Below are 576,716 nucleotides of genomic sequence, written 5' to 3' on the forward strand. Positions count from 1 at the left end.
AGGAGCCCAGAACTGGACCAGGTGTGTCTCACCAGTGCCGAGCATAGTGGTGATGTTCTTCCTCATGCAGCCTGGGAGGCTGTTGGTGGCCTTTGCTGTGAGCGAGTATTGCTGGCTCAACCCACAGGGCCTTATCTGCAGAGCTGCTTTCTAGCCAGTTGGCCCCAGTACCTGGCGTGGCTCCTCCCTGGGTGCAGAACTTTGCACTTCTCCTTATTGAACTTCATGATGAACTTCATGCCCGTTTCTCCAGCCTGTTGGTCTCGCTAGATGCAGCACAGCCCTCTGCTGTATCAGCCGCTCTTGTGTCATCAGCAAACTTGCTGAGGGTGTGCTCTGCCCCATCATCCAGGTCATTAATGAAGGTATTGGACCTGGTACTGACTGTGGGGTTACACCACTTGGGACTGGCCTCTAACAGGAGACTCTGCCGTTGATCACCATGCCCAGGGCCTGCTGCCCCAGGTAGTTCTCAATCCCCGTCCCTGTCTCTAGCCCGTACTTCACCAGCTTGCCTATGAGGATGCTACAGGAGATACTATGAAAAGCCTTACTGAAGTCAAGAGAAACAACATCTACTGCCCCTCCCTCATCCATCACCTTGTTGTAGAAGGCTGCCAGGTTGGTAGCTCTCCCCGTGTGCATTACAAGGGAAGCCTAGGGCACAACTTAAAGCTCAACAATGCTGTCACTGCTGTAACCTGTGCTGCAGCCAGTGAAGTGGCTGCAGAGCGCTCCCTGCTCTAGCTGTACTGTTAGCTGCAGCTAACCTGAGTGCAGCAGCTCCTGCCCTCTGGTCGTGGAGATGCTTCCAGCTAAGCTGGTGGTGCAAATCCTGCTCCAGGGCTAGCTCCAGTAGGCATTCCAGCTTTCCATTCTACAGTCGGGTGGGTCCTCACCCAGCCAGGGTTATGTATGTGGGGTACTTCTGATTTCTGTTCCCCCCACCCCCCCAGTCATTTCTCCAGAAAATGGAAAGATTTTTCTTCCCACCTGGGTTTTCTTCCAAGTGGTCGTCTTTCTTCCCAGGCACCTGAACAGCCTTGCTTCACCATATTGGGCCAAATATGACTATACAAGGCTGGTGTACATCTGGAAAATGCAGACTTGCCCAAAACACAAACCGTAGAGATGCAAGCATACCCCTCCCTAGCACAAATAGGTAGGGCTATTTATTTCACTGCTGCTACACTACTACTCACTACAACCTATTTTGTTACGCTGCATAAAGAAAACGCATGTCACAGGCTGGGGAGAACGGTGGTGTTTTAAGAGTGGAACGCGGCTCTATCCCGAGTGGGAGCAACGCAGAGGACTGATACAGGCTTCAACAGTGCTCCGTGTTAGCTACTGCCTAGCTCCTTGACAATGCTTCTTTGGGGTACTGTTTACAGATCTCCATTTGTTTTCCTCCACAAGCACACATCTCTAGAGGTAACAGTACACCTGAATACACAGAGCTCAGAGAGCAATTACGCTTCAGCTAACGCTGTGTGTGCTTTGGGAGTGGCTGGGCCACGCTGGCTTCTGTCTTTGAAGGATGAAACTGAGAATGGGCTAATATTCTTCCCTCGGCTTAAAATCTGTGAAGTCAGTAGAGAAGAAACAACAAGCAGCCAGGTGAACATACAGCAGTCTCCTACGCATGTTGAGGCAGGGTCACTGTGTAAAACTTTGTGAAATGAATCAAAGCTGCGGCTTTAATAAAAGGGGTTAGCTATATTCAAACTGAAGCATCACAAAATAGAATCAGTACAAAAATATACATACAGTTCTTTATTAAACAACTGTAAACACTTCACTGTAAAAATCCATAAAACTTTATAAACAAACATTTTGTAAATAGATTCTATACTACAATAAAAGAATTTTAACACAATTATTTACATGCAATACTGACAAATTTGGCACTTTCTGAAAAGAAATGTACAAAACACTTTGTTGTTTAAAAAGAAATTTGAAATTATAAAAACTCAGGGCATTACTATCATGCACTTTGCAAATACCTCACAAGCACTTATGGCACAGCTAGCAGAGAGCTCCAGGCTCTCATCAAGCTCTTTACTACAAGTTCAGATAACTTTTAATGTGCTTCCGTAAGTTTGTTGTAGAACTACCTGAACATTGTCAAGAATGAAGTCAAATGCCATATTCCAAACCGATTCCACAGATGACTGCATTAACCTGAAGGGGAAAAGGAAGAAGAGGGAGAAAATTACCATTACAGAACCAGTCCTTTTTACAGTAAGTATTGGTCTTCATACTGGAAAACAAGATCATAACAGTTCACGATGAATGGTATTTTGATTCAATCTTGGTAAAGCCCTATCTCTTCCAATATACCAAGTCTTATCTAACGCCACAGATTCCTCTGCCACTCAGTGGTGACGCTTATGATTTGAATGGTGTCACACCAACCTGTAAATGTTAGCACTTTGCAGTGGTTGTAAGCCTGCGATTAAAGTGCTGACCTACCAACCTCATACTGAAGAATCAGAAATAGCAAGCTTCTGGATCCTGATCTTCCCTTCCTCATCCCAAGACATACATGCTACTTTTTTATTCCAACAGATGCCAAGGGTGATTAAGACATTTAAATAGGAGGTTTTGGGGGCACTATATTGTGTTTATTGCTAAAAATGGAACCAAATAATGGCGGCCCGCAGAGCACTAGGAGTTTCCTCTATCATTCAGCTGCTACTAGAAGCAAATTAAGGAAGTGCCCAAGGAAAATGGAGCAGTTCTGTACTCTCAAAATCTCCTTCTAGATCACTAGTACAGGAGAGCAGAGGGTTCCTACACTTAACAGCTTTGGAAGACCTAACATCAGTATCATGTGGACAACTGCGTATCATCCAACTCCTGATTCCTTGTCCTATGCTTGTTACCAGCCTTTGGAGAGACACACTGCTGTCACTGCAAATCTCACATACAGGGACCAGGAACGGGACATGATGTTTTCTGAAGAGTTTTATAAGGAATGTACTATACAGCATTCTACAAAACAGTTAACTGCACTGTGCGTTTTGCATTTTCTGAGGCCTAAAGACATCCCACAACACAAAAGCATAGCGAAGTTTTTACATTGCTGTAGTCTTTTGGGTATTGATTAATTCTGTGAAATAAATACTTTCCAGATCTAATACATGGAAAGCTGAGCTCCATAGTTAAGTATCAGTTAGTAAGCAAGACATAAATGGAACTTGGGCCTCCTGACTCATGGAAAGAGTAATAGGAGCACAATAACTAAGTAATAAAAATGCATTTAATAGGTTGGAGGGGTGAGACAGGATCTGGATACAGCAGGAGAACTGAAATCAGAAGAAACAAAGGAAAGATCTAAGGTTACATGAAAAATGAATGAAAACAGGATGAAGAAAAGGGACAATGATGACAAAAACTATACCCTTTGCCTGGACACAAAAGACTTTGTAGCAAATACTATTAAATGGTACTATTAATTTTTCACAAATTACCTATTTTTATCTGCCCAACTTCTTCCCCCTCCCAATTTTGGGGGGAAAATATTTAGACTCATCGATGGAATGTCTAATAGGCTTGTGGCCTTACACTGAAGCACCTAGTGCGTAAATGCTAACAAAATCAGTCTAAATGTCACAAGTACTAGCAAATCAGCTACCTTTTCATGTACTTCACAACCAGATCTAACTTTTCCAAATCTTTTTCTTCTATTAGATCAGTACAATACTTTACAACCTGTAGAATGTCTTCTTCCATAGGATCTGTAATAAAAAAAAAAGGTAACTTTTCTCTAAGTATACTTAGAATATGATCATAGAATAATTACAATATAATAGAAAGAAATTCTGCAGTGTTAGCGCATCAGGGGCTGATCTGACAATTGCTGTATTCCCATACCTCCCCTCAACGTCACAAGTTGTGTACATAAAAGGACTGCAAGGTCCTGAAATATCTGTCTTGTAGACCTCTTCTTTTTATCCTTCAGTGAGAACAAATGACAGCCAAGCTAAGAGTATCCAAAGGGAAAAGAAATAGGGATTTAAAATGGAATTGCTGTTTCAAAACTCTCAGGAGAATAGTAATGTCCAAGGTACGAAGGATCTTGCAGGTCAGATTTCCCACGACATCAAGGCATTGCTAATTGTTTGACATAACATTAAGATTCAAATCACAATTTAGCAATACTGTTACACTTCTGCACTTTATTCTAGAATTTTTTCCAGCAGTTATTTTGAAAAAAAATGCATTCCTTTGCCTCTAAAATGACGTCTTCGTAAAAGAGGAATTCCCTTTCAATATCTTTCATCCTAGTGGTTGTAACAAAACCAAAAATTTGTTGGACAAAATAAGGAAAACCTCCCGCACAAGTAACATCAAGGCATGAAACAAGGGCCTGACAAATGGGTTGAAGAGAGAGCAGGTAGATTTTCATGGTGTTAAGCAAGAAACAGGAGCTGGCAAAAACACAGAATAACAACTGAGTAGGAAGAGTCAAGTTACTCCAAGATTGCAAGGCAGTAAGACTTCAAGATTACTGTGAAAAATAACCAGTGAAAGGAAGAGTGAAGGAAGAAAGTACAAAAAGCCTACTGAAAAAATAGTCTTCCTTGTGATGCATGCAAGATCATCACTAGCATGACATCCCGTACCTGAAATAGTTGTAATCCATTCTTTCAACAACGTCTTTACATCATTGAATTCAACAGCTCCAGCTAGGTTAGGTGCTTGTGGCCTAAATGAACCAGGCTGTTCAGTCTGCAGAGCTGATGGGCCTGAAGAATCTGATGTTGATGGAACTGCTTCCGGCTGTACCAAACATAAAAGTTGATAATGCTCAGTCTGACAAATATGGTAACACCACATATATATACACAGATAAGCATCTAGTAAAGAATCCAGTAAACAAGCTGCATTTGTGAACATGGACTAAGTCTAAAGAAACAGACATAGCTTTATCGAAAGCTGTTAGCATTAAAATTACCTGAGCAGCTGTTCCTTCTTGTTTCAAGAAACCATCTATTAGCTTCTGTGGGCTTCCAGATGTAGCCAGCATGTTTTTTGCAGGGCTACCAACGAGTTTGTTTTTCAAAGGACTCTGAATCTTTTTTACAGGACTGACTGGATTTTTTTTCCTGATTTTTTTCTTATTTTTCATTGTTGCATGCTTCAGGTGGAGGAAAGGATTTTTTGACACTGAAAAACACAGGAACAGTCAGTGGTTGATAGATTTAAAATTTAATACTTTTCCATTGAAAGGGGGACTCTGTATCTTCCATAAAAATCTATGGATCAGTTGGGAGAACATAACCTAGATAAAGCGATTTAACACGCATATGCCATTCCAGATATGGGCAATGTTTTAAGTATTTGAAAAGCACTGCTAGACATTAGTGTACTCAGTGGATACTCAACTATTCATAAGCCTTTTAATATCAAGCATTTCAGTACTTGAATATGAGCAGCTGGTGAAATCTGAAGCCTACTGGACAAATTGCTTCGCCTCAGTCAGAGCACTGTCCCACCCAGACACCTGCTAAGACTTCCCACCAGTGGTTATCAGCAAAACCAGCAGCAAAAAGCCCCCCAAACTGCTTTCATCATAGTTTACCAAGGAAACCGCTCTCACTCCATCATACTAACCTACCTGCATTAGTCCACTGGCTATGAAATCAAGGTTTGATTATAATAATGCGGTATTTAACTGGCAATGAACCCAATGACATTTCCAACCTATTTTATGACAAAGCACGTGCACAGGGAATTAATCTTATTTCTTTCTACTGATTATAAAAAGGAGACCTGGGTGATCAGCTCAGAGTAAAACCATCTGACTATCAGACATATGGTGAGATGTATCATATCTCTTGTTGCCTGAAACCCATACCAGTGCTACGGGTTTCAGGGAACCATGAGAATGCTATCTGAACATAGTTTAACTAACTTAGGTACTGAAGATGCAATACTTAAAATCACAAGACATATCAAGTTTACATTCCATCCTGCAAACATATGGACATGGGTAAGTTTAGTGCCACAGTCCCAACGAATTGAATTAATTACCCATTTAAGTAAAGCTAGGCATCTGTTTGCAAAATGAGACCACAGCTGGTTGTAACTGACAGTCTGTCAAAAATACATACAGAAATTCGATTTAACACAGCATCTTCATAGAAGGGTTAGTTATATTTTCCAGTTTGTTATTTAGGGTTGCAATATCTCTTTGAAGAGTAAACAACTCCCATACAAAACTATTGTACAACTATACATACTCACCAAAAGTGTTAGCAGGTTGCTGCTCTGATTGCTTTTGCCTTTGATCATATGCATCTTTCAGCTCTGCTTGCAACTCAGCAGGTAGTGCAGCAAAAACCTCAGGGTCCACCTGAACAGTAACAAAAGATTCATTTGATTATTTTACCGGTGAGCAACACTGCTTGCTTTCCTCTAGATCACTCACATGAGAAAGGTATTTACATTTTATGTCAAGCAAAAATAAATGAGATATAACTGAAACACTGTAAAATATGTTGTACATTTTCTTCATGTACTTTAGCTTGTAAAAACCATAAAATTTTCCTTTTAGTATTACTCTACATTTATTATTTTATAAAATTACTATTTATGAGCCTAAAATACACCAACCATCTTTATTCACCTACTTTATTCACTATTTTTATTCACCTACTGATACACAGTACAGCTATGTTAACTGCACAATTAAGCCTAACTCGGAGAACACTCCCTTCAAACTTCCAAACTCAAACACTGTGACAATCAGACTTTTGTTCCTCCTTTTCTTTTGATAGTTCTATTTCCTGGAAGCTGCTACACTCCTCAAAGAAAGTATCCTTGGAAGTAGTCTCGCTTCTTTAAGGACAGGAAATGCAAGTCCAGCTACCTCGTATTTTGAACTAGCACAAAAGGATTTCATTTCTTGTTGTCCACCCCTTGTCTGGCTGATAAAAACGCAGTCCCTTCCAACTGTCCCAGGAGCTTGAGTTCTAGACAGGAAAGCATTTGTTGCCAATTGCCATACACACTCATATGGACAAAATAAAATTTCATGTATTTTCGGTTATCTTCCCTCACTGTGTGTCTGAAGTAGCAAATTAGTGACAGGCTAGTCTTGTATTCTGAGTTTCCCAATATTATGGGACAGTGTTTTCAGCTCATAATCTGCAAAATCTAATTCAAAAAAGGCAAACCGATCATTTAGAAGATTAAATCTGCCCAGTGGGAGAGTGCCCTTCATTTCAGTGGTGAAATTCGGAGATGTACACAAACAAAAAAGAATTTATTCAAAACTACTATTACTATTCGAAGGGCACAATGCAATTTCCACCATTATCTGAGATACTGTATTTATTGTATGTCAGTATGCATATATATTATAAGTTACCTCTTATTTTCAACAGAGATTTGATCTTTTTTTAAAACCAAAATATGCATGTTATGTCAGGAAGGTAGGCTGTGCTATTCACACATATGATGTCTAAATTGTGTAGATAACAAACATGAACATGCTCCCGCAGGTAAAACCCATCAATTTAGCACAACATTTTTTCCATTTTTAGAACTCCATGTGCCAACACAAATTTTTCACCACACAAAATATGCACTAATTAAAAGAAGAAATGGGAACAACTCTGACCTCAATTACTGCATACATTGCGCAGAACAAAGCATTGTAGAAGAATGTAGCCAATTAAGTTCAGAGGCTTAAGTTATTTTTTAAATATAAATTTTATTTAATAAAATATTTAAAAAAGGTTAGTGTTCTCTGGTTAAGCATTCGAGAGTCAGGAATTTGGGAGGCCCTGAATTAACACTGTTTTTTGTGTACACCACTTAATAATTCATGAAGAAATAATGCAGTACAGGGAACTGGATGTGTTTTTGTTATTCCCCCTATCATTGTCCTGTGAAAGTGTAACATGTAAAAATTCAGTTAGAAGAGCCATCAGTCAAATTCATATGAATTCTACACTAATTAATTGGAGTTTCGGGAATTTACTGTACAGCCAGAGTGTCCTAACATAGCTTTCACATAGCTGTATCACATTCACATTATGGAGAACCTTGATTTTATAAATTAATGTATTACCTCAGCATACAGCTATCAGTATTTTTTATGTGCTGTATAAATTTCCTTAGAAGGAATCTATACCATGTTAAGACAATGTAAGGACGAGGTGCAAATCTGCCACCAGTAATTAACTCCACTACTACAAATGTCATTCATTTCTAAGCATCTGTAATCTTTACTTCTTGCATCCTATGCTTTTACAGGATTCAGCTGCTACAGATATACAGCTCTTCTAAATTTTAAGATTACTTCAGCAGCTGATGGAAATGAAATGCAATCTATCTGGATTCTTTTTATGGGAGAACCTTACCCAACAAAGGACATTTTCCACATGTTTTCTAATGAATAAATCACTATCAGCCAATTAACTTGGCACCTGGTCATAAAAACACAATTCAGACAAAAGGAATGAAGGGTTGAAAAACAAACCTAATTAAGCTATAAAAAGATGTCAGGGCATCATTTACATTTGCTGAGTTAATGTAGCTAAAGTACTCAATTTGGAGTGGCTTGCAATATTTCTATACCTGAAACCTATTACTACTTAGTTCACTGCATCATTTGAAAGTAAGTAATCTTAAATGTTCGTGTGCATTCATACAATATACACTCCCACAAAGACTTTAACAATAAAAAAAATTGTGTCAAATTCTATTTAGACAAAGATGATATTTTTGAATTAAGTTCACGTTTGATTTTAACACAGAAAAAAATCCTCCTGTATTAATGAACTGGTTTTAGCATTTTTTTTTTCTCCAAGCCTAAGGAAGCTACTCAACCACATTATTCTAGGTATTAAACTTGGACCTAACTCAGAAAATGAAAATTGTAAATCTTAGTTCTCTTTTTGCCAATAAAGAAAGCTGAATGGTTTTCAGGAGAAAATTTGGAGCACAACCATAAGGCATTGTAAAATAGATAGTATGGATACCCCCAACAAATAAATAGGAAGTAGCCAATTCTTCTTGAACTACATCTTCAAACAAAAAGGCTGCTCTGGTAAGCCGACATTTTTAGATCAAGTAACACAGTCACAAAATGCATTAGGAGGTAGAGGCAGGAAAATCAGTACATTTGAGTGTGTAAATTAGGTATTTCTAAGACAATTTCAAGAACTAACACTGTTATAAAGAAACAACAATCAATTCTCAACTGCCTAATTAATAGATAGATAAAGCATAAACACAAACGGAATGTAATTTTTACAGAAACCCATATGCAGTTAAAATTTACCCTAAAAAAGAGTACAGAGTGGTAAAACAAGTGTGGAGGGGTGTACTTTAAAGCACAGCATAATTTAACACACAAGTCCAAGATAAACTGTTGCCTAAGAATGAATGTAACTACATAATTTAAAACAGCTGGGGTGTGGAGAGTTCATATACTATTCGCACAGTGTTTTCATAGGGGAAACCCAACTTTGCAGTTCAGGAATAAAAACTGACACAACTGTTTTTGAACCAATGAACTTGAATCAAGGCGAAGAAATTTTAGTAGTAGAACAGACTACACATCTTTTGAGTAACAATTATGCATTAACTACTATTTACTGAAAACAGGTCAGGAATTTCTATCAAATTTTCTCTGGATTCTTTGTCAGCTAAGCAGCATTATGCCTTAGAAACAGCAACAAATCTCTCTCTGTAAATCTGATTAGGTGATATCACTTCGTTTGAGAACAGCAATGGAGCAATGGCACAGCAAATAGAAGAATAAAAATACTGCTCTATTTTAAATGATGCATACGCAAGACATCATATCTCTAGGTAATCCAATCTTTGATTTTCTTTTTTTTAACCTACATTTGTTCAGCACCATCTTGGATTGAAGGGTGGAATACAAATAGAAGCATCATTACTGGCTCCCCCTTCAGGCTGCTATTTTGAGAAACAACTTTGCACTTTCCTCATCCTGGACATGCTGTATATGAGCTAATTTAAAAATTATGGAGATCTGCACAATCTTTAGCTATGCCTGCCTTTCTCCCAGGAACGTGATATAAACAATCACATCTACAGAAGCTCGTAGAGGTTGGCTTTACACCACCAAAACATTTACTTAAACAGAGTGAGTCTCCTGTGACTAGCTAAGCCGATTTTAGGACTGCTTCAAAGTGTAACTCAGCTGCAATGCAGAAAAAAGGCTATTTACACACTGGATTGCAAAGCAAAGTGTAAATGAGGAGATTTTACACTAAACAACAGCAAAAACATAGCCATACTGATCCCTATAAATCTTTAATAAATACTATCATTCTATGTTTGTGATAGATCAAGGTACATTTAAAAGCACAGATGTTTAAAGATATTAAAGGACCATAAATAATTTTGGTAAGTCACAAATTCTAGTAATGCTGTCTCAAGAAAAAGCTGTTAACTCTTCCTATAGGTGGAAAGTTGATGTTTATTGATACCCTGCAAACATCCTACCTGTGAGAAAGCTGGCAAGGCTATCACATCAATTCCCATATTGGTATTTGGTTCTTGGAGCTCTGGTATTTGTAAAAGCACTGTTCCAACTGGTTGTGACAGAAGTGCAGTGTTACATCCATTTATTGGCTCTTTTTTGGTATCTCCGTAATTCTCTCCTTGCTGAATGGTGTATATTTGCTCTACTTGTTCTCGGAGATCAGGCGGCAGAGCTTCTAGCACAGACTTATCTAGCTGCAAATATATAAAAGCTTTTAGATTTTTCTGAGGAATAGATAACAGAGTTAATTTTACTCAAAAAATAGTTCTACAGTTCTTGAATTTTAGGAAAGAAAATATTCATTTTGATCTGTGTATGCAAACATACTTAGGAACCTGACAGTTATGCTCTGCAGCAGCAAAATGAAAAAATATCGTCTTAAGACTAAGTAGTTCAGCAAATATAAATGCTCAGTTTTATCTTTTCACAATGTTCAGTGTTCTTATCACAATCATATATAAGGTTTCCTCTACAACTACCTAGTGATAAGGAAACCCAAATTTTGAGTTCAAATTATATAGGCAGCATGTTGATATGGATACTAAATTGGTATCTGGTACAAAGCAGTAAGCAATTAATTTCTTTCTTTGTATAGTCCTAGGATACATGTTACTAATTTACTTTATTGGTATCACGTATGTTTGCATACTGTCAGACTCTTGTCATAGATTGTGATAATGAAATAAGCTTTAGATTCAAATTTTTGCTTGCTGCAATTGGTACTTACCATCAATTATCGACTTGAAACAACTGAAATGACCCCTCAGTACCTAGAAGTTGCTGTATACAATGACAGCTGCACAAGTGACAGAATAAATATAACTGACAAGCAGATTTACAGCACCATTTTTCTCACAAGTAAAATTTGTAGATAAATGCCAATGTTTGCCTGTAAGTTCTGCTAAATGAGACTCCACAGCAGTGTTAGAAAACTATCTTTTACCTTTAAGAAGAAAATGTGGAGTTTATGACCAGATTCTGTATTTACACAGAAGAACTACAAATTATCTATGAAAAGATACTTGGCTTATGGTAACTGAAAGGTTTTGACGAAAACTGTCTGTATTATTAATCTCTTCAGTTATTCACTCTACATTCTGTTTGTTCCCTCATTCCAAATTTGCTACATATATACCTCTATAAACATTTTCTGGAAACCCTGGGTGTAAAATATCTTGCTGTTGCTTTCCCAGCACACAGTACACAAACAGCAGTATGGGACTAACTCTCACCACTCCTTCCCTGTACCGAATTCTGTATTATATTCCATATTATAATATGGTTATAAAACAGAAGGAAAAATAAGCATATTGTGCCATAAGGTCACCAAAGCTTTAGGAACTCTACTGCACAGCTAGTGCATTTTTTGCTTGTTCATACATATTCCTCCTATAGGAGAATCTGAGTATATGGAGCTTTACATTGTTCAGTCAAGTTGCTTTTAAATCCTGAGCTAGCTTGAGTATTGCATTACAGAAAAAAAGGCTTTCGGCTTCTAAAAACGAATAAGTATTTGGTAAAGCCGTTAAAAGAACATCAATAAATGCTTTTACATATTTAAATTACAGAAATTAAAATTACAGATTTTTTCAGAAAAGCATGTAAATCTGCTTATACCTAAGATACCTACAGAATTCAGTGCACCTTGCTCATAGCAGACCCTTATAACAGATGTCCGCTTGAATAACATGTGGGGTGGAAATAAGGAGGCTCTTCCTTTGTTAAAACACACAAAAAAATCCCCAAACCCCACAGAAATATTTTATTTAAATAAAGATTGTCCTCCTCTCATCTAAAAGGTGATATTCTGTACAAATGTTAAGTGTGCATCTTAGCTTCAGTATTATTTGAAGAAAATCTGAATACAAGTTTGACATTCTTTTAGACAGAAACTTAGAGTACAGCCATTGTAAAAGTATATGAGGTAGTGTAAGACTAGTTGCTGTTCAGTTCCTTCTCACTGACTAGAGCTTGAAGACTGATTTATAGTGTAATTTAAAGACTGGTATAGAATACATGACTTTAAGAAATTATGTGGAGAAGACTACCTGATTATCATTTATTGGCATCTGTGGCAAAGAATATTGCTGCCATAAAGAGGGATGGAAAAATTTGGAAGTTCTGTCTTCATGAAAATGACACAAAGTACTTGTCAAAATTCTTTTTGAGCCACTCATCAGTGATTAAGGTAATCAGAAATAATTTTTAAGAGCTAACATAAGAAAAGGGAATTTACAAATCTGCATCATATCGTAATCATATAAACGCTGAGCATTAACCATAGAATGTGTCTAATTTCTCTGATGGAAGTTTTCCTAAAGTTTACGTCATGTTTTTTATAATTAGGCTCTGGGCTTTGGTTGTGAAAGGTGGAAGGTAATGTTTTTTAATATTTCATCCTTGACATCTTTTTCATTCCTGTTCCATTCCAATCCTTTGGCAAGTGATGGGAAGGGAAAAAGATACTGGAAAATTAAATTTCCTTTGAAAAAATACAATCTTTTTTGAGTTAGTCTACAAATGACTGCTCTGTAAAAATCCTTTTATTAAGGCAAAATAGTTTTGCATCAGTAACAGTTTCTTACTGTGCATCGTACTCTAATAGAGCTCTTTCTATTTAAAAAAAGTGTAATGTAACTTTTTTTGCTCTATCCAAATAAGACAAACAATCCCAAATTATTACAATATATTGCAGATGTTTTATATTCTCAGATTTTACCTGGGAAGCAGATGGAACCTCAATACTCAAATTGAGCCTGGATTTTACGCTGATAGGAGAATGTATGCCATTCCATTTGACAGCAGACTCAGTGTTGTTAACATTAGAATTGAGACCAGATGTGAGATGGGTACCACGAGATGGAAGAAAAGTGCAAGTTCTTGAATCAGAAGATATTTCAAGGTCCATAGCAGCCACAAATACTATACATATGAAAACAGAATACAGAACGATCATCTAATAGTTAAAAATACTCTGAAGATTCAAGATACAGTGAAGCTAATTTCCAGTTTTCTTCACTAAATAGTTTATAAAATATATAGCATAATTATAACATTTTCTATTTTAAAGTATTCTTTGTTACTATTAACTTTTAAAAATGATTGGAATAATCCTGTACAAAGTTTTATTTATAGCATTTTCATTTGCAGCAGCAAAATCGGCTCTCAAAGAGTTTATATTAAAAAATTTGTACTGGTATAATATTGACTAAGTATTCCAAAAGTTAACCTATGTTGGAGCCCTTCAGAACTGATCATTATCACACATGCAAAACACAAAGCTTACTGACCTTCCTTATGTTCTTCTTCTGAGCACTTTTTTGCTTTCTGAACATGAAAAAGATCAATAACTGAATGCGATCCACCAGGTAAGTGTCCAGATTGTACTGTTGAGCAAGCCGAAGTGGTTTTACTGATGGGAACTAACTGCTGTACCTGAATTCCAACCTAAATCCAAAACATTAATACATTCATTTTACGAAGTTAAAAAAAAATTCTGTAATTCTTTCATAATAGCATTGCCTTCTCTGAAATTGGCTGCCTGTTGTGGGTGGCGGAGAGAACGAATAAAAGTATGTTGAAATACACATAAATAGCCACTAAAAACATCCCAAACAAATCCCAGGATTATCCACCACAATCCAACAACTAAGAAATTACAAAGATAATACCATCTTAACTTCTCTGATATAGAAAAGTGCTGTCAACAGGATCATGAAACTGTGTTTATTATGAAATTTCTTAAACACTAACAAAAGAAGTACTGATCAGGAAGTGATTAGTATTAAATCTGGCTACCTGTACAAGAAAGGAAGGTTCTTCCTGAGGACAATCTATACTAAAACCATCACTTCAGTCTACAAATGAGAAAAATAATGTTGTTTCACTTCTAGACATGGTTCTTGCAAAGTCTCAATGGATGAAAGTACTTTGGTGAAAGCAGTCTTTATCAGATGAGGTGTTCCTCATTTTGAAAGGCATCCTCACTTTTCATTAACTTTAAAATACCAAATCAACAGGGGTTCAAAAACTGTGCCCAACCAAGAACGCACTGGTACGTTGTGCAATTTTACTGCTAATCCTCCATAACTATTAAGAAAAAAACCCAACACTTAAAAAAAATTTATATAGGACCCAGAAAGCATGAAGGAGCTAGTGTATGTATTTCCACCAGGTCGTCTTCTATAATTACATAGCAAGGATTTTTTTTGTTAACAGTTTCTTGGTTGCAATTAATGGGATATTAAAACCATTGTAAAAAGCTTTTCTTTGCACTTTTACCTTTTTGGTTTGAAATATTTCTAGATTTGAGTTGTAGAACTTAAAATACTGAGTTTGCTGTGCTGTACAACCCCTTTGCCTTGGTTTTTTTGGCCTTTTAGGAGAAACGTTTGAGTTAAAGTGTTATGTTAGGTCTACAGGACAAATGAGTGGATTCATCTGCCCAAGTGTGGGCACGAACAGCTAAGGGTATCACTTTAGGACCTTTTCTAGATATTGTGAGAAAAAGGACACTTTAAAGCATGACTCACCTCATGTATAAGTGAAGCTTAAGGGGACTAGCTCCAATATAGACATAGACATTGGATGTGTCTGAAGTCAGTTGAAAGGAATACTATTGAGGGACCTTGGATATATCTGCACTTTATTATATAATCTAGAACTGAATGGCCCCTCCAGAACTGAACAGAGCCACCTGCTCAGAAGTAGCACATTGTTCTGCAAAACAACATGTGCAACACCCACAGGATATTAACTTTAAAGAATAATCCTCTAAAACAAGGGCTAAAGAAATCAAGCGAAATAAAACGATGTAAGAAGTCAGGAAAGACAGCAAATGAGACAGACAGCCAAGAAACAAGAAAAAGACAGGGAAAGGATAATAAATATTTCCTCAACTCCAAGAAGAAACCCAAGCCATGGAGATGACTTTGCAAGGCAACATTGTGAATCAAAACCCTACTTCTATATCTAGATGACCAATAAATGCAGGTTTGTTTTAGAAAGCCTCTGTGTTCCGTTGTAACAAATGACTGATGCCAAAATAGTCTTATCATGGGTTCACATTGCTATGACAAAACCACTGAGATGAGCAAGAGTGTTCTAAAATAAACCGTGATTCAAAAGAGCCAACAATTCACCTTCAAAGAAAGGTTTGGTTCACCTTCAAACCATGGTTTGGTAACTTTTCTGGCTCTAAGACTTGCAGTCTAGAGCAAAAACTCCTCCGATCTTTATCTTTGATTGGCATTACAAGCAGTATTTATATTAGTTACTTAACTAGTAACTGTGCAAAAGTTTACAAAAAATTCTAAGACAAAATAAAATTTATGCATGCTACTAGAACTGTGGAGGATACAGTCTAATTTCATTACCTCAGGCTGTTTTAAGTCGTGGATTAATCCATACCACAATAAAACTTTCTTTTTTTACATTTATGGCTTTGTAACTATGTTTTTCAAAGGTAATCATACAAAACATACTATGATTGCATAGCCTAATTTACATAAGCTTTGTATTATCTACACTTTTGCTTAAGTTTGGTTATCGTCTACCCTGGAGAACTGAAAATTTATGAAAGACAACAAAGAAGATTGATAAAGAGAACAAATTTCAGTTTTCCCATTAACTCACCCCTCGCATATCTGATATGTTCAGTTTCATTGTATGAAACATGTTTAGAGTTTCTTTCCCAATTACTTTTGCACTGTCTGTTGCATGGTCTAGAGTCACAGTCCTACAAACAATAAAAAAGTATGGTTGAAAAGGAAACTGTTTCACAAATCCTAAAGACAACAACAATTCTGTATTTATTCCAGAGAGGACCTCAAACAAAGACAGATCATAATTGCTTGGCATACAGAAACTGAACACTGTTTTTTTGTTCTGTGATTTCTTTTTAAAAGTACTTAGAACTAAGCATGTTCTACAGAAAAAAAGCAGATTACTTACTAATTGAACATTCTCAGTCCACACATTAAATTGTCAAATATAGTATATATTTAGATACATGCTACCTATTGAGGCCAGACAAAAATGTTTCACTTTACAGTACTCATAGAAATGCACTCATGCACTATCCTTCACTCAAGCTTGGTTCATAAAGAGTTTGCTCAGTACTGTTTCAGTTGTCAATTGTCAAACATCTAAACCAAGAGTTTCAGAAGGAACTCTGACGGAGAAGCAGATACAGGCATGTGCATGTGGATTACAAATAACAAAGAACTCAGATTAATGGTAAGTAACTTGAACTTTAAACAACATTCCAAATACACATCTTACATTGTGAGCAATTTTCTGCAACAACTCTCACAAAATTACCTGGTTGTGAGTTTTACAAATTGCCACCTGAGAGCTTGGCAGGGCAGTAGTAGTGCTTGGTAGTTCTGGTTCTCTAGTGGCTTAACAGTTGAGACAGATAAGGACAGAATTTCAGGTGGCTAATCAAACGTATGTGAGTGATGTAAAGTCTTTTCACTGAGGTAACCGATGCAGTTTTAACTCTGATGGATTGGGCTCTATGGACAAAAGGAAGTTCCACCTTGGTGTTTTGACAGGGTGCCATCCTGACAACTTACTAAACACTTTGATGGTGTCTCCTTAAATTTTAGTCTACTTCTGAATCTGTCAGAAACCACCATGAACAGCCAAGTGATCTCCAGAAAGGTCTGGTTCTGCCAATATCAAAAGGAAAAACCTTCCTGCTGTGAATGATATGAAGACCTCCCTGAGTCTTACACGTTAACATTTTTAAGAAAAAGGAGATCAGTATCACCATTAAGATGCAGCTATGCAAAACATTAGGGAGAAATGCAGGATGGGTCTAAAGGTACACACCATTTCAGTAGAATATTTTACAAAGGTCTATCCTGTACTATCAGGACTTGATATCAATGATGCAGTAAATATACCATTACCATCTCAGAAGTTTAATTTGATTTTAAGCATGTCTGAGAGTCTGAATCCTTTGCAGGACTATGATTATCACTCTAGGGAATCTTGACCTATAGGATGAAAAGCATAGCAACTCATTCACCTGTGAGGTGAGGGGGCAAGAAATGGGTTGTGAGTTGTAGCCTCAGAGAAAATCTTAAATTGAAGAGAGAAACTGGTCACTTTTAGCTCCAGTAAATAATCCCAAACTGTTGGAACTAGGCTGTACATAGGGAAACCACACCTGAGGGAACACCACCCTGCGATTCTAATCCATTTGCCTGGATGCAACTTCCAGAGTTTACCCTGCTGCTGCTAAAAAGCCTTTAACTGGACTGAATAGAAATGCTTTAACAAAGACAGGAATACAGCACCTATATCATCAAATAGCATAATTTGGATTGACTGGGATTGCCAAGTTCATTAGTAAAGCCAGAAGCAGAAACAGAGACACTGCCAAACAAGATCCTGGCATCAGAACTGCTTCAGCTATGTGTGAACAACTTAGCATCCTTGGGTGCCCCCTCATCTTACCTTAATGAGGACTTTATGAATGAAGGAAATTTCAGGGCACACGTACATTAGCATGCCTGACCACAGAAATGAGGTCCAAAGCATTGACCTGTTCATGAGAAAGCAGTCTGGCACTAGTTCCAATAAAGGAGGAATAAAGCTCTATCTCAACACACCCTCAATCCTAAAAATATGTTCTTAGGCTGTTAAGAATAAATCTTCAGCTCAAAGAATTCAGGACAGCCAGAAAACAAAAGTATAGCCTGGTGGATTTTCTTCTTGATATACCAATCCCAAAAGGTGATGAGCTTCTGATAGCGAAAGGTGAATTTTGTAGTTTCAGTTTTTAATACAGGTGAATTGTATGTCACAAGCTCACAAGTATGAGACAGACCCTATGCATGCAAGTCCTGCTGTTGAGTTCTAACCCACTGAAAGAACACCCCCACCTCTTCCATTATCAGCAACCCTGAGCAAAATGACCCTTCAGTTCAGAAGGGATTCATCTGTTACAACAACCTGAGATGGAGGGAAAAATAGAAAAGACCTATCTTCAAAGATGCCAAATGCACCCTCACACAAAAGTCAGGATCATCCCTTTACCTAAGGAACAACTGCTTTGATACAGAAGTGTTTGCCTGAAGAATAAATGTGTATTTAGAAGGTTCTGAGACAATCTTGTATGAAACAGCATATAACTACATGATGCTCTATGCCTAGATTTCATTCTTGTGTTTTCAGTATGCAAACATAAAAATAAATGAGATAAAAAAATCTTCAGTCAACGTCACCCAGTTGAACAATAGGAAAAAAGAAGAATCAGAAAAAAGTAATGGGTAAGAGTAACAGCACTGCTTGTGGAAGCTGAAGGTCCTACTCCTTTGATAGTGACCTACCAACTGACTACCCAGGCAGAGTAACTGGGTTATCCCATTTCACCAGGGATGGGCAGCCACCACAGGTAGCATCTCAATGAGATCAACAGTGCTGCTGCGAGACCAACTAGAAAGAGACTTTATTACGTTGACAATGGTCCACAAGAAACCAAAGGCACTTCTGATGAGGAACTTACGACTCTATGAAAAAACGTAACTGTGAAGGTCAAGAGACATGAATAAGTTGCCTTCTTGAACAGCTGAAACATGGGGCATAGTCTCTGACCTTGAGATTTTGAGATTCAACTTTCTTCGCTCCACTTTGGATCTTCATTGTCTTTTCTCTTCTAGGACCAAAAAAATTCTCTGCAGACTTATTGGTAAAACAACAGGAAAGGTAGATTTGACACAAACAAACTTGTCTGTACTAAGGCAGACAATTGCAGTCCAAGGTGTCTGATGCCAGCTCCAATCTTCAGAATCCAAAGTGGCCTCTCAGTCTTCTGCAGCAAGTAATTCTGCAAATACTGCCCTAGTCCCCATGCGCTCTAGACTTGAAGAACGGTACTGATCACACATCCTTCTTGACAACTGAATCCAACTGTCACAATCAAGGAACAGCAGAAAGCCCCTCAAGAAAAAGGAAAGAACCCAACATTACACAGCTCAGGGAGAGCAAACAGTTTGCAGCAGCAGAACATTTCAACTCAACTGGTCACCAAAAGAAATAAAAATGCTGCTGCATGCCTGTCATAGTTCAGGATGTAAATATGACTTCTGCAAGTACTGCAAAAGGAAAAACAGCTCCAATATTGAGCAAGCTGAAGAAATGTACACCAACAATATACATGTACATATGTATTATTGCTTGAAGACAAACCCTTTAAAAGAACAAACACCTTTATTAGCTAGTATTTCATGAGACTATTATCAAATTAAGAGCAACCTTATATTAAAGTCAAAAAGGAAGAAGAGAAAAAAAATGTACCTACCTACCAAGAGAAATGGATAGTCACAATAATTCTTTGAAAATATTTCACTAAATCCCTTTAATTTTTAAGCAGCATCCACAGCCAAGCCAAAGTATATTCTCTCAAGAAAGCAATTTCAAACCACAAAGAATGCACTTGTGGAGTCAGATTCCTTCTTTCCCATTCCTGCTTCCTCTGAAAACCACAAATTGTTTCTCCTATGCCCAAAAATTTTTCAACTTCTGATATATTTTCTTTTTTCCCCATTTCTCTCTTTGAAGAAACTCAAAGGCAAAAGATGACTGTTAAAATTATTCTCTTTCTGCTTCGGACACCTTAGTCTCTTCCTTCTTTCTCCTCCCAATATACTGTGTTTTTTGTCATTGGGGGATTTACATTCCATGCTGATGACCAAAAGACCACATATGTACAACCCAAACACAGAGGACTTTCGATAATAATATTCTACTTCTGATTATGGTGCAGGTTTGATACGTAGACAAAGAGGTACTAAGCACTTTAAAAATTTCTGTCCTGTCTTCCTGTAAGTTTTGGTGTTCAACATCCTGCAGAAGTGTGCTCATGCCTACTACCGACTATTCTTTTTTCTATGCGTAGTTACCTGGCGATATTATCGCAGATTCCATGACCTCCGTATTTTGCAGGCTCCACTGGTGCCCCAGACTTTCTGACCATAATTTTAAGGGTCAATCGTTTACCCTTCATACCAGCAGCTTCAAGTCTACGTTGGATTTCTTCTGAGAGGCTCAGAAGGAAAGCTTCTGCTTCCTTAGGCTGAAGGGGAAAACCAACAACGTATTTAGATAATTACTAGTTTTCAAATATTGAAGGTAAATCATTACAGGGTTAATGCAATCCAGATGGTGTAAACCGAAAAGAGCAAGCTGACTCACAGGCAACTGTCTTATTTAACTTCACGTGTTTTGTTTTGTTTACATTGTAGGTTGCTGAAGTTAGGCGAGACAGTAGATCCCCATCCTAACGCTGAAATAAGTAGGAAACACTAAGTCCTTTTGGAAATAAGTTTTTTAAAAAAAAAGTATTTAGAAACCCCAACACAGAATTGCAAGTCTAACTTTGAGCACACACCTAGAAGATGAAGAGTATAGGGTTTATATGGTAAATCTTTTTCACTATGAGGAAGGTCAAGCAGTGGAACTTGTTGCTCAGAGAAGTTGTGCAGTCTTCGTTCTTGGAAGTTTCCAACACCAGACTGGATAAAGTCCTGAGCAACTGATCTGATCTCACAGCTTCCCCAGCTTTGAGCAAAAGTTGCACTACACAATATCATGAGGTTTCTCCCAACCTGATTTTTCTACAATTTCTATAAATGCTTAGGTTTTCAACAAAGAGCTCATTTTTTTTTAACACAATTTTGTCAACAACACTCCCCCCCCTGCAATATTTGTAAAAAGTCTAATAAAAATATTGTACTGGAGCAGCTGGTGATGATTTCAGACACTGGCATCTTGGAACAATCAGCATTTAAATGAAAGAGAATGCTAGGTGCTGACAAACCTACTGCAGTTCTCTTTTTCTGCACCAGAGTTGTATAACGAATGCAGAATAGCCAGCTAATTTTGTGCAAGCTTCTTTTCAATCCAATACTTTTGCAGTCTCTCCTCCCATTTTATCATTTGGTCTCCTACTTCTTCATTTTCCAATGGTGCTCTAAGATGGTGCTCTAACAGATCAAAGTGTAAGTGAAAATAATCAGAATATGAGAAGATTCTTCTACAGCTGAAAGAAGTCACTGCAGAAAAGAAAGTAAGTTTGACTTTACCTGTGTAAACCTTATTCCATAGTTGATTTCTGCTGAAACAGATTTTCTTTCTTTTTCTGTACGAACAGGTCGATCATCCAAACCACGACAAAATCTGTAGAGCATCTGTCCTGTTTTTGGACCAAATTCTTTTTGCAGTTTTGACATTGAAGCACACTGCAGATCTCCACAGGTTTTAATTCCCAAAGAAGCCAGCTTAGACTCCATTGTCCTGCCAACTCCTAACAACAAAGCAATTAGTTCTGTTAACTCTACACAATTCAGAGCCAGTCAGGTTTTGAACAAATAAACTTTGTCTTTTTAAACCTACACTAGGTCGTATCAAATTAATAAATAAATATACACCATAAAAAATAAATTACACTCAATAAAACATGGTTCACATTGAAACTTTTGCTGTCTTCACCTGTATTTCTTTAATCTGTTTTATATATTTAGTTTAAGATGTCATACTGCAGTGTGTTTATTTCTGGGTAAAATGTGAATGACTCCTGCTTGCAAATCTTCTTGACAAGGTACTGCCTGTTACAGAATATATAGCTCCGAACACCACAACACCCAGTCCCAAAAGAGTGTAAAACATGTAATATGTTTTGCCATCCTATACAAGCGATTTAATCTAAAAGAAAACCAACAAATATGTTGACTACTGTTCCAGTGCTTCCTGGATAGAAAAATAATATTTCAAGTAGAAGTGATAGCATACCTGTATCACTTGTGCTTTGAATTACTAAGCACTGGAATTGTAGGTAACCATGGCAACAGCACTCATGTAAGTGTGATAAACTTAAGTATATTTCTGGGTTTTGGAGAAGGGGCCTGTTTCTTCCAAAAAATACTAGTCGTATGAGTTTACACTACCAAAGTCAGCGAAAGTTAAAAATGTCAGGTAATCAGCTTCTATCTTTCATAATCTGTTTCCTTGTCCAGGTGGCATTATTGACACAAACACTGAAAAGTTTTTACTATGAACATGCAAGTGAATTCTGAAAACTTTAAAATACTCAAGTCAGAGCACAGTACCACATGAATAATTTTCTGGAGGAAAAATAACTCCTATAAGTTATGCCAAAGAGAAATGATGCTGTGCTGTAAATTATGTTTGCCATGGAAGGGGATACATAAAGAGAATTTCTGGTAAACTCGCACCTGTCTATGTATGCTATTCCTACCACTTTTCCATTTCAGTGTCTATTGCTGTCTATTTTTTGTTTACGTTCTCTTTTTTTTTCTCCTTAAGCAGAGAAAAATACTATTTTGAACATTTAACACTAAATATGTGTGTACAGCTGAGCTCAGCTGATCGCTTACATGCAAAGCATAAATGAGTGCTTACTCAGCACTTTTTGCACTATGTCTGTGTCACATTATACTACTAAAGTATTGAATAACAATACAATACAGAGTTGCATGCCAGGAAACACTTTAGCTTACAACTCTTTTAAGTATTTTCCTGGAACAATAAAAAAATGTAATAAAGCCTGTTTTCACATAGGTGTATTCTGTATGTCCTTACTGTCTATCACTCTCCCAGCACAGTAACTCCAGTTCCCTGCCATTTCCCTGTGAATCCCACTATGCCTTGGAGAACCTCCCTAAAACCTGTGGGCCAGAAATGCTTCTTTCCTCCCCTCCAGCTTTCTCCTTGGTCTTCTCTATGTCCACAGGCATCCCACTCAATTGTTCTAGTTCTCCCTTACTGAAATACCCTTCTCTCTCCTACGTGACCAAGGAATGCAGGACAGAAAACATATACTCTGGCTATACATCTGATGACTGGGAACTACTACCAAAATGTACAATAGTTGAATTTTGCCTGCCTGTCCCACAAAGGATGTACTCATTTGGATCACTCTCCTCTGTCAAGCTGTCATTTTTCACAAAACTTGTGGAAACATTATGTCATTAGAACATCTATCTCCCAGTAAGATTTGGCTGAAACTGCCAAACAGTTCATAAAATTAGCAGTACTGTCATACTTGCAAATTATACATCATAATCACTGTAACAATCATTTCTTCAGACAACTAGGCAAAAAACAGTTGGAATTTGACAAACCTGTTATTCTTCTTTAAAAGAATCAACACATTCTGTCACAGTTTGCAGTATACCATTGACTAAAGATCCTTACCCCAAAAAATAATTACCTGTGTAACAAATGCCTAATGTGTATCCTAAGTCTACCCAAACCAAAAACGGTCTATAGTGGATGCAGAGCACAACAGTGGTAATATTCCCACAGCAGCCTTACTTTTCACCTTCCTCTCTATTTATCAGCCATTCTAATACAGCTCATGTTGCAAGCAGAAACACTTCTCTAGTTTGGTAACATTCTCCTCTGCCAAATTTTATTTCTTGATTTTCCTTCTGTCCTTCTTCTCTTCTAAATCTCTCAGAGTTTCTTAGATGCAGCAGAGATTAAACAAACTCCTCTCTCTCTCTTTCCTTTCCCCCCTTCATATACTCTCTCTTTTATTGTGGCATCTGTGCTATTTTTTCCAGCTCCTGATTTCATACACTCCTTTTTAGAAAGAATAATTTATTGGGCTAGTTCTCAGTTCTAAGCAAACCCAGCCTCTCTCAGTGATAAGTACCTGATGTTACTATTTTATTACATTCATTATGATACAGCAAGCTAGCATTCACTTGAAATGACTCATCTAAATAATTTTATTAAAGAATATAAGGTTGCGTAACATACTAAACTCTGAGTTTCTTCCATAGATCATGCTGTGTGATCTGTAAAATTCTTTGCCAAAAAAGATGCTTCTCAAAGATACAAAAAGGTCACAGAAATTCTTTTCAGAAATTTCAGAAATTTTCAGAAATCAGTGTATCTTCTTTTTTTCAGATCATAACCATGCAACAGCATCTAATCTTGTTTGATCCAGAACACAGATTTGTAGCTGAAAGTGTTTTAATATCAGGAGGCAAAATGTCCTGTAAAAGAAAGGAGCACCTGGAAGACTGGTAACAAGTTGCCCTCTGATAAAATCATCCACTTCTTCAGGTTTTAAGTGATACTGTCCATCTGGTTTTGCTTTACGAGTTGCCATTCTGGCCAGCAGAATATTGGAACCTGTAAAAACAACAAATTAAAGTATGTCTGTGGTAACTTCTGTCTTCTCAAGTAGAATGCTGCAGTTCAACAGTCAAGGAAAAAATGCAGAAAGTATAGTCAAATTCTTTGTCTTTTACAAAGAATTTAATGAAATATATTCATATATATTTGCAGTATCTATTTCCAAATTAGCAACTAGCAGTATTTGTGATTACAGCAGCATAACTGTAGTGGTAACTGTGATTGCAAAGTTAAAACCAACAAACAAAAACCCACTAAAAAAAACCCAAACAACCAACAAATAAGTGCAGGACCCTTCATTAAGAACACTGAATTTATTTGTTCTACACATGTAGAGGTACAGATAAACAGTTAAGTGCAAATGGCTGAAAATTTAGAAGTGTAATATTTTAACACTGCAGGACTTCAAAAAATCCACCATGGTCAATGCAAATAATACTTAGCTGACAATTCTACATTGTATATTATATGTAAAATACTGGAATTAAGCTAGTATTTGGGCCCAAGTATTCACTAAAAAAATCCAATTACTTTATTAAATGATTATATGCACTCATAAAGTGTGGTGGGAACAAGACCTATTTCAGCATTTTTTTCTTCCCCGTTTATAGGTTTACTCATGCCCAGCCAATAAGATCTCTGAAATGATACCCAGACAGATTCGTTATTGCCACTCAAACACCCTGTTCTAAGATAAAGCGAACTAATGAAAGATCAGGGGAATTCACAACTCACAGCACTGTGCGTTACTATTGCTCTTCTCCTCCCACCTATGTTAACACACTTTTGTCTATTCTAAAATTTTATTCAGTAAGAACAGTAACAGAGTTTTACGTGCACTGTTTCTCCTGAGAGATTAAATTGGTGAAACAATTGATGACAGATTCCTCATTCAATTTCCTATTTAACTTTGGGGATCCGTGTTTTGTCTATAGAGTACTGAAGATTTCTGATCCTCTTATCAAACATACCAACATAGCCTCTAATACCATGAAATCTCAGTGATTCACCTTCTGCAATGTATTGTTCTCGCACACTGAAGTGAAGTAGGAAAAAACTAATACCTCACTTAACAAATGAGAAACCAAGATACAGGATGTTTATAGATGAGTGTTTAATCTTTCACTAGTATTGTTTAAATCAATTTAGTTTAGCCACTAAAATCTCTAGGGTAAAAATTACATTTATTCAACTGGCACAAGCATGTCCTTTTTAATTTAACTCTAATCAGACAACAGTGTTGAGAGGACATCTCAACAGTGTAACAGTATCTATTCAGATTTACATTTTATTATATTGGTACAACTTTCCCACTGGGCAACATATAAATCACTTCACAAGATGTATGTTTCTGGCAGACCATGTTTTTGAAATAAGGTCTCTACATTCATGTAACAGTACAAGTACAATTGTTTCCTCTGATTTATTTACTTAATGATGAATTACGATTGAAGAGACAAAGTCCCTGTAGTGTACCTACCATATGAATTTCGAGAAAGGATACCAAAATTATTTTCCAAGATCTCACATAAATTGATTATTAGAAAAAAAAATATTGCTGATACGTATGTGTCTCTTTCAATCAGTAAGAGAACTATGACATCAGATAGAAAGTAACACTTTAAAAACTAATTCCGCTCTTTCTATAGAAAAAACAAACACACTAAATAAGCATATAAAAGAGATTACAAATGTATTTCAATTCAAAACAAGACATAAACAGGAATCCAGGGCATTACAGTCTCTGTACTATGATATCGTAAGAAATAAATAAGAAATAAAGGAAGTATTCTGCCTACAGTAATGAATTTCAGCTTGTCTCACAAGTGGATTTCATTCACTTACATACACTCAGTATATTTATTTACAGATACTCAACTCTAGTATTAATTAGGGACAAAAACAAAGGAGAAAGGAAGGGGCCAAGTGAAAAGAAATCAAGGAAGTCCTTTCAGATGTGTGATTTCATATACACTACCTACTATAAATCACACAAATCTTTGCTTTCAATACCTTGTAATAATTGTGCTAAATCCTGCCACCCCATAAACTCTTACCGCTATCTCTGATAAGGAACAGAATCTGTGCTCATTTCTCTTTTTACTGGAAAAATACAGTAGCATTTCATAAAAATGAATGTAAGAATATCATACAGATGGAAATTTAGCATAATGTTCAGATAACAAAGAAGTGATAGCAATTGTATACATTTTTGCTTAAAACTTTCTACTTATGAAGATTTTCTCGCATTTTTATTTACACTAATTTAATGTAAATGGCAATATATTCCATATTGCACAAACACTTAGAGTTTTAGCAATCTTACATAGCTTTGATACACCTAACAATAGCAGGCACTGCTTGTAAACAGAAATGAAGGAAGGTACTTACCCATCCCAACAGAAGCAGTGCATTTAGTTTGGGCTTTGATTTCGGTGCGGATAGCATTTGCAAGTTGATCAGGAGTCAATCTGGTCTCTGTAAGGATTTCAGTGATATCTACTAGTGCTTCATCACAACTGACTGCTTCGATGTTATGAGTATAGCTATCAACACAAAGTAAAGCAGGTGAAACACCAGCAACAGCTCACCATCTGTTAAAACAAATATGTAGCAAATAAAGTCTTCCTTTTGCGGTGGCATTTCCCTGCTTATTTTGTATCACACGTCACTTACATATTAAAAATGCTAAAATAGCAAATTACAGTAACATTACTAATTTAGGACTAATTTCAACATGCATCATGATTTTAAAGGAACAGCTGGAGAAGGAGTTGAATACTTATTTTTCATTGACAATAACAGATTTCCAGTTTTGTTCAAGTGCATTTTAAACCAGAAAGTAGTTTCTAATAGATGTTACTCCAATAACCCATTCCTAAGTTACTCAAAAAAACCTTCTGGAAGAATCTCACTACTAAGCAGGGATCTGCTTCTCATAGTGTAATCAGCAAAAAATTTAACAATGACTCCTTTGGAAGTCAGATCTTGACTGTTTACAGAATTTGACTTCAAGATAAAAGAATGCTCAGAAGAAGCACGGTGCTCAAAATAACAAAAATACTATAAAAGGAAGATCTCAAATAGGAATGGCTTTATTGAAGCTGAAGAGTAACATGGAGATGAAAATACTAAATCGAATAATAGCATTCAGCAGTGGCAAATAAAATATGCTTGATAACCATGAAAGATCATGTAAACAAACAGCACGTTACCTTGCTAATATTTCATATACTGTCCGTGCAACTTCTTTGTACGCATCAAAATCATAGGAAACTGCTTGCAGATTTGGACACAACTTTTTTGCTTGGCCAAAAAACATTCCATTCTTTATGCCGACTTGTCTAAAATTAAATAATAAAAACCCCCCAGATAAACACAGTACCGACTTTTCCACAAATTAATATAGGGTATTTCCAAATGAAGTATTTGTCTTTTCCCACAAAAATGAATTATCAATAAAAAGGGATTTAGTCCAACTGCTAGCAATTTAACAGGTAAGAAAAATAACTGCAAATAGAGTATTTGAATCAGCTGTATAATATTCGGGCATGCAGCATGGACAGCCTGCCTGCTTAAGACAAAGAAAAAGTCTCCAGAAAGCACTACTTGCTATCTTCTGTTTTAAATTAAAACCATGCATATACTACAGTGAGTAAGGTAACTGGATCTTTCACTGTGCAAGCTTACAAAATTATGCTCCCGTAATAAATAAACTCTAACTTTTTGAAATACAAATATAAGCCTGCCTATCCTAGCATGCTTGAGAAAGGTTCTGATGATGGAATAATTTCTGGAGTATTATTTCCATCAGGGAAGAAAATCGTATTTCCAACACTGTGCTTGTATTTATAACAAGTTTCATATTCTGAACATTTATAAGCTATGTTATTGGGGATGCTCAATAATCTGTGCAAGAAATGGTTTTAAGTTTAGTAATCACACTTACTGCCTGATTTTAACTAAAACCTTCAGTAACAAAATGTTCTTAATTCCATAAAAGAATGCAATTTTGATACAAAGAAGTGAAGATAACATTATGAAATCAACAGTATCACAGTGAATGGCATAAGGTTTTTCTTAATAGGCTTTGTTTCAAGTAACATGTAGGTTAGGTTGAGAGCTATTAAGCAGTGTTTAAAAAGCAGCAGCATCCATAGGGAAGACCTTGTGTTAAATTCTAACAACCTATATAACTACAACTTTTGAAAACATAAGAAAAAATTCCTCTCTAGATAAATTTAAAGAAACTGACTTAACAACTGCCATTTTGGGACATTTTATGCCTATCTGTATAAGATTTTCAAGCAACCTGAGAGGTAACTTTTACCTACCTGGCTTCATAACTACAGGAAGCTATTTCAGCCATGGACAGAACAGTGAGATCGAAGTCAGCTCCATTCACATGTGTGGAATCCGGATGCTCCCAGACTGATGAGTCCAGCTTATCAGGTACTCTAATTTCTGCTTGGAAAATAATATTTATATTTGTTTTTATGTTATTTTTCTTAAGAGTTCAACAGAATGAATGTGAAGAAAATAAAAATTATGGATTTTATTTTATACAGTTTCTATACTGCTACCTGTTGACGAAGAGGTTCTTAATACTGTATTGATTCATATCATGGCCCAGAACAAAAAAACCCAGACCCCCCCACATAGTCATCTCTCTCTGCAGATAGGTCTATACGTATTAGTGAGAAAAATATTAAGCTACGGAAAAATTCTGTTTCTATTTTCCCCAAAATTACTAGACAGCAGCTTATTGGTGCGTACATACACCATACTGTAAAATAAGACTGATCTCAGTTAGCTTTAATGACAAGAAAAATGATCAAACACTTGAGGCTAACTGCTACAACTATATTCTGTAAACAAATACAAGAGACTCAAAAATTTACCAACTGCCTGCCTGAACAAGAAGATACTTAGCTATATTTCTTTTTACAAAAAGCACAACTACCACCAGAACACGGAAATTAAATTCAGAATACAAACTCACTTTTTATCATACTTACAACCTCTTACTTAAAAGTATTTTTCTAATAATCTAGATACCACAAAGTGATTTTTAAGAAGGGAAATAACCAGAATGCTAAGTAGCTCTCAAATTAAAAAACACTAGCTAGAAACAGCTTATGGGGATATTAACTGACAAAACTTCTGCTGTTACCTCCTAATAATTCTCTTATTAGGGTATGTCAACTTCTTTCAAATATCACCATAAATTTATCTTGGATCAAAATGCTACAATTATAAATACTGCAACCCCAGTCTTTAAATGAGACAGACCTTCCCTAATTCTATAAAACTTTACTGCATGCTCTTAGATAAATTTTAAAGAGTCCTCCAGGCCCACTGCATACTAGGTACTAGAACAGAATTCCATGACACTGAATACTGGAATCAAGTAAAGCATTTTCTATTCCTTTCTATTTGGGTTTTCACAGTATGTAAACCTTGAAAGATACATGCCTATACTCTAAATATAGATCAGCCTGAAAAAATGGCTAGATGCAAAAACTACTATGCCCTCCAAACTCCCCATCAGAATCAAAACAAGTTATCATACAGACAAAAAGATTCTATTTACTTAAAATGAAATCCAATATGTATGTTATACCTCTTTCTCATTACTGTAGTCTATTTAATACCATACACCTTTGTAATATAATAAACAGGGAATTTTCTTCAGAGTGCCACAAGGCCTAACTATATTTCATGGTACTAACAACTTACACACTGACAATTTGACTGAAAGGAAACATGGTGCTATGTGCACATATGAGTAGTTATCAGACCAGAGAATGTGTTGTAATGAGTGAGTGGAGACAGCAGGGGTAGAGCCCGACTCATGTGAAAAACTGCTTTTGTTCAGACTTTCTGCTAAATTTGTGCACCTTTTTATGTCTTAAATATTTTAATGTATGATGAGCTCAGTAAGTTACCTAGGATGTCTGCAACTGAAAATTAGAGCAAAATTATGCCCCAAATAAAGATAAGAATGACAAGAACAATTTCTTTAGTCCATGCCTTCCTGCGCCCTGGCCTGAGATGATGCTGTCATCTTGTCTATCTTCATTGGACTCGTCGACTTTTTCCACATCGCAGCAGAGCAGATCCCCCCATGAGCTGATGGAGTCACTTCATGTGAAATTCAGGGCAATGCGGAACACATTGTCCTCAATGGAAGGCAAGGTAGAGAACCTCTCATCAAAAGCTGGGAAACTAGACAGGCACATGGTGAATGTGGAGCAACGGATGGAGAAATCAGAGGCCAGGACCCAAGTCTGTGAAAAAGAAATCGCTGAGAATAAATCTGTGACTAATATGATGGTTAAAATCTGCTGCTCTTTAGAATGAAAAAAGGGAGATAGTAGGGTTGAGGGAAAGGAAGCCTAGAAAACATTCACATCTTGGGCATCCTGGCCATGGAAAAGAGACCCCAAACTATGAATCCTGATTAACGTATGTTAATCTCCTATCTGTAGAATGAATGTTAAAGATGGCATGTATGTAGAGAAGTAATTTCTACTACCCAGAAAGGCTATCTCCAATTTGGAGATTTAGGGTGAGAATGATAGCAAGTTTTTAAATTTAAAAGTTACACATTTTTGGATGAACTCAAATAAGAAAAAGAAAGTATTTCATAAAAGATTCAAGATTCTATTGACACTAGATATTTGTCTAGCAATGCAGATCAAAGGCAGGAACCAGTATCACTAAAGAAGTAATTTGCAAAAAAAAAGAAGTAGCTGAAGCAGTAGAATTCAGTATGTGGTCAAAAGTGATTCATAAGGGTTTGTTTTTGTTTATTTTTTGTTTTGTTTGTTTGTGGGTTGTTTGTTTTTTTTTTAATTTGGAACATTGTTTCTAATAAGCAAGACCTGGAGAAGGCAAAATTGCAGAACAGCCTGGAAAGCATGAAGCATGAAACAATGAAGTGGGTTCCATGTTGAAGCATGGATGTAAAAATATGCTCATGTTCAAAGTTGGTCCCAACTACCTTTTTATTTCATTTATATAACATGTCCCCAAACAGAATTGTGTATATTTAACAGCACAATTTAGCATTCTGTATTTTTGATATTTTAGAAAAAGTACTTTTCCATGTGATACATGTGCCTGCTGGGCCATATCTGCCTCTGGCATGGCACAATTAAACACACGCTGTGAAGTGTTTCACATACACTTTCTAAGATACTGTGATGTTAGAAAAGCCTAACCTGCAATTCCATCTTTTCATCTAAGACCATAACTAACTGTAATTTCTCTTCCCCAAAAGAAGACAAGCCATGTACTTATGAGAATGCAAGCAGAAACAACAGGTTGTATTTTTTGTTGATAAAAACATTGTACATGGAGATAAAAATTAATAAAGAGACTAAAAAATATTATGAACTGCAGCTAATGAGATAGAGACTATAAAAAGAGTGTTAGGAAAAAATCCTTTCACCAAAACAACAGATTGCACAATCAGACTAAGTATCAAGAAGGAAAGAGCTACTAGCTGCCTGCCTGTGCGCAAGCCAGTGAGATTGGATGCTGCAGTTAAAGAAATGAATGTGTGGATATCCAGAAAAAGCTGCTGCAGTAAGAAACTGAGTTTGTTATACAATGAGGCTGAAACCTGCTGTACCCTTAAGCAATAAATACAGTACAAGAGATACTATGGAATTTGTGAGTCACAAAGAACATGCTACACATCAGCTAAACTTCCATAATTTAACTGCCTCACTCTCCAAACATCACTTGATTGTATGAAGTCACACCTTTATGCAGTGTAAGGTCCTAATAAAAGTTACGAAGTCACTGTATAAAACTGAACTACCAATAAATAGTTCATACACAAGCTATACTACAGAAAATCCAACTCCATAAAAAACACAGCTATCTTTGTAACGGACTTATACGTGGCATTGCAAACAACACAGCAGAAGCTAAGTCTGGAGCATCCTGAAAAGTCCTTAAAAACTTAAAGGCCAGTGGGTTCCACAAACATATATTCTACCTCAGGTTGGAAGTGTTCTTAAATTACAGCAAAAAGACAAATAAAATGGCATCACTTCCTGTAACACCTTGTTTCCAAATGTCTTTGAAAATTGGCAGAATTTATTAGGTTTTTTTCTGTTTTTTTAAAGTACTAACATTTCAGAAACCACCACGGAAGAACAACCTGTCTTTTTCCACCTCTTGTATCAACAAAATATCTCACTGAGGTGTAAACTTTGTAACAATAGTACTTGCTACCACACGGTTGGTAAAAAGTGCATATACAAGTGACAAAGGAGAAACTGAACTTCCAAATCTAAACTGAAATTAAATAGCAGCTGCCCCTCGTATATGCACATTTTAGAAACCTTATGCTAAAAACTAAGTTTCAAGCTGATTAAGCAGACTGTTGGAGAAAAAAAGAGAAACAAGTTGCCAATGTTTAGCAATATACTTTCTCATACTAAATGCAGTTCAGGCAGTATAACAATAATAAAACTTGCTAATAAAAGTATGTTTGTTTACATTAGTATACTACTACTTAAGGACACAGAAAGTAACAAATTTCTAAATTACTGCAGGCAAGTAAGGAATTCTCAAACTACAACAGATGCCCTGGTTTTGAGGAAACAAAGTACCGGAGAGATGGAACTAATGGAAGTTGCACACTTCCCAGAAATCTAAAATGCTCTAAGGACCACCCAAATTAACTCATGGTACACAGATATTGTACACATGCAATTCAAAAGCCAACTTCAAACAATCAATTTCTCACTGGCCATGTGCTGTCATTTCTACTTTTATAGTAAAAAAAATTTAGTAGCCTTTTAAAATTTATTTTGTACCTTCTTCTCTGTAATAGACTTACTCAGAACGAAGTGATCCTGAAGTGATCTGTATTTATTTCTTATTTCAAATAATTATTCAACCTCAATTAAAGTGAGTAAAACCTAAAGTTACTTTAAAATAATTCACCCATACTGAGCAAAGCTAACTAACAAGAAGTCACAGTGGCATGTTACTACTGAGGCCACAGAGCACCATGTTGTCCAAAGACATTTATTTTCTGAAGTCTCCTGCATGAAAAAACTAAATTTATCCACTGTGCACTTTCTTAATAACTTCAAGGAAAAAGTCTTTAATAAGAAAAGTTAAAAAAATACAGACAAACAAACAGACTTATCTGTACCTGCTTTGCCATTCAATAGCTTATTCTGGTAATATTGCTGTTCAAGCTGGGGGTTTGCACCAGGGCGCAGCGGTGCCTTTCCTGCACCTCTGTTACTAGTAACAGCTACTGGTTTTCCTGTGGAGAAGAAGTGCATGTACTTGTAAGTCAACATCTATAATAGCTTACATTTTAATAACAGCATAACTAGGGTAAGATCATAAAGATGTCTGCTTTACTTTTTCATAATTTCTTTCCAGCTTATACACTCTTACAGCATTAAGGAGGAAACAGCTATGAAAGTGACTTTGCACTGTGACTATGCATTTGCTGTCTTAATTGCAGTCACACGTAAAGAAGAAAAGCTTTTAAAGAGTGAAAATACAGCCATAGTAGTTTGTCTTTAATAACAACTACAAACTGAAGGTGTGAAACTTCACCAATGCCCTAATGATTAGTTTAAGACACAGCAAACACTGTACTGGTTTTAAATACTTTATCGTGTTTATTAGCTTAAGTAAACTCAAAGAGTGTACACATACCAACACACTCAGTTCCACTTGTTTAATTAACTGTACAAAAATAAAATCTTTAGTAAACTTCTGCCTTTTTAGTAATGTCAACACCTCCATAATTTTTCTACAGGAAGCTAATTTATACACTGAAAGTTCTGGCAGACTTCCGTGGAACAGAAAAAAATATTTGCAGAAAAGTCCTAGGTTCTTTATATTCCAGTAATGGAATTTGAAACCTGGCAGGATATAAAGTTTTAAAGATCCAAACATACCAGGAGTATCTTTGATACAGTTGCTCCTGCCTTTGCACAGAAGAGAACAAAGGAATTGCATATACAGCTTACTCTTCTTTCCCAAAGTCTACGATAGCTGGGTGTCAGATGGTCACCACTGCACCGAGTCTTCAGACTTGTGCATCACCGAAGTTCAATGTTTGCACAGAACAACTAGTATTTGTCAAATCTTAATCTCTGAATGGTACAGTTGTAAAAAACCCCACCAAAACTTGCTAAGGAGCTGCACTAACTCTTCCTATGCCCCAAGCATAATCACACAACTCGAACAATGCCAACCGAATTCTTCATCCTCCAGGTCTTATAATACTCCATGACTAAGAGCTTAGATAGACAAGGGAAGAAGCAGCAAATTTCCCTTGAAAAAGATGAATCAGGCAAAGAGACAATTAATTCTCAGCCTTGACCTTTCCCCTTTTCTAGTTCAACAAAGTTCCTTACATTACTTCAGGAAAATTATTAGGATATCCCATTCTTTTTTTTTTTTTTTTTTAACAGAGAGTGACCAAAACCCACTTTTGGTACAACTAGAATTTGATCTCCGATTTCTAATATGGTAGATTTAAGTCTCAGTAAGATGTGCAATGTTATACAGAATGGTTACTCCAGATTTTACTTCTCTCCTCTTATTTTAGATACTGAAAGGAGACAGCAAAGAGAATTCCGATTCTCTCTTCCACTTGCTTTTGGATTGTGAGAAAGTAAGCAGGAATATGAAAGTTGCATGGTCTGACTATCAAAGATGCCAGAAAAAAAGATTAACATGCAAAGTTCATTTTGTAAGTGTGCAAGTTTGGTTCTCTTTTTAAAGGCTTAACTGAGTAACCTGTAACATGTAGAATTAAATACTGACCTTTGAGATCTGGTCTATTTCGGATAGCCACAGACACAAAGAAGCAATCCATATCCACGTGCATTATACAGCTCTGTGGCTTGGCTGAGCTCGCAACAGACACATTACCTAGTATGAAGATACACCAATAGAAAACTTGAACCCTAATTTATACACTTTGGTACTACTCACAGTAGTCATCAAGGCCTATTATCAAGTTTTTACCGCATTAAATTATAAAGATTTTTGTTTCTTCTCACGAAAAAGATACTTTCATTTACAAAATTCTCAGAGAAATGTAAACATAAACAGTAGACAAACAGCCTAAACAATGCATCAACTTAAAGTTTCTATTTTATTTTCTCATAATTAACACCTTCTAGCTAACAAGTTTCCCCAACCCACGGAGATTAATGCATGTTGTGGGAACTGGATCTTAATTTTGCCGTGTTAACAGAGAACTTTACTCCGTTTTGTTCATCAATCAGAGACTGGTCCGAAAGATAAAAAAAAAAGTTTAGCTGCACTAAGAGCTACCATTAATTCTTCGTGAAACACATCAAAATTAGTTTTAAACCTCCCGTGCAACTGGATTTTGTCACTGCTGTACCTAAACTCATGGAACCATTCAGCAAAGATGACCAAGATAGCTCCAGACTGAAAAACTTACACACCTAAAGCACTAGAAATACTGTCAAGTATTCTAGAAGTTCAAGTCTGCATGTCTATGTTGCTGACCTACCAGAGGAGGTTTTATCTAACAAAAAAAAAATCTTAATTTGAACAATGCATAAAGTGTAACAGTGAAAAAATACTTCAATACATCAAGTAAATTGTTCTGCTTAACATCTGAGTTAATTACCAAGTAATCAGAAAAATGTTTTTCTGTTTTTAATAATTTACCATTTTTCTTTGAAAAATAAGGACTGTCTTATAAAGGGCATATTTACAAATCAAGTGATCAAGTTAATGCTTAAGAAGCTGCTACTTGTCAACTGAAACAGTCATCAACTATTTGAATACTCTAGGCCAAATCAAAGAGAAAATAAAAATATATTAGCTTATACCATATTTTGATGGAAAAAAATACACATTAAGGTAGTTCATAAGCTAACATGTTTTATAACTGGGGTGTCCCAGCACAAACACAGAATCAGTTAATTTATTTATCTAACAATAATTTTTTAGGATGTGGTAATTTATCGTCAAACATATTTTCATATGTTTACAAGTGAATATTTTTACAGCACAACAGAGTCAGAATCTCTTTGATGGTACAGAGCTAACCTTTTAATTGAGTAAGACTGTAAATGAGAGATTCTAAAGACACAAAATACTTTATCTATACTTGTAACACTTCGCCTCTCATGAATTACACATATTTTTTCATTTTGGCCCTTGATGTAATGCCATAAAACATTTCTCTTCTGTCACAAGCCAGGTTCAGAAGTCTCATATGACACTGCTACCCATTTAAACAGACCCAGAGGTATATTAAACTCTTACTAACAAAAAAAATTTTAGAATTTTAGTTCACTTCAAAATGTTGCTCATCTTTTAAATTTTCACACTGAACTATAAGCAGCAAGGTTTTTTCTTCTGTTTTTTTCCCTTTAGATTTTCACATAGCAACTACAGACTTGTGTATTTAGATATATATAGTATTTTTTGCCCTTGATCAATCCACGTATCTTGGTAAAGTCAGGAATATTACTTCTACAAGGAGGAATTGAATATAGACCAGAGTATCACATTAAGTCACATTTTAAGTTAAAAAAACCCAAACAAACAAAACCAAAAGCAGTTGGATCCTTTAGTTTTCAGTGCATCGAAGTCACCAAGCTTTTCCAGATAGCCTGACTGTAATGTGAATATTGAATACTAACCTACTCAGTCTCAGTTAGACATTTAATGTACAAACAAAGATATAAGGCACCTTCTCAACATAAACCTTCTTAAACAAGTATCTACCTGTGTCAGTTTTAAGTGCAGACCTGCCTGCTTTCCATTTTTTTAATTTTTCCCTTCCTGGAAAGACACCGCTGTTTTTCCTCTGCAGGCTGTTGACAAACTCTGTCAATTCACACTTCCATGTTGATATATGATGCAGTCTTGAACGTGAATAGAAGTCAGAAATAAAACTACAATCTGAAGGTTTGGACACAGGTAAGGAAGCTGCCTTGCTAGGAGTAGGTACAGAAGTGCTTTTTGTGCTTGAAGGCCCCTGAACAGTGGAGTGGTGAGCACCATTTATTTTAGCATTACTGTGCAAAGATGAAGATGAGGATGAATTACTCATAGTCCTATGTGGATTCCATGAAAAGTCTGTATTTTTGTTGCTTTGCTGCAACTGCTGCGTTGTGCAGTCTCTAAAGTCAACCATGCCTTTTTCAGTCTTCCCCTCCTCCTGCACAGGGCCTGGAGAGAACCTACTTGCAACACCGTTGCCGGAGGGCACCAAGCAATCCTGTGTCTTTAAGGCACTGGTAGAAGTGTGTGTGTGTCCATTAAAAATGGCAGTGCTGTCTTTGTGAGACTGAATCCCATTTTGTTTCCGTCCGGGAAGGATCTGCTCCAGCTCTGTAAATCCAAAATCGTCACTTTCTTCTTCCTCTTCTTCATTCCAGCTACTTATTCCATTGGGTGTGATCTCGTTTTCCACCTCACACTTTTTAATATGATTTCTGAAACAGATATGATTATTTAATACCATATCTGCTATAAAAAAAAGGCACATTTACAAGTCATTTCAAGTGCTAAGTATTTATCTTCCTAATTGTTATCAGTATATGCTTGAGTAGTTTTTACATTCTCAAGACAATTACCTCAAACTTTGAGCCATGTCCTCTTAATGTCACAAAATACTGTATTGCTCTACAAAAGATTTCACAGATTTGGTGTATTATTAATGCAGCACTACCAGGAGTTTACATGGGAGTGACCAAAATCATGCTCACATTAGAAAAGCTATTTCCAAAGCCTTTAATTTGACCAGCAGTCTCCAATCGAATTACAGTAATTATTTGTTAACAGAACTGTACTACCAAGGACAGCATGAATGGTGCAGGAATATGCAAACCATCAGGACAAGTTATCTTTTGATCAAGAGATGCAATTTTCCTTATCTAGTTACAAACAAACAAACAAAAAAAGAAAAAAAGAAAGTATACATAGAAAACTTCATTTTTTTGAAAATTATTTTAGATTAATGTGTTAGATTTATTTTATCTTCTCTCAAGGAAAAATCTGTTCAAGCTCTATAAATCAAACATATTCTTAACTTTTGACAAAAACACAAATTACTTTTCATCTTTTAAGCATATAAAACAAAGTATTCTGCCACAAGTGCACTGGCAATTTACATATACTCTGACAGTGTAGAGGCAAAGTTTTCATTCAAAAAATTAACTCTGTAACAAACCCTAAGTGGAATTAAAACCGAAGCCTTCAAGAATTGTGCATACTCTTGATCTGCTGAAAAAAAAACAACCATCACTCCCAACTCCCAAGGCTAGCAATTTAAGTACATAAAAAAAAAGGTGGGAAATAATTAGCTATCCAGTATATCAGTGAAACCAGAAAGCCAATTAACTGTGACAACAATTTGGTTAAGATTATCACAATCATAAATTATATTAAACATAATATTTCTCAGGAGTTGCATGGTTGAAAGTGGTACATCCAGTGGTACATATTTAGTATCAGAGATAGGACAGGCTTTTAAACTCATGCTTTTCAGACTAAATCGATATTTTTAGAAGTCTGAATATTCTTCTCATTTAAAAAACATTAACAATGCAATAATAAGAGGTGATGGTGATTGTATCACTCGTTGTTTAAAATACAGGTAAGAAATACTGCTTAGGATATTCATTTTGTGGCACCGATTTTATTTTTCCTCAATATAGACAAATCCCACTCGTGGTAAAGTCTCCTCAGCATTATGCAGAACTGGATTTTAAATAAATCAGCGGACTGTGGAAGAACACAGACCACCATTACAAATCAGAAAGTATAGTATCTTGTACAGTATCCTTGGCCCTGTTTGAGCAGTAGTGTGGGACCAGATGACCTCCAGAGGTCTCTTCCAACCTCAACCATTCTATAATTTTATGATTCTTGCCCCTAAACAACAAACATGTGCTTCTGAAAAAGATGCAGGAACCCTCTTAAAAAAAACCTACAGAACAGTCTGTTCAAGGGGAAGGTTTCTTTCCAAATTCCAATTCCTCTGCCAGTTACGAGTTTCGCTGGTGTTTTCTGTTCTATTCCCTTCTCAAGGTCTTTTAGGAGAATTTTTTATATTGTAATTGGATTTTTTAATCCATCTTCTCTCTCAAGCGTGACTTAAACCTTGGTATTAGCATACATAAGGTACACTGTGACTTTTTTTTAAAAAGCTAAAGAAAGAACTTAACAACTAGTATGCATTTACATTTGTTCCTAGTCACCTTTAGAAAAAGCAATCAAATCATACCAGCTTTTTGTTTTTGAAATAAAAACCTACTTTTCAGTGTCACTAGTCAGAATCCTTTAATGTATGCTTGTTGCTTCCATACAAATATGCTATATCCTAGGACTCCTAGGTTATGTTATCAAGGAAAGTGTGGTCCAAAGACTAGAGACAAGGCTTGGTAACTACAGTTACCTCTGTAGTTCTGTCCTCAACTATTTATATAGCTATACCTTATTTTTAAATTTCAGTGCCTCAGAGCTTCCCTCTTATAAAGCTGAAATGAATTTTAAAAATGCTATATAGTTATAAATGCAAACCCATTATGGGTGAATGATTAGCATTTGCATTACAAGATCAGAAACACTTACACCCTGTTGAGATCTTTAGCTATATTGCTTGGACCTGGCATGGCATCTTCAGATTTGCATATGCTATTAAAGTTGAGACCTTTTTGAACACTTGACTGCTTGGTGTAAAGCTGATACGGAATGTGTGAGAGGAGACGTCCAGCTTTAATGCTGAAACAAAAAAAAAGGAACAGGTTACTACTCAAGACATTTTAAAAAACCCCAACCTTCTACGCCAGAAAATATCTCATGTACAATAAACTATTACTTTGGTCATTACCTTTTGCTGTTCTGCTATGTGTACTTGCAGTCCCTTCCACAACCCCCCTCCCACTACTAACTGGATTGAACTGAAAAGTAATTTGTGATGTGGTGACTGGTACTACAAAAGATATTTGCACAGTTGTGTTGGTCAGTTGTCTACATCCATTTCTCTTCTCCAATTGACAGGCACAAACCCCAAATATTTAATTTCAAAAACAAAATAAAGAATAGCTAGTCAAAAAAACCTGGTGAGTGGTCCAGGTTATTCTAACTGAACAATGCTGACTGAGCTCTTTAACTTGGAACAATGCAAATGCATGTCTTCCAAGGAAATTTGTGTAGAATTTGAAGGAGGTCAGCTAGGATGTGGTTCACTATTGAAGAGGAACTACTTTTTCCATTCCAAAAGGATAATTACCCCTTCTTGTGAGAAAATTCACTGAAGAAAGCTAGACAGAAGAATAATTTCCAAATAGACCTTCCATAAATATCAACCACAGTCATTCCAGTTCTGTCCTATGTGTTCCACTGTAACTCCCTCTTCTTTTTCTTCTTCCAATGAAACTGTAATTATACTTCAATAACTGCTAAATTCCTTAGGGAAGTAATGGACTTTGAAGTGGAATCCTCTCAAAAATACACCACAGCATGATTTCATCTCTCCACCCCAACGCCTGTTGCTGGCAGTAGAGGTAACAGCCTTCCCAGCCTATACTTCACCTCTTCTTCATATAGAACTCTCCATATTGAACACTGGGTCACAGATGCTGAAACTTCTTACAGCAGAGGAACCTCTCATATCAAAGAAGCTTAATATTAGCGTTCAGTTTTGAACATACAATTGGATTCAAATTTTTACAGAGAATTTAGCTCAGTGACAGATACTGTTTTTCTGTTCTTCAATACCTGAATGCTTTCTCTTGGAGATGTGCTTTTTACTAGCTCAAATCTGTACTACTGTCAAGGGAGCTGGACAGTGAAACAAAAGCCCTTAGGAGCTTTCTTGCTGCAATTAGAGAAGAATACGGTGGGAGATCGCATTTCCCAATTAGATAAATTAAAACTAGTTAGGCATATACATAGAGACCTGGTAAGGTTTCTATGGGAATAGGATAGTAAAAACAGCCCTAAAAATATATCAATTAAATATTGTTTGATACATGAATATATAGCATTCATAAAGGAATATAATTTACGTTAAACATTGCCAAACACATGGTAGAGTTCCAAAGCTTTCTTGTACAGAAAGTGGTGATGCAGCTACTCAGCTTTTAACAATGCTTGGTTAGACTGTTTCTCATACCACCAGGTGAACCTGGGTGCATAAACACCCAGGTAATATTTCAAAATCATTACTGCAATTTCAAGATGATAAAAAACCACATTTAAGAACTTGTTCATGCTAAGATTTTAGCTACTGGAGTAGCTGCATTACTAGATCAATACACAGTTGGTTCGTTTTTTTTCAAACCGTATTGAGATACAGCAATATGAATCTTATTTTCGATGCATCATTCAACATCTTTCCCCATTCCACAATCCCTGGATCACAGAATTCATAATCAATAAAAATTAGGTTGGAAAGGACCTCTGGAGGTCTCTAGTCCAAACACTCCTTAAAGCAGGGTCATCTGTAAAATTAGATCAGGTTGCCCAGGGCTGAGTCCACCCAAATTTTGAGTATCTCCAAGGGCAGAGATTCCACAACCTCTCTAGGCACCTGTTCCACTGCTTACTCTCTTTCACTGTGAAAAATCTTTTCCTTATACTCAGTCAAAATTTTCTTTGCTGCAACTTGCGACCATTGCCTGTTGTCCTCTTGCTGTGCATCTTGAAGAAAAATCCAGCTCCATGCTCTCTATAACCTCCATATAGGTAATGAAAAACAGCAATTATATCCCCTCCTGGTCTTCTCTCCAAGCAGAACAAAACCAGCTTCCTTAGCCTCTCAACATATATTACATGTTCCAGGCCCCTACTCATGTTTGTGGTTCTCCTCTGAATTGACTCCAGCTTGTCAGTATCTTTCTTTACTGAGAAGCCCAAAATCAGTCACAGAACTCCAGATGTAGCTTCAGAAGTTGTCCTGGTTCCAGCTGGGACAGGGTTAACTTTCTTCCCAGTAGCCTGGGGGGTGTGCTGTGTTTTGGGTTCGGTGTGAAAGGAGCGTTGATGGCCCATTGATGCTTTGGCTGTTGCTGGGTGATGCTTGCACCGGGAGGGGGGAGCACAGCCGGGGTGGTGGACACAGCTGGCCAATGGGGTATTCTATACCATGTGACATCATGCTCAGTATAAAAACCAGGTGTGGGGGGGGGCTCGCCCCCCGTTCGTGACACGCGGTCGGTGGTCGGTGAGCGGTTCTGTTGTGCATTGCCTGCTTTGTGTATTCTGTTATTGTTGTTGTTCTCACTGTTATTATTACTGTTCTACTTAGTTTTATTTCAATTATTAAACTGTTTTTATCTCAACCCGGGAGCTTTCCTACTTGTGCCCTCCCAATTCTCTCCCCCATCCCACCGGGGGGGGGGGTGATTGAGCGGCTGCGTGGCGTTTATTTTTGCTGGCTGGGGTTAAACCACGACAGAAGTGCCGAACAGATTGGAAGAATCACTCCCTTGACCTGCTGGCTATGGTCTTGCTAATGCAACCCAGTATGCTGTTAGCCTTTATCTCCACAAAGGCACAACTGCTGCTCCATCATCAACCTGTAGTCCACCAGGACCCTCAAGTCCTTCTCTACAAGGGTATATCCTAGCCAGTGGGTCCCTAGCCTGTCTGGTTGCATGGAATTAATTCTGTCCCATGTGCAGGACTCTGCATTTGGCTTTGTTGAATTTCATGAAGTTTCTGTCATCCCATTCCTCCAGTTTGTTGAGACTCTGCAAAGGGCAGTCCTGCTCTCCAGTATATCAACTGTTCCCTTCTATTTGCTGTCATCCACAAACTTGCTGAAGGTACTTTCCACTGGATCATCAATGTCCATATTGTTAACAAAGACATTAAACTGCATCTGCCCCAGTACTGACCCTTCAGAAATGCCACTTGTAACCATTTGCTAGTTCGACTCTGAACTGTTGACCACTACTGTCTGAGCCACGCAGTTGAGCCAGTTCTTCACCAAGCTAGCAGCCCACTGTCCGATCCATATCTCCCCAGTTTGATTAAAAGAATGCAATGGGGGACTGTGTCAAAAGCCCTGCTGTAGTCAAAGAAAATGGTATCTATTGCTCTCCCATCGTCCACTCATCTCACCACAGAAGATAACCAGGCTGGTCAGGCATGATTTGCCATGATATAGCTTCCAGGAAGGCATCTTCCATAACCTTCAGTGACTGTGGTGAAGCTGATCACAGAGCAGTTCCCTGGATCCTTCTTCCTTCCCTTTCTGAAGACAGGCATGACATTTGCCTTTTATCCAGTCTTCCAGAAAATCTCATCTGATTGCCATGAATTTTCAAAGACGACACAGAGTGGTGTAACACTGATACCAGCCAGCTTCTTCAGCTCCCTTGGATGCATTCTATCTGGTACTGTAGAGTTGTGTATGTCACGTTTCCTTGAGTGAACCGTAATTTATGCTTCCTATACTTTTGGTAGCATTTCTTTTCTCCAAACTCTGCCACTAGGCACACAGGCCTTCAAGGCATGAAAGTAGACCTTGCCTTGACTGAAGAAAAGGCAGTATTGAGTACCTCAACTTTTTCCATATCCTTCGTCATGAGGTTGCCCCACCATTCAACAGCAGGCCTGCTCCATTTGCTCCATAGCTACAAAAGCCATCTCCTTTCCCTTCAATGCTTTGCTAGTTTCCAAAAAAAAGTTACTGTGTTAAAGTAACATGGCATCTCTTCTGAAAGCTGTACTGTTTTAAGACTGGTAGCTTTTATTTATTCAAACATTTTGCATTCTGAATCCTCATCAGAAAAAGGAAATTAAGTGTGATGTACCAGACTAATTTTTTGTTTTTCTGGCAAAATTATTTTAAACTATTTTCTTTACATTTGTGTACGATTAACATAGATCTTTAAGAAAAACATTCACTCAATCTGAAAATCAAAATAAGGAATCCACAAATTCTACCGGTAGCTCGTTTAAGTGGTTAGTTATCCTCAATCTCTAAAAAGTGATTTTATTATGTATGTCGAAGAATGTTTGTTAAAAGAATATTCAAATTTGAAAGTCAAGCTCTCAGATCACCTTAATTTGGCTTCCATTGGACACTGCACAACAACCTTTCCAAGCTACATAATTGTGTCGTGTATTTTTCAAATAAAGGAAGAAAGATTTAGAAAGGAGGTCTGCCTGCAAGTCTCTTCCTTCATTTGTTGCAGAAATGGAGAGGTAGCAAAAACACGCAACAAGGGGAGTGCAGGAAGAATGACTTTGTCGCTAAAGCAACCACACATTACTCTGCAATACTGGATTTTGCAACTACTGTTACCACAGGATCTCTCTGTGATGCTAATTAAACCAAAATTCTAGAGCTACTCGCATTTAACAACAGGTTTGTGAGAGTCTGACTTTAGACCATAGTTCAGAATGTTCACAGTTCAGAATATGCAAAGCTTTTAATGCAGCAATAAACTTCAACATATGCCTTACCATCCTTGTATAAGTAACTTTGTAACTATCTTACATAGTTGACATGGCATATTCCAAATTATTGACATTTCTGGTGTTTTACCTTCAATATCTTTTTGGTGGCTCTCAAACAAAAAATGAAAATAACAGCCATTGTAATAAGTGCTGTGGTAAGTTCATTAATCTTGGGAAAGCAGACAGATGCTATAGTGATAAGCACCAATAAAAGACAGGAATTAATTATTCATTCCATTATCAGCAAAGAATTTGAGTCACATGCAGTAAGTAACGAACAGGGTTACAGAGACAAAAAGCAAAAACCAAGACACTGAATTAGCAATTTGCAATCTGAATTCAATCTTCCTGTGAAGAGAATTTGGCAGGTACCATAGTGAAAAAAGATGGCATGTGATCATGTAATTAAGGACTGGATCATAATGTGCGCACACGAAGAAATAAATCAAAGCTCCACAGACAAACAACTTCTTCATTTTGCAAACTTGGATGACAAGACTAAAGATGTAACAACACTGCTTTACCAGCAATTTGTGACAGTAACATTTTAGGGTTGATTCTTAACCAAATTAAAAAAACCCAAACCCATCATATTGCACTAACATGCTGTGCACATGAATATTCAACAAATTTGGAATCTCTACGTCCACTGCACTGATTTTCACTGACTGATTTACTGAGAAGAACATCATTTGGTATTCCATACACAGAGATGGAGTATTTAACCAATGAGTGTTCTTCAATACTGTTGAGAGGAAGGGAAAAAATGAGGGGTTGTTGTGAAATTAGCTTTTATTCCAGATTCTGACAAGAACCCTGTTCTACTGAGACAGTGAGTTCCCTGTCTCCTTGGGCCCAACCCCTTGTATCTGTCTATACTCAGTTCTTCTGACTTACTCTACAGTACAACCTTCCAGAACCAGGAGATGCAGAACCTGAATACAAGACAACATAAGGAAAATTTTAGGAGATTTCATACATTAGGTTCTAGCAAGTCTCTACTGAATGTATACAAATTGATTTTTCCATCTTGGTTAAAATCATAATGAGCTTTAATGGCATCAATGAAAACAGCCCTACCACCAGTTTTTCAAGTTCTTAAACTCATGGGTGAGGCCCTAAAACTGTTTAAAAAATGTACCTAAAATCTTTTTCAAACTGAGGAACCTATAATTTCTGACTAACGTTTAAAAAACTTACCTTAATGATACATGATATGAAACAGCTGAATCCAAAGGACTGAAAATCAGCAAACTGAGAATAGGAACTGCAAATAGGATTTTACAAGTATGTATGCAGAACAGTTCCTTGCCTGTTTCTGCTGGTCGTCTAGGAAAGAGGCTAGTTAAGAATAGCATGACACTGACAGAATGATTTCCAGAATGTATTCCTGACTGTTCTATTTCCCATGGGTTCCTCAGATGGAAGAAGACAGATGCAAGCCAGATTAACTGCTCCAAGCCTGGCTATCACCTTTTTTCAAGGACCTGAGGACAACTTTAGTTGATCCTATATATTCCAGTGCATGGAGGAACCAAAGAACATAAATTCTTTGTAAATAAAACTTGTGCTTTTTTTTTTCATTTTGTTTTTGTTTTGTTACAAAGTCACAACATAATAAATGTTTAGATGGGTTAACTTCAATTTTATGAAAATGCTTTTCAATTGACATTCTTCTTTATTTACAGATGAAATGAAATTTATGCAATGCACAAGGCAAGAGGTTAAAAAACAATCACCTGGTACTTATTTAAACATACTGAGATGAAGGCCGGTCAATTGATTGGATATTAAATGGAATGAACAGGATAATGTTCAGTTTCCTGATATACCTGAGACTTTCTGAATGTTCTTAGTGAAGTTTCTTAAGGAACAATCACTAAGAAGCATATCTTCATGAAACAGTGGTATTTTTACTCAGCTGTTGCAAGGATAGATTTATCTTAAACTAAACCATAATCTCAAAATACAATCTTCTATAATGCTGTTTTTCCAGATTTTTCTTCTTTTTTTCCCAAAGGGAGAAATCTCCAAAAGCAGTAGACCTAAACTTACCTCTCCATGATCCACTCTGGCCGAACTACTTTTTCTCCTTTCAATTCTTTTATTTTGGCATTTGGAAGATTTGTGGCAATGATGTGAGTTGTTTTTGATCTGGAATAATACACGTGGTATTGGCCTCCATGCAACATCATTAGCCGTCTTAATTCATCAGCTGAGGGATCTATAAAATTAAAACCAGAAATATTCCTGGTTTTTGTCACCAAATACAGTAAGAAAAACAACTTTAATTGAGAAACATGATGCCATGATCAGAAAAAGTGCAAATTATTGTTTTTCTCCTGAAGAACCTTACAAGTTCTTCAAAGAACAAATCAGAAAAGCATTTCTGAAGAAATGTAGAAAACTGTGCTTCTGCAGAGACTAATTCAAAATGGAAACATTCTACTTGTCACACAGGATCTTTCCACAACATGTATGGTGAAGGGGGGGCGGGGAAACACTCAAGTAGATTTAATGCTAAACTACATTAAAAAACACTTTATATCAACATAACATAAAATTAGATTAACTCACTTATCTTTTCACCAGATTTGGGAGAGTAGTTTATACCCAGAAGTAATAGAAATGAATTAATATCAAAAGGGTTTAGCAACAGCACAGAACTCATACTATACAATTTCTGATTTACTGAAGCAGTTAACTCACTCTTTCCTTACCAAGTTATTCTTGAATTGTTACAGGGAACAGAGAACACCTTAAAAACTAGCATCCTTCTTATCCCCTCAATCATGTTAAAAAAAGCACTTATTTTGCAAGCAGAGGTGGGGAAAAAAAAAAGGAAAAAGTTTTAGCTTTTGGAAAACCTTTGCAGTGGTGTCACACTGGCACGAAAAGGCTTGGGTAAGCACAAATAGAATGTTTTGAATAGTAAATCTGGCACAAGATACTAAAAAAAAAAAAAAGTTTATCAATACAGGAAGGAAGAAAATTTTTTTAAAGAATACAGTTACAACTCCTTCCAGTGGCCTACTGTCAACTCTCAAAATATTTCTAATACTTGATTATATCTCTAACTTGTAACTAAAAATAGCACTCATTTTCTCCAAGTGTTATCTATCCTACTCCAGCCTTTTGGACAACCATCTTGTAGAGCTCTATTTAGGAACTAGGACCTTGAAGACTATGCAAATGCTAGATTTTCACTAAAGAAACTCCCTGTATTAAATAACTAATTCAGATGTATTAATAGTTTAACATGTCCGCCTTAACCTGTTTCAGTCCATTTGAGCCCTGTGCTCAAACCAGCACTGCTCCATATCATAGAAGCTGTACGCATCAGTTATGTAATAGTCACAACATTCCTGGCATAGGTCCCTGAAAAAGGCTTCTGGGAAGTTTCAAAAGGTTATTAAGCTGCTTTACAGGACCTAGGAGAAATATGAACGTAAGTCTGGTAGACTAAAAATCTTACTCCAGTTAACATGCACTACCAGTCCATCACAGACAACGCATATATATGTCTTACCTCTTCTCTTGTTCCTCCTTCCACTATTAAGGGGTTCACTATCTCAAGCATTACGCCACTCTGAGCAAGAAAACCCCAACATATCTACCCAAACATAAATTTAATGCATACACTCCAAGTCCAATGCAACCGTCAATAGTTTGGAAAATTAAAAATTTAATATATGTAGGAGTATGGAGGAAGTTAAAAGGTTTCATTGCAAATAATAAGACCACGGAAAGGTGGAAAAATTTACTCCTATTTGTATCAGTGACCATTCATGTAAATGATTTAGTAAAGTAATATTTATATTCAGAACCTAAATCTGATTTTATATTGAAAACCTTAATCATGAAATACAAAGGAACATAATATGCAAAACATAGACAGTAATTGTTATGTATTTACTTAGCTGCAAACTCATGTGTTTTACAGTTCTTGACTCCACTTAGAATGGTAAACAGACACTAGAACAAAACAGAACAGATTCTTAAAAAAATAAAAGCTTCACCTGTAAAGCCATTGACATAGATGGCGACTCCGCTAAAGATACTTGATGAATTTCCATCCCTCTGATGCTGTATGGCTGAATCTGACCGGAACTGATCCTCCAATTTCTTAACCTTTGCCGACATGTACCCGCCCTAGTTTTTAATTTAAAACAAAACAAAACAAAAAATCCCCCATGATGCTAGTCTTATTTTCTAACATTTACAGACAGAAACTGGTCAATTATAAGACTGGAAAGGTAAGCAGCATTCCTTCAAATTGATTTTGGTTGATATACAAAAGACATATTCTTTTTCCAAATCAAAAATAGCAAATCCTCCACCCTAAATTCTTATCTGCAAGATAATTGCATCTTGTTACCAACATGGCAGGATTTGTTTCATACTTCTTTTATCTTATTCTATAGGAAAAAGATTCTATCTATATTAAAATTCTTATAGAATAAAAAGAAAGAAGAAAAAAGAAGTAAGGGAATGATGCAAGTTTGGACGCTAAATCGGAGGCTCATTGCCTAAAGAAACAATGTAGAGAATATTCATTAAGCTCCATGTATTTTCAGTTCTTAAATACACATGCGACAGTAGTATTGTAAATATTTATGTAAATTAGGTGGCTCAGTTATTGTGTGTCCAACTATATCGAATATGGTGGAGACAACCATAAATAGTTTTAAAGTTATTTAGTTTAGTTTTTAAATGGTGATTTAAAGCTATTCAAGGGTCTGCGCTTATTAGGAATGCAATCTAGTGGATTATTACGAATGAAGACTTCAAAACCTGGTAATTTAAAAAATTTCTTTTGAACTTATGTGTTTTCAAGTGAAGCAAATGGTTTAATTTATAGCATATCTTTAGCATATGTAACAAAATTGTAAACCCTTTTTAACCACAGTGCCATTTACCTCTGAAAAAAAAAAAAAGCCACTTGGCTTTGAACATACCCATATTCCCCAGCCATCGCCATCAGCAGCCCGTTTCCGCCATCCACCTCGCCTCATACTGAAGCTTCTACATAGGAAGAAAAATGCTTGATCAATTAGATGTTTAGTAAATATCATCAGTGGTATTTCAATGATGCATTACAGGCCACCTACAGATTACCACAAAGATTACATTTTTCAATGGGCTTCATTGAAGTATATGAGTTAAACAGTTAACCTAGAAATGAAAAATTGCATAAAAACCTAGTTACTCAGTTTTGTAGTAATGCATACTGTAGCTCCTGCATCAAAAAACACACATACACATTTTGTTCTATTCACCCAGAATACAAAAAACTCATTACAATGTTCAGTTTCCATTACGATTTATTAAATTCTTCCTGTTCATCATACATCTCCTATAAAAAAGGAGTAATAAAAGGTTCTTAAATACAACTGCTACCGTTCATGCAAAATATCGCCCAAGTCAGGCACAATCTTCTATTTCCTATTTGATGCTATCTACATGGTGGGATGCAGGCATACACCTCCTGGTACTAAAGACTGGATTAACTTCACCAATGGATTTACAGCTAATTATAAAAGGTCCAAACACTTGTTGCTCCAAGGCAATACATCACATAAAAGCAAAAAAACCAAAGGCCATCTTACAGTCAATGAAAAGGCAGTTGTTTAAAAAACCTAGCATGATCAATAGCTAGGTTTGTGATGTGTTTCTTTGGGGTTTTTTTGTGTTTTGTGTTGCTTAATAATAAACATACCCAACCAGCCAAATTGCAGTTTTCCTTTATGCGAGACACTTATCCCTGGGCCATGAGCTGTACACAGCAGTGTCCCCAGATGAGCTATTAGTTGGCTAGAACAGAACTGGTGGAGAGGAAAAGACATGTTTTGGACTGTGGCCAACTGTTCACTACACCCAAGTGATTCACATTAACTATAGCTGTTGTAACACTGATTTTAAAATATTGATTAATGATGTAGTAAGATCATGAGGTCACTGCCTGTTATTACATCTCTCACTTTCTACTCTAACCAGTTCCCTAAAAAACTCCACTGTTTTGTCTTTTAGGGCTATCAGCTCTTTGAGTGTGAGGACAGGACTCTGAAACTAGAAGGAAGAAGATTTAAGCCAGTCACCTTTATTTTATTAAATATTTTATTCCTTTATCCTCCATAAAAATGCACAAAACTGCAGTTAATACACAGAAAGAAGTCAACTGTTTTTTTTCATCCTTGTCTGCTTTTGAGAAGATACCTATTCTCTGGACTATCCATGGCATCGTCCAGTAACGGAGCACAGAAGCTTCACTCAGTCTCCAGTCTACCAGAAAGCACATACAGCTGTGGATGGAGGTAACAACGCATTTTGGTCATTTTCCTATGCAGTCCTTCTACTGCAGTGTTCTGGAGACCGCCTCATTTATCACATTAAAATTTTGTTCACTCTGAGGCTGGCTGAAAGTTGAATTCTAGCTTTTGAGTCTTAAACCCCTTTTGTCTAGAGTTACCAAGCAGGCATACTCTGAAATCCACTTGAACCACCCTGGATTGCAGGCAAGTTTGATTGCAGAACAAGACACAGCTGCAGGAAAGTTTTCATAAATATAATAATTTTCGTGGAATACTGCAGATATGCTAAACTAGGCAACCATAGAATTATAGTCAAAGCAGGTATAACTACCTTGAAAAGACAAGCTTCAGTTGAATGTTTCAGGACCTCTGCAAACACATGAAGATCATGATGCACCTGGTTCTATTCTTCTTATAACTGCTGTAATTTGATACATAACCTACACATATGTATATAATTATGAAGATTAATCACATGTCAAGGAAATGAGCTCTACACCAACAACCAAAACAAAGCAACCCCTTCTCACTATATTGTACTTTTCTCTCTGGGTACCTGCGTTTCTTACTCAGAGATCAATTTCCAAGACATTGGCCTTTCTGAAATTAATTTTTAGTGGTTTGGATTATATCTAATAATACCACAGAACTCTTAAGGAGCAGTGAGAAAAATGAAAGGAGATGAGCTAGATGACCACATGAAGTACAAAATTGACTTTTTTCTTGTAGAGGACAGTACATACTGGAAATGGCTAGATGATTTCTTTCATATGGAAAATTTGTATTTTTCCATCAGCTAAAGTCAACTGTAATTCAAATCTATCAGTTCTGGCTAAGAAGTTCTTGGAGAAAACAGAAAAGTGTAAGTTCAAGAAAAAAAAAAATTATTCATGAAAATGTCATCTAGTGGTTTTAGATATCATAGGTATCAGTGTATGAGCTCATAAGAGACAGCAGAATTTTAACTACTGATTATCTTTCTCCTTCTTAATAAAGGATGACAATCTCTTAAAGGGTGGCTACAAAAAGGAGAGAGGGTCTCTCTTCACAAGGAGCCACATGGAGAGGACAAGAGGCAACGGGTACAAGTTGCACCAGGAGAGGTTTCATCTTGATATAAGAAAGAAATTTTTTACAGTGAGAACAATCAATCACTGGAACAACCTCCCCAGGGACACGGTAGACTCCTCACTACTGGATGTTTTCAAGCTGCAATTGGACAGGGTGCTAAATAATCTCATCTAGGCTTCCCTACGCATGAAAGGTTGGGCTAGATAGTCTTTCAAGGTCCCTTCCAGTCTGGGCTGTTCTACGATTCTAAGTCTATCAAAAAGAGAGTCTCATATGAAAAGAAACTCTTACTCTGAAAAAAAACAAAGAACCTTCAAGACTGTATGAAACACACACTATAAGTCACCACAACATCAGTCTAACAAAGATGTTCTTTACTCCAACCACCGAGTTTTTGAGAAGATAGGATTTGATAGGTAGTTACTCTGGCCCCTATATAGACAACCTCTTGCTTAAACTAAAATAACTAATGCCTGATAAACTGAAGAACTGCCTTCATGAGGGTAAGCTTTTCTGAAACCTTGAAACACATTTAATTTTTATTCAGGACACTGGGATGTGAGGAAGAAAGATCTCTAGTCTAAAAGCCATTAGATCAGAACACCACAACCAGTGGGGCTAATCAAAATCAGAATCATGAGTACGTGCCTAGTTTGATTAAAACTAGAAATCAGAAAAACAAAACTACTTTAGGTTAGTGTATTAAAAACATGACGTATCAACTGCTCAAAAGTTGTCTTCCTAGAGCCTGCAAAACTAGAGGAGCTAGGCTGTAATGCCTACTTACAACATCTGATAATGATTTACCATTTCCTTGGCAGATGTGATTTTTGACTCAGCCAGTCCACTTAAATTCTAAACACACAAGTTAGGAACATGGTACTTCAGTGATTACTAGATGCCTCTGGCTTAAGTCTTGAGCGTCGTGAATTATTTTCTTAATGCTGATATGAAAACCTGGGAGACTAATTTCTCCCTTTATAGTTCCAGGAACTGAATGATGAACCAAGGTTTCTGGACTAAGGAGAATCCCCACTGCTAAAGACTTGTGCTTACAGTGCGAATTTTTCCTTGAGAATGAAGATAACCTCTACAGCTGCCTTGCTGAAACCTAAGGAACAAATGGGCGTGAGAGACATCTTGCACAGGATATATTAAATCAGAGGAAAAGTTAAGCAAGATGTGAAACATGCTCACTGGTTCATGAAATCAGAAATGTAAGAATGATACGATGCTCCCTCTCATAGGAATCATGATGAAGGGATGAGTAAAAGAAATGCTTTGTAAAGAACCCTTGAAGTAGGGGCAGGGGGGAGGGAGGAAATCAAGACAAGGGACTTAAACACCCATCACAAGCAGGCAACTTTCAGACAAGAGTTCATCTTTCTTGTGATTATAGCATCTAATTTGTTTCAGAAAAATTTTCTCTTTTTCACAAATTCAAGAGCACAAACACACAGTGAAAGTGAACCACCATAGTATCAGGGTATATCTAGAGCCTGAAGGACAAGCTATAAAGTGACACTTCGCCAGAGAGAAGCTTTTTAAATAAAACTGAAATGCTCATATTCTGGACCTGTCAACACAAAGATGTCTTTAGCAATTAAAAAAAAAATCCCAACAAACTCTGAAACTGCACAAAAGCCTGTAAAGGTAGAAACGGTATTCCTAGGAATAGAATCCAAGTTTTCAGTGCAAGAGAAACAACCTTTCAAGAAAAAAAAAAAGTTGTTAAGAACTCCTTTGATCAAAATTAACATAATTTGACCCTGCATCCAGACCACACACAAATGGTAAAATCTTACCATTCTATAAAATAGGGTTCTTTAACTAAAATTCAAATTTCTATTGGGTGATCCTTTTCAAAACTGAAGCTAGAAGAGAAACTAAGAGTTTTGATGCTTTGTACGTGATTGGTGGCTCAGAAATACTCCATACAGTCCACTAGGAAAGATACGTAACATCCCTCTGTGCACTGCTTCATAGGCCTAGCATTATACTTCCCAATCCACAATCACTTAATCCTATTATTGAAGACTGTTAATCAAAGCCTACAGATCAGGTAATGGAATGAAATGTTAAGTCTACATTTTATGAATTCTATAAACATGTTTGTGTGCACAGAAGAGCTGCAGAGCAATTGTGAGATTTTAGATCGCAAAACAAGGAATGTAGATGTGAATGTTGATGTTAAGTTAATATTTGTTTTAATCTCATCTGTAGCACACACAGTCTGATGCAGAAAAGTTATTTCTTTAAAATACTTTAAATTCAGGATGGTGTGGTTGTAAGACAAGTGGCTTTCCATTATCTCGGGCAATCGGGATAACACAGATAACAGACAAACACAGACCAAAACCACAGCTATTATGGGGAAAAATGCTTGGCAGCACAGAATACAGATCTCAATGACTCTGTAAGAAGTGAACATGGATCCTCACGGGCTTTTTAATTCCAGGTCAGTCTTAGTCCTGCGCAAACTTGAGTTGTCTCTGCCATACTCTTCAGCGTTCCCTTTTCCAGGTATACGGTGCAGAGACATTTCTGCTGCCTCAAGTAGCCAACTTGAATCTGGCAGAATATACACTTTATAGCTCTGCACTACATGAAAGCATATGAACTATTTCCAAAGACAAAATGAGGCTGCACTGTGACTCAACAAATAACCCTGCCAAACTTGTGTCTAAATACATGGCACAAGTAACTTCTAATCCAGATAATCCCATTTCAGATAACTGAAAGCTGAGTGAAAGTATAACACATTGTAACAGCTATTTTGCATTTCTGACAGAGTGAACATCCTGTCAATGTCCTCCAATGCAAAAGAACTTGATTTAATTAACATATTCAAACAACACAAGCCTTATTCTTGAAGGTGTAATTCTACTGCTAACGGAAGTACGGATATCTCGGGCCACTGCTAATGAGTATCAGAAACTTTTGCTTGAACTGTAGATTGAATCCATTCCAGCTCAGCAAGGCTTAAAAGTTGTTTCCATCAAGTGGGTATTTTGTGGCCTGTTTGAGTTTCATACATCTACATTCCAGCTCCCACATCAAACTCACCACTCTACTTGGCACTAGCCTGCAAGCTCTTTGAGGAAAGAACTCTCTTACGTGTTTACACATTTCTCAGCACAAGAGAGTCCTATTCTTGGCTGAGTCTTCTGGAAAAGAGCTGCTGCTACAAGGTCTAAAACTGTTTTCTACCACATATTGAAAAGTTCAGAATCCAGCAACAGAACTTAAAAATAGAAAAAGATAGTTCAAAAGTTTTTTTAAGATAATGTATTTTTAAATCCCTGTGATTTTAGACACTTCAGAGTTAACACTACTGTTCCATATTAAAATAAACTAATTAGTACGTTGCAAAGCAAATGAATTTTATTCTAGGCGGGAAATAAACTCTCAGGGTGAAGTTTCATAAGATGGTTGAGTCAACTCGATGGCTGACTGCCACCAAAAGGGATGGTTCTGCTTTTCAACCTCTGCTGGCCTAACAGGCTTTATCCCTTCTTCCCAACCTCTACACTACCCCGAACTCACATGACCCCTTATGTTCATAATGGTGCTACGTGCAATTCAGCTCACTAAATCAACAGAAAATTGACATAATTTTACGGGTTAATTTCCTGCCAGTTCAGCAAGCTGAATTGACTCACAAAAGCATCAGACAAAGCCAAGGCAGACAGGCCAGAAAAGAGGAATGGATGGGACTGTTCCTTTCATTGCCAGGGGGATCTTAAGATTATCTTAGCCGACTGACCGACTTTTAGGGTCATGGCTATAACCAACTAACTGTGGTGTAAATGTGGATACGGATTTGCAATGAGCTAGCTACTCTTCACTGACTAGCCCTGCTTATGTTTTTTCCCACCAATAAATAAGAGGCAGTCGGCTACCTCACCTTTTCCATAGGGTAAGAGTTTTCAAAGAAAGTTATAACCGAACAGCTCCCCATCTTAAGCCACATGTGCCCGTACGATAATCACTTCTAACTACAAGCACCCAATGTTACAGGATCAACCAGCAATTTCTGTTTTGCAGTTTAATCTTTGATGATATTTTAAAGCAACAGAAATGAAATTAGCTGCAGGACACTTGAAAAATATCTGTCCTCAAAACCACCAAACACCACCCCCATCTCCTGTGAGTAAACCTAAGAGTATAAATTAGGAAAGAACAATCATTAAAATCTTGGGCAAATTAAATATTAGACACAAAACTGTTAGCGAGTATGAGAAATTCAGAAATAGTATTTTTCTAAAATATGAACATCCATGGCATTTGCTAGAAAGGTGAAATACCATACAACCCACATAAAGCATGGAAAAAAACAAGTCCTTCAGAATCAACTCCTTATGTGTCGATGACTATTCTAAAACTGTGTTCCGTGCATACTTTCATTTGAGCTTGACAGCAAAGAAATGATACTCTGACCTTCAGTTCAATCACTTCCCCAGAAAGAGATACAGGAACTCTTTGCTAAACTAATCCAGTCTCCAAACTGACTATTTTTGCAACTCAAAATGGTCTTTATTACAGATCGGTTTACTTTAACATCAAGGACTAAATACTTTACATACAAGTAACAACTAAGAAATATACATTTCTTTTGCCGGCAAATCATTACAATGACCTAAAGCAGTTGTACAGCAGGTAATCATTTATACAAGAGCTGTACAGGACAAAAGTGTTTAGACCTTTTCACAACTGAGGTGGAGTCCAGGACAGATGACTGTTTTAACTGTCACAACTTAAGGAACCATGAGCACGAGGTACAGAAAACAGCATCACTGAAGAGTCTGCACCAGCTTTTAGCAATCTGTTTTCAAGAAGATACTCTTTTTGCTTTTATACATACCATTTGAGATGGTTAGTTCTTTGAAAAATAGCAAGCCAGATTCAATTTGAGACCAACTGTCAAAGTTTCATTCCCCTCTAGGAATAACACTCAGTAGCAGCTACAGTCCATTTAGAGCTTGTCACAAGTAGTGGTTTAACTTGGTTGAATTTTATTTCACAGAAGACTCTGGCTTGAGTTTCAACATTTCTGCATTTTTTGGTAAAGTTCCCCCCCCCTCCTTCAGAGCTCCTCAGTGATGAGTGGCTCTTCTTCATAAATTTTCATTGCTATATTTAACCATGTAGCTCAATTCACTTTTCAGTTCAAATATCGCTTCTTTGATACAACTGTTCTTATTGCCACAATACACTGGCAAGTTTCAGCAGACTTCAGAAATTTGCTTCATTATTTCTCTTCTCACTTATATTCTTTTGGGGCTTCAACCCCAAGAGGACACTCACAATCTTTATGCCAGCTTCTAAATGCCTAGATTCCAAAAAAATCCAGTAAAGTCACAATAAGAAGCACAGCTTGTGGAATCAGGACTCTCAATAGCAACATAGTGAATGGATTGTAAATCACCAAAAGGAAGTTCTCTTTCTCTCTTGGACTTGAGTATCTGAAAGAGCAAGTGAGATGAGTATATGAGTTGGGTATTCTTCCTTCAAGCCCCTATGTTTAGCTGTCTATAGTATTTGACAACAGAGAACTGTGTTACACATTTCCTTGAAAAGGAAGAGTTGGGATGTTAATTTTTCTACCTAATAAATCAATAGAACTTGTTTAGGGAATTTTTATTTGTGCACTTCTCAGTCTGACAACAATCCAGCCCCACAACTTGCATCTTACACAAGAAGCCTATGCTGAGGCGTAGGTCAAGCAGTCCGTAGCATAAGTAAAACATGATCCCTCCTCCCAAATAATGAGAAGAGTTGCTGCTGCTAAATGATTTAGGACTTCAGACTTCCTAGGCACAACCGAAGGAACTGTCGTTGTAAAAAGGACATGTAAGAAAAACTTAGCAAGGCAGAAAACTGGAGGTATAATAGTTCAAAAATAAATAACTGGAAAATTTTCATGAGGTGACCAAAGCAAGGAATCTGTGAATACTCTGAATTTGTTAACATTGAATTCACAGGAACTGTGCTGGTGAAAACCTCTGACATACACTGTCTTCAGCTTCCCCAGATTCCCTAAACTTCAGGCCAGCAGACTGGTGAAATCTTGTCAAAAGAGACTACGTATTTTTGATTGTTTTTATGTATTTGTTTGGATACATGTGTGTGTGTGTGTGTGTGTGTGCGCACACAAGTGCATGTATATATACACAAGCTTATCTTTGCTGCTGACCAATTTGATTGCTTACTATCCACATTAACCGCTTTGGCAATAGAGAATGGCATGGAAACAGATCTGCTCTCTGGGCCAATGCTCTACCTAACAGAGAAGGCACCACTTCTTCTCTACAAGTTATTTTTTCTAGAAGTGCCCAGGGCAGTTGTGCTTTATGCTCAACTCAATGTTATCAGTGTACACTGAGCAGGTGCTGATCAGGCCAGGCTTTTCAGGGAAAAAGAAGAGATAAGACATCCACTTTGCAGATCTCAAGTGGTAGCTGATGTCAGATACTAAGGAGGACTCTCTCTCTACACATACATGCAGCAGCAAAACCCTAAGAACTCAAGTAACTTTACTAGCAAAAGCATTGGTGACTACAGATTCAGTATTAACATACGTACATTTTCTGTTCGTGGTAGCTTTTGAATGATATTACTTAATTCCAACTGACATTGTGAAGTCATGTTCTCAAATGTTTTTCTGGATTTGCCTTTGAAACTCTCAAAGCTGCAAAATCTTTTTTGAAATAAAATCTTCACAAGATATGGCTTCTGTTCTTAGCCTTGAAGTTTTACGTTTCTACTCAAGTTTTCTACATCTTTCGTTAGTCTATGGATATTACTTGTATAATCAACTTAGACCAACAAGACTAGGAGGAATCAAATGAAACTAGTAAGTGGAGAGATCAAAACAAATGGAAATATTTTTTCATCTATTGCCTAGTTTATTTGTGGATTCTCTGACACAGGACACCAAGGATGCTAAAAGTCCGTATGGGTTGAACAGATGAATGGAATAAAAAGCCATTACATTTTTTAATTTTTATTTTTGAAAAAAGGTAACAAATACAGGAACTCAGAATGTAAAGGCAACGTATCTCAGTATGTTTGTTTCTTTACTATTACCTAGGCGAACTTTTGATCTGATCCAATACGTTCTCAAGTTTCATCCTAGATTCAGAGGAAACTGAAAAGATAGAGCACAGTGCTTCTGTGTTTTCCAGGAACAACATAGTTCTAAGTTCCTAGGACAAAACAAAAATGCTCTAATTCTTCAGGATCCCTAAATAAAACCCAAATCTGAATTGCATTTTTGGCCTGAAGTGGTTTTAAGTTGGTATTTTAAGTACCTCTGACATTGAAACAACAGTGTTACACTGCTGCTTAGTGGAGACAGATCAATATAAAAAGACCACAGAGCAAGAACAGCCTACCCTAGGCAAACACGATGCTTGTAGAACTTAGGTTAAAAAATCAACGTAGAAATTATGGGAATCATTGTGGAGAGGCAACACTTACAACTTCAAATTCCTGATCAGCAGAAATTAGAGCGAAAAGTCATTACCCCCCCATCAGTATTGTTTTATAAGAGGATTCTTGGAACTGCTTACTAAATAATGCAATTTCAGCATGAAAATCTAGGAAATAGTGACTGAAAAGCCACTCTTTCCAGTTTCCCAATGCTCTAACATTTCCTGAAAACAAAAGGCAGATTCAGAAACCAGGAACAGTATCCTTTCAATACAGACCATTATTTTAGTTCTTTAATTCAAGTGGAAGTTGCATTCAAGAGCATAAAATAGTAAAATACATTTACTCTGCTTGGTAAACTGCACTAATCATTTACCTTACATGCCACGGGGTCATGAGCTTTCCTATTTGTAAGAATTATCAGCAATTTCATGACTTCCTTTAAATACCAACAGCTTCTAGGTTTCCAAAATGACGTAAGTGGAGTACAACCATTTGTCCAAGATGCTGACTCATCATGCCCTGGATGAACAGCTGATCTGAGTCACCTCAAAAAGATGAAGTCATGAACATAGTGGACAGAACTTTATTTTACTTTGGATATTCACTGACAACTAGAACCTGACCAAAAATGTTAGCAACAGTCCCCAGGATCCTGCCAAAATACACTGCATACCTCACCCTGCCAATCTCTAAATCAATATGGAAAAACCTTAAGAGCAGTTCTCAACCCTACCCTGCACAGCTTCAGCACTGCTTTCACATTTTGGCATTCAAACCAATTCACCTGCATTTGCAAGAATGACTCTGCAAGGTACCTGAGCAGTGTCTTCTCCTGAGCAAAATTAGCTTTCTCTTTTTCAGCATTATTTACTTCAATAAATCAAGAAGCTGAAAAGGTCTGCATGAATTCGAGCAGACCAAACAAGGAGGTTACTGCCGATAATTTCTTTACATTGGGATTTGGCTACAGTATTTACATATAGCTGAGAACAGAAAGCAAAACCAACACAGGAGAGTTAACCACAATATAGCTAAGCTTTACTTATGCAAGCAACTAAACTTCAAACCACCAGCTTCAGCACTATTAAATAAGTAGAATACCAATTGGGAGACCTGAAGCTTTGAGATAGGAAATTAGTTTTAAAAAAACCCCAACTTAATAAAATATTACTTTCCCCAAAAGCTAACACTGAAATTCAGGGACCATGGTCTGCTTAGGCATTTACAGCAAAGAATATGGAAGATACAACAATCCTTTCTATGGGTATACCAAACTAAAAGTATCTCCAAGATGAATTTAATGCTCACAGATTCCCTAACTACAATAGCAGCAGTCCTTCAGTTAGTTTTGAAAATACAAGCCACAGGCATGGAAGTTACCATCACAGCCCAGAATTTAGAGCTGTTCTACACACTCACCTCTCTTCCACTGAAGAGCAAGAAAGAAGGGTTTCCCAATTCTGACTTCTATCTTATGAGCACCAGTTACTCCATATGAAATACAGAAGTGGGGGGACCACAGACACGGGAAGCCCTCCTCCCTAAAAACATTTGTGTCTCCAATTAAAATGCTGTCTGGTTTCCACAACAGAGCAGAATGCTGCTCTCGGGGAGAAGCACTACACAAATTTCTCTCTTAAAAAAAGACACTTCCACAAGTATACTATATTACACGTTTGAGAATTCCTCACGCTTTTTTGCATCCACTTACATTTGCTCTCTTACTTTCAACTTTCTTTATAACTCCATGGCCATTCTCATTTCTATTTGCTTCCAGGTTTTCCTGATTTTGCTATGCTTAGGTAAACACATGGCACTATCACCAAATTAATCTACATTGTATTCTTGAGGGAGGGTTTCAACATTTGGATATTTAGCTCCCTTGTTATATCTATACCAGGCAAACACACTGCTAAGAGCTGACAAAGATGTCAGCGACAATAATATACACCTTTAATTAAAACAGAAAAATGTTCAATACAAAAAAATTCATTCTTCATAAAAAACAATAGCTAACAAATTAAATGGGGAAAGCACATGGCAGGGTCAGGCAAGTTATTCTTTTCCTGCTTGTCCTGAACAACTGATTTAGTAAAAAAAAGGTCTGTGTTATCATATTAATTTTTTCTACCTAATCAAAACCTGGTTTTGAATCATTCTTACTTTTTTAAAAATCTCTCTAGTAACTGAAAGGGATGGTAGAGATTGAAAATTTGCCATGAAACTTCTTTAAAAGAGATATCCGGGTCAAGGGATCAGAAAAGACTAATCAAAATCAGCACTCAGTTACAAGACACTGTCACGGCATCAGAACAGGCTGAGACTAAGTAAGAGTATGTACATACTACCCAGAAATATGGACTGGTGCTACATTTGAAAGGCCAATTACTGAATAATGCATTGAAGACACGTATACTGTACACAGAAAATGTACAATCAGTTTACTATCGAGGCTTGAAATATGCTAATGTATTTTTCCTATTAGTGCTTTACTTTTAAAACAATTTATCTTCAAGTAGTTAAATACCAGCGAGTCACAAGGCAGGTGTCTGCATTGTGCCTCTACTAATACTGTCCTACCAATGACCTCCAGTCTGACAGCTTGGGATTATTTACTAACAGGGATTTGGTACCTTGTCCAGTGGAAGAAATGGACTGAATAAAAGACCAATATGGTGGGAATGGGTAATAACTACACGCTTGAGACAAGATGGCAAAGAATTTGTCAGAGATTTGGATTTCTGTGTTAAATGTCATAAACCTTAGTAAGACAGAACTAGTCCAGAAATAAATTTTAACTATAACCTCTTGCAACTAATGGTAATTAGGCAACTGTTTAAAACAGTTTTATCTGAGCAACAATAGTGTCTAAATGAATAAAGAATTTGGATCGTAAAATTACAATGCCCTGTTTTTGCTTCTCTGGACTACAGTATCAAATTTGAGATTGGGCCTGGATTTTAAATCGAGATGCAGAACAAACATCAACTCATCCTTTCATGAAGAAAATCTCTCATTAACACAAGCAGAGTATTCACAGCCCTGTCATTTTGAAGACTTTGACAATAATCTTAAAGCATCAGAAATAATGGAGTATTACAGCAAACAACACACAGATTTTCTACCAAAAAATCACGTGCTTGTGATATTATCTTTCTCTCCCTTCTTAAGGTTAACATGCCATTACCACACATCTCCCATCAGGGGCTTTTTGCTTAGTATCACAGGTCAAGTCAATGGTAACTATATCGCAAAACGCATCAACGTTAGTTGGGGAAGGAGTGAAGAAGCATCAGTGAACACATTTGTCCCTCAGTGTTTGTAAGCACAGGCTTACTTATCAACCACTACCCTCTTCCCTTCCGCACACTGGTTATATCCAGCACTATTGCTCAGCAAATACAACTTGTGACAAACACGATGGAAAACCGCAGGCAGATACATGCTGCTACAGCTGAGTGCCATAGCGCGTGGTGTGTTCCAGAGGGCAAGGCTGCAGCAGGGCTTGGGCTTTCCTTCTCCTCCTCCAACCTATTTCCCTGCAATGACCCCTTAGCTGGCAAAATACTGGCAGCATCACTCCGGCTCTGCCTTGGAAACCGTGTTGTGTCTGAAGCGCAGGCCCCATGTGACAGACACACGCACACACAGGTGCCGTAGCAGGCGGGGGAGGGGAAGGCCACCAGCGGGGGCGGCCGACCCAGACATGCACACACCTGGCACACCCTCGCCAAGTTGCAGCGCGCGCGCGCGCCCAGGGGTCCGTCCCCCCTTCCCCCCGCCCCGCGCGCACACCCTCCCGCGCGCGGGCAAGCGGGGCTGAGCAAGGCCCCCGCGCCGGTTACATAACCCCGCGCGCCACCCTCCCTCCCCCCCCCCCCCACACTCCCCGCCCCCGCCCCGCTGAGCCCCGCGCTGGGGAAGAGCTGCGGCGGGGAGAAGGGGGAGGACCAGGCCGCGGGCCCAGGGAGGGGCTGAGGCAGGGCAGAGGCTGCGGGCCCCGCGGCTGCCTCAGGCTCCCCCGTCCCTCCCCCCCCCCCCCGAGCCGCCCCCCGCACGCGCGCACTGGGGCGCGCTCGCGAGCGCCGTGCGGCCATGGGGGCTGGGGCCGCTGCGCCGCCCCGCGAGGGGGAAGGCGCCCGCTCCCGCAGCCCCGCGCCGCCGCTCACCTTTCGCCGCGTCCCAGACGCACATTCCCGGGGCGCCGCCGCCGCCTGCCCTGCCGGGCCGTGTGGGGGCTTCACATCGCGGCTCCCCCCAGCGCGGACGCACGCAACCACCGCCTCCTGCCCGCCTTCTTCCTCCTCCTCCTCCTCCTCCTCCTCCCCAGCTCAGCCCCGGCCGCGCTCTCCCTCCTCTCTCTCTCTCTCTCTCTTCCTTCCTCCCTCCCTCTCCCCCCCTCTTCCCCCCTTCTCCTCCCCCTCTCGGTGTCCCCAGCAGCAGCCCCTCCTCCCCCCGCCCTTCCTGCGAGCGCGTCACGAGAGAGTCGCGCGCCACCAACCGCGGCTCGGTCAACAAGCGGCGCGGGCCGGGCCGGCCAGCCGGCCCGCCCGCCCCCGGGGCGCCCCCTAGCGGCTCGCGCCCCGCGGAAAGTCGCGTGCGGCGCCGCCAAGAGGGCTGGGGAGCGCTCACACCGGGCACGTGACGGCGGGGCGGGCGCGAGCAGCTCGCGCGCCTCTCCGCCTTTCCCCCGCCCTGGGTGGGCTGCGGAGGGCGCGGGGCGGCGGCGCCCCCTGGCGGCCCGACGAGCGCGCCGCAAGCGCGGGGGCTGCTGCAGCGGCGGCGCGGGCAGACGTTTCGCCCCGGGACGGAACGGGACGGGACGGGACGGGAGCGGAGAGGAGGGGGCGGATCATTGTGCCCAGTGTAGCCCGCCCGTCCCGCTTCCAGGGGCCGCCGGGAGCCATCGGCCGGCCGACCGGCTGGCTAGCAGAGGCGAGGGGCGCGCGCGTCCGCCCGCAGTGCGGCCGCGTCTCCCCGTAAGCGCAGCAGGCGGCGGCAGAGGCGGCGGCAGAGGCGGCGGGCAGGACCCGGTGAGGGCGGGCGGCCTGCGGGGAGGAGGCCGGCAGGTCTGCTGCCCCCGGCACTAGCACGGCCCGCTGCCTGGGGCCGGGCCGCGCCGCAGCGGAGCGGGTAGCCTCTGCTCCCGCGGGGGGGCAGCGGCTCCCCCGCCACCCCCTTCACGGAGGAAACGCGCGGGGAAGGCCCGAGTTCGGTTGTGGCGGCGGCTGGTCCCTCCGGCGGGGCCTGCGCTAGGCCGCCCCTGCAGCGGCCCCCTCCCGACCGGGGCCCTCGGAGGGGATGGCGGGTGGGGGATGGCGGCTCAGCCCTGTCCCTGCCCTGGAGTGGGGCTGAACCAGGTTCAGGCCTCCCCAGCCTCGCGCTAGGAGGGATTTCTCCCACAGGAAAAGGGCCTGCTTGTTCCCCTCACTCGCTGGATACGGGAATAACACCCACTAGCTCCTGGCATGTGATTCTGCATTTTTAATTAGCCGGGCTTCTAAAAGAAGTGCAACGGTGAGGTGAGGGATCTCAGCCTCAACAACGTGAAGCTTACAGGTTTCATTAGGAAGAGCAGCAGTGAGGTAGCGTGAGAGCCCAAGGTAGTTTCCTCGCTCAGCTTTCTAGTACCAGCCAGCACGCTCCCGTGCCAAACCAGTCACAGCATGTGTGGGCTTTTCTCCAGTTCTTCCTCAGTTACAGCTCATGGGAGAACGTTGGGGATACTGTGAAGTGTGTCTGTGGGGAGGCTGGAAAGAAGGAAAGACCAGTTGTGGGGAAGGACATAGGGTGTGTGTGTATCCTTGTATAGGAAAGTGGGCATTATTGTGGTATGGGAATGTAGGGGAAATAAGACACAAATCCTTTGGAAACCAGGCCTTATTAGTTGTATTACTTACAGAAAATTTGTTTGTTATTGAGTTCATGGAATCATAGAATAGTTTGGATTGGAAGGGACCTTTAAAGGTCATCTAGTCCAACCCCCCTGCCATGGGCAGGGACATCTTCAACTAGATCAGGTTGCTCAGAGCCCCGTCCAACCTGACCTTGAATGTTTCTAGGGATGGGGCATCTATCACCTCTCTGGGCGACCTCTTCCAGTGTTTCACTACCCTCATCTTTATATCTAGTCTGAGTCTACACTCCTTTAGTTTAAAACTGTTACCCCTTGTCCTGTTGCAATAGGCCCTATTAAAAAGTCTGTCCCCATCTTTCTTATAAGCCCCCTTTAAGTACTGAAAGGCCACAATAAGGTCTCCCCAGAGCCTTCTCTTCTCCAGGCTGAACAACCCCAACTCTCTCAGCCTTTCCTCATAGGAGAGGTGTTCCATCCCCCTGATCATTTTCATGGCCCTCCTCTGAATCCGCTGCAACAGGTCCATGTCTTTCCCATGCTGAGGGCTTCAGAACTGGATGCAGGACTCCAGGTGGGGTCTCACCAGAGCAGAGTTAAGGGGCGGAATCACATCCCTCGACCTGCTGGCTACGCTGCTTTTGATGCAGCCCAGGATACGGTTGGCCGCCTGGGCTGCGAACGCACATTGTCGGCTCATGTCCAGCTTTTCATCCGCCAGTACCCCCAAGTCCTTCTTGGCAGGGCTGCTCTCAACCCCTTCATCCCCCAGCCTGTATTGATACTGGGGGTTGCCCTGACCCATGTGCAGGACCTTGCACTTGCCTTATTGAACTTCATGAGGTTCACACGGGCCCACTTCTTGAGCTTGTCCAGGTCTGTCTGGATGGCATCCCCTCCCTCAGGCGTGTCAACCGCACCACTCAGCTTGGTGTCATCTGCAAACTTGCTGAGGGTGCAGTCGATCCCACCGTCTTTGTCACTGATGAAGATATTAAACAGTACTGGTCCCAGTACGGACCCCTGTTGACCACTACCCTCTGGATCCAATCAATTCCTCACCCACCAGACAGTCTACCCATCAAATCCATATCTCTCCCGTTTAGAGAGAAGGATGTTGTGGGGGACTGTGTCAAAGGCCTTACAGAGGTGCAGATAGACGACATCGGTAGCTCTTCCCATGTCCACTGATGTAGTCACTCCATCAGTTACCTGTTCTAAGTCTGTTATGTGTAGTTTGTTTTATAAGTAGAAGATGTCCCCAGTCCTACAACTGTATCCACTCAGATCTGCTAGGAGTCCCCATTGGTACTGGGCAAAACTCCAGTTTGGCTAGAAGCACATCCGTCTGCCCACATGGACTCAGTTTCAGAGATGAAGCTGTATGTGTCTCTCTAAGAAAAGTGCTTATGTGGAACCTTCTTTTCTACACCTGCATTGCCAGAACAGAGGAAGAGTTGTCCTGTTCTGTGAAAAATGTTACAATTTCAAGTATTTTCGCGCTCTGCACTGTGATAAAACTAAGACCTTTATGAATGTCCAGATTTTTCCCTATAGCTTGTTACATACTGCTCAAGGTATCCAGGTATAGTAAGGAAAACTCATGTTCAGGTCTACCTAGGTCAGTTGACCATCAGCTATTTTAGCTAGGGTGTGGTTTCTTCATTTCACTTAAAAAATATTTATAGGAAACCTCCTAGCACCTTCATGAGAAAACCCCAAATATTTGGCTTTCACTCAGTATTTTAATGAAACTCTTCTCCAAAATGTGTGTGTTCCCTGCCAGAGAGAAGCACTAAACTAGAGTTTTGACCAGCTTTAACCTGTCAAATTTTAGAGACACCGTGGCTGGCCGCTTTCTGTCTGATTTTCACCAGCAATTATATTACCTGAAAAAAAAAGGTTCAGAAAAGTTATGTTACCTAAAATACATCCATTTCACTGGGCCAGCATTTTCCAGTTTTGCTGAGAAACGCCTCTACCAATCTCAGTCCTTGCCAGTCTGGAGCAAACTAACTGTTAAAAGTACTGTGTGTATTATTTTTTCCTTACAGAGCTATTTCTCTAGGGGGCAGTTGTGGAGCAGAAAGGCAGAAAGACAAGTGGAGTAGGGATTAATTTAAGTTAGCAAGAATAGCTTTAGAATGGTTAGTCAATGATTATATTTTATTTTTAAATAGAGGCTGACATATAAGCAAATTATAAGAGGAACCAACAATTATTTAGAGAGGCATGTGGGGACAACTATTTTTTGTGAAGTAAAGCTGGGGTAAGAGTTAACAGTGAAAAGCCCTGAAATAGCCATACTATACTTTCAGCAAAGATTACATACAATTAGTTAAAATAGGCCAATATTAGTTTAAGAAGAAGCAGAAAAACGAAAGGAATTAATGTTAAAAAGAGGGTAGAAATAGGAAAGTTTAGGAAAAGGGCCAAATACTAACAGGAGTAAATGATCTTCTTATTCTATGTCTTGTAAAGCCCTCATGTTGCAATGCATCTGCACCAGCAGGCTCCTGAGCTGACAGAGAAATGTCTTGGGTTGTAGTAGCCAGATTGGGAACCGAGTCAGATGCTTATTCATTGGTAAATATTTACAGGGTGAAGCCTGGCTCAAAGCGTGCTGACTTCAGTAAAAGCATTCTTGCTGTCTTCACGGAGTTTGGAATCAAATCTGGGGCTGGGGAGAGAGGCACTGTATGTAGAGGGCTCAGTTCAATGGGACTACGCTCTTAGCTGGGGCATCTCAATGAGGTAAGCGTTACTCTTGAGCAACCTTTACATATAAATCCCACTTTCTGAGTAAAAATTGGCTCCAGCTTACAAAAAGTACGTCTGATGTAATTTCAGTAACTTCAGCACAAAGGAATTTGCAGGTGAAATACGAGAGGCTCGGCGTCATGCTACTTGCAGCCTAATGTGGGAGACGTGACTGAGCAGCGATTGTCGCTGCTATGGCCTCTGAAGGCTGCTGTCATAAATATAGAACAACTCTGGGTCTCTTATTGACAGAAAAGGCGTGTAAAGCCACCGATGGAAGATCCCTCCCCGTGCTGACACGTCTGTGTGTTCCTTCTAGTCCGACGCGTTTCCCGGAGTGATCTTGGGCTCGTATAAACACAAGGGCCAACAGAGAGCCAATTCTTTGCTATTCTACAGAGAAAGGAGAAAAAATAGCATCGGCTATTCCATTGCTTGCTATTTTGCTGGTTTGTAGGTAGTTACGTTTAAGGGGAGAAGCACTGCCAATTGCTTGACTCTACTAGAGCCAAGCTGATCCTGTAGTAAAAGAAGGCTCACCACCCTCATCCCATCTCCAAACAGAGAGGCTCAGTAACATGACGCTCTGTGAATTTCCATGCAGCTTCTGTAGCTCTTGCTCTGTGGCAGCAGTCCCTGACGGGCAAATAACCGATTGAAAATGGCTGCAACGTGACAGCTAACGGACTTTTTCCTTGTCATACAGTAGGTATATCCTTCTCACTCCGCAGTTCTCTTGGCCAAGGAGCTTTTGGAAGAGTCATCTGTGTTGAACTCATGCCAGGTGGGGGACTCCCCAACTCAAGTTCAGTTTTCAGCAGTAAATGCAGAGGTGCTTTTTATTCAGGCAGCACGGAGATAAGAATAGGGGGCACTGAATTCACCCCAAAGTGCTGGCTGGGCTTTCTGGACCCTATAATACCAACAGGTTCAGCCCCGTAACTCAGCAGTTTGATGCAGCGTATCCACCCAGATATTTGTCTACGCGCAAGCCACGCGATGCTGTTCCGTACAGATGTGAGTAATTATCCCCAAACACACCCAATACGACGACCTGTGAGTCGTTCAGGCCGTGGCTGTCAACGCGGTGCTATTTTACGCGCAAACACGAGTGTAAACACACACGCACCTCCTGCAACAGCCAGCTGCCTGCAGCTGCAGGGATGAATCCGGGTAGCGGTGCGCGGCTCTAACCCCCAGCGGGGAGAGGGGGCGGGCAGGTGGCTGGTGGAGAGCAGGGGGTACCGCGGCACAGCACCGACGGATCGGTGGCTGCATGCGCCTCCCGGCAGCAACACCTAACGGGGAGGCGGCGGCATTGCAGGGGAGCCCGGCCGCCGCAGCCGCCCCGCCGCCGACTCCCGGCGAGGCGGTGCTGCATTGCGGGCGCAGCCCGCCCCGCCCGCCCCCCCGCTCCCCGCCCCGGGACCGCCTTTCTTTCCCAGCGCGGAGGCCCCCCCGGCTTGCACCCCCTCCCGCGGGGCAGGGCGGGCCCGCAGCCCGCGGGTAAGGTGGGTCTGGGAAGCCACCGCCTCGGAGGGGAGGGTGGGGAGGTAGGGGGGGCCGCCCCCTGCGGGGAGGCAGCTCGGCGCGGGGGCAAGCGCTGCGCTTCCCCCCGTGTCCTGTAGCGATGCTGCCGGGGTTACGGTTGAACGGCGCTGGTGAAAGCCCCGTCGTCCCCCCGCCGGTGAATAACCAGCCCGAGAGGCGGAGGTAAGGGAGAGTACGTGCTCATCTGCAGTTCCGCCCGTCCCTCGCAGGGTAGAGGTAATTACGAACGACAGAGACACATTTCACAACTCCTGCAGTGCTGTAGTAACACAGCCTACTGTAGTGATGCCCTAAATGTTAACATGTAAAAGCTGCAGGGTTGTTGCAGTAGTTTCCTGACCAAGCGCTATTGTTTTATGGTAACCAGTGGAACTGCTATTGTAAAACCTCATCTGCGGCCTTTGGTTCTAGCATTAACGTCTTACACAAGGCCTATCGCTACGTACACACATGTTTTAACCATGATGCCAGTTTTCGTTAGCTCCTAAACCACAATGCAGTCAGATATTTTTAGGCGGAATATATGTTTTGTTACAATCATAATTAATTAGTTCTGCCAAGCAGAGCTGCTCTTGCTCTTTCAAGAGTGAAAGAAGCTAAGGAAGATTTCTAGCCAGGGACAGAAATCCCTGCCTCTCTTGCATGACTCTTAAACATCGCAGAAAAAAAAACCCTCTGCAGGATAATCTACACTTGCAAACAATCCTTTTTTTTTTTTTTCCTTCCCCTTTTTCTGAGCATGTTACTAAGAACAGTTCAGAAAGGATAAAACAACGTAAGATCAAAACTTGCAGAGACCAGCAGTCTACATTTGGGCCTGGCATTAGGGGAAATGGCTGTAGGGCTCTTTGCACAGAAGGCACTCTCAAGACAAGAACAAAGATCTAGGTAAAAAATGGTGGGAAGCAAAACAATTATGAAAACCAGACAAACTTGGAAAGGCTGTTGGAAAGAATCAGAGCCAAGAGTTACCTCCGGGCATTTTGCTAATAATGGAGCATAATGGCTGTTACGTTACTGCTGCAGTCCACAAGACCAGTGGCTGAAGGGACAGGTATCACCAGTGGATACTTCTGTGCCTTCAACCTGCCCAACTAAGAAGAGCAAAAATGCTGGCATGTGAGCCTGTTCTGATGGCTTTATTTTAGCAGTTTTCTTTACTCCCCAGAAGTCATCATAGGAGTGGTGCAAAAATGGCCAGAATGGACCAATGCATCAGGCCTATTTTGCACAAAGTGTAGATTTACTGAAGAGTCTAAAGATCCCTCAGTCCTCTCCTCCCCTTGCTCATTACCATTGACGCGTGCAACACTTTTAACTGGTGCAGATTCTGTGGTCACAGCTGAATGGTGAAGAGTCCTCCCCCAGTCATACGTCAGGGCTGCACCTGCCCTTGGAACTGGGAAGACTACATAAAAATAAGTTTTGTTTTGGCTAATTTTGTGCGGAAGCAGTCTAGGAAACTGCAGTGGAACTTATTTTAGATGAAAATTGCACATCTGCAAAGATTTCTACATCATCCTGATGGTGCTCTGGCATCTCCATTTCAGCAGCTCCCTCAATGCAAAATTGGTTTTGTGAAGAGCAAATATACATGAGTGGATTGCCACCTGCAGCCCTGTTTTCAATGAATCTGAAACCATGAACTCAGTACTCAAAGATATTGTCAGGTAACAATATACTATCTGTATATAGATATAATATAATGGGTGCCTTTATGCTGTTGACCTTTTCTTTCCATAGTCTTCCTAGGCTAATATTCACTTATTGATTATAAGTTCTGCATCTCCACTTCAAAGAGAAGTTGAGATGGAGTCCTTGATTTCAATTGCTGTGCTTCTTATTATAGTTTCTTCATCATTTCCGACTGAGTTTGGAGCATCGTTGGACATAGACGTTCTTATGGAGTTTTGCCAAAAGCAGGTGCTTGCTACAACACAGGATGGTCTATTCAAAACAACAAAGTCACTGTTAGGCAACTGGAAAAAACCCCAAATGAACAACAAAACACTAGGTAGGCATGTTGGATCACTGTAATAAAGATGCATCTCTCACCTAACTCCCCAGTTTCTCTATATTCAGAAATACAGACTTTGCGGACCCTTGTCAGCCTGTTTGCAGGTTGCATGGGAGGAGAGTTCTTCCTCTCTGAAATGTTACTTCTTTGCTGTAAACTCCAGGTAGTCTGTATTTGTGTCAAGGCAGGGGAAGGATTTTTCTCTTACAAGTTCAGTTATCCTCAGGTCTTTTTTTCCCTTTTTCTACTTGGAGTCAGTGTCTTCCTTCTCCTTAGAATTGTTTGAGACCTCAGCTATATGAAAATCCATACATTTTACTTCCGTTCAGTGCTGCCAAGGGGTTTTTTTGCATTGTGATCAGGGATTTAATGGGTGCCATTGGCAGCATTCAAACAGGCTTACATATTCTCTTCTCTCTGCACAGACGGCAAGGCATTATTGCTGGGGTTCTTTCTCTATAAAGCCATAGAAGAACTCAGCTTTTCAGTGGTGGAAATTAGTCAATACATTTGTTCCATCTCTCAGGGTTAGAGGTACCTGAATAACGGTGAGTACCATATCCGCAAAAACAAGTTACAGAGATTCTATTGCACTTCCAGTTAACAGCCAGGAAGGATCCTGAGGTAATTTGGAAGACAGAGCTGCATTCTGGCATATTTTTGCATGCTATGTCTTTTGGTATCTCCAAGAATGCGAGTGTTGAAAAATGCCATTGACATCAGTGAAGTGGATGCAGTGGATTTAGGGAATGCTGACACAGAAGATGCAATTGGAACCAGAAATGAAGGATTGAATTGATTTCTCCTAATTTAGATACCTACAGCTGAGCTAGCCTTGAATGCACTTGTCTCCACTGACTATAAAGAGACCCTAGGGTGACTAGCTCATATGTAAAGGTCTATGCTCTGGAATGTTTGATATTAACTAAGATGAATCTTACTCATAAAAGTCAGTCTCTTATATTCATCTCACCTTTCTGCCATGCATCACAGTCTTCTTACATGCGGTCAGATTATGGGCTACAGGATCAGAACCTGTCTCTGTTTTATTTGCGAAAGATGCAGGAAAAGAAAGGGGCAGAGAGAAAAGAAACAATTGGATAAGGCGAAACAAATGTCTTTGCTACAAATCCAAGTATCACATGTAATGGCTACCTGGGAAATGTGCTGCGGGAGAAATTAATGAGTCTGAAATGAGAAAAAATTGGTAAGTAAGACAATGTCTTCAAACTCAACTCTGGACACTCCTGTGAATCCTGCAAGTCCCAGTGCATCAAAGACGCATTAAGGGCAATAGGGACCACTTTATCTTTTGGCTGTTCTGGGCTACTGGGAAACCTATTGACAGCTCCTGAGAAAGCAGTCTCTTGAATTGGTCGAGCCGATTCTGGCTCTCAGCCCAGTGTGGAATCCCAGAGAGAACTGCCAGAACACTTAAGGAAGGGATAAACAAGTAGAATGTGGATGGTACATGGGGAAAAGAGGACAGCATGTCAGCAGGATGAAATGGCATGAACGTTACAACTGAGCTAGTAGTAGAAAGTAGCAGAAAAGAAAAAAGCTTGTGCTGAGGCTAGAGGTAGGAAAAGGTCTGGAGGATGTTTGTGAGCCAGACTGATAAATATAGGGTTTTTTTGCAGAGGGTTTTTTGTAGGCAGAGGCCTCCTCAATGCTCTTGGAGAGAATTTCAGTTGCTTTGGATGATGAGATACTTTCATTGAGGTAACATTGGAATCTTTCCCTTTTTGCAAGATTCCTGTCTTACTTTCCTGGATGCAAATTTGCCAGCAGGGAAAGCAAGATTGAGGTGCCAGGCTGTGTCTAAATGTTACGGTAGAGGAGGTTTTCAAAAGTTCCAGTGAATCGAATAATATTACAGATGCATGCTCAAATCACACTCCTGAATTCCAGGCAGTTCTATGAGGTTGCATGCTGCACAAATCATACAGCTACAATATACAAGAACAGGTCTAAACCAGATTGCAGGGGTTTTATTGTTAAAAAAGGCTGAATTTTGGCTGTCACTGTTCTCCCGGAATGCAAACTCTTCAGACGTGAAACTAGGTGAAATTTGGCTTGGAGCTTCGTTCTCTTCTTAGAGAACTGAGACTAAGAGGAGGACTATGAAAAATCTTTCCGCTCATGCCTGTGATGAATTCCTCTGACTTACATATTAATAAGGAGTAACAGAATGCTGCCATGAATTAGGAAAACTCTTTTTTTCTTACTACTCTGTCCTAGCAGAACAGAGGATATGAGTGTAGTATGGAGCGAATGCTGATTTTTCCATGCTCAAATAGAGGTAAAAATTGTTTTTCAGAAGTGCTGAGCACCTAGAACTCCAACTGATTTTAAGTGCGTGGAAAGTTTGGTATAAAATGTAGTATCTCCAATCACAATTATAACCAAGGGCAAGTTAGTTAGGCTGGGTATGCTGGTTTCCTGCCCGAGAAAGGCATAGCACAAGTTATTTCCTCTGACGTTTGTAGCTTATTAAAGATTTATCCATGTTTTGCACTCCTAACTCAAATCACCATGTAAAAACACTATAAATGGGAGCAGCAAATGTTGTTTGAAATCAGGCCCAGTCTATCTGAACTTGGCATTCAGAAAAGTCAATGCACTTTACAGAAAAAATAGATCTTTTTACATGTGGACCATAAACCAGCTGCAAAATCTTAACTTTCTGAACTGACGACTCTGTGGTCATTTTCCACATAAATAAATTATTAGAAAATTTGCAAGAAAATGCACAGGTTGTCTAGTTCTTCTCTTACCTAAATGTATCTTGGATAGGCAACGGATAATGCCTCAAGCGTGTGCAATGCTTTCAAGGGAAAACCGGAAAAGATCATCCAAAAGATTGCTCACGCTGGGTAATCCGAGACAATTTTTTCCTTAAATGACAAACAAAATAAGGCAAAGGCAATGGACCAGCAAGTCAGGCTTGCTGTTGCTAAGACGGGAAAGAGTTTCCAAGAGAATGCCATGTGGCACATGCATCAGCGCAGCATAAGGCTTGCCCATAAACCCTGCTTTAAAAGCATCAGTGCTTAGCTCGCGCTCTTCTGGTGCTCAGAGCTGGGAAAAGAGTGTGTGCTCCCAGCTGACCACTGCTCTTCCGCACATATCTGGCCTTCCACGCACGGGACGTTTCCTGAGAGGATTCAGAATAAGTTCTTTGTGCTGGATTTTCAGAAATTGCACTGAGGGGCTGAGAGGAAATTTGTATTTTTGCCTATGAGTCCATAGCAGTGTTGGTTTCTATGTGGATGAAGTCTTATTTTGTTTCCATGTTCCGTTTCCGTTTTTCCTTTCCCCATGTGCACACATGTGCAGACACACACGCATAAGCAGGACTCAGTGCGAGGAGGAGATGTGGCATGTGCCTCTCCTTCCAGTGCAAGTCGTGAGAGCTGTGCGGTGGGGAGAAGAGTACTGTGGCCGTGCATTTCCTCCCCTCCCCTGGGCCGCTCTACCACTTCAGGAATTCCCATTAGGCCTTGGCCTTTGTGTAACGAGTTGGGCGGTTGAGCGTCCCTTGGCCGCACCTGGTACTCTTGCATGGCTGAGGTGGGGAGCGGCACTGGCCGTGCCCCGGACTCCTGTTGCCTGGCTGTCCTGGTTTCGGCTGGGATAGAGTTAATTTTCTTCCTAATAGTTGGTATAGTGCTGTGTTTCGGATTTAGTATGAGAATAATGTTGGTAACACACTGATGTTTTAGTTGTTGCTAAGTAGTGTTTACATAGTCAAGGACTTCTCAGCTTCCCATGCTCTGCCAGGTGCACAAGAAGCTGGGAGGGAGCATAGCCAGGACAGCTGACCCCAACTGGCCAATGGGGTATTCCATACCATATGACGTCATGCTCAGCGTATAAAGCTGGGGGAAGAAGAAGGAAGGGAGGGACGTTCAGAGTGATGGCGTTTATCTTCCCAAGTAACCATTAGGCGTGATGGAGCCCTGCTTTCCTGGAGATGGCTGAACACCTGCCTGCCTATGGGAAGTAGGGAATGAATTCCTTGTTTTGCTTTGCTTGTGTGCGTGGCTTTTGCTTTACCTATTGAACTGCCTTATCTCAACCCAGGAGTTTTCTCACTTTTACCCTTCCGATTCTCTCCCCCATCCCACCGGGGGGCAGTGAGCGAGCGGCTGGGTGGGGCTTAGTTGCCGGTTGGGGTTAAACCACGACACTGGCCAAGGTGGGGAACAAGAGCGGGGATAATTCATCATCCCCTGCCAGTCTTGGAACATCCTTGCCTGGTTCGTAGCTCGAGTGGAACGGTACCATTGTTACTGGAATCTTGCGAATTCTAGTAACCACCGACTCAGACTGTGGCCAGGATGGAAATGTGCGGATGACTAAAGCCAGTCATCTTGCGACCCTATGAACAGCGGCCTGAAGCGAGGCCCTTTGAGCTCTCCTGGACCGCAGCGGGCTGTGCCCAGCATCTCCCTCTGAGGGGGATGCCACTCAGAGCTCACAAACTCTCGAGTTTGCAAAGTTCAGAGGACCGTCTCCGAAAGCTGACAACGGGACCTGGGCTGAAACAGTCCTCGAGGCTCAACCCATCACCTGTTGAGAAATGCCGAGACATTTTAAGTGAGTATTTCATGGAACTCGAGGGTAATTTTTAACAGGTATACCTTTATATATTTATCTATCTTTGTGTCTGTGTGCATGTGTGAATTGATGGAGGTACCTGATAGCAAGTATAGTATAAATATTACCATCTCAAATCTGTAATTAAGTCACTGTTGTGATTGTACTAGACTCTATTAACTTACTTTGTAAATGTTAAATTAGTCAATGATTAAGTACTGCGAAAATCTTGTGATCCACCTTAAAATTGTGAATGAACCTTAGGCTGCTGCTAGACACATCTAATCCCTTAGTCATAAACCATTGACCAAGTCTGGGACTAGGAGTGGATCCAGCCGCACGTAAGCTCCATCAGGAGTTTAGAAAGCAAGGGGGTCTCCTCTGCCTCTGAACCTTGTGACTCAACGGGAGGGTCTCCCTTACCCTTTTTCATCCTCGGTCTCTGTATAAACCATTCTAACTCAATTCTACCTCAATTTGCCTTTGTAAGTGATAGAGTGAACCTTGCCATCAAACTCTGTTAAGTTGCGCTTTTATAAATTTCTATTAAAACCACTTTTGCTAATACCTTTGATGGTGATTCTTTAAGTGGTATGCAAACCACTCATTCGCCATAAATTGGTGTAGTTGGCAGGATCCTAAATCAGGATTTTGCGACAAGTACGTGCTGTATCTTGGTGTGGATGCAACCAGATGGGGTCTCTGAAAGCTGCAGCAGCCCGTCCGCAATCTCTGGGATCCCTAGTGTAAGATACTGCCTTGCGCTGTCCTCCTGCACAGGGCCTGGGCTTAACGCCATCCTTTACCTCAAGCAGCCTGAAGCATATGTGAGCCTCATTTTTGCCAAAGCTAACCCTTCTTTTCTATATGAATGCAGCAAGTGGCAAATCCAGGCGGGATGCTCTGCCCAAGGTGTGAGAAGATCTTGTGGATTCCCGTGTCTCTGCTCCTGTGCCTCAGCTGAGCTCTGTGTGTGTGAAATCTCCACTGGTTGGATGGTAAAACTGGAAGCACAGAGAAGCGATAAGGAACAATGCAAGTGGATTCAAAAGGGATTTGGATCATTTAGTTGATGAGCCAGCAGATGGCAAATGCTGCTTGGTATAGAAAATGAAAAGTAATTAGTCTGGGAACAAAGAGCAAATGTAGGGAATGGGTGTTACATCCAGCACGCTGATCAGAGAGAGAAAGGGGTTACTGTGGAAAAAAAAAATCATAGAAACCGTCACTTCAGTGCACAGCTGCAATAAAAAAGGCAAACAAGACACCAGACTGATGGAACAGTGAGCTATAATGCACCACGAAAGAGGCAATACAGTCCTCTGGAAGATGGTTATTAGGCCCCTCCAGAATACTGCACGGAGCATGGGTCACTGTCTCAGGAAGGTTATGTTTGGAGAACGGTGCATTATAAAGCAACTAAACGCTAATGGTTTCGATGATTTCAGTTCTGAGGCAAAGTTAAGAGGCTCATTCTGAGGGGTCAAAGAGACCTTAAAGAGATTTTAAAATTATAGTGATGATCAGTACAGTTACCAGACAATACTCATAGTGCTGCAAGATTATAAAAATTAGGGAAGTGGTACTGAGCAGAGAGCAGAAACTTCACAAACTGCTGCACAAAAAAAAGACAGTTACCTTCTGACTTCATTGAGTTAGCTAAGGGTGAATACAGCTTCAGGAACACATAACAAGTGAGTTGATGCACAATTACAGTATATGGAACTGTCCTGTGGAAGAAGCAGGAGGACAGTCAAGGCCCAGATAAAAATAGCAAAATGGTTTAGGGGAAGAATCCCTCCCTGGTGTTTCAGGGTTTGTTGTGATTTGGATTCAGTTTGTGCAGGTTCCTAAACTGTATCTGTCTGCTAATAGAAAGATCAAACTTTGCACACAAGCCATAATGAATGGGGGTTCCCCCAACCCACATTCAAAGAGGAGAAAAGGGGAGGGGGAAGGTGAATGCTGCCCTGCCCTCTTGATCCTGCTCAGGATCATGCCATGTGAAAATAAGCTAGCTTCGGGTCTAGTTAAGACAGAGAAAAGTAGTTGGGCTGTTGCTTATGAGAAGATGGGACAGCAGCAGTCTGAATTTGAGGTCAGCAGGTAGTTTACAAGGCTAGGGAAGGGGAGGAAAACTGGAAGCATGTGTACCTGCAAAAGGGGGTGTAAGCATTTAAACTGCAATTAAATAGGTTTCAGGCACCTAAGCCTACCAGAACTACGCAGAAAATCTGTGCTTGGTTGTGTAGGCATCAGAGAGGCACTTGAAGTAAATTTACTGACATGTGCTGTGGTGCAGATACAGAACTGCTGCCACTGCAGCTGGACTCAGCTGGATGGAGCCCGTATCTCCTGCTTAGCCCTGAGGTCCCAGGCTGGTAGATACGGTTTAGAGCATACAGATTAACTATATGGACCTTGACAGAAAGCCTGGGCTCCTTTCATTTAGCGCCATGGCCAGAGAGGACAGTACACCACTTCTGTTAGAAAAGGTTAGTTCTTAGGTGTATATCGTCAGGAAATAGGAGGTTCATATGCATAAGCCTCCTAACAGAGAGCTACTTGCTGTGGATTAAGCCTAGGTTGTGATCAAGCTTTGCCCGTTCTGTAAAAGGGAATGCAAGACACTGACATGGAGCAGGCAAGACTGAGCTTGACTCTGGGGTGAGGTGAGGAAGGTAGCGAACTCTGTCACTCCATGTCTGTACATGGCTGCAGCTCCACAGTCGTAGCCACCCTATGTTAAAGGAAATTGTGTTGTGATAAAAATGCCTTGTGCTGATTTACTACAGGTGGTGCCAATAGCTGCATCACTAGTGGAAAAATGCAGGTTTGAATTTGCTGACATTGTTGCAGATAGACAAAGCTTTTCAGTGCCTCTGAAGCTGATGTGGAAGTGGGAAAAGAGAAATTGTGTAGTTCATGTAGACCGATGATCTGGCCTTAAAGGGAAGATAGATCTTCTTTGGTAAAGAAGATAGAAGGACCTCAGAGAAAGATGTGGGATAATCTATCCCTATAGAAACCTAATTTTAATTCTCCCATAGAGAAGGTACTGCCTTAAACTCTGAAAGCCTGCCTTTATACTTCTTCCAAAGTTTAGCATAATTGTTCTGACTGGATATTCCTGTGATTCATATAGCCATCCAATCCTTCTTTGAATCCTGCACAGTTCTTGACCTCAGTGCTTCCTGTGGTGATATCTTCCACTGTCCAATTACACATTACGTGAAAGAGAATTTCCTTTGATCAGCTTTGAATACATGAGCTCTTCATTTCATTGAGTGTTCTTTATTCTTGTGCTACACAGCAAGGTAAAGAGAAGTGTCAGATACGTCTTCTCTAGAATCTTTGGTATTTTATCTTACTGTGTCCCTTCTTATCTGTCTCCTTTCTGAGACAGACAAATCTCATTCTTTTCAATCTCTTTCTGTGATAGTCCCCGCCTCTGCCTCCACTCCCCACTTGCTTATTCTCATTCTTACTCTCTGACCTCCACTTGTTTCTGCAGGATCTTTTAGAGCTTGGGGAGGGGCACGGACAGAATGCCAGAGGAGAATTCAGCACTGATTGGTATAAAGGGCGAATATTTTCTGCATTATTCACCATCTCGTTCACTGAGTAGCTGAACATCTTGTCAGCTGTTTGGATTGCAGCTGTACCCTGAGCAGATGTCTTCGTTGAGCTGTCTGTAATGTTTTTAGGCAGTTGGTGCTGAGCTCATCACCTCAGACCTTAATTACTGTAACCAGCTCCTCTCTGGCATCTCTAACATTCATGCTGTCTCACTTCATTTGGCAGATTTCTTGCTACCCAGGAAGTCTGCATTATCCAGTAACCTGACCTTATCTCACCTTCCTGAAGCCTTTTTTCTACCACGTCAAGAAGAAAGGTCTTACCCTCATTTTAAAAAGGCCTTTTTAATGCTTATTTTTGCTATCTGTCTGCTTTTATGCCATCCTCAAGCTATTCCTATTTCATGTATTAGTAGTTTTGACATGCTTTGCCCACACTGCCCATGCAGTCTCCATGGTAAGACCTTTTCCGTGCCTATCCACAAGATTTCTTATTACCACTTAGTAGTCATTCAGATCATCCTTAAAGTCTGGTTTTCTGGTAATACCTCCAAGATGCAGTGAAGGGCGGTAATGCAGGGTCCATAGTATGCCTATAAGACGTGCCCAGATGTGAAGGCACGTGCAGCACAAGGAAGGTGGAGCTGCCCTTAATATTTAGCAGGAGGTGTATCCCTTCCAACCCACGCAGCCTAGGTTGATACATGGAGTTGTAATACAAGCAAAGCCAATTCGTGCCTTCCATGGCGAAAGAGCCACAACTACTTCACTATGTATATGTTTGCCTGTACGTACTAAATGCTCTGATGGTGAGGCACTCCATTTTCTGGCTATGCTTCCTTGCTCATGTGGATTGCTCCTTGGAAAGTCACAAATAATTCATGTAGGATGAGACAGTGACCTCCAGGGCTGTCAGGGGAACCAGGCACTCAAACGCATCTCAGTTACATGGATTATCCCACTCCCCATCCCATTATGACTCGGTGTGGGAAGCTTTCTTGGAGTTTTGGAGCTGAAGGTGTCTCTCCCATGCAGCTCTTGTGGGCTGTGTTTTTTGTATAGGAGCCCTGTTTGCAAAGTCCTGTCTTCTAGAACTAAAACCCCCAACATTCTTGAAGCAGAAAAAGGAATTGACTTTCAAGTGTTTCTTGTTTTTTGAGCCTACTTCATACTATAGTGCTGTTTTGCTGTGTTGGCTAGATAAACCAAGGTGTCTTTCATATTAATATGTAGTATTGGCAATGAGTAAATTCTCAAAGGTAGGAAGTTGGGAGTGAATTAGAAGTTGACTGAGTGACGTTCAGGAGGTACCTGAAGAATATTACCTGGGAAAGTGCCGCTGAGAGGATTTAGTGCTGAGGTCGTGACACATTGTGCTGAAATCCACAACGCATTTGTTTCTGCAGTCTTACTCAAGAAGGAGCAGTGGAGATATTAGGTTCTGTCCAGTTAATTTTAGAGAGGACAACTAGGATGGTGAACAATTTGCAACACTACTTAAAATTAGGAAGACACCGGTTAGTGCAGTCTTTTTATTACTTTAATAAATGCAATGTAATCTGAATGTCATCTCTTCTCTTCATTATGAGCCGGTTGTGCCTGACCCATGTGTTTTAAATTGGCATTTGTAAGGCAAATGGAAAAGTGAATAGAATAGCTGAGCTGAAGAAACAAACCCAGTTGGGTCACTTCTGTTTCTTTAGTGTAAAATTTTCAGAACACACGCACAATAAAAGTATAATCAAAAGTGAATTTTGGATTGCTTTCAGGGTTCCAACTGCCTTCCATCTTCTCAAAGCACCTATTTATGCTTTCGCAGGAGCTTTATGAAAGCATGTGAAGTGGGTATCAATTTACCCCCATCTTCTGCTTGGAGACAGACAACATAGCTTTATCCTCTTCTTATGGCTTTGTCTGGATTACAATGAGGAGTTTTGTGAGGCTGACCTAAAGCAGCAAGACAAGACAAAACATATTTTTTGCGTACACCTCATTCACTGAGTTTAAGCTTAAATCCTCCACTCCTGCAGTGTTTTAACTCACACAACTTAATACACAGCATAGGATACCTTATCTTGTTTTGATTAGAAACTATTAGCCCAAGCTAGATAACAGGACCTAAGCCTAGATCCTTAAATCCCTCCCTAGTCAAAATTTATGTTCTGATGAAGCAAGAATTATGTCTGCTCCATCTAAACCTTTTTGAAGCTTTTACTCCATGCAACATCATGAAGAGAGCTATAAAAACAATCCACTGAGTCCAGATTGGCCGGGTTGCAGCCACTTACCAAAACAGATGATACCCTCTTTATTGTTTTGTGCCCTTCAGGTTTAAAGAACTTTTATCACTCTTAACAATTTCTCTTTTCAGTTTATCAGTGAGTCTAGGATGCCAGTAAGAACAACTCTATTGACCACATCAAAGGACCATTTAGCCTAATGATTTTTTTTCTGACTGCTGCCAGTGTAGAATGTGCAAGGACGGAGCACGCATGCTGTGGTGGTACGTGTCCCAGCCTTGGCAGAGGGTGCCCAGCGGCTGGCGCTGGGACTGTGGAGCCTGTCTTGGCAGCAGATCAGGAACCAGACATCTCTCAGGAGCTTTCCCTGGCCGTTAAGGCTGGAAGTCAGACTCTCACTGTTTTTCCCTCATCCCGTCCTTTTGAGTCTAGCATTCCGGGCCGCACAGCTTCAGTCAGAGCAGTTGCATGTGTGGGTCACAACGTGCAGCTTGGAGCAGGTCCCTTCCTGGGAGAGGGCCTATTTATGTTAGGAAAGGCTGACTTCCATGTTGTAGCAAATAACCTGCTATATTGACCTGCAAAAAACAAAAAAATACTGGGACTATGGCCTCCTGGCTCACTCGTTTCCTGAAAGGTTTGCTCAGGACCCTGAAGAATGCCTGTAGGAGCATGATTTGCCTAGATCCGTCTGGGTGGAAAGGCTTGTCTGTGGCCCTGCATCAGGTGCTTTAGAAGGGACTGGAGTTTATCGCCCTGCTCAGGCACTGCTACTTGCCTGGATCCAGGAGCTCTTTCCTCAAGTGAAGGTTTTTAATTCTTCATCCAAGTCATCCAGATCCCTCCACATCGTGCATAGTGTGGCCTTGTGCCTGACACAGGTTTTTGTACTCTGTTTGGGGCCAGGCACCTAAAATGAGGTGTCTTGTTACAATGCCTAAACCCTTAACTAGCCATAGCTGCAGAAGCTTGCTTGTAGTACTTTTTGAGAAGCGTGCTAGCAGTGAGAGGGCTGGGGATAGCTCTCAAGACAATCTTTCAAAGACGTGTACCCTTTCCCCAGCTGCTTTTCCAAATGTGCTTAGTGTCCACTCTCTTTGTTTTACCTGGAGGGATTTGTAAATCATAAGCTGTCCATAGCACTGTGGGACTGAGAAATTTCTTTCTGAGGAACAGGAAAAAAATAAAGAAAGATCTGTATCTGTAGAATTGGGTTCTCCATTATTTTATACTACAGGTAGGGATATGTGCTATCAAGTCATAGTTCTTGACATATGTAACCTTAGCTTCTTATAGCTGATTTGTAATACTGGTGTTTGAAAAATGGCTATAGAAAATCAAATCAGTAGAAACTCACACTGTCAGGAGTTGCATAAATGGTCCTAGGAGACACTATAATAGTACATCTCTACTGATTTGTAATTCCTTGTATTACAGGAGATTTCAAGCTAATAATCGCTATCCAGACAGTTGGGCAGCCTGGGTTTCATTTTAAGAAACATCCACACATGCTGCTGGTTCCTATTTTTAAGGAGTCACATTATTATGAATGCGAGGTTGATGCAAATGTGAAAGGACCACGACAGGGTCTGCATTTCAGCAGTACTTGTTGCAATGTTTCCTTTTGTGTTTTGTCTGTGGGCTTGCATGTCTAGTGAACAAGATCTCTGTTCACAAACAGAGAAGGACTGGTGGGAGATGTGGTGGTCGGAGGCCGGCTTGGGCTTAGCGACCATGAGATGATAGAATTCTCGATACTTGGTGGAGTAAGGAGGGGGGCCAGCAAAACCGCTACCATGGACTTCCGGAGGGCGGACTTTGGCCTGCTCAGGACACTGGTCGAGAGGGTCCCTTGGGAGGCAGTCCTGAAGGGCAAAGGGGTCCAGGAAGGCTGGACGTCCTTCAAGAAGGAAGTCTTAAAGGCGCAGGAGCGGGCTGTCCCCATGTGCCGTGAGAAGAACGGGCAGGGAAGGCGACCGGCCTGGCTGAACGGGGAGCTCTGGCTGGGACTCAGGGAAAAAAGGAGAGTTTATCACTTGTGAAAGGAGGGGCAGGCAACTCAAGAAGAGTACAGGGATCTCGTTAGGTCGTGCAGAGTAGAAATTAGAAATTAGAAAGGGAAAAACCCAGCTAGAACTCAACCTGGCCACTGTTGTGAGAGACAACAAAAAATGTTTTTACAAGTATATTAATGACAAAAAGAGGGCCAAGGAGAATCTCCATCCTTTATTGGGTGCGGGGGGGAACATTGCAACCGAGGACAAGGATAAGGCTGAGGTACTCAACGCCTTCTTTGCCTCAGTCTTTAGTAGTCAGAGCAGTTATCCTCAGGGTACTCAGCCCCCTGAGCTGGAAGACAGGGACGGCGAGCAGGATGAACCCCCCATAATCCAAGAGGAAGCAGTTAACGACCTGCTACGCCACCTGGACACTCACAAGTCTATGGGGCCGGATGGGATCCACCTGAGGGTACTGAGGGAGCTGGCGGAGGAGCTGGCCAAGCCACTCTCCATCATTTACCAGCAGTCCTGGTTAACTGGGGAGGTCCCAGACGACTGGAGGCTCGCCAATGTGACGCCCACCTACAAGAAGGGCCGGAGGGAGGATCCGGGGAACTACAGGCCGGTCAGCCTGACCTCGGTGCCGGGGAAGATCATGGAGCGGTTGGTTTTGAGGGTGCTCCCGAGCCATGTCCGGGACAACCAGGGGATCAGGCCCAGCCAGCACGGGTTCATGGAAGGCAGGTCCTGCTTGACCAACCTGATCTCCTTCTATGAGCAGGTGACCCGCCTCGTGGATGAGGGAAAGGCTGTGGATGTGGTCTACTTGGACTTCAGTAAAGCCTTTGACACTGTCTCCCACGGCATTCTCCTAGAGAAGCTGGTGGCTCACGGCCTAGACAGGTGCACTCTTCACTGGGTAAAAAACTGGCTGGACGGCCGAGCCCAGAGAGTTGTGGTCAATGGAGTTAAATCCAGTTGGCGGCCGGTCACGAGCGGTGTTCCCCAGGGCTCAGTACTGGGGCTGGTCCTGTTCAATATCTTTATCAACGATCTGGACGAGGGGACCGAGTGCTCCCTCAGTAAGTTTGCAGACGACACCAAGCTGGGCGGGAGTGTTGATCTGCTGGAGGGTAGGAAGGCTCTGCAGAGGGACCTGGACAGGCTGGATCGATGGGCCGAGGCCAACTGTATGAGGTTCAACAAGACCAAGTGCCGGGTCCTGCACTTGGGTCACAACAACCCCAGGCAACGCTACAGGCTTGGGGAAGAGTGGCTGGAAAGCTGCCCAGAGGAAAAGGACCTGGGGGTGCTGGTTGACAGCCGGCTGAACATGAGCCGGCAGTGTGCCCAGGTGGCCAAGAAGGCCAACGGCATCCTGGCCTGTATCAGAAATAGTGTGGCCAGCAGGAGCAGGGAGGTGATCGTGCCCCTGTACTCGGCACTGGTGAGGCCGCACCTCGAATACTGTGTTCAGTTTTGGGCCCCTCACTACAAGAAGGACATGGAGGTGCTGGAGCGTGTCCAGAGGAGGGCAACGAAGCTGGTGAAGGGCCTGGAGCACAAGCCTTATGAGGAGCGGCTGAGGGAACTGGGGTTGTTTAGCCTGGAGAAGAGGAGGCTGAGAGGAGACCTTATCGTGCTCTACAGCTACCTGAAAGGAGGTTGTAGCGAGGTGGGTGTTGGTCTCTTCTGCCAAGTAACAAGCGATAGGACGAGAGGAAATGGCCTCAAGTTGCGCCAGGGGAGGTTTAGATTGGATATTAGGAAAAATTTCTTCACTGGAAGGGTTGTCAAGCCTTGGAACAGGCTGCCCAGGGAAGTGGTTGAGTCACCATCCCTGGAAGTATTTAAAAGATGTGTAGATGAGGCACTTAGGGGCATGGTTTAGTGGGCATGGTGGTGTTGGGTTGACGGTTGGACTCGATGATCTTAGAGGTCTTTTCCAACCTTAATGCTTCTGTGATTCTATGATTCTATGATCACAGCCTGTTCTATTTCAGAATAGCAAATACTACTGTCTATGCATACTTTCCTCAAATTAAGAGCAGAAACTCCTCTAAAATGCAAAGTTTCCCCATAATTTCCCCCCCCCTTTCTTTCAGTACACATATTCCATCTTTAGGTTTTGAGTTTTCTGTTTTTTCTGTTTGGCTTTGCAGTTTGCTTTGATACCATTCAAAATGAAGCCCTGGTCAGAATTTTTAGCAAATAGCAGTCCAAGAGGTGTGGTAACTTCTTCATTGCTCTGTGTCTTTAAATCAAGATTGGGTGCCGTAATAAAAAGGTAGGCTTCTCTTTATCGAGTTATTAGCCTTTGATAAAGGAATCCCATGACGAAGTGTTATGGCCTGTGTTTTCCTGGGAAGTAAGACTAGATCATAGTAATGAGCCCTCCAGGTCTTCAGCTTGGTGGTGCCTGATTTCTTTCCTGACCTTGAATTACGCTGAGAAGAGGAGGTTTTCAAGCAACACATCAGGAAGTAAAATTCTGCATGAATATTTTGCAGGATTACCAGCAAACGGCTGAGGTGTTCAGGGAGAGAGGCAGTGCTGAAGCAAGCAGGTCCAACCTAGCAGAAGATAATGGAGCTGTGTGTGGTGTGTAGGACTGAACCGGCACTGGTGTGGGAGATGGCAGAAGTGGGCGCTCTCTGAGCCTCGCTGGTCTCGGAAACACGGCTAACTGTCCCTCTTGTGCGTGCTATGTCAGCTCCTCAGCCGCTGCAGGCAATGCCTGGGGAAACTGTCTCCATCCTTCGATGGTGGCAGTGCCTGGGGAGACCATTCATTGCTGGTTCTCCTGTCCCAACAGGAGACTCCTGGCAGTGACGGGGAGCAGCAATGTCTTGTGTCAGCCCATCGTGAATCATTGCACGTCATAAGCCAGAGCTTGTTCCTGAAATGCGTTCCCCACCCTCAGCAGCAAAAGCTCTCCATTTGTGTGCTTCAGTATGCGACGGCTACAGTCCATAAAAGGCACATGTTCATGTATGGTGGGGAGTCACAAAAGGGCTAAACATTTTTTGGGAAGCTCATTTCTTCTGGCCTGCCCCGAGATGTTCAGCCTGTACCTGCCCCGGCTGTCAGATACTGCTTGGGAAAACGTGATTTTCCCCAGTAAGAAGTAGGAAAACATCCAACCCCTGACTCCCCAGGTATTGGTCGAGCAGAAAAGAGCCACCAGAAGCTACCACTTGCAAAATGGTCATGTTAAAACAGCAGCATTTAGGTTTTGGCCAAAAAAAGCATGCTGGAATAAATACTTCTGAGAGATGGCAATCCTATGTGGGAAGAAGCTGGAGGAATCGGGAAATAATTGGTGAAAAATATGTTGTGTGTGTGTGGACAGGGGAAAGCAGGATGGAGAGTGACTTGGTACTTGTATTTCTTGTGGTTTTATCTTAATACTGGCCTATAAATTGTGAACTGCTGCTCTGCAGCTGCTGAGGTCATGGCTCTCCTGGCACTACTTACAGACGTTAGTGGTCTTAAGGTACAGGGGCTTGTCTTCTAAATCTAAATAAAGAAAAGTTTGGATTGGTTATGTACTCATCCTGTGCCTCACTAAATCGTTAGCAGTGACTGTTCTCCTTTCCCCAGAGCGGCCTCTTTTTGCCTATTTGGCTCTGTCAGACACCCCAGTTAAGTCCGGTGCCTCGTTAAGGAGACCCGCTTTGACGAAAGGGCCTTTCTTCCGTCCTTGTACGAAGGTTTCAAACGAGCTCGCCCGCGAAGGAAGTGTGGAGAAGGGTAGGTGGCTTAGGCAGGAGCACAGGCGGCTGCGATGGGAGCTGAAAGCCGTAACACAAAATCAGGCAATTTTTTCCCTCAGAAAAAGGTTTAAGAAAGAGACAGATGAGGCATAATTGAGACAGAAGGATGTTGATTTCATGGTTTATTGTCACATTAAAAAAGTAATCTTACTGATGAATTAATATTTGCTTTTTAATATAAAAGTGCTTATTCTTACAAATCCTTAAGGCTCATTCTGTTACATTACAGTAGGATTTTTCACCATCCCAGAAACTGTGCTACATGAGTTTTATATGAACTGTGGACATGGAAAAATCTCCAAACAGTAAAACAAGTCATTAATAATTTCATTGCCTTTGCACGCCTGAACCTGTTTAATTGTGTAACATAATTTAACATGAAAACAAACAAAAGCAAAATTTTCTTGTATTTTCTAGTTTGACTCGGAACTGATCCCCAAAAGCTTTCTATTTCTATTTTGCTTGAGCGAATGGAACAAGTACAATTGGTTTTGAATCTCAACTTTTTACTCGTACAGCAAAAAGGAAGGAGTGAGACAGAGGTGCGTTACAGATGTAGCATTTACTTTACGTTTCTCACTAAAGAGAAGAAGGATGACTACCAAGCACAAGTACTGTTCATACGTGACATATTTATTTTTGTAATGTCCCTCTGTTGTACTTTTACTTAGGTAAAGCTCCCACTGAAGCCAATGTGAGTTTTGCCTGAGGGAGGAATAAGACCAGGGCTCTCACAGGGAACATTCTAGATTAAGTAGTTTACTATTTTTTTGTCTCACAACAGAAGAATGAAATAGGTGAAAGTTACTAAAGCTCTTGTTTGTATTGATCACAAGTGGAATATGATTTCTGGCATACACTATAATACACAGGTAAGAGTATACCGTATTTATTTTTAATCATAATCAGAGCTATATTATTTGGATGGGCAGTGAATTTGCTATTTCTACTTACATTTTAGATTTCTATTTACTGTAAAGACCAATTTTTTTTTCCCCAATAATTGGGTCAAAATGCAGTGACTAAAAAAATACCTAATGCAAAAGATAAAAATAATTTAAAGTATTCTGGAGCAAGGGGGGAAATGCTAACCGGTCTAATAAATAAGGCAGTTTAAAGCATTTGTGACTGCTACCGTGATATATGTACATACTTTACAGCATAAATTACTGTACAGAATACTCCGTTTATTAACCTGTGTAAACAATATCGCTTGCTGTATGGGGACATATTGTGGGGTTTTGCTCATTGGAGAGATAAACTGCTATCGCTTTGGCTGGGTGGGGGAGGCCTTGGGTAGCACACCCTCAGAGAGAAACATGAGCGACGTTTTATGAGCTGCAAATAAAGCCATCCTGACTCAAGTAGTTTTACAAAAAATCTGCTGACGTTTGTTGCTATAAACGAAATATGGAAATGAATCTCTGCGGTGTGTTACAAAAATAATTCTGGTCATAAGCTGATCTTTGCGTACCTCATCTGGGCAGGGACCCTCGCTTAGAAGTTTGCTGTGTGAAAAGGGGAGGTGGGGAAGATACGCGGCAGTATCCCGTCAGGAGGACGGTCGGTGGCTGGACCCCTCGCTGGGACCGCCGCATTGCCTTTTCAGCCACTGGTGCTACGCGCAGCATGGGGAACGGGGAGGGAATTTGGACTACTGCGATTACTGCAGCTGGCTGGAGAAGTAATGACAAATTTAAGCATCCTGTTACTTTGGCCGCCCTGTACTGTCTTCCCCACCCATTTGTTTCCCTCGCACACCCACAGCGTGGTTTGGTTTTGGCTTCTGCATGGTGGCAGCTCTGTGGGAGAGAGTCTCTGTAGGATGCCTACCGCAACACGGCCCTGGTCAGCGGACACCGCTGCCGTCCAGGTTTCCATTAATAATGTGCCCAGGAAGGCAGGGAGTTGCCATAAGCGAAGTGTGCGTGCAGCCATGATTTGTTACACCGGCTATCGTCTCCGCCTGCCGCTGTCAGCGATGTCCCGGGGCAGGAGGACCAGGGGTTAGCCTCGGGCTGCCCGGAGAGCAGCTCTCGCACCGCCTGCCTCCTCTGCCTCGGCTCCCGCCCCTCCTGTTGCCGTCCGCTACCCACGGCACCGCAAGCACACCTTCCCCCGGCTGCGCTGGAGCTCTCAACACCACTCGCCGCTCTCTCTGCCTCCACTGACAGCAAGGGACGCTGCCTGGCCAGCCCCAGGAGCTGCGATGGGACTGCTGGTCTGCAGGCAGGCCACGAGCTTTCAGTGGCCCTGGGTGGTCTACAGGCTGTTCATCAGGGATAAAATTGCCATTTTCACATTGAATTGAAAAATGCTGTTGAATTTCCATGAAAAAGAGTAATATTGGCCAATCTCCTCTCTTTCGTCTACAGAAAAACTCTTTCTTCTGTTTAAAGGAAGCCAGCTCTGCTTCCAGAAAACATACGGAAAAAGTGCCTTTGAGTGTTTAGTAAACTGTAAAATATATTTTCTTGATATTTCAGTAATCTTAATAGAAGAAAGGTGCACGTTCAGTCCTCAAAGGAACTACTTACTTCTTTGGATTTGGGCCCAGTGAATTAGAGATTGGGCAAGGGATAGACCAAGTCTAAAACATGTGCTCTAAACATCTCAGAAATAAATGTATTTACCGCATAACTATTTTCCTGCATATCTGCTCCCTCCCAAAGCGATCTCAGCCACATCCTGCATCAGTGCATCCTAAGGTATTTTACCAATTTCAGCAGGCACTCTCGTTAGCAAAAGGTATGATTGTAAACTTGGGGTGGGATTTACAGCACCTCTATATCTGAGCTCATCACCTAAATTCCCTTTGTAGCCAGTGGACAGAAACCAGCACTTCTAGGTTGTGATTCATTGTGCTTATTTTAGACCTTCAGTACAAGACAAGGTGAATCCCAACTTCTGCGTTTAAATCAGGCCATTTTTTCTCTCCCATCCTACCTTCTCTTGCTATTTAACGCCAGTGAATTGTTACAAGGCTGACCATGTGTCCTCAATGGCCTAAAAAAGGTCCTTGCACAGGTGTGAGACCACCCGTTCCTGCTTGTTCTACTGCAGGGCCATAAAGCGGCAATGCTCATTCAAGCAGATCAGTAACCCGATGCCAGGCAATGGTGCTGGGCCAGGAGATGCTGCTGTAACCCCTCCAGCTACACTGCTGTTTCACACGGGGTATTCGAATCACCAGCGCTACGGGCTTTCCGTTCCCAGATTAGTGGCCTCTTCCATCTCCCTTTGGACACAGAGAAGAAGAGCTGGTCAGAAATGGTGCATGGAGTCATCAGCATTCACTGTCTCTTCCTCAGGAGGGAGCTGAAGTTTCTTGCTAGGAATGATGGGAGAAGGTGGGCACCAGTCCAACAAGTGGGGTAGGAATGAGAAGAAAGCAGAAAGGTCCTGAGCTGCTCGGGGCAGCTCTGCACTGCCTTCCATCTTTTTTCCTGTGAGTAATTTCAGCTCTTCCTTGTCCTGTATGTCATAAGCCCAGGCTGGGAAATGGGGTTGTGGAAGAAAATGTCTAGAGCTGCAGGAAGAGCCGACTGTGGGACCAGGAAGGCAAAATGAAAGGCTGAGGAGATAAAAAATGAGTTACTGTATTGATCATGGCACTAGTTAACTCTGTGTGATTTGCTGGGGAAAGCCAGAAGTTCCCATCCCCTTATGGAAACGGAAGACAGACTTGTCATGGGTGAAGGCAAACCACCAAAGGGACCTTGACAAGTTTGAGGAGTGGACCCATGTGAACCTCATGAGTTCAACAAGGCCAAGTGCAACGTCCTGCACCTGGATTGGGCCAAGCCCCAATATCAATACAGATGGGGGATGTACTGATTGAGAGCAGCCCTGCAGCAAGGACTTGGGGGTACTGGTGGACGAAAAGCTGGACATGAGCCAGCAATGTGCGCTCGCAGCCCAGAAGGCCAACTGAAACCTGGGATGCATCAAAAGAAGTGTGGCCAGCAGGTGAGGGAGGGGATTCTGCTCTTCTGCTCTGCTCTTGTGAGATTCCACCTGGAGTCCTGTGTCCAGCTCTGGGTCCTCAGCACAAGAAGGACATGGACCTGCTGGAGTGGGTCCAGAGGAGGGCCGTGAAAATGGTCAGAGGACTGGAGCACCTCTCCTATGAAGAAAGGCTGAGAGAGTTAGGATTCTTCAGCCTGGAGAAGAGAAGGCTCTGGGGAGACCTTATTGCAGCCTTTCAATACTTAAAGGAGGCTTATAAGAAAGACAGAGAAAGACTTTTTACCAGGGCGTGTAGTGACAGAACAAGGGACAACACTTTTCAACCGAAAGAGGGTAGATTTAGATTGGACATAAGGAAGACATTTTTTACAATGAAGGTGGTGAGACACTGGCACAGGTTGCCCAGAGAAGTTCTGGATGCCCCATCCCTGGAAGTGTTCAAGGCCAGGTTGGATGAGGCTTTGTGCAACCTGATCTAGTGAAAGATGTCCCTGACCATGGCAAAGGGGTTGGTCTAGATGATCTTTGAAGGACCCTTCCAACACAAACCATTCTGTGATTCTACGCTTCTATGATAAATCTAAACTGCAAATGAAAATATCCCTTTTCAATACAAATATGTTCCAAAATGGAAGTAAGAAAAAGACTAAAAAGGGCCTATCCTTTGGTAAATGTTATCTATGTCTAGCTTGTTCCCGCAGGAAGTGTTTCCCTTCACGTTTGTTGACAAGGTGAGAATTCCATATCTAAGAATGCCAAGTGGAGGAGAAAAGGATAACTAGTGCTAAGGAAGGAAGGATTTGTTAGTATTGCCTGAATAAAATGAAGAGAAATAGAAACATTTTGTTGATTTGACTGGTGTTCAGTCCTTGGTGAAGTGCTTTACTGATGACTTCTAGAGGTAATGTGTCAGAACAGAGCTGGGATTTTGACCTTGGGGTGCTGGCTAATGATGGTGTGATTTGGGAAGGTAACTCCCTGACCATTGTGCTCCCAACATATTTCTGACTTCCCAGCTCAGTTACTGGTAACGTGCATCACAAACAGACACATATTTTGTTATGAGAGAGACTTTTTTTTTAACGTTTCATTAAGTGACTAGTCCTCTCTGCAATGCACCATTCTAAAAGAAAATACCCATTGATTTGAAGTTATTTGAAGCTGGATTTGGAATAACAAATGATTTGAATACTTCTGAGGTTGCTATGAGAAACACACTTGATACAACTGGGGAGGCAAATTTCTTTCACAAAAAAACATAGTGGCTCAAAGACATAAAAAGATTTGAAATTCTTAGGACGGCTACACAGCACTTGGTTAACCTACGCTGTTTGTCCCATTAGGTACTGTTGTGATTCTTGCTCTCTACCAGCATCAAAGTTATAGATACCCTGGGAACGGCAGTTTCACCTAGGCTGTGACTCCCCTCAGCACTGAGCACAAGTTTTATATACTCAGGTGCTTACATTGAGAGCTTACATGGTGTTTAAGGATTTTGAGGGTCTTGTAGCTCCGGACTCAGGGGTGAAATTCATCCAGTGTACTTAGCAGTTCTTTCTATAGCTCTTCTACAGCACTTCTGAGGATACAAAGTGATTTGCAAACATTAATTAATTCTCATAAAGCCCTATGAGGCAGATAAGTGTTAAGTATCCCTGTGTTAGTACATATGAGAAACATGAGACCTGAGTGCCTTATGATCCATGCTCTTCTCTATATTCACTCCCAAAAAGGAATATGTGCCTTGGGACAGAGGAAATCCCCATTTTTTCGTCACTCTCTTGTTTTTCTTGGACCCTCTGTAGTCCTTCAAGGGTAGCAGGGATGAGGCCGGGATTCAAGCTACAGCGTGTGAGATTCAAGCTACACAGATTGGAAAAGAGAGGGAGCCTTGCTATATTTGTTGCTGGTTTTGTGGGGGAAAGCAGTGCCCCTTATGCAACCTGTGGGTTACTTGCTCCATACTCCAGCACCCTGTTTGAAAGGTAGCTTGGGCTGCCAAGGTAGAAATGACTCCTGAAAGTGCAGGCATACTTACGGACTACCAAGCGCAATGGAGCCAGACAGCAAGCGGAGGCAGAGGAATTACCTGAAGAAACAACCCCAGCTGAGTCCCGCCTGTCTCACTGAGGAAAACCATAGTCTTTTGAAAGAATGACAGAGCCCTGGATGCTCCAAATCTCAGTGTTTTTCCTCTATGTTGCTTTAGCGAGGTAAGCACAAACAGCGCCTAAAGTGGCTTTCCAAATTCGTCAATTAACCTCAAGAACAATTTACAGCATAGCAACCGGTATGGCCTTATTGAGGGCAAACGGCAGCTTTATGAGAGACATTAAAGTAGCCAAATTTTCATGCTAACATTATTGGGTGAGAGACGTTGTTCTCCAGTTTTCGAGGCAGACTAGACATAAGATCATCCAAATCCTTTTCTGAATGCATTCTGACAAATTCTGACAGTTACATGACTTCCCAGCCCTCGGTGCACAGCACATAAGCTAATGTAACAATTATAATTATGATAGTGATCAGACCTACCAGGCCTTTTTAAGACATGAAAATCAGACTAATTCTCTAGTTTCAAACACAATGAGTTCAAATATGTGATGTAAATGCTAAAAAAAAGATAACAGAATGAGAGGCATGTTAGGTCTGCACCAGCCAAACTTCTATTGTTATCTTAACAAGTCCATATTCTTCAGGCATTGTTTGTATTTCTATTGTGCCAGGAGATTTTATTCTTTAGTTTGAGGATTCTCCCTGAATGGGGGAGGGAAACGTTGCTATCACTGTGAAAAAGAAACATTTCTTTCTGACATATTAAGCATTAAGCGGATTATGTAAAGGCAAGGCATATTGCAGAAGGAGATGTTCTTAATATAGCTTTGACCATGAACCCATGACCCTCCAGAAAATTTAGGAGACTTAAAAACCCTATTGCTTTGACAATCTTTTAATTTAAAAAAAATCTTCTTGTAAAAAGATCAAGGAATTCCTCCACTGTTATTTACATAAAATTCAACCTTTCCTGCTTAAAATCATGAATCATTTAATGTGACATCTGCAGGATATCTGAGGCAGATGCCATTAATCAAAGTAATTTCCCAAATTCCAATTTAATTTGGATTAAAACCTACAACTAAGTCAGTGAATAGTAGATACTGTACATGCGTTAAGGCTGGTGACTACTAAAGTCTCTTGGGCAGATAAGCTAAGCACAGATTAGCCAGGTCTAAGCATATGTCCTCATCTAGGGAAAAAAAGATATCCTGACATTTCAGTGATGTGGATTTGAATCAGTAGCCATGAAAAATGGTTGAACATTTGTATTACAAAAGAGATACTATGGCACAGTCCCAAAGGTGCATTTCTTACAAATTAATTAGCTGCACAAATTATTTTGATAACAGTTACTGCACTTCTGAGGTGATATGGCTGCTCAGTGATGAGTACTTGATGATCAATGGTAGGCACTAGTAATATCCTTCATGCTGAATGACTTTTATTACTATTTAGATTTACAGTATATACATATGTGTTTGTATCTACACTTAGCGCTTGATCTTCTTAACCTCCTTCTTAACTCCTCCTTAACCTAAGGTCCTCTGTTCACTATAATCTCTTCCTTTGGAGCCCTGTGGTATTTGGATAAAAGAAATAGGCAAACAAGGGGTTGGGATATCCTTCCATGCGACAGGGAGGACTATGCTTGGCTTTTGGCCACACTTGAACCTCTGCATACGCTTTGTTCTTACCTGTCATTCATGACACCATGGAATAATATAAAGCATTAAGGCCAAGGGGTCTGCGTGATCTTGCTGCCTGTGAGGATCCTATAGGCTGCTATGCATTTGTTGCATCCACCTGCAATACATGGTTCCTTTGAATGCATTCCCATTGCTTTACCAACCCTGACTGATGCAGAAGCATCTGTTTGTAAGCAAACCTCTCCCTGCAGGCGTAGTCCTTCTGGATCTGTACAGAATGACTTCTTACTTTCACAAAATGAACCTGAACACTGCTATGGCGTAAAGAAGCCTGCATGTTCCTGGACTTTTACAACAGATTATAACAAGTAAGCGTCTTTCCTGGAACCCCAAAGAAGGATGGTCTTTGCTGGTCCCACCCAGAACACACAGAGCACCTTCGACTCATGGTGAAGTGCCTAAGACTATTCAGATTCTTAACATGGAACATATGCTTAATTGGACCAGACCTAAAAGCCACATGCACTTTTCCAGACCAGGCCCTAAGAAGATGAAATGAAGTATTTGTTGTTGCCGTGCCACGTTCAGTCATCTAAACAGCAGCAACCATATACAGCAAATACTCTGCACAGGAAAGTATTCTAAACAACCTCACCAAAATGGTATAGCTGCAAGAAACCCTATGGCGAGAAGGCCAAAACCTCTAATCCATTTATACATCTAATTGGTTTAAATGGCTGCTATTTCATCCTGTTACACCACCAGAAGTTAAGGCTCAGTGTGCTCATCAGACAACACAGATGATGCCAGCACAAAAACTAAAAACCGGTGTGTTTTTCCATGGAAGCAATGGGTATTTTAGCTGGAATAATTCAATATAAGAACAATGTACAAGAAAGGACAATTATCTACAAGAGATCCTTAGTACTTGGAAACGTTACAACAGGATAGCGTTAATTCTTGCATTTCTTTGAAGTTTCTTGACATATTACATCCATACAAAGAGTTCATTGTGATTAAGAAAAATATCCCGATCTTAGTAAAATAAACATGCTTCCAAGTTCCATACTTGAAACTCAAATGCCACATGTGCAATAAAACTAAACTCCATTTAAGGCAAGTAATATATGTCACTTCTAAAATTTCTTAACATTAAATAGCAGTAAGGGCTCCCAAACCCCCCAAATTATCTGAAGATAAACATCATAGGCACCGTCAAAGAAAGCAGAAGCTAATCTAATTGGAATTTCACTTTCCTGATCTGAGGACAAATCCCACAGTACCTTCATATGGTATTGAAGCAGCTGACAGAATCCGTTGCTACTAGTCTAGTAAATCACGACAGACTTCCACAGCTGGAGATCAAACAAGTGATAAACAGAAAGGCACCGATCAAGTTCTCCACCATACTTGTGACCAAACAAATTGTGTTCCTTCTGGGGTGGGTAACAGCCAGAGTTAAGAGTGACGGGAGGACTCAGAGGATGTGTATTTTGTCATTTAAAGGCAGGTCCGTGTTCACTCTTAAAGCCAGCCAAACTATAACACTCAAGTCCGTGCTAAGAGGTGACTGCAGCCTGAGCTCAGGACTTCTCTTTGGGGGGAAGTATCTGAGCACCAATGGGCACATAAATGTTGGCCCAGGACGGCTTGGGGCTGAGCAGTCGGTAGCTACTCCGCTGAGCTGCTTCAAAGAACAGGGTGAGTCTGAGCTGGAGTTATGGTAAGCAGCCTCGACAAAAAAAATGCAGGTACGTGGGGCTCAGTGTGCTCTCAAGCCCGCTCTTTACCACAGGGTAAATACAGACTGTTGCCAAAGATGTTTTGCTGAGAAAACGTGCTGCATTATTTGGTATCTTCTTTTCAAAATGCAGCTCTTCAAAAATGGGGGAGGAAAAAAAAAGGCAGCGAGGACCAATCAATCAACCATCAATATCAGTGGCTACTTCTACTTGTATCTTCTATTGGAAGAGTCTTTTGCACTCACATTTCCTTAATACATAAATTAGACTAGAAAACAACAATCAAAGGGTCCAGTCAGTGACTCACACAAAAACAGTCCATTGAAGTCACTGGAGCTGCTGACTTGAGTAAGGGCTGCAAATCTGATTGCAAAAAAATTATATTTCCAATACAAAAATAGAAAACTAAATGTGTAAAAAACACTGAAAATGAACAAAAATGCATTGAATGCAAGCACAGTTGATATGAACTGGCCTTGACCTCAGCTGACCCAAATTAAACTCCAATTATTGTGGGATTAATTCTTCTGGCACGAAAAACACAGCCTGTCAACAGGAACTGAAAACATCCCATAAATCAAGAAACGTTAAAGCCTAGTTGAGGATTATGCATGAAGAGTGAGAGGATTATGATAGGAAACAGTTCTTAGCCTGATGAACAGCAAACTCAGCTTCCCAGATAAAGGAAATTGCATGTAATGCTCCCATACAGCCTAGAAGAAAATGCTGCAAGCTTTTGCTAGATGAAAAAGATATGAAAGTCAAAATCTGTGGGATGAAGCCTTCCCATGCAAAGCAAACAACTGGTGTAGATCTCTCTCTGTCCCTCTGTGTGTACGCAGCTGAAATTAATGCATTTCTTTTCTAAGTGGATTGCAGTTTGTCATATTTTTTCATTTATCTGTTTACTGTCAGTAACAGAATGCAATTTTCCACCATCTCTTTTAAGTTCTTGCTATCAGCATATCTCTTTTCAGGCTTTTTGCTTGATACTGTAGGTTATACTGTTGGTGAGGAGCTGAACAAGAGGTAAAGTTATTTAAAAAGACAGGAGATAAAGAAATGCATGCAATCTGTTGAAACTTATTGCACATGAAGGAATGCCGTCTTTCTCCAACTTAATGCGGACTACGCAACTCCTCTGTGTGCCCCAGTGGGGAAGTAACAGGGAGATGGCACATTAACATTGAAACTTCTGTGACGTGTCCATGCTCGCAGTAAAAGTTCTCCACGTCTACGATTTGCCCTCATTCATTCCAGTTCAGGAAAGCCCTTGCATATGTACTTAAGCTCTGCCGAAGTCAATGGGATTTCAGTACAAGCTTAAAGTTAACAATCTGTTGAGAGCTTTCCTGAATAGGGATCTGTGCTTATTGCACTTGGTTCAATCAACCGATGAGATTTTGGTTTCTGAGTTTTTCAGCACAAGAATAGAAAGGGTATGTTTCGTGCATTAAGATCAGTTCTTTCCAGTATTTCTAGTGTATGAAAATGTTTGGAGAGTGGTACAGAACAATTCATTCTGAAGAGACATCATTGTATATTGTACATATGCACACATACATGTCTACAGTCAGAAAAATTTTGCTCAATATTGAAGAAATATTCACCTCTGTTTGGATCAATGCTGTGGTTGACTATTTCTGTAGCACAGTGTCCAGAATAACTGAATTATCCGTGAAAGTTATACTGTCCATGTGAATGGCACACAGTCATTATGACAAGTGAGCGCTGTTCCGCACCCAGTGAAGTCCTTGTTGAGTGTACTGAACTAAATGCTCCATACTGCTGTGCAAGGTGATAGGTCCCATCAATGCATCCAAGTCGTTAAAAAAATCTACAGGGGAAAAAAGATTCGGCATCAGAAAAGTGAAGCTCTATTTGCTACTTGTCACCCTTTAATAGATTTTATTCTCTTGCAAATTGAGTCAAGCTGAACATTCCATGGGAATGAAAGTTTAGTGCTGGTGAGATTAATTTTAAAGCCCTGTGGTTCATGATGTTACAGGCTGATGCACAACAATTTTCTTTTCAAAGAACAAAACAGTGAGTTCGACTTTGCTTTTCATTAATTTCCATTGAGTCTTGATAAAGCAAACAGATGCTGGGCAAGATTTATTTTGAGAATAAGGACAACTAAATCAAAAAGGCTACTCACAAGCGCCTATCTATATATATGCTAGATATCTAAGCTACCGTGACAGACAAATAGAGGCCTGTACAACATGGTCATCACAGTCTAAAGAGTAATTTGGCTAACTAGCCACTAAGGACTAAATTCAGTTGCCTACTTAGAGGCATGTAGTGCCCATTTGAGATGCCCTCAGGCAGGTGATACATACAGCCCGGACTTGCAGATCTAACACAGGACGTGCAGGAGACTTCTGGAGTGGCAGTGTAGGTAAGGATACTTCAAATGGCATTTGGCAGCTATGGTTAGGCAACCCCTTCAGGGTGAACTGAACAGCTTTCTGAACTCTGCTGTTTGTATTGAGCAAAGCTCCATCAACTGTCATGGGAGATTAGCCCCCCAACTCACATATACACACCTACACTTCAGTGTCCTCGTTTGGATTTGAATCCTGCCCGTGCCCCTGCCTTAAACATATAAATCAGCCTTAACGCCAAGGAATACTTTATCATCAAGTCAGATGCTGAGGCACGTGCTCATGGAAACCAGCTCAGCCGAGAGAAGTTTTCTCTGAAGGGGGAGCGAGGCACCTTGTTCCCATCTGTGTCTGCTCGGATGGGGGGAAGGCTCGGGGCTGTTCACTCCTTCTGCAGAAAGGAGTTGTGCTCCTGCTTTTCGATGTGGTCAGGCTAAACGCATCCCATCCAGCTCCACGACTTTGGGGAGCAGGAAGCTGCCTTGCCTCCCACAAACTTTTCTCTCCAGAATGACACAGATGGCAGTGAATGCTACCCACAGCTATGTCTGTGACCTGTCTGTCACCAGTCCTGACCAGCCAAATAAAGAAAATAATTAGATGCTTCTGAGCGAGACAGCTATCAAAATTGCCTTTTTGGGCCGTTTTGGAACAGATTAGGAGCAGACTGAAGAAAAAATCACCTCTGCAGTCCTACTTTGCCGACAGGATTCCTATCAAAATAGTTATTTTCCTGATCAAAATCATGTGACAGTTTTCTAGAATAGTCCAGTGCCTTGACTCACTCACCTCTGTTTTCCTTGGCCAGGTTGTCAGCCATCTCCCAGTAGTCATAGCTGTGCAGGATGCTGTTGGTGATGCTGACGTGGTTGGCGGCCATCTGATGAATGCGCTGCGGGATGTTGATGATAGAAGATGGGGAAGGGGCCCCTGTGCTCCCCTGGGATCCTACAGAGCTGACTGGAGAAGGGCTAGGGGACATGGGTGATGGAGTTCCTGTGCTCCTGGAAACAGATATTAATACAGTTACTTAAAAGGGTGTTGTGATTAAAAACATGAGAGTATCAGAACATACTGCAGGTTAGAAAATATAATTTCTGACTGCCAATCTGATGTAAGTTTCTGTGTGGCCTGTGAACTTACTTTCCACTGGCACCCCAAGGAGATGGGTTCTGGGCAGCTTTTGATGAATTCTGTAAAGGAAAAAATAATTCACAATGCATATTATTTATATAAGACTATGAAATGAAGAACATTAAACAGTATAAAAGTAAAGAAATGTAAAGAAAAAAATGTGCAGATAGTCTCATGATGCAATAAACCCACTCAACCTACTCTGGTGTTGTGATGAAGCAGTGCTGCAGCACAGACTCAAGTCACAGTCTATTAAACACCCTGGGATGGGCGCTGGTTAGGAAAACATGTCAGCTGAAACGAAAACTTTTCACAGAAATCCTGGGAGTTCAGAAGAAAGTGCTGCCAGGACTCTGTGAGGTTTAGGTTGGAATTTCTTGTGATAGAGAATACCAGAAGGATTTCCTCCCATTCTTCTGCCCCCAAAGGCTAATGTCATTCTCCCAGGACCTGCGAGACTGCGCAAGTCTGCTCAGCCTGGCTGACCTCAGGGATGTGAACCTGAGGCTTCCTCAGCTCAGGTGGGTGTTTTAACCACCAGGCTCAAGAATCTCTCTCACGATTGCCTCTTGGAGCTGTTCCCTTTGGTCTGAATACGACAGCATTCACAGGGCCAGAGAGACTGCCCTTGCAGACTGGTGGTTCTTCTAGCTGAAGGGTTCCCCAGACGCCCCCCCCGAAGGAGACATTAGATCATTTAGTGTGATCTCTTGTATACCTTTAGTCATTAAGACTCTCACTGGTATAGTGTGCTTAGGCTAAAGAATTTCATTGCCTGAGGAGAAACTACCTTGTACAAGCACTACGTTTACAGAGTAGGAGAAATTCAGGTGTCTGCAATAATGGAAATTGAATAGCTAAAATGATTCTAGTACTTAATCTACAAGATCTGGTGGGAATTTACTGGCAGATTGCTGCCCATTTGACCTGTGGAAAAACTACTCTCCTTTCCCAAATGCAGTGACTAATTTAATCCTGGGCCTGCAAGAAAGAAGGATGTAAAAACCAGAAGTCTAAGAAACAAAACTTTTCTGGTCCATCCCATCCTCAGCCTCATATTCAGCAACAGCCGGTTTCTAATTCTTCAGAGGAAAGTGACCTCTTCGCACCCTTCCCTGAAACCATACATCCAGATAATTGTGTGCTGGAGAACAACCCTCCCTTCTTGACGGCCACGAGAGACCAAGTGAAGTCCTGCAGCTCAAGATCTGTTTACGGATATTGTTTAAATGCAGGGCTGCAGGTGTTGCAAGCTGCAGGAGTTACAAGCGTTACCAGCAGTACAAAAACTCTTGGTCTCCCATGGCTTAGGAAGGAAAAATGATAAACAAGGGGCTTCAGATCTTCACAGATTTCAAAGCCAGGAATAATCACCCAGGACACTCAGTCTGCAATTTCCCTTTTCCACCAATCATGGAACTTTTACCAGAAGCTAAATTACTTTTTAAATGTATTTTATTTTAGTTTACTTAAAAAGGATAGCTAGTCATACAGAAACCCTATGACACTATTTATTCTCCTTGTTCTCCTGCGTCCTGTGTCTAAGATCTGGCAGGCCTCACAGTTAGGAAAACAGATTCTGTTTCAGAGTTTTCAAGACTGGATTTTCTCAACTTCAGTGCTAGCTTTTGGATTTTGTTGGTCCAGTGCCAGCAAAACTGCATGTCACCTGGTATTATCAGCTCTGTTTCCATATACACAATGATCCCATCCTCTTTTAACCTGTTCTGAAGTAAGCTGGACACATCTCCTGAGCCTCTCTTCAAAAAGTTTGTTTTCTCATTTTTGACTGTGTCCTCTGAACTGCCTCTTGTGTTCCCACATCTTTCATGCGCACACCAACACTGGCTGTATTTTAGCAGTGATCACACCAGTGCTGTGGGTGCCCTGGCATTCTTCCTGCATTTTGACACTCGGCCTTCTACATCCCAGGTAAGTGGTACGAAAAATAAGCTTTGGAGTGTCCCGCAGGGGGTTCTTCCTTCAATGGGTTTTCTTTTTTTTTTGGCAGGAAGGGCTAAGGTATGAAAGATAAAAAATGAAAAGTTCTCATTTACCATCGTAAATAGAACCAACCTGGGAATCCTCAGCATTTGCTCCTCTTACAGAATAGTTTCTTTTTTTTTTTTTTTCCCCTTTTCTGATCTGTCTCAGAACTACTGGCCTTCATCTTTCTAGTGTAATGGAAACTGAGTACATGTTATTTACTTACAGAGTTGGAGGCAGGAAAATATGAAAATTGAAGTGGAGTCAAGGATGCTTCCGCTGTAAATGTAACCAGCCTCTGCCTTACTGTACAATTTCCCACACCTTTTTTCTCATGTTTTAGGTATATTACTCCAGCCTCCTCTCAGTTCTGCACCAGAAATGTGGGGATAAGTATTCGAAAGAGTGTAATGTTGTAAGGGACCATCTCTTATCCCACTTTGCTTACTGCTACCCATTCTCGTGGTTTCTTTATGCTCTCAAATGTGTCTGGCCCCTGAATATCTGTGACGTCTTTTTAGTTCTCTGCTGCATTAATTTTCTTTATAATGGAAAGAAAATGCTTAAAAGAAGATTTAAATAATCATTTTTTCCTTTCTAAAAGAAAAGTGTGCCTAATTTTCCCTGCAAATGTGTGTGACAAGGTTTAAAATCTTTCTTTGATTGATAATATATGTGGAAATTCTTAATGCAGTCAGCATTTCACGTCACTTGGTTTTGAAAGCTTTTAGATACCAAATATGAAATGAGTGGAGAATTGGCTTGTTTTCCACTGAAAATTATAGCAAATGGATTTTTTTTCCATTTTTACTTTCAAAGGTGAGAATATTTTCTAATGTGAAACTGCGCTATCGTATCAGCAGGAGCTCTGCAAAAAAACAAGCTCATCTTGGCTATAGCAGAGTATAAGTCCATTTTATGTTTGCTGTGAAACAGTTTCTTTCTGCTAGTAGGAGATATTTTACATGGTTGAGAGCCTGACCAGCCTGTTCTTAATGCATGTATTCTCTGAACTGATAAAGAAAAATAAAGTGCTGTAATAGGCGCATATTTCTTTCCCCTCAAATCAAGTCATTGTTAGAGAAACGTAACGTGTTGAATTATATATTGCTAAATTTTTAGAAGCAATTTCAGTGACTTCAATTTCAGTTTGACAACAATGGATCTGTCAATTTCCTTCACTGTCTTCATGTGTTCAGAATATGGTCATGAGCATTCGTGCTTTATTTGAATTTTTTTATTAACAAAATGTCAAAGGATGGATGTTTTTCATTTCAAGGTGCCTCCCTCTGCAAAAAAAACCCAGCAGATGAGCCCTGTGTTCAAAGACAAATGGCTGTTCAGGTCCCCCAGAAGAGTTTGTCTTAAAGCTTGTACTGTGTAAAGCTTGTACATATGTACTTCTATGTACATATTATTTTTTTAATTAGTAAGATGAAGGCTAGTTTTGTGTTTGGAGATGAAATGCTGGATGGACTGACTGCTAGGTGAGCTCCACCTGAAAGGTTTTGTTCCTGAGATACTTTCCAGAGAAAGTATCAAGAAATACCGTGTCAAATAAAATACATTAAAATACTTTGAATGACTTCTTGTCCTTTTCAAAATAACCAGGGTTTGGACCTGGCAGAGACTGGAAAACAGAAGCAGTAGCAGGCAAAGCGAAGCAGGAAGGGGAAGCCAGCAGTGCCGTGTCAAGTACATGGCAGGCGGTTTGGTTGCCTTCTGATGCTTTTGTAGAACTCCCACCGAAGTCAGTGTGGGCTGTTTGCCAGTTCCTTGGGTAAGAACATGTCCCACTGCACTGTCCTACCTATCAATGCTGCTAACTGGGAGCCCTGCAGCTAAGGACTGGTCTAGATCAAAGTCTTCAACTCGCAGGTAGTCTAGTGGAAAGTGTAATCCTGGAGGGGATTCTTAGAGCAAAATCTGCAAAACCTATTCACAACAGAGCTGCATAGCACTAGACACTCGACCAAGAATAATCTGAAAATACCTGTTTGTTAGTACTATAAATTTCTCATTCTTCATGAAGGGACACGGTGTGTATTTTGCAAAGAGGGGCCCTTGTGAAGACAGAACTGACTCAACTCTAGAACTGACTAGAGATCAAGTGTTGCCAGGGAAGTCTATGGTAAAACTCTACTGACTTCACGGGGGAAGCCCAGCACAGCTACTGTTTCAGTAAGATGCTGTATTTCCTATAGTGACATGCTGATCTAAAAACATATCATAAAGAATGCACCTTGAAATACTCAATAAGCGCTTTCGAATACTTGACCGCATGGTCTCTCTTGAGTCGGAACATCCTCCAGTACAGAAGGGCCAGGCAGCGGTAACTAGAACAAAAGGGAGAGCAGAAGGTAAAGCATGCCCCCTGAACAATAATCCCAATTAGTTATCTCAAATTCTCGAACTAACATGCAGTGGAAAGCTGACAGCACCTTGCTTACTGTTATTATCACCATTTGTTTACAGTAGTTCACACTTTGCCATGGATTCATGTGCAACGCTAGGTATTACAGCCAGGACAGGTCACACTGACAAATGCCACCAGTGAGGTACTAGACAAACCATACTCAGAAGGGTTTGCAGGGTTGGGTTCCCAGGCCTTGACTCCGACTTGAAGTCTGCACACTTGACCAAAGGCCTCTCCCGTGAAAAGGTCATTACAGGCCTGGAACCCAACATATGCATTTTTTTGTATTTCTTGTTGTAAATGCAAAGGCCGCCTTTTTGGGTATCTTATCCTGGGACTTTATTACAACAGTCTGGAGCCTGTATAATGAACTAGAGTCATCCTGGGTATATTTTGTGTACACCCAGTGGTCTCTTCCAGCAGCTGGAGATAGCTGGGAAACAGGGAAACCTTGGACCTGCCCAGATTTCACTGGCCAAGCTCCTCTGTGGGAAACCAGAACGGAGATTGTGTTGGAGCCTGGAGGCTATTTCTAGGCCACCTGCCTGATTTGTTCCCCAGAGGAAACCAGCAGTGGGCTGAAAAACTCAACGTGCTGTACCGGAACTGCCTGACTCCGTGCTCCTTGTTAGTCTGCAGAGACATGCACACTCTTAATGCTATGTAATTAAATGAGAGTAATAGCTATTAACTATAACTATACATCACAGTAACTGATAATCAGCATTCAGGACACACAAACTCTTTTCTTCGCTATTGGCTTTAGGTTAACTGGTCTATTTTACAAATCAAGAATCGCCGCCACCTCTTCGCAGCAAGTTTTTTGATCGGCAAGCGTGGGATTGCCCCTCGGTAACGCAGCTCTCGAAGCAAAAATCTGGTGTGTTTTGCTTTTCCTTTGGCAGCAGAGGCCTTATTTTTAAAAGCAGTATTTAGCCTCGGGGCCAACCTGAAGCACCAGAAGGTGCCGTGAGTTTGGAAGTGCAGAGCGCTCCCCCATCTCCCCGCGCCCAGGAGCTGCCCAGACCTCTCGAATTAGCGAACTGCTCTCGAAAAACCATCCCAGCCAGGGATTTCTCAGCCCGGTTGCCTCCTGTCCTGAAGGCAGAAGGTGAATTTCTGCCTTCGGCCGCTGGAGGACAGTCTCTCCTTAGGAGAAGGGGAGCCGGGTGCGCCGGCTGCCTGGCAGCCTGCCCGGCGGGCGCGGGGAGCAGCCAGGGGATGCGGTGGCCTCGCAGCCACCATCACTCTCACTCTGTCACCTTCACAGGTACAGCGCATATGCAAATGGTGTCAGCTCATCTGCTGGCTGGCAGACGGTGAGTTAGGATTGCTATTCATCGCCCAGAGAAGGCACCGTCTGCTTTCCCTCGCGCTGACCTTTCTGCTGAAACAGATGCAGCGGCTCCGTGAATTTGGATGCGGTTCCGCGCGCACCGAAGCGCTCCGGCAGTTCTCAGCAACCCTTCGTAATATGGCTTTATTTTTTTTTAACCGTTCTTTAGTCGTTTTCCCACCTAAGCCTTTTTAAAGCAATTGCCATGAATGCATTCTGTGCTCCTCGCAAAGGCACAGCAAACCAGTGACAAAGAAAGGGCATTTAAAAAAAAATTGCCTCTCTGGATATTTTGTTCTTTTTTATACAAATGATTAATTAGGACTCCTTATTTATGGAGGCTAAAGATGCATTTAATTTGGATTTTTAACAGATGGTTAATAGATGTTAAAAACACACTTGCTGATTGTAAATGTCCACTTACTGAGAATCAGTAACCATGTAATAGGTATTTTATGTATTACTACATAGATATTAAATTAAAATTTGATTTTAATAATGTTTTAGTATTTTACTAGCAATCAGCAACCATCCTATAGAATCTAAGGTGCGTGCATATATATCTAGAAATCTCAATTTAGGAGGTAATCCAAGTGGCTTAATTATCACCATCACTGTATATCCCTTCATACAATGTAAATATAATTTATGATTATTGAGCCTAAAATGTCAGCCACAAAAGAAATTACCAACCTATTGGTACAAAAGTACATCACTCATAAAAACAACAAACCATCAGGCATTTAAAAATTAATTACGCTGACGTACCATAGCTGACCTGTCACAGTCAATAAGTATAAATTGCTTATTTAGAGAGACAGAATGCAGACCTGGTACAGTGATACAAGGGCTGGACCTTCCCAGAGCAGAAAGTATTCTCTTAATTTCAACAGACAACATAATCCTATCTGGCTGCGTCCAGCATCTGATTTTCAAGAACTGGCTCACTGCAGAAAAGAAACCTTTTGAGGAAATCTTGATCTACTAACCATAATGCTGCCAGCTGTTTGTCTTCTGGCGTGGCGTTGGCGCCTGAGTGGGTTTTTAGTCTCACTGCATACCTTAAGCAAAAGGAAAAAAGCCAATGTGAGTTAACTGAGACAGCTTTATGTTACTCATCAGAGAGCTACGCTGGCCGATGTCATTTGATCTGCCCCCTTAAACATATTTGCTCAAGTTACCAGACATACATGTGCTTTTTCTGGTTGTGTTTCTGAGCTATTTTGCTATTAGCAGTGCCTCCCTGCACTCTTTAAACAGCAGTAACTCCCTTGAACATCCGTCAGTCCAGAGGGGAGCCTAGCTGGCGAGGTGATGCTGTCCTACCAAAATAACCTCCGCTCCTGTGGAGACCCAGTTACACAGAGTTCATGCAGAAAGGTTTTCACAGCCTTTGAAGGCAGACAGCCTGCCTTGAAGCTGGTGCTGCCCTCACCCTGCCAGTTCTGAGCGTGTCTACCCAGATTTGCTCCTCCAAGCAGAGCACAGCCGAGGGGGAACATGTGGCTCAGAGCTATTTTTGCTCATATGACATTACATTCAAATTCTATAAATATTAAACATCCACAGAGGTAGCACTGCTGTTTCAAGAGTGTATGTGCTATGCAATCACAAATTAGTTTCTGGAAATCTCAGCTTCCAGCTGAATACCTGAACAATGGACAAGGTTAGGACAACACACAACACTTCTGGGCTTGCTTCCAGAAAAATACCTGTTCCCCATAATTAGCTGCTTGTGTTTTTTCTTATCTTTGCTTTCAAACTTTAATCCTGATACCTGTGTAAAGATTTGGTATGAACGTTTTGTTTCAACAGGCATACCTAGTAAACCACTTATTTTTCTGAGCTGCAGCAAGTGAGACCAACAGCAATTCACACTACAACACAACCACAGCCACACACATTATTGAAAGCGATGGATCTGCAAGCAAAATTCATTTCCAGAGTTAGGACCATATAGTTACTATCATGAGAAAAGACAGGGCAGACAAATAAAGAGCTTTCTGCCTTTTGAAAAAAGAAGGGAAGAGTTGCAGAGATGGGATGTACTATTCTCTTACTGAAAAAAATATATGATTTTGTTTAATAACCTTCCAGTTAGAAAGCTGGTCTCAATCCACTGAAATGCATGAGAAGACAGCCCTAAGTGGAATAAAATGCCAATGGAATTGTTCATACGTAAGAAAATCATTGCATCAACACTAAGTCCAAAAGAATGCAATTGTTTTAGAAGCTTTGCTGCATTATGAATATGATTAAAAATTAAAACGTTTTACTGCCTATGAACTGAGTCTGTGTGGTTGACTGTCCTGAGGAATGATGCCATGGCCGCTGACGGTGCAGCTTTCTCTGCCAGTGTGGCTGGGCTCGCTCTCTTGTGGAGAAAGTCACTCAGCTGCTGGGATGATTTTGACCTTTGTGTTCTCTACCGTCAACAACGTTAACTATTAGTACCAACTATAAAGGAGGAAAGGACTTAAGAGGCAAACTTTCTTCATAGGGACTGAGGGTGGGACTGAATTCTAGACTGTCCTGTTTGGAGAGCCATGAAAGGGACTAAATGTAGGGGCCTGCTTTAGTGTGAGCTGGACTGCTTTTGGGACTCCACTGGCTACGGTAGGAGCATACACACCAAATGGACCTTGAGTGTCCATTTTTCTATCACTGTTCACATCTTCGTTCAGGTAACCATTAAACTGCAGTCTTAAACACATAGCAGCATTTTGCAAACTACCGCCCCATGAGAATGTTTTGGTATTATGTATTGTTATTTGTCCCTTTTGAGTAGCACGGGACTTATACCATGAAACTCTTGAAGTAATTTCAACTCAAGTAATATGAAAATCTTTGGAGGTTTTTTTTGCATTCTACACAGTTTCCTGTAGATTTCCATAGAAATCACCGATAATACATACATATTACATATGACTGACCAGGCACTTGGGAGGACTTCACTCTTCCCCTTTTACTGTATCTAGGGAATTACGTGATAACGTAGATGAGCATGTTTGCACGAACAGAATAACCCCTGAGGTCATCTCCTCCCTTCCTACCTGATGAGTTCAACTGTTTCTGAATACATTGTATAAGGGGATTTAGATTCCATTGGGCCTTGTTCCATTGCATTTCCACACTCAATAAACGATAGTGCTGCTTCTGCATAATTCAGTGCCTTTCCAAACTTTTCCACCTAGAGGGAAAAAATAAGGACACAGAGAAATAGTGTAATCATCAAGATATGGTTACATTTGATGGGATTTTCTCAACATCAGTTGTAAACTTGATGCAAGGTGGTATATCTTCAGTTCCACAAATTTTCCTACAAGAAAGCTAAAACCCATCAAACCCTGTGCATCAGTGAAAATCATAAGATACAGAAAGTAGAACTGAAAAAGGCTACAAGATGTTATTTGGTCCACACTCTTGTGTCCAAAGAAGGATCAGCTCTAGGACATTCCTGACACATCTTTGTCAAAGCTCTTCAGTGCTGGAAATTCCACAGACTCATCAGACCTTTTGTTCCAGCTTTCATTAAAAAGAGTTTCACATATGTTTGCAAATGTAGTTTTTCATCACTCAACAAAGAAAGGTAATGATTATAATGAACTAAGAGAATCAGAAATAATACTTTGAGTACTAACTCTCTTATTCAAAGGCTCATCTCTGTTCTCATGTCTTCTTTATCCTCACCATTTTCAGCACTTGCTTGACCACACTATCCTCTTGTCAGGAATTTGCTTCCTATATCCTCCTCCTCTTTCAGGGACTGCTCTGCTCCCTCAGCTTCTCCTGCCATCCTGCTTCCTTGCCCCATTTCTTCTCCTATTTTCAGTATTTCTTTGACTCTCTGTGTGTGTATTTGTGTACTTATACAGACATATGTACATATATGTCCTCAACAACAGTGTATATGCAAATGTGCATATAATGTTCATATGTGTACACTTACATACCACTTATCTGCTCTCAGAATTTAATTTTTGATGTGGATAGAGATGAATCATACTAATACCTCTCTGTCCTGACTTCTCTTTCCTTCAGTCAGAACTCCTGCGGTACATAAAGCCCATTAATGGACTGGATGCATTTGGTTGAAATCTGATGCACACAGTGAAAGGTTAATGGACCTTATTCTTTTCCAAGGGATAAAGATTTTAAATAGTAACTTTGGAATGGCACACTGGCTTCAATCTATTTTAGGTTCTTATATGACTCCCATTGCGATCATACCAGAGAACTTCACAAACTTTTTATTATATTTCTCTCCCCGACGCTCTTGTGCGGGTGGAAGTGCTATTATTCCAATTTCACAGATGGGGGACTAAGGAGCAGAGAGACTTTGAGTAATTTTCAGACTGCTCACTCTAAGTGCCTGTGTTAGGTATTGCAGTACCAAAGTAGGAGGTATCCAGCCCAGCAAGGTGGTTCAAAGTGCCTGGAGGCACTTTGGCAATATGGCAATTCCTCCAGGATCCCTACACAGTGAGTGAGGGAGAGGAAGTACCTGCAAAGAGTGATTCACAAGGGGTAAGTAAGTAAGGTGCTGGTCCGCTGTGTACGGAAGCTGCATGTGAAGGATGTTTCAATCACCTAACACTGATGGGAGGCTATTTAAACTGTGCCTAAGTGACTCTCCTGCAGGAAGCTTGTGGCAGAGCAGAGAATAATGCTTGCACCTCCTGTTTCTGGGAGGCTACCATAAAAACATTTCTCTTCAGGCTAAGAATTTCCTTTGCATATTAAGTGATTTTTTCCATTCTGTTTAAAGCAACACACTAAAATGCACCATTTGTACTTCTCCACAATATTTTCTGATTTAAGACTCACTTTAGAGTAATATGGAACTGAATAAACCATGGAAATTTGCGCTAATAAACTCAGGCAGAGTGTAAAACTCGGTGTTAGTGTCCTAAATTAAGGGCCTGCTTCTGCTTCCTTGGCCTTTTTACATTCTGCACAGCTGAGAAAAAGTGGTGAAGAAACGGAGGCTCTGCGCTGCCTTTCTTCTTTCCTGCTGCTGTTACAACAAAGTGTCTGACAGAGCAAGAAGGACTGCAGCTACTCCCACCTGCAAGACAGCGATATTAATGCAGGGTCCCACCCCACGTATTGCGCCTGCCACCTCAGCGGCCTAATGTTTTTAAGGCTGTACTGGCTTATTCATAGCGCCGGACAAACGTAGCCTTGGAGAAAGCTGAGAGACGGCTAAGCAGAGCTCTCCTGGAGCACTGCGTACTTAGTTGCACCTTTTGTTTGGAAGGACAAGCATCTCTTTAGTGCTCCATATAACCTCAGAATCCCCTTTTTCAAGAGGGTCTTACTGGCTACATTTTTAGACCAGTCACAGCCAGGGCCAAGAATCTGTTTGTTGCAACAGTCCTTTATGTGCAAGGTGTTCCTCTAGAGTTACACAGATTCCTTGTGTGCTTCTGATTATGTTAGGAGAGGTCTGCTATGAAACCAGGATTCTTTTGGCACTGAAGAGCCAAAGCTCTTAAAAAAAAGTACAAATACCTCAGCCAACAGACCAAATTTGGGGATACAATTATAGGAACTAGCCAGCTAGTTAAACAGAGGAGATAGGTATGTGGATCCCTTACACAGCCTCCATTACTATAGTTACTAATTAAAGCAAAGGAATAAATGGAAAGTTTTATTTATCCAGGCCTTTATCTCAGTAAGTCATTATTTGTTAAGTCCTAGTTTATTGGGCTATGAACATTTGATTATATAAACATTTCTTAATTTAACAAGCCTAGCCATCCTTATAATAGATTTTATAATTACCCTAGCAATACTGCACTGATGAAGAAACTGCATTACAAAAATAATTTGAAGCAACATAACTGGAAAGAAAATGTTCTCACCATTGCATCTGCTTTATGCTTCTTCCGTTTAGCTTCTTGCATAAAGTAATCTGCATTCCGTGGCCTACCAGGGGAAAATAAGAAGGCATTTTATTATTTTCTGAAGTGCAGAAGATTTTCAAGTTATTCTTCTCTTATTTTAAACCTGATTTGCAAACATTTTTTATGAAGAAAATACACTTATCATGTAACCATGCATCTTCTATTTCCAAATTGCTGCCTGTGGAGACAATAGCATTTATGGCTGTTCTCATTCTTTAGAAGTCAGTGATTCAAAGCAAAAAAAAAAAACTAATAAAATGCGTTTTTATGGATTATATAAACTGCTTCCCAAATTAGTGCAGTTTTGATCTGCAAAACGGATGCAAGCGTTAAGTGGAACAAGTTATTCCATCTTCTCCTCTCCCTGGTGCTTGCTTACCTCTTTTTCTACTCCTCCCTGTACACTGTCATTTGCCTTGGCTTCTCCCTCCTCTCAAAACAAATGTGTGTTTAATCTCTCCACTTCGAAAACACAAATCGAACCTGCTTGCCTCCACAACTACCATCTCACCCCCCTTCTCCCTCTTATCTGTAAGCATGCTGAGAGTGCCGTTTACTTTTGCTGCCTGGAGTTCATCTCCGACTCGGTGCTGGGCCGCCTGCTACAATTCCACTGGCGTCGCTCGTGCCAATTTCTCCATTGATTTCTCCTCAAACAGATCTCAGAGACTCCACCCCTTCCTTAACCTACCTGACCTACTGACCGCAGGGCACAAATTCAACTGCTGTTCCTGTGCTGAATTTCACAAGCCCGTTTCTGATCCAGACTTATTCACTTCCATTCAAACTGAAAACACAAACTGATGTCTCCTTGGCAATGTCTGGTCACCACCTCAGTGAGCTCCTCATGGCTGAAGCAAATTTCTTATCTCCTCCCACAAGTTCTCCCTATTGCATCTTTCTCAGTCACTGCAGAGAATAGCCATTTGCCATGTCATTTAAGGCCATAACCTTGCATCTTCAGTTGTTGCCTCTCATAAAAGCCTTCACATTTTCTGACCCTGCAGATTCTTCCAGTCTCATATGCGTGGGAGGTGGCCTTCTTCTTTCTCTACTCAGCTAAAACATGTCCTGGTTCTTCTCAGCTCATACTATGGTTACTCCCATATCCTCGTCTCTCTCAGAGAAGGAAGTTTTGCCTTGCAAAATAGTATTCTTAGTATTGGTTACAGTGTCATCCTTTTGCCCTTATCGAATGAAAATGAGACATTCTTGAGTGGTCAGAGTATGAATTCTGATATTTTTACCATTCATGCTTTTAAGTGCCTGGTGTTGTAAATGATATGGTATTATTGCCACTCAGCAATCTGTTACAGGTTAACCCCAGCCGGCAGCTCAGCCCCACCCAGCCGCTCGCTCACTCCCCTCAGCAGGATGGGGGAGAGAATCGGAAAGGTAAAAGTGAGAAAACTCGTGGGCTGAAATAAAGACAGACTAATAGGTAAAGCAAAGCAGAATAAGGAATTCATTCACTGCTTCCCATGGGCAGGCAGGTGTTCAGCCATCTCCAGGAAAGCAGGGCTCCATCACGCTTAATGGTGACTTGGGAAGACAAACACCATCACTCCGAACATCCCCCCTTTCTCCTTCCCCCAGCTTTATATGCTGAGCATGACGTCATATGGTGTGGAATACCCCTTTGGTCAGTTGGGGTCAGCTGTCCCGGCTGTGTCCCCTCCCAACTTCTTGCGCACCCCCAGCCCACTCGCTGGTGGGGTCGGGTGGGAAACAGAAAAGGCTTTGAGGCTGTGTGAGCACTGCTCAGCAATAGCTAAAACATCCCTGTGTCATCAACACTGTTTTGGTCACAAATCCAAAACACAGAACCATACAAGCAGCTATGAAGAAAACTAACTCTATCCCAGCCCAAACCAGTATACAATCCTAACTAGTTTTTTTGAAATTGGGATTTGTCAGCACACTTGTTTAAAAACAAGTTTTGTGTGAGTCAGAGAAAATGAAGTCAGTGGGATGGATGAGTCAAAAATTCTTGCTGATAGCAGTAAGAACATGCTCAGATCCATTACTGAGATCAGTGGGAGCAAGGGGGAGCCCCTTGACAGACGAGGACCACCATATATACATCTTTGAGACCTTAAGGCTATTTGGCAGTGCGTTTACTCAGTCGGTTTCCTTCTACTTAGGTGCACACAGTTTCAAGGACATTTAATTGCATCATGGAAGGTTAGTCAACCTTATTTTGAAGAGAAGGAAGGCTAAATATCACTAGATGGAAATAAAATTCAAAATCTGGCTGATTTTGAATGGCCTCTGCCCTAAAAAGCTTGTTGGTATGAAGAAAAACAGTTCCTTTGCTCCAACTTTCTTTAAAATATTATTTTCCCTCAGAGTGGAATTTCCCCCCAGCTTACTCTAGCCAGTAAGTCGGAAAGGGGACTAAAAACAGGATTGTATCCCAGTATCTCATAACCTACTGCAGCTGCAAATACTTCCTGTGCCCAGCAAGATGCTAACATTATCTTAATAAGACAAACCAGCTGGATTTGTTCTTGGCCAATTATGAAATATTAGACATTGAAACAGTGTTAGCTTGATATAGAAAATTAACTATGTTTTCAGAACCATTGAAAGAATTCTTAAAAAAATGTTAAGTCCCATCTCTCTTCATGTTGTGCAATGACCTAGGAAAGATTGTTTACTATGAAGGGCCAAAATGCAAAGCAGAGCAAATCAAAAAACAGTGGTCTCATCTCTCTGAAATGATCAAAGTGATGAACCTTTACATGATCCTTTCAAACACACGTCATTAAAATATGTCCTTTGCAACATTCCCTCCCATATATCACCCAGCACTATATGTCTAATTTGCTTGTTTGAAGCATGGTAAGAGGATGTAAAAACAAAGTGAGATAACACAATATAATTATGGTCTACTTATGTATATGTTAATTGTAAAATGGTTTTCAACTTGTAGCAGGATTTATTCTCCCAAGTTACGATTAGCAATGAGGGTATTAGCAAGAGGCATGCACATCACTGAACCAAGAAGCCTGCTTTCAGGGCCCTGCTATGGGGTGGTTAACCATAACGCAACGTGCAAAAACTGAAGTAATCGGTTTGTACTAAGTCCAATTGTATTTTGGGAAGCCTAATATAAAAAAGAAACTATTAAAAGGCCATTTTAAAGCAAAGAATATATATTCTCAATGTGAATGTTTAGGTATTTCCATAGGAAAAATACAAGATTGATTTACAAATCAGGGGATGCCTACCAGAAATTAAGATTCATTGGGAAAAAATGGATAGGGTATGTCTTCTTCTAGTTTCTTAAACAGAGCTTGTTCAATAGTGTTAATAAACACACCAAGTCAAATCTCCTTAGGCCATCTATGAAATATTAGTCTTCAATTTATCACTACATGTTAATAAACTTCCTATTCCGATTACTAATGTGCATGTTGGGTGAAAATGGAAAGCTGAAATGTCCTATAGATTTAATGTATGTTTATGTACATTGCATACATTTCTTATATCATTTTAGTAACAGAATAAGGATGTGCTTGGATTTAATTATTTTCTGATTTTTTTTAATGAGAAAGAAAGGTTTCAAATTCAATTTTGTTTAAGTTCCCACTGCACATGAACATCATTTGTCTTTTTAAATCCAGTATACTAGTATAAATTATTATGTCATGAAGTAAAAAACCAGAAAAAAAACCCTCTTCTATAGGTTTCTTGAAGATAACAGGCTCATGGACATATGAAGACACATGAGAAAGCTGATGCATAAATTAATTATTCAGGATAGCTTTTTTGCATACTGCACATTTTGTATCTATGAAGTTCACAAAAGATTGTTAATCATATTCTGATTTTACAGACCCTTAAGTTCAGGTGACTGAGAACCCATATCTGTTACAAACATGAAGGTTCATCCAAATTTCCTCTGCAGTTTGGCCTCTTTAGTTACATTGGTGATAATCTCAGACTGGAGAATTTGCAGGTAATCTCATTGGATGCTAATTTCAGAAACTGTTTGTTATTGATGAGAGGCATCTTGAGGAGAAGCAAATCTGTTTTCCCACTGACGAGATTCAGAAAGATCTGTGGCTAAACCCCTTTCCAGGTCTTTGTAATCCCTCTGCAGATCACAGCCTCGCTACAGCCTGAGAAGCCGGAGAATAGAGAAAATTTCTACAGGATTAAAATGGTACCAGACTACTGGTTGAACTGGAATGGATGAGAGTAGCAGAAGAAGCACTGGACTCTCTTTGTTAGGCTTACTGGTCATGAATGTAAACTGAAGTCCCATGGAAAGTTATTCAGTGACTTCTGGTTTTCAGACAATTGAGTCAGATATTCTCCTCTTAAGTTATTTACAGCTGTATGTATCTAATGGTGTCAGCACTGTCACTTCAGATTTACAAACAGAATTCAGGCCTCTTTTTAAAAAAAAAAAAATTTAAAAACAAGTCTGACTTCAAATTAACAGGTACAAATAAGTGTTTTATCTCTATTAATAATCTTGACTGCACAAGAAAGTCTTTTGTTTCTGAATATCTGATTGTTGGTACTTTTAGAAATATAGTCCTCTTCAACAAAGCCAAAAAGGAGTTCTAATACACTGCTCTAATGCGTCTCATATATCTCTCTGAAAGGCAAGAGAAAGAGCGTAAAGCATCAGTGCCAACTAAGTCAGGCTGCTGGTGAATTCTCCCTGGGATCAAGTGTCATTATGTGAAACTGGCTGCTCTCGAGGAGAATTTACCCTACTATGTTGATTGGGGAAAGCAATCAAGTACCGCTGGAACCAGTTCAATGCATTCTCAGTCAACACCAGCCAGTCACCTAGGCACTGGAACAGAATCCAGCCTTTTACAGAATAACCCCCCCATGGCTAGATCTGATAGTACAAACAAGGCCAGGCTTCCTTTTCAGCAGCGGCATTCAAACCGTTTATGACTTTGACAAGGGCAGCCTCAGTAGCATGGCTGTGGCTGAATCCAGGATGAAATTTATCAAACAATCCGCTACTGTCCAGAATTTCTCTCACTCGCCTTGCCACCACTTTCTCTGGGAGCTTGTCGAAAACCAGCAGGAAAGACAGCATTTCCATCGCTTGTTATGTTGCGCGGGATCCCAGCGTGAGGTGAGATGGCTGCGGGCATGGTAATTACTCCCCTTCCAGAAGCAGCCTTTCAGAATTTCCGGGCTGTTGAGCTCCTAAGAGTGGTGTTACCATCACCCAGGTGAAATGCTTGTGTGTGTATATGTTTCTCTCATCCTATTTAGCTCTATGCCGTTACAGCGCATCTCTGCCACCTTCGTCTTTTGCTGCCTTCTCTGAATTTAATTTACTCCAGTTTAGTAGATAATTGCAAAAATGTAAACTCATGCAGTAAAAAAAGGGAAGAGAATCAAACAAAGTGAATCAATAAAAGCCTTACTTCGTACAGTAATTTATCAGCATCTACTGCAACATAATCTCCTTGGAACTCAGCACAACCGCTGGTATTTACAGAGTACGGTGTAGCTTAGGCTCCAATATACAATTTTAATTAGAACTGCATTCAAAAACACATTTTTCATCTAATTTTTATATTTTATATGAACTATATACTAAACTATAGCATTTTCTGCTTCATTTACATAATCTACCACTTGTACATTATTTCTTACTGTGGTACGGTGCTTTATGAGGATACATTAAAAAAACCTAATAAAAGTTCAATTAAACATCATAAATGTAGCCAAGTGCATATTTTAATACCCTTCAGAGATAATGCTGCTGAAGTGTTATAAAAAACCAAACTAGCGCTTCCTCTGTGTACAACAATTGCACGTAATAAAAGCAGCTTAAATCATAATTCTAAATATAGGACCAGTTTCACAACTTTAGTAATCTAGATCCTAAAAAAGTGGGTGTGCTAGAAGGGAGAAGAACAGCAAAATAAGCGACTTTAAAATTTGGTAAGAGCTAGGGGCAAATCAGAAGAAACTGGCGTAGCCAGGGTTAGCCCATGTCCAGTTTTGAAGCTGTGCCAGTAGGCCCTGAACTTTCAGTCCAAGAAGAGAAGAAAATGCTGTAAGAGCAAGAAAACCACGTAAAGAGAAAGGTATGTGTATACAGCCCTGCCTATTTGCTGTTTCATACTGGGACATGTGTCAGGAGCATGTCTGACATGTTGGGTCACAGATAAGGATGGTCATCTTGGGGGTAACGGACAGAGCTGAAGCTGGGGAGCAGGTATTACTATACAAAATAGTGTTGTCCCCTGATGTATTATGGCTTCCTGCCCATTCCACAACTTAAAATAAATGCTGTTTTCTGGGGCATGGCACCGCTGTGTCTGGGGCATGGCACACGTGGTGGCACACAGGGTCGGGGAGAGCCCATGGCACTGTACAAGGTGGGTACCCAGTTATGGGAGTCTCATGCGCACTGTGGCAGGCCCAGCAGGTCTGGGATGCTCAGCAGAGGAGCATACAAGTGGAGAGGGCAGAGAGAGTATCTGTGATCCATTTAAATGATAATGCTATAGGCATTTCAGAAAGACAGGAACGAACAATCTGATTGGAGTCAGGCCAAATGTAAGAAAAATTTACTCAATCACACAACTACAGAACTACTATCTTGTTGGGCTTAGTATAACAAGGTCAGTATCTTAGATTAGATGAATAGATGAATAGTACAGATAGCTAGAGAAGGAGTTACTGTTGTAAGAAATAGCAGACAAAATTAAAGCCTGGCACCTAATTTAAATGAAATGAAGAAGGATAAAATAAGTGGGGATTCCTATTTTGGCAAAAATGCAAAATCCCCCACACTAACCACGTCAATGTAGTGAAATACAAGAGACCATGAGAAAGAGTCAAAAGCCACTACAAATTCCTGGGCATGACCCAGATCCATGACTGAAAGATATCCATATGAAATCAATATCTAGAGTAAAACATGCAAGGGCGAAGTGTACAAGCGAAAAGTGAGGAATGAAAGAAGTATTAACAATAGGGACTTGAGCTCCTGTATTAAAAGCAGAGGGAGAAAACTTTACATCCTTACAGATAAACTACAGTTGTGTCTCTTTCGATGTATGTTAAATAGATATTCTGAAATCAACTAATTTCAGTCGAAGGTGGGGTGAAAGCCTTTACAGTCAGACCTAGGGAAAGAGGGCAGTCCAGATTTATATTGTTTTAAAATACCATGGAATCACACCTTGAATTTTCAAGAGGGAGCTGAAAACCAAAGGTGGAAAGATATTTCTGGGAGACGGACCACCTGGCAGTCAGGTATGTTCCCAGCTCTGATGAGTGAGAAGCCAAGGTGTGGGTAAAACTGTTGAGTGACAGTACGTGTGAAACCTGAGTCAATGAATGCAGTATCTATGCTGAAAGGAGGAGGCGATCCTGAAACAAAGACTCTATGCAGGGCTCCTGTCCTCCAAAGCCTGTCTAAGAAACTTCAGTAATCATAGGATTTGAAAGAAATCATAATCAGGCACTAGAACACCAGGAAAGCATCTGATAGGGATTTTGGGAATTCATATTCCTCATGTGCATTAAGTCATCACAGCACCTCTCCGGCTCCATGACTCATTGTTGGTTCTCAAGATGAACAGGGTACTCCCAGGCTAAAAATGAGTTTGAACAGTCCACCTGTGATTCTCTAGGCTAAAGTGGTTATGATCATTTGCTAGTGTAGTTCGTTATCACTGGAAGATGAAAATATCCTTTATATCTTGAAGGAATGATGAGGAAAGCTCCCAGGTTTCCTTGGGGGATCACAGCCTTTGCACCCTAGGGCCATCACAGTGAGCCTTCTAGTCCAAAAGGGAAACTTCTGGGTAATTATATTGTGAAAAATGGACTTGAAGCACATTCTTCAAACATATGTAAAGATATTTTCCACTGCCACAGGGACAGCAAAGCTGACTAAGGAATTAAGCTGCAAATAGAGGCATTAGAATCTCTCTTAAACACACCTGTGAATCCTGGCATTGTGGGTGATGAAAACCCACAGTGCTCTGTGATCCAGCACAAGAAGACAAACCGTAAGTTACACTGGGATGGACTTCTAGCTCTTTGAGGAGAAACCAATGTTTGCCACCAAACCTGAGGAAAACAAGTTCTGTCAAGAACCAGAGGTGTGGGAGAATGGTAAACACCATGGGAGGTTAGATGAGACTTTCTCATAATCAGTACGAGACCTAGACTAGTCAAAAAACTGCAGGGTCTGGAGGGTGCTCATCACCTGCTGTAGGCATCTGCTCATTGCTCACCAGTTGCAGAGGTGAGGAAAGACTGGGAGAGACTGGTGGAAGAGACTGTCCTCTCCTATCTGAGAGAACCAGCTCTGCTGCTGGGACCTAAAGGAGAGTTTGCTGAGCCTCATTAGAAGACCTGCTCACTGTTATGATTCATTGTGGACTAAAGATATTTTCTAGCCAAGCTGTAGAGTTAGAAAAAGGCACATCAAAATCAATTGATGCAAACAAATCCTCTTTCCTGAGTGGAAAAATTATCAGAGGCTATTTCAGATCTGAGTCTGTCAATAAAACCATTCCTAGGCAATCTCTGTGCAAGTGAAATACGCAGGGCAAGGATACCAGCTCTATGGTTTGATCATCCATGCTGTTTAATTGCTAATACCCTGGCATAGTTTTGAGCTCAGTCCCAGACAATGCCTGGGCACAGCTGGGGGACAGCACAGGCTGGGGACTGTTCTCAGGAGGCAGTGAGTGTTCTTTGTTTTGGGGAGTGAAGACAGTTTAATCCCATAAACATAAGCAGTGCTGGACCACTTGCCCATAGGAACAGAGGAGGGGCATGGATGTTAACTTGTAAGTTCAAATGAGATCCACAGCTCTGGCTTTTCGTTGACAACAGGGAATAGTGGCTATAAATTCTTTACCCCGTGAGAATCTCCTGCTAGAGCTGATTAAGCATCTATTTCCCACCAGTCCAAGCTCTCACAAAGTGTCCCTAAAAAGAAAGGGGGTAGGTGGTCTTGCAGAGAACAGGCAGCTTAATTATCTAATCATGGGAGGCAGTGTCTGCTGTCTAATAGTCTAATGTTATTTTCTCATGAGCAGTGTACACATGAGAAAATTCAGTGCCACAAGTAAGAAGGGAAGGAGAAGAAGAATGGGATGGTCAGATGAAGTCTTGAAATCTCCCAAAGCCAAGAAATTGGGAGCAGTCCAAAGTAAGCATATGAATTTGTGAGGAACTTAGTGTAGTAGATGTTGGTCTATCTGACCAGTGATTTTTTAGATTGTTGACGACAAGAAAGAGGAGCCAAGCTCTATTCCTTAACTGTGCTCCTGAGGATGTGCTCAGCACTACAAAAGTCTCTCTAAATACTTCCGATGACCAGGAATCCTTGAGGCATTTTGAGCAATGCAAAGTGAGATGACTTCCAGATGTTGTATGGGAGTCACAACCCAAGAGCACCTTTTCCTTTCCACTCTGAGGCAGAAGAACAAGGAAGAGGAGACTGAAAATGAGAGACTTGGGGCTCAAGCCAAAACAAAGAGATGCGCCCAGAAGTTATCTTTTGAGATTTTTATGAGTTCTATGCATAACACCTTTACAGGTTGAATATTTTCTGGGTATATGGTTTACTGGTTGACAAACAAACACAGAAATGCTGTCTCACAGCAAGATATGTCCCTTGGACAATGTAAAGCTGGTGGGTGTGTATAGCACCTAAATCCATAAAGCTGGAACAAACACTCAACAAAATATGAATTTTAAAAAAAAAAGCTGAAGAAGATGTATTATCTTGCTCCTATAAGGCCAGAAAAAAAGGAAAATAAATGTAAGCGAAGAAAAAACACACCCCAAGTTTGAAAGGGTAACCCACAATGCAAGTGAGAGAATAATCCTGAGGAGCAAGGATGTTCTGATTTAGCCCTAAGGAAAACTGGGAAGCTGGGTACACTCTGCTTTTTTTTTATACCACACATGCAGTATTTTGAGGAGGGTGTGGGACTGTGCCCTCGGGCACCCACAGCATGTCTGTACTTATCACTTCAAGGACAACAGACTTTGTTCCTAAATGTGGTTATTGGGAATTCTACCATTCAGTGAAATTACAGCAGGACTGAATTTGGCTTGAAGCATTATTATGAAGCCTTGAAAATGTTCTCTTCATAGAGTCAGAAATGGCCAAAAATCCAGGAAACCTTGTTAAGAATTAATATTGGAAACAGCATTGATGTCACTTATACATGTGGTGTGCTGGGTACCTCGAAGCATATTTAGAGCAGGCAGTAAACAGAGGCAAACCAGGGCAAGTAGGATTTTGCCTGCCTTTTGACGACTGTTAGCTGTATTTACTTTTATATTGCGAAGTGTGTGTATACAGCACTCTGCCAAGCAAGATATACTTTTTATTGACCTACTTGTGTTCCAATTTATTGCTAGTGGCAGCTGTTGTCAATGATCTGGAGAAAATAAATTGAGAATAAAGCAAAGAGACACTGATTGGTCAAAAAAATTAGTTGTTGTTTTAAATCAAATATAAGGGATTTAGTCTCTTAGAAACTATAGATTCTGATTAAAATAAAGACTTTAAAGCCATGGCTGGATTACAGTAATTCAGAACTTCATGGATTATGAGACGAAATACTTCATAGGCATCATTTTGGACAAATGGTGCCATTAGGATTACTACATGATTTTAGACCTACTGTATTGCATTTCTTCAAATCCTCAGCTATGGTACTATACGAATTTGAAAGACACTGGCTGCCATGTTTAATTTGATCCTTCTAACATGTGAGTCAAATTTGTTGACATTTAACATTTGCAGCCAGTCTAATCTGCTACATTTCAGTGACTTCTCTGCACAGTAATTTCAGAATCAAGGTCTAGTGTAGCTGGTATTCTGGTGGTGTTTCCTAGATACAGGTTGTGGATGACAGTTGCAGTACATGAAAATCTCCCTCCCCTAGTTAGCACAACAGGCATTTAACTGTTTCTGGTTTTTAAGGGCAAATTAAGACATATTTGATTCTGTGCTTTATCTTATTTGGCTTTTTAGATTGCTTTTTTAAATGGGCCACAAGTTGCTTGGGGACATTCTACATGGAAGGCACTATACACAAACAGTTTTATTGCATGTCTCTGAAAAGGTGAAACAGTTTTATTGAAGATGCCTGCCAGAGAAATCACATGTATCACTAATGGAGAAAGCAAGTGATAAAAGCCTCTTAGATGATAGAGACAGTGAAAAAAGCAGTTTTCCTATGACAGTATTCTAGGGGAAAAACAAAACAAAGCAGTCCCCCTGTTTTTTGTCAGCATCTTGAGGGAAAATCAGATGAAGATACAATAGTTTTGTTGTAGCTGTTTCTGATTGTGTTTTTTTCTAATCCAAACATATAAGCACATCCTACAATTTTGACTTTTATCAGGCATACTAACACTGCCTCATATGTACATGTATAAACTGCCAAAAAATTGAACAGTTGCAAGTAAATTATAAATGATAAAGTATTCTAAGAGATATGAAGAGTTAGGTAGTACTTCTAAACAGTTTCAAATTTCCTCAGTGGAGATTGTTGAATAAATACACTGGAAGAGTTAAAAAATAACATGGAGGAAGTGGAGAAGGAGGGAAAATAGGAATATATACACAGGGGGGGGGTTTCTCCAAAAGGGGCAGAAAAAATGATTACATTTATTCAACTTACATCTCCTTATGATTGCCGTGAATACACACAGACACTAATCTCACCAGTCTTTTCTTGACAAACAAAACAGTTACATCCTTTTGAAGTCTATGGGAATTATTTATGCCTTATAGTAGGAAACCTGGATTCTCTATATGAGAGGCTGCTGTCCCTCCAGTTGTCCCAGAGACCAGGTGGTGTGAATAAACATTACAATTATTACAATTATTACAATTACTATTATTATTAAATCCCAGTTCTGGTAAAAAGCAGTTCCTGAGGAAACAGGGCTGTTTTCCAAGGGTTTCCCTTGGTATAAAAGAGTTAGCAATGTTGTAGGTGAAAGTCTGGGAGTACGAAAGGCGCGTCAAGGTCACACAGCTTAGAGAGCTGTATTTGCTCTAGGCAGTCTGAGGCATAGCTTCAACAGAACCTCTTCTACACTAGAAAAATCAGTATTTTCAGGCCAAAAAATTGCAAGTCAAAAAGAATCTGGATTTTCTAGATACCAGGATTTCAACCTTCAGTTTCATCTTTACACCTTATCTAAATAATACCACATCCTAAATGACCTTGGGAAACAAACCAGCAATTTTAATTTACCAAAAAGAAAAGAAAGACAATTACAAGCTGAGGGGGAGAGCAAGGGATGTTTGAAGGATGTAGTGGAGGTGGGGAGGGCCAGGTATCCCTCCAGGTACTCATGCCAACCACTGTTGCTTCCTACTCACCCTGCCTTTGTGATACCTTTTTCTGAGCAGCAGTAGCAACGACAGCAGCAGCTGTCAAGGCTCAGGGATGCAAGGCTCCCATGTGTCCTCTCCGCTTGCTCTGAAGGGTGCATAAGAAGGGTGCCCCTGTCACCTTGCCTTGCTATGGTTCTGTATATATTAATAGTCTGATGTGTGCATAATTAACGCCAGAGCCTCAAGGGTACTAATAAAGCCTTAATGGCCCTGTCCTGCCTCATGTGGGGCCTCCCCTCTCTGCCCGTGGGCTAAAGAAATCCATTTAAGCTCAGGTCTGGGCCTTCACTCCCTGCCCAACTCATCTTCAGCCCTTTCACAGCCTGGCCACGGCCCTCATTGATCTGGACCTTGACCTGGAGGCTGTCTTCCTGGCCTGACCTCGGACCTGCCTCGTCACCGTGGAATTGCCTGAGGATCTAGGCTCTTGGTTGAACCTGACTCCACCCGTGGGCCTGCCCTTGCTTGGGTGTTGTGGGACTGGACCCCTGGCTGGCACGGCCCCTGCCCTGCCAGCCGCGTTCTGCTCCTTGGCTCCTGGCTCCCCATCCTTTAGGGAACAGCCGGTCCTCACTGCTCCTTGATGATTAGAGGCTTAATTTATCATGAAAAATTAAAGAGTTTATATAGTATGTCTCATTCATTTCTCAATGTACAGTATTACTATAATACTTCTGGCCACGTCTCAGTTCCTGCTGGACAAATTGCATTTTTCTCTCTTTAAATGAAGAAAATGACACTGTTTTCTTCATTTTAAAGTCATCTGTACTTACATATCATCGAAGATAAGCTTTGTCCTTCTGCAGTCCCTGGGTGTGCTGGACAGAGGTGACCAAGGCTCTGTTTGGGACTGGGGCTTATTGCAGAGAAGAACATTTTCTGAATTGATGTGAATTGCTTTCTAGACAACAAACAGCAGAGAAGACATTGAGGAATTGGCTACTAACTTCAAAAAATCAACTAATAAACAACAGAGTGTCTTTGCATAGTGCTGTAAATTGGCCATTAGTTTCCCTACTATTTCAGCAGGGAGTATATATAACTGTCCTGCCACTGATAGCCACAAATTCACAGATATTGCTCAGAGCACTTTCTAAAGGGCTTGAGTTTCAATGTGATATACGGAAGAAATTGAGCTGAACTATTAGTAACTATCAAAACACTCTGAAACACAGTAAGTGAAATTATTAAAGAGTAGATCTGTTGTGGTCATTTAGAAGATCAAGTTATATCTCTAGTCTTCAGCTTCCAAACTAGCATTGTACCTTGCCTCGGGGGAGCAAGGCTCACTTGTTTGACTCGTTTCACGCTGCACTGCTGATGTGCCTGTGCAGTATGAATTTGTAGCCCAAGGTCCAGGTTTCTTTCTGCTCTGGGCCCCTGATCAGCTTGAAAGATCACTGCTCTGTGCCACAGCAGAAGCACATGTCTTTTGGCAGGGTCTCACGCATTCTCTCAGCTGCAGCCCTGTTCTTCATGTGGCCTCGTGAGCCCCTCGTCCCACCGAGTGACCTGCTGTGTGGGCTACCACGCACTGGTACCGTGCAAAGCAGAGGGTCCCAGGTTGTTTTTGGTTGATAATCACTGCCAGAAAACACTGTTCTTTCTCTGTTAGGTGACAGACAGAAATGCAATAGGGAACTGGACAAAAAGCTGAAACGGATGAAAGCCACTCCCTGGCTTGCGGTCTCTGACAGAAATTCAAAGGACCACTTGGGCATGCCAGTTAGGTGCCAGATGGGAAGTTGGGATAAAACAAAGCTGACTTTAACATTTATAGTTCATGAGCTCTCATCTTCTACGTGGCACATCCAGATCAGTTCAGCAGGCTAAAGTTTTCAGATGAATAACCACATACATAAGAATTTTATTGCAAAGGTTGTTAAAATGTTGACCAAATGGTGCATTGCTAGGCTATGCAGAAAATCTCAGTGAAACGCATTTGCTAAGGGTGTGGATCATAAAGCAATCACCTTTTACTTTTGATTTCCAGCACATTTGCCTGTGAAGGAATTTAAATTGTTTTAAAGATATCCAGTGAAGAATCATATCATTATAATTCTGAATGGATTATAAACCTCTAAACTTACGTTTTAGAAGTTAAAATGTTTAAAAATTTACATTTAATCCATGAAAAAATAAATTAATGACTACGATATGTTAAAATGCCTTTTTATTGGAATATTTTTATGTAATCAATTTTATTTCAATTTACCATAAGCATCTGCAAGATATTCTTGAAATACACAACTTATGACAACTTGTTTTTTAAAAAGCATCCAAAATTAATATTATAGTTACTACTTCCCCCTCCACTCTCAAAAAATAAATATATTTAAGTATATACATATATACTTAACATATACTGTGGGACCAGTTATCCCCACAGCGAAAGTGGCTGGAAGAGACCACTGCTACAACTCAGGTAGTTTGTTTTCTGGAAAGTTGCTTAAGCACTAATACTTAGGTTTTTGAAGCCTCTTATGTATCAAATAACAAATACAACAAATACATTTAGGATAAAATATATAAATGGCTTTTGTAGCAAGAGGAGGAGCACGGGCCTTTCTAGCAGCAGCAGAGTGCCGTAACAGCTTGACTAGACACTCCAGCAGTGGACATCAATATGATGGTACCCAAAATGCTGCTTCTAGGTATTTCACACAAAGCAGAACAGCTTCAAGGGGAGGACGTGACAATATTCTGCCCTTGATCTTCTACCGGCAGTGTCCCATAGGCTGGAGGTTAGGGTATGATTTTGAGAGGTGAGGGAGAGAAAGATGTGAATTCCCTCTATCAGAAGAGCTAACAGGCTCTTTACTCCATCATCCTAATCACACAACTCGTACATAAGTGGGGGCAGTGTCTACTCCTCTCTCTCCGTGCTCTGAAGGCAGAGGCTTCCATGCGGTGTAGTACTACGGCCTCATCTGGAAGGGTGCTCTGGACGCACTTAGTGTGATCAAGACTCTCTGACAGGTATCTGAATACCTGGGCTCTGAGGGAGCGGAGTTGCGAGGCTGGTGCTAAGTTGTTCACCGGCGTCGAGAGCAAGTAGAAACGTCTGAGAAAGTTGGTTGTAAGACATGTAGAAGGCACAGTCATGGTTAGGCAGTGGCTGAGTAGAGGCCTTATACAGTAGAGGCCTTATGCACCACACCTTTGGATGTAAGGGGCTTGCATCGTGCCAAGCGATACTCTGGAGGCCTAAAGCCATTTGTTTTGGGCCATTAGCTTTTACCTTTTGCTTATGTAGCCTTTGGTATTTGCCTGCTTTACAGCCTGCCCTCTTTACTTTCTTGTGTGCCTTGCTAAACTCCAAATCAGAAGAACTGAACTTACAATACAACATTCACTATTACAATTTTTTTTGCATAACATTCTGCAAAACTATCACGGACTGCAATACGAAGTGAAAAATACACAGCTAGGCTTTATATTGTGAACAACAGCATAAACTTACATTGAAGTCTCCGGGATGTGGCTGTGACTGGATTTCACCCTTATGTTTTTTGCTGGAGGAGATGGAAGGTAATAGACTGCTGCCATTAGGTCTGCTGGAGGAAGTTAAATCATCGTTGGAGTATTTGTGTTTTGATGCATCAGAGAGGGGAGAGACGGGTGACCGAAGCATTTTCTCATTTTTATTTATTGGTATTGCCAAGCTGGAAATGGAAATTACAGTAATGGAGTGTCACAAAGCTGGCTTTGAGAAAGGTAAATGTTTTATATATTACCAAAACTTTGAATTTAAAACCTGCTGGCAGGATAAAGTCTATTGGTACCTGGAAACAAGCTTACAGTATTGGGACCAAGAGTTCATTTACAAATTTGTATCATGTTTCTCCTCTTTCCCTTCAAGGCAAATTGTAATTCTGGAGTTAATATAAAGTCTGTATCGGAGTACTTGAAAAAAAATACAGAGATAAATGGCTACTTGCTCACCATTTCTTAAGGGATAGCTGGAGACGAAGATTAGGCTCTGAAGTGTAAGTTCAGGTTATGGAGCCCTATTTCACCATTACAGGTGACAATTTATAAGCCATGGCAATAAAACCATATGTGAACTAAAACAGGAAATGTGTTTAAAGATGACTGGCTTGTCTTTGTGCTCAGTGCCCAGCCTTTGGTAGCACTGCTTATACTAATCTAAGACAGATTTTGAAGACAAAGAAAGATAGGCTGGTACTGCAGACAAAAGGAAACATATGCAAACAGTAGACACAGAGAAATGTGAGCTGCTCCATCTTCTAAAGAAGAAAGCTATAACACAGACAGTATTTTCAGCTTTCATTTTTTTGGGAGAAGCTTTGGATGAGGAGAAGTCAGACAGACCATAAAAATAGGCCCAGAAATAAACTTCAGATGGACTAATTTGAAGAAAATATTTAGCTGAAAATCTTAAAGCAACACACACAAAATAAAAGTTTTTTTAAGAAGACAGTTTGCATTAAGACTAAAACTGTGATTAAAGTCAAACAGACTATTTTAACACAATACCTTTCCCTGTCACATTCCCCTTTATTCAGCCTATTACTTTTAATGGACATTTCTCACTTCTTTATAGTTACTGTATCAGACAGTATACACTTAATGGAATCGCAAAAAAGAATATGGTACAAACTATACTTTATTCCTGCACATCATTTCAGGGAACAGAGCTAATTAAATGTGCTCTTATCATACATTTGTCCATTTACCTGGCAAGTCTTTAAAAACTAGCTGTGAAAGAAGCCATGAATTGTAATTCAGAACCTTTCCTGTTTCCCACAGCGTAGTACATTTAAAACGCAACATGAACTGTTTTGCTTTAATGACCAATGCTGTTTACAAAAGCAAGAATCAGGGTGTGTAAGACGGACAACTGTACCCTTCTTCTCCCCCTAAAAAAAATAAGATCTTTAGCACTATTTTGAATATGCAGGCTGATGCTGTCATTTCTTTTCCTCTTTTTCAAACATAAACCCATGCCTTGACCAGTCATGTTTATACATCACTGTCAAAGTGCAAGCCTAACGCATGCAAGAGAAGCCATAGCTCTTTGGAAGTGTACCCAAGCCCCAAAAGCTTGGCCCAGAGCTTGTGAGGGGCAGCTGCAATTTCTAGTTGTGCTGCAGACCTTCCACATGGCCTTTGGCGCATTGCGTAGGGCCCACCTAAGCGTATCGTGAGCAGTCAAACTGCAGCAGCACCGTCACCTTATACTGAGAAGCTGTGCAGAACAACCTGCAGTGAGCTCTGGTCTGCTGGGAGTGGGCAGATTGTGGCACCCAACGTAGATGCAAGATATTTGGGGTTTCGATGTTTTTTGACGCTGCAGCCTTTCTTGTCCAACAGGGCCTTGCTCAGTCTGCACCTCAGACTGTAATTCCACAGTAGAAAATGCTCATGTCTGAAGGTGGTTTTGCTCCTCTCTTTGTTACCAGCCCTCAGCTGTGCTGACAAAACTGTCTGTGAGGCTCTGCTGGGAGCTGAATAGTAATAACCCCGGCAAAAAAAAAAAAAAAAGAAAGAGTGCTGGTTTCAGACAAGTTTCTTGAGTGAATTTACAGGAGAGCCTCATGGGCAGCTATGGCGGCATAATTGGAGGGGGGATGTGCCAGCATGAGCAGCTGCTGGTTGCAAGAGGGACAGGAGGTCCTGATATCTGCACTGCTGGTTTAGCTACGGCCTCGGTAGCCCATCCTCAGCTGTGGGAATATTAGCATTTGATATCACGTCCTACAGTAGCATAAACCACAGAAACATCTTGGAAGCAGGGCAGACCAGAGAAGAATTAGGAGGCAAATATACATTGAAGACCTTCTTCTTTGGTTCTTTAATGTACAGTTGCTACCAGGAGTCCTGAATATAATGTCAAGCAAAACACAAATTATTGTCCTGCTTCTAGGAAGCACAGAATTAACCCTGTGATATAGCAAGCTATGGCAGCCATGCTGTTCTCTGAAAATGAATGCGATGTAAAACATATGACACTGCAGTAACAGGAATGGCATGCCTGCATGCAATCACCCACAATAAAACAAACTGTTCTGTGTATTGTTTTCACTTTACGAAACATATGTGACATGTCAGGACAAAGAAATTGAATGCATATTTTTGAATAAGCACTATATATATTAGTTTTCTCCATGATTTTTTCCAGTATTAATGACAAGAATTGCTCAAACTCATCAGTGATGTGTACAACAGAAAAGTCTACTACAATAAATACAACTATTCTCTAATTTTAGCAGTTCCACCCCAAGAGATACCCTGATACTACCAGAAGATGATTTTTTAAAAAATACTGATGACCAGCATGTGCTGAGCAGCATGCAGGTGAACTCTGAAAAGATGCATGTCTAAGTTTGACTGCTGGAAGCCTCCAGCCTCCAGAGAAACTCAGTATGATTGATCTGACATTGGTAGGGGTCTGTGTGCATAAACCATGCCAGCAAACGCTAAATATTCATCATTTATTTCATGCCCTGCATCCTTTGAAAATCTGATTGTTTTTAATGTCTGAGTACCTTGTCCTAAAATACCCACTAATTACACAGAATAGATTGCTTGTAATCTCAAAAATATTGGATCTCAAATATATTCTGAAACTGAGTATTGCAGGCATTGTTAATGAATATTTTTCTTAATCTTTTCCACAGAGTTTGTAGAAAATTGTATTTAAACCCAGACATACAGCCAAACTTTAAGTTTGAAAATCATAACACTGTAAGGAAAGGAAAGGTTATAAAATGGTTGCCTATGTGAATTGGTATCTACAACACAGTGTTTGGGAATACGTCTCGGACGGTCGCACTGCTGTAGGTATAATTACTCATTCCATGAGCCTCACACTTGAACTCACAACTTCTTTGTGCAATAGGACAAAAATGCGAGTATATAAATGTGTCAGGAGCTGCTAACTTGTTCATTAAACCAGAAGAAAGGAGAATGCAGTGGGCAATTTTTCAACATAAAACGTGATAATTAAAAAATAAATCCTATTAAAGGAAAAAATAACACACAGCATTGAACTGCAACTAGTTCTATAGCTCAGTGGTAAATAAGAAGGAAAATGCTTACCTATTTTCATTCATATTGCAGTGATTTGCTGTTGTGATGCTATGGGCAGAGGCAGGTAGTCGTGAAGAACCCTCTCTTTCTAAATGAGTCTTCTTGATGTCTCTGCACTCTTCCTCATTCTCACACTGAGTGAAGAGAAAAAGAATAATCTTGTAGATTTTGGATTTACTACAGATCCAAAAGTATTTCAACAAGTCAGGGGCTGGTATTTTCTGGCATTTCGGTATTAATGATGACACTTTCTTTGAGCATATACCTAACATGGATCAGAGACGATTGGTCCATGTGTTAAAAAACTAAAATCTAAAGAGGCAGTGTGTAAACAAAGGAGTGGCATATCAAACTTGAATTGTTTCAACCACTTCCCCACTTGCACCTTGGGATATTTTTTCTTTATATTGCCCTCTCCCCATCTCCTGCTTTTCTCTTGCCTGGTCCTCAACCTCATACCTCTTTTGTCTCTCCCCGTCTTTTCTTGGCATCAGTGACTATGCCTGTACTAGTAAACACAACAGATCAGCAACTGGCCCTGAGGCCAACCAGCATGGCACAGCTCGCACCCATGCACTCATCTCACTCCTCCTTCAAACCAGGGAATGCCACATTCGGACTGCCTTTTGGGAAGGGACCTTAGTCTGTGCGGTTCCAAGCGAGAGTCAGACCATGTTTGGAAGAACAGAAGTTGTCCCAGGCTAAAACCACGTTAGCAAGCATGCTAACAATTAAACAAAGAGGATGGATGACTGCATGCCACCACTTGGGGCTGGACCCTGGCCCTATCTGATCTATTAAAATGAACATCGCCAGTGTTCCCTGCCACTTTAATTTCATCTTGTGTTCCTTAGGTTCTACCATTGTCTCCCAAAGGCTCTGCTTTCCTAACCTCCTACAAAGTCCACACCCTTTTCCACTTCTAACACTTCTCTAGTTGCCAGTGCTGGCTGAGTTTTACTTGTGAACTGTTGATTCTGCTGTATTTAGTGCCTTGCTGCATGGTAACAACATTTTTTTTGTTATCCACTGCCACTATAGCTGCTGCTAAGGGGTTAACATTGTAGCTTATATTCCACAGGAGTGAAGATCTTCTCACACCTCAGTGCTTAACCATCCTCCTCTCTCTACGTTGCCCATCTTGACATCATGACACAGGTGGAAGTAATAAGGACCTCTTTCTAATTTTGCAGTTCTGCCTGATAATCTATTCTTACTAGTCTTATTCTTAAAGACTTTTGGGAAGGGGCATCATATATTGTGAGTTTGCATGGCAACTGTCCCGTTGAGGGTCTTATTCCAGGCTGAGAGGCAATTTGGTACTCCAGGAATGCCTTGTATTTATTATATCACTAAAACAACCAACAACAGCAATGCTTTAAAACAGAAGAGTAGAAGATAATATGTGCCACAGAAAGTCGGATTAAGCATTTCTAGTCTGACTGCATTTATTTTGCTCTTCTATCGTGTCCTCCTGTTTCCTCCCGTGTGCACAGCCTGGCACTATCACACTGGCATCTCCTATGGCACCAAACATAAAACTTTTGCTTCTGCCACTCTTTCTTGGCCAGTTCCCCATCATTTTGTACTGTGCAATTACTTCCATGCTACTTCCTAAAGAAAATGCAGACAAACGCACCTCAAAGCTTATCAGGGCTCTCTCTTATGGCTCTACCAGTGGCCAGAACAAGGCTGCCACCTTTCAGATACTAAAAAAAGAACGCAAAAATGAAAAAAGATAAAAAAAGGAAAGACTGCTTTAGATAAACGGTCCCCAAAAATGTAAAGATCAATCTGCACACATACAGTAGCTCAGAGGGTGACAGATGACTGCACAGTAAAACTGTTCAGAAATTGGGCAGATGGCAATTCCAGTTCAGAGTGACTTTTGGGGTCACATCAGTGCAAACGGACCAGAAAGCCTCCTCGGTGGACAGCTGTGGCCATGGAGGGGAGGGAGCTTTCTCCCTGGCAGCACCAGCGGCTCAGAAAACGTGGGAGAGGCAGGGCGGAGGGGTGGATGTGACCGGAGAACTGTGCCCACCCGGCTGCTGTGACAGTGCTGCTGGGGAGGGGGCAGCTAATGGACTACACTCCCACTTCTTACAGCTGTGTGAGAGCCCCGAGGTAAAAGGGGGTCACAGGGGTGTGAGGGAGGCGGGTTGCAGAGCCAGGCAGGTTCCAGGTCTCTGCGAGTGCATCCCCCACGAAGCCGGGGCTCCCTGCCAGGATTGAAGGACTCGCCTTTTGTTGAAAATCTGAGGGGGAAAAAAACATTGCCTCTCCTTGTTCAACACACACAATGATACCACGCAGGCCGTGACCAGGTAGCCATTTATATTCCCTTTGCCGACCTAAGCATCACCTCCAAATGCTCAGGGTCTGAGAGAAGCCTCAGGAGAGAATACTATCCTATTAAAAGGCAGTGTCTTTGCTAAGGCGTGGAAAGCCGCATGCCAGCAGCAAACGCTGTCTCCAAGGGGCTGTGATCCCTCGTGGCCAGGAGTTTCATCACCTCCAGGGATGGCATCTCCCCTGGGGCTTGGCTGGTTTCTATGTGGCTAGTGGGGACAAAGCCCAGCTCCAAAGCGCCGGTCCGGAGAAGACACTACCATCGAGCACTGGACGCAGGCACAAGTGATGCTTGCCTCCCACTTGCTGGAGGCCCCCCTACCCGCACCAATCGGTCCCCCCGAAGCTCACCTTGCGTTTCCTTCTAGATTTCGGTAAACCCTTCTCTGCGGGGGGGTCAGCACTACTACCCTGCGGGAGGCTGGCCGCCTGGTTTGCTCCGGCGCTCATGGCCAGCGGCTCTTCGGGCAAACGCTCTGGAATCCTGGACAAAAGAGCCAAGTCAATGTTGACCCACAGCGACTTTACCTCATCACTGTCTTTCAGAGGAGACAGGAGCTCATTCCTACCGAAAGGAACCAGGGTGTAAAACTGTTCCTCCAGCTCCTTTGCTATTTCACTACTAGTCCTGGCATTAATGGAGCCAAAGGCACTGCAGCCACCGTGGGGTTTGCTGGTGGCGCCGGTCCCCGCGTCCTTGGCGCGCGGCTCGGCCCCAGCCGGTGCCGGTGCCTTGGGCAGCGGGCGCTCCTCCCGCTCCGACTCAGAGCCCGAGTCAGAGGAGGATGATGAGGATGAAGACTCAGTCTCGATGAACTCCTTGGATTTGGGTGCCGTTTTGCTCGGCCCCCGCGCCCGACGCTTCTCGCCGGCTGCAGCCGAGCGGGGCTCCCGGCGGTGCCCTGCTCTACAGGTACCACCGCTGTTGCTGCCGCTCGGCCGGGCCCTCGGCACCTCGCCAGCAGTGCTTTCCGGAAAGCTGTGGCTCCCGGGAGGCTCCTCCGCGCCGGGGCAGTGGGAGCTGTCCCCGGCAGAGGTCCTCTCGGCCCGCCGCGGTGCCTTCTTCCCTGCCGCCCGCCTCGGAGGCCCACCGTCGGCGGCGGGGGGTGACTTTTGCCGGTTGCCCTTGCTGCCCGGTGCTTTGTTGGCGGTCCTGGGCCGCGGTCCGTCCCCGACGGCGGCAGTGGCGGCAGCGCGGCCCTCCCCACTGCGGTGCTCGGCCGGGCCGGTGGCCGGGGTCTTCTCGCTTTCCTGCCGTTCCGCCTTCACGCGGCCGTAGTAGGGATGGGCCTCCAGCGCCGGGCCGTCATGGTGGGTCAGGATGGGTGCTTTGTGCGCGGTGACTTTATTCAGCCACTTGTCCAGCTGCCACTTGTTGGATGAGGGTGGCTCGGGCTGAAAGGGAAACAGATGGCAACAAGCTTAGTGCCGAGACCCTGCTGCCCTCGCGCTGGGGCTCCCTCAGGGACACCGAAACGCTGGGTCCCTCCTGGTATTGCAGAGATTTTCCTCTGGTCAAGGAGCCACCCTCACGCCGTGGCAACCCCCTGGCCCTGGCCCTGTGTGGCGGAACGGGAGACGCGGGGCATGCCGCCTAAGTGGGGATATTTTTGGTTTCAGAATGAGGTTGGGAAGGAGGATGGCTTCTGTGATTCATCATTTCTAAGGATGATTCACGCAGTGCTACTGGCATCGGCTTTACTGGGAAACGCTCCCAAGTTTCCAAATAGAAAAAAATATAATGGCTATAGGAAGAGAGGAAAACAAGGCAGGGGTATGGCTGAGGCTAAGGGAGTATAGCTAGTGGGAAAGCTAGGGATATGTATTTTGTGTCCTGCACCATCGCAATAAATCCGAAAAGTATTTAAAAAGCACACAAAAAGGCATGTAGTGGGGAGCTGGAGGACTAACCAGGCGGTTCATGTAATCTGTCTGGTATTGACATTATAATCCTGTGAGATGCCACAAACATTTGTTGTGTGGTGGTACTGTCAAGTGCTCATTTTGTGAGTATTGTGCGGCTGTTAGTTTTTCTCTTTGTTCCTGTCACAATGCGATCAAGTTATAAGAGAGCATCTAAAACATAATGGTGTTTGGACAGTGAAGAAGTGGGATAATTATGATTTCAAATGTAGCCACAGCTCAGACAATGTTATTTCAGAACAATGTGCAAGCGTTTTCTAGTGCTTCTTGCAATCAGTAATTTGAATGTAATAAAATGAAGAGGAAAGGCAAAAAACCCCAAAAGAAATAAATGATGGAGTAGATGGCCAGCCATAACCTAACCCCACAGAACCCAATCTGAAAAGTCTCCTAACTTCCTTAACGGGACCAAAATTTGATCCACTAGGCTATGGCGTATGAATAATCAAAAAGCGTGTCATGAGTCTAACATCGATGCTCTGGAAGAAAGTTTGCTCAAGAGAGTATATACACAGTCTCTAACTTAAAAGAGTCTCTTACTTAACTCCTTATTTAAAGTAGGTGCCTGAGGGCAACACAGGTTTCCTGCATAGCCAAGGGCATCTCCAGAATCACCCACTGAGGGTTGTATTCACTCTACATGGAGCAAAGGCTCCTAAAATAAGCAAAAAAGTTAGACATCAGAATTCATATGACACAAATATTCCTTCTCGCAAAAGTGTCTAATTTACTCATTATTGAGCTAGCCAATACGTATGGGAAATTTGCTGAATTGCCTTAAATTTATTTTTTCTTAAGCATGCTCCCTAATATCTTAGATGAGGAATTTCTTTCCTGATCTCTAAATCTTGAAAATGCATGGGCAGTATTTCTCTTGGATGAAGATATATTTTTACAACTCTTAACTCTTTATCTAAAATAAACAGCATTTTTTTGATTGCTGCTGAAAATAGAAACAGATTTGTTTGGTGCCATTTATTGTGCACATACTGAATTTACTAGATACATAACAAAAGATTCACTATACATGAAAGTCTTTCCACCGTTCAGGTGTATTTAAGAAAAGGACATACATCAGAAGTACGTGGGGAAAAATACACCTCTGCCCATAAGTATAGGTCAGAGTGAGGGCAGCTTGAAAGTTCAAAAGAACTTCCAGCTTTTCTGTTACATCCCATTCTGTGTCTTTATGTACCTTGTAATTCTTGAAAACAGTGGTTCACAAAATATGGATTTCAACGGATCACAGTAAACCAGCAGAAAACAGTGATTAACTGCTACAGTGTCATAACATGGCAACGTGGTACCTTCCTAGAGTGATACATCTGCTATTTAGGCAGAATAACTACAGTCCCACCAACCTATAAGCCAAATAAGAAGTCTAATAAAAAGGATCAACAATGTTGCCAGCTTTACTAATTTTGTCAGGAGTTTCAGGACATTTGTTCTTTTTTTTTAAAGCCTCAGCTCTCAGAATCATGGGCTTAGATGCACTTCCAGGGCTTATTTAAATAAAAATACAAATCCTTGTGGCTGCTGGAAAAAACCCTTTAAGACGCATCTGCTAAAAGTAAAAAGCCTGCAGCCCATCAGGTAAATTAAAAGAATTTAAAAAATCATAATTTAAAAACTTTTCTCACTATTTTTGGACCCTGATACAGTTTTGGAATATTTGAGATTGTCAGTGTACACGAGTGATGCCAATTCACTTTTGGAAGTAGTTTATTCAATTGATTGCTCTAACTGAAAAGTACTGTACCTTGAAATCACTTAAAAAAACAAGGTACCTTGCAAGAGAACAAAATCATGACAGGCAAGAATGAAGAGCAGGCCTGGTAAAAAAAGGGATTGGGAAAATTCACTTGAAAGTTTTCACCAGTCCACTTTACATGCATAGCTGCAATTATCTGTGGGAGAAAAAGAAAATCCCTAATTCTCCAGTCCACATCACCCCCCCTGAGCACGTCACATACCATTCTATGGAAGAAAAGTTTGTTTGCTCAAAGTGGGAAATTTTCAGCAGCATGTAAGGATGGAAATTTATATGAATATATATCCAGAGTGATCAGATAACAGAATGGTCTCTGTCCTTTCGTTTTTGTGTCATGGAAATATGCTGCCCTCAAGGCCTTGTAGAGAACTGGGCAGTTTTTAATTGGGGTAAAGCTGGTGGTGCCCAGATGGGCAGCAGTAATAGGAATAACAGTCTGTGATGAAGCTGACTTGCAATGAAATATAGGTTTGGCATGAAAACCCAAACCAGGAAACTTTACGAGACAAAGATAGTTTCAGGGACCAATGCACCACAGGCATACACATGTGCCAGGCTTCATCAAAAAACAGAAGCATGTGATACGCTTGCTTAAAAATTGTGGGTGGATTCATCTGTACAACATAGACACCTATATCTGAGCTAGTCAACGAGTTCCTTCTCCAGTCGGTGGACTGCTCTTCTAGGGTGTGAAAAATTTCCTCTTGAAATAGACATCTGAAATAGGCCAGATGAGCTCGGCCCTAAAAATGTCTATTCCTCTCCACCGACTGTAAAGGAGAGACTGAGGTGATGAGCAGATGTAGGTATCTACAGTGCAAGTGTCCAAATTTAGGTTTGATGACTCCCACACAGCATGTCTATATATCTGAGATCTCTTCAAGGCTACAAGTGCAACCAGAGGCACAAGTGGCATGCATCCAAAAGAAACCTTTGTCAAAACATTATCCAGAAACACCTTCTAGGGCAAAGGGCTATTTAACAATGTAAGTGTAATGGGGTCACTCTACGCTTGTTATTACAAAAAGGGACCTAAGGAGTAGCTAATACCATGGTAAACTGGAAGCATGACACCACTTGCATTGAGAGATTAGATAGCCTATAATATGTGCATGTACTTAGCCCACTGTGGGGTAGGACTGAGCTATCCGCCATCCCTGCAGTATACTCCGCCTATTGTGAATCCACATACTAATTTACCCTTATGATAACTTGCTTGTGCTGCCCTGCTATAAAAGATTTAATTCAGGGCAATCCCCATACAAATGTGGTGCCTTTTCATTGTATTTAAGGCATAGATGATGATGATGATGATGATTATTGTTATTACTACTACTACTACTTTATTGCTATTATTAGCACTGCTGCTAGGGCTTTATCAAATTAGAACTGGGGATTCCCATGTGTTAGGCACGGCACACATGTACTGAAAGAGGTGGTTCCTGCCACAAAGAGTTTTCTGGAGGCAAGGAAGAGTTTAGTTTGTAGTCATTATCAAAAACAGTCCACAGGACAGCTAAAGCCCATGAATCCTATTTGCAAAGGTAAAGATAGTGTCTACAGTCGGTCTAGTGGTAAAATCCCCTTTTCTTCTGAGTGTACTAGTCAGGAAATTGAATCATGGCTATACTTAAGATGGGAAGCAAAAACTTTTTGGAAAACAAGACAGATACAGAAAACATAGCCCTCCTACCCCTCAACCCTAAAACTACAACTCTTCTTCCCCTGTCTCCCTAATGAAATCTATCAGTGAAGAAAGGCTGGTGAGGTGACAGGAGCACCAGTTAGCTAGTCTGTTGGATACACACATTCTTCCTATTTTCCAAGCTGAAGAGAAGAGAGCCAATACCACAGAGCACCTGAGGGAACAGCAGGGATTCACAGGCAGTGGCTCCTCAGCCACTGGTACTGATGTTCAGGCATTTGAAGGACTTGATGCACAGTGGTCAGGAGGTGGCTCTCTGCTCATGAGAGAGGAGGGGGGGGAAGAACATAACACTACAAATCACTTCAGCTTTGACTTGGTCAGTCACAGCGTGGGGACTTCAGACAAAAGAGTATATCCTGTGATGATGGAATAAGCATGGACAAAAAGTATATGTGAATCCTTGAAAAAGAGGAAAAGGCTTTAATGGTTGTGAACTAGTCACAACAGCAGAAGCTGTAAAGGACATTGCATCTGGTGTGCAGGGCTGGCGGGGCCCAGGACAGGACACCTCTCTCTTCTGCCTGGTTACTGTTGACTAGCCACTGATGCTTTGTCCCATGCGATGGTTTCTCCTCTTCCTTCCTGCCCATTCCCCCCTCTAGTCCTCCCTGCATAGTGGGATTTGACAGTTGTCTAACCAGATTCAGCCTTATTAAAGGTCTGCAGGATAATTTAACGAAACAAAGAACAAACAAACCAAATTCTTAGCTTTTGAAATGTAGCTCTTTCTATGGACTTGACACCAAATTTTTTTTCTACCATCTGAAATAATTGCAAGGACAAGACATCGTTGTTTTCCAGAGTCCTCATTTATGACGTTAATTAAGGTCATGCAAAGAATTCATGACTTCAGCAAAGAAACAGGAGATAGAAGCCTCAGTCCCTTGTTCATAATTTCAGGTTTGGCAGTCCACAAAACTGTAACTACTCACATTAATGTCTGAGGCACCTTAATTTGTCCACATCACTGAAACCAGTCTGAATGTTGTCTCCTGTTCTAGCTCAGCCATTAGTCTTAGTTTACTGCAGACATAAAGTGTAGACAGCTGAGCTAGTCACTACAGGCTCTAAATAGTCAATGGAAAGAAACAGACACTTTTAGGGTGCAATTCATCTAATCTATTTTATATGTATGCTTTACAATGAGCTGCTTTTACACTCTAGGCAACTGCATTTAGACACCTGAGAACAACTCAAAGATCTCAAAATGAGATGAGGAAAAAAATACAGAAGAAATGAAACAGCAATTGAATTTCTATCTAACCTCAAATGCAGAAGACACACTGTCCTAGAAAAAAATCTTTGAGTATATGCATATAATATTTCAGATTATGGAAAAAAAAAAGAATGAAGGCCTCATAATGGTCTGCAGCATTCCAGATTAAGTTCCTCCCAACCTGGAAATACGTATTTGCTGCCCAGCATTGTGCTGGAGTACTCAAGTTCATTGTACCTGAATTTATCAGTTTATGCTAAATCAAAAGCAAAGATGTGTTTGCTTTTTCTGTCTTATCCAATAGATGAAATTCATTTTAAGGCTAGGACTGGAATTGAGGCCACTACTTAAATTTAGGTGGACAGCGCCTCCCTTTAAAGAGCTCCCAAGGACCTGTCTCTCTCCATTCACTGGTTAAGAACATGGCATATACTTTAGGAAGATGGCTTCACTGGGCACATAAATGTAAGTTAAAGCATTAATGCAAAGCAGACAGGACTTCCAGTCAGAGACATGATGTAAGAATGTTTTGAACTGGTGCCATCAGTCGTACGATGGACCTGGGAAAGCACTGGCCCTTGGGGAAAGCACAGGTATCCTACTTCCCTGGGACACCCTGACTCTATCCATGTGTGGCCTCTTCCATATCCCATCAAGGCATGACCTATGAAAACCACTGCAGCCATCACATTTTTTGAGTCATTTACATTTTCATATAAGCGTGTTTCATACAGAATGTCCTAGAAGGCAAACCACACAAATATAATGCAAAGAGACAAGCAATCTGTTGGAGCAGTGCAGCTGTTCGTGACAATGATCACTGATAACTCAGGCTTTGTACAAAAGTAGTTCCACAGATCTCGAGAGTACATGTATAAAATGCTTAAGAGGAGGCACTTCCTCCACGTTTCCACGACTCTCAGTCCCCTGCTTGACTTTACGAAATCCACGACCTGCCCCAGTTAATTAACTTCCTGCATTCCCTGAGGAATTGCTGCTCTCAGGCCCAAGCAGCACGGGTATCTGCCTAGGTAGTAAACACTCCTCCCTTCCTGGGTACTATGCTTCTCCTCCTTTATTTCATATTTCCTTCCCCCCACAACGGTTCCTTCTCTTTCTTCTCTTTGTCCCTTTTCTTCCACCTTCTGAGATCCCGCAGGGAGAGGAGAGACTGAGCGTGAGATCTCTGCACTAATTCCAGCGGGAAACTAGGCAGAGAGAGAACAAGGTTTTAACGGGTTGGATGAGAGAGCTCAGAATGGGAAATAAGACATGGTGTAGCCCAGGGAGGGCAACAGGGAAGAGAGACTGGAAGGAATAGAATAGAGACGAAAGGAAAAAGAACCAGAGAGAGAGATTTAGGAAAGGGACAAAGTGAGAGGAAAATTAACTGGAAATGGATCTGAAAGTACTGTGAAGGAAAGACAGAAAGGAAGGTAAGTGTTAAATAAGGAACAAAAGTGACAGAACCTGAGAAAAATATATTAAGGATGTTTCTGCGAGTGCTGCATTTTGCCTGATAGGAAACATGGCCCCAAATAACCGAGCAAAAGATGAGGAAAGACTTGCTGTTATTCAGAATAATTTTTCAGGGTGAGAGAATAGGTGAGGCATAGTTTTGGGGGGAGAAGTCTGGTGATTGGATGCTTTATGTGGAGTAGGAAAATACACTGACTGTATTTCATGTATATTTACAATCTTGCCGCTAGATTTTTGAATATTTTTACATACATTAATGTGTGTGATGTGGCTGTGGAGTTCATGGTTTTATACGAAAGGTGTATATTGACCAAAACATGTAAGAATGTCAGTCCTGGTAGAAAAGCAGAGCAGAGCAAACAGCCTTGTCGTGTCTGTTGAGCGCTCTGCAGAGGTGAAAGCAGAAGGTGGCATAGCACTGGCAGCTTAATTGTAATTTGGCTAGGGCTTGTCTACATGTGGAAATTTTCAGTACTAGCTTTCCAGATGACAAGTTTGGGCTTAATGTTTTGCACCATGAGTCATTCAGTTTAGTCCATTTTGGAGGTGGATTAAAATAAATCACACAAAGGCAGCAGTAGCAGAGAATAATTCACTTAGCGAGTGAGGTGAGGGAAGTGCGTGAGTGAAAAACAACTGTTTTGCTTTAAAAATCCACCCTCAAACTGATTTTATAATAGCTTCCCTGTGTAGAGAAGCCTTTAGTTCCCTTGCAGTGCCGGGAGCCCACATCAGGACTTACGCACTAAGCCAGCCATTGCTATGGAGGCAGAGTTGCATAAAACTTCAAGCAAGCTGTGAGCCTTGCAAGGCGCTCCACTCATCTCCAATTTGAGGAAAATATCACAGGGTTATTTCTTTCTTCATTTCTGTTTCAAATGCTTTAATCTGCCCCAGGATCCCCTGCCACTTGCATTTCACAGCATGCCAGGAGGAGGATCCCTGGGCCTTTCTCTTCCATTTTTTTGTGCATCTCTCCACAGCCTCCTTGTATTGGCTTGGCTGGAAAAAGGTCTGAGTGGGTGTAATAACGGATTGCCGCCCTAAATCATAAAGAGCAGAAGCCCTTACCTCTGGGCTGGAGTAATGCGAGGGCTTGCTGCCGTCACTCTCGCTGGAGCTGCTTTCGCTCTCTGAGTCAGACTCTGAGCTGGTCTCGGATTCACTGGAGCTGCTGCTGCTCGACCCCTTGCTGGAGAGTCCTGAGGCTCGGGCGTTGGACTGCGGCACCACCACGCTGCCAGCCCCACGCGCAGCCCATTGTGGAGGAGGGAGGGAAGGGAAAAAAACAAGAACATAAAAAAACTACATGTAAAAACCCTGGTGTTTTAGGGAGCATACTTATCTGAATGCCTGTGAGCTTGTCTCTGCTGCTAACGAATGGTGAAGTGAGTTCAACATTACATTATTATAATTGGGGGAAAAATATGGGGTTAACCTCATATCCATTTAAATCCATAGCCTTTGCCATCTCTTCTTCATCTGAGGGAGGGTCAAGTTTTCACTTCAGCTTGTCTCTTTTCTCATTCAACAGACATTTTAGGATATATTAAAAATATCAAACATTAAAAAACAGAGTACAGAAAGCAGTCTTACACTGTCTAATGAACGCTCTGCACAGAGGTGAAAGCAGGAGATGAAAAAGGTGAACAGTTAAGAAACGGAGTTGAACTCCACAGTGCCAGTCATTTATAAGTAGTAATAGCAATAACGATAGTAATAACAATAATAATACATCCTCACTGGAGCTTCCGACCCCCATCTTTTGTTCTGCACACTTCTTCACCTACCCGTAAATGATGTGGTTACCTGTATATACCATCTTGATATTGACAACTGCAAGATCTAAGACTCTGATCCTGCAAAAACTTGAAGAGCTCAGGCTTGTGTTTTCACACGTCAGCAGTGCAGTGCCGTCAGCAGAGCTACTTGCCTTCTTAAAAGTTATGTTTGCATGCGAGTGTTTGTATTATCAGGCCTGACAGCAGAAGAAATGTATACTTTCGTGAAATAGTTGACCATGCATATTAAAAATATCACAGTCAAAAAGACTTGAGTGTGAAATGTCCTATTAAGTCATCCAGCTTATTCCCCAGGCAATGGAAGATTGTTCCCTATAGCAGGGTGCATTTTCTAGTGAGTTGTCCAATTCGATTTTAAATGACTTGAATACAGCTTTTACTTTTACCCCTGGGAAACTTCTCTGCAAACTAACCCAAATTCCACTGTCAGAAATTTCTCCCTACATTCAACCTGAAGTTGCCCTTTTTAAATTTATTGTTGTTACTTATTATTTCATCCTATTACTAATAGTTACTATGATAAATTATCCTCCTCCCTTTTTGCTTTCACATATTTGCAGACTGTTTTCCTGCCCTACTTCAGTCATCTTTCAGACAAGGCCTTACACATTTACTTCTTCTGATCTTTCTTCGTAAGTCATTATCTCCAGGGACATGGGATCATTTTTATGGCTCTATTCTGAACTCATTCCAATTTGTCTATATCTCTCTGATAACAGGATGCCCAAAACAGAGTGCAGAATTATAGATGGGTTCTCACTAGAGCCCTACAATGAAGGGCTATTACCTTCCTGCTCCTTGATGCGTTGCTTCTGTAAACATATACCTGAGCTGTGATGGAATATTAGTCCATTAACACTCCCACATCTCTTTCAACACTGCTTTCTCCAGAATTCCTCCACTGATTGCTACATTTTAGATTATTTGCTTCCAGAGAGATTAGCTTGCTTTTTTTCTTCATACCAGATCTCATTTTCTTCTTTACCGCACATGCTTCTAGCTCTTTTTGATTTATTTCTCTGCCCTCGGAGGTGTCTGCAGCAACTTCTAATTTAGTATCAAATGCAAACTTAATTAAATGGTTATTCACTTCCTTTTCCAGATCATTAATGAGACTGTTAAATAAACCCCACATGAAACACACCGGTACCCTAATAACCATCTCTTCCCAACTCCATTCACTGGTGTTTATCATTACCCTTGTTTATGCTCCATCAGTCCAATATTGTGGCTAATGCAATGTGATCTTGGAGATGCATTTTGTGAGAAGTAATATCTAATAATTAATTACAGTTCTGCTATGTTGCACCTAATGAATTGTCTTTACCTGCTAATGATGCATTTCATTCTGGAAAACTGGTACCTGACACATATGACAGGCAATTTCTGGGGTTTTGAAAAGAGGCCAAGCCATCAGAGATGCAGTTTCAACTCCACGATTCCCCACGGCCGCACACTTCCTGGCCCTATCCCCGCCTCCCCTAACATATGCCAACCTTTCCCCGCTGGACCACCTGTCTTGCACAAGCCAGTACTCCCACCACATCGCCTTTACTTATAGCATCCCCCTTGCCTTTTGCTAGGAAGCGGCACAGCTGCCCACGGCTTTCTTGCTCCAGAGAGTTTCTGGTTGCCTGGGGAATCGTGCCGCTGTTGGAGAGTTTTCTGCACCCTTTGAGGCACAGTGGGGCCAGACAGTGCAGAAAACCTCACCTGTGATCTCACCTTACTAATTAAAGCAAGCAAAATAAACAGGAGAGAGAGGAGCTGACATCCATTTATATTTTTGACCTTTATTTCCATCCTTGTAACCATCAGGCGGTAGAGAGAGGCAACAGTAAAAGCTCATGCTCCGGCAGGACGGCTCGGTGCTACACGCGTGTTCGCAGAAGTGCCTGCCAGCTCTTGGGAGGCAAGAGGTCTGTCATCCTGCACAGGCATTAAATGTACCAATTACAATGAGTGCCTTTAAAAACTCACCCTCTGCTATTTTTGTTGTTATTCATGATGTCTCTTTGTCTAGCCAGGTAGGTGTGGCAAATACAAGATTTTCAGGCAGCCATTTGTATAACAGCATTAAGGCACAGAGGTGCCTGAAACAGAAACAGCTTATAAGCTTGTAAAAATTTTCCTTCCCGGAGAAGGAAAATTGATGTTTTGTGCACTGCTTTGGGACAATGCAGTTTTCCACTTGTACAGGTTGCCCAGTAAACTCTAGATATAAGTTGCTCACTTATATTAATCGATTACAGTCAATCCCTTGTTAATAAAATAGTGAGAGCTATATAAAGGCCACTGTGAGTAGGTTTTCTGGTTTTGATTTTTTTTCTTCTTTTTTTTTTTCTTAAGGGAATATGAAAAGGTAACTGCCTTTTCTGACAGTGTAGCTTAGGGAATGCTTTTGACAGTGTCCGACTCTGATGGATTTCCAGTCCTTTCCACAACAGCATTGTGACTGTTGCCTGAAAAGTTCTTCAACATCACAAAACATCTGCACATTTATGTCCTGCCCCTAGTGACTGTGGTTTTAATTTTTAAACCATCATTTTTGTTTGGCATTGACTGAAGTATTCAGAATTGCTATATAGGGGATGAGGGAGAAAAAAACCCCACAGTAATATTTCTTTCCTGTTGTGACATGAAATGTTTTTCTAGGCTGCTGAATAGAAATTGTTACTACAGCCATAGATATAAAATATAACTGTTGGACTCTTCACAAACATCTGGAAATCTATGTTTGCTGCTCTAATGGTAGCCAATATACTACAAAAATGTAACATTACAATATTTTCCTATTTATGCTGATGCTGTTGAAGTCTCCTGTCCCCCTTCTACCTTTTCCGTTTTTAAATATAGCATATTCTTATAAGGATCCTCATTATATTATAGTGACCAGGGTGAAAACAGTTACATGTTTCTTCATGCATTCTTACTAAAAAGTGACCTTCATTTTAAATTGGCGACTTCCATTTTGGACTGTTTTTTCTAAAGTATGTAAGCAAGATCATGCAGTCAAAATAAAAGGCTGATTTACATTTTAATGACTATGGCACATAACATTCATGCATATTTTGCTACTGGCTTATGCCCCAGAATTAATTACTACATCATAGAAATTATATTTTTATTTTAAGCAATTAAACATCAATTTGGGTAAGAACCACTTTTCTTTAAAGCCCTTGATCAGAACATGCACTCTCTGACTTAAGAGAGGGAGTAAATACCTTGTAAAGTTGCCAGAAGTTCAGTAATAAGATCACTTAATAACGAACACACCATCTGAAGTTTCTGATCAGATATCTCCCATCATCCTGGCTACATGGGACTTGGGCACCTAAACACCGTGCAAGTCTCCAACAACCTGTTTTCCTGCACTGCCTAGTGGACAAGTCAGCCGTCTCTGAAAAACTGCTAGATATCTTGTAGACCCAATTTTTCTCAGATGTGCAGGCTCAGAAACACAGTGATTTGGAGAGATTAATACTTCTTCCCCACTCAAACTAATTTGTCATCCAAGTTGAGTGGCGGAGCCATCTCAATCCCTGGAGAAGCCTGAGAGCTTAGTTGTGGTGGGACCAGTTATCAGCTCCATCAGACTGCTTCGCCACGGCCAGCCTTTGAACAGCACCAAAGTGATTTAAACGCTTGTGCAGGAAGGTGCAGGCGTTTGCTATTCAGGCAGTGGGGAGAGATTCCCAAATCAGACTGCCTCCATGGCCCTCAGGAGACCTCTTGAGGTTAATCACGCTGGACCTGGGTCCTACTCTATGCTTCATATTAAGCTGCTGCTTACAGCTGCGCTACTTTCCATGGTAATAAATCATGGCGTTCAGCACTGGCCACAAGACGTTCCCGGGCAGCTAAGCATATGCTGCATTGCAGGAATTCAGTTTCAGTGTTTCAAAGACAGACAGCCTGAACAAGGTACAAGTAAAACAGATGCAGTTCTTTACCAAAGTGCAAGTATTTGGTAACAATATTAAATGGATTCAAAAGAGAAAAATCTCTCCTATGCTGAAGAATTTGTGATCCCAAGTCTTCACTGCGTTACAATACGAAGGCACTTTATACCTACTTTACACAGGTATGAATGATTATCGAAAATGCAAAGCAAGGGTGAATCAGGCCTTGAAGAAAAGTCTGTGCCAAGAAAACATACCAGAGAGAGCCTCTGAAATACTCTTCCAGCCCTGACAAAGGCTACGCAAATGCTTATGCTTCATATTTTGGAGCCTGGTCGGTCTGTGTAATTTCACTTTGCAAGAATTGTATCCACAACCTTCTTATCAAAAAGCTCAGTAACACTATCAGACACTATTTGCTGTATTTGTTTTCGTGTCTGGAGATGGGACAATATTTAGCCAGTGTCATCTGCATAGCTGTGATCATCTAAACTATTATTCTTCTAAATCTCACCCTACAGTACCATCTATCAAGCACTGTGCAACTATCAAGTGGCCCTGACTCCCCATAGGAAAGAGGAGTGCAACAGTTAGTGCGAAGAACTGACTTGAATAAACAAATGACACTGTTAGGGATCACACTGTCAACATTGAGAGGTAAACATGAAGAAGGTGATGTGAATTTGTAGATGTCACAAACATTCGAGAAAATCCTAAGAAAGGCTGTATGAATGCTTGCAGTATTTGAAATACCCAGAAAATCTCTCACTGTCCGGAAGATCAAGGCCAATTGTGGGAAAACAATACTCTGAAATAGACAGCAGCCCCTTGGCTGGTATAAACTGTCATAGCTCCATTGACTTCAATTAGGCTACACTGATTTAAATCAAACAGTAAATCTGACCAAGACTGTGAAATGATATTTCAAACTCAGTGATGAAAACATATTCCACGGTTTAAAGGAGCTCTGCTGACAGAGTCTCTATTTTTATTCCAGATTAAAGTATCTGAAACACCACTTCCTTCTTCCCTTGAAGTCAACCTAAAACCCAGCGAAGATCTTTTACGGAAAACTCTTTATCCCTTTGTTGTGAGAAGCAAATTCCACATGGTGCTTTCTCAAAGCACGAACTGAGAACATCGTGCCAAGATCTGTATAATTATCTCTGCTGCCTGGCACTGAAGATATTGCACGTCTCCCATGCACACAGTAGGGAATTCCTGTGTCGATAATTGTGAATGAATCACAGAGGCAACAGAAATGCCCACTTCTTGCTGCTGCCCCTGTGTATATTTCAAATTCTGTTTCAGCGAAGACACCTGAAGCACAGACCACAGGGGTCTATCTGGACTTGCAAATCAGGCCATCCCAATGTTGTAACAGAACATATGGGGATATTTTCTGAGGCAACTGTAGAATGCCAAGAAATAGCACCATAAGGATAGCCTACAGAATGAACGTGGGCTTTGTCCATTTGTTTCAGGCCAAAATCATGCTGAGAAAAGGGAGATGATACCATAAACTCTAGAATATGCACCCGCTTGAGGACAGCCAGATACCTCCATGGTTTAAAATACGAAGGCTGGTTCTGTACTTAACATACAAATGTGAGTAGAAGGAGCCTCTGCTCTAGTTTTAGCTCTGCCATGTCGAGTCTGAATGACCAAATCAGTGGACCCTTCTAGGGCTCCGGTCACCATCCTAGTCATACACAGGGATGACTGAACTTGCCTACCTTCAGTGTGTTAGGAGACGTCCTTTGTTATTCTTTAAAAAGCACTTAGATATCTTTGTTCTGAACACAGTATGGAAGTGACACAAATTTGGTTTTGTACCTTTGCTAACCGAGAGCATGAAACCAATTAACTGTCTGAGTTCTTTACAGTTACTGATTGTCAAAACCTATCGTTCACTAGCAAAAAAAGCAGCTGGCCCTGCCGTGGTCGGCTGTTTGGGCCTGAACGCAAAAAAAACGAGGCTGGGCACTTCCCTTTCTCCAGGTAAACGATTTCCCAGGAGTCTGTTAATATCTTTAGGAAACAGAGAAATGTTTTCATACCTCATTCCTATAATGGATGAGGTATGAAATGGGAGTCATGATGAGTGAGAGTCCTGGAGGTTGTTCGGCTTGTCACAATATATAATGCTTCTGTGAAAGCACTGCATTACCTTAGCCGCACCACCTTTGCACAGCACAACTAATAAAGCACGGCTGCCAAGAACAGAGTTCATAGACTCCACCTATATTTTAACACTGTCCTTGGGAGTTGCTTAAATAGTTTGTGCTGACAAGACTACAAGTATCATCCAATAATGCAAACCTAAGGTAAATCAGGTCTCTTCAGAGAGTCAGGTGTGCCCTGTGTGATTGCAGCTTAATTGCCAGAATAGTCACCAAAGAAAAACAAATTGATAGGAAAGGTTGTTTAGAAAAACAAGCTATGAAGCTCATGCACACACAGACACAAAACCCTCAAAAAAATTCAGTCTGGCAAGGGGGTATCTACTTAAGGCCTGGTTGATACTGGAAGCAGCAGAATCACAGCTCCCACCTTGTAGGAAAGAGAAAACCACTGAAAAAAACCTTGGCTAAAAAAAACCTCCTAAAATAAAATGCTACATAACAATTAATAGTGACATCTCTGTATAAATAGTGCTATCAGGAGGAGCGTGTGCCGGGGTATCTGAGATGAAAGGGTCCAATAGACCTGGAGCAGCATTAGCGTGGGGATGAAGTGATTAGTCAGCAGGCTGACAGCTGTGCTAGGAGCCTGGTGCCAGATTCCAGGGTATGCTTTCCACCGCTGCCAAGTGTTTGCTTGTCGCTCCAGATAAATGGAGCATCAGCAGTGTTTTATTTGACCTGCTCACAAGAAAAATAAAGCAACTCTGACTTCCTCAGTGTGTTTGTCGTTGACCTTGCATCAGCTGAATATGAGCAGAGAGATTCCCTGGTCCAGGAAAGTTAACTCTTTAGTAGAAGACGAGTGATAGAGTCTTTTTACCTTGGTAGTATAATTAGTCTCATAATGGCTCGAAGTACAGTGACTTAAAAAGTGACAGGCACAGCCTGTGTGTCCTATAATGTCCTTGGAACATGCCCTTTGGACCAATGGCCTGGAGAATGATGAACAGCTTTGGGAACAGTCTGTGAACAGCCACCCTCCTGCCTCCAGTGTGAAATCAGGAAACCATTTCCACAGAGACTTTTTTTTTGGGAGGGGGCGGGGGGCAGAAATAAATTGTAAGTAGATGAAGTTGTTGAGAAGATTCAGTCAGATAACACCGCTTTTGGTTTCCCCCCGAGACCAAGGGCAATGGCTTTTGTGTGTTTTCCTTCATATGTACCCCAGAAGTTTTATTTTCTTCTTTTCTTCATCGTTTTGGTCATGTTAGAAACTTTCTGTTTGAGATCCCCTCTGTTGTCTGGTCGAGGCCAGCTTCTGCTGGGTGGAAATCAGACCCAGTGTCTTTGAATTACACATCTGAAAGGGAATGTAGAACACACACTTTTTTTGACCTTTAATGCCCTTGATGTGTGAAGGTTCTCCTCCATGGTGGCTAAGAGTGACAACCATACTCCGGAAGCAGCATTACTCAAAGGACTCTCTTGGGAGATACGCCCCTTCCTCTTCTCCTGTAGGAATCTAGCCCTCATATCAGATCAAAAGGCCCAGGGAAGGGGTAAGAAACTTAGACAGACTTTGCAAGAAGGAAAGAAGGACTCCTTTGAGCACTTGTAGATATGTGGTACTAGTGGCTGAGACTGTGGTCAGGCATAGTTTTTCCATATCCGATAATACCGAAGCTTTGGATGTCTTTCTGGCACTCATTGATTCCTTGTAATAACCAAGTGCATTCTTCTGGACACTGCTACTTTCCAATCTTTCCTCTTTTCCACCTGCCTCTCCTCCCCTCCTCACTCGGAAGAAGTTCCTTTCCTGGCAGCATCAGGAGCTGCTGCATACAATTGCCAATGGTCTCCAGAGAACACGAGTTCATTTGCCCAAGGGAGATCAGATTACTTAGGTTCACTGAAGAAGGTAAATATCACTAGAGGTGAACTCTATTCCACTTCCCATTACATGAGTCAAAAACATGCCTGCATTTCATTGGTTTGCATGATAAGCCAGATATGGAATAGGAGTTCAGGGCTCAGCTGTCAGAAGGTCTCATTAGAGTGGGCTAATGTGAAAATAAAGATGTCATGAGGCTCCACACAAGTTCTTTTTGTCACAGGGAAGCACTCGAGATACTGAATCCTACCATCTGAAGAACGAATTCTGGACCGATGGCCCTTCAACAGAGAGGGAGAGCTCCATATGCATCCCTTTTTCACAAAATCTTGATGTCACATATGACAGTAGGAGGGGAGATCCTTGTGCTTCAGCAAAATAAGAAATCAGGAAGTTACTCCTGAAGTCAGTGAAAATAGGGAGAAAGGAACTAATTTAGTGAGGAGTGAATGGAAATACAGAGTGTAAAGAGTAACAAGGACTAAGGACTCTTTATCAGTCAGCTGCCAAGAGGTCACCTGAAGACCTCAACCAAGCCAATTTTCTGACTTTGTGAACAAATAACTCATGTGACTTGTATTGTGCAGGGCTTAAAAAATGACTAAAAAATAATGTAGCTGAGTTAAATCAAGGTGGAATTGGACCTTCTCGGTTAGATCTTGATATAGCTGGCCAGTGGGGTATAGGATAGTAGGTTTGTAGGCATACAGTTTTTCTGACCTTAATTTACAAGGGGACCTAACTACTGCCTAACTTCATCACCCAAAAGTGCCTTCTGGAGATTCCTACCTCTTGATAGACTAGAGGGAATCGAGGATCCTAAGGGTCGCTTAAACAGTATGCCTGGTATGCCCAACACCATGTGCATTTTGATCTGGATGGGAAGCAAGGGAGGTTTAGTTCAGATTCCTCTTCATAATTTCCCTTTCAGGGTTCGGTCAACTCTCTCCACTTGTCCGAAAGACTGGGGGTGGTAGGCAATATGAAGACCTATATCCACTCCCAACTCAGTACTCCACTGTTTCATTAGAGGACTATTAAAAGCTGATCCCCTGACAGATTCAATGATATCAGTACTACCCATCTCAGGAATAGATCCTCCACTAACATTTTGAAGGTGATTCCAGCAGCTTGGTCTTCGGTGGGATAGGCTTCAACCCCCTGGGAGAAATGTTGCAAAGATAAAGGTAATTAAGCACCGGAACAGATCATCAGTGAAGATGTGGAATATCAGTCACAGTAGTTTCAGAAACTCAGTTAGGCAAAGGAGCAATGCAAAATGTTCTGTAGAGTGGCATTAATCCACTATCTTCAAAATGTCTCATCAGGAGAATTTGATACCAGTTCCCTGGAAATTAACCTGGGTGTTGCTTTTCTTGTCTCATTTATTTCCTGAAGCATGAAGTATAGTTGTACTCCTGTTCCAAGAAAACAGCAATTTTGCTTGTGAGTGACAGCTTCATCAAGCCACAGAAGACAACCACTGCAGTGCACACAAGGAAAATCCTCGTCTGCTTTGGCCTACCATCACCTTATTTCAGAGTTACTGTTAACATAACTCATGTTGTGGCTGACCATCTACATGGACAGCCTTTTATGATTTTCAGACACGGTTGTACCTCGCTTCAGCACGGCAGTCTTTTGCCTCAGTCAGCAGGGCCCTGGGTATGGTTCTGTCTTGCAAGACCTCTCGCTAAGCTCTGAGAGTCCAAATACAGATGAACTTGTGCAGATAAAATTACTAACTACCATAACGGCTGTCCAAATGGGTGCAATAAATTTCAGCGTGAGACAAACTCTCTCAGGTTTTACTGACTCTTAATGTTGCTGCTGCCAGCTTTAGTGTTACTCTTTGACTCAAGCCATATTCTGTTGTCTCCCAAAGGTCTTTTCGGCCCGTCAGCTCTAATCAATATGCTGCCTTGAGAAGGAGCTTGTTTTAAGTAGGTTTGCTCACCATAAAGAACCATATAAAGAAAATTTGACTTCTACTCCTTGTCAGCATATATCACTCCCTATGCAGAGCAGCATTTAGATGGTCTGTTAGTTGAATCCAAGTGCTCTCTTTTATATGTTTCAAGAAATGACAAATGCCTGGAAAAAATGCATAGTTGTTCTACAGAAGACATTAGGCAGACTCAGAAATGGCAAGCAGAACAGCTAATAAAGCCCAGAATTGTAGCAAAGAGGATGTTAAAAGCTAATTAGTTTGAGATTATTTGAAGACTTGTAAAAGGTTCTTCTGTTTTCTTTTCTGATGTAAGTACAGCCTGTTTTCCAGCAACATTCAAAACTATTTTAACATATTTTTAGAAGGAGTTGCCCCGGATATGCTGTTTACCTATTAGTGACATACTAGCTCAAAATAAAGGATGTTTAAACCCGATTTTCAGCTGTTGAATATCTGCCTGTGGTTCAGCCTTAGGTTTTCAGGGGTCTGAGCCACTGAGCCACTCCCATTCTGACCAGGCTCAGATTCTTGACCCCTTATTCTGGCTTAGTAGCATCGCACTTTACAGCTTGGATTTTAAAATAGAGAGCAGCCCCTACTAGTAACCTTTGCTGTGCCTTCCTCAGTTATAATGTGTTAAGGTGGCCTGTGAAAAACAATGAATAAGTATGATCAGCACAAATATATAAATCTATGTTAAGAGTTATATAAATTGCCCTTTACAATTCAAAGGAAAAATCAAATGTGAATTGCATCCTTTTGTTAGATATCATCCCTGGAAAGCGAACTTGAGGTTTGTTCATGTACACACAGATGATGAGGGGAGGCAGAAATATAATTTTATTTGCTTTATTAATCTAGAATGTGGTACCAATGTGTCTGGACTCAGTGGCTCCCCAGCTGCACCCTCCTGCAGGATGTTATCAATCCTTTATTTCTGTGAAATGTGCTACCAACTAGTAGGAAAAGCACTAGAACTGTATGACATTTTAATAAAAAAAATCGGTCTTACACCATGCTGTGTCCTGATGTAGTTAAACTTATATCTTCCAATATACCTTTCAATCCATATCTCATATGTTTTGCTGTTCATTAAGTGCCATGCATCTTTTTAGGTTTCCTATGATATTACATTATCGCTAAGGCATGCCTAGGTGCCTTTGCCTATTCTTCAATGTATCTTTTGTTCTCCCTGCCTCTCCTAGGGAGGCAGAAAGGAAATACACACATGACAGTGGGGAGAGGGCACAGGAACAGGGAGAAATATGGCTCACCAGTGCTGCTTCTCCCTCCCAGTGCCACACAAGCTCTTGCTGCCTTCTTCCTCTCTCTGCCCCCAGGCTAATAGTCCTTTTCTGGCACTCTGGTCTTACCGCAGCATCTCAAACACCCCTCTGCCTGCCTGAGGTCCGACATGGTCTAGGATGTGCTGTGTGAAGTGGTGGGCCTCTTCAGAGCATGAATTTACATCTAGCAGTGTGATCCAGCAGGGAGACTGGTAAAGGTGTAGGAGTCAACACGTGTTGCTGTCAGGAGTTCAGTGCCCAGCTGTGAGGATATACATTATTTCTTTAAAAGTGTATCAGGTCACCTGCCTGCAGCTGGGAAACAGCTGGGGGAAAGCGGAAGATGCTGCACAAGAGCTCTGCAGAGAAGATGAGATGGACAGGTTTCCAGGAAAGTTTGGTTTTCTGTAGTCAGTGCAGCAAGAAAGTAACTTTTCAGAATTTTTTTACCACCCTGACATGACTGTAAACCCTGCTAGACAAGCCTCAGCCTGGGGAGAAAGATCAAGTGTTGGGTCTTTGCCATTAGTTTAGACACTAGCGGAAAGGGCTAGATGACTTTGTTGATAACTAGCCTGAAGACCCCAGCAGGCCTTCAGACAGTTTTATTAATCATAAAAGTCATTAAAAATAGCCAATTCCTTGGGGGCAAAGAAAAAACAAAGCCTCAGAAGAATGAATCAGGGCAGGCATCTCCCATTCCTGTTCGCATTCTGCGCAGGGAACTGAAAGGGAATACTTAGGAGTATTCCCAAGCAATATAACCAAATGCTTTCTCAGGGAAGGGGCAAGCACTTTCTTATGGACTTAGATTGCAACAAGGAAAGATATTGATGGGCTTTGTGTACAGTTCAGAGGCACTGAACTTTCAGACAGTTGACTCTGAGGCTTGCATGTTGCATGCAGAATCAGCAAGATAGTTTTCCCCTTTGCCTTTGCGCTTGGCCTTTTCTCTTTCACTTTTCTTGTTTTCCCCTTGCATTACCTTTTCCCCTTATCTTTCCCTTTTCCCCTTGCATTACCTTGCCTTTTTTTTTTTAATGGATAGAGAGAACATTTATTTGCCTCTATGCCACCGTCCAGTGCCTGTGCTCTATCTCAGCAGTCTTTAGCTGTATCATACTGTCCATATGAACTTGTCAGGCCCTAAAGATGTCTTACATATCTTAGGGCTTCTCAAGTGACTTCAGATGCCTGTGTTAAGGTACCTGAATCCCATCTTAACTTTGTCACCTCACAGTTGTGAAGAAATCCTTCCAAAGCAGCCCAAATACAAAACAAAGCATTCCTATCTTCCTGGGTCTGCAGTCAACCAGAATCAATAAAAGGTATAAACTTTCCTACCAAAATCAGCTTTATAGGGATGTTGACCGCAAAACACAATGGTAGTTTAAATATAAGCATTCATTTCTCTTAACTGGAAAGGTTTCCATGGTGAAAAAAACTGTGGATGAAGAACTAGAACATAAGGTAGGCAAAAAAGAGGATGGCGGAGAACTGTAGGTGGTGGGAAGGAGAGGAAGCTTGCAGAGCCAGTTTTTCTGTGGTCTGCGGGGCTGGTGACTGAAACGTGTACAGTAGGTGAATGATGCAGTTTTTCTGCCCAGAAAGTCTGTTGCCTCTCTGCAACAGTAGACATAATTTTTGGACTTCTGTGGCCCGGGCTTGGGAAGACTCAGGCGAGACTCCATGCACCAGTATAAGCAAAGGGGATCAACTGTCTGGAAAGCAGCTTTGCCGACAAGGCCCTGAGGGTCCTGATGGACACCAAGTTTACCACGAGCTAGCAATGCTCCCTCGCGGCAAAGGCAGCCAACAGCACCCTAAGCTGCAGTAGGAAGAGTGTTGCCAGCAGGTGGAGGGAGGTGATCCTGCCTCTCTACTCAGTCCCGGTGAGAGACATCTGAAGTACTGGATCCAGGTCTGGGCGCCCCAGTACCAAAGAGACATGGAGCAACTCCAGCAAAGTGCCATGAAGATGAGTAAGGGATTGGAGTGTCTTTCACGTGAGAAGAGGCTGAGAGAACTGGGAGGCATAAATACCAGATGGGAGGGAGTAAAGAAGACAGAGCCAGGCTCCTCTCAGTGGCGCCCAGTGACAGGACAAGATGCAATGGGCACAAATTGAAATACAGGAAGTTCCCTTTAAACATAACAAAAACATTTTTTTTTTGCTGTGAGGATGGTCAAGCACTGGAACAGGTTGCCAAGAGAAGCTGTGAAGTCTCCATCCTGGGAGTTTTCAAGACCCAACCGGACACAGCCCTCAGCAACTGCTTGAGCTGACCCTGCTCTGAGCCGGGGTCGGACCAGATGATCCCCAGAGGTGCCTTCCGGCCTCAGCCATCCTGTCACCCTGTGGGACTAGCTCAGGTACCACAAACTATGGTGCTCTGTGGGAACACAAAGCTCAGTGGGGTATGAAGCCCACCCAAGAAGCTGGATAACTACGTGGGCACTGAATTGTTCCTGAGCTCCATTTGGCCGTGAGTGTCCCTCCGTTATGTGTTTAAAGCTCACTCAGATGGCTACATATGTCATTGCCGCAACTTGACTGAAGTGTAGACTTGACCTTAGGCACTAACACTACAGCTGAAACCATGTGCCAGCTGCATATCACATGTTGGCAGCTTTACCCACTGCTCCATCCTTTTGCAGGCTACCCCAGCTTGTCAGAGTAAAATGGACTCTGGGGGTGTAATTAGGTTCCTTTGCTGCATTTGGTGTATTTTACAGCAGGTGGAAGGTGCAGCAGCAGCAGCCACAGGCTAGAAAACTTCCTTCTCCTTCAAATATTTCTGGATCTGTTTCTGAATGTGGTCAGCAGTGTCTGAGGCAGCCCATCAGGTCATGCTTTATTTATTTAACTGTACTGTACAGCACCTCCCTCCTTCTATAAAACCTTGCTGTTAGGAGACTGCTTTACATTTTTTTGGGAGTATCTCTCAAGAGCAGTTGTCTAGCATCACTGCCCAGAGCAGCTGCTGACAATGCCAATGCGCCGAGAGCTGCACAATCCTTCCTTTCTGAAATCAAGAGGAGAAAAGATCATCATGAAATAATGGACTAATGTGGCCATTCTATCTATGCTGCTCATAAATTAGATTTTGAACCTGGCAATTGCAGGGTAATTAGGAGGAGAGTAGCTTTCCTGCAGGAACATATATTTCCTATTCTGCTTGCCTGACACACTCCGGTTTAATTTTTCCTTTGTTCACTCAGCTCAGAGAACGGCAATTATCAAAGGTGATAGCCTAGTGGCAATTTTTGAATCATGAAGAGACTTAACACAGAAATGAGGGGGAAAAAAAAAAAAGGACAGGTATCACTAGTAATTAAAATAATTTTGAATTAAAGGGACTATTTCAATAATTGCTTTTGTACTATAATCATCACCACATAACCTATCCTTATGAATTACTAATACAGTGAAATAACACTACTGTGGAGAGTGAGCTTAAAAAGACAGTTTTCCTAAGCACGTAACCTCATCAGTGAGAGATAAGTAACGTTTGGGCAGATGTTTCGGAATGGTAGGTGATGCCACGGCTCTGATCACTAACAGCCATGTGAATTTTAAGCACTCCTTCCCCTTTTGGCCCTGTCAGAGAGGCACAGGAAACAGAGCAGGAATTCCCATCTCGGGTGGCCAGAAGGAGGTTTCACATTATTAAAATAGATGATTTCCTTCATCTAAGAGCCTCTGAGGAGCATAAATTACAAACAACATCAAAGCAAGTGAAAAGTTTTAGAGCAGACTGTCAAAGAGACTGCTGGGGTTTCCTTGGTAGATTTCCATTTTTAAGGAGTCTCAGCAATTTACTTTCTTTCTCAAAACAATTCCATATGTCTGTGGATTATTTACGGTTGTTTTGATTTTTGTTGTCAAGGGTTTTAAAGAAACAATATCGCAATTATTTAACATGGGGAAATAAAGTTAGACAGACAGTGCCTGCAGTAACAAATTACTGGGATGATCTCATGGAGTAAAACTTTGCAGACTTGCTCTGTGCTCTCCAGGGTTAGACAGCGTGAGTCTAGATACAAAGAAAAGCAGTATAGCTAACTGGAAATAAGTATAGGTCCGACGCCCTCCAAATACAGCAGCTAATTATTCAGGTTGCCATCACTGATTTTACAGGATGAAACACCATGGCAAGTGTGTGGCACAAGAATAAGGGCTGTGAGATATGTTGGCCCAGATTTGAAGTAGACCTGAGTAAACTTTGTTTAATGATTATTGGAATTCATCTGATAAAGAGTGCAAAGGCCAGCTGTGGTCTTAGATTAAAAGTCATCAGGGCAAGCTGTGAATGGATTCGTACTAGCTTCCTAACTTAGGGTAAAGAAGTGACTATTATTAGAAAAGGCGTGGAGAGGCTATGTGCTGATGAGGCTATTAGCTAGTCCCGAGGAGTGGCTCCTGCTGAGTGTGGGTTTTAAGTGCTTTCCCTGTGGGGAAAGGTTGTGATTAGTCGCTGGGACATGGACCACGCAGGAGACTGGTGTGTCACACCTCAGCCTGTAGTTCCTGCCTGCAAGGCCATGGGTATCTTCAGCAATGACCTACAAACTGGATACCAGGCTGCATTGACCACAGCCAGGAAACCAGGCTCCATCTGTGCAGTGAAGGAAGCAGGAAGAAGGATGGGGCTGTGAGAAGCATTGCTGCGTCTCTGGGTAACCAACCAGGAGATGCCAGGTTTAAGCTCTGTCATTACGTTGGCCTAAGCTTCTGCTGTGTTGTGCTGGCAGCCAGCAACCATGTGAAATAAAGATCCTTAGGAGGAAAGCACAAGTCCGAACATCTATTTTCCTTTAAGAGAAGGATCCCTCTTTATTTCACGTGTGCATGAATGCATAGGTATTTGGCCAAAAAAAAAGAAAAAGGGAAAAAGGTCTATACTAATTGTTTCCAAGCCTAGCAGCAAATGCCAGATTCTTAAATCTGTCATTTACTGCTGCTGAATTATTCCAAAAGTTATTCATATCTCTTACTTAGTAATTCTTCAAAAAGTATTTTCATAAATGTTGCATCAATAATTTAAAAGCTGCAACAGCATATGATTTTCAGAGTGACCTCTGATTCGTGTTTGATGGCCAGAAGAGGATAAGAGCAGAAGACTAATCATACATGATAATCACGTGACATGAGAAGGAAATGCTAAACTATGCATCCCTAATGGGTTCGCTCTGATGGGTGTAGTTCCCTGGGCTGAACCGTAACAGCACCAGTCCTCCATGCACCACTGGCAAGGACTGAAGAATATAGTCTTTGATTGCCTTACTCAATGCCTTGCGTTGACTTGAACGTTTGTGAGGAGCTTGGTCGAAACAGGAGCTGGCTTCTCTTCGGTTTTTCCAGATGCAAAACTAACTGGATGTAGTGCCATCTCATGTCAAGCTTATAATTTAAAGCTGATTACCTTCTGCATTGAATGTGTTTGTTTGATAACTCAAAGCTCTGGTTCATTGGTTTGGGTCTTGATTGTGACTTTGATTTGATGACTGTGTTGTCCATCGTTAATTAGCTTGTTGTGGTTCTGCGAATATGGTGATGTGTTTTACATTTCTTTACTTATTTTTAGTATACAGGGCTGGCCTAATCAGTCCAATTGTAACATGAGCCATGTCAACCAAAGATGTTTGTCACTTAAATAAGATACTTCCCAGCCATGTGGCCCTGCAATCGAATAAATAACTCTCCCCCCCTTCAAGATGGTATCAAGATTAAAACAAAGCTATTAAAATGCTGTCTTAGTTAGCAATTAAACTAAAAAACCCCTCAAGATTGCAACGCTACCTTTAACAAGCTCTTTACCAGGTGCAAGACAAACCTAAGGCAATCGTTTCCTAACTAAGCAAACCTGTTTACATCTCAGCTTTGGAAACATATGTTGTTAATTTTAGAATTGCAGTTGCCATGTGAGCTGGGTGTCACTTCTAAAAGAAAAGAAACGTGCGACTTTTGGGGATAATTATTTTTTCAGCACAGGTGCAGAAAGCGCATTTGAGCACCCTAAACATTCACACAAGCTAAACTTTGACTCAATCAAACCGCAGCCTATCACAACCTGAAAACAGTATCATAAATTCTATTCTTTCAGGCATGGTATGACCTTAATAAAAAGTAGTGCAGGATTTCTTAACAGAGGCTCATCTTTTCTCCTTCCAGATTTTACCTTCCCTCCATGATCTCCTTTTTTACATTGGCCACACTACCCACGTGTTTCACCACTTCTTCATCCTTACAGCTCTTGGATTAACTGGAGAAGTGACTGGCGCGTCCATGCGGTTACGGAGTTTGCAGTTACCAGTCCTTTCAAGCTAGCCTCCCAATTCAACAGCTGAACACTGGTGCATGATATCCCTGTGGCGCTCAAGTCCAAAGCAGCCGAGGAGTGCGTTGTGACACTGCAGTATGTCTTCTCCGTGTGGGGCAGTGGGAATTCATTTGCCATACGTTCCCTCATTTAACCAGAGAGTGTATTCATAGAGTTTGCTGTAATGTATTTAAAAGCTGATGTGGTAAATTACTGACATATGAACAGTTCAAGCCGGATCCCCAATTTACTGCTGCTCCATAGGGATACCAGACTTTTGGCCATAAAAACAATCCTAATAATTTGGGTAGGGCAACTCTGCGGTAATCGCCTGGTCTAATCAACCTGGGAGACCTTACACAGGCAGAGGAGGGCAGCAACGTACAGTGGCCAATAACAGAAACTTGTCATGGCTCTTGTGGTACTAATAAATGGTTAATGCTACGTTTTGACCAAATGGAAGAAAAAAATAAAACACTTTTCTTAGCAAATAATGTGGTGTTGGCTCAGATTAGCTAACTACATAGCATGCTAAGGCACTTGTCTGCTTTAACAGTGCCCTTTGTCTGCACGGATAAAGAATATGCATAGGGATAATGCATGGCTCCAGGAGGGGGGCAGATATCCTTGCAACACAAGGGAGAAATTCCTGGATAATCAGGTGTCAACCTGGTGCTTTTCACCAGCATTAAATCCCTTATAATTATTTAGGAAAATACATACATTTTTACACAATACTCAGAAAATATCAGCAGTCTGAGGTTAAAATTTGGTGGCAGCTGACAAGCAGAAAACATGCTGATACAGAAAATGGTATAACAAGTGAAGTTGAACCAGAGGTCACAGTACATCCTTGAATCAATTAGAGAGTGATAATCTCAGAGGAGTGTTTAGGTTTTGCTGTCTTCTCAAACTTTTCTCTGGGTTTGCACAACTGACTTTGCCGTCGTTGTTTTCCTCTTCAGCTGAAACAGAGAGGTGCTGTGCTGTGAGTCCCTCCAGGAGGAGGAGGAGGAGGGAAGCTGAGGGTGATCTGACAGCTGGAGGAGCCCCAAATTAGGTTCTTCTGAGACCCCCACCTTTCAGCATCCCTATTTCAAAAACATAGGTTACAGCTTTCAAGTCAGAAGCCCAGCGTTCTTCTTTTCTGTACCCTGTACTTCCTCCCGCAAGTCCTGGGAGGCGTTTGCATGAGAGGTTTGCACCAAAAAGTTTCAAACTGGAAAAATGAGTGTGCTTGTTATTAGGTTCAGCGGACTGGGAATCTGCCAGGCTTTTACAAAACTGCTCATTTTCTGAGTCTTAGCTATTTTAACTATTTTTTTTTTTATCGAGCAGAGGACAAGCTCTATCAGTGAGAAGTTGGAAATTGCCAGGAAGCCTGGGAAAGACCGACACTCAGCCGAGATTTCATTCCATGTTTTCCTGTTGACCTCACAGGCTCTCGACACAAGAGCTCTGAGTACATTAAAGAAAGGCCACAGTCTCATTTGGTCCTGTGAACATTGGCAATATGTTATGGGGACAATATACAAGCTTGAAAGGGAAAAACCGCAGCAATGTCCCCATGCCCTGGAGGTTTTGTCTGGTGCAATGCTGTTTAACCAGAGCACTGTGAGGTTTTAAATGGCCATATGAGATTTATAGTAGGTCATGACCAGATCTCTTTTCAGGGCAAAGTTTGAAAAGTCCATTTGTCTCAAAATTTAAAAAAAGAGTCTGGTAATTCTCCAAGGTTTTTCCTCTTCCTTCAGGCAACTATTTTTGCCTGGCCAGAGTTCCTAAACCCTCCCCAAGAGCCCTTTTAATGTGGGAAATATTGTCCTAGTGTCTGCTATCAAAGGAATAATACTGAAGATACAAATATTTACAAACCTACTCTAACTCCACATGGTCAGTATCAAGCTTATTAAGTTTCAGAAAAAGGGGCATCATGACCTTAAAAGAAGTGGCTTCAGGAAATCAGTATTTGAGGGCATTATTAGCAGGGAAGAGTGATGGTTATTGCGGGGAACTGACTGGAGAAGACTCAAGGTGCAGGCAGAAATCCCCCGTGTCCGGCGGATGGCGTGGCTGCCCCTCTCCGGGGCCAGCAGCCGAGGGGCAGCCCAGGCTGAAGGGGTGGCAGTGCTGGCCCCCCTTCGCTGCCCGGCTGGGCTACGTCCCACCACATGCCAGCACAAGGTGTATGCTGGTGTCCATGGGGCTGCAAAACGAGACAACGGGCCGGCCCCCCACCACGGCTGTTTCTCCTGCACAGCAGGAAGAGAGGTTGTCCCCTTCCAACGATGGGGGACACATCTACCTTTTGGCAGTGGGTGGTCTGTGGACAGCCTCTGCCAGGCTTTGCTCATGACAATGCAAGCCAGCAGGACTTGTCTCCCGCTGTGTGGCCCTGAGATTGGGGGCAGCTGGAGGAGACTGGTGGGAGATGGGGGTCCCGGGGAGGGCTCCAGGCACTCCGGTGGGGTCAGGGTGTTTTTGAAGAACGGGGAAAAGGCAGATAGGGCAAGCAAGATGGAAAGCAGCAACAGAGGCTCTGGGACAAGGTCCCCCTGGGAAACATGGAGAGCCAAAATCATGGATATCTGGGACCAAGTGAAGGAAGATGCCTGTATAGAGGCTCTGTGTCTGGTTTTCCTCTTTTCTCTCCAAAGGGGCTATAGGAAGGAAGAAAAGGAAGATGGGAATGGCAAGCAAAGTCCCGCAGGGCTGCTGGGAGCCAGGCTCTAGCTGCTCGCTCTCCAGTGCCTGCACCGCCAGCAGCCATCACCTGCCTGGGTATGAAACAACACAGACCTCCCCGGGTGCGCGCGACGCCAGGGCCAGAGCAGATCCTTGCAAGAGCATATTAAAGTGTCTTAAAGGATCATTGCAAAGCAAGAAATTTACTTGGCAGGTCTCTATGACTTTTCTGGGGTGATTTTCATCTGTTGTGTAAATCAGAATCATGGGATTCTTTAACCCTGCTCCCCTGTTTTTTTTATTTGACAAACCGTTTGTTCATTTAGAGCAGTTATGCTTGATTGTGCCAGTAAATAATAAGTGAGAGCTATTTGTGAATTATTTGGCTGCTACATTTCCACAGAGAAGGGCCTATTCTCTTCTGTGTGAATGTGTGTGTGAAAGGCAGTCCCTCAGCATGAAGAAAAGTTATGCGCCTGAGTCAAGAATGAAAAAGACCTTTAAAATCTTTATAGCAATCTAATACAGAAGATACACTGGTATGCAAAATAAATTTCATTAGTTATAAAATACCTATCTTGAAAAGAAATAATTTTCTTTTTTGCTGAAATGCCAGAAGATTGCAGACTATATTAAAGATAGCATGTGTCTCGTTTAAATCATACCCCATGGAAAAATACCTAATTTAATTTAAGTAATTTCTATTTATTTCTGTCTTTCAAAATGATATCATTTTCAGGTTATAAAAATGTAATGTCTGAACTTAGACTCTTTACACTTAGTTTCAAGCCAGACCTAATTTTACATCTAAGTTAAAAACACATGAGAGCACACAGTCATAATATGATCTGGCCCCTCTCTAACTGCAAAAAGGGCAGCCTACTATAAATAGAATCCTTGAGAGAAGGAAGGTCTTCCATTTTGAGGAGGATTTTGAAATTTCATGCCATTCCAGTTTGGAACAAAGCTCTACAATTCTGAATTTTCCCATGAAACAGAACCCCAAAAGAAAGCAATAATAATGAAAAATAAAGCAGAAAGTGTTTGTTCTGATCATTTGTAAAGAAAATGTCACCAGATAGACCTCCTGGAAACGCTGACTGAGCAAAAAAACCTTGCAACTTTGGAAACTGAGCCATTTGAGATCTCGGGGTCTTGATTTGCATCAAAAAAGCTCCAATGGTTCAGGAGTCCGAGTACCTTCCCTGCAGTCCTACTTATCAGGTTGCCAGCAAGGGTATTGGGGGACCTGGTAGATAGTCAGGCTGAGTTGAAGTGGAACTGTAACTGGATGCTGATGTCTGAACCGCACGCTGGGTGCATTTCTTTAAAATAATTCACTTGTGCAACCTTCAGAAGCGCAAATAGGCAGGGTTGTCATTTTTAAAAGCTGGAAATATTTCCAGAGTGCTAAGGTCAAATCCTCAGCGGGTGAAAACAGGGATAATGCTACTGAAATCAGTGAAGCTATTTCATTTTGTACCGGTGAAAATCTGGTCACTGAAGTTTAAAACAGAGTTCAAAGTCTAGAGTCAGTATAAAGTGAGAATCATTGCTAGTGTGCACCGATCAGAGCCATCGATGAACCACAGAGAGAATTACTGTGGGACTCAAAATGTTAAAAAGGATTACATGATTATAAGCTTTCATTTCATGCAGGAAAAAATCTCTCAATCAAACTAAAGCAGAAACTTGTCATTTTTCTATTTACTTTTCGCATTTACCACGAAAAAATGCTCCCTGCTGCCACAGACTACTTGGGTAAACCAAAAGGCTTGCATATAAAGCCAATTTGTCAGCATTGGCTGAAAAGTGTATAAACATACCTCCTTCTCCCGATGTCTGCATGAAAGACTTTTCACATGCATGGAAAAAGTATTCCTCTTTAACCAGCTCAAGCCCTACAGCTAGGTATAACATGCCTTGCTCGCCAAAAACTCCCAACAATTTTAATTTGGAATATATCCAGAAGGTCAAGTCCCTACTTTGGAAGCTCTGCAGGGCATAGAAGTTCTCTGAATATGGCCTTGCTTCAGTATCTAGATTTCAATACACTGCACAGAAAGAAAGGAGTTGAGGTTTTTTGTTTGTTTGTTTTCATTTCCTTTTTAGGAGTAAGAAAAGAAACAATTCCTTGGATGGGAAGAGACTTTTGCAACCACTAGGATCTCCAGGATTCTGGGAGTAAGACCGATGGGAGTCTGTAACGGGGCTGTGGAAGAGTTTTCCATTTATCCAGTCCTTCACAGACTTTTCCATAGGAATTTGGTTACAAGTACAGATGGAAGGATCTTCAGGAGACTTAGATGGTATTTTTTTGGCCCAAAATCTTGAGTAGCCATGAGATGGCCTGCATATATCACCCAGCATGCACTGATTCTTTCTGGTAAGGGAGGAAGATGAAAGCATTGCCAAAGGAGTAAGAGTCTGCGAGGAGACAAAAATAGTTTTGTGAATCTGATCCTTTTCTCAGAAAGTTCTGGATGTGAGTCCTTCCCAAGGTTTTCTTAGCCAAGGACTTCTCTACAGGTACTACCAAATATGCCCGAAAAACCTTTCAGCTGCAATATTTTTCAAGGTAAAGCATTTGTATGAGATTTGGTGGATCACACTGAGCTATAGGACCCTACTGGACTGCTGCTGTACCTTCACACCAGCGTATGTGAAATAGCTAAGTGGGAAACTGCTCATCCATCCTAAGAGCTCTGTCAGATTCCACAAACGTTCCAGTTTTTCTCTGGGAGGAAATCCAGGCTGTTCAAAGATCACACTCACATTTTCTTTCACTGAAATGCAAGAAACCTAGAACAGTGTGAACCCTTCCTCAGTGGCAGAATAAGTCCAACTCTTCTCCAAGGCAAGGAGAGAGGAAAGGATAAAAGTTTTCCTGCAACCTACACGAAAATTGAGGCAGTCAAGGAAAAAAAGGAGGAGACACCTGGATGAGACTGCATGGGACAGCAAAGTATCTCAGCCCATGACAATGTGATCTCCTTGCAGGAGCATCTCAGGCCTGATTCAGCCACACACTAATCCCCACGGGGAAATCACAGGACACCCCTTTCCTAGTACATACTCACCTTTGGTTTTTTGCCTGCAGAGAAACTGGCCACAGTTCTGCTTCTGCGTAGTGTCCTCTTCACCTCTCAAAGAGCAAAGGGCCAGCCGAGGTATAGACCGTGTGTTGTCCCCCCGGGGCCACGTGAAGATGCTGTACTGAGGAGTCCCTTGCCCACCCTGGGCACAAGCACAGCTCTGTCGCGGGACTGGCCTCCTGCAGAAGACGCCTGCTCTCCCCTGAGCAAACCAGAGCTCCCCTTTCCTTTTTGCCTCTGTTGTTGCCAGGGTCAGAACAAAACCAAGAGCAAGCAGAAAATGCTCTTGAAACTAAAATTAAAAAATACGGAGGCCAGTAGGCAGATAGCCTTACCAGTGACAAAGGCAAACCCAGAAGTTCAGCTGGGATTTCTAAACCACCTTTGCAAGAGGCAGGAAAAACTGACTAGAGCAAGCATGTCATCCACGGAGTGATGCCAGAACACCCTGTTGTGCCTGGCTGATTACTGAGCGATTAAAGCTTGAAGGGGGGAATCTCCTTCCATCTGCTGCATGGACCACTGCCTTACTGAAAGGGAACTGAAATTTCTCCTTTGCATTGCTGCACCCACTCTGGAGACTCCCTGAGCTACAGCTAGGACAGGATTCACAAACACACAAGGGTCGAAAGTCCCAAGCTAACGTCCTGTAACTGGACCAGGCTGAGGTGCTGCTGCTTGCTACGAATTTTCAGCTTTTCTTAAAATAAGGTGGTAATGAAAGTGTGGTGATTTGTGGGAACAGTGTGGTCCCGTTTCCTGCTATTGGTGCTGTATAAACTCGAGCTCTTTCTTCAGACTGCCAGGAAATAGATACAAATGTATTTATAAGATTTCACTTTTGCAGCATAGCACTAAAAATAGCACAATACATCATTCATAGTACAGGTGTCTCTATTCTCTTATCCCACTGCTGAAGAAAGGCAGGCATAATGTTATCAACTAACTGTCCTCCTCCCTCTTCCAATAAAGCAAGTTTCAGCCACCAGAGTTACTATCAAGGTTAAAATCCCCTTTGTTTTACAACATGTTCATTGCCTAGGGGGACTGTCATTGCCCAAAGGGAGCATAATGTTCAAGTCTCACTGAAATATCTTAAGTAATATCAATAATAAGGAAAACAGAATTCATTAACAAATTCATGCCCATAGCTATGTACTCATGATATATGGGAGTGGTGTTCAGAGCATCAATTCAACAATACTTTAAGTCAGTGCTCCTTTGACCCACACTGATGAAGATGGACAGACAGGTTAGACAAGATTATGCCTCCAAGGGTCATAAAAATGTAGAAGTTTCCCAACTGCAAACTGATTTTTCAAAGACAATTACCTGCACAATTTAACCGGACAGCCATTTATGCCTTCCAGCTTTCATATCGTTTATGTTTGTTTCCTCTTGGATTTTTGCTGTTTCTCCTACTCTCACTTTTTTTTTTTTGCCTCAGATACACACATTAAAAAAACACTCTCACACTTCTTGTCCTATATGATTTATTCCCAAGAAATTAAATTACATTTTTATAAGCCTGTGTTACCGCAAATGATAGCTGAAGATTTGCTGAAAAAATTAATTCCTGATCTGTTGCCGTGAAGCGTCCTCGCTAGCACTGTACTGACTCTGTCTTTCAAAACCAGATGGAAGCAGTCCAACGGTATGATTAACTTCTTAGTCCCTGCAATTTCCTATTGCTCTACTTGCCCTAGATTTCAGGATTGACCTCCTGCTTCACTGCAAAATGCACAGTTGCTCAGTTTGATAAATCACATGAATACTTTTTTGATCACAGTTATCTGCTATTTACTACATACCCAGTGAGGTTAATCATATGCTGAGGCACTTCATATGCTGCACACATATACACTCTTCTTCCCAATAGCACTTTGCATATTCTTCATGCTGCCAGCCAGCAATGGGACCTGCTTTCTCCTACTAACATGTGAAAGACCCCAGACCTGCATTTTCTCTCTTTTTCCCCCCACGTTAATTCTGTCATTATCCACACACTGATTCTTAAAAAACCTAGCAAGCCAAAGAGAATACATGAGAAATTACCAGTCAGACCTAGAATGGATTGTCTCCCCTCAGGTATCTTTAGGGAGCTATTGAGAATGCATGGGGTTGCCCATAGGGAGGTGGGAAATGTTTGGCTGTCATGATAGCAAAATGCTATCACTTCCGTGAAGAAAAAACACATCTTAATTTTTCTTCTTTTTTCTCTAAACACCAAAGGAATTTCAGTATTTAATATAGCTAGCTAGGGGTCAAAATTACTAACATTCCCTGGGACAGCTCTGCTCCACCTTCTCACGTAGCATTGCAATACATCCAAATCATGTCTCCGGTGCTATGGTAGAACGACTCTAAACAAACACCAGCACCAGTCAAGGTATGGAAAAACATCCAATAGTGAACAGATGAGCGCTACAGATCTTGCTCACAAGTTAAATAAAGGGAAATGGAGTCCCAGTTTTACAGAGGTATCTATTCCTTTTCACTCCAAGCCTTCCACACAGGCTCTTCTTTTAAAGCCCCTTTTCACTAATTCACTAATTCACTGGAAGTAGTGTCCTATATACAATACAGATCAGCTGTCCCAAGCCAAGGCTTCCCCTCGGCTGTCACTGATTACCCAGACCTGTCACATGAAGCCCGTCCGGCCAGCCAGCTAGCTGAGTCGCTCTGCTGATAAGCTGACCACATAGCTTCTCATGTGGAGAAGGTCTCACGGTGTGAAAGGCGATGTTATCGAAAAACTCAGTCCAACACAAACATAAGTTCGTGAGTGACACGAAGCACGAGTATTTTTGCTAGCTGCCACTGGATTATTTACTTACTTCAGGGTATCACAAGTTTAACTGCTTTGCTTAATCACAGCTCAAGCAGATACTTGAGAACAAGAAATGTTTGGCTCCGGCCACCGAAAATTTTAAGGCTGCTTGGCCAGCTGCCTGCTTTAAGTGATCTATTAAAAGCCTAAATTGCCTCTTATTGTTGCCTTAATACTTTACAGGCAGTCCCTCCCCAGGCCTCCTAACCCAAATGGTGTATCTCAACATGGCTTTGTCTGAAGGAGAAGAGCTGTGCTACAGATCCCATTGGACTAATCCTCAATCCTGTGGCTGCTTACAATACCAGGGGAATGGACTGGATTGTCCCAGGTCAACCTTTTCTGTTCGATTTTCCTTGCAGCTGAGTGCTCAATGCGTGCATGCACCCGTGAGAGGCGGTGCAGCAGCACCTCTGCTTGCAAACGTCTCTCTCCCCACAGATGTGGGGCTCTGCTGCCTCGCATGACCTGCTGCTCAGCTCCCCGAACCCTTCACCGCTCGAGGGGACAACAGGGAGTATTTCTTTGCCCTTCAGGATCTTAAGTGCAACTGGCCAGACCCATTAGGGTAAACCAGCTCATGCCTGGCACAGCCTGCATTTCAATGTCCTAACTGTGATCAAACATGGACAGACAAGGCATGGTTACACGGAAATGCAAAGTACTATCCCTTCCACCCGACAGGAAGGTGGACCGAAGCTCAGACAGGCTGTGTAACTCACCAACCATCATGAACGGGGCTTGTCTGCACTGCCAAAAGGATGTTAGTGTTGAGACGCCTTGCCTATCAACAGCCCAAGGTAGTAAATCAAAAAGGTTTATCATAGCCTGTACTGAACAGTTCAGCTCTGGATGACACGTATATATTAACCAGGTGCTGAGCGTAAGCTAGTGAGCTGGACTCTTTACAGGACTTACCAGCTGGGATGCTTGCCAGCACTGCTGGGCTGAGCGGCTTCAGCTCTCCCTCTGCCCTACACGCCTGCGCTGAGGTTCGTATGGGCACAGCTAGCAGGGTCTGCCCGCGTCCTCCAGCGCAAGTACACAGAAAGTATAACAGACCACAACTGTGGATTAAGCATGTCTCATAAGTACCACCCCAGCACCGCAGTGAATGAGCTATCTTTCCCCTATTACGACGAGAGAGGAAATCCAGCAGTGGTACAACACTTTCCTCTAAGCATTCAAAACCTTAGGCAGACCCCCTTGGCCCACACTACAGCACAGAGAAATAAAAGCAGCTAGGGGAATAAAAGTGCCCTAGGACCACTGTAAATCTTTACTTCATGGAAAATCTTATCTTGCACATGAATATGAGCTGCGAGTAAATTTAATGTGTGGATTAAGTACTGTGCGGTCTCCCTCATGGTGGGCTTTTCAGCCTAAAAAGAACAAAAGAATAATAATGAGTGTTGTGTTTGGGTATGATTACAAACAGCTGTAATTTACAGCTGGACATTCTCCATTGCAAATGTATCCAGTGAGCAAGTGCTTCTGGGTTAGCGGAACAGACTGCAAAAAATTAGCTTTTAACTTCAGCCTTAAGGTCAGAGTTCTGGGACCATGGGAGTCAATAATAAAATCTATTTAGCTCAGTGGGATTAAACAGGTTTAAGACCCGGCTTAACCACACGGCTTACTGTTAAATAACAACAGAACACACTGAATATTTTAGTTGCAGACATTTTTCTTCATTTGAAAGCTATTCAGGCAGTGGATATGAGAGTCAGACAATTGAAGATACGCTAACACTATACCATTAAGGTATATGAGTTAAGCTCTTGCTCTTCTCTGTCCCAGAAACTGAGCAATCTGTAGCATTAGACCACTTTACTAAAGAGCACAATAAAATTAAAACCAAGCTGTGCTGTATAAACACTGAGGGTTTTTCATGAAAGAATGAAAAGCTAATGGGGCCAGTGCATCTTTCCTGACAAAATAGTCGGTGCATGTGCAGAGCAACCTGTCTTCTGGAAGCAGAAAAGCTGTTTCAGTCAAGCTTCTGGGTCACTAATCTTTGAGTTTGCACATAAATCTGCTGGGGGTTACTGTGTCATTCTGAAAACAAGACTGAGTGCAATACACTAAAGAAATCAATGGCTACAGGTTTAAAAACTCTCTTTTTTTTTTTTCCTCCCCCTTTCAGTTTAGCTAACTGTTACCTTTTTAACACAACCTGAAAGCAAAAACTGAAACAGGAACTGCTGGAGAATATTTTTCCAAAAAAATAATGGGCGAAATTACTGAGATTTATTTAAGCTGCCACCTCCCTTGCTGCTGGGAAGGGCTCGTGTGTGACCGGGAGCTCTTAGTTGTTACTGGGACACAAGTAATGAGCAGCAATATCATAGGCAGCCTCACTTTAGCCAAGACCAGACAGAAACTGCCATCACAGTGTGGGTTTTGGCCCCCTGCCCTCCCGTTCGCTCGCTGCAGTGAGGCTAGGGGCGGCAGGGAGGCAGCCCCACAGGGTGCACCCACAGCCTTCCCAGCACCCCCTCCAGAGGGAGGGGAGGAGGGTGCCCGGATGGCCAAATGTTTGCAGAGCAGGTGGGAAAGCTGTAGTCTCTGGCATGCTTTTAGGGGCAAAGAGGAGAATATCTGATCATAAATACTAAACCTGAGGTCTGATGAGCAACATTTCAGCCCTTTTGCCCCGAGGATGAGGGCAGCCTGCGCCCAGCTCCCTCACCACCCCTGATGAGGTAGGGACCATCTATCCATCTCTGCCACTTTTCTGTCTAGAGGAGACAGAAAGCGCAGTGAGGGGTTTGGGGCTTGTTAACTACCTCCAGGGGTGCTTCTGCAGGAATGTTCCTCATTCAGCCCAGGGGAAGCATGCTGAGAAAAAAAAACCCCACATTTTCTTTGGTCACAGTATTGCCCCCACCAAGTGCAAAAGCTGCTTTGCCTCGGGGGCGAGCCTGCACACCTCCAGGGAGAGGGGCATAATGCTGACTCTGACTCCTCTTTCTTTTTGCATTCGTCCCAGTTACAGCAAATACTTGTGTGCCCTACAACCGCGCCAGCGATTTCACCCGCATCCCATACATTTCACTGGGGAATTTTTTTCCTTAAGGGGGGGTGGAAAAAACCTCTAAACAAAACGGTGTTTGTAAACTTGGGGGGGGGAAGGTCGATAATTTTGGCGGTCTTAGCCTCCAAGCAGAGAGAAATGTTATTCATCCATGCACAACATATAATTCAGCCTAAGTGACAGGCTCTGCTCTGGAGAAATCCTGGCCTGAGCTGGCTTCCAGAGTCAATTACCGCTTATTCCCAGGGAGGCGGGGGGCGGGGGGCCAGACGGAGCAGAGGGGGCTGCCAACAAGGCATGGGGAAATTTACTCTGTGTCAGCCTGCATGACACAGTACCTCATTTGTGGATAAATGTAAATCTGCTAGTTCTTTTTCACAGGCACTAAAATGTACAGTCTCTCCTCCCCCTTCCCTCCCCCCGTTCCCAAAACTGGAAAAGAAATCAGGACCGTCTTAGAAAGCTACCTTATATTTCAATCAATCCTCTTTCATAAAAGTCATTTAAGGTAAATACCTGTGCAGACCTATGGCCCAACTATAACATTTACTATGGCCCAAATCCTGAATTCCTCACTCGGGCAAGTTTCCCATTGAAGTTAATGGATTTTTGCTTGAAAAAGAGCTGAGTAAAACCTGAACACTGTCTAAGGATTTGGTCCCCTGCTTATCTGCCTGGAGCACTGCTGCAGTTCCAGAAGAAGTGAAAAAATGAATTAAATTCCTCCAAAATACCAATCCTCAAAACATAAGGGGTAAAAAGGGCATTGTTTTTGTGCATAAAATGTACAGAGAATCTCATCGAAAGAAGAGCAATTCCCAGGGAAAGGATTTGGAAAAAGTCAAAAGAGAACATCTCGGAATAAATGAAGTACTTATTGCTGAAAAATGAGCTTAGATATATCTCAGCAAACTCTAAAGCTCAGAATTTACTGCATCATTCATGCCTTCTCCAGTAAGTTTCTTATCTCTCGTTTGGTATCACAACAAGGGATTCTGCATACTCGGTATGAAATACAACAAGACTCTGATTTTTGCAGTAATAAACTCTACACATGCATGACAAATCCAAGCATGCAAAATGTTTAACATCCCAGTTCACAGATACTTTGGGGACAAAATCCGATTATGAGTTATATGCCACAATAAATAGGGCTCAACGTTTCATAAAGCAATTTATAGTTCATAAAAATGACAAAATGTACCTGTCAGATAGAACGCGGAGAGCAGATCTCTGTGCTGCCTGCTGGAAGAAAGGGCAGAGATGTTTATTTTATATTCTGACTTGAAAATTACGAGCACAATCAACACTTTAAAAAATGCGTTACACACATTTTTGTCACGTGTCCAAAATGTTAAAGTACGAGCAAAGTAGCAGAGAGTCTATAGTCAAATGGACATTCCAGCCTAGTAAATGTAAGAACACTTTGTTAAGTATGCCATAAACCAGAAGATTGTCAAAGCACCGCACGGTATTTGAGGTCTGAACTACTCTATTTAGACGATTTTTTCTGCGGGTCCCTGAAAACTCGGCAGGGCTCTGTTCTCTGCCTTCCCCTCTCCCCGCTTCCGCACTCCCACTCCCTCTCCTTTACCATTAGTCTCCTCCCATTCTTCCACAGAAACAAACATCACATATTTGGTTCCTTTTGCGATGAAGCCCGTAGCTATAATTATAAATTTTGCAAAGCTTGCCAGAGCTGCTGCTGACTTTTCATGAGCGCTGCCATGTTAATCTGCTGGCAACTTTTGACTACACAGTACAGGATTGACCTGTTGCTGGTTTGCTCTTCAGTTTTTGCCTAATACAACTCTTTGGATGGGGTGGGGAAGCATGGTGCTTGTTCTTGTGTTAACCAGCAGTTCTGGGAATAGAAATCATAGCCTCTCAAGTTTAATAGGACTCCCAAGCCTATCCCTGAGCTAGTTTGCCTCTTTATTATTATTATTCTTTCCCCTCCTTCAATCACTTCAAGTGGTGTGATTCATGGCTTCGGCACAGTAACCAGCTGCTAAGCAAAGATGAAATCCATAATGTTTTGAAAATCTGCTCTAAAGCCTCCATTATACTTGGAGCTGCCCAGAGCATTCCCTTCCCAGCCGTACCTGTCCAGGCTGTGCTTCACCTGGCACAGACGGGACACAAAGCTAAGTAGTACGGAGAGTCAAGGGGCAGGGAATTAAATGTTGATTTTCTCTTTGCAGTTATCAATAAATATGTTTTTTGCAACCATTCTCCCTGGCTTCTCAGGATAGGCTGCATCCCTATCCCTGAACAAGCCGCACAGCTTGCAGGCATCCCGCTCAGCACCAGAGAGCATGGAGGTAACCTTTCCGGCTAGTCAAAAAGCTGCTGACAGGCTGCAAAGAAAAACTTGATAAAACCTGACTTGCAGTTGCAGTTATGGAGCATTTCACAGAAAGGTGTGAAAAGATCCTCTTGAGCAGATCCCTGCAGGTCTGACAGGAGTGCAGAAATGCTTTGGGAAGGGTTTCTACTTGATTTTGGAAGCAGGATTTCTGCTCAGGGAACTTTCTGGAAAAACGTGGGCCTCCCGGGTTCCCTGGGGAGAAGTAGTTTGCTGTGTATCATCACATACCAAATTATGTGAGACAAGGAGACAAGGACTATGCCGCATCTCCTGTGGCTGGCATGGCTCACAGGAGGGGTTTTTCCTTAGCATTGACTTTCCACAGTGGGAGTGGGAGTGTGCCCATGGCATGAACATGCTGGTTTTAGTATTAGGAAAATAATATGGGGAGTCTGGTATTTTTCACTGTCTTCAGTAGGCCATCCTGTTTGCACGCAGTTTGGATACAACCCTGTCCACACCATCCAGGCCACTGGGTACAGGGCAGGCCTTAATGGGAGCCGCCACTCTCCAGTTCAGCGGGCTGGCACCATTTTTACTCTCTCCTCTGCAAGCGGCTCGTTATGACAATTTCATCCCACTGCTTGTACACAAACGCAGGAGAGACCCAAAATGTAGGTCTTACGGCGGAATCTCTTCTTTAGTGCCCTATGAGGAAGAGGAAGCTATGTCCATTTTGAGTTTCGAGCTGCCCAGCTTCAATGCTGACCCCTGCGCCGTGTTATGCCTTTTGCCCCAAAACTCAGGAGCTTTCTCTCACTATCAGAGCCCTTTTCCGTGGCCAAGTTGTGTAGGCACCATTCAGGTCACCTCTCCTTCTTCTCTCCCGCCAGCAGCCAGGGCTAGTCTTTCCCTCGCAAGCAGCCGCTACATGGCACTGCTGTTTAGGCCATTTTAATGTTTCCCACTCTTGGCTCAGGCCACCACAGGTGCTCATGTGGTTGTGCAATGCAACAGGTTGGAAAACTGATCCAGGTGAAAAATAACACTTTTCCGTCTTTTTTTTCTTCTTCTTTTTCCCCAGGCTGTTTGCAAACTGGATCTCTTCTCTGAGCTGCTTCCCCAGGGAGAGGGTGTCACATCGCAGGGTGAGAATGGGAAGGGGACCGTGGGGGCAGCGTGCAGCGGAGACCCTGGCTGCTGAGGTAAGGGCATGTCTGCCAGTGAGGTTGCTTTCACCTGACATCGCTCTCACTCCCTTCTGGGGAGCTGCAGAGCACTGCTGGAGCAAGGAACATGGTGGCTGCGATAGCCAGAGGGCACTGAAGGAGACAGGCTGCTCTGTAGCCAGAGACCTCATGTACCTTACAGAGACCTCAAGAAAGCAAACATGGACTTTGATGACACTAAAAGCCCCTAACATGGGGATGTGGGGTGCATATCACTCTTGTATTTCCCTAAAATCCCTAATTTTGAGAGAGGGAGAAGAGCTGGATGATTTCTCTTCCAGTCTCGACGAAAGCTGCCCTCAGGAGGGAAGAGGAGAGGACTCTCATCAGCGTGAACCAAGCCAGGCCACGTGGTGTGTGACTGCAGTCTCAAGTCCCAGTCTTCAGTTTCCATCTTGGTACATCCAGTTGTTGACAGCTTTGAAAAGGTGATCCATTCTGGGCAAGAAAGTGGGTTCAGACGACAGGCAGGGCAGCAGAGAGAAATGTACAAGTGCTTCTCAGTGAGATCATTCTACTTTTTCAATTAGCTTCTCATTTTAAGTCCTTTAATAAATGTCCTTCTTCACCAGGATGCAATGCAGATTACATGGGGCACCTCACTCTTTGCTTGGTGGTTGCACATTCTATAAATGAGACTATTGATTTCTTTCTTACACTGTTTGAAAACACAACCGTGTTTGATTGCATATTTGTGTGACCCCCTGAGTTGGTAATGGCCCCATTTCTAAATGATGGGGGAATAAGATCCAGTTGCAAGTTTATTCTTCCTCCCTGGAGAAACAGATCTATTGCCTGCAATGAAAGGCAGTTAGCAGCTATCTGGCAATTTTAATTCCAGCCTATATTGCTCCCCTCTCCTGGAGAAAGTGAACTGTTGTAATTAAAAGTAGTTAGCAGTTCCCTAGCAAGTATAAATACTTGCAGCCACTAATTACAGTCTGCTTTCTTGTTCCCCTGCTAGAGGATTGGGCTGCTCAACTTAGGGGGAAATATCTGCCCTTGCTTCTCGCTAACAGTTTTTTTGTGACCCCATTCAAACTCATTCATGAATCCCCATGGAGGGTCATGACCCATAGGCTAGAGAAACAGCTTTCTGTGATTTATTATGTTTCTAATATGCTGGTATTATCTATGTAACAATGTAAGCAAAAGGGTGATACTTAGTATGATATACTGCCTGCATGACTATTTTTTTAATAGATTGATTTTGATTGTGCTATTTAATTTGCATTTTATTTTACATCGTTAACAACTTTACTGAGGCCAACCATCATCCATCAAGAAAGATGAGAATATGTGCTACAGTCTTTATTATTCCTGGAAGTAAGTGACTATTTTGGTTATAGAAATTAGGGATAAGAAATAATTTTGAAGTTTGATATTGCTGACAGAATGTAAAGATCTCCAAGACTTACCACTAAAAAGCCCTTTATGGGAGCTTAATATTCTCTTGATAAGTGATTGAGTTATACTTCCATGTGTTCACCAGTAATGAATATAATCCTGAATTTTCAGTTCTTGGAATCAGTGGGGTTACTGATGGAGGAAGGTCCTCCTCGATATGAACACGGATATTGGAGGCCAACCATAATAACTTTAATGCTGAGTAGGAAGCAGGGAAGGGAAAAAAAATATTCACTTAGGTGACTCAGGTACTTGGGTTTGAGAAACCAGCCACAGTAAATGAGACGAATTACTCCTTTTCACTACATCAAGAGTTGTAAATTACAGGATACTGGCTAGTTAGACTTGTTTGTCCCCCACCTGAGTTGGTTATAGATACATTTAGGGCAGAGTTTCATTGATCTGCCTATAGTTCATTAATAATTCATGAGAGATTCTAGCTGTACCCCAAGACTACTGGGACAAAACAAGTTTTCAGCCAGCAGTAATCATGTTCAGGTTCTCAATCTCCAGAGATTGCATCTCCTTTCTCCATCCTTTATTGCAATGAGCCAGAGCTTGGGAACATAATCAGCAGATATTCAGGTTTCAGCGTGTGTTAAATGAGCTACCGAAATTACTTGAAGTGTCACAAGTTGCATTCTGTTGTTGAAGGGAAATCAAAGAGGAAATTAAATACTTTCATTGTAATTGGGACTGAGCAGCGAGCTAGTTCATTGTAATTGGGACTGAGCAGTGAGCAGAACGGGTTGAATACAGCTATTGAGCTGGAGATACAGGACTGTTAAGAGTGGTCCCCAGAAATCCCTCCTTTTTTTCTTTTTTTCTTCTTTTCTTTCTTAATCATCTGGTTGGAGCGGAATTGCTTCATAAACTGCTGGGCTTGCAGGCATTTTTGGATAAGAAGCAAATGAGAACTACTGCAGAATGTTCTGCTGGGCTTGGAAGAGTGTCTTGGAGGCACTGCAGCCTGACTGTGGATACATTTTCCTATACCTCACCCACGGCACGCTTTGGCAAATAAAAGCCAATAAATTGATCGTTGGCAGATTCAGACAGTTTGTTTTCCATTTTTCCTGTCCTGTGGATTAATCGCTGTTATCACGAGAGAGCTCAGTTACAGCAATTGTATGGAGCTACACCAGTTATACCAGAGACTTCACTGAGATGGTGCAGGTGTACACAAGGTGAGAATTTGAACCATTTCTTCGGTGACAGTATAACAATACATACTCCCTGTGCATGAGTAAATTGCATTGCTTCCAGAGCATCTTGTTTGTCTTCCTTGGGTGGTAGGTGTTGCCCTGGAACTGTGCAGTGAACCATTTATGCTCTAAGTGAGCATCTCCCATACTAGCAACCCCCCAGACTGCTGGATGTCACCCTCTATTGGACTGCAGTTAGTGAGCTGTAGATGCACTTTTTCCAAGCCAGGGTTAAGGAAAGATGTCATTACTATATACCGCCATTTGGGAACTAGACCAGAACAAATACTTTTATATCTGTCTTCTTTCATGTTTCACTCTTCATATGTCTTCCATGTTGATTCTGTTTTAATTTCCTAAGGTTTTGTTTGTTTTTAGCTTAAATGCAATTTATTCCTAAACTAGTGAAGCCAGGAAAAAAACTCTGCGAAGAGCACAACCTGACTGCATGCCATAACTTGGGCCACAGGACTCTCCAGAGCTTTTTTCCTGCTTCAGATCTGGGAGCCGTTGTGGACCTAGACCAAAACTTCTGGATAATCCTCTTGTGGTGAACCCACCTCAGTCCAACCACACGCACAGTTTTTCACCTTCTGTGTTAAGATGTGAGTTTAGTCCAACTCTGTTTATAGGCACCTTCTTGTGCTGGAAGTTTTACCTTTACCTGTGAGATGGAGCTGCCTTCCAGCCTCACAGCTCTGCTCCCTGAACAGGTGTTTGTAGACTGTGATCAAGCCAGCCACCAGCCCCGCTTTAGACAAGCTCTAAGCAAAATATTCATTGCGCGAATATCTTTCACTCCATGGCGTGTTTTCTGAAGGTGTTAGGCATCCCTTCTCCCTCCTCTTGAAACCCTCTTCAGTTTTCGGCATTCTCCTTGAAGAGTGCAGAGCTGCAGAGCGTTGCAATGACGCTCTCATCAGGGCTCAAAGCAGAGGTAATGAAACCCTCTCGCACCTACAGGCTTGCCCTGTTTAAATGCCCGTGAGTGTCTTGTGGCCACAAGAAGTTGCCCGAGGAGCTCAGGTCAGGCAATTTATTGTAAGTGATTCCTAATGTGCCTTCTCTCACTGCATTATTCTGTACTCCTCGTTGTTCCTAGGGGCTTTGTTTGAGGATTGCTTTCCAGTGTGAATTTCTGAGGGATTTAAAATCACTTGTAAACTGCAGCTTGAGTGTTTCTCTGTAAATTTGCAATATAAATGTGTGAATGTGATTTTCACTGTCCGGTTGATATTTATTTAAGATTTACAGGCTGTAAGACTTAAAAGGGTCTCCCTTCCTTCCCCTTTTGGAGTTGGTTATCATCAGAGCCACATCTTTTAAGAAACTATAAAACCTTTCCTGGATTTCATGATTTCTCCAGGCCTTTCAACACCTCGGTATTCATTTTTCACCCTGGAGTTTTATTATTGTATTTCTGGTGTACATTGTTCTTTCTCCTCTGCTGTGCCCATTAATCCTTATTAATCTTCAGGGGCAGCACAGTCTAGTGACTTGAACATGGCACCTGGGAGGGAAAGACCCAAGTGCTAATCCTGGCTTTGCAGCTGACTCGCCATGTGGCTTCAAACAAGCCACATCTCGGTCTCAGTCTCCCTGTCAATTCTACAGAGATAATAATTCTTGCTTAGCTCTACCTAAATACCTCTCAGGGGCATTGTATTAAGTAGTTAATACTTGTTAAGTGATTTGGATCTCCAAATTACCATATAATCAGCATGGGTATTAACCATACAGAGAGTTTTATATATCTGTAAATGTTGGGTCTTCTGTCCTGCATCTGTTCAGATTTCTCCGGCAGTCCCAACAGCCACGCAGGGTTTCAACGCAGATGAGTTTAATCTTTTTCAGTGTAGACGAGCAGAAGGAAAGTCCTTGATACTTTATATTAATGAAATGGTTAATTTTCAATGACACTGGAGGAAGGTCTCAGTCATTGCAAGCGAAGCAGCAGTCACTTTGGAAAACCTCCTCTGTCTCCCCAGAATTAGTCTCCTTATCCAGGCAAAGGTAACTTGGTTGAAGTGCTGCTTACACTTAGGATATCGCAGGTAAAAAATGCCAGTGTTGTTCCACAGGCTTTACAAGATTTACTGGGAAGTCTGAAAGCTCAGAATTTTTCTAAAAGTCCATATGTGTGGAAATAGGGGAAATACAAGCCTGAATTCCCCAAATAGTGGTAACTCTGCTATGTCAATCAACTATGATGCATTTGCTACTACCCAAGTATCTGCTTGTATTGTGCTAGGAAATAAAAAAGAAGATGGGGCATAACGTCCGAAGTTGATTGAAATCAGTGGCTAAAGTCCTGCTGACTTCAGAGGAGAGAGATTTCATCCTAGGTGCAGGAGAAATTGTAGCAATGGTTCCCCCGTCCCTTTTTCTTAAATTCTAGTTTTGATGGATTGGTTGCTGGCTCTTTTTGCTTATTTCTCATCGTGTTCTAATATAGCTGCTACTCCCTTTATAATGTCCTTTTTTTCCAATTTATTTTCTTTATTAATTTCTTTTTTATTCCCCTAATCCCTTTCCCTTTTCATGTTCCTTTTGTTTTCTGACATGCTCTCAGCTGTCTCTTTCTCTGCTTCTGCTGTCATCCATCTCTGTGCACCACATCTCCTTCACACAAGCTCCTCGCGCTGACACCACCCCAGCCTGAGCTGAATGGCCACGGGGAGCGAAGAGAGCTTGGCCTTCTGCCTTGCAGAGAGCAACAGGCAGCTCCTGGAGAGGCTGGGAGGCTGTGTTGCTGCGTGTGCATGAGTGTGTGCGCGGGCAGGTGTGTGAGAGAGACACAAGCGGAGTCCCTACAGCAACCCTCACTGCCTTCTGCTTCCTTTGCACAGGGAGAACCTGGGCTGATACTAAAAACACACGAGTTGAGAGGGATAGACAGGTACAGCGACGTAAAAATAACAGAGCGGGATAAGGATAAGCTAGCCTGTGCCCTTTGAGCTCCTGAATGTGTCGGGGGTATGTTCTTCTCTTACAGCTTGTAGTAGCTGCAATATTACAAATGACACTAATTTGCGCTCTAAATTATTTGTGACTGCTGGTTATTTAACCGTTCTCTTACAGGCACGCTGGAATGAATTTGCCTGAAGGCAAACAGACGCTTTGTGGCCACGCTTGAGCGGGGCAAGGCTCAGGCGCGGTGGCTGGCTCCAGCGAGGGCTCTTTGCGGCAGGAGGAGCGGCGCGTGGGCTGAAGGGCTCACGAGAGACAGGGACAAGGGAAAGCCAGCCTGGAGATGTGGGGCCTCATCCTTCTTTACACCCCAAAGTAGCCCGCACTGCTGAACTGATTGCACTGGGATATGTTCCCACGCCAGTTAAAACAGACGTTCGTACGGTAATTCCAGTTCACAAGGGGAAAAAAGACTAACCAAAGATTTCAAGAAGATGGGGTTAAGGAAGTTACAGTAGATACAGAGAGAAACTGTTAGACTTGGAAAGAGGTGATACCAGTGGAAAAGGGCAGGCTTTGGACATTTACTAGAGCTAAAACTTAGCTTAGGCACAGCATCCACATGAAGAGACGAGGAAGATGCCCTTGTATTTTAAGTTTATTTTCCAGTCTATTTTTAGAGGTTTGCTACTGAGAAGCATGGAGATCAGAGTGCTGTGTTTGAATTTCCCCAAATTTTGTGCACATCCAAGAGTCAAGCTGATTTCTGACCTTTTTCACTGTCGTTCATGGTGGTGGCACTCAAATTTAGAGCTTGATCCTGCCTGCCAGAGCATGACAGACATTGAATCTGATTTTGTAAGATAGGCAGTGATGTGAGCCAAGTTTGGCAGGAGAAGACCGAGCTCTTATTTTGTTTCATCTGACAGTTTCAGGGAGGCAATCTTGGTCTTCCTGTCATGCCTTGTGGAAGTGAAAATTTAGATATCTCAGAGATTTTAAAATCAGAGCTGGCAAACCACAAAAAAAGCTTGGCTCAGCTGACTTAAATCTTACTCTGGAGTTTAGTTAAGTTGGATACCGAAAGGATTGCTTCTCTAATACACAGGAAATAATGGACTTACCTGAGTTAAGTAAGGCTGTTGCAGTGGCTATTCCTCCAGTCTAAAAACACACTCACGTTATAGTGACAGAGGGCTGAACAGAGCATTTGGATTAAGTACAAAACCACCTGAGGCTCCAGCCATTCCTTAACCTAAAACTTAATTTTTCCACTTTTGCTTATCTCTGCTTTTTGCAGTTTTGGTTGCAGTCAGACTCGCACGTGGCCAGACTTCATGAAATAAGTTTCCTGTGCTCAGTGGAGTGAGAAACTTCTCATCAGAAAGATTTTTTTTTCCAAGTTTATCAGGGCATTTTTTGAGAGAGAAATTCATTTGCAGCAATGATGCAGGCTCTGTGCCTTTTTTTCCAGGGCTGAGTGTTCTCATCTCCTTTTTCACTCATTTTCCCTTCTGATCAAGCATCAAGTATTGCACTGATGAAGAGGTGAATAAAAGGAAGCCCAACACTAAAATGACTTAATGTGGTTAAAATATTTGGACATGGCATATGTGAATGCAATTAGCACTGCCTAAAAATAGTTCTAATGATGAACAGGGCTATGCAGTGGCGTGATATAATTTGCCCAATACAACTCTTCTCTCTAGATGTACCTGACTCTGCGCTCTGCTCGGCTGATCTTCGACTTCAGAAAGCGCCGTCCTAACAGGGGAGGTCTTATGGAAAGAAAGCTTGTAGCTGCTTTGCCCCTTTTTCAGTTTGTTTCAAAATTCATTACAGATGTCTTCAAATTAGCTGGAATATGTCATATGCAGAAATCATATGCAGAAGTAGTGCTTATAAAGACTACCAAAAATTATTCCTTCTGGAAGAAGGTGGGTGCATGACCGTTCATTTCAGGATAATTTTTATCTTTTTATTGATTGTCAGTTCATATCCAGAAGTGAGAGAGAAAAATCCTACACATTATTAAAAAGATTGTCTTTACATACATTCTTTCTCATTTTTTTCTGGCTACTGTTAAAGAAATGAAACATGATTTTGTGACTTAAAAAAAATAAATCATTTCCTAATGCTATTTACATAGGGACACGGTCACACCGATTGCCATTGACCACATAGATGGACTTCTGTCCTGTTGCAACAACAGGATGGATTTGGCTGGTCCTAAATGCCTACGCTGCAGACAGTCCTGCCAGAAAGATGCATTTCCAGTGCTGAGCCCTGGCATCCCTCAGCACATACGTGATGGGGAGGAAACATAGGCATGTATGTCCCCCCCGGAGCTGTGGGTGTAACTTGAATTAGCATCAAGTTTTCCGGCTCAGCCGGAAATGCTAGGGTGATGCTGGAGCATGGACGGGTCCCCCAGGGCCAGCAGCCCACCCTGGCTGTCCCCAGGCTGCTGTGGGTGGGGGGCAGCCCTGGGACCCCTGGGAGGGCGCCGGGCTAGGTGGGCTGCCATTGCCCTGTGGGGCTCTGGGTGACGAGCCAGACCAGGCTGCCGAGACTTTTATTTTACCGTGCTGAAGCTGTTCCTGGTGAACATTCTTGAAGCTGCTCTTCCCCTGAGGTCTCCTGTGAAGGGACATGGCTTTCTGTTTGTCTTGGCTTGCCTGCGGAGAGGCCGATTTCCCTCACACCGCTCAGACCCTGCAGGGCCAGCCTGTCCCCATCCCTTCTTAAGGAGGGCAGCCGCTTGCAGGCAAACGCTGCCTTCCCTCTTCCTTTGGTGCAGGGCACATAAGCAAAATTAATGAACCCCAGAGGACTGTTCGCTGCCCTCCCTGTGCACTGTGCGCAGAGCGTGTCTTCAGCCCCGGCATTTACCTGCTGCTGCAGGGGGATAGTCGTACGGTTATTTAAAAAACAAAAAAAAAGTAGTAAAGTTGGGTCTCCTTTTGAGATACAGCAGGGGCTGGAGTGCGGAACCACGTCCCTGGGAGCGTGTTCTGATTGCTTCTTCAACTTCTGTTTATACAATTTTACAAAATTTTGGCAGGAATCAAGAGCACATACCAGGGTGTTGGCTTTTATGAATCCCATGGGATGTGAAAGTCAAGCTGACTGGATGAACTTTGGTTACATATTCCAGACAAGCACAATGACTCTATTTATTCAGACTTGGCAGCCAGAATGCAGATTGACTCTGTGGGTAATAAATTTTCACAGCCACAAAACTTCAGCGGCAACCAACCTGATCCCGCACAGAAAAAATGCATACAAGGAAGCAGACTTGGGTAGCAAAAATATGTTAGATTATTATTCCATGTATGCGTACCAGTCAGTTAATTTATTTGGCTATTGATTGACATGAATTGCACAAATGATGCCAGGGATCTTTTTCCCCTTAAAGGAACTACTTTCTATTACAAAATTTTCATACTGTAAAAGGACAAGTAGGGGGGAAAAAAGAGAATTGTTCATATTACAATTGACAATCTCCTTTTAATATTTCACCCAAGACTGATTTAAGTTATCCAGTGACCTCTACGGAGAAGAGCAGGTTATTATAATGGGGACTGTTTCATGTGCTATGCCACACTTCAAGGAACCAAAAGGCAATAACCACCACAATTCAGTACTCCGAACAATCTTAAGTACAATTTTGACATCTTCATGCTACAAAGCTTCAGATGCTTTCTGGGAGAGACGACGATGAAATTATTACTCTATGTGTTATAAATCAAAATGAATTGGCTCTTTAACTTGCAGATTTATGTTAACTACCTTGGTATCTGTTAATTGCGTGCTCTTCAGATATTGATTGGGGATTAAAAAGTATATTTTCTTCAATCTGCGTGATGTAAAATATGCCAACAGGAAATTTTCCCTCTGCATATTAAATCCTATGATCACTGCCTGTAAAATTAAAACGATCAGTTTAAATGGATAAACTATGCTCATTAAAGAGGAAAAATACATTTATGTAATTAAAATTAAGAGACTAATATGTGTGGATAATGTAATTACTGTGGGCGCACACACACTCAGCTCAAATCCAGCCTCTTTTGCCTCTCCTGGCTCTGTGAATCTCACTACCTTAATTGCTGACGCGGAGGGAAGGCTTGGGAATGCCTTGCCCACTGCTGGTCCCGAAGCTCTTAATCATGTCTCTGTCTTGCATTTGGCCTCTCTCATCCATGGCTCACATGCCCTGGGTCAGTCACAGCCCTCCAAATACCAGCCCGGGGAGTGCAGGAGCACCTGTCCCCCTTTGCACCGCTTCATACGCTTTCCGTTCGCTGCTTGGCGATTTCAGATGCAAACGCAAAATCTCCTCTGGAGTTTTCAAAGCCTTTCCCCCAGACTTCCCTGGTTAGAAATTAGCACAGTGAAAAGCTTCCCGGGTCTTGTACAGCTCACCTTCGGCTCTTTAGGAAATCGGACTACTTAAATGAGTCTGGGTGCTCAAAGGTTAATTAATTGTGTAAGGAATATCTGGGAATCACTCATGTACTGTTCCTGTCCCTTCACCTTTGATTTCTTTCTTTCCGGTTCCCGAGCTCAGGAGGAGATCTGAGATTAAAGAGCCTCAGCATTAGGAAGTAAAAGAAAATGGGTTCTTCCACTGACATTTAGACACAGATCCATGTAATCTGGGCATTTATTGGCAGAGGGGGTCTGTGTTACTCTTTTTTAGGGCCTATTTCCTGCTAGGTAGATGGAAACTTAGTGTTTTGTCTATCCAGCAGGCATATTTATTTAGGACTCTTCATTAAGCAAACCTGCAGGTCTCAGCTGAGGTTCTGCAAAGCATTTCATATAGCAGGAGCCAGCCTGTGCCTCCAGGAGATTTTTATCTGTACAGTCAAGTTAGAAAAAAAGGTGACTAGGAAAGAGGACCAAGTCACAAAATAATTGCCGAAGGTTGCTCATGCTAGAGCCCATGGTGATTAGAAGCGAGTACTGGGATCTCAGCTCTGCTCTTTGCCGCACGGGTGGCAAACTCTGGCTCTGCAGAGCCTGTTCGAGCACCGAGGTGAAGGACCCAGGCTGTATCAGCTGTATCCTAAAGCTCTGGTTACTGAGTGAAGACCTTGAGTAGCACACATAATACTGAGCAGTCCAAGCGCATGAAAGATGTTAATAGTTGTAAGTGGTAGCGCTAAACCGAAGGTACCATGTGTGCACGCCCAAACGCATGGCAGTACTTTTCCACGATCCCTTCTCCGTCTAAATGTACTAATGTTCTTTTATCTCCTGCACGATAAACACTTTCATGTGTCCTTTTCTGCTTCCTATGAAGCAAAGCAGAATTTCAGCTCTCTGGCTCTGCCAGTCTGTTCCGCACTGACATCCATTACACAGGATCCCATCTCCCTTCCTATCCAAAGGAGAAGCCACCTCTCCTGACCACTGGCTCCCCCCACCCCCCCCACCCAGCCCCTCGCTGCAAGCACCACGGCATCTTGGTGTGCTATTGTTATTCTTCAGACATCCCTCCTGTCCCTCACTTTTTACTTTGCCCTATGCTGTCTATGCGCTGTGTTTTAAACTATCTAGACAAGCAGGAAGAGTAATTAAATGTGAAGTGTTTCAGGATGAAATACATTAAAGAAAAAAAATACAAAAAGAAATTGTATAAATATGTAAATAATTGAATCTATGTGCTGAATCTTCTTAACACCAAGAAGCTTTGCTCAAAATAGACAAAATAATGGTTTAGTATAAATATTAAAAGGTTTTGATTTACCTGTTGTTTGGAATATATTGTAAAATAGAGACTTCTAATAACAAGAGTTAAAGAATATTCTGGAAGAGCTTCATGCCTACATACCTAGAACTATTTGTCTAAGATCCTGAATTTCAGAAGTCTAGGTAGCTCCAGTTACCCTTGACTAAAATAATCACACTTGAAACCCATGTTATATCCAGGTCTGGATCCAGCTGTGAGATGCAACCAGGGGCAGTACTGCCCTCATTTGCTCTGGGGAAGGCACGGGACATGCATTTTAGTGCAAGAAGGAAGGGAAGTGGCTCTTGCCCTCTCATCCCCAACCAAATCACCCATGCCAGTGCACTGAGAAGGAGAGAGCGTGGCATAGCACCGCTTGGCAATGAGGCACTCGGCTGGCCATGGGAAAGTCAAGATCCAGCCCTATTCCAGCGAGTACTTAATTATTTAGACAAAACACAGCAATGTTTTAAGGAAAAATTGGGAGACACCTCTCCCCACCAACAAAACCCAGCTCTGCTGACACATGGAAAACTTTGGCTGAGGTATCCGCTCCCAGTCAGGTAGTTTGGGGTCATTAAAACCCAGGCAAGTGCTCTAATTGCTGTGTTATGGAGTGAACCAAACACACAGCCACGGCTTTCTCTCAGCTGTCCTTAGCTTTCTTAGCACGCATGGGCCATGCAGAGACAGGACCGAAAATGCTCAGAGGAGAGGCGAGGGCTGGGGGGATGCCGGCGAGGCTCTAAGCAGCCCAGCGGCTAATCCCTGGGGCCAGCTCATGATTGCAAGGTTTGGCCTGAACCCTTAATCCAGAATTCCTGTTTCTTCCCTCCTTGGCCGCTCTTTAAAACAAAACAAAATCAAATCAGGAGACTGATACGAAAACCTTCTGGGTCGCATCAAGGTAATAAATCAAGAGCACTGCAGACCGTTCCCCACCAATCCAGCAGTTAGCACACCCGGGCTGGCTCCGAGCAGCAACATCTGTTATTCCAGTTACAGTACTGCCATGTATTTTGATAACCTTTATGTATGTTTTGAAAAAGCATTAGCAAAATATTTGCAGTAGCTCAGTCTGGGCATGAAACATGCTGCAAGTGACATGTTAGTTGTCTGGTTCTTACCTGGTCATTCTCTTCTTCGTCGCTGCTTAACTTGAGGTCATCTTCTAGCATTCTGGAAAGCAAGCAGTAGAATAAATTATAATTTACCAAAATGCTTCAGATCTGATGTTTTCTCTGAGCTACTGTAAACATTTAATAATTTAAATAGAAAGAAAATATATTTTATCCTCGTAATTCTGTAGATGTGACACTACAATTTTTTCTTATCCAGTTGCTATCAACTAACTTCTTAATTCATTTCCTACTATTACTGCCTAAGGGAAAATGTTTACTAGAGCAATAATGGATTTTGCAAAGATCCTGACAAACAATTTTTATATGCTAAAAATAATATTTTTGATGCTGACAGGTCAGTAGTCTCTCTGAAAGGAAAATTTTGCTCCATTTGGCTTTGAGCTTACAAAACAGAAGTAGATATTTACACTGGCAGCACTGCAGCACAAAATAAGATTCAGTGATGTTTCCCAAAGGCCATTTTTACTTTATTGCATGTTTGATGTAAAATTGACATTGACTGAAACAATTAAAACTAAAATATATTGTCTCAGTGCACAAGAGTATCCACAAGGATTTCACTGTCATATAAACATAGAAAATAATGCATCTTTTCTAATGGGGATTTCATCCTCCCTTCCCATATCCTTTCCTCAACTTGCTTAAACTGGCTCCCAAGAAGAGGAGTTTGTTTTTACCTCCATGCATTTTTTTTACAAGCTAGGGTTAAGTAACCAACAGTTAAAGGAGCTGAAGAGGTGCAAAGGTTTCCCCCAGTGCTTGAAAGTTCTTCAAGAATGGGACCTATTTTTAAAAAAAGCCTCTGTAATAATAATAATTCAGAAAGTTGCTAATTTTTGCATTCTGGGAAAAGAGAATCTGTAATTTCGTCTCAACTTCAGAAGAAAGCTTGGTGAGCAATTCAAACACATCCTGTGACGTGGGTGGTCCCCGGAGTGTAAATATCTCAAGAAGACATATGTAGTAATTTCAAACCACCTCCTTGTACTTGTGCCTAGATCCTCCTAGAGCGTGCCTGAAAAGCGTGACTCTTACATGGGCGACATGGTGTGCTGTGTCTTAAAAGAGCACCGAGCCTAACCACCCTCTCCTCAGCTCCTCGCTGTACGTACAGTGCCTGCCTGTTGCTGCCAGCACAACTGCTTCCCTATTTCCCCTTTCGGGGAACATAGGTGTGTAAGAACAGGATCGGGGGTCAGAGCAGAAAATCCCACTGGTTCATCTCTTAAAGACTCTTGTCTTGCTTTTTTCCCACATTTCCTTCTACTTGTGCCAAGATTTTTCCTCTGTAAAACCAACATATCGAATTCAGCAAAATCTCATTGCAATGCAGACACCTCAAATATACAGGACACCCATTGAGTTAGAGGGACTTGACGATCTCATAGCAAGACTTGCCCGTGTTTTATCCTGAAATATGTCCACAGGCAGGAAAAAACTCGCTCTGCCATCTCCTGAGTCAGCAAAAACTCCGGTGGCTGTATTGATTCAGCCACCGGTCAAGCTAATAAGCCCTGCTGAGAAGTGGGCAAATGGGACAGGTACGAATGACATGGGATATAGCTCCTAGGAGCTAAAAGATGTCAGAGAGGCAAAACTTCCTGTAAACATTGCAAGATCCACATTGGCTTTGGATCCCACCACCTATAGGGATCCAAACAATCTTATAATTGCTCATTTTTTTAGTTAGATCTATTTAGCGCTTGAAAATAGAAAGCTCAGATCTGGGATTGGGCACTATGTAATTAAATGTGACAAAATCTGCACTGATAGTGATTTAACCAGAGAGAGTATGCTTATTGTGTGAAAAGCAGAGCACCCAGGGTGTCACTGCCTGCTCTCCCTTGAGTTTGAGTGCGTGAATTTCTGCTAGGGAGGTGCCAGTTAAGCACATTATTTAAGATTTAGCAATTTAGCTCTTCTCCTAAATGGAAGTTGGAAAATCAAAAGCGTATAATGAAATGTTCTAGGTAGCTCTATGTATTTATTAGTGTCCTGGCTTTTTGTATCAACGTAAAAAAATGTGTATTTTGAGTCTGTGATTAGAAGCAACTATGATGCTTCGAAGCCTTCAGGTTGTGTGGAGGTGTGAGTGGAGCGAAGGTGAGGCACCAGGACTGCAAGCAGGAACCATCCACACAAAAGGAAGAAGAAACCGCAGCGCTGGCCCATCAACCTCTTCTTGCTTGTGTGTTTTAGCCCGTCTTTATTTTCCCTGTCTGTTTCTTATTTCAGAAGCGCTGCTTTCCAAGAAAAGCACTGCCTGCCCGGGGCTCGCGGCCCCTTCTGGAACTACCGTCAGCGTACAAACAATCTCCTAACACTGGGGATAGGAAAAAATAGGTCATCATAAAATGCTTGCTTGCTTTTTTCCCCTAGAGTGGGATTTGACCTGCCTGATCCATGTATTTGTCACAAGGATGTATCAGGTTAAGATAGCTTGCCAATGTAGAGGTCTACCTTGTAAAGGCAGGAGCTGTGCAGGTATAACCTCCATGCCTAAAAGTCTTCACTGGTTTCAGGCTGCTTTCACTGTCAGGTGAGGCCCTCAGCCCTGAGCTACAAAGCTACAGCCAGAGCAGGACACACTGTCACCGGCGACTTCAGCTTCACCTGCCAGCAGTCCTGGAGAAGGAGACTCCCTGGACACCAGGCAGCTCTCACAGCCCAGGCTGAAGCACACCCTGCGCGAGGAGGAGGAGTTTGTGTTATAGGGACTCCAGTTTATAGTAAGCATCTTAAGGAAGTCAGGTCAATTTTGAGTCTGGATGCTTTTGAGGAACGTTTAGTAACTCATTTTCACCATGACAATGATGATGGTTAAAAGAAAAAGTCCATAACTGAACCAGCAGACCCCACTTGAAGAGAGGGAGAACAGAAGAGAAGAAAAATATTTTCATCACAAGAGGCATTTCATTAATTTGTAATTTATCTGAAAAGCACTTTGGCACAGATTCAGCACAGAATGAGCTTTGGTACACCCTGTGTTAGCAGAACGCTTCAGATCATGTTTAAATCAACCCCTGCTCATGATGGAATTTCTTCACATATTCTGGCAAACTAGTGCAAGGATGGACAGACAAACACCTACAAGCTCACGTGCAAACACAGCCCTTTCAACCCAGCCTATCTATAGCTATTTTCTGTAACACCTTTTTCAGAATACACAAAATCCAGGCCAGTAAGTGACATAGTCCATGGGCTTTAAGATTTTTTGAAATGGACTTGGCTTTGATGTGCTCGGGCACTGGTAAAAAGATAAGTAAATACACCTTTGTAAACAACAGCTAGAAAAATGAAATGGTACTCGAAGCAGGTCTGAAAAACACACACTACCACTTAGGGTTTCTGCACTTGAAAAGAGCGCATATGGTCAGGAAGTCACTTTGCAGAACCTAATTACACATTTTTAGTGAAATCTCTGTGAGGTCGCGGAGGCAGCGAGGGGTGGGAGGCTCGGGCGGGAGCGCTCACTGCACTCTAATTAATGCATTTGTTCCTTTCTCCGCAAAGAACGTAACAGGTAGAGACATAATGAAAGGAGATGAGTTTGGGATATTGAGAAACGCCTCAGCAAGCCAGCTGGTTTCTTTCTCCAGTAACCAATTAAGGGGTTGCAGCCTGGGGTACTGGGCCACTCAGTTACAGTTAGGGGGGTGAGGGGTTACTCACCTGCAATGGAAAACAGTCAGAAAGTCTTCTAGAGGGCATCGATATCCAACATCTGCCAATTTCAATGTGACTGGGTGTCCAAATCTCCTACGTAGCTTATCAGAAAGCCTGACCTGTTTTATCTGGGGGGTGCTCACTGCATTGGTTCAGTAGGCTACCGGGGCAGGGTGACCATATGGGGCACTGCAGAGGGACCCTCTGCTCATCCCAGCATGTCGAAGGGCCAGGAGATGCTCCTGGTCAAAAGTACCTGGGGTTTGGGATGGGAGGCCATCTTGACCTTGCTCAAAGGGAATGGTCAAGAGGAGACTTGCAGCTTCACTGTTTTGTCTGTCTGTCTTTTTTCCTGATTTGTTGTTGCCGGAAAGTCAAGTCCCAAGCAAGGATTATCTTCAGCCCCAGCCAGAGCCCAGGGGATAGCAGGAAGACATCTAGTTTCCCCTCTGGGACGTAACATCAAAGTAACATCAAGTTTCAAGTGTGAGGGTAGAGCCAGGGCCCAGGTCAAAGATTTTTGGATTTGAAAGAGCTGGAGGAGAAGGAGCTGCCTGGGGAGGGAGATGTGGATGGTGCCGTGCCTGGGGGAAGTGGTCTTCAACAGCCAGTCGGGAATCAGTTGCAACTTTTAATGACTGGAGCCAGTCTGAGACCCTTCCAGCATAGCCCTACGCAGGAGGATATCTATTTTCTTCCAGGGTGAAGACACGGCCCCACCCAGGAATTACGTGTCACATCTGCCGGTGCACACGAATGAAGCAGCAGGCATCGCACCTTGCATTTTACTTCAATCCCTGATACATTTCTCATTCCTTGGCCTAATGAATTCTTTCCTTCCGCCCTGCAAATTACTTATTGAGGCATAAAACTCTCAAAAAATGCCTCTGTGGTTTTGTTTTGTGATTAGAGAGATTCCCTTTTGGCATGTAAATCAAAGGACAAGCGAAGAGGCCCTGCAGATTTTCAGGAGAGGTTATGAAAATGAGGGGCAAAACCCTCCTTGTGTCTCTCTGGTGGTCTAAGCTACCATACAAGATATATTCTTCATGATAACTATGATAATTAGAAGCAAAAAAAAAAATCAAGATGGGAAAGGAAAAATATTGATAGTAATTAAATCATTAACACTAATGCTTTAGGAGAGAACATGCCAATGGTTTGCAAGCCCAGGGCACAAATGTATGTGTGTTGCAATTGTCATTTAAATAAATTCAGAAGTCACCATCTTTGCAATTTGTGAAAGATCTCATGAATGTGTTAATCTGATCAAGTATATTGTTCCATTTTAATGCTAGGCAGCATCTCAGTCAGCATACCGTGTTTATTACGGACGTTTGTGATTTCTGCTCATTATGTAGGAAAGGAACTTCAGTAGTGGAAAAATACTTTGATTTTAGCTGAAGAGGAACCCCACAAAGCAAAGAGTTGTGATGAAATATGAAAATCGGATAACTAAGTGCTCATTCGAGTTTATGCCACCACAATATTTCGTCTGAATGGGACTGTTTTTGGAAAATGATCTTATTTTTTAATGCACAATATTGACATTTTATTTTCTTTCCCATAAATGCATAGTGACCTTTCAAGAACTGGACATTAGTTTCAATATTACCAGAAACCCAGAAAGAAAAGAGATATCATTCTAAGTAGCAGTATGCTAGAAGGCTCTCAGACTGGCTCCAGATGTTTGAAGTCACAACTGGTGTGCTGATATAGGAGAAGAAAAGCATTGCTTCAAGTTGTAGAAAAACAAAACAAAACCTTGTGCAAGACCTTTAACTCTCGTTCCCAGCAAAATGAGAGAGAACGCCAGGTGGGAATCTGCTGTTCCTATCCAGACTGTGCCCTTATGTTACTGGGCTTATTTCAGCTACGAGTGCTCACGTACGTAATATGACTTAAAACTCCAATAAGAAAAATGTACCTTTGGCTTCTGGCTGTCTTTGGTTGCTTTCTAAAAGAGAAATGCAAGGAAAAATATGCCTGGTAAGAAGTACGGAGACTTCATAAGAAACAGATGAACACGTTTCCTTCCTTAAAAAAAAAGAAAAAAAAGGGGGAACTAATGTTGTTGCTATTACCTTGGTTACTTGCACATAACAGATGGCCAGTTATATTTGCTACTTACCTACAGCCAAAACAGGTATTTCAAATAGCTTTGTTTACTAATCCTAAATATAGGAGTAGCTGTTTTTATACAGTAGTAATTTTTAATTAATTAGATTCTGATTGTTGAAATTATTTTTCACTTTAGTGCTATAACTGATGCAAATGTTTGACTTTAAAAAAGCTCATGGATTTATATTATCTGAAAAGTGTAGTATTTATTCGTGTTTTATACTAAATAAAGTCAAAAGCTTATGGACTGAGGTAAACAACTAGATCAAGAGGATATTTTATAAATGTAATAGAGCTTTAGCAGGCGTGTAAGACCTCTGCAAGCACTGCTTGCAGCATCTAAAATTCACTCTGAATATATGACATTTAAGTTGTAAAAACCCCTCAACAAACAGTTCGTGCAAGTTCTGCTACACAGAAACATGTAGGAAAACACGATTATATAGAATACCGTCAAATCTAATTAAAAACAGAAGGAGAAGGCCAGTAAAATCAGGCTGGTGAAATATTAATGTACTTAATGCTGGAATGAAGCATATATATCAATGTGAGATTTAATTCCAGAGTGTAGAATTTAAATGCCTGAAAAACGGACTCAGTCTATAGAAATAGAATTAGCAATTCCAATAAAAAATAGATGCTCTGAAGGAAAAGTTCTCTGTTCTTGGCTTGAATCCATGTAGGCTGGTCTACACCGCTTTCCAAAACCATTTAAACCAGCTAAATGCCCTGCTAAATTCCCATCACACTGATGCTCTCATTAGAAATGCAAGGCAGTTCCTCTCTGAGTGATACAGCCGTCGCTCCCTCCTAGGAGCAGAAGTTGAAATAAGGTTTCCTCTGCAGCAGCTGCCCTGCTGAGCCACTGCGTTTGCCCCGGTGATGTTTTCCCCCTTTAAAGAAAGGGAGGACAAATGCAACTGAATCATACCCTGAATCTTCTAACTCCTTGGCAGGGTGGCAAGAAAGTGCCCCACAGTCCACAGCGCTTCCCGAGAATGATGTTTGGGCAGAAGGACCCTGAGTACCTCCTTAAAGATGGGAGCAATTCTTCAGAAATGTCAGAAACAAACCCGTGTGAACCCACTCCCCGAGCAAGGAAGCCACCTAAAAATGCATGAATACTCAGAGAGAGGGAAGAGTGATGAGCGACGTACTGGCAGCTCAGGCCTAAGCACCCGCCTAAGTAGTCCAATCACTCTGAGGACTCACCAAAGTTTCATGGCTAATCATGCTCTGTGTGACAGGAGGAAACACATTTGGGGAATAAAAGTTTTGAATGCGCCGCTCGCAATTTTCCAATCCATTTCTTGCCTCCCTGCCCCTGCTCCCCCCAGGCTGTCTGGGTGTGATTAGCAGTTATTTACTAACTCTCTCCCTCTGATTTCCTAGCGATTGCTGATGCTGCCATCTACAAAATATTCATTTCAAACGTGAAATGAAATAAGAGTGCACGAACGCACTAAGGCCTTGTGTGTCAGCTATTGTGGCAGAAATCTTGGGGAATTTGATGTGTCTGAGACAGAACTGCCACTGCCAAGTCTCCCTGCTGAAGCTGCAGCATCTGATTTTGTATTCGGTGATTATTTCCTTACAAATAGCCTCTTTCTGCCTAATCCCCAGCATTATAAGCATCTGTCCTCATGCTGGATGCTGGAGTCATCATCCCACACATTTTTATTCTCGCGCTCCCTTGCAGATGACTGCAGTCATCTGTATAACGCTGACCATTCCTTTAGCAACGTTCATACCCGAGGCTGCGGTGGTGTTTATCCCCACCTCGCTGGTTGGGCAAGGGAAATGAGGTCCTTTAGGCTAGAGGTTCTCAAACTTTGCTGCGCCACAACGAGAAGTGTCTTGTGTCATCAAAGCGATGGGGAAAGCGGCAGCTCCGTGTCCCTGTGTGATCCCCGGGCCCTGCCCTGCCTGCCAGAGGCTCACGCCGTCCCTCTGTGCCGGGGCATCCCGCTGGCGCTGACTCCCAGCTGCCTGCTTGCCTCCATCTCCCACGCGTTTTCAGGGTTGCAGCTTCCCCACTCAAAAACGGAGTCCGGAGGACATTCCTTGTTCTGGGAAATACAACTTCGTGTTGGTTTCTTCCAAGCCTCCTTCATTTAAGTGAGGCTGAATTACTGAATTATTCAAACTATTTGATAACCTGCTCCATCCTCACTGTTTCTTTCTCTGTCATCCTCCACAAAATTTTACCATCGGTGAATATAATTTCCTACCACGTCCTAGTTGCCAGTTCCTCACAGAATGAAATCAGCTTTGGTTGCTAAGAACTTACATTTCTTTCCTTGAAAATAAAACATTGAACGCAAATAATTATGCTTTCATCCTTCAGTTCCTTAGTGATATTAAAGGGACCCTGTTTGGGCCCCCCCCAAACTTTGTGTGCAGTAGGTGTCAGGCCACCTGTCCTTAAAACTTAAACTTTCTTCCTTGGTCTTTTGGCACATTGCACAGCATTAGCTGTCTCCTGGGGTTTGTCCCACACATCAAGGTACACCACAAATGACCCTTAGATTTTGCTAGCCAGTGGCCTTTGTGGCTATATGGTAGCACGGATGATCTGAGGTTTACGGATACTTGTATCTAAGGTAATTGATTTTAAATAATTTATTGTCTCTAGACACTGTCCAGCTTCCTGCCTGCCTACTAGGCACCCTGCTTTTTCTCATATAAAAAAATATTTATTGACTCTACTAATATTAACAGCTTTAATATTTCCAGCTAATAAGGGGCTATTACCACAATTTCTTTATTGTTGTTGTTCTTTATATACCTTAAGAAAACCCTTATTCTCATTGTCCTTGAACTTTCCTCTGGTATCCTCTACTCCTTTTATCCATCTTCAGTATTTTATAATTCCTCTTTTAGATTGATTGTTATCTTCCCCTTTCATCTTACATGTATTTTATATTTCATCTCTATTTCACAGATTGCTTTTTCATTTCTAATTGCCGCTTTTACTTCATCACTGAAGCGGAGCTAGCTTTCAGCGAAGTTGGGTTTTTCCTTGATTGTGGAAATGCAGCCTTTTGCTAACCTAACAAGCTCTGCTTAAAAAGTTCCAAACTTCCCTGTTTCTAGGTTTTTCTACCCCATCAATTTCTGGTCAACAATTTCTTCCACTTTGGGACACCGGCCTTCCCTTGTTGGCACTGTCCTTTATTTGTCTAGCTTGGACGTAATAAAATCATGATCTAGTTCCCAGGCAACTACGTGCTTCCCATCCAGTGACCGATTTATCTTTATTCAAAGCAGGGATGAGTATATCTGGTGAAATGTCCTCAGTGCTAGAAAAGTGCCACAAAGACCATCCACAACCTTTACTTTAACTTCATGGCTGGCTGCGCTGGACCTCTGGTGATACCTTCAAAACTAAGACCTCTGGTATCCACCTGATGAATCTGCCTTTGCTTCACAGATCGGTGCCAACAGAGCAGCTCTGTCCCCTCCTGTAACCGGACTTGATACTCAATGATATTCTGGCTCTGGGATAAAGAAAAAGATTATTTGATATCCCCAGCTGGAGCTTTTCATACCAGTAAAGGCTAGAGGAGGGGAGGAACAGGCTAATTTGGTCCTTCCCAATAGCACATGGCTGACAGGCAGATACAGAGAGGCTACTGCAAAATATATATATGGCAGGACAGGAACATATGGGAACTATACCTCCTCCATAACCTCCCCAGCTCCAGCCAGTAGAAGCACGGCTGTGAAAGACACACCAGGACCCCCAAAGTTTTCAGCATTTCCTTTTAAATACTTTTCCTAGCCATTTCCTGGAAAGCCACTATATGTATTTTACTCAGTCCTGTCTGCAATACTTATAGCTTCATTTAGTTTTAATATAGTTATAAATGGGCTGTAGCGGCCTGCTTCTTTTAATAACTAAGTAAATGAAACCCTGTCTGTAATAATAAATGAACCATCCATCTGGGAGGCCTCCAGTAAAAATTTCAACAGGTATTTATTGCTCCTTTATGTAAACAGTACTCTGGACAATACAAGTGATTATACTCTCTGTCAGCCCTGTCAGGAAGGAGACGGTACAGTTTTGGACGAGGTTCCATAGCGTACGCACTGAATTTACAGGTTTATTTGACTAGATGGAGAAAAAATGATTAAAACAAGCAAATAAACAGAGAAGAACCCAGTTGGCTACTGTGAGAGCATACCATTTCGTTTAAAGATATGGACTGCGAGGATAAAATAGAGAAAAATGACAGGTCTGTGGTGCAACAGACTCCTCACAACCCCAGATGCTTCACAGACACCCCCCTAAACAAAACCAAGCCCCCGCCCGCAGAAGTGGAAGGAGTTTCACTGTAAAATCAACACTTTATAGAGACTTTAAACTATATTGTGCCCTCGTAGGTTCTCATGGTACGGAAGAGCAGTGCCCTGGGAGAATCCCCGACCGGGGTGCAAGGGGCGGCAAACCACACTATCCATCCTCGGGGGTCATCCCTTTCACTCACGGACGCTGTTGCTCACACACCGGAAAGGGCAATAGCACGACACTTTTGCAGTAATGAAATTTTAATTTAAAAAAATCTCACCACTATTATATTCCAGCTCCTAATTACATACCATTACATTCCGCTATTGTTGAAATAATACAATGTCAGAATATATTGTCAAATAATTAATTCAGTGTGTGGCAAGAAGGGAAAAAAAAAAGAAACAAGGGACAGAAAGATCTGAAAGCTCATGTATGGGCAGGTTGATGTGCCATCACTTGATGCTGAGGAGTGAGCTGTAGAGAGTTCTGTGCATTAAATAGGTAGGGGCTGCTGTGATTTTTGTCAAAATTTCTGGGCCTCCAATTTCTGCAGGAACGGGCTTAAACCTATCCCATGAGCAGGTTTCGTAGTGCCTTTCATTTGCAGCCAAGCTAGGCATAGGGAAAAACACATTTTTTTCCTTATGAGGCAGACTACAAAAGGAAACCAAAGCTCTCAGCCAAAACGGCAGGCAGCATCCTGCCCCGTGGGGCCAATATATCGCTGCTCATTATGGAGACCTGCACCCTGTGTGCTCGGCTCAGCGAAAGGGGTAGTGCTGCTCCCAGCGGGGCTACCTCCATAGCCAGGGTGTTTCCAACATTTTTACTAAGCTCACCATGCTAACAAAATTATTAGGAGATGGTGCATTAGTGATAGTATTCTTTTTTCTCCTCTCTGCTTTTGTTGTGATCACAAGATGCTGAAAGGGGAGAAGATAATCCCAACGGGGCAGACATCTCCGAATTGATAGCAGTCCCACCAAAATACAGGAGGAGTTGTCAGGTTTTCCTGCGGATGGGCTGAGGGAGGGAAGGGGCTGCCCAGGCAGCGCCAGGGCTCGGGGCACAGGCGCTGCAGGGACAGGGGAGCTGGAGGCAGGCGCTGGCACCTGGGGCGAGCACGTGGCCGTGAACTTCACTGCTGGAGGGAGAAAAACTTGTGCAATCTGCGGTGGTCAGATAGTTCCTTTGCTTCACGCGGAGCTGCACTGAAGGGATGGTTGCTCACGTGGGATCCCGTTAATTCAAATTGCATTTTGCAGCTCCAGTCGAGGTGTGTGCTTGGGTTGTCCTTGAGCTTGCTGGCACGGACCCTCACCTGCCCTGGAGTCTGATGAGACCAAGAACTTCTGGCCTGCTTGTTTCACTTCAAGATAACTCCTTCTAGAAGTCAAAATGAGAAATTCCTCTTCCTTAGAAATAATCTCCTTTGGACACTGCAACAGCAGAAATAATCAACTGAGGGCTGCTCCTTCAGAAAGGGAAAGGGCTTGACTCCCAGCATTCAGATCCTGCATGTACTGTGCAGAAATACACCACCTGGACTGCAATATATATATATTTTTAAAAAAAAAAAGTGTGTATTTTTTCTTTAAAAACACTTTTTGGACAAAATTATGAAGTTAGCTCTCAAATAGTAAACCACACTGTATCTCCTTTATAATGTCTCTTTTTAAATATACACCGGGGAACAACTCTCGTAACTCACTCGACACACACTATCTTATGAGTTATGGGTCAGTCTTCTATGCACAGAGTGTGTGTTGCACTTCTACACACCATTATGAATTTTCCATCCCTCATCATTCATATTGTGTCAGAGTATCTATTACAAACGCCTGTTTGCAAGAAGAGCTTCTATTTTCCCCTTTCATTTTATCACTGCTCTTAAATTTTCCCCCGGACACCAGTTTGGCATGCTGGCAGTACCATGCTGGCAGTTTCTGAGAAAAAGTCATATTCAAAAATCGTATGTCAGGGCCGTAATGTCACTTCCAAAGAAATATCCTTTTTTAACTAATAGGAGGAATGTATAAAAATGAATTAGACACAATTGTATTCTGGTTGCCAAATTCTTCCACCCAGCTGCTAACTACCGCAACCATCTTGTAAAAAATAATAATCTGGAAGTCTAAATGACGTCTGATAATGCTTTCTGCCGTGCTAAAGCTTTGGAAGTGTTGAGTCATCTTGAGAAAAATGTCGACAATCATTTTTCACAAAGGCTTGAGTGTGGACGAAGCTCTCAGTAGAGTCTTGTGTGAGGGATTTAGAGCGGAGGGGAATTTTCTGACAAATAGTTGAGCCATCAAGAACAGTGTGGGGACTGGCCAAAATGCTTGGCAATTGCTAGATTTGAGAAATGCTTTTCCCTAAATAACTAAAAAAGTTTAATTTCTATGTAAAATGATTAATTTCAACATTTCTGACATGCTATGCTTTCATTTTCTTCTTTCAAAAACATTATTTCAAAATATTCTTGTATCTAGTGCTGTAATAAGGCTGCCCAAGTGCTTTCTGGAGTGAGGCAAGCTAAATGAAACGATTAGCCCTGAATGTATTTTTTTCATTTTGCTGAGAAAATGAATGCAACTATTTTTTTTTCAGTTGATCCATATGACTATTTATTGTACCAAACAAAATATCAATTACCCTTGCTGATTCAGAAGTTCATTTAATTCAGTTTGCAAAGTACTGAAACTAGCCTTGGTTTGAGTTTCACCTGCATCCACAAAACATAGTGGCTTCTTTAATTTTTTTCCCACTCATTGGCTGTTAATTGAAGCTTTCTATGAAATATTTTTTTCTGTCAAACTACCATCCAAAGGAGCAAACTTTTATACCATAGCAGTGTTGTAAGCAAGCGTTGGTATGAACCAAGCATGCAGGAAATGGATTCTCAGATTGTTACATGGCTGAAATTCAAGGATTTGGGTTTTTTTACAAAATCAGATTGGAATTAAGACCACTTGCTCAAATCTACTCCATTATAGAACTGGTTGGTTGGTTTGTATGTTTGAAATTTATGATTATCTGATACTGAGTTCCCAGGAACTGAATTCTACATAGTCTCCTACAGGACCCACTTACGGCCTTCACTTTTGAAAAACGGCATTAAGTATCATTTAACTTGTTATTATTTGATGTTAGATCGAGTCCAATCAAAACAATCAATATTATTTCAGAAGTACTTTTAGGTGTAGAAATAAAATATGCAGGACTTAATATTGACAGAGCTGTGGGTAATTATCTGTTTGATATTTAAGTAAGAATAAACCCTGCAGACAATAATGTATTAATTTAGTGCAACTGTGAATAATTTGTAAGTAAATATTGTGTCTATATTATGCAATATATATTTGAAAAGTCATATATATGAGGGATGAGACTTCATTTCTAAAGAATTCAATTTAATAGTAACAATGTTAATGGTCAAAAGTGGATCTCCTAAACTAAATATATTGGGTTAGTTTCATCATCAGTGTCACTCTAGCAAAACTAGTTTCATCAGCAATTAACTTAGCCCACTATATTACCTTGAAGGCAAATGATTTTTTACTGGTAAGAGAAAATACTTCAGTTGCACATGGTTTATCAGGCGCTAAGTATTTCATCAGATGGCTGATGAAAATACTGAATAAAATAGGCAAAAATGTAGGAGACTGACAACAAAGACCTTTGAAATATGTAAATAAATTTCCGGAAGTTCTATAAACCTTTAGACTATCTCCAGCAGAATATTTATTAGTCTAAAGAAATCATTCTGTATTTTTCAGTGTACTATTATCCTCACAATAACAGCAGAAAAGTTTTTACTGTTCAAAAGATGCAGCAAACAGCCCTCACAACATATTTTTATAAATGCCTCGTGCTTGAAGTCTATATGCAATTTAAAGCTGTGTCAGGGAAGAATCAGGAGTGAACGAAAGGTCTGCCAGAATTTTCTTATTGATACTTTCTCCAACTCCTTCTAGCTGAACACCAAGGCACAAGGACTTACTCTCCTTATTACCAGGATCATTAACTAGTGTGAAATAGGACCCATCCTACCAAGACAGGTACCAATTTATTATCAGGCTGTATTCTATCACACTATTTTCTAGTGAGAGATCTCTGCGTAGGTACATTTCCCAACACTCTGTGAGGTCAAAAGTAAACAAACCTGTAACTATTCTCATTCAATTGGAAAGAGGAAACCGAGGCAAAAAGATTCACTGTTTTTTTCCAAAGAAACACTGTTGAATCAGATCCAGAACTGGGGAAGGAAAGGTTCCAGGTCCCGACTGGGAACACATCGGCACTGCCTCAGACGTGCCCATGACCCAACAGCTTATGCTCTTCAGCCTCCGCTTCACCTTCGGAGCCTGCGCTAGGAGGAAATTTTAGGTGAAAGAAGCCCGAAGACAAGGTGGGAAGGTGAAGAGGTGCCGAAACAGTATCCTTCTATGTACAACAGTATCTCTTCTATCAGAGTACAGCAGAGCTACTGGAGCAGAGTATGTCAATGTTTAAGAGTCTGTAATTCTCTGGCAAATACGCATTCCCGTCTGAAACGGGGCAAGCAGGTTTTATGTAAAGAATGCATTTATTCATCTGTAAAATGTTACAAATAAAAAATAAAATTGGACTGGACGATTTGAATTTCTTCCAGAAGAACCCGTAACATTTGACCTATTTTGGTATTTTAAATCAAAATTTGATTATTTTAAGCTGCATGTGAGAGATCATTCATTCCTAACAAGGATTTGTTATATTGCTTGTTTAGAGTAGGATTAAATAAACTTTTGTCATGCTGGGACTGTTAACTCTTGACGTTCTTTACTGCTACTCTCATGGAGTTATTAACTCCTAACAGTCTTTGGTTTGGGCTGTAATTGTTCCTTCCATTTGTTGTCGTGAGATCTGAAACTGCACTCAGAAGCCCTTGAAATACTTGGTTTTTGGTGGAGTTTTCCCCTCATCCTTGTAAAAGTCATGACAATTCACTGCTAATTATTGTCACGAGATATTAAAAAATATATTTCAGCAGATGTATGAAGCAGCAGCAGATAGATGCCTTCTGCAACCCTGCTTGGGACCACTGGGGCTATGCGAGGGATGCCAGCCGCAGCAGGGGTGATGGTGCCCGTCAGCCGGGGAGAGGGTCCGCCGCCGGCACGATGCTCCGTGTGGGGACCGAGTTTGCCCCTGGCTCGGCAGGGGTATGGCTCTGCGACTGGGCAGGTGGGCGGGCACACCCAAAATCAGCCAAAGCCAAGCGCCGTGCTGAGGGGTGTCCTTCGTCATAGCGAGAAGGGGTGGGTGAAAATTGGCTTGGAGGGGTGCCCGTGCCCTCTGGGCTGCTCTGGGGTCCGGTGGCTTGGGGGTGAGTGGGAGCGGTGCCCATGGCTTGCAGTAGCCACCCTGCACGGGTCTTCGGGCTACTTCGGCTTCTGAAGCAGCTGAAATACCAAGTACGGAGACTTTCCCCTGCAGCCCCGGCTCCAAGGTTGACAAAGGGTTAAACGGGGACGAGCGGCAGGTGCCCTTCTCTGGGGTAGTGCTCGAGGCTGGGGCAAGGGACACAGTCACACATGGCCCGAACAGCAAGCGGGCAACCACACCGGGGACTTGGAAGGGTTGAAGACCTGGGTGAAAGCACACTGAAATGAGTGCCTAGCTATTTAACGACGACATGGATATTTAGGACTGAAACCCAGGCCATAGCCCCGTTTTGGGGGTTCAGGCACAACACGAGCCTCTCGTGAGCGGGGCTCTCCCGCAGCTTTGCTCTGACACCGCTCCTGAGGTGTGAACCCCCTCCAAAACCCAAGAGCAAGAAGAGGTAGGCGAGCAGGCCGTGGCACACCCTGCGGGGCATCACTCCTGCACGCTGGCAGAGTGACAGCAGCCACGCTGGCACCAAGCTGCTCTCCGTCCTCCGAGGACTGTGCCTCATCTGCTGTGCAAAGATTGAAACCCGGGAAGAAATCAGGAGGAAAGTACTAGTGAGAGTGCACTTTGTGTTTTTAATTATTATCATCTTTGGTGCTCTTCAAAGACGGTGATGCTGCCGTACTGCATTAGCTCCCTGTACAGGTAATGAATGGGAGCTGCATACTGTGAGCATTTGAGCATCAACCTCAAAGAGATTTAGGGGAAAAAAAAAGCATTATACACACTGAAAAATAAATATATGCAGCCTGGGACATTCAAGTATGTCTCTTCTTCAGAATGCTGATTAATGACGCATCAAATCACAATAAAAATAGTCCCTAAGGCTCATTTTCCTATTTGTAAAAGGGTAATAATGATTAGCTTTACCAATGTTTGTAGCAGGCTTTGAGGGGGGTTGCGTGTTCAAAAGAAATACTAATGACCTGAGGAGGTCGTTAGTTTGGGGATATTCTGCTGGACCAGCACCAAATCTCCTATGACACTTTCTGCCTAGCAAATCATACAGCAAGGAGTGGACTTTCATCTGCACGAGCTTCAGGCATATTTGAAACTACTTAAATGAATGTAATTGCAAAGCAATTTTATTCCACTGTTTTATAGCAGTTTCCATGCTCTGCCGAAGGCAAGACTGAGGAGCCCTTGAAGCACCGGAGGCTGCTGAGAGGGTTACCTTTTGTCAGGTCTTCTCCATTTGTCTGCACCAGAGGACTCGCATCATCTCAGCAAACACCCCACCACACAAGACCACCACCACAAGCCCCACCAGCAGGCAGCGAACCCCTAATTTATACCACTGGCACTTGGTCTCAGCACCTGATGAGGTGCTAACTATAGCTGGTCTGTGTGACATGACTATAGTCCTAGAGGTAATTTCCTACACCTTATTACCACATAATAATGGCCTCTTAACAACCAGGCTAATCAAGAATTAATGAGGCACTAAAACATTTTAAGGAACAATGAAGGATTTAAAAATTTCTCTTATGTGTTTTATTTAAAAAGCAATTCATTTAACAGTTACTGCCCTTACCTTGGAGTCATATAAAACGTCTTGGTACTTATCAAATGTATCAGCCGAAAAGTTTTATTCATTTATCAGTTATTTACTTATGTGGGGCTGCACATAACCGCAGAACCAAAGGAACCTAAAGGGAGCAGAACCCAATTTGGGCCCTGACCGCCTCCCTCATGTCCATCCTCCGCTCAGGCACTCCCCTGCTCTCACACGGGAAGCCTGTTTGTCCGATGGTGAAGTGCAACACCAAAAATTGAACAAAGTCAGCCCAAATTAACACGACTGCCAAAAGGGGATTTTGCATTATCTCTGGAAAGCTAGGACTGGTTTGTTTTTTTTTTTTTCAGAAAGGGAGGGTGCACTTCAATGGGAGAGCCATCCTTGATAGAAGTGTTTGAGAAACTCAGAGTGAAATAAGTGGGGAAAAAAAAGTAGGGATAATTTACCCTAGTAAAGGATTTCATACCAGTGAGTCAATGCTGAATTAAAGCCTGAAAATATGTGCCTTTACCATCAGCCTGGAAGGGATAATCAAAACAAAAACACGTTCAAATTTGACTTACTTTTTAAAACTTCCTTCTCTGGTGAAAGGGTGGGGGATATATCCTGGTTTGCTGAGAAAATCCCCAAATAGATCATTCTGTGACAGATAACTGTTATGATTATTAATTCCACTGCTGACATTGAAATTAAACTGATTCCCAACATAATGGATGAGTAAATAGCACATCAGAAATTCTCAAATGCTTCCACATTTCCTATGCAATCAAAAAAAAGAACTCCCTCATTAAATAATACACTGACAGAAAAGGCAATTTGATTAAATAAACCTATCTGCCAATCATGCTGAAAGTTATAAAAGGAAAGCATTTTGTAGCTAAGTAAAACTTTTCTACATATTAATCTTTCTCTCTGTTTTTTTTTGTGATTCTTAAAAGAGAGGTAATGGAAAACTACGTGCCCCAAAGAAGATCGGGGCAATACCTGGGCACCTGACAAAGGAGTTAAAAGTTAGTCTTCATCCCAGTGATTTACCATGAAGCAAAGATGACATGATGGAGGAATCAAGGGACAAAGGAGAAAGGAGCAGGTGACGAGGCATATGCCATATGCACTAATACAGGAACCCGAGCCGCTATGGGTATATTTGTGTATCCCTTGTTACATATATCTCTTTATTTCTTTTCTGTTTTTCAGGAGACATGGGGACATGTTTTGTGGGGCAAAGCAGCGGTGAAAAGCAAGGAGAAATGAGGCTGCAGGTGATGAACCTGACAAAGCCCGGGATGGGAGACAGTAGGAGAGCAGCAGAAAGGGTGCAGCAAGAAAGAAAAAGGAAGGAAGGAAGAGCAGAGGGGGTGGTGGATGGCATGGGATGGACAGCAGGTAACAAGACAGGGAAAGAGAAATCAGAAATCATCCTGTGCATAGGGTCTGAGGTGCCCGACGATACCCAGAGAGCAGGCAGGGATGTGGGGCTGCAGAGGTGCTCCCCAGGGTTTGTGCTACTGGGCTCCCCTCCACCCCGTCCACAGAGTCCCCGCTACCAAAGCATCAAACGCATATTCTCCTGTAGCAGCAAATGAGGCCACATTACCCAGCTGCATTCCAACAACGGTGGGGTTAATTTTTCATGCTATTTAATTTCACCAACTCTGTGGGCTGGGGAGAGGGGAAGAGTTGTGTAACACGGTGTGATGGGTGGAAAGTCTCCAAACGTCACTGTGTCTGGTGGTCAAAGATGGGAACGGGGCCTGGCGGCTCCCTCTCCTTGGCTTTGGGAGGCAGCAGCTTCTTAGGACATCAAATACTTAATTAACTAAGCTGCACAATTGCAGGATAAGATTCATGCAGTTGCTTCTCTGTTGGAAACCAAGAGTGTCAGCCTGGACTACTCTGTTCTTGGTGAGTCTTTAAAGCTAATGCAACTCATATGGAAGATGTTCTTTGAAAAGAACCAGAGATTTATTTGGATAAAACTCTGAGCGGATGACAAGTGCATGCAAAGAAATAAGATGGGATTTTAATTTTTCTCAAGTAGAAAAACATAAGCGGCTTGAGCAAGAGGTATTTGCTTTCCAGCTAGGCACCAAGGCTTTTATCTTCTTCACGGCACAGAAAGAGTTGTTCTTACAGTGAATTCATAGCTCTGCAATGTCATTGAGCCAAATGGGATCATGCTAAAGATGTACTTGGCCACTTCTGCTAGATAAAAATAAATCAAAATAATTTTAAAAGGAGGGCTGTTGCTTCTTACAATCTTTCCACAATGCTTGGAGATGGTGGTTATTAAGTCATCCACTTACTGTGGTCTTAAGGAAATATATGCAAGTTAGGAATAATATCGATATTTTAGGTTCTTCTACCAATTTAACCTTCACCATCCAGCTTTGTGCCCACCTCTCATTGTTTATGTGTTATATATGTCTTTGAATTTGTTTAGTCTCACGTATTACATGTAATAATGAAATTCCTAAAATCCTATCTGGCTGACAAGCCTTCTGTTACTATATCTCTAATCTTGCCCTTTCTCTCTTTACTCCACTGTCTCCCAGGCTTCAGAGCCAGACATTTGGTTCCTGACTCCTGGCTACTCAGGATCAATCACAGGAGGCTGCTGTGGGTGCTGCAGGGCTCCTTAAGTTTGGTTAGCATGCGTGCTGAAGAGTGGTATCGGCCAACCACTCTTAGACAGCAATGAAACCTATGGGAAAGGCTCAGTGAGAGGTTTCTTTCTCTTGAATACAAAGCCTGAAAAAGTTAAGCTCTTCAGAGGAGGGAAGGACGCCCCTCTCGAGCGACCGTCTGTCTCCTGGCCTCAGTGCTGGACCGCTTGCTCACCGGAGCTGTGCTGGGATTACTGCGCCGCGGGACGCGATGGTCAGCGTGCTAGTGGCAGCTGTGAGGGATGGGGAGAAGCAGCAAACCTCCGGCCTGACAAACACAGGTTCCTCTTTTTTTTCCCTTGGTCTTTCCATGTGCAGTCACTCTGTAGCAGGCCACTTTTTCCACACGTGTAAGTCCTCCTGCTCTGCTGAGACTGCTCACAGTAAAGCACGCAGCTCACGGGGAAATGTTTTTTAACTGCACTGGAGATGGGCAGCACAGCGTAAACACGGGTCTAGGTACCCACAGGAACTCTTGGTCTTTCAAACAATAATGCTGAAAGAAGTTCTGCTGGAAAGTATCATGCTTGTCTAGAATTATTTGCAAGATCAGAACCTTACTCTGTGACAGAGGAAGATCCCGGGGGTTTTTAACAGTTTGTGGCAAAAGGCTTCTTCCTTTCTTCCACAGAAGTCTACAGAAACTGCTGTTGCTTACAGCGATTGCAAGTATTAAAGTTTGTGTCTCATATTACTTTTATTGTATAAATTATGGGGAAAACATGTGGATTTTACATGAGCAGCCACATGAATTTTTTCTTAAGTCTAACAGTTAAAACCAGTACAGACCTGAGTGTTGACAAATTATTTTTGAGGTTATGTTCTGTGATGTTCTGGGATTCCTAACCAGACCTTTTCCTCACTCTTTGCTGTGCTGGGCCTCCGTCTGAACTACATCAAGGCAGGTCGCATGTCTGGGTTGCCTGCCTCATCTCCCTAGGGGACTTCAGGACAGAAGGCCCCCTCCACCCCTCCAAACTTCAGCCATTATAAATGGCACAAAAATTGGTCATCAAACAAGGTACAAAAGGGTAATTTGCTCATCCTTTGTCTGTATCTAGCTATTAAATACTTTTAAGAGATTATTGTGCTGGTTTGTCTGCTTTGCTTTGATAGTAGGATTCACCTGATGGTGAATGTACAGGATTTTCACCCATAATTGCACTAAATTCTAATACAATTAAATACATAGTAAGTCCACAGGCTTATCAGGTAACAGATCAGTTCTGTTTTAATTTAGTATACCTGATCTATCGCACCTCCTGGAGTGTATCTCTGAAGAAATATTTCAAGAGATTCCTTCTCTCTACCTACAATTGCTTACAGTTTATGCCATGAAAGAGGGAATCAGCACAAATGAATCCTGACAAAATATCTTACAAAACTAATAAAAATCAGCATGCAGAAATGCCAGCTCTAATTGCACTATTTTGCCATAAAAGGTCTGTGGGCCAATCAAACTGTTTTTTTTCCTTGGAAAAACTTAGCTTTTATCTTTGTAAGTCAATGGTACAGTTGCCTTGATTTTGGAATGATCTGTAAGTATAACCCTTTTGAATCTCAGGAACAATACACCTCATCCAAACCTTTGTCCTGATTCATCTCCAGCTTTGATAGCCTCGGTGTGTCACCCTGCTTGCTTGTCAAATCTATCATCAATTCTAAATTGCCAATAAATATATTCCACATCTCTTTTGGGAGATGAAGCTTGTCTGCATGCTAAACAAAGAACAGAATGCACAAAGCCGAGATACACACAGAGGTATAATATTCTCCCTCTTAAAATACTGCAGGTGAAATGATAATGTGGAAATATTCTTACCCTGAGGAAGGCAGACTCCAGTTGTAGCTTAGCAAATCAAAGACCAGAAAACTTGCTTGCAATAACATCCTAACAAATCCAAAGAGTTTTTTTTTTTCCCCAGTTAAAAATATCCACACACTGACATTTAATCCAAATCCAGAGATTAAGGCAGAAGAACTTCAATAATTTGTTTACTTAGGTATGAAAAGTAATTTGTCATGAAACTGTCAGCTTGCTACTGTAAAGGCTTAAAAAAATCATAGCTATTCATGGCTGAACAGTAGGACTTTTCCACACAGGAAAATTCATCATCATTTCAGGTTTCAGTATCTTTTTGTATTTTGCATGGCAAATAAAAAGTTGTCCACCAAGCTTGAAAAGTCTCTTTTTTTTTTTGAGTTGGTCACTCTGTGGGAGAAACAGGCATTTCTTTAGATTCCCTTAATTTGGTCTTCATAGTTGTAAAATAAGGTAAAAGCAAAACGAGGGAGCTTCTCATTCAAAACCTCACTTTCTTGTAATTAAAAAAATATATCTGTGTACCAACAAAGTAGAAAACTAAGGCACTTCAAATTCCAAAATCTTTCCTTTCCTGGACGAGCTTTAGTGTTCAAATGTTAATAGGATGCCTGCATTTAAAAAGAAAAAAAAAATACAAAAAAACTTGGCCTGTATTCAGGCTCAAGAGTCTGTGAAACAGACTTTTTCCATACTATGACCTCAGTCTTAGGATTTCTCTTTTGCAAAATGTTAGTTATTTTTCTTGGCAGGTGGCCAGAACCCTGTATCTCTCTTTCTCCCCCTCTCGCCCTCCTCCTCTCCCCACTCTCCAGGCGCACACGCACCTCTCGTCTTTCCATCCCCCAGCGATTCAGCCCTGGGACGAGGTAACCCCCCGCCCTTTGGCTGACGGGACATGGTGATGGTGTGGGAAAAAAAATCAGGTTACGAGAGCCTGGAAGTATCGAACTCTCCTGATCGCCTTTCTCTTCTTTTGGACCTATTTTATTTTGTTTCCCTGCCTAAAATCCCGCAGCGAAGCCGGCAGCCCCCCGCACCCAGCAGTGGTGGTGCCCTTGCAGAGCATCAGCCCCGGCGGGTTTCAAGTTGCAGCGGCTTTCGCCCAGGGTAGAGGATTTCCAAAACGTGTTACCCCAGCAACCAGGAATTTTAGCCCAGCAAAAACACCACCACGCACATCGCGACTCCAATGTGCGAGACGCTGAGCTTCCATTTATCATTTTCTTCACAGAAAAAATACGGAGCGGGGTCGATGGTGCCTGCCTTCCTGGCAGCATTTCCGATGAAATCGCCTTCTTCCCAGGTATTCGCATCTCCTGACTTTCCTGGCAACCCCTCTTTAACTACCGTATTGAGAGCTAATATATAATATATTCAAAATTCCCAATTAGTCCCTTACAAATGACAAAGTCCAAGGAAAACAGTGCCTAAGAGAAAAATAATATGCTTTCGGTGCAATATAGGAAAACATTTCCTCAAGCATGATGATATTTTAGCCAGTTAAATTGGTCAGCTTTATTCTAAGTGACGTTAAATGAACACCAGCGTTACAGAAGCATTTTTGACTTGGTATAAAATTAGAAATAACGCCCAGCATTATAGTAAGTTTTCCAACGGGACAAAAGCTGCTGTTTCCAAGTGAGGGTTTCTCTTGCGTTAAACCACTTTCCCCTTCAGCTTTGAGCCAAGGGTGGCATCAAGACAAGGGCAGCTTCCCATGGCCAATTATTTTTCTCTCCGGCGTGCAGAGTACAGGTAGATAGTAAAGGTGAAGGTGCTAAACAAGAAGGCCTGGATCAAGGGGACTTTATAAATAAAACTCTGTGCTGAGCCCTGCAGCGATAAGGGCGGTTATCTCAAGCTATTGGCTATATCTGGCAAAAGAGAGGTTTAGCATTTAAAAATAGGACAGCGAAGGCCCTATCTCACCCCCTGTAAGTCAATCACAAAACTTCTCCAGACCTCAGTAGTGCTTTTATTTAGCATTCATCTATCCCTGTTCCTGTTGACATCTCAGATAAAGCTTTTTTTTGTCTGACTCGAACTCAACAGAATCTAAATTTTGTCCCAGGAAAACCACAGCTGCAATTAAGGTCAGATTGGGCTTCCAGGTGTTTTTTTTTAAACCAAACAAATAAGCCCCATCTCATCTGCTTTCATGGACATCATGTTTTTAAGATCTTTTTATATGTCTTTATATGTTATTTAAAGATTTTTTACCTGTACCATCTTCGACTGCTATGCGTCTATAATTTTTACATGCCAAAAAACCCCACCAATAATACCAATTCATTCTTCCTCCTTAACTTTGCTAAACCTAAAGACAGATTCAGTCAAGACCTCTGCGAGCAAATGTCTTCCAAGAAAATGTCTTTATAGCATTTGAAGAAAATAGATTTGTTGGTATCAACTTACAATAGTCTTTTGTGAACTATATCAGCAGCATTGTACACTGCAAATCCAAAAAATCTGTGCTCAGAGAAGGTTAGGAATTGGCAGGCAAGGTTCACATCAGCATTGTGACAATACCGCAGTGGCTCTGTTGCATCCCACAGGTGAAATCACTTTGTTTCTTGGAGCAGGAAGTTATGGTGGAATTGTATTTTTTAACGGTCTATATATTTAATACACAGAGAAACGCTCTGTACATGGACTGAGGGTAATTCCTCAGGGGAGAGGGCAGAAAAAAGAACTTTTTCATGGGGATTTGAGAGCTGAGGAGTGTGTTTTAAAATTTTAGCTGTTCTTGCTGGACTGGCTGAGCAGTGACAGTTTGGCAGTGTTAGGGGTTAGCTCTGCAAGCCGAGGCTCAAGTAAACAGGTGGAATAGTGCAATGAAGCCAGCCTTCTTCTTCTGCCAGCAACTTGGTTCATGGATAAACACCAGACTTTCACTCTACAGTTTTCAAGACCTCCATCGCTCTGAAAAACACTGCCTTCATTCATCATAGTAAGGGTTTTTTTTCCTTTTTTTTTTTTTTTTTTTTGGCATGGTATGCAAGACTTCTCTCAGAAACATCACAGACGTACATTAAAAGCCATCGATGCACTGGTGTTTTCAGAAACAACACATCTCAAAAATTAACTTAAAGGATGTCATTTCATATTGTCTACCACCCCTTGGAAGTTTCTCGGCAGAGGAGGTTCATGAGCAGGTTGATATGCTCATGATGGCCCTCAATAGAGCCCGTGGAGTTATTAAAAGAAGTGTCACCAAATCATTGGCCAATGTATCTGCTGCAGATGTTCTTGCCGTCTAAAATGCCCACAGTTTGAGCTGTGGAAGACTGTTTGAGAAGTTGCCCTGGTATCTTAATCTGAAAGCTAAAAGTGGATTATAGCCCATGAAAGTCTGGGCAGCCCTTTTCTTGGAACCGACTTCCACAGTTGCACGGATTTCACCCTTTCCATTGTCCTCCAGACCCATCTGTTAGCTATTTTCTGGTTCAATTGACTTGACCCATCATGGTCCTTTTGGCAAACAAACAGAAGGATATCGAAGATGAACTGCTGTAGGGTTTTTTTTCCTCTGCAGCTTGCATGCTTTGCCCCTTCCCTATTTGCCATCCCTCCCTCCAGTTCAGCGAGACAAAAGCCAAATTCTTCTAATTTAAATTGGGTGACCCCTCTCCCAAGATTGAAACTCTGGGAGGAGGATGGGGGTGTGGTGATGGGGCAAGGGCTGCCCGTGATCACCAGCTCTGCGGGCGCCTGGGAGATGCAGCAGCTCCCGCTCTCCCCTTCTCCGTATACCTGGCACTCCTCAGGACATTTACCACTTACTACCCAAGTCTGTCTTTAAAAATTTAAACTACCGTTCATTTCCTTTACTGTTCTGGGTAAGTAATCCTTAGCCATTTTTACAGAACATTACATTTTTCAACACTTTGTACAAATATTAATGAGATAGTCTTCATGGCAGTCTAATTATTATTTTAGATGGGGGAAAGCCAAGGCTAACTTTAAATAACTTGCACCAGGCCTTTCAGTAAAGTGAGGTGGGATTAAGGCTCCTCTTCCAACTCCAGTGCTCAACCAGGTTGCAGTTGTTCCCTGAGAGACTTAAGGTCAAGACCACACGTCAGCCAGATGTGAGAGGCCAAGCTCCCTGGGGGCTAAGAGATGGACGGTGCGTTGGCAGCACTTGCTCGAGCTGATTTCCTGTATTTGAGACTGGTTCTCTCTGGAGGCACCTTGTAACCCCTCTGCCTCAGTCTTCCCATCCGTGGAAGGGGAAACCAGCAGGAGTTTTTGGTTGTTGATTAACTATCTGTGAGTCACTCTGAAGACACAAGGGGCAAGACAGAAGAGAGGAAGAAAAGGCAAGAAACCAACAGGCGACGCTCGTGCCAATACAGATATAGGTCACATCAAGCAAGAACAACAGTGACGTTGCTCTGAGTACCCGTTTCCTATTTCCTTTCTCAAGGAGAATCAGGGTGATGAGAACGATGAGCAGCTGCTGGATGGGCAAGAGACTGTAGCACTAATGTCTGCAAATGGGCAGCTTGGAAGCTGCTGAATTTAGTACTGTTAATGAAGGTTCCCCTGAGCAAACTATTCTCCAAGTGATGCTGGGGACCGGTGCAGGGAAGGAACAGAGCCAACATCTATTTCTGCCTGGCAAAAGCAAACAAGCAAACACACACATTGAGATGGCTGCAATTCTCAAAGAGTATTAGCAAAGGACAAAACTTGCATAACTGCCATAAATTATAAAAGCCTCCCTCAATCTTGGTTAATTCTCTTGTAAAAAGGGAGGGAAAAATCTGGAGCAGCTCAGCATGAAAACAATTGTGGGAGGGATAATAAAGAGACAGCACCGAGGTATCTAGTTGCTAGCCCTGATATCATTAAGTAAGTGCACTAGAAATGTCGAGGTAAATGCATAGCAGTGAATCACAGTCAGGCATGATTAACCTTGGGTAGTCTGAACTGGAAATCATTTACAAACACAAAGGTGCTGAAGAACATCACAACAGACAGTAAAGTCATCCCAAGAGCGGAAGTCTTGCCGAGCGCTTTGTGTATTTGTGCCACTTTTGAATTATTGTCATATTTTGGACGCAGAAGGATGGAAGATCCTTGGCTTGGGGAGGAGTTTCTATGGCACTGCAAGGTCCTCTGAAACACGTGCACTGGTTGGAATCACTTTTCCTTGCACAGAAGTTTTATAAAATTAAAAGTTTTAATTGCAATGTTCCAAGGTTTACTGAAAGGATCCTGTTTTTGCCAAAGAAAGACTAAAACCCTGTATCTGAAAATATTAAAGAATAAAAGAGCACTCTTTCTTCATCCCTCTCCCACTCCTTAACGCAGCCCTTCAGACTACAACTGGTAAAATCAGGGGGAGAAAGGATTTTAATAAAAATTAGGTGTTTTTAACAAAATCTGTGAAAGTTTTCTGACCATTGAAAATTGAACTTTTTATCACAAAACCAAAAGAATAAAACATTGCTGGATATTTCTGAACAGTCCTAGAAGTTTAGAAATGCTCAGCGAAGCTGTAACCAGATGACCCATACAGAGCTATATATATTAAGAGTAGAACAACATAAAAAACCTTCAAATCCAGAATTCTCCTGGGTTTAAAAGCATTCAATTACAAGGAACATGAATCAACTGGGGAAGACTCCAGACAGCTTAACACCTTTGTATTGTTTGCACCTTTTATTGCAATTTTTCAGTGCCATTATTGTGCATGCCGAGGAAGTGAAGGCCATAGGAATGCCGTGCAAAAGGATACAGCTCTGCTCAGACTTCCTCCCCGCTTTCGCATCATTCTCATTCTCCTACATCCATCTCAGTTATCTCTAGCATTGTAATAACTGCCCTTATTTATCTGCCTCATTAGGATGTTGCATCAATTAATGTGTATCATCTAATGCATACCACTTTCTTAATGTTTAATATCATTATCAGCGGAGAGCTATGTCATACCCAGTCTATCTGGGGAGTTAATGCGTACAGAAAAAAACCCCTATGCATAATGCTATTCAGAATGATGCATTTACCGTACCCAAACCCCTCTGAACAGACCACCACGCGTCCTGCACTCTAGATTTCTATACTCTCGGAGGTTACGGGTAGCACCTTCGGCGCAGGGGCTCCAGGTCACGAGGTAATATCTGTTTTTGAGGACCTGGAGCCCAGTGGACAAGGCAGGAGGAATGAATCAGGGCAGACTTCATGTAAATGCTCGGTTCGCAAGCGCCACACTGCCTGATTCAGGAGGGTAATCAACCTGTCCTTTGAAGCTGCATAAATAATGTTTGGATGGAGGTAGTAAATCTGCACCAAGGATGAATTAACTGCCATTGAGTCATATAAGCTTGGCTTGAGTGTTTGGCTTGTAACATGCCTGAGGAAAATAAAAAAGACATTTGCAAGAAAGAAACATTAATTTGCTCCTCCCCGTCTTTTCTGTTGTTTTTATCTAGGCCAACATGACTTGCTTTGTGGGTTTTTTTGTTGCTGTTTGTTCCATTTTCACAAGGAAACACTGATTCACAGTGAAATGAATCCACAGTTTCTCCTGGTCAGGCCTGAATGTGCCACCTCTCCTACATCAATGTCGCTCCTTTTTAGCACCCCTGCCGGGAGATGCCAACCGGACTCCTTCGACACTCTCAGGGGAGCGACACCTCGCAAGAGGGTGCAGGCTTTTTCACTCACAGGGACCCCCGGCAGCGTTCGTGCTCCCTCGCACACCTCTCCCCTTGCACACCCCCGCTGGCTCCCAGCTGTGGGGGGCTCTCGGCCAGCTGTGCAACGGCATGGTCTCCTCCATGTATGCAGGGGAAGAGTACGTCCATGACTGTAGACGGACCCAGGCACATGCGCTCAGGCACCCACGTGTACGTGTGCACTGCGGGTCCTTCTGGTTGTGCATCTTGTGCACAAGTGCGAGCTGCTACACCCCCAAAAGAACAGAGAAAGTCTGTATTTATGACTGCCTGAGACCAGGGATAAAAGTCTGTCCTAGAAGAAGGTGGAAAAGAGAAGAAACCCGGGGAAGGCCAACCGAAGGTAGCAGAAAGAGAACTGGGATGTCAGTGTGCACCTACACATCAACATGAGTTAATTTACTTCACTGTAACACTTGGGTATCCAGCCCCCTATTCAATAACACATATGTTTTAGTTCACTAATAGCTTTTGCTCATATGGCTCACTTCTTTCTCGTTTCCAGTGTTTGACCTCTGGTTTTCTCTTCCACTGCTCTCAGTTTTGTATCTCTGTCTGAAAATTTGGCATTTGCAGTTCCTTTTCCTCCTTCTTAGCTGTATCCCTCTCATTATCTTCCTCCTCTTTTGGCACAGCACTTGCTGGTTCCCTTCCTCTCATCTCCTTGTTTCCCTCCTGCCTCCTTTTCCACACAAATAGTTTCTCTAACTAGAGGGGCTTCTGTTTCTTGAACACAGTCATTTATCAATGGTAACCAGTCATTTCTACTTCTAAAAATTGCTCTGGGAACCAATATCTGCTGTGGGGAAGCCTTAGCATATAGTAACAATTTAAAGATAAGCATTATAAATATACTATACCTAGTAGACAGCACAGTTTCAGAAGGTTGTACTACGATCTCTTACTAGGCAAGGAACTTTTCACACTAACCAGATTCTGAAGTCTGCTATATCTAATACAGCACACTATATGACACAGTATGTTGTCTCAAACAAAACCATAAACATATTGGGGTGTATCCCTGAACCCATATTCTGGGTTCAGAGATACCCCTACTCCGGGTTCAGAGATCTTACAGGATTTTAATCCGATGAAGGAGAAGAAAGGAAAGTAAAGAACATTCCTCATGAATAAAATAGTATCTAACTAGAAAAACCACTTTGCAGGACGGCTTATATTTTGCATATTGCTAAATATCAGCAAAAATAAACGTGTTCATTTCTCAAAAATACCTCCAGATGGCATTAAAACCCTTCTTCTTTCGGTCTTTATTGCGATATTATTTTTAAAAATGATAATTATTGGAATAATTCTATTAACCATTCCCAGCAATCATACTATCAGAAGGCGTAAGGCTGCTAATGCTTAATTAATTTAATAAGTTTGGCTAAACATGCTCACACACTGTAATTACATTCCACAACACAATCTGCAGGACAAGCCATTTCTTACACCATGTCAAATCCTTTTCTAGATTCATTTCCAGAAGATTTTTAATGTGTATTTGCAGCAGAAATCAAAACATCCCACAATAAATCACCGTTATTGTACCTCCTTCTGTGACTACTTTTGGCTATGTAACAAATGGTGACATCTTGCGAGATTTACATGATATGACGCTCTGAATTTAAATAACAGGAATCAGAAAACATAAATTATGGGCAAGATGCACTCTAAAATTCACATGACTGACTGTTACAAGAACTTCCCTTCCTCAAATGGGATTAAAAAGGTGAATGGTTTTGCAGAAATTCATAATGCTCCTGCCTGGTAGTTGCAAAAGGAATTCACTTATCTAGCTCAGTTTGGGAGACTGATGCTATTTATTTATTTTTTTTTAACTTGCAGCCCATCTGTTTCATAGACGGGTTTATGTTGGCAAAACAATTCAGTCCTTTGTATACTAGAGTTAAAAATGGTAAAAGCGTCTATTGTTGCACCAGAGTGAAGGTGAACACTGATATATTACAAGTGCCTGTTCCTATCTATTTCTTGACTTCTTTTGTTAATTCAAAAACATCAACAAAATCGTGAGAGACCAGAGATAGCTGTAATTGGATTTCAAGTAATTCAGAGGTGAAGCTGCAGATTGCAGCCTTTTAAAATTACATCAGTACATCAAAGGCATATGTGACATGATGTTTTTTAGCAAGTGTGACAAACTCCAGCAGCATTAAGGTAATGTTGAAGTCAGGTTGTAAAGGCCAGCCTCGCACACCCACAAAAATCATCTCATATCTATTCAGCTTGATGTGGAGCCATTTCACTTGTAAAGATCTCTGACTTACTGACATGCAAAAGTTCTAGGAATAATTAATGTTTAGTCATTATCTAAAAAGCCTTTTTAAGAAAAGCATCAGTGAAAGAGCTTTATCTTAATGAAAACAAACAAATTCTATTTTGCCCAACAAATCTGATAAAAACACAGCTGCCTTCTCCGATCTTAAACGCAAAAGTGACTTACGATGTATGGGTTGCGCTTTTCTCTGGACTCTTTGGCTCTACATCACTTTTCCCTTTAAAAGAGAAGAAGAAAATGACATCAGAAATGGGTCAATATGGCAACTGCTCAGATGTGACACACCGATGCTTTATTCATTGCTAACAGTGACCACTCTTGCCACACGTGCAGACGGCCTCCGAGGCAATCACAGGGCTGTGGGGGCACTGCTGGAGCATTTGCAAGCGGAGAGTCAACCCTGACTTGACTTTTCTTGTCACTGGCACGTGTACTCTGGAAATGTCAGGCAAGGAAACTCCGCAAGAGAGGCTGCTTAGAGGACACAAGCTTTACCAGGGATAGCAGACTTTGGAGTCATGGAAAGGATTTTCTAGGGCCCCACAGCTCTGCTACTGAGAGTGCACCCCATCCAACACGCACGTGCTCCAAACCCCTGCTCCAGGAACAGTAATTGTTTCATATAAAGCAAACCAGCATCAGCAGGAGCTAGTAAGGCAGTGATTAGGACACAATTCTGCCAATGGTTGATTTGGGTCACATTCATTTTGACAGATTAAGCATCTGATCTTCAGCTCCAGTAAGTGGGGACTGGGGAAGCCCTCTTTGCGATGTCGTATATTTTGGCTTCGGCACGCAACCTCAGGAGAAGTCAGGTACCCAAATGCTTGAGAAGTATCAGAGGCCCAAGGGATGCCTCTTCACATTTTCTTATGACTCACATGGGTCCTGGCATAGCACGTTGGCTTGTGATGATCCCCTTCTTGGGTCCAAAATCATATATGTGCTTAGCACAACTTAGTTACATAGCACAGACACCAGGGAAGCAGGCTGCTAGCTGATGGGGAGGGTCGTACTGCTTCTGCTAAGTCAGGCCAAGTCCTGCTCCCTCCCCCTGCCCCCCCAAAAGTAAGGCTGATGTTGTTTGCTGTAATTATTGCGCTCTGAGTAACCAGAAAGAGTTACGCTTCAGTGTAAGATTTTTGTTTAGCTCTACCATGGATGTACAGGGTACGCCGCTCCACTTGAATCACCTTGAACTTGAATTCTGGACCTAGCGACTGTGCAGCTGCTGCTCCTCTTGTGTGTCGCTGGATGCTAATAGCTGTCTACACATGAGTTTATGTTGCCTAGCAGACAAGGAGGCGCAGAGGTTGAGTGTGACTGGTTTACTGATAGATGTGTTTTTTTCCATTACCTCTTAATGAGCTTCGTTAAACCAAAATCCACCTGTGCCTTCTGAAAAAAATGTGAGAAGTGCTTATTTTGGTCAGGCTGTTTCAGTGTTGTCTGATTTTCTGCTCATTGACTTGAGTTGAGTGGGTTTTGGATCAGTCCCCAACCTATTCCACGCACATGAGCGTTACGTATCATTCATTTGCTGCCGCCAAAGTCGTCACCCTCAGTTTCCATACAGGGTTGGGGTGCTGGAAATGGCTGTAAGGGGCTGTGCTGGTTTTGGCTGGGATAGAGTTAATTTTCTTCACAGTAGCTAGTATGGGGCTATGTTTTGGATTTGTGCTGGAAACAAAGCTGATAACACAGGGATGTTTTAGTTACCGCTGAGCAGTGCTTACACAGAGCCAAGGCCTTTTCTGCCTCTCACCCCACCCCACCAGTGAGTGGGCTGGGGGTGCACAAGAGGCTGGGAGGGGACACAGCCGGGACAGCTGACCCCAGCTGACCAAAGGGGTATCCCACACCATATGACGTCATGCTCAGCATATAAAGCTGGGGGAAGAAGAAGCAAGGGGGGGATGTTTGGAGTGATGGCGTTTGTCTTCCCAAGTAACCGTTACACGTGATGGAGCCCTGCTTTCCTGGAGATGGCTGAACACCTGCCTGCCGATGGGAAGTAGGGAATGAATTCCTTGTTCCGCTTTGCTTGCGTGTACGGCTTTTGCTTTACCTATTGAACTGTTTTTATCTCAACCCATGAGTTTTCTCAGTTTTACCCTTCTGATTCTCTCCCCCAACCCATTGTGGGGGAAGTGAGCCAGCGGCTGTGGTGGTGCTTAGTTGCCGGCTGGGGTTAAACCACCACAGGGGCACCTCTAGAAAACTTGCTGTTGCCTTCAGAAGAGGCAGGGTTTTGCTATCAATGTCCTTCCACTGCTGTACAGAAGCAAGCTGAAGGACTTAGTCTAGACAGTGACCTTCTAGAAGTGGATGTCTTGCAGAAGAGGTTCTAGGTATTGCAAACACCTTGCCGTGGTGCTTTTAGATCTCGTCCTCCCCTGTGGAAGGGCTTGTGTCTACCCAACTTAGGTGCCTAAAGTTTAGTGAATAGGATGGGGGAAGCTCTGGATGACTTAAAAAACACCAATGCTTCTCTGTGGACCTCTAGGGAAACTAAGCACTTACTGTAGGAGGACAGCTAAAGGCACCTAAAATTTAGGCACAAGCTGGGCATCCACACAGGATGGAATACATCCACTCCATAATCCCTAGGGTACTCTTCACTTTTAGCAGAGACCTCAGAAAGTATATCCAGATGATGAACTCGCTGGCTAGAAAGCTGTTGTGACAGTATACGTTTGTCAGCCTTAGGGTTCTTGGAGCCCTGGAGCTCATCTGCATTATGGTAATTTGCAACAAGAAACCAACAGTAACAGTTGGCATATATTCAAAGATTTTATATTCGTAACTTAGGCTTTTTATAAGTGATGAATAATTACCATGAACACTGGTTTGTTTGAGTGTGAGGGGGAATATGGATTCCTGAGTGCTTTGCCAGCAGAGTTCACATCAGTTCTACTTTCAGCAATGTATGTTAATGCAGCAACAGGGGAAACAGCATAAGTACTGTGAGGAGGGAGAAAAGGGAATCTCTGTGATTTAGCCAAACTGGATATTAATGAATTACCCTACAGTAAGCATTTGCAGCTGCTTTTATGCTAAGCGTCACTTAACATACTTCTGTGTGGAGGGGGAGGACGAAGCTTGTACAGATGGTAGAAACGCATCAGCCTGGCCTATCAGAGTAGAAAATCTGGCCATTAATGCTTTATCAGTTCTTACCAAGTTTGTTCTCACTTGACTGAATCATAGAAATTTAAAAGATGTGTATAGACTAAGCATAGTTGAATGTCACAGATACGGTACAGATAAGATTTTTGGATAAGCATATGTAAAAGGGAATTATCTGTCAGAACAACTTGTTTTTTTCACACTCACTCTTGGCCAGACTAAGATTTGTTTTCCATTTTCCATGTAATGTGCCAAATGCATGCAGGTACCATTGTGGGAGGCTGGCATTTGCTGAACTGCTAAATCCTCTCTAGCTCTGGCTTCTTCTTATGGGCAGATTTGTGTTGTCCTTTGTTTTTCTTAATCTTTTAGGAATTGACAGAGAGTACACTACCTACCTTGCCTCTTTTACAGGACTGCTGTTAGCACACTTTATTTCAGGTGCTAAGTACTGTGTATGTCTCCTGAAACGGGGGGGTGTGTGTGTGTGTGTGTGTCTGTGTGTTGGTGTGTGTATGCATGCACATGCCTCCAGAAACACATGGTGGAAACCATCAGTCCTCAGATCCTTAGCCACAGGGAGTTCGTTGCTAGTTTCTACCTCATCTCACACAATTCCCTTTGGGGGACTGTACCGTTTTAGGTACAACCAGATGAGATGTGTCCAAATTTCTCCCATTTCAAAACAAATTTAAAATGAACTTTTGTAGGATTTCCCCATTGAATACTGGGTGGCCAGAGAAGGAGTTTTCTCCTCTGAGTTGGAATTTGAGTGAATCACTCAACTCAACCAGGCCAAGTTCCCTTTTCTGGGTAACAGGGATAAACAATATTTGTTGTGACAGAGCAGTATAACTTCAGCCATTACGGGGCTTTAAATGCTTTCATTTCCTTGGGGGGGAAGGATGAGAGAAATGCAAATGTTATCCGTGAGAAAGACAATGTTTGCAGCTGGAGTAAAACCATTGCAAACGACAGGCTCAAGAGCCACTCCAAAGAAGACATGGTGCAATGGGAAATAACAGCCAATTGGGACTCTGAAGATGTGCATTTGGATAACACATATTGTACCTAGACCATTAGATTTCTTTCCCACAGAGTCATTTGCTAGCATTTCCTCACATCCAAATCCTTTTTTCCCCGAATTTCCTTTGAGTTTGACGTACAGGACTGGTAAAGACTATGTCTCATTCTAACTGTGTCTTATTTGATGTCTTATTCCAGCACCTCGACAGGAATCCTCATGGATACAGGTCTCAGAGGGAGTCAAATTCCCTCTGCAACGTTAGGAAAAATGTCTGGCTGTCTTACGGTGACCCTAACTTTTGCCACCAATGAAGAAAATATTTCCGCGTGGGTTCATCTGTTCTTTGGTTTGGTTGCCATGAGCCAGGCAGTACCAAGTGCAGCTCCAGCCCAGCTGCAAATATATGCTGATTTTGCTGAGCAGGATGAATGAGGAGATAAGAAGAAGCTGGAGGTACTGTGGTGTGGGAGGGCAGATGGGGGAATTGGAAGTAAAGTGAGGTCGGAGACCACTGCAGTAAGGAGCAGAGGAAAGTTGTAAGGAGGTAGGACCGATTTCCTAATCCACAGGAAAGCAGGTTTCATTAGATCTGCAGAACAATCTATTTTATTCAAGCGTTGAAAGAAGGAAATACTCAAAATGAAACCAAAGCTGGCCAAACACTGTGGCCTCTGATGTCATCGCGAAGCCCTCAGCTCAGCTGGTGTGTTTGTCATGCTCATGACTCTGCGTATGTTTGCACGGCCCTCTCTATTATGGCTCTTTTGTGCTTCCTTCTCTCATTACTGTATTCATTATTTTCTGACAGATCCTCATCCCCTTTGCCTTTTAATATTTCCTTAGTGCTGGTACTCGCAGCAATATCAAACCGATGCCAGCAATTAAGTGACACCACTGCATGTTTCTTCACAACATTGTCTTCCGCATGCCGACCTTTCCCCAGCAAAGAGCCACACCATTTTAATAGCCTACATCTCCCAGCCTTGTCTCTCTGGATGTCTTCTCCCTCTCGCAGTGGGTGACCAGCCACTTTCAAAGCCCTACCTACCAGCTCAGGGCATTTTTCATCCTCAGTCACAGCCCTGTAATTTGCAAACAGGGCTCTGTGCTGGCTGATAGGTCAGGAAGCTAGCAAAATAGTTCTTTTGGTTGAGATGATTTTATGTTGAGAGCAGGATAGGATCATGTATTTTTAATATGCAAGACAACATTAACAACAGTCAGAGGTGTCAGGGGAGAGGATTAATATTTTGTTTCGCAGAACAATTCAATCTTTCCTTTCAATACAGCTGCTAAGTTTTTTACCATAACTAAATGTAATTAAAGTGCTGCTGATCTGCACCACGATTTGTAAATTGGAGTCCACTGAAAAGCCCCAACCAGGAGCCACACAAGCACACATCACTCCCCTGCACACAGTCCTAGCCAAAAAGACCCATGGCCATACGGTCTTTGAGACATTATCTGGTGTTAGTTTGGCAGGATTTATGTAGCTTATTACTGTGCAATAGCCACAAAATACACCACTGCCTACGAAAGATAAATGATAACAAGTCTTCCTGCAGAATTTTCTGGCAGTCTAGATCTGACTGTGCAACTAGGTCGGCTCTTTTCTGGCTTTCTGAAAAAGCCACTTTTTTGCCCTTTCAGTCTTTCCCATCTACATAATGAAATGGCCATAACAGAATGAATCCTTTTTGTTCTTCCCAGCCCACCAAAAGAGCTGGCATTTTGATGGTCACTCTCCAATTCAGTTTTCCACATTTGGCCATAGCCGAGTACTGCCTGCTGAGGCACTGCGCTGTCCCAGTCTGCTACTCGTTCCTTACTCTATCAGTCACTTGTTTTTCATGGTCAGTGTCATCCCCTCCACCCAATGCAGCCAGAAAATAAGTTGGTACTTACTTGTATTGCTGTGTCCTGTAGATCCCTGTTGTGACTCCTACAATAATAACAGAAAAAAGGTACGGTGTGTTATTTTTATGGCAATTTTTAGCTGCAATACTTGCTTGAACATTACCTTAAGAATACAAACAGCATTTTTAATTGTTCACTCAGTTTCAAAGTAATTTTCAATTACAAGAATAAATCCAATATTTCTTTCAAAATCCATTAATTCTAAGGCTTGTAAACTTATTTCACAACAATCCTTTAATGGTGCAATTCCTTGTATAGCTATTACGACTCTCCTGCTCACTATTCATTTATTGATCAGCCAAAACATCTTCTACAAGTTTAGATGAGAAGACAGAGGGAAGACCAATATTGTTTCATGGACCACTGGATTCCTGAAGTAGTAGCACAGCTGGTCTTTCCTTTTCACATGTTGATATTGACAGCACCGGAGAATGGAAATACAGACTTTAGTTCTGGGTCCCCGAGATTACAAGGTCAACCTTGTATCACAACTGCAATATCTATGAATACAGTGCCATAAATCAGACCATTTTTTCCTCAGGTGCAAATGTTCACATATTTTACTCACAGAATTTGTTTGCATTCATAAAAAAATATAGAAGAAGCCGATAAATAGAAGGGAAATACAAATATAAACTATAACAAAAAGATATTTAAATTAAGGAAAAAAAGAACACTTTGCTATGGATGACAGCAGGGAAGGTATTCTGTATGTAAATCTGCTTCTGAATAACCCAGACACGCACAGGAATACCACCTTGTATACATGCTGCAGGTAACAACCGCAGTAAAGACCGCTCAGAGAGGCCGGGCACCCACAGCAACACACGTGGTCATTTTCGGTGAGGAATCGGGTGCTGGACCAGCTCCCTGGTCCACAGCGGCTGGGCGATGAGCCAAACGCACAGCTCATCAACAAAGGAACTGCAAGTCCCCAGGGAGCTCAAGGATGCTCCGACTCGGCCGAGCTGAGATTTTGCTGCTGAGTCACTCAGAAGCATGCCGCAGGGGTTCAGGCCCCCGAGAATTTCTTGGCGTCTCTAAATGGAGGTTGGCTGGACCGCAGGCACTGGGGTCTTGAGGGCTCGGCTAATCAAATCCCCTCGATCTGCACCATTTGCTTTGGTGTCAAGGCTCTCAGACTGCACGGCTTTGATCTGTAATTTTTATGCTATAATACACATCTGCAATTCACTGCCATCCTACGCACCTGAAATGCTAGACATAAAATTTTTGGGCAAGCCCAAAACCTCCCATTGCAGTATGAAAAGATCTGTGCCATGTTTCACATGCTGACAATAATTTCTCAATAATTTGAAATTGTCTACTTTTGACAAATTGCCTCAGCTTTTTGTGAATGCTTCTGATGAAGGGATATTAAAGCCTGTTTTTTTCTGGTGACTGAATATAATCTTAAGAAGTCAGGATCAGCTTGCAGTGGTGATGTAGTGACATGTACACTTGAATTTAAATGCTATTCTAGTAGCCAAGCAGGCTGCCAATAAAAGTAGGCTGTTAGAGCATGTTCAGTTTCCAGAATAGTGAATTTATGTACCTAGCGAAGTTTGGGGGAATACAATCATTTTGATGGAAATACCCTCGGGTTTGTAAAAGTGTTTGAAACTGGTAAACAAGGATCTCGCTCACTCTTTTAGATTTTCATCAACCTCAGGAAGAATGCACCCTCCCCTTTAACTGCCTAGCGCAGTACTTACCTCTGCCATTGGCTCTGCATAGTCTCAAATTTGACATCAGCAAAACATATGACCTATAACATTTTCACTTTTCCTTTTACTGATTCTTTAAAATAAGTGTCTTGATTCTCAACAGATTATTCTTAATAATAAAGGCTAATACAAAAATCTCATAGCGAAATAGAGTACAACTCATAGCGAAAACTCATAGCGAAAAAAGTACAACTTTATGTAACTTAAAAACCAAAGGTGAAGTCTTCACTTCTGGAGATTATTTTCTAATGCATTTGCTCCAGCTTGTTAAAATCAACAAGAAAGGAAAAAGTAAATTAATTGAGCACATAAAGAATAACATCACTATGATAACTTAGCTTCTGCTAAGAATAATCACCCAATAGCTTTGTGACAAGACACCAGTTCTCCTGGAGGATAAATTAGGAAACCAGAGATAAATTAATTCTCAAATAACAAAATGATGGCTGATCCCATAATATCACATACACATAACTAGAAATCAAACACCTGACCAAACTTTCAAGACATGAAATCACAGTAAAAATGAAGAAAGAGAGCAAAGCAGGCAGCAGAATGAACAACATTTTTTTTCCCACACAAGAGTAGAGAATTAATGCCTGAACATGAAAGCTCATTCGCACAAGCATCAAGTGAGCTCTTATTTACTGAATTTAATTAATCATTTAAAGTTTATTTATTAAGATGTTTTTAATAAAATTACAATCAAATAATGCCTGATCATTTGTACGTAACAAAGTGTGACAGAGATAGGAGAAAGGAAAGCACACACAGCCTGTCACATCACACGCTGATTCAATTATCCTTCAGCTTTGAAAAACAAGAAATAAAGAGACTGTCACTGCCCCTTCCTAGTAAATTCAAGAGTACAAATTAATTCCACAGAGAAAGCAAATTCAAAGTTAAGGATGAAATGTAACTCTATGCCCTCTATTACATAAAGGACAGTTCCCTAAATGTGCTCTCCCAGCAGCGCTGTGCTGGAAAACCTACTGGGCACTGCCGCACGTGTCAAACCTGACTCAGACTTTCCTTCCGTTCTTGTGCATTAATGCAGACCTCCCATGTTAATGAGGTCTGATTTCATATACAGGTACAGCAAATGTACATACGTCCCTCCATCCACTGAGCATATAGTTATATAGATGGACACATCCACACGCGCAGTTTCAAATAAGCAATTCTGTTATATTTGTGATATATAAACCTCAGTTATTTAGCTTTTATTACTAGACTGATTTCAAAACCAGTCTAGCTATAGTTGCTGTGGCCTTTGCAACTTTAACAGCCTAATTAATAAATTTCCAGTTTCAAGCTGTCAGATCACTAATTACTTGAGTTGCAGGTTAAAAGCAGTATGGCATGTATGGGAACTAATGATGCTGACACTCAGTTTTTATAGACAGTAAAGTAAGGATGATTTGCATCCTTGCAACAGGGCAGGAGTCCCACAAGCTTCTCTCTTCCTCATTCCCAAAATGATAAGTATCTTTACACTTGGGAACTGTCTTCTGTTAAAAAGGATTGCAGCCTACTTGCTTCTCTGGCTGGAAGAGTCATTGCAAATGAAATGAACTGATCTCTCAACACTGCCATAAAGATTGAAAATGAATTCATGGTACCATGCATCGCCTCGAACTAAGAGATGAAACCGATGCCCTGAATTTAGCCGTTTAGCCTCTTTGCTGGCCTTGGCCACTACTTAACTGATAGGCCCATTTATCTGAATAATGTGTGATCCACAACAGTTTGGTGTAGTCCTTAGGTTTTAACAAGTTGGGACAGCTACGTAACTTACCTGTGGGAAAGCTTCCTAAGAGTTATGGAGACATCCCCTACGAGATCCAATAAAGATTTTACACCACACTTCGTGAAAAGCAATAGCTAGCTTACAAATGTTTCAAAAACGTGTTTGAAAAATTAGGAAACCATTCTTTGCATTTTGGAGCCTGAAAAGCAGATGCCTTCTAAAGTCTGCGCCTGTACAGATTCAGAGTAAGCCACAGAAGTAGCTTTTAATTATTTTAAAATATTTTAAAATAGAGGTGGTGTCTAAGATTAACATGATCTATGGCCAGTAATGCAGAATTTTTCCAGATATCTGGTGAATTTTGTTAGGTACTTCTTCCCCATCTCACACAAAGCACTCTAATTTCTGACCATGCAGACCACCCTGGCCACAATACCATTGTGATGTTATTATATGTACAAAAGTATGCTTATATATTGTTAGATGAAATCTTGTCCATCCTAAGCTTAAATAAAATGGAAATTCTACTTTGGTAATAGAAAAGGAAACCACCTAGAAAAGGCCCTTTAAAAATGAATGGTAGATCTCTGAAATGGCTCTGCAGTTCAAACTATTAGAATATTTCCCAGAGAGATGGATGAACACGCAGAGAAAAGACAAGAAAGTCAATATCAATCGTTATTCACATATCTTTGCCCTAAGGTCTGTGGTTCTCCTATTCCTCTATTTATCACAATACATTTAGTTGTGAGGAAGCGCATTCATGATGGCCACACAGGTATGCTGATAATGCATACCCCGCCCATGCACATCTGCACGCACGCCATGCAAGCACATCGCGTGGTGATAATTATGGCAGAAACTGCAGACCTGCAAGCACCACTTCATTTTTGTCATCCATGTCTGGGCACTTCACCTGTTTGTAAGCTGCTGATCCATCTATCTCCTACCGGACTTACTCTAACGTAACAAGCCTCTAGCCTGCCTACCATCTTCAGTCAGCTGTCTGCCTTCAACGAGCAAATAGACAGTGAGTTATTTCCTTCTTTTTCTTTTATAACATGCCAGAGATGTTTTGGTTTACACCCCTGGTACTTCAAAATCATGACACTCTTATCCACGCAAAAGCTGTTTTACTGTAGGCAAATCTTGAAGGTTTCTTGGCTTTGTGGTTATAATTATTCCCTGCACTAAATTTTGCAGAATGGACTTAAAAGTTACCAAAGGAGCTTGCTTTAACAGGAGAAAGGCTATAAACAGCATCAATACCATCTTTCAAGCTTGAACAATTCATGAAATATGCTTGTGGCATATAAACAATATATGGTGATACAAAGTGAAATTTTTATTGGCTCTTACACAGGATAGCTGATTGCATTCCCTTCTGACTTACCAAGTATAAATAATGTAGTTTCCCCAAGCTCGTGCCAATGTGCTTTATCATACCGCACCACATCCTCCCTGGGATGCACATACAATAGCGGAGCTGGTTTCAAGGGACCATCAGCAGGACAAGTAGCCTTGGTCCCTTGGGGGACCAAATACCCCCCTGGCAAATACTTCTGTGGCCCCTCTGGGCATCATGGCACTGGGCTGCCTGCCTCTCTAGCAAAGCTGCCCCTGAAGCCAGGTTGGTGGCAGGGGATGTGTGCCCACTCCTCAGCCCCCGACTGCAGAGGCCAGCGTATTAGTAAAGCCCGCCTCAGACCTCAATGGTTTCAGTGAAAACCTCAGCTAGCGAAGCCAAATGAAGCAGGAGCAACTGGATGGGAGCGGGAGCTTCTTGACTCGCAGCAGCTCTATGTGCCCTGAGGTATCAGTCAGGAGCCCCAGCAGGTGTCCACAGAAGGCACCACATCTGGACGTGCCACCAGGGACACCTGCGGTTTTGCCTTGCGGTGAGGAACCCGTGACCCACACAGCGTCAGTGCTGCTGTCAGGAGATATGCAAACAAGACCGTGTAGCCCTGCAGAGGCTGTAAGCAGGGAAAAGGCAGGGGATACTGGCACACACACGAAGAAGGTCATCAGCACAGCATTAGCCTCAGCCCAGAGACCTCACGTGCTTAGTCAGGGCTCACGTAGGACATATTTTGAGGTGCAGGAGGCATGGTTCTACATGGTGTTGCGTGTCTTACCTTGTTTGGGAAGGGAAACTTGCTTTGTTCTGCCTTTCCTGGTGTGTGAATAGCTGACAGTGGCGGAGGCCATGAATGGGTCATCTCCTGAAAAACAGTATTGTACAGCAAACTGTGTTTAGAAAGTCAATGGAATAGGAGACAGTAATAGTATATCAGTAGCAAGAGTGCCTGGCTAGTGGAATATTTAAGTTACCATAGCTTCTAGGAAATGCCCAGTTTACGTATAATCTAGACTATACATAAGCTACATTGATTTTTATCACAGACTCTTGAGAGCAGTTCTTAAGCACCGTTTCATTTTCCTGAATGGTTAATGCATCTTAAGTACAAGAAGTTTGATTTTTCTGACAATCTGCAACCACATTTTAATCATGCAACATTCTGGCTGGTGAGACTAAGAGAAGAACTTTTATTTTGTAGTAGGAGAACAGAAATTTCAGTTCATGACCAAGTAAAGGGGTACACACTATGGACTAATCACAAAATAGATTTCACAGACAAGGTCAGAATGATAAATGCTTAACATTTGCTCAACGGTTAATTCCTAAAATTGCCTTTATCATTGTAAAGGAGTTGAATGAGCTCCTAACTGCCACTTGTTTGTGCCTTGCAGGTCACAGACATGCAGCAAGCCCTAAACAAGGTGTGCTGCGCTCCACCTTTGTCTCCTCCCTGTGTTGTTTTGAAGGACATTTTTTAATAGCTAAGAGACATACGTAGCTTGACCTGACTTGTATGCAGTCATCCTTGACACAACTTCAGGTAGCAGGTAGACACACCTTCAATACTGTTATCATTAAGCCTGGATGAGTTGGTCTCTGAAGTAAGGCTGCTTTTGGAGAGGTGTAAATTCAACACTTCAGACAAGAAGTTTGTTAAGAGAGAGGCTTCAAAGTCCTCTCTAGTGCAGGCTGTTAAAGGATGGACGTGTTTTTTGACATGTTCAGCACCAACAGCCATAATATTTGGTACACAGTAACTTAGCAGAATTAATATGAGAAGTAACACGGAGCGTGACAACCCTGAAGGTCGGCCCATAAGTTTCAAGGGCTGAAAAGCAAATAACATCCTGCCTAGGCAGGGGGCTCGCTAACACTATTAAGAGTTTGCCTGGCAGATGCTTTGCTGGGTTTTGATACCATTTGCTGACTGTGGAATTGTTTCTCAGTGATATTCCAAGGAGTCGTGCTGAGATCCACGATCAGTCCCAAAATAATACTGGAGTTGTATTTCCATGACTCATTCCTTTTTAAAGAAAAAAGAAAATGTTCTTGTTTGAAATAAGGTGCGGGTGAGTCTCTTGTCCATCCTTCGTTAGTGCTGATGGAAGTGCTTCCTGACCTGGCACGGACTGAGCTGGGGCATTTTTTTATATAGAGGAAAGTCTCTGGCTGTTCTGCCAATGAAAGGATTATCCCTTTCAACACAGTTTATTAGTAATAAATGTCACCTTTAAAGCATTCTTGATAAACAGTTTATTTCCTAATAAAAACTGCATTCTTTTATTTTATTTGAGGCTAAAAAGTTACATGATTTATTATACTTCTGTAATCTACGTGCGTGCCTCTAATCAGAGCATCATCTGGTTTGCAGTTTCAGTATCAGAATTGCTTTGCTTTTCAGTTCTTTGAGGCAGATTGTTCATCTTACGACTTCCTTATCTGATAAGTGCCAGCAATAGCAGTATAGAGTAATTTTTAATATACAGTAAGTTCTTTAAACTCAGGCAACAAAAACCACAGGCAACCAGTCTGCCGTTTGCTACAAGTGCCTGGCACACGTACTATTGTTTTCAAAAGGTTAAGTAATTACATATTGAGAAATATTCCAACAGTAAGAGTTTATGACAATAAATTGACAGAGAGGAGATTTGCAACGTGGACGTTTAATCCTAAGGCTGTGAACTAAAAATGGATCAATTTCTCTTCTGCTTTTCTCTGCTTTTCCCTTACATGACCATTTGCTTACTTTCAAGAAAATGGGATGTTGTGCATATAGACTAAAGGTGTTTCCACCGGGAAAACCCTGTTCCCAAACAAACAAAGTTTTTTCCCTACAAGTTGAGGTGCTGAGCCCAAAAGCACACATAGGAATGAACTATGGAGCCCTTTCTTTTCAAGGGCAGTGTTTTACGTTATCTCTGTCAATTGAAGAATTGGGGCAGCCAGACTGGTAACATCTGGTGGCTTTGACCTAAAGTTATCCTACTTGTGAAATACGCTAGTCAGTATTTCCATTTGCCCAAGGAGCAGTTCCTCCAGGTTATACAGAGGCTGACCCCCACTGTCACCTTCAGGGAAACATCTGAGAAGTCTGCTACATGCCATGCAGAAACCAATCTGTTACAGCAGCAGAGCTCTTCCCTCCCACCTTGCCTGCCCGAGTCTGACAATGATGCCTTCATCCAGGGAAAGGACCAGAGGGCTGATTAAAAATAAGGGTGACCTTTTTTTTTGACATGTCAAAATCTTTCATTTCTTCTTTTCCCCAAGATTATTTCTCATCCACACTTCAATGAAAAATGGCCTTAATGGTCTTTTTTTTTTCAGCTAGCTTCTCTTCTCCCTTTTTACTTTGAATTGTGGTATATAATAAAGCTTTCTACATAATTTAAATTTGACGTAACCCTTTCTGACACAAGTAAGACCACTGATATTTGCCAGGGTTAATAATTGCCATTATCATGAATAACTGAATGTGAATTTACTAGAATAATATTTTGAGTTGTGATCATATGGTGTATTTATCACTACCCTTTGGAATTCAGACAACTATAAAATGAAATCAAATTAGAAAAAAAAATCAGAAAACTAACATGAAAAATACCCCAAACTATAGGTTGTCACCACCGAGGAGTGGTAAGATTTAAACGTAGCGAAATATTTTTTGAAAAGAGAAACGTTAAATTATGTGCACAGTCTCCTTCTGGTTGCCAAGAACAGAATCTCAAAAATCAGGAGAAAGGATTTAGGTGTCCAGCAAGTGTCAACACTTTGCAAGGTCAAGCAGAAACAAATTGAGAATATGTTCCTGTGTGCCAAATCTCGTGATTTTAGACTCTATCTGAAGATATTTGAGACAGATTAAAAGCACTAGCAGTGACATATGATTATATCAGGATCTTTTTTTAGTACATGGTGTGAAATGTTTGAAAATGTAAGCCCAAATGGCAACTATCTAAATAACTAAATAGAAAGGACTCAACTTTTATTGTTAAAATAAACCTTCATGCACAGCTTCTCTTTTCTGCTGAGCTAACTTGCCTGTCTTTCAAGTTTGGGATTGGCAGTATTGGCATAAGGCACCCACTGGACTGAAAACAATGTTTCAAATGGACTGATGAAAATTTAAATGTACTTAAGATCCTTGGCACCTTCAAATTGGTGTTAAAATATTGATTGACACAAAAGATTTTTGAAATTTGAAATGAGAAAAAAGCAGGGTTTTTTTTAGCATAAATCAAACAAAAAGTAAGTCCGAAACACCTGGCACCAGAAAATGTTCCAGCCACTACAAGATAATGGTCTAATGTAAAAACAATTTAGATTTTTCTCCAAACTTGATAAAGTTAACCTTAAAGTCCTGAATGATGTTAATTAAAGGAGGCACTGAGGAGCCATTTGGGGTCCAGAAGTGGGGAAAACAAAGATTTCGGGATCAAAGAAGGAAGCCCTGACTAGACTGCTTAAAAATACATGTGGATAAGCATGTGTGCCCAACTGCAGGACAGCTTGTTTGAGATGACGACGACTGCCCTCCTCCTCCTGCGGCCAGATGCACATGACACAGGGGTGGCTCTCAGACCCTCTCTTTTTTTTTAACACACGTTTCTCCTTGTGAAGGTTGCAGGAATGTTGTTTCACACTGACATCTCTGCGGTGGTGGCGATGGCACGTCTCATTCACACGTATATTGTAACTCTACAACTCTACAACTCGTCTCCACCTGTAGTAAATCAGTTTTCAGCAGTTATACATAAACGTCCAGTTTTACAAGCTATAAAGGTCCAAGCCTAGTTAATCTTAGTCAACGTGCCAACTAGGCTTTTCTTCTTACTGAGGGGAAAACCTTCAAATAAAGAAATCTATAGTATTGCGTATCCTTGGTCCAAATTCAGTTTCCACAGCAACAATTAAGTAACGAGACACTTCTTGTGGATTAATGACTACTTGGCAGTGTTTTGTTTGGGGCTTTTAACCCTAGCTTGTAGGTAATTTTTCAGGAAAAGTACCATGCAGAGGTAAATAATAGTATTCACTCTAGATTTAAGGCAATGCTATTTATCTAGTGCCATCAATCTTGCTGTGTGGCACATGATACCAGGAATAGTTGAACTGATTCAGAAAAATTGTAATTAATAAAAAGTAGTGGGATCGGTATCATCTAGGCTTAAAGTCTAGCCACATGTATTACCTTGCTGTTCATTTGCTGCCAAAACCAGAACTTATCATCGGGCCATTAAGAAAATTGACTGTTTAATCCTCCTCTTTGCTTATGCTCACCTAGCCAATTTTTGATTCATAATATTTTGTCTCTCTACAGATGATGATTTAAGAAATGTTTGTAGCGTGTCATAAAGGACCCTGTCAAACGCCTTTTGAAAATTATTTTAGCTGGCTCGACTTCATCCACTGCTCTACTGACATGTCGCAGGAATTATAGGAGATTGGTGAGACACAATTTTCCTTTGCAAATACTCTGCTGGTTAGCTCACGGGGACTGCAGAGGCTCTCTCTTTATAGTTACTTACACTAAAATGCAGATTTTAGGGAAGCATTAGATATATTTATTCAGCTGGAAGTCAAGGTAACACAAAGCTAATGCAGAGCTTTCCAAGACCCTTTAGCAAGTGATCACAGGGCACAGTTTGAGAACCTCTAATCCAGTTACTTTTCTGTCTTCATAAAATAGATTTTTTTTTTTTTAACACAGGAGACTCTCTCTTTAACTGCTGTCAGTTGACAAAGATCCCTTTCAGTTCAGTGAAGCTACACTGCCACTAGCTGACAACATGGCTATGATTTTAGTGTCAAACATCCAAAGAAAAGGGTCTGACACTGAAACTTCTGGAAACTATGTCGAAGCTGACAGCATTTCACTATGATAAGGTTCCCATGATGTGAAAAGCAAATTTTCTTTTTTTAAAATTGACTCCTCTAGCATCTGTTATTGTTGTAACTTTTCTAACCCAAACCTCAAATATACACCTGTAAACTAGAAAGATAAAGCTGTTTCCTCTTGTTTCTTTACGATGTCACTTATCCAAACTACATCTACTTAACTCTTTTTCTTCTTTCTCATAAGCCCTATAGTTTCCTTTGAGCACTTGATAATTTTCCTCTTTCCATTTGAGCACCTTTTATTTTGTCATTATCCTTTCGGTAACATGTTATTCAGAACCACCACCCCCCAACAAAATATCTTACCATTTTCCAGCTTCTGTTGTTTCCTGTTTTACTTCCTTTCCATCCACTTATTTGGGCAGGTTTTAATTTATAGGTAATATTTATGTCACGTATGATGCAAAATGCTTTCTAAACTCGAGGTAAGTGACAAACGTGTTTTCACCCACCCACCAATTGAAGGATGAAATAAGGGAACTACTATGGGCTTCCTGTCATGGAGCTGAAATAGCCGTAAGGACACCATTTACACTGAGCTCGGTGCCAGTTCAGCACTGAACCTCAGTCAGCAGTTCTTCTGTCTCCCCTACTCCTGCTAAAATGGTTTCAAGGAGTCACTTTTTTCATAGCAATATCTTCTGCAAAACACATTCTACCACATTTCCCCTTTGGCTCCAGTCCCAAGACCCTTCAAATGCCCTGTTTTCTTTAATATGAATTCCTTTCAATGGGTTTCATCAGTATAACATCCAAAGATATATGACAATCCAGGGGAGAGAGCATGTCAAGGAATTTTTTGGTTCTAAGCAAAGAAATAAAGGTAATTGTGTAGCTTGTGACTGTGTCATTTGTGCTGCATTTGGTTCTTCAGACCTGCACGGATGGGCATCAGCTGAAATTGCTTGATAGAAACAGGACTCTCTCTGTGTGTGTGCGCGCATGCCTGTGGGCTGGGTAGAAGGAAAGGAAAAAAGAGAAATTAGGCCCTTGGAAAGGGAGAAGGTCAGAGATTTTGCAGACTGCAGCACTGAAGAATGTGTTCAGCATTAAATCTCCAGATGTTTAGTATCTACAGAACTAAGCCATTCCAAATCATGAACATTTGCAATGTGATCTGTGGATCAATTCACTCTACAGCAAATCACAAACGCCAGTGCAGTAAGTTTCTGTTTGGAATACGTTATCTCTGCTTTAGTGGAACCATCCTGCAAACAACTTGCAACATTTAGTCAAGGTTCAGCAATCTAGGACAGATAAATGTAAAAGGCGGCTACAGCAACTTACTTATCAATCTGACTTATTTAGGTCCTTCATTGTATGATTATAATTATTTAATAAAGAGTCTTGCAAATTTTTATTCATTTTTGGGGGACCAAATGAGCCTAAAAGCCCAGAAGAAGCTATAGATACCCAAGAGAAATGTGGTTTGATTCTAAGAGCAAGCGTTAACTAGGGTATAACCCATACCGTGCTCTCTCATATCAGAGTTTAAGACAGAAAGATTTATCTCTAATTATCAGGAAAGGAAGAACGTGTACCTTTGCAGGTAAATCATAGAACAGAATTTAGAGGGTTTCCTTAAAAACTTTTCAATATTCTTCACTGAAATGAAAAAAAAATGGACAAAATTTCTCCTTTAGTTGCAGTGATGAATATCTGTTCTTAGCTAAGAAGCTATGTTTTTTGATGAATGCATTGGGCCATATGATATGACAAACTGTCTGAAAACCAGCCTTGCCTGGGCAAGCTGAGATGATGTGGTTAATCAAGGTACAATCTTTATTAGTGCATTAACCTCCTGCACCCAAGGACTGTGGATTCTAATTCCTGAATTGCCATGCAAGACTGATGCAGCTAGTTTTCTGGTCTCAGTTGGCAGCAAGCTAACAGAAGTGGCTAATGAAGATGAATAGCTGCCTCTTGGGAGTGGGGGAGGAGAAAGAGGAAAGGAAAAGACCTACGATACTTCAAGGTCCAGATCTCTGCATGATTTCAGATAATAATGAAAAAGTGCACATAGTCGACATTTTCAGAGATCCTAACAAGCATGTTAATTCTGCAGTCTGCTAACAAAGCGATGGTAGTGGCCTCAGGATTGCTCTGGAAACATTTCAAGAAGTTAAAACAAAGGCTACTGAATATAAAGACCAGGACACTGGTCAGAGTCTTACCCTGTTTTTGATGGATGATTGTATTAATGTGGACAAAGAGGCAGACAAAAAAAATGCCTAAAGCTAAAAACCAGACACATTTACTAAGGAAAACATCTGCGGTTTGGAGAAGACAAAAATACCATCACGGTAAATATTTAGCAATACTGAAATATCTTTGCCACAAATGCGTGTAATGTTCTAATATAAATATCCCTTTATTACAGACGAAAATATGCTGCTAAATGTAAGGAGGTCATCAAAGCAAAATTTGTGGGAAAAAAATTAGGTTTTTTTGAAACTCAACAGATTTTTCAAGTTTCTTATTTTGTGGGAGGCTGGAAGCTTTCTGATAGGTACATTAGTGGTCTTGGTTCACCCCCTTGACAGAAGGTGAAAGAGCAGGTCATTGGTTTGGCCTAATTTGCTCTTACTTCCAGTCTTTCATAATGCTGAAGCCAGTTTAAGAGGTCTAGGGGTACCATAGAGATTTACATGGTTGCTGGGAACCTGAGGGCTCGTACAAAGAGCTCTTTTGTGCATCTACAGTGAAGATTCACCGGTGGGTATGAATTGATAATTTTAGCTCAGCTTGTTCAGCCAACTGATTGAGTATTTCAAGCCTCATGAACTTATGGGTAACACAGTATTGCCTTTGTGCTCTGTGCACAAGTTACAGGCAGACATTACCTGAAGTAAATACCTTGTGCTCTGGGTTAAGATTTAAGGTGCTACCAGAACACCTTTCGGCTAACGTACTTGCGAAGGCTGCCAACCATAACAAGAAGAAAGCAAGCTTCTGTTCTGTGCTACTACAACAAACTTCTTGGTCAGTGTGAAAAGATGATAGAGAGGGTAACAAAAGACCATAGAAAGAAAAAAGTCAGAATTAAAGTATTAGAAGTTAAATTGCTGTCAAATATAGCTCTATAAAGCGTAGCTCCATAAAACATAGCTCCAAGAGGTTTTGCACTTGTGGTTTCTTGATGACATTAAATGAAATGTGCTCAATTTACAGGTGAAAATTACACCAGGCTGGGACCTCAGACTGTGGAGCTGAGTGTCAAGGCAGGGGCTCTCCTTCTCTTTTCCCCGCCGTAGCACAGAGAGGTTCTGCAAGGTACAGCGACCTGTAAATCCTTCCCGGACAACCTCGCATGGATGTGGCTGACTGCAATTAGCAAACAATTTTGTTTATGATGCTCTCACAACTTGGGGAATCTATTCATACACAAGTCATTTATTCTGAATGAGATTAAGAAATCAGTGTAGCACTGCGTGATTCAGTGTATGTGAATTCAACCATCTGTTCTCAAGGCTGAATCGTGTACCTCCTTGATCTGAATTGACAGAAAGACGTTAAATCTTGATGGTTCGTATTCTAGAAGGAGCACAGTGGCACAATGAGATGGCTGAAGCCAACAGAGACCAGTTCAGCTAAGAGTACAGACGTGTACAGAGTTGAACACAGACAAACTCATGTCCATAAATGAAGAACACCATATATTCCTGTTAGAGTATGACACTGGACCCGGAAAAGAGTTAGAGATCACCAGAGGACAAGCAACTGAAAATAAACTCCTAACACCTCATGCTCTTACCCAAAGAGCTCGTTCCATCATCATGTATTTGAAAATGAAGAAGTAAATAGCACAGTAAAACTGGTGAGGCCAATGTTGGAATAGCCTGTTTCTTTGTCCACATTTCTTCAAAAATGCTGGAAATTCTGAGAAGGTGAAAAAAGGAACAAAAAAAGATCACAGATATTTACAGAGATCAGCCCTGTTAGACTAAGAGGTACTATGCTTGATCTGCATAAGCATCTTCATAGGGGAAAAAAAACCCTCTAACATGACTTTTAGAAAACTTATTTGTAGCCAACTGTCAAGTGTTCCAAGGTAAAAGGTAGAATCTCTGCTGAACACCTTCAATAGGATTCACGAGAGATGACTGAAAAAAATCAAGGTTGTTCATGCTTAATAGGAGTCCATGTATACAAAATTTCCAAATAGGTCTCAGTAGAAAATGTTGTCAGTTAACAATAATAGAATATGATGAAAACCACTAACTTCTTGTGTCATGAGCCAATGGACAGGAGGACAAAAAGGCAAACTGAAGTTAGGAAAAAAAGAATAACTTCTCATGAGCTGGTGGCTCACTGCTGGGATGCAGTGCTACGGAAACTTGTCTTCATCTCTTGAAGTCTTAAGATCAAGAAAAAATGCTTTTCTGAATGATATGCTTCAGCCAAATACAAGATAATGGGCTCAAAACAGGGAAGAGTGCCTGCAGTTATCTGGCTTGTTACACAGGTCAAAATGCTAGTCAGACTGGGTGATAAAATACACTATTCAGACTCACATCTAAAATGTACCTAAGTGGGATTCTTGTCCTTTATTTTGGAGCTTCTTTTTCAATCCATCAAAATCCTTACCATTTATGGCTCTCAATACAGGCTTTATAAATCAAGAAAACATGTGAACCATTTGTATTCACATGTGAATGCTAGGTACTGACCACAAAAGCAGTGATTAAGAGAAAAGGATGTTCCATTGTGTTTTAGAAAAGATGGAAACAAAAGTTTGCTCTTTCCTTACCTATCAGTAATCTACCACCTGTAGTTGTCCCCTGCTGCTTTTGATTGTATAAGGTCCAGGTGCATCACAATTAACCTTGGGGATTTAAGTAAGGGGTCAAGACGATGAGGGCATCTGCCTGATGCTCTTGCTATAGTCCGTGGAAAAGATAAAGACACCAGCATGGGGCACATCAGTGGACCTAAGATCTGGAGCATCCTCTGGAAGTGACTTTCTATATTGTCTAGAGATGGAGTCCAGGTTGCTGTACTCAGACCTGAAGTGCCTCAGGCTGGGGGCGGGGGTATGAGTATGGGCTTGTGCTCCTTGGAGCAAAGCTTTATTTCTTACATGTTTGTACAGCACCTAGCACAGAGATTTTGATCAGTGCTGCACCCCTCTACTTGCTACAATAACACATAAAAGTTGAGGGAGAATTCAGAGGTGACTTCCTGGCAGTGCTATCATTTCAGCTAGGTTGCCCTGACACTTTTTCTTAGACCATCTCTTAGGTTATGTCTCTATCTCCAAATCTGAGAGCATTGCCACATTTCTGTATCTTGACCAGCTGCATATCACGATGAGAGTCAAGGATGCATAAGGCTCCTCTTCCCTACTCTATGTTTCTTGGAAACATAAATACTCCACATGAATTTTTAATACCTTCACATTAAAAAGACATTGCTGTTCCAGAAAGGTCATCTGTGATCATCTAAAATCCTTAAATATATAGACAACTCAGTATTAGGTTTTCCAGTTTTAATGTTGTGGGTAGTGAGAAGGTTAGCTGGCTGGCTATCATCTTTTTCTTCTAAAAAGTCACATTTGGATTCTGTCTCAGCCTGGAAGAGCAGCTGGATGGCAGAGGAGAGCTGTGGTGCTCCCCATCAGGCGCCCAGCCTCGAACCCTGGAGTCGGGACTGGAGTGTGCAGAACATTATTCCAGCAGGTCCATGTAAACAAAGCCATTACCCAGGGGTGACTCTTTGCCTCCTGTTGTCCTCAGTAACGCGCATGCCCTCCTTCCCTTGGTAGGTGTAGAGAAAAGACGGTCTCCATAGTACCAACATCCCACCCCGGGGCCTGGGGAATGAGCCCTGGCCAAAAGCGGGGGTCAGGTGTAAACATCCTCCTTCTTCCTCCAAGGGTCCCTGGGCAAACAACCCAGGTTTCCCTGGAGAATCAGCCACTCATGCTGGAAAAAATCCAGCGTGGTGGCAGACTGGGGCTTGGTGCTAGAGCCAGAAGTGGGTGGGCCTGCTCCACGGCTCTCCCTGATGTAAAAGGCTGGCCAGATCCTGCTGCACTTGGAAAAGTCAGTGCACTTCCTTTTCCCACTGTGTAGTCCAATTCCTATATGTATATGTAGGTTATAATCTCTCTGGGATGAACACTATCTTGTAGCATGTACATGGCAGTGTGCATACTTAGGCTATGATTTTGTTCAGAAGTTACCAGGAGCAGCAGGTTTTGTTGACTTTTACAGTGGTAAAAATGCCAGCACAAGTGGGCAGAGATTTGGAGGACCAGGATTGTCACTCTTAGATAAATTACTGGATAACTTCAGGACTTAATCTGCAGAAAAAATTAATTCACAAAGCAAGCTTGCACAGTATAATGGTAGAGGTTCTGTGCCAAGAGTATTTTGTCCTCTACCAAGGATAAAACGTGTAGTTGAACCTCCTGAACTGGAAGACAGGGACGGGGAGCAGAACGAAGCCCCCATAATCCAAGGGGAAATGGTTAGCAGCCTGCTTCACCACTTAGACACACACGTCTATGGGGCCGGATGGGATCCACCCGAGGGTACTGAGGGAGCTGGTGGAAGTGCTCACCGAGCCACTTTCAATCATTTTTCTGCAATACTGGCTAACTGGGGAGCTCCCAGTTGACTGGAGGTTAGCAAATGTGATGCTCATCTACACGAAGGGCCAGAAGGAGGATCCGGGGAACTACAGGCCTGTCAGCCTGACCTCGGTGCTGCGGAAGGTCATGGAGCAGATCATCTTGAGTGCCATCACGCGGCACGTACAGGACAACCAGGGGATCAGGCCCAGTCAGCATGGGTTTATGAAAGGCAGGTCCTGCTTGACCAACTTGGTCTCCTTCCATGACAAGGCGACCCGCCTAGTGGATGAGGGAAATGCTGTGGATGTTTACCTGGACTTTAGTAAAGCCTTTGACACCATTTCCCACAGCATTCTCCTGGAGAAACTGGCTGCTCATGGCTTGGATGGACGTACTCTTTGCTGGGTAAAAAACAGGCCCAAAGAGTTGTGGTGAAGAGTTAAATCCAGTTGGCGGCTGGTCACAAGTGGTGTTCCCCAGGGCTCGGTTTTGGGGCCAGTTCTGTTTAACATCTTTATCAATGATCTGGATAAGGGGATTGAGTTTGCAGATGACACCAAGTTGGGCGGGAGTGTTGATCTGCTGGAGGGTAGGAAGGCTCTGCAGAGGGACCTGGACGGGCTGGATCGATGGGCCGAGGCCAACTGTATGAGGTTCAACAAGGCCAAGTGCCGGGTCCTGCACTTGGGTCACAACAACCCCAGGCAACGCTACAGGCTTGGGGAAGAGTGGCTGGAAAGCTGCCCAGAGGAAAAGGACCTGGGGGTGCTGGTTGACAGCCAGCTGAACATGAGCCGGCAGTGTGCCCAGGTGGCCAAGAAGGCCAATGGCATCCTGGCCTGTATCAGAAATAGTGTGGCCAGCAGGAGTAGGGAGGTGATCGTGCCCCTGTACTCGGTGAGGCCGCACCTCAAATACTGTGTTCAGTTTTGGGCCCCTCACTGCAGGAAGGACATTGAGGTGCTGGAGCGTGTCCAGAGAAGGGCAACGAAGCTGGTGAAGGGTCTGGAGAGGAAGTCTTATGAGAAGCGGCTGCGGGAACTGGGGTTGTTTAGTCTGGAGAAAAGGAGGTTGAGGGGAAACCTTATTGTGCTCTACGACTACCTGAAAGGAGGCTGTAGCGAGGTGGGGGTTGGTCTCTTCTCCCAAGTAACAAGCGATAGGACGAGAGGAAATGGCCTCAAGTTGCGCCAAGGGAGGTTTAGACTGGACATTAGGAGAAATTTCTTCACTGGAAGGGTTGTCAAGCCTTGGACCAGGCTGCCCAGGGAAGTGGTTGAGTCACCATCCCTGGAGGTATTTAAAAGACGTGTAGGTGTGGCACTTAGGGACATGGTTTAGTGGTGGACTTGGCAGTGCTAGCTTAATGGTTGGACTCGATGATCTTAAGGGTCTTTTCCAACCTAAACGATTCTATAATTCTATGATTATCCTCAAAACTACTATTACACCTTGAACTGCTGAATTTAGTGATCTGTGAATTAACAGAAACTTTTGTGGACAAGATCATCTGACAGAATTTTAGATGGGTGAAGTGATTTCCTTTTCTTTTTGTCATCTTCCGGTATTGATGTTTGAATGGTTTTGTCAAAAATGTATGTCAAAAGCATATGGGACAGGAAAAGAGGAAGAAAATATGTACTGGAAGCCTCCTTAAAATAGCTGAAGAATTTAGTAGAGAAGTCCTACTGGTTGCACTCTCCGTCCAAAGTCCCTCAAGCACTTCTGAGACCCCCATCCATGCACACCGTGAACCCTGGCCAATGCAAACTGGACTCAACAAGGCTGGTAGTTTCATTGTTGAGAGCAGAGGCAAAAATAAAGACTGGAAAGTGATAAGACCCAAGTCCTGCTGCTATGTTCCAGTCTCTGCGTGGCTTATTGAAGCAAAAGCAGATAATCAGGGCCTTTTGCATCATGGTAAAGGTTTTGGTAAGCAGGTCTCTCGTTATAATAATTTTTATCTGTTTCGCAGAGTCAAAGGAACAAATCAGCATGTACAAATAAACTATTCTCTACATTAATCTGCAGGTTGTTCTGGATGTTTAGGAGAGAAGTCCTGTGACGGGGCCAATCAGAGGGTGAGCGCCCGGGGCACTGCCCCTGCTTGCAGCGCTGGCACAATCACAGTCCCTGCACTTCAGAGGCTGCAGGTTCCTACTGCGGCAGCCTCAGAAAAAAGACCCAGACCTGCACCCTGAAAAGACTGGCAAGGGTGAGGAGAGGGCTTGAGGCCAGCTGCTGTGTAGAAAAATGTTAGGCTTGCCAGCAGCACGGTGCTTCTGGGAGCCCTTGCGAGGGCGTTATGCACAGGCAGGGAGCCCGCCCGGGCTGCCGCTGCTCACCATCATGTTCTCGGGAGCCAGTGCCAGGAGGATGAAACAGCACTTGCCACTTCTCCTTGCTACATGGGGTGGCCTTTGGGAAGCTGTCAGAGGCAGGGAGCGCCCCTTTGTTTGCCCCAGTTGTCCCTAGGCAATCTGGCATTTCTTGTTAAAACTGATTTTAAATTGTACTTCTCTCTAGCTGCAAATACACCCACAGAGCAATGAAGGAGACCGTTCCTTAGCTGTGCAATTCACACTTATCTAGTGCTTATATTAAGTGGGTTCTTCAAAGCTATCATTGTCTCAAGCTCTGTCTGCTTTAAGGCCTGAAACAATAACATTTAGTGCTTATTGTATACATTGGCTTTCATATGCAAGGTATTCTGCAAACTTGAATTAAGAATCCCAGCACCCTTGTAATCTCTGTAAGTACCGTACTATTATTAAGAGGTAAAACACATGAAACTGGAATTAAGGTTGAAAGAATCTTGAGTCAGAAAATCCCTTAAGAAAACCCCATTGTTCCCCTGTCCCGGCACAAATGGTACTGAGGGTGACAATGCCATTCTGTGACTCCACTTGGAAAAAATAGTAGAAGGTATGAAAATATACACTGAAGCCTTAACTCTGCTCCTATAGCATGTGTTCTGGCTTCATCCATTATACCATTTATTTCATTAAGAAGTAGAGGATCTTATTCATTATTGTAGGCATTGTCTGCATAAGAAATTTGCATCTATTTAAAAAAAGCAATGGTTTTAAACCACTTTAACATAATGAGTGTTAGAGTGTATGACTGCTTTCGTTTTAGCTAAAACCAAATACATTTAGATTCATCTAAATTGGTTAAAATCAAATTAAATGAATGGAAAGAATAATAAATAGATCTTTGAAACAGTTTGTAAGTAGACTTTGTTATGAAACAATTAAACTTGAACTGATGAAACACGTATGCAGAGAAAGCCTCTGTATCACACTGCTTCACCACTTCTAGGTATTCTCCGCTGATGTTGTACCAGACTCTAAGTACAAAGACAGCTTGGTTTTACAGCTAGAATGTTATGAAAAATGATGCTAACAAAAGTTTTTACAACTCTCTAAAACATTCCTCAAGATGTTTGCCAGCAAACAGTAGGTGATTATGAAATTATAGGCTGCATCGTGACAGAAGCAGGCAAGGAAGTAAGATGGTTACAAATGCTTGTTTATTTTTGAGCTCTTAACCACACATGATTTACTTATCCACTTTACAGCAAAATTAACATTCTTTTGCTGTCATTTAAAAAAATGAGGATGTATATATTTTCTTTTTTTTTAACCTCATAGAAATCATGTGGAAAAATTAAAGTAATACATAAAGAAAAAGGAATCAGGACATACCATTACCACTTTTTAATTATGTTACCTATTTTTTAGAGAGCAGGGAATCAGTAACGGCTGCCTTAGCATTGGAAATTTAAAATATTAAAAGTAATGAAAGGTTGTTTTGTGGCAGCAAATGTTAATTTCTTTTGATTTCTCTTCATGAGAACTATCAAACTGCAATTCACTGCAATAAGAAGGTCCGCATAATGTCTATGTATCAATTAATTCCCACTCAAGCCTTCAATGACTTTCCTACCCAGGGAAGGATTTCACCCCTGTTGATTGAAGGTAGTCCTTTAGGTCAGTTCTTTTTTTACTTTGAAAAAGTTTCTTAGTAAAACAAAGCAGTGGATACATCTTTCAAAGCTTTAGTATACGTAGAATCCCATCAGAAGAAAGATCACAACATAGAGCTTTTCTCCCCACCAGCAATAAAAGCATAAATAAGGAACACCCTCAAAATGAAATGGAGACAGTTGGAGATTACTACAATGGTAAAAGACTACTGTAATCATGAACATTTCATGCTTTTTGTGTGAGAAAAATGGGATCCTGGAATTATGCCAGGCAGCTTAAAATAATCTGTATGGGCAAGGCTATTGCATCCAACCGGTGTATGTTGAGAGGGGAAAGGATGATCTAGAGGTGACTCAACTAATGCAACTCTGTGTTCAGAATATCAGACATAAAAAATACCGGTGGCACAAACCTGGTCCATTCCCAGTGCTGAATTACGTCAACCAAAGGGAACTCTGGTTACAGCACGGCAAAGCAGAGTGTCCTGCCAGGGGTTTTGCCGATTGTTCAGCAAATAGAAACACTCAAAATGCCTGTGCGCAAGACAGACTGAAGTTTTAAGACAGAGCATGTTATAAAGTGAGATGAGAAAAGATAAAAACTGTACTTTCAAATTAATCCTTTAATGCCAACTAGCAGTAAAGCTTTTAGTAGAGTCTGTTTGGTTTTATTGATAGGTTCAGTGTGTTGAATCCCTATCCATATTTTAGCCCCAGTGCCTAGATTCACATCGCCATTGGTTTCTGATGCTTAATCTCATTAGTACAGCTATTTGTATTGATATCCCCAATAAGGTTGCTAATACTACCTTAGCTAAGTGTTATTTATTGTATCTGTATATACAACAATATTAACACAGTCAAGCATCAGCATCGGCACTTGAGGGCACCATTAAATTCACCCAGTGTTCAGCGAGAGATTTAATGATGGATTTAATAGTATTAAATAGGAAAAAATGCCCTTGGCCTTTACATTCTCATTTAAAAACATATAAAAGAGTAGTAATTCAGGCAGTTATACTTCTTTCAAAGATTTTCCTTTAAATCACGCTCAGCAATATGAGATCAGCTGTACTTTGGCTGTTATTGTATCTTGACCAAAGACAGCAGCCCCTGGCCTATCAGAATTACCAAACTGTTGGCAAATTCAGCTCAAGTTCCTACATCAAATATGGGTGAGTTTACTGCTAAAACAATGAAGACAAAGATTGGTGGAAAATTAGCACAATGGTGTTGCCTATGAGCTACTTTACAGAGACTTCTGTTAGCAACAAGTGTAAGCAGAGCCATGAAATAATTGAACGTTAGGTTTTTATGCTGATTTTTTTCATGGAACATGAATAGGTTGGGTTTTTTTTTGTGCAGTAGTGTACCTGCTGAATTTTCCCATAGCTTGTAGCTGCATTTACCTTGCTTTCTTTCAGTCTCCAGATGTCTGTTACTGAATGGACCTACCGGTGTTCTCTAGCCCATCAACGAGAGGATTTCACCCAATGTGAATGGCTTTCTTTCTCTTTGTCTCTGAAGCAATTGCAGCCTTCAGGTCAAAGGAAGTAGGGCTCAGTCCGACACTGGAAACTTTCTTCAGCCCAGGCGAGTCTGTCCTCTTACATTCAGTTTGAAACCACCAAGTGGGTAGAAGAAAAATGTTGGAAGACAAAGATGCTCTCTACATGATCCTAACTAATGATTAGAGGGTCACCTAAGCACCTGTGAGCTCTTCTTAAGCTTGGAAACTGTGGGCCATATATGCAGGCTCTCAGTGACTTCCACATGTAGAACTGAATTTATATCACCATGAATGAGCAACTGTTCAGTTGTAGGCTTTTTTTTACATATTTTCAGTGTCTATCATGAAAAAGATTATACAAACACTTATACTAGCAATATGAATACTGACAATTAAAAGATAACAGTAAAACCATCATATTTGAATTTGAAACCAAATTAAAAAAGTTTTTTCAGCAATTTTGGCATGAAAGAGACTATGGATCAAATCAAAATTATACTTCCACACACATGGGTAATAACACTTAAAACTAGATCCTTAGCAGCAAATCATGCAAAAAAACAACAACAAAAAAATCCCAAGTGACTGCTTATGAGGGAACATTCACATTTTCCTCTGAAATTTCCCTGCTTGTGAATAGTTCTACCGACACAGCTACTGGGGCATTTTGAACAAACTTGCTATATAACATTTCACAAGATAATGCACCTACTTTAAAGCATGAGTTATGCAACAGAGACGAAGAAAGGGACAGGCCATTCTCATTTCCTCACACAGCCAGACACGCTGGATTAATTACAGAGCGTTATATAAATGTGGATGTGTTTGATCCCACAGTGCTTTCCAAAACAAGGGTAAAATATCGCTGTTGAGCCACATCACTGGTGGGAAAAAGCCATATAGGGTACACAGTTCACTGCACAACAGTAAGGGGGTGGGGAGTCGGTTAAAGGAAGTATTATCCAAGGATGAGAAGAAATCCCATTTCTTATCAGACAAGCCCCCAGGTCTCTGATGTCATTTCAGAACATGGGTCTTTGGCTGTTACAGATACAGCTAACATCCTCATACGATGAAACATACGCTTCTCAGTTTATCTATTTCAGAAAAACGAGCCAATACAGAAAACTAGATTTCTGTTTGTGCCATTAGAGCCAGGACTCCTGCATCCACCTGCACATTCTTGTGATTTTGGTGCATGAGACCTTGGTGCAGGATCCATAGCTAAGGCTTAGTTTATACATCTGTAAGTGTGGTGCATATGTAATGTGCACATTTTGCACAGTTATTTTGGATAATGAGGAAGTAATTTTTAATTAATTTTTAAAAAAAGGATCTTAAGTGGTAAGGTTTGCTGAGAAAGTACCAGTACAGGTACCACAGAGCTGTCTTCTCTTGCAATCGACAATGAGATTTATTTTTTTTTATTGTCTTTAACAGCAGTCAATCCAGTATTAGGCATTCCTGAAATGGCTTTGTAGCACTTTGCCATCTTTGGATGAGATACTTGTGGTGAGTCTTTCAGAGGCTCTAAGCTTTACTTCTGTGTATGGGTGCTCAGAGACAGCTCCCGTTGAAGTCAATGGAAGCTGAGTGCCCATAAATAGGAAAAAAAGGAATTTTACTAGTGGCAGTAAGGATTTAAAAATGCTTGAGTAGGCAAAATTCCTTCCTCAAGCTGGCTGCTAAAATGATATACTTTTAAGAGATTGAAAAGGTTCAACTAGAATTTGCTCTGTTGGTTAAATAATACTTACACAGGTTTTTGCATGCCGATTATGTATCAATTATTGTATAATTGCATCATTACTTTAATTAGATTAAACTACATAATTGGGATGTCTAATTACAGAATGAGGGGGAAAAAAAGTAACTTACCCGACATTAACTGTGGTTCTTGAAGAGGGGCTGTCCACACAGATTTTGCTCCAGGGGCAAGTTTCGGGTGCAGGAGACACTGGTTTCCTCTACAGCGGCAACACCTGAGGTGGCCCTGGGTGCACCATCCCCATCCAGACCCTTTCAGGAGCACCAGCAGTAAGATTGTCGTGGGGAGGCCATTTACCACTTGGTACCTCACCCGTGAGGTATGCCAGAGCACTGGGCTCCAAGTCAGCAGGGAGGGGAGGTGGGTTGTGGGGTCTGTGTGGAAAACTCTGTGAAAAATCACAGATAGTGCCGAGGAAGCTGCTCCTCTTCTCCAAGTGCTGGTCCACAGAGACCCCATTCTTGGTAATGAACAAGCTGCATTTTAAATCCACATGTGGGAGGAGAAACCTTACCCAAAGAACAACGGGGGACAACTTTATCAGCACTGGCCTCTGATTTACCAACTGGAATTGAGGACTTGGAGAAGGAAATGAGTAAACAAAGCATTAGGAAGCAAGTCTGAGTACCTCGGCAAACGGAGGAGAACGGGCTCTGTCTGGAGGATATTCTTTAGTAACCCATAGGAAATAGAAATACAGTACAAAACTTATCTGGACAAGTCTGCACAGGAATAAATTGGCTTCTAACCATTTCAGACTGGACACCTGAGCAATTTTGGGGGATCACCTGAATGTGCCAATCCTATACACATTAAATGACATCTCACCGACTTACTTTGTTGTGAGTGAACTGAGATTTTGGGGAAAAAAACAAGTAGAAGGCTACACTGATGGAGTTGGAGATGGATGTGAGATCTGCAGAAGTCTCTCAAACTATCTGCAGGTTGTGACATAACCTAAACACAACATTTCCAGTGTTGAACTTACATTGTGTCTGGTCTTTATCGAAAGCTCTCAGAAGAATGAATGCTCTAGGGTGGTGAAGTGATTATAATTTTTCCCCTCAGATATACAGGTTTTAAAGATTCACTTCTGTACCTTCAGAAGACATAGTAAGAGCCTGCGAGGAATTCCATCCTGAAGCTGGAATGGCCTGGTAAGGTGGGGAGAAGTGAAGCTACAGCTGTCCAATTTTTGGCAAGGGGACCTAAGATTTGGGACCTCTCAGAATCTTTTGAACTTAGGAAACAATTTCAGATGAGGCTGAACTTTGTCCTTCAAAGGATGAGGCAGGGGGTGGGCAAGCCAACAGGTCCTGGATCTCTCCACCATTCTTTAGGAAAGGCTCCTTTCAGGTTGTTGCAAGCCATGTTGAAATGCCAAGATGAAGGATCCCTCACAGCTAGGAACACAAGCTCTCTGCAAATAATCTCACTTTGGGATGTGAAACGACATGATAATTGTGAACGGGAAGTGTAAATGCCTAGTTATGGTCTAGACTCCTGGTCTGGACCCGCTCAGCAAAGCACCCCACACGGACACTGAAAGAGCAGTTCTTGCCCCAAAGCGCTGGCAGTCCAAACAGATGAGATGAAACTCAAGAAGGACGCAGACAGAGGAAGCAATACAGGAAACAGTGACTTAATTTTGACTAGCAAAATAGTCTTAATCTAACTAAGGTTATGGAACAGTATTTTGGCAGCCCAGCTGCTACTAGGCATATTTGCTATTTTCATTTTTTTTCCTAGAAGTATCACAGCACATTTAACAAGTGGGCTGATCAAAGGCATCATCCACCTCTGTATCCTAACCAAGAGACGGTAAGTAAGTTGGGGGTAAGACCAGCAAGGGCCAAGAAATGCCATGTTTGACAATATAGGAAAACGGATGCCAGCAAAAGCATCCCATGGTTGAAGCTGCAGACTGGCTCAGCGTTCATTCTTTTTTTTTTAACCCTGACAACTCGGACTGAAATAAAAGTGGCAAGACCAAAAACATTGTGACATGAGCTGGTGAGACCCTCCTGCTGGGCTCCAATAACAAAGCTAATAGATGCATTCTGACTGAGCTGATCAGAGAGCTGCTGGGAAGCAATCCAGTTCATACACTTCTTACATTCATCTTTGTAGAGGGTTCTGCACTTGGCGCTAAGATGTTTTGAAGAGTGTTGGCCAAAAAGCCTCGGACTATCAGGTGTTGGCTGGCACCAGGTGTCAAATTTGGCTCTGGTTCTGGGAGACTAAGATTCACAGAAAGGCAACAGACAGGGCTGGCGGATTCATCATGTTGGAGAAACAAAATTATCCTGATCCTGCCTACTTGAGTTTTCTAAGAATTATGGGCATCCAGAGAGTCAGTGGGGAAGCAGAGAATTTATTGGAGTAAAACATCCAGGTTTTTTTTAACAGTAGGAGTTGGTAACATGGCTCTTCCTGGTCACGGAGACTTTTTTATCCACAAACCCTGTAGAGCCCTGAAAAACCGAATTGATAGGGTAGGGCATTTTACAGACCATTCTAGTGGGTGGCAGCCAGAAATATGCATCGTCTTGAAAGACATGTCTCCTTGACAATATGGAAAAACCCCCTTGTTCCCCAGGACCCCGCTGAAGTGTTTCGTGGCTATAACGGCACAAGGCTAAGGTTGCCTGTCAGCACCTGAACCGTCCTGGAGTGGGGACCGGATGGTTTGCAGTTTCATGCCTGCCGGTGACTTTCAGAGGGAGGCTGTCTCTTCACCTCCTGAGCTGACCGCCTGCAGATGAGCAATGAGGAGAGATGCTGTGGTAGCTGGGAGAGGCGGCTGATGGGGAATCCTGCTGCACATCTGGCCTGCTGACCAGCAAGGACAGCCTTTCCGAAGCAATGAGAGTCAATGGATCTATGCTCCGTTTGGAAACCAGAGCTGAATTTTTTATAAACCAGTGAAGTAATGTACAATATAGGTATGGGACATGATGTGGCAAGTGAGTTGGAGGCTCATCTTCTGTTTCGTTCTGGGGTATCTTCCATTTTGTTCTGGAGTTGTCGGGTGAGAAGTAACAGCTTTTTTGGTGCTCCCAGGTGTGCTCTTGTTGTCCCGTGGCACCGTCTTGGTTGATTCTTTAATCTGAATGTGTATTAAGAGAGAATTCTCTGTCTTTTGCACGGAGAAACAACTGGTGGTTAGCTGAGCCAACTCAGCTACCTATGGCAGAAATTTCCCATGACTGAAGCAATCATCCAGTTAAGCCAATTCTGACTGATAACTGAGTTCATTGGCCACGAGGAGATGCAATCATCTTTGCAGGGGGTTCTATATAGACCAAAGGAGCTAGGAAGAGATCAACTGGCAAAACCGCTCAAACAAAATATGACTTTATGGATAAACAGATACTAAAAGAGAGGCTGATTCCCCAAACTCCTTTCTTCTCTGAAATGGAAGGAAGGTTCCTCTGGACACTGGCAACACTTCTTGGACTACAGTGCGTTGCATCCATTTTAAGTGTGTCTCCTCAGAGAGATCAGAGATGGGGGGGGGAAGGAATTAGACGAAGCTGGTCAGGTTGGATATTCATCACTCGCTATTATCAGGGTCAACCAGTGGTGTGGAGCAGAGGAATTGTTAGTGGGAAAACAACGCTAATGTTTTCACTAATTATGTTGGAGGAACAGAGCTAAAGCTGTTGTACGATCCAGGGGCCCAAATGTTAAAGGCATTTGTGAGGCCACCCTATCCCTTCCCTTGCAAGTTACAGGGAAGCGGGTAGGGTGCAAATGGAGCCACACAGTCATTCAGGAATAGCCCAGTGTGTTCCAGGGGTGAAATCTGTGTGTAGGCAGTTGTTCAAGAGTGAACAGGTAACTATCAGTTTTAAAATGTTGTCAAAATTATTTGCAGATGTTTTTTAGGAAAGTACATTGATTGATTGTGAAGTTAAACATTTTGGCCTTTGCAATTTCTTTTCTTTCATTTACAACTTCATCTATTAAAATTTCACAGAACTAATTAGTCCCATTATAAATTAATTATTTGCACATTTTTCCTTAAAAAAAAGGCTTTAGACATAACAAAGTCTTATATCTATTTTTAAGTCTTCTACAGCTTAAAAAATAAGAGAATGAACTTCTTTCATGTTTCTTTCACTCCTCCTCTCCTTTGGAGCAACGTGCCTTTAGAAATGACTGCCCTGATACCACATGCCAAATTATATCTTCCGAGGGAGAGGTTAGACAGAATCCCATTGATTTACTGGATGTACCGAGGAACTGCATTTTTAAAGGCTTTTAGCATGCCAGCTTTTATCCAAAACAGCTTAATTAAAACCTGATATTATAATAGTACCATTTGCCCCAAAATGAACAGTAGCTATACAAACCGCCACTGCATTAAGTCTGGTTAATGAAAGTAATTACAATATGCTAGTAACAAAGGTATGAGTGATGAGGATAATAAAGAGCCATTTGCTGCACACGGAGGTCTGCGAAAGTCCCCGGTTCCCCCCTTGCCTGGTGCTGGCAGCCCCTCCACGTGCCCTGGCTCCTCATGAGCCTGCGGAGGCATCTGGGGGGGACACGTGCCAGAGCCACCCCTGCCTCTGGGGAGCACATATGGCCCCGGCAGACAGCTCTCCAACTCAAGGAAGCTCGGGAGGAGCGGTAATGAAGGGAATAAACGCTGGCACTCGGGAAAAAAAAAATGTTATTTTGTTGTGTGGAAGATACTTGCGAGTGATGCTGCCTGTTATTACCAACTGTGTTTTTCTGAAATAGATTTGCCTTCTGCAGGCGAGAATGAAGTGAAGCAATGAAGTCAGCTCGGTCCCATAAAGCTCCAAATCTTGCACAGCCTGACCCAAGCTGAGGCAAAACTGCCCCCAGATTTGGAAATGCTAAGATAGCAGGAGTTCGCAACAGAACCATGCTGAAGCAGGAACCATGGATTATTTTGAAGAGAGAAAGAAATGAGTTTTAAAGGGAATTTTTAGATCTTTTCCAGAACACCCGAGGTAGCCCCTGCTATTTGTTGTTGCTGTTTTTTTAAGCCTAGCTGTCATAGGCATATCTTAAATACACCACCACTCAAATTACTTCTCTGATTTTGAATCCCAGGTGAACGGAAATGCACGGCTCCCGGCATGAAAACAAATTGCGATGAAGGGGGAAACTAAAGATTAGCACTAATGCACATGCTTTAGGTTTCAACCCCAAATTCAGTTAATAAAAAAACTGTTATATTTCTCCAAAACCTATTGGATGAAACCTCAATCAATAGATATCCAAGGAAGCAGGATAAGATCAATAACAGAGCTAATTTTGCAGAATTAAGGAGCAACATGAAGATTTTTAACGAGGAAGCAGACACCTTTGCAATAACTGCACTATGATATGTTGCCTAGCAACAAGATATAAAAATGATGTATAACGCCAGTAACTTCTTTCACATATGAAAACAGCACCCTACCAAGACAGCTTCATAATGTACTCTTACAAACTAAAAATCCATAGAGACCATTAAAGCCTCCATCTTCTGTAATATACTCTGTTAAACAATCATGTGTTTTTGTTAATGCAGTAAAACACTGAATTTATTTAATGATTACCCAATGATACATCAGCAGCAGCAAGCAGGAATGTTTCTATTTTAAGCCTGCAGAATCCATCCCAAGATATCACACTTTGACGGAGAACAAATGCAATGAGCCAGACCCATGCAACACCCGGCATGGCCGGGGAGGGAGATGCACCATGGAAGCTTACGGGGGGTGAATTAAAATCACCCACTGTCTGATAAAAAATAGCATTATTGGAATGCATGGGAATGCATTTACTGCTTTTACCCGTTTTTTTCTGCGGCTTGTAGCTTAACACAATATTGCTCCTGGAGTACCTCCTGCTTCCCAGCTCCCGAATGGGAAAGGCGAAGAGGGTGGCAGGGTGTGCCAAAGAGCGGGTCGTTACCGAATAATGTCTGCTATAAGTAGTACTATAAAGATGGTTCGGCAGGACAGGGGGAAGAGGAGGACTGTCGGAGGACGAGCTGCCGGGTGCTGGTCGGGCCATCTGCAGCCCGGGCGGGGGGAGCAGCTGGCACCGGCAGCCCCAGCCCTGAGCGGGAGCAGAGGTAGCGCTCGCCAGCCCAATTACGAAAGATGGTCCGCAGCCAAAACGCAAGCCCTGCAGCCAGAGGGCCGTGCCAAGACACCAGGTCCTCGTCTCTAGGAGGGCTTGCGAAGGGACAGAGCGAGCAGGGAAGAGCGCCGCGTGCCCTGGGGAGGTTCCGGCACTTTCCCTCTGAGGCATCGCACATGGCAAAGCGGTGGGAAGAACAGCCTTAGCAGAAAAACACAGCAAGTAAAACCAGGCCAGAATAACTCAAAGCTTAGGGTTGCTAACGTGTTACAAGGCTCGTTGGGAAGTCATCTCAGACATGGCTGGGAGTAACCAGGGACTGACTTATGGGGCAGTTTTTTCCAGGTCAGTGTGACACAGAGAGACAAAAAGAGACTTTGCTTATCTGCTGGGAAGGGGCACTTGGCTCAGGTTATCACCTTGCAGTGAGTACTCATGGGCGCAGGTTAGTTGTAAAACAGCCCTGCAACCCAGTAGCAGCATGGCTCCTGTGGGAGAAGTCCCCCTCCCACCCACTGGTCCAGCCCTCCCTGAGGTCCCTGGAGGCCCCTCCCCTGTCCCTGGAGAGTCTCCCTGCCTCTCCTTTTTGAGAATTATGTGCTGAATATTTCCAAACTGTGATACCTGCAAATTATCTGAGGTACATGTTATATCTGTCTGGAAACGGAGCAGATGAACACGGCACTTAATCCTTCGCTGATCTCATGCCTTGAATTTTAATCTTCGCTCTGCCACTGACTTGCTTTTTTACCTTGAGCAAACCACAACAGCTCTTTGTACCTCAGCCCACCCATCTGTTCAAACGTATCTGGCGATGTGACCCTCTCTGGCTGACCCACATTTATGGGATGGCTGAGAGTCTGCATTAACACGTGATTAGATACTAGGCCACTTTCGGATTAAAACAATAACCATGTTGTTGCACAAAATAAGCATAAATCATTCTTGCATTGAACTGTTGAAAGTATTAAATATATATAAAGAATCACATGTTCCACAAACACAGCAACGCCAACCCGAACTGAAATCCAGATGATTGGGATTTCAGTGCTGGGAGTGTGGCGAATTATAGGATCCCAGGTCTTGTTAGGAGCAGACTACAGAGACTAAGCCATTGAACCTGAGTCCTGGGTAAGTAGGGAGAGGGTAAGATAGACAGAGGGGAGCAGAAATGGGCACAATCCCGTCCAACTGCCATGATAATTTCTGCTGCAAGCCTTTGAAGGTGAAGTGCTGAGAGAAATTTAAAAGTCCCATTTTTCATGTAGTACTGGGGACCTGCAAAAGTCCAATGTCAGGAGACAAATATGATCAAAGGGAAACTTGTGCGGTTTTCTTTAATCTAAGTGAAGGCCAACTTTTGAACTCCATCAGAGAATTTCACTGTAAAAGGTATTATTCTAGGCAGTTATGTGGATTTAAGGTAACTGGAAAGACGGAGACATTGGCAAGATATAGAAAAATATATAAATATGTAAATGCATAAAGGGAAGTCAAGTGTGACTCCCTTTCCTAATTGCCTAACATGATTCCCACTAGATGCATAAATTACAGCTCCTATTAACGGCACTATGAATAATAATCAGTTTACTTTCTGGCTTGTATCTAAATATACTTTCTATATGATTTCATCTTTTATTCAGCTGTTTAAAAGCAGAACATCTAATTACAGTTCCTATTAGTCTACATTAATTTTTTTTTGCCACAGAGCATGTGTGATGACTGATTTTCTAAAAACAGACAGAATTTTTTAGCATATGGAAAAATCATGTTATTATTAATACATTCCCACATGACTCTACATTTCAATTCCCTTAATTATTTAGTCATTGCTGATTATGTCTTTTCACAATTCATTATCCCATTTCCTGCAACGTGGGCATTTTATTCATTAAGTGTCAAAATGAAGGGCCTGACCTCCAGGAAGATAATCAGGAAATAAGTGGCAGATATAAAAGGTCTGGGTTTCCCTTAAGTGCTCACTTATTTCAGTAGCTATGCCGTGTTTTCAGTAAGCGGTGACAGAAACTAACTGTTGTTGGTAATTGCAGAAAGGCGCGGGGCTGCCAGTCTGCATGAGCTCTGTTTTTCTGCACGCGTGCCGCTCGCATCCGCTGATGGTTTCCGCTGTGCGGTGGCAAGAATGGGGCGGCGTGACGGCAAAGCGGTGTCGCTTATTGTGCAGCGGCACAGACTAACGCCGCCTTTCAAATATTTAGCGGCGGAGAGCGTGGAGGGCAGGGAGGCTGGTTGGCGCTCCGCTGCTCGGGTTGACCTCCGGAGCGGGGACTTTGCAGGCTCTCCTCAGCCTCGGGTGGCTCCTGCTCCCCAGGAGACCCTCAGACCACACTAAGTTTTGGGAGGGAACGCTGCCCGCTCCCTCCTGTTGAATCCGACCCTCTGGCGAGGCAGAAAAGCCCAAGCCAGCAGCCCCCGAGGCACAACGAAGGGTCACGTTTCCAGCCTAAGGGTTAGACCACAGGGCTGGAGAGGGAGAGCCCAAGGTTTCAGGCCAGGCATTATGCTTCAGGCTTTCACCGGATTAAAAATAGGTCCACACTGCACCCAGACGCAGAAGCATGTGTCTCCAGACTTCTGCACAAGCCTAACCTCGGCCACCGATGGGCATATCGGTGTCTTAAAAACCAAACGCTGATGGAAAGACACCTCCCTGTATAAGCATCACTCCCTGGCTTCCCATGTCTGCTGCCAAGCCGACCCATTCAAAGCTGACCCCCCAAAAAAGCTGAAGGAGCTCAACAGACAGGTGCGTCCCGTCTAGATTTTAAAAGCCGACAATATAACCTGTGAAGAGCAGGGATGTTCCATCAGTGCACCTCTCTTCTCTTCCCGCTGCCATACATTTTTGTCAAATTCTGTCACAGCAAAAATACTATCATGACATAACCAAGTAAGAATTATTCAGCACGCACTCGCACACAGTAACAATTAAAATAAGAATTTGAAGATGATCTAATTAGCTTGAATAGCTGCTAATAATGCATGGTAATTTTGCAAAGTTGTGACTGAATGCGGTATTTATAATATATAATGCATTCATATGTGTATCCCCACATGTGTGCTTGCATGTATACAAAATGCATATATCGTGTTTTATTTATGGGGTTTCCATCAGCAAAAATTAATTTGAAAAGCTTTAATAGACATTACATTAATAGGCAGTAGTTTCCTAAACAGCCTCATAGCTAGACAAATACTTTGCCTAATGCCATTTCATTTTCTGCCAGCTGCATGTGATTTGCTTTTGATCTGGCACGCGCTTCGTTATACATTATTAAAGAGCCAATCAGTGTGCCCCTGGAGTTAGCATCCTGCCCCCTGCTTATTTTTTAACAAATTTCCTCTTTTCTTTCGTATCACAGTGATTAATCATTTCAGCTAACGGCGCACTGTTTATGATCTGAGTCAGTGACTTCAGACCATCTTAATCTCCTGTTAGGCAGGTTTTAATGTGCTGGGAATTTACTTACAAGCTTTTATTTATAGCACAGTGTGCTCTCAATTTCATACAACAACAAAAACAAAACCTGCAAATAGCACTCGATTTCTGCTTTTAATGTGTCTGATGAACTTTTATGGGAGAGAAAAGCACAACCAAACCATGAAACAGAAACTAAAAAGGCAGCATGATAAATGCTTATTTTTCAAAACTGTCTCGGTTTTTATCCAGTTGTCTAGAGAGAACCTGTTGCCTTCCAATGTCTCTCTGCAGTCAGATCGTTTCTGGTCTGGGTTATTTTGTACCCTCCGGTTGTCTACAACAGTGCTTTTAGATGACTCGCTTATTAAAGCAGAGTCCTCTGGGGCTTCTAAAGTCCTTATTTGCAGCATCCTTATTTGCAGAATGGTTGGCAGAGAAGCAGCTTTGATTCTTCTGTTAATATTACAAATATTTCCAGCTAACTTTAAGATCTGTGCTGAAATGGCTGACCTCTTTGCTATGTTATAACAGCAGTTCAAAAGACTCTTTTATTAAGCCAAGTGCCTGACCATTATTGTTTTTTATTGTGCTGTAGTTTTGTCTAATATTAAGGGAAATGATTTGAGGGGAGACATAAAGCACCAAATGGATTTAGTTATCAAAAACTTTATGATATCTTAGCTTGCTGCAGGAGTAGTCTGAATAGATTTTTTGGGAGGATTTTTATTCTTTTCTAAGCAAAAATTGTATACCCATTACAATGCTCCCCATCACATGGGCAGTGCCAAAGAGTACAGGCTGGAGATCTAAGTCTGCTTAAACAAATACTGAGCAAGGCAGAGACAAGGTGTCTACAGAGCCCAGCCAGGATGACACAGAAATGAGGTTACAGGGTCAGGATCTGCCGTGCCACTTTCCCAGAGCCCCTTGACGGCCACCCTATGGAATTCTACATTTCTAACGCGCTCCGATTTTCTCTTTTGTTTCCCTTTTGCATCATAATGAACCAAACCCCAAACTCTTCTACACGGGACAAATAATAGGCTTGGGCATAGGGGAGGGCACAGCAGCAAAGGCGGCACACACAGTTTAGGAGATTTGTGGTCGATGATACAGGGAGACAACTCTGCTGCTCTGGGGAGCGAGGAGACTGAGCTCCTTCTGGTCCTCTGGGATGCAGAAGAGATAGGTAGGAGCCAGGATCCACCTGCTTCCTCCCACTGGTCACTTCTCCAATATCGTGTTTGCTTTTGCCTTTCTTGCATGTATTTTTAACCTCATAATTTTTCATCCTCACTCATCTCTGTCCACATTTGCTCCTTCTCCTAAAGCCACACTGAGCATCCCATTATGGCTTCTGAGCTTGTCTATCTCTTTGCTGCAGTTTGGATATCAATGGCTGGCTTTGATAGACACCTTCTCATGTTCTTGAGCTGTTCCCAAAGCTAGATGATCAGTACAGACTCTATGCTTGTATTCTCCAACTATTTTTCTAAGCATTGCCAACCAAACGGCTGGTGGGTCAATCATAACCTCACAGTACTATTACTTGTTTCTGGCTTTTTTCTTATTAAAATGTTTCCTATTTACCATTTCCCAACAACAAACTTTAATCCCTCTTAGCTTTAGTCATAAAAAAATTCACTGTCCATTTCAGCAAATCAACTGGGATCCCTCTGTAGTCAGTGAGGAGAGAGGCACCTTCAGAGGACTATTTGTCCCACCCTCTCTCCCGTGGCTACCTAGGGAGATTAAATTAATAACTTAGATTAGATACCCATCTTCAAGTAACTGCAACAAGATAAATTCCATCTCAACTCATCACCTAACATTCACGCAGTAGAAAACATCTTATTTTAAATGCTCTCATTTACTTTAGACTTGGTAAACCTGTATAATTTAACATGTTATGTTTAGAACAAGGAACATGTTAGCGAATTCACTTTTACAATTTAATAGCAAACTATCAACTTGTGTAGAACCAGCAAGATGAGTAATAAATGTTACAAGAACAGCTTTAGGCACTGCATATTAATAGCTGTGGTAGGACTGACTTGCAGCGCCTTGGTTCTATGATCAACAACAAGATAATTAGTAAAATTATCCTGCAAATTCATTATCTTGATTCCTTCCACTTGTGCATTTTATTCATTACATATCAAAATGAGGAGCTTTGCCTCCAGACAGATAATCAGAATGTAAGTGTCAGACACAAAAGGTCTGAACTTTCTTTAAATATGCTTTGGTAGCTGTGACCTTAAATAGTCTCCGTGATACCGAGGAATTTACAGTCATTATTCCAAACAGAAGAAACCCTGTAATTTTGCAGAGAAATGCGGTTGTGCATTTTATAGGCTTTCTCACACCTTAATTCTATTTTGAGATAAATGCCTTAAACATTGGATAATTCTGGAACAGAACGATTTCTTTCTGGCTTAGTCTAAATTCACCTGTAGTGCTGTGCATCGCCCTCCATGTTCCTTGTCCTCCCACTACCCAGATCCAAGAACCAGCTGAGCTATATTGGGACTCTCTTCAACCTATCCATCCAGGAGCATTTTGGGCTCAAACTAGGGTGCAGGAAAGTTGCATGGACTGATTATGCAGGTCTGTTGCCCTGCTGTACAGTTAGGACATAGCCAGACACGTGAGATCAGAAGTACCTCTTGGCCACCACCAGTTTAGATGGAGCCAGATGGGCCAACAGTGTTCTCTTGAACGACGTATTTCATTTTGCATATCCTTATAAAATGTTTCACATTTTAGATCTGCCAGGAGGTTCATGCATCCCTCCGGCTTGGAACTAATGCAAAGAGTTTAGCTGTCAATGCTGTGTCTGTTTTGCAAGGGGTGCTCAAACTGGCTGCCTCCGACATTGAACTCAGGGCTAGGTGCCTGTTCCTCCTAGGAGTCAGTGAAGGAGAGCAGGCGGCAGCATGAAAGTGATGCACAGCAGGAGCCTGACTTCTTGCACACCAGAAAAATAGTGCGGTGCTTGGCTGGACTGACCCTGCAGCCATCTGGATTCAGAAACAGCAACAGAGCAGTGGAGAGACGAGCGGACGTGAGCTGGAGAGGAATGGCTAGGATGGATGGGTGTATGATCAGCTACATTTTCCCTTTTACCTATGCTGGCTTCAGCATTTAATTCCCCTTATCTTCGCCTCACAGAATGCTCCGTTTTCATATACTTTAACACACTTTAACTTGTACGATTCCTAAAGTGCTTTTATTGTGGGATATGAGCTTTGTAAAAATGCATCTGCCAAGCCAACAATGCTTTAAAATCCTTGCTCCGTATTTTAAAGACACCTAAGTTTTTACTTGTAAGACTTGATTCTATCATTGCTGCAGGAAAACTCATGCATGGGGTGAGACACGGCCTTAAAAATTTAGTAAGAGTGGTATCTTTTGTGGAAAAGTTGAGGGGACAGTGCAATGGTTCCACCATAATTAGGTACCTCTTGCTGGTCCCAAATCCCGCATGGTTCCTAGGATATAGGATATGTGGTTTGGTTCTTGGCCAAAACACAGGCACTTGAACAGACAGAACAAGATGCATCACGGATCAGCCCATTTCTGCATGTGTTTACCTTGCTAGTACTCGCATACACAGTTTAGCTGGCACGGCTTTTTCAGTGCTGTATGAATTTTGAATTAGCTTTTGCCAAGTGAAGCGTGTGAGAAGGGACATTCTCAAGCTGGATTCACAGCCTTGCACATCTGCAAAGCTGCTGCAGCCAGAAACGCTGCCAGGGGCTACGTGAGAGTGCCCAAAGCACAGGCGTCCCTGGGCAGGCTGGCTCCCTCCCTGGCATCACGGGTTCAAGAAATGGGACACCGAAACCAAAGACTCCAGGTCTGTGTCTGTCTCAGCTCAGAATTCCCTCCACCTGACCGTCCAACCTGTGTGGTTTCTGCTGGCAAAGAGGGACAGAGAGAGGGGTAAAAAAGCAGACTCCTGTTGGTTTGTTTTAAATCGGAACGCGCTGAAATTACAAAAGAAAGAAGAAATTTAAAAAAAAAATCCATGAAAGCTTAGATGACAAGATATGGAAAGGTACATACACCACAGAAACAGTAACTGATAGGGAACATCCTTTACAGAAGGGAATGTTTGATGATTTGGGGAATCTGCCTATGTATAATTTATGAATTCCTTATGGCTGTTTTTTACTCTGTAATGCCTTATACTCCATGTGCTAAGAAGACAAGGAAAAGAAGTTAATGTCTGTCCATGAAAAGGTCGATAGCTAAAGATTATCAGCACCTGAATAGATCTTACCCAAGGAAAACAAAAGGTTAAGGGCCATTTTTTTCCCCTGCTTCTCCACAGGGGTCTAGATTTGGATAGCGGAAAATCCCAGACAAGAGAAAAAAGATGTCAGATACTAATCCTGGGTCTTAAAAAAAATCAGAGAGCCTAAGTGACTCCTGTGAGACTCCAAGAGCCCAGAGACAAAGGCAGCTTGTTTAGGAGAAGAGAGCCCGGGGGCAGCTCTCTGAGCAGGGAGACACCAGGGAGGATGAAAGACGCTGCTGCCGGGGAGGGGAGGGAGAGGGAAAGCCAGGCTGAGCCTGGAAGACAGGGTGGAAATGTCATCTTCAGATGCAAGGGAGCTGAGGAGTGACAGCAAAAAACGATGGGGAAATTTAGACGAGGCAAAGCGTGCAGATCTTTTATTGCTTTGTCTAGGGATGTACGCTGCTTCTCCTGCTAATGGGGAAAAACCCCCTACCACCTATTTTTTGGAACGACTGCCGAACCTGAAGTGGTCACATAGACTGGAAAACACGATGCATATGGCAAATTTGGGTAGCCTGCTCAGGCTGAGGGAAGCTTGCACGCCTGTCAGCTCTGTGTGGTGGGCTCAAACAGAGGAGGCTGAAGACTGTCCATCCACTTGGGAAGTCTGAAGTGCCTGGAAGCGCGAAATCGAGATCATGCCCCTGTTCCCAGGAAAATAATTTCTTCAAGCATCGTCCTTCTTACACCGTGAGGCTGCTGCAGCTTCTGGCTTCTCCATCTGATGAACAAGAGAGGGAACCAGCTGCCGCGGCACCAACTATATTTAGCAGTCTATTCTGCTATTGATGCATATATACCTGGTTCCTATTGACTATAATGAGAATTATTCTGACAAACCACTTTAGGATTCAGCTCGTACTAATGAAATGTCTAAGGAAAATTGCCCTCTTTTTGTCCATGCTAAATTATTCCAGCTTTTCATTAATACTCATTAAGTTTCTAAGGGTTGGCATTTTTAGCAAAAAAAATAGTTTTCACTGACAGAAAAAAGCCACCCAGATAAATGAAGAAAATGTTTACTCAATTTAATAGGCATAATTTTCTCTTTTGGTGCTCAATTCAACATCAGGATCTGAAGTCAACAAAGGTTGGATCAGGGTCTACAATTTTTTTAATTGAGCTCTTCTCATTTACACTGGAATATGTTGAAAACTCAGGGCTATAATGAACCATTACATATGCGTACATGCAATGCTAGGAAAATTAATAATGTCTTGAATTTGCTTGGTATTTATTCAGCATTCATGAGTAAATAACAAATAGCCTGATAGTATTAATGAAAAAAAGCCTGTGGAAAACCCACACAGCTGGAAAGAAACTTTTTTACTGCGTGAAGCCCACTTTCTCTCCCACCAAGCTATTGTCATTACTCTGAATAACTTTTCTTCCCCCAAGGGTAAAGTGACAGGCTTGCAATTTCTATATAAAATTGCATGTTTTTTAACTGAAGTTTGTATGTAAGCCCTTTTATGTCTGGGTGACTTTAAGTGTAGTCAATATTATTGTAAAGAATACATATTTTTAATTAAATTAATTCCGCTGGCAAAAATGAAGTTTTCAGAAACTGTCAGAAATGTGATGGTTTATCACCATCTTCATTATAACCTGTACAGTGGTACTGTTTGGAGGACTGAGTCAGAATCCCACCATTTAAGGCGACATCAATAATTTGTACATGAAATAATTGGGTCTTTTCCAAGTACCTTGCTTTTGAAGCACACCTGATAGCATTTTACTTCCTAAGCTACTAAATCCAAAATAACTCTAAGAATGACACAATGCACCATACACAGTAAATAGCATTTAGCGCTAATCATAAAGGACAGATACTATGATATTTTGGTTGGTGAAAACTTGATCAGTATTCAGTCAGTCCCTCTTAAAATATTCTATTAACAGCACTTTGCGTCCTGCAGACAAATGACTGTGTATGTTCTTGTCTTTCCTTCAAAAACAGTTTTTACCTTTCACATTTTCAAAGAAAAAACCAACCCAATATGTCCCAAAGGCAATGAACTACAATGGCAAAAAGATGCCAAAATATGCAGAATAAAAAATGTTAGAGATTTTCAATCTCTATTTTTGCAGCGTGGCTAGTACTGTATTCTCCAAGGTCTTTGAGTTTGTGCACAAGGCAGGAGGAAGCCCAGCACATATTGTATAGAAAAGCTAGACCACACCTCTCCTAACACACCGACCAGACCTCATACATACCTGAGCCCACAGCTGTGCGTATCATTAAATCACTGACACCGGCACGGTTTTCACCGGGGCCAACTCTTGCAGAGAAAATCCCTGCATGCCCAGGGGCCTCTCCCAACAGGCAGCATGGGTGAAGCCACTCTGCTTCGTGGCTGTAAGAGAGTTTAGCTCTTGGGACACGAGCCATGCTACGCTGATTGGCCTCAGGGTAAGAGAACAGTTATTAGTCCATTTTACTTATTAGTATAGACATTGCAATGGAATATTCTTGAAAGCAATTTAATTTCCTTTTAGCAGACTCCTCTTTTCTCCCACAATTTCCTTCAAGTCTTTCTGCCAAGTGAAGCTAACTGCTAACTCATGTGTTGCTCCTAAATATGATTAAATAAGATTAACAAAAGAATATTTGTCTCAGCTCCCAGATGAGAAAGCTGCCTCTCTCAGACATAAACAGAGAGCTCACGCTTCCTGGGTCAGACCGAAATGTGACAGTGGTGGGAGAGTTCCCGCTGATCATCTCCAGTTGTGGAAAATCAGGCACCACAGAGGAATTTCCTAGATGTAAGAGCATGTCTGCTGAAAATATTAGTGCAGGAGACAGGACAAGGTGCACAGCTGAAGGACATGTGTAACGCCAGCCACTGAAACCCACAACTTGATCTAACGCAGATTTTCAGAGACACATCTTAAGGTGGGGATGGCAGTAGGTCTGTCGCCCTGCAGGCTCACAGGGCAAACCAGGGCTGTGTCCTTAGGCGTCGGGGACCGTGGAGCAATGATAGCCCGGCTCTGCAGCCACAGCTGCAGTCTACAGCCCAGAACACATGCACACTACGGGAAGCCCTCCGTCTCTCCCTCCCCTACTCTACAGCCATCCCTGGAAACATGGCGAAGAAAATGGGAACGTTAACCCGGGTGGAAAATACATCATATAACAGCACCTAGTTGCATTGTCTGATGAGTTTGCTTCCTTAATGGCCCCATTTAATCAAGGAAGAAACCACTGTCACCATAGGGTTTACTGGAGGATGCTGTCATCTCAAGTCACACCTCCTTTGTGGTCTCACTTCATTTTGAGTGAATCTTACCAAGGGGGTAGAACGTAGGCTGTTCTCTAAAGGTGGCAGCTGAAGACATCAAACGCCAAGCTCCGAGCAGTGCAGATACCTGCTATTACCCAAATTTTATTCTTCTTTCATTAGGACTCATAGCACAGATCCTTTCTGGTATTAATATGCATAATTCTGTTGGCCTCAGAGGAGCTGTGGCAGGGATATACAAAATGAGGATCTATCTGGCCCTTTGCCATTAATAACAAGGATTCATTTCTCTGTATTGGAACAAGATGGTGATTGTGCCTCTTTTCCAGCTTTGAGAAACACTCTTAACAGAGGGAAAAATTAGTAAGTATTTTACTGTATTATTTTTGTATAGCAGAGAGCCTGGATAATTCATTCTGGATTCTCTCTTGCTTTGTCAAATAACAGGGTGTATACACTCACTACAAAACAGCAATTTTGAAAATTAATTCTACCACATTAGCACGATAGTGTTTCACCAGCTCTTTTATACTGGCCTGCCTTTTCCTAACACAATGCCTTTGCATGTCGGCTACTTGTGTTCTAAAAAGAATATGGGTCTCTGTCATCTGTACCACCCTATTCGATTCAAAACAGATCAGATTTTGCTGTATTTGAAAATGCCAATGCTGCAGCACATGAGTGGCTAACGCCACAGAAAGTGCCTCCGTGTCCTGCATTGGGACCTGGAAGACTGAAAGGCAGATTACCTTTGAGTGGCATTTGTTGTAAGTCTCATTCCTGCCATAAGAGTTTCTAGCTTGACTTCCTATTTCCACTGAACTATTTATAGTTTTTGCCTTTTTAAGGTGATATTTTTTCATTGATACTGAGATTTATTAAGTTCAAGGTTTAAATATGCAGCACACTTCAAACCTCAAACTCCTTTGAGACGCTATTTTCAACAACAGTGACAGCAGCAAAAATCCAAGCGTGACAATTCAGGGGGGCTGTTGATGTACAACTAATTAATGGTTGGTTGACATTATCACTGTTAGTATAGTATTTCAGTGCCATTTTACATGGTGCTCTGTGCCTCAGACTGTATGTTAAGGGCCAGGGAAGTGATATTTACATGTCTGGGTTTAACGCGTTGGCTGTGAAGGTTTACTGACAGTTGAAAACCACAGCGTGGGCAATAAAAAGGATGTGCCATGAATGGTGCCCAAACCAGGAGCAGTTTCTCTTCAGATGAGCTGACAACAAGTAACAGATCAGCTGGAGAGACACTCTGATGATCTGAGAAAGCCCAAAAAGGGACAAAAGCTGTGGAAAGTGAGCCTTTTGGATGGAGAAAGAGGTAATAAAGAGACCCTGGCTGCAGTGGACATACAGAGAAAGTCCAAGGCACCACATACAGATGGTGTAACCTGAAAGCTGCCAAGGTGTGAGGAGTTAAGAAGATGATGGTATACACAGGTGTGCCTCCTCTGTAGGCATTGCAACTTATGGGGACAAAGCCAAAATACCTTTAGCTAGCTCTGGTACTGTTGCTAATTTTGCTCTAGTCACACAAGGTATCGTACGGACTGCTAATTCTCACTGAGAAGCTGGAGAAGCTCCAGGCAGAGAGCTTGCTGACGCTCCACGGTGCTGCCATCCACACTGCTAGCGGTACCCGGGCTGGCTGGAGGAAAGCTGACCTAGGTAAATCGCTGCAGACAGCGACTGCTGTAGATAAGATATTGTACAAATGAGCTGGATGTCACGGTGTGGTAAGAAGGGCAATGTTAATAGGTAAGTATTGGAGGTTGGATTAGATGGCTTGAACTATGTCTTAATGTTTCTGGGATTTAGTGCCTTGGGTGAAGTGACACATTTTCCAAACACTCTTGGGTATGCTTTTTCATTTATTTGAGTACGAAAGACAAAAAGAATAATACTGAAGAAATGCAAAATAATGCTTTAATTGCTCTGAAATTTAGGATACTAAAAGCAAGGCCGTGCTGTGAAAGTTCTCCTGAAAGATTGCAATGAAAACAAATGATGTTTTATGCATCTGATACATTTTTAATATGATTCTGACACTTTGGAGTACTTCTGCATTCAATGAGACCAAGCAAGAAAAGTAGTGTCAGCAAACTGGGGCTGCTTCTAAGTCTCCATACCTCTCTCTCCCCCATCGCCCCTCTTTCGCCTGAAGTTGCTGTGTTCCTCCTGAAAGTTTTCCAGGAGTTCCCCATCAGGCTCAGTCACAAAAGCCAACCCGAATTTTCCCATGAAGGTGCTGTGCTGAGGGCGGCCTTCTCACCTCCCTCCCAAAAATTGCCCAGCAATTTCTTTCCAGCAGTGAGACTGCAATAAAAGGCTCTGCTAGTGCAGTAGCTATTGCACTAGCGCTGTGCAGCAAAGTGGGTCTCGTTCCACCTGTAGGCTTTTCCCTCTGCTTTGGAAAGCAAGAGGAGTGTTTAGAAATATACTGCTGATTACCATATTTGTGTTCTGTAATTCTTCACATGTCCGACTCCACCAGGAGCTTAACTGCAGCCAGTGGGATCTTACAGTCATTAACATTTACAAGGCAGCAGTTCACAGTTGTTGAACTAACAACCTACCTCTAAGAAACTGATTTTTCTCCGCTCTAAGTATTGACACGTGCTCCACTGGCTGTGATGCTTATTCGCAGTGACAGTGTGCTTGGTAGGATTTCATGTTTTCACAGGATTTGTCTTGTGCAGACAGTTTCTAATTTACCTCTGCTCTTGTTTTAATTCAATCAGCTGATGGAGTGCAGCTGATCTCACGGCACATATGGCTGTTCACGTTTGAAAAAAACCCTGAATATTTGATGGGTTGATCCTTAATGCTTTCTGCTAAAGAATTAGCAAGCCTGCTAATGAGCCAAGGGATCCTAAGTGGGGAAGGGGAAAAATACAGAATTAGATTCTGTTTTCATTCAGTTTTTTACGTTGCTCAAATAAGAAGGACTGTGCTTTACATACTCTGATTAGTTTCACAGGGTAGAGAGACTCAAGTAAATTACCCATCGAAGCCATCACACTTAAAATGTCATGTTTTCATAACTGGACGTCCTGTGGCCGTGGGGAGTCACAACCCATTTGCAAGGGCACCTGCGGGTGCTCGCCCCCTTGCAGGAGGCTCGTGGCACCAAGCAGAGTTGTCCTTCACTGGGAGGGATGTTCGCAGCTGGAGTCTCAGTTCTTTCACTGCCTCCCTTGACCGCTGGCCACACTTCTTTTTATGCAGCCCAGGTTATGGTTGGCTTTCTGGGCTGCAAGCGCACGTTGCTGGCTCATGTCCAGTTTTTCATCCACCAGTACCTCCAAGTTTTCCTCTAGCCCTTTCTCTGCGTTCCTGCTGCTCTCCTCCATCAGCTTCCTGCCGTTTCCGCATCCTGCAGCCAAACACTCTTTGCAGGCCAAACAAACTATGTCCGTCTCTCCCCAGTTCAACAACAGCTCTCATGTCAACACAAAAAAAAGAAGGGAATCCACAAGGGACATCTTCAATAATTAAAACCTCAGTTTGCCCGTGGGTTTCCTTTCAACAAAGCCACCACAACTTTAGGAAATCGCAGCTAGGACTGTAAGAATGGCCAGATCAATCTCCAACCACTTATCTTACAAACCAAGAACCACCTGCACCTGACACACTCCCTTTCTCCTTAAATCCATGGCAAATATATTCAGAGTGCATCTGATATTGGTTCCAACAGTTAACTCAGTGGAGAGGCAGGACCCTTGCTGCTCCCATTTTTCCCATGTACTACAGCAAAATAAATATTTACTCCAAACCCCACCAGTCACAACAAAATACACAGTTCCACACACTGATAAAATCAAATAGAAATCAGCCAAAATGACTAATCTTGCTTAGCAAGCCTGTGTTTTAGCGAGGAAGTGAATAGGTTGGCTTTTGCGGTGTCTCAGGAACTCAGGCAGCAACTGCTCAGGGCACGGTGGAATAAAGGATATTTGTGTAGCCTTAACTCTTATTTTCCACTTCAAAGTTTTCTACTATGTCCTCCACCACCAATGCAAAAGCTTACAAGGAACTGCCTTTTACAGCTACCGTCAAGTAATGAGGCTTTTCTCTCTTAGTTTGATATCACATCTATAACATGGTCTTACTGGAGTTATTTACATCGAAGGCTCTCTTAGAAGTTTCTCTATCCTTGACGTGCGTGCCTGCAGCTGGACAGAGAAGTCACTACACTTTGAAGAAGTTGCTATAAATTAGTGCATGGGGTTAGATTAGGTTCAGGATTCCTGCAGTGATTATAAACTCAGCAGGAGTCCTTACAACAGCTCCGATCTCAACAGGGTTACTGTCTTGTTAATCAACCTCCTTCAGGACTGGAAGCGGTTCGGCATCTCAGTTCTTGGGGGCTTTCTTTGGAAGCTGCAGTTTTGTGCAGAATGAGCTGTCAATTTACAAAGTCTACAGAGCTCTGATACATTTGGTAAACCAACATCAAAAAAGGCTGGACTTAAGCCGTGGCACCCTGTGTGGCACCAGGCAGCACAGACTACAAATTCTTGTTAGTGCAAAATAAGATTCGGTGATTTTAAAGCTATGCCTCAACTGATTTTGCAGCCCAGGGCCAGATGTTGACTCTGGCCAAGTCTTGAAACCAGAGGGTGACAAGATCTGCGCACAAACCAGCACTTGCCTCCTCTCACCCGCTGCGGGGAGGAAGTTCAGGGAAGCAGATGGAGCAGACTTGGGGCACGCTTTCTACTGCCCTTGGTCTTGACTGGGGAAACACGGACATGCCATGGAAGTAGCTATTCCTTGGAAAAGCTGCAGCCTGACGTGTGCTGGGAGCACGCTGTCTAGAAAGAGAGGATGTCTTCTGCTTTGTGTTGTGCAAGAGATAGCTAAAATAGGGTGCAATGTTCCTTAAAAAGACAAATTTAAAGCATCTTCTTCCTTTTGCTGATGCTTCATACAGTAGAGTGGCCCTTCCTATAATCAACACATTTCAGTGTGCCAGCAAAGAGCCATCTTTTCTGAGGGGAACACAAGGATTGCAGCTCCAGTGGCTTTTTATTGTCTGCCTCTGGGCACCCATACAGGAACTTGCATATATTCTGCCTGAAAAGGAGCTAAACTTTGGCTTTACTATGTGAGTAGCACCTCCAAAAAAAACCATGGAAATGGCATTCCTTATAAATAGTCTGTTTCAGAAAACTAGAAAATCTGTGTTAAAACTGAATGGATATGTTCAGCACAAAAAGAGGGCATGGAGAGGGCTGGAAAAGTCTGGATGCCAGTAATTTACAAAGTGAGTAGCAATGGCACATTATTTCTGTTGCTGCTTTCACTAATTATCAGTAACAGCAACCGCTGCTGATACGGATTTGTATTGCGAGAGTACCTAAGAACTGCTTTTGTACTGTACAGCAGTTCCCTGACACAGAAAGTTCACTTTTCAGGACAAAAGAGAGCAGATGGATACATCTGGCCTGACTGGGTGCTACAAGGGACAAGTGGGACAATGTTGAAGCATGAGAAACAGTGGTACAGAGCTGACCTCACCACTGTTTTTCCACAGTCCTTGTGAAAAAGGAGGCTCTTAAGAGATGATCTCAAGATAGGTATGGAGCTAATTGGGAAAGTGTTCAAGGCTGTTCCCAGATCTGATGGGAAGCATGGGAGAAATTAATTGATGTAAAAATTAGCAACAGGGTGACAGAGGCTGGTGTCACCAGGTAAGCTATGTTAGCATGAACTAGTAGACTTGAGGCCTTAAAATTAGAGACAAATAACTGTACTTGATGTGATAGAGAAGGAGATGACAGTGGTGAGATGTGAAGACAAATGTCTTTGGGCAAAATGTCAAGCTAGGAAAATGATCTGCGCAGCAGCGTGAATGGGGGTGGGTAACATGGCATTTGTCAAAACCAAGGAAAGGACGTTGCAGCAATCAAGGTATGTAATGAGAATTTGGACCTGAGACTTACACCTTTGTGAATAAAGAGCTGCAGCTAGAAACGCTATAGAGTAACAGTCTGCAAGACTTAAGTGTAGTCTTAGACACAGAGACACAAGGAAAGTTCAGAATAGAAAGTGATACCCAGGTTGCAGACCTGGAGAATGGACAGACTGGAGGGGTTACCCGTGATGACTGAGTATTCTTGTGAGGACAAGAGCTGGGGGATGAAAACGGTGCGCTCTCTATTTTAGCCATGCTAAGCCTCAACAGATAGCGAGAAACTGATGCGAAGTGTGGCTTTTGAGTTGTGGGTTGTTTTATTCAGTTTTTAAGCAAAGTGAAAGAATTTGTGAACAAATCCTCACGAATAAAAGAGTCCTACCTGTCCAAGGATGTCCTGAACGCTTCATCATGAAGCTTCGCGAAAATATTTCTTGAGGAACGTTCCCAAGGGAAAAAAAAGAGAGAGCAGCAGCTGTGTTCACTGGTTTGGAGATGCACCTTACCATCCCCAGTCATACAGTGCATTTTTCTTCTCAGCTGGGGTCTCTCACATATCCATGTTCCTCTGCATGGAAGGAACTGTGTCTCTTCTACATTTTTTGGCTAATTGCACAAGTCAAATTGCACAACCTAAGGAGGAAGACTAGCTTCTTTGACTGTTCATTTTAAAAGCCCTGCATAAAAAAGGGGCGAATGAGCCTCACATCACATCATATACTTAGTGCATCGTGAAAAATGTAAAAAGCTCTCATGAATTATACTATCTGCTACTCATTTGTAACAAAACAGCAGGGACTGAGGCTAAGGCTTGTTGAATATGCCGTTCAGCCCTACAAAAGCCTACTTTGTAAACGTTAGCTAAGTAAAAGCTCTGCCAGTGAAGTCATAAGCAATCCATCATCATCACCCTTCGATAAACTCTTTGTCCAGTTTAAGAATTAAAAGCTGTATTTAACATATTCAGGGAGAATGGAGAAATTCCTTAAGAAACAACAGGCTTAATGCACTACTAATCTCTAAACCAAATATTTATAGCCCCATAGTTTATGAACAATCTGAAATATTTGGGTAGTGGATATCCAAGAGGTGGAAGCGCACACAGCAATAGGGAGGTTTTACCATTCCATCTACCATGTTTGGTGTTTCATTCACTATTATATCAGATTTATAAGCATTGCAAATTATTGAATTATCAGTTTAGAAAAAGAACCGAAAAAACCACATGTTAAAATATATGGAAATGTTTCATTGTTTACAAATTTGTCTGCCTCAGAAAATAATCAATATCAAAGTTGATTCAAGCCAAGATCTGTCTGGATGTTTATTAATTTGCTCCACGAAAATAAACTAGAAATTACTAAGATAAAAGAAATAATAATGAAATATGGAAATAACTACGGATTTTGCACATTGTCATTATATAATGGACATAATGGACATAATGACATTACATAATGGATTCTAATTAAATCCAGGTGGAAAATGACCTTCCTAGACCTCCCTTCAAAATTAAGATTTTTGACAGTCATGATTAATGGAAACATGCACTTTGCATGGTTTGTAAACCTGAAACATCATTGTACATTTCAGTTTATAATTTATCCCATTATCTGCTTCTGCATGCATGAAGGTCAGCCGTACTGGCACAAAGCAGCAGTGAAATCCAGAGGCTCTAGAAGGTTGTTTTCACAGATTTTTCGGTTACTTTTCGTGAGGAAATAATTTTGCCTACTTTTTCCTTAGAACAATGACAATCTAAAAGAGTAATATTTTTAACAGCAGTAATTGTAATATTTTTGTTATTTCTTGTCTTTTTAGAGTAAACAAAATGGCACTGGAAGAAAATGGTTTTTTAAGGATTCCTACCCGCAATATTTCTTCAATGCAGCTGTTATCTCCTGTCCCACTGTCCTGTAAACAAGATGAGAAAATTGTTTGTTTGTGTTTTAAAAAGAAATAACAAATAGCAGGGTTGAGGACATGGTTGTCACACGAAATATATTCCAATCTCTATTACAGTTTCGAAATGAGGCCAAGTCTTTCTAGCATCTGCAAAGTTGCACTGCTTAAAATTCTCAAGTTATTCCCCATCAGCACCACAGGAAGATGTAATATTTGCAGTGTTTACATATGATTGCAACATATTTGTATAAATTCATAGGATTTTGTTCACACCACTTTTGGGTGCTGTTCCTGCTGTTTTGGATATACTGCATATGAGTAAGCTTAAGCAAAACAGTTATTGCATGTACATAGATCCAATACGTGCATTTATTTATATTAAATAAATAACATCTCTCCGCATCCTTTGTGCAGGAAAGACTCTTCAGTGACATTGCCTATGTGAAGCCTGGCGATGTATAGCGTAGAGGCAGCTGCGATGCTGAGGGGATCTCTGCAGCAGAGACTGCAACACAGGCTGCAACACTGAGCACGGGCTAGGCAGCACAGCAGTCCTGAGCAGGCTATGATCTCCTCAAATGCTGACCCTAAACCCACCCGTATGTTGTGGGACTGAGGGTCCAGAGGAATTCAGCTCTCCTGAACCGTATAGCTTGCTCCAGAGCCATTCTGGAGAGGGGAAATCAGAGATTTGGCAGAGCAGCTATCCCCCTATAGGAACGATCCAGCCAGCGCCTCACCTACATCCTCAGCTTGGTTGTTCATTAGGACCCAAACTTCTTGCCAGCAAAGATGAGGCAGCACGAGACACCAAACTGCCATACTTATGCCCCCCTGCCTTGCTGCCTGCCCCCTGCCCACAGTCCCCTTGCGCTACCCAGCACAACTGGGAAGAGAGGGCACACCACGGATGGAGGTACTGATACTGAGGGGGTGCCCGTCTCCTGCAGCTCTCCACAAGATACAGGTGGCTGCTGCATCAAGCAAGTATTCTGGGGATTTACTTCATCATGCTAAATTCCCTGACAATTCCCCAGAGAAAGGTTTTCTTCCTTTTGCAGAACAGAAGTAACTCAGGAGGCAGGAGACTGGGGCTTGAGGTCTTCCCATGTGGGAAGGGGGGATGGAAACAAACCCAATATGATTAATTACTGTCCCCAAAGAGCTAGCAGAGAGGTGAGCTTGGTCTTCGCCTCTCATCTTCAAAAAACACGTGGAGGTTCTGAGTTTTCAGGTGCCCATCTGGAGAAATATCAAAGCAATTTGATTTTCCAAAGTGCTGACCTCTTGTCACCTGGAAATCAGCCTTCTCTACCACATCTGCATTTGGGCACCCAAAAAATCATGAAGCACTTTCAAAAATCGATACCTCTGTGCCTGCTAGACCCCAATGATACCACTAGCCAGTTTGTGCAAGTCCTGGACACTGTCACTGCCGCTACCCAGCCTGAGCTGAGTCGCTGAGGAGGTCTGGATCCGCAGCCGCTTGTAGCCTAACAGCTGTAACCGAGGTCAGAAGTACTTCAGCCATGCAAGGGAACAATTTATGTTCCGTAATTTTTTGTGGCGCTTATTTCATGCCAATTCATACAAAGTCATAAGTGCTTCATTGTCAGCACTCCTGCTAAATCTTTGCTGAATATGGCCCTTGATTGTTAAACAAATGAATCGCATTAACTCTTTTTGGTGCAACACAGTCCGTCAGCTTTACAGTTCACCAGGAGTTACACCGCTGATTTCAAAGGGAAGGGAACTAAGCATGCTATAAAGTCTTCGGAGAATTATTCGTATCTGATGTACGGATGCTGAAGAGAAGGTGCAGCCCTGAGCAGATCGTCCTGTTCTGATCTCAGCCCTGTCCCCGAGGAGCTGCACAACGCCGTGTGAGACCTTCCTGCCGCTGGAGCAGGGGTGCAAGTGCAAGACTTCATGTTGCCAATGAAGCTAACAAGACAGACAGAAACACCACAGCAATCTCTGGATATTTAAGAATTTTAAAATTCATATTAGCTAATTTTTATTTCTCTCTTCTCTGTGGGTTTCCCTCTATTTTCTCCCTTTCCTTCCCCAAATCTTGGCCTATGACTTGTTATCCCGTTAACAACAGTGGCGAGTGTAAAGCTCTCATCATGAACGCCTTGTTTACAGAGCAACGAATTTACTGCCTGACCTCAAGTTCGCTCTTCTAGTCCATTGACATCTTACAGAAGGAGGGAAGAGATGACCTACCATCTTATGCTGTATAAAATACACTGAACATGCAGTAAAATGATGCTCTCTATTTTTGTGTGAAGACGAAACTACTGAAGGAAAATTTGGCAATAGGCTATTTCAGACTATTGAAATAGAAACAAGCTTCTGTTACAAAATTAAATATCCCTCCTAGAAGTGTAATGAAATAAGTCTGCAAATACTCATCAGCAAGAAATTACACTTTCCATTACCACACAACTAAAACTTTAGCTACTCTCCCTAGCACATCATATCTCTGGGCAGCGAGTAAAAAAACTTTTCACATCTCTCTCTCTCAGTATCATCACACTGCCTTTCAAAAGGCAAAAAAAAAGCTGGAAACACAAAACCAAAGACAAGATATGCAAAACTGAAAACAATATTTGGAAAAAACCTCAATTTCTATATTTTCCTCTTTGTTCTTCATCATCTTTTGAGTGCCAAATATAAATTTCTTAATTTTTGCTTTGAACACTTGCAAGGATCTTACATTACTGTTGGCATCAAACTTTCTAGAATAAGGGCGGGGAAGTTAAGAGACCATGCTCTGCACACAGCAAGCAACTTCAATTTCACATGGCTTGGGGCCATATTTTTTTTCGTCATGCTATCATATAACGCAATGTAGAATGTTATTGTGGGACCTAAGCTATGTCTGAAAAGTGTCTGTAGATGTTGGTATGGAAAAGACTCCCCATTCTCACTTTAAAAGCTCTTCTCCGTTACACCTCTGCTCACATTATAGAGGAACCCGCGCTGCCTGGGAATCTGGCAACCTGAATTTAACTTCATGGCCAATTGTAATTATGAAAAAAATAACAGCTGGTAAATATTTCTTGAAATCTGAATTAAAAGAAGAGATTGCATTACCTGCAGGCAACAAATAGCACAGAGCACTCCATGCGCTATTTGCATCAGTGGACTTGCCTGATCCAAACACTATTGCGTCGGTGCTGGCTGCGTGATGCAGCCCCTGCGTAAGGCTGATGTCAGCAGTGCCGGCAATCCGCGCGAAGCAGTCCCTCCACCCTCTTGATAGCCTGCACGCCACAGTACACTTGTGCAATAAACATTCTAATTACTTAAAAAAAAAATTAAAAATTAAAACAAAATAAAGGTTTTGAGGCTGCTGTTCCAAACTAAGCTGAGGAGCTGCTACCCTGTATTTATTCTGACATTGATGAACCCAGCTTATTTGCTGCCTTTTGCATTTTGTGATCTGTCATAACAAACTCGCCTCACTGAACCTCCAATGAACCATCAGCGAAATACTGGCAAGTCTCGGGGAGCTGTCAGGGGGAAGTGGGCTCCAGTCTTTTCCCTCACCGATGCTGTGCCCATCACCTTCCTTCCTCAGTCAGCGCAGCCTGAAGAACGCCAAACATCTGCGCACACGTGCGGCTGGCGTACAGTCTGGCAGGAGGATGCGAGGAGCTGCCGCCGAGGATAACGGCAGTGCCTGCTGAAGAAATAGCCGGGAGCATCACACCGCTGATAACACGAGCAGCTAATTACCATGCAAAGCACAGAGAACTGTAAGAAACAAGGCTGACTAAAGGCTACATTGAATTCTTGAGAAACGGGATGTCCTTTCAAAAAAAGCTACATCTGTACAAATTTTATTTCAGAGCATTACTTTATTTTTTCTTCCCTTACCAACAGCTTTCACATGGAGATATATAAATAAACCCCTCTGAAAGGAATTGCCTATCTGTGATACTTCTTCCCCTTTCAAATCTCTGTGTTAAGGAAAGAAAGAAAAATCTTCTGCAAGTATCCATTTCCATTTCAGCCTAAGAGATTTTTATGGTGCGAGCTTTTGGCGCTGTTATTATTTGGACTGTGCTAAGTGTTCTTACAAAATCTCCAGAAGTTACTGGATTTTGTCTCCATTATAAATTAGGTGTGAGTAAGATCTCCAGAAGGCCGAGGTACGCGCTCAGCAGACTTGCTGGCCTCTTCCACTCAGTGGGAGCCAGGCTGGCTGTGTCAGTGCTTGAATGCCGATCATCTGCAACCAGTGGCACGGCAGCGGCCACCACGCGTCCACCCTTTAGGTGCCACCTCTGCCTCACCCCCGCCCTGCACAGGCACCGCACGGCATTGCTTAACACGGGGCTGCAGGCCTGAAGTGAAGCTTCAGGCAGTAAATGTTGGCTGGCAATAACCAAAATCCCCGATTAAAAAACACAGGAAAAAAGGGAGAAAAGCCCACATCGATGGACCTTGATCTGAAAGCATATTAGAAATGCTTCTTTGCCAGGCAAGACCATGAAAGTATGGAGATACACACACACGTATGCACATATGTATATATAACATTTTCTATACAATCCACTTGCTAGAAAGGAACTTCCAGTATGAAGAAGATAAGTAAAGTCCTTATCTTTTTACTTATTCGTACGTGCGGCCTCTGCCTGTTGGGTTGTGGAGAACCATTGCCCTCAACAAAGTTCCCCTTAGATCATTTCCCTGAAGAGATCTTAACATCTTCAAGCCATGGAATAAAATGTTGAAATTTAACAGGGAGATGTGCCTGAGACGAGAGAGGTGAATTCTGGGGTTTCTGTGGAAATATAACCAGGCTGTGTATAGGTATTTTTGGGAGAGGTCATTTGCAGATGCCCAGGAAGGGTTTTTAGACATTCAGGGCTTAACTTGCTGTTGATTTCCTTACATGTGCTACATCCTCCAAAAGGCTCTTTATGGGATGGCGGTGCTGAACCTACACTGCTCTGGAGAGAAAAAACAGGACTTCGGACCTCAGGAAAGGTGGTTAAAAGATTAGACCTCAACCTGGTTAAAAACTCACTTTCTTGTCACTCAGGAAATGCCCACTTTTTGGAACGTATTTTCATTCTGAACTGGGGGGGGGGAGGCAGGCACCTACATGTAGATTTTATCCCGATGGCTATGCTCCCATTAAAAATGTAATTGAATGACATCATTACCTTCAAAATGAAATTTTAAGAAGTGTTCTTCAGTTCAGTTGAGAAATGAGAGTTTGATCAGATCAAAACACTTTAATGTCAAATTTTAAGAAATATAAATAAAATTTGTAGCTAAAGAATAAGATACGGCCTAAATCAAGAAGCCGTTAAAACAAAATATTGAAATGATTCACTCTGACTCCAAATTTGGTGATTTTTTACTTTAAGAAAATATTTTCTTCAAACAAGAATGAGAATATGTTTCGTCAAAATCAACATAGATGCAGACATTTTCAGTTCTGATAAACTGGAACATGCCATAGGAAAAGGACTGAGTAGAAAAAACCTCTGACCAGAACAGATTTAAAAATGGTATTTATCTTTTTTTTTTTCTCTAACGAGAATGGCATTTCCATCTTGATGGGTGACGTGAGAGCTACCAGCAATGTTTCCATCTACTTTAACAGGGCTGGACTTCAGGGAGCCACGGCATACTGTAGCCCCCCTCATTTCATCGATGGGCGTTAGTAATGCTTAATGTTTAATTCACAGCCCTTAAACAGAGAAGGCTCCTTGTCTCTCTCTGAGGATGCAGGCAAGCAGGCCTGAACTGGGTAGGGTTATGCCAAGGAAAGAGAAATTAAGAGACTGCTGAGGAAGCCTGATTTGCTGTTGTTCCTGATATTTGAAAGCTTTACTTTGCACTCATGCTGTTTCTTGCTACTAATTTGGAGCGTCAGTGGCCACGGTCTGTTGATACAGTAGTTTTCTCCTGCGCTCTGCACTGCTGCGAGTAGGAGCCGTTTCTCTTTTACTACGAGGAATTGCCGCTGCTTCCTTAGACATGGAGACATACAGGAGGGAGATGGGGATGAACAGCTGAATTCTCCTCAAGCTCTGTGTCAGAAGGTGTTGCGCTAATTAAAGTTATTAAATCCATCTAATTTACAGTGACTGTTAATAAACTGTTGCCCTTAATAAGCCCAGTCTCTTTTGAAATAGAGCCTTCATATTTATTGTGGGGATTGTTTGTCCCACCATGGGATCTTGCAACATTGTTCTTGGTTCAAAAGGGAAGAGGAGAAATGTTAACAAATATTTTATTTCAAGAAAAAAAATGAATAAAGAGCAAGTGATGAAAGTCATCTAGCTTTGCTTTAATGAAAGTATCTGGCTATACTAATTGGGGTCTTATTGCAACTGGAATATCATGATGCCCCAGTCTTGTACCAGGAACAGGAAGACATTCTGGCTAATCGAAGAAGATGAATCAAAAATATCTGTAGATACCAAAGTATGGAAAGCCTGGGGTCAGAAAGTGAGGTGATGCTGAAGGGCCACAGTCTGGATGGCTGCTGAGAACTTCACTGGAACTTAGGCACTTACAGCCCAGTCTGAAGGGGATTTAGAAGTGCTGGGTTCAGCCATGCGTTGAGAGGTCATCTTCAATCTGATGAGATGATCTGAGTCCAAGTCCCAGTGTCCACACCACAAAAAAATCAAGAGAATTAAAGGCCAAGAACCCTTCTGAAACCTCCCCACCCTCTCCACCCCTAAGGGCCATCGAACAATCAATGACTGGAGCTGCACCGGTAACATTTCATCTAATGAAAGATGCGTGGGAGCCTCAAATGAAACCTACTGGCAGATTGGCAGAGCAATTTTACAGGCTTTTACATTATATTCATAAAAATAAAAATACAAACACGTCAGAATTACACTGTGAACCAGAACAATAAAAGGGAGCTGTAATGGAGAACTGCATTGTTGTATTAATAAAATATAAAGGTTTTATTGTTATTGGGAAAGACTGATTGTATCAAATCAATACCATGTCACAGTATATTAATGTTTTTCTTCACTAATGAAAAAATAGGGTCTGATGTGATTACACTCTCTTGCTACCCATTTGAAAAATATAATGGGATGGTTATAATGAAGATTGCAACTTGCAATTTTACTTCTTGCTACATGCTCGATCCTGGCAAGTGCTGAGTAAGTGACCTTGGCTTTCAGTGAAGTCAACAGAAGCTGAAGGTAACTGGCATTCACCAAAATGCTGTCCACAGCCCCCTGAATGGACTCCACAGCTCCTCTTCCCACCCAGAAATTGGAAAAAGCCACTGGGGTCCTCTGGAAATGCCTTCAGCATACTACATTTTCTGCAGCACTGTATGCATGCTCTGAACGTACTACGCGACTGGCTGCTTGTCACAGTGGTCTATTGGTTGGAAAGTTTCCATTACGGAGAGCAGAGTCTTTTGGTTCTGCAGCAGGAAAGGCTTTTTAGCGAAGATACGGGCTTCTCCCCTCAGTCCGTGCAGTCCTTCAACAGCCGCCCCAAGGACCCTGCCCTGGGAGCGATAGAGATCAGCTTTTCTCCCCATTAGATGCCTGTCCTCCCTGCTGCACAGATGGCCAATTAGTGTCAACTGGAATGTGATATTTTTAGTGATGTGGACACTTGTCTGCTAGGACCTGGACTGAGACCAATCGATTGCATTTAATGTATTGTCTGTGTTTGTTTGGGGAGAATATATAACATCTGTATAGCAGCAACAGTTGGAAAAACAAGTATTATGGAACTGTTAATCTTTATGTGACATATTAATATGAATTTACTATCAGATAGTATAATATTCAATAAATTAAATGGATTATTTTGCCAAGAGATTCTTTAAAAACGTTAATTAACAATAAATCAATAAAAACTATTCAACATGAAAATCAATTATATCCCTGTTTACATTATTTAACTCCAAACATTTCTGTTTTGTGTGCTTGTAATTAGCAAGCTATAAAAGATGCCATAAATAGGCGCATAATGAGAGGAACTGTTTATAAATGATAATTGGTATTCATTCCCACTGAGCTAAAGGTTATGTGATTACAAACTATTGTGCAGAAAGGGTTAAAGCTCTTACACATAGAAGGTTTTACAGTACACAACTCTGCCGAAATCTCTCCCACAAAAGGCCCCTGATGGAAGAAAGTCCCTATACGGGAGTGTTTGATGGAAAAAGTAACATCTATCAGGCGTTCCTTAAAGCTTCTTTACATCCATTTAGAAACAGCTCATGGGGAAAAATCTTTGGGCAGTGATGGAGGGAATAAGAAATGGAGCCTGGCATGAGGAATTCAATATTGATAAAACATCATCATCTGAACAATATCTCTACTAGGTCAAAAGAAAAGATATTAACATTGAAATGCTATTAAAAAGCTGGGTGAGCATCCTGTTAACAAAGCTGAGGACGGGACAAAGGAAACAAGGGTGGTTTCTGTCATGATGGGTAAGAAAGATGTTGCTCTACCCAATACCTCGCTCAAAGATTAGGGCCAAAGAGGGTCTGGCTTTCACAGAGGGCTGACAGAGGATTACAGGATCTTCAAGTGGCAGCTGAGAGCCCAAAACACTGAGCAGCAGCCTGTGTCTCCAGAAGGTAACACCGGACTATTTCTCACGATAGGCTGCAACACAGAGCTGAAAAAACTGTTTCTTAGGGAGAAACAACCTCTCATTAATCCCTATTGCTGAAAACCACCTTCTCAACTTTAGAGATTGAGACCTGATCTAGACTTAACAGGTAAAAACCCCCACTATCTAGAGACCAGAGTAACATTTGGCTTTCTACTAAAGCCTTTTGCTAATCCAAGGATGCCACCAACACCTGACAGTTTTGGCTTTGACAGTGTCTCCTCCCCAGCAAAATAAATCTCATTTTTTCACTATAACTGCTTTCATGAGGGCAACAATCATCAAGAACCCTTGATGGAGCAGGTCTGAAGCATGGGCAGACCAGTGAGCATCTAGCAATAAAGCCAGCAGAGTTAAACAACCTATTTGCAAATCCAGAGACAAATCACTTTTTCTACCTTGTCTGGGCACAGCATATTTCCTTTCTTTTCTGGATTGTGACTTAAAAGTGAATTAATTCTGGCCTGAGACACTTACATTGTACTGCTTTCCTTGATTTGCACAAAATACAATTGTTTAATGGAAAATATGGATCAGGATTGGGAGTTTAAAAAAAGAAGTCTATTACGTGTAAGGAACAGAGCATCATATGCATTGGTTTGAGAATGACTGCTTAGTCTCATTGCTAAGACCGCAAAAACATATCCTGGTCATGGCGATTACGACCTGGACACCTATTTGCCCAAGAGGGATATAATTTGCTACTGGATAACCAAAGCTTTATCAACGAAGATGAACTATTGTATGCATCTGCAGTTTTGAATCAATCCCTTGACGCCTCTGGTCGGCTCAGGTGGATTCTCTTAAAATCCACGTGGAAGGTGATAAATAGCACAATTCTCCAAGCCGTAGCGAAAATGTCGGCAGAGCTTTATTGTGCTCTCAGCATTTCTTAAAGTCAAAAGAAAAATCCAGCCATACTGTGGTCACTGACAGACTGATGGAAACACACTCACTGCAAAGCTACTGAAAATAGTACTCTCTAAAGGTTTTGCAGAGTTAATAGGACACATAAAATTTCAAATAAAATGTCAGTGCTGCAATGTCTTAGGGCTCAGACATGAAAGTTTCTTCCAGTTAAGAATGTACATTACACCATGTATATATCAAGCTATACATATATACATACAGAAGTATGTATACACCATACAAAAATCCTCTGCAAAAGTTTCCTGAAAATGCCCCAACCAACCAACCAAGTGTCAAATCTTATCAACTGTAGCATTAATATGGGAATCAATAAATTCAGCAAACCTAGAAAGTTGCAGAGTAGACAAATATCTTCCTTATTTTTCCTATCCTCCCTTTCCCAAATCCCACAGAAAGATTTATTTTCCCATCAATTCCTCGCAACCCCGTATCAGTCCTCTTTGGTGGGGAACAGAAAGCCCTTTGGCCAGCTAGGCAGGAACCAGGCACCGCTGTGCTGTCTTGCAGAGGACTTACCTCCAAAAGTCAGGATACCTCCACATCTGTAAAACCATCTGCCCCAAGGAGTGGCAGCTGCCCAGCACTTGTCCCCGCTTTCCTGTGGGTTCCGTGCCAGCATCCTACTGTTTGGGCAATCACAAGACCAGAAGCAGGAGAATAAATAATGTCCCAGGTTTGCGGAAGGTAGCTCCCAAGTAGTCGTATGCTACTAGTTAACATTTTTTGATGGAAGCCACACTGGTTCCTCAGGCTTGGAGGACAAAAGGTTGGCCTAAAATGATCTTAGTCCTTTCTCTTTTGGCTTTCACTTTTCTCTTCTTTCCATATATTCTCAGGTTATCCCCTTCTAAAGGGGATATTGCATCTGAAAGTCACAATGCTTTCTGATTTTCTTTTTGCTTGTCGCTGTTACAAGAAACAGCGAAATACAGAAACTAGAAAGATAAATTGGCCTCAGCTTTTGCAGATTTTGTGTCTTTGAAAGAGTTTGCTTGTCCTTCCAGTAGAGTCGACATTTGCCAGTTCCCAGCTGTTTGCATTGAGCTCTCCCACACAACTAAAGGCTAATGGAGCACCACTTATAAAACCCAGAAATACAAAACTGTACAAACCACAACCAAGTGCTGTGTAACTCAGGGGCACTAACCACTTTTCACTGTCACATTAACAGTTTTCTTTTTAATACAGAAAACGAGCAACAAGTCACTTCATAACAGTGCAGCGTCATGGGGGCATGACCGCTGTATGGACTGCAAAGCTCTGGCTGGTGCCTACAGAGAACTGCTCTCCCAACAGCCCTACTGCCAAAAAATTATTTTAAATCCTGTATGCACTAGCATTCGCGCACATGCAACACCCAACACAGTGGGGGGAAATGAAAGGAAGAAATGGACAGTGATAGTAGAGTTTAATTGTTACTGGGTTGCAGACCAAAACCAGTACTATGCTGCATGAGAGGGGTTTGTGAATTTTCTCAGAAAGGTTAGGTTGCCCTTAGGTTTGGTTTGGGTTTGATTTCCAAAACTTTCATTATCTTTATTCAAAAAGGTGAGCTGCCTCTTGGATTTCTATTTTTACTTTTTTGAACAGACGAGGCGATCCTCCACTTAAAAACAGGTCTCTAGAGGAAGAAACGTTCAATGTAGCCCCATTTCATTTTAAATGGAAGCTAAAGAGAGAAAATCTCTAATACTGCTACAGCTTACGGACATTTCCATCTAGGTCAAGTACAACAAATCTGCATTTTTTAAGCAGCAGAGGCAGCTCTCTGTCCCTGTAAAAACTGGAAGGTCTGGTGGCACCCCAAATTGTAACAACACGTACAGAAAACAGGACTACAGTTGGAAAGCCTTTGAGCTGAGAAGCCACATGCTTCCCTTTTCTTATGTGATCTTGATGAATTTATTTCTGTGGCTTTTATTCATGTTTCAGGACTTTGAATCCTTTAAACTTGTTAGTATTTTCCTTTTTTTATTGTTCTCTGCTGCCTTTCACTGTTTTATTCTATTCTTTTGTTCCCCGGTGTAACTGAAGGTAATGCAGTCCTGGGCCTATTCCCCTCCACTTCTTTGATCTGGCAGTGGATATCAACAAAGAAGTTATTTGTTCTCAACACATTAAGCCCTTCTGTGTAGCTTTCTACAAATTCTGTTATGCAACTTTGATACGGCCTGGAACGAGTTGTCAGGTACCGAAAGGCAGGGGAGCACAAAGACCTCTCCAAAAGTCAAGCTATGAATGGTGTCATCTTGCTGTTTCACTTTCAAAGGTGGCTCATACAGGTTTGCTGAATAGGAATCGTTTGACAGCAGACATCTGAATTTGTATCGCAGACTGTAAGACACCTTTATAAGAACTTTGAATATCTTAGTTGAGTCCTGAGGATCAAAGCTTCCTATGTAATAAACCTACCACGGGTTACTTAGGGAGATTTTCAGCATCCGTAACAATGGCGGCTGATTTGCCTCACATAACAAGCTACCGATAGAATATAAAGGTTGTGATCAATACTTTAACTAGCGAGGTAAAAACCTATCTGAAACTCAGGAATTATATTAAGGTCTCATCATTTACTTTATAAACCACCTCCTATAATTTTAAGACGCGCATGCATCAAGCGTTGCTTGAAATACATTAAGTCTTGATTTTTCAAATCAGAATACTAGAATAGTAAGTAGAATTGGCAGCATAAATGAATATAATGCATGAAACACAAAAAGCTCTTGGCTGGCTTTTGTATACAGCGTTAGAAACAGAGAAACACACATTGTTTCACAGTGATCTGCATTAAATATATTTGTTATGGGTTTGAAATACTCCAAACTATTTGTTTTGGATGAGAGAGGATGCTCTGCATTTATGATATATGATACCACATTGTCATCAATTGTCATGCTTTGTTTATAGGACTGAATAATTTGTAATCATCAGATTACTATGTTTAGTCTGCACTCTGGTTTTCAGAGAATGCGTATTAAACAGATCAAATCCTTGTATCTTTTATTTATTTGTTTGTTTATAAAAGGAATGATGAGTGGCTCATTCCCCTGAGAATTAACTATTTGGTGAAGGGTTCGGAGTTTCAGATGCCGGTTGTTCTTGGAGAGGAGAGAAGGGCAAAGCTGCTCTTGGGCTCTGATTTATAATTGTGTGCCCATTTTGCCATGTAGGGACATTAGGTAATAACACCAGAGGAAAATGAAGAAGATGCAAAAGGCTACGCATATTCTAAGGGCTTCCTTCAGCTTTCTGGCTGCCTTTCCCCAGCCATACTTCCAGCAGTATTTCCTGCACCTTTTATCTGCAGATGTTGCCCTAAGTCACCTGCAGCCCAGAGAAATAGTGGGGCAGGTAAAGGATGAGGAAGCCCCACCAAAACATGGATACTCCTGTATCATTTGCAGCAACAGGTACTTTGGGAGGATCAGAATGAAATGTTCTTGGCAAAACCCTCCCTTTTTCATGATTATTTTTCTGCTGGAAAAATACAGCTATGAAACCAGATACTCTAGCAAGAGTCGCAGGCAAAGACTCTTGGCTGTTTCTGTGCAGGAGAAGGCACAGCCCTGGCAGTCAGGAACTGGCTGGTTGCTGTTGACTGCCGTAGGGCTGGCGGGAAAATCCACACTAAAGAGCAGTCCCGACCTTATTTAAATTTTATATACATTCATACTATAAACACAACAGGATTTTAAATACCCGCAGATGGGAAATCAGTCAACAGCTATGGGCTGAATGCCTGTAACACTTAATCCCTGGGGACTGTATAGGCACAGCAGCCCATCTGCACAAATCACCTACCCAGGTCTGTGCTCAGGGTCTCGGGCAGAGGAGAGTAACAGTTACCGCTCACGCGCTGCCCAAGCTACCTTGTTGATGACACTATATATAAACTCCAGGTACAAGGAAACAATGGGATTACTCATTCCTAGAAAATAATTACAAAATCAAGCCATCGCCTTTGCAAAAGCCTGATATTGGTTCATTTGCCACCCAGAATATCTGTACTTCTAAGCTAAAGAAGAAAAACACAGCAAGAATGAGACAGAAGCCAAGCTTGCATTTCCATCCTTATCTCTCTGTACCGATACTCTCTCGGAGGTCCCTGCTTGGAAAGCAGCTGCTGAATTGCTACAGTTTACAGTCTGGCATATTAAAATAAACTAGCACTGATTTTGGCAATTTGCAGTCACGCAGTTGCTGCTGCTGCATAAAGAGTTGATGGATCCCTACAGCAGAGGCAGGAGCTCTTCATCTGTGCCCCCTTGGGTGTCAGACCTCTCAGTCTGTACAAGCACTAACCACAGCAGAGACTGCAGCGTGAACATACCCAAAGTCACCCGTTATTTGTGTCTCATTGCAATCCAGAGTTCGATCAGCACTACCAACACAAAAGATGTGACTTTCGAAAGCGGTGTATCCTGCCTTTTCATCAGATGGAAAGGATTAAACGGGGATGCCTTGACTGAAAATAGTCTGCAATAATCTGCATTTTGCATGCATGCATGTTACCATGAAGGCTTGTATAGCACTTTACAAGCACACAATCAGAAACACGTATGTCAACAGATGCATATGTAATATGCATCTAGATATGTAGTGGCATTTATAACTTTAGACAGGGAATATGGCTACAATTCTATCCGGGCAACACTATGTATTTTTAGGAAGGATAACAAAAAGTATATTTTGTAGTCTAAAGGGTTGGAAGTATTTTAGGTAGGCAGAATGTCATTATTGCAGAAAATTAGGGTATCAACTGAAAAAAGTCCCAACAAACCCTAAAAAAACCCCTTAAAAACCTAAAATGGGTATTCTGAAAACAAACAGGCCTGTCCACAAGACCCCTGCTTTTCCAAATCAAGCCAGCAGACTTCAAGCTGGTTCCCCAGCCTCAGTTCTTCATGAGACAGGAGACAGGGCACGGTGCACGCTGGAGCAGTATCCCCAGGGCTTTCACTCACAGCAACTGGGTCTGGCCATGGGGTGCCAACAAGAAGAGGTCTACAAGGACTCAGCAGCAGCTCTCCAAACAGCAGTCTGCCACTGGTGCCCAGAAATACCTCTAGCACATTTTGGGAGGAAAAGTAACCAATCGTTTCTGTCTGCCCACTGATTACCTGGATCACAGTCAGGTCACAGTGTTACAAAATGCTCCCATAATTTTTTCCCATATGTTTGCCCACAAAATATGAAACTGCAAAAATCTATAGACAATATTGGTGGCTGACTAGCAATTTCTTCAGAAATCAAAAAGATAACCAAAATTGGGATCTCATGTTCCAGATGATCAGCACTCCCTCGCACATGGAAAAATCAATATGAGAATCTGCAGAATTAGATATAAAGGAATACTTTTTCCTGCATACTGCTACCTGCTTTACTGTCAGCTGGACTTGTTGCAAGGAGTGGAGGATGGCTTTGGCAAGGGGAAGGAAAACAAGATCAAACATTCCTACCTCATATAGCAATGAACAAAGCAAAGCTGTACGTCATCTTGTTTTACATGCTCTCACAAAAAGCTAACTGAGCAACTGATGCGCTCCCCCAGCAAGGCAAATGAAATCTTTGACTTAAGGTGACATCACTACGTAAGGTCAGATACCACTACTGCTGGGCAGATCTACTGCAGGAAGAGTGGAAGAGGGAACGTAAGTGAAATCACGGTTTGCGCTCGATAAAGGGCTAAACTCTGATGTTTGATACAAAAGCAGTGTCTTCTAAGACAAACTATAAAAATATGATTGTTGTAATAGTGTATAATTTACCAAAATATTTTGACATTTTTCCAGAGGTAGTCTGTTTTCTGGTATTTGCATACCTTTGACTCTAGAGTATAGGCATGTGTAAGCACTGAAGAAGGCAAGACAGCAAGTAATTATTTACCGATTAAGGAGTGGATGGGCTTGAGGTTTGAAACATTAGCATTCCTATTTCAGACTCAGCGTTCCAGAGGAGGAAGGAGGAGACATGAAATAGAAAGTTTTCAACTCGTAGAGATTCCTAATTCATGACATTAATGCCGTAAATCCCTCCTCTCTGCTCTTTTGACTTACTGCTGTCTCCTGGTATGCCCAGGTCAGCCACGCTCAACTCACATTTACTTTGCTGAGGTGGTAAAGGTTACACAACTCAAGTTTTTTTCCATTTCTAAGAGAAATGAATCCATACTCAGCTAATTTGTATACAGCTGCAGGCAATATAAACATGGCTGGTTAGAATTCTTTATATAGTATAAGCCTTTGTACTCCATACTTCATGGAAGTTAATAAGTAGGTGTCAAACTCTGAATTAAAATTCCCAGAAGAGGACACAGCACAAAGGACAATAAAAATGATTTTTAAATAATCATAGGGATAAATAGCATCCACTTCTGACAAATGTAAGTGCTGGCATAAAATGTTATTAGGCTACAGAGATTTTCTTTTGTTCAGGAAGTATGTTTTATTCTCCAGCAGTGTCATTCATCATCCTAATGAGCCCTCAAAATGTAAATTAAATAGCAAAGACTGATTCATTCAAAAACATCTTTGTGCTGTGTGTTAAACCATTTTTCTACTTTTATCCTTATATATTGGTTCATTCTTTCATTGCAAAATAACCCCTTAGCCCCTGTATACTTTAATGGCCAAGTTCAAGCAAAGCATATTTTCAGTAAACACTGTTTATTCATTGGTGCTTTTGGTACAATAATTTCTAAAAAAACCCCTCATTTAAAAATGTTGTGCCCCTTAAATTATATTTGATCCGGAAAATCTCAGAAACCTGTGCATGCATGTGGTTTTTGTTTTATTCAGCGTCACTTAGTCCAGGGAAACCCTCAATGGGAAAGGATTAGTAGAAATTTCAAGCAGCTCTAATTTACTGAACAGAATACATTAACAACTAAGCAAACATTACATTTGTTGGTAATGGCAGAAAAAAAAAGAAGCCAGGGTCATGAGCTAAATTAGTTTAGATTTCTTGTTATCTGTTGATAAGGACATTACACATTCTTACCAGGAATGCAGAAAAGAGGTTTCATACTTGACCTGAATTTATGCATGAGCACACACACAACAACAAGAGCGACAAGGAACAGGGCTTCTCTGGAGCCAATCCAAACAAAAATACAACAGGAATGGAAAAAACCAGCAAAAGCATGTCTGCTTTTGGTATGATTAGTCTTCAGTTATCTTGTTCTCTGCCTCTTTCCTTCTCTTTCCCTTTCTCTAATGCTTCTGTAAATCATCTTCAGCTTTTTTTGTGTGTATATATGTTTGTGTGTGCAAAATGAAGATGGAAATATTAATAGAGAGAGCAAAGTTTGCCTGATGACAAGAATGCTGTTATTAAACTGCATATGGAAGATTTAAAAGCCACAATCTTCAGAATAAATTACCATAAAATCTCAGCATTCGGTGACATTACGCTTTTATGAGGTCAAAATGTTGGAGAGAGACACCAGGGGTTACAATGAAACCATCCAGCTGTGAAAGAGGTAAGTACATGTACGGTGTCTTGCTGCCAGGGATCCAAAAAATGGCCCTAGACCAATACTTCTTTTATTGCAAACCCAGAGAGAAATGAGTGATGCATTGGTGTAATTGAGTTAGGAGAACCTAAAGACAGGGTTGTCACAACTTTTAGCTAGAATATCTTCGATGACAGGTGACCTTTTGGAGGATTTCTCCTAAAAAAGTTAAAATGGTGATTTATGAAAGTTCAGTGATGGCTCCACACTGCAACTGTTAAAGAGACCATACGTGTAATTAGGTTAAACTCCACTAAGCAGAAAGAAGAAAAAAAAGATCAGGATTATGGTATGAAATATTATCACTTAAGAAAATTAAGCATCATGAACCCTAGCTGAGAGAACTTAATAAACCATCTATCATTTATCTATGAGTGCTGATTCAGAAATCAGATCGGCATTCACAACTGTGGTGATTGATTAAAATAAATGTGTACAGTATAGTAGTTTATAAATGAAGACAGTAATTTACAAATTAAGGACAGACTTTATGCCCGCAGAATAAGTTGCTGAAGCTGAAAATATATTTGAAGATACTTCAAATATACTCGACTGGTAGGAAAGAATCGTATGATGTAAAAGCTATCCGAGTTTATGCTTTGCTCGACTAGTCTTCAAACACAGAGGAGCTACTAGATGAAAGGCCTGCCTTTCACATGCTTGTGGGTATGCAACACACCTAGGTACACTACCTGTATTTTGACTAACTATCCTTTTCATGAACACCGATGTATTTAAGTACCTATTATTACCTCATTTTTTCACACTGCAGTTGAAACACAGATCCATGGATCCTATATACTGCTGCAAGTGAGAGCGTCTCAAGTCAGTTGTCCAAAACCAAAGCACAAAGAAGGAACAGAGGCTCCAGAAAATCTTCCTGTTAGACCTCAGGCCACCCAAGAAGCCAGAAAAGAGAAAGTAAGCAATGGAAACTCTTTATTTTGACTCCCTTTTTTTCTCTAACAACCAGAAAACAGTGAGATTATGCATTCCATCACGGTGTTAAAAGAACAGTGTAAATTCACTATTTGAAAGCTCATACACAATACCACAATTTTAATTGCATACTTAGAAATGAACAGGGCAAGGCTTTTCAGGTGGTTTTTTTTGTTATGTTTTATCCATTTGCATTTGATTTTAAAAATATAACAGAAATACCAACAAAGGAAAAGTTAATGGGACTGATCTGCCCTTGAATCTTCCTGGCTTTTCTCAGCATCACTGAAGCCTCAATGCTTCCTGCCAGTGGATGGAGAGGCTACCTGCAGGTTAGCCGTCAGTGCTGCACAGAATTTGCAACCTCTGCTCTTCCTTGGTGCCTGCAGCCATTTAAAACATACCCCCAAAAAAACGCTATCATCTGGGACTCAGGTATGGTTCTGACAACCATTGGACTGTTTTGCCTCCTACCGTACACTTCCAGAAGTGGCGTACAATGCAAGAAGTTGGTGGCTAAATCTGAAATGATGTTTGCTGTTGCTAATTCAGGCACCAAGAAAATCACAGTCCACAGCTACGAAACAGCCTCCAGCTCCTGGCCGCACGCTACGCGTGCTAGCTACGATTACCCTCGGGTGGCAGTTGCCACCACCACGTCTTGGACCGCTCAGTGGCAAGGTGAAACCTGGAGGTGTCCCATTTTCCATGATGAGCCAGAGACCATCAGCGGCAATGAAACGCCGGGGCTGAGGAGCCGTCCTCTGGACAGCGGGAGGATGGCATGCTTTCATCAATTGCTCCAAATTAAGGAGGAGGACAAAATCAGGAATGATTTTGTCAGATTAGCTGATGTTTGTTAATGACACCCCCCAACCTCTGTCAACCCTGGTTCAGCAGCAGTTGCTTACCCGGTATTTGGGGGTGGACAATCAATGTCTAACAAAGGACTTCTACACAGGGACTGTGTGGAGGGGTTGGCAATCATTGAATCACTCCAGGCTTCAGCTCTGCTCCAAGATCAGCAGTGACAGGCGCAGACAGACCTTTTTAAGGAAATGACAGGACAGGAGGCTGACGGCGTTGGGTCGGCAAAGGGGCCATATCCTTGCAGGATTCATCTCACTGACAATGATGACAACGTTGACAACAATGATGGAAGTGAAAAAGATCAGAACATGAAGTAAGTAGTAGAATTAAGCTCATCTGTGTAAAATGTTCTTGTCTCCCCTGAGCACGTGCATCCTGTTCCTCAGCTGATTTCATTTGCTGCTGCTTGCTGCAGGGAGCTATTTGCGAGTCTGACTCTGGCAGCATTACCTATGGCTCCTCCATTCACTCGAGGGTTTTCTAGATTGTACAGGCTCAAAAAATGACTAGTCCAGAGAGAATTGGGAAGAAAAGAGAGGGACTGAGAAGAAACAAGTTCTTTATATGGTGCAGTTTAGCAGTTTTTGCTATACTGAAAGTTACAAACCTTCTCTGAATATCCTTGTAGAGCACAAAGAAATTAGAAGCAAAACCCAGCAAGAATGGGTAAAATGTGAATGCTGAAGAAGAAAAAGATTTTGAGAGTGCCGCAGGATGCAGATGGACATTGGCTATATCAGACTCCTTTTTCCTCACTGCTTTTCATCCTGTACTTGAAGTTTAAGAAACAAAATGAGCGCTCACAGGATTAACAACAGCAGTTCTGCTTCAAATAATGTGCGTGTAGTTAATTCAGTGATAAGTGATGTCTGATAATATATTCCTTGAAATAATTTTAACATGTTTTCTGTCTATACATGCCATTTTCACTGTATCTACTCTGTATCTATCGAAGATTTTTAGGTAAATCGAGTAATTGTATGATCACATACATGCATGGCCATGCTTGTAAGATACTGCAAATATCTATCTAATGGTTCTTAGTTCAGCCAAAAATATATACTGCATTATTTGAGAAATAGTTCATGACCATATAATGAAACATTAAATTACAATGTGTAAATCTAATGAGAAAGAAATTAAGATTGTCATTAAGATTGCCATTGCCAAAATTGAGCTACTACTTTATTTCTGAGTGCTTCATTTTCAACTAATTTTGTTCTAACTGGAAAGGTAAGTAAGCAGAAGGCAAGAAGCAGGTTCTGTCCCCCAAATACTTTGCCTTTAGAAAAGACACAGGGGATACCACGCGTGGGGAGAAACAAAACATACCAAAAACTGAGTGGGCTGGTGACTGGCTCAGATTTGTCAGCCTTTTTAGAGTTTACTTTCAGTATCAGTAAGCAAATAAAGGAGACTGCTGCCACATCTCCGGTGGATGCTCTAGGCTAGATGAATTCCTTGAGATACTGAATAAGGAAAGAGGGGTGATCTTGTGGGTCATTTCAGCAGAGATGCCCCATTGTCCGTGTGGCAGGGAGAAGGGCAGGAGACACGGTGTCCCTGCCGAAGCAGGGCATTCAGCCCATCGGGGACAAGGCTGGAGTAGAGAGTGGGAACAGACTTCTCTGTGGCTTTGAAGGGGAAGAAGCGTAAATTTGACCTGGTAGACAAGAAATGGGATGACGTAGCCAGACGGAAGGTGGTCTTTGTGAGGGGGTTTTGCAAGAGCAGAATGAGAAGACCTTGTCGTGAGCCTGGAGATGAGACACACCAAACCAAGAAACTGGGAGGGCTGGACGTGCTCTGTGAAGGCAGGACCATTATAAAGCATGGATGAAAGAGAAGCAGTACCTGGGCTCGCTCTCAGGTGCACAGGATGAGAGAAAGGGAAGAGTCAGGTCGGTGCTGCAATACCTCCAGCTGAAGTACATTGGAAACCTCATTTTTTTCCTGGCTGGCTTCCACTTACTGCCTGACAGATTGCCCAGGTTTTTGCAAACTAGTTACAGGATATAATAAAAAGCATAGTTTTGCCACAGAGTCATTAGCAGACCGAGTCACTAATATTCCCACCCCTGTTGAGCTACAGGTTATTCATTGAGCAAATCCATTTTCTCCCAGCCGTGACAATACACGTGGCAGAATCTGGCCCTTTTTAACATAACACTAATAAAAGCAGAAGCATTTCTAATGTTGGCTGCGACCCAGTCCTACAGTCATGCTCATATGTTCGCGCATTTGATTAAAGGTGATGCATGAAATCACTTAGTGTACTTGACTCCTTTAAATACCTTGACAGAGAAGTAGGTAAATTATGAATTGTTTTCTGTATAACCAAGAGCCATATTTGAATATACACATTCACATGTATTAAATTCATATGTATGCAATTAAAAGTAATTGTTTTTACAAATTTAATTATATGAATCTTGTATCAAATATTTCACATGAAAAACAGGCAAGAGAAAAAACAAAATGGTATCAAACAGCCTACTGCCGAAGACTGTGAAAAACAATCTATATGGGGGCTTTTAAAAATACAGGCAGTATTTTTGATAAAATTATGTGTTAGTTCAAGGGCCACTTTCTTCTTCAGCGCACACAGTCAAGTCTTCTGGAATTCATGACCGCTCAAAGCCTTTAATGAAAGCTGAGCACATTAGTCAGAATAACCTAATCGCTCTGTCTTTGAAGATAAACTCAGCTTTTCTTGCTCATCCCCACATACACTGAAATGCAGAGACACTAGGAGTGTCATCATCATGTAAGACACTTGCTATTAAATCTATTCTCGATACAAGGCTGACCTGAGGTATGTTTCAGAAATCTTTCTCTTTGTCTACTCTAATCCATCAGAATCCTTTCAGCTAAAACTACCGCATTTATACATCAAAACTGTATTTTTTAAGTAAAGCTGTCACTTTTAAGGCATGCATCTTTTCAGGAAAATGTCAGGGATGTTATACTTGGGTGTCCTTCTGCCCAAGAGGCCAATGGAGCCTGAACAATGAAGCAAACAAGACAGCTAATCAATAGCAGTCACAGCACTATTTTTTATCCTCCAACATCTTCATTTTCAACTCGGTACACATCATTACAATAGGAAAACAGGACAGTCAATCTCCATTAGGTTCAAGCACTGCATGAAAGAATTAATTTGGCTGCCATAAAAATGATGATACAACTGCATGCCCTTAAACCTTTAAAATTTATTCTAAATTTACAGAAAATACTTGGATAGGCAGATTGCCTAGATATGGAGGCAGGGCCATATTGACTTGTTTTTTCCTGTTGGCACAACGTATTTTCTCACCGTGATGATTTCTCTGAGCATTGGAATATATCCTGTAAATTTTTTTAAGGCTTTGGTATAAAGCAATTTCACAAGTACTAATCAGATTAAAGGTTCACGATGCCAATTTCTGAGAAGTATCTCAGTCGCACTGAGTCTCGTTGCTAGCTCTAAAAAATATCCTTTAAATTCGGGATTTTCAAAGGAGCCAAGGGATTTAGTTGTCCATAAGCCATTCAAATATGAGTGATGAGGACCAAACTCCCCCTGGCTATTTTGACAAACCCATTTCAAGTAACTACTCATTTTCACGTTTAATTTGAGTTCAAAGGAGTCAAAGTTACGATTCTCCCCTTCCTCCACACTGACTGCTTTCAGCATCTGGCACTGAACACTGACCTTATGTCATTTGCACGTGTATGCATATATGCATATGAATACACACGCAAACACATACAGGCAAAATCACTGAAATGGGCCGGCATATGGCAAGAAGCCTTGCTGGCGCTTCAAAGACATACGCTGGCACTTGCCACAGAGGGAATGGGGTAGAGATGAAAAGCATGCAGAGAATTCTAAGTCTCCCTCCCTGTACTTTATTTAAAAATTTCAAAATATACTTGATTTTCAGCACATTTATAACTATATGTATGACATTAGAGATATAGGACAGGCAAGTAAGACAGTACTTTTCAGTGCTTTGGAGGAGCATCACACCAGGAAAGGCCTCTGGGAAAAAGAGTATTGCAACTTCTGGAGAGTAAAGCTCCATCATCTAGCAGCCATTCTGAATGTTTTTTAGTCTATTTTCTCTTTTTTGTCTTCTGGCAAAATTTTTCTCAATATTAGATTCAGCACGAAAATACTTGTAGGTTGGCCTCATGTACACTGTCCTGTTTATAGCTCCAATGACCGTCCCGATGTTTTTGAAACTTCTGGAAAGTTATCTGCTCCCAGATCTTCCTTCTGTAAGGCAGTTCTCTTCCAGATATACAGCTTGAAATAGGTTTGTGGTTTTGTTTTGTTTTGAATATTGTATACCCCTGATTATGCAAAGAAGTGAAGGTCATGATTAACCTGTGGTCTACATGAAGTTTACGCAATGATTAACTTAAAAACCATACATGCCTTTTTGTTTTCATCTGGATCAGAACTTCTACTTAAAACTTTTCTGTTTTTTCATACAAATTCTGAAAATGTATTTTAATTATACTGTCTTTTGAAGGAAAGTGATTTTTTGCTTTACATAGATGTAATGAAGCTATGGAATTCCTTTTCTCTGGAGAAAATTAATCTTTTGGCAGGTCTTAAGAAGGAGGAAATGTACAGTGAGATAATTCTCTCTGGATAATTTAATGATTATCAAGGGATGCAGCTAGAAATGAATGGAAAAAACCATAGAAAATGTATTTTTTTTGTATTAGATGGGCTTGTTGAACACTTCAGCACCAGTAAACAGGAAAGAGTGAAAAGCCCTTGGAGAGAATTTTATTCACAGAAGACCTATGCTTTACTGAAGACTCATTGCAGTACCTACCAACTGATGGCTAGAGCTTGTGCTGGCTTTTCACACCTTTTGGTCTACATCCTAAATATGTACAGGGCCACTGAGCCTTTTTTTTTGCTCTTAATAGGAGTGTTGGAGAGAAGTAAACTTCCATCAAGGAACCATAAACATACATCATTAGTTCTTACTGATGGCAGATTGTGTTTCTGTATGAGCGATGCCAACGGAAGCCAGAACAAACCTGTTTGAGATAAGGATTGAACAAAGTGACAGCTGAAGACATGACAACCAAGTCAGAGCACTTGCTATCAGGCTTTTTTTTGGTGAAGTTTGGTGAAGAGTGTTCAAGATTTAACTCTAGCTGTGGCTTAAATAACATTAAGGTAGTTCAGAAATGAGCACATTTATCCCAGGTAGAAAAGGAACTGGCAAGAGATAGTAACTTTTCAAACTATGGCTTGGTTTTTGCCAGTTTCTACAAATTTTTTTCAGGTCTCAAATATTCTGCTACTGGAAAGGTCATTCGTCTCCCAAGATAACTTCCCTAAGGAGCTTCACTGTTTTATACAAACATGCAGAAGCAGGCACCCTCTGTATATGCATTTCAAATTTACATTCCATTTTTTACGCACAGGTGAGTAACATGGGTGGTGTTCAGTAAGTGGCCAGGATACAAAACAATAGGAAAGCTGATTTATACCTTGACTTTTCCACTTATTCCATTCATTCCATCTATCCTCTTCATCCTTCTCCATCTGCTCAGAAGGGATAGCAGAGTCACATGAAATCTTCCAAGCCATGTAGTGTCTGTTAGTCCATCTTTGCCAAATGCTGGGACAACTACTCTACAACGCAGACCACATGAGCATGGTATGGCCAGGCTGGAAAAGACCCCTGATAGCCTCCTCCTGTCCCCCTGTGTGCACCTGGGATGAACCCGCACTTCTTGGTGCCTGCTGAACTTAGGCTTTCCAGACCATCTCTGTCCCAAACACTAGACTGGTTTAGGACTACCTGTCTTCCAAATTTTGATACAGTGGGCTCCTCTCAGTTTAGCACAACTGAGAAAATAAGTTGTTCTCTGTTATGCTCTGTCCAAACACTGTTTCCGTGAGATGTCCTGAACTGGAAACTCCACGTTGCCCTCAGGAACTCCCTTGAATCTTACCTTTCTCATCCAGTTTTTACATGTTCAAAGCTTCCAGGGATAAGAGAGAGAAAACTTTCTTCCATATGTGTGCATAATTCCTGTTAATGCGTGCAGGAGTTAGACCTGTTTATTGGATGAATGTGTAACCTGTTGTGTACTTTTTCATTTTTTTTCAGGTTACTCATCTCTTCCATCCTTGTATCAAAATAATTGGTAGCAATGCAAGACTCAGAAACATCTTAGCTGTCGCACAAAGCGGATGTCAACAATACCAGTATAAAAAAAAGTACATGTTATGCTGTATCAAATGCAGAAATAGTATGAAAAAGAACACACAGCGGTGTGCTATGCATCATTTAAAACTAGACATACTCTTCTGCCAAGATACCTGTCACTGACAGTGTTAGATGTGTGGTTTTTCCCCTTTTTACAGTTTAAACTTAAGGCTTTTTGGTTTTGCTTTTGGGGTTTTTTTTTGAAACAAAGGTCACTTACTTAGCTACAGATAAATAAAAATTCAAGCATCCCCAGAAAAATCAATAAAGGTACTAAAAATCTAAGTTGATAATAAATTTTTGTTCCCCCTTCACATAGCTCAGGAATGTCAGTATTTACTGGAACCACTGTAATATCAGATATTTCAGAAGGGTATTGATTTTGCCACTGAAGTGTGACTAAAGGGATAAATAAACTGCTCTTGGGGTCAATCGATCCATTTATCTTTGCTGTTATTTTATAAAAAGTCAAAGCAGCATAAACTTTGATAAATAAATGTTATCATGAAAGAAATGTTATTGATATGAAGATTTTGAGAACAATGTGAAAATATCTAGTCTGCCAGCATTGAGCTGCAAAATCAGGATTATATTTATGCTGCTTTGAGTACTAAAAATGAGGACAAAATATGTCTTTTCACCAGTGATGCACAATGCAGAGTTTACAATTCTGAATGTGGCTCAGTGAATTAGGATGAGTGTTACTGTATGTAAAGTAGAATATTCCACAAGATAGGAAATACTCGCATGATGGGAAAAGAAAAGGGAGAAGAGCCTTTATTTTTGTGTTTGTAATGAATCTGAATCACAGTTGTACTGATGCATTCTGCTATTTTAAAAATAAGACATTTGGTAACAGCTGATGTATTCAAGTTGATGAGATAAGTAATGAGAATGCTCTGAAGTGACTTTATGTAGCTTTAATTGTGAGCAGGATAATAGCTACTTCAAGAAGTCACAACGATATTGTAAAGATTACAGAGCAATAGTCAGGCAGAGCCTGCCACAATGTGATTATGATGTGAAGTTAAGGTGGTGAGAGAGTATTAAGACAAATATGAGGTCTGTGTAAGACATAAGAAAGCGCTGTCATTGTGAGAAACTACGAGTCTACTTTGTAAAGCGATATATGTAAATCAACAGAAAAAACGCAATGACATCAAGATAAAATGACAGAGAAGGTGTATAAGCCTTTTTTATATGATACCTAGGTAATAGGTGGGTGTTATCCATCTGAATTAAAGTATTTAGAAACTAGACACCTGAGCTCATGGCTAGTCACTCTCTGCTCTGCTCGCAGTCAATAGAAAGAAGCAGTCTCTCTCTGAGAGCAGTTCTTCTTCCAAGGTCTGCGCCTCAGCAAGATCGGATGAATCGGATGGTACTTTGGAGGTACCTGTTTTGGTCTTTTGACTGTAAAAGGAGTCTGGGCTAGACTTGGAGAGGCAAATTTTAAACATCGCAAGTGAAGGGAAATTAATCGTACACAACATGTCAGTGATAAGAAAGGCATCCTAAATTCACCCAAGTTCAAAAAGCAAAGTTGCCTTTCCTGTAGTCATCAAATTAAAAAAAAAACACACAGGGACATACAGATGGTTTTAAACTTCAAGCAGTTTAAAATGGTTGCATGAGTTTGAATGAAGACATCATTGATGAGACTGGAATGAATCTCTTCTTGTCTTTTTTTCTCAAAATCTGGGTTAATGACTCCTCAGCAGGCTCCTAAGAAATCCAGGGGAGGGCTGCTGAAGAGACTACCACCCTTTTGCCAGTGGAAAAGCACAGGGTAGCTCAGAACAATCAAGGTCTTGATTTCAGCTCAAGCAGCATACTAAAACTTGCAAGGCAGTGCCCCACTCTCCCTGAAGAGCGAGCATTCAGAGAAGCACTCCTCAGCTCCAGCTACAGGGGAGAGACTGGGAGACAGGGAGAGGGAGAAACGAGGAGAGGCGACTTTACAAAAACTTCACCATGAACAGCCACAGAAGTCTACAACGAGAGGCAGGGGTGCTTTCCTACAAAAGAAAGAGGTGAGAGGTAGAGGCTTTTGAAAGTCTGCAGGACTACAAAAGCACAGCTAGCTAAATAAAAGCTGCTGATGGGAAAAAAGGACTGTTAGGTGGTTAATGGAAAGAAACTGAAGGGCATGAAGAAAAGGAGAGCTAACAAAAGCTGACAGAACTTAATAAACAAGCAGGTTTCCTTTTGGTTTAGGATGTAAACTTCTTCTATTGAAAGAAATACATTGACACAATTCAAGATTGTGCTTTTTAATCTCCAGGAAACAAACTCTGATTAGACATCTCAACTGATATCTGAGAAGTACCACTGTATCCTGGTCTTGCGAGATAGCCCCCATGACCTCCCTGGGTCCTTCCAGCCCTGCTGTCTAGAGTCAAAATAAGGTAGCCTTTACATATCCTACAGTCTTACATAGCCATGCCACAGACAAGTCAGGGCAATGAGAGCTGACGTCCAAGTTTCTTCTGATGACATTAGGGCTCTATGCATCCACCCAGCTCTTTAGATGACCATCTAGAGCCATGGGACATACACCATTTGCCTCAGAGACCTAAGAGGACAAGATCCTGGGAGCTGTTCACAAGGGAACTCTGCATTTTACTTCCGGCTTTGAAAAGTGAGGCTAGAAACCCTAACATACTGTGTAGGCTTTAACAGTGACAGAGCCTTAACGAAAGCCAATGAAAGCAGCTACTGCTTTTGGCTACGGAGCGACAAACTTCAGCTGGGTGCAGGCGACCTCCCCTCGCAGAGCAGAGATGAGCACCAGGTGACTGCCACGTGCAGTTTTCCTGCGGTGACAAAGCTACGCACAGGCTCCCGCATGTGAACTCAGCTGGAGAATTCAGGAGGGGAAGATAATACTCTGCTTTTCAGTAATGAGGATCAGCCAGCTTTAGAGTTCATCTCACTCATCACGACCCTTCTTAGTGAAACATGCTTCACAAAAACTGTTCACGTGTCTCAATCTGGCCATGTGTATAACTTCAGCTTACTGAATACTCAAGGGCTGGGTCCTGAAGAAAACCAACTACAGCCAATCCTTACGTATTCATCTTGTTTAAAGACTAACAAAGAGCAACTTAACATCCGTCGGAAACACCTACCGGTACTTTATTTCATTTACAGTCAGAAGAAAGAAAAGGAGACAGAAATATTGTGCACAGCATATGTGTGTTTTATGGTCTGTCCTGCCAGTAACAGCTGCCAAGTGGTGATCTATTTGCTTCAGCAAATCATTGATTTCCCAACAGTAACTGGAAACAAACAGTAGAGCTATAATATTTCCCATGTTCCAGCAACAATATTCATGTATGATATACAAACATTTTTCAGGTATCAGGGTATATATTCAGTATAAAGATATATCTGGTATAAATTGATTTCTTTCCCCAGATTTTTTGCTGCCCACTGGTTCATATATGACACAGTGCATGCTTCCTATGGCCTGGGATGCTGTTTTGGCTCACGAGCTGGACAACTGTACAACCCTTCCCTTTCTGTAATGCTGTTCTGTGAAGATCATACTTATGTTTGGGAAAGACAGCAAATCAGCCACACCTCTGAAAGGAAAAATCAGTCTCACAGCCGCTATATGAGATACGACTTCACTGCTGTGCTTTGATATAAACCTGGCTTAACACCAACAGATTGTCAAACACTTGCTGTTGCAAAGCTTTGAAGCAGCAGCATGTTTCTGAGCAAAAACATAAAGGACAGGGAAGGCAACTGACTCAAAAGAAGATAGAAACTCTGTTAGCGGGGGAGAAAAGAGCCACCGTGGGGCAGAGCTCTGCAGATGTGCCCTGGGACGGTGGCAGAGGGATGGCAGGGTGGGGTAAGGGTGCCTCTCTAGGGAGATAGCCCACTCCCAGCAACGAGAGGTAAACCTCCCTCCCCAGCGAGGCAGATAGCAAGTCTCTGCTGACTCCCACGGAAGAAGGAGCAGGGGCAGTGAAGCTGCCTCGCCTGGGTTGTTTTGACATATGCTATACCCATCAGTTATTTTTAAATCATGTCGTTTGACAAATCTGCTGAATTCATTCACAATTTCTGATTTGCAAGCTGAGTTTCTCTGTTACTTCTAGGAATCTATGCAAATGGTAACACGATGCTTTCTGGTTTGTTTGCTCTGTATTTTAAAATCTCTACAGGTTGTGACTCTTCTTACTTATCTGTTCTATTTGCTGGCAACTGTGTTAAAGACTGCAACAAACAAACTAAATAATTAACTCATCCACTTTCTTACACTTTAAGCGATGTATTATTTAAGAGTCCAGGCATTAAAGTCTCGGTCCTGAAAACATGCCCTTGGGATCAGTTGCTTTGAAGTCATCTTCAAAGATAGGCAGGTATACAAATGCTTGAAGGATCAGATCCTAAAAAAGGTTATCTTTATTGTAATGGTGAGCAATAATCGTAATGAATCCATTTGGTATTCTATCATACGTTAAAATATAGCAGCTATTCAACTGCCATCAAAAAAGTAATTGTGTTTCAGTGTTTTTATTCTTTTCATTTGATAAATGAGCTTGCTTTATGCATTTGCTTTATGCAGTGAAAGAATATTAAAGCAGACCTGGTTAACATCATGTCTGGAAGTGTAAGGGGATTGTTCTTTGGGAAGTTTCACTCCTGTCAGTATTAAAGTATTACAAAAAGCAAAATGAACACATGCTTAAGCCAATTTAAATGCACTTCTAATGAACAAATAAACTCACTTAACTGCATCAGTTAAAAAACCAAAAATCCCCAAATCTTCTCTTTTGGCATTGTCTGGCCATGTTACAGTCGTGAATACCATCTATATTATCGGCTTGATTTCTTATATCCCAAATAGTAGAAAATCAATTAATTGGGAAGCCTGCTGAATAACATATTGCTTGATCAAATAATAAAAAGTAGGTCATCAAGGATCTGGCCCTGGTTATTACCAGCAGAACAGCACAAAGCAGATTTTTGCTCTTGCATACACAGACTGCAAAACCCATGGCAAGCGTCCGAGCTATTTAGGAAGGATGAAATCTGTCCTTAGATCCACTCTCCCGGCCACACAGAGGTAGGGTTTATTTTGACTCTTTCTTTATTTCATATAGCTAGTGCTGGTTTTCTTTTAGTTAGTAGCACCGTAAAGGCTGCTTAACTTTTTCATAACACCTCCAGAAACTGAAGAGCTTTTCATTGCTCCTGGCCATTCAGATAAACTATCCCTTTCCCCTCCAAAGAATCACGATATCAGCACAAATTCCAGATAAAACTGAACTGTTACTGATTCAGTTTCCTGGAAAAAACAGCACATTAAGGAAGCAGCAGATGTTACTCCGCTGAATGACAACTAGTGTTAAAACGTGAATATTCAGAGCACTATTTCCTCTTGGTCCCAAGCTGATTCTAGGAATCTGCTAAAGGGTCTTTAAACAGCAATGAAATTCAGTGTCATGACTTCAAAGATTACTGTGCTTTGCATATGAACATTTGGGCAACGGACGCGCAACAAACTCTGGCTGACCAAACCACAGTTAAATATTTCAAGGGAAGAGTAAGAGGAAAAGAAAAGCAAAACAGCTCCCTCCTCAAACCCAAAACAGTCCCACAGAAGCCTAGCATGTAGAAATGGTTTTAAAATTCATGCTTCTTCTGGAGCCAAGACGCATATAAGAAATATAGCAGGAAATTAATCATCAAAAGCCTGTTTTGTTCAGTAAGGGCTGCAGTCCCTTATACCTGCGATTCATCCCTCCCTCCTTGCTAGAAGGGAATTATCTTCCTCCTGCAGGATGTCACTCGCAGGTAGTAAAGACTCACTTACATTGAAGCGTCCACACTCACATCATCTTGATTCATGTGAGAGTCACCGGAGAGAAACGTGCACTGAGAACGTGTCACTCATCTGGCCTGTTTTAGCCATCTGCCTCAAGTGAACTGAGACCAATGAGTCCCTGTTTCTCTCCTGTGACAGCGAGGACAATCTAGACAATTAGCTCAGATGTCGACGTTGAAAATACACATCTGATCAGATGAATCCCGTCTTTACAAACCATGGTGGAAAAGGGGGAATGAGTTGGTTCTTTGTGTGGAAAGATTTGGGCAGTAACTTCAAAAAGTTTAAAAAATCGATTCCCAGCACCATCTAGGACAAGCTGGCTTACCAACTTACTGGCCATTGTTATTCCAAACCCCACCAAATCTGTATGACATTGCAAGGCACTCACAGATTAAATAAATGTTGTGAATAACTGTTGTTAAAAAAAATTGGCTCTAACTACACAAAACAGTATTAAAATACCTGTTTTAAGTGTTTTTGCTAAGACTTTGATGGAAAAGGGAAGTTTATTGGGTTCGTTAATGACTTAGCTTTGCATGCAGAGGGAAGAGGCTACAGAAGCCTAAGCAGAAGTTTGCTTTGGCCAACAAATGAAAAGCATCGCTATGTAAAACAAGGCCCAAAAGGTCTCCCGAGTATCACAGTCTATTTATCTGTCTTTTCTGGAGCATGTTTGCCCAAAGTGTTTGCAAGCTGCAAGCTGTCCCCTCACCCGCAATGCAGGTTCCTGACCTGGTGTCGGGCCTTTAGTCCCACTTGTAAACCCGCAGCCTTCTAGCTGCATCTGTCTGCAGGTGCCGATGTGCAACCTAATAACCTGTATTGCTGCGGAGCTGCGAAACACTGCCTCTCCTCTAGCTGAGGCGCCTCCATATGTTGTGGCCTGTTTAGAAGATGGGCAGAGAAGACAGAAAATGAACTTTCCTGATGAATCTAAGTATCCCAAATCATTTACATAGTTGAGCAGATACCACTGAAATTATAGTATTTTGCTCAGGCATTTAAACTGTTCAAATGACACCCAGTTCTCTTCTCTATGAAGAGGAAGAGTGACAGTTCATGAACTACTCATTAACCAGGTCAGCTGAGCACCCTTTCCAACTGTGTGCAAGTCAATCTGAGTTAACTGGATGGTAATCATACCTTAACTGTGTTTGCTGGCCTCAGATTTTATTCGGTCTGGTATACACTTACAAATGTCACAAATAACAAACGACAGAGCTTGGAAATACTGAAGTGTTAAGTAATACCTAGTATCCTACCATAACACTGTAAGTCTGGGATGTTTTGGCTTAATGTGTCTTGCAAATAATATTTAGGAACTTTCAAAATGAATGGCAAGTGAGCAGCATCACTAAGATAGTGATGTTACTAATAGAAGTCATACAAAAAGACAGTGGATAAGAAGAGACCAAATTATTTCATTCCACCATCATAAATCTTATGTGTGATTAATTTTTTGCTGTCTTAAGTTGGTCTTTTCCCTACCTTTTTAGCAATTTGATAGATTGACCTAATTAACCTGGATTGATTTGTACATTTGAAAATCAGGTTTCTTTCTTATTCTGTCTGACATGTTCTTTCTCCTTCACCTCCTTAAGGTCTCTGGTCTCTTTCACTGCCTCCTCCTCTTCTTTTCTCTTCCCTGCTCTCTTTTGGCTTTCTTATTTCATCTTTCAAATTCCCCCCAAACAGGCTTTCAGGTAGATCTAACCTTTACTTCCTGTAAAAATTGCTGAACCAGAAGTTGTCAGGAAATTTTGATTTAGCTTTTCCACATTCTATGGAACAAGCAGAACTACGTACTGACACTGTAGCTGAAATGCCAAAACAATGGTATTTATGCCTCTAGAAGCCATGATTCCCTAATTCGGATAATGCTATACTGTATTTTTATAATACAGTTTGTCTTCAGCAATGACAGTTATACAGTTCTGAATAATAATAGACATTTTTTAAAGACTATACTAATCTCTTATCTTCCCATTTGTTATTTCCTTGTCCTGCCTGTTACTATAATATAATAGTCATGCATTATAGACATAAAAGGCTCTATTCCATCATGAGATGTGCACTTCAGATAGATTGTCCCCACCAACTATTGCCAAACAAATTAAACAGCACAAACATGTCCAAGGCCATAAATCTCTTATGCCCCCCCTTCAAATACTTCTAAAAATATGACTTTCCTTCTGAACCACGTGGGACCAGTAGACCTGGGTGGTATATTGCCCATTGGTGCTTGCAGAAGCAGACCCCACCCAGACCGAGGAAGGCTGAGAGGCTGCGGACAACCCTCTGGGACTTCAACATGAATGCCGTTTGACATTTTTCCTTCATATAGCACTTACGCCTGAGTAAATATGGTCTGGCGCCCTGAGGCACGTTTTATTTCCAAGGGGGCTCAAACGGGACACCTGCACGAGGGACACTTGGGCTCAGATGGTCAACAGTGACCCAAGCAAATGGGACAGACGTGTTGGGAGGGCAGGGCAGAGCTTTCCAAGCTGCACTCCAGGTGACTGTGTGGGTCCAGCTGAGACCCTCACTTTCTGAGAAAGTTTTAAATGTGATCCAAATCCCATGACCTCTACAGAGAGAGTCCCATGGATTTTAATAGGATTTGTGATTTGGCAACTGGAGTTCAGGGGCTTGGTGTAAGCCTCCTATATCACAAGCATTTGCCCATTCCCTGTCAATGCAATGTTGGATATCTGGGTCTTCTATCGTATAGAATGTACAACGAGACCCAGAAGTGAATCAGCAGCTGGTGAGAAGGACAGTGGCCTCTTCACTAAGAGGAGCAGGTCCTCACCTGCCAGCTATATGACCCATCCTGCCATCAGCCCCAGGCAGGGATATGACACCTTTGGTGCGAGCACCTTCTCCCCTGCCTACCCTGCGCTCTGTAACCTCTGCCCTGCCTACATCTCCCTGAATATGCTCCTTCCTACCTGACTGAAATGCCTGAACAATTACATCGTGGGCTGCATGGCATAATCCTAAGTCTTTCTAGCTGTTTCCAGCCCTTCTTGTTTCTCTACTGTATCACAGCGAATTAATTTTATATTACAAACCAGCCACTTCTGAAAGATCTCTTGAGGTTCAGATTAAATGCAAAATTTCAGCCTCCTTCATGTCTTGATAAAGATAATTTTATAGCCCTGACGTCAGATGTTTTGGGCACTAATTGTGCCTTTATTTCACTCAGGTAAATAAATTTGCAGGAGTTTGGGTTGGGTTTTTTCCCCCCTGCAAAGTAACAAGTACCAAGTGCCTGGATTTTTATTTTCTTTCTTACCTTTATTGGACTGTATTAGATACAAACAGACCCATTACTGTGAAGTGCACAAACCAGAAAAAATATTTCTAAGTTTAAATCCAATTATATGATGATTTTCCAAGCATACCATTAAGCCTATTAGCAGTAGGACGGAAAAACATATAAATGCATAAGTTAACAAAGTGTAATAGACCAAAACAAAGTGCAATAACTGGACAAATTCGAATATATAAATACAGCTGATACAACTAAATGATCCAAGAAGGTCCCCATATTAAAAAGAGACAGAACCCAAACAGTCAACAACCCACCAAGAGCAGTCTGTCACTCAGACCCAGTCCGTGCAGCCACAGGCACCTCGGTCTCTCTGCTATGTGGGAGCCTGGGGTCTTTAGAGGGATCTTTTTGCACCTAAAAGTTCCCAGTCCCTGCACAGACTGCATCCTTTTCACCCCTGGATGCTCCAAGATGATTGAAATTGGGCTGCTGTGCTCCGCCCTTCCTCCCACCACCAGCACAAGCATTTCCATGCCCTTTGCCTTGGGGAAAAGGGATGTCCGCCAACTGGGAAAATGGTAGCTTGGTCTATAATGGGATCTAGGTATCACCCAGTGTGGGCACCACTGTCGCATTGAAGTGGCTCTGGCATCTTTCCGTTCGGGCTCTGGAGATGTGGCATACCCCACAGTCTGAGCCAAGGCCCTGCCACGGGTCCCCAGCCTGCTATTCCCCGTCTGCCGATCTCGCCTTGAGGGGCCCTCTTGTAACAAACCTGCAGGGTTGGTACCACCACAAAACACATGACATTCAGGAGTACAGGTGCTCCCTTTTAGCCAGTGCCTCCATGGCGAGGATGCTCTGCTAAGGTTAGGGAACATGGCGCCAGCAGTCTGAAGAGCCACTCTTAAAGAGAAAAAAAATCAGTGGGACGGACGCAGAGCCGTCTGCCCTCAGGGAAGGAGCAGCAGCTGGCAGACGCTGCGAGCATCTAGCGGACAGATACCATGGACTTGAAAACCCACCAGACCAAGGAGAGACTGGAAAATGGGCTTTCCCATTTCCAGGTCAGCATTCTCTCTGTTGAGCTGCTGCTGGAGAGGGAGGGAGTGAAGAGGAAAGAGGGTAACAGGGAGCACCTCAGGCAGCTTTGCCTTGGAGAAGGAGCTCACCAGAGTCCACAGTGGCTCAAGTGAGTGAATTCGGAGTAGCCAGATGCATCTATTTGGAGCCCAGAGTTTGGGGCACAAGCCTTGGGGAGGGGAACAGCCCAAAAATACAGCCCTGTTTGTAGGATTTCCAGCTGGCTAGCCTTGGTTAGGACTTTTGGACCCCCTTCCCAGACACATGGGTCTCTCCATGCGTTGTGCTATCTAGATATCATATATTGCTACTAACTTGAAAAGCCACACTATAAAGTAACAGTTATTAGAAATGTGAAGCGCAATGTATAAAAAAAGCTGTGTTCTCCTTATTCAGAGGAGTAAACTTTGAATAGTGGAAGTGATTAGTCTATAAAATTTAACTTGCCATTTATTAACTTAACAACCTAACAACCTGGCGTTATTAAATACTCAGGGTGGGAACCACCGTGACCTGTGGAAAAGTATTTGCCTGCAAAAGTGCAGATCAATAGTTCTACATTTAGCTAAAGTTTTATGTATTATGCCAAATACAGTTCATAAATGTCACTTCATAATTTGCATCAGTACAAATTATTAGCAAGAAGTCACATCCCTGGCTTGCCACACCAAAATACATTAGTAGTTGTTTCAGCAGGTCTTCTGATTTATAGTTATGCTTAATGATCCTGTTAAAAATACAATAAATAAACTTTTTTCTTCTAACACTTTAGAGTCTGTATTTTTTTCAGGTGTGAGGCAAATAGAGGCAAATGAGGCCCATCCAATGAGGCAAAAGTTTATAATAGGCTGAAGTTTTAAATTGTTAGAAACTAAGCTGAATATAGGAATATAAAACTATCAAAATCCAACTTTCTAGATATGTAAGATATTGGTCAAAAGCAGAATGAATCTAAAAATGTGATAGACTGAAAATACAAATTTCATTGCTCTCTAAAAAATAAAAAGTCATTTTCCATAAATGCTTTTTAAAATTTATTGCCTGAAACAGTACTTTCTGAAAAAATGCTCATAGTGGTATTTTACTATGCATTCAAGTGTCCTATTCTAACTACTTTCCTTAATTATACCGAGGTTACAGACATTTTCAGTCCCTCATCCAGATATAGCATTCGGGGCAGTAGCATTTGCGAGTTATGTATTGGAGATAGATCTGAACTTCAGACTCCACGTAGCACAGTGAGCACACCTTAACAATTTTAATTGGCCACGGTATCAGCGACAGGTCAGCAGTGGAATCTGTTTCCCAAGGTTTATGGCTGTCATTTTATAGATTTTGATTTAGGGTTAGCGCTCGCACAGCAATTAATGATCAAACTGTGATATTTAAACTACCGGTCTCAAATGCAGGCGCTCTTCCTGAGCAATCGGAGACCGTGACAAAACCAAGCAGAAGGTCACAGCCTGCTCCTCCGGGCAGACGTTGTCCTCTCCCTACAGCCGGAGGCTGTAATCCTCCCGGTGTTTGCACTGGATGTGTGCAAACACAGATCTCTCCTGTCCTCCGCCCGCCTGCCGCGGTAAGGACCAGAGGCATCGCGGTCCAAGCCAGGTGTTAGAAAGGGGGAGAGAGAGGAGCTAACTAGGGAAACCTTCAAAAGGCTATGTTCATGATGACAAATGTTGTGCAAAGGGTCATAAATGCACTTTCACGGAAACCCGCAGATAGAAGGGACGTTAGCCAGAGCTTCTTGGGATGGCGCATTCCCCATCATTTAACACCCCTAATGGAACAGCGTCCTTGTATTTCTCATGACACTGTTATTCTTCTTAATGGGGATTAACAGCCTTTTGTGTTATTTCCTGCCTAGATTTCTCATGAACTAACATCCCCACATCAGATACTGTATTAGCCAATAATAAGAATAAATGACAGGCTGCATAGTTTCTTGCCTGACAAGGGTGCTGCATTATCCCACCACACAAAGAGTACAAAGAAATTTCTGGGTTTTATTTATTGTTTTGGCTATTACATAAAAATATTACAGAAATAAAAACTCTGAAGAACTAGTACGGTGTGGTATTGCTCCAGTCATAATGTGCTAGTACACAATCAATTCTTATAAAAGCTTTTCTTTTTCAGAGTAGTTTAGTTGTCCAAAGGGAATAAATAATTTACTGCTTGTTCAACGCAGTACTTCTCTCCTATTATTTTAAAAAATTTATTCTACTTTGCATTTACCACATAAACTGTTCTTTGTTTACATTTTGACCAATTTCAATCCGTTTCCTCTTTAAGCACATAGAGGATACCCTTGGTCAAATGAGCTCACCAACATGATGCTGATGGCTTGAGAAAAGTTCAGGTGTACATTTTATTCTCCTTATTTTTGAAGCCAGTATGGGCTACCTGGTTTTATTTTCACATAAATTTTCATGATTTCTGCATTTTCAAATGAAAACTTTACATAGCTTATAGACAGAGACATGTATTCTTAACATACCTAAATACAAGCTGGTGTCGTCAAACTGATTCACAGCTGGGTAGAAACTACCCTGCAGTTGACACGATTGTCAGGAAACTCTGCAGAGAAAGGTTGGAGCAGCTTGCCAATGCTAGAGGTGACCATGTCTAAAAGAGGACCACACGGTGTTGGCCAGCAGAGACATCTGTAGTGTGCGGCATCCACACTCCCCACGCTCTACCCACTCCCGGCTTCACGGAGGAGCTTCCCTGTCCCCCGGACAGAGCATCCCCAGCGCCTTCCACAACCTAAGATTTCTTGGAGAGGAACAACCTTAAATACTCAAGTACCCCCATTTTTAGAGGATGAGATTATGCTCTAGGCATTTAGTTAATGCTTCCATCTAGCAGATTTTTTCACATTTTCAAGATGAAGTACTCTCAGTAGTTCTCCTAAGAAAAAATACAGTGTTTCAGCTGGAGATAGGCCTTATTTTATCATTAAGAAAGAAAAAAACGCCAACTTGTACACGTTTTCTACACTGTCTTCCCAAATTAAAGTATTTGAGGAATAATCTTAAAAAGGTGAGAATGAAAATGAATCCATGAAATAGCACAGCACATGCCTGTATCAGTGGTATCTTCAGCTGAGAAACCCAGAATTTAATTTTTACTTTTAAATTGTCTTTTTCAAACCGGTTTACTCGTGGGGCAGAAGTCAGTATTTACTAGCAAAATGAACAGTGTTTAGAGGATCAGATTTCCAACTCAACTTTTCAGTTTCACCTCCTCCCCAAACAGACATGTAACAGTGAATATAAAAACTCCTGAGAGGTATTGCATGACCCGTATAGCCTTCCCCTAAAATCTTTTTAATGACAATATCAAAGAAACTAATTTACTGTCTGTGGTATCACAAAGAGACTCTGAACTTCATTCAAATCTCAGATGTCACAGTGTTTTAAAATAGCATGGTTACTTGATTACAAAAGGGATCTATGCTAGAGCATCACTTTGAAACAGGCAAAAGATGCATCAAACTCTCTTTTAAATGTTACCTGCGCTGGCCTTGCTGTTGGTGTGATTCCTTCCTAATTTCTGCTCCAGTGATCACTGGTGACTCTCACCGTCATGGTAAGTGGTGTCTAGGTAGATTTGCAGTATTTTCACTGATGTATTTTTCAGCTAAAAGTGTGATGAATACACAGTGACCTGTGAATGATTTTGAGGGCTGACACTCATCTGTTGACCCTTAAATAACTACATTAAAATATTTAAATACAGGAATGAAAGATAATCTCTCTCTAAAATACAATTTAATGACTAGTGGGTATTAAAAAGCAACAAGTGTGGCCATCCTAAAATACAGTATCATCACTCCAACTCCAGATTAAATGTAGTGAAACCCTACTGCTAGTACTGGAATGAATACAACACTAGATTCAGCTACTGATTTCCCCATTACATGCCAAAATCTTTGCACCAGTGGCTGAAATTCCTGATCAGTTTTATGGCCTGCCTATGAGACCACAGGTCCAGGTCACACTGCCGACTGAACCTTTGAACTATTGCTTGGTTTGGATCTGGAGGTTAGTGAACAGCAATGGAAATGGAGGTCTAATATATTTCATTGCCTGAAGAAGCACACTTTTCCTCTCTGAGAATAAAAACCCGGGCTTGGTTTCTGCAGCTCAGTGACAGGAACATCATGCTTGGATCATACCGCACAAGGGCTTATGGCTATTCATGCTGCTTCTGCATGGAGATTCTGCAATTGATCTGTGAAGTCCTAGACAGCTTGGGTCACATTCTCAAGACAAGAGATTGAAAATTTTAGGGTAGAAATATTTGACTGCACTGAAAAATTCAATGTTGGCCTTCACAGAATTATTTATAAACTCACTAAATTGTTTCAGGTGAAAAAAAAATCAGGTCTACATTTACAAGACCGTTGACAGCAATCTGTTTATTTTACCATTAGCCCAACTTTTAGCACACCGTATGTATGAGAACCAGGTTCAAATCCACTCGCTAACTTGATTGATTGCGAGCAGGGATCTGAGCCCGGGTCATCACACTTTTCCTCCCTGGCTCACCGCATGTTTAAGTAGGGTGCAAAAATTGAATCTCTCCCACAGAACTAACTGGGTGAGCCTGGCCCTGCTGTGCATGTCGCGTGCTGAGTAGACGCTCATGGGGAAGGAAGGAGAGCTGCATTCACATCCATCCTGGTCCCAGTAATAGCAAGGCTGAATTCCCACTTAGCAATGTGGAGATGGGACATATGCAATTTCTCCTGTTAAAGCTGCTCCTTTTTTTTCACTTTTTTCACTGAATATTCAACAAGAGTGAGAGCAACTAAATAACTCCCTTGCTTGATGGGGAATTCATTCAGGATGTGGGATGCCTGGACTCTTTTCTCTGTGCCAGGGACCAGTTTGCAATGAGAAAGTAGAGCAGCATCAAAAGAAAGGGTGGAAAACCCTTCTCAGTCCTCCCTAGAATACCGCACAGGTTTGCAGTCCGAACAGTCTTTCGAAGGCTTTTAGGTAAAAGTACCTGTGCCACCTTTTCCTCATCCCATTTTATCAATCTAATTTGACGCTGCCTTTGCTTTCAGCACACGCATGTTCTACAGCAGCATTTCACCTTTGGGTTGGAGCAGGATGTTTTGTTCCATTAGAAATAATTCCCCTAATTTTTCATTCTGATGAAAAAAAATCTTTTCAATTTCAGCTATTTCTTAAACAATTTTTAATATATTTTTGTTTGGCTAGAGAACTGAAGCAAAGCACGTACAACTTACCCAAGGCCCTGCCCTTTCTTCTGCTGACTGTGATGATAGTGGAATTGAACCTTCTGAGTTTTAAGCAAAACAGATCAGTTAATGGTTATTTCCTGAATTGATTTCCTTTAATTCACTACAACGATTGGCTAAAAGTAGTCCGGGAGCATTACAACTTGTTTGGGGTGGGAGGAGGGAAGGGATTGAGACACCCCAGAGAGGTCTGCTCATCACCAGCAGGAGTTAACACTGGCTCCTCTGACAATCAAAAATAGTTGTAAGTTGTTATGCATATTCAAAAATGCCTGAGATCACGCTTGTAGGCACCCACCCGCGCAGGATCCTCCTGTCTCCGGTAAAAGCGTGCCTTCCTGGAGGTTGATACCATCCCACTATAAATCTCCCTGGATTTTATATATATGTGCCCGGCTCTAGGTAGAACCCAGCGCTGTCAGTGATGCTTGACCTCCCCCAGAGAAAGTGGCTGGCAGTGAGACACTTCCAATGTAGGTCTCTGGGTGCAGCGCTTGGTTTGCTTCTGATTTTTTGTGTGTTTTAGGAACTTCAAAAAGTCATCTCCTTGGCTGTTGTCAAATCCCAAATTCAGCTCTGTGAATTGATGGTATAGGTACGGTAGAAGGGGAACATTTGTGTTTGGGACTGGACAGAGCTTCAAAAACTAAACTGAATAGACTGATAAGAGATGCTAATATTAACTATATCCTCATAAATATTAAATGCCTTTTCTTAAGTGATGGAAATTTCTTGTTGTAATCACACAACGCCCAGGTGCAAGGTAGGTGCTTACTCAGCAAACTTCTTATGACAAGACATCCAGTAAGACAAAGCCAGTATTTAATGACAAGAAAATAATTGTGTGGCTTGCTGGTCATGGCATTCATCCAGGTGTGAAGACTTCTGGTTTCTGATTTCCCTTCCAACGAACAGTTAATAAATTAAGTGTGGAAAAGGATCAAAATAAGAGACTGCAACCCCTCTTCTTGCTTTCCCCAAGGTATCCCATGTATATGGATACACACATATATGGATTGAGAATGGATTGAGAGCAGTCCTGTGGAGAAGGACTTGGGAATATTGGAAGATAAAAAATTGGACATGAGCTGTCAATGTGCGCTCGCAGCTCAGAAAACCAGTCATATCCTGGGCTGCATCAAAAGCAGCGTGGCCAGCAGCTTGAGGGAGGTGATTCTGTCCCTCTACTCTGCTCTGGTGAGACCCCACCTGGAGTACTGCATCCAATTCTGGGGTCCCCACCACAAGAAAGACATGGACCTGTTGGAGCGGGTCCAGAGGAGGGCCATGAAAGTGGTCAGAGGGCTGGAACACCTCTCCTATAAAGAAAGGCTGAGACAGTTGGGGTTGTTCAGCCTGGAGAAGAGAAGGCTCCAAGGAGACCTTATTATGGCCTTTCAATGCTTACAGGGAACTTATAAGAAAGATGAAGAGAGACTTTTTACCAGGGCCTGTAGTGACAGGACACAGCATAATGGTTTTAAACTGAAAGAGGGTAGGTTTAGATTAGATATAAGGAAGAAATTCCTTATTTTGAGGGTGGTGAGACAGTGGAACAGGTTGCCCAGAGAAGTCGTGGATGCCCTGTCATTGGAAGTGTTCAAGGTCAGGTTGGACGGGGCTTTGAGCCACCTGATTTAGTGAAAGATGTCCCTGCCCATGGCAAAGGGGTTGGACTAGGTGATCTTCAAAGGTCCCTTCCAACTCAAACCATTTGATGATTCTATATCTATTTATACACATATATATGCATATACAGACATATATTTACATACATGTATATATACATATATTTTATACATTCACGTACATGACTTATGGAGTGACATACAATGCATCTATTTTTAATTAGACCTGGATATAGAACTCTCTCACAACTTTTGCTCTCTTGCAATAGAAATCAGATAGCTTTAATAAACTCTGCTCTTTCTGAAGCGTCTGAGGAATATCCCAGGACTTCTCCCACAGATTTCTGTCCTACTAGTGGTCATAGATGTAGCTCCCACGGATCACATATAGGCATGTGACAATCTCAAAGTCAGTGCCTGATTTCTTTTTAACAGCACCCATATGGAAAGATTCACCTGGACCATCCCAAGATGATGATGACTCACAAGGGCTTCCTATGTAACACCGCATGGATGCTACTTTATGACCATAATGCTACACACTTTAAAGAGGTCCCGGCTATGTTTTTTGTCATCAGATGCTGGCTGTAGCCTTACTGGATGTCCTTGCTGGTGCCCAATGAGCATTTCTGTGCTTCCATTACTGGCTTGCTGTTGCAGCTCTTTAATTCACCGTGTCACTTTCTCCACTATTATGGCTTTGAGAGCTTATTTGCTGCAGGCAACGGAGAGCTTGCACAACAGTGTGACATGAAATGTAGCACTAGGCTGCTAGTACCTACTGTTGGTGCGCTGCTCCAGTCCAGCAGCACGGTCTGCGTGTGTTTATCTCTTCAGTTTGCCTTTTCAATATATTCTTTTGGCAATCTTGACAACTGTTTCTGCTTCGCCATTAGACTGGGGGAGATGCTGAGAAGGCACGATATGGTGAAAGCCTGCTGATGCCGTACACTTCTGACATGCAAAACTAAGGTCCATTATCCATAACAACTATTTCTGCAGCCCTCTCCCAGGCAAATTCACCCTTATGGCCATCAGTGATAGAAACTGCTGCTTTTTTATGTAAGGGATCCATTTCCCAGCCGTCAACAAAAGCACTCTGCATTCACTAAGGCAGGAGGGGAAAAACGAAGACGAGACGAGCTGTGGGGTTTTGTTTAACCTTGTTCCTCAGGGACACCGGCCTCCTTACAGCCGCCATCCAGTAGACCAAGTGCTAAGTAGCTCAAAGCAAGATGGCTCCCTTAGGGAACTAATGGAGTATTTACACAATGAGGCTGCTGACAGCCTGTCTGTATTAATACTGGTTAAAACAAAACTTGAGACACTCACAGAGCACAGGTTGGCAATTTAGAGGAGTGAGCTGACAGCATTGGAAAATAAAGAGAAAACAGAGAAAAGAAGAGATGCAGTCTCAAAAACATTGTTTTTGCTGAAACGCTGCTAAATATCAATAGATTTCAAGGCCCATGACAGAGTGAGAAAATGAACTTCTGAAAAACTACACTTGTTCAAAATCCAGCTCGGGACCATTTCTTGTGCGAGGAGACCTAGGTCCCTAACGGAGACCTAATGATTCAGCCGTCGCCACTGCTAAAGGAAGAGTCCTTTGTACCTGTCAAATGACATTAGCCGTAACCCTCGCAAATGTCTTCACCAGAGGCGGCTTTGCTGCGGGTGCGGGTGTGCGCGCCCTCCTCTCCAGGCTGCTGGAGGCCGGGGAACTGCTGGGGAGGCTGCGGGGCGCCTGCTCGCCTCTGCACCTCCCTGGCCACGGGGCCAGCCTCTCCCTGCCACGCCAAAGCCCTTCCGCAGCAGGGGAGGAAATCTTCCTCCCTCCCCGCCGCAGGCTGAATTAAATTGAGGTGCTCACCCTAACTGGCACTCAAGAATACTCCCGTTTTTGATATTACGGTCAGCATTTGCTTCAGGGGAGGAGGGCTACATTTTAGAGAAGGCAGGGGACACTCTTAGACAAGGGGCATAAGTGAATCGTAATTTTCAACAGCTCTGCTGGGAATATATCAGAACCTCTGCTGTGCAACCACTTTCTCTCGTGCAAAAGAGGGAGGAAGCCTTGCCATGTTTCTCCACCAAGGTACACCAATAGATGCAATTAGTTTGAGCAAACAGAAGATTTTCTCTGGACTTCGGTTTAGTTACCAAGACTAGAAGAGGGATCAGCTTCAACTGGGTTTTTTTATCTGTTGAGCTCCAAAAATGTTAAACTTACATTGAACGTAGAAAAGGCAGAGCTTTGAGAAGCTTTTGTTTCAAATAAATGAACAATGCTATCAGAAATATGAAGTATGGCATTCTGAAGTATGACATTGCGTTTCAATTCCCCTGTCAGTCAGGTATCTTTCATGATGAAAAGTTGTTTATAAATTTAAGGCAATACTAAGACACTATTTTTCTTTTTTATCAAAAGGAAGAAAATATTTACATTTATTCTCTTTTACATGGTTACAAGTAAAAACAATATACATAAATACTGTATGGGCTAAAGGGATATACTTCTGCCATGCACTTAGCCTTTATTTTGCACTGTGATTTTGTGTTTCCCCCCCTCTCTCCCCCCAGCTGCTGCAAGTCGTTTAATGGATTTTATGTTGCCTAGGTAATCTTAAAGGTTTTAAACTTTTTATTTTCTGTTCTGCTTTAACACTGATCTCATTGTAATGGCAATTTTTTGTTTTACATCTGGGTCATATGTGTCATATGGAATGTGTCATATCATTAGCTTATTCACTCCAATCTTTGTACGCTTGCTAAATATACCTAAGAGAAAGTCACCATGCTGAGAAGATGACAAGATGACAACAGAAATCTACATTCCGTTTTGCTCAATTTCACATCTCACAAAGTACAGGTAAAAGGTCACATCTAGTGAGATCCTTCATCTTGCATCCCTTCCATCCTCCCAACCAGAGGAGATCAGGCTAGTTCACTTGAAACTAATGACACAAAGGCTTTGCACTAGTCCTGCTCCTCTCCCTGACACATGCTCATTTGAAGAATAAACCAACAACAATTTAGTTGAGATTGGAACTGTGTTTCCTTACAGCCTTGCTCATAATTCAGAACAAAATGCTACTTTAAAAAAAAAAAATCAGCGTCTCTAAAAAATCTAAATATCAGTGTGTCTAGGAAAAGTGTAATTAAAGATTTTGGCTTTGTAATGCCATACTGACAGACAAGCAAAATGTGTCCTGTGAAGTGTCAGCAGAACAACTTTGACATATGCCAGTGACATGCCCTTCCCTGAAATGCTGTGTTTAGTTCTTGCTGTCTAACTCTGGATTGTGTGAGAACTTGTCAGCTCTGAGGTCCCGATGGTTGTGTCTTGACTGGAGAAGACCTGCTAATGCCCAGTTGTGTAACATCTTTTGCTTAAATTTTTTAAGCACCATCCAATGCTTGGATTTCTAGTGGAAAAATAGGTATGTAGGCAGAAAGGAAGCTACAATTTTCTCCAGAAATCCCTCTGATAACCGGGAGATCAGGACTGTGAAGTGCTCTGAGGAACCCAACTGCCTTACAATTAGGACAGAGACCAAATGAGGATAGAGTAAAAATAGGAGTCGAAATAGCTGGCAAAAATGATAAGAGGCATGGGTGGACTTCCAGATGAAGACAGATGGAAAAGATGTGAATGGCTTAGCTGAGGGAAGAATGGGTCACAGATTATTGCAGCAAAAGTCAATTGGGTGCTGCCATTTGCCTTTTCTTGCAATACCAACATAAGGGAACAGTTGATGACACTGAAGACAGATTTAACTTTTTTTTAGGTGAAACATAATTAAACTGTGGCATTCACTGTCACAAAGCAATGAGAAACGCCTGGAGCTTAGCAGGATTAAAGAGGGACCGGACCTTTATATAGGTAATGAGAACACGTTCCGTTACCTTAGTTGGCAAACACATTTTTCTTAATGAGAAGCGTAAAGACGCACATTTCAGTGTATAAAGCAACTAGAAACGTCGAGACGGGGGAGGCAGCGCTCCCCCCAGGCAGGTTATTTTGCACCTCAGTGCCTTGCCTTGAGGCCAGAGGCGGGATGCTGGAGCAGACAGACAGCTGGTCTTGCCCGGAATGGCAATTGCTACATTTCAGTGTTTATATGTAAAAAGTAACAGCTCAGTTATAACCAAAACAAATTTGAGTGAGATCAGTTGATAAAGCAAATCCAATCATAAAGAAGAGAGAAAGTATTATGTGTATGCAGTAAATTCTTGTACTGAAAGAAAATAAATAAAACCAGTTAAAGTAAATACAGCCCAGTAAAACTGAATAATGTCCAAAGTGCTCAGATATAATTCTCGCAAATGAAGGTGCCTTTCTGTTCCATCAGCCTGTGCCGAGGCACACAGTGCATATTTTCTCCGACAGTAACAAGCAATTGTCACAAGACCATGAGGCATTCTTCTGTTCTTCCTAAAATTCTTAAAGCAGCAGGTCTGGATTGGGGAAAAACACTCTTAGCCACAGAAGACTGCTTCCCCAGCCGGTGCAGACTGCTGCAGAGCCTTTGACGTCAATGGAACCATACAATTTATACTAGCTGAGGATATTTCTGCTCAGTAAAAACCTTCAGTAAGGTGGTATGTCCCCCAGCTAATTTTATTAATTCTTATAATTATGTTTCTTCTCAAGCCTGATCCTAGTGCTTGAATGCGAGGAGTCACTGAAATTTAATTTTACAGCTCTGAAAAACAATTTGTTCACATTCTCTGAGTTGTGAGATAGGTTTTACTCTGCACTCCCATCAGTTCAAACAAAACTGGAAAAGAGCAGAACCATGTGTTGTTATATATATTTGCTGGTTTATCTTGCTGCTTCTCATTATTTATAACTAAAAAAAAAAGCTTTATTTCCCCTTTGCTTTAAAGGCAAATTTGCAAGTCACTCATATAGGACATAAGCTCAGTCCTTTGGGGATTCTACTTATATTTTCTTTATCATTATGAATATTTATTATTTGCTCTTTTTTACTGATGAATAGATTTAAATTAACTTAAATTTGTGGATCATTTTTACTGTCTAATTTTTCAGCTTGAGACTACAGAGGTCATGGCCACAGGAATCTTCAACACGTTGCTGTATAAAAAGCTGTACATGTCTGAATAAAATGACATAATCTAAACAATTAGACCTTGGAAATGAACCTAGAACTAGGTGGTGAAACGATATAACTGTGCCTCTCCTTAACTAGTGAAAGGCAACCTTTCCAAGTTGAATTTCCACCATATTCCCCCATAGTTCCCTTCTGATCACTCTCCCATGTAACACTGGATGAGCAAAGTAAAATGGCTTGGTACAAAGAATGTTGAAAATATTAGCGTGTGTCTTCTGACAGCAATCTGCGTCTCCCGTTTCTCAGCTCTCACTTTGAATAAGTGTAGCCTTAGCTGTGAACAAATTACACTGCAGATTTGTAAATCCTGAGATAAATGGCTGTATACAGATGAAGGCAAGCAGTACCACAATTAAAAAGAAATGGATTACAGTGGTTTGAATGCACAGTGCAATACCACCAACAATTTAGTCCCATAAACCAGATTTAAATAGAGCAATCGATGACAAAACCAAAACCAGGCAGTGAAAGACCCAAGCCAAGCCCAACAGTTCCCACACTCAGAACAAGAAGTCTGGGGTTTGCAAGAAGCCTACACCTGCTAGCTGCCCAAATAGATCAGGATGGGAGAGCGACTCTTTGGCTGCTTGCTTGTCTTTCAAAATTGATAAAGGTCAAATTGACTGACATCTTTCCTGGAGTTTGAAAAGTGAACACAATACTTTTTTTTCCTCCTTTCTCAAAGAAGAGATTGTGAAAAGCAAGTTCTCGAGCAATTACTTTCCCAAGGAGCATACTGTGGCCTTCAATCAGCAGCCAGCCAGTCCAGGGTGACTCACTTCACATCTTTTTCTTTTCACAGTGACGCAACTCAAGTTCCCCACGTTACTGGAGTTTTAATGCACAAGAGCCCTTCAGCCGCTCGTGACACATGAGGTGGCAAGTGTAGTCCCCATGAGGAAGCTCTGGAAGTGAGGGACTGCCTCATCCCTAAACACTCCTGCTTATTAGGATTTCAATGCAGTTATGCCGTGCAAAAAAAGTACAGGAACGTGGATAAAATGTGGGAAATCCCCCTATACCAGGTTCTGCGTGCTGGTCCTCTGAATGCTGCATAATACATTTGGCAGCTAGCTGGAAGACTGAAACATTTGGTCCCTCAAGCCCAGATCTGAGCCAGGAGCACTGATGGATGCCACTGACTGAGCCAGTCAAGAGGCTGGCACTGTGTGCTGTGTGCTTCATATGGACCGTCAGGGTGGAAGGAAAAGCTCCTCCAGTGTCCCTGTGTCCATTGGTCTCAGCAAAAAAGAGAGGCCAGGAGAGGATTTTGCCTCCTCTCCCCGCCTGGGGTTGCTGGGGAGAGTCAATACCCAGGCAGAGCCCCCAGAGTCCTGTGCTCTGTTGTCAGGGGAGGGACAAGGAGGAGGAGGAGGAGAAGGACATCCTTGTACTGCAAATACTCTTCTCTAGCCTCAGTGGGCAGCAAGAGATCTCATTCCCTGTCACAAGGAGCCTTGGATGAAGACTGCATAGGAAGGATGGGAGGAAGGCAAGGGAGGGAGATAGGGAAGAAAGTCAGAAAGAGAGGCCCAGTGCTGAGGCTCGCTGCTCACTGCAGATGTAGGGAAAGAGATGCAAGAGCAGCGGGGGAGAAGGGACTGCCGTGGGGCTTCCTGAAGTCACCTCAATGCAACAGATGAGCATGGACATCTGTGTTCGCAAAATTGGGGCCCCAGTGTCCAGTGTCTAACACACTGCTGCTTGTCCTGTTGAGCACGTCTCTTTTATTTGGGTAGCTAAGTGGAGAATAAAGCTGTTTTAGAAAAGATACCAGACATTTTCAGGCAGGAGCAATCATCCAAACCATGTCAAAAGTTGGTCTAGGCTCAGTTACAGATGATCAAGGACAATGCGCTACTTCACAAGTTCAAAAGCTTTGATTAATATTTGCAGCTACTATGCAGCTACAATGCAATACAAGTCTAGCCTTAGGGCTTTTGTGTTTCTTTAAAGCATTAGCCATTAATAGGCTAAGTTTACCACTGGGATACAGAGCACTGGCCCAGCAATGCAGCTCAAATGTATTTATTTTTCAATCTATGGTTTTCAAGTACAGTGTATCATTTCTACAAGGCTTTAATGAGAGCCAAGAGGTGTACGTTATAAGCCACAAATTTCTATTTCTAATGGAGCTCGGTTCAGATCAGAGAGTGATTTATTAGCTTTCCTCAGCTTTTACTAGTATTTCGCTACAGAGATCAGAAATTTAGATTTAGATCTAAAATTCACAGGATAGCATCAAGAGCCTTGTTTTCAAAGTCAAGATTTTTTTAATCTTAAATTTACGAATGTTCCATCCTCCTAAAGGTCAATCATTCTGAGGAACAGTGAGTATCTGCCAGCTGCTCTGGACTGTCTCATTAAAATGAAAGCATTTAACTTCTAAAAGAAGAAAAAAAAAAAAGCATTTTTGAGACCATACATATTTAGCGAAAAAGCAGAAGGAAAGACTTTTGTCTAAATAAGTAACTCTTAGCAAGATGTTTATTACTATAGTTATTGTCAGTAATAACAGAAATAACAAGAACAATACTGTTTGTCACCAGCCAGTGGAACAGGGACTACCCTCTCCAGCAGAAGACAAAGACAGCGTCCACCTATCTGTAACCCGTAAGTTGGATGTAAAGTATGACCGATTCTAAGATCCATGAAGCTTCATGAGTAAGTCCAGCATGCTGGGTCCCAACACAGTCAGCTGGCAAACATCCAGAAAAGGCTGTCTATTAGGGTTATGAGAAATGGCCTTACATGATCACTGGATCATTCAGAGATTAGCTCTTGTGCTGAATGGTACAGGACCGAAAGGCAGGAGGAAAACCGGAATAAAGATGACAGAACCTAGAAAGAACTGTTTACTATTTGAAGAATTTACAAAGCAGATGTTTCCTGGAGGTGGAATCAAAGAAAGCTTGCCACAGATAATAAAAACTGTTATTTCTGACATATTGAAGCACTGTAAAAGAAGTTCCCACTGGAATCAATTTTTTAATAAAACACTTAGAATAACAACAAAATTTGAATATTAGAAATGTAATGCCACAATGTGCTCTGAATATTAATTAAAGCTGTGTTAAAAACCCCACACAACCTCCTTTCTTACCATCTAACTGAACTGAATAAGAAGAAAAATATTAAAATGCATAGGATACTAACAAATAGCATATATTGGTTGTGATAGAAATATTAATGTGCTGTTGACCAGTGTCATTTATTTTATCCTTGCCCAATCCATTTATTTGTGGTTGTTATGTTAGTAAGGCTAGACTTTAATATGGAAAAAACAATTGAAAAGTAAAGAGGAGAGGGGCATTTTGAGCTTATTCCTCTTTCTACAACATCTCCTTGAGACAAGAGTCCATTTCTGCTTATTCATGGCTCTCTTCTGTCACATAGACCTGTTTGTTCTCGCTGGAAAATCTGAGGACAGTAAGAGTAGAGTGACTCAAGTTTACATGATCAGATGAATTTTTTCTTCCTCTAATGGAAAAGACAGACATTAACTCATCCCTCTCTTTACATAGATTTATTATGTTCAATAATTGTCTGTTATTATTACTGTACATTGTAATCTATTTCTAATGAATCCCTCTTGGTTATGTTGAATCAAGTCTTGCATAATAAATTCTAATCTGTTAGTCATTATCTTTGTTAATATTTTACAGTCTACATTTATTACTAAGATTAAGAAATAGTTTGTACAGTGCTTGGTATTTTCACTATTTTTAAGTGCTATCTCTTCTAATTAGTGATCTCTTTGAATTTGCCTTTGCCTTCCTAGATTAGTACCAGCGCACTGGAAACATCAATGTTTTCAGTCTTTTTTCAAAGTCTTCTGCTGGGAAACACAAGTTACAAAATTCCCATGTATTTGTTAGAATGGGTGTTTCTTCATGTGCCATATCAGCTCATCTGATTGATGCTGCTTGGGTTCAAGCCTGCAAGCAGATGCATGGGACTGGAGCTGACAGGAGCAAAAGTGGCTGCACACAATCACATCTGGGCATTCTCCAGCGATTTCTCTTTCTCAGTTCTGGAAGGCAGAGATTTCTTTGGGGGAAGTAGTAAATCTGCTCAAGCTGTAAAGCTGCTTCCCATCTACTAGTTAGGAGGTTTTGGAGTGCGCTCTCCAGTCTCCTATTTGTAATACCTTTTACAGTTACAAATGTCTTGGCATAGAGATAATAACTGGGGAGCTATTATCAGGTCTTGTAATCTCATTACAAAAGAGCCATCGCTGGCTTGATGCGAGTTAGCCACGGAGGAATCCACGCTCTGCGTTAAAACACTGAGGGATACAGTGCTCAGCCCCCATTTAATTAGATGCATGGTAAGAGTTTGTTTAATGTCACGCCCGTGAGCATTACTGCAGTGAAGTGAGGGAAGGAGCCATTTCAGCCGGCTGAATAATTCCTGAACAGTATTATGTGCCTGAAGAACCCCCTCGAGTACTTCATTGCACATCCTTATGTGGTGGTGAACATCTCTGAGCAGGCTGCCATCAGGGTTGCTTTTGGTAGAATGGACCAGCAGTGCCTTAGCCAAAGCTGTTCGTGCCTTCTGCAGTCTTTGTTCGGGCAAAGGGTGAAGGGTGGATGAGCGATGCTCGCTTTTAGTGCCCCTACAAACGCTTATTGGCATTTGCCAATTAGATTTGCCAATTAGAGCCGGTTGGTAAACTTTTGATGATAAGCTATGGAAAATGCTGATTTGTTCAAGCTTTTAATGGGAACATATTGGGTTTGATTAAGTGTTTTTGGAAGGGTTCCTTAGGGCCCAATGGACTTGTAAAAAACTGTAAGGCTTTGCAGTAGATGAATAATTAGGTACTCACCAAGGCCCCACTCTGCTTTATTGGGGCAGAATCTGAACTTTTATATATTGGGCAAATATCTGGTCTGATCTGATTATGTGTACTAGCAAAAGCATTCTGCCTGGAGGGAGGCAAGGATCTCTCCATCACAGAAATCTTGAAAAAGTCTCAAAGTGAACCTGTACCATCATCCTGCCGCAGTATCTGTAGGACAGCAGGACTGCTCTCTGTCCGCCTCTAGGAGCACTTCAGTGAGTCCCGTAGTCCATCCATAATTTCTCCTGGATGTCTTTGTGAGATGTGATCTGTTTTTCAGAGCCCTACCTTTTTGTGGCATTTGTCAATGCTTTTTATACTGCTGGAAATAATTTTTGATTTATCTTTTCCTAATCTCTCAGAAGAGATTTCTTTAGTTTCCATTGCTCTATCTAATACACTGTGTAGAGCAGCTTTCCTTTCAGCAGTTCTAAAATGTTCTTTCATATGTGGTCAGTATATAACCATTTCTATTATTCCCAGTGTGTTCTTCATAACTGATGCCCAATGAGCATTATTAAACCAGTGTGAGAAGGATTATATTGAATAGCTAACTCCTCAGCAGCGTCTTCCCTGCTGGAGCGTGGAGTGTCTGTCCACGTTTACACACTGCATTACAAATGTTCACAGCAAAGTGGAAGAAAGCAGGGACGGGCAGCAGGCAGAGATGGCTAGGAAACACCGGCTGTCCTTCAACGTGCGGAATATCCATCCCCCAAATCTGACATGTCAACACTGATTTACCACGGTTATATCAATGAAGAGGAATTAATGAGTGAGACAACTCAGGCCCCTTCCCCCATTTCACTGGTGACTCTGATCCCTGATTTATTTGCAAAATTCACTGTGGTGAACTCAATCATCACTGAAGGGAACAGAAAACACCTGGCAGCGGAATGACAACCTCAAGAAGTCATGTGCAGCTGCCTTTTGCTGCGCTGTGGTGTGGGCACATATGCTAGAAAGGTTAGCTTTGGAAGCAGCGCACAGCAAAACTCGCAGTGCAGCCACTTAAGCAGTAGTTGCTCCAGCTGCAGTTTTCTTTTCTATGAATGTACAACGCCCAGGTTATGAAGCTCCAGGACTGATTAAGGCCTTTGGATACTTCCGTAAAATAAATGTTTACTCGGAACAAAACTAGTCACAGTCACAGCTGGTGCGCTGATGGAAAAAGATCAACCATGGAAACTGGGAAAAACCAAACAAGAAAGAGAGTAGATAGTAATGTGTGTGTAGCCAACAGATTTTCCATAACTGTGGAGCCTTCTCCGGGACTTGAGAATCATCCATAAGGTCACAAGTCTCCTGAAATTGCTGGGAAATTATGCTTGATCACTGCAATGCAAATGGCGGTGTCTTCTTTTAAGAACAAAAAAATCCAGTAAATGATTACAGAGTTATTATCGGTTCTCTGGTGCTATCCTCATTTTCACAGGAAAATTGACAAACATATGAAGGGCATGAAGATTTAATGAAAATTCAGAAATTAAAAAGGTATGCATTTTTGAAAGAACAAGTTAAATACAATTTTCATATTCAGGAAGAAGGGGAGAAATCACAAAGAGACAAAACTCTACAGAGAAAGGGAGAGAAGACGACAGAAGTACCATCCCCAGACAGAAAAAGCGAAACAAAATATAAAATGCTAGAGCTGTATAGCTTCTGAGACAGGGTATACACCTGGTGGAGAGTGAGAGTTAGGAGAGAGACTTCAGAGGAAGACAGAGGTTTCCTACTCCCTTTGAAGCGGGGAAGAAAGAGAAAAGGAAAGGGAGAGGCCATTGAAAGATTAGAGAAAAAGAAAACTGAAGGAAGAGAGATCAGAAATAAAGAGGAGTAAAAGTTGCAAAATTCATTCCCAGGGAAAAGGGAAATGAAAGAGGAAGGAGGCAGAAAGCCAACAAAGAGGAGAAAGTAAAAATAAAGGAATAAGAGGAAAAAAGTCACTCATACACGTGGCTACTGAAAGCCATTGAAATACAGTTCTGCAGTCATCAGTAATATCTACCAGGAGATATCAAGTAGGCGTCTATGTAGGAGAAAATTGGGAGATCTGCTTGCAGTTGTGAGATGAGCATGAGGGATACCATTGGTAGCCATGGGAAAGAGGACAGCACTATATGTGTCTATAGTCTTCAGAGATGAGTCTCATATTTCCCCCTCTGTGAGAATAATGCACTTGCATATATGGACCCGTGAAGAGTGTGCAGATGTGTGCACACATGCACACACAAAGTATAGCATTTAGAAATGCTTGGATTGATTCCAAGGTAGTTGAACAAAATGAGGCTAATAAAATATAATTAAACATTAATTACTGTAACTATCAAAAATAATTGACTTGTACAAAGCACAGCACTCCTATTAAAAAGGGACCTAAGGGTAATAAAAAACATATACTATTCTGTAATGCAGACATAATAATTGCTATGAAGCAATTAAATTTATAGGCAACTGTTAAAATTCTTTTGTGACTATTTAAAAGTGTGAGCATTGGGCAGATTTGGTCCAAAATTGTCTACTATAAGGCAGTCTTGGTATTAATAAGAAGTAAACATTACCATTTAAAAATCAAACCAAAGCTGCACTGCTTCTTGAAGTAAATTTGAAGTAAAAATGGCTGCAGCTGCCATAAAAATGCTGCTGCATGTGTCCCAACAAGTCATCCTTTTTCCGTCAGCTTTTCTTTCTAAAAATCTTTTGAGCATGAGAGAGCCAGAGCTGGCAGATGAAAGTAGGAGAGTTGAGATCTTCAGCTGGTGTGAAGCTACATCACTTCACTCACTTCCTCATGCTTTGCTGATTTTTAACAGCGAAGGAAAGAACTAGCCTCAATGCAGGCAGAACTGGCGGAGAGACACAGACTGGTTGAACCAAGGTCACAGTAAATGAAAGAGAGCCCGAGTAAAGAAGAGTATTTCATCGGCAAGTGAGGCCGAAGTGGAGCTGTAGACTGAAACAGTTCATGCTGAAGACCCCCTACTTGCATTTCAGGGTGTTTGACTTCAGACTAGCGCTTAGTCTGCTCCTATTTATTGAGTGCCCATTAGTGGCTGAAGTGCATTAGGTGTGTTTCGGGAATGAATTTTTGGTTTACTTTCATCTGAAAGGAATCTAGTTTGCCCATTCTAACACTGTTCTGCGAGGTGAACCAAAGTCTGGTAAGTGGGCATGACCAAGAAATTAACTTCAGATGCAACTCCTGATCCAAAACAGGGCACTAATGTAGATGCACCTGAAAAAAAAGCTTTATGCTTTTTGATTTTAACTTTTACTTTTAAGGATCAGGATAGGTATTTCATTCCCTTGTGAAGAGCTTGTTCTCTTAGCTTGCCTTCAAGAAAAATAAAAGTTGAGCATTTACACGGAAACAACTCTTCTTGAGTTAGGGGCAGTGCTAGCGGCAGGGTTCAACCAGAAGGGGCAGCGATAATGATGAAGATTGCATGAGTCTGTTTTGCAAAGACAAGTGACAACAACACACTGTGGACAGCACTTCTGTGTGTTCTCACTCTGGGGGTCCTTACTTGCTCCCTCCGCATCGCCTTCTGTCCTCCTTTGCTTTGGCTGCAGCCAAAATTTGCTAATTATTTGGCTGTTCGTCTCTCATCTTTCTCATTTCATTTCATATATTCTATTTACTTGGAAAAGATTTTGTTCTAGTCCACATAGAATAAAAGAGTTGGAATGGGAACAAACAAAATGCAGAGCACGAAAGTTCATTTTCCTGAGCCAATCCTTTATCAGGGAAATGAGAAGCGTTGAAAATTTTAGAAAGACAAAAAAGAATACATTTCATATACTTCCTAGGCTCTACTCCTTCTCTACCGCTAATGTGTTGGCAACAGGTTGGTAAGTTAGTGACTTCACTCATTTTAAGAAAACATTGGCATTCTTATATAAAATGACTACTAAAAAGGAGTAAAATTTTTAAGGCAGATGTAATATATCATTGTGAGTTGGTGGAGATGCCATGACATGAAACATACTTGGCATATGGCGTCTTCACTTGTTGTACAAGAAAAATATTAAATGTAGCAAGGTAAAGTCAGTTGGAATTGTGAAAGAATGGCACTGCCATCTGAGAAATCATCATTACTATGAGACATTATCGTTACTATGTTCAATTTACTACAATCCACCAATCAAACTTACATCTACCAAGCAGCTCTGCTTTTAGGACATCCATTCATTCCTTCAAAGAAAAACGTGCCAGCCCAAGAACCAACTGAAGGGGCTAAAAGTATCCTGGTTTTGGTTACGTCTCTTGGACTCAGTACTAAATCATACCATATCATATCATATCATACGATTGCATTAGAATGACAAGAAAGTGAAGAAAAGTCTTTTTTATTTCAGCTATTCTCCCCAAATTTTCCATGTCATGCTATGCTTTCTGGGCATGCAGCAGGTTGCGCTACTCCTATGATATAAATATTTCTCTTATATAACCAATTAATCAGCTAAAAAGTCAAATAAAGCAACTATTTTTAGTATAATATTGCTAGTCATGCTTCTAGAGTGTTATTTTTTGCTTTTAAATAAAAGGACTTCTTCATTCTGCAGTTCTTTCCCATCAATGTGTGGGGCTGTGCCAATTCAAGCAACATTTCTGTATAAAGAACACTGATTAATGATCCAAAATTCCAGGCAAGCTTTATTGTCTCAGAGTTGCTACTCGAACTGCTTGCAAAGTTTCTGCAAAAAGATTTAAGCTATTCATATATAACACCCAAAGTATTCTTCAGGCTTTGCCTCTTTCAGCCCAAAAAGAACGAACCAATCAAAGAATTTTGAAGAAAAATTATATTATTAGGCAAAAACTTGATTTTTCATGAGAAAATATTTTAAATTTTTACTAACTTTCCTTCCTACTGGATATGGACTCGGCTTTTTAAATGTCTTCTGCCAACTAACCAGAGACAAGAACAGTTACAAACTGGCCTATGGAGCCACTCCTCAATTACTTCAATCTGGAATGACACAGTTTTAATTCAAATTGAGGCCTTAATTCTTAATTTTTAAAATAATTTTTAGCATTACAAATACAAACTGTATCCCCAAATCCTGTATTAAAAGCAAATCAAGGTTGTGAATTATGAATTCAAAAGCTGCAGGAATTAAAGTACCTTCTTTGTTGACAGGAAAGACAGAGTGGTAAAACAAAATGAGTCTGAAAAATGTGAAACCCAGAATGAAAAATTTATTGTCAGGTGGCTTAAGTTCATGTAGTTCACCTAGTTTCAAAGAACACTCCTCTTGAATATATTACACTTCTACCTTAAAAAAGCTCTGGTGGCAGCTGCAATCCCTGGGCCAGTTAGCGCTGGATTTGGTTGACCACTAGTGTCTGGTGCCATCTGAGGACCCTGAGGTCCCCTCAGCTTCTGACTCTCGTTCCAGGCGAGCCTGGATACCATAGATTGTGTGTCATATCTGCCCACCCCTTGAGGACAGCTCACTCTCTTACATTCCAAATGATTTCAGGGACACCTACATGGGAGCACATTTTATCCCCACTGGATGTAAACTGGTGGATGTTTATAGCATGGAGCTACAGATGGAGAGAAGAGCTAAGCTCTGGGTGACACAACAGGCCCACTCTGGTCTCCAGAGTACGGGGCTCTGACTCCAGGACCTTTTGGTTTCACAGCAAAACTAAAGGTGCTTCATGCCTCTGAGGGATGGACACTAATGGGAGGGATGAGCGCGCTCTTTCTACCCTACAAAGGTGCACCAGGCTTAGGGGACAGAATACAACAAAACCAGCCTTACCTATGGGCAACATCTCCCCATTAATAATATCCACATGTATTCAAACACCACAAAATAAAGCTTTTTTTTTCCTAGAATCAGTTTTGTTTCTCCTCTAGGATACAGATATTTTTTGAGCAAAGGTCTGTTTCTACAGAATGTTGTGGTCAAGAAGGTATTGCAGCCTTTCTTCATACAACAAATGAGCCTCAGATTAAATATGCACTTGTATCATTCCTGAATGTTTATCTACCACATTACTTTCATTTTTATTAAACGTTATCATACACAACAAACGAATAGAATTTTCCTGTATTTATTTACATGTAAGACTGGATTTAGATATGGGAGATTAAGTACATTGGGAGAAAAAGAGCAATGGGTGACGATGGTGACAAAAAGGGCAAAATAATTGTTTGCAGCCACAGAGCAGTATTTGAAAAGCAGGGCCTCACCAAAGATAACTTGCAGTTTTAAAAGGATCAAATGGCTCCTGTTAGGTTAAGGATAACTTTCATACAAAGCAAGATGTGAGTGGCAACAGATTGTGCTGTCTGGCTGCCAAGATTTATTGAAGATAAAGGCCGCAAGCTAAATCATTTTCAGGGGCAATCCACCTCAGGATCTGGGAAGTTCTTGCTGTGTCTGATGTGTTTGCTACATCAGAGGCACAAGAGATGAGCCGGGCTTTGAAGAAGAGAGCAGCCTGTACAATACCGAGGAAGGCGAGCAGCAGGACACTACGATAGCCCTGTCAAAACCAGAATTTTCCTGCTAATACAAATCCCATCTGGCAGGCCGGGCATGTATGCCCTCTTATCCTGTCACAACCAACCAAGGCTGCAGCTCAAAGACTATCACGCCAGGCAATATGCAATTTTGTAATTAGTTTTATGGGAAAACCCAACAACCAGAAATTTTCTGTCTTCTCGGTAGCAATTGTTATTCTTTTCCCAGAGAAACTAAAGACAAATATCACTTTCAGCTATGTTAAATTCTTAAAAGAAGAAGTGAGGAAACTCCACAGAGTGCAATGAAAATGTTTTAAAAATGCAAATAAGGAGTGACATACAACAGAGAAGAAGGGGAAAGCTTTTTCCCAGGGAACATCAACTCCATTATTGAACGTAATCCCAACACTTATAATAAATCCATTTCCTTGAACAATTCCTCTTCTTTTTGAATGACCCTTTAAAAATAGCTATAACACAGTAGTCCTATATTAACAGTTGACTTCTCTATGTGATTAATCTAATTGTATTATTGAAATATGTTAAAAACGTATACACTTTCCACAAAAACAGGGCTATAACAAAAAAAGGGTAATGTGAGAAAAGCCCTGCATATCTGTCTTAATCTCACCAAATTTAAACCTGCTGAAACCAAGTCCTTCTCTTCAAAACACACACAATGAACAAGGGGTTTTTTTAATTCCGTGATTAACAAGAAAATTACTTCTTCAAAGTTAATTTATATGACATTGCTGCTTTAGTAAAACTGAACCGAGCCAAGATGACTGCATGTTAAATTTCGCCAGTGTGGTAAAAGTGATGTCAAGAAAAAATACCGTCGTCATGTTCATTTAATGGATAAAACATGAAGTGAGCAGCAGCAGAGATAAGCACCCTGGAGGCTGTTTAGTTTGTCACAACGTGCACACGCAGTAATCCCTGTCAGTCCTTCTTGGTAAAGAGGTTTTTTTTTTCCCTTGCTTTTTGCTAATGCAGAGCAAAGCTGTGGTGATTGCTGCTTACTAATGCATTAGACTTTTAACAGTGTAAACATGAAGGCAGTAATTCAGAGAACACTAAACTTGAAAGACGTAACAGACATGTAAAGTTAATTTGATTTACAGCATAATCAGGAGCAGAGTTCTTTTGCTTTTTCTTCCAATCTAAATCTGAGCCCAGAAAAATCAAATTTCTGCCTCCCCACAAATCCAAGCAGCTTCCACTCCCTTGTCTTACATGGATGTAAGAAGAGCCAAATTCGACCCAGACCTCGATGTTCTTTGGAGGAATCAGTAATTTTGCTTTGCAACTTGTCTACATTACACTGCCATTATCATTGTCTTCATTTGTTTACTTCAAGAGCATTTCCAATACACCAGGGGCTTCCCAAACAAAAAGCAGATACTACCTGGATTTGAGTTTCTTAAAGACTGAAGGCAGGAAGACAAACAAGAGGCGAGGTAACAGGTAACACAATATAAGCATGCACTTGAAAAAACCAAACAAACACACTCATGCTACGGCCACAATCAGTCAGCTCCCTTCCGCATGTCAGATGACGCTGTTACAATAAACAGCTCTGATTCTGCTTCTCCGATGACTGTTGGCCAGTTTCAGGCTGGATAGTTCAGGCCCCTTCCTCCTTTGCTACATGGAATGGAGGTGGTCTCCATTCCCCACCCTCAGCATTCCTCGGTGGGATCGGGAGGGCACAATCACTGCAGGTGATTTCTACACTTCAGAGGGTTGTGTTTGGCCTCCACAGAGGTGCAGGGCCTGATGGGGTGGGATGGGATGTGGAGGTTGATTAGAGAGAGAAATGTTTGAGGTGGGGAACGGAGACAACCTCTGGTAGCAAAGGAGGAGGGGGCCTGAGCTATCCAGCTTGAATCTGGCTGGCTGCCATGAGGCCAAGCAGACACAGAGCTGCAAGCTAGGGCTGAGTCTGAAGCATTTCCAGGGAGAAAATTTCAAAACCCCTCAGCCCTTTGCCATGGGCCTAAACTCTTCCCATTAGTCTGGAGACAAGGCACAGGCGGGTATGTGGTGCTACTGTGCATCACCCACGGTGCCTCAAGCTCTCTGTCCAGGAGGGGCCTCGTCGCGTTGGACAGGGACTGATCAAAAGAGCTGATGCCACTGATCCTGGGCAACATGAAGCCAATGTCGAGGGACAACCGAAGCTCCTGAAATACAAAAATCACTGCCTTTCTGAGCTTCTGTAGAGCATGTACACTATAGAAAGAAATTGCCTAGCACTCCCCCTTTCCCCCTTGACCGACTTCACATGCCTTTGCCCCGAGTAAATAATCCGCCTGCATGAATTTAAGCTTCTGTGAGGCAGATAGGACAGGCACAGTGAGTATACTCGAACGCGTCCTCTCAGATATGGCTGAGATGGTTTACAGGTCAGCTTCCAAAACGTCTATAGGCAACACTTCGTGATCATTGCTGGGACAAAAGCAGCTCACCCATCTCCTAATACACCTGATGCAAGAGGTACGCATAAATAGAAATAAAGAAAAGAAAAATGTACATCTGCACATGTGCCTGCCAATGATTAGACAGGTATCAAAACAAAACAGGGCCAAGCCTGGAGGATTTTACCACAGTCGGATGCATACAATACGGCATAGACCGCTACAAGAGAAAAACACCGGACAGTGAATATGCTAAGATAGAAGGCTGCAAAATGGAAAACACAGATAGCTTTGTGTAACTCAGAAGCATCATCATGGAGGACAATGACCGCTCCAAGGGGACTGTGAGGAAGACAGTGCTGGCACCACCGCCCCAGAGAAACAGGAAGCCTATGTGGGGAGACGGGACTCTCCTGAGATGCAAAAATGAAACTGTTCTGCACGCATGCTCTCAGTCCTGCTGAGATGCAACAGAGATGTGGACCTTTGAGAAAGCTGCCAGGCAGGGACTCCCAGCCTCTGAAATGAATTGTTTACGGGCAGTCGAGGAGATGGCATGAGAAATGAGATAATCAAGGAGAGGATCTGTGTGAAGGAGAGTCCCTGGCACGGTAATCAGGAGGAAGCACGAGCTGTTGGGCATGCTTGCCAGACGAAAGACAAGGACTTGCATAAAAAGATCACGTCCTTTGGCCAGAAAGGTTTGGTCTGTTAAGCGGTGAGACCACATGGCGGAACATTTAGGCAGTGCTTTTAAGACACCATGCGCCCAAGCTGGAGCCAGAGCCTTGCTAAATGAAATGCAGGAGCTCAGTGCAATGCTCATTAAGCTGTGACTGTGCTATCAACGTCCCTGCCTCTCTGGGCCACCTACAAAACACTTCACCGACCCGCCAGGCACATACCACCCGCTTCAGGAAGCTGTCGGGAGAGTCTGGCCAGCCGATGGTGGCAGTGCCCCCAGGCAGATAGGACTGGTGTGGCTGAGCCCTCTGCCCTCTACTTGGCTGTAGTGGGGTAACTCCTTTTGGGTTACCCTGACACTCCCCTTGCCTGCACTGCTTTGGGGGGGCATGGGATGTACCCCAGCCTGGGAGCCACGTGAAACTGCTCTGGAGCTGATGCAGCTCAGGGGCCACGATCGACCAACTGTGACACAAAGAAGGAACAGGTGTCCAAAACCCAAAAGCAGGTATATCCCTTCACCTATATCAAGTCAGCTACAGAGAAACTGTACCAGTCCCTTATACTGGCCAGCCCAGGGTTTGCTCTGGCAGGCAACGGTGCTGCAGCGGTAGGCAGCGGCGAAGCAAGACCACCCCTCCTGCAGAAGGGGGGCGGCGAGGCTGGGGACGTGCTGTCCCCACCGCCTCGGTGCAAGAGGTGTTAGTGGGCAACTCTGGCAAAGGCTCGAGCTGCACTTTCTCAGCAGAGCTCCCAGGTGTGTGCAGCCATCCCGTGCACGCAATTACGTGATTTCAGCGCAGTAAGCGTTTTTCAGCCTGAAGAGAAATGAGATCTCCTGCACTGCCGTACATGTGGCATTTCATTCATCAGTTTTTCCAAACGGAAGACTTGTCGTATAAACAAAATGAGTGTGTGTGTGTCATTTTACTGCTTCTGAATGCCCTGCGAGAGAAACACAGCAGAATGCACGCCATTTATCAAAGTCCTGATGGGGAGGAAGGTATTTTTGTTGCATCCCTTAAATATCCTCTGTTTCTGCTACTTTCTCTGCTCTTAGTGACAGCAAACATCGCTTGACAGAGACCAGAACATGCTCGCTGTTTTCCTATCTCCAATCTAGCCCTTTTCTTAAAAAAAAAAAGGGTGAGATTTTCAAGAGCACTCTTGCTGAATTCAACCTCCCTCTGCTCACATTTGAGTCAGTGGGATTTGAGTCCAGTGCTGAACCTTTTAAAATTCTTACCATGTATTTACATTATTCTTTTACAGGTTTACTTTAAATAATAACTGTGTATAACATACGCTGCATATATGCAAAGCACACTTTCGCCTTTCCTGGCACCGAACTTTACAGATAGAGATCCTCCAAAATGCTTGCCTTTGTAAGATGAGCAAATGTCTGATACATGGGGTTTGTCTCCATTTCATGAAGAAAGGAAGTGAAGGAAAGGAACTGGACAGAAACCACATACCACACCGTACTGTGGAAAAGGTGATCAGGAAAGGAAACAGACGGTCTGAAGGGTATTGATGAATCTTTGGCTCATCTATAAAATGCAACATTTTTGGAAAACACTACTTGAAATATGCATTAGAATTTGCAGTGAAATTATCTCTTTCGACCACAGGTATCTGCCACAGACATAAGTATGTTTCAGGTTACATTAGTTCACTTAAGAGGAAGCTGTTAGAAGTACATCCATATTTGATACTAACTATGGAGCCAGTTTTATGCATAGCAGCTGGAACAGGGCAACTTGAATTAATAATGTACATTTTGAGCTTCAGCTACAGATCAGGTGGTATCCGAAGAGGAATCGTATTTTTGGAGTGCTACAGTCTGTCTCACAATAGCACATCACTTTTAAAAAACACTGTGAACCTTAGACGCATGTCTCGCAAGCTTGCTTGAAGCTGGAATGGTTTCTCACTAGACTATGTGGTTCCCCGAAAGCTCACCAGGATGGGGAATGATGCTGCTGGGCAGATGAGCTGGGAAAAATTGCTACTGGGTCTTCAGATGAGCCAGGAACTTTGGGAGCTGCCTGTATCCTGGTTGGAGGAGCCAGGTTATGCCAAGAGAATATCTACGTTAAGGGGTTTTAAAAAAACTGTTCTGAATAGGAGCACAACAAATTTTTGAAACATCAAAACTTACCTCAAACTGGAAACTTATAGTTCCACCTAGTCCTGTATTTCAACCAGGTACACAGAGTCTGACTTGAGTGGGGGATTTCTGTTGTGCTCTTGAGGAGTGATTTGAGATTTCCAGACCTTCTTCTGCCAGTGGAATTAAGATACCGCTCCTTAAAAGGCCAAGCTAATCACATCAATTGCAATGAGCAAGTGCTGCCACATAAGAAGTCAATAAGCCACCTGCAATTGCTTTGTAGCAACATATCAGTACACCTGCACCATTATTCAGAAGTGGTAATGACTGTCATACCTGGCCTTAATATTGTTACCAAAATACACTCTTACACACGCTGTGAAAAAATCACATCAACTCTATGTCTGCCCAGAAAATGACCCAAAGAAAGATGTACAGTTTGCAACCCCCTCAAGTTTCTTGACATACCTTATATATTTTTCGAACGCTCTGAAGTTCCTTTGACCTTCAGATGCCGTATATTGATTGCTCAGTGAAGTTAAACCTGCTCCTCTCAGCATCCTCCACCCGCCCTCATCTCTGGCAGAACTTCTATCATCTCTTGTCATCAGCTACACGAGCAACTCACGAAAGTAAGCCCTCTCTCTGTTTTGCAGCTTATCTGTATATTAGTATTAACTGAATGCAAATATAAAGGAGGGATTGTTATTATTTAACTATTAATAGAAGCTACTTATTCACTGAGTGCAAGCTTTCTTAAAACAAGCTCTGAAAGGATCATTTCTCCCATCTCACTCTGTTGAAGTGCTGCTACTATTGCTAATTCAGACTAGATGATTTTACCCTTGTGTGCTGGTTTTGGCTGGGGTAGAGTTAATTTTCTTCACAGTAGCTAGTATGGGGCTATGCTTTGGATTTGTGCTGGATACAGAGTTGATAACACAGGGATGTTTTAGTTACCGCTGAGCAGTGCTTACACAGAGCCAAGGCCTTTTCTGCCTCTCACCCCACCCCACCAGCGAGTGGGCTGGGGGTGCACAAGAGGCTGGGAGGGGACACAGCCAGGACAGCTGACCCCAGCTGACCAAAGGGGTATCCCACACCATATGACGTCAAGCTCAGCATATAAAGCTGGGGGAAGAAGAAGGAAGGGGAGGACATTCGGAGTGATGGCGTTTGTCTTCCCAAGTAACCGTTAGGCGTGATGGAGCCCTGCTTTCCTGGAGATGGCTGAACACCTGCCTGCATGGGAAGTAGGGAATGAATTCCTTGTTCTGCTTTGCTTGCGTGCGCGGCTTTTGCTTTACCTATTGAACTGTTTTTATCTCAACCCACGAGTTTTCTCACTTTTACCCTTCCGATTCTCTCCCCCATCCCACTGGGAGGGGAAAGAGAGTGAGCGGCTGGGTGGGGCTTAGTTGCCAGCTGGGGTTAAACCACGACACCTTGCTTGAATCCAGCACAAGTCTCATGTACTTTTGCAGGGGGATTAAACAGGTTTAAAATGATGTTTAAAAGGCCTTCTCACAACTCTGCTCAGGGAAGGGTGAGTTTTATCCACTACTTTTTTTTTGGTCCTTGTTTATGTGTATATTCATGGTTTTGGATCTTGTCAAGGTAGCTAGATAGCCTTTGCCAATTCTGTAGCATTCAACATTTTTGGAAAATGTTACCTGGCGTAATATATATTGCAAAAACAGATACTCTCTCAATCTTTTTCCCTCTGTCTTAATTTAAATGCAGTTTTGATTGAAGCTGGTCTTATGTGTTTTTAATTACAAATAAACATTTTGTTCCCTCCTTTGGAATTTTTTTTTTTTTGCTTTTCTTTGAAACTAGATGCTTCTTTTGTTTTCTATTTATGAAACCTTTTACAGAAAATGATTACTTCATGTATGGGTCTTCTGTGGCACATAGAGCTTCTGCAGATATTATTTTAATTAGGTTGCTTGGTTCCATTTCATTTTTAAATGGCTGTGGCAGGGACCTTGTGTTGTGATCTGCTGAATGGGAGGGAATGTCTGCTGAGGATTCTTCCCTTCTAGAAGTAGTGTATTAATGAGACATTTTCTTAATAAGAGCCTTGCGCCAAGTCCTGTAATCAGAACACGAGAGACACCCAAACCAGCAGAAACATTCATTAATTCCACGAGCCGCCATTTCTGCATTGCATTTAAATATTATTCCAAAAGGAATTTAACCTTAGCAGTGATTTGGGGTGAAAGGATGTTTATATATTACAGTGAGAGATACAGTTAGTCAAATTTATTGTGTCATATACTGATTGGGTTTCCTATCTATAAGGCTAGTCTTTCTTTAGAAACAAAACCCCCAAGCCGGTTAGATATAGGGCTGCAGTGCCTTGGAGTAAAGAAGCAATTTAGTACAGGACTTTAAAATTGTTACCTGATTATTCTTCAGTTTGCCCTAACCAACACTGAGAAATTAATTGGTGCCTGACTTTATACAATAGATTGAAATAATTCTAATTTAACACCTGTGAACTCATTATTAAGTCTTTCCAAGCAGAGAAATAAGTGTGTTATTCAACACTTCTGACACAGTGGTGCAATACGATCAACTGTCTCGATCCAAGCTCTCTGGGATGAGAAGCCTAAATCATTAATTAAAACAAAAACCAGTCATATACCTCATTATACTACTGTAGCTAGAAGATAAATCCTTCAGGGAGATCGAGAGACTGATCTACAAACTATTAATGCAAGTTCTCCTTTCTATGTTCACCAACCAATTGTATTAACATCTCGTATGGAATTAAAAGCAAGCAAATAATAGACAACTCAGAAAGGTATACCTGTTTTTTTGGATCTACATGTCATTATTTGCAAAGCAAAAAGAGCATGATAACAGAAATACATTATACTAGTGTTATAATCAGCGTTGGATTAGGTTACTGTATACAAATACTATTTTTTTTAAATAAGTGCTAGTGTACATACAATAGGTAAAGTAAAAATTCCGTTAATTTTCCCCAATATGTCATGAATGGGAGAAGAAAATTAAATTTTTATCACCAGATTTCATAAGTGTCACCTACTTGCATCTAATCCAAATAACAATTTCTTGCTTTTGTGAGCTCACAGCTTTTCAAAATATTTACCATTTGGGCTCGTATGGTTCACATTTGGCCTTATCTGGTAAGTTGCTTCAGTTAAATCCCTTAAGCCATCTTTAAGCCATGAACAAAAGTGAGTAAATACAGTTTACTACTGTTTTCTGAACAGGGAGAAAGCCCTTGAAACACTGGTAAACATGGTGAGCATTTTTATCGGTGACAATAAGTGCTCCTGACTTGAGGGAACTACAGTCAAAGTGGTTTAGAAGAGCACACTGAGGAATAAAGTACAGTATTTCCCAAAGTGTATGGATATCCACATACAAATATTGCCTGTCAAATGCACCCAATAAAAAAAACAGCTTACTTAAGTATAGGGGTAGGTTTGTGCAAACCCACCAGTAAAACGCATTTCTCAGGAAGAGGTGAGCAAGTCAATCAGCTGCAGAGCAAAGACTTATTTTCTGCAAACCAAGTACTACCTGTCAGTCTCTCTTATGCTTCTCTGCAGCCATCATGGTTCATTTGAACAATCTGATTTGTGCATGAGGCATTATAGATCAAATTTGCCAGTGGTACAGAGTCTCCTTTATTTATTCTTTACAGAATAAAATAACTACTGAAATGACCTAGAAGTTCCCCTTCTCTCACTCAAAGAAAATGAATTTCTTGGGAATAATGGGCCTGATTCTCATTATCACTAAACCATGCCTCTCCTCCTTCATCCTGACAGTGAATCTCTTTACAGTGAATGTAATGGAATTTAAATTGCAATTTCTACACTAATTTTAGGGCTCCTTTATAATGCCAAAGCAAGATAAAGGGACCTTACCATAAATAAGAATAAGGCCATATATAGTTCATATTGATCCACCTACTTCCCACCTTTTGTTTTTTCAGGGCATCGTGCTTAGGAAAATGATTTAACGGAGTTTTTTTTTTTTTAAGTCTGAGCCAGGACTTTCAAAATTAGACTCTCAAAGTATGTGGAGTCTGGTGGTTTCTGGTTTCGAGCCTGGGCACCCATCGGCCCCCTGAGCTCCTCCCCACTCCAGCTGTGGCTTTCCTTGGGCCACGCTTCGTCAGTGCAGAAAAGAAAGTCTCAGGCTGTGCTAGATCCACAGAAACGGTCTCCAGCTTATGAGTAACTAAAGCAGCAGCAAGAGCTGCTAAATTAACACAAAAAGTAGGAATCCCCCAAACATGAGCCCCTTCAGCATTTCCTGCTCTTCACAAAAACCTCTGAAAGTTTCATTTCATATCCGCAGTGGTCACCGGGCGCAGTGAGGGGTCGACAGAAGAACATCAGGTCAGTGCCTATAGATGAGTATTTAGTTTCCCAACTTTGGAAAAACTGGGCCTGGCCTTCAAATGTTAATATTGTGCAGCAGCAAGTGCTGCCAGTATCGATGTCGGTCCACCACTCTGCACACGCTTTCCTACAGCCTCATGGAAAACTAAGTACAAACCCCATGAGTGAAGCCACCTTTCTCCAGCTTTTCCAGCGCTGGTACTGAACTAGCACCAGTGCACTGACACGGTCAGCAATGCTTTCCCTGCATCTGCAGCCTGACCACCAGCGAGGGTGGAAATAACCCAAATAATGGTAATGTGGCTGATCAGCAATGTGGTAGTTGGCTTTTGTTTTTTCTGGTTTCATTCACTGCTGCTACTTTGTCCTGTTCTCCTTCTTCCCTTCTGTCATCCCCTGAACATTACATAAAGTGCACCAATGGATGCAGTTTGTGCGGCCAAAATGCTAGGACTTGGTTTACTACATTTAATCCAGAGGACACTGCCGATTGAAATAGAAGTTGGTTTTTTAAGTGATGATTAAACATTGTTTTTTCCCCTAAAGCTCAACATAGGACTTACTGAAGGCATACACTTCTCTCATGCAGCTTGCATCCGTCTTGTCTTCAACAGCTATAGCTTTATGTCTCCTATGCCTGATGTGGTGTTTAGGACTACTGGCCCCAAAGCTCCACTTTGGTAGTAGAAGGCAGCCATACTGATTCAGATGGGAGGACTCCAAACACGACCACTTCTGCAGCCCTTATCTCCGTATTAAAGAAAATGGCAATTACTGTCCGCTCCATGTAATGCAAATACTGTCCTGATGCTCCTGGAAAGGTGCCAGTGGGCTCCCTCAGGGCAAAGTTGGGGCCTTTTGTATTAGCTTGTTCAGTATACAAAACAGCTATATTGTGGGTTTACTGCAACGCTTTCTCAGCAAATGCTCAAGAAATTAATCACTTTCCAACTTCTCTGTTAATTATTTATTTTCATTGTCACTTTTTACTTAGGAATAAATGGATGCATTAAACAAGGGAATGTCTCATCAAATACACACAATGCAAAATTCAAACACAGAGACTTACGACTATGGGAGAACATAGATGGGAAATAGTCATATAAGAGTTTAACAATGATAGAGAGTTTAATTCTACAAGATATCCTAGATTTCTGATGGGAATACTTCACAAATGAAAAACACTTTTCAATTTAAATTAAATTAAATTTCCAATTAAGTCACAGAGAGCTGTACTCCAGCAGGAAAACCTACTAAAAATCACATATTTCTCGGCCATGAATTAAACATTTAGTATAGTTCAGTCTACAGTGACCCAAGATAGGAAGGACAAAAAGTACCTTCTGGGTCCCCCTCCCCCTTCTATTTTAAACCACGTTTTATAACGAAATGTATCTGACATCAGTTTAAGCAAGACTTTCTTCATTATACAGAGTTGTATCTGTAAAGTTTACTTCAGAAAACAAATCTGATAGTCAAGCTACTTGTGTCATAGAGTTTGATACGTTCATAAATATTTAAGATATTTTATGCAATATGCCCATCAAGTGACAGGCCAAAATAGCTCCTAAGACTTTACCATGAATTAAAAATGTGAAAATAATGGATTTTCTGGGTTGGTAGCTAAAGTGAAAATTGTAAGGAAAATTGGTCTCCTTTGAGCTGAATATTTTTGGTTTGTTTTTTCTTCAAAAAGGAAAGAAGGAATAGTAAATTAATTATACTACATCAGTCAAAACAATTTATTTGATTTGAAACCAAATGTTCCGATTTTATAATTTGATCCCTTGAAAAAGTAAGAAACGAAGAAAAATTTTGAAATGAGGGAATTCTTTCACATTAAAAATTTGAAACGTTTGACTTTTTGAAATATTTTTGGAATTAATATTTCAACATTTCTCTTTTTTTATTTTCTCCAGTTCAAGCAGTTAGTTCTGTTTGTCTCTACACTAACTGCTTTGGGGAATCTACTATTCACAAAAAGAAAATTAACTTAGCTCTATCAAAAATACGCCAAACTTTTTAAAAAAAACCTTGAAGCTCATGAGAAATCTACCTTTGCCTTCAATGGAGCCAGGACTTCTCCTCCTGTCTTTATCTACACAATAAAGATAGTGCGCTTTTTCTAGAAAGGATTGAGAGCAAACCTGGTATTCTGAATTTTTAAGCTACATTGATGTAGATTTTATGCATTATGTACCTTTCTATGATCTGTTATTTTTTGAACTGTAGCTCCAGGAGTCACGTAATTGTGCGAATCATATGGGAGGAAAAAACTCATGTTATCCAAGGAAAAAAAAATCCCTACAAACATCTTGCAGTGGCAATGGAGCTTATAAGATAACCAACATTGTAAGAACGAACACATCCCGCATGGAGCGGGATGCTGGAGGTGAGTCCCAGGGTATTTCCGTGTGCACCTCCATCAGGGACACAGGGCTGTCTCTTTTATCCTGTTGGATAAATGTGTCGTATTTGCGGGAACGTGGGGTGGTGGGGTGGAGAATCAGGAGTGCAGCAAATGTCCCTCTTTTTCATGACTAGCCCCGGGGGACTGTTACCATGCTGCTACTCTGATCAGCGGGGATCGGGCATGGTTTCCTCTCCAAATTCCTGACAGAACACGTTTCTTAACCATTTGGGTTTTGGAGTGTTGAATACAGGGCATCGTTTTGCCTCATCTTGGCTGACAGCCAGCAAGTTACCAGAGAGCAGGAGGTGACATCTATAATACATCTTTAAATCTCTTCTCTGCCTAAATGAGAAGAACATATCTATCTCCCCTATTTTCACACCAAGTCATCAAAGATTTCGCTGCCTCGAGTGCTTTACATCCCCATGCATTGATCCAAATGAAGTATCAGACCTTTGTTTTTATATGGAATATATTTGAAAACATTTGCCAACACAAAAGTAAATGCTTTTTTATGTAATAAGGAAAAAGGCATAAAAAGTTGGAACAGACGGCATCCCCGTGAAGATGCCTTTCAAGAAAATTTTGTCACTTTGAAGTGTGATTACTTGAAGTATTATTATAGTGTGATTTCACAGTGTAATTAGTATCATATGCACCTCTTCTATTAAAGTACCCTCTGTAACATATGCTGAAGTCATAAGTCATAATTCACTGTATCCCGTTTTCAATTTACTGTGTCAGCAAATTTCAGTGACATAATGCTACAGAGCAACATTTCTGTATATTTATTACTGTAATCACGATAATAAAGTGTGAAGACACCTTGCTAAAAGCTATAACCTCTTGTAAATGGTGCTTTTTTGAGGAAAAAAAAACCACTAAGTGAATAATATGCAATTCACAGCTACAGGCTCAGTGACTACTGTTCAAAACTACAGTAATTATTTAGGTATGCAACATGCTTGGTACAGCAGCAATAGAAAACAGACACAGCAATCAAGGGGGACAAACTGTAGACATCTACATGTAAGCTAACTGCTCTAGGTTCCCTTGCTGGTCGATGGAGAGGGTTACATGCTTTTAAGGATTTATCTTATTCTAAATGGATGTTTGGGAAGGTCAGGTTAATTGCACCTAAAAATAGCCTATTTATTTCAACTGAATGCAACAGGAGTCTTCAGTCACTAGTTCACATGACCACGTCTAATGCTAGGTCCACCCAGAAGACAAGAAATGGTCAAAGTCAGAGAAGACACATTTTAAATGTAACTTCAGTGGGAAATCCAGACAACTATGCCATCCTACCCATGCCCATACATCAATTCCCAGTGTGCCCATCCCCGTGAAATTTAAGCATATTCTTCTACTGAGAAACAATCCATCAGTCAACTCATTTTATATTTACAGATTTACTACTTCAGATAGCTTAACTTTGAGATATCCTCCATTTATAAGTAAGTTAAAGTTTACCTGCTGCCTCTCGTTTTCTCATGTTCTTGCATTTCTTTCAGTTAAAGGTAAGATTTAAAGGTCAAAAGAGAAAGAGGAAAAGTTGAATTGCAGAAGATAAAGGGACAATCCTTCTCTTAAGTGAGGAGCTATACAATCCACTGAACTCCTTCTGTTTGTGGAAGCAAAAGTCAATTGCTTCTCTCAATAAAGAATGCCAAATTTTGCATAGTCTTTCAAGGCCTGTCTATACCTGCTTTCACTATATTCTGGGGTCAAGTCTGCATTGGTTTCAGTGATCCTGGATAAGGCATTAAAAAGTTAACCGAAAAAGGAACAGGGCTGAAATCTGTTTAAATTTAGTGTTGCCTAGATCAAAAAAAAAAACTCAAGGCATAAAATATTGGTATGGAGACAATCCAGTGTGAAACAGACTATTAGTCTATGATTGTAGGGAGACCATAAATGTTTCATTCAGTAGACTCTTAGCACAGAAGTTTTAGTATCAATAACTTATGTCTTCTTTTTATTCAGTTTTCATTTCCACTGCAATTTTTGGCCAATTTTTCATTATGCTATGAAGCATTCTTGGTCGTTTTCTGTGTTGATTTGCAACAGCATTGCCTCATTAACAAATTACTGTAAGAGATCGTGTATTCAGAAAGGAGGTTTTTATCATCCTTTTATAATCTTCCCACTCTTTCTCTTTCTTCCTATTATCAAAATATTGAGGAAACAGAGTATTAAACTCCCTGGCATTTACAAACTTCACTAATCTACTGGGCCATAATCATATATGGAAATGAAATAATTGAGGAAGGAAAAATAAGCTTCCAAAGTGTTTATCAATATATTATATTAATGCCATCTGTCCCACAGCTATGATGTCAGATGTTTTTTTCCTTCTTCATTAAGGCATAGTTCGTTTACATGAACTGCTGCTTAAGATACTTGCTGGAACACTTAACAGCTCCCTCATTTGTTTGGTAGTTTTATAGGCCTCTTGTGCTGGAGCAGAGGTACAACAGCTTGCAATGCAGGAAAAGAAAAGATAAAACTACCCCGCTGTGCAGATTTAGTCAATTTTCACTGGCTCTCGCACAGAAAACAAATTGCAACCCCTCACAAAGAGTTCTCTTGCTGCACTGGCAGCCCTGACAAATGCAGACAAAAATGAGTAAATCAGGCAACTTCACATCAGGAGGAAAAAAATGGCTACTGCTCCAACAGCTGCTATCATAATTAAGAACAGATTTCATCACTAAACTCTTGCTGGTTGTGTCTGCAGCAAAACAAATACACAGATGTGGCACATTTGCATACTGAAAAATGTGTGCCATGTAACTGAAACAAATTTGCATTTTCAGCTCTTAAATATTCACTTTTTAATATGAAACAATGGGGGTAGTTTGCATGCTAATCCTCTGTCTTTGCTCATCAAACTCATTCAGTCAGTATATGAAATATAACGCAACACCAATACCTAATAAGTCCACATTTCAGTCGGGGAATCCAATATCAAAATCTGTTAGCATGTCCAATAAAATAAAATTTCGAATCGCTTTCTGAACTGTCCTTTAGCACTTCTATTTGTAAATGACATGTTTAAAAAAGAAGGTAAAAAATGGGAAAATGTGAGAGCGGCTTCTTTTAATCATGACATGCACTAAATTTATTGCTCCTTCCTTTATCCACACATTTTAAAAGGTCACCTAGCATCATCTAGTAGAGAAGAAATGCAACCCTTTTAAACTAAAAAGGGTATAGCATCACGCCCTCTGAAAGTAGGGTGGGATTATTAGTGCAACAGTGACTGAACCCTCACAACTGCAACATGTCCATCAGAAGCTGCATGTAATATCTTGAGAGCCTCTCTTATAACACAAAAAGACCCTCTGGCTTCTCTTCTCCTCACTCCAAAGATACATCTTTCTGAGCTATGGCTATTTCATAGCTAAATAACCTAGCTGGTTTTATGCAAACTCTCATAACAGTATTCTGGAATTGTTTCTTGTCTGTAAATCTGTGATAATTAAAGAAAGAGAATGTGATTATTGAGGTCCATAGAATGTTTAAAGAGCAAATCTGCAGATCTGCTGATAATTTGAAGAACAGTTCACCTTAGATGTATTTTAAGCCATTCAGTCATGCCACTATGCTTTCCCTAGTGAATACATTTGTTCAATTTAAAACCTTCTGCAGAATTAATTTGTTTATTTTAAGTATTGTGCAGAACTAGATGATTAAGTTTGAACACAGTTATTTTTCAGACAGGTGCACGTCTGATCAAAGAAGCCTGAATACAGCTTTTACTGCAGGTACTCCAACCTCCACCTCATCGCTCCTCCTCTTCTGGTACTCCTTTCAGAAGCTGATACGCTGTGTATTACAGACGGCAGGATTTACAGTCTGCACATTTCAGTGATATGCACCTGTACATGGAGGGGTTGGGACTTGTGAAGTGCTCCTGTAGATATTTGCATGCACATCTTTGGATGCTTACAAAAGAAGCTTATTGCTTGAGAACCAGTTTCTAGACAGTGGACACCTTTATAAGGCAAATAATTAATGCCACTGCATCATCAGAGCTAGAAGTGTACAACTATCTGCAAATGGTAAATGTCAAGATTTTAACAGCAAACCGGTGTGCAAAGAATTCAAATGAAATGTCCATTAACAATGAGGGGGCTACACAGCCAGGAAAGCAGAGTGGTGCTGATGATATGTACGCTTTTTTTCCATGTACTGCTTGTTCGTGTTTCGCAGTAAGGGTCTCCAGATAACACAAGATACTGTCTTTAACCTTCCAGCTGCCTCTACTGCTCTCACCCAGCATGGCAACACTGACAAGACGATTTGTGCGGCCTCAGGGATAGCAGCTGACCACTCTCTGTTGCTGTTCTCTGGAAATACAGAGCTGGCCATGCCCTCCAGAGGCAGTGGGAGACACCCACCAGAAGGTAACAGCACCAGAAATGGAGCCCAGGTCTCCTGGGCTGCAACTCAGTGCCTTTTGCGCAGGACTACACTGATCCTGCACCAGCCAATCCTTTTCTTTCTTGTTTTACTTGTCTGATCAGCACGGGACATGAGAGGTGTCACACTGCCTGGGTAATGTTATGTTTGAAGACATCTATAATGCCAGTACTGGTGTGCAGGGTACTAGACCTTATGTGGCGATAATCTATCACTTAAAATAAACGGGTATCAGACTTGATGCATAGGTGCACAAGCAGGTGATTCTGTATCTGTAACTTTGTATGCATAGAAAAAGGAGGCCAAATCAGGACTTCTGCAGTTCAAGCCTGAATCTGTTCCTCGAGCAAAATTCTTTGGCATTTTAGAATGAGCCCTGTGTTTGAACCATGAAATACCTTTGCAATGAAACTTGTTGGACTGATGTCTTGAAAAACACAGTTTTCCAGATCTGTGCATAACTTTATTATTTGTTCTTTCATAACAATATTTTCATCTTGAAGAATGGCTCTTAAAAGCTGGTTCTTAAAAGGAAAAGGGCACAGAAAACTTGAGAGATGGTGAAGGGCCTTTCCCATCTTAATGACAGTCAACACATAACAATAAACAAGTAACTCCAGGATTTTGGGGAGTAAACAATATCCAAAGGACCTGCCATATGAATCAACTATGTTTTTGCATATCTCATAGCTGTAGATGTGCAGTGCAAGTGACATAGGAGAAATGGCAAGAAGCCCATTTTTGTGCGCATCTGGATTCTGTTTTGGTTATCAAGTCCTCATTCCTGTTTGTCTGGCAGGTGTTGTGCATGCATTTTTAAGATGAGTTTGCAGAGGTTTCCAAGGGAACTCAAGGTCATGGTTTCTTTCTTTTTTCCATCTAGTCTGCGGTCCACTTTATCATAAAGGTAATATCAGTCAACTGTTCAAGCCTTTTGCAGTTGTTCCTTTACTTTATTGTTTTCTTTTTTTAAGCAGTAAAAAAAAGATAAAGAAGTAGAAAACAATCAGAAAGCGTAGCAAAGGCTACATAATCAGTGAATTTGCTTTCCTTTATGCATTTAAAATTATTAATTTCTTAGCAACCAGTAAACTAGTCTCTGCAAAGCCATCCCCCCGCAGCACTTAAGTACAGTATTTTCCATTCTATTAGAGCAAACAGGGCTCAGGAAAAATTGGTGGGTTGTTTTTAGTGTCAGAAATCAGATAACTAAGCTCAGCTCCAGGACACTTGTATGAGTATTCCCTGGTGCATGCTGCATCAACAGCAGTCAGGGAATCATTTTGCTTTTGAAGGACACAAGCTTTGGGATTTGGGATATATACAGTCTAGATATATCATTCCAATGCTGTTTGCATGAAAGTCAATGAAAGCTTAGTTCAAATGTAGTTTTACTCAACTTACTTATAAACTAAAAATAATCCTCATGTTCTTAAAAATATTGGTATCTAAACTTTCATCAGTGCCAAGTTTGTTTTGTCTGTATGCAAAGAATTAAAGACCAGGGTGGAGGTATGGGCTAGTCAAATCTGGACTTTTTTGTCAATTTATATGCATTTTGAAATCTGAAACAAATATTTGATTGCAAGTTATTGGGTTGGAGGTAGCCTTCAGTCGCCAGGTATTGTTGTTATAATGGAAAAATGGTAGCATTAGTTTAATGTATTGTAATAGCACAGGGTAATGATCCTTAGCTCAGTAGTACTGAAACACCTTGACAACAGCAGTTGAAGTCAATGGGAGCATTGCAAGTGCATATAAAAGTGCAGTCTGCAGACCATTAGGCATAATTTCATCAGATCTTTATTGGAATAAAAATTGCAGTTAAGCTTCTGTTGTTGTGTTGGCAATTTAGAAATCTGTATCTGTGTACATGAATTTTACAAAGACCCTCTGTTAAACCGGAGATTAAACCACTGTTAGGGTGCATGGACACTGGGAACTTACTTGGGTGACTTTTTTGCATCTAATAAGAGATCAGCAAGTGAAGAGGTAAATCTCCAGCCTTTGCCCATGGTATGTACAAACGCAACATACATACATTTTTAGCTAGACCAGATACTGCCTTTTCAATCTCAGCACTGCCATGCTGACAGAGCAGAGACATTTATACAAATCTGCCTCCCCTTGAACAATTCCATAGGTCTACTTATTGGGGGAGAAATGAGGTCTACACGCAAACAGCACCCTTGCAAACCACGCCTCTAAGGGTACGCTACGTGCTTACCCATGTACTCTATGTTTTTGCATAAGGTTTAAAACCAGATACAGCTCTGCTAAGAAAAGTCCCAGAGTCTCCAAGCTGGTCACATATTAGTTTACCTCTCCCTCGACTGCCTAGGGAGCGCTGCAGCCAGCTTGCTAACAGAAGAGGGGGCAGGCATCCCTGGGAATTCCCAGCTGGGCACCAGGATGCATCCCGTCTTGTCTCTGAGGGCAGGCGGTGGCTGCCACCAGACTTCCCTGCTCAGCCTTCCTCGCTGCAGAAACCAGCATACGTGGTTGCGGGCTGATGCAGCCCCTGACCCAGCTCTTGGTCTCCAAAACCAACACAAGCTCTGTCATCCCTTTCCTGGTGTTTTATTGGAAATGCTTGTTTTACTGGAAATAAAACAAGTCAAAGAAAAACTTTAAGTAATTTACCATTTTTCTGAAGCCTAAAGGGAAATAATGGCTCCTAATTTACTAGCTGAGTTCTGTGAGAGGCAGCAAAGAGAACACCGTCCTAAGAAGTCGTAACAAAAAAATACAGCTTCAAAGAAAAAATTCTTAACAAAATGCTAACATTACCAAAAGCCAAGAAGGCAAAGGAAATTCCTCTAGAAAACAGCCTCATGCCAATGTCAAAAGTCATGACAAGCCAGGAATAAAAGAAAATGAGGAGAAAGTAAAAGGAAAAGGCTTAGCTTTGTGTGGTCTCTGGAGGATGGAGAAGATAATTGTCAACATCTTTATCATCTGGACACAGCTATTTCAACTATGCAAAAAAGAGAGGGCCCAGTGACCCCAGACTGAAATTAGCACAAGGCCATTATGCATGTCCCCATTACTCGGCGGAACTACTTTCCATTTTTATCTTTCAGTAACACACTTGGGATTTTTAACATCTTGTACCTTGAATCTCAGCCAAACAATGCCAGCAGCTGGGAGTCACTGCAGTGGCAATGGCACCTGTAGCACTGCCAGCCTCTGCCGACTCGCTGTAGGAAGCGAGCTACCTTCAGTGAGCAATTACGATTTCCAAGTCTGACACTATCCCTGGAACAATTACATGCTTTGTGCAATGAGTAAATTTTATTTAGGGGAAAAAAAACCAAACCCATACCGCACCTCTTCCCACCTGATCTTGCCAAAGTCAAAACAATCCCACCAGAAAAGGGTTGTCCAAGCTCCTGAGCAGGCTGCAGAGCACTACTGCAATTCTCTTGTCCCATATGAACGAGAAAACTAACAAAACACTATCGCAGGGCTGCCAGCTCCATGCCCAGAAGGTCAAAAGTAAGCTTGATTACATAGGGAGGCATCAGTTTGTTCTCACATTCACAATATGTCATACCAGTAGGGAAAAATGGCAATTAGCGTGAGCTCCACATCATTTGCTTTAGTGCAGCATACTCAATACAAATGTCTTCATTTATTTCCTCCCCCTGTAAGGCCTCCGGCTCACACTGGTGGCTCCCCTCCCGTCTTATTCTGCACAGCTGCTGTATTTCTTTCCACCCGTCTCACACATGCACCCGAGCCATCCAGCCAGATTCCTTCAATGTCCTGCCCTTCTCTGGGACAGAAGTGCCCTTTCAGCTCCAAAGAGTGTCTTTCATTATCATTAAAGGAAATGCAGCGAGTCCTAACTATGTTCTGCCCCTTTGGAGCCCTTTTGTTGGTCTACCTTCTCCAGCAAGCGGAGAACCAGACGAACGTCTCCCGTACCAGCCGGGCTGCGCTTTCAGCTCCACCTTCTCCATCCTCTCCTCCTTGTCTCATTCTTCCTCCCAAGTGTGGTCTTTGCTCACCCTATTCAGACTTCCTCCTCCTGAACACCGTTGATGTTTTTCCATTTGTGTACTTCTCTCAGCATTGTCCCTATCTCCTTTCTCCAGGTGCAATAGGTTAATTTAGTTTCCAGGTTCCCATTAACCTTTCCTATGCCTTTCCAGGGCTGATAGGCTCTATCACAGGATACCTCTTGCTGTGTGCTTGTACAGCACCTTGCATAATGAATCCTGACCTCAAGCTTTTCAAAAACGTTATCAGGAATTTAAGCTTCTTGTCAAACCCAACAGAAAACCATCCTGCTGTATGTTTGCTGAAGAATATGTGGGAAAGGAAGAATACGCAGAGCTGACCTCTCCTCACGGCTCTTGGCACCATCCTACAGTTTCCCTCTATCCTGTGCATTTAACCCTCAGTTGCAGTCATGCACCTCAAAAGCCTACCTGAATCAAGACAGTCTAGTTTTTAATCTGAGCATATCACAGTTTAATCAATAATTTTTTGTGTGCGCCTACTACTTGTTACTTAATCTGTGCAATACAGTTTGGGGGGAAAAAAAATCCAGCCTATAAAACCTGTTGGTGTAAAGATAAGCACTTTATTTAATATCCAATTAAATGTGGTCACCAGAGGAATCACAGCTTATGCAACTTTATCAGAAAAAGATTAATCTATTTCAGGCTTAACCCAAAATGTCATAAAAGAACTCATGAATTTAGATAGGAATCCACTTATTATCCAAAGACATTTTCCTATTGAGTAAGAACAGCCTAAATTGCTGCCTATATTTATTCTTGGTTCAATCAAATTTCTGTACTCAGTAGCTGTCATTGATTTCTAGGACAATTATCAAACACAAATGATGAACAAACTGAAGGAACATTATAGAGTCTTTTTCAACTCCACAGTAATCATTAGAAAATGCACAGCCTGCTCATTGATAACGGTTTAACAGCTCACAGGGTGACATCATCACATTTAAAAGATAGTCACACCCGGAAGGCAGAAGATTTTTTTTTTTAATAGCATTACAATTTGCCATTTTAAAGTTAATTGTATTTTGCTTGGTGTTTCAAACTACACAGGCTACACTGAAGTTACTTTGTTCATATTATGTGATCATGCCCAAAACCATGATTTTAAAATAAGGAGGCAAATAGTTGAATTTATTTATTTAAATTAGGCAGACTTTCTTGCCTGTCTAGAAACTGATACTCTTCAGTTCATTAGCTGAATTTCCCACAGGGCCTGCAAAGGCGCTTTTCATTTCTATACTGTTTGATTTGTCTAGTTGATTTATTAAAATAAAGTATTCTATATTAAAATTATTGAATAATAACCATTTGGTTTCATCTTTCCATATTAATTATTATATTTAGTAGGATGCGCATTTCACAGATAGTACAGAAAACTTGTTTTAAAAAAAAAGTGCATAGGTGTATCTGTGGAAGCAGCAGAGCAGCCACTAGCTGCTGGGGCGCAGCACTTTTGATTTCTGTCTGCCGGGTCAACCTAAGGCAAAGGATTCAAGTGCAACGGCTAAAAATCAGTATTAAGCAGTGATTTTTAATGGCCTACTTAAAAGGAGTTCGGTGATCCAGCCCCCTTCCACCGAGTGCAAAAATACCTATCTATAGTCAGGGCATAAAAGGTATCATTCAAAAAAGCTGCAAGACTATAACTCACACCTGATTACAGCGCATTTGCTGTATCTCCCCCTCTACGCTGTAAATTATTTTGTGGTGCTCTACAAATACGGAGCTCGTTTGCAAAGTTTGGCATGGATGTCAATTTAGTACAAATTCTGCAAACAATCTGGAGGATCATTTACGTGGACAGCACCTTCCTGTCACTGAATGAGAAACCTAAGCTTCAAGGAAGAGGTAGTGGATGTCCATTAGTGGACCAGCCCGTGCTCTGAATACACAAAAATCCAGTCTAAGGAAAACAGCAGCTTTATGTTAAGAGCCAAGCTCATAGACAAGAAGATGGGAGCAGGAAATGCGATCCAGTCCGTTTCAAGAGAAATAAGTTAGGCCTGCATTTGGGTCTATTTTAGGAGGAGAACCCAGCCTGGACACCGCACCCAGGCAGCAAAGAGTCGAGCAGGTGGGAGTTGCTCCCATGCCAGGCACTGGCAAAGCTGCCGACCCTGCTGGCCCCCCGGTGCCAGCAGCAGCTCCCGGCGGCGGCAGACTCCTGTCCCAGCCCCTGCCTGGCCGCAGCACTGCCTGCAGGGAGCTGCCAGCCCTCCGTGCCTGAGCTCACTAACTACCAAGGCTTCGCTCAGCGGAGTTCTGCCGTGCAGTGGCAGCAGCAGGATTCGCTCCTCCGTGAACCTTCAAAGATTTGTGGCAGGTACTTTTTAGTTGAACTTCCTCGGTGTCATCCCGTGCTCTTTAAATAGCAGCAATTAGCATATCTGAGAAATCCCCATTCAGCGTGTTTTATGGTCTCTTCTCTGTGTATTGAGATAGTTCTGTAAGTTATGTGCAGGGATATGCCATAATTCCTAATGTGCAACTGTCAGGAAATCACTCACGTAGATTTATTCACTGAAGAGTTGGTGAGGAAACTGATTCTGAATAGGAAGCTAGAAACTTTAATTACAAGAGAGAAAAAATGACTCAAGCACCTCAGACTGGTCAAGAAGCTCCTTTGATGCTCTACAGATATGTCCTGAAGTTAATAGATTAACGCAGCATAGAATTTCTGAATTCAAATGCCACTTTCTGCCACCGATTGTTATTCTGTATTACTATTGCTGACTTTCTTCAAAGTAATAACGATGTCAAAAAACAACCACAAGTATTACATCTCCATTTCTGGAACAAAACAAAGAAAGAATGAAGAAAAAAGACCGTCTTCCCTCAAGCAGTATCTTCTTGACCAAAGAAAGTTCATACAATGTAGAAAAGAAATATTTGTCCCTGTCAAATCCTGATTTTGCTACCACTGAATGCAATGGCAAAACTCCTATTAATTTCTAGTGGAGCATGTGCTCCACTCAGATGGAAGTGGCAAACCATAAGTGATATAATCACTCAGGAACTGTCTGTGCCTCAAGTGACCTAAATGATAGGAAGAAATACAGTGAGAAACATTAATTCAGAGTTTAGCAAGAAGCCTTTACTTATGCATCTGTGTTAACTTCCATTTCCAGCACAAAGTTACTGTAGAGTTCCATGCGCCGCTCTGCTACATGGCAAGCTGCAACGCAAACATCAGAACACAGAATTGGGGGTTCAGTTTCTTCAGTTTTGCTCTCTGCTTTGACACCAATTCACCTTGGCTGTGTCTGCTCTGGGCCTGCGGCCAGCTGTGAGCGTGTCCAGCCTTGGTCTGGGGACGGGATAAGGTGCATGATCCAGGTGCGCCATCCTGTCCTTTACCCCAGCCTCCCGCATCATTTTCCAGCTGGTCCCTCAGGCCGGGACACCGGCAAACGATGGCCAAGGGGAGCACGCCTGGTCTGCAGCGTAGCTGCTGGCGGCATCATCGAGAACGGTGTCCCCATACGCCTGCACCTCGGCTAGCTCCTCCGTAACCAGATTTAATATATTCTTTTCAGAGTTGTCGTTAATGCTTATGAAGAGCTTTGAAACTCCTGAATTGAAGAGATTACAGTAGTAAAAGATACGGTGTTTTTGGTTTATTGACGAGAATACAACTGGGTATTATCAGAAGCTATAAACCCTCTGAGTGGGGGAAAAAAAAAAGACCGGCTGTGTTTCAGAAGATGTCAGCTTTGTGTAGAGGTTGTTCACAGACATTCGGCATGTCCTATGTGAGCGTGAGGTTTCGCCTCTTCCACCTCCCATAGAAGCTACATCTACACCCAAGCCCAGCTTCGTGCACACTGCTTATGGGGGGAGATGGGTAATGCATTTTCCTCCCGAGACAGTGATATCACATCTGTGAAGAAGGTGATGGCCACCATCTAAATTTTTGTCCTCACGGGAGAGGACAAGCTTCTTTAGAAATAACCGCAATCATGCAGTTCGATTCTTTGTTGGGGTGTCCTCTGGACATAGGTCCATTCCTATCTGGGAGCAGGAACTGCACAGGAAGGAAGGATGCTCCCAAAGGCTTCCTCACGGGAACAAACACACTGCAGCAAAAAAATAATGTTTTGGGGCCTCCTCAGCCATCTCTAAGCTACTGAAAGATCTTGCATGCAGACTTAATCATAAATTATGACTGCTACTTAAGGTATTTTTCAGCCTGTCCCTCTCACATTGCACTTGGTCCTCCATCCCATGCCTTTCTTCTAGACAGCATACTTCCGCTCTGGACTGCTACTTCCATGAAATCAGAAATTAACCAGCTAATATGTTTCCTTGTATCAGATGTCTCTGATAATACGTTTTCTTGTATCAGATGTCCCTGAGTTTGTAATTAAAATCGGAGAAGGCCTCTTAGAAAATAATGCAGAACTGCCAAATTATGGCCATACTATATACTTTGTATTAATATTGGTTTTGACCACGTTTGTAATCAATAATCTCACAGCTGTCTTCCCATTTTCTACTTCAGGTCTAGAAGTTGTAGCAGTCACATAAAGCTCTACCTGCTTCTGCATCTGAATGCAGTTGTACAACTAGCTTTAAATAAATGCAAAATTTGATTAACAATAGATTATGCTGCTGGTATTTGAATACTAATAATCTCTAGCATGTGCAAGAAAAAGCCCCATCATCTTCAACATCTCATTTCAAAATAGTTACAACGCAGAGAGAGCATTTTAAATCCCATTTCTCCTTAAACATGTGTTAGTGATAAGAGTTAACAAGAAATACTCTTCGTTTTCCTCTCTTTCTAGCTACACAAGCTTCCCTTACAGCCATTTGCAGTAAATGCAGAGGAATATGAATAGCAATTTTTGGTTCTGAGAGAACATGCTGGATCTCAATATTCCTGACCCTGTGGCTGACTGGCCTGAATGCTTTTTGTGTATTTATCTTCTGAATAAAATGTGGTGTAAAGCTACTTCACACCGAGCCTCCAGTGCTCAGAGAAACATGCTGGTGGGGAGGGAAGAGAGTGGGGCACGTATGAGGGAATTTGGGAAAGGAAATGCTTATCCTAAACCGTGTAAGAAGCAACCTCAGCCTTTCTGGCATGCTGGTTTTAACTCATGAAGTAAAAAAGATACCATATTTCAGAACATGCGATTGTTATATATAAAATACAATTAAGAGATTTGGAACTACATGAATATGTAATGTACACATTTCTTTACAGATGCATTTTTCTCCAGACAGGCCGGTGCCTGCTCTAATTTGGAAGCTATCCATTTTCATACAAAGTTAACCAAGAGTGACAGGAAATCAGACGCCTACGTTATTTATCTTTTCTGAACTTAAAAAAAAAAAAAAAAAGCCTTCTGTTAATTACTTTTCTAGGAAGCTATTTTGTGATACCACAGGGATAGATCTTCCATATTCAGAAGTGCTACGGAAATGACAACTTTACGACGTGCAGGGTGAATAAAGTAAGTTACATGCAGATATTTAAGGGTGTATTTGTCTTCATTTACTATAAGTGAATATGTGACCAACAATAAAGAATTTAACTGCTTCTGGCCTGGCTGGATGCATTTACAACAATTACTGGAGGTCTGACCTCTTTAACCTTACACATCAAGTGGCACATATACATTATTTATTTAGCTGGAATTAACAGTGATCTGTGAAACTCGCTGTATTTTCCTTTGGTTCTCTTGCTCATCAGTCATAACTGACCCCCGTGAGTATGTTCAGTGGTGACAGTTTCATGTCACTCTGATTCATGAAACTACAGAACAAAGCAGTAAAATATTTTTCATGGATATTTTTTAAAAAACCCAACAAAACCCACCATCCTAAACCACCTTTACATCCTACATGATGCCTTGTAGATTGCTGTGAAGACAAAGAGGAGACAGAAAAGCTCTACCGTGCTATAATTATTGAAAAGGAGAATGTGAGTTAGCTCCTGCTCTGCAGGAGCAACGAGGGCTAGGACTCCACATCTGACTGCACACTGATAAAACACTCTAGCGTCGTGCAATATAAGGTCTGAGAAGCAGAGTGCGTCTAAGTAATTCACTGGTAATCTGAAATCCACAGCAAGCCCACCCTCACTCTCTATCCATACCCTAACCCTTTCTAAGCTCTCCCTTGTTTAAGGACCCGCCAAGCAGATGGGGAGGAGATGCTCAGCCGAAACCTCACGCTGAGGACAGCTTCTTGTGCTTGCAGGAGCGCCGTGCCACAGTGCACAGCTCCTGCAGCCACATCCGGAAAAGGACCGCTTTCTCCAACTGCTGAATACCCTTACAGGCCTGGGAGCAATCCATGTTAATGGGGCCAAAGGTGGAAAAGTGATAGCAATGCCACGTATCTTCTGAGGCGCATTTCACAAAGGAGGTCTATTAGACTACTTTGCTTCTGGTAGGGAGGATTTTTATTACATCCAGTTATCATCATCATAAGCACTACAATGGATTCAAAAATAACAGAAAAAATGTGCAATTAAAAACTGTTTTTTGTAGTTCTAGAAATCTTATTTCCTTCATCAGTAACTTCAGTGCTTACCAAAAGGAACTAAAGAAGCAATTATACAGGGTTGTGGACATTTTTATGCATACACTTTTGTATCAACTCCAGAGCTGATTCATAAACCAAACCATCCACTCTGGGGGGGTTGGGGAAGGCAAGAGGAATATACTTTTCTCACAATGAACCATATTCTTACATCCATTGAGCTCTCCTTATCCCAAAAGTGGTTACTTTTCCAACTTCTGAAAAGATGGGAAGACTAGTTTTATCAAAGGGAGGATCTGACTTATGAGAGACCCCAATGAACTGCTCAAAATATTTTTTCAATAATTAGAAAAAAACAACCTCAGGGAAAACTTGCAAAAAGGCAGGTGCATACATTAAGGAATTCCCTTGACAATCATAAGTTTACATCCAGTTTCAAGAGATTTTTCTCTGATGATAGTCATCCTACCAGTGAAAAGCAATGAGGAACAACAAGTGATTCACCATAGCAACAAATGCATAAGCACATACCATATGGTAATCAGTCCATACAGAAAACTTTAGGCTCTAAGTAAATAAATTCTTTATTGTCAATAAACCTATAGATAAGTTTAGCTAGTGCTTTCCCAGAAAAAGATTTTGATATTTAATTCAAAAGGGAGAAGAAACTTGTTTCACTGAGAGTAGAAATAGTGAAACTAGGGAGCTCTAAAAGTCAAGTAAAGGTGTCTAAACAGTGTATTTCCTACAAGACCTGCCATGCAAGAATAACCGGACAGATTAGGCCCACTGTTTTCAATGAAACTGGCCGCACACACAGTCGCTGTGTGCCTCGGTGACTGCAGAACACGAGAAAGGCAGAGGCTTGTGTCACAATTTGAAAACTATATGGAAAATCCATCTTTGCGCATTGCGGTCTCTGCTGTGTTTGTTAAGAGCGTTTCAAACACCACTCTATTTAATACATTCTTTCTTTGCAGTCTTACTCTGTTGAACTCTCCTACATAAAAACAGGCAGTAAGGCACAGCCCTCCCACAGACACACTCGAAGGTCCTGAATAACCCACGACTAGCAGGGATCTTTGCACCACACTGCTCTTGTTGTCCAGTTCTTCCTGTTTAACGTGGGAAAACATCCTTCATTTGTGGGGAAGGTCAGTGGTACCATTACAGAGATGAATTGAGCTGTGTCTTCTTGTAAATGCAGCTTGCTAACTCGTTCCCATGAACATCTGGGACAGAAAACATCTACAACTGGCTCATACTTACAGTACTTGAGTGCTGTGATTGCTAACTGGCTTCTCAAGCACTGCAATTCTTCAATAAAGTTGATAAATGGTAGAGGAGTATCAACACACTTAATTCTGCACTTATGTCTCCAGCCTCTTTGGGCGCATCCTAGAATGGTGCCGGAAAAAGTCTGGACCTTTTTGCTAATGCATTCAATCTCTCCCTCCCTTTTTATCTAAAAGCATCTTCAACTGTTCTTCTATTCTCATTTCTGCCTTTCCGTGACAGAACTGAACACCTTGGGAAGCAGAGAAGGGAAAAATGGATTCAACTCAGTCCTGCAAGAGTTCAACAGGCTCCCTTGCAGCAAGGGGAAGGTGGTGTCATGCCTCTGAGGAAAAGCACTTAGATCTCTAAACCCACTTCCTTCTTTGTGAGACACTGTCTCCTCTCTACTTTCCTGTAGATCCAGAGATGTGGTATTTCCAGGGAAGCACGCACTGATCATGACCGTCTTCCCAGTTTAGTGTACACTGGAGTTTCTGTTGTCAAATGAGATGTAGCTGCACTTGTTTTTTCACACATGAACTTCCACCTTCAATTTTAAACTGGACTGGAACTAGTTATTATATGTGCTATGCACCAAAGCTCTCCTTTGAAGAGTCTGGTTTTGAACAAACTACTGACATTAAGTCCATAAGGACCACAGGTCAGCAGGAGAACACCTGAAGAGTGGCACAAAGGAACCCCAGCCCGTAAGACAGCTTTACCGGGGGGCCCAACTTAAATGCCTGTATGCCTCAAAATGCCAAACGCATGTAGCATGGGGAATAAACACGAGGAGTTAGAGATGTGCGCATGCCTGCAGGGCTACAATCTCATTGGCATCACGGAGACGTGGTGGGATGGCTCCTACGATTGGAGTGTTGGGATGGAGGGATACAGGCTCTTTAGGAAGGACAGGCAGGGGAGACAAAGAGGGGGTGTCGCCCTCTATGTCAATGACCAGCTGGAGTGCATGGAGCTCTACTTGGGGATGGATGAGGAGCCAACCCAGAGCTTATGGGTCAGAATTAAAGGGAGGGCAGGGACAGGTGACATTATGGTGGGGGTCTGCTACAGGCCACCTGACCAGGAAGACCGAGTGGAGGAGGCCCTCTATAGACAGATAGGAGCAGCCTCACGTTCACAAGCCCTGGTCCTCATGGGGGACTTCAGCCACCCTGATATCTGTTGGAGGGACAACATGGCAGGGCATAAGCAATCCGGGAGGTTCCTGGAATGTGTCAATGACAACTTCCTTCTCCAAGTGGTGGAGGAGCCAACCAGGAAAGGTGCTATGCTGGACCTGTTCTCACCAACAAGGAGGGGCTGGTGGAGAATGTGAAGCTCAAGGGCAGCCTTGGCTGCAGTGACCATGAAATGGTGGAGTTCAAGATCCTTAGGGCACCGAGGAGGGTGCACAGCAAGCTCACTACCCTGGACTTCAGGAGAGCAGACTTTGGCCTCTTCAGGGATCTGCTTGGTAGAGTGCCATGGGACAAAGCCCTGGAGGGAAGAAGGGCCCAAGAAAGTTGGTTAATATTCAAGGATCACCTCCTCCAAGCTCAGGAGCAATGCATCCCAACAAAGAGGAAATCGGGCAAAAACGCCAGGAGGCCTGCATGGATGAACAAGGAGCTCCTGGACACACTCAAAATCAAAAAGGAAGCCTACAGAGGGTGGGAGCAAGGACAGGTAGCCTGAGAGGAATACAGAGAAATTGTCCAAGCAGCCAGGGATCAGGTTAGGAAAGCTAAAGCCCTGATAGAATTAAATCTGGACAGGGATGTCGAGAGCAACAAGAAAAGCTTCTATTGATATGCTGGGGATAAAAGGAAGAGTGGGGAAAACGTGGGCCCTCTCCGGAATGAAACGGGAGACCTGGTTACTCGGGATATGGAGAAGGCAGAGGCACTCAATGACTTTTTTGCCTCGGTCTTCACCAGCAAGTGCTCGAACCTCACTGCCCAAGCTGCAGAAGGCAAACACAGGGACTGTGAGAATGAAGAGCTGCCCACTGTAGAAGATCACATCTGAGACCATCCAAGGAACCTGAAGGTGCACAAGTCCATGGGATCTGATGAGATGCATCCGCGGGTCCCGAGGGAACTGGCGGATGAGGTTGCTAAGCCACTATCCATCATATTTGAGAAGTCGTGGCAGTCCAGTGAAGTTCCCATTGACTGGAAAAGGGGAAACATAACCCCCATTTTTAAAAAGGAAAAAAGGAAGACCCAGGGAACTACAGGCCAGTCAGTCTCACCTCTGTGCCTGGGAAGATCATGGAACAGATCCTCCTGGAAACTATGCTAATGCACATGGAGGACAGGGAGGTGATTCGAGACAGCCAGCATGGCTTCACCAAGGGCAAGTCCTGCCTGACCAACCTAGTGGCCTTCTATGATGGAGTGACTACATCAGTGGACATGGGAAGGGCTACCAATGTTGCCTATCTGGACCTCTGTAAGGCCTTGACACGGTCCCCCACAACATCTAAACTGGAGAGATATGGATTTGTTGGTGGACTGTCCAGTGGATGAGGAATTGGTTGGATGGTCGCATCCAGAGGGTAGCGGTCAACAGCTCAATGTCCAGATGGAGATTGGTGATGAGTGGTGTCCCGCAGGGATCTGTACTGGGACCGCTACTGTTTAATATCTTCATCAGTGACAAAGACCGTGGGATTGAGTGCACCCTCAGCAAGTTTGTGGATGACACCAAGCTGAGTGGTGTGGTCAACAGGCCTGAGGGATGGGATGCCATCCAGAGGGACCTGGACAAGCTCGAGAAGTGGGCTCCTGTGAACCTCATGAGGTTCAACAAGGCCAAGTGCAAGGTCCTACACCTGGGTCGGGGCAACCCCCGGTATCAATACAGGCTGGGGGATGAAGGGATTGAGAGCAGCCCTGCCGAGAAGGACTTGGGGGTACTGGTGGATGAAAAGCTGGACATGAGCCAGCAATGTGCGCTCGCAGCCCAGAAACCCAGCCGTTTCCTGGGCTGCATCAAAAGAAGCACGGCCAGCAGGTCGAGGGATATGATTCTGCCCCCTTACTCTGCTCTGGTGAGACCCCACCTGGAGTACTGCGTCCAGCTCTGGAGCCCTCAGCACAGGAAAGTCATGGACCTGTTGCAGCGGGTCCAGAGGAGGGCCACGAAAATGATCAGGGGGATGAAATGCCTCTCCTATGAGGAAAGGCTGGAGTTGTTCAGCCTGGAGAAGAGAAGGCTTCGGGGAGACCTTATTGCGGCCTTTCAGTACTTAAAGGGGGCTTATAAGAAAGATGGCAGCAAACTTTTTAGCAGGGCCTGTTGCGACAGGACAAGGGAGAATGGTTTTAAACTAAAAGAGGGTAGATTTAGACTAGATATAAGGAAGACATGTTTTACAGTGAGGGTGGTGAAACACTGGAAGAGGTTGCCCAGAGAGGTGGTAGATGCCCCATCCCTGGAAACATTCACGGTCAGGTTGGACGGGGCTCTGAGCAACCTGATCTAGTTGAAGATGTCCCTGCCCAAAGCAGGGGGGTTGGACTAGATGACCTTTAAAGGTCCCTTCCAACCCAACTATTCTATGATTCTATGATGATATTTGGGAGGGTTTTTTCAGAGGGAGGGAAGAAGGGCAGGAAGGAGTTGTGGGCTTTTTTTGCTTTCCATTAATATATGGGGATAGAACTGATATGTGAAAAAAAGATTGCAGATTTAAAGAACACTTGCTAGAGCGTGTGCCAGATGCTGATAGCTATATATAGCCACTTGAACGAGAATGACTGCAGAGAGTATCTTACCCAGGCAAATAGGATTTTTCCTGAGTAAGATCAGGGCAAAAATGAGAAAAAAAAATTTCAACGTTTAATCTATTGTGTGTTACTTCTGCTGCAGAAGAATTTGTGTAAGTACTCCGTGAAGTGGAATAAGAACATGTCCTCATGATGACCTTATCTACATTTAACATAAATGTGTTCCCAAATTTAACAGAACCAAATCTATCCTTTTTACCATTAGACTGCTAGTCATTCTTGAATACAACCTCAATTTCCTTGCTCCATAACCCTTAGAGAAGTAAGCAAAGGACAAGAGGTAAGGCTTCTTCAAGGCAATAAAAAAGCAGCATGCAGCCTATAAGATGAAATTCAAAAACAGAACTCAGATATAAAGAACATGATTTGCCATCTTAGGTTTTTCTTATTGTCTCACTCAACAAAATTTTAGAAAAGAGAGGCACTTGATTTTCCTGTCTCTTTTCCTCTATACCCTGCTATCGAATTTCTCTTCCCTTCTATCCAATACAGCAGGTTTTTACCTACAGAAATATAATTTCTAAGTAGTTCAAAATGTGAAATAGCAGCACTTGAGATGACGAGCTATCATTTCTACAGAGCAGTATGACAATTTTGGAAGGACCAGGAGGTTGGGTATGGATTCTAATTAACACTGATGAACCTGGCTCCTAAAGATTAAATTCCCAAATGAGTAACGGCTACCTTTCTACACACAGGTCTATCCAAGTTATTCTCATTAAAACAATTTTAAAAAAATTATAAGCTTCAGTCTGTGTCAAGATATTGAAGGCTTTCCAAAACTGATTAAAAATATTAAATGAGGTATTGAACTACATTAAAAATCAACCTTTTTCATGTATTGAAAAATAATGGTCTATAATTTGTATTCAAGTGATTTTATTTCCAGTGAATAATAATTGTACTGCAGCCAACTTTGTGCCCTGTTTCTCTGAAAACCTCAAGGGATGTACAGAAGAGGATTTTGTATCCTGCTGAAGACACACACTTGTGTGACATTGCTTCTTATTCTTCAGTTCTTACAGGGAGGCTTAACTTTGTTTCATTATGCATTTATCTGTCCACTGATGGTTCCTTCAAACTGGTAAACACAAATGAAAGTGCATAGGTATTAGATATACTAATAGACTCTGGAAAGTACTATAAGCTAAATGCAAGTGCATGGAAACAAAGGACTCAACTTGAATGCAGTAGTAAGTGGACTTGCAAATTAGGAGATTTATAACAATATATTCTCGTTTCCTGGTTTTCTCTGTGAACCTGAGGTTGCCTATAGTCACGTGATGTTCCAAATAAAACTGAAATGTCACACAGAAGCGCTCATCACTTCATGTGCCCCAACTCTGCAGGAGTTGGGGAAATGGTCTTTTCTCACCGTTCACTTCTCTACTTGGTCAGGCTAGGCAGTTTCTCCCCTGCCCCCTGTCCCCCAATTTTCCCTCCTCTGAGTCTCATGTTTTATCTCACACTTACTTACACCCTGCATTCACATCTTGCTTACCCTATTTGCATCTTTTTCCCTTACAGTCTCCTTCAGTTCAGTTTTCAGTTCAGTTAAGCAGCTGTAAACTTGTCTAGAACAAGTTGAAAAGTATAGGCTTTGGACCAGGGTATCACTATGAACACATTTTAGGAGCTGAAAGCAGAAAAAAAATGTGTAATGACAAAATTAGGCCTGCAGACAGAAAGCAAAGGCTATAAAAGTGGTCCAGAGGGTGGCGATCAGTGGCACAAAGTCCTGCTGGAGGCCAGTCACTAGTGGTGTACCCCCACAGCCAATACTGGGGCCAATACTATTATCTTCATTAATGATCTGGATGATGGGGCACAGTGCACTCTCAGCCAGGTTGGAGATGATACAAAACTGGGAGGAGTGGCTGATACACCAGAGGGTCATGCTGCCATCCAGAGGGACCTTGACAGGCTGGAGAAATGGGCCAACAGGAACCTCAAGAAGATCAACAAGGGGAAATGTAAACTCCTGAATAGGGAAAGAATAACTCCAGCACCAGTACAGACTGGGGGCTGACTGGCTGGACATGAGCTCTTCAGGGAAGGACTGAGGGGTCCTGATGGGCAACAAGCTGACCACGAGCCAGCAACACCTCACAGTGCTACCTACACTAACCCCCAGAGCACACTAACTGCCCTACCTTGGCCATCTCAGCCACACACCTTTTATTTTAGCAGCCATAAAGCTCCATTCCACCACCTGCACTCCAGATACCCTATCCTCAAGCTCTCTGCCCCTCTCCTGCTTCCCATACTCTCCTGGCTGCTCTTAGACAGCTTTCTTGCACTCTCATTTCTGTTTCCATATAGCTTCCCAGGCACTGTGTAGCCTACTTGTCAGCCTGCTTTCCCTCACGATCATCCTGTATGGCATCTCTACTCTTCCCATGGCTATTAGGAATACAAGGTCTTTCCTGGCCATCACCTTTAGCCCCACCCTGAACAAGAGAGGCCTCATTTTGCAGGACCATGACAGCTTTTGTGCTGAGAGCAGCTTAAAACTTCTGTCCCCAATAGGGGACAGTGAACATTTGATGCAAGGAGAAGTTTTATGAGTCTGAAAGCAGAAATTTAAAAAACGCATGGAAATTCTTACAAAACTGTACTAGGAGATGTATGATACAAATAACAAGAATGGAAAAACATTTTGAAATAAAAAGAAGAATGATTGAAAATTAAAGGGAGGTGGATTAAGCAACACTGACTGAAAAAACTTTCAGTCTTGGCCAATATTTCTCCCTGTAGCAATACCAGTGGGTTACCAATTTCATCTTGTGGCACTTGGGATGGAAAATGTTAGAACAAAGGAAATGTCAGGATAAAGGAAAAAAAGCTGGGTGCTTTTATCACCAGGACTCTCAGCCCTCCAACATGAGATCTAAACATTGCCTTTCATTACCTCCAGTTTCAAACCCCATCACCTATAGTACCTACTATTTTTCTTCTGAGTAATTTGTTCATTATTTTTTATAATCACTTAGCTCTTTTTTAACCTACCAGTCAATGGTTTTTGTCCACCTCCTTCAACTTCAGCTAGATGTTTATATTATGTTACCAAATACTGTTTCATTAATACTGCATCCCATAAAATCTGTGAGAAGTTGGTGAACACTTTAGTAGCTAACCCGCAGTCCACTCTCTCCTATCATAGCCTACATTGCCATCACTATCCAAGCAAGTCAGTTTAAAGCAATCTCAAATACATCTACATCTCTAGAAACTGCAGTATAAATTTACCCTTATGCATCAGCATGGATTACATACAACAAATGAAAGCTTTCTTTCCTGAGGTAGGCGAATTTGGAATGCAAATGGTAAATCCTGAATTTCAGACAAATGATTGCCTATCAAAACTCCTTTCCAAACTAGTCCTTAGAGTATTGCATACATGTAAAGGGGGAAAATTCGGAAGATCCAGACACTTGCCACAGGCGTCTTTAATTCTAACAACACTTCCCACTTGCAGATAGAAGCACAAGTCTGAAAGAGGTAATAATAGCTAAATGGATATTAGTATCTGCCATTACCTGATCTAACTGCACAATTACAGCAGTTTGTGAATGCTAAATTTGCTTATCAAATCTGGCTTAAGAGCCCAAAACAACCCCTTTTCAGGAACAACATATCACCTACGTGTTGTTTGGAACTGATGGAACTTTAGCTTAGAGAAAAACCACATGGGTATAATGCCTAAAAGAGCTGAGAGAAGTAATTGCTTCCAGAGAGATTTCTTTCCCAAACCGAACCAAAGGGGGAATACAACAGTCAACTCCATTTCCAAAAAAACAGGCATTAAGAGGCCAGAGAACTCCATCAAAAATTAGACTTTTCCTCTCCTTTAACAATGCCAGAAACAAAAATGTTAAGACTAAAAACATCTCAAGACACACCACAGCTGTCAAATAAGAGTAAACAATCATTGTCTCTGCTCTGAGAAAGTCACAGTGATTCAGCCAAATAGAGTCGTTTAGTCTTATAAATACTATAAATTGTTTAAGTCATGGGAGCTCTACCAATTTACACAAGAGGATGATGTGACCATCTTTGTATTGGCGTATATGCCTCTGAATACACCCCAGGAAAAAAAATCACTCTTTATTCTGCCAAAACCAACCATTTCCTCCCCATCCAAAAAGATCAAACAGAAAATCACAGACTGCATAAGCGATAAAGGAAGGTGTCTTACTGGCATAAACGAAATGTGAAATAAATGAACATAAAATAAGTCCAAGCAGAAATCTTTCATATCTACTGCTGATAACAGAAATATTGTTTAGAAGCTTTTTCAGACACGTTCTCATACTTGTAGCATGGCTGGGTTTCTACAGATGGTGATTCTTTAGGAAGCAAACCTCAGTCTTCTCAGAAATTGGTTTGAAACAGAAACAGATACTATGAATGAAAAGGAGAGTCTAATTGCTGTATTCTCATCTATTCCACAAATTTCATATTGTTTAATTTATTTAGATTGCGAAACTACTTTGACATCATTGAGGATGGCAGAACTACTTCTGATCACAAGCCCTTCATTTAATCATTGCCAAAGAGAAAGAAGTCAATGAAATATGAACAGTTAGAAGTAAGAAACCTGCCTAGCAAAAAAAAAAAAAGAATTAAAAATATCCAGACTTTATATGTGGCCACTCAGGAAAAAAAGTCAGTGAAATAATATATAGTACTAGAAAATGTGCCATTGTAGGAAGTGTTATGGTCCTGAAGACGTGAGCGTTTCACTGTTGAAATATCTTTACATTACTGTGAGACTGCTATTTGCAATATACTAGGTCAACGTTAAAAAAAAAAATTCAACATGCAAACTAATATGTTAAAAATGTATAAAGAGACAGATGCAATTTGTAGTTCTCAGGCACCATCCATCCATTCAAGGGGGTATGTCATAAAAAGCATAAACCCACTTACCTCTTCTTTCTTAGGAATGCTGAACTTGGCTATCTTTGACTTGGTCCTGGCTGAATCAGGCTTGTTAGAAGGCACTCCCCTATATGACTTGGTCGTCTCTGCTGGTAACTTCAGCTTTGGAGACTCATCAGGAGCCTGGTCTTGGCCGTCCATTGGCCTTACATAAGCTGTTGGTTTCTGCTGAACCAGACTGGGCTTCGAAGCAAGAGAGGGCGGGAAGTTTTGGACGCAGTGCCCGCCACCATGCTTTGCTGGCCTCTCCTGTGCTTGAGCTCCTCCTTCTGAGCTACAATTGAGCTTTGCCGGCTGCTGCACTCTGTTGACGTTGTCCCCTAGGGTGGCCCTCAGTGAGCTTTGCTGGGCAGTGTTGGAGGAGGAGGAGGAGGAGGTGGGACTTGATGCATAGCGTTTTAGTTTCTCCAGACTGGATTTTTGGTTGGCCAGTTTGAAGTCACCCTTGTGTGATTCCAGCGACCGGTGCCCGTGCTTGCTCGCTCTCTGCTGGCCATCCGAAGCGGCATTGTGCCCGGCCTTCTGCCAACCCATCGTGGCGCTTTTGCTCTGCTGGGCAGATAGGGCTGCTGGTGCAGAAGAAGTAGTGCTGGAAATGGGAGGAGGCGGCGGCAGTCTCGAGTCTGCAATAAGATGTTCATCGGGCTTGGGGAGAGACGTCTGAGGAACCCCAGGTTTTGGAACCCCAACGAGGTGGCTCTGGTTTGATCGGTCAGTTAACAAGTCTTTCATTTCATCATAGTTGCCCAGCGTATTCTGGATGCGATTCGAGAGCTCATCCCCCTTGTTAGTCTGCAAAACAAAAATCGAGTGTTCTGCAACAATCAACGTAAGAAAAACAAAACTCCCTGCATGCTTCTGCTGAAATCCTTACTGAAGTAGCACTGCCTTATTCAGCAGTGGCGTTGAGGGATGAAATCGAAAATCCTTATTGTCTCTGAAGACACTTGTCAACATCTTAAATCTACCCTGAACTGGAAAAGCTATAAAGGGCCTTAGAGTATATAAAAAAAGAAATCTATCACTGGTATCATGCTGTAGTTAAAGTATATTACCTGGAAACTAGAAAATTTATTATTGCAACTACACAGAATGGTTTGGATTAAATCTGACCATGATAAAACTTTTCCTATAGCCCAGTGCAAGCTCTCCTTCAGCCATAAATGAAAACACTGCATTCCCAATTTCCTTCTCTGCCGGCCTAAGTTTTCACATGGCATCTGGGAAGCCACACAACATCCAGTGTAAGCACTGAATGAACTCACCAGTCTAAGCCAACCAAATACTCTGAGGTGACCTGAAGACAGCTCGTGGGACAATGGGAAAACTACAGATGATTATGTCCCTTCTTTGAAAATACTCTGACAGGATGCTCGCTCCAGGGCACTCTCCTCTTTAAAAAAAAAAAAGGTGAACAGAACCCCCCAAATTCTTCACATTGCTCAATGCTTGCTGTGTGCAGCAGGGGGAACACAGCCACCCTCCCTCCCCTTTAAGATTAATCACTGTCTTTAAAATTATCCATTTACTTCCTGACTGAAAAGGCAGAAACTCCACAAAGAAATAAAACAAGCAAATAAAACATACTGGAAAAGATTGAAAACTCCTGCTTTAAAAAGCCACTGTAAGCAAAAGGGTATATCATTAGCATTTATGCAGCAGAGATTTTTCTGAACCCTGCCAAGATTCAGGCGTGTGATGTTCTTTGCTTTACGTTTTCAGAGGAAGACAGTAATGAGCCAGTGGTGTTCTCCTTTCTCTTTTCCAGACATGGGGTCCGGATGGGAAAACTCGCATTGGCTTCAGAAGGCAAAGCTTTCATCTCAAGACTCTCTGTTTTAGAAGAAAACAGAATGAAGGAGAAAGAAGGAAGTAAAGGAAGTGGAGAAGACCCCCTTAAAGTTATATAAAAAATATGAAAGATGTAGCGGCAACATCAGTTACTCTGGAAAATTCGAGGTATTTTTGTTTTTAAGCCTTCAAATAAAATTGAGTCACTCAAACAAAAACGTAAGGGAAACTCCCCTAGGTCAGAATCTTTTTTTTAGAGTTTCCTATTAAAAAACCTGAATCCAAGCAAAAATGCCCTGTAAATGAGTGCAGTGATTGCCACATGCTAACTTTCAGAGGACTACAGTGGAAGTATCCCTAAGTCAGACAGTAGAAGCAGTCCTGTCTTGCTTGAAACTTGTCCTCTCAAATTTCAAGGACACTACCCTGTAACTATGTAAAATACATGACAGCTAGCTTTCTGATATGCATTTGTAACAATGCTAACAGAGTTGAATATACACTGATAATATATATTGAAGGGAAGTGGGAAGGGAAAAACTCAAAAGTGTTGCATCCGAAACATTGCTTTGCAAACTTGTAGTAAGATGGCTCAACCACTACAGCCTGACCTTCTCTCTGCATATGGAGCTGTTGTTGACATAAGGACAATAACCTGCTATGAAAAGAAATATGAAGCATTAATTCACAAACAGCAAGTGGTTTAAAAAAAGGGTGTTCCTTCGTTTCACAGGAATCACCTCGATATGCTAAAGAAGAGGAAACTATTAACGAGGCTTCAGAAGTGGGAAGCACCACATACATCTGAAAAGAAAGAAGGTTGGAGATATACTCATGTGTCTCCTGGGGTCAATTAAATGGCTTCTACACTTGGGCGTCGCCTTGACCAGCAGAATTACTTTCTGGAAGGCAGAGAAAATTTTCCTTTTACCCAGTGGATCTCTTCTATGCTTCCAGTGGATCCTCTACATCATGTAGATACCTTGTAGAGATATGTGTTTCCAGCTTCCTCTAGCCAGCCTGTGTGTGTGAGGTTTCCTTCCCTGCCAGGAGCGTGGTGACAAGGACCACCAAATGAATGGAGCTCCTGACACCCACAAGTCTCCTACAGCACAGACAGCTTGTGGGGCAGCTCTCAAACCGGCTGCCTCTAGGTCCATGGACGTAAGAGAACTTATGTGCAAGTTTTGCCCCTGGAAAGTCCAACTTCCCTAACAGAAGGTCCATTCTTTCTGATGGCTGCTATTTGGATGGGAAGTAAATAAAAGCCTAATTTCAGACTATCTGTAGACTATCACTAGCCCAGAGAAATCAGCAGATTGTCTTCTATATGGATGTGATGTGAAGGTGACACAGAGACACCTCATATCCCAGATAACCACAGGAATAATCTAACGCCTGTACCACAGAACATGCTGGCAACTGGTCGGTGTTGTTTATTCCTTCTGGATACACTGGGGACAACCTGAGGTGAGAAGATTTTGTGTTGAGCTGATCTCATCCAGAAGAATTCACCTACATCCTTTTGGGAACGAGATGGGATCTGAGGTAACTTATTATGAGCTTTAGATGTAACAGTTTGTCCTATTATTTACTCTGAAATATTGCTGGCCTTATTTAATCATTCACGTAGGGAAAACATGATCACAAAATGAGTAAGTAGGAAAGGCATTCTGTGCAAACATTTCTAACTTACAGTGCTCTGATATTCTTCTGCAATGCAAGACGTATCCAAGCATTTGAAGACTGCAAGATTCAACACTTTTAAAAATAAACCTGATGGTTGCATGGAAGGTCATCAGAATTTTTTTCTTCAATAAAAATACTGATATGGTTAATGAAGCGAGGTATTCTGTCCAGGAAATATCCAGAATGAAATTCCTACTTTTTACCCCCTGTAAAAGACATTTAAGTAAAAAATACTGGATTTTCCAGAATCCTTCAAAAAGGGTTGCTATGGATACTTCGAACAGGATAAGGGGCAACCAGAAAAGTCAGGATTTTTCAGAAAATCTGATGTTACAGGAGTAGTGATACATGTCAAGGTGAGAGAGGACATAAGATTTAAGACATTTCCAGTCTGCCTTTGATTTTCAGATATGGCCTTCCAAATGGCAAATACTTTGGCTTTAGCTCATGTTTCTTAAGCTGGTTAGAGGAATACTGAATTTAATCAGAGCTTGCAGTGAATGTCTGCTGTAACTTCATTCCCCTCTGGAAACACCTAAAACTTGAACATAATCTTTAAAGGCAGTAAGAGTGGGTTTCAGTTTTGCTTTCGCAGAAAGGTTTCCTCTTTTGCAGTCAGCCTTTCTCCACGGTAAGATCAAAAAGCCCAAGGCACAGCTCTGCACTCCCACACTGAAGGTTCACAAATGCTTGGATGAGTTCAGACAGCGCAATGGTCCATTGCCAGTGTACACATGACATTCAGAGTACGCCACTGCTGAAGTTTTGATGTCCAATACTGTCAGAATGACTGGTCATCCCAAGCAGCTGTAACTGTCACACCAACAGAGCTGTGGGTGAATTATACTGCTGTCCTGGGCTTTGCCTTTCTCCATGTTTCCATGACAAAGCCAGCTGTAGGATGTATTTCTGCAGCACGTTCTTTACACGCTTGTCCAAAATAGGAACATAGTGTTTAAAGATAAGAAGCATGGATGGAGTCATTATTCTCATCTCCCCATAGGATACCCACTCAGTATCCTCTCCGCTTCTAGAAACAGCAATGATTTTTCATCCACTTCTATTGAAGTTGATGGAATTACGCTGTGGTTGCATAGAGGTGCCTTCAGACATCATAACCTAGAAACTACTGGTGTGTCCATGATACATGAAATCTGTGCCATGACAGTCAGTACATTGGCACACAGGTAATAATCAAAGTGCACAAAATATTCCAACTATACCACTTTTATAAGTGATTTGAGCTTCAGTATTACAAGCTTTAGGTACCACAGACAAAACTGTATCAGGGACCCGGCAAAAGGATAGGCCTTTTTTGCGAGGGGTCTATTTGATTGGACCTACCAAATAGAAAATTATTAAGTCCCCATTGCAGCAGAGCCCTCACAAAATGCCAAGACACCGCTGACTTAAGCTTTTCAGGCTTTTTTCCATGGATTAGCCCTTGATTCCTCTCACAGTAGACTTTTTCAAGTAGAGCCTTGAGGAGTTCAAGACATTTCCCATGGTTTCTAAACGCCTTTGTAATGAATCTGAAATTCGGGCAGCTGGAGGTCAGCTTCAAGGCAGACAGAGCTGTCTTCTATCAAGGGACATGGTTTGAAAGTGGTAGATCTTTCTTTTTTATTAGGGACTAGAAACAAACAACAACCTGGAAGAAAAGTAAGCTAAAACCTGACCCTGGAGCGCGGGCAGAAACGCGGAAGCACGGAAGTCAGGTGCAGAAGCCCAGTGCCAGGTCCCAAATAGGACTTCTGGAAAGAGGCACTAAAGCACCCAAAGCATCAAGGACAAGTGATGCTGTGTGGAGGGAAAGGCTTCACAACGTGGTGGTTGTAGCAGTAACTTGGACATTACTGGAAGGGCACAGTAGACGATACATGATGATGCTTTGACGCACACAGGCAAAGTCACTGGGTTAGCTGGGGGAGAGGAGCAGCTCCCGTGGAATACCCCTCGCTGGTCCTGTTCACAAGGGCTTGGTTTGCAGGCTTCTGCAAAGTGCAGAAGATCCTGCTTGACCTTTCTAACAGGGATTGGGGAGAGACGGTTGTGGCTCATCACACTACTGTTACCATGAGGAATAAAACAGGGAGTTGAGACTCATAAGTTACTTCTGCCCTTGGTGAGGGCAAAACATGTCTAGCAGACAAGTTTTGTTGGTAATGCTTATAGGAAAAAAAAAAGCAAACACCAGGATATTTCATTGCATTAACCTTGGCCAGAACACAATGTTTACTGTATTGCTTGACCTTCACACACAATTCTGACACGATTGTTTTCTTCTAAGTATGGCAAAACCAGGGCACCGTCACTTTCACCACCTAGTTTTAATTCCATCGCAAATATTGTTAGGATATTTCTAGTTTATTTCATTCTTGTGTGCTGCTGAACATTATAAGAAGCTTTTATATATATATAATAAATATATATGTATATAAAATCCGATTCTCAACGAACCGTAAATGTTCTCTGTGAATTTTGTGAAGCTAGCACTTGTGGGAGGGTGCTGAAACCTGGACAATGCCTTCCGCAGGCTGCGTTTTTGTACAGTGGAATAAGTAAATAAATAAAGAGCCACCCAGCTGGGAAGCATCTACCTTGTACGGTTCACTGAAGAGGGAGTAACTCGTGTTAAACGCGCCATCCTCCTGCTGGGCCTCCTGATTTCTCCTTTCCCATTCTTTCCTTCGCAGCACGTTTCTATCCGGCTCGTAGACACTGCAACAAAAAGAGGAATAGCTTTTTAAGAGTTAAAAGTTAGCAGGCAACATATAAACCAGCGTGAATTTAAAAGTGAAGAACTCTGGTTTGCAGACAGATGGCAAAAATAAGCAAGAACATGAATCAGATGAATGCCAGTCCAAGCAGGCTGGGGAGGCTCAGGTCTCTGGGAATGCTGGTGCTTTCTTCACACAGAGAATAGATAATTAAATTCTTACAGAAGAATAAAAAAGAAATCACAGGGCAGGATCTAGTCTGTGCAGAACTTCTCTGCTTGAAATGTGACAAAGGAAATATCTAAGCAACTTTGACAAAGACTGAAAGTACTCTTAAGGCAGATGGTAATTACAGCTATGAGTAAATAGAAATTATGAACATATTTCCACTTATGACATATCCTCTGAGTGTTGTATGAGAATGCTCCTTTTTTCACATGGATGTGTTTCTGTAGTGATTCTTTCATTAACTAGCTCCCTAAAGAGCTGTTAAAACTACATGCTGTAGTGGTTTCCACAGTTAGGCTGCTTCTTCTGATCCCTGTTAATCAGCCAAGTCGTGAAACTACTACTGAAACAATTCTTCTTTCTGATGGATTTGACACTATCACAACTTCAGAGAATGAATAAATGAATACTGGCACGATACTGTATGTATGGCTGGCAGAGTGTAACCAGGGAGAGAATAAAATCACTGCATTACACAACAGCATTAATTTTTAGAAATGAACTAGTCTGGCTCCAATATAGACATCCAGAATAAAAATTAACTCTTTTTTTCACAATTCTTGTTTAATGCATGACAACATAAACCAGAGAATCTTTTCCCTGAATTTCCGCAGAACAACACAGGTTTGCACATTTCAGTTGGTTGTGTTTTATTCTACTCACAAAGGAAACCAACATGTCTAATAAGGTTTACATGTTATTTCAGGACAATGTGACGAGTATGCTGATTGCCTATTTTGCTTAGCTCAGCTAATGCTTTTCTTCTGGCACTGTAAATCTGTAAAGCAGAAATATACATTAATGTCATGTAAGTGCACCATGTGTTAATAAGAAAAAGGTTGTCTTGCTAACCAGCTTCCCAGTTAGCAAAACATATGTTGCATCGGTTACCCACGTGACAGTACCTAGTATGCCTCAGGCAAGGCAGTCAAAAGGCCAACAGCTATCTGATTCTAATTCAAGACTTGAGAGAGTTGAAAATACACAGGATATGTTAGACGCTATTAGTATTTAAAAACAACGCCTTAGCAGTCACCAAATGAACACAAAATCTTATGTTTACTTGTTAATGCTGCTAATGACCCGGATGGCGGAGCGCCCTTCTGATGGGTCTGAGGGCATCTGAGGGCAGATGCCAAATGCTGAGCAGGGCTCTCAAACACGGGGGTTTATTGTGAAACACAAGGTTTCAGTACAGCAGGTTGGAGGCAGCGTCCAACCACCAGTTTGTTTATTCCACTTACAGGTGGTTGAGGTTTTTGGGGTTTTATCCTGTATTTTTCATGAGAAATGCATGTTATTCACGCCAACACCCTCTCTTTGAAAAGCAGTGTAATGAGGAAGCAATTGTAGGGGTGGAGTTTTGGGCATTGAAAATGCCTTCCTCCAGGAAGAAGGGGATAGCGAAGGCCTCCCCACAGGGTCCCTGTAAGCAGAGATCATCTGCTGCACACGCTGCCAAGGCCAGAGGCAGAGCAGTTGTCATTTATTGCTATGTCCTCAGTTACTACTACATCATGCTATCTGAGCCTACTCCCATCAGCTAAGACAGGGTAAAAGACATCAACCTCTAACAACAACCTCTGTGTCTAAAGTTGACTTTCTGCCACCCTGAATAGGTGTTGTTAGGTTGGGTTTTTCTGAAGTTGCAGGGATCACGTTATAACTTCATCCTCAGCCATGTTTCGCCATCCAGAACCTCTTGACTCTTTGAGAGGCTTTGCATTTGGACCCTAGCCTGCAGTCAGAGATGGACAGCTCCCCTGAGATTAATTATAATACTGATCTCTACCCAGTTTCTAGGAAGTAAAGTGCAACATTCTTCCCCAGGCCTCATACAAATTTAAAAATGCACTGGCGTGATACTCCTGAAGTGGAAGGACATTTTTATCCCTTTATTTGATGGAGACATATTTGATGAAGACACACAAGTCGTCAGACCTCTGAACCCCCTTCCCGAATGAGAAGTTCAGTTGGCAGTACCATGCACAACCTGCAATAATTCAGAATGATTATGCAAATGGCAAAACCGTGTGACAATGCCTAATGTGCCATCTATAAGCAGTAAGTTAGGAAGAGCTACAAGTTGAGAGTTGTATTACTTTGGTAATACCAGATGGCAAAATCTCTAGCATTTGTGAGGCTGCTCCTTATTTGCATGAATATTGCAACAATCACATTTCCTTGAACTTATGTCACCAAATGTATTTATTTATTTCAGTTCAAGGAGAATACTGCCAACTGCTATAATTGTCTTTATTGCAAACACTTCAGTTAATGGAAAATGATTCTTTTTAATAGTTTTCTTCCTTCTTTTTTAAAAATTTGTAATTTAAAACAATCCCAAATGTACATGTACCTTTTTAATCGTTTACAGTGCATCTTTTCCATAGCTAAGCCATGAAGAACAACTTCATAGAAATCTCAAGATTTTTTCCTCATTGAGGCATGTGTGCCTATGTGGGTAATGTATGCATATATATGTGTTATATGCACGCTCGCACATCAGTTTATTGATGAAGAGTTCTGCTATTATGGGCCAAAATGTTGAAGCAGTTTTGAAAGACTTGGAAACCAAAGAACATGCAACCATTCATCTCTCAAAAGTCAGTGTCATTTATATTTGTTTCATACAGGTCAAACTCCAAAAGGATGAATTTAAATAGTTTTTAAATTGTATATTGTTATTTTTAAAATGCTGCACCTGTTTCAAATTCATGCTTAAAGGACATGAACTGAAGCATGAGTAACAAGTCAAACACTTGCAACAGTTATATATGAATAAATGTTGCATTATAAAAATTACCTATCTCGAATTTAGCACACTGCTTTAAAACCACACTTTGATTTCTCTCAGCCCTAAGATCTGCCAAGAGACATACTGGACTCACCAATGAATTATGTCTAAATACCAGTGTCTCGGGCTCAAAGCACTTTCAGCGCACCATCACCACCACAGAGTCACAGCAGCCCTACCTTCTCTGCTTCTTCTAAGATACTTTGAATAATTTCACTCTCAGGTATTTTACAGATCAGAATACCAACGGATCGACAAACTTCTCAGAGTAGGTATGTTTAATAAATTTCAATCAGTTGTGATGCCTTTTGGAAGATTACCTTGATGGCTACCCACACTTTGGCCATGCTCTAGGTAAATGTGGCTCCCCCTGAGACCAGACCAAAGAGAAAAGCCCAGGCACGCTGGTGCCTGATGGGAGGGCGGCTGCGGCACCAGCCTCCCCACAGCACTGACAGAAATGCTCACAGCTTTCTTCACGCTACTCCTGACATCAGAAGGAACCGCTTCCTTTAGTCCTTAATTAGAAATAGACAGAGACGGCTCAAGGGACAGCCTAGGAGCAGAGCAATAACCTTACCTGAAAAACCTGGGACTGGATTTAATCTCCTACAAAGTCCAAAGAGTTATGTAGTCTCAGGGTAGGCTGAAAGCAATCATACAAAAAGCCTAAAGTTTTAACTGTTGAAGAGTCTCCTTTTCTTTCTTTCTTTCTTTTTTTTTTAAAGCACACTTTTCTGACTTAATTTACCTCCCTCAGACATCACTACTTGGAACAACTCAAATAAAAAGGTCTAATCTCCATGATGAGCTGGGTGGAGACAACACACCAACATATTCTCCTGTCCTTCAGTTTTAGGGAACGCCCAAGTTTTGCATTCAGAGGAAGACATCCTTTTCCACAAACTAAACATGCCTTCGCAGATGTATGGTGTGCATTAACGATGCTGCTTGACCTTTTCAGAAACCACAAAATTGCCACATCACCAAGGGGACATTCAGGAAGGATACTGTTATTTTGCTACGGGATCACCTCGTAACAGCTGGCATCTTTGAGGCTGTAAAAGACAGGGATAGGTAAATCGAGGGCGAGATCACTGGTGCTCCCCTTGCCTCGCATCAGTTTATTTTCTGGCAAAAGAAGGGGGCAGTGACTCAGGCTGCCCTACCGGCACGACAGAGGAAGGCGTTACCGTGTGTATACACACACCTGGTGACAATTACTGAACTCGTTATGCTTTACAGTAACCTGCAATCGCGCCTTTGCCTTTCCAGACCTTCCAATATCATTTTCCAGTCCAAAGATTTAGTTCATTATTCTCTGAATTGTGAGGGCTTTGCAACACCCCCTCACACACACACCTTCCTTCTACCTCCCCACGCACATAAATATTGTGATATAGATTTAGCAAGAGTAGCTTGTTTATTTGCAGTTAATGTTTTTGACCCAGGAGGCTGATCCCCTTCACCCCAGCAGCTATGTGTGGCACTTCGCACAAAACTTTCAGAACCTGAAGCCTAGACATATTAATAACAAAAGCAGAGCTGATGCTTCATGCTAACATGCGACAATTTCTTAAACTGGCAAAAAACACAGTTCCTGCGGGCTCCCGGCAGGCCTTTGCTAGGGAAGACCTAGGTACCATTTGCAAGGGCTGAGCTTCTTTCCCAGATTTTGTTGACTTCCCCATTTGTGCCCAAACTGACCCTTCTTCTTCCATAATCAGCTTAAGAGGCTCCATACAAAATGCCATCAGACCGCAACACCCACTCCCAGCATCATGGAAATGATGCCTTCCCCAAGCTGTCAGGTGGAGTCCCTGAATAGCCCCTGGGAGTGGACAGAGCTGACCATGTTCCAAACAAACAAAAAAAAACCCCGAAACACAACTGTCACGAATGAGTGGTTTAAGGCCACTTAAAGAATCACCCTCAAAGGTACTAGCAAAAGTGGTTTTAATACGATGTTGTAAAAGCGTGGCTTAACAGAGTTCGATGGCAAGGTTCACTCTATCACTTACTACATGGATGAAACATACAGAGGAAAATCGAGTTAGAATTGAGATAGAATGATTTATACAGAGACCAAAGATGTAAAAGAATAAGGGAGACCCTCCCGTTGAGTCACGAGGTTTAGAGAAGACCCCCTGGCTTTCTAAACTCCTGATGGAGCTTCGGTATGTCTCAGACTTGGTCAACGGTTTATGTCTAAGGGATTAGATGTGTCTAGCAGCAGTCTAAGGTTCATTCACAGTTTTAAGGTGGATCACAAGATTTTAGCAGCACTTAATCATTGATTAATTTAACATTTACAAAGTGAGTCAATAGAATTTACTACAATCACAACAGTGACTTAATTATAAATCTGAGATGGCAATATTTATACTATACTTGCTATCGGATACATAAATCAATTCACATACGCAGACACAAATATATATAAATGTACAAAGGTGTACCTGTTAAAAATTCAGTGAAATACTCACTTTAAATGTCTCAGCATTTCTCAATGGGTGAGGGTTGAGCCTTGAGGAGCGAAGGGGTTCAGCCCAGGTCCCTTCCTCAGCCTTCAGCGACGCTCCTCCGAACGTCGCAAACTCGAGAGTTCGCGAGCTGAGTGGCATCCCCCTCAGAGGGAGATGCTGGGCGCAGCCCACTGCGGTCCAGGAGAGCTCAAAGGGCCTCGCTTCGGGCCGCTGTTCATAAGGTCGCAAGATGACTGGCTTTAGTCATCCGCACATTTCCATCCTGGCCCAGTCCGAGTGGGTGGTTACTAGAATTCGCAAGATTCCAGTAACAACGGTACCGTTCCACTCGAGCTACGAGCCAGGCAAGGATGTTCCAAGGCTGTCAGGGATGATGAATTGTTCCCGCTCTCGTTCCCCACCTTGGCCAGGCAACAGGAGTCCCCGGTAGGGCCAGTGCCGCTCCCCGCCTCAGCCGCGCACGAGTGCCGGGTGCGGCCACGGGACGCTCAGCCGCCCAGCTGGTGACACAAAGGCCAAGGCCTAACGGCAACGCCTGAGGTGGCAGAGCGGCCCAGGGGAGGGGGGAAATGCACCGCCACAACAACCCACGCCGTAAGTGACTAAAAGATACATGCGTTTCAAGAATACAGCTAGACTCATGAACAAGTTTTCTGTGAGGACACATATATCTTTGAAATTAAATTTTAGCACACGGTCATTTCTGAATTATGAACAAAGTTGGAACTGCTTCAAAACCATGAAAAACAGGCAATATTTCAAGAAGATAAATTTTAAAATGGTTTACTGATTATTCTCAACGTTTCCCCACAAATTGTAATCTGGCACACAAGTCAATATACTAAATTTCAGGCTGAAGTGAGGACATTTTCTTAAATATTTAATAGTCTAATTCTCCCCTGAATTACCACATTTATGCCAAAGTAGCTAAATAGAGTAACTCCAGGGAAAAACTTATACAATACAATAAAAAACCAGTCCAACCCCGATGCAGGACAGTGATTATGAAACTGAATTCAGAATGGAAATTGCATTCTGAATTTACACGTGCCATCATTCTCGTCTCTCTGCAATATTTTGAAACACAAAAGGACTAATCAGCCTGAGACCTTGTAAAGGCAATAACCCCAAACATTTTTAGAAAACAGTCTTAATTCTGACAATTTAATTACAACAATTCAGGTTATTTTGCTTGCTGAATTGCTGTGCTTAACATGGAAGTGCTATCATTTAATGCCTGTTTTCTATTTCACTGTTCATGTCCATGGTTTTTGCTGGCCAATTTCTTGGTACCAGCTCCATTTTCAACTAAGTATAAATGATGCCTGTTTGGGAACTAATTGCTAATGGGTTATGGGGAGCTCTTAGAGATGGCAACCTTACATTTCTGAGCATTAAATGTTTTCCCTAACGACATTTGAACTATCGGTTCAATTATAACAAAGGGACTGCCTTTGATGAACAAGTGGCATAATCAATAAAATACCCTCCTAGGTTGCAACCGACTTTTTTAGACTTTTTATCTAGCTTAAACAGCAGAAGTTAATTTGAGGATTTTTACAGTATTTTTTCCCATTTACAAACAGGAATGCCGTGGGGTAAAGCAATTACTCTGATTTACTGTTTTCACTTTGATTGAACATAAAGATGTAGCAGGGTCTCAAAAAAGCAGTAACTTAACAAACTGTGCTCCTATCCACGGGCAGATAAAGTACCTACTTTGCTATTTCAAAGAGTTTACCTCCAGGCAGCAGCACAGAGCAAACATCAATCAATGACATGTGTCTAAGATGAGATTGATGTTTACTCTCACAGCTTTTCATCTTACATCCAATAAATTATTTTTCCTTCACCAAAATGCCTGGTTAAATTTCATTTTTCACTTTGCAGTATCAGTTTTAAAACTTTAGCTTCCAGCAATTTTAAAGCTAGGATTCATTGACGCTTCAGCTTTTACAGCCTGTTTATGATTTGTATTAACCATGAAACACTGCCGTCCAAACATGAATATGATCAGGGGGAGCTGAGCTGGGCCGGCCGCTCGCGCGGTGGCAGGTGCGGGCTGGAAGGTGCGAGATTGCTTTAATTATCTGCCTGGAAATTCCGAGTCTGAAACAGGGAGCTATATTTTCAGGGGCAGATATATCGCATCCCCCAAATGACTGCATATATACATATTATATCTGCAAAATCAGCACCTGAGCGTTCAAGGCAGGTCTTCTGAGGGCTCACGCTGGGCAACTGGAAGGAACCAAGGAAAGACTAACTGTAGGTGCAGTCATTATCTTATAGGCGCTCACATCTGACATTCACAAAATGTGACTGCTTTGCATGCAACCTGACTGAATTTTGAGTATGTATTGTAATATTGAGAAAACCTAGGTTGCAATTGAGACTGGAATATAGGTTGTTGAGTCAGAGCAGTAAACATGACAACGGAGGAACATTAAAAAACCATCCAATTTAGTTCAACATCTGCTTGTACAAGAGCACCTCTTCCAGCCCCGCTACAGACAAAACATGCACATTTTCTTCCCTCAGTGAAGTTTTGCCCAATGAGAGAAACTGAGACATAATTCCAACTTTTTTTTTTAGTTTCAGGAAAAATAACTTCATCGCATTATAAAAAACCTACCAGTCCATACCTATAGTATACATAGATATCCAAAAAGTCACCATTCAGTATTAATGGGTAATTCTATATTCAATGCCTTACTATTTTCTTATTGCTATTATGTGCTGGTGCTCTCTTTTTATAACCCTAAAACTGCTAGCAAAAATAACCTAAGATGGATGAAGATCTGATAACGACACTGAGCCAAGCTAGAAACAGAATGTTACTATTACTTTTAATTTTGCACTGCTCTAACAATATATTGTTTGAAATATATTCACAAGTTACAAATTCACCACTATTAATAATCTTACCCCTGGAATGGGTGTTTCTTTTCCTCCGCAATCCAAAATGATATTTAAAACCTCCAGAAATTAAATGGAGATCTTAGCTGCCAAGAAACAGATACCGTAGATGAGATAGGGGAAAGTATTCCTTTTGTATCCTCATCCATATTTTCCAAGTGGAGAGAAAAAAAATACCAAGACTGAAGAGCACAAACCAGACAAAGCACAGTGAAGCCTCTTCATTTGATTTTGTTAATGTTACTTTTATGTTGTAATTCAAAAATACAACAGCTGAGGGGACCAATAAGGAATCTTTTTTTCTGCCTAACCTAACACTGGTGAATTCCCTGGGCTGCTACACACGGCCTCACCTAACTTGGTGGTGCCTCTATCTGATCCAGTTTCTTCTTACATTGCTTCCCTGCCAGAGATGTCAGACACAACGCCCCACTTGTCTGTTCTTCTCCACAATGATTTCTGCTTTCCATGGCGTCCTTATGCATGGAAAACTGTTCCAGTTATCGTCTGCCAGGCTTGTGCGGTTTTTTTCCTTGAAACTTCTTCTTTAGGCTCCTTACAGTCATAATTAGTCAAAAATGATAGGGTTTTTTTTGATCAGCCATCCGGCTCATCTCTGTAGAGGATGTGCACACATACAGTCTTGGTGCATATCCTGAAGAGTTTACAGATTGAATGCTGCAATAAACTGAATTTACTCCTATCATTGTGTGATTTCTAGGGATGTTCTGAACATTTTAAATGTAATGAAAAAAATCTGGCCTTTTAAAAATCTATTTGACATTTTGCAGCAAGTGTTTAATACTTCATTCAAAATGTTTGTTGAGCTTCTTATTGATGTGTTTGCTGAAACCTGGATTTCAGTCAATAAAGATCTTCAGTGCTACTTCAGTAGTAAAAAAAATGAAAACATGTATCCTGAAAATTGTGAAAAATTATGTTTTGCCTCTATGATCTTCTTGAAAAAAGGTCTTTTTCAGAAAAAAAAACACCCATTTTTCTCTAGCAACTTAAATAGCCTGTTCTTTCCATGGGGCTCTGAATAGTGATCCATCTACCCACAGCTAATTGCAGGATTGAGAAGTACACCAAGGTATACTTCACCTAACACGAAACGGAAAGCTCTGCAACTGGTAGAAAAATGTTATCAAGCAATTCAGGCTCATGCAACTTGACTTAAAGCAGCAAAAGCAAAAGCAAAGACTGTAATGAATCATTAAGGCCAGATCTAAGAGCACTTTGCCACTACAGAGATAACCAGTGCCTATGAGAAAACATTCCTGGGACAGTAGCAAAAGGAGCAAAACTTTACAGACTTCCATGGATGACAAAGACGAGTAGTTTTAATTTAAGTTGTTAAATGCTCTTGGTGCTGCTAAGAACCCCTATGAAACATGAGTGAAAGACACACAGAGATTCAGTACCTAAATGCAAAGGTTGTGAAAACTCTTGCCTATATTTATATTCTGTGCACTTGATTTTCGATCAACATTCAAAATTATCTGATGTCCAAAAGACACCAAAATACAGCACTGAAGTACAGGACACGGGATTGCAGTTGTATGTAGTATTGTACTTTCATGGAAAGCCATTCATTATGAATATGTCAGCTGTTAGTAACCATCAAATCTATGACTCATGAAAACGTCTATACATGTTTTATTAACAAAGCAACATTTCCAATTTGCTCTTACTATAATGGATAATGACTGAAGGTTCATCAGGGTTAATCAAGAAAATGATATAAATTTTATACTGTATTATGTTTCACTTGGCTTAAAATGGATCTTGGGCTACAATCTTTCTTATGTGTTTAATCATGATTTACAGCATTATGGAAACCACACAACAGTCCCAGTGTGAAAACAAATTATGAACAAGTCAGTGCATAAGTCATCAGATTTTTATGTATTCGCAGAAAATCACTTCTTGGGATCTTCAGCGGACAGTCACCGAGTTTGGTTTCTGTAGAAATAGAACCGATATGTTTTGAGATGCCTTGCTTTAATTTATCTTTCTTTCATATTTTAAAGATAGATGGAGACCTTATTATAGCATTTTGTATATTACAGAGGAGCCATCACTACATACAGGTAAGGCTGAACTGAATTTTAAACAGATGTATGTTAACGTGTCTACATAATAAAAATAAATTTGGATTATGTTAATAACTGCACATGCAGATAAAGCAACAACCAAAGTAGTTAAACCCTATGCCAGCTGTTCAGATACAAAAAAAATCAGCCACTGTAAATGCCCAAATAATAAATCCACTAAAACCTGTGCTTTTGCTTATATGAACACCTGAAATGTAGCTCACTATATGAAGAAATTGTGATTGTTTTTAGCAATAGTTTGTTTGTATCAGAGTCTGTAAGCATAAAATCTTATTATGGGGAATTATGAGGTTCCATCTTCATTCTGCTCAACTGAGGTAGAACAATTAGAAAATGGAATGAGATATATAATATGTAATCCTAAACCTAAACCACAATCTGAATCTATCTATTTACTGTCTAGTGCCTACATAGACAGCTTGTTTTCAAAGAACAAAAAGGACCACTGTAAGAAGTCCAGGTTCAAGAACCTACGAAAGTTGTGGTTCATATATAACTTTAAGCTACATACAGTGAAAAAAATGCTTATATAGAGGATGTTTCACTCTCCTTTCACAAGAAACTAGTACTAGCCAAACATATTGCATTGCACCATATAGCTAGCTTCCCTAAAAAACATTGTATACATTTAAACTCTAGCAAAATGCAGATTTCTTCCCAGTTTTTTCTTCTGAAAATGGAGAACTTAAACTGGACCTGAGGTTTATGCTTGATCAAATAACAATATCACCACGTATCCTTGGAACCTGCACAAGAAAAGTGCACAGCACACAAACCATATGACTTTTAGTTTCTTACTCATATCCTGCTTGCCCTGTGCGGCTCTGTCATATTTTGACATGTAGCTCCAAGGGATACGCAATCAAAATTAGGAAGAGAAGTTAGCCAAAACCAGCATACCCATGCATAAAAGAGTAATTTATGTTCATACATGAATAAAAATGCATACATGTTAAAATGATGAAAATGTTAGAACTTTTATGCCCTGTGACTGGTGTAATTCCTGTAAGCTTCTTACACATGCTAGTCCCAATTCATTCTGCCTATGAAGACGACTATATCATAACTCATGCTGCCCACCTTCAGAGCTGCACAGAGAAGCACCCATGCGCTCCTCAAGAGACATGCAACGGGAAGTGAGGTATTTTATCTCTCATTATAGGAAAAAAACCACTTGAAACAAACAAACTTAACTTTTTTTTTGTTTGTGCCTCTCTTGACACTCTGCTTCTGCTTAGGAAGAGTGGTGGTGACACGGCCATGCCACAAATCCAAACCAAAATGTAACATGTGAGGAATACAAAACCCTAAACATAATAAAGTGCAAAGTAAGCTCTTGTATTTTAACTCGCAGAAGCAGCATGACTGTTCGAGTGCCTCACTTTCAAGTAGGTTAAAATTTCTTTAAATATTTCTGAATGTGAAGGAAATGACATAAGAATGACAAAAGATTACCCAGAAGCTTTAATGGTTGCGATAGATGCAGAAGCCATTCCAGAGATGCCCGTGCAGGGATGGTGCCAGAGAGGCAGATGCTGTCTGTTGGAGGGGATCAGCCTGGCTCCAGTCCAAAGCGGGGAAGCGAGTGACCTGATGAAGTCGGATACATCGTGCCCTCACTCTCTAACAGCTGCCTCGCCCTGACTACTTTTTCTCAGCAAATTCTAGCTTTAGCAACAACAACAAAAGCTTATGAGAGAAATGTTTTATTTTTACTGTATACTTTATGTGAAGTCTGAGTTCATAAATGCATGTTCATGTCACAGTAAATTATAAGGATATCATTTACCTGTATAGTGTAATGTATAAAATTATTCAGTGTTTCATTTTGAAAGTGGTAAGAGGTATCTAAATTCTATATATTGTTGGAAAAGCATGAGTAGAGATCTAAATTGTATGCATTATTCTAAAAGCATGGGTCTGGGAGATGTCTTACCACATTTCTATTTGAATCTTCCGCAGCAAAGATCCCCTTTTATTATGCTGGGAAGCTTAGAAGTCTCTGGGTCATTTTTCCTGCAAATTTTTAAAATGTTTCAAAACATTGGACTTCAGTTTGACCTTCCCTCATTCCAGTATTCAAGGACATCAAATTTGTGTGTCCTCCCAGAAAGCCCACTGAAGCTGGTTTCATGGGAACAACTCAGGAGAACTAAAATCCTTCTCTGACAGGTTATGCATAAAAAATGCCAGAATTTCATTTTCTCCTGTTTCACAGGGTAATAGAATATAACCAGAAGGAGTTAAAACACACATTTAAAAAAAAGGAGAGGGAAAAAGGCTGAAGGAAGTTCCCCTGATTTTCCAGTTCAGAAAAGCCAACAAAATGGTGATGCTTAAGATAGGAGCTCTTCCTGCAATGGAAAAAAAAAATCCATACAGGAGGAACCCATCCTGCATCTTTGTATTGGCAACTTATCAACCTATGATCCCACAGTCCTCTGGGGATGGGACAGGATTGGAATGGATAGGATTTTGAAGAGAAGGCAAGCTCTGCCCTGACGACTATCCATGAAGTTCACTGAAACTCATGTTCACGTTGCTAAAAATCCAGCACTTATAAGAATGCTAATCATGCGGTTTGGATTTAGCTGCTCACATGCTCTCAGGCTCTCTAGTCTTAAAAGTGATGACAATCAAAACCCCCACAGTAGATACCCAATTCTTGTTAAGTAATGTTTGAGCCTCGCGGAAGGTGTTTAACATTTTAAAGATATAGGATGACTCTGGTAAATCTAATAGCACATTTTTTTCCCACCGAAAGCCAGCACATCTCTGTACGTTGGAGAGGTGGTGCTCCTGGAGTGGGCTGTAACACAAGTGAATGGTGGAGTTACTCCATCAGTGTTACTTGCTGGCAGAACCTGAAATAGCACTGAACAGAGAGGTGAAAGAGCTGCTTGCTGTCCCCTCCCGACCCTGCTGGATGGGCCCGCTGTGGGGAAAAATTGACGTGGATGAGGGTGGGAGAGAGCACAAAACTAGACCACTGCGGGTGAACTTGATTTTTATTTGAATCCAAACAAAGCACGGTATAATTCACACTTGGTAACTGGAATATCCCAGTGCAAAAAATAAACAGAAGCTGTTATTAGCAAGAGAATATTTTGTTGCTAGCATGCCGCGTTAAGCAGAAAGCTGCTACTACATTTAGCCTTCCTTAAAACTTTCCTAAGCAGGAATCTTGATATAGCTTCTCAGTAACATAGGAAACGGCAGAGAATTATTTCCTTCTAGGTAATGGAAAGCAAAAGATTTATGTAAAGATATTCCGTTTGGTTTTTTTAATACAAGTAAAAGAAAATAAGTTCAGTGAATTTGTTCAATTTTAAATTTGGGACTGTTTTTGGAAAACTGTGAAATAATTGTAATACCCATGTTTTATTTTGCTGTGAACCAAAATAGTATCGTAGTAACTCAATGACAAAGATCTGTCAAAGATTTCTGAGTTTTTATGTAATCCTAAAGAACATTTCCTGACGTTCCTGACGTGGGGATACCTAGCCTACCTAATTTGATACTAGTGACATACCATGAGAAAGAAAAAGAAAAGTTTATTAGAAACTCAGGAAAGAAACCATGAAAGGGATAATGCACTAAATTAAAAGGAATTGACTAGTTGGGTAGACATAAGTATCAAGCTGAAGGCAGTATTATTTAAACTTATCCGTTTCAAATTAATCTGTTCTCTAACAATTTAAAAGCCTAGGTTTACCATCTTATGACATATCTCATTCTATATACACAAAACAGAAAAACCATACTCTCTGTGTATCTCCCTGGGGCCAAATTAAACAAACCAGAAATTCCAGAACTTCATCTCCCTTAATGAATCTACTTTGCCTGAATGCTTGCGAAAATGTATAACGCTCAAACATTAGCTCATTTTTGGAAAGCACTGTAGAGTTAACAGCCTCCCGGTTCCAATGTGGGAACCATCGTTGCGTAGCCTATCTGACGTCCGTTGTCACGAAAGCTTGCAAGGAGGGGCAACCTCTCTGTGACACAGCTTCAAAGCCATGCAGAACTTACAGCTAAAATACAACAGCCATGTAAAAACTACATTGGTCTTTGGGAGCAGGTATAAGGCAGTAGGTTCCCTGAACCTGATATGATCCAGAAAGTATCCTGCAGCAGAAGAACCAGCTGAATGATTCATGGTCCCATTTGGGTCCCATTTTAGCAACCCAAGCACACAAAACATCTCCTATCCTCCAGGTCTTCCTTTCACTCTATGCCTGTTGCCCATGTATTTTTGATAACAAACTTCATCCCAAACTGACCTGCAGCTGGGCACTGAGAAAATGCACGCACTGGCCTGGGGACCTCTGCTGTAGGAAAGAGGTGGTGTAGCCCAGAAGAGAAGAGACAAATGGATAAAGGAGTGAGGTATGAAAAAGGACAAATTGGGTTTGTCTGGTTTAGAAAAGAGAAGACTGGGAAACACAGGATAATGATCTTCCCACCTATAAAAAACTTGTTGCAGAGCAGACAATGATGAATTGTGTTCTCTCTCTGCTAGGTCATGTGACTTAATTTGCAGCAGAGGAGAGTTAGATATGATTTTAGAAATGCTATCTAACTTAAAAAGGAAGGGCTGAAAGAGGTTGGCTATCTATTCCACAGCCTCCTTCATGGCTTCTTTATTTCAGAACAGGTTGGTCAGTCCTCCCCCTGACCCTGTCCCCACCAGCAGACAGTTATTGTTAAGTTTGTTCCTTCTCAGCCAGGTTTAATACACAAAATAAACAAGAATAGGAAATCTTCATCCACTGAACAACACAACTCCCTTCCCTCCTTCCAGTGCCTCCTTACATTATTCTGCGGGATGCCTCTCGTCCATAAGCACCTGCCTGTTAGCACTTACCAAAGTAAGACTAGTTCTCCCCAACGATGAAGACACTTTTCCAGGAGGAACATACATCTAACACAGATTACTTCTGGGCTAGGGACCTATGGAAGTCCCTATGCAGCTGTTCCACAATCTTGAGGGACTCATATATACTATAAAGGCTAGACTCTTATCTGTCAGGCTGGCCTAGGTGTGCGTCTCCTGCCTTAGAGCCGAGAGATGGAATAAGGGCTCTATGAAGCCCAGCATTTGGAATAATTTTTTTGGTTGTGGTTTTTTTAATATTTGGGCTAAGGGACAGAGAAATTTTCCTTTCTTCAGTCACTGAATTCAGATACTGATCTGCAAGATGTGAGAGCAGGAAAATCTCTTCCACCATCTCCAAATGAACCATGCTTAGCTGCTACAGAGACACGCAGGGCATGCACAGGGAGACGTGCAAAAAAAACAAAATAGAGCTTTTCTAAAATATCTTGCATTGGTGATCAAGAATTTAAAACAATATCTCTGGGATTAAAAATTCCAGAAGGGGTGCTACTCATGGCAGCTTGTACTTGCTATTAGAAATTTACTTTTGATCCCTCAAACTCTGTGGTGCACAAACGATCTGAATCCCGTTTTACAACAACAGGAAAGGCAAGGGGCGAACAAGATGATTTTATGACCAAATGTCACAACTGCTCCCTCAGTCATCAAACTCAAAGTCCTAGCATTTTCAGGTGATGTGAATGGCATAACTCTACTCATGCCAAGGGTGCTATTTTAATTTATTCCGCATAAGAATGGACTACGGTCTCAGTTATGCCCAACTGTATATATATAAAGCCAAACACTAAGCACCAGCCATTCAGACCCAACTCAGGAAGATTCTCATCAGCGTGGACTCTGGGGACACCCAGGATATGTGGTTTAAAATCACGGCTGGCAAGAAGCTAACTGCCTCAAAAGCGAGTCCTGGAGCTTAAGTTCACTGTAGACTGTGCACTAAAAGAACTACTTTTTCACTTTCTCTCAGGATTTGCAACTACGAGGCGAATACAGTCTAACAAATTCAGTTTTGGAATAGGAAGTCATGATATTGGAATTCTTCTACCATGTGTTGCAATTTATGACACATGAAAAGACAAAAAATACATTAAACAATGGTGATTTCCTTTTGATAGGCAAGCTGAAAAAAATTACAACTCCCCCCGCCACCCGCCAGAAAACTTTTTTTACTCTTACAGCTTTAGAAAAAAATCAAGAAAGAGGAAAACAAGCTGTCTGTATGGTGCAGATATACTATACTCTGTTTTGGGATCTGATGAGACATTTTCTATAATGTGAAAATTATGGCATCTCTTGTCACAAATTAAGGTAAACCATGGATTTTTTTGTACTTGTTTGGATATTTTTGCTTACCTGTTCATGGCATTCTATTAGGTGCCATCATAAAAAGAAAATACTGTTGGCAATATTTATTTGCAGAGACAAACATCAATGCTAAGCACTTAGCAGTACATTACGTTTTTTTGAGGATGCACTTGGGGGAATCAAAGTATTTTATTGCACAATAGATATTATTCTCTTTGTACTTGTATTACTCCAAACTTAAACCATTCACAATATTTTATTTCTGAGCATACATACAGAACACTGACTGGGGTGATATTGTTAAGTATTCAAACAATTCCTGCACATCACTTTTACAAAAAGAATGCCTTTGGGTGAATACTTTGCTTTCTCTTTTTCTTTGCCTTTCCTTTGTCAGTGCCCTTATATGACATGTTCTTGGAAAAATGAACCACATTTGCTCCATTTACTGTTTAACAAAAATAAAGCATGAAAAATGTTATAAGCTATAAATAAAATCATCTAGTATTTGTATTGCACTAATTTGTCAGGGGTTGAATAAATGTTAATTATATAGCTTTTTAAAAATCAGACTTGTTAATGTCATTTTTAATTTAGAATGTTACACTGTAAATGTTTTCCATTGTGTTAATTTACACCTGTTATTACAGCTTCCATTATTAGGTTTACACTGGAACAGCTACTTTGTGCCACTGAAATTTGCTTAAAACAGCAGAAACAATTACTAATTAGAAGGGCATGTTTACTTCAATTATATTTATTTCCTAGTCTAGTTTTATATGTAGCACACTATGAAAGTGTATGATTCAATTAGCCAAACCCATTTATCTTAGGCAATTCCTCAAATGAGCATTGCTTAGAAAGACAGCAAATTTTTTCAGCACTACTTTGCCTCATAAATTTCATAGGTGACACTAATAAATACAGACGGTGACTGGGTATCACTTTCTATGTGACCTTACTGCTTTCTCCCATTTTTGCTAATGCTTATTCAGTAATTGCAGATTACCAGAATGACATTTTATTTAAACAACGAGCCCAACTGTTTTAATCAAAGATTTTAAACCAGTGACATGGAGAACCGTCTTCAGCGTTCATAAACTCGGAATCAATACAAGATAAGCATTCAGCTCATTCAGTTATGCGCACAATGTGAAACTACTACTGATACTCATCCACTGATATCTAAAGCTAGTCTTATGTATTACACAGTGCTTTGTAAATTTGCAAACCAAGTGCAATTTAAACTTCTTGGGAACAAAAAGTTAATGTCTTTATCCTTTACAAATATGACTCTCTGAGTAGTTTTTCCAGTGAAATTTGTATTATCTATCCACTCTCACAGATTAAAAAGTAGGAGATCCATAAAAATTCTTTACAAATTACTTCCCTGCAGCTCATTCCTAGTATTACGTTTTAAACCTGAAGTGAGGATTAAAAAAAACCAACAGAGTTATGTTTCTAATTGATAGTTGCTGCTCCTAATCTATGTAAATGATATTGGCAGGTAGTACGACACACTGTTGTTTTTGAATAACATTATTTCAGTACTTATAACAAAATTCAGTACTCTGAAAAATAAAACTGAAGATAAAATTGTACAAGCCAGGGGGAAACCCCAATGAGTTCTACATCGCAAGGCTCTCTGCCTCATTCAGCCGTCAAGGTTAATGCATTTACACTATCTCACTGTCACTGCACAGGCATAGCAGTTGCATGACATTCAAAGAGTGCAGGTGATACTGTCAAAGTGGCTACGACAGGGCTATAGCTTCCCAAACAGGGGCAACCGTTGCCCGTGGAACGATGTGCAGCAGCTCTGCGTATCAGCAATGCTACCTATAATGATCAAATACATGAATTTAGATCATCACACTTTGGACTGCTTGGGCCACATTTTATACCTTCCACCACAAAGGGAATTCATTCCTAGTTAAATTTCTCTTTAACATATAGAGCGTAACAAGAATGATGAAAATCTAAACTTCTAATAACAATTAAGCCAGTATCTTGTGTGGCCAAAGATCGCAGACCTACCTTCTCCTAATCCACTGCAACGCAGAGAAGAAAACAGTGTATAAATAGAAAGCCTGCTGTAATTCAGAAAAAGCTGCTATTAAAAAGTCAGCATTTTAAAAAAGCTAACAGAGACATATCTCAGCTGAGGCAATTATTTTATAGGTTAAGAGGAGAGAAATACTGCTGCAGTTGAAGATTTGTCTTCACAGGGGTTCTCAGGAAAGTCAAGGCAAATCAACTGAGGGAATGAAGTCAGTTCCCAGTCAGATGAACATATATTATGGCAGCTTATCCTTCCTCCAAGAGGAAAAGGGATCAAGTGTACTGATGTAAGATCACTTGAGAGCAGGCCAAGCATGTTCACGTAGGGGTTTAACACGCTTCAAGGTTTGCAGACTGACTTCACCCATTGAGTGCCTCCCCTGCTCTGACGTTGCCTTTACCCACGCCACGTGGTCACTGGTAACGGAAGCGGACTTAATGGACGCCATCTCTGACCTCTCACTAATAGCACCTTCTCTTTTATTTACACGTGGGGCGCAGGGAAGGGGAGGTTATACGAAGTGCACTTGCAATTTCTAATAGCTAACTATCTTTAATAATGAAGTGTAAGATAACAAATCAAGTCTGAGTCATAACTAATTAAAAGAAATGGGAATTGAAAATGAATGTAATTAGTCAGAATTTCTGAACAGTGCCTTTATTATAAAGTCAATAATTAAAATGGAGAAATCAGTGTTTTGTAGCATAATCAAGCCCATACACAAGCAACTTCAGGCCTTTCTTCAAGTGTCTTGGTTTTGAATATCTCTGCTTTCAGAAAACTTGGATTACTATAAATCTTGGGGTTTTTTTTTCCAAAAAAGAAACTATGAGATGGACTTAGTTATCTTTGCTGGGACATTGTCAGGAAACGTTGACCACAGTACGTTGTTACTGCCTCTGTAATTAGGCTACTCTGCAACAGCAGGGAAGAGGCATGATCAATTAAAAGTGAAATAATGCTGGTTGCATTTCTGAAGTCAGAAATAGATGTGTTTGTATGGTACATACAGTTGTAATGAATCTAAGTTCTGAAGTGCTAGGACATATACATGCAAAGCAGGTATGTGCCTTTTAAAAAGAGGCCTGTTGGTGTTAAATTAAGTAGATTTCAGAAGAATCTTAGTTTATAAGAGAAATATATTGATTCACTCTAGTATTTTCCCTCTGACATATACCTTCTTATAAGCCTGGGCTGGCTCTTTCTAGGCTTGTTCAATATGGATCCCCCAAAAGGGGTTTTCTTATGTGCAACAATTGACCAAGAGCAACAATACTGCTTTTCTGACCAAATATTCACCCTGGTCTAATTCTTTTTGCTCCACCACAACATATTTTGACACAAAAAAACATAGAAAACCCTGGTATTTTCCTCAATGTTTGCAATGCTGGTCCAGATCAGAGCTTTTTGATTACTTTTAGCCAACATCCACCAGGTAACTTTACTCTGGCTCACTTAGGGGGAAGCAGCGCACCAGCCCCAGTTCTGCCCAGCCAGCCAGGCACTCTGCCTTGCTGGTGCAGCTGGAAACCAGCTGGGTATGGAGCACTGCATTTACACTCTTCTCCTCCTCCTCCTCTTGCCCCTAAAAAAAAAAAAATTGAGATGTGACTGCCTTTTCCAAAAGAAGGAGGCGATGATCCAAAGGTATTGGATCCAGTGGAAACCCACCACCACAAACAGCCAGATAATACATGACACAGTCATATGTTCTTTATTACTCCTAGTAGAAAGTAGTAATATTTCAACCCAGCGTCCCAGACACAGAGCACAAAAGGGAAATGCACTCATCCTCAGTTCGGGGCTGCGGGATAAGCGACGACTCCGTTAAGCCGTGCCTGTGATCTGACACTATCTGAAAGGCAAGGCTGCTGCCCGGGGAGCCTGCCTGGCGCTCGCTCCTGCTGCTGTTGTGCAAAAGGCTTCAATTAGTACTGACCTCAGCATGGGAATATTTCTCCCTGGGCGGGAAAGAAAATATCACAGACTAAAAGCCCTTCTCTCGCCAAAACTGGGGTGAAACTGTGCCATGCCGGATTGGCCTCCCCCAGACCCACCTGGGTAAAGGGTGCGCATCAAGGAGCTGCACGGTAGCACAAACTAAAACAAAAAGACACTGATTTCTTGAATATTTGCAATGCACAGGGACTACACCAACTCGGTGCTATCAGAAGCAGTCCACAGCGCGTGTCTGTGCACATACACGCTCCCCTCCACAGGCTCGCCAGCTACCTTGAGGCAATGCCGCTCCATACACATGCACGCAGACACAAACTCACAGATACGCAGCTGCGCGTTATGCACAACGGGGAGGAAAAAATACAGAAAACTGGGTGTTACAAGAGACTGAAAGATATACTCAGTGTCCACAGGGATCCTGAAAGCCACAAGAAATGGCAAGGAAAAAAAAGATGGGGGGGAAATATTGGAAAAGTGGCTGTATTCAAATATTCCCTACACAGACGATTTTTTCACTAAAACTAATACATTATCTTTTGAAGGGCTAACACTTCAAAAACATAGACCTGAGTGCTACTGTAGTGATAAAGAAGGTACTGAAACACAACATTCAGGCTACCCTAGTCCAGTGGAATTAAGATTACCTTTATTCCTGCTTCACTAGAAAAAAACCCCAACAGATTCTTGCACACAGTTGGAGGCCACTTTAAAATAGATATATGTGCCCATCTTAAAACCATTAACAAACCACTTTTTACCATAGGATTCTGGCTAGCGTGGAAAACTGGGCAAGCACCGTGGACTCAGATGATTAATAATGCATGAATTCCTCTGAATCAAAGGTAAAGCAAGCAAAAATGACAAGCAGAAGGAGAAAGCATCTTAAAAAAATTACCAGAGAGCTAGTTTTGGATCTAAAGGCAACACCAAGCCTGCCAACTTCTCAAAGAGGCTGCCAAGAAGCCAGATGCCATAACTGGAAGGATATTATCCAGAGTTTTACATCTGAGTCTCATGAGTGCCTTTGAAAAAGGACAAAAAAATGGATGCTGGCAAGAGCTCAACTGTTTAATTTCTATCCCCACCCTAAATATTTATTTAAAAGTTAAATTGAAACCATTGCAAAAATTGAAGACAGGATGTGTAAATACAATGTTAAGTATTTACAATGACCCACAAGGGCGAGCTAGCCCTACCAAAGTACTGGAAAACTCTCTGGGAACATGAATTAAAGACTCGAGGTCATCCCAAACTCCCTGTTCGAGCTGGGCTTCAGAGAGCACACAGAGTCTCCGAGGAAGGACTTGTGATGACTGAGTTTATAGAAGTGGTGCCCGCCCCTGCAGCCGGGGTGGGCACAGGAGGACTCTACGCAGCTCCTCTCCCACTAAGTCCATGGCTCATCTCCATCACACGATGGGTTACACCTGCTGCATTGTGGGCCCTACATGTGCCCCAGAGCAAGAAAGCTCAGCCCATTATAGGAGCTGGCACATGGCTGTCACGCAAGAATGATGCCTTTGTTCTGGCTATGCTGGAGGCATGTTTGATCATATCATGGAGGAGATGCTGACCACCCTTGAGACAGAAGCCAGCTGTAGAACATCAGAACAGTTTAGATGGTCTACAGCTTTCTCCATTTTCATGCCTGAAGAAGTCAATGCAACGAGGTAAGTAAACAGCCTGCAAGTAATAAGCTGCAAAAAAAGGAGCTAAGTCGTCTCTAATCAGCGGACAGACCGAAGGTTGACTACCTCCGCTCTGCAGCAACATCCCGCGAAGTGTAAACTAGCACTGACAAATTGGATCCAGCCCCTCTAATAAGAAAGAAAGTGACCATAATACTTGGATTTTTAGTGTGAATGAAAAAACATCAACAGAGGTCTTTAGTGAACCTGCAAGCCCAAATTCTGATTTTACTTCATGTAGCTCAGTGAACACATAAGCATTCACATTTAAAATACTTGAATAATTCCATTTGAATCACCGGAACTCCTCCTGTGCATCAAGTTAAACACTTGCACAAGGTCCTCTTAAGTCACAAGCTTGCACTGTTTATGCAGAAAAAATTTTGTAACCAGATTGATTTGTATATCCTGCCATCACTTGGCACTGAGCATTTGTATCCCTTGACGTTAACTGGCATCTGTCAAGCACTCTCCTATAAAAAAGTTACTCAGTTGCACACGTTTGTAATATGGAACTGCATATATTACTTGGGTAAAGGAAAGGCAGTTATTTTGATTTCTGCCATAAAATACAGCATAAGTGTAAACTATGAACTGCAGAACACAAAAAAATGTAATTACTTTTTCAAATACTGGCCAAGTAAGCAGTATTTTACAATACAAGAAACAAATGTTCAGGTCAAAACTGCAAATGGAAGTGACCAAGCCTGCACTGGTCTTGAAGGAGCACAAGATCCTCCCCCAAGACTGTGACAGGTTAACATCTCATCTTATTAAACACACCTGCTTTGTCTCTCCTTCTAGACTTTCTACAGGCTCATTAGGATTCGTTAGGGCTTTTGCGGTTTATTTTTTAAGAAAACACCAGGTAGCATGCAAAAAAATAAATGAAATACTGAATTAACCTAAATCCCCCTTTTAGCTAGTTCAAGTCTTGTTTATAATGTGCATGCACCGCTTTGCATTTACCATGAGGCTCCTCAATTAGTTCATAGACAAGTTAACCTTCTATCTCCCAGCAAATATAATTCATGCTCATTTTATACAACACAGCATTCTGCTGGCTATTATCCATCATTTACAAGTGTTATTTGTCTATAAAAATGACACTAAAAAGTTGAAAAATGATTCTGCTCTGCCTGCTTCTGGATGTGTTTTAACAAATGGTACCAATGCAAAAGGCTCTAAGTCATGTAAGAAGCAATTAGTCAAAGAAGCCATAAATATTTTTTAAAAAGGATATAAATGATTGCTTGCCAGATAGTAAAAGCTCTAAAGGTTGCTACATAATAAAAGACTGAACCTACACACACATATCTGAGTAACTTTACCCCTGTGTGCAATCCCATTAGGATGAACAATGTTACTCACACAAGTAACATTAGCCAGGTGAGTAACTGTTTGTCCTAAAACAGTTAAAATAGTATTCTTCATTATTTATGGTTAATGAAGTTAATCAAATTCAGTGCTACTTACTCATGCATGCATTAAATAGAAACCTGAACATGACATGCATATTTATGGAACAGAGATTGAAAGATCATTATCTGTAGGGAAGAAAATCCAGCAAAGAAAAGGATGCGTAAAATGTGTCTGTTATCTTATTAGAACATAAACTGTTTTGCTTAAAACATAAATATTTATTTTAATTAATTCAATTAACCTAAATAATAGCTTCCACACATGACAACTATAGCTAATGTATGAATTTCATGGTTTCTGATGAAGATGTAGGCCACAGCCATAGCTACCATCAACCAACGGGTTAATTCCGTGGAAGTCAGTGGAGCTCTACCAATTTATACCAGTGTGCGTCTGGCCTGTAGCTCCCCACTACCTGCATCTCTTACATTGAACTGAAATATAATATACTGCACGCCACCAGAAATCTAAAAGAACAAAAAATAAATTGTTCTATTTACTTTTCAGTTAACAAATAAGGTGAGCATTCCCCACTTTCATCTTAAAATTCTGAAATGGCAAATAAGGGGTTTTTTTATTTTTAAATTTAGATACCTGTATACAGGTTTAGAGGCCAGACAGATGGGTTTGGCAATCCCAGAGAGAGAAAGAAGGATGAAAAAACTTTAAAAGTGCAACTGTTAAATATTCATGCCACTGGCATTCTGTACCTTCAGTGAAGTTCTTGCTCTATATGTGGAATGAAACCTATAGTTAAGCACATGATTCTACTAGCTATCAGTGTTGAAAGAGTTCATTATCATGTCAGGGGGAAAAAACTCTCCAGGTTGCTAAATATACAGCAAAATATATTGAGAAAATAGCAAAAGACGACATATTTCTGCATGTTCCCTGGCCTTTAAAAAATGACAGATCAATTTTGTTTTAAAAACTACCTTATTGTTCAAACACCTGAAGAAAAAACAGTGCATTACCTTCAATCATATTTTCAAGTTCTAAGGTGATTTTATTAACTCCTTTTTATTGCCCAGTTTAAATATTCTAATTGGCACACAGCACACTTGCAGTCACTAGATATCCATTAGACTTTAATGGGCTTGAAATGGTCTACGGTATTATGGGGCTGGCAGACCTACCGCGGTCCCATTTACAATGACGGAAGGTAAGTGGGGCATAAAACCACAATGGTTAATGCCACTGCAAGACTTAAAAAAAAAGCTCCCTCCAGTTCCTCCAGCGTGTATCCTTACGGATGGTTTTGCACAGGCAAGGGCCAGTCTCCACAAGCGCAGATGACCGAAATGAGGTCTACAAGAGTGCGTAGGTAGCAGGACAAGGAGAGGAGCAAGTCTGTAGGGCAACAGAGCTGCTGCCCAGCGTGCGTGCTGGGGCTTGCTTCCACTCCACGAGCTGTATGCCCACCATGACTGCTTCCTATATGGAGCACTTACTCAACACATACTGTAACTGTCTTTGTGCACACCCACCGCTGAGGTAACCTGCTTTCCCTGTGCTCTGAGTCACGGCATGCCGTGCAGGAAAAAAAGGGAAAGCGATGTGCTCTCCACAAGAAGGGTTTGTCTCCTCCTTCCGCATCCCCCCAAAATCAGAGATATAGAGCATTTACGTGCCTGATACAAGAAACAATTATGTATTTGTGCCCAATATGTTGCAAAGCTTGTTCAGGAAGGTGGTTCTTTTCCATAAAAACTGTCCCTGCGATGCCACCAAGGCCATTTGGATCCTATTTGGGGATCCAAATTCTGGCCATTTCAGGAGAACAAGAACTTCATGACTGGGAGAAGCGTGAAAGGAAGACTGAGATAGTCTGATCTGGCTATTCAAGGAAAAAGTGAGGGCCGGGCAGCCGTGTTTCTGTGAATGAGAAAGCCCTTCCCATTGACGCATTGTAGCTGTGTAAATGCCAGCCTGAAAAGAAAAAAACAAAACAAAACAAACATCCGAGTTCCACATGATAGTTTTTAATTTAATTCATTTCCATGTGAGAGGTTTAAAACATCCCATGTTTTATGATACTTAGGAAATATTAATAAAAGCCTACAGAAATCTAGCGATCTTTCTGCTACTACATAAATAATTCCCCTGCTCCACTCCCGGAGAAGTGCAAAGGCCACGTGAAGATTCATCCCCTTCTTCCCTCTCCCCCTCCCCAGCTTCTCAGGGCACTTCAATGTGCAGGAATAATCATGTTCTTCAGCAGAATCCTTTATTGAGTCAAAATAACTGATTCCACACATTTAATCGCAGAATCCTCCTTTTATCCCCTAATTACAAAGCGGTGCCTATCGAAATTAAAACGGCGTGCTTGTAAATATTTTCAGGCACAAAGGACAAAGCAAAGCCAGCTAAGCAATTCGGTAAGAAGGGAGGGAAAAATATCTTGGACCTTCTGTATTCTTTAGTTACAAGTGAGGAGACCGTTTTTATTTGGGTGGTTTTACACAATAAATTTAAAAGAGTAGTTACTTAAGTACATCTAAAGGTTAAACCTTCAAGCAGCTAATCTGTATGTAAGAACAAGTAACTGTCAAATACTTAACCTTTTACAGATTAAAACTGTCTGCCTAACAGATGTGAAATCATCATTGTTGTAATTGTTATAAGTAGATATCTGAGCATTTTCTGGAGATAGATAATTTTTTTTTTTAGCAGTAATTTTATGCCCCAGGTCACTTGCGTGTTCATGGCTGTGATAAAACCACTGCTTTCCATGAGAAGTTATATGCCAGGGCTTTATAACTGCTGTACTGGTTTCCAGCACCAAAGTTATTGGTTGTAACGGGCAGTTTTAAATTATTATAAAATGAACTTGTAGGGTGACTGGAAATGTTTTATTGTTCCGTTGCTGTAAGTGGTTGTATAAGTGAATTTTCACAATAGCATGGCCAGGGCATAGGAGGAGAAAACGCTTCAATTTCTGATAAGCTGTAAATGTTACTATAAAATATTGCTCTTTGACAACGTTTGATAGAAATACACTCAGTTATTAGAATATGTCTAAAATGCCATTACATTTATCAGTTATAAGTATTAGGGATATAAGAGAAAAATGTTTCTACTACAGTAAGTGAGCATGGAAACGGTATTTTTTCCCATATGCTACTTATATATAGCAGGGCAAACTAGCTTGGAACCCTTCAGATACCACTAAGCAGATACATGTTCCTACATTGGTCTATGTTTAGGCCAGCATCCTGCAACTAGACCAGGCACTTTCCTCTTCAATCACAGCGAAACGTAATCATTAGACTATCCAGCAGCCAAGTCAGCTTATAAATCCAGTATGTTACATTCAGTCATGCGGGGTTTGCGGGTATAGATTTTCGCTCAGCCCTCGTCATGCTGCTGAATATGCGCTGGGAGAGTGGACCTGTCTCGGACTGAGTCCAGGCTTCACCCTCCTTTCCCCTTCAACTTTTTGTAGTTTTCTATCATTTTAGCTGTAAATATCGGAGGTCAGGATTCTTCTGGTGCGAGATGCTGCACCGGGTCCAGCGCAGGCACAGCGACTGCCCTTCACAGACTGCAGCTACCTCCCCCACCGCCTTTCCTGAAAGACCTCATTTACTCCAGCAGGAAATTTCCTGCAAGTATGTGTTTTGGGCTCCGCGCCAGATACTCAACCTGCACTTTTTTTCCATCTACCAAGTAAATAGGGTTTTGAAACAAGAAAGATTTTTTTTTTTTTAATTTCTTTTTAACCCAGGTCTGTTGCACAGATTGATAAGTATCGCATGAGCAGCAGGGCTTCCTAGGGAAGCAAAGCGTCAGACCGTGGTGTCTCCCCATCATCTACTCCCTCTTCCCCGGCTGCTACTTTGAACCTACTAATCAATTTCAACCAAATCTGACAGAGGTTTCAAAAAAGTCCTACTGAAAACCAGCAGCTGTTTACGCAATGCTCATAACTCGGTCCTTTATCCACGCCAGCTGATGGCAGCCAGCCGTCTATCAGCACGCGAGCACCGTTCAGTTCAGGCACAGCTCTGAAACCGCCCCAGCCGCTGGTGTTTTCTCTCCAAGTCAACGAAGAGGAGCGCCAGGGAGATGCAATCACTGGCAAAGAGCAATCCCAGTGGGGTCACAAGACACAAAACTATGGTCTAGTTTTGGTAATTCCACTGCTCAGGGAAGCTTTTTTCCCCTACCTAGATGACTGGGCCTAGATGGGCCCCTCACTACAAGAAGGACATTGAGGTGCTGGAGCGTGTCCAGAGAAGGGCAACGAAGCTGGTGAAGGGCCTGGAGCATAAGCCTTATGAGGAGCGGCTGAGGGAACTGGGGTTGTTTAGTCTGGAGAAGAGGAGGCTGAGGGGAGACCTCATCGCGCTCTACAACTACCTGAAAGGAGGTTGTAGCAAGGTGGGGGTTGGTCTCTTCTCCCAAGTAACAAGCGATAGGACGAGAGGAAATGGCCTCAAGTTGCGCCACGGAAGGTTTAGACTGGACATTAGGAGAAATTTCTTTACTGAAAGAGTGGTCAGGCCTTGGAACAGGCTGCCCAGGGAAGTGGTTGAGTCACCATCCCTGGAGGTATTTAAAAGACGTGTAGATGAGGTGCTTAGGGACATGGTGTAGTGGGCATGGTGGTGTTGGGTTGACGGTTGGACTCGATGATCTTAGAGGTCTTTTCCAACCTTAATGATTCTATGATTCTATGATTTTATGACTGATATTTAAAAAAAAAAAAAAAGGCAATAGTAGTAATAAAACTGAGTTGTAACAATTGTCAGTTAGACCCTATAAGTATTCAAAGCCCAATCACTAAAGACGGAAAATGAGGTTTTGAAGAGCAACAAAAATGCCAGTAACAAGCGCACACTCTCTTGCAAAGTACTCTGCAAATGACCCCTCACACCTCGACTCGTCTGAAAGGGAGATGCAAAAGTTAGTGCATCACCACCACCCGTACGAGAGGTCATTTCCAGGACACAATGAAGCAATATGCACTGACCTGCACTCTGCATCGATGCAGTTTCCGTACAAGTTTATTTGTGAGCTGAACTTGAGCAGAGAATGCCAGCTGTGCCATATTGTAAAGTGGATTTGTCATGTGGATTTATCCATACTTTGTCCATTAAGTCACCCTCGGGAACGAGCACTAGTTAGAACTCTCTGATAGATGTGAAGGGTTTTTATACAGATGGGGAAAAAAAAAAGGAATGCAGTGATTCCAAGAGACTGGAGGAAAAAAAGAGAGGTATTATTAGCACATCAAAAGGCATCTGAAATATAAATTATTTGAAAGCACATCACTTTATATATCCTGTTAATTACATGGTTAATATTATGGAATCTGACAACTCCCCATAGACACCAGGACTATTGATGAGTTCCATTTTATGTTAGAAATTTCTCTCTTCTTGTGCAGAATTACCTCTTTAACCTCTTTCAGTCCAATAAATTCACATTAAAATGTGACCAGGAGTGACAACCTTGGGAGAGGACTAACCTCTCCTTCTATCATGTCATTTTAGCCTCAGTCTCAAATTGGTACAGCACTCCCATAGCTATTAGCTCAGCTCTTCTCCTGCCTCCTGAGTAGATGAAGCAGTATGTCTAATTAATTTACAATCCTTAAGTACAAAGGTAGCTATCAGCAAAAGTACATTAAAATCAACCTACCAATAAGGTAATTGTAAAATCATAATTTTCTGGGATGTTTTCACTAAATACGATCTTAGCTTTGTAGCTGAATGTTTTCCAAAGTCTAGCCTTACAGCTACGTGAAAGTCAAATATTTCATACATTACAGTATATTTCGCTCCACAGAAAAAAAATATGACAGATACTCTTTAATACAATGAAATGCAATTTAAAGCCAAGTCAATAAGATACTAACCTCTTATCCTCAAATGAGGGCTACGTTATACATCATGGGTTAGAAGTTAAAAATGAAGAGAATGGTTCTTGCCACTCATAATTCAAAGACTGCTGTCAAAAGCTTTCTGTTCATAGAAATGCTATTGGTTTTATTCAGCTGGCAAAAACTGTGCAGTATTCTAAGTAGCTCAGACAGATAGCTTTTTTAGCTATACGGTTCAGAGCCAAATTTTCCTGAACAGCATAAGGACTTGATTTTGCTAATGTATACATGTTGCACTGCACCCGGTTCCAGAAATAACCGGCGTCCGTGAATGCAGGCTGGGGTCTAGGGAGGATACATGCTAACAGCCAGATTCCCTATTTTGCTTTGTACTCAGAGAGACCAGACACAACCAGCAAAAAAAGACTGCTGCACTAAGCAGCCCTCTGACAGCACAAAGCTCTAGGAGGAAGCTCTGCTGCTGCCCAGCTCCCTACCTGCTTCTCACTGCTGCGAAAATACTGAATATTGGGGGCGGGAGGCGAGGGGCATGCTGCAGCACCGCAGCAGCGGGCGAGATTCTCCATTGAGCTCCAGCCGCCCTCATGAAACTCTCATTTTTGCTGGGGCCAAATAGCTGAGGGACATGAGGCACGACTAACCTTCTGCAGGCAGCCATCCTCTCCTCCCCCTCTTGAGCCTGAGGAGAATAGAGACGAGGTGTAACATCTGAAGCCCCCTTCACTCCCCCATTTTCTCTGGTTGTCAGACGAGTGATGCTTGCCAGCATCCTGAAGGGCGTGGGGAGCCTTTTTTCTCTCTCCTTCCCCCTCTTTCTCCTTTCTGTAATCATGCCATTCCTGCGTGGTCAGGGGCAGCAGGAGAGGAGCTGAGATCATTTTTCTGTGAGGAGCTGTCAGCATCTCCCTTGAGGAGGGCAGGTTGCCAGCCTCTCTCAGGCAGTTATGTGGTGGCCTGGCCTTAAGCAACCCTCATTTCCCAGTATCACATTTCCACTCTCTGTCACACACAGGGAATCCTGCACACCGCATCCTCCTCTTCCCCTACGGCCACGCCTGATCGGCACAACCTAGTCCTAAACTTGGTCCTAGCCCTTCATGGTCGATGGAGCTTCTGTAAAAGACTGATAGCGGGAGCAGAAAGCTGGACCAGCCAGAGACTTCGCTGCGACACCCCAGAGGTGGTTGCAGAGGAACAGATGAAGCCTTAGGTGTGAAATCTCATACTGTCTGCTCAGTGTTGTTTGGTGTGAGTGGCCCTGAGGAACGAGCGACTGCAGCAGGAACAGATAGAGATGTTCTTGCCGACAGGAACAGAACAGGATGCTTATTTGTCCCTATCTTCTTTCTGGAAGGAAATCATCTGCTACTGCTAACGCTGAAGTCTGTGCACCATGCTCATGTCTGCACCAGGTTGAGGAGTATGACAGAAGTTGCCAATTACAGATAAAGGCTATCTTCAAAATTTGGATAGAAGCCGCTAATTTTGACTGCTCTACCATGCAGTGGTACTTCTCATTCTTACAAGAAATGCCTAGAATTTGGTACGGGCATTACATTAGCTATATTTTTAATCTACGTAAGCAAATTTAGTTGAATAACTGCACATATGTGTGTAATTTTCCACATACCAATGCCAGCACCCTGCAGACTGTACAGCAGGCTACTCGGTTTACATCCTCATGTATTTTGCTTGCTCACATATAGGCAAGCCCATAGTTACTGATATTCTTTTAGAAATCTGACCTGCTGTCTACTGGGAATTATTATATGTCTCACCAGAAAACACTGAATAGAGGATAGTTCCTGCATGAGAGCATGAGGACACGCATGCCTTTACCCTTATGCGCTGCACATGCCTTCTCCCCAGGCACATACCTGGCAGGTGCAATCCAGACCTTCATTTGTCACTCAGACACCAGTAATGGGCTCTCCAGAAATACTCTAAATAGATTAGATTAGATGAGAATTATCTTCTGTCTTTTTAGACCACCTTGGCATTAACAACAAAACTGGGTATATTTTTCACGCAAACATGCTTTCTCTGAAAAACTAAAAGATAGGACAAATGTTCCTGTCTCCTCTGAAATAACGTTTACCAGTCCTTGCTAGCGAGAAGCAGCTGGCTTCAGTTAATCTGATGGGATAACATTAAACTTAATAAATGTAATGACATTAAGATCTAAATCTTCTTCTAAAAGACTTGGGTACAGGGATGAGCTGCACAGCTGGGTGCAGAGTTAGGCACCTAGCTCCCGAAACGGATCTCACAGTGCTGCGTTGGGTGCTAAAGCTCCCTGTTCTGAGGATGGGGAGAAGCCGGCACCCAACAACCAGCTTCTCAATACCCAGAGGTTACACTGGGAGCCAAACCCTATGCCTGCCAAAGGAAAATGTCAAAGAGAGAACTTATGGGTTTTGCTGTGATTAGACTCCACCATGAAAGCAGGACTCACAGCCTGAGTCATAGAACCCCGTGTGTCCTCTTGGGCATTTAGGTCAGACAACAGGGGAACACCTTTGAAAAGAAAACCAAAGGACACATCTAAGCATACTGTTTTGGTAACATCCTAGTGGTTAATACACCTGCATAAGAAAATGGGAAGCCCAGGTCCAAGTATATCCCCAGCATGGGGTTCACATCCGTAGATTCAGTCTCAAGGAACATGCACTACTTATTAGGTCAAAGGCTTTTCTGGGTGACAAGCCCTTCGCCAGTCTTCCTGGAGCTTGACCCCAGTATGGAACTGGGAATGGAGGGATCATGGGACCAGGAGGAAAGTGGCTGAAACATTCAGCTGGAAAAGCGGTAGTCCTGAGTTTCACCTCCCTGGGTGCCGTCATCCCAAAGCTGTGACATGCAAGGAGTACAGACAGTGTGTGACCACAGCAGATCTTGGACTTCTCCAGGCCCTTATGTACTGGGCTAACGAGTCTGCTAATCTCCAGATTGCCTCTAGGCATGCGCACTAGCAAAGCTGGAGATAATGTCTAAGCGTGTTTCTGCCAGAAAACAAGGCCATCTTGGGTGCCTAGTTGGGTTTCTGGATTGTGGGTTTTGCTATGTTAATTCTGCCTAAACTGTGCACATAAACCACTATGTTGCACCTTGCTTAAGAGCTGTAAAGACTGAAGTAAGTATCTGTTTTGGTGGCACACAACCTGCTGAATTAATCTCCTGGCATAAACTTGCACTGCTTGGTTCAAAGAACAAAATCAAAATCCAAATAACTCAGAGGAATTTCTGGCTGATGTGGCAATCATTAGGCATATTAAATGACAGATATAATGAAAGTGATTTTTAGTGGTTCAGCTAGATAGGCAACTAGTACGTTAGTACCGCATTCAGCTTCCACCCTAGGTATGCCTCCAGCCTGCTAACAAGCATCCTTTGTGGATTACTTGCTGTACTTTGACCTTCCAGGGCTGCTTGCTTTTTCGTTATGCTGGAGACCTAAGATTCTTCTGTGCTCCCTTAATCTGTACTCCCCATAAGCAATAAAACTATGTCTCTTGCCTTAACTGACTGACTTTCTCAGTAATCACACACCTTAGATTACAGACTTCAGGTTTAGATGAATCGCTGTGTGAAGTACTGTACAATGAGCAATCTACTGACTTTCTGTCATGCTTAGAAAATACAGTCTCACAGGTAAGTCTGGTTCCACCTCTCTCCTTTTAAGCCTATCAGGTCCCCGTACCCACAAAAAAAGGTGCATCTGGCCCAAATCGTCCAGGAAACTTTGGGCAAGTGTACACAGCACAGCTGGGCAGAGACCCCCTAGCTAAGAAAGACCGAAGCGGGGCTTCACGTATAGCATCACGCAGCCCTATAGGCTTTGGTCGAGGAGAAGCATAGCTGTAGTCAGATGATGCTGAGCCCAAAGTAGTTAGTCTTGCTTCCTGAAAAAAACATGGGACAAAGCTAATGAACACAGATGTTGTTCCCTATGAACACAGCTGAGCTGCTTACAGACCTACTGATGAGACGTTCAGCGCAACTGGTGCCAAATATCACAGAGCGTCACTTGAGGTAAATACAACTCCAGTGTTAATAATAATAATAATAATATTTGTTTTTATCGTCACTCAGTGTATTTTTGTAATGTCTTTCAATGCATCTGGCCCATATCAACTGTATGGTAATTGAGTGCTGTCAGTAAAATCATGTAAAGTTAATTTTGACACCCTTTCTCTGAAGTGTCTGTTCTGTTCTGTGTCCTTGGAATGAAATGTTTTGATATCAGCGATTTTCTTCAGAGAAAATAGCTCCCCAAGCTCCTGTTGCTACCCCTCTAACTGCAATACTGCCGAATGTGTTATATCCAGGCTCTAACTCATCCTCTGATTTCTGCTTAACAAGTCCACAGTTATTTTCAAAGATCCTTTTCTATGTCTTGCCATTATTAAGGGAAGGTCAGTTTCTGTTCACCTGAGGAAAAATATGACTGATCCTAATTTTCTGGTGTTAAAACCATGTATCACACACTAAGAAAAGCATCAGGTGTACTCCTTACCTATCAGGAAAAGACTGATATCACATGTACTAAAGACTTGACCCGAACACGTCCCATATTTGGTTGCATTACTTTTGCTTGATTGCCGAGAGCTGAATCTTTGCAAGTAGATCATATTCATGAATGTGTCACGCCTCACTATGTCATTGTGCCAGAGGCTCATTAAAGATCTACTCAAAGCTTCCTTCCTAATTTATATTTCTTCTATGAGCTGCTTTGATTTGAGAAATCTCTTTTGCAAAAGGAAAGCTGTCCATTGTTTGGACTCTAAAAGGAAATGTAGGTGTTTAATTGGTGGATGTGGTTTTCATTATACTTTCCATCTCCACCACAAACCCTCTTCATAAATTGTGACAAGTCTGTTGGCAGCCTGCTGTATCAGACTGGAGGTAGCTGACTTGATAAGCATGTCGCCCAGCCGAAGAAAAACATGAATTCCCTCCAACTTTGCTCAGAATTGCTAATTAGCGTAAAGGCAGTGTCCTGAATTGGCACAGAAAACCACTGTGAGAAAGTCCTAGGGAGATGCGTAACTATAACTCGATAAGGTCTAGTAATATCTCAAACACTTTCTGGTTTATTGAAATCATGCTGGCATCTTTGCTCTGAATATACTCCTTATTTAAACACAAGTGCAGTGATTTACAATCCATTAAAGTCCCCAGCTTCATTCCTATGCAGCCCATATCATGATGGTAAAGAAGGCTCATTTGCCAGAGAAAGTAAAGAGAGAAATGGTTACATTTTTATAAAATCAGTCACCCAGTCTTACAGGGCTGAGATCCTTTCTCTCAAATGAACGCAGAGGCGGGGGTAAAGGAAGAACTGCTCTGGTCAGTGTTGCGATTCTCTGCTGCTGTTTCTCAATGGGGCTTGTTCCTGCTCCCACTCAGACCCAAAAAAACCCAAACCCTTGTGCCTACACTTAGCGTTTCCAATAGCCAAGTGGCAAGGAAGCATTTTCAATAGGCAATTTGCATGTGGCCACCCTGTTTTCCACTACATGGAGATACTTCGTGCCAAGCCAGTTGGCCTACAGGGCAGAGAGCAACCCTTGCCCCATTTTAGTATCTCCACTGTGGCCTGAAGTTCACCACTTTTGAACATTCTCAGACGTGGGAGGAGAATACGCAATCACAGCGTGGGACTATCAGGCTCTGATCTTTCCCCAGTGGAGACACCCTGACCTCCATCACCCTCAGGAAGGTCCTCACGCATTCACAGCTCTTAAACTAAAGCTCTCCTACAAAAGTAAACATTTTGGTGCAAACTGAGAGGGTACTCAGGATGCTGATGCCCTGAAGTGATAAGAGCATTCACCTGACACACACAAAACCTTCATGCAAAGAAATTGAGAATAGATTTAAACTTGTAAGGATTTGAGGTATAATTTGCAAAAAATGCCTAAGTTGACAGAAAGAGCATCTTTATGGGTGCAGTGTTGTTTATATTTTCAGGCTTGAACGAGTATGGGCACACTGAAAAATAACGTTCAAGCTTTAGTCTCCGGTACATCCCACTCCCCCTGGACACGCTCTGGAAATGCTGACATGCAAAGAGGAAGTCAGCAGTTTTGCCAGGACTCCCAGGCAAGCCAGTCACAGTGGAAGCCTGACATCCAGAAGACCTGGAAAACGGCCAGTTTGTGCACAGCATGTCCATCCTGTATGCCTGCATTCAGGTGCATCAGATTTATTATGCATGCGCAGATCACCTGATTTATTGCCATGGTTTATTACCAGGTGCAGCAAGGCCAGCAGCATGTTCAGAACATGTTGGATTTACTGCACGTACATGGGACATCTGCGAGCGCACACAATCACTTTATCTCCTGAGACTTCCTAGGAGGAAATATGGGAACCATACTCAAACTTCTGGATTCACTTTGGTTCTGTGCTTGTCTGCAGGCAGAGACAGACTTCTGGGATAAAGTAAACGCAGCTACTTCAGCATATTCTTAGAGTGTATTGTGAGAAAACTTGTTTGTACTTTTCAATCCTCGAGAGGGAACTGTGAGCGGATAAGGGCGAACTAGAAGCATTTCAATAGAGCTAGCCTGTTTCTCTACCACACAGCAGATACATTAGCACCTAATGAGTTATGATGATTTCAGCTTTAACAGATGACTTTTCTTCCGCCAACCAAATTACAGTATAAGCACCACTGAAATTTATTAGCTGGTTTTGCATGTGAATATGAGTTGAGGAAAGGAAAACACTTGAGTTACGTATTTGTTCAAAAAATCAGATTCCATTTTCTTTAAGGCTTTCAATGAGAGGTATGTTTCCGAGTCATTTCTGAAAGTGGGAATTAGGGTATATTTGACTGGCATCCCGGTGTGGGCTCCAAGACTCGCTCTGATCTGAAGCAGCAGTACTGGAGTAGTACTCCATAGTAGTACTGTAATAGGTACATTTAATTAGTTCCCATTGGTGCTACACATATTCTGATGAGGTGGAGTGCCTTGAAGAATACCCAATAGTTATCAGCGTTTCACTATGCTGAGCCCTGAGGATTCTCTCTCCTCGTTCGTTGAGGAAGGGCTCCCAGGCAAAGGAGAGGTTACCTGCATCTCCAGGTACGGTCCCAGGGAGCGCTCCCACACCCCCGAGACACTTCTTCAGGTACCGTCCCTCCTGATCCTACCCAGAGCAGGGGGCTTGCTTCATTCACCCAGCCTGTGGCTTTCTGCCCCCAGAACGATGTCTTGTGCCTCCACCGCACAAGCGCCTGGCTTCCCCACCGTTCCTGCAGCTGAACCTGTTACCTTCAACCTGACTCTGCAGCAGCTGTTCTAGGTAATTCTGCAGGTTCCAGTAAGGTGTGCGTGGAGGCGGCATTTTTTTGTGTCAGGTCGTGGAGATTGCTCAAGTACACTCACTGCCTTTGATTTCGTATGACAGGCTCCAGCCCTGCCATGAAATAACTCCCTGGCACTGAGATACACCGTCCTACACCAGGGGACCTGCAGAACTTTAACATGTGGGATTATGGTAGCTCTAAACTACAGTGCGTTACTGACTGAGACTTAGCTTACCCATCTACTGAGATTTTTGGGCAAGGGCATTTTTCTGCTGCTGCACATACCTCAGTTTGCACAATTGGACTTCATAGATGAGAGCCAGCTCCAGCTGAGATGCCACAGCAAAGAGCGTTTCCCAGGCAGGATGCTTTGACTATGAGCCCCTTTTCTTTACAGCTCTTCACTGGTTCCCACTTTCCTCACCATGAAGGCCCTTTGTGGCCTATCCCCATCATTATGAAAAGTCACTACCAAAAGTTATTACAAAAAGGCTGACTCTAGTCTTCTCTTGACCCATTAGGGCAATTCACTCTCTGAGTTTCCAACTAACACCTTCAGGGTATCCCTGTGCTGTCACTCACGCTTGGGAGGAGTCCTCATAAACATGCACAAAATCGCTTCATTGTTCTTTTTGAGGTTCTTGAAAAGAAAGTTCTGGGTTTTCCCATCATCCTCACATTCATCCATTTGGCAGCACTGTCAGGCTGGCGGTTTGCTGCAACCACTGTTTATTTGGATGATTAAAACACTCTGTCTTTTCTTTCTGACCATATTTGCCTATATCCATAATTTTCTTTTGTCTTTCACTTTGTCTGCAAAGTTTTTGGTCCTACAACTGGCTCTTTGTCCCATGTCTGAACAGCACCTAGTGCAGCAAATCTGAGTCCCTACCGACTGATGCCAAGTCCAATGGTAATGCACCTGAATAACAACAGCAACAGGCAGAAGGGTAAAATAACATACCTGCCACCCTCTCCTGGAGTCAGTGCAGAGCACTAAGCCGTTCCAGTCCATCAATGAAATACAGTTATGATGGGAACATGAGCGAGTTTCACTATTGTTTCTATTGGGGTAAAGAGTTAGGACATTTCCTCTTCTGGGAAACCTTCACTGTAGTTTAATTTCAAACCATCCATGCTCCAGAATTAACTGCAACTTTCATTATTTGATTTTCTTTCCTCTTTTTAACCCATATGATAATTTAGTCCCTTTTTTTTTTAGGTATAGGTTACTTTTCTGTGTGCGAGCGTGTCACAGAACTCATTTTTCTAGTTACTTTGACAAACCTGACATCTTGCAGCTGTTACACATCTTGTTTCAATTACATCTCTAGATAAAAAGAATTCTTAAAGCCTGAAGGCTGCAGATGGCTTCCTGGTGAGGGGTTAACTCCAGCTTCGTATTAAAGCCTTTTGGGGGTCCCTCTTCTTGGGCTGTTCTCTTCAGTCTCCTTCTCTTATGCCCTTCTAATTTTGCTATCTATCTCACTTACTACAACCCCCATTCCTCTCTGGTCACAGGAAAGGAACGGGAGCACCAGCGTCCATCCTTGCCTCCTTCCCACCCAGAGGTGCCTGGGGGGAAGCGAAGTATCTGTCGCTTGAACCTTACCTCCACATATCATGCAGGCTGCTTACAGCAGGGCACAGCTGAACGAGCACAAATCAGTGGAGTGACAACTCGGACCACCACTAATCCCTAATAAATTCTGGACTGTCCCACAGACTTGGGAAGCTCTTGACAACTGGTGATGCTCTCAGCATCTGGCAAACCACTTGTGTCTAATTGGGTACCCTGAGATATTTACATTGTGCTTAATGGTTACAGAAGAGATTGATCACCCCATTCTTGGTATCTATCCAAAAAGGGTATATAAAATCCTTTGATCTTGCTAAGGCAGCAAAACATGTCTAACCATCAGTTATGTAAAGGTGCTTGTTATTAATTTGAATACTGCACAGAGAGGAAAGAACAGAAGTACCATATAATGAGATATATTAAGACTACAAAAGAATTAAGTGAAGCCGTTATGTTATGAATCATGATTTTATTGTTTAGCAGTCAGCTCTTGATGTAATTCAGATAATAATGAATGGGCTAATTCCTTCCACCTTTATTCAGGCAAAACTTCCACTGACTTCAAAGAGAAAGTTGTCCAAGTCAGGACTAGAGACTGCTGCATCTATCCCATTATTTGCAAATGCTTTTCTGAATATAAAGTGTTCCTTTATAATGGGCTATCGCCAATAACTGTAACATTTACATAATATAAACCTCTTACATAAGTGTCTTTTGTGTTCAAAAAAGACTTTTTATTCTTATTGCAAACTGCCACGTTAAAAGTTCTTTTGCAAAGCCTGATATTTATTAAAGTATAGGAACATACAGAATCTCTCAGTGTACCATTTTGATCATCTTTCCTTCTGCTCAATATTTTTCATTTCATTTTACCATATTTTTTTTCTCAGGAGATTGCGTTATTTATTGATTATTAGCAAAGAGATGATTTATCATTGCAAATATTTCTCTTTATCGTAGAAAACAGAGTGCCAAAAATGGGAAAATGTGCTAAGCCCTGTTACATTTTAACAGATGCCAGGAGTATTTGAGGAAACAAATGAATAAATAGTCTTGCATCACCGTTTCTCTTACTCTATAGTTCTATTTATAAGTTAATGCCCTATATAACATTTCAAATTGGTATTTTTAAGTAGTTCTTAAAGTAATTGCTCAAAACTTGAAAAACGTGCTTGAGCGTAATACTTTCTGTTTTGATCAAGGCAGGACCCTTCAGGTTTTTGACAAAACCAGAATTTTTTCCCTGATTATAAAGTATGCACTTCCATCTGGAACTTATTTTGATATTGTGAATCTTAATGCCTCAGGAAAGCACACAGAACAATGGATGGGCACTACTTGATTGTTTTAAATTGAAATTAATTAATTATGAAACAGCTGCAATAGTCTAAATTACTTATTTCCCCTTTCGGTGAGAATGAATTTACAGGCATTTGCAAAGCATACAAAAATAAAGAGAGAGACAAGAAAGTCTGCAAGAAGAGAAGTCACGTAGAATTGTCTATGATCTGTATTTCAAGAAAGTAAATAATTAATAGCTCCAAGGAAGCGTATTAGAGATTGCTCTTTCTATTATACAGTCACATTGAGCAGTAAAATAATGCTTTACATCTCGAAAACAAATACAGTCGAGAACTCAGTAGAGTTTACCTTTCCAGATAATCATTTTTTCAGCTGAAAACAGCGATTTTTTCACATTACAACCAGACTGTGACTTGAAAGAAGCTTCTCAGTCATTTAGTCAAGACAGATGAGCAATGAGTGTTAGAAAAGCTACCAAGGCATCAAAAGATCTACAGTCAAGGCCATTAAAGAATAGCTAATCTGCTCTAGTTCTAATTCTCCGCTAATGGGTTTCCTTAAATGTGCTTTACATCAGCTGTAATTAGTTCAAGATATTGCTACTTATATACTTCTAAGAACAACAACAAAAAAAGTTGCATTTCTACCACATCGTATGCAATCATGTTCGCGCAGGCATACACCCAAGCAAGTAAGTTCTTGTGCAATGCAAAGCCTTGAAGAGCGTCGTAAAGAGATACTTGGCTTGGATCTACAAAAGCCAGTGCAGGTCCCGAAGCAACAGCATTTATTTATGTTTTGCTTTATTGGGGTTATCTCAACGCCATTTTACCTCAGATGTTGCAGAATCGACTGTACTAAATGGCCAGGGATACGTTAAGCCACATACATTGGAAATATGTAGAAAAATTTTTCTACCAATGCCATGGTTTTGGAGCAGGTTTTCATCATCAGTGGCAGTGACAAAAAACTCAAACCCAAAACCCTTGCCACATTTATGATAGAGCATGACTGGCTTTTGAAGGTATTCACTCCTCCTCAGAAAAGGGTTCATTTATCTGAGAGAGCAGCAGTCTGACTCAATGACCGAGGAGAAATGTACGGTCCTGTTGCCCTTTTGGACCCATCTACACAGTGAAAGGGGCAGAGATCCACAAGCTAGCTGCAGGCACGCTGGTATACCCAAGCACGCAAGGCAACGTGGTGATACTAATTCAGATCGGTTGGGATCACGGTGGATTTCTTGCAGGGAGCCTGAGTAAATGGACCAGTACACAATCACCTTTTGTACTAAGAAATTCCTGACAGTCTTCAGGCCTAACCACAAACAAAGCACATTGTAACATTAATTTACTCTTTAAACTGGTGACATTTAGTTAACTCAAGGTCATCATCCTGCAGAAAATGTTACACTCTCCTTGCCAAACACAAATGAAGAAATACACACTTAGCTTTTATTGTTACTTTGTCCTTTAAAAACTGTTGATAACATGACAGTTCCCTCCCTGACTACTTCAGAAACAAAAAATGTAAAGAAGTGTCTTCTATTGGATGCATATCAATATAATTATCTTCTCCAAAGTATCTCTGTCAACAAACTCCCTTCATTTTTTCTGGACTGAGGTTCAACCATCTACTGCACTTGCTGTTCTAAGACAAAGGAGCACAAAAACATTAAAATTACGTCATTCCCTCCTAAAATCGACAAGAGCTGAGAGATGAACCCTCCTGGTCAACCAGACGCGGTCAATGACAGAAAGAATCAACTTTCTCTTGGTGCATCGCTAGGAGGTAGACACCACTTAGCAACATCAGAACAAAAGCTAAACCCCCACAGAGGAGGTTTAAGATATCTGCCAACACCCGCACATCAGAACAGGCTCCCCAAAACCTTCACAGTGACCAAAGCAAAGAAGGCAAGGATAGAAACAGGGAGATGGATGGTAGGAGACAGCACTGCTGGGATGGCTTCTGAATATGAACCCTGCAAATGCATACTCTACCAATGCTTTTTCCTCCTGACCCATCTGTCTGTCGTGTTTGCATTTTTCATACCACCATAGGTCATCATAATACCGTGGCACCTAGACTGCACCATCATGGCACTGCATGGACTAGGAAGGCCACCAGTTTCTTCTTAACAGATTTCAAAAGTGATACATGGAATAAGAAGTGATCACAGCTCAAAGCAATCAAAACATACTCTGTGTAAGAAGATACCACCTTCATCCTCTATTTGTCCACTCCTGTCATTCAGTCAAACCAGGCTGAGCCACAAAGGACTCTTTCTTTGGTCTGAAACATGTGAAAACAACCACACGGAAAGACTGGGTTACATTAAGATGTTGTGCGGCTTTGTCAGATACAACCCTCTTGTTTTTAGTTTTAAGTACTTACAGTTGTGGATCATCTTTATTGAGAAACAAAACATAGCAACAAAAAGCTTCTTAGCAAAGATTTCTGGTCCCTTCTGCATAATTTTAAGTGTTTCCTGACTGCTGAGACCACCACTGCTGCATTGGAACTAATTTATTTTTTAAAAAATACATAAAGGATCTCTGAGGATAAATTTAAATTGCATTCCTACGGTCATATTTCCCAAGATACACCCGTATCCAGGTCCTTGGTACATGCATGCAGGTTAAAATCTTCCTAAGAGAGTAAAACACAGTCAACTTAAGTTACTAACAAGTACTTTTTGTTTGCTTAGGGTATTGGGAAAGCTGAGATACCAAGCTGTAAGAGAGGAACACGAGTAGCTATACTATGCATTTTTACCTTTGAAAAGACATACAACACGCTTAGCACAGAATATTAATAATTGCCATCATGTTCATTTAACTGTTGCTACAGTTCATCCACTCTTTCTCCTAAATATAACTTCATAGTTACCCACAAATTATTCAGAAATTATATAGATTATTACCTGGGTATTAAACTACAAGTGTGTGGTTTTGCTCTCCTGGGGCCTTAGGCAGCAGCAGCAAGCATCATCGGTGTCTTAACATTGACTTTAAGAGACAGAAGACCAGCGAGTAGCGATGGTAACGATGCAAACACGGTGGGTTCGGCCAGAGCGGGGACCGGCGGGCTCCCCAGGAGCGGCCAGCCAGCGAACCCAGCCCCCAGCAGCGGCACTGAAATGGTAATTCCTCAGCAGGGCAGGATTTACGGAGAGATAGTTTTGGTTACAGCTCTCCCTCTCCCTACTTTCAGTTGTTCACAAAGAACTTGTGGTTTTCCACTGGAATTAGCCTTACAGCTAACCAGCCCGTACACAAAGAAATTTTACCTGGGTTTCCTAGAAAATACTGGTTTTTTGAAATCTCATTTTGTGAGGATGTCACTTCAAAGTTAAAACTTGATTCAGTCTGTCAGACGAGACACCATCTTACACAGAATTTAACCTACCTGTTTTCTAGCTGTACGTAATATCAGTTTTTCTTCATTTCTATTGATTTTACTTTATTACTCCTATTGTTAATAAAGTTATAATCAGTGTTTAAGGTATCTCTGAACATACGCTGCAAATAATTGCTGGAACTCTTTTTATCCATGCTTTGTTGTTTCCTAGTCATAAATATGACACAAATGGATTAATTTGTTATATGAGGTTAAAAACCTTGCAATTAAACAGTTGCTTTCTCTAATGAGAGTATTGTGGAGTTGAGTGTGACGTTATTCCTAATATATGGATGACACGATATTCCCACAGCCAGTATTTCTTCTGTGGTTTTTTTTTTTTGCTTTATGGCCCACATTTCTCTTCCACTAATTTTAAGAAACCTGGTATTTTCCTTGAAATATTCACATAGAATTGGAAATGCACCATGTACCTCATGCCCTCTTCCGAATCCTTCTCCAATAACCTAGCAAAGTCTCTGCCTCGACTTCTGATGGAAAACATACCCAGAGGAACACAAATCTACAAGCCTGAGTATTAGGAGGAAAGCCCAAAGGGCTGTTCTCCTCCTGCGTCACACAACTGGGCGCGGGTGCCCAAACAGTCCTCGGGGGAGGGGAGAGATGAAAGCACACTCTCTGTCCTACTGATGTATCAAAATTTCATTTATCAGACAAAAAAAAAGCAGAAGGTTAAAAAAATAATTATTCTTTAGAAAAGTGACCGAGTCCTGCAAATCAGAGATGATGGGCCAGGTCTTCATCTGCTATAAACTGGCAAAGCCTCTGGACTCGGTGGAGATTTAAAACAAATGAGGAGGATGTGATACATTACATCCAGCAAATGAGCACTCACATGGCACGACAGACGTATTTTTGAAATATTATTATTTAGCTGATGTTTATAAAGTATTATGACCACGAAAAGCTTGCTCTCCTTATTATTTATAATGTTTAGCACATACAATTTGTTCAGTGCTGTAAGAAAAAACCCTCAAACAATAAAAGTAATTCCTGACCCAAAGGGCTTCCAGCCTAAAAACCAGCCATCAGGAAGAGACAACATGCTGTGAAAGCGGGAGAAGGGAACAGTCTATAGTTATTACTCGTGTTATTGTTTGCTCACAACTTATAATCATCACAGAAAGAGCAAATTTTTAGATGGGATCTCAGGGAGGGGAAGGTGGTAACATGAGTTGACACCGCGTGGAAGGCAGAGTGGGAGACACCACAAAGATAGAAATAAGGAGGAGACAAATAGGGTATCAAGCATTACTGGTAGAAAGAGGCCAAGAGCTGAAAGGAAAGAAATAAGGGACAAAGTCCAAGACACAGGTTGGAGTAGAGCTGTAAAGGAGACGGGAGATAAAAGAAGACACTAACTTAATTTTTTTGTGAGAGGGAGGTATTATTGCTGTGTATTGGCTGTAGAAAGGGTCAGCTGGTCCAACTTCTAATCCTGCTGATAGAATGGTTGGAGTGAACCCTCTCCCCCCAACGTAGCTGCTGTTATCTGAAAATAAATATCTTGATATTCTACTTTAACTGAAGAAGCATTTGTAGATTTAGCTTTCTAAAATTGTCTCCAGTGAACACTGCGCAACATGAGAAAAAAAATCTTGACTCACACAAATATAAAATGTAGCGACTACAAGCTAGACAACCTGGGATCAAGAAGTTACAAAAGGTTCATTTATAAGCCTTCTGGATGTCTGGCCACTTTTTGTTAATAGCAACTTCCAAACAAAACTCTCATTGACTTCAAATGGAGCAGGAACAGACCCAAAGATAGCAAATGAACTAGTAATTCAATATGTGGTCTGTAAAACACACTGGGCCACCTTACACTGTGGCATTTGATATTGATCTCAGCTTGGAAGCTATACAGCTATACATTTTTTACACGACTATCCAACTCCTACAAAAGTGATGCTAACTCAAAACATCCAGAAGTATCAGATAAGGACCAAATAAACCAATTACATACTTGCCTTCTTTTACCTAAACAAATGCTGGTTTGTTTGTGGCTAACAAACATGTTACACTCAAAATTATTTTCTTGATTGGTACAACACACTAAGTGCTTTAATAAATCTGCTAATTGTTTTTAATGAACGGAAAAAAACCTCAGCCTATGCATCTACCTTACATAAGCATGTGAGGAGAGCCTTTACTGAGTGCTCTTCACCAGGGCTATCGCTGTGCCTAAACCTAAGCACAGAGCTAAGAACCTGGCTGAATTTTGATCTAGATTTGTTTAAATAAGGCAAATAACAACACGAATGCCTGTAATGCAGAACTAGTCCTGGCACTCCAATGACGTCCTTCGGTCTGCTCATTTGCCGCTTTCCTTCACGTGTAGTACGTTTTCTGCTGTACAAGAGGCATATAAACCACCTCTAACGGAGATTTTCCATCTCTTTTTGTCTGGTGTAAACAAATACAAAGCTATAAGGCACTGGAGAATCCACATCCTTGAGTCTGGACAAGTAAAACTACACATATAGCATACAAATAAATGCACGGAGAAAGAAAAACAGGCGAGGGGGCTGTGGTTCAAAGTCATTAGTGGAGTGTGTTTGGGATAATGGTGTTAGTCAGCGGTAACGACACCCTGAGTTAAGTTGGGCTGATCATCCCAAAATGTTCCGGAAAAAGCTTACCAAATGGGCGCGAGTTTTGTTTATGCCACAGATTGGTATGTTTTCTTAAAATTTCTATTTGAGTTTGCACTCAGCTTTCACTATTTGAATTATAGTTGTTTTCTGGGAAGCAGAAGTGTTACTGGCACCAATACAGCCTGGAAAAACTATTGTTTAGTAGAAAACAGCTTACAATATTCTCCCATTGCAGTTTACTAGTTAAATACTGTCTTATAGCCATGACATGATATATTATTACATTTTCTATGCTACAGCAAAGTAAAAGACATAGCACGTATTAATTGGAGAGCAAATTCATTAATAGTATAAAAGTAACAATCAATGAGAATTGATTAGCATGCTGCTGTTCATCTGGAAACTCCTTTTGATTTTCCAACAACATACCAAATTAAAAAAAAGGACTTTATAACAGCACGTTAATATTTAATTACTGCACTTTTAAGCAAAACGTTCACCAAATACTGCAAAAAGTGGATTTTCAGTCATAAATTAAGTGCGCAAATTGCCATTATGACTACATTCAAAAGAATAAAGGACAACATTCATTCTCGCTGCAGAGAAAATTAAGTCTCTTAAGTGTTGCTCTTTGCCATGAAGTACTTCCTATCTATGTGGTATATTTTATTTCCCTTTTTGGCAACAACTGCACTCCTTTGAAGGCATCCTGACAAGCCTTCAGAGCTTAAAATTAACATACCAGCTTCGTTTTGGTCCGTTTAGTACGGTATCCAAACCAGGTTTCTGGAGAATGTCCTCAACCTGTCCACCGGCGAGCGGGCAGGATGGCGGGAGGGCAGCGTGACGCACGCAACCTGCCTGTGATGGGAGACTGACCCAGGGCCCTTGGCCACAGCCGCGGCAGCACCGCGGCACCGCTGGCTTTCACGATGGATTTCGGAAGCTTTCACTAAGTGAAAGTAAGATTTAATACTGCTCGGATGCCTTTTCAAAATGACTATTCCAAACCATTTGCCAAAACAGCTGCTTCATGAGAAACTTCCAGCCCGTGATCTCAGATACTCCAAGCCAAAGCCGGCCAGCGAAAGCTAGTGCCCCAAAAGGACGCAAACACGCAACAGCAAACACCTGCAAACCCCCTGCCCCCCCCATGAGCTCTGCTGAAAGTAGGTGTGATCCCCTTGCTAGGCACTGCTCTGGACATTTGTGGGTTCAATCCCTACACAGGAGTGAGAGTTTAGCAACAAATGCAGGCCTGCCACCATGCAATTTTAATTGCTTTTAATGTGTTATTTGAAGCCTTTCTATTGAACCTATCTTCTAAACTGCAACAACTATAGAGGAAAACAAACAACAAGATCTATGAAACCACAAGATCTCTTGTAACGCAAATACAGACATTTTTAAGCAGGTAATTTAGCTGGAAAATGGTTGATGTCTTTTTGAACCCGTACAGGAGCTTTATGGCGACCACGGTCATTTGAAAGTGGCTCCACAATAGTCAAAAGGCATGCTAAAAAGGTTATGAAAAGGAGCAATTGCCAGACACAGCCTAAAGCCCTAGCTTTCCAGAGTTACATCGTTAGCTTTTCAAATTCAATATTAACTCCAATAGCCAGCTTGCAGAACAGGCTAATGAACAGCACGCTTTCGCTGGAAAAAGAAAATTCCCCCAAAGTTTGTCTTCATTCAAGGAGAAAGGGAAAAGCATTCAAATGTGTGAAAGTAGTATTTCTCCCGTTCTTGTTTAATAGAAAAAACATATAATTTGATTGTAAAACCGTGCGAATGGACTGAAAACTTAAAATCAGGCCAGAGATAAATGTTATGGTTTGCATATAAACTGAATATTGGTATTTATAATTGAAACGAGGACATAACCTTAATTTGTGTCACAGGCAGAAACACTGTAATTAAAAACTTTTATGGGGTAGTAACTAATTTTGTATTATACGTGCTCTTTAAAGTTCCCATAGCAATATAAAAGTTTTATTAGGCTGGATGTTATCAACGTATGCATTTATAAGCACTCGCATTATGCCGTGCAAGCTGTTCTCATCATCCTGAGGTCTTTTGTAAGAAGCGGCTCAACTAATGGGACTCGGTGGTCCGGCTTATTTTGTTACACCTGCCACCGAAGAGATAAGCCGGCGCTGTCGAACGCTGACAGAAGATACAGATCACCTAACATGTTAAAAAAAATGCACACCGTTAACTGATTTCAGGCAAAAGTAACCGCAGCTCCCCAAACTACCGACCTAGCCGGCCGGACTCAAGCTGCCACCGCTGCCCCGGCCGATCGCAGCACCGCACCGCGGCTCAGCGTACCCAGCCCGACGGGGAGCGCACCCCGCTGGGGAAGGCAGACACCGCCTGCCCACGGGTGGCAGCGGCGGGGCGCCGCGGCATCCCACCCGCGGCCCACCGGGGGGGCTCCGCCGGGATCGCGTCCCACCGCGGGCTCCCACCGCGTCCCAGCGGGTCCCACCGCGACGTCGCCCCGGGGGTCCCGGCGCTGCCCGGGGCGCCTCCCCGCACACCGGGTGGCTCCGGCGGTGACCGCCACGGAGCACGCCCCCCCCCCCGCGGACCTCAGCCGGCCCCGACGGGGGCCCGCCGCCCCGGGGCCGAACCGGGCCGGGCAGTGCCGGGCCGGCAGCGGGGAGCGGCGGCCGCCCGGGGGCGGCGTGCCTCCCGCAGCAAACTCCGGGACTTGGCAGAGGCAGCGGTTTGGGGAGGGTGGTGCGGGGGGGGGAGGGCAGCGCTTCCCACCTCCAGCCGCTAATGACATTTCTAGAAATTGTTTCCCCTCCTCCCTGGCAGCTCCGCACCCGCCGCCGGGGCGGGCAGGCACGGGGGTGTGCGCAGGGGGAGGTCAAGGGCATGCAATGGGGGGTGGGGGAGCGGGAAGGGGCAGGAGAGAGCAGCGGAGAGGGGCGTCGGGGGGGGGGGGGACAATAAAGGCGGCCGGGGGGGAGTTGCGGGGCGAGGTAGGGGTGTGTGAAAGGGGCGTGCAGGACGGATGGGGGATGAGCTCCGGGAGTGCGGCCCGGGGTGCCAGTGGCGGGTGAGCACAGGGGATTATTGGGGGGGTTGGGGGGTGCAAGAAACCCCGCAGCCAAACACTACATTCACCTCCCGGACCCAGCCTGGCAGCCAGGGGAAGGGGGCACCCTTCCCTCTGCCCCTCCCGGGCCAGCAATGCTGGGAGAGCAAGTGGCAGGAGAGACACCTTCCGGGGTACTGCACCCTCTCTTGCTAATGCACCCGCCGTCCCAGTTATTGCACCCCCGAGCCACTGCACCCCCCTTATGGCACACCCACTATTGCTGCACCCCCAATTTATTGCACCCCTACAGGTAAGCGCACACCCACCCCAAATTATTGCACACATCCCCTCCCCAATTATTGCACATCCCCCAGTTATTGCACCCCCTTCAGTTCTTGCACACCCCCCGTTATACCACTCTCCCGTTATAGCACCCCCCGCAGATCCCTGCCCCCCTACCGGCTGCTGCCCCCCGCGCCCGGGGGGAGGCAGAGGCACCACTCACCACAGAGAGTCCAGGTCCCACTCCTGAAGGAGAGCTAAGTCGAAGCTGTCCATGGTGAGCGATGTCAGCGCCGCCGCGCTGCAACCACACGGCGTCCGGGGCGCATCTTAACTGCACCGCGGGCAGGGCGAGGGCGCGGAGCACCCCCGGCGCCGCCGCCGGCCCCTCTCCGCACACGCGCGGGCGAGGACGGACCCCCCGCCACCCCCTAAAAAAAGCAAACCCCCTAAAAAAAAAAACCGTGCCACCGCTCGTGTGCGAGCGGCGCGGCGCGGCGCGGCTCGGCGCGGCTCGGCTGGGCTCGACTCGGCCGCCGCCGCCGCCGCGCTCCGCTCCCGCCCCGCTCCCCCGCGCCTCCTCCCTCCCCCCTGCGCGCCGTGAGCGCGGCCGAGGCGGCGCCCGCCCCGCGCACGCTGCGCCCGCGCCCGCGCAGCGCCCGCCCGGCGCGGGGGGGCGGGCCCGGCCCGCCGCACGGGGGGAGTTGGTGGGAACTTGCACCCTGAGAGGTTTGCCCGGCCGAAGTTGGGTTTGGGGTTGTTGTTTTCCCCCCTCTTCCTCCTCCTCCTCCTCCTCCTCCACCCGTGCTCCCTGCCCCTCGGCCCCGTGGGGTGCGGGCCGGCCGGGTGCCCTCGGGTGGGCCTCGGCACACCAGCTGGCCAGCAACTCACCCGTGGTGACCACCAGGATGGTGACAACACTGGGGAGAAATTGGGGCAGGTTTATTGTGGGACAGGCTGTGGCCCCAGTCCCACGGCACTGGAAGCCGGCAGCCCGGGGTGCCAGCGTGGGCCCTCTCTGCCCGCGGGTCTGGCAGCCTTTCGGCAGTTCAGGCGCGGGGTCTGGGTTAATGCGGTTTTGCACCGATTCTTCCTTAGATGTGTAATAAACTGCACCTGTGCAAATCACAGCTCCTACAGGCTCCGTCTAGATACAGGTCTACCTCGATCTGCACAGCAGATGAAAGGTCCCTGGATTGCGTGAAGCCTTTAAAAATGAGTGATCTCTGGTTAAAAATAAAAGTACCAATCGTCAGAGCTTGCCACCCAAAGAGAGTAAGATGCCTCGCACTGTCCAGCCTGCATGAAGCACTGGCTGTGATATCTGGCTGGCCAGGGGAGGCAGGCTCTCCTGATTTGTAGTTGCTGAATCACATTAAGAGAGGTTAACACACATTAAATACTTTCCAGAATATTGGGCTTTTCAGCTAAGCAGTGAATAGCTGCCAGAGAAGTGCCATGTCATCGCAGACGGGGAGAAGAAATGTGCAGAATCCGTGATGAAAAGAGGGGATATTCACGTGACAGTGCCAATGCGAATATCCAACAAGGCGATACCACCCTGGGAGAGCCCTGCTCTTGGAGACCAACCCAATACAGCTGACTAGTGCCACCCCGACATGCGTGTAGCCCTGACAGCCCAGAGCAGTGCAGAGGCTCAAGTATTTATGCAGGCTTCTGGACTGGTTTTGTGACTGTATGTTATTCGTTCCTGAGTTAGCTCGAGTTAAATTAAGGTTGGTAACCCTGCACAAGCTGCAGCCACAGCTTTGGCTGCAGTGTAGGCACACTCCAAGGGAAAGGTTTGAAAACCCGTACGTTTGTACGCAGCTTTCGGCAAGTCGTCTGAAAATCCTGAGCCACTCCAGAGCTGCTTCTGTTCCCTTGCACAGCCAAGGTGGTGCTGCCTCCTACTGCCAGAAGTCCCCCGACCCTGTGGATGTGGTGCTTCTTCAGCCTGGAAGGACCCACGGGAGCCAGCTCCTGCCAGGTCTGTCTCCTCACCTTCCCCAGCAGGATGGAGAAGGACGTGTCCCGGGTCAAGGACTGCAGCACCCCCTGTCTAACCACAGCAAATGAAGATGAAAATGAAAAAAATCAGGCCGGTTCAGATGCCAGACTTGGCCCAGTATTAATGGACACACAAAACCACCTGAAAACAGCCTTTTCTGTCAGCTGAGGTAAAGCTCAGCGTGGCTGAAGGTTGAGCCTGCAAAGCAGGTAACATTCTCCACAAATACATTACTTATGTGTGAAGGAGTGAAGGGCAGCATATCTACACTGACCTTTTTAAGCCACGGCCTGTGCTGCTTCACTCTTCTCATTTTAAGGGGAGATTTTGCAACCCACATTGCAGTATGGCCCTGATTCTTTCCCTGAGTCCCAGCTTACACAGTGATTTGCAGAAGTGCTTAAATCACCCTCGAAATGGTATGTACGGCAGGGAAGGCTTAGGCTGTCTTTATGGACTACATCACTAGAGGTAGACCCCCTTTACATCAGCGCTGGAGCTGACTGTAGGTCGTTCTGTAAAGAGCGAGGTGGACCGCAATGCTCAACAAGTGGCAGCTCACAAACGCGTGGAAACTTGGATGTGAAATTCTGTAGGCTAAATTCATCATCCAAACTGAGATCAATAGAAAAAGTAAACAAACAGCATGAACAGCACTGAGTGAATTAAATTTCAAACAGTAATACATAATGATAGCAACATAGGCAGTATGTTTTATGTTTTTAATATGTTTTAACACACGAGATTTTTTTTTTTACATTTCTTGCATGTATATTATTATTGTGGTGTTCTTTTCTGTCCCATCATGGCCATGATTCTCTTCTCATGCGGAGCAGAGAACATCAAGACTAATTGCATTGAAATTAATGTCAATTGAAAATCTCAACGGTTTTGCTTAGCTGCCAAGTGCTGGAAGCTTCCCCTTTTCTCCTCTGGCCTTGATGGCATTTTTGAAACTCCTTCTATGTGAGACCTCACCTACAGGTTACCCTTCCACCCCTGATTTTGCTTCCTCTGTGACGTGCCCGGCCGGGAAGGCTTGTGGCTTTGCTGCGTTCCTCTGCTAACTCCTTGGCATAACACCGTGGTCGGTCCCTGTGGCCGGAGCATCCTCTGTGCTCCACAGTCTCACTCACTCAACTCCTTTCCGTTGCCAGCCATCGAACAGTAACCTCACCTGCTGCTTTCTTACTTAAAAATGTCCCACCTATCGCCAAGCATGGTATGATTGTAACCGTAGCATACAGTAAATTAACACAGACTGTTTAAAAGGAGTTCAGGCCCGCGCCTGAAGGAACACCTTCCATGCTGCCGGTTGCAACCCACGGCTTCCCCACAGCCACAGTTCCCCCCTGTCATCCCTTGCTGTGTGACTTGTCAACATATTTTCAGCTCCTGTAGGGAGTGAAGCCTACCTCTTTAGGAAAGCATGGCGTTATGTAAATAAAAATATGCCCTGTGCTATCTAATGCTGCTCACTGTACATATATTTTTAATGATTCATGTAGACGTTACTTGCCCCCTCATTGTGCTCTTTCCTCTCTTAACAACTCTTCATTAAGAATAGGCAAGCAACTGTGCCCAGTCAAGCAGACTTTCTAAGAAGAGCTGAAGGCCTAGGAACAATATGTAATTCAAATCCATTACATAAAGAATGCATGTAACAAGAAAGCTGAACATCATCTTAAAAGTTGACATTTCCCACTTCTCAGACTCTCTGTCTTAAGTGTGGCATAGCAACTGCCTGAGGAAGAGTAAAGATAATTTTAATGCAACATAAAATAAGGGGGAGGTGAGAAATACTATATTCTTTGTCAACATCCTCTACAAAAAATATCGCCATACTATCTCTTTGGCATAACCTACCTTTAAAACATGCACCCAGCAAGAAATGAATTCCCAGCAAATTCGTAAGACCTGAATGCTTTCAAAGAACAGGAGAGGAGTTCTGGAGGTGGGCAGTGTAAGAAAGCCCTTAGCAGCAGTAGAGCGTGCCTCAAGAATGTGGTTTTCTACCTCTTACCCCACTTTTGACCAATGCAGAGGTGGTGGGACACGGTCAGACTTTTCTTTTGCCTGTGGATTTCAGCAGTTGTGGGGGCAGCCGCACAGCTGTGTATACACACCATGCTCCAGGATTAGACTGTGCGTGTCACACCTTGTGGTTTCGAGGACAAAGTGGGGGCTGTTACATCTCATCACTTCTCACCAGTAAATCCATGCCTGCTCTGCTCCGAACAGCCTAATCCATCAGCGCTTCCCCTGGAGGGCAGATCGCTACATTGCTCAAGGGGAGGGCTACCAAGCACAGTCACCCTTGTTTCGGTGTCCGATGCACTTCTAGCACTCATCACAAGGCAGTCCTCCCAGGTCAGCTCCCGCAGCTGCTCTGAGCTCTTGTATAGGCTGAGACAGGACATATATGCTTCCTCAGTGAGTGTTTACGTAAGGCCCAGGCACAAATCTCTTCCAAAGGATGAAAAAGCGAAGAAGCATCATTTAGTCTTACTTCGACTGGGCACTGGCTCCACAGGGGCAAGGGATCCTAGAGTGAGTGTTGCAGAATCAGTCCCTCAGTGCTTTAGGATGTGGGTTTTTTTGTCCGGGGGACTCTAAAGTAGTCTTTTGAATATACTTTGTAATAGGTTTGCTATTTAAATTTAAATACAGCGTTCCACTTTAATTAGATACTTACAGGCTTAAGTCCAAAGGAGTTTTAAACGTAGTTCTCTTCATAACCTCACAGAGTTTACAGCAAGGCAAACCTGCTGGATGAGCTAGTCTAGCCACCTGTATATCACAGCCAGTTTCACTGTTTTTCCTGTATTCAGCTCAGTAACTTGCAGTTTGAGCAGTTGAACAGTCCATAGTTTAGTACTCTTAACATAATAAAATGTTCATTCGTAAATAATTTTACTCCCTGAATAGCTTTACTTTCCCCGTGTATCTATAGGTCTTCAACCCGGTAATGTCTCATTAAGTAACTGCTAAGTTCCAGCACAATGGCCATTGTTGCTCCAGCAGAGAGCAAAATGAGCTCTGAATTGGGTTTCCCTATTCATTTAAACTTGCAATCTGCTTTGAAATTCCTTAGGATGAAAGTTGTGTTTATGTCTGATCGGTAACATATGCCTAACCTTACCTCTGACTCAGCAGGTATAAGTGCTCCTCGATTCCATGCTCTTATATACCCTGTTATTGCATTATTATATGTTATATTTGTTAGATGGTTCTTCTCTAGTCACTACAGAAGATGCCAAAAATATTGTGAATGATTTCTCTCCTGCAAATTTCATCACAGTCTATTTATACACTGTCGCTTCTGAGATTTGATAAGACCAGAGCGTAATATGGCATGGATACAGATGCTGTCAAAGTTAAGTTAACACAACATATTTCATCGCCCTCCCACTTAACATGCGTAATACACAAATGGTTGCAAACTATCGCTCTTTTAAAGAAGCAAAATATATGGATTTAATTTTTAATGATTTAGCTTGGTAATTAATCCAAATTATTAGTTAACAATAGCTAAAACAGAGAACTATAATGGATTCTCTGGATAATGAAAGTATTTATTATTTTAATAAGTTGCATGGCTGGAAGTCTAAGTCAAGTCTTAGTCTACTGGCCACATATTGCTCTTGATTCACACGTAGGACCCCCACGGAGATAGGTGGATGGTTGTGTCCCCGAACGAAGAAATATAAATCGCTGCTTCCGAGTATTGATGACAACATCTATCATGTCAGCTGCAGAATTGATCCATCTTAAATTATGAGACAGGGCTGAAGGAATTATGCCAATTAGAAAGACAGAGATTTTTTTTTCCTCTCGTTTTTCTCTTTCCTATAATTTTTGCCGCACACAAAAGGCTTTGAGACCTATTTATATTATGAAAGTCCTTTTGTCACCTGAGACCCAAAGAAAGATTTAAAAAGAAAATGTAATTGCTGAACAGAAGTGCTATGAGGGCCGTTTCAGGCTCAGGGGAGGGGAAGGTCAAGTTTTTAACCTGGAAACAAAAGGATTGAACCCAACGCTGTAAGTGGGCTTTCCCTGGGGTCCGGGTTGAACAAAGCCCTTTTGCTGGACAGGGGCTTTCTCGGCGATGGGGAGGGCACGACCCATGGTGCTGACGGCAGGTACACGCCATCCTCCAGAGCGAGAGCCTGGCGAGGGGTCTGCAGGTCAGGGTCAAGCATGGGGGGCGTGGGGGGCAGTGAAGAGGCTGTCCCCGGTGACACCTCCCCGTCACCCATGCCTGCCGGTCACCCCCCAACAGATGTCAGGGGCCATCTCGCAAAGTGGCCAAGGGAGCAGCGGATGGAGACCCGAGCTGGCCACCGCTGCCAGCGGCACAAGATGCCCCTTGGACCTGAAAGAGAAAGGTTTTTAACCTTTCCTTCATCTTTCCTCCAAATATTTCTGAATTTGTGAGCAGTGTCAGATTCGTTTAAGTGATTGCTACATATTTCCTTCTATCTTATTTTCCTGCCTTGTAAACGGCTTTAATAAATGCCGTAATTATAATTTTCGGTGACCGCGACGGTTTTAAGGCTGCATCCTTTCAGACCATCTCTTGGAGCAGCGACTCCCTGAAGAAAACCTCTGCGTGACCGAGGTTGCTGCCTGGCTGCCTTCGCCGAGCAGGCAGAGGCAAGCTGGAGACAAAGGCAATGGTGCACAGCTCAAACCCTGCCTGCCTCCACGCCGCGCCGAGGCAGGTGAGACAGCTGCCAGCACAGAGACATCTGGGAAAGATTACGATTTTATATATATATATATATATATATATATGTTTTGGGATAATTACATTTACAAACCAGAACAAGGAGGAGAGGCAGGTGGTCCTTGCTGAACAACCACAGGGGCTTGTGTGTGCTTTCTGGCGCTGCTGTGAGCTGGGGTTAGGTACCAGCAGCCAGGACCTGTCGCGGCCCATGGAGTGGGGAGAGGGGTATGGCCAACACCACATGCCCGTGCCGGCCTGTTGTCGCCTGCTGTTGTCCCCAGGTCATCTCCTCTGGCATCTAAAAGGGGCTGTCCCCCAACTTGCTGTCCCAGACAGGTCATCCAAACTGGGCATGGACATTGCAACCATCACCTGGCTTGAATACAAGTCCCCAGCAGCTACTCTTCTCTAAACTCAAGCGAAGGTGCTCAGCTTGGGAGGCAGGTCCTTTGCCTCCCACATCTCCCCCTGCTCTTTGGCAAGGGTTGTTAGAGTCAAGGAAATAGTCCAGCAGCATCATTCGGCAGGAAAGCGGGTGTGGATCTGGACTTCCCAGGGGGGTTACTCCTAGAAAGGGGCATCTAATGGTGAGGAACAAGAGATGATGGTGGTAATGATCTACCTGGTGACAAGGTGACTATTCAGAAATAGCAGGCCTTTCAAAAAATACCCAACAGTTTAGGGTGGGATTCTTTCATCAATTGGTAATGCCTCAGGAGGTGACAAAGGACTTGCCATGGGTGCAAGTCAGCCAGCCCATCACTGCCGTGTCAAAATGTTTCCTCTGCCTTTCTCTAGCAGCTGTGGGCGCTGGTCGGTCCCTGGGCTTGCGGGATCGCTCTTTGGGTCCGGACCAGCCCATCCAACCTTCCCTCACTATTTTCACACTCAATGAACTGCGTGTTCAGCAAAGCCATGTAAACATCTCTCAGCTGAAGCCCTTGTTTCTGGGCTACCGGGAGCGTTATCCAAGGGAATGTTTTATTTCATAAGGGAAAAAGAGGGCCTTTTGGAAAGGCAGCAAGGTGTTTAAAGCAATATTTCTGGACGTCTTAGTGGGATTTTTGTGTACAAAAGATTGTGTATCCAACTTAAAGGGCACAGACCTTAGAGAAATTCAAAGGATCTTTTGAAAAGAGGTTAAATATATTTAAAATTTATGAGTGTGCACCCATGCAAATTGGAAAAGGAAATTAAACTATATCTGCAGAAAAGGAAAAATAAATCTACTTACATATGATGTAATTTAGAAAGTCAGCTGTACCTTTGAATGATGTCTGGACGAAAGGATAAGGTAATGCTGAGGAAGGCTTAATATCTAGACTTAAAAAGCCGCATGGGGCCATAGTGAAAAAGGGTTTGCAATATACTTGTATACTCATTATGAAGAGTTTCCAGTAGAACGAAAACTATATCTAGCTGGCTTTCGACTAAGAGAGAAAGATACACAGACAGAGAGAGCAAGTACAGTTTTTTCAACCTCATCAGTGTTTTCTGTACAACTAGATCCGTGCTCCACGTAACTAATTTGAAAACCTACACACCGATATTTTTTCCTAAGTCTGGTTAGTCTTTGTGGCTATTTCCTATGCTGTGCAAAATAAACTTCTAGTCAAAATAACCGGGCTAAGAACAAGGGGAAAAAATTATGGGAGAGAGATGTAAAGCGGAAGGAAACCATTTGTGTGGGTATTTCAGGGAGACATAAAGCACGAACCAACTTAAAGAAAGCAACAAGAGTAATTCACAATATTTTCCTTTAAACTAAAGGTGGAAGTTGTCTGTGTTTCCAGCCCGGTGTGGCACAGGGCCTTACAATCTGTGTGCCACGTTAAAAGAGCTGGTGGTCTCAGCTCAGTTCCTCGTGAGGAGGTACTCGCCGAGCAGTGCCGAACAATTGGGTCCCTGGGTAACAATTTTATTGGAGAGGCCAAGAAGGGAACGGCCGCGGAATTAATATTGCTGCGCTGTGCTGTTCTGATTCTGAGGGCGAGAGAGGACTTTGCTTTATAATGCTGACACTGCAAATCCCTTAATGAGCACTAAATTCACTTAACAAAATTCTAACTCCCTCAGATTTCTGATGTAGCTTAGCGTGTCGGCTTTACCTTAGAGTTTTCTGTGTTTCACTGGTCTATGCCATCCACCTGAGCATCCATAAAGCCAGTATTCCTTTTTATTCACTCTACCTGTTTATCCCTTAGTATATTTACCCTTTTATTAAGAGCTTCCACTTGGTTAAGACTTGTTCAAGTATAAGCTCAACAGGAAGCATTTTCCTTTATACTGTAATAACTCTATATTGTTGCCTAGAGGGTGACAGAAAGTAACGTAAGATTCATAAAAATATAACTGTCTGAGCCAAGTAGATAGAATTATGGTAAGCATTAACCAAAGTGTATTTCTCTGTCCTATAGGGTGAAATCAGAACATCTTAATGTTTTCTTTCTTGGGTCACATAATTCCGCAGAAGAACACCAAGAGAAATGCCAGACTGCTTCTGCTGGATCGTTATGTTCTGTACCAGTCTTTCAAACAGGTTTGCAAATAAAATTACTTTATTTCATTATGTATCATTTTACATTTTGCCCATGCATCACCCCACTGAGACCATTTGGTTTAAGACACTTTTTTTTTAAGCTATAAGCAACTGGAATTTTAAACTCATTTAAACTGTAATTCAGGATGCTTCTAGTAGCCCCTTTTCAAGTTTAACCATTAAATGAGTACATCCTTAGAAAAAGAAAAATGCATGTCTTATCCTCATTCATTTTTTATCCAATAATATTAAAAAAACCCAAACCTCTAAAAGGCACACTGCTGGGGAAATTTTAACTCTATTGAAACCGGCATGGTGGTTTCTGAACACAACTTTTTTTGGTTTGTTTTCTTTAAGTTGGATGAGGGAAGTGTAGAGTTGCTAACTTTCCCTCCTGAGCCAAGGGGGGTGAAATAGCCCGTACATCTCTCACTCTCCTACAGCAAGAAGGTGGCTGAGCTCCGTCTCCCGACACACCACACTCCTTGCTCCAAAAAGTGGGTCAGCATTTTGGATCTGAAATCCCGTAAAGCCGTATGTTCTGTGTCAGCAGCTCCATTAGCATCAGCAACAAGCTTTTTGATAATGTCCTACCATGCTGCAGAAGAGCTACGCGCGTACAGCAGCTGTCTCCAGCGAAGAGGAAGCAAAATTATAGTAGTAGCTGGATAAATGCCACAGGCAAAGTCATGAAGGTGATATTTGTTAGCAGTTGCGGCTTGAGAAAGAAACCTCGCACCTGAGAGACTGAAAGAATAAAGGATGAGATGGTCTACTATAGTATTTTCATTATTTCATTTCAATATTTAGTTAAATTAGCAAGCCTTAAATAAGATGGAACCAGCTATAGTTGTGTTGGGTAGACAGGACGGAGTTGAAAACTCTAGGCCGTTTTTGCATCTCTAGACTTGAGGATTCTGATGTTTTCTTTGTTCTGGTTGCCTGGTAATAATTTAATATTTTTATTTCTATATTTACTTTAATTCTTAAAAAGCCAAGAGGTGGAGATATGTTGACAGACTGGAAAAGGAAGCTATTATTAATTAAAATTATTTTAAGTCTAAGATTAAAATAGTGCTCCTGCATATAAATTTGCTTCAATGAGCTGGACCCACTGTAATGTTAAATCACTGCATAAATTAGGAAATGTAGCAGACATACTGGCTGGGGACTAGGTGGTGCCATCATTTTAGATGGTGCAGATTCTCTTTTCCCTATATCCATCTATGTGCACATGAGCTCAGATGCCGCTAGGTAATTGTCCATCTCTGGTACAAATTAATTTTTTTCTCTTAAAAGAGACTAGTCCGAAGTCCATGAAAATCGGTGGAAATTTCCCAACCAGCTTGAGTGCAAGTTGGACCGGGCCCAGAAAGAAACAGAGTATGGAAATTTGGGAGGCAGCGGTTATCTCTGTTGTTTGCTGGGAGAGCTGGAAGGGAAATCTTGCAAAATACCATGCAGCCTGCTGTTTGTTATGTCTAACTAATACACGCGTTCACCACCAGCAAGCCTCTGAACAAATCCAGCTTCATCTGAAAAATCAAGCAAGGAGGAAAAAAAGCTACTATGTAAGACAGCAAGACATTCCTGAAGTTTTGGTGTTTCGATGTCATTTCTCTGTAATCACAGTGGATGGTGGCAATCTTGTATTCCTAAGCATTCAAATTAAATTGTAATACTGACCACTGTCAATCCGGCATATTAAAAACCACGAGCTTCCATCTTCTCGGTGACCTGGAGTAGGGAGGATCATGGCAATTTCTGCAACAACAAGCAGAGCTCCTGCGTGGGGTACGACAGCCAAGGAGGGAGGTTTCTATTGGGGTCTTTACATGTCCCGCTGCAGCAGCAGCCCAAAACACGCATTCCCCTCCAGAGTCAGAATGAAGGACTAGCTGGGCCCATGCTGTGCTGAAATGGGGGTCAGTAGAGGGACCATTATGGGGTCCTGGGGCCAATCCTGGGGCCAGGATGTGCTGATTTACAACAAAGTTTACCATGACTTACATCAGCTGCACATGATCCCCAAGAGACCACCCAGCACTTCAGAAGAAGTGGTCTATAACTTCTCCATCCTGTCCTCTTCTTGCCTATAATAAAAGACTATCTACTCTGAGATGAGGTGGCTGTTCCTCTCCCCTCTCCTCCATAGATGAACATTGCACTCTGATGCTGAGCTTGTCCACGGGAGGGGAAATTGGGGGCAGGGGGGGAATATGAGGAGTAGGTCCTGGATCCTGGATCTTACTCCTGCACACCCAGCAGTTCAGATACAGAAATCCGGAGGCAATGTGCAGTCTGCCAGACCCTGTAGAGTCAGGCTGCAGAGACCTGAGGCTTACAGGGCTACTGCAGTGTCAGCTTCTTAAAGAGCAAATGGAGAAGAGAAAGCTACCCTTGTTCCTGGTGCGACATCCCCTCTGACTAACTTCTTCAGAAGAAGTGATCTGCCTTCCCACATGGTCTGCAAGGCAACTTATAAAATAATCTGGAAAAAATCCTAATGAGAAGACAGAGCAGCAGAAAGCACTGACAAACCTACTGTAGCAGAGCAGTCGGCAAAGGCTTCACCTGGTGTTGTGGGATTGCCTTTTTCTCCAGCACCACATGCAGATGCCCAGGCAAGATTAAAAAAACAGGCAAAACCACTACACCCTGTCAATGCTGACGCATGAAGGAGTTTATCGAGTAGCGCAGGGACTGACTCTTACTTCATACAGGAGCACACGTGAAGTAGTTCACTGAGTTCAGTTGAGTTACACCAGAATATTCCTGCAGAGACAAGAGCTGATGAAGACCTCACAGAAATGCGTATAGACATTACAGATGCATAGATCTAGTTTTGTACGTAAGCATTATATTGATTTTCTGACCGGAGGGGCAGCCTGTTCTACCCTGGGTCTTTCCGTCCCAGCCACCCGTAGAGCAAGCACAGCGTGCCATCCCATGAAGGAGAGGTGTAAGACGGCAGTGCAATTCCTCACATTTGTCACCCCAAAGTCATGATGCGGAGTGGGCACCGAAGACTTCGCTGCTCCCCTCCTTCCGTTCTGTGGAGGAGAGCTGGGACAAGGGACTTGATGGGATCTCTAACAGCCTCTCCGGGACTGGCTAACGTGTTGGAAGCAGGGACGTATATCCCCCAAACTGTTTATTTGCGTGACTGCGGAGGAAGAAGAGGATTTGCCCCAAATGCCTTCTTATTTATGTTCTCTCCTAACTGTTTTATTATGCCTAATTTGTCATCCTTAGAGGATGCCTCTTATCATGTGCAAATTCTTTTTAAATTATTATACTGACACAGAAATAATAGATGCCTGATTTACATTGTAATCTTCGGTGAGAGGGATATTTGTATTTTTGAAAGTGTTATGATTTTAGTTGCTTCTCAGTGGGGTATTTTTGGCTTATGATGTTGTATTGCAATGTACAGAAAGGAAGGGGAGTTCAAGCATTCATTAGAGACACCTCACGATGAGATCCCAAATCTTAGTCCCTGCCTAGGACACCGCAGTCATCAGTACAGACAACAAAACATTAAAAAGCTCTTAAGTAAATAATGACTGCGATGATGATATAGTGGGAAAAGGAGTAAATTTCCAATTCACTAGGGTTAATAGTGATAGGCTCTATTTTCTAAACAAAGATTACTACCCATTCTCTGGAGCACACATACACTTAATACACAGCCACAACATTAAAGCTGAGATAAGGAGACAGATAAAACTCACAGCAGGAAGCTCCACACAATGCAGCATTTACAGACAAGCTCCCTGTTTAAACCCCGTGCTTTGGCACTACCGCGTTCAAGCCAAGAAAGCGCATCAGCCATCTCCACCGCGTGAGCCGACCTCAGCCCACTTCACGCCGCAGAGCTCTGGCTCTGAGGAAGTTATCACCTCTCCTGGAACAAACCCAGCTAATGGCTGCTCAGAAAAGCACCTATTTTTTTTTTAGCTCTCACAGGCCTTGACGCGTAGCAGTTTTTATCTCACAGCAACATTTAAAATGCATCTTTTCCGGGTGAGGTTGCCTGTGTGAATTTGGAAAGGAAGGTATCATGCCCTGCCCCATGCTGCGCGCTGCTGAGGTCAATATTTGGAGTGAGGACCCGTATTTTTCTTTATGATGTTCAATGTCACTCTCTGCGCTGGGCCCTTCTGTCACCTAGTGAAGAAGAAAATTACTTGGGGAAGTGAAACTCCTTTAGAAACGCCTTCTTTTTTCCATGGGATCAGCTCTTTTGCCTGGCAGTAAATACATCCTTTCCCTACGAATGAAAACAACAATACTGAAGAGCAAGGGCCAAAATCAAGCCAAAGAGTAATTTAAGATTAAATGAAAGGGCAAACGGTTACGTTTCATTAATACTCTTCCCACGAGCCACTGACCCTGCTGTGCTGCTCCTCCTGCACGTGAGAGCAGAATGGGGTACCAAGGACAGGAGTCCCGTCCCTATTTCTCCAACAGGAGATGCATTAAATGCAAAACCGGCAGCAGTTTCATTTTCACTGCAAAAAAAAAGATCTTTTTATCTTTCGTATAGTTATTTAATGTCCCTCCTTTATAAGCCAGCCTTCAGAATCATAGCACAAATGATTTTACTGGCTATCTGACTGTCATTCTCTTTAACACAGTCTGTGGTTCGCTAGTTGATGATAGCTTAAGCGGAATTTAATTGGTAACATATTGTCAGTTGAATTAGAGGCCATATGATACAGATTTAAACCTTGGTAATTTTTGCATAAAGAACAATCTGTCAACAAATCACAGCAAGAAAAACAGCCATAAATCAGTTTGTCAGGTTTATTAGTAAATGCAGAAGTTTTGTTGTCTTGTTTGACTAGAGCCTCTCTTTCCCAGCTGCTGGAAAATGTTTCTCTAGGTGCAGGTGGCTTTGTAGGTATGCAGATTTTATGCTTCCCATGCACAGTGATGTACATAAACGTATACAGGGGTGTAAGCAATTGCAGAGCACTGAAGATAATGACCTAGGCAGCTCCTCCAGTCCTGTCTTCCTAAATAGATCAAACCGCAGCACCACACGTAGATGTGCTGTAGAGTCACATCCACATACATTTAACCATATAAGCTGAGGCTACATTCAGAGGAGGACATTGCCTCTGTATTTCTCTATGCCTTTATATTTCTGCTGGCTGATTTTGCATCATTATGCTTCTCCTGATAGATTCACTTTTTTTTTAAGATTCATAATAACACTTTCCTGGCTCGAAGCTGGGACATTGACACAGTCCTTTTCTTTTTTTTTCTGCAGTCGTGCAGTTCTGAAGCCATTTTTCCAGCTCTGACAATATTCATCCCTGTAGAACGTTCCCCTAGCATGGATTGTATCACAAGTGATCGAGCTGGCTTCATGACACGCAGCAGAGTTAGCTTTATATTGTGAGCGGATGAAGCCCAGAGAAGGATGGGTTTGCCTATAGGGCCTCGAGGAGAGGGACTGCTGCCCCCATCCTGGAGACTGCGGGAACATGGCGAAGGACCACATCTCCTGGGAAGCCTTCTCAGGGGTGTCGGAAAGGGCCCTGTAAATCGCCTAGCAGAGTCCCCTTATTTTTGGGTAGACACCCACTATCGGGTATGCATACACACCCCGTTTCTCTCCCCCGCTGCACACCTACTGACGCCAATCGTCCCCTGACGCTAGCCTGCGTCTACTAAGCAGAAGCTGTCCTCTACCCTACAGGTGGATGGGGGTCTTCCCTTCGGTTCGTGTCTAACGGGATTCATTTTTCTTAATGGTCAAGAATACGCAAAGTAAGAGAAGGTAAGGCGTCGACTGAACAGATATCCAGTGGGCATCATTGTGAAAAAGATGGGACATCACAAAAAAGTGCCCCATGAATATTTTATTTAAAAGGATGCCTCATGTATTGCAATTACCCTTGGGTGACAACGACTGACAGAGCATGTCTATCACTCACGATAAAAATTGCAGGATGATCTGCACCACTGTTCATAAGCATGATATAAGGTACAATAGTTGTTACAGCAGCATAATGTTCCCATGCAGTAACAAATATACTGCGCAGAGACATGCACATAATTAAAACGGCGCTCGCTGGCTTGCTAGCACCGTTTGCCAAAGAATAAGTTGCATGCAAGTGGATTTGCATACAAATGAGATACTGTCAGAACAATAATGGGACTTTGATAAGACCACATACTCATGTCATTAAGTCACTTCAGTAGCTAAGGAATATTTAGTTAGCATTAAACGAGGATAAAAGTTGATCATTTCCCCTTCCCCCCGAATTAAAACAAGAGCCAACAAGGTACATTCAGTCAAAAATACTAGGATGTTTTTGAATTGAAAAGATACCACTGTTAATGCCATCTTTTAAAAGTTTTATGATGTACTGTGGGATTAAAATTGTACTTTTTAACACAGAAACGAAACCTATTTATTGTTAAGGGCTATTTTCACTGAGACTCCATGTCACCTGCCTGCTTGGTAAGTGCAGCTGTAGTATGGTGTGTGATTTTTTAAAAATAAATAGAACTTTTAAACAAAGACATTTAAATTCATGCTTATATTTAGTTTTATTCTTAAGTGTAATTAAATCAGCGTAGATTAAATACCTACTGAAATCTTCTAATGAATCAAGAGCCTTCAAATCCTCCTGGTTTTTTGCTGTACTTGGAGATGTCTTGGAAATGTCTGAACTTTGGACTTGATCCAGCCATGCTGAAATCAATGGGAATTTTTCCATTGACTTCAGTGAAAACAGGTCCTTTGGGAACGATCTGAACTGAGATGTATTGCTCTACTTAGCTGGTAAAAAAAAAAACTTTTGGAAGACCATCTTATGGCAATCTCAAGGTCTGCACATCCTATGCGTTTTAGAAGTAAACAGGCTCACAGTAATTTTGATGGTTTTGTCTGTAAATAATCAGAGGAAACGTTAAACACTGAAGTAAGAAGTTTTCAAAGGAGAAGTCAAGACTTAAAATAGTCTTTTGCTGGTGGTGGGAGACCTGCTAACCCTGTATGGCAGGAAACGGTCTTGCAAATTCGTTAACTTCTTTTCTAACTTGAAAAATGGTGCAGGAGTCACTCAGAGGAGGGTAAAAATTAATATTAATGATTTCATTTTGACAGGAATGAACTCATTACCATGCACATTTCCAACGTTTTTCAACAGTTAATTTTAGCTGCTGAAAAAGACCTCTCTTGCTAACTGAAAATATGGTAATTTCGCATTAAAAACTGTGTATTAAGTCTTTCTTTGCCAAAGTTACAAGCGCTTGACAGGGTTTTATAAACCACACTGAGCACCTCACAAACTTTCAATCACACATTATGAGAGGACTAAAAAATCCAAAATTAAAATCTGTTGCCTGATTCAGTTTTTGTATTGTGTAATTTTTTTTAGTTGCTGCTATTATGACAAAACAACTAAGACATATGGAAGAAATACATCGGCCCATAAGATTCTCTAGTTTTTTTTAAGAAAGAAAATACAACATTATATTATAATAACTGTCACTTCTAGTGATAAAAGGAATACTCTTTTATTTACAGAGAGAAGAATTAGCAGTTATAAAAAATAAAAAGTAGCTGATGTAAGACGAGTTCACATTAAGATGAATGTGTTCATTTAATCTCTGGCATGTTGAGTCTTGGGCACTACTTTTACGGTTTGCCAGCAAAACCTGTATTTGGATGCTGGTGGGCTCAAGAGGGGTCCTGAGAAGCTCTAGGTGATGAAATGTATTTCTCTCCTTTTTTGTTCGAGATGGACAAACTCACCTGAAAATTTTGAAACAGTGCCACTAACAAATTGGCCATTTTAACGCAACAAAATCTTCCAGAGGAGTTTGCAACGCTTTCGAAAGGCACAGCGTGCAGCCTTCCCCAGTTCGCTCGGTTGTGGCAAGGGCAGTCGGAAGGGACGGAGCACCACACCAAACGGTGGGGTTCCCTCCTCCGTCCCCGGTCGCTCCCGTGCCCCAGCCCTGCTGCCGATCCTCCTGCCGTTTCGGCTTCCCAAAAGCTATGCTGTAACTATCCGCTTGCAGAGCCTGGGGCAAGCAGTGCAGGAGCCCTCTTGGTGCCGCGTCTGAGCTATGTACTGATAAAACAAGGCAAATAACTCCCTCCCAATGCTGTCAAACCCACAAAATACACAGCCTGAAAAACAAAGGAGATTGCCTTTATTTCCTTTCCATTCTAATCATCTTCAGGGCTATTTGTAACAATAGTAGGCATAACACTGCCAAGTGTAAATGTGATTTCCAAGTTGGAGTTCCTTTCAGAAAATGGATTAGTTCAATTTTCCAGATGTCAGACAGGTGTGCAGTTAAGTATACGCTGGAATTCAGTTTTGGTGATTAACACTCATAATGACTATTTGGCTATGACAATCAGATCCTTATTTTCAAAACCTACCATTTATTGTTCTAGTACATTTACTTCACTTATAGCCACCAGCCAAATCCAAGATCAGCTAGAAGGAAATTAAGAACCAATTTATTATGCTTGCGCTGTTTGTACAACATTCATCATCACTGGAAGAACGTGACTGCGAAAAGGAAGAGTAAAGAGGTTTTATGCCAGTACAGAAAGAAATGAAGATGTGTCAGGCAATTCCATGTGGTGTTGTTGGGAAAAAGATGAAAGAAAATGCATTCGAAATTTCCCCATATCACTCGCATCCCTTGGCCTTTTGCTCTGCAGAAGTCATTCACTTCCAGAGCAACCTTACCCCCAACTCCAAAAAAATCCCCCACCCCCACCCCAGCATCTGCAATTAAGTGGCTTGGACTTGGAGTTATACAGGTCGATATCTTTGAAAGGTTGCTCTTGCAAGGAAAAGTAAAAATAGGAAAAAATGTTTCTGTATCAGCTTCTCTGACAGGGCAACCCTCGCTCATGCTGGCTTCTCACATTCCATTTTGAATGGGCTGAAACTGGGCAGAGGAATCAAACGCAGGGAGAGCTGATCATGGCACTAAAAGCTTTGCTTCCGTATCTGGATTCAACCCGAGGGATTCGATTCTAGGCATCTCCATATACCTTCATAATGCTGGATAGAGTTACTACGATGTCATAACACTTCAAGAAATTAATTAATCTATATGAGCTAAAAGCAAATAATTTGGAAAAGCAGTTCTGTATGGCCTTGATGTAGCAATAGATTTGGTTTCAAAGGAGCTGCCGGCGTGCTTGAAGTCATGTAAATGCTGTGTCGTATGTGGGAGAGCCTAGTGCTGTGCTTTATCTGTTGTATTGCTGCTATTGATCCTGAAAGTATTGTTCACCGATTGCTGGTTAATTAGGTGCTGTTAATAAATCAATAAACTGCTTTGATCCTGGTTTGGTTTTTCCTGCAGCAGACATAATCTATCTTTAGCCACTGTGGGTAGGCAACGAGGTTGTGACCACTCTATGCATCCAGAGAAAAGAAGTGTGCAATAGTTGCTGATGAGAATTTTCAGTATAATAAAACATGTCTCCATCCTAACAGTGAAGTGTAGGCGTAAAACTTAAATCTTATAAGTGGACACAAGAAGGAACCAGGAGATAACAGAGGTCAATTTGGCGTGGTAAGCATGGCAAGTATTTTTCCAGGCTTATTAAGACTACTGAGATCCTGCTCAGTCTGTCAGCCCCACACAATTTTAAATCTGCTTCCAGTTCCAGGCGAGCAAGACTTTCTTGCATGCTTCTCTCTTCCACCAACACACCTCCACAACACCTTGCTGGTTCTCAAGCTTCAACAGCCTTTTCTGAGCTTTCATAGCACTGCTGTATTTTGCGGATGCCAAAATACCTTAACTTGACCCAGTCCCTTGGGAGGTTCTTTTAAAATTGCCTTACTGACATTTTAACAAGCACCTTTGTATAAGGACCAAGTAAAGACTGCTGGATGTGGTTGTTCCACTTTGCAATTTTTTTGCCCAGATATTACAGTATTATACTTTTTTTCAGTGAACAGGATTAAGACTTATACCTGGCAAAATACCAGGTGGAGTTAAAAGGAAAAAAAGTGACATTTCCCTTTCCAATTGAAGGTAGGTGTTAGAAAATAACCTCTTCAGCTATTTTTCACTCATTTTTATTAATTTTGAGGATAGTGTCAGACGAAGCATGGACTAGTTCTTTTCTGGGTCAGGCTCTGCGAGAGTGAATTAGTGTAGGTGGAACCAATAATAACTCCAAGGAACACTGTGAAAGCAACATCATATAAAGGTCTCTCAGCACCTTTGAAGGTGCGTTATGGGTCAGATCTCCTTCATTATCGTTGCTTGTTCGAGCAATACGAGCAGAACTGGGCCTAGAGAGACCTCTCCTGTCACAGCATAGGCCCACCTTAGCCTCAGCTCAAAGACTTGCCGTGTTGCACCAGCACAGTGCTTGAGACACTTGCTGGCCCAGATCTCAGTGGCTGGCCCAGATTGGCAGAGTTGACTCAGAGGTACCAGAACGACCCCAAACCTAACAAACACAAGGCTCGTGGGGAAAGGGGATTCCCTGTATTGAACTATGGACTATCGCTGGGAAAAGCGGGCGAAGGTCTCGGGAATTTAAGAGAGCCTGAAAACTTGCCTGCTTTTCCCAGCGATGTTGAGTGGTGCAGTAAAACGCAGCAGCTCTCCGTAGGACCTTTCCTTGCGTGGCACCCCGTGAGACTACACCTACAGCACCACCTGTAAGAATATCATACAAATTCAACTAGTTTCCAAACAAAACGCTTCACTGGACTGAGCTTGCCCCCAGTAAAGCATAGGAAGACCTAGTATGTGCGAGGGGAAGGAGAAGACAGTGAGTAGGAAAGATGGAAAGCAAAAGCAAAGTTATGAAATAAATTTGTTTAGCATTTAAATACCACAGTGATGAATATAATCTAGATGGGAGAAGCCCATGGGGCTTTTCACACATTTTAAAGTGTGAACCCACTTAAATGATTTGCTGGAACACGTCGCCAAAATTTACTTATCTCTTTAGCAAAGGCAAACAATGCTAAATACTGAGTTTTTTAATGAAGTCAAACAATTAAGAGAAAAGTATATTCTTAAGCTCACTGTGCAAGCTGAGCCAATTATAATCCTAAAGCAGAATGGTGAAGCCAGTGTTAGTTAGCCAGAGAAGGGAGTCATCAGGTCAAATTTACATCTCAAAGAGCTACAGTAGAATTCCATGAACAAAAAGGAAAAATAATGTTATAAGTTTTGCTAAGTTCTGAAATAATCAGGATTTGGCAGTTTGGGTTGGGTTTTTTTTAAAAAGAAGGTAAATATTGGACTAACTTTCTCCCATTGAAATCAACTTTTTCACTGACTTTCCTGGCAGTATAATCTTGGCAGTTATAAATTCTTATGAAAGTGAAGTGTTGGCAAATAACTATTCTATGGGGTAGCAGTACACAGAGAGAGACTATGAAAACATAACTGTTCTGTGCTACACTTTCCTACTGTTTGGTAAATGCCTTCCAAAGATATAGGAAATGGTTTAGAGTTTCCAGTTGAAAGTGAAAAACTAAGCCATTAACTGAGGAAGTTAATACATATTTTTATTTAAAACTGGTGCATATATACATATATATAAAAATTAATTAAATGGTAACATATAGGACAGATTGAAAAATATATATATACAGATGATTCCTCTCCTAAAGTAAGTGAACAATAGCACAATTCTATTTTTCAGGCCAATTATTTCAAAATCAGGCACATTTTTTCTGTTGCTACCTATGTTTTGGAATAGTCGTCTTTAGGTCCAAAACTGATTTTCAAAACATTTAATTATATGCTTTTGCATCAATTATTTAAAAAAAAAATAATTGAACTATGATCAAATGAATATGCCAATATCGTTCAGTATTGGTGTTGCCACTCAAAGTTGTGTTGCATTAGAAAGTGCAACAGCTTTCCCCCCCGTTTGTCCATCAGGGAAGCGGTTTTTGTAAGATCATACATTCATTCAAAAACATAGTTCAGACACAGTGCCTGGCTGACCCAACACCCCATTCACTTTAAAAAAAAGTGTTTTCATGTTTGTTTCTGTAGCTTGAAGCTAGGTCTTTATCACTTTGCTCCCTTCATCCTAGAGGTTTATTCAACCTGACAAAGCTTTGGGGTTTTTTTTTTTTCTTATATTCAGTGCAGCTGAGAAAACCCTCTTACAATGTGTCAGTTTTAATATTTGCTTACTCCACCAATGCACAAATGAGTGTATCAAGGTCTCCCGTTGGGGAAGCAGCAAATGCAGTTGTTGATGCTGTACCACACACTGCTCGTAACAGCGACTGGGTAGCTGGACTCGGGGCTGATAAACCTACCTGCTTCCTCAGACTACTCGTTTCTCTCTCTCCTTCACCCTCCTCATAGTCTTCATCTCTCTGGCAAGACTTGATGCTGCTGCCTCAGTGAGCTGGGACTTGTTCTGGTCTCATAGGAAGGTTTAGGGACCAGTAAATATCTGCAAGGTTTGGGACACTTTCTGAAATCCTTTTCCACCAGTCTCCAAAGTGAGTGAAGATTGCACTGGAAAGAAGCCTCAAAAATGAATTTAAAAATAAAAAAAATAAGGGGTGCAGTGCATTAGTTTTCTCTACTTGTTATTTCTACTAATTCGACTAGAGTTGAAATTGTGGTGTTGGTCTTAATTTTCTATTAGTTCATGAAGACTCATTTTCAGAAGTGCTGAACGCACCCTTTCCCACATATGGAATGGGGGGAGGGGTGGGGCCTTCGGACCTCGGAACATACGGGCTAGTCCAGCTTAAGCCGGGTTCCCAAAAGCCAGAGGAATTTAAACTTTCCAATGAGCGCTCAGAAATTTCCTCAAGCATAGACAGGGACAACAAGACTTAGCACCCAAGGGGAGGATACATTAACCAGTGCTTTTCTTTTTTCCCCTTGAAATTGTGATGTGAAAAGCACTGTAGAAATGCAAAGTACTACTGTCACAGCTGTTCTCGGAGCCAGTAGGGTCATCCGCCTTTTTTCTTTGAGGCGAAACACAGAGCTACGATTTTTTTTTTCTCTGTGGCTCCTATGACGACTGTTGTCATATCTTATTTTATACATAGAGCAGACATGAAGAATTTATTATTAAAAAATGTCTTTATAAATTGGTCATGTAATCAGATGACAGTTTAGTACCTAGTCATAACTTTACCTGGTCCATATTACTGATTTTTTCCATAAATATTAAAATTAAGGAAATAACTAAAGGTTTTACTTTTAAGGAGTGTTTTTGATACTCCACTCATGACTTTTCTGCTCTATTAATGTGTAAGCTTTCATCAGTCACTTGAGTTATCTGGTAGTTTGTGTAATACTTGTGAAAGTATTTCTGTAACAGAAACCTATAGAGAGGTTTTTAAGAGTTTTAAGAGATTCTTTAACGGAGAGAGAATTTCAGGGTTTTTACTGCTTTATTGTTTGCCTCTTTATCTCATTTTATAAAAATTACAAAATTGATCAACATCACCTCGGAGGACAGGATCTGATGATTTTTAAGATTTTTAGTAAAAACTGCTTCTGTTTTATCAACAAAAATATTTACAAAAATAAAGGCACATGCAAGTCAAGTATGACGTCTTGCAAGCAACTACTAGCTAGTGTAACACTATCACTGTCTGTGCACGCGTGCACACACACACACATGTACTTGTATGTTGCGCGTATGCATCTATATACACTTACGTACTTTTGGGATAGGGAAATACATCTATATAAATACATGTATATTATCCTTGCTTGTAAGCCTGTCTTAAACAATTCAGTATGAAACTATTATAAGATAAAGGTTTCATTTTGTCATCAGAAATTCTATGACGTGCATAAAATTAGCATTTATGAGATTTTAGGTTGGTTGTAAAATTTTCTGTTGTTGAAACCTGGCTTATGTAGAAGTAATTAATTTTGCTCAATTAGATTTTATAAAAATGCTTTTTTTGATTGCAACAGTATGAGGCATTTGATGTAATTTAACTATGGATTTCTGAGGGGGGGTTCTGAGATAGAGTTGCTTATTCTCGAGCAAGCAAACTATTATACGACGTTATGTTTTGTGCTACTGTGTAATGAAATGCTATAATTGATATAGGTCTTTACCACACTGACTATCATACAGTACAATATAAAATAAATTACCTGAAAAGAACAGCATTTTTCTGATCCTATATGCTTATACAAAGCATTTTGGATTGTTGCATTTTAGGGGATGTGACAATTATTCTCTCCATATTCACTTGATTCATGAATAGTGCAATTTTCAAGCATTTGTGTTTGGTTAACAGTGCTCAGAGAAAAAGCCCCATAACAAATAGTCAAGTGGCTATAAACCAGATCCTTCCATGCTGACAGACTAATTAATCTGATCAGTCTTGAACACCAGCGTTTGTCATGTGAGCAGTCAGCGTTCAGCAGCAGCCAGCTACAGCGGTCACCTATAAACGCTCCCCAGCTGCCTTAGGGCTTCATGCTGCTCTCACCAAAGCCAAAGGCAAAATCTCTACTGATCCCCGTTTTTAGAGAATCAAGTAACATTGGCTCAGTAACTGCCACTTTCCCACCAAAAAAAAAAAAATAAAATGCTAAGCTGAAAATTTGCTCCTCAAAAGCTGAATCACCGAGTTCCCAAGGACAACCACGTAGGATTTTGTCTGGCAGGAGCCTGCCCACCCAAGAATGGTTCGGGAGCTGGAGGAGGCACCTGACCTCCTCTCGACTTCCTTGGCACGCACAAAACGAGCTCTACAGAGCCCTGCAGCCTCCTGCGGCCATACCCAGCTCTGTTATGAGTGCAGATAGGTAGCTGCGAACCGGACTATTATGTGCATAGATGTTAAGTGGTCGCGATTAAATGGTCATGCTGTAGTGTGTTAACAGCTCGATTTTTAAGAAAAGTACATTCAAAACAATAAACAAAAAAAAAAAAAGAAAAAGAAAAACCTACAGCCCAAAATGCTGCTCATGAAACAACAAATACTATAAATACAGATGATCTGGAATTTTTAAGTAATTTTTAAATTTCTCCAATTCACAAGCAATCTTTCTCAAAACTTGTGCTGTAGGTCACAGCAGCAGGCTGATAATTTTTTGCCATTTGAACAAAGCATCGTGCACTAAGGCAAAGGAAGTTTGTATTAAATTCCTATCATCCTGAGAACACAGCAAATTTCTAGCAATATGCTACCAGGAATAATACGAAGAACATAAAATCAAGTTATAATTTTTTCATTTATTTATTCATTTTTACAAAATTCTCATTAAATTTCATATCACATTATGAGCAGCAATTGCTGCTATAGAAAAGCAACAACCTAGAGCATCAGATATTCTCTGGTGGATCTTTCAGACCCAAACCTGCTTAGCTTTTAAGATTAGACAAGATCAAGCCTACTTAGACAAGGAAGGCCATCTGTTTTCAAGGATCCAGCTGCTATCCCTTCAAACACAACTCACTGTGGACTCCTGTAATTTATTAATCCCAGGATAAACCTGTAAGTCTGCAATATCATTATTTGACTTCTTTATACCAGTAGCTTGAACATTTTATCAACTGCTGTGCAGGTAACAGTCAAAAAGCTAAGGAGATTTGTCAACCCTCATAATTAATATGTCCCTTCTTTTAAGTTATCAAGACTCCAGTTTAGCACAGACTTAAGCACTTTCTGTGCGTGGGCAGTTCGGGGGAGAAGATTAAAGACTGGCACACGTTTACGATCCTTTCAATACCTGGGACCCATGTTCAAGATGTTGCCTGTGCAAATTTGTTTTTGAAATTGGTCCATACGTGCACAGACACATATGTGTGAGCATGGACACACACGATGCTATTTCGTTATTTCTAAATTTGTCATTTCATCTTCAGAAAGGGGAAAGCTGAAGACTCCACTCAACCCAGGTGAAACTGTTTGGTTTTTTTTTTTAAGCCAAACAAGTTGGAGTTATCTCAGCCCCCAGAATTTATGTGCTGGATTTAAAAGTGAAAATGGCTTTTTCTCAGCCAGACAACTCCGAATTGGCTAAGTGACTGGAAGGATGTTAATAAAACTTCCCTTTCATCTGCAAAATGGTCGTGTCTGGTCCCAGGTGGAGCATGATAAATCAATGCAAAAGCTACTTTTCTCAGAAAGTTATGTGACTGAAAATAAGGGTTTAGAACATAAGTGCCATGTTAGTTGCCATTTCAGAGCATTACTATCATGATGGGGTAATCCGCCTGCTAAAAGCATATTTAGCAAGATAAAATAAATACACCTTTTTATATATGCATGAGTATATAGTTGGCAAATCCAGAACTCTCAAGTCCTTACAGTGTACTACCCTGGGAAGCTCTGAAGGAGACTCTCATTCAGGTTTCTCACATAATTATGTGTCTCCTAAGACCACCATGAAGAAGATGTGCAGAGTTATCAAAGCTTTTTGCCTGAGCAGAGCCAGTGGTCATGCTCTGCCATGCTCTCTGCCTAGAAAACAGCAGGAGGAAAGGGAGGGTCAGGGGTTTCCATTTTCAGGCTTTTCATTTCCAGAAATGTCTTCCCAGATGTCTTTTAGAAGACATAGGGAGTGAGCATTCAATAGTGCTTTGTCTTAGATAACTTCTGTCTAATTCCTTCAGCCTCCCTGGCCTGTTCGTAGGTGAAACACTCAATCTCATGTAGCTGCCCTTACTGTCACACGCCTGGCTACCCCCCCTCTGCTAGCCCATCCTCTTCTCCCACCCTATTTTAACATGGTCAGGATCTCATGGCGTATTGAGCATCCTCAGAGTGAGGAAGCCAGGGCACTCTCTGTGTCTACAAATGTGGTGACATGGTTGGATCTTTAATTAGCAACGGGAGGTAGCTCCACTTTTGCAGGGGCTGAACAAAGTGCTTTTAGATCATCTAAGCTGTTGCCAGCACATGCTTGGTTCTCCAGGGTAACGCTATATCATGCAGCATTGCAAACTGTAAGGGTTAAAAATCTTATATTTTTATTAGAATCCATTAAGACCTCTATCTATTTGTTTGGGAACTTTTAAAAATTATATATTCAACTTATTCCTGAAGCAGTAAGTGCTAGAATTCTCTCTCCCTTTCTCTCCCCCATTCTTTCTCTCTTTCTTTGATTTTAGAAGAGTACACGATTCTGGGAGCTAATGTTTTGGATGAACTGAAAATACTGAGGAACTGACTGTAAAAAAAGTGAAAATTTGTATTGATAGTTAAGAATCCATCCCAACCAATACCAAAATAATTTGATTTGTGGTTAGGTCACAATGCTTGATATCCAGTGCAATACAAGGCAACATGCAAGAATTGCCATAGGTTATGTTGTAAATCCCTGTTAGCAGCAGGGAAGCAGCCTCCACGCTTTCATACGTCATTTCCTGACATCAAATGTTCTAAAAGGTTTTCACAGAGTGAGGCTCAACAGATGTACTTCTGTTGTGAAAGAGTAAGTTACAAACCATACTATATAATCTTTATTTTTCTAATAATTGTGGACGCTTACATTTGTCTGTTTAACTGGTTATCAAAATGTAGTAAAAAAGAAACCAAAAGACATTTAAACTAAAACCTGATTCACTTTGATACTAAAGATTAATGTTAAGGGCTCCAGAAATTGGCCATGATTGAAGTGACATGATCACTGCTGTTGCCAAAGTGCCTGGGCCTGTGGGAAAGCCTGACCCAGAGATGTCCGAACCACCCTTGAGCACTAACTAGATAGTCCCGTATGACTAGCTACGGATATGGTCCCGTGAGAGCATGGGGAAGCGCAGACATAGAGCATCTATTGGTGGGCTGCCAGCTCTTGGGAGGGTTTGGTAATACCCAGACAGGACTAAAGAACATGTCCAACTTAGGGAGAAAATAGCTGTGGTGGCAGGACCCTTGAAGACGACTGCACCACTATAAGCTAACTGACTTGGACCAAACACGCTGCTTGCAGAATGATGGTGCAGCAAGGCCATAACATACGCTAGGAGGAGCACCAACAATGGCCATGCCTTTCATCTGTGGGAGTCAGTATGAAATTCTGTGTTCAGCCGGCGGCTCGGGGTGGAGAGCAAAGAGGCTGCAAGCTCCATGTTATTCCAGCAGCACTGGCCTGAGGAGAGTGTGGATAGATGTGGTTCAGGATTTTCCTGCAGCACTGGGACTGTATTCCAGCAGGAGCTATCACCTTCATATGTCTCCTTCTAAGCTGTCACTCTGACCTTCCCTTATAATTAATGGAATAAAAGAAATAGACCCCAAAAAGGGCAGTGACTCATCTCGTCCAACACAGGCATTTAAGCCAAGGGAATCAGCCTCTTCTTCACCAGCTCTTTCTCCCCACGGTGAAGGGAGCCTGGGACAGACCTCGAAGAACCATTTTTGATCAAGAAGACCTGAGCCTGCTCGCCCTGCAAACGGGCACTGTCGCGCACTGGGGAGGCATCACAGCAATCCTCTATCTCAGACCGTGTACATTGCCTCTGACTCCTTTAACACAAACCCCATAGCTTGAAAAATAACTAGTAAAGCCGCGGATTTTAATCAAGTAGATCAGGGTTGCAATGCCGTGCTCACAGGCCATGAGAAGTTACTCCCACGGTTACTGACGGTTACTCAGTGACTGCATACATCACCTCAGCGCCGACATTTTCCTGGCTTTGCACTGCTTGATTTCACCACCCCCTGTTCATTTAGTACCACAACTTCCCTTTAAAACCATCTGAAAAGCAAACGATGCCAGAGTGGGGAGGGAAGCTGGTCTTTGTAAGAGACAACTTATAGAGGTGAGCTCCAGATCCTCAGCACAGAGGATCCGTTTGGGGGATTACAAGAGAGCCTTCTGGCTGTATGGGGACTAACCACCCTTTTCCAGGTCCTTTTCCAAAAATTGCTGGGTGATGCCACTGTGAGAAGATAGATTGCAATCTATCAATAACCGCATCTAAACTTTCCCTCCAAATGGCTCCCATGAGTGAAGTCTTACAGAGGTGATCTCCAATGGTTGCAAAAGCAAGATTTTTTCTGGTGCCCAGGGCACCTTAATAGTATCTTTATATTTACCAATCTAGTATCCTATATATATAGTTCAGAAGGTGTAGGTCAATGTAGCTCCACTGGCCTGTCAAAGCAGTGTTGATTTACTCCAAATAAGCATCTGATTTGGAAGTTGAAAGAGCAGATGTACAATCAAGCAATCTTGTTCCCAGGTAGGTGATTTCTGCTACCACTTAATAAAAGTGCTAAAAAAGCACTAGGAAAGCTTATTTGTTTTATCTTTCGGTGATTATTTTGCCTGGTAATTGCAAACATCCTGTGTTAAGTCTGACAAGAATTAACTTATGCTTTGGCAAATACTGGTGCTTTCCTTCATGTTCCCCCCTGATAAAGGTAGTCTGACTTTGATATTGCTTAAAGCAGTCATAGTCTTTGTTCTTCAGAAATGATAAAGCATTTCTAATTCTGAGTTTTATAATACTACAATGTGGAGAGACAGATCTTATCTTAATAACATCTATATTATGATAAAGAACCAGCTACATGACAGGAAAGCGAACATTTCAGTTCATCTACAATTCTCCATCACATCGAAAGACACTACATGTGAGAATGATATGCTAAAACTTCCCATTATGCGGTTTGGAAACACATATATTTATTCCAAAGGAATTGGTATTGTTAAGAGTAACCTCGATGGCTGGTCTAGATAATGTTTCACAGCCCAAACTGATGCTTTAATTACAGTGTAATAAGATACTGATCTTATTTCTGTACATCTTCTAAGATATTTCTGTGAGCGAGACGCTGAATGTAAAGAGTTGTTCCTGATACAATAATTGCAAATAATAACACAAACGCTATCCCTCCCAGCTATGTTGTGACACCTAAACTGTTGTTAGTATTTAATGCAACCAGCGATGAAATAGGATAAACTCAACAAGAATTTTATTTCCAGAAAAAGGTAATAATTTCTGTGAAGGAACAGAAGATCAGGCTGAACCATTCCTCACCCCAAAGAGAGAATTAGTCATTTATTCTATATAGAACAACACAATAACCAAAGTCGTCCGCACCTTCCAGTAATAGAAGATGTGAAAATGCACAGAATAAACTATATGCATGTGAGCGTTCGCTTAATATGCACATTGGTAACTACATACTCATATTTTAAAAAGTCCCCTCTCTCATATACGCACTTTCGTTCATATAGGTGAAATATATACTCATATGTATTTATGATGGGCCTGATTCTGCCTACCTTGCTTATATTGAGAGGCATTTTACCCTGCAGTAGTCTTACTGAAATCAAGTAGAGATAACGCTCTTCAATCTGACTATGGGTGGCAGATTCCACCTATATATAGCACATCTATATTTATCTCCATTTTAAGTGGTTAATTTAGCTCCGTATCACTGAATTAAATATAAATTATCTGCTAGCACAAAAGCAGCTTGGGAGCAATTACAGTCCCCTATCTCCCCCCACCCCAAATACGCTAAATATCAATGTGCAATATGCAAATCCTAAGGTTTTTTTTACACTAACCAAGTCGAATTCTTAATACCAGACAAGAAGAAAATCATAGCTTAACATACACCAGTAGATGTAATAAATAATGAACAGCACTAACAGCTTAACATCATAAGGAAACAGATGGAAAACTTCCCTCCAGAGATCATTGCATCTAGTATTAGAGAATGAGTTTCTGGACGTGCACAGGGTGAACAGTTCAAGTCTGAATTACAATGAGGTTGGTAACACTTTTTTATTATAAATGTAGGAATTTCATGTCTTCCTTTTAGAAAGTTCTGCTATTATAGCATTCATCTGTTTCACTGAAGACATGAAAAGCAAAAGGCAAAATCTTAAACTGCTAAAGCGTGCATAGCACAATCAAATCAAGATCTCGCTCTGGGACTACCTTGGCTGGGTTTGCAGAGTACAGCAGGGCTACAATGCCATCATCTGTCCAGGAAACGAAACAGAACCCAACCTGGAAGCCAACTCTTTACTAGCAGTGTTTATCTACGCTACTGAAAAACGCTATTAAGGCGATAGCTATTGTATTTGTAGGTCAATGACTATTATATGTTTAGAGAATTATAATGAAGCAATGTCCAATCTGTTTCTCTCATAACATTTCCTTTTCCACATCAAGTGCCTTTCAAACTGCTAATACAAGAAATGGAGATTTCTCTGGAAAGTGAAGCACATCTGTTTGGTTTGAATAAACTAACGCTGGAGAAGTGAACCAATTATCACATTTGCACGCATTTTTTTGCTTTTTTTTTTTTGGTGTGTGGTGTCCAAATAACATATACGCACTAAGTCACTGGAAGCAGCCCAGCTAAAGCAAGAGGTCATGCTTGAATTCTTCAGCTACACTCCCCTTGATGGGCATTTGAGCCCATGGCATGGCTTCTCTGACTTTCTAATAAGGATTTGTGCACATGTCTGTACTGCATGGATTACAGCAGATCCTACCTCTCTCATCTGCCATCAGGAAGGTCGCCAAGTATGGTGCGAAACTCCACCTCTAGACAGACTCCCTTTCAAGTGTCTATTATAGCAGCATCTATTTGCCATGTATGCAACTACACCATGTAGGGCTTTGTGCAAATAATAATAAATGAAGCTTCTCAAGAAGAAGGAATTATTCTCCCTGCTTCCTTCCTCCGTCCTCTTCACACTCACCTCATCCATTTTATGGACCGCAAAAGAAGCACAAAAACCAAACGCTCTGTTCAGGGTCTCAAAATCCATTTCAGCAGAGCATGCCCAAGCCAGCCGAGCTCCTGTCTGCTCTGTCAGCTGTTAGGTAACGTTGCCTCCAACATCAGATGGATGCAGAGACCACTGCTTTCTATTATGGCTGAAGATATATAAACATAATTGAAACTTGTATTGATTTTGAAGCCGAAACTTCTAGATGACTAAAACTCTGGGGCAACTGTAGGGTCAGCCAGAACACCTTTGGTAATAGGGTGAGGAGCGGAAGCTGATAGTCTCCTGACAAACCAGCTAAGCTTATAAATGTCTAGCACTCATTACGTTATACACAGTGCTGGCCAATAATTTCAGGTTGCTGTTCCAAGACACAAATTACTTCCAAATGCTGGACTATATAGAAATAAATGGAAGAAGTCCAACATCAGAATGTAAGAGATACCAAAGAGTTATTTCAATAATAAGACTACTCAATAATGTTGTACTGCACAGTTTGATACTGAATCAAATATCTCTCTCTACAGCACCTTAATGTAAAGGCACACAGTTACAATCCATTGCAAACGAGAGCTAGTGATGTACTCACAGAGACTGACTATAAAAAAATGAAATAAGAAGTGGAACGACAACTTTCCAAAAGAAAAGAAGAAAAAACAATACCAAACATTTTCTGGGATGCTGAGACAGCTAAAAATCTCTGCCCTGCATACATACCTGAAGAGCATCTGGAGAGATGCAAGGTTGCAGGGCTGTGGAACAAGTAAGCCACTTGCAGATAGAGTTCAGTGTCCGCCTCCTGCCCCGTCATAGGAGGCAGCATTAGCAGCGATGAGCTGCAGGCATGGGCACGGGGCAGGAGGCTGCCCAGGACAGCAAACCTGCTGTGACCCCCCTCAGCCCATCACTTCTCCTGCTCTGAGCACTCGACAAGCAGACACGTTGTAGCTAGGAGGGAGAATGGGTGGAAACTGGAATTTTGCAACCAGAGTTGAAAACAGGTGCCCAACAAAAGAAGTTGCCCAATTTCTCCATCCCCTCTTGCTGGCAAAAGCGGGACTAGTGAGCCCGCATCCTTGCTCTCCGTCTTGCGTTCCCCCATCTCCTCCTGCTAAAGGAATGGCCTAGCCAAGTGTGGCTTCTCCTGGGGGCAACACTCAGTCCACCTCGGTGGCTGAGAAGCTTGGAGCCACATCTGCTGTTTCTCTCTAAGAGAATGAGAGGTTTATACCACAAGTTTCACCTAAAACTAAATGCAGTCAGTGAGCTTTGTATTAAACCCCGGCATGAACTGCAGGATCACGTTCAAGAGCTTGCATAATGAGGTCATTGATTAGGATCTTCTTAAGGTCCTGTCTTGCCTTTGACCTTCACCAGGTTAAACTAACATCTTTTCTATGCTCATCACCTCAGGCCCTAGAGTGACTCCAGGTCACCATCTTCACAGCATGCCAGGGTTTCTGGTGCATCAGCTAACTTCTTTCCAGTTTTCCCTGGTAAAACCAGCTTCGTCTGCCAGGCAAATCCTGTGTGGCGTTGCTGCTGACAGCTAGGATGATAACCAAATAAGCTAACATGAGGGAAAAAAATGTGGAATATGGTGAGAAGTAGCATGCCAGTTTGAGGCTGGAAGCACAGATTCCCTTCTTCCTCGCTCTTCCCCTGCATTTGCCTCCATTTGACACTCTCTCTGCCCCCTCTCGTCGCTTTTACGTGGCACTTCCTCACACTCTTGGTAGCTTTGAATAAGAATAAAGAAAGAGAGACATTTTCTCAGAGGCTTTTTCTTTCCCCTTCTCCTTACAGTTACTTTACACAGTTTTTCCTGTGAATTCAGAGGCCAGTTAAATTTTTTAAGTGCAGATTTGAGGACTTTGCAAGAGATTCACAAGAAAGTGATTCTCGGGAACTTGCCCAGAAATCTTGCTTGGCACAAGAAGAAAAATTTCTCTCGGTGCATTTGAGGCTTTTCAAGGAAACCACATATTTTGTGTCCGAGGTTTGCTCATGACCTTTCTCTTTTCCTTAGGCTATGACACATTACCTGACAGTGGCTGGATTTATCATTTGTTAACTTAAACCCCTACAAAAGTGAGCTACTTTCTGTACAACTTTGGGAAACCCTGGAAGATGAGTAACAGGAACGGCCAGAGAGAATGCTAAGGAAAGCTTTGAAGGCTGAAACAAAAAACTGCATCTGTTAGGGGAGGGATCTTGATCCTAAGCAGAGCCTTGTATCACCTGACTTACTAAGAAAGTGAGGTTTAAACCACTAACCAGGTGGATTTACACCCTCCAGCATACATTACAGCAGTCAAACACGTGCATGCTGTTAGGCTGTGGCTACAGGGACTGAGAAACTGGGGCAAGGGCAGAAGTCAGAGATTGTGCTCATGTGAGCAGTTTCTCTGTGCATGAGCGCAGGGACTGGTTCCTTCATTATTTTGCAAAAAGATGCCAAGAAACGTGAAAAGTTGAAAAATGCAAAAGAGAAGCCAGCAGCACTAACACATATTTTTCTTTAAAGAAGACCAAATTCAAAGAAATTAAGTGAGACACTAAGCTGCTAGACTTCAGTGCAAAGGCAGAGAGTGGAAGAGTTCAGGTTGTGTGGCACCACCATCTCATTGCTCTTTCAGAGATAGTTTTGGGCACATCTGGGTAGCTGCAGGAGTTTAATGTCAGCAGAAGGAACTCTCACCCTTCCTGCTTTTTCCCATTAAAACTAATAAGGTCGTGTTCCCATTGCTTTTGTGTTTCACTTATTTGAATACTGACAAATTAAGCACAGTTGAAAAGAGTTTTGCACTACTTCAGATCCAAGACACAGTGAGTATTTGGACAAGGGTGACCTACTTCATTCAGAGCGGTGGGTGTTTATCCAGAAGCAGAATTCTGACCTGCTTTCCTGCTGGAGCAACACAGGCACGATTTGTTGTGTATGTGCTCAGATTGGCTTCGTAGACTCAAATCAATTGAAAGTATTTAGCAGTCATTAAGTCACAAATATTCCATACTCCTATTAATAAAAATAACTGCCTACAGAGTTCTCCATTTTCAAAGCTCTTTACTATTATTATCGTTATTATTAAATATTTTTATTACCATATGGCTCAGAGGGAATAGTCAGGATCAACTCCCTGTGGCGCTAGGCTCTCCACAAGTGCACGAGATGTAAGTATTAGTTCATATACGTATTTACCAGTCACATTACTTCCCAGCTCACCGTCCTGACCATCCTTGCTCCTCCCGCCCAGCTGATGAATACTGTAAGAAACGCCCAACCGGAGAGGGTTAAGCACTGCAACCCTCCAGCCACGCCATCAGCCGCTGTCGCGCCGCCCATCTCCTCTCACTGTCTCCCGCACCCCCTCGGCGGCACCCCGAATGTCACTGCTTTCCAGTCACGCCTCTGCCATTACAGTCTGCCGCGCTCCTGCAACACCCCACCCTCTGCGTCTTGCTGGGGGCTCTGCAACCATATGCCGCGATTGATTTATTAGTCCAAATTTCCCGAGGGAGCATGGCGTACCCATCTGATGCCCCTGCATTTGAGCCTCTGAGTCACAGGTAGTGGAGCAACGTGTGAAAAAAAAATCATCACGTATTCTGTCGGCAAAGCGCTTCCCGTGGTGCATGCAGCGTAAGTTGCTCGCGTGCACCACTTATCCCACTATGTCTACAGAATAAATTACGCTCCAGAAATTTGCTCTCAATGGCCTCTTTCAGATAGTAGCAATGAGTAAGATAAAACCTGCTACTTTATGTCAAGTCACACTCGTCGAGTGCAGATTTAGTAATAGTAATACTTATCTTTTATGTAGCACTTTACATTTTCCAGTTGCTGCACAGAGATTAATTAATCAGTTAGACATATATAAGCTAGGCCTGAAGCACATATTGGACGACTGACAGATGCCTGCGCTGCTGCGAAAGCACGAAGGCGACCGCCTGACCCGCACAGGCACAGGTACGTTTAGCTGGAGTGAGACACCGGCACGAGCCCTGCGATCTGCTCGGATTTAAGTGGAACCATGGGGGCTCCGAGGCTTTGCTCGTCTCCTCTCCACCCACTGAAAAAAAAAAAGTAAGCAAATAGCAACCATTCTGTCACACATCCTGCAAACCCTCTCTTGCGATTAGAGCGGTTACGGTCTCTGAGGCTGCGAAATGCGAAACAAAGACGGATGGGTTTGCATCCCGCTTTTCAGTAATGCTTGCTGCCTATGGCACCCCATTGAGAGCTCCCTTTGCCATGGCTTAAACGTCTTCCCTCCCGCGCCCTCCCAACCCTTGCTGGGCTTGTTCTGAAATCCCTCCGTGTGGCGGAGAGGAAGGTGATGTTTCTGATGGCAATGTGGGAGAAGGCCCCCGCCGCACAGCCAGGCTATCGACGGACAGCTCTCATCCAAACCTGGCTGCCCGGCTGCTGTTACTGCTGCTGGTGGAGCGCTTCAGACATACTTTCTGAATTAAGCCAAGCCTGGATAATTGGGAGTTGGAACCAACTCAAACATGAGCCAGCAGACGAGGGATCATGTTGTTCGCTGAATTGCTCGTTGACAGTGAAGAAAAGCATTTGCGGTGGAGGGCTGCTGCCCTCCAGACGGGAGCGTTGGCCAGCGGAGCACTTCGCAGTTTTGTGAAAGCATCAAATTTCGTCTCAAACTGGTTTTGTGCAGCTTTTCGTGCCCCAGACTGTGCCCGAGGCGGCGCAAAGGCAGCCTGGTGACTTGCGCTAAGGACATGCCCGGTGCTACATCTTAGCTTGTCATAAACTAAAAAAAAGTCAAAAACAACCAACCCGTACGAGAAACCGATGACATTTTTATGCCTAGGGACTTTCTTTTTTGACATCCACCTTCCTGATATCTTCAGAAAATATAGGAAGGCATTCATATGTGCATGTGGGATTACTCCTACCCTTACGCCTGTCATATACTTGCTGTGTGAAGAAAAATCTTACACTGAACATGTGTGAGATGCTCAGATGAGCTAAAACCAAAGTGTTCATGAAACTGCAACACCGGCCTTGAAAGCGTCAGTTGAATTAAGAGTCAAAACAATTTTAAAATTAATAAATGAAGGGCTCCTTTTATTTGTCTTTTAGCTTCTGAGTCTGTAAGTCATAATTTCAGGATAGTTATACTCAGCCAAAAGGACTAGCAGCTCAACTGTTACTTGAAGTGAAAGATGAGATTCTCCCATAATCAAAAGACTCCGGTAACTGAGGTTTTTTTTTTAAAGTCTCGGTTAGCCAGTGATTTCTAAAAAGAGCTGGCCACACTGCTCTGAGACATTAAATTTTCCATGTTTTGACGCTGTGCGTGTTTACGTTTGTATTCACATAAAGTTTCTTGCATTTAATTACAGAGGCACTTCTGTCATCCACAGGCTCTTTCCCATCTCGCATTTACTCTGCTGAAAGTGATAGAGGCTACAGAGCTGCCCCACATTCTTAGTGGTGCCCAGTGATACTGCTCATGGAAATTGGTGATTTTGCATGGAAACCAATGTTTAGGCACTTTAAACTGTTCTGTAAGGAGACTTTCCGGTGCTCCAGGTGCTTTGGGGTGCCTTCTCATCTCCACCTCCTTGGACTGCCACTGAAGACACGTATCTCCTCCTCTTTGCTGGGGCTCAAACACACCTGCCGTGTGAGTCAGAGATCCGAGTCACGGAGCTGGCAAATGGCTTTTGTCTTGGTGTTTCTGAATTATCCCTCGTCTTTGGAGCAAGGCAAGGAGTGCATGCTGTTGCAACATTAAAAATAAAAAGTTAAGCGCCCAAAAGCCTCCAAAAGAAAAATACTAGATTGTAAACATAATGCCTTGCTGTGCCTTGAGTCTCCCCTTGTCTTTGCTTAACCCTTGCGAGGTGTGATTTAACGCTGAGACCCGGAGCCTGTCTGTGACCTGACCCGTGGGCGGCTGCCTGCGCTTCCCAGGGAGGGAAACGCTGGGGACCGCGTCCCAGCTCAGCCCCTGTGGCTCTCAGGAGGGCACCTGTGGTATTGCTTCGCTCTGTGAAGGTGGGCGGCTCTTGAAGCCCCAGGAGGTTATGCACCAGTGCAAGTCTCCGGTGCTCAGCCTGCATACGCTGGCTGACCCTTAGCTTCTGGCGTCTTGGAGGAGGCACAAAGGGCCGGATCCCAGACACTCTGCATTCGCAGGAGCTGGTCTAAAGCATTGTCAAAAGTATCAGATAGCCAGTTTTAGTTTTTCTCCGTGTAAGTGATTCCTTGCTGTAGCTGGGCGTTCAGAGGAGAAGCAATCATTTTTTCTGAGCTTGCTTTAATCACGACTGTTGTTGTGGATGGAGGATTAAAGCGTGCATGCAGACCTGTGACATGACATTTTTCCAGAGTCAGAGCTCCAAATCAAAACCCCTTAGGTTATATTCAGAAAGGACCATGTTGTGACTGTTGTTTCATGTATGAAAAAAAAAACCCCACCAAAAAACAGAGGGTCACTTTTAAAAATATGACCGTGTTTCAACTATGTCTAGCAGAAACAAACATTTCTTCCTTCTTTTTCCCCCCATGACGAATGCCCCCCAAGACTGTCAGTTAGATTTTGTAAAGTCCTTATTATCACACTTCACTACCTATCAGGATGAATGAAGAGAGCTGTGCAAACGCTGCAGATATCTTTTCTTTATTACAGCTGCAGCCACTCCCCAGAGACATTATTAATGTCCACGGCTCTCGTAGAGAGGCGGCGTACGCTGGCATCTGATTGCTATTCAGATCAGCAGCCTCCCTCCGTCTGTCTGTGAACCAACACATTAGTAGGTACATAAAGGGCTCTCGCTGTGGGCTGAACAAGTTCCTAGGGCCTCCGTCATGAAAAGATAATGGCAGCGTGATTGCCAAAATTTTGTGGAAATTGTGCTAAGCCAAAGCAAAACAAAACCCAAGGTAGGGGATGCATTTTTCCTGGGCAATTTATTATTTATCACTGCTCAGCAAACCCCTTTGTTCTTGCGTATGGCAGTTACTCACTTTATAGCTCACTTGGGTGTATAATTCAAAAAGAAGACATACGACGTTTTTTAAGAATGTAGGGGTAAGTCTCGTTCCCTGGACCAGCCCCAAGCTTGACAAGGGGTAGCTACGTGAGAAATGAAGGTTAAAAAAAACAACCCACAAAGTCTGCAGCCACTGCTGCCTTGGGGTTTCTGCAGGGAGAAACCTGATGCGTGGAGTCAACAGCCAGAAGTATTTCATGGATTAGAGAAGGCTCCTGTCCTGCCAAAAGCGGAGCTACCCACCAGCGGTTTTGAATTACAGATTGGATTGTGGCGGGAGCAATTAAGCAGCCACAAAAGGCAGCACCCGTGAACAGGACCTGGGCGAGAGCTGTGGGCCTGCCTTGCCTGCAGCCACAGAGCCCTGTGCACTGGAGGACGAGCACCCGCCGCTCCAGCCTCGTGCCATCTGCTTGAACCCATCGTAAATGAATCTGTGATAAATCAGACCCCATAACATCCTACTCCCAAGCCTATACTTTTCTGGTGTGAAGTAAGCAGCGTGCCCATTAAGTGTCCATTCAGCCTGGAAAACTAGTAAATACCTATCCTCTTATGATACTCCTATATCCTTGGCACAGATATGCATGGAGAAGAAAGCAAAAAGATGTTTAGCGATGAAGACCCGATCAAGGAGATTTGATTAAGGCAGGAAAACTAGTGTCCGCACAAGAGGATCAGGAAAAGACAGCTGCTTGAGGAAACACAAGAAGAATCTAAATGCCCTGCTACCTTGTTTCCAGGTAGTCACAGGTCCCTCACAAAAGCAAACCTCCAAAATAAGCTACTTCATGTAGATGTTGCAAGACAAAAGCAGTGCATGGCTATGTATGTGCATCCCATGGGCACTCAGGAGGTGCTCTTGGAAACACAAAAAGTGGCCAAAATCGTCAGCCCACAGGGAGCAACCCAGGAAATTGATTTTTTCAGGGAAATCTGTCTATATACATGAGACATGCAGAACTGTGATGCATGTGAGTGCGCAGCTGTGGTCCTCACAGGATGCCGGAGAAGCCCATATCCATACCTCTGCAAGAATGCATTTCAAAATTAAACCAGGCACTGAAACAGGAGCAGACAGGACGAAATATTCCATGGCTGGTGCCATGCATTCATCGTTGAATATTTCTTTATAACAGGCCCTCAGTCTGCACATAGATCAAGAATGAGAAAAACTGTAGTATCTTCTCTTTTCTAGAGCCCCCATGATAAGTACAAACCATGAATATCAGCCTGGACCTGCTTTGTCTCATTAATATACATAGGAGGAAGCCAGTCTCTGGAATTTGTTGGCGTAATCGTATCTTTGCCCAGCTTTGTGCATCCTGACACCAGGGCTTCGCATAGCGTGAAAAGCTCCCTAGCCTAAGACAAGCACTGCCTTTCCCCTCGCTGCCTGCTTCCGTGGCCCGGAACGCGTTGCCAGCTGCAGCGCTGGTGGAGGTTACCTGATACGCCGTCAAGGCACCTGCTTTATGAACTTGTCACTGCCTGGACCTGCCACCTCCTGCCCGTGGCCTCTGAGTACCATGCAGCCGTGGCTTTCCCCCTCGCTCGCTTTCCTCCCGAAGGAGGATGGGGAGGCACACTGCTGCGCAGATTCCCTTCTAGCCTTTTCCAGACGTTATGCAGCAAGAGGCACCATTTCCTCCCACTAAGGGGAAGCTGGAGGTTGCAATGAGCTGTGGCAATGACCTGATTCTCCGTCACGTCGCAGGCTGTCGGGGCAGAGATGTAGACAGCAGCTGCTTCGGAGGAGGGACTCTTGACTCACGTAGAAGATCCAAGAGAGATATCTGCTTTTCAGTGAAGGCAGATTTTTGCCCATGAATCAAAGAAGTCCTGCCCCATTCTGCGCCAGTATTAAACTGCCTCTTCTCCCCCTCAGTGTATGAAAATATGCTTCCCATGGGAGTCCTGTGAAGACTTTCAGGAAATCTGAAAAACCTGTTTTGTCTGCCTCGTGACAAAGATACACTGCCTCCGGATGCTACCAAAAAGTGGCTAGAAGTATTGGACAGAGAATATTTTCATGTGCATATTCACATCCTGAAATCACATTACATTTGCTTTTAAAGGCCCTGTGAATCTTCTTCCCTTCTGGTAAGCAGCACAGATGTACAAAAGTGACCTCATACTTGAGGATGATAGGTTTTGACAGAATTCTTCTTGTTGTAAGTAAAGAGCTACCCACGTTTCCAAACAGCAATAAGCGACACACAGATTGAGGTGTTATTTGTTCATAATATAAATTGCAAAAAATCGCTGAGCCCTCTTGGAAAGATTTTGCTCAGAGAACAATGTATATTATGGAAAAGTTTTATTTGTTAAGCACTTTGGTACAATTACTTGACCGTGTACAGTGTGGCTGAGTTGCGCTGAAAATTGATACTTTCCATAATGGTGTCTCATTACTGGTGATTCATTGGAGAGGTGCTGCTGTGATAATTAGTGTTTTATGGGCGAACGGGCCACACATTCTTTAAGTAGTCCACTTCCCTAACAATGATTTATTTAAGTGGTTGGTTTCTGATAGTCATGTAAATAAATACATGCTAATGGAACATAGCGACAGTGCTTCTGTTGACAGGTTTCTGTGTCTTACCATAAAGTGGCTGAAGAACTAAATCTGCATATACAAAGCCATAATGGTTAGGGGCTTTTATGTGTTTTTGCAGGAGCAGTTTTGACTGAATGCACAAAAAGATGCAAATTTCTCATCTCCTTCAATTTTTACCTCCCGGGCTGGCTTCAAAGCTTACTTTTTAATTTAGATATTTGGAGAGGCTGATGTTGGATGAATGAGCACTATGATGCATCTGTTGTCGGCCTACTGCTGTTTCGAGGCTGGCTTCCCCCTCCCACTCCATTAACGCACTTTGTCTGCGAAGTGTGCTAGATGCTTCGAGCAACGCCCTACCAAACCAATTCTGCATGGTCAATAAAAGCAGGGATTTTAACACTGGCTGTAGCGGGTGATGGGGCAAAGGATGCCACGCATCCTGTCCTGGCTGCTTCTGCTCCAGTGGCTAAGGTCTTCGGCCCCAAGTACTTGTCACCACTGCTTTGCTGGAAGTTACTGCCCCCCGCATTTACCAGCTGAGCTACCCATGTGAAAATGAGCCAGAAATGGTAGGTCTCTGCTAAGTCAGCTTTTGAGGCTGACAGGGGTTAGGGAGTGCGCACAGGAGCAGAGAGCTGGCAGGTCCAAGGGCGGCAGAAGCAGGGCATCTTCTTCTGGCTGAACTGCTGCAGGCAGGAAGAAATAAAAATTTAAAAATAAAAAAAATCAGCTGAACCAGCAGCTTGGCAGGTTTTACTTGCCAGTCCTGGGAGCCCCTCCTCGGATCCGTGCAAGCCCTGCCTGAGGGCTCGTGGGACAGGGCGCAGTGAGTGAAGCTGGCACAGCTCTTCCACTCTGTCATTCTCTGATCGTCGTGAGACAGCCAAAATAAGGGCTCACAAGCAGTCCTCATTCAATCAGCTCCAGAAAAAATGCAAATAAGCTCAACAACAACAACAAAAAAAACCCCAGAATTTTTCTGGTGCAATTATGGTGCCTATAAACACAACTTCAGCTTCAGTCTCACATTTTATATTGCTTCTGGAAACTCCTGAGACGTGCATAATCTTATTGAGCAAAATCCTAGCCCACATAAGTAATTAGCAAAACTCCTACCCATTTCTATGAGCAGAATTTTGCACACCATGAGCAGTTTTTGTTTAAATCCAGAATTCAAGCATGAATATATAAAATTAAGATAGATTATTATTGCTGTGATAAAAATATATACAAGTACATTCATATACTTAGAAAAAGGAAATAAAGGAAGGATATTTGCTAATAGAATACATAACAGTTTACATCTGCTAGTATAGTTGCAGGGAATTAGACCAGATGTTGAAAGTCTGTCATCTTTTATTTTGAAAGATATTCTTTCAGTGTATATAATCTGGTGTGTCAATTAAAATATGTTCAAGAGTAAATTTCTTCCTCAGCATTATAAACTTGCTGTGACAGGGTGGCTGAGTCATGCTTGTCTGAATCGCTTCAGATTTTCTACGTTCCTTCAGCCAGACTTAATTCCCAGAGGACATGAAGAGGACCAGTTCCTTGGTCGTGCCAGCCGGGAGGGCACGATACGGCCTTCAAAGGCTGGCAGGCAGAGTGGGTTGTCCTTCCCCTTAGTTTGTCACAAACCGGTGTTCTCCCCGGGGACAGAAAGCTGTTGCTTCTTGAGGTGAGGATGGTAGCAGTTGTCTTTTAAAGCCTAAGATGTTTGGTGAATGTGCCCTCTGACTAGATGGAGGAACAGGGAGCAAGGCAAGAGACCGCCTATTTTAAGATAGGTTAGACGTTAAGGGTCCGCACCTCAGCTCACCGCAAGATACCTACATATCTTTGAGGGTTTCAAACCGCGGGACTCCACACAGCCCGTGACTCATTGGTTTCTGCCTCCCAGAATCAATTCTTTGAACACTCGATACTTTAACCAGCACTTTCTTATAAAAAAACACCTTGTTGTAATTGTGCTGTTTGAGTAACATACGGATAAATCATGCAGAAATTTGGAGAGGTGCTGACCCAAACATAGATTATTGTCGCACAGACCTCAAGGTAGAAGCACTCGTGCGCAGGTACACGTGCAAGGCAGGCAGCACAGCAAGGTCGCTACTTGCAGATGGTCCCTTGGCCCCAGCCACCTCCCAGGTGCCAAGTACAACTTTATGCCTTTCAGCAGCGTTTTCCATTATTTTTCTTATCGTTTAGCAGGGGGAGCAAGTGGCGTGTAAAAGCTCAGGCTGGAAAAAGGGTGACTGCCCTGACCACCAGTTTCAGCAAAACTGTGGATGTCTTTAAACCTGTGCACGGGTGCTGGCAGCTGCTGGGTCACTCCAGCAGAGCTGGCTGCCCTCCTTGCAAGGTCGTCTACCACCTCCCTGACCCGCTTCAAGGTCTGCTGCGTGCGGGCTGCTCCCCAGAGATGCCTGTCTCAGCTCTTCTTCAGCCGCCAGTAACGAGGCCTGACAACCTCTCAGCCTCTCGACAGCCCCTGCCACGGCAAGGGAGGGCTTGTGGTGTGTCTAACCTACACCATCTTTGCTGAAACATTGGTCCAGTCCTAGTTGTCTCCTCCGCGAGAGGCATGAAGGTTGGATTAGCTGTCTCTCCTAAGGCTAAACTGCACCCGTTTCTTTCAGACTTGGCTAAGGGGTCATGTTTTCTTGGCTCTGCCTTTTCCAGTGGTCTCTTCTGAGTTGTCTCCAGCTGGGTTTCACCTTTCTTCAAGGGCAGTACCCCAAACCTGACAGAGCCTTCCAGCCGAGACCATGCCAGTGCTGAAGTAAAACGTTACTTCACATGTTCTTACGTACATGTAGGAATATGAGGTTTATGTAGGAATATGAGGTTTATCTTTTTCGTTACAGCATGACACAGTAGACTCCCATTCAGCCTCTGATCCCCTATAGTTTCTAGATTTTTTTGATTTATAGATTTATTTATTTGCAAAGCTGGTCCCTCTCTGGTATTTGCCGTTTGTACTTTGGATGTTTCCCTGTTAAATTGTGGTTTTTTTCTTTTTCTTTTTTTTTTGGGCCATATCTCAAATATATCAAGCCATTTGAAGCCTGCCCCCAGCACCGCAGAGGGTGCTCGCCCCTTGCTGCTGTCTGTAAATGCGACAGGCTCATTCTCGAGTCCATCATCAGCACCGTTGGCTTCGCTGCCAAGGACACTGAGCAATCACAGGGCCACAGCAGCCTCCCTCCGAGCCCTTCATGATCAAAACTTCCATTTTGATAATGAGCTAATCACCAGTACTGAGTAACGTTTTCCAGCCCGTTATGTGCCCACCATGCAGTAGATCTGTCTAGACCACACACTTGCTGCGCTTGCCTGTGAGCGCTCTGCGGGAGACGCCGTGACCAGACATGCATTTGCTTCTGTCAGCGAGATCTGTCACCCTGTCACATAAGGAAATAAGACCGGTTTGACAAATCCATGTTGGCAGCTACTCCGTCCCTGCTCCCTTCCAGGTGTCTGATTATTTGCTTCAGTATTTTTTGCAGGAACTGGTCTTGCGCTGATGGGTGTACACTTCCCTAGCGGCTCCTGTCCCCTGCCCTCAACGATAGGCACCCTACCTCTCCTTTTAAGGAGCTTCAGAAGATGCAGCAAGAGCTCAGCATTTGAGAATTCTTACAGAAAATCCCCAATGGCTCTGAAATTTCAGCCCCTTTCCAGTTCTTTGAGCATCTTAAGATTTAGATCATGAGGTCTAGACAAATTTGAAAGCACCATATTTATTTAGAAAGTATGTGTTAACCTGGTGCTTTGAACTTGGTTGGAGGGCTTGTTTGTTTTCAGTGTTATATTAGTTACATAAATCTCTTTTTTATGTTCCTGCATGAAAACTTCGCTGTCGACTAAGACTGTATACAAAGACTGAGTCACTTCCTTTGAGGCATACTATGTTAAAACATGGGATGAGTGTCTGAGATCTCCGTTTTGTTGTGAAGAGCTAAAATAAAGAAATCTTCCAAGAGCAGCTGGCAGAAAATATTTGTAATGAGAGCTGCCAACTACTAGAGGAAAGTGGCTTATTTATACAGGGGCACCACTGAGACAGACTGAAGAGACAGACTGCGTTGGATTTAGAAAATGAAAATCACCCGAGTGGACAAGGCTGTAAAAACTATACAATATAAGAAATGAATCTTGTAACCCAGCAGCACCTGCATCTGGCAATCTCATTCATGCCTTCTGCAGGAGATAAACCTTCTTGCTCTATCAAATAAACCCCATAATTACATTGCTTAAGTAGGATATTAAGTGGCATCATATTAAGCCATTACATGACCCTTGTCATCATCAGCCTTGCCAGGCAGTGAGGAGAGCTGTTGCTCCCTGCTGATTTCTCTGGGTATCTATTTAAACATACTGTGGTAATTAGAAACATCTAAATAAAGCCCTGCCCAGGATTACAAGGGCTGAATGGAAGAAACCTTTCTTTCTGGTGGCTACAATGCCCTTACCTGCTGTTGTTGTGTGTGTGCAGGCATCTTTGCCAACGTCCCTCATTTGATATGATCCAAAGCTCTATGGGGTAAGAAAGCAAAGAGGTTCAAAGGCGGCATCCTTTTCCTCCTCCGATTGATGGAGCCTCTGCCGCTGGCAGAGAGGATCTTTCCACAGGGCTTGAAAGACAAATCTGCTAATTCCCCCTGCTTTACTCCTTTATGCCTTTCTCTGAAGGGAAACCTGCAGGTTTCAGATGCCAGCTTCATTCTAGGCGTCCTTCCTAATTACCTGAACCGCCATCATTAAATGCAGCACATACATTGATCACTATCACGAATGTTGCCTTTCTAATATTCAGCGACTGTGAATCAAACTGTGTCACAGATGTGGATTTCAATGACAAGGTATGTCTGAGTGCACCCCACAGATTTCCCTTCCTTATAGTAACTATAGCAGAATCAGAAAAAAAATCATTCAAGTTCCTGTCCTTTAGGTATTATCTAAGGTAACATGATTAGCTCAGGAGCACTACTGGGCACCTAGTCCTGGGAAAAATTTCAGCTTCAGTGGAAGAAACCCCTTGCTGACCATGAGAGGTGTTTGGGAACATGCTTCCAGACTGGATTGCCTCCCAGATTTAGGAAACAGATGGCCTAGAAAGGTTTACATTCATTTTTCAAAGCACCAGTTTTAGCATTTGTCTTTCAGTTAATTCCGTTTCAGCAGAACATTTCTTCACTTTCCACAGGAAAACCACTACAAAAGGACATCCAGCTCTGTGCTGTGCTGCCATCCCTGCCCCTCTCTCACTCACAAGATTTACCCCTCCGATGCCTGGGCTCAGACGCTGCTGTGCTTTCCAGCAACTGTAAAAATTGTTCACGAGCAAGCTCACAAACAAGCAGTACTTCATGTCACTGTCAAGAAATTATAGTGGTGGACACATTTTGTAATAACGCTTTTTTCACAGGAAAAAGTCACAGATATCAATTATCTTTGTCAAAAGGGAGGTTTAAAGATTTTAAGACACGTAAGGAAAAATAGAAGTTGCCCACTTCAATAACAAAAGCAGCCTTATATTTTATAGCCAAGGGCCAAAGCATAATGGGTTGAAACATGCCAGTAATACAAATGATATTTGCCTGAACTATTTGAGACAGTCACGTGAAAAGGGCTTGTCTGAGAGATATTTTTGTCTTAATGCATTGCCTGTTAACAACCTATACCCTTGTTCCCCTCTTTTATGACGGGGTTGTATTCTAGGTTGGGAGGATCCAGTTCTAGCCATGAGATGGTCCAAACCATATAAAGCACTACAGAATTTGGCCAATATTTTACCCTGCGAGCAAGAAGAGTCACGCACCACTAAAACTTCCCAGTGCCTGGCCGCGTAATTTATCCACATAATTGCCTAAATAGGTGCACAATTGCACACTGCCAGCCAGACTGGGGGAGGATGTGAACGTTAGATTAACTGGTAATCCTCCGGCCTTTTTTAGACTAGAATAGCTATTCCAAAATAAACACGCTGCAATAGCTGCTCTGGAATAGCTCACCAGGTGGCTTTGCTTTCCTGAAAAAGATTATTTCTCCTGAATAATCACGGCCCTCTGGAAGTGGCTTTTCTTCAAATAGCATGCCCTAGTGGGAACTACTCCCAAGCAGCTATTGGGAGATGATGTATTCTGCAGCAGTTATTATAGCCAATTTGCTCAGGTAGAGAAGGTCAGTAGAGGTGTTGACTAAAAATGCTCTTGGACCAACTTACCTGGAGGTTAAGGAGCAATTTTCTTTGGTATGGAGTAGAAGATTTTACCTAAGCACTTTCCGTAGGTGCACAATTGATGCTGAAAAAAAGAGCGAAGTCTATTTTTGTCTCTTGTCGTCTGCGCCTCAATCACGGTATAGAATTACTCTGGTCCAGCAATTGCCTGAGTGGAGAAGGGCCCATATTCATTCCACCTCCAGGGTTTCCATTAACACAGCAGTTACACTGTCATTTGGGCAGAAAGCCCGAGTCAAAGCACTGCTTCATTTGATCTGCATCTGTCCTAAAGTAATATCCCTCTGCTCTTTCCATCCTGTTTCCCTCTGAGGCAGCGGACTGCTGTTTTTGCGAGGAACGACTGCCTCCATTTGACAGCAGAATTCTTTGAAGTGATCACGCTAAGCAGGCAGCATCGCTGCTACGAATTACCGTCTACAGCACATTACAGTGACCTCCCTACCTTCCTTTTCCATTTCATATGAGGACCTAGAAAGGAAAGGCACCCTTGTGTGCATGGTAATCATTCAAATATGCTGCTTTTCGGCGATTCTTTCAAGGTAACAGAAAGCAATTTTATTGAAAGAGGAGAATGCTCAAATAACACGGATCCTACTCTCTCCTTGTGTTTGGCACAGCGGAATTTACAGGCAGCCCCTATATTTCTGGGTGATTGAAAATTCAGTATTCTGGAGGTCCCAGTTCAAAACCAGCACTTTTTTACCACCAGATTTTACTGTCAGGATATCAGGTTACTATTTCATATAACCTCTCCCTAAGGTAATCTATGGATCTGATATTCTAATGGATACGTTTACTTCTAGTAGTAATTTCACACATTTTCCCCCATCCATGTGTCTTTTAAGTTAAGAAAAGGCCCCAGCTAGGCCAAGGAACCTGTAACACAGTGAGGCTGTCATCCTTTGCCAAGCTAAGAAAGACAGAATTTCGATGCTTATTTATTTATATTTTTTGCTGTAGTACCCTGAGAAACTATGAACAGAACCGTCATGTAAATCCTTCTAATTAAAATGTCTTGATTTGCGAAGGTCATTCTTTGACAAGGAAAACGTAGGATAGTCTCAGCATCTTCAAAATCTAGGATTCCTATGATGAATTTAGGAATGAGAAAGTGTTATCTCAGTAGATTCATTTTGTAAGACAGATGAGGGAGATATTATGTGGGGAATATTTATTCTGAACGACCTTAGGTTTTCTCTAAGGCAGAAATGATGCCCAGCTCTCAAGTTCTAAAATAAGGTCTATTTATCTATTGCTAATGATAACAGTGACCTCTTGTGGAAATTTCTAGAATCTTTTCTAACTCGAGTTACTTTAACCTGGTTGTAGTTTGGATCTGCTTTTGGCGTTTCTAATACATTTGTTACTGTTCATAAAAGAATAGCCAATTTAAGGTAGCCCCTTCTCCCTTGGCCAAGTTTATGACTAGGCCCCTAATTTCAGTATACCAGATCTTTACGTTAGAAAGGAAAATACTACATATATGTTGTTATTTTAGAAGAAGAGAGTTGTTTTTTTAACAAAGAAATGGATGGACCTTAGGTTTACTAATTAAGCATCCTACCGTATCCAGAAGTCACAAACAGATTTTGGTATTTCCAATTAAAGCTGTTACATCTGTTTGAGCAAAAGCAGCTTGTTTGTGCTTCCTTAATTAAAAATGCCATGAACCATGAATTTAGTTTCTAATGAGTCAGTAATAACCGCACCTGGGCTAAAAAATTTGTCTTTTGACTTCAAAGCCTTTTCAGACCAGTCATTACTTCAGACACAAAAGGTGTCTTTGGACTAGTGTCACAGGATGTTTTGTACCATACCTCTCTTTTTGGTTTTCATCTGGATGTCGTGCCGTTTTAGACTTGGGTTTAGCCCTCATGCCATGGCTTCTCAAAGTCACAGACTGAGGTCTGGTCTGCAGTTAGCTGAGAGCCTGAGGTCTGCAGTTAGCCAAGAGCAGCTGAGTCTCATCTACACTCTGCTAAAGGGGCTGGTAGCTTTTGCAGAAAGACAGGATGAATAAACACAGGGCACCAACTTCTAATTGTCACTGGAAGATTTGCCAGACCTCTGTTGTTAAAACCTGTGTACCTTGCAAAAGGTATGCCAACAGCTAGGAGAAGATTTTTTGAACCTCATAAATAAAATTAATAGAAGAAAAAGGAACTAGTGGCTAAGGATGGTGGAGAAAGAGAGTCTGTCTAGGTAAGGTCGTAATTTTCAATAAGGATGTTGATGTTCACCAGAGGTTGAATGTGATACGGATAAGGAGACCTAAAACACAGAAAAAAAGGTCACGGATCTTTATTCACTTAACTACAGAGATATCAAATTACCTTACTCATGAAGGAGCGAATGCACACTATTTTTTTTTTATGACGGATGGGTTTTTTTTAATGTATCTATCCCGTTAGGAATGTTACCTTCTGAAAACATTGGAATGCCAATATTTAAGAAGAGAGAGAACTATTTAGGTACCTACAAGCCTATCAAGCTGACCTTAACAGTGTGTAAGACTTTAGAGCAGTCCTGAATTGAAAGGATAACTGAAGACCTGGAGTTAAATGAAAAATGGGATAAAATCAACAGTGACTAACCAGATTGCTGCATCTCCTTGGTCTAAGAAATTAATTAGTCTGATTTGATTTTGACACAGTTCAACATGGGATCCTAGCAATAAAGCTCAACGAGATGGTGATGAATGGACAAATCGTAAGGCTTATGGGATGCACTAATGGCAAGTTGAAAAGGAATTACGTGGCTGGACATGGGAAAAAATACCTAGCGTTTTTTTTCAAGGATCGGTCTTGGGCAAAGTCCTTCCTGTTTAGTAACTCCTGAGGTTTACATAAGCATGGGAGTGTTTTACAAAGCTGAAAGGCATCGGTACAGATGAGGACAAGATATTGTGCCTGAAGACCCACAGGACTGAACTGAATGGAAATGAAATTCAATCATGCAAAATTATTTGGGAACTAGCAAGGAAAAGTTATTTGGAAGATAGGAACTGAAACCCAGAAATGATGAAAGGAGAGAAAGAAAGAGCTTATCATGACCCACCAATGGCACTGGGATCCATTATGGGGAAGATTCAGTCTTGAAGGAGATATGTCCCATACAGGTGGGGAAATACTGGGATATAATACACTGTGCATTTCTAGGCATGTATATTAAAGACACAGGAACTCAAAAGAGGATCAAATGCAGAGATGGGCTACTTTGACCGTCAGGGAAGAGGAGGAAGCTGTCCTGCTCCTGCCAGCAGAAGGAGGGCTGAAGAAGGTTATGGTTACTCTGCACAATCACAGTTGGGCTGGACGACATGGAAGGGAAAATCTGCAAAGCATACACCCACCACTGAACCTAGAAGCTTTTTGCAGTCTTTGCTTTGACCAGTCAATGTCTGCAGTAGGTGAAGGATCAAAGTCCCACGATAATGCAAGTAGATTGAAGGGACAGCAAACACAATGCCATGAAGCGAAAGAAAGAATAAATACCCCTTCCATATACATCATGGGGTAGACATAAGCGACAATTTACATTTATGTAAAAAAAGCAATCTGTTTCATGAACAGCAAATAAAAAGGAGCACACGCTTGGCTGAAATGAGCAGTCATTTGAAATGTGAACCAGTGTTTGTTAATGGAGTTTTGGCACATGCCATCAATTTCAGTTGTTAGCACTGGCTGAATGATGCCAGCACTATACAATAATCCCATAATCGGAGGGCTCATAGCAGAGGGTAGGAGACACTGTAGTTGCTTTCTTTTTCCAGGGGCTACTTATTAACACAAATAACATCACTGGGAAAAAAAAAAATTATGTCATCCTTTAAAAAGAAAAGAAAGAAAATGCATGAGTTGTTTAGCTTCCTGACATTGACTGTCCTCTGTAGCTTTTTTCAGGACCCTGTGAAATTTAATTTACTGGTCATGGATTTTTCCTTTCCTTTACTTACACAGTTACTTCACAGTGAGAATAGCACATATATAGAAATATATATTCACTAAAGCGGATAATTGATAAGCAGCCTAACCACAACATACTCATATTTAGTTTTGTACACATTGTACTGAGCGTCGTGAAACTGGGACACACAGTACTTAAAGCATTATACTGCACCAGGAGACCGTATTCCATTACCGTTTCACATGGGGGAGGAAAGGAAAAAAACCCACTGTTTATTTTGCTTGTTTTTCTTTTTCTGTAATTACTTCTTAACATTCATCACTTAATATAATTTCAAAATTTCCACAGGTTTCAAAAACTCTCTCTCAAATTCCAGAAACAGCAGCGTGGCAACAGGACGGACAGGGGATCAGCATTTCACCTAGGCAGTGTCAATGTCCCCACAGCTTTTGATTGAGCCCTCTTGTCATTAATCCAAGTCTCTGGCCTTCGGATGTTTAATTACCTTTCTTTAAAGTGATGCCCGGTCGTTTACAGTAACATAATTGTCCTCCTGGACAATGTCTGAGACATGAAGTTCTCCTTGAGAAAAGAGGCTGCGACACAGCGTCCCCGTGATTCCTGGGCTAAATTTCTCCACCAGTGTGCGGCCAGCATCAGGGTGCTGCACCCCCAGCGACACTCATTTGTCAGAGCAGCATCGCCCTGTCCCGCTGCTTGGCCAAAGGGTAAAGGAAAAACTGCCGTAGCCTGGGCGAGGGGGCAGGAGGGGTGCAATGGCAGGATCGCCAGGGCCTGCGAGCCTACAAAGATAAAAGCAGTGCTGAGTCAGTCACAAGTCCAGAGGCCAAATACTGCTCTGGTCACGCTGACCCCCCCTTCCCCAAAGACAACGTGTTTGCCGAGAGAAAACAGTGGTACAACATGTAATTGCTGCTCTCATGTCTGGAACGCCCGCTGGTGCTCAGGGAATCGGTCCAGGCTTATAAGAGGTTGCCGTGGGAGCAAAAGAGGGAAAAACCCCAGCAGAATTAGGGCAGAGGAAGATCAGAAGAGTCTGTCCGACTGTAAGAATCAAGAAAGGAAGGCTTGTTCATAGGTACTGAGGCCAAAAAGTGATGCTGCCAGAAGTTACAAGGTCTGTGCTGCTCTTTGTTGCTCTCCTATTTAGCTTTAAAATTGCGGTGCAATCTTTGCTATCAAGAAAGAGAGCAGGTGCAGGCGACGCAGGGTCGGAGAGGAGCTCTGGGTGCCTCGCCGAGTGGCCTGAGCACAAGACGAAAATGCCAAAAGCCCAGACTTGCTGCCTGACCGCCTGCTACAACCGGTGCTGGGTCAGAGCGACAGCCAGGCCCTTGCTGTGTACGGCAGGGATTAGTTGTGCTCTGAGGGAACAAGATGACACAGCAGATCTACTACTAAAACAAGTAGTTCCCGCGGCTCTCAGAACTATCCCAGCCTAGTTTTTCAATATTTGTTTCTTCTGCTTCATTGATAGTATCTAAAAATGCAGATTTTTCCTTAGTGTGAGCTGGAGTTGGAATTAAGGGCATCTCTCTCCTCTGCTTGGCCACCAATTTTCATCAAAGTTAGAAGAACCGAAACTTCTGTATCAGTGGGAAATCTTGCTGAAATCACCAAGCAGCTTAAAATTTTATGGTGGGAAGGATTGTTCCGCCAGCCGCGAGACCTTATGGAGTCCTACTGTTGCTGTCATTGCTGGCAGCGACACTCGGAGCCCTCTAGAAAGATGGGACAGATTATTTCATGTTTTACACGCTCTGGGTATGTTTTAACCACAATAATAAGTAGCGATTGCAACACAACACAGTCTCTGGCAGCGGCTGGTCACAGTTCAGTCCCGGCAGTCTGCAGCACAGGGCAGGATAATGTATTTACCTCCCAGTAGCTGTAGGGAGAGGAAGCTGGTTTCAGTCGTCTGGCACCGGCTGCTTACTGGTGTGGCTGAAAACAGAGGCACAGCCATGCACCCAGGCATGGTTTCCTATCTAAAAATCTGGCAAGAGAAATGAAGCATTAAAAGGAGCCTTGGTGTCTCTTTCCAGAAGCAATCGGGGACCGAGTTTCTCCATTGGCTGCTGAGCGGTATGTGTGGATGCAGACAGGTTTGCAGGGCTGTTCCCAAGCTGCTTCTGGGAACTCGCGGGGGACTCCTGGCTCTGAGGAGAAAAGAACTGAATTTTCCCAAAGTACAAATATTATCCTAAAACTCCCAGAGGGCCACAGAACATACGGGCAATAACTGTCTGCACAAATGTGCCTAGGAAAAATACTTGCATCTGTACAGCCCTCGAAGGCATAAAGTTATTGGCAGGAACAGTCGGTGGGACGCAGCACAGTGTGAAGGATTGCTGTAGGGCTCTTTCCCTCGGTGCCTGGGAGTGGTTAAAGGGCAGGGTCAGGGTGAGGCCCTTGGGTTGGCTCGGTGCAGCTCAGGCGGCAGGCTTTTTGCCCATGCAAAAGCCAAGAGCTAAGCGGAGGTGAGAGAAGACGGGGTGACAAGTCAGCCTGGTGTTCCTGTTAGATGATATGCAACGAGGGGAGCTGGGTAATCAGTGGTAACCAAAATAAAGGTTTACTGTGCTGGCCATAATGACAGCTCCACGCAGCTCAGCCACACACAGCTCCGCGACCTCCTGTGTTGTTCAGGAGGGACTGGAGTGAGCGGGGGTGTGCAGTAAGTCAGGTTGGGATGGCAGTGAGGTGGATCAGCAAAACCACCCAAATTCTGGCTTCTTTTCAGGCTCCCCCTGCTCCCCTCCTTACCCCCCAGCTCCTTTGCCTGGCAGTACAGGAAAGAGAGAGACAGAAAAGGTGTAGGGAAAGAAAAGCAGGGAAATTCGGCAAAGGACTGCTAGATTTAGAAGATTTCAGAAGGAAAGAGTTTTGATGAATCAGAGAATCATTTAGGTTGGAAAAGACCCTTAAGATCATCGAGTCCAACCATAAACCTAACACTGCCAACTCCACCACTAACCCATGTCCCTAAGTGCCACATCTACACGTCTTTTAAATACCTCCAGGGATGGTGACTCAACCGCTTCCCTGGGCAGCCTGGTCCAAGGCCTGACCACTCTTTCAGTAAAGGAATTTCTCCTAATATCCAATCTAAACCTCCCTTGGCGCAACTTGAGGCCGTTTCCTCTCATCCTATGGCTTGTTAACTGGGAGAAGAGACCGACCCCCACCTCGCTACAACCTCCTTTCAGGTAGTTGCAGAGTGCGGTGAGGTCTCCCCTCAGCCTCCTCTTCTCCAGACTAAACAACCCCAGTTCCCTCAGCCGCTCCTCAGAAGACTTGTGCTCCAGGCCCTTCACCAGCTTCGTTGCCCTCCTCTGGACACGCTCCAGCACCTCAATGTCCTTCTTGTAGTGAGGGGCCCAAAACTGAACACAGGATTCGAGGTGCGGCCTCACCAGTGCCGAGTACAGGGGCACGATCACCTCCCTGCTCCTGCTGGCCACACTGTTTCTGATACAGGCCAGGATGCCATTGGCCTTCTTGGCCACCTGGGCACACTGCCGGCTCATGTTCAGCCGGCTGTCAACCAGCACCCCCAGGTCCTTTTCCTCTGGGCAGCTTTCCAGCCACTCTTCCCCAAGCCTGTAGCGTTGCCTGGGGTTGTTGTGGCCCAAGTGCAGGACCCGGCACTTGGCCTTGTTGAACCTCATACAGTTGGCCTCGGCCCATCGATCCAGCCTGTCCAGGTCCCTCTGCAGAGCCTTCCTACCCTCCAGCAGATCAACACTCCCGCCCAGCTTGGTGTCATCTGCAAACTTACTGAGGGAGCACTCGGTCCCCTCATGCAGATCATTGATAAAGATGTTAAATAGAACTGGCCCCAATACTGAGCCCTGGGGAACACCACTTGTGACCAGCCGCCAACCGGATTTAACTCCATTCACCACAACTCTCTGGGCCTGTTTTTTACCCAGCAAAAAGTACGCCCATCTAAGCCATCAGCAGCCAGCTTCTCCAGGAGAATGCTGTGGGAAACAGTGTCAAAGGCTTAACTAAAGTCTAGGTAAACATCCACAGCCTTTCCCTCATCCACTAAGCAGGTCACCTTGTCAGGTTAGTCAAGCTAATGAAGAGTACTTTGACTAGACCTTGTTCCGCTGAGCTTTCCCTCTCATCCCCAAAGCCATGGCTGTACTGGAGGAAGAATCAGGGGAGCAGCCCCAGCTGCAAGACACATGCTCCTGTGGTCACCCAGGTCTCTCCTGCCAGCCCTCCCACCCAGCTGTGACCGCATCCAGCTCACAGCAGAATCAGCACTACTTATAGCAGTCAAATCACACTGGGAAGTCTCCAGCATTAATTCTCTTTTCCTTGTCTCGTGAATAGCTCGCTCTCACTGGCACGCTTCGGATAGGCTGGGAGAGAGGGGAAGAAAGGTGTCAGCCTGCAGCCGGTGACAGAAACATGGGATCCAGAGAAGGGCAGAAGAAGAAGCCAGCAGGCAAGATGAGCCCAGCTCTGGGCCAGAACAAAGCCGGGGTGCGCAGAGCGAGACCTGGGAGCATCTCTGGCTCTCCCAAATACTAGGTAACAGTCAAGTCTTCCTGCAGGGCCTCACTGATGACACTGGCGTGGTTTGCTGTCAGCTGACGCTCCTAAAGCTCAGAGGTGACCTCTCAGCTCCCACCTTCCAGCGGCGAATTGAAGGGGATTGAGGTGCATGATTTTAGTCTGCTTAGCATCTGTATTTTGTGGCCACTTCCCTCAGAGATAGCAGAAACATCTACTTCATTCAGGTGCTGCAGGCAGATTTCTCTCTACTATCATCTGTTCTGTGTTGCTAGCTGTTTGGCTTTCTAAAGCTGTGGGCAGAGGAAATGGCAAAATTGCCTGTTGAATAGAAAAAAAATGGCTAAAAATATGCTTCTATCACATCATGCAAACTCTGCTGTCAGCAGAAACATCTCTGACTTATTCTGGCAAAGACCATCGATCCAGCCGCCTTTGGGGTTGCCTGGCTGCTTGGCTCACTTGGGCCTCCATGAACCCACCACAGACCTTGTGCATGGAGATGCCTCTTTTCTCTTGATAATGCTGAGTCATTAAGGGTTATACGGGTGAAGACTGATGATGAGGAATTACAGGAGGGATCTAAGAGAGAGAGTGACTGAGCCTGGACTCTCTAGTCTGATAAAGCTCTATGCCAGTGCTAGCAGCGCAACAAAAGTCAGGAAAAAAGCAGATTGTGGGCTTGGAGGCAGAATCCCTTCCCTGGTTCAGCCCCTGGTGCCTCCTGTTGGTGCCTCTTAGTTCCTGTATCAGAAGAGAGAAATGGTGAGCTGTTAAGGCCACCTGCTCATGACTCCTTCCGAAAATCTACTTTCACTAGCCCATCCTCCCCCAACCAAGCCCTAAACAGACCAAGCCCCTACAGTTTATCTTTAATCTTCAAATACAAGGGCTAGGGAGCACAAAGGGAAGCTAGTAAGATCCTAGTCCAAAACAAAAAGTAGTCCTTCACACACCCTCCAGCCAGCCTATGGACATCCTCGCCAAACAAGGCTGTGGATGCTGAAAAGTTCCCATGGGTTCAAAAAGGCATCATAAAAAATATGGACGAGAGATCTACTAAGGGCCCCGAAACACACAGACATCACATTTGGCTCAGGATGTCTCCTCGGTGCTGGAGGCTGGGAGATGAAGTATTAGTATTGCCCTGTTCTCCCCTGGGTTTTTTGGCTACTGCTGGAAACGGCACTGGGCCAGACAGGCCTTTATTCCAGTCCAGGCTGGTGGCCTTATGCTCCTTTTTAGTGCAGTGTACTCCAGGCTCTTCGGTCATCATCAGCCCTGTATGCACAAGCCTGGGCTCGTATCCTGTCCTCATTCAATGGGAAACGTGACAAAGAGACAAACCCCTTAGGATACTTTTCTGTGATTTCATCCAAAATTTATCATTGCTCCTCCAATCCTCCACTTCTCCCCTTCCCGCACACTTAGCAGACTAGGGCTTTATACTTCATTTAGGGAGATCAAGCCAGAGCACTATAAAGCCCTGTGTATGTGCTTGTCTAGGAGATGCCTGCGAGGATTCCCTATGCCAGTCACTAGCATCACACCCGAAGCCAGCCAGAGCCAAACTGCCTCCCCCACAGCCCCGCTCCCAGCTGTGCTCACCCCCTCCCGCACCCGGAGTCCCTCGTTGTGAAACTTCTCATTACCCAAAAAACCCTATCAAGGCTACGTCTATACAAGCAAATTAAGAAGAGCTGAGGAAAGCTTTTGGCTCCCGCCAGATAACGTTACCACCCCCACCCGCCCCCTCAAATCTGCAGCCACAGCTCAGGAGTTAGCACAACACAGGGACCATTCCCAATAGGTGGTTTGTGTGAAGCTGCACATTTTGGGTGGGAAAGAGGGTTTAACACCGTGGACACAAACAGCTGCTCTGTGCCAGGCAGCGCTTGTGCCAGAGAACAATCTCACACGCACTTTATGAATAGAGGCAGAGCCAAAAACGTCCCCACTTTCCCTGTATTCCTTTTCTCACCTCAAACGAATGGAGGCGAAGCGACAAAGGGTCCTTCACTAATCCTCCCCGAGTCCTGCACGTCCCTTCCCCTCTCAGTGTGTTTTTATTTGCAGTGGCTGTTCCTTGGTTTCTGCCCAAGCGGGTGCATGTCAGACGTGAGCCACGCGCTCCTGTTCCAGGACCGGCTCCAATCCCGTACGTGCTTGCAAGCAAACCCACTCTGACATGGGGACAGATGACTCAAGCGAGAACTCAGAAATATTTAACTCCTCCGTGCCAAGAGATTTTCCAGCACTATGTGCAGAAGTAACAGAGTGCTGCGCAAAAGGCAAACTGCAATCAGCAGCTGGCTCTCAAAAGTGGACTAGATATCTCCGCTAAAAAAAGAGAGGTACGCCCAGGCTGTCTTACAACTGGAAGGACATCAACTCTTACCGATGTCCTGGTACACATCCTCCAAGAGGAATTACCAGTTGTTAGTCACAAAGATAAAATCAAGAAGCCTCTGCACTGTAGAATTAGCACGTAATGACAATATTTGAAAAGGTCCAGCCAAAGCTGACACTTACACAGAGTTGATTGCTGCAAAGTAAACAAGAAAATTACTTGCTTGAACGCACCATCTGGTAAGGAGGCACCTTTGCAAAGCAAGGAGCTGTGATTCAGACACACAGCTTCTGAATGCAATCCCGTAACTATCTATGCAGCAAACAAAACACTCAAATGTGTGAAGAGTGGGAGGCATGTTTTTTTACAATTCCTTCATTTAGGAAAGTGTGATCGATTTGGGCTTCTCCAGCAAAAGAAAACATATCAGAAATAATAGAAATTCAGAGACTGGACAAAACAAAACAAAAACAAAAAAAGAGGAGAAAAAAAAAAGATCTCTGTGCACAATTAAATTGAGGAATTTGTTGATACACCGTGGCACTGAGGTCACAATATTGCAGGATTAAAGAAGGAATGGATTGGTTTTTATGAATGCCATGACTATACCACATTACTTGCTAAAGGTCAGAGCCTCCCTCAAATTCTATATACCATAAGTTTGGAAAAGGAAAAGAAAAAGCTTTCCAGGACTTATAGAAGCCTCAAACTGAGGGATTTGGGAGAAATATCTTGCCAGATTCTTTTCATTTTTCCCATTCAAGCATTTCTTGTACTTTTCAAGTGTCTGGTACTAGTCAGTGTTGAGAAAGGACATTAGGTCACCTGGAACATTGTCCACTTCTTATGGAGGATTTACTCTGCCGCTGCCAAATGTGCTTAATCCTGAGCTTCGTTGTTAACCCTGGTGTCGGGAGAGAGGGGGCAGAGAGCTAATTCGTATCAACAGTGAGTAAAAGAGAATTAAAACTTCCTCTAAAGTAACTTCATCTCTTCCAAACAGTTTTTCCACACATACACTTAAGCTTTGGGGATGGTGCATCTTAAGCAAATGTCATGGTTTAACCCGGCAGGCAGCCAAACACCACGCAGCCGCTCGCTCACTCCCCACCCCCCTACACCCCCCCAGCGGGACGGGGAGAGAATCAGAAAGGTAAGAGTGAGAAAACTCGTGGGTTGAGATAAAGACAGATTAATAGAACAGAAAAAGAAGGGAAAATTATTATTATTAATAATAATAATAATAATAATAGTAATAGTAATAATAATAATAGAATATACAAAATGAGTGAACCTGCCGAGCAATGCCCAAAAAACAGCGATCACTACTTCCTGGACACGCCTACCATTCATATACTGAGCATGATGTCACATGGTATGGAATACCCCATTGGCCAGCTGGGCCAGCTGTCCTGGCTATGCTCCCTCCCAGCCTCTTGTGCATGGGAAGCTGAAAAGTCCTTGACTAGTAGGGTACTTAGCAACAACTGAAAACATCAGTGTGTTCTCAACATTCTTCTCATACTAAATCCAAAACACAGCACTAGGAAGAAATGTAACTCTATCCCAGCTGAAACCAGGCCAGCAAACCAGGCTGGATACTTCAGTATTAGCCATTCCTCTGGAATTACTCTGGACCCACCACAAAGCACAGTGCTTGAGGTTTGGGTGCTCCCTCATGTGCCCTCTTGCACTCCACTTCCAGCAGAGACCAAGGAAACAAAGAACCAAGAGGAGGGGGAGGAGGCTGGGATGGAAATGCACGTGGCACACGTACTCAGTGACTTCTGGTTCTGGGTAAGTAACTTCTGTTTTCTTTGAATACCTCTATTTGAACCTCAGTCTCCATTGGCAATTAAGCTTTGGGTCTACATCCTTTGTGTCCTACTTCCACGCAGGACCTCAGAGATTTACTTAAATGGAAGTTGATCTCAGAGTGCTCCACATGAAGAAGCACTTGTTGATGCGCCTGTAGAGAACAGCATCATTTCCAGATGCTCCAGCAGAGTGTTTGCTGAAAGTACAGGCAGGGCTCCGGGCAGCTGTCTGAAGGTGTCAGGAATGGAGTCACACTTTAGCGAAGCCCCTGATGCACCTTGGGCTCTGGTGGCATGTACTTCAGTTGCAGAAACCAACTTTACCTTCACAGCCTTGTTACACATCTTGATATAGGACCTGTTCTCTGTAACACAGAACATCACTAGTGGTTTAACTGGAACTGCTAAAAGACATGCAGCCTCATGGGGATAGGTCCTACCTGAACACCACAAAACATTCAGAGAGGGAATGGAGAAGTCACATTGGTGCTGGGCAAGGGCCCTTGCTAGGTGGACTTCCATTCAGGCAATGGATGATCTTGCCTCCTTCTGTCCAAGCCAAATAACTTCAGATAAAAGCAAATGAAGCTGGCACGGAGAACTTAGGCATTTTCTGATACCGTGACTACTTAGCCACAGTCACAGATACTACAAACCATCTTCTGTTGGCCAACAAGGGCAGCCAGCAAGCACTGTGAGGTGCCTCAGCCACCGGCAGAAAACATGAGGTATTTGCTCCAGGGTGGGGCTGAGCCTAGGCTTGAAGTTGGGTATCTTTCCTCTTATGATGAAGGACACCACATTACATATTCCTCCCTCCTTCTGCTTTAAAAGCGTCTTCCTTTCACTGTCAGATCTGCTCTGACAGGACATGAGGGGTCGAGGGGTCCTGCTGCCTGAACCTGCTCTCCGACTGCAGCTTTGGCCAAAAAACTGGCAACTGGAGCCACCGGCCAGCAAAACTTTCCTGGATGTTTGGTTCATTTCTTACCTTTTCTCTCTTTTCTCGCTTGAAAAGAAAACCAGCAGATCGGCAAGGGAAGAACAAGGACTTGCGACGACAAGGGGCTGGGAACGACAGGAAAGACCACAGCCACGATGAGCGGTGGGTCGCCCACGGGCTCCATGAGCTGAACCCGAGGGTGGGAGGATTTCATGCCGCGGTGAACATGAAGGGGTTGATGGACAGAAGGGGCTGCACAGAGGTGTTTCCCTTTGGCTGTTAAAGAAAATTATACTCGGGTACTTGCAGTATACCATCCTCAAGCCTGCATGGACACCGGGAGTATAACCTGAGAAGCTTCAGCTCTGCCTCTGGAATACACTGAGTAGAGGAAAGGGGACCAGAGCTGTTTCTCTAACTTGCTTTATGGTGAGGTTAACTGGCCTGGCTCACACGACCAGCTTCTGGTCCAGCTTCTGTGTTCAAAATTCAGGTCCTCCCAGGGGCAGGGCTCCAATGTGGCTGTTGCACAAAAAAAGCAGCAGATGTTTATGAGAATAAAATGTAAGCGACATCTAAAAGTGAAGACATTTCTTCCATGGATGCATGGAGTCCCAAATTTAGCAGACAAAGCCGAACCCCACATAGGCAGAGCAGAGCTATAAAAGTTGACAGCAAGTGATATTCATCTCAATTTAGAAACAACTTGTTCCTACCACGTACCGTAAATGCGATTAAAAACATGCCTGTCTTTTAGCTGCAAGTGTAGTATATACATTCGTTAAAGGAACTAAGGAAAGTGCTGGCATGGATTCACATTTCCCCCTCCATAGATACACAGTCCCAGTTTTTTTGGTCCAGATTACACATTTTTCTTATGCTATGGCTCAATAGCCAACAGCTTCCAGCAAGTGCTCGACCTTCCAAATCTAAGTGCTGCTGGACATAATTAAGAGGCATTATTTCAGGTTCCCGGTTTGATGAAGCAGAAAGTAATGCAAAGAGGACAATAGCCCACTAAGATTTCCGTGCTCTAGGAATGGCATCACTCCAAGGCTCAGGGAAAAGAGCACAATCTGATACGCTGCCTTTCCAGGGCTCGACATCAGCTAGCAAAGGATATGCAGGGTGAGAAAAAAAATCCTATTAATATTCATTAACTTCATGCAGTTATTTTGCTTCTATTGCTCTCAAAGTCTTGAGGCACGCAAGAATCTGGATAATAAAAAGGAAAGCTAGATCAGTCATCTTTCCCCACCTCCTTCCTTTGGTGAAAGGAGTGATGTTTAAAGAATGCTGTTGTCTAAGCGCATCAAAACAGCTCAAGCATCATTTATATGCGTACTCCAACACATACTTGCAACTTCTTTTAAAAGAGCAGTCCTGTAACTGATGTTTGCTCAAACATTCAGTGAATACAGGCGCAAATGCAGCATAAATAAGGCCAAAGTCAATCCAACACCAAAAGGAAAAAAAAAAGGCTAATATTTACAAAAAATGCCTCCGGAGTGGTTTTGCTTTGCTGGCAGCGAGACGTAGCTGAGGGATGGGATACGCTCTCCACAATCTGGCTCGGCTTTGCCCTCCCACAACTGCATCTTGCCGCTGCTGCTGCAGCAGCCTGGTCAGTGTCCCACCGCCCCCGGCACCGGGGCCAGCCGTGCCCAGCAGCTCGGCGCGCAACCTCACCTCCACCTTGTAGCACCCTGGAGGCATTTTCTTTCATTGGGCTTAGTCAAGAAAGCATTTTGCGTCCTTAACTGTAACCGTAATTTTCAGAATTCATTCCGCGGGGCCAGTCAGGTCACACTTAGGGCTAAAAAATACTCAATCCAAGAAGCTACGAAAGGAGGAGCCAAGTGCATGACCCCTCTCCCACCTTTGTCACATCCCACCCCAGGGGAGTTAAGGGTTCATCTCCCTCGTCCCACCTCTGCTCAGGGCTCTTTACCTCCCTCCCATTTTGTAGACCTCTTGCTCCCCTTAAAATCCGCCCCTCCCATGCACATGCAGCTCCTCAGGCTGCCCCGGGTCCCCAGCAAACCCCACCGCGCTGCGTGCTCTGCAGCCTCCCCCACTTCTCCCTCACCGAGGCTAAAATCTTTGCCATGCAACATCTAACCACTGCTTCTGGGACGCCATTTGCTTCCTGAAACCTCACGGGGCCCATTCTCATCCCTTGGGCTCCTGTCGGGGAAATCAAACTATCATCCCCCTTCTGACAGCAGCACATCAGCAGCTTGTTACTGTTCAGACCGTATTTACCACGGCTCTAGCTCTTAGCCCTCACAGAGCGATAAAGCTTTCCCATAAACTCACACTCTTATAAATTCAGTCTGTTTTATTCCAAATATCACATAAATTAAATACATTTCCCATGAATATTGCAAATATACATGAAATGAACGTTGCAATTTTTAAAAAAAGTTTTGGCTTTGCTTATGCAACAAGAAGTGCCAAATGTGGTTAGAACATGAACTTCTCCTGTATTTACTAGATACAAAAAGGTGCAGATTAATAATTTATATTTATACATATGTACACACTCCATTTCATAACTAGCTTTAAAACAGTAAAAAATGGTTTCAAGTTTATCTACATTAAACATACTCGTTTAAATCTGGTCAGAAGCCCCAGATAAGAGTTGATACAATCATTTCACAACTGCAAAATTAAGGCGCTACCAAAATACCAGTTCCACTAGTGTAAAATGTAATAGGAATAGAGAGTGTACAGCTTTCTATTTATCAATTTAAAAGTGGACTGGAGAACGAGGAAAAAGGAGTAGTAAGAAACATGACAAGATCTACAGGTTAGAAGTACAAAGAGATCTCGATGACTATCAAATGAACATATTAAAATACAGTAGATAAAAGGCCTCAGTGGCAAACAATTAGTATGCTTCTGAAAGACAAAAAAAGGTTAAAATATATATATCATTTTGTAGCTTGAAGCTTTACAGGTGAACAACAGGTGTAGAGGTAGAGGGATTTTTTTTTTTTTTTTGGCCTCTTTACGATGTATAAAGAAGGGCCACATTCACCACAGTGAAAAGACTCATCATATATCCCAGCATCCTTGCTTGGACAGCAAGCAAGAAAAGTGTAATGAGCTAGAAAGGCAACGAATCCTGTCTATCTCTTCCAGGAGCTCAGCTCCAATGCTTCTACGTGTACCTTGGCGACAAGTTACACCGAAGCGTAGATCAGCCGTTACGTGGACATTTCCTCTAGAGAGAAATGAGATAGCTAGCTTTTCCCATGAGGTACTACTGGATGCTGTAGAGATTATATGGCAGAGATAATTTGGTAACAATGAAATTGGTACTTTCCCTTAGAAAGCAAGTACCACAGGGCAGTGGTGATTTTTTATTTCTTTTTTATTTATTAAAGCTTTGCTATTTGATCAGCATTCAATGTTTTGGAAGAAATGTCAGCTTTGGGCTGCTAAGATGATTATTTGCATCCATACACAGACAATTCCTATGTTGTTATCATTTATCCAAAACATCAGCCACTGAAATATTCACAAACCGCTTTAACCTTGACTAAAAAAAAATCCCTCTACAGTTCAGCTTTCTCTTCGATAACTATCATTCCATTAATTATGCAGGCCTTCATGAACACAGTAATGTCACTTTCTATGTAAAATGTGTCTTTACACATTACAGAACAGCAGTAAACAACCTCTCTTGTTCCGTAGGGTTTCCTCTCAGAAGTACCTCAAAAGTAGATATCTTGAAAAATCACTTTTGCAAAGAAGAATATTCACATTAGTTACTGAGGCAAAGCCAAGAAGACACTAACTAGCACCTTGATTTTTTTTTTTTTCCTTAAACGCACTCCTATATGTAAAATTAAGCACATGTAAGATCAGGGACCAGCAATATACAAATACCATCCGCGTCCCCTTGCAGCTAAGCTAGCAATACTCAAAACTAGGCCAGACACACGAAGGAGCAAGATGAGTGAGTCTAGAAGAAATACACAGCATGGAAAGGGCTGGGAAGAACAGGAAGCTGAACAGAAAGGATTGCGAGATCAAATACAGTCCATCTTCTGGTCTGAGAATTAGTTTGCGAAACCACCCTGCGGTAGCTCAGCTGACAGTGGGCTGAAGACCTATTGGCTTCTGACATTTCCTCCCCCATATGTAGAAGAATTCCTTTATACTTCAAGTGACTTCGTCTTCATCACCTTCAAATCCTGGAGGAAATGCATTCAACTTGAATTTTGAGTATTTTGGTGATGGTAGCAGAACTTGCAGAAGGCTACTGTAGAGGTTATGACATCATTGGTTGTAAGTTATGCACTTCACAATTCAGAGAATATACTTACAAACAATTTAAATAGAAAAGGCGTGTTCAAGGTAGAGGCAGTTACAGTACATTCAGGGTATGTTACAGAAACCATTTGTGGTAGCCATTTGCTGAAAGGAAAAAAACTCTATTTTTGTTTCCCAGACCACACAGGTTATGACTACAATACCCAAAGAGAGCAGGTAATATATCTTAATCACTGCATTTTAATGCAGTCTTCTTCCAGAACTCATGTGCAAATTGGAAAAAAAAAAAAGTTTAAATACATCTTCATTGACAAATAAGGACAAAAGAACTAAAAAAGAAACCAGGCACTTTGACCATTTAGGTAAACAGCCATTTCTTCTTACCAGACTTCCGCACATGAACAAGTCTTTACATTGGTCTTGCTATGCTTGCAGCACATAGAGATTCAAGTCAACTTTTTTCGTGTTGGTAGTATCAGTTCTACTTATAGGAAACTATGCCAATTGAATTGGTAACACTGTTAGTTTTTTCATTGGCAGTTGAGCAAATGTTGATCATTTGACTGACAAGCGATCAATTTAATAGCTATCAAAGTTAGATATTAACAAAACAATACATAAAAAAATAATCAAAAAGACAAATGAAGGTTAACACCTGACTTAAGCTTGCATTGAGACTTGCCTTTATAGGTTCAGTTTGTGCCTCCTTTCACGGTGTTATTGTGGACTGATTTCCATCACATACAGCAACTGGTACTAAACTACAATACTTTCGGTTTGAAACATGTTCAGTAGAGATCACTCCAACGTAACGGGAGGTTGGCATGACAGTGCAGGCAAGAGGGAGATGGAAACCTCCCCGCGTTTCATCCTCGCCGGTCCCAGGTGCAGAACAGGCATTCAGAGCAAACTGCAGCATGCGTTCCTCGTACTTGGGGTGAAATCATTATTTCACAGCAGAGTTTATCATACTTTAGGGAGCCAGTTTGATTTGAATTTAGCGATAAGACCAGCTAGGATTACTTTGATTTTTCTTTTCAAATAAACCAAAGTACACCTTTCCAAACATTTTGTACATACTCAATCCGCTCCAACGCATAAATCACAACACGAGGGATTACCTAAGGCTACTAAATAGGGTACTTACTCAGTAGCTATTATTCTTTCAGATAAACATCCTCAGATGCCTTGACCACAAAGGGCTTAATTTTTTTTTTCCTCACAGACCGCTATTTTCTGAAAAGAGAGATGTGGGTGTATGACAGACTGCCTACCAATTCACTAACAGAGCGTACTGTTGTTTATAGTCTTCATGCATACTTCTGCCAGGCAGCATAACTCCTCTTCTGTTCACTACCTTCAAGAAAGTCTAGGAAACACCTCTTCAATCCACTGTCCAGTTTCCTTTTCCTACCAAGTGGAAATCCAAATCACATGCAGGCCAATGGTGCTATTCTAGTACTTAACTCTCTTGCAGGCTAGAAACATCAACTCTATCGTAGTACTTTGAAGCAATTATCCACATCTATCAGCTATGCTCTAACTGTAGCACAGCTTTGTAGAGGCTCAGATTTCACCAGGACAACAGGAGAGAGTGCAAGGTTTGGTGAATACCCAGGATAACAAACCGATGCAATCGATGAATGCTGGACAGTCAGAAAGGGCTGTTCCTTTTTGAAGGAATCTTTAAAAAAACAAAAAACAAGCCCTCCCCCTTTGCCCTCCCCCAGAACAAACTGTCGTGAGATGTTTTCAGTGCCCACTCACAAATGAAGTCCACGTTATCTGGGTCTTTTGCGAGTCACAAATATCAGTACGCGTCTGATGGCGATAAGACGATCTTTAAGGGAGGTCATAGCCAATATAGCCAGCTGAGCTCTGTTTTCCAGAGGCAACACTGCCAAGAGCCACCAGTACCAGGCAGGACCACTGGGGTTGCTCTGCAAAAGGATGGAAAGACATGCAATCATGTATTCACCAGCACTGCCCCACAAAGAACACCACCTTCCTTCCCACCTTCTACTTCTATTTGCTAAGAATGACACCATAAAACAAACAGTTCAAGCAGCAACTAAACACTTAATTTCAGGTGCTCTCCTTGTCTGTATGCGCCATTAAGACTGATGTCTTCAGGATCAGTTTATATTGATATATTGTTTTCCATTGATTAATGTTTTCCATGTTTCACGCCAATAGGCCAAAATTGGGTAAATAAGAAGAGCTTAGAATGCACAAAAACACAGCAAAAAACAGTCAGAAAATAGTCTTGTGTAAAAATTACATGTAGAATAAGGATGCCTAAGTAGGAAGGTTTTATTACCTGTGGCTCTGGCTCTTTTCCTGGCATGGACCCAAAATGATTGAGAATTTGCACTTTCATATTGTCTTTAAGAGAAGTAAACCAGGCAACGGCTTGATCATAAACTGAGTCATGAAGGCGGACAAGTTCTTCATATTCCGGTCCTTCAACCTTATTGTTAAAAGAAGGGAGATGGAACAAAACAGGTTTGATACCGTGGAGTCCATATGCTTCCCCAGAAGCAAGCGAAGCAAAATAAGGCAGTGACTACAGCTGTTCGAATGTCCTTATCTAAGCAAACTGTACCCAAGTCTCAGATTTCAAACCTGTGATGCTGGAGTCTTTTTACCCTCCCCTAGGTGTTCTGAAATGACATTTCTTGGAGCAGTTACTGCCTTGTTAATAGCCATTCCTAAGGCACAACAGAAGAATCTGCCCTCTAATCCTGGGACACCATATTAATCATCTCAAACCCACCAGCTAGACTCCCTGTCACAGAAGGACCTCTGAACGTTCTTATATTGTCTGGCAAAACAAAAGAAACGTTACTGCCACCGAGCACAGAGACGGGGGGTCTACGGCATTTAGAGATCAGCAGTATTTTATAGAAGTGTTAAGGCCATGGTAGGACAGCCAAGGAGGAGAAGGAAGAGGAAGAGGAGGAGGAGGGCAGACACCTGAGCAGGCAGGAAGCAGGGAAAGCGGATGCTTTCCCAATACCAGGAACGGCCATATAAAAAGACCCTCGCTGAGGCAAAGAGTGCTTTAGTTGCACAGGCCATTAGGGAAAAGAAAAAAGCATAAGCAAAACCCACTACAAATTGGTGATTTGTTTTTTTGTTTGGGGTTTTTTTTTTTGGTTTGGGGTGTTTTGTTTTTTTTTTTCCTGTAATCTGTAATGCCAATGGTGTGATTCACCTGTGCTACTCAGATGCATATCTGAGCTAGCTGCTCTGGATGCCCTTCACAGTCAAGGAGAAACAGCTCTAGAGGGCAATTAATCTCAGCTTAAGGTAGGTATCTAAGACAGAGCAGATAAATTAGACAGCTTTGGACTGAGATTTCTCACCATCAGATATAACATGAACATAGGGTGCTGAACACAGACATCAGCCTCTCAAGTGAGACAAGGTAAATCTCACCCTAATTATGAAGAGGTGGGTCTCTAGCACCATCTACAAACAATGCCTGGACACCTGTGTTCCACCGCCCTCACTGGGGATTTAAACACCGCAGAGCCCTCACTCTGAGCAGACTACCTACTCCGACCTTTCGCAGGGGGAGGCACCTCCATGTGATCTGCCCTTCCTGTCCTGGTGAACAACTGCATCACCCTGCACAGGTTAGAAAAGCCCTACTAAGACTTTACAGGCTTGCACTTCAACTATGAGAGCGTGCTGAAGAGCTGTATGACTGGAGTGGACTTCATCAACTGGCATGAGATTACTACCAAACTCAGTGTTAAGAGGGATCAGGGTTTTATAGACATGCTCTAGCGCTGATCCAGGAAGTCATCATTAAGCATGACCAAAAATCCACCCTTTGGCCAATACCCATCACAAGCACCTCACTTGACACAGGTTTTATAAGAGGACTTGTTTTTAAAAACTGCTCCCCTCTCTGCATTTCTCTGCTCTCAGCCAGCTCTGATGGATGCTTGTACAGGCATGGTTAACTACATGTCACTAAGATCTCATTTTAAGAGCGGACACCCACATTTCTCTGAGGACCTGTTCTGTAAACCAGAGCTTGGAGGTCATAGGAAGTCTGCCAACTGTCTGTTCAGTGTAAGAAGAGAATAGTCGGTTCTCTAACAACAGGGGCATGTGTTCTTAGAAGGTTTTCAAGTCCGTACCAGTTTTAAAATTGACCTCACTTATACATCATGACAGACCTCAGCACCTGAGTCTCAGAAGCTACTTTGAGATCCACGAAGGGAGTGCAACACTTCAAGCAGAGATAATTATAAGGGCAGAAAGGAAGAAAGGGAAGGAAGAGACAAAGTTTGTTCTATGGTTTTCAAAATAGAGCTTTAGTATTTAAAATTATATTGGTTTAAAAATAAGGCATAGCTAGCTTGAAATGCAACAAGGAAAGGCTATTTAAGTGAATCCAGCAATACATGGGTATGAATAACTTTGCACCATAGATCACCTTTTTATCTTCAAGATACTCGATGTTTGCTGTGTTATATCCATCTCGCTGGCCATGGCTTAAGACCCTAAAACGACGGACACCAACTGTATCAACAACTGAGCGCCCATCAGGAAAAAACTTTACGTCCCTGATCTCTAATATACAGCCATGATCTGCAAATCTGAAATGACAGAAGGGCATAAAAGTGGAAGTCATCAACAAGTGTTTATACACATCAGGACAAATACTGGGCCTAATTCACTACTTTTTATTTGAAAGAGGATCCTGCTTTGGTGACAATACATTTCTGCTTATTCACATAAGCCACACAACCCCCACCCTTTCTGCCTTCCCTCAGAGGTCCAGGGCAGCAGCATTTTCGGAGTGTAAATATTTGGAGGGGGTGGAAAGGGACAGGAAACTAAATGGAGCATGTTTCATGTTGGGAGCCTGCAGCTGCTGATGGCAAATACACCTGATTTGCAAAGAAAACAAGATGGGTAAAGATACCATAAGGAAGTCCAGAAACTGAGGAACAAATGCAGGGCTGGGAGGGCTATCGCCCTGCTCTGAGGTGTAAGCAAGCTGATTACAGGCTTTAGAAGGAAAAGGTTTCTATATAGCAAGATTTTTCTTGCACTTGTATCCTTTAAGTTAAAAAAAAAAAACAAACACCTTTACAAAAGCACATTTGTATCTGTTATATTTAAAGTAGGTACAGGGTTTAATCACATCCTGGAAACAAGCATGCAATAAATTTTTACTGAACATTATCGGGCTTACCTACTCTACAGTCGTGCAGCAGCGAGTTCACTAGGGAGGCTGACTGCACAACGACTCTTCACCATGACGTGCTCATCTGCCAGCATTTGCAGCTCTGTACCTCGGCCTACTGCTAACCAGGAGAATGCACTGTATCTGGTCTCATCTCAAGGTATCAAATCCCTGCAGGGTCTGATAAATGTTTCATCAGGGAAACGCTTGTTTTACCAGGGCTTGGCCATTTCTTACATCAGCGTGATGAAGAAACAGCGACACTGTGGGGAAATAAGCCCTGTTTCTACTCTACCAGAAATCATGGTTTTGGGAGGGGAAAAAAAAGGTGAACAACCGTTCTCTCCTGGCCATTGTAGAAAGCAAACTGAGAAAGAGCAAGAAGAGCTCAGCTGCACACAGCTAAACCCTGGTGCTCTACAATGGGATTACAACCGAGTTTATTGTAGCAATATTAGACTAAACACTACCTAAACAGCTACATAACAATTTTTTAAATTAAGGATTTTAGTGACATTCATACCAAGTTTAGAAATTAATGTATAAGTGATGGGTTTTTTTTCGTCATTCTTTGGGAAGTTACTTTTGGATAGAAAGCGACTTTAATCAAAGAGAGACAAGAAAGCACCTAGAGAAGGGTATAAAATGTACTGACACATTAGAAGTTTATAAACAATTCTTCTGCCAGTTTTAATTTAAAGTGGAGAAATAAAACAGAGCAAGGTGATGAATTGAACATGTCTTGTCACTGTGTTTTTCAAGGGAGGTATGAATCTCAGCCTTCCATATCCATGCCTTAGTAGATGAGGCAAAACAAGTTTCCCCACTTTTTCTATTCCCAGTTGATTTCACAATTTTGAATAAACAAAAGAACTTCTTTACTTGTGTAAGAAGCTACAACAGCCTGCCAGGTGTCTATAGATGAAGGCTTCCTGCACATCAGTGTTTGATTTAAGTAGATGTTACCATGCTTAAAAAGTTTAATTATTTCAGTAACTCAAAACAGACAGGCCATAAAATCTAACCATACTGGTTGCATTTTAAAACACCCTTTATGACACTATTTAATAAATCAATTCTTGTGGTTTGGGGATTGTAACCCTTTGGCCCTCTGTATTAGACCTGACTACAAATAAGTTTGGCTCTTCCACAAGCCTTCACAGATGTAGGGAGTTATCACCGAGGGCCATTTCATCCTCACTCTCACAAGTATTTGCTTCCAGAAAATTGGTAACAGGCCTGGTAGGACTGTGAGGTATCGGCTGCTGATGGAGCCCGAACTCCACGGAGTGCAGCACCGACAGCATGCCAAATGGCACGAAGCACAACCAGAGCCGACTGGAAGCTGTAGCATCTCCTGTGTTCCAGTCTGGGAGAAAAAAAAACCACCCTGAACTGGACAAGGAAAGGTTGCCAAGTCCCGGTATGAGTGCCCTCCTCTCAGCTCCAGTGATGATCACCTACAAAAATGCTGCTCCTGAGGATGCCTGTCTAATGTGTTCTTAAATATTCCCACACTGGTCATCCATTCTACAGTCTGCATCACTCCAATGCATCTTCTGAAGTCAGCAACTATCTATTACATCTCGTAAGGCAGACCTTCCTTAAGACCACCTCATTTTTTCCCATAAGCACCTTCTTATCCCCTTCACCCAAAAAATTATTATCTATAAAGGACTTAAAAACCTGAAGGTTTTCATCTAATGATTAGTATTCAGTCTCCACACAGGGAGCTGGAAACACACCAATGTCAGAATTCACAAAAATGAATTAAAGGTAAGATCCTATAGAAAGACAATGTAACCCACTCACTGCAGATAGTTTAGACATTGCAACACAGCAGTAAAGACAAACATCAAAATTCAACGTTCAGTAGCAGAACAGGCTTCTCAGCCAAGGGTATACTTTGTCTCATTCAAATGATACCACCTATGCAGGAAAACTACGCAAGGTTTGGATTTTTTTTTTTAGTATTATTTTTGTTTTTTAAAACTGAGCAGGCAGAGGAGCAACCTCATCCCGACAGCTTTCACTAGAACAAACAGGCTAGAAAGCTTTCCAACCACACAGACAAGTGCTATTTTTGTAGCCTGTAGTAGCAGGATGAGTTGTATTCTTGCTATCCGTCCAACAGGGGAGCAATAAAAATTACATCTTTGTGTCAAAAGGAATGTTTAATATATGAAACTAAAAAGCCAGCCACTTCTGTATTGGTTCATACAGGACTGGAAGGAACCGCAGTGGTTTGGGGGAGACAAGTATACTGTGCTGTAGTACTCCATTAGCGTCACAACAGCCTCTGCAACAACAGGACATTCTCAGCTCATCTCCTTACCCTTTTAATTCGTCAGCTAAGCACATGCCAAACTGCTTGGTACCAGTTTCCATGCATCTTCTTATCATTAGACGGTAACGAGGTTCAAAGACATGGAGTGGGCAAGGGATGGTAGGGAAGGCCATGGTACATACGAAGATGGGAACATCTTTATTCAAACTGTAAGATAATTGTTAAAAAAAAAAAAATCAGCTTTTTTCTGGGTACTGCTATATTCAGCATAAACCCTTAATACGACACTGAGTCCAGTGGTTTCTTTAGACTCATTCTTTGTAAATGTGTATCTGGTCGAAGTTTGTAATTTTTTCATGACAAACATATTTGAGGACTCTTTCTGTTAGTACATTAAAGAAACAATCCCTCTAATCTACTTTCATAGAAGAAAAGTCAGGAAATAATAACCAATTTCTCAAATGTGTGTATATCAATACTTAAATACAAGTAGGAAGATTCTGGTGATAACTTTTTATAGTAATATAGTACCTAAGAACTAACCACGTTCAAAGCAAGGTGGTAGAGGATTCCCAAGCTCAGTAAAGCCCTTTAATTTTGAAGGAGCCCACTAATCCTTATATTATTTTTTCAGGCTTAATTGCATGTTTTATTTTTCTTTTTAGCTGAGTTGTAGCGTAAAATCCACAAGTCACTGACAACACTGAACTCTTGAACTTCTCCCGACCTGAACTATAACCCATTTATAATTGGACTTCTACTCCCAGAAAACCCCCATTATAACTTTTAAAGCTATTATACTGTTTCAGAGGAAAAAGCAATTATCTTTATTTTAAGAATATTGTTGTGCCTCTCTGCCATTCAAGTATATTGTTTCTGTTTATCTGCAACAAACATGTCGAAAAATACAAAGCATCTGGCAGGTTCATTTACAAATTCATTCATTTTGTGCATTTTCATAAGCAAATGAAGCTTCTTCAAGTAATTTAGATTAAAAATACATTTATGTAACAGCTGTCAGTAGTGAAATGAAAGCCTACTTTGACAATTCCTTCATTTCTTCCTCATAAACTTTCTTCCTTTCAGATAATTCCTCTGGCAAGTAACGGACTATCAGTTCTTCTGTAAGGACGGTCTTCTTGTAAGTTCTGCTTGCCAGAAACTGCAAGGAAGAGTCAACTCCTAAGTCTGACAACGAGAAGTCAGGTAACATCTCTTCCTCCCAACCCATCCCCTCTCCTAAGGCCAAACAGCATGTTAGTTCAGGATTGTACTGATTCCTCCTCCTTTCCAGCCTTCAGGTATCAAAACTTCCACTTTAGGATACGAGGTTCACTCCAGTACCCATTTAACTATAATTCCGTGCCCTTTTTTTGGCAGAAGTTGTACTACCACCAAGAAAAGGCAGTCCCTCCTCGCTTTTGTGGAAGATACATGTATTATTTTCACCTAGAGCTGCCAGGTTACTGCTCCACGAGAAGCACTCCACATACGAGACACATTATGTCTGCTGGAGCAGAAGTTTTGGCCGAGGAGCGACCATTCCTCGTTCACCGCAGATACAGCTACAGACTGGAGAGGTGGTAGGAACAGGGCTATGGTTGGGACTCCCCAGGCATGAGCCTGACGTGACACTGGAATCCTCAATTCCTTTCAGCACCAGCAAACCACGCGTGTCTTCCAAGGAATGACAAAATATACTCTGGAGCAAATGAGGTCTGTGCACAGCTTGATGCTGCGGGTACTACTGCGTTGTTCTGGTCTGCGAGTAGAGCACAGAAAATCCCCACATACGTGCTTTCAGAAGAACACAGCTTTGTATTTTTTTGTTAATTAGGGCAAGGACATACTTACTTCTGACAGCTTTTCTTTGCAGAGTGGGCAATGCGGATTATGGTCAAGGCAACGCTCAAGGCATTTGAGGCAAAAGGTGTGACCACAGGGAGTGGTAACAGGTTCGTAGAACAACCTGAACATGAAAACACGGAACAAAAAAACTAAGCTGCCAACATAAACAATGCAAATTCCCAACCTGTGGAAAGGAGTGCCTAGATCCAGCCACCTCTTCCTTTCCTGCTTTTGTATAAATCACAGTGACAGTTTTATCCAACGATATAAAAAAGGTTTTCATTTTTAGAAGTGGTAAACAATGGAGAAAACCATGCATAATGGAGAAAACCGCATCTGTAAAGATTCATCAGATGCAAGGTTCAGGAAAAAGGGAGAGAGTAATGATTTAGACGTTCTCTGGCAGGTTTCCCTTCTGACACCATGAAAACTTTTTTCAAAAGCTAGAAAGCTTTTCCGATCTTAATCCCAGGTCAATGCAGTCGTACCTCATACAGAGGGAACACTCAAAGTCCGACGCATCCACTAGAGTTGTTGGTATTTCACTTGAAGTGACGGCAGTGTTTTCAGGTAAAACATCTGCATCTAAATATGTAAGAAGATGATTATAGTAAATATTTAAGTATTACTGCAATTTCAGATGCTGTTTAAGTTGTTTTTCCATAAAGAACCTAATTTATCTCTTTTCTTTTTTGAAGTTTTATTCCAAACAAACATATTTTCCATCTAAGTTTTAGACTTTCTGGCAGGAAATCTTTTGGAGAGCAGAGGATGATGTCTATGGCCAGAGAAAGCACTTTAGAGCTGAATACCCATGATTTGCTTCTCCAAAAATGGTTGGTTTTGTTTTTTCTTAAAGTCTAATTTTTAAAATACTCTGCTATTGCTTTCCCACCACCATCACCACTCCCACATCAGCCAGGCCAGATGTTTTAAAGTACATTAAGTCCAGAATTTAATTTGTTTACACACAGTCAAACTATTTCATCAGTGTTTATTATAGATTTCTCAGCAGGGGTAATTTTTCTTACAAGTATAAAAAAGCCTATGTTCTTCTAGACTAGGCTGCTGTGGAAATCCCATGTTTCAGACAGCTTAAAGTTTAAGGACTACTGGAGCTGCCATTAGCTAATACTGATTTCACTAGCTCAGCACTCTACAAACACTGAGACAGAACAATTCACTTAAATTCTGCCCACCCTGGTTTTTTAGGGGTGGTACGTAACCCCATAGTTAACACACTTAAAGGGTATGGGCTTCAAACTTCACAGCAGCAGCATTTAAGCTCAAGAGCTATCAGCTCGAGCTTCTGATGACATTTATACAAGCAGATTCTGCAACTTCTTTTACAATCTGCACCTTTGTTGCTCAGTGAGGAATTGCAACAGAGCCATGAATGCTGCCTCCACGTCCTAAATTCTTGACCGTTTGGAAAGAAAAAAAAAAAAAGCTCAGCTTTTTATGTTAGGTTAAAACACTAGGATGTTTTGTTAAAGGATAACTTATGCTCAGCATCTGGTTTATCTTGAGCACAGACAGGATAGGGGAGAGGGCACCGGTGGTGTGTGGCCTACAAAGAAAAACAGCATTATCTTTAACCTACATCTCGCACGTTAGCATTTAGTAATAGCCAGAACCTAACTGTGTTAATTCTGCACATAGTAATATGGCATCGGGATCTAGCACAGACCAGAAATTAATGGTTATGGGCTAAAACGTGGTCTCTGGCCTTCACTGTGAAGATACAGGCGGGTCAGATTTCACAATCTATTTACTGAGTCTGCAGTTCACAGGCAAGTACAGGGTTTTTCCCTTCACAGCAACGTGATCAGAAACTGGCCATACATTGATCATTTGCAGAGGTGGCAGACAGACAACAGCACTTGAAGATTTTAAGATTTCAAGGCAGAAGTCAGATTTGTCAAGAAGGTGTTTTTTTTTTTCTTTTAAGGGAAAAAAATGCACACTAATATAGCAGCATTTTAAAAGCCCCTTTTAACCAACTGTTTCACCACCTAGTGCAATACGTTGCCTTCAGCATTTTTATCCCAGGGTACTAAAAACACTTTGGAGGTCTTTGTTAGAAGCTTGAGAAGCATACCAATTGTAAGAACAGCTATCAAGTGACAGAAAACTGGGGGGGCTTACTACCCTTCAAAAGGCTTCTTTGTTTGCCTGGAAAATTTCATGTCAAGTTGCATGTGACTGTTTCTGGTGCCAGTTAAAGATTAGTTTCCAGGCTTACTGCATCTTTCCTTCATATAGAAAGACAATGAAGTTCAGCTATACCTCTGAGACCTAGAAAATGGAAATGGCACCAGCAACACAAAGACTAAACTGTTAGTGGATTACACGCTGGAAATGGCCCATTTGAGAAAGAAAAATAGAGTGTTTATTGAATGAATTGAAACTGCTCTGGAATAAGGTAAATAGGCTGTTACAGCAGAAACAGACACACCAGACAACAAAATATTATTCCAGTCCCTGTAGAGAATGTTTCATCGACACCTATAAAAAGGGAGGAGGAAAAAAGTAGTTTATCATTTTTAAGCATGTGCAAAAGAAATCCCCTTTCTAAGCCACAACACAAACCTTTTTTAGAAATCTTATTGGGGACATCCAAACTTTGTAAATCCCTCATATCACTGGACAGCTTTCTTTTTAAGCCAACCCCAGGTAAACTGGAGAGAATAGCTCCCAAAGACTTCTTGTTGTCTTCAAAATAGAGATCCAGAACATGATGGGAAACAGGAGAATCAGTACTTCTAAATACATCAGATTCTTGGGACGGGGTTTTTGTTAACCTGAACACAGTATCCTAAAAAAATTAAGAACAGTTATATACAGCATGAGACAATATTGCTTTGGTTTTTCCCTACTAGTTGTATACATCAGCAATAGATCAATGTCCCTACAATGAGCTTAGCAAGGGAGAAAGGTCTGTATCAAAGGCCACTCTCCAGTTGCATGAAATAGGGACACTTCTCTCCCTACAGCTCCCGTCTCTAGAAATTATGTCCCTGAGTGCATAAAAAGCACAGAGGGGAAAAAAAACATAAATATAATCAACTCCCAAGTGAAGGCACCACATCATTTTCTGAAGAAAGAGTTTCATTCTCTTATTTTTCTGAGGAAGTACATCCCAACAAGAGATCCAACAGCAATGGAGAAAACAGGCTTACCATGAAAGTAAGTGCAGACAAAGACAATGTCACACAGATCAGACAGATCCTTGTGTTACTTTCGGTATTCTTATGTTGAATGCTTTTTACTTTACCTTTGAGGACCCAGCAATAGAGCTATCTTCTGCAGCTGACTGTGTGTTTATGCTACTCAGAAATGCAGGTTTCAATCTTGTATGGGACGTTCGACTAGAGAAAGGTGCTGTTAGACTATCATGCACATTTTCAAAGGCTGGGAAAAACATCTCACACATTATCTAGTCAATTAGAGAGGAAAAAGAAAAAGAAAAAATAATAATAATTACAACACAGATTTTTATGTTTGTACGAACACAGATACACAAACTTCACAGCCTCTGGATGCCAAGAAGCTTGCAACAACCTGCATTCCCAATGCCCACAGGAAACTTGAATGGCAGTCTCCACAACCACAGACACATCCCAAGGTGCTCTTCTGGTGTCCACCTCCCTCCCTGAAGGCCTCTGCTCCTCAGGAGCACCCCGGGGCAGCAGTCTGTTGCGTCCTTCTCCTGCCTCCACCCCTCTCCACTCTGACCCTCAGACCCCTGCCTCCACAAGTCTTCAGACCTGCTCTTCTACCAAAACTGGTTAACAGGGATGTGTTTCAGTTCTCCTCAAACTCTGCATCCATCTCCTCTATCCTCAAGCAGATTTCACCTCCAGCTAAAAGCTGTCTAGAGCCTGTTCCTCCTCTCACCGGTCCCCACCAAGCGCCTTGCCGAATCCTCATTTCTTTTTATAAAAAGCTGCCTGTATGGATGGTCATGGAGAACCTAACAATCGTTGGTTAGCAGTAAGTGTGCCCTTATGGGAAGTTATACGAACTGCTACAGAGACTGCAGGATTTTTCCAGGACAGGGCAGCACACAGCTCCCCCTTCTCAACCCTCTACCACTTCCCACTTAAAAGTGGTTTTGTGATGGGCACTAAAATTAGCAGCCTCGAGCCTAGGAAATCCAGACGTACTCAAATCCGACCGACATACTCCAAGTGTAATCTGCAAAGAGCAGCAGCCAACCTACAGATTTGCAGTGGAATCCACAAATATACAATCCCTCTGGTTGAGGTATCAACCAAACCCAAGAGGCGCCTCGCACAGCATAATGCTAATAAGGTTTATTGGAGAAACTACTGAATCAAATTATCTTTTGGCTGTTTACTATCACCTGAAATAACAAGAATTTTACTTAGCTGCAAGAGTTAAGAGCAGCATGATGGCCAAGAAGTGGCCAGTAAATACATTTTATACCTTTTGGGCTTCTTTCTTCATTGAGCTCCATTCAGGATTTAAGGCAACACAATAGAGAAACTCCTTCAATGCTTCCTCAGTCCTTTCCAATCCAGAAAGAGCTTTTGCTTTCACATAATGGCCCTGTTCACACAAAGGAAACGTACAAATCTAGAGATCACTTCTGAAGTGGCAGCAAGAATCCAGCAAACAAACTTGGAAGTTCACGCCATTCTGCAAGTGAAGAATAAGATGCTTTTTGGGTAACAACCTCTTTGACCCACACAACTGAAGGAAAGTCAGTCCCTTGTGCTGAAAGAAGATCCCCCAGGAACCCACTGCTGCATCACCCTCTGCCAAAGACACCACTCCTTTCCTCAGGGGGGACCTGCTGCAGAATGAGGAGGGGTATTTGTCTCCCAGGGACCAAGACTACTACATATCCACAGGGCTTGATACCCCAGGGAACGGTTTCACATACCAGGGCAAACTTAACAGTAATGAAGCTGCATGGGAAAGGCAGTGGCACAGGCAGGCTGGAGGTGACAGCTGAGGGAGCAAAAGATTTTAGGTTCAGGACACTATCACTTCTCCTGCGTGTCTTACCAGGACAGACATGATTTTTCACCTACTTTGCTTGGCTAGAGAAGACCAACAACACTATGAATTTAGGGAAACTTACCAATTCTTAACCTGAAACCTTTTAGCCTCTCCTACCTCTCCCATGTCCTGGAGTGGCCACATCCACGGCCAACAGGTAGGGTAGTCAGCTTGGAGACAAGTCCTACTTTATTTGTTACTAGTAGCAAGAGAAGAATGCCTCACCTCTGAATTTCCCCATGGATATCAATTTGCAGTTCAAATTTGACTATTATTTCCTTAATGATGGAAAGAAACTAAGTGTGCATTTAAACATTTGCCTCTTGCTTATTAGACAGAAGTGTGCTCTGCAAGGCCACCTCTGATCCACATGAACATCTCTAGGCTGTCCTAAAAGTACAGTTTCACTAGTCCAAGAGACTAGTTAGATAAGCAGATACACTTTTCTATTCTTCATACTAATGCCAAAAGGTTCAGTATCACATAATCTTCCTAAGCAGGTACCTCCCTCACTCTTTCAATATAGCCCTTCAAGCTGAGGCCCATTATGATCTTTACCTTTCTACCGTTGGGAAGAAGGAGGCTTGTACCAAAAGCAAGTAACGGGCACTGTGTAGGACAGGTTAATTAATGTATATCATTTGGTGACCTGAACAAGAAGTCTCAGTACACACCGATCTCTCAAGGTGAGATACATTTTTCTTTTCCTGAATGCAGTAAGAAGAGAGGTACTGTGAGGCCTGACCCCGACCGTCTTATCTTGACGCTTGCACAGCCTCTGTAAAACCTTTTTAGAGAGGTCCTAACATGCCTGACATCGCTGTCAAGATTACTCCACTGCACTGGGGAGACTACCAGTTTGTTTGGCCTCGTCCTTCGGGGCCACAAGAGCAATTTCCTTGTCCAAGCTGCAAGGGAGGACTGAGCTGGGCTGCCTATGGACAAAATACCTGAAGATCCAACACCAGAAGTTAGGCCCGGGGACTAGAGGCCCCTACACTGTAGAGACTACCGCTGCCACCTTCCCTTTCCTATTTTCACGTGGCCCTGACAAGCATCGCGTTGAAGGGTAAGGTCCAGGCAGGACCTCGTGCAGCAGGCAGCATCCAGGCAGGAGGGCATCCGTTTCCATCCACCACATAAAAGTATAACTGGAAACTTCTCCCTGCTTCAGAGACTCCAAGGACCTGGTTTTCATAGCAACTGGAAAGAAACCAACTTGTCTATTGCTCTAATGACTACAGTGGACCCAAGACCTTCACCAGTAACTCAGCGAGCCATTACATTTCAGTTACCAACAAGCCAAAACGTACTGGTAGGTGAACACCCAGCTCCCAGGAACTACTCCCAGAATGAGTTTAATCTTATGGTCAATTTTTTTTTTTTTAACCACACAGTGCATGTTTGAGCTAATCTCTGCCGCTGGATGAGATGCTGCAAGATACAGAACAAAGCAGATGCCCAGAATTCCTGGAGAACATGGATTCTGGATCAGCACAGCTTACGTGGAAGTTCTCACACACACACGCAAGCACAAGTGAAACGTGTCTGTGACACTGCTGGTTATGCCATGATGACAAATTTCATTTTCAGTTAGCATTCTTCAGAGATGTGATTAACGAAATCTTTATCCGCCTACGACTGACACGCATCACATTTCCATGGATTCAAGGCAAACAGAGAAGACACTTCAAGAAAACATTTGAACGTGCGTAATTCATATTTCTCCCTCTGCACAGAAACCCAGCCAATGCCACCCGAGATGGATTCCTGACTTGATGAGAAATGATCCTAGACAGAAAGACAAATTGCAGGCGAGGGGAAGATTATGATCTGCCTTCAAATAAGAAAGGTTTTAATGGGTGACAAGACACATAGCCTTCAGAGACAAGTATCTAACTTGTCAGAAACCAGATGCTTCGGACAGCACCTCTCTGCTTGCCCCACATCTTCCCCAGCTGGAAACGGAGAGCTAGCTGCAGCCCCCCGTGCTGAGGCAGGCAGCCGAGGCGTTCATTCAACACCTCCCTAGTCTTCGCAGGGAAGCCAAGGCCTGCCTAAAATCCTTCCCCAATTCCCCGTGCTACCCTCTCTCCAGGTAGCACCCAGGGGCTTTATCTGGTCAAACCTGTGCTGCAGTTTTCCTACTGATGGGTGAGGGACTGACTGGAGGTGTAATCCTAGGTGGGGCGAGCTGTTGGACACCCAGTCTAGCCTCAGGCAATCAGTGGTAACAACAGGCACCACGTGCCTTTTCCATTACTCTCTCACATTATTTCTGATGCTTGCTTCAGACTGCCCACGAACCAGTGTTCCTTGTGGCACCTCCTCCTCTCGTTATGAAAAAAAAATCCCAACTCCCTCTATGAATCACCATGACGCAGCTAGGAATCAGAGATACGAGATCTTAGTATTAAAGGGGGGAAAAAAAAAAATCCTGAAATACAGTCTGGGGTGCTCCTCAGAAAGACACATTGGCCGGCAGGCCATCAAAACCACCCACTGCCTGGGACACACCATCCCAGAGGGAACTGCAGGGCGATCCCGGGCTGCCAGAGCCTTACAGACCCGATTCTGCTGCCAAGCTGAAAACCACATCACCGACTGCCCACCACTGAAATCCCACTGGCTGGAGACATGCTAAGGACCTTCCAAGACTCATCCTCTGAAGAACTTAGCTTCTGGTAGACATTCCCAGCCCTGATAATGCCACGATGTTCTTCCAACAATGCCCTCGGCAGCGCTGTCCCCAACAAAGAGAGAAGCCCCGAGAATAAGCAGTTTTCACTTTGCTCTTTACGACATGCAAGGACCGTACCGCAGGCCAGTGGGGTTTGTTTCGGCAGAGGACGTCCGCGTCATGAAGAGCTTGCTGGTAGTTTTTCATTGACGTACAGAGTTCTGCTCGCTGTGCTATTAGTGAACACTTGCAAGGAGCTGGAAAACAAAAAAGGTTACACGAACTCGATTAAAAGAAGCACTAGTACGTCTTAAATACAGTAACCTAATTTCCAGCCAGAGCAACCTAAAAAGCACTACTGCACAACGGTTACATTTATACTCTCCTGTAATGGAAAAAAGGCAATTCCTTCGTTCCTTTTTTCTTTCCAAAAATATATTCCTCTCAGCCTGGAAGCAACCTCTGCATTTTATCTAGCAGGACAGATTTCATATTCACATACAGGATGCCACCTGCTCTTTCCCTCACCTTGCTGACAGGAAAGCAAAAAGAAAAAAAGCCCCAAGTGTTTCTCTCCCCAGTGTGGCTTTGCTTGAAAGAAATCACCAACGCAGGACTGCAGCTAAAACGTTCCTGTAAGCCACTCATTAAGAAAAATGCATGCAGCCTCCACATTTCATATCCACTTGCCACCTGTGTACCTTGCCCTCCTCAGGGCAGGCAAACCTCTCATGATCACACACATCGCCTCAGTACCCACACATGGATTATGGACATCTCAAGCATTATTCTTCTGTCCTGTCCTAATGTCTCTAAAACACATTTTAAGATGGAAATCTAGCTCCAACATAAAATTTCATAGAACCACAGAAAAACTTTGGCTGATCCATGTCCAGCTTGTCCACCAGGACCTCCAAGTCTTTTCTGCAGTGCTGCTGTCTAGCCCAGCCCGTCCTGTTGCACGGGGTTGTTCTGTCCCAGGCGCACTTGCCTTTGCTGAAGTAGGCAAGACCGGTCAGCCCATGCCCCAGGTTGTTGGTCTGAATGGCAGCCCGGCCCTCCAGCACATCAACCGCTTCCTCCTCCCCCAGTTTGGTGTCACGGACCAACTTGCTGACAGCGCGCTCTGCCCGCTCACGGAGGTTGTTAATAAGGTGTTGAACTGCGTCAGCCCCATTACCAACACCTGAGCAATGCCACTGGTAACCGTCCGCCTAGCAGCCCTCAAGTCATTAACCACAACCCTGTGCCCCTGAAGGTCCAGCCAATTCTCCACCCATCCCACCTCTACCTCCCCAGCTTGGCCAGGAGGGTGCTGTGGCAGGTTGCATCAGCAGCCTTGCAAAAAAATGCTAAGCCCCAAACAACGCTCTTCCCTTTGTCCACCAAAGCAGTTATCTCATCTTAGGAGATGAGATTTAGGTGCGATTTGCTCTTGGTCACTCTTGTCCTTTGCGTGCCAGGAAAGACCTTCAGAGGGCTGGAAGCTGGCTGCCAGATGGTAGGAGCTCAATGCAGTAACCCTTACCCAAACATGAGCTGGTTAAAATTGTCATAACGGGAATTAAACTTTAACAAGGTTCCAAGGTGTGCTGAGAGACAGTACTGCCTCATTTCTACAAATTTTAAACTTCACCTCCAAGCTAGCTCTCTCAAGACTTCTCCTGCAAGTGTAACCTCCTGCCCTCCTACGCAGGGCTCTTGTCTCTGTACCCCTCCTGCTCTCTCCAGCCTGCTTTGGTTTCACTGTTTGCATCTCACTTTGGCATGAGCATCCTAAACACATCCTCAGTAAGCGCACATTGCCCATACAAAGCTTGGGCACGCACCCAAGTGCATGGACACACAGAATAAGCTCCTAACTGCTGCAGGTGCCACTGCTCATTGAGTTCAAGCACCTACCAGGAGGAATGCCCAGGACTACCTCCCCCTTCCACCTCCTCCCCTCCCTCGAGCTGATGCCAGCGCTCGTGCAGCTAACCAGGTTCGCGTGGTTGCACAGAGAACCAGAGCAAGGAATCAATTGACTGAAAGCTAATCCAATAAAAACAAATAAATAAAAAGGTTTAAGAGGATCAGTTTCCCCTCAACTGGTTCACTGTACAGCCACGCAAACACGAGTGCCAGGACAAGGGATGAGAAAGAAAGCAGCAGCAAGAACTGCTGCCTTTTTTGGCTGTAGTGTGGACCGATGCCAGATATACTAATTGCAGAATGACATACCAGGGTTGATGCTGCCCCAACAGTCCCAGACAGTGACGGCTAGAGACTACACCTAAAATACGGAGCTCTGCAAAAGCTAGTTCACACTGTGGGGTTTTTTTGTTTGTTTTTGGTGTTTTGTTTGTTGGTTGGGTTGGGTTTTTTAAAGTATTACACATGCAGCCTGCTGCAGTGATCCACACTTTTAGCTGATAATTCTTAAAAAGACTGCAAGTTACCTGAAATTGAAAACAATTAACCTAACATCTTCAGAAGCAAGTTTTTTTTTCTTTTAGTAGATGCTCAAATTATTTAATTATTTAGCTACCATTTAAACAGTCTGTGTCTTCCATTTGTATTAAATACAAATGCATATTCCATATTTCCATCATCGCATCTGCTGCAGGGTATTTGTGTAGAGCGTGCTGAGGGGGGTAGGTGCAGTAAGCCCAGGCAGGTGCCTCAGCAGCCAGGCAGAGCGCTGGGTGGGGTATTTTTTGGCACCACAGGGGAAAGGAAGCAGCGTGCGATTAAGGGGGAGGCAAGCCAGCTTCCTGCTTCTGTTCACTACTGCACATTTCGGCCACGCTGAGGCTTCCTAGCGCTTTTCAGCACGCAATTGAGCACGGTTCACACATTCAGCAGACTAAGATGGAGAGCAGCTTCCTTGGCTCTTTGTTGGGATCTTGTCCCTACTGCAAAAGTTTTAAGCAAAAAAAAGCCACAACGGTGTGGCAAAGGCTGCAAGTCCTCCCAAAGCAGAGTCCAAAGGCTCTCACAACATGAAGGGAAAATAACAGGCTACTGAAAAAAACCAACCCCAAGGCAAACCAGAAAAAGCTACACATATTCAGGGCTTGTACCTCTTGTTCACCGAGTCTCAATCAGAAAGCGTAAGGCATTGCCCATCTTAATGGCAAACTGGCAAAGAATGTTTAGTTAACTGAGAGAGAGAAAGAGGGGGTAAAACTCCCCTGCTTTGCTAAAGAGAGAAATGTTTAAGAGACTATAGTATAACAGGTTTTCCATAGGGAGATGAAGCAGCTAGACAAGATGTCGTAGCTGGAGCAGTGCCCAGCCTCCTTCATTCAAGCTCACCCCACTCGGAGACACGGCGGCGCAGCCCAAAAGCTCGCCGGCTCCGCGCCCGACCCGCACATCCCCTCGCCCCCAGCCCCCTGCTGCCGGCGAGGCTGTCCCAGAAGGGTCCACGGCTGGTCCCAGGGCAAGGCTAGATGGACTGAAACATCACATTCTCTGTCAGTGGAACTGTGGCATCAGCTGACTGACTCCAGCTTAGAGGTGTGGAAGCAGGAAGAAAAAGTGAATATCCAGCTACAGCTTAAGTAACTACAGGGTTTCCATAATCACCATAATATCGAGTTGTTCCATGCCACCGCACATGCCATGGTGAAAAAAATTAGTCACAGAAGGTGGATGGAGAGGGTTTGACGACCTACGGAGTCTGTGAACGCTGCTAGATGCCGATAGTAACTGTCAAGTTTATTCGGGGCGGGGGGGGGAAGGGAAAAAAAAAGTCACACAATAGCCAAAAGTTTGTTTTAAAATAATGCACCCATTCTTTCTTCTGGAGGTTAAAGACGACTTCTTTTATTAAATGACTTATTATTTCAGGCCAAATTAAAAAAGAAAAGCGTAGAAAACGTTGCTGTTTCCACAATACCAGCAGATGGCATTTCCTGAAGCAAACTCTTCTGGGAGCCTGCAGCTGCACAGCAAAATTTATGTCCTTGTCAGCATCACGGATCCACCGCTGAGGCTCCCAGGATCTGCGGCTCCAGGCAGCTTGGACAGAGAGACTTCCTCAGAGCCGCAGGTCCTGGGAGCTTTCCCACGTGGCTCCCTCCCTCCGTCCCAGCCATAATCCCATGGCAGCAGACAAACCCCGGCCTGAGGAGCACCCAGAGCTGAGGGGCTTGGTGGCTTTTCTGCATCCTGGACCCTCCTTGGGACTACCAAGTATTGCCTACCCTGACCGTGGTTGCCAGCTTCGATTTTCCAAAATGGTTAACTTTCCGCTCACACCACCTTTGCACTCATTTGCAGATGTTTGTTAGATTGTGCTTTTACTTATGCAGAAGCTAACACCCCAAATTACTTTTCCAGATACGCCCAAGCATTCAAGTATTTTAAAAAAAAACCAACACAACCTATGCTGCTTGAGTTCAGGAGGCTGACAGGACTCCCCAAAATCTGCTTGTGCCAGGAAGGCAATTAGAACAATTAGAGAATTCGCCAAAACTGACCGTAGATGACGATAAAAGTTTTACTGTAATAAACCACCACTGAGATTTCTTCCCGGAGCTCAGCATAGAAAGAACAAGCTTAAAGTTGCTAGAATTCCCTAATCCTCCTTATCTGACATTTCTTCCTAGAAAAGCATATTTTATTCAAATCTATTTCAATCCTAAGCATATTTCGTAAATGCATGAGCAGAAATAGTGTCATTACAAAAACACCTTTCAGCCTTGCTAGCAAGAGTCAGCCTGTGCAGGGCTTCAGGAGAAATTTTTCCCACATTTTAAAGAAACTTCTGCCCCTGGAGAGAGGAAGAAGTTTGGCTTGCTTTGTTACGTTATGCATTCAATTCTGAACAATTCAGTATTGAAAGCCTTTTCATAAGCTTGAAAAATAATATGAAACATTTATTTTAATTTCAGTGAGAAATTAGCAAGATTTAGTAATTAACTGAATAGCAAGCTAGTTTTTCTCCTCCAGACTTCATGCAAGCATGACAAGTCCACGCACAAAAAATGGATGCACAGGGGTTATTTGGTTGGGGGGCAGGGGAAGGAGCATGCTTGATAAAATAATTAACAGCAGTAAGACATTCAGGACATTAAAGTAAAACTTCATTCTGCAGAAAAGATGAAAAACAAGGTCAGCTTCCCAAAACTGATTAAGAGAGACAATGAACATGATGCATACTTGCAATCAGCAAGCCCACATTTTCTCACTTATCAATTTTCTGAATATCATGGCTTTTCCTCCCTGCATTTACATCGCTGGCAGTCTTCAGGAGGTGAAGTAACCGAAGACCCCAGAGGAAGCGTGCGAGAGGTTTTAGCGCACAGAGGATGCACAGAAAGAAGCCTCTTCCTCCGTAAGCCCGCTCTTGCAACCAAGCACGCTTCAACTGTGATTAGGAAGCGGACACTTGCAAGCAGTACTCTCTGCAGGCAAACGTAACGCCCGTTTCCACTGGGTGACCAACGCCAGCAGACACAGCAGCGTAGGAGTTTAGGAGCTCTGGAAATAGGCTGCGGTGAGGAGGAGGAGGAGGAGGAGCACAGGGCACCGCCACCCTCTGCTCGGAGCCTGCACCACCAGGTCACCAGGTTTGCAGGCGCAAAGGCCTCTTTCCTCATCCACACTCACGCTGCCCACAGCCAGCATAATAAAACACCTCTCCTCCTCCGATGGAGTCTGTCTCCCATCAAGCTCTATTTTATTTTCTTTTATCTTCACACAGATATGAAGTATTTTTCTTCATGCTTTTCTTCCTTCAGAAGTGCCCATTACAAATTTCAAAAAGCCACCCCAAGCCAAAGTTTTCTCTCCCCTCACCTCCACAGGGAAGCTGATTCAGATGCCACCAGAGAGCTCTAGCATGGCTCCTTTGCACAACACAGCTACAGAGCTGGTCCATGCCTGGCTGGGATTTCGTCTCTATACACAACCTAAGCACACTGAGGTGAAAAAGCAGAGGAGACCTATTTAAACCAGGGTGGACAACTTACAGCCACTACTTCACTGGCAGAATTGAAGCTGCAACCCCCTTCCCTTGCTGTCCAACCCAAAAATACAGGACATCCACCCACTCACTTCTTTGCCCTGCAGCATGCTTACCTAGGTGCTCTCTGGTCTGGGGGACAGGGAGACATCAAGAAACTCCCCCATATTATCTCTTTGACTGAAGGAAAGTCTCACGACAGATGAGCTGGATTGTTCTTGAGAACGTACAATTTAAGACTGAATTAACTTCTTTTCAGGCCTCTGTATTTTGCTGTTCAGAAGTCCAGACTTAAGATGACAGATTTTTCTGTGTGCTGGACAAAATGCTTCGGATTCCCAATGGTTTTATTTCAGGCTCAGTGAGTAAATCCTCAGCTAGGAAGCTCCGTACATTATTTAAAGCTGGACTGTCATCACTGCTAAGCACAGCTAATCACTGCTCCCATCATTACTCAGGAGAAACACCGTAAGGGAAGTTATATGCTACCTGGAAGAGCTGCTACAAAGAAGATGCAGCTAACTTTGCGCCCTTGCTTTCGTGTTGTACCTGTAGCCTCATGAGGCAGAAGCGTGCCAGACCAATTACATTAACCTACGGTTTAGTTTGCATTTCTACAACTGCAAAGCCAGTGATAACCTTCCTTACAAACCCATTAATCGATAAATTCCATGGTATGGCAAAAGTCCTCAATTCAAGAATGTCCCAGTGTAGAGCTATGTGTAATATATTAGATTATTGCTCCCTTCTATCCAAATCTTAATCTTTCAACACTTTGCTAGATGCATGCTACTCTTTTCAGATAAAATAGCATGAATCAACACCTCCTCCCTGTATTTTCAGTTCCCACTCTACCCTTCGGACATTTGGGCACTGTTTCAGGTGACATACCCCAAGTCCATCTGTGGCTGGTTGGCACTAGTATAATAAAACCAGTAAGTACACAAATGTGACTCACTTTCAATGCTTACTAGTTCTCCCAGCATTTAATTCAGGGTTCCCATAAGGTTTCCTACCAAAGCCTCAGTCAGAACTGAAGTATCCTTTCAAACAGCAGGTAGAGAGACTGTCCCAAAGCAAGATGCCTACGGATTGAAGTACGCAACAAGTAAGCTTCAAAACCAAACCAAAACACCCCACGAGGTCAACCCCCTGCCTGATCTCCAAAGCACCCAAGGAAAAGTCCTGGCCCCCATAGATACGTGGAGCTGTGCTAGGTGCACATGAACCTGTGATTGCAAGGAGACTCCAGAGACACGCGCTTCACAGCCAGGTAGGTCTGCCACGATCATAGTTAACAAGATCAATTTACAGCCAGATATTCTAATATAATATGACTTTACCGGTGAAACCTAGTTGCCCTCTTTGTCACAATGAGTACATAAGCTACATTTCTACCAGTTACTCTTCAGGTCTCTATAATCTTCTCTTTTTCCAGTTAAAGCTTATTTCAGCCCAGAATTTCTGACTTTCTGCAAGTTGCAAAAAGGGCCTCTTGTTTCTCAGTTATTACCTCACTGCTTCTGTTCTCAAATAGAGCCGATCACTTAACACATTTGCAAAAGAGAAAAGGAATGGTGCAGTGTCCTACTAATTTTAAGATTAGGAAGCGCAAGTCGGTTCTATAAATGTCTTCTTCCAAAAGCAAAAGACAACCTGTTATACTTTATCACAGCAAAAGAAAAAGAGAATATGCTGTTTGAAGATACTTCAAAAATTCTTCAGACCTTCCAATACGTAGGTATAGTTCGTTCTCTAGGATTGCTGAAGTAGTTCAGTTATTTATAGGAAATTACATTTGGGTTACATACATGGCGGGGGAGGAATACTCACTCTATCTGAAGTGGTACATAACTAAGTTACATGAGCAATATTAACTACTTAAAAAAAAACACACCCAAGGACCGTCTACTGACAGCATGATGCCTCTTCCCCTTCGTGCCCGTGATGGATAAGCCTCCTGTCCACCACGGCCCTCGTCTTGTAGCCCTGCAAGGCCTCTGCCTTCAGCAGACCCTTTGCAAGTGAGCAAAACTTCCAGAGATCCAACTATAGGATCTGAGCTTTCAGCCACAAGCTCTTTACAAATCAGGAGTAATACGAGCTTCTTGACAGTAATATGAGTACTTGACACGTTGCCAGTGGTGTCATATATGAACTATTTACTACTATTTTTCAAGCACTACCTCAGTAAAAAAAGGGGGGAGGGCAGGCTGAGGGACAGTGTTATTAAGTTTAAAAATAACACTCAGACTACCGCAACAGTCTCTAGGTAACCTTGACTCCTACTTTTACACATTTTTCTGCCCCTGTAGAACAGAACAAACAGGTTTTGGAGACACGCTGCAAGCAGATTCCAAGAGGCGCTTTTACGGAGGGATGGGAAAATTCCTTTTTTAGCACAAATCCTCTAAGCAGCAAGCATCTACTATTTTTTGTAGCATATAATTTCAGGAAGACTACCTCTAATTCTTCACTTACAAGTCACACTTCCCTTTAGGAGCTACAAGATTAAATATTCTTCTGATAAATTATTAAAGTGACTGAACCATTTGCTGTTCCAGGAGTCATGACAGCTGTCTACCATGGCTTTTTTTTTTTTTTTTTTTTTTTTTTAAATAGCTGGTACAACATCAAAGACTTACTTCTTTACTACTGGAAACTGGAAAGTGTTCCCAAGGCTCTGTGAGGAAGGAAGATTCAGTCAACCTCTTTTTTACCAAATCAGAAATAAGACAACTGACCTTATCTTCTAATAGCAATCTTCTAGAAATAGCGTACAAAAAGAAGAGACCATTAAAGTGTACTTAATATACATAAATCACATATAGGTGCATGTGGACACTCTCTAGCAGTTTTCTTTGAACAACACGACTTCAGGGCAAGTGCATCACTATGGAGCACAAGTCCTTAGAAAACAGCAGCAGATTTAATAAAACGCATACTATGGCATCAGTCATTTTTATAAAAATTTAAACACAGCTTTCTAAAGAGAGTTCAGCAGCTTCCCTTTGCAGAAAGGGACTCTTTGCTTCTTCTGACCTTGACCCATGACTAACACAGAAACCCTTCAACCATCAGGTCTGCAGTAGGATAGCACCAAGAGGATGTCCCACCACCCCACCAAGAAATTCTGATCATCTTTTCCCCCCTTATCTGAAACAACTCCGAAGCAGGCTTGAAAGGAAAATGCCCCACCAAATAATTTTTCGGGCATGGCAAAACGCTTGCCCATGGCTATCTTACCCATGGCTGTAAGCACCCAGCCCAACTCCAAGAATGCTTGGTTGGAAGCTTACCTATGCCAGGTAAACTTCTGCTCTCCGGGAAGCAGAGCGACCCCACAGCCCGGCATTTACCTAGCAGGAAAATCCAGGGCAGCTGCTCCTGAATCAACTTGCACTGAAACATCACTTAGAACAAGAAGGGCCGTAGCTTTAACAGCTTGAGAGCCAGCATGGAAGGTCAAGAGATGCAGCAAGACACACTTATTTTCTATGTGCAACACTGCTAGGTTTTTTTACCTAATTAAGACTTACTGATGTAAAGTGAGACAGAAGGAAAGGAAAAGCCAAAGATACACATCGACTACCCACCTACCTAGCCAGTACGCCAAGAGTAGCGTAACTGAACTTGTTTGCAAAGACACCGATGTGAACAACTGTCTGTATAGACCAGAGGAGATAAGATAGGACAAGAAGGCCACGACGGTTTGCAGATACCTCTATACTGAGGTCAAACCATCCCACTTGCTACCCGAGCAAAGCAGCGGTCACAAGCTCCAGAGCACAGAGGCAGCACCAAGCCCCTCACCACGCAAACTCCATGCTTGACATGGGAGGGTGATGGGGGTACAGTGACCCTGAGGAGGTGAACCCCCCAGCACGCTACCCAAAACAGCCCAGTAAGCAAGGCTGGGGAGCAGGAACTGGCACTGAACTACTGTTCCAAGAGGCTCAGTCTTACTAAGAATAGGTGTATTTCGGCCTGAGACCTCGTCCTTGCATGCCTGATGCTCCCTTTACAGCTCTTTTCTACCGACTCCTGGCCTGCCCTGGCCCCTTAATTCAATTCTTATGAAGAGAGAATTTGGAAGGCGCCAGATAAATTTCCATTAATTGCTTGGCCACAAAATAAATTAGTGCTGAGTGGCCACATTAAGCTTTCTTTTGGATCAGGCCAATTTATGGTGAACCTCCGCTGGGATGAGAGGGGAGAAACCTCTCTCCCCCAAGGTCTGGCCAAAAAAGGCAGACCCTCTTCCTTCCACCAAAGCTCAAGAAAGCTCCTACATTTTGTTTCTAGCAACGCCCCAAACACTACCCCGTGGGCTGGGGGTCAGCGTGCAGCTTTCCATCCCAGGAGATAAAGAGACGGAGCACCTCCAGCACCCAGCAGCATCTCCCTCGCTTGCTCTGCAGCACACTACCTGTGACACAACGTCAGGCTTGATACAAATTCGCCTCCCTTCCTTGGTTCCTTGGCCTTTCCCACACCTTTCTTTACTCACTGGAAACAGAGATCCATGCAGAGGGCTTGGAAAGAAAAGGCCCCCTTTGCACATATATCCATCATTAACTCCACCGTGTTTTAAAACTCTGATACAGCTGAGCTTCATCTCCTACAAACTTCTTCTGAACCCCCTTGGGAGGAAAAACATTTAAAACGCTGGGCAATTTGAGCAGCTACGTGAAACCTAGTTCTGCTCAGAAAGAGCCCATCACACCAGAAGTAAACACAACCACTCCGAGGGATCGCTGCGCCTTTTACTGCTCTCCGGAGACAGGGACGCTCCTCAGGCTTGGCAGACTGCAAAGGGACACTTTTCAACAGTGGGTAATTACACGCCAGAGCCAACGTGCCTCACACAGAAACGAGGTGTCCTGGCACGCCGGTGTCCAGATACAGCGTGTGTCACTGCACTAGAAGCCAGACACAATACGCAGCAGGCAAGCAAGCACCTGCTTCATCGCGCCGCCGGAGCCGGGGCATGGCCATCCCTCCCCACCCGACGAAGCTCGTTCGGGATTAGGGTCAGGCGGGCGCAGAGCGGGGGACAGCCCTTCCCAGCAGAGCTGCAGCCCTGCGCGTTGGCTTGAGAGACCACCGGAGACCTGTGACTGTGACACAGCTGAGGAACCAGCGCCCTCACAAAAACAACGGCAGCAGCAAGTGTCAGAGGACTGCACCGCTGGGCTTTTTATCTCCAAGCAGACATCTTCAGGCTTACTTACAGGAAAGGCGCAGGATGCTAACAGACTGTCTCAGTATGAAGAAGGGCACAGAGAAACGCTGGCTGAAGGCACGAGCCTCTGCCACCCAAACCCCCTTATACTCTGCATGTGTGTTTGCTTATGAGTGCGCCCTCACCCCAAGGAGATCTCAGTCTCCTTCAGAGACGTACAGCACCTAATTTTAAAACCAGCAGACTGGCACAAAGTGTACAATGTGCTCCTATTTGGTCTGCACAAGACAGAGTATTTTTTGATAAATACTGTTCCCTAAGAGTGACCTTTGTTGTCATGCTCCCACGCCCGCCATGATACAGTCTTTGGCCATATAAAGTTACGCATGGTACTTGGGAAAAGCCCTATTCATTACCTTCCCTACGAAGCAACAGCCACCTGCTACCTCTGTCATTGGGAATCGCGTTCTAGAATAAGAAAACCAAAACACGCTCCCAAGAGCATATCCTCAAAATACCTACATTAATTTGTCACCGAAATCTAGCTTCCTATACTTTCAGGCATACAGCTTAAAGAGTCTGTAAACCTGGATACACAGAAACAACTGTACTCCTCCCAAGCACAGTCCCTCCAGAGAGCATCTCCCTCAGAGAGCAGCAGGTGAGAGGAAAAAGGGTGCAGAAAACACCTACTGCCCCAAACTCAAACAAAAAAAATCCAAACCAACCCTGCACGCATATCATAGAATCATTAAGGTTGGAAAAGACCTCTTAAGATCATCGAATCCAACCGTCAACCCAACACCACCATGCCCCTAAGGGCCTCATCTACACGTCTTTTAAATACTTCCAGGGTTGGTGACTCAACCACTTCCCTGGGCAGCCTGGTCCAAGGCCTGACCACTCTTACAGTAAAGAAATTTCTCCTAATGTCCAATCTAAACCTCCCTTGGCACAACTTGAGGCCACCTCCTCTCGTCCTATCGCTTGTTACTTGGGAGAAGAGACCAACACCCACCTCGCTACAACCTCCCTTCAGGTAGTTGTAGAGCACGATGAGGTCCCCCCTCAGCCTCCTCTTCTCTAGACTAAACAGTTCCCTCAGCCACTCCTAAGACTTGTTCTCCAGACCCTTCACCAGCTTCGTTGCCCTTCTCTGGACATGCTCCAGCACCTCAATGTCCCTCTTGTAGTGAGGGGCCCAAAACTGAACACAGTATTCGAGGTGCAGCCTCACCAGTGCGGAGTACATGATATATATGATGATGTATTTCAGTTTAATTGACCTAAGAGTTCATATAATCAGAAGACCGGTTAGAAGAGAAGGGATGGCAGAGAGGAAGCCCACCTCTGATACCCCAACTCTCTGAATTTTATCTGTGTGGGGAACAGCCCTGAGAGTGAGATTTGGACAATACTTGATTATGATGGCTGAACAGCATAAAGCTTGGCACAAAGAGTGATCCAGCTGGAAACAAATGCTTCCTTTCAAGCAGACTGACATGTGCTTGCTTTGAAGCTGTGGTAATTAGATACCTTGCAATAATGAGGGATCTATTCCAATGTCTACGGCAGCACAAAAGCCAGCAACTTTGTTTAAAACAGCTGAGATCACCAAGCTGTGGGCATCTCAAGAGGACTAGAAGGACCAAATAGTAAAGCTGATTTTCTTAAAAACAACAACAAAAAACCCCATACAACTGCACTTGAATCCATAGCAGACTCTATCAAAGCGAACATGGGAGCAGCGCTGGCATTGTAGATCTGATAGTTAAGGACAAAAGATGAACATACTTGCTAAGAGTAAGCTTTTGCAAGGCTAACTAGTTCAACTGGAAAAAGTTGACAACTTGAAGGCATGCAGACCTCTTCTGAGACTTGAAACTAGGAGCAGATATTCCAGATTGTACTGGAAATAAGCATACTGGCTACATGACAGGAGCCTTTTATAGTTTAGACTTGAAGCACCTCGAGAACTAAAATGCAAATCAGAAGACAGAAGGTCACAACCTGAATGAAAGAAGTGATCGGTAACTGGAAAAATTGCTTTAGTATTACATCACACAAAGCCAGTTGTTGCAGATAGAGCAGGAAAGTACTCCACAAGAAAAAACAGTAAAAAAAAAAATCCCACTGACCCGTGCGTCCTGCCAAGAAGCCTGGAGTTTTACCTAACTTTATACAGCAATTGTATAATCAATATGATCAATATGTTCATGTGCCTTCAGTCTCTAAAAAGAAATTAAAAGGATACCCATGCCCTTGACTCTCAGTAGTAATACATCAGCATTTGGAGGTTAAAAAAAGCAGTTACTTTTTCACACATTAAACGTCTTAAATACCTGACAGTGGCTCATAAGCATTTCAAGTTGCCCATATGCTAACACTTTAGAGGTCCTGAACAGTTAGAAAACAGCCATGTTTTTCCTTTTTTTTCTATTTACTGCGATACTTGGCTGGAAAGCAAGGCGGCAACTCCAGGAAGCCAAAAGGCAGTACCTGATGAGCATGTGGTAAGAATTTCAGATTACGAGGCTCAGACAGCAGTTTGACCTGTGAGAAATGGCATTGGAAACGACGGAAAAAAGGTGAAGGACAGGGGGGTGGGCTGCCCTTCAGCAACAGGAATTTGGATGCCCTGCTAGGATGTTACAACATGTCAGCCTATGGTTTTAGGATTTCAAAATCCAGCAAGATATCTGCTATTATTTTTAATTAGGACTTAAAAAAAAAAAAGCCTTACTAAGCAATTTTAGCATCACTGAGAGTGAGGAGTTTCTGAACAGATTCCCAGAGTGCTTGGGAAATTGCAGAAGACAGAAATAAGGACACTGCAAGGGAGTTATCTCCGGACCCTGACGCACAGCAGCCACGGCTGGAGAGACGTGCTCCAGGGACAAGAGGGGGAAGGACAGGCTGTGCGAGAGCACTAGCAGCGCGCTCCAGTCTTCCCTCTCCTTTCACCCCCATGCAGACACAGCAAGAAGCACATGTGACAGTGAGAAACAGTTCTCTAACAATCATATCGAGCACTTATTTCATTGACGAGATGCTATTTTCCCCAGCAGTGGGACCCTAAGCCCAAAAGTTTAAGAGGCTCCAATACTGAAAACTCACTGTATCCACCAGTGACCTACATCAAGCCTCTCCTCTCCTTCTGCTTCACCTTCCTTCTTGAGCTCTCCGCCCTGCCCTACTTTAACAGAGATTACTTCAGCTAAACCACGTAATAGTTTTACAGAGAGGACTCAGCTAGGACTGAAAACTTGCCACATCTAGTTGGAAAAGTGGAATAAACAGCCCAAACTAAAGGTTTCCATGGCCAGCATCAGCTGTGAGGCGATAGTACGCTAAGCTATCACAAACTCTTGTATCTCAGACGCCTACCATGCAACCGCGGCAAAAAATGAAAGTGAGTCAGGGACTAGCATAATAGCGTGTTTCTCTCTACAGCAGCCAGCAGAGTAAGAATAATAATAAGGAAAAAAAAAAAAAAAATCACAGCCATTTATCCCTAGATGTAAAAACTAGGAATGAGGAAAGCAATTTTACTCAAAGTAGGGAAGCAGCTCTTCAAAAGGAGAGGCACAGTTTTCTCTACGTTTCTCTTCCGAAGAGATTTACCCGCAGGATTTCGTCCCTGTTAACACGACCGAGGCTTTCTCCCCCCTTCCTCCCCAATTAAACCGGACATCTATCACGCTCAGACTGGAGGAGCGGCAGATCCCGGGGGATATGCCGAGATCCCGGCTCTTCCCATCTCCACGCCTCCCTCCAGGCGTTTCAGACACCCGTGGTGCCGTGCCCCCCCCGCTGGCAGAGCGGGCAGGACGGCAGCAGGCGGGCATTACTACGAGGCTACAACCCAGCCAGCGGGATCCACCTACCACTCGCCGCAGAGGCTGAAAACAACCTACTTTTGATAAACGAAGGCTGCCAGCGGTCTGGCAGAGGAGGAAGGCAGACCGTGCCGGTTTTGTTTAAAGCCAGGCTCTTCAGGGAAGACTTCGCACACAGAAATTGCTGCATGCCTATAAAGAGGTTACACTCAAAACATGGGCGGACGATCTCCGCAAGTCGGAATGCAGATTTATCTTGAATATTTTGCACAGTGTAAGATAAAGGGACTTCTCTGAGCCTTTATGCCTACTGATATTTCATTAAGTGTTTTCAAAGGCTATGTTTTGCTGAAGATGCAACTGCACGTAGCCGGAGGAATCCGATCCACGCACTAATTTCCTCCACGAATCCGCGATAGGGTTTAACGCGACCACTACTGCGTATCCTTCACTGAAAAATGGTTTCCCCACAAATAGGAAAGCGGGTTTTCTAGAAATACTGCATAATGAGTCATCGACTGCAGGCAGTTAAACGCCAGGCACCTTCTGAGCAAGGACAAAAATAACAGCGGAACAAAAATAGCCATTCACTTGGGGGGGGGGGGGAGGGCGAGGAGACCCGCTGGGAGGATTCATTCTCAAAACTTCCCCCAGCTGCCCTCCCCCACCGTTCACCGCAGACCCCCTCCCCGCCCAGCTGCTGCGGGGGTGGGCAGCCCGGGGGCCGGCGGGCAGCGCTGTCCCCGCCTCGCCCCCTCCTCCTCCTCCGCCGCCGCCCCCTCCCGCTCCCGCTGCCCCAGCCGCTCACCCATCTCCAGGGCCTGGTTGTACTTCTCCAGGGCGGCTGGCAGCTCCTGGCGCTCCCGCAGCGCGTCGCCCTCGGCGCGGAGCCGCCGCGCCCGGCTCTCGGCGCCGAACCACTTGTGCAGCAGGTTGCCCAGCACCACGTTGACCCGCGGGCGGGCGGCGGCGGCGGGCGACGGCGGCGAGGCGGCGGGGGTCGTCTCGGCGGGGCGGCGCGGGCGGTGGCAGCGGCCGCAGTCGCCGGGCTCGGCGCAGCGGCGGCAGTGGGTGTGCCCGCAGTGCAGGGTCACCGGCTCGCACAGCAGCCGCCGGCACAGCGGGCAGGCGAAGAGCTCGGGCGGGCGGCAGCACGCCGGGTCGCCCAGCCCCTCGCCCTCCGCCCCGCCGCCGGGTCCGCCGCTCCCCCAAGGCGGGAGGCGCAGCTCCTTGTCGCGGATGCTGAGGGCGAAGCTCTCGGCCAGCTCTCGCAGCTCCTCGGGCCGCAGCCGCGCCAGCCGCGCCGCCGCGCCGTAGGCGTCCAGCGCCTCGGCCATGCGGCCGGCCCGCGCCAGCGCGTCGGCGCGGCGGAGGCACAGGCCCCGCTCGGGCTGCGGCAGCCCCGCCAGCTCCGAGCCGTAGATCTCGGCCGCCAGCTCGAAGTTGCCGCCGCGGAAGGCCTCCTCCGCCACCTGCAGCATCTCGGCGCAGGGTCCTCCTCCCCCCGCCGCCGCCGCGGCAGCGGCCCCGGCCCCGGCGGCGAGGGGCAGCGCGCAGGGCCCCGGGCCCAGCTCCATGCCCGCGCGGCGCCGCCGGCCCCGGGCCGCCCTACTCCATGCCGGGCCCGCGGCGCTGCCGACTCCGGCTCCTTCCTGGGAGGGGACGGCGACGGAAGGGAGGGAGGGAGGGGGCGGGTCACATCGCTGCAGCAGGGGGGCGGCTCCCGGGCGGGGGGGGGGGGGGTAACGGCGGAGGGGCGGGGGGAGATGGGGGGCGGCTCGCACCGCCCCCGCGGGCCCGGCTCCCGGCTTATGTAAGGGGCGGCGGGTTGTGTAAGCCGCCTCCGATCGCCCTCCCCCGGGGCGGCGGCGCGGCAGGGCCGAGGGAGCGTCCCTTCCCTCTTTCCCCCTCCGGGCCCGCCCGGCGGCCGCCGCCGCCAGGTGCCGGTGCCGCACGTGCCCGCCCGCCGCCGCGCCGCCCCGCCCGCACGTGCGCCCGGCCCGCCGGCAGCGGCGGCGGCTCCCTGCTGCTGCGGGAGGCGGGCGGGGCGGGGCGGGGGGGGGGTTTCCGCTGCGCGGCTCCCGCTGGGCTCAGCCTCTTCCTTCCCGTTTCCTGGTGCCCGGCCTTAACCGCTTCCTCGCCGGGGCTCGTCGCCCCGCCCCTCCCGCCGGCCGCTGCGCTGGTGCCGCCGCCGGGCCCCCTGCGGCGCCGGAACCGGGACCCCCTCGGCGCCGCCCGGCTGCGGGGGGCGGCCCCTCCGCACGGGGCAAGCAGCACCGCACGGGGTGGGTCGGGGTCTGTTACCGGTTACTGTTTGGTTGTATTTTCCTGGTGCCCGGGAAAGCAAGCACGTGTTCTCTCTTAAATAAAAAAATAATAACAATAAAAAAATTTCCCAAACCCCACAACTCTGAGAAAAAATCCTTTTCTGTAAGTGGCAGCCTTGCCAGCTCAGCTTGGGATCTGCGAGTCGTGCTGAGCGCTGGCTTGTGCATCGGCAGCAACAATAAAGATAATGCAGCTGGAAGTTAGTTAATCATGCGTGAGTCAGAAAGGAATCCAACTTGCTCCGCAGGAATAACAGGAGTAAAAAAAAAAAAAAAAAAAAAAAGAAAGCAACGTTTATTTTAGGCACAGCTGTAAACAAACCGTTCGGAGGAATGGCGAGCCTGTCACTCGAAGGAGGTGGTACCCATGTCCAGCCGCTTCTTGGATTGCAGCTGGACAGCGGAGGGTATTCTGTTTTTTGCCTCTCTCCTGCCAGGCCATAAGCCCCTAAATGATGGCCGCTTAGCCTGTGTTAGGAAAATCTCATTCCTTAATTATTGTACCAATTAGTCTTTATAGTATGAAATGTATCAACTTCCTTAATAGTAGGAAATTCTATTAACTTTCTTAAGATACATATAGTTTACATCATATACTGCATAGTCATGCTTAAGTAAACATCAATATTCATGGTGAAGTAAGCATGACCAAAGGACCCCAGCTCATGGCAAGGAGGAGCACGACAGCCCCCACCCGGAAGGTAAGGACCTTTGTTTCTCAGAATCTTAAAGCCATCCATGAAGGATAAAGGATACCCCTGGGCTACTGAGGTAACGCCAGCACCCTAGCCCCTCTGACATTTCTGGGATGACCTCCCCTAATCTGTCATCACAGATAAGAAACTGTAGCAAGACTGACTCCAGGGATGTGTAGATCAATAAAGCAGCAGGCGGATGATGGCCGCAGAACTATAGTTGCTTTGCAAAACAATGTGTGCGTGTTAAGTTGTTCCATGACTTACCCATTTTGCACTATTAATGTTTCTAATAACGGTTCTTTGAGCGCTGCTCACCCACTGGTCTGACACTTGCACCACCCTCCTTGGCCCAAGGTTTCTATCCAGAAGCTGACCTCAGCATCCTACCGCTATTTCATAATTCTTGAAATTTTCACTTGGAATTACGATGGGATTGAATCCCATTGCTATTTTATCAAAGACAGGGGGATGATCCATCACAGAGAGGACAGAAGCGGTGCGGCTAGTTCAGCTCTGCCGTATCAAGGACAAGCCACAGGATCTTGGACGGACAATGAAAATGTGGACTCGCTGCTTGGGCCACCCCCCAACGTTATTCTCTGGTTCCTGGGACCCTGACAAGGAGCTGCAGCATTTTTGCTGATTGCTCCCGTCCCGCTCCCCCGGCCATTAGGCTCTTTGGCTGGGAAGTCCCCAGCAGCCCTCCTTGCTTTCCTGCAGAAGGAGGCAGCAGGCGAGTCTATCCTGCCACGCCGCTTTTCCCCATGTGTCTTGGGGTTGCTGTGTGACGGCCCTTCACCTCCAGTCGTCCCTTCTGACGGGCGGCTGGGGGGCCCTGGCTCAGGTGGGGTATTGAACATGGCCAGTCAGGTCCTCCATTTGCTGCTGCGCTTGTGTCGTGCCATGCCGTGCCGGTGTGCTGGGATGACTACGGTCCTTTCCTCATCAACGCATAGCAGGTGCTTCTAGAAGAACCTACCGCTAAGGAAGGCTACTACTTTATTTAGCAATGCAATCAATAGCCTCTTGGCATGCAGCCTCTATTTCTTCCAAGACATCTATTTGCGAGGGAACAGAATTACCTCGCTGCTGTTCAAACTGACTCAGCGTGCCATCTCTTTCCTTCCTCCCATGTACAGGATTGCTTGCCACCGGCGTCTGAGCACACCTGCGTCGCCCTTCTCCTTGGTGCCTATTTTGGGGGCCATGTTCTTTCGCATGTCTTCTTGCTCCAGAACATGGTTCACTTGTACATCTAGCCACGGCATTACCCTGCACTTGTATCTGCTGTTTCCCTATCTAAGCAACAAAGCCACTTTCATACAGCTCCCTTTTGCAACACCGGTAAGAATTCCCTGAGCCTGAGCGTTAATACGTTGCAGGAAAGAATGATCACCTAAGAAACAGCAAGAAAGAGAGGGAAAGAAACTAAAGTAAAATTATTAATGATCTATACTTACGAAGCTCATGCTTCTCACTGTAGTTATCGTTAGTATGCCCAGGTTATTCATCCAAAGTCAGCGAACATGACAGAGCAGACTACTGCCGAGAAGTTCCAGTGGAACGGATGCCCTATGACATGGTCGTGTGGTTTACGGTTTCTTGTTGGACGAACTACGAGCGACTGATTGTGACAGCCACAAAGCAGAATGGATTTTTCATAAAGGATCTGAAAGCTGACTGAAACACCAACATTGATTTATAATTTTTATTAGAAGAAAAGCTGTAGTTACTGTGTAGGATTGAAATGTTGCCTACCACAGGAGATGAAGGACCTCCTCTTGTACTCACCAAAACCATGGAAAAACTTCTGCTGGCTTCATCATCTTAAAAGCCCCCCACCATCACCCAAATTAGCCACCGTGTGGCAGGTTGTTAGAGGTGCTCCCCGTTAGCAGTATTAGTTTCCTGTTAATAGTATGCTTCCACTTAGGAGTGGCCTCATCACGCTCTCTCAAGCGACACGCAGAAGTCCATCCGCTTTCCAAGGGGAGAATTACAGGTGCTTACTCCACTGAGTCACTGTTACACACCTCAAAGCTGACATGAGGTTTCCTTTAAGTTTGTAGCCTAATTTTCAACTTCTTCCCCAGGCCCAGCTTTCCCAGGGTTTTCCCCAGGGTAGAATTTTACTTGAAGTTTGAAGGGGAAAGGAGGAGATGAAGCAACTTTGAAATGACAGCATTTACATATTTGGAGGACATTTTTAATTCCTCTAACACTTTTCTATTCCCAGGTAGTTTGAAGTGTTAAACTCCAGTTTGTTTTGATGATCTTGTGCAGGAAATCTGTCTGTTATTGTTTCGGAATAAGTTAATTAGGATATAATCAGTGCACAGGCACACACACACGTACCACGCTAAAATGTTACTGAAGTTGTAAAGTCAAAGACACAAAAATTAGGATACAGCATAATTAAGGCTGTGTATGCTTATTTAATGTCTCCTTCATGCATTAACCTGATACGATTTTAATTAATCACATACTCTTTTCTCTACAGGATGCATGCCACAGGAAAGAAGATACTCAGTTAATGGACATCCAAACAGTAATGTTCTCCCTAGTCACTGTGCAGTCCCCTGCACCTTTTAATTTGTATTATTCACACCTTGCTGCAGTAGCAGAATTATAAATTTCCCCATGTGCTTTTTCATAAAATTCAGGGTACAGCGTTAGAATATTCACAAATACGCGCACACTGACATTTTCAACAAGAGCATGAGTCAAATGGAATAATAGCACACCCTTTAACGGCTGGGAAGTTGAGGTACAGGTGAATTAAGTCCAGAGTGGCCACTAACTTGGGGCACTCGATTTAGTGGATGAAATTTCAGAATCTGATTTTTCAGATACGCAGATTTTTTCAGAAGAACAGCCTTCTTCGGTTGAGCTGCACTGGACGGAGGTGCTGAGACTTTGGTCTGAGTTTGGGCCTCAGCTTGAGCACTCTGAAAACGAGAGCTATACAATCAGCGATCCCCCTCCCAAGGCATGATGTAAATGCCTTACACTTTGGCACAAAGAAAACCCACAGCAGAGCGCAGAATGCAGTCCTGCCAGCCAGCACTCAACTGCTTTTCTCCTTCCCTAATCATTGCCTCATTTATTACAAGCTTTCCAGCTTTCAGAAGAAAAGGTCACTATATGATTACTACTAAAGTCTTTGTCAGCTTAATGAATTTGCCCCAGCTGAAATAGCAGAAATACAATTTTCTTTTTTTTTTTTTTAAGAAAGCTTTTTTCCAGAAGTATCACTTTTATAAGAAAGTTGCAGGGTAGTGCCAGTCATGAAAAAAGGTGCTAGCTAAAATCTATTGATGGTAAACATAATGAAGATTTTTTTTTCCCCCAAAAGATGTGTAATATGTTAATCCAGCTGCTGTGAATCACAGGAGCTAGGACTGTTTCTGGAGGTTCTCACACTTCCTTGCAACGTCCCAGACACAGAGATGGATCTTGTCTTTTCAGCATGACACATGTGTATCGTGTACAGAAGATATTATGCTTAACTACATCCTGCATGGGCTGACTGAAGATTAAACAGCTTAATAATTGTCCAACAAATCATTAACACATCCTATGATGCAAAAGGAGCCAATTAAGCGTACTACTGCATTCCCTTCCAATAGCTGCTGCGCAGAGCAAGCAGCTCCTCACGCCGAGAGAAGCACTGTTAAGAAAACCCCCTTCCCTAACTATTTTATCAATCAGTCTTTATAATATGAAAGTGTATTAACTTCGTTAATGTATGTATTAGTTCACACTATACACTGTAATGTAATGAGGTAGTGAACTTTTACTGGAGACTGGTATTGTTCATGCGTAAGTAAAACAAACTAAAGGACAGCCCAGTCCTGGAAATAAGGACTTTGCTTCTTGGAAGGTTAGAGCTGTCCATGAAGTATGAAGGATACCCCAGGACAATCAAGATACTGCCAGCATCCTACCCCCTCTAACACATCTTTGAAACCCTCCCAGCGTTGTCTAGCCTCGTAGATAAGTAACTCTAGAAAGACCAACTCCAGGGATGTCTGGATCAGACAAGCAGCAAGAATGCTGCAAAAATATTGTTGCTTTGCGACGTTTTACTATGATTAGTAATTGGTAGTGTGGATGTTAGTGATTAGTCAAGTCATGTTGTACCTCAATGTTTGAAGGGTACAAGAACCCTGTGTGAAACCACATCCAGGGTGCCCCAGTTTGGCTGGGCCACCTCATGCACATGAATAAATATTTACTCTTGTAATTCTCTATCTTGCATCCAAGCCTCTCTCCTTGGTCGGCACGGTCCAGTTGCGAATTTTCCTGACCTACTTCCTAATCGGAGGGTTACAGGGAGGGTGACGCCAGCAGTAGCGCCCGGTGGGCTGGGGAGTGGCTGCCGTCCCTGCACACGCACCTGTGGACGCGGTTAGCTCATCTGAAGGAGGTCTCTCAGATGCTTTGCTATTTCCTAGCATAGGGTCAAGGAATTTTTCAGTCTTGTTCAGTATGGATCAGCGTGGATTTTCAGAATCACAGATATTTTCCGTTGTGCTGGTTCACATGCCTGAAGAAATAGCAAGACCTGTGTTTCTCTCTGTTGCTGTCACCATCAGGGCTTCTGGCAGGCACAGGGTTGGAGTGGGACGTCCTCTTGTCAGGCACTGATCTCCATCCACCTCTGGATACCCGGGGTCAGTTTGCCCACCGAGCGGGAGGGAGTTCTGCAAGCAAATCCATAGTGAAAATGGGTCAAGTTACACCTGTGTTGCAATCCCTGTTTGAACTGTGGCTTAGCAAAGCCCCGCTCACACTCCTTCGGACTGCTGCACGTGCTTAAGTGCCGCAACACCCGGGCCAGGCTGAAAGCTAACGGCCCAGCATTTACCCCAGGTGGGTGGAAAGCGCTGTCGCCCAGGCTGATGTCGCACCAGGGCGTCCTGAAGTTCAGTGAGATGACACACACCACAACAAGGGACCCTTCTGGCATCTGGCATTGAGCTCGTTTTAAAAAGCAGGAGAGCGCACTGCAGTTGGGGGCGTCCCAAATCCCTTCTGGTGCCAGCTGCCCACATGGGTGGTTGTCCAGCCGGATGGTGGGCACAGCAGGTGGCATCTCCGTGGGTACCGGAGATATCTATCGGTGTCAGGGGGCCTCTCCCATTTCTGGAGTGCTGCATAAACATTTTTCAGGGAGATGGGCTGCCTTGGAAATACGGACATTTCTCAAGCTACGCTCTCTCCCAGTCTCTAGGACTTCATTATCTTCTCAGATGTTTTATCTCACTCTTGTCATGCTTGACTTTTGCATACATATAATCTTACATATCTTTTCACATGGTATCTTTTCACTGAGAGACATCTTGTTTTCTACTACTATTAGCTGAAAAAGGACCCACAGAAATGTAGCACTTTGCCCCGTTTCAGAAGGGATTCCCTTATAGTTTTACAATGTTGATGTGACACCGCACACCAGCAAGTCTTCTCTGAGACTGTGCTCTGGAACAGATTTTCTAGGAGCCTGGAGAAGGACATCCTGGTGGTGTGCTCGAGCACCCTATCTCTGATCATGACTTCCCGCGGTTTGTGTGCTGAGGCCCAGCTACTACCCTCATTAATATCGTCACGGGGGCTTTCATTTCGGGAGTGCTGCCTGGGATTCACCAAAGGCAAAGCTGGACCTCAAATGTGAATTCTTTCCCCACTTTAAAATTCTTGGTCAGTTGCAATCCAGCATGAGAAATGCAAATAACATCAATTAGATGCACGCATGAGATACTGTTTTGCCTGCAAGAAACTTTCTTGTCCTGTTTTGATCGCTTCTTTACTATGAGTCAGCCTATGACACATTTTCATGAAACTCCCAGACATTATGCTTACAAAATTAAATGTGGGTCAGATGGGAAAAACATTATGAAGAGCTGACAGTGTTAAGGCAGAAAAGAGATGACGTTCCTACAGGTGGAGAGCAGTGCAATGTCTTGTTCCCCCTGGAAACTACTGATCGCTGGCTTCGTGACCCCACTCGAGGAATACTCTGGGAGTCCATGCTGCAGCAATCCAATTTTAATGGTAAAGTGATTCCTGGTAAGGTGTTCAGCATGGGGCCCCTCATAGAGCACCCATCACCTTGAACTTCACTGCTATCATCAACTCAAGCATTAGAAACCTCCTGATGACACCCCTGGCCCTTAAAGTTTTGCAGTCTACAAAACGCATAGGTAGGTTGGAAGATAAAATATGGAGAGAACATAGCAAAATAATAATACGTCTGTTGTTCTTTGCCAGTCAAGAGCAGACAGGACAAGGCAAGTTTCCACCTCCTAAACAATGAGTGTGTTTGTCCTTTTTTTTTTTTTTTTGGCAGAAGCAAGTATTGGAAGGAGAGTGTAGTCATTTTTCATATTTTGATTAAACGCTGATTTTGGGTCGCCATAGCAGAGCAGGCTGCTTCAGCGGAAAGGTCAGCCATCCTGTTCTGCAGGGTGCGGCCGAGGGGATGAATTTCATCAGCCTGTCCAAATCAGGGCATCTCTATTTCTGAGTCAGAGCCTTCAGTTTTTCCGCTCAGCAGGCCGCGCTGTGGAAACGTACGCTCAGGGAAGATCATTGGATGGTCACTGGGGGACTTGGAGAGGGAGTTGGCTCCAAACATCTCAGCCGAGAAGGCAAACTGGATGTTTGCTGCCCCAGGAATGAAAATCCGTGTGCCAGGACTCTCCTGCAGCGGGAGGAGGCGGCGGATGCCAAGCCAAGATGAAGAGTAAGGTTACATGGCAGGGGTCAGCAGGGATGATGGTGTCACCCAGCCAGGAGGTGTGGTTGCACATATCTCTCCAACTCAGCCACCAGGACCCAGGCAGGACCGCCTGCCTCCACCACTGGTGATCGGGGAGGGCGGCAGCACCGTGGCCACCTTCCCCACCAGAGAAATGGCCTTCACCAAGGGAGTGTCCATTACCGCAGAAACCAAAAAGCCGGACTAAACAAAGCTATGGAGGAGACTGAGGGAGGTTTCTGCTTACACAGAAGAGGTGAGGCAGTAAGAGGACCCGAAGGAGGAATAAGAGGGTAATGAAGAAAAAGGGCAGGAGGCTTGAACAACTGATTAGTGAACGGGCACCATCAGGAAAGAGATCAGTGCCAGAAAGCATTTGGGAATGGCATGGCTGAGACTGGGAAAATAATACACGAGTGTGAACAGACGTGAGATCTTGTCTGGAAAACACAGTGCAGGCAGGAATAGAAATATTTAGACAAAGCCTGAACATTAGGATCAAACCATAGGAAACTGAGATTACAGGTCTGAGTAACAAGTAGTACAGCGATATGGATGGTTGTGATCAAGTGTGAAAAGATCTAGCCTTTTGGCCATGGCTAGATACCCACCAAGGGCTGTTAGGAGGACACATCATGATGACTTACTTTAGCTGCAGGGAGGAAGAAGGTAATAGCTGAAGCTGTGTTTGAGGCTGACATTGCCTAGAGGGGCACCAGAGACGAAAGCCAAGAACAGCTCTGAGGGACAGCATCCTTCTGCCCCAGGACGGAATGGATTAGGACCTGAAAGAAAGGGGAATCAGGAGGCAATGGTCACAAAGCTTCCACGCATGACAGGGTGTAATGGCAAAACACATTGTGTAGGCGACAAAAAAAGATTGGGGGGGGGGACCTAAAGTAGAATTAGAGGAAAATAAAAGCCAGTGGCTCTGGTATTTGGTACTGATGGTATTTGGAGGTGAAGGGGCAAGCAGGCAGGAAGGGCAGCGCTCTGTGGAGCGGGGCTGGCCCATCTGTTGTGTGACGGGTGCAAGAGGTGATGTTTTCCACGTAGGCTGGTGGGTAAGAGAAGGCAGGAGGTGAGAGGCTACAGTCGCTGGGGAAGGAGAGGCTGAAGACGGCAAGCAGTTTTAAGCTTCCACGGCAGCAGTGCCATGGGGGGATGAACCACAACAGGCTTTTTCAAATGACTGAGATGTCTTCTCAAATGTCTTTTTGCTTTGAAGAAATGAGCAAGATTCTGAGTGGAGAGGATTTTGAGAAAAAAAACTGAGTTCAGCCACAGGACCAGAAAGATGGAAGAATGGAAGAAGAGGAGAAAGAGGTAAAATGCTTGCTTTGTTGGATATTTTTTTTTTTAACCTACCTTCACTGGATTCATGCATTAATTACTGAAGAAAAGCAAAATCACTTTAGGGAGTTGGCAGCCAAAGATAAGGTTACGTGCGTGTAGGTTGGCTCAGATGCAACAAAGATAATCCTTTATGCTGCTTTACTCAACATCTTCATCCAGATTCATTGGGTGTTATCCAGCCAAGAACTGATCAGTTTTAAGATTGATCCAGATTTTAAGGAAGGCAATAGTAAAACTTCAAAGGATTAGATCAGCCCCTTTAATGAAATATCTGACAGCAACTCTGTCTATCAAAAGGACTGCGCAAGCAAAATGTGGGTATCAGCTCTGTCATAAACAAATGGATGGATATTTTGTGAATCACTCTGTCTGGGAGCTAAAGAAGAGCACTGGAAAGTGAATGCCAGTTTAATAATCACCATCTCCCCAATTAAAACTAATGATTTGGAAAGAAGCAAGACGAGAAGAGAAAAACACTTCTGTGATTAATTCCTATTGCCGTGTGTTAGCTAGTAAGCAAACCTTTTGGAAATTGAATGAGTACAAAAATAGGGGTAGGGAGTTTGTAGCCATTTTGATTCAACGTATTTTTTAATGAATGCAGCAGTGATTAGAATGAGTAAAACCATGTTAAGAATCTCTTCCATCAAGGTATTTAGAACGAGATCTCTTAAAACCATTAAGGTCTCCAGCGAAATTTACTCTGAACAGCTAGCAGGGCCACGCAGAGCCAGGTAGAGCTTTCAAATGTGTGTGAAGCTCATACATAAAGCTTGTCCTTCTACTCATGCAACCACACGAGTAAAAATTTTGTAGTTTCTCAGTCACAGAAACACATGGTACTTACTTTTAACAGCTATAGGGAGATGTATTTTAAATGGCTATCCCTATAAAGTCCTGATACGGAATAGCCACAGCTGACTGCTAAAGCTGACCATTAGTTTACATGTTACGACACGAATCAGCCCTTTTTCAGCCTACTCTCAAGCAACCTGTGCACGATACATAGTCTACCTTTATTCTCCCTGCATACATACACACATCTATTTTGTGGTTTTATTACACTAGAAATCAGCAGACTCCACGCCACTCTCGTCTCTTCTAGCAGTCTCTTCTCCCCAGGCTGCTTGGCTCAGATCCTCTATAAACATTACTTAGACACTGTCTTTCAACTTCCTTATTTTTCTAGGTGGGGCGGCAAGCCCAACCCTTCAATAGAGTCAGCAGATTTCACGTACCATGAAGTCAATGCCAGCTAACCAGGCAGAGTAGTGCAGGCAGGTGTCACTGATGACTTACAACTACATTCAAGACTAATTAGTTCCAAAGTGTGCTGTACCTCACTAGGCAGGTCAACTGGCTCACTTCAGACTGAAATTCAAGCTGGTCGCTAAGAAAAAGACTCACAGTGTCTGGAAACCTAATCCTTGCATCTCTGGTTTGTCAGGTCAAAGAGAACAAACAACAGTGCTGTTAAGTGTGAATAGATGGAGGTGGTTTACAGAAAGATGCAGACTGCTGCTACACAGCTGCAAAATTAAAGGTCTTCTGGATACTGTGCCCGTGGTTTAGATTTACACCACAAGGGAATAAAAGAGCTCTTAATGCCTCTCTCTCTTATTTCAGGCTTGGTCAGCCTGACTTGATTCTTAAAGCAAATTTCTGGAAACAGAGATTGAGAAACAAAGCAGTGCAATTTTTTTTTACATTTATCCCTTTCCATTTCTCTTGAGCCCACGTATCATGGGACTGACACACGAGGTCAAAGTAGCTGAAAAAGCTGCTGTTGAAAAGCTGACGGTGCTTTTGCAGCGCATGCCAGGAACGGAGCCTTATTCCATGGAGGGTTACAGGAGTGGTGATATACGTGAGAATATTAGGAAAGGCAGAAACCCCACTGCTACAAGTCAGTCCCAGTTTTTCCTACCTCTAATGATTGTTATGGTAAGGTGCAGGATCCTCCACCGGCATTATGCCAGAACAGACATCGCATCTCATCTCCTGGCTGTAGCTAACTGAAGCATCCCGAGTTTCAACAGACGAAGCTTGAAGAAAGTTTAGACAAGAAATAAATAATAAATATTTAACTGTGATGATAATGGAAGGTAATTAAAACCAAGACATTTTACTAAGGGCTGTGATGACTTCTCCATTAACGGGCCTTTGTAAATTCAGGTCAGATTCCTTTCTCCTCCCTTCCTAAATGTGCACCCGTGGTCAAAATAGAGTCAATTCAGGAGTACTGTTTAATGGCTGTGTGATGCAGAAAGCCAGAAGAGATTATTATGGAGCCTCTGTACAACCTGTGAACCACTCAGACGCAGATCCCTAACGCAACTTTCTTCTAGTCTCTCTGCGCTTGTTCTGGTTGGAAGGTCTCTCTTGGAGTTGTGTGCCCATGTTTGGGTGAAGTTTCACTCGGGGCTTGCACAGTGGCATTAATATTGCCCTGTCTTCACCAGAAATCCCTGAGTACATGCCTAAATAACAAATGCTAAGCACAGGAGTGGTGACAACGCTTGACTCGCTGCCAGAAGATCTGCGTAAAAGCATTCACAGCAGGGCAGCTTAAGGGTATTCTGATTTAATTTAGAACTCAAACATAATTTTTCTTAATTAACAAAAAATACTCTCATTGTTTCCAGAGTCTGACCCTGGCCCCCCTCCCAACCCATAAAACGACCAAAAAAAACCCCATGATAGGCCAAATAAGCAATGATGATGGAAGCTAACCATTACCCGTTTACAAGGATTTTCTCCATGCACATTTCATTACCTTCACACAAATACCTTATGGCTTCTGCAGCTGTAAAAGGATTATTAACAGAGTGGCTTGCGCTCCCACCACACACTGAACACCCCAGTCGCTATGTGGGTGTCAAGCTTCAATCAAGGCAATGCACAGCAGCCATCGAACACTTACTGTATATCTCTGAAAGGCACAGCACATGCACAGTGCCGTTCAGATGTGCCGTTCACTGTCCTCCAGTGAAACTGGGTCCATAGCGGTGGTGCTCCAGATTAAAAACCTGCCAGTGAGTCAACAGCATGAGCTGCCAAGCCAGAGGAACTTCCTGACAAGTGAAATTGCTGTTTGTGTTTTGCTCAGCACGTCACACCCAGTATATGTTACTTGGAAAACAGCGTGTGAGCAGGAGATCACATTGCCTGGGTAGGAAGCTGCTGGTGGAAAACAAGGTAAGGAGGTCAAGAGTACAGCCAAGCAAGCGTTGCTTCGTTTGTGTTTCAAAGAGGGGATTTTGGGTGCGAGGAACTCTACAAGGGGCCTTGCTTGCATGCCAAGGGGGTTGGAGAGAGTAATGTTAATCAGGTGGAGAGAAAAGGCTAGCAGCAGATAGGATCACGTAAGTGTCCTTTTCTAGCCCACTTGCAGTGAATGGCATTTGGCCAGCATTTCACCTTCTGCATGGGTCACCTCATGGAACTACAACAGGCATGTTCCATGGGCTCCTCCTACTCCATACAACTTCTGTTTTCAAGAGAAAAAGGACAGAAAGATGAAAGCAAGAAGTAAGTTGAGGAAAACTATGCTTACTGCCTATCCAGACCGTAATAACAGAAAAATGTGCGTTGGAAAGGATCTCTGGAGATCATCTATTCCAAACCCTGCTCAACACAGGGCCAAACTCAAAGTTAGATGAAGGCACTCACTCGAGAAGGTTGCTGTGTACAGCCAAGTTTCACACACCTCCAAGGACGGCGATTCCTCAGCTGCCCTGGGCACCTGCTCCAGCACTGACCCACCCACGCTGTAAAGAGCCTCTTTTCTTATATCCAGACAGAGTTTGCCAAACCTTGTGACCGCTGTCTGTCATCCTTGCAGCTGCAAGAATATTCCATCTTTTCTATAGCCAGCCACCCATTAGGTAGTTGAAGAACAGAGTCTATACAGCCGAGGAACATACCGTATATAAAAGGGATAGGAGGAGGTAAGTTAACATTCTATGTGCTCCCCAGCAAATCGGTCCCTACCCTGCGCTGATGCCTGGGATTGTTCTGCCCCAGGTGCTGAACCCTGCACTTCTTGTTGAGCTTCATGAACTTTTCGCTGGCCCAATGCTGCTCTACCATCCAGCATAGCAAACCTTTCCCTGCCCAACATGCAATTTAATGTCATCTTCAAAATGGCTGAAGGTGCGCTCTGGCTCATCATCCGAGATCAGTGATGAACATATCAAACAATACTGACCTCTTGTATTGACCTTGGGACGCTCTGTTTGCTACGCCGTGCCACCTGGACATTGAGCCATTGATTACTTACCCTTAAGTCCAGCAATTCAGCCAACTTTCAATCCATCTTCCAGTTCCTTCAGCCAGCCTGCATTTCCTCAGCTTTCAAGAGTCCTGTGGGAGACCATGTCAGAAGTAACTTTAGAGAAAAGATAAACAATATCTGCTGCTGTCCCCTTGTCTCCAGAGAGAAGGCAGCCAGGCCGCCCAGGTGTGATGTGCCTGTGGTGAAGCTGTGCTGACTGATCCCGATGGCCACCTGGTACTTCACGAGCCTGAAAATGGATTCCCAGGGCACGTGCTGTGCAATCCTTGCTGCCCAAGGGTCAGAGAGGAGGCTGACTGCCCTGGTGCTCCCTAGATCCTCATTCATTAGTGTTAGCCTTTTTCCCATCATCAGGGAGGTCTCCATGATTTTCTACTGATGATCGGCAGCAGCCTTGCACTCACATCACCCTCTGCATGAACATCCTTCAGCTCCAAGCATTTGTGAGAAAACTGCGTGCAGTATATGAAGACTTGTGCAGTGCATTAATACACATACCATAACAGAACAGAATCACACAGATAAATTCTTCCTGGAATCAAGGCTGAGGTGAATGGAATTCTGTGTCCTCGCTTTATTTGGACGCATGCTCTTCACACATTCACCACCAGAGTGAACCAGTGTCACTGTCCCTTAAGAAACGCACCGAGCCCATTTGTGTACATCCTAATCCATACCAACCCCCTTCTCCCCAAACCTTGAATGTTGCAAAGTCACGGTCAAAAGTCCAGTAGCATTAGAGTGGTCTAAACAGAAGAGAGATCCTTGGGCTTCATTCATGCTGGCAAGTGATGGGGCCCAACAGGAGCCGATCTGCAGAGCCACGAGCACTGAGGAAGCTACATCCACACTTGAGGGCTCTCCCTTCAGAGTGGCTGTCCCCCCGCTCAGGGGAGGACACATCAGGTGCTCAGGTTCAGCTCAGGAGCCCAGTTCTCATGCCCCAGCAGCAAGGCATGTGAACCACAGAATCAAAGGGGTGGGTCAGCTCTGAGCTTCATTCCACAGGCACGCTCCTGACCCACACTATAACTTGCACTAGACAGTCTGTGATTTCATAGCCTCACAGCCAGCATTAATACCAGCCGCCCTGGCCTCTAGGGAAATGTGCCTGCTAGTCCCGGCTCCCTAACTTGTCCCCTCACATCTGTGCGTTATGCCTGGCTCTCCTCCTCCATGGCTGGGCAGCTTTTCCATGCTTCGTTTTGTCCTTCAGGTCATGTTTATATGACACTGCCCAGAGCGTGACATCTTTTCTAGTCCTGTAGAGTTTTCCAGCCAGTAATTGTTTTCCCAAAATGCCTGTGAGGTGAAGGAACGTGTATTAGCCTGGCTTATAAGTGGAGATCTGGTGTACAGAAAGCTTAAGGAAAAAAAATACCCACCCATTTTGGAATGTCAGCTGAGGTACCTAAAATCTGATTTAATATTATATTCAGACTACAGCCTTGACTGACTTCAGTTGCAGCTGTGAACGAACAGGGCTCGTGCAAGTCATATCCCAAGGCTTGCGGTCAGAGAATGAGGAACCTGTCACCAGTGACCACTTGTGAGAGGCCAGGGTTAGATGACGTAAATAGCATCATGCAAAACTTCTGTGGCAACCACTGACATTGTAAGATTATCTTTTTTCTTCATGCAGTTCTCCCCTCTCTCATTACCCACCTTCTATCTTCTGCAAGAGATAACAAAACAGAACCACCAGCATCTTGCTCTTCTTCAAGACCTTGCTCAAGACAGGAGTACCCATCTCTCCAGTACAATGAATGAAACATGAATTCTGTGAAAAAATACCATGTGACAATGTAACAAGAATAACTCCTATGCTAAGAAGCGTGGGCGAGAACGGCAGGGGGAAGCCCCTAATTTTGGCATTTCCCAGCCTTTGGCACCAGCTGTTGCAAACTTGGCACTTCCTGAATGTAAATTTCTAGACATAGGCCGAAAAAAAAGGCAAAAAACAAAGCAAGTCCTGTCAGCCCCAGCGTCCTTCACAGGTTCTTAGTGCAAGTCTTCTTGCTCTGTCAATCCCTTGCTTCTCCTCCGTCTCCCACCTTACTGGATCTCAGTTCTATTACTCTTCCTTCCCAAGCATCCCTGAAGTGTTCGGTCTCCTTATCCATGCCTATAGCCCAAACTCCCCCCAAATTATCCTTTGCCCCTCTCGTCCCCAGTGGCTCACTACTTGGGACTAGCTCCTGAGGCTGCCGCGGGCTGTTGCAGTGAGGAGCAGTGATTGATGGAAGAGCCCTCTTCACCATTTGCAGGCTGGGACAGGTCATACCCTCTATGAAGAATTTAGCCACCAAGCTCTAGGGATATTCCCAGATTGTGTGGCCTGAATTCTTCAAAGATTTGTCATTTCCCCAGTGGTTTTATCACACAAACAGCAAAAGGCACATTTCAAACAACAGAGTGACTTCACCTTCTCACTGAGTTTTAAGTCCTTCATCCCTTGCAAGAGACCAGTGTAGCACACCAAGATTTTCTTCCCATCAAGGGCACAACACAACCTAAGTAGTTTTCCTAAAGGGTATTCCCAGAAATGGCATAACCATTTTAGCTCTTAGAAACAGTCAGCAAAATTAGAAGTAATCAAAGCCAGAGATTTATAAAGAAAGCATTTAGGAAACCTAATTGCACTATCAGCTCTACATCCTGTAAAAGAAACTGCCTCAGCCAAATGCCCTAAACCGCTTGTAAGCTCCTCCAAGTTGAAGATGAGGTGCTCTAGGATCCAGCCACACGTGCAGAACTCAACTCAAATAACACAGGTGTTAAACAAAGCAAAACTCAAATAACCCCATGAAACCCCAGGTTCCCTGACTCTCACCCATGCCTGCCCTCTCAGGTAGAGCAGAGAATACACTAAATCCTTCTGTGCCTTTAGCTCAAGTAAAGTGCCTAGCAGACTCAACATGTTTCAGAATAATACATTACAAAGAAAGCCCTCAACTACATGTTAAAGTTTCAGGTGGCCAATGAAAGTATCACTCGCAGTCTGGAGCATTAGGTTGCTGCACCAACTGCAAACACATACACCTCTGATCATTTGTGTGTCAGGGCAAAATTAAAACAATGCATCAAATTAAGCTCCTGACAGTATTCAGCATAACCTGCATTAGCCATAAACACTGGCAGGCTACATGCTAAGTTCACTCTGCATGATTGAACCCTGAGGTTACAATTGCCTTTTAAAGGTATCTGCTGATAGTAAAGCCATTAATATTTTATTCGTGCTCCATCTCCTACAGGAACTTTTCACCTTCTCTAAACATGTTACAAATATCTTCAATACTCCCAGTCTCATAGGAAAAGTTTTGTTTACAGGCTGCAGTCATCAATAAAGCCTATCTGGTTTATTGTTCCCCAGCGACTGCTTCTTCATGTCTGATGATGGCAGTTCCCCTCTGCAGAAAGTGCTCATTATTCTCCCCTTCAGGGATGGGGAAGAAGAGGTGAATTGAAGCTTCATGATTCATTTTCAGGAGGCGATACCTGTTTGAGCAGGATCGGCAGAGCCCGCAATGGCGATGCCTTGTAGAGGTCTTCCCGTCCTCCACCACATGGATGTCTGTGTGCCCTGTGCCACGCTGACAGTCAAGTCAGTCCGGCCAGCTAGAGATGGGATGTCTGGATTTGGAGCAGAAGTCTAGTTTCAGCGTGCTGCCCAACCTCTCCCTTGGATTAGGAAGGGAGAGGGGCAGGGGATCCCAAAAACTTTAAATGAAAAAGTTACTCCATGGTACTCTTTACCTTCCCTCTTGTTTCCTACCAAGTCGCTTCTGTTTGTGTCAGACATCCAACTCAAACATGGACAGGGGGAAGCACCGGAAGCTTTCCACTAAAGAAGCAAAGTCAGGGAATTAACTCCGCCCTCCTGGCCCCTTACAAAATTTGACGTTTCTTCCATCATCTCCAGATATGATTAACGTGCGCTAAAGAAGACAAGGAGTCAGGAGATGGCAACAGATCCCCAGCTATAGGCCATCTCTTAGCATACAAGACTGGGCTGGATGTACGTGGCCATGTGAGATTGGCCCCACCTGCCTCTGCTGATCCTTCTCCTCCAGTCGGATCTCCCGATGCTCGCACAGCAGCCCTGCTCTGCCGTGCTTGCAGCCACGGCTCACTGGTCTGAGAGAAGAGATGGGACCTGAAGGATCTGCTGGGACAGAAGTCAAGGCCTCTGCTGCTTTAACAGACAGTGGCATAGCAGCCTAGTGTTATTTTGCTTCCTTTGTATACACCAAAATGACGACAGAGCCTCAGGGTAGGAAACCTCCTCCCAGTTTCCAGCCTCAGCTGGCTCGTGGCCAACTCAGACGGGTTTGTCTTTGTGACTCCATCGTCTTCTGGCTCCCCTCCTTCTCTGGATGTGAGCTTCTCCCACTCCTTCATTTCCCCCAAAACAGGTTTAGACAGCAGTTATACCCCTTCTCCTTCCTTAGGCTAAACAAGTTCTGCTCACTGCTTGGGAGGTGGGCTCTTTGGTCCACTCAAATGCCAGCAGCCCCTCTCTCCATGTCTGCTAGATCCCCCCGATCACAGCTGATGAGAACTGGAAACGGGGTCAAGGCAAGGCCTCTCCACAGCCTTAGTGACCATATTCATATTTATTGGCCATTACTGGAAATATTTAGCTGGATGCGTGCAGAATCAGGTGGTAGCTTTCTCACAGCCGTGTTATGCCGCTGGCTTACAGTCCTTCATGAAAGCCTTCATGAAGCCACCGTCCTTCTGGCCTACCTACAGTCCAATTACATACTTTCCAATGCAAAGTGTTTAAACCCGAATCAGTTCCAACTAGAAGCTGCAGAAAAGAGGCCCCAAAATAATGGAAGTAGGAAAACTCTGCCAATACTACTTCAGAACAGGAGAGGAGTGCACAAAGCAAATCTACCATGCTATATTTTAAGCCCCAAATCCATCAGTAAGCAGATTACAATAAAAAAGTATCACCGCCTAATAAAGTGATTTTTCTCTGACTGGCAAGCAATCACATGATAGACCCTTACATGGAGATAGCAGTAATGCACATAAGTTGTTTTCCATCAGAATGGCATTTCAATAACCTGTTAAGTCAACCCTAAACCCACAAAAACCAATTACAATTTACTGCAGTACCTTGCTCTCACACAGAGATGTATTTAAACGGTATGCCGAGATTAAAACCTGATTAAAACACTGTTGTTATCACTGGTCAGCTTCCAGAAAAATGAAATTATGTTCATACTGTCTAGTAGTCAAGAGGAGTAAAGCAACACCCGCCACTGCTTAGAAAGCAAGGAAATAACACCTTTGCTCCATCTTTGCTATGCAGTCCTGTAATGCTTGATGGGACAAAGGTCTAGCCTCTATCCTGATGACACCAGAGAACAGCAAGTGCGTGCGTGCATGCAACCCAGACATCAACAGGAAACCCACCTACACTACACACTATACTTGACCTTAGTCAAAAGGCCAAGAACCTAGGTCCTAAAAGCAGCCAAACAAGAGTATACAAAATGGAGCAAATGGTGTGGAACCGTGAAAGGAGGTGTGGAAGCCCCTTCCTCGTGCTGCTTCCTTCTTTCTTGCTGCAACTCTGTCCCTAATCTCTTTCCTCTCACACGTTTCTAAATCTGTACTTTTAATTATACATACCGTGTATGGGTTTTACAGCAAAGAACTAGACTGAAAAGATAATGAAAGGAAAACAGATGCTGGCAGATGAAAGAAGCTTGTGAAGTGGACAGAGGCATAGGAATAAAGGTCCACTTTGGAGTCCTGTTCTCTCCAGAGTCTTTGCTGAGTCTTCTTGCTCGCTGCCTTTTCACAAGTACAAATGGCACAGCATTGCAAAGAACAGTCAGGAACTGAGGAAACTGAGAAAGTGCAAGGAGTCGACTCTTACTCTACTAAACACTTGAAGTAGAATGAGGGTAAAATAGGTGGATTCAAAGTGAAGCTCTGCGGTATGGCAGATTTCAAATTTTACTTGCTATAAAACCTTACTGGAAGCCATTCAAAACATAAGAACAAAGATGCCAAATACAGAACAGAACAGCGATAATTTTTCCATAAGTGAATTCCTCACCAACACATGAAACATCTAAGAAGTAGCAATCTTGGTATTTCACAGCCACCACAAGTCATTCGTGATTGATAACAACTCCCTGAGTTTTGTCTTTGTGTTCCTCAAAATTATGGAGAATATTTTGTATTTCCTACAGCCTCTTCTGCCCTTCTGACAAGAGAAGAATGATGGGTCATGCTGTGGTGTATCATCCAAAGGCCTCTCAGGACATGGGAAAGAAAACTGAATAAAACAGAAAGGCTGTAGACAGGAGGAAAAAAAGGTCTACAAGACTAAATGTTCCTAATTCTTAAATCACAGTAGGTGCGTAACATGTATATGTTGAAAGAGCTAGTTACTCCACATGAGCTTTTTCTTCTCCTTGTATACTTCCAGCATAGCTATACATTTTTCCTAGATGAGATCCATTTACTTAGGCACAATTGAAAGCCTTGGCTATGTTCTCAGTATTAAATCACTTTCCACAGCATGTACAGATGCCCTATGGTGCATGTTTACTCTCCTATTTGCAGATTTGCTTTTGTCCCACAAACTGCTCAGAAATGACTTGTACACATCCAGGGCAGTCAATGTATTTCTGGCAGTTAAGGTGGGTACTGCATTTCCAGGTGTGCAACCTTCAGGATTATTTTTTCGTTACTTCTTTCCACTTTTTTTTTTCCCTTTCTGTGATTTCAGACACACACAGCACATGCCTCATGCTTTCAGCCTGCCATGTGCATGCTGTCCCATCAGCAGCTGCTGCTCTGGCATGCACATACACCATATGGAGGAGCATGCTTGCTCCTCTAACACCTCCCATAAAGTTTCAGCAACTTTCCTTCAACATGGAGTCCGGTATCTCCACGGGCTTTAAAGCAACTGCTCACAGCTTTTTTCAGCGTTGCTCTCCCAGACATTGCCTTGTCTGGGTTCACCAGTCTGGAATTTCTATCAGCGCGGTTCCTTTTCATGACTCGAAGCAAACACACATCTTTTTTCCCTTTCACTCCTGCCTGGATGAAAAGGGAAAAACAATGATTTTACAGTAGCTAGCCCCAAACAGCACCATTTCTGTGCTTACACCAGCCTGTCGCCACCAGCTGCATGGCCGCGGGCCTACTGCTGCTCGCTTCATAAGGGAGACGTCTCCTACCGCATAGCAAAACAGGCTGCAGGCCTTTCAAAGCTGCTCTGGTGGCGACGAGATGAGCACCTCAGGCTACTGCCACATGCAGGAAAGCAAGACGACAGCTCAGCTGCCCTCAACTGCATTAAAAGCACAAAAATAGAGATTTATACAAGGTAGCACCAAAGTCAGCTGCACACATCAGCGCGAGCTGAACTCACTCCTCCTCCAGGAGGGAGGCACTCTGCGCCCGCCAGCCCGAGCGCTGCAGGCTTTGCCGCTAATAGGATCATTTCCTTCTAAAACCTTCCCCACGGCAGCAGCCCAGGAACACGCACAGCTAACTTAGGCTGAAAGGGAATTTTCCACGACCCGCAAGCCTCTTTCTACCTTGCATAAATCTTCTCAAGCGCAGTCCACAAAGAAACCGCACCAGCCTCTGCAGATGACGTGTAACAAGCAATTAGCCATGATAAATCTTCAGGGCCCAACTCCTGTGTCAAGTTTCCTTTACACCCTCACAGTTAAAATAAGCACACGTTGAATTTACAGCTCCTTCCAGGTCCCTTCGCATTGCCATAATAATAGGATGGGGGCTTAGTGTAAATCACGATAAGACCATTAAGCAGAAAGATCATTCACTCTCTCTCTGTCAATTAAGGGATATCAGATACAGGCAGATACACTGACGAGACATCCTTTTCATCTGAGAACATAAGCTCAAACAATCCCTATATAATCACTCTTTTCTCAGCAAACTTTCTGGAGCAGAGATAAGATCAAAGGTGGCTTTCCCAGCCAACAAAGTTATTAACACCTCAAGGAAAAAGTAGTGTTACACAAAAGCCAGAGCTGTCTGATGGCTTCCTTGATCTGAGGACAGAGACAAGTGGTAGCAGCAGGGGGCTGCTACCCTCAGTACAAACAGGGCAGCATCTAAGCACGAATAGGAAAACAACATGCTTATCTGTGAAAAATATGTATTTTCAGGCCACTTTTGAATTGCTAGTTCTTTTAAGGAACAGTTCCCAAAATAAAAAACTGCACATATATTTTAACTACAGAAAAACATCTTCATGGCACGTCATCAGAATGCACACCAGTGATAATGCTCTGTGTGTTGAAGTTAAAAGAAAAGGGGACAGGCATCGCCCGTAAAGTTGGTTCACAAGCAAGTGAATTCTGGATCCATTTTCACCACAAGGAAGAAAAAAAAAACCCCAAGACCTCTAAAAAACCCCAGTCAACTGACCTCTAGAAGTGTCCTTAATTTTATAAGGAACGTGAAGATAACAGACCGATGGAATACATTTTAATTCACAATTTTTGACTTTGCTACCTGAGATCAGAGGCCACACTCTGAGCACGAGGGAAGGGAGTCCATGAGAAACAAGGAGCTCCATGATGAGCAGAAGCAGTAAAACTCAGCTTTAGGCAAAGTACAGACAGGAAACTAACATAAGCACAGACTCTCTGATGTACAAAGAACGTTTCCTCTCCTATTTTCAAGGAGATTACTGCAACTCGCTATCCCTAAGAGCTCAACTTTCCTCTGTAAAATGTGGTTAAAATGGGCCAGAGGATTCAAAAGCTGCTGAGGAGAGACAACAAAAAGAAAGAGATATGCACAAAGTAAGGATGTGAGTGTTCTGAAGCTGTAACAACAGTAGGAAAAGAGAAGTAACAATCTGGGCCACCAGTTCCCAAAATATGACATAAATATCACCTCCAGTTTGAAAGCAGTATGCAAATGGCATCCAAACAGCCAAATGACATTCACGTATGCCACCGGGACTAAATTTGTAAAAGCCTTGTATAGAGTACAATTAAACTAAAACAAAACACAAGCATTTAATTCATCAGAACTAGCAGGGCAAGAGCCTCCTCCCTGACGCAGTATACTCTGGCCACCCTACCTGGACTGGACCGAGGTAAGGAGAACCCTACTGTACCTCACCATGGGCTTTCATGTTATCCGAGTTTCTGCAAGTCATGCCAAAATCGTGCCAGCATTACTGCAGCCATGTGACGAACAAAGCCACACTTCTAGAAAGAAAGTATAGCTCAGGAGGGGTATTACTGAAAAGAGAAACTTTGTGTTTGAATTGAAGAAATAGTAACGAGTGTTCCAGTCCCAGCCTGAAAAGCGTGGGAGCACGGAGCTGGGAGAGCAGTACACACCTCTTGCCTGTGTCAGTCCATAGCTCTGTCCACGTTTGCTGTCAGATGCCCGAGAGAACTCAATGCAGAGAAAGCTATTAGAAAAAAATATTATTACTTAATATTTACGTAAGCACTTTCCACCTGGCAACTTTTAAGAGATCAATACAGTGAGTAATTTACCAAGAAAAATAAAAACATACATTGGCATTCTGTGTGATCAGTAGCTTATGCTTTCAGAGGAAAACAATTCTACTTTATCTTTATTAGAATTAAACTTTAAGGCCTGAATTCACTATACATTATTCACTGTTACATTTTAAATTGGCAGAGAGGTAATCAATCAGCTTATTAGCTCCAAAATGCGTTTAACAGTACATTTTGCTAAGTTCCCATATTAAGAAAACCACAGAAAAAGCTGGAGCTGTTAACGTCTTTTTATCATTGGTTAAGAACTAACAAGTTAGGGCACCGTAATTGTTGTTTTTAAAAAAAAAAAAAAAATTTGAAAAAATCCCACCTTCCAGCTTTGCCACCTTGGACTATTCTCTTGCTAACGCTGCCCAGTTACTGATTCTCCCTTATTTCAGTTAGTCTGTCGAGATCTTTCTGAAATCATTTCCAGCTACAACAGGGCTTCCTTTTTGTGTGTAGCAGCACATGGCAGCTTGGCACAGCTTTCCTTTTTCACAAGTGCAAGATGCTTCCTTGTGTTTATAGAAGAAGCTATCAAAAACATACTGTGGCTGGATTCAAGAGCAGATTCCATAGCACTGGCCATCGTTAGCATTTCTAGCCAGCAACATTATGCTGATCTGAAAATTAATCTTTTAGGACGAAGATTTAAATAATACAGTTCACATGCTCACTGTGACAGAGCAATTCCTGTATTTCAGGTATGTGGTCTCTCTCTCTCCCATGGGCTGCGGGATGAGGTGGCAGCGTACTGATTTTTATTGCTGGTGAACTCAAACAAGAAACTGCTCTTTATGAGACTCAGTGCAAGCACAGGCAAATATGATGGCTGCATCCACTTAGTTCTGGTTTTCTTTTTTTAATGCATAAAATGGGTACACAAATTTAAGTGACATTCAAACTCCTGGCACGTTGCCAATTCACCCCATTGGTAAAACACAAATGTTGGGCATTTTTGAGTTGGGACACCATGGCAGTGAATCACTAGAAAAACCAGGGATTCATCCTGTCTCCTTTAGCAGTAGGGAGATGAATTTTCAGAGAGGGGTAAATTTTCTGTTCTCTAAGGTATTGAACATTGAGCAAGGCTGGATATAAGAAAAACGCAAATCGTTAATCCAACTCTAGCAGCTCTTTTATATGACATCGCGCTTTTGTGGCTTCTTTATTAATTGTAACTGTTAGAAGACAAAACAAGTTAAATTGTGTGATACTTAGAGAGCACCTTGTGACTTCTACATGTGCTCCCACAAATACAATTAATACTTTATTTTAAATTAGTTTTCCTTAAAGTTTCCCTAGCAGTTTCATACTTCTTCTATGTTCCATTTGCATCTGGTGTTCTCAGATAACTTACATAGCCAGGAGTTAAATAATATTTTGAAAATCAAAAGTAGAATTATGAGGCTCAACAGACCAGTGGTAAGTACAGTAAACACTTGACAAAAACACAAAGACAACTGGGCTCTGGAACCAGTCCCTTTTTTAACACCTCTAAAGCTCCTGCCTAATTAGGTTCATTTTGTGACAAACAAAAATGGAATTAGATCAGCATTACTGTTATTATAGCAGCCACATGACAGAACCTAGATGATTTTAGTTGTCAAGCATTTAATCAATTTCTAGTCCTGTACTGGCCTCTCATTTTCAAAGCTTGTGGGAGACTACATGCCTTTCTCATGAGCATGAATCATCAAGTTCACCCACATGTCAAGAGTTAACCTACAGTGAAATTGCCATCTTTATAAATACTTCACAACATTTTAAAAATGACATTCTGTCTGGGAGAAGGAGAGGAAGATCGTAGCCCATTCGTTCTCCCTTTTTTTTCCTGGAGGAAAGAGGGGAGAAGTGGAATTCTGTATTTCAGATAACAGAGACTTCATTCGTAACAGATTGCAATGTCATATATTGAAAACATGGTCAGTAAACAACAACTATAAGCCCCTACTTGTTCATATGACAAATATTTCACTGAAAAATGGAGCAACGTCAAAAAGCTAGAAAAAAAATGGTCATTCTCAGCTCTGTCAGTGTTGCGGCTGGTATTCACGCAGGTTTAGACTAATCCATGAGACACTTCTTATCCTAGGTGTCAGTTAAGCAAGAAATTTGGCTCCCGATAACCAAACAGTTTAAAATCGCCTTCAAACCGCGCGTAGAGGCGTCTTATGTCTCTCTTGCTAATTCCCGAAAAATACCGCTCTACTTTTGTTTTGTTGTACACTGTTATGCCCGGTGGAATCGTGGGGTATGATACCAGATGGTCTATGCCGGCTGCTTTCAAGATATACGGAGCATCGTCCTCCAGGGTTTCATGGTGTCCGATCACACTATACGTGATTTCACAGGGGGCGCAAAGTTCCACATACGTTACCCAATGAATGATGTGGTCACCAAACTGAACATCCAGCCACCGGTGGTTAGGGTCACCCAGATAGCGCACAAAATCCTCAAACTGCAGCCCTTTGGTCTCTGTGCGATTCTTTCTATATTTACGAATGATGCCAGGAGCAATTTCATGCCGGTACCAAGGTTCAAACCGAGGATTGTGCACAAACTTGTCTTTAAATGCAGAAATAAGTCTTTCAAATGGATCTCTAACAATAAAAAACTTGAAGTATAAATTCAGTCTAAACAGAGGAAGGAAAAAATTAATAAATTAAATAATTAAGGAAAGTGTTTAGCAAAGCGTTTAACGTGTGTTTAGCAAAGACTTACAACATGTACCTAAACTCTGACCACAGACACAGCAATATGAATTTTACACCACTTGCATAGTCTATCAATATTATAATCAATAGGACTAGAAATACAATTTCTGTCTTTTTACTAACAGTTTTTGTATACAGTATAAGAGGAAATAGTTCATCCTAATTTTCACATTTTATTCAAACTGGAGGAGCTTAGTTTATCTCAATCCATATAAACAGGAGACGAAAGATGCTGAAAAGATGCTGAAAGCTCAGAGTCAAAGATATTTTTAATGCCAGTCTTAAGAAGCAAAATACATAAAGACATGGAAAAAGTGGCTTGGTGCAGCTAAATGTATAGAGAGGGCTGCATTTTTCACTGGCAGGTAGTTAGACAAATCACTGCTGAAGTAAAAAAAAAAAATTCTGGTATTTTATTTGATGTTTTGTCATGCTTTCAATAATGGCCAAGAACATTATTTTCATGACACCACAGTTTTCAACAGAATTTCACATTTTGTTGTGACACCACTGAACTGTAATATTCTGTAGTCAGAGATTATCTGTAGGAGGAGTAAATTGAAAACGAAGTTTATTTCAATAAATAGCTGAGAAAGGAGATTTAGAGCCCAATCCTCACTGAAACAAGTGGATGGACTCTTTCCAGCCTCAGGAGGCACTTGGATCAGTCTTCAGGTTCTCCTGACTTACTCCTAACCAGGCAGGGCTAGAGGTCAGCAAACTAGATCAACAGATCCACACCATCTCTCTCTCTACACCTAAACTCTCTGATAACTTATTTCAGAATTCCCAACCAAATCCACGTTATGCATCTCCAGCACTTCTGTGGTGGGCTGACTGCAACAACCCAAATCATAATGGCATTCAACTTCAAATATGCTAGCTATGGCTCATCCTCCAGGTGAACCGTTACTTTCTACGCAGGGCTGTTCACAGTGAGGAAGAACGGATCCACGTTCTCAAGAAACCCTATACCCAGAGGGAGCTGGCCGGCTCACCTAACTGTATCACCAATTACACTGCTGTTCTCCTTCAAAACCAGTAGGGAGGTAGTCATAGCAACATCTGTGAGGACAGCAGAACAGTGCCATAATACAAGTGCTGGAGCAGAAACCCCGTTGTCCTCAATTCCAGATGTAGACTTCAACTGTGCTCTTGATTGTCCATAACATCACCGACTCCAAACCCCTCCCACACCCCTGGGAAGCCACCTCTTACCGTTTTTTAATTTCAGAGTCACTGAAGGAGGACAAGCGTGGAAGGCCATTCTTCTCATGATCATGTACAATATTTTCTGGGATCTCTTCTATGGAAGAAAACGCTCCTAGACAAATCAAAAAGAGAGAGCAACTGAATCTTTCAAGGGAAAAAAAAAAAAGTGAGCACAAGCAAGCATGTGTGCCTTTGGCTGACAGCTTTTTGTTTTATCTTTCTCTTTTCTGTATTTTTAGCATTTACAGTTACTATGTTTAAAACTGTTAAATGATGAGAGATTCTGACTGCGAAGCTGAAAACTGTTAAAATTCTTTAGGGTACGTGACATCAAGGTCCAAGAACAAATGGCCGCAAAATTTTTAGAAAAAAAAAGGCACATTACACAAGTTTCATCAGCAATTATGTCTAAGCCTGTAACTCCCCACCTCAGTGTCCCCATTCCCTTTCCCTCTGCCCACGCATACAAATGGAGGAAGACTGAAGATTAACTCCAAAGAAGGAACCAGTTTTTTGGCTGCGTTTCTACCACCAACAAAAAATAAATGCTGTGGGCTGCTTTTGGAACTGCTTCAACACAAAAGCACTTTGCTGTCAGGATCCATGAAGTTATTTTAATGACTATGCTGTGCTGAAACAAAAATTCCAATCATACAATACTACACAGATTAAAAAGCACTAAAATTAACAATAGAAAGCCTCCAGATATTCATTTTTGCAAGCACATAAGCTGACAAGAAAAATAATGTCACTAATTTCTGAGGCATTTATTTTAAGATCCTGATCCTGGAAGTTTTTATGACCCTGAGAAATCTCTCATGTGGGCCCCCTGGACTTCAGGGTAAGCCTTCACGCAACAGCATCATTTCAGAGTACCAACCTGCAACACGAACAGGGTGCTACAAAACAAGCTCTTTAGGTGAAAGCCTGTTCCAGAACTGCAGTGAATAATCCACACCACTTAGCTTCTCGGTTTCCTAATTTTTTTTTTTGGGGGTGGTGGTGGTTTTATTTTATTAATTTCAGTTTTCTAATTATATTTTTTGGTACTCCAGGTGAATTACATGTGGACAACAGATGTCAGATTAGACAGCCTCAGAAACTGAAACCTTGCATTCATCCAGAGCAGAGATTCAGTACAAGCAGTAGCAGAGTTAGCTCCCCCACAGTGCCACAGCTGCGTTTCTCCATCCTCCAAATACCTCTTAGGTGTTTGGACATAAAGTATTCCCCCTCAAGTATCAGTCCTGCCTGCTGAAACTACCCAAAGAGGAGAAAGTTAGGTCAACTGCAGCGGTAGTCTTCATCAACAGATACTAGTACACTGGCAGCTCAAGGCAGAAGAGACCAGTGTTTGTACAGCAACGATTTTCCATCATTATCCAACATGCCAGAACTAGGAAGCTCAAGGTGAAAGGTTCCCTGCTGGTAAGACATGAGTTATCCTCCACTCAACACAGCCAATACATCCCTGCCTGTCCTGAGCTATTCTTTGCATGTTATCTCTGTTAAATTCTGGTAGGAGCAGATACTTCTAATGCACTTACATAGTTTCATATTTAGTACTTTCTTGGAGTGTAGCTTTCATAGGTATTTAAGACACATGCCCATACCTATGTGCATGCGTATCTTTTGTGGATTTTCAGCTCCCATCCATATATCAAAGTTGAAACTAATATTAAAGTTTTTAAAGACATACTCCTTGCTACAAAAGTTTTGCTGAGGGACACAGTTCCTTTGCCAATTTGTGACCGTTTCCTTCCGAGTGTGCAAACTAGCTCACACAAGGTAAAGAAAACATAAAAACACGAGTGCAGAGCCAGCTGTTCACCAGGTGCTTCTAACAAGAGAGTTGGGTTTACAATGTTTACAAAACAAAGGTTTTGCCCACATTTTGGTGAGCTATGCCACCTGCAAAACCACAGAAGGACCTCAACCGACCTGATTATATGTAGCAAATTCACAGCGCTGGTGCACAGACAGGCAAGAGGGTCTCGTGTCAAACAAAGGTGTGTTATGTTAAATATGATCAAGTTAAGTTTATGTGTGCAGGTAGTGGTACACAATAGGAAACCCTGAGGAAATGAGTCATTTTTATTGGCATACTAGGCCACTAGAAGAGGATGGTAGGCTACATATAAACAGGCAGTGTTCACCTTGTAGACCGTTATTCAAACACACTAGTCCCTTTACTCCTTCTTTCACAGTCTTTTATCACATACCTTTGTTGACCAAACTATTGCCTTAAGCACCTCAGAATCTTCATTACTCCTATGATGACTCACCGATAGCACATACACAAGATTTCAGCAGTACAGACGAACAGCAGCTGCCAAGTTTTAACTAGCTTTCTTCATGGCTAAAAAACCCTAGTTAAAAGTCAGTGGCCTCAAGTCAGAAATTTTATATTATTGTTTCTTAGGGAATTGTGATACCTTGTAATTTACTTGTTTCAAATTCTATAAATTAGTGCCACGCCTTCAAAGATAACAAATCTACCTACCACATGTATATGGGTACTCTTTCATGACTCAAATCACTTTTGAGCCAAGTAATAACAATATTTATTTTCACAGAAAGAACAGGTGTATTTTCTTTAAAAGAGATGTTTTGAAAGGACTAGAAGCAACTGTGAAGAATGAAAGGCTAAAATTAAGTATCAGTGTACAGAAAAGCAAAAAGAATCCATTTTTGTGTTGTCCCAGTTGGATCAATTCTGTTCTTTCCTCCTCCTCAAAGAAACCCACACACCCACAGCAGAGTAGATACCATTTAAAACGATCAAGACTTTTTTCCACTGAGTGTTGCCCACTTTTGGCGTCTGACAAAACAGGATCTTGTGCTTGTCACACACAAATATTCGGTCCAAGACGAATTTGGAAACTGCAGTGTGAGAGAGATTTCTCAATGCAGTGTCTCTGCAGACATTCCTGAGAAGCTCAAGTCTTTCCATATGAACGAGGGGTTGGCGGATCAGATTTCCAGAAAAAGCTTTTCCAGTTGGCTTTATGAAATGCAGAGGGGAAAGAAAAAAACAAAAGTGCAAGAATTTAGTTTTCAGATCAAATTCTACAGCATAAAAATCCCCAAACTGTGCATCCTAATGACTCCCAGATTCACGATTAAAATATTGCTATATATTAACTAAAGGAGTAGCACAGTTTCCTTCCTGTGCTGCTGCTGTATATGTTGGTTCAACTCTTAAGTCATTACGTGGTAGGAGACAGTAGTAAGAGCTCTTCCATACAACAATTTAAGTCCACTGCAGAGCAGTAGGGTCTTATCTGTGTGGATACAACATGCCTTGACCAAATAGTAGTACTCCCACAAAGTTTCAACAGCAAGTAAGAGAGCTTCTGAGGGGTTGGGGCAGGAATTTCAACAGAAATTAAGGTTTAATCTCTGAGAAGATGGGGCTTAGGGATGCTGACCCATCGGGCTGGGAAAAAAGAATTCAGGACAAAAGTTCTGTTTTCTAGCACCTGTAGGCATTCAGTGTTTCCATTTATCCAAGCTGCAACAAAATTAAGCGGACAAAAATTCACACAATGAGCATCAGCATGTGGAAAACGAGAGAAGTAGGAAGGATTCCTCTCCCCAAAAATGGATGAACAGTTTGGTATGTCTCATTTTTCTGAGACTAAGACAGGAACCATGACCACCTCTGCCTCATGATTAATGGGGAGAGAGGAAAAAGGAGCTCGTCTGATTAACAGGTGATGGGAAATTTTAAATTTCTACTGACAACTCTTCCCCCTTTCACTAATTGCTTTACACAGTTGGCAATCCCGAATATCAATACAGACTAGGGGATGTACTGATTGCGAGCAGCCCTGCAGAGAAGGACTTGGTGATACTGACAAATGAAAAACTGGATATGTGCTGGCGATGTGTGCTCGTAGCCCAGAAAGCCAATCATATCCTGGGCTGCATAAAAAAAACACATGGCCAGCAGGTCGAGGGAGGTGATTCTGGCCCTCTACTCTGCTCTGGCGAGACCCCACCTGGAGTCCTGCGTCCAGCTCTGGGACGAAATACATGGGGCTGTTGGAGTGGATCCAGAGGAGGGCCACGAAAATGATCAGGGGGCTGGAACATCGCTGCTATGAAGAAAGGCTGAGAGAGTCAGGGTTGTTCAGCTTGGAGAAGAGAAGGCTCTGGGGAGACCTTATTGTGACCTTTCAATGCTTACAGGGGGCTTATAAGAAAGACAGAGAAAGACTGTACCAGGGCCTGTAGTGACAGGACAAGGGGTAATGGTTTTAAACTAGAAGAGGGTAGGTTTAGATTAGATATAAGGAAGAAATTTTTTACTATGAGAGTGGTGAGACACTGGAACAGGTTGCCCAGAGAAGCTGTGGATGCCCCATCACTGGAAGTGTTCAAGGTCAGGTTGGATAGGGCTTTGTGCAACCTGATCTAGTGAAAGATGTCCCTGCCCATGGCAGGGGGGTTGAGCTAGATGATTTTCAAAGGTCCCTTCCAACCCAAACCATTCTGTGGTTCTATTTTAGGTACAGTGTCCAAGCTACACATGAAAAAGGAATGATTTAACTTTTTGTCCCAATCTTCCATAAGGAAAAAAAAAAATCTCATTCTGCTTTTTCTATTTGTTACTCTTCTCCAGTATCCCCTGGTCAGAACGAAAGCTGAACAGCCTGATAGATTGCTTATCTGTCAAAACAATTCCTTTTGCATGCAACCAGAATTAATATTATTGTTCTGCATTTCATGCTGTTGGGAAGTCAAAAGGGAATAGTTTTAGATCCAGAAACCTTATTATCCTCTTCCGTACAAATAAAGGAAGATATTAAAACTCACTACGCAGATCTGCCAGCCTTTCACTGAACAAAGTGTTTCTCCCAAATATTCTGGGGATAACTTAAATTTCAGGTTTTCTACATATGAAAATAAGAAGTGTCATGTTTATACAGAAACCTACCTTCCATGCCGCATCACAAAAATACTCTAAGCATAAGGTGACTTATGTAACCAATGGAAAAAAAATTGGCCTTAGCCCACTGTGCAACTAGTCTCAAATTCACATTTGCATTAGGGATTTTCAGAGTTTCCCTGTAAATTAGCAGGTAGCACATTTGTTCTGCTTTATTGCTAAAAGCACTGAACTATGCATCTAAAGGATCAGCTGGTATTGAATACTATTGTGTTTATGTTCTACTTTAGAAAAGCGCTGAGATGTGAAGCACAAAGAGCACAAAACATGAAAAAGAAATGGAGGCTGATAAAAAGAATCAGAGAGACTGGACAGAAAATTAAGAGAATAAACAAGACACAGGCTTGCCCTCAGGAACCACGAACCTGATGGCTATGGCAAAGCAGAATACAAGTAACCCAAAATTGGGCCATTATATTAAAAAGCCTAGCAAAAATGACTGCCTTGACTTGATAAAGGAGTACTGTAACAATTTTCTCCTAGAAATGGAAACACATTAAGTTGAATCATTCAGATGAAACAAGACAGCAGGTTACCGTAACAAACTAGCTTTGTGAAGCTAAAATTAATTCTGTTGGCTCTATCTAAATAGAACAGTCTGAATAAATAATTCCTGTCTAGCAATTCCTTTTAACAACAGGAAGCCCTTACTTAATCTCTTATTTTCTCCCACTCTTTAATACATGTAACCCTTATCTCAACAGTATGCACCTGGAATTCTTCAGGCCAATGTTTTTCCTCTGGCACATGTACCTCCTCCACTTTTGTCACAGCTGTCAGTATCAATGGCTCTTGCTTGGCACCATAGCCTACAGAAGGAAGAGAGGTAAGAGCATTACAGAAGGTGGGGGAAGGCAACTATTTCTGCTTTACAGCTAACATAACTGAACATCACTTTCTGTATTAAGCTTACAAAACATTAGGATTTGTTTCCAAATGGGAAGACATGAGACAGACTATGAGTATTTTAAAGGACGTACTCTATGGGAATTTTGGATGCAACTTCAGTTGAGTTTTATCAAAGAAACATGTCCGTTATCTTTTATTTTGGTCTTTTTTAAACAAACTGTGCAAAGAGACATAGAAATCATAAATCCAAATATCACAATCGGTAGACAATTGAGTATAACTATATGGACTTGACAGTATGAGATTTTTATTTTTCAATAAACTTCCCAAAGCATGTCCAAATAAAAACTTAATCTATCAGGTTTCTCCCTCCCCTCATATTAGTAGATAGGTTTCTTATGTTGTAAACTCTTAGACATTACCAGAAGAAAAGCATCATTAAGGAACACCTTTTATTTCTTTGGTGCTCTAAGTAAACACCTCTAACCAGCAATAAATACAAGATCCCCTCTTCCTTTATTACTGGACTGATGGCCTGCCACAACGAAAGAACAAACTCAGCTGATACTCCTGTTCTTTTTTAATTATTAGCTGAGAGCTAATAGTTTGAGACCAAATTAAAGTATGTAAGGGAAGAACCCTTTGCATCTTTTGCAACTGGTATGCTACAGGAAAGCTGAAGAGTAACACAAGGCTGTAGCTTTACTTCACATGGTGCAGAAAGATCAAAAATAATTTGAAGCAGCTTTCCCTAACCACAAAGCAAAAAGAACATGATTTCTCCCTGAAAATTTATTTCCATCCACATTGGACTACTTTTCCCTTCATATAGTTTCTTCTACGAATAATCTTTCTTCATCTGCATCCACGGTGGCTTACTTTTTTATGGTTGAGAAAATCTGTGTATTGCCTATGTCCTTTTCTTAAGGGAGTACCCTACTCTGCCTACACTGGATTTTAACAAAGGGCACGCATGGAAAAGCAAGTTAAAACTGAAAACAATGTAAGCATCAAAGCAATCAGCTACAGTAAATATTGTTGAGCACAGACTTACTTCACAGTATCCTTTTGTAAAATCAAAGTAATTTGACTCAGTGAAAGAGCAGTTGAAGTATCTTTCATTATCACTGGGTAAAAGCATGCCTGCAGATGCTACTAGGGATGATGGACTGCAGTTTGCTCCTTCTCATTAAGCAGTTCCTATTGCTCATGCACCCAAGACATCAGTAAAAGGCTTAAACAAAAGAATGTTGATTCATTGAGCATCTGATGGTTTCGTTCTAGCTGCTAAGTAGACACATCCAAATAAGGAAAATTTCTGACAAGCCATATTTTATTAAGTCTAGAAGAGTTCCTCCAGGATTGAGTTCCTCCATCCTGTTCGGACTTTCTCCAAAATTCTGTTGGTATATTCACACTACTTCCCTTCATTAGTCCCAGTACAAACGTTAGTATCTCCAACACATACATACACTTAACCATAGTCATGCCTTTGCAGGACTGGAGCTTAAGAAATTATACAATCTTCTGCTCAGAGAACTATTCAAAGGGGAAGGAAGATTCAACATAGACTGGGGGGGGGGGGGGGGGGAAGAAGAGAAAAATTTGCAAGCCAAGATAATAAAAAGCAAGTAAATGCAAAGGGTGTACTCGAGTACATTTTTTTTAGACTACATTTTAATCCTCCTGACAAATTCTGATGGGAAGAACCACTCAAAGAATACTCGAGCTGGGAAACAAGAGTTGGCATAGAATGAAATACTAGAAGATTTAACTACCTAACATAAGACCAGCTTATTTGCAGATGTACTAGGGCTCAAAAACAGCTGGGACCAAGGAAAGCTAAGTTAGCCTACAGTTCTCATCTGTAAGACTTGCTGAATAAATCTCCACATAGACGAATGCTATTTAAAAAGGTACACCGAATATATTTATCCACTATCAAGTCATTGAAATAAATGGTACTAGTGATGTCAGCACTTCAAAACTTACACATTTTTTGCGTATCTTAGGAAGATGCAGAAATACAGATCTCTTAGGTCTGTAAGTTATGTCATCACCTTCACCCTAAACTCTCTGTAGGATGGCTTTTTAACAGTAGCTCCTCAGCAGACAGAATACTGTAACATGTTGTGTGGTGTCATCAAATGGCTTAAATTCCTCATCAGCTTAATACCATCTGGGCTACTTAAGCTAAGCAAAAGCCTATAAGCTGTTTGTCAGTCAAACAGCAGAGGATAAAACTGAATGCAAGAAGCAGGGCAGAGGTGGCTAGGCTCAGTGCATTGCAAATGAAATAAAACTTTCCAGAAGTTTTACATAATACTGCAGCCACAGGACAAGCAGTCACAAGAGGACAGAAGCTAGTATCATGTGACATGAACTCTTTAATTCCTTGTGAATCTCCTTTGTCTCTAAACAGGTAATTGTGCTCCATTGTTTTGCACATGACTCCTGCTCCTGGTAGATCAAGATACTGAAACTGAGTGTATTTGAAAAAGTGGACCTCACCAAACATGATCCCTCTGTTCTTAATCACCAAAAAAAAAGACATGATGTTAGTTTTGCAGACTTCTACCAAGAAAAGCAGAAACTGAATATCAGCACTGTCACTTCTAGAAATTTAGTTGTTCTGTTCTCAATCCTACTGAAGAAGTGGCAACATGCAGAGAACTACTTTGCACAGAAACACTATTTGTGTGAAGCACTATTCAATTTTCTGTTTCACATCAAACATTAAAGTTGAACTTACCATCTGGGTCTTTAAAAGTCAATGTGATAAACTTGCTAGCAACCATGAACATGAATATCACCCAAAAGCATGCAGCTAGCAGCAGCCACTGGTGGTGCATGTTGTCAGACATGAGCCATATAAAGTTGTTGATTCCTGTTTGAAAGAGGAAAGATTGACACATTAATTATTTTTGTTCCAGTTTAGAAAAATACTTTCCATAACCAAAATGACAAAAGTCTAATATGTATGTGTGTCATAAAACATAGCAGTAGATTTCACTTCTTACTTTTTGTCCTTTTGGCTGTCTTTTTAACCAATATTAAGGCCGAGGCAAGGTAACTGCCGGCTGCTGTCAAAGGAAGGCTTCATTCCTCTTTCACCCCCCCGTACACATTCCCAGTCCCCTCCTTGTGCTGGCAACAGCACTATCTGTCTGACTGCTCAGGGAGACAGACCAGCAAAACCCCAGAATTTTTTAAAGTTTAGTTTATTTTTCGATTTAACTTTGCAAGACAGCTCACTGTAGGAAAGGGAGAACGAAGACAGCTCCCTTCTCGGTGGTAGCTAGTCAGCAGATCAACCAAGCTGTAACATTAACAGTATTCTTAGTTATCCCAAGTCAGCTCATGACATGTAACATGGACTCCTCCCCTGCCCAGCCTACATGAATTACAGGCTGGAAGCTACCGAGTCAGAACACTAAGCTTAACCTGACAAAGTATTTCAATATATTAACGTCTCTTTTTATCTTGTCACTTTTATTGCCAGCAAAGTATCAACCATAGGTTCTGGAAGATTTTTTTATTTCCATCATGCTAAGCACTATCCACATAAATAGTAAAAAGGGTTTCCTTGCAGCAGTGCCTACTACCTGTAGCCGCATCCCTGCAAGTAAGCCTTAAAAGATAGGACTTCCCCAGGAGCGCAGGAAAGGTTACCCAAACAATTGAGACCGCAGATTTAATGCACAAAGAAACCACAGGCAGTGACTGAATCCAAGCAGAGTGAGGGTGAGGATACTGCACAGCATTACAAACACATGGTGTCTGCCCTACCTTGCAATTTGTAAGTTTGCTGGAGTGCTCTGAGCACTTCTTAGCTTGATTTTAGAAACGGTAATCCTAATAAGTGATTTTTTATGGTTAAAAGTTAAGATGCAATATAAGAAAACGAATCACAAAAAATATTTAAGTCCCCAGCCATTAAGAGAAATGTATACTTTTAAGCTACAACTTTCGCTGAATTTCCAACTTCTGATTGGCAATGCACCCAGGGAAGCACTGGGGCTGACACCAAGTATCTGTGAAAGCCCCACTGCAAAATTTACGCTTGCATAACTTTAAAAAAAAACAACAAAAACTTAACAGCAAACATCACTGCCTACCTACCGAAACCTGAGACTCCTCAGGCTGAATATTTATCTTGCAAAAATAAAGCGCTATTGTCTCAGCTGTTGCTGGAGAGATAAGACACCTGAGGGCCTGAACTCAGGTGCTGGAAAGTTCAAACATAAGCAAATGCTTCCTTTTGAGGATACCATTCACATAATTTCAGAACACTTAACCAGAGAGGATATAACACAAAAATCTCATACAATGAGATCCTCTGAACAATTCTGTGAGGTTTGTGCTTGTAGCCTCAGGAAGAACAAAAAACCAAAAACACCCACGTAACTAGCAATAGGATCAAACTCAGTCCTGAAGTAGCCACATGCAACTTCAATGAGAGTCACATCTGCATGGTTTGTGATCACACTTTCTACACAGTCACTTGAGTGAATTGCCAGGGAATAAGAGAGAGGTCCTCATTCCCAGCTAAGATGCTAAAAACATGCTAGTTAATACTTCCAAGCAAACTTTGTATTAAGTTTTTCAGTCATATACCAGTATACCTTTTCTGTTCCCACAAAGCTTCAATAACAGAAGTGAGCCTGGTTTTGACGTTTCAGCATGTCCACCTGCGACATCAGTACTACTGCGACAGGTACTGATGGCTTTTCCAACTAGCTTTTGCCTTCCAGCAATGCAAATGTTTCCAGGAAGGGGTCTCACTATAACTGACAGAAGTGAAACGTCTTCAGGGTATGTTGAAAGCCTGTGCACGCAGACAAGCAGTTCAAAACAGATTTGGGACCCTAAGGATGTATGTGAAATGGGTGAGAGGAGGAAAAGAACAGAATACCTCCAATTAAAAAAACAGAATTCATAATTTTTAGCTAGGATGGCAGTGTTCATGCCTATTTATATTTTCTCAGTGCAATATTTTTTCAGTTTGGCTTCTGAGAGGTCCTTTTCTTCCTTCTTTCATGATTTCATTTCTAAGTACTTCTCCTAAAAACACTGCATTTAGGTAAAAAGATGCATCAACTGTCTTTCGGACAATTACAGGTGCTGTGACCTCCATAAAGATGATGTTTGTCGTCTCCCATTTTCTGCTGCAATTCCCTAGCTGCCAACTGAGCATGCAATGTCCAAGACACATTATTCTTCAACATCGAAAACTGTTGGCCAGGAAGGGCAAATAATACGGTATGAATTCTAGAGCACCGACCTCCTTCCAGCTAAGGAGTTCAAAAGTTATTCTCTTCCTACCATTGCACTAGTGCAAAACTAGTGCCCTAAGATTCATGCTGAAAACCACCAGGTCTCAAAGGTCCTCATTTTTCAGTCTGCCACAACATCCACCATCTCCCATTTAGAGCACTGAAATTTATCACCTTTGCTTTCAGACATCACAATAATTGAGAAAATCTTCCAGCTCTCACAAATGAGAAAAATGCAAAATACGTGTCAGGACACAAAACGTAGCAATGATATTTTTACTTTTTGTGTAGCTCTGCTAAAACCATGAGAACCATTTAACATTCAAAATATAATTTAACCTGTCTTCAAGGCAGCAGACTGACAGAAGCTTGCAGAGAATGTTCTGCAGGAGGAAAACCTCTTTCTAACCATCAGCTGCAGGCTTTTCAGAGACATGACAAATGGTCTGGACCAGACCCTTCTGTCTAACCCGGTACATATGTTCTACATAAAGAATGATAGAAACGGCCTCCACACTTGTAGCATCCCTGCTAGTCTGCCCACTTTTATAATGGTGATGAATGCACACCATTCAGTAAGGATTATTGATCTACATCCCCTTATGTAATTTATGTATTGGATTTCAAAGAAGTTGTGTTAAATGACACAGGGAAAGCAGTTTCCACATGCTCTGACCTGAAAAGCAGTTAGCACCCTGCTGCCAGATCCTGTGCTCTAGGGATAGGAGAACAACATTTCAGCCAAAGACACCTATGAGCAGTACACTACTTACCTCAAGGACTGGACTCTGAGACCAGAAAGGGGACAGAATTGCAGTCACATCCCTAACAACAACCACTATTACCCTTCAATATGTCGAAGCTGAGAGAAAAATACTAAGCAGTTTTGTCTATTCCTTTTTTTATGCGCACAGCAAATCTGCAAATGTACTCATCAATGTAAGAATCTTGTCAGACGATTTATCATAACGTAATTATGATGGCTGGCACTCTTACTTCTAGCATCCTAAACAAAACTACATCTATATCAGCAGCTCATTACCTATCTCAAGAAGCAGGACCGTTCAAAATTATATACAGGAGTAACTCAACCACTATGCTCACTTAAATGCAATGACCAGTAACATTTTTAAAACAATGTGTTTATGTTGTTTCCCTTTCTCTAGCTTCTTCTTTAATATTTTTGTTGTTTTCACATAGGGTAGTCGCACTTCCTGTTATATCTCTATCTTACTGCATTTCTGTTGCCTCTCTTGTTACTTATTTTCTAGCGAATACATGTACTAGTTTCATTCAGCTTCCAAATGCATCTTTTACTTCTTCTTGCCTAAAACATTTTTTCTTTACAAGTAGAAAAAACAAGAAAGCTGTTGAAGGTTTAGTCTGTTTTCTCACAATGAAATACGCAGGAATTTTTCAGGTTGCTTCTTCTCCCTCTTATTGCAATTCTACACTTTTTAGGAGCACAAGATCCCCCACACTCCTCTCTTCATCCATTCCTCTGTCCTTCCCTCCCTGGGCTACTTACCCCAAAGACAAACAGTCACATAACCCTCAGATCAGCCAGATGCCAGTTTTACATGAGCAAAAGTGGGATAGCAAACACACACACAAACACGAAGCAAAGATCAGGACACAAAGCGTGGCAGGCTTGACCCATGGCCTGCGAGTAACATGTTACCACATGTAACGTGGAAAAACCACTCGTACTTTGGGGAAGACTGCTGTTCTTCATGTGAATGACAGGACAAAGCATAGAATATTTAAACAACATTGAAACTCAGTGCATGGCCCCTGCTCTGCAGCTTATGCTGCTTGGATAGGCTCTGTGGCAGGATAGTCCCTGCCCGCATCGTGAATGACAGCTGCACGCTGGTACTCAAACTACTAACTGCTTGCCCATCAGCACATGACTAATGATGTAATTTGAAATGGAACTGCTAACGAAGGCCAAACAACAGCTAGCTGGGATACCTAATCCATTTTCATCAAGACCTCCTTTATGTTATCTCAAAGTTAAGAGATCTGGACAATTTATTACACTTTTAAAAAAAAATTCGGACTAAAATCTATCAAACACTCCTTTGGTAAGTTGTGTGGTGCTGCTAAATGTTATAGCGTACATTATAACAGGCATTTCTGAAAGCTGGTTCTTTCCTAAGGCTTTCCTCCACCCCGACGGCATTAAGAGGCCTATCGCCTCCGCTGGAGAGCAGAGTCCTCCCCGAGCATGCACGACTCACCTGGCAGCAGGAAGGAAACCAACCACCGGAGCAGCAGCCCCTGCCACAGCGGCGTAACCCACCGCAGCCCGGGGCAGGCTCTGCCTGCGCCAGCTTGGCGGCCCCCGGCGTGGGAAGGGGACCTGCCTCCCCAGCCAGCACACCCGTCCCCTGTTTGACAGACACCAGGTCCGGCTCCACAGGACACCCCATGCTCTTCGCACCTGGGAACGGCAGCTCCTTCCCCAGCATCGGGGCTTCCCGGGGGCCCAACTCACTGCCCGAGGCGGGGATAAAAACCGAGGGGTCCCCGCCAGTAAGTCGGGACACTGCCGTGGGCCGACCCGCACGGGATGAGCCGAGCCAAAGCTCACCCACAGCCCACAAGCCGGGCTCCGGGCGCAGGGACCTGGGCTGAACAGCCGTAAACTTTTCCCGTTCCCGAGAAGGAAGCAGGGCGGGCTTCCCCTCACCCCCGGCAGGTAGAGGCAACAGACGCCCGCAGCGCCCGCTGGCTTCCCCGTCCGACCCGCCGGAGGAACCTTCCCCAGGGCTGCCGGCCGCCAGGCCTCCCCCCGCAGCCCCGGCCCGGCCCCGCCCCGGGGTACCGGGCCTCCCTCGCAGCGCCCCCTCCCCGGCTTACCGGCCCTCCAGCGCCGCTCCCCGCAGCGCGGCGCCGCTCCTGCCGGGGGCCCGCCTCACTCGGCGGCGCGGCCGGCCCGTTCAAGCGGCCCCGGCTGCTGCTGCGGCTGCTGCGGCATCTCCCCCCCCCCGCCCGGCTGCGGACGGCGGCGGCAACGGCGGCGCCTCCCCGCTCAGCCCCTGCTGCCGCCGCCTGGCCCTGCCGCCGCCGCCGCCTCCATTTCCTCCCGCCGCGGGCAGGCCTCGGCCTTGGCCTCGGCCGCGCCCACAGCCCCGCCGCCGGCAAGGAGAGGAAGGTGAAGGCCGCCGCGGGGACGGCTCGGCTCGGCCCCGAGGAGATGCCGCGTCCGGCCGCCCGGAGGCGGGAGGGAGGGATGGAGGGCAGGCGGGCTGCGCTCCCCGCGTCTCCCCGCCCCGCCTCTCTTCGCCCCGGCGGGGAGCGGGGCGTCGCAGCCGGCGGGCCGGGCGCGACCCTCGGCGGGGAGGGCGGTGCTGCCTCTGGTCGGCCTCAGCCCCCACCTCGTCGCCCAGACCCGCCACAGGCCCCGGCCACCGCCTCCCCGCCACGGCCCCCCGCCATCCCCCGGTGGCTTCCAGGTTTCGCAGGGTGGCCGGTGCTTCTCGGCGGGGCCCACAGCCAGCGCTCAGCGGGACTCCCGTACATACACGAGTATACGTGTGTTTCTTTTACTGTTAAAAATCATAGGTCCCTCACTCTCGTGTTTCAAAAAAAGAAGGCTGAAAATTCGACTTTCGTGCACCTACAGGACTCCGATACCCACAAATCCCATCAAAACCAGGTGCTGGGTCTATTTTTAGCAGCTATTTAAACAACACCTTTTGGGGACATATCGCGGTGCGTAGCTGTAGGGATGTGTTACAGTGCTGAGGTGATGTTTCCTGAACTCTGCAAAAATGAACCTCAAACGGTGGAGCAGGGCCCTCTGGACAGTGCCTGGAGGAAGGGGCAACAGCAGAGCAAAGCCACCCCATTTTAAAGCTCATTGAACCCTGAGGTGCTGGGAACACATCTTCCAGTTGGAAATCAGGTGAGGTAATGCAAAGGATGGGCTTTATCACCTGACCCCGAAAGATGTGCTCCTGTTACCTGATCCAGCACAAAAACTTTCCTACAGTATGTCCTCTTGTGTCTGGTCACCAGAACTGATTTGCCCACTGGGAACTGGTAAATTAAGTGGGGGGCACAGGGAAATCCCATCTTTCAGGCAAAGAATCAGAATAAATAGCATCCTACAGACAGTCTTGTTGATCAGTCCAAACTAATCCTGCAGGCATGCTGCATTAGAAGCCCCTGCTTCCAACCTTCATCTCTTCATCCATCTCTGCATCTTCTTCCCAAGTATGTTCTGTCCTTGGAAAGACCCACACAAACAGGATAATTTTGAGCAGAGTGATGGGAGAGGTGAGAGTCCCAAAATCCACACAAGGAAGAAAACATGACTGAGAAATCTAAGTGGATTTTTAGGCTTTCGGGAATGATCCCTGAATCCCAGGCAAGATGGTCTGATGTCCCCGCTATGCAGGGTTGGCCCCCTCTGCAGTAGACTGTTGCAGTTCATGCTACACAGCACTTCACCCTGGTTTTCCTATAAGGTCTTGTGTGGAGAACGTAAGACAAAATTGCCAATTATGGGATTGTCTGAATAAGTAAATACCTAAATAACAGCCAGTCCCTTGAAGCTGATTTGCCACAGAAGACTTGAACTCTAATAAAGTCATGCCCTAATCCCTAATAAAGTCTCTGAGGAGCACAGGAAAGCTTGCTGCAGGATCAGGGCCAACGGTTCAAGACAGGACAAATTCAGAAGAGACAGAATTGTAGTAGAAGTTTCTGTCTGTCTCTGTGCGTCCGGTTACCAATTAATGAAAATAATCCAATGGTAGCAGAGTTTAAAATGCTTTCACAGCTAAAAAATATGTTGTAAATTTATTAGAGTCCAAATCAAAACTGATACAAGCAAGTTTAAACTAGTGCCTCTTCTAGAACAAGGGAGAAGAAACATAGGTTAGAACAGGTAACCGTAACTTAAATACTCACCTCACATACTTCCCAACCTCTCATTTTATAGTCTGCATCACTGTATGGAGCCTGCGTCTGAGAGTCACTGACACACACGCACATATAACTTGCCTGGTTTCCAATCCCGAGTTGCAGGTAGTAGGGCTCCGTGTGCAACATTAGATGCCTCATTGAATGACCAAGAGACAGCACTCCTCCCTGTTGGAGGAGGATTTAGTCCCTCTGATCCATTCCTTTCCAAACTTGATTACCACAGTGTGCTATGCTAGAGCCTAGCCAAGGAAGCCCAAGAAAGCCTAAGGAAGCCCAAGGACACTGTTGTTGGTACAGACACCGTGGCCAGCCTACGGAGCAGAACAGGCAAATGAAAATGCATTTACAACAGTGCCTTCAGTGCTACGCTGACGGCTGCTAGCCACCAGTGAAGCAGCAGAAATGTAGATCTCGCTGTGAACCAGTGGCCAAAGAAACCTGCCTGACTCTATGTTTGTTTGTACCAACACCTTGGGACACCGCATCCTTGTGCCTCCCTTCCTCTGCCTGTGAAGTAGAAGTGGTGATAGTGATAGTTACCTTGTTGGCAAAGCACATCGGAAATCTGTGGCTGTCACCAGTTTGAGTCTCGCACAGGCTAGAAAGTTGCTTCTTTCTTCAGGCTTCAGAGTGATGACTACAACTGCAGCCACACACAGATTTATTAATAAGCAGGCTCCACTTGTGGAACCAATTCCTGCCAGATTATCAGGCTCAGACCAAGTATTTTAACCTTTCAAGTATGTTGTTACTGACATGTATAATAATTAATCCAGTATAAAAGAAACCAATTTTCCAAACTAAGCACAGTTAATAAGCTTTGTTGTCAGTAATTGGGCCTGAAAGTGTCTGATGAAGTTGAAGAATGTGTTGCATAGGCAACTGTACAGTTGGATTATACAGTTGCTAGTTCAGGCCAACAGGATTCTTGCTACTAATAATGCTAAACTGTAGTGGGGTTTAGAGCTTTAAATAGGCAACAAAATCAACATTTAAGTCTGGGTTCTTTTTAATACTAGAGAATTTTTACAGTCCCAGAGCACTGTAAATGACAATTGTGCTGGTGAAAAGTCACCTTCCTCTCTCTGGGATGTTCTAGAGTGACTGCAGCTTCCTCAGAGATATGCCACTGAAACCAATGGAAGTGACACACCCATTATTCTCTAAGGACGTAGGCCTAAACTGGAAAGTTTCATCTTAATAACATGTTCAATGTTTATGCCATTAAAAAAGGTTTTTATGTCCTAATAACACTTGTATATCTTTATTCCATGTTTGACGTTTCTCTTGGAAGAGCCTTACTTGCAAAAGACCAACACACCAGGAGGACCAGGTGTGACACTGGACACCTGAGCTGCAAGAGCACATTCAAGCATTTTAAGAAGTTATTATTTGTCAGTGACAGGCTGTCTTGACTGCCCTCGGTATGAGTTAATTCTAACCAGCATTTAAGCATACCAGAATGTTTAAATGAGCCCCTGTCTTGGACAAGATAAGTAATTATCCATACTGCAGTTTGCATTTGAACACATCCAGCCTAATCACACTGAAGGCACCCTCATTTTCCTTGACCTTCCAAGCCCATTCTATTCAGCAGAAGCATAGGCTTGCCCATATTGTTAAACTTATGCTGTGTTTATTTTTTGCTCTTTGTTGTTATTTCAGGTTTTAATCCAATGCCAATAACTGGGATTAGTCTTGGTAGCCCTTTTAGTCGTGCTTTGCCTCCATAAGAGCTGACCTTAAGACAAGTCACCTGTTCAGCATCAAGTACTCGGGAAGAATAAATCTTATTTAAATTAGCAGGAACACATGCTTTTCCTAGTGCAGTGCCATTATTAGTGAAATCACTGATCTGCTTCATGGCTGCATTTCTGAGGCATGACTGACCATCAAAGGAGATCTCTGTGTGCAAGTACCGTGCTTTGCAACTGGTCACACCTGGCACCTCTGGCACGTAATACATTTATTAGGGTATGATCTTCATTACCAGATTCTGTCTCTTTCTGGAACTTGAGTAAGCTAGTTTAAATGTGGATCTGGTTGATATAGAACATATAGAATACTTTGTGGTCTCTAAAGTCATTAAGAGGCACTGCAGCAATCACAAAAATCAGACTGAGGAGTACAGCAACACCAACAGAGGCATACAGCCTCATACAGAGGCAGGATTTACTAGTATGGTGTGAATATTAATTCCTATGAAGTGTTACATCTAATATAATACAGTAAAGTATTAATTCCTGGCTTATTTTTTATATAAAATAACTTGAGCAAGGAGGGACCTATAACATGCATGTCTAAAATAGCTGGTGTATAGGAAAGACTGAAGTGTGTGGAGGAGTTGGGGGGTGACTTAGGGCTGATATCTGCAGCAAAATCAGACTGGCTGTAGTAGGAGCAAGATCAGATCCATAAGCAGCAAATGAGACTTGTTTTCATTTGAAGATTAAGTCCACTTTTTATTTCAGGTAGAAGCAAGTTTTATCTCATGATAAGTGCCTTGGAAATTGTTAAATCTTTGTGTATCATTACACCATTTGATTGCCTTCTGAATAGGAGACAAAAAGTTTAGACTGAGGTAAGTAGATCATTAGCTGAACCATCTAGTTTAGCTTATATTCTTAAGAAACAGTCTGAGCTGGTAGTTTGAAAGGGAAAACAGCTTTGTGGGGTTTATTAACAGCAATGAGCCGAACATCTTGCCAGGACTGGGCTAGTACAGCTAAGAACTACATTTAATTATCAAATCAATGTCAATTAAAATTGAACCCAATAATTCAAAATTAATTACATAGGTCATAAAATCAGTGCAGCCAACAAGCAAATTATCATGTCAATGTAGCAAGGTAAGTCAGTCCTTTAAACAAAAATCAGAAATAACAATTGAGTTTTAAATCCCAGTTATGGGTATTTTCCGAAGTAGAGAAATTAAGACAATTGACTGAATCAATTAGTATTCAAAACAAGTTACTTTACTTCAAAGTAACCTGCTACCCTCTTTTAACCCTTGGCCTGACTCAGATAGCTGGATTTACCAACTTTCATTTCTCTCTGTGGCTGCCAGAGTCAAACGGCAAGTAGCTGAGTCTTAAATTCAGCTGCTGCACCCACCAAAGGAAAAATTAGTTCCAGGCGACAAAGTTGCTGTGTACACTGCAGGTACAGCGCTTACCCTTGCATCTGTGACTGTAAGCTGCGACGAGGGCAAGCTGCACGTGCCCCTGCTGTGCTGTGCCTCGCCAGGAGTTGGAAGATTGGCAGAGCGCCAGAGCTGCACAGAAAAAGAAGCAAGGCAGGTTTTTAAGATTTTTTTTGTTGTTGTTTCTCAAAAGGGAGTATTGGGTGGAGGCAGCTGTGCTACTCTGAGCAGCTACTCAATACTTTACCTTGACAGTGTTTGAAATCACACTCTCAATGTTAAAGAAACACATAAGGACAGCGTACTAAGCAGAAGACACAATTCCTGACAATCTGATACTAGTAGTGCTGCTGTAGCAAGGGTCGGAAGAGCTGTTGTCTTCTGCTTATCACCTCTTTAGAAAACTGACCAGTTTTGGGGCAAGCAGAAACACCTGAAGGAGGATTGAGGGGTGACTTGGGTCATGGGAGGGTAAGAAGAGAAAAAGAGAGGTGGAGGGAGGCACAGAACCTGGGTCCCATTTGCTAATGAATGCCTGTAGGATCAGAGTGTTTTACACTCTGATACAATGGAACAGCTTTCACAGGGACATTGAGTGCTTCAAATAATTTATAACTTGTTGGTTGGGGCTGGCTCTTGGGAGGTGGCAGCTGCGGTATCTATCAGGAGGAATTTGAACATTTGTTTGCCATGTCCCAGTAGCCCAATAATTAACTAGGAACAGCACCACTCTTGTGAAGGCAAGAAAAAAGCATTCAGAACGAAAATGGCCAGAAATTCTAGGGGATGTAAGTCTAGAAGGGTTATCTTAAAACGACAGGCATCACTTTACAATCCGAACTCAGCAAGGCAAATCTGTGAGAGCTGGCACTTTACTTCACAGCTTTTGGCACGTCCTCCCAGCCAAAGCAGTGCAAAGGCAGTCCGTGGGGAGTCACTCCCTAGGGCCCGTGTCCTCCTGCACGGTGCAGCCCCTGTGCCTTACCTCGGTGCATGCTCCTCCGGGTGCATGGTCCTCAACCAAGAGTAATTTTGGAGCTATTTATGTCTAACTGTTTCAAATGGAAATTAAAAGCCTATTTTTTTTTACAGAATCTGGAGCCTAGTCCATTGTTTCCTTGATTCTTTATTTTAAAAGAAAAAGAGAAACACAAGGTGGAAATTTCTTGTGGTTTTGGGGGATTATTCTGCTGCCTTCCCAAATGTGAGCTGTTGATGATGTCACTATGCACGCTTGAACTGACCGTGTATGTTCACATGCTAAAATATTAAAAGGAAAAAAAGGGACAAGAAACTTTCCCAGTCAACATGTAGACAGAAATAGGGATAGGAAGAAGAGTTAAGAGGGAGAAGGTGAATTGTTTTGAAGAATGTGGCCTTTGCAACACCCAGGTCAACAGAATTCTTCAGCCACTGAAACTTATGTTGAAGTTTCTTGCCCTTGAAAAACAGAGACATCAGGCCCACGGGATCTTCTAGCATTATTTTCTGTGGCAAATTTTTATTTCCTTCAGCTTAATGTTTCTCAAGATATTAGTGCACAGCCAGTCTTGGGCTGCAACAATAAAATCTTGTTCTCACTAAGGTGAGAACACATGGGAGATTGTCTATTTGAAAGGTCCCATTTTTAAAATTAGCGTATTTTAACCAGTTATAGCAACCACCACCCAGGAGAGTCTGGAAATATGAGGGGTTGGGTAAATATAGAAAGTTTTGTGACACAGCTTTCAGCCTCACTACAAGGAAAAGGCTTGAGAGTGTGAGATGATTTCAACATTTAATATAAAGCTTTGACATCTCCTCAAGTATAACTGATGGTCATCAACCAAATTCTCCATTTATTCAGCTCACCCTACGAGCAGTTGATGTTTTGGAACTGCGTGACCACCAACCATTCATCAAATCTTATGTCAGGACCAGCTGTGATAGATCAACCATGAGAAGCATTATGGCTTATCCCCAGGAGTTTCTTCATCTAAAAAGAGGGAGAGTGATTTTACATCTTCTTGCTATGTATTCAACTTAAATGAAAGAAGGTTAATGAGATGAAATCTGTGTTCACAGACAATCTGTGACAATCACAAGTATTGTAAGTTACTCGGTTACAAAGCACACAGTTAAATGAAGAAGTCACTGTTGCTATTGCAACTGGTATTTGATAAATACCAATACTGAAGGTGCCAGTTCAAACAAAGAAAAAAGGCATTGTTGTTTAATGTATTAGACTATGCTTTATATCCATCACTGTAGTGTTCAAAAAGTATCGGGATGAGTTTTTTCAGCTGATGTTGCTCCCAATTTCAAAATCTGCAACGGAGCTCAAAATGATGAAATTAATTCAAAAATGACCAAAGCAAGCAAAGACATGGTTTTCAAATGTGAACTAAGTATTATCATAAAAAGTGGATTTTTTGGTGGTCCAGGACGCCATCTCGGAGCACAGATCCTACTGACACGACTCTGTTCTCAGTTCCTTTATAAATATTGTGGATTGCCCAGATCAGCTGTGTTAAGCATTCTTCCTCTTGCAATCTAACATCATAAATTCTTATTGAATACAATCTTTTTTGACCATTCGGAGCCAAACCGTTCCCTTTCTTAGGTTGTCAGCTCTTGCTGCAAGGCACTAGGTCCTCTGTTCATCTTCAGGCCCTGCTCACAAGAATCTTACAGAATCACAACTATTTCTTTTTTTAGCATACGGGACACCCCAGCCCTGCATTTGGAAGCATTGCACCATTTACACACGTTTCCCCAGCAACATTGTCTTTATTTTAAGTTGTATCCCCGGAAAAGAAGGAGGCTGCCATCCATCCACCCACTTACGATTCCCTCTAGACATTCTGTCCTTTTATTTTTGACATCATTTAACTAGTAGGCTTTCCCTGGCTTGAAAAAAGCACCAGAGCAGTTAGCGTGTGCTTTGTTGCGACATCCTTATTTCCTAATTTACATGTAGCTTCCTTGAGCACTCACTTCATTAAGGAAACCATGTTACTGAGCAGTGACTCGTTGATCCAGGCAATGCATAGAGAGCAGATTATTTTGTTTTCCAGGAACGATAACACCAAAACTGAGCTTCATTCTCTTGGATAACTCATGGTGGTAGATTGTGCCTAGCACTGTTGTTGTCTAAATGTGTTCCTGTTAGGGAAGTTATTGGGTCAAATCAATTTCTGCTCTTCTCTCAACGACATTGCTGGAGTTAGAACAGGGAAAATTCATTTTGGCTACATTTTCTCTGAATAGAAGGTGCGGAGCTCTGCTTGATTGCTTCTTTCTTTGTTTTATTGTCACGCTATAGCCAGTACGAGGTTAACGTTAAGCCACCGCATGCAGGTTTCATCTTAGCCAACTCCCTCTTCCCCCAGGAAAAATCCCTTTTTTTCACTAGGATTTCACAACTGGATAAGTGAAGCGCATTTTTTATTCCATGGTGAAAATAAAGCTGCTTTAAAAAATGCATGTTAATGGTAGTTTGATACTGAAGTTACTTCAGCACTGCCTTTCAGAGTTGCAGGGAAGATCATGGAGTGTAGCAGCATCATTGTTATGTGCCAAAAACTCAGCAAATTACTAGAACCTGTCAGGTTACACTGTAAAGTGAATGTGTAAATTTTTTTTTAAAAAATGTAAAACCAGCAGAAATTGTATTGTCAAATATATTTCTCAGGTAAAACAGAGGACATTTAAAAATATTTTTCAATTGATAGCTTGGATTTTGGAAATTTCTCTAGAATTTGCTTTTGAAATTTTTTTAAGCATCATGATACTTTAATTTAGTCTTTATTGGCTTCTTTAATGTTGTACTCATATATCTAACTGCAGTTCGTCATAGATTAATTGGGTTTTAATTTTACAGCCCTCCTCAGTCTTCCATTAAACACTGCCTTCTTTAGACACCGTATTGCCAGCCAGGAATACGATAACTTTGTCAACAGAAAGAAAAAGAAAATTTAAATTGCATACAATTAATTCTCCTGTCTCAGGACTATTCATCCAACTAAATAAGCAGAACGTGATCTTCAGTTTCGTATGGCTTCACGAGAGTCACATACCTCCAGCCATCTCAAATCTCTGAGGTTAGCAGTGATAAACCAAACAGGATTCACCAGTTATTGCACTGTATCTTTTTATATTAACAAGTGAGGAGATGGAGTCCCACTGTGTCATCTCTGCTAAAACCTCTTCCCAGTAAGATGTACTTAGGAGAAAGTGGCTGACATGACTATTGGTGTGGCTGCTTGTTTTCTTTTTGAATTTTGGCTTTTCCTCCTTCTTCATCAATTAAGTCTTTCCAGGTAAAAACTGTAAGCACTCCTTGTTTTTAACTCTGGTGTCTAAAAGCAAATTATACTGTGGAGGAAAGTCTGTCTTCTCCAGTTACTTGCAGACAAGAACGCTGGAGAGGCTCCAGCCTCTGCTCGTTTCTGGTAGTAGGGCTGAGACAGGCAGGTACTGCGTTTGACAGAATGTGAGGGATAGAGCGCTCCTCTGCTGAGTCAGAACTTGGTTTTCTCTGTGATAGTCACTCTGAGAGACCTAGCTCTCTGCTCCGTTCTTTGTCATTATTTCCCTCTAATGGCTCTTAGTTTATTGTTGTTTGCCAGTCTGGTCTGGTCATTAGACTCAGGAGTGGCCATTTCCATGAAACTTAAGAGTTCCAGTATTTTCAGGCCAATAAAATGCTTTAAAAGCTGAAAAGCTTTTGCTTTTTGCTACAGTAAAGCATTTGCGGAGTAATGTAATCTAACAAGATAAGAAAATACTCAGACCAATGAGTGTCCAGGCATAACCACTTTGGCCAAAGGGGAGAATGAAAATTAGCTCAAGTCTTACAGCTGTCAGGAGTCAGAAGACATACAAGAGTTCACACAAGTGAAACTTAACATGTCAGGGAAGCAATCAGTTCATTTTCAATGCCAGTAA

General features: G+C 42.5%; 4 protein-coding genes and 1 long non-coding RNA gene across 24 annotated transcripts; 1 reads left to right on the top strand and 4 right to left on the bottom strand.

The window, feature by feature from the left end:
* Positions 1-1,763: 1,763 nt before the first annotated feature.
* REV1 (REV1 DNA directed polymerase) lies at positions 1,764-64,392 on the bottom strand. 19 transcript variants are annotated; one of them, XM_075135488.1, is made up of 26 exons: positions 64,170-64,364; positions 51,824-51,932; positions 50,140-50,206; positions 49,201-49,333; positions 47,237-47,405; positions 46,382-46,448; positions 46,079-46,116; positions 40,340-40,489; positions 37,487-38,199; positions 35,537-35,644; positions 33,897-34,013; positions 29,050-29,182; positions 27,931-28,059; positions 27,107-27,261; positions 24,593-24,712; positions 21,634-21,854; positions 20,452-20,624; positions 16,172-16,274; positions 13,828-13,984; positions 13,257-13,459; positions 10,498-10,731; positions 6,256-6,364; positions 4,964-5,175; positions 4,632-4,788; positions 3,641-3,743; positions 1,764-2,184 (listed from the first exon to the last, which is right to left on the bottom strand). In XM_075135488.1, the coding sequence occupies exons 3-26, from the start codon at positions 50,194-50,196 to the stop codon at positions 2,073-2,075; spliced, it is 3,873 nt and encodes a 1,290-aa protein (XP_074991589.1). In that variant the 5' UTR covers positions 50,197-50,206; positions 51,824-51,932; positions 64,170-64,364; the 3' UTR covers positions 1,764-2,072. The 19 variants fall into 19 exon arrangements, with proteins under 19 accessions (XP_074991589.1, XP_074991598.1, XP_074991581.1 ...); XM_075135497.1 differs by lacking the exon at positions 51,824-51,932 and having other exon boundaries at positions 29,050-29,179; positions 64,170-64,391; XM_075135480.1 differs by lacking the exon at positions 51,824-51,932 and having other exon boundaries at positions 64,170-64,391.
* LOC142074863 (uncharacterized) lies at positions 16,270-19,412 on the top strand. Its single transcript, XR_012670732.1, has 2 exons — positions 16,270-16,774; positions 17,149-19,412. It is a non-coding gene; the product is annotated as an uncharacterized LOC142074863 (long non-coding RNA).
* A 35,116-nt stretch (positions 64,393-99,508) lies between the features above and the next one.
* On the bottom strand, positions 99,509-427,624 carry AFF3 (ALF transcription elongation factor 3). The gene is made up of 21 exons (XM_075135785.1): positions 427,243-427,624; positions 377,616-377,736; positions 371,524-372,327; positions 275,804-275,848; positions 231,927-232,013; positions 226,300-226,336; positions 220,404-220,455; positions 189,712-189,763; positions 174,987-175,027; positions 143,926-144,091; positions 135,109-136,152; positions 132,415-132,539; positions 128,813-129,014; positions 126,123-126,250; positions 112,920-112,983; positions 110,106-110,242; positions 108,042-108,113; positions 105,543-105,636; positions 101,324-101,373; positions 100,970-101,184; positions 99,509-99,630 (listed from the first exon to the last, which is right to left on the bottom strand). The coding sequence occupies exons 1-21, from the start codon at positions 427,293-427,295 to the stop codon at positions 99,509-99,511; spliced, it is 3,711 nt and encodes a 1,236-aa protein (XP_074991886.1). The 5' UTR covers positions 427,296-427,624.
* Positions 427,625-489,734: 62,110 nt separating this feature from the next.
* Positions 489,735-525,382, bottom strand: LONRF2 (LON peptidase N-terminal domain and ring finger 2). Of its 2 annotated transcripts, none has more exons than XM_075135808.1 (12): positions 524,531-525,382; positions 508,881-508,999; positions 505,484-505,606; positions 504,309-504,470; positions 503,624-503,849; positions 501,520-501,616; positions 501,038-501,152; positions 500,224-500,345; positions 499,232-499,390; positions 496,141-496,207; positions 494,008-494,157; positions 489,735-493,627 (listed from the first exon to the last, which is right to left on the bottom strand). In XM_075135808.1, the coding sequence occupies exons 1-12, from the start codon at positions 525,297-525,299 to the stop codon at positions 493,469-493,471; spliced, it is 2,268 nt and encodes a 755-aa protein (XP_074991909.1). In that variant the 5' UTR covers positions 525,300-525,382; the 3' UTR covers positions 489,735-493,468. The 2 variants fall into 2 exon arrangements, with proteins under 2 accessions (XP_074991909.1, XP_074991899.1); XM_075135798.1 differs by having other exon boundaries at positions 496,141-496,303; positions 524,531-525,381.
* A 23,221-nt stretch (positions 525,383-548,603) lies between these two features.
* On the bottom strand, positions 548,604-566,691 carry CHST10 (carbohydrate sulfotransferase 10). The gene is made up of 6 exons (XM_075135820.1): positions 566,573-566,691; positions 561,184-561,318; positions 558,294-558,391; positions 555,398-555,632; positions 552,635-552,740; positions 548,604-551,335 (listed from the first exon to the last, which is right to left on the bottom strand). Exons 2-6 carry the CDS (start codon positions 561,293-561,295, stop codon positions 550,798-550,800), a joined length of 1,089 nt encoding a protein of 362 aa, XP_074991921.1. The 5' UTR covers positions 561,296-561,318; positions 566,573-566,691; the 3' UTR covers positions 548,604-550,797.
* Between the last annotated feature and the right edge of the window lie 10,025 nt (positions 566,692-576,716).

The sequence above is a fragment of the Calonectris borealis genome, chromosome 1, assembly GCF_964195595.1.
Source record: "Calonectris borealis chromosome 1, bCalBor7.hap1.2, whole genome shotgun sequence".
In the NCBI taxonomy this organism is placed as follows: Eukaryota; Metazoa; Chordata; class Aves; order Procellariiformes; family Procellariidae; genus Calonectris; species Calonectris borealis.

Excerpts from the sequence above, each read along its gene's own strand:
- REV1 (XM_075135480.1), bottom strand. The coding sequence starts at position 50,196 with ATGAGGCGAGGTGGATGGCGGAAACGGGCTGCTGATGGCGATGGCTGG. Across the intron at positions 38,200-40,339 it reads GCTAAAGATCTCAACAGGGT|AAATCATATTAAAAAGTGTG; the intron begins GTAAGTGTTTCT and ends TATCTGTTTCAG. Across the intron at positions 29,183-33,896 it reads GCTATTGAATGGCAAAGCAG|CAGAAATTAGAGTACCTGAT; the intron begins GTACAGATAAGT and ends TTATTTTCCAAG.
- AFF3 (XM_075135785.1), bottom strand. The coding sequence starts at position 427,295 with ATGGACAGCTTCGACTTAGCTCTCCTTCAGGAGTGGGACCTGGACTCT. Across the intron at positions 226,337-231,926 it reads AGTTTCCCTTCCCAAACAAG|GAGTCACAACAGGGATCTAC; the intron begins GTAAGACACGCA and ends TTATTATTGTAG. Across the intron at positions 132,540-135,108 it reads AATCTAGAAGGAAACGCAAG|TGTGAGAATGAGGAAGAGTG; the intron begins GTGAGCTTCGGG and ends CTCTTCACTCAG.
- CHST10 (XM_075135820.1), bottom strand. The coding sequence starts at position 561,295 with ATGTCTGACAACATGCACCACCAGTGGCTGCTGCTAGCTGCATGCTTT. Across the intron at positions 558,392-561,183 it reads GACTTTTAAAGACCCAGATG|GCTATGGTGCCAAGCAAGAG; the intron begins GTAAGTTCAACT and ends TTCCTTCTGTAG. Across the intron at positions 552,741-555,397 it reads AGTCTTGATCGTTTTAAATG|GAGCGTTTTCTTCCATAGAA; the intron begins GTATCTACTCTG and ends TGATTTGTCTAG.
- LONRF2 (XM_075135798.1), bottom strand. The coding sequence starts at position 525,299 with ATGGAGCTGGGCCCGGGGCCCTGCGCGCTGCCCCTCGCCGCCGGGGCC. Across the intron at positions 509,000-524,530 it reads CAACCAGGCCCTGGAGATGG|CTCCTTGCAAGTGTTCACTA; the intron begins GTGAGCGGCTGG and ends TTTGTTTTCCAG. Across the intron at positions 499,391-500,223 it reads GAAATGAAGGAATTGTCAAA|TTTGAATAAAGATGTTCCCA; the intron begins GTAGGCTTTCAT and ends ATTATCTTACAG.